At 47.1% G+C, this 525,481-nt stretch overlaps 7 protein-coding genes, 3 non-coding genes and 3 pseudogenes across 18 annotated transcripts; 9 read left to right on the top strand and 4 right to left on the bottom strand.

Moving 5' to 3' along the window:
• The first annotated feature begins 48,040 nt into the window (after nucleotides 1-48,040).
• On the top strand, nucleotides 48,041-132,172 carry METTL16 (methyltransferase 16, RNA N6-adenosine). Of its 2 annotated transcripts, none has more exons than XM_039476858.2 (10): nucleotides 48,041-49,166; nucleotides 57,382-57,509; nucleotides 80,603-80,802; nucleotides 86,104-86,238; nucleotides 92,065-92,180; nucleotides 95,761-95,903; nucleotides 110,546-110,615; nucleotides 114,950-115,039; nucleotides 131,265-131,438; nucleotides 131,570-132,172. In XM_039476858.2, the coding sequence occupies exons 1-10, from the start codon at nucleotides 49,125-49,127 to the stop codon at nucleotides 132,170-132,172; spliced, it is 1,701 nt and encodes a 566-aa protein (XP_039332792.1). In that variant the 5' UTR covers nucleotides 48,041-49,124. The 2 variants fall into 2 exon arrangements, with proteins under 2 accessions (XP_039332792.1, XP_039332791.1); XM_039476857.2 differs by having other exon boundaries at nucleotides 48,042-49,166; nucleotides 86,098-86,238.
• Nucleotides 61,731-61,795, bottom strand: LOC120367015 (U7 small nuclear RNA). The gene has a single exon (XR_005581517.1). It is a non-coding gene; the product is annotated as a U7 small nuclear RNA (small nuclear RNA).
• A 4,609-nt stretch (nucleotides 132,173-136,781) lies between the features above and the next one.
• On the top strand, nucleotides 136,782-145,726 carry LOC101040488 (uncharacterized; annotated as a pseudogene).
• A 6,254-nt stretch (nucleotides 145,727-151,980) lies between these two features.
• MNT (MAX network transcriptional repressor) lies at nucleotides 151,981-170,554 on the top strand. Its single transcript, XM_039476091.2, has 6 exons — nucleotides 151,981-152,510; nucleotides 158,413-158,992; nucleotides 159,546-159,587; nucleotides 159,705-159,816; nucleotides 166,552-166,744; nucleotides 166,949-170,554. The coding sequence occupies exons 1-6, from the start codon at nucleotides 152,438-152,440 to the stop codon at nucleotides 167,713-167,715; spliced, it is 1,767 nt and encodes a 588-aa protein (XP_039332025.1). The 5' UTR covers nucleotides 151,981-152,437; the 3' UTR covers nucleotides 167,716-170,554.
• Nucleotides 170,555-174,713: 4,159 nt separating this feature from the next.
• SGSM2 (small G protein signaling modulator 2) lies at nucleotides 174,714-222,689 on the bottom strand. Of its 2 annotated transcripts, XM_003933084.4 has the most exons (24): nucleotides 221,594-222,689; nucleotides 215,700-215,775; nucleotides 196,109-196,271; nucleotides 195,644-195,805; nucleotides 195,314-195,381; nucleotides 195,068-195,213; nucleotides 194,612-194,746; nucleotides 193,884-194,008; nucleotides 193,419-193,486; nucleotides 192,397-192,557; nucleotides 192,111-192,237; nucleotides 190,435-190,569; nucleotides 186,286-186,439; nucleotides 185,501-185,565; nucleotides 184,790-184,935; nucleotides 184,221-184,349; nucleotides 183,764-183,946; nucleotides 181,176-181,562; nucleotides 180,787-180,911; nucleotides 180,240-180,322; nucleotides 179,964-180,073; nucleotides 179,403-179,499; nucleotides 176,567-176,734; nucleotides 174,714-176,342 (listed from the first exon to the last, which is right to left on the bottom strand). In XM_003933084.4, the coding sequence occupies exons 1-24, from the start codon at nucleotides 221,648-221,650 to the stop codon at nucleotides 176,254-176,256; spliced, it is 3,159 nt and encodes a 1,052-aa protein (XP_003933133.1). In that variant the 5' UTR covers nucleotides 221,651-222,689; the 3' UTR covers nucleotides 174,714-176,253. The 2 variants fall into 2 exon arrangements, with proteins under 2 accessions (XP_003933133.1, XP_074244453.1); XM_074388352.1 differs by lacking the exon at nucleotides 190,435-190,569 and having other exon boundaries at nucleotides 221,594-222,688.
• Nucleotides 222,690-222,730: 41 nt separating this feature from the next.
• On the top strand, nucleotides 222,731-238,301 carry TSR1 (TSR1 ribosome maturation factor). The gene is made up of 15 exons (XM_003933085.4): nucleotides 222,731-222,978; nucleotides 223,488-223,591; nucleotides 223,873-224,092; nucleotides 224,202-224,336; nucleotides 225,253-225,677; nucleotides 226,804-226,963; nucleotides 227,402-227,559; nucleotides 227,833-228,026; nucleotides 229,410-229,572; nucleotides 230,502-230,612; nucleotides 231,329-231,461; nucleotides 235,111-235,227; nucleotides 236,201-236,341; nucleotides 236,452-236,526; nucleotides 236,655-238,301. Exons 1-15 carry the CDS (start codon nucleotides 222,882-222,884, stop codon nucleotides 236,831-236,833), a joined length of 2,412 nt encoding a protein of 803 aa, XP_003933134.1. The 5' UTR covers nucleotides 222,731-222,881; the 3' UTR covers nucleotides 236,834-238,301.
• Nucleotides 230,755-230,847, top strand: LOC120367045 (small nucleolar RNA SNORD91 family). Its single transcript, XR_005581545.1, has one exon. It is a non-coding gene; the product is annotated as a small nucleolar RNA SNORD91 family (small nucleolar RNA).
• LOC120367044 (small nucleolar RNA SNORD91 family) lies at nucleotides 231,590-231,682 on the top strand. The gene has a single exon (XR_005581544.1). It is a non-coding gene; the product is annotated as a small nucleolar RNA SNORD91 family (small nucleolar RNA).
• SRR (serine racemase) lies at nucleotides 236,600-260,747 on the bottom strand. Of its 4 annotated transcripts, none has more exons than XM_039476087.2 (9): nucleotides 260,662-260,747; nucleotides 255,038-255,205; nucleotides 247,385-247,556; nucleotides 242,784-242,910; nucleotides 242,169-242,272; nucleotides 239,379-239,498; nucleotides 239,171-239,245; nucleotides 237,711-237,920; nucleotides 236,600-237,388 (listed from the first exon to the last, which is right to left on the bottom strand). In XM_039476087.2, the coding sequence occupies exons 3-9, from the start codon at nucleotides 247,550-247,552 to the stop codon at nucleotides 237,173-237,175; spliced, it is 1,020 nt and encodes a 339-aa protein (XP_039332021.1). In that variant the 5' UTR covers nucleotides 247,553-247,556; nucleotides 255,038-255,205; nucleotides 260,662-260,747; the 3' UTR covers nucleotides 236,600-237,172. The 4 variants fall into 4 exon arrangements, with proteins under 4 accessions (XP_039332021.1, XP_039332023.1, XP_039332020.1 ...); XM_039476089.2 differs by having other exon boundaries at nucleotides 255,038-255,142; nucleotides 260,662-260,734; XM_039476086.2 differs by lacking the exon at nucleotides 255,038-255,205 and having other exon boundaries at nucleotides 260,662-260,745.
• A 130-nt stretch (nucleotides 260,748-260,877) lies between these two features.
• Nucleotides 260,878-516,481, top strand: SMG6 (SMG6 nonsense mediated mRNA decay factor). Of its 3 annotated transcripts, none has more exons than XM_003933086.4 (19): nucleotides 260,878-261,046; nucleotides 264,360-266,118; nucleotides 266,648-266,840; nucleotides 267,665-267,775; nucleotides 271,982-272,088; nucleotides 272,342-272,420; nucleotides 284,249-284,359; nucleotides 285,147-285,359; nucleotides 329,669-329,730; nucleotides 338,248-338,393; nucleotides 388,060-388,176; nucleotides 389,710-389,878; nucleotides 402,234-402,435; nucleotides 491,536-491,712; nucleotides 495,720-495,866; nucleotides 507,783-507,936; nucleotides 510,863-511,074; nucleotides 511,403-511,484; nucleotides 514,755-516,481. In XM_003933086.4, exons 1-19 carry the CDS (start codon nucleotides 260,959-260,961, stop codon nucleotides 514,883-514,885), a joined length of 4,260 nt encoding a protein of 1,419 aa, XP_003933135.3. In that variant the 5' UTR covers nucleotides 260,878-260,958; the 3' UTR covers nucleotides 514,886-516,481. The 3 variants fall into 3 exon arrangements, with proteins under 3 accessions (XP_003933135.3, XP_010341969.3, XP_010341968.3); XM_010343667.3 differs by lacking the exon at nucleotides 260,878-261,046 and adding an exon at nucleotides 261,054-261,303; XM_010343666.3 differs by lacking the exon at nucleotides 260,878-261,046 and adding an exon at nucleotides 261,316-261,892.
• LOC120366802 (ubiquitin domain-containing protein UBFD1 pseudogene) lies at nucleotides 431,142-439,273 on the top strand (annotated as a pseudogene).
• LOC141581818 (mitochondrial calcium uniporter regulator 1 pseudogene) lies at nucleotides 448,686-456,082 on the top strand (annotated as a pseudogene).
• Nucleotides 516,482-516,634: 153 nt separating the features above from the next.
• Nucleotides 516,635-521,695, bottom strand: HIC1 (HIC ZBTB transcriptional repressor 1). 2 transcript variants are annotated; one of them, XM_039476084.2, is made up of 2 exons: nucleotides 521,120-521,695; nucleotides 516,635-519,657 (listed from the first exon to the last, which is right to left on the bottom strand). In XM_039476084.2, exon 2 carries the CDS (start codon nucleotides 519,635-519,637, stop codon nucleotides 517,496-517,498), a length of 2,142 nt encoding a protein of 713 aa, XP_039332018.1. In that variant the 5' UTR covers nucleotides 519,638-519,657; nucleotides 521,120-521,695; the 3' UTR covers nucleotides 516,635-517,495. The 2 variants fall into 2 exon arrangements, with proteins under 2 accessions (XP_039332018.1, XP_039332017.1); XM_039476083.2 differs by lacking the exon at nucleotides 521,120-521,695 and adding an exon at nucleotides 520,004-520,258.
• Between the last annotated feature and the right edge of the window lie 3,786 nt (nucleotides 521,696-525,481).

The following is a 525,481-nucleotide window of genomic DNA, read 5'->3' as shown; positions in this document are numbered from 1 at the left end:
CTGCTAATATTTATGATGAGAAATCTAGCGTCATTCTGATTCCTAGAGTGCAGTGTTGTGATCATGGCTGGCCTCAAGTGATCTGTTCACCTCGGCCTCCCAACGTGCTGAGCTTACACGTGTAAGCCACTGCATCCTGCCTACTTATTTATTTCTAAGAGTGAGGCACAGAGAAGGTAAATGGAAATTTTGCACATGTGAGGCTTGTCACCTGGTGATGACAAAACGAAGCCTCTCCCAGGCTGGGTGAGAGACCCAGCCATTTGGTTGCATGATACACAGATAGCAGTATCTTAGAACTTTTCTCTCATGTGGTCAATTTCTTTCTTTCTTTCTTTTCTTTCTTTCTTTCTCTTTCTTTCCCTCCCTCCCTCCCTTTCCTTCCTTCCTTCCTTCCTTCCCTCCCTCCCTCCTCCCCTCCCTCCTTCCCTTTTTTCTTTCTTTCTTTCTTTTCCTTTCTTTCCTTCCTTTCTTCATCCTTCCTTCCTCTTTCTCTCTCTCTTTCTGTCTTTCTCTTTTTCTTCCTTTCTTTCCTTTTTCAAAGTCTCACCCTCTCACCCAACCTGGAGTGCAGTGGGTTGATCTCAGCTCACTGCCACCTCTGCCTCCTGGGTTCAAGCAATTCTCCTGCCTCAGCCTCCCAAGTACCTGGGATTATAGCCACACGCCACCATGCCTGGCTAATTTCGTTTTTCGTTTGTTTTCTTTTTTTTTTTTTGAGACTGAGTACTGGTCTTGTTGCCCAAGCTGGAGTCCAAGGGCACAATCTCGCCTCACCGCAACTTCTGCCTCCATGGTTCAAGTGATTCTCCTGCCTCAGCCTCCCTAGTAGCTGGGATTACAGGCATGCGCCACCACACCCAGCTAATTTTGTATTTTTAGTAGAGATGGGGTTTTTCCATGTTGGTCAGGCTGGTCTCAAACTCTCGACCTCAGGTGATCCACCCGCCTCAGTCTCCCAAAGTGCTGGGATTACAGGCGCAAGCCACTGTGACCAACCTTATTTTGTATTTTTAGTAGAGATGGGGTTTCACCATGTTGGCCAAGCTGGTCTCAAACTCCTGACCTCAGGTGATCCACCTGCCTCAGCCTCTCAAAGTGCTGGGATGACAGGCGTGAGTCACCACACCCGGCCAGGAACTGCTTCTTTTACAAACCGTCAGCTAATGCTGATGTTCAGCACTAACCTCCACTGTGCTGAGTCATTCACTGCTTCCAACTCCTGAATCTTTCCACACTCATCCTGCTGCTTTTTTGCTTCTTGCAGCCTTATCTCTCCACAGGACCTAGCAGAAAAGAGAAAGCCGAAACCTAAATCCATAATCACTAATCCTTCCTATCTTCCAAAATGGGATCAACATCATTCATATGTTTTCTCTGCAACTGTTCTCCGTGTTGGTCATGCTGGTCTCGAACTCCCAACCTCAGGTGATACACTCGCTTCAGCCTCCCAAAGTGCTGAGATTACAGGCGTGAACCACTGCACCCAGCCCTGGCCTTGGAATTTTTTAAATAGAGCTTTTGACAGCAAAGAGTGTTACAAAAATCAAGGAAGTTGATAATCCTCATGATGCAATGGAAAAACATTTGATCAACGTGTATAACCTTTTGTTCTTGTCAGTGAGAATGCTCTTATTGAAAGTAAGAGAAGCCGGGCGCGGTGGCTCAAGCCTGTAATCCCAGCACTTTGGGAGGCCAAGGCAGGTGGATCACGAGGTCAAGAGATCGAGACCATCCTGGTCAACATGGTGAAACCCCCATCTCTACTAAAAATACAAAAAATTAGCTGAGCATGGTGGCGAGTGCCTGTAATCCCAGCAACTCAGGAGGCTGAGGCAGGAGAATTGCCTAAACCCAAGAGGCAGAGATTGTGGTGAGCCGAGATTGCACCATTGCACTCCAGCCTGGGTAACAAGAGCAAAACTCCGTCTCAAAAAAGAAAAAAAGAAAGTAAGAGAAAATCCAAACAAGGTGGCTTGCATACTAAAGATAACATAGTAACTTCCATAACTGAAAAACCATAGGTAATGCAGCTTCAGGAATAGTTCAGTAAAGCCAGGCCCAGCACAGTGGCTCACACCTGTAATCCCAGCACTTTGGGAGGCCAGGGCAGGCAGATCATCTGAGGTCGGGAGTTCGAGAGCAGCCTGACTAATATGGTGGAATCCCATCTCTACCAAAAATACAAACAATTAGCTGGGCATAGTGGCAGCGCCTGTAATCCCAGCTACTCGGGAGGTTGAGACAGGAGAATTGCTTGAACCCGGGAGGATAGAGATTGCAGTGAGTGAGCCGAGATCATGCCACTGCACTCCAGCTCGGGCAACAGAGTGAGATTCTGTCTCAAAAATAAATAAATAAAATAATAATAATAATAATAATAAATAGCAGTGTGGTCTCACTATTTTGCCTAGGCTGGTCTCAAATTCCTTGGCTCCAGTAATCCTGCCTAGGCTTCCCAAAGTGCTGGGATTACAGGTGTAAGCCACCGTGCCCAGCCCTACCCAAACTATATGACTAACCCCAGAGAAGGTAGAATGGAAGCTGGAAAGATAATTATAATGTCAACTACTCTTTGATTCGAATTTTTCATTTCTAAGAATTTTTTCTACAGAAAATACCTATTTGCTGCTACAAGAAGAAGGTGAAAGAGGCTGCGTGCAGAGGCTGACGCCTGTAATCACAACACTTTGGGAGGCTGAGGTGGGTGGATCACAAGGTCAGGAGTTCGAGACCAGCCTGACCAACATGGTGAAACCCCGTCTCTACTAAAAATACAAAAATTAGCCAAGTGTGGTGGTGGGCGCCTGTAATCCCAATACTCGAGAGGCTGAGGCAGGAGAATCAGTTGAACCCAGGAGGCAGAGGTTGCAGTGAGCCGAGATTGCGACACTGCACTCCAGCCTGGGCGGCAGAGTGAGACTCTATCTCAAAAAATAAAAATTAAAAAAAGAAAGAAAGTGAAATAAAGTCTGGACAGGCAAAAACAAGAGCTAGCCACTAAAGGTAAGGTAGGAAGAGACACCAAATGAAGGAATGATCACTTATAAAGTACCTTCTATATCAATTATTGATCACTGCCTTACAAATTATGGCTAGACTTAATGGCTTGCTCATGAATCTGGAATCTGGATTCAGCAATTTGGACTGGGGTCACCTGAGTGGTCTTTCCTGGAGTCATTCACGTGTCTGTAGTCATCTAGGGTCTTCAGTGGGGCTGGATGGCCTAAGATGACCTCACTCACATGTCTGGTAATTGGCCGGTTGGACACAGTCAGGCTGCTGCCTGGGCTCAGCCCTGCTGCATAAGGCCTCTCTATTAGGCCAGCTCAGGCTTGCTCACACCGCAGTCTCAGGGTTACAGCCACTGTCAAAAAGGAGTAATTCCTTGTGCAAGCCGTTTTCAAGTCTCTGCTTGCATCATATTTGCAATGTCCCAGTGGCCAAGCCCAGATTCAAGGAGTGGAGGAATAATCCCCACCCCTTGATGTAGCAAAGTCACATAACAAAGGGGATTTGCATAAAGGGATGGGAAAAATGATTGTAGCCACCTTCATAAACAACTGATTATTTCTACCACCTACTCAACATATATTTTAATTAGTAAATATCATGTGCTATGTGCTAGACCAGGCATCCCCAAACTTTTTACACAGGGGGCCAGTTCTCTGTCCCTCAGACCGTTGGAGGGCCGCCACATACTGTGCTCCTCTCACTGACCACCAATGAAAGAGGTGCCCCTTCCTGAAGTGCGGCGGGGGAGCCAGATAAATGGCCTCATGGGGCCGCATGCGGCCCGTGGGCTGTAGTTTGGGGACGCCTGTGCTAGACCCAAGGTATGAAGGGAAAAGAGGCACCTTGTCTGTCCTCGAGAACGTCTGATCTAGTGAAGAACAAAGACAACTAAATAGCATCACAGTGCCACTCAATCTGTACTCCAAGGCAGTTTAGGGTAGGTAGAAGGCATGCGATTCACACTGGGCGAGGGACTGAGCAAAGGCTGCCAACAAGAAGGGATGGCTGAAGAAGGTCCTGAGACTAAAGGGGCAAAACAGAGAGGGAGGAGAAGAAGCAGGGAACATTAAGACATAGAACGAGCAGCTTCAATCTGCCTTTACCCCTTCAACCATCCTCCTTTCACACGGTAAGTATAGAATCAGAAAATCAAGGTGGAGCTCTGAAGTCAAGCAGAACAAAGGAAATACCCCAAGACCAGTTTTTACCAAACTTCCAGGCTCTCGAAGTCTCACTAGATTTTATTCTTCTGGCCAGGCGTGGTGACTTATGCCTATAATCCCAGTGCCTTGGGAGGGCGAGGCCGGCAGACCACTTGAGGTCAGGAGTTTGAGACCAGCCTGACCAAGATGGCAAGACCCATCTCTACTAAAAATACAAAAATTAGCCAGGCATGATGGCACACACCTGTAGTCCCAGCTACTCGGAGACTGAAGCAGGAAAATCGCTTGAACCCAGGAGGTGAAGGTTCCAGTGAGATGAGATCACACTGCAAGATGCGAAACAAGATGCCACTGCACTCGAGGTATGCTGGGTGACAGAGCGAGACTCTGTCTCCAAAAAAAAAAAAAAAAAAAAAGGGCTTGTGCAGTGGCTTACGCCTGTAATCTCAGCACTTTGGGAGGCAGAGGCATGCAGATCATGAGGTCAGGAGATGGAGACCATCCTGGCCAACATGGTGAAACCATGTCTCTACTAAAAATACAAAAATTAGCTGGGCGTGATGGTGCACACCTGTAATCCCAGCCACTCAGGAAGCTGAGGCAGGAGAATCTCTTGAACCTGGGAGGTGGAGGTTGCAGTGAGTCAAGATCGCACCACTGCACTCCAGCCTGGCAACAGTATGAAACTCTGTCTAAAAAAAAAAATTACATTCTCCATAAAAGATCCTATGTAGAACTGGGGCATTTGCGCATGCTTGTAGTGCCAGCCACTTGGGAGGCTGAGGGAAGAGTATTGCTTGAGGCTAGAAGTTTGAGACCAGCCTAGCCCACATAGTGAGATTCCTGTCTCTACAGAAAATACAAATATTAGCCAGATGTAGTTGTGCATATGTATAGTTTTAGCTACTTGAGAGGCTGAAGCCAGGGAAAAACTTGAGCCTAGGAGTTTGAGGCTGAAGTGAGCTCTGATGGCACCACTGTACTCCAGACTACGTGACAGAATAAAACCCTGACTCAAAAAAAAGAAAAGATCTTTTGTAAACGTGCATTTCCTAGAGGGAGGTTGTGCACGGCATGGCTTTGGGTCTGGAGCACTCTTCTCCATTCATTCTCAGAGACACAAGCTGTTATGTTTCTAGAAAAAGATGAACATCACCAGCACAGCCAAAATGCCCTAAGACAGTGGTCCCCAATCTTTTCAGCACCAGCAACTGGTTTCATAGAAGACAATTTTTCCATGGATTGAGGGTGGAGGCGCTGGTTTTGGGATGCAACTTTTGCACCTCAGATCATCATGCATTACATTTTCATAAAGAGTGTGTAAACTAGATCCCTTGCATGAGCAGTTCACAATTGGGTCCATGCTCCTATGAGAATTTTTTTCTTTTTTTGAGATGGAGTCTTGCCTTGTAGCCCAGGCTGGAGTACACTGGTGCAATCTCAGCTCACTACAACCTCTGCCTCCCAGGTTTAAGCAATTCTGCCTCAGCCTCCCAAGTAGCTGGGATTATAGGTGCCCGCAAGCATGCCTGGCTAATTTTTATATTTTTGGTAAAGATAGGGTTTCTACCATTGCACTTCAGCCTGGGGGGGAAAGAGTGAGACTTCAAAAAAAAAAAAGTTTGGAAGGAAGAATATGTATCTAACAGCTATCTATGTTCACCTCTAGTCTGGTCACTGAAGTTCAGGGACAATGAGAACCTTCGTGATTTCCTTTATTTACTTCTATGTTGTTTTAGTATTTTATAATCAGCAGATATTACTGTTATAAGTTAACAACTTTGAAAATAGAGCAAAAGGTCTAAAACATTTCCATCAGATAATACTACTATGACTTCTACAAATACTACTATTACTGTGACTACAACTCAGTGAATACTTGGTATGCACTAATCATTTTATTATTTTATTTTATTTTATTTTATTTTATTTTTTGTTTTTTAGAGACAGAGTCTCTCTGTCACCCAGCCTGGAGTGCAGTGGCGTGATCACAGCTCACTGTAACCTCCACCTCCTGGGTTCAAGCAATTCTCATGCCTCAGCCTCCCAAGTAGCTGGGACTACAGGTGTGTGCCACCATACCCAGCTAATTTTTGTATTTTTAGTAAAGATGGGATTTCACCATGTTGGCCAGGATGGTCTTTCTTGACCTCGTGATCCACATGCCTCCGCCTCCCAAAGTGCTGGAATTACAGGGGTGAGCCACCGCTCCCGGCCTTGAGAGTCTCTTCATAATCTTTTTTTTTTTTTTTTTTGAGACGGGGTTTCGCTCTTGTTACCCAGGCTGGAGTGCAATGGCACGATCTCAGCTCACCGCAACCTCCGCCCCCTGGGTTCAAGCAATTCTCCTGCCTCAGCCTCCCTAGTAGCTGGGACTACAGGCATGCGCCACCATGCCCAGCTAATTTTTGTATTTTTAGTAGAGACGGGGTTTCACCATGTTGACCAGGATGGTCGCGATCTCTTGACCTCGTGATCCACCCGCCTCGGCCTCCCAAAGTGCTGGGATTACAGGCTTGAGCCACTGCGCCCGGCCTCTTCATAATCTTTTAACAAAATACTACTATTGGCAAGGGAGAAGGCAAACATTACCAACACGTCTGAGAGTGAGGCCCAAAACTGCAGGAAGAATTTCTTCAAAGCCTCATTATTTACTCTTAGATCTCAGCATAGGTTGTTTATTGTCCCATAATACATGCACATTGGTTTTAAAATAAAATAATAAAATTATTTCCCATCAAGTCAAATGAATGCCCCATGTTTATCCTGAGGCTACACGTGTCCCAGACATACCTTTGTGTACATCCAGGAAACTGCCTCAGGTTGAGAAACACAGACTCGACCAGTTCTCCATTGTTTCTGGCAATGGTAGATCAATGAGGTCAGACTGTTGTCCTAAGATCCTGGGAGTGGTCAGACCTCACTTAACTCTACTCCGGTTCCAGTTCTGAGGCTGATTCTTCCTCTTAAGTAAAGCACACCAAATGACCTATCCAGTGACAGCTGGGAGGTCCACAGACCTGCTGACCTGGTTGTGACATTCCTCAGGCTGGTCCCAGCTGTCTCTGAACTGACTTGGTCAGCTCTTCATAGCCCACAGCCACTTTCTAGGAATTCAAAAACAGTGACTGCTGCAATTATGTAGTTCAGTCCAACATTCAGCAGTTAAATAATTAGTAAATGCAAAAGTTTATCCATAAAAAAGTTTGTGGGGCTGTTTTGTTTTTGTTTTTGAGACCAAGTTTCACTCTTGTTGCCCAGCTGGAGTGCAATGGCGCAATCTCGGCTCACCACAACCTCCGCCTCCCAGGTTCAAGCAATTCTCCTGTCCCAGCTTCCCAGGTAGTTGGCATTACAGGCATGTGCCACCATGCCTGGCTAATTTTGTATATATATATTTTTAGTAGAGGCTAATTTTGTAATTTTTTTTGTACAGAAGGGGTTTCTCCATGTTGGTCAGGCTGGTCTCAAACTCCCGACCTCAGGTGGTCTGCCTGCCTCGGCCTCCCAAAGTGCTGGAATTACAGGCATGAGCCACCACACCTGGCCTGTTTTTGTTTTTTTGAGATAGTTTCTGGCCCTGTTGCCCAGAGTAGAGTGCAGTGGCGTGGTCACGGCTCACTGTAGCCTCCACCTTCCAGGCTCAGGTGATCCTTCCATGATCTGCCCACCATGGCCTCCCAAGTGGCCAGGACTATAGTCATCCAGCTAATTTGTGTGTGTTTTGTAGAGATAAGGTTTTGCCATGTTGCCCAGTCCAACTCCTGGGTTCAAGTGATCTGCCTGTCTTGGTCTCCCAAAGTGCTGGGATTACAAGGGTGAGCCATGGCACTTAGCCACACACAAAGTTTGGAAATGGTGGTGATGGTTGCACAACATTTTGAATGTACTTTAAGTTGTTGAATTTTCCCAGCACTTTGGGAGGTCGAGGCGAACACATCATGAAGTCAAGAGTTTGAGACTGGCCTGACCAATATGGCGAAACCCTGTCTCTACTAAAAATACAAAAACTAGCCGGCCATGGTGGTTTGAGCCTGTAATCCCAGCTACTCAGGAGGCTGCAACAGGAGAATTGCTTGAACCCGGGAGGTGGAGGTTGCAGTGATCCGAGATCCTGCCACTGCACTCCAGCCTGGGTGATGGAGCGAGACTCCATCTCAAAAAAAAAAAAAAAAAAAAAAAAAGTCACTGAATTGTACACTTTAAAATAATTAAAATGGCAAATGTCATATATATTTTTTACCATTTTATTTGTTTACTTATTTATTTTTGAGACAGTTTTCTTCTTGCCTAGGCTGGAGTGCAATGGTGTTATCTTGGCTCACTGCAACCTCTGCCTTCCAGGTTCAAGCAATTTTCCTGCCTCAGCCTCCTGAGTAGCTGAAACTACAGGCACCTACCACCACACCCAGCTAATTTTTTTTTTTTTTTTTTTTTGAGACGGAGTTTCGATCTTGTTACCCAGGCTGGAGTGCAATGGCGCGATCTCGGCTCACCGCAACCTCCGCCTCCCGGGTTCAGGCAATTCTCCCGCCTCAGCCTCCTGAGTAGCTGGGATTACAGGCACTCACCACCATGCCCAGCTAATTTTTGTATTTTCAGTAGAGACGGAGTTTCACCATGTTTACCAGGATGGTCTCGATCTCTTGACCTTGTGATCCACCCGCCTTGGCCTCCCAAAGTGCTGGGATTACAGGCGTGAGCCACCGCTCCCGGCAATTTTTGTATTTTTTAAATTTTGAGACAGAGTCTTGCTCTGCAGCCCAGACTGGAGTGCAATGGGACGATCTGAGCTCACTGTAACCTCCGCCTCCCAGGTTCAAGCAATTCTCCTGCCTTAGCCTTTTGAGTAGCTGGGATTACAGGTGTTGCCACTACGCCCAGCTAATTTTTTGTATTTTTAGTAGAGATGAGGTTTCACTACGTTGGCCAGGCTGGTCTCGAACTCCTGACCTCATGATCTGCCCCCCTTGGCCTCCCTAAGTGCTAGGATTACAGGCGTGAGCCACTGCGCCTGACCTAATTTTTGTATTTTTAGTAGATAGGGTTTTGCCATGATGGCCGGGCTGGTCTTGAATCCCGGACCTCTAGTGATCCACCTGCCTTGGCCTCCCAAAGTGTTGGTTGGGATTACAGGTGTGAGCCACCGTGCCCAGCCCTATTTCACCACACTTAAAAAAAACAGTTTTATAAATAGTTCACCCACAGATAAACAACATTTGGTTCCAGCCTCTAAGATATTCTGGAGATAAGAGATGGCAGCTGCCTTCCAGGTAGATGGAGCTACTATTCACAAGAGGAAATCTAGCTCTCTCATCTCCTATCTAAAACCCCTTCAGTGGCTTCCCGTTACTCTTGGGATCTTTGCCAGAAGCCTTGACAGCCTCATAATGCTCTGCGTAGTCGCCATTCCAACCTTATTTTGTGCCAACCCTCTTCTTGTTTTTTCTGTCCCAGCCACCCTGGTCTTCCTTCCCTTCCTTGGAACACGTCAAGCTCCTTTCCACTAAGGACTTCCACACCGGATTTCCCTTTGCTTGAAAACCTCTTCCACCTCACTCTGTTGCCAACTCAACCCAGTATCATTTCCTCACAGCAGCCCTTCTGATATGGGTCAAGTTCCATGTTATATTTGCTATAGAACTACATCTTCCTGTTAGAGTGGCAAATCACAGAAACTTCCAAGTAACAGGGCTACTCAGAATGAAACCTCATTTCTTTTGCATTTAGAAGTCCTGGGTGCTGGCCATGGTGGTGCCTGCCTACAGTCCCAGCTACACCGGAGGCTGAGGTGGGAGCATCAGTTGCGTCCAGCAGTTCTGGGATGTAGTGCACTGTGCCAATCAGGTGTCCACATTAAGTTCCATATCAATACGTGACCTCCAAGGAGTGGGGGACCACCAGCTTGCCTAAGGAGGGATGAACAAGCCCAGGTCAGAAATGGAGCAGGTCAAAATTCCTGTGCTGATCAGTAGTGGGATCACACTTGTTAATAGCCAGTGCACTCCAGCCTGGGCAACACAGTGAGACCTCATCTTAAAAAAAAAAAAAAAAAAAAAAAAAAGGCTGGGCGCGGTGGCTCACGCCTGTAATCCCAGCACTTTGGGAGGCCGAGGCGGGTGGATCACGAGGTCAAGAGATCAAGACCATCCTGGTCAACATGATGAAACCCCATCTCTACTAAAAATACAAAAATTAGCTGGTCATGGTGGCATGTGCCTGTAATCCCAGCTACTCGGGAGGCTGAGGCAGGAGAATTGCCTGAACCCAGGAGGCGGAGGTTGCGGTGAGCCAAGATCGTGCCATTGCACTCCAGCCTGGGTAACAAGAGCGAAACTCCGTCTAAAAAAAAAAAAAAAGTCCTGGGCTTCATGGTGCTTGAGATTCAGGCTGCTGCTGCTTTCTCCTCCTTATCCTTCTCCCTCACCCTGCTCCCTCTTTCTTCTTTCCTTCCCTTTCTTTCTTTCCTTTCTCCCTTTCTCTTTTTTTCTTTCTTTCTCCTTTCTTTTCCCCCTCCTCCTTCTTCTTCCTCCTCCTCCTCCTATTCTTTTTTTTTTTTTTTTTTTTTTTTTTTTTTTTTTTTTTTTTGAGACGGAGTTCCGCTCTTGTTACCCAGGCTGGAGTGCAATGGCGCGATCTCGGCTCACCGCAACCTCCGCCTCCTGGGTTCAGGCAACTCCTCCTCCTATTCTACTTCTGCTTCTCCCCCTTCCTCCTCCTCCTCCTCTTCTTCTTCTTTCTCTTTTGAGACAGGATCTTGCTCTGCTGCCCAGGCTGGAGTGCAGTGGTGCAATCATAGCTCACTGCACTCCAGCCTGGACAAACAGAGCTGCAGCAGCTCAAGGGATCCTCCCACCTCAGCCTTCCAACTAGCTAGGATTGGAGGTACACACCTTTATGCTCCACTATTTTTTAAATTTTTAGTAGAGGGGCTGGGTGCGGTGGCTCAAGCCTGTAATCCCAGCACTTTGGGAGGCTGAGGCGGGTGGATCATGAGGTCAAGAGATTGAGACGATCCTGGTCAACGTCGTGAAACCCCATCTCTACTAAAAATACAAAACATTAGCTGGGCATGGTGGTGCATGCCTGTAATCCCAGCTATTCAGGAAGCTGAGGCAGGAGAATTGCCTGAACCCAGGAGGCGGAGGTTGCAGTGAGCCGAGATGGTGCCATTGCACTCCAGCCTGGGTAACAAGAGTGAAACTCCGTCTCAAAAAAAAAAAAGAAGATTTTCCTGTGAGGAACCATGTGTCCTGCTTGCAATGCATATCGTTGGGTGCGGCTGACCCCAGGCCCTAGTCCCAGCGGAGGGCATAGGTACTTACCCTGGGTAACTAGTATGCTCCATCTCCTGCCTGTCATTCCAGTACTTTGGGAGGCTGAGGTGGGTGGATCACTTGAGGTTAGGAGTTCAAGACCAGCCTGCCCAATATGATGAAACCCTGTCTCTATTAAAATACAAAAATTAGCTGGGCATGATGGCAGGTGCCTGTAATCCCAGCTACTCAGGAGGCTAACACAGGAGAATCACTTGAACCCAGGAGGCGGAGGCAGGGTATACACACGTGGTAGCAGGTACTCAGGAGGCTGAGGCAGGAGGATGGCTTGAGCCCAGGAGTTTAAGGTAACCGTGAGCTATCGTTGCAGCACTGCACTCCAGCATGGATGACAGAATCAGACAACGTCTCTAAAAAATAAAAATAAAATAAAATCAGGAGTGTCTTCTTTGTAGACAGTTTGAAATTCTGAAAGATAGCAGATGAATGATTGGCTCATCTGGATCACTGAGCCCGGACAAATGCTAAATCTTAGAGAAGAAAATGACAATGAATCATAGTATTCTGCCCCTGGCTTCTAGGTTGTTAACTATCCCAGCAGTCCAAGATCAATGGCTGTCCTTGCTCTTCTTGGCTGTCCCCATGGATATGAGAAGACATGTCCCTTCACATATTCTCTAGGGAATTACACACTAAGCAAAAGCAGGAGATGGAGTATACTGATTTCTTTACTTATTTTTGAGACAGTTTCACTCTGTTGCTCAAGCTGGGTACGGTGGCACAACCTCAGTTCATTGCAACCTCCGCCTTCCAGGTTCAAGTGATTGCTGTGTCTCAGCCTTCTGAGTAGCTGGATTACAAGTGGGTGTCACCATGCCTGGCTAATTTGTCTGTGTTTTTGTTTGTTTGTTTGTTTTTGAGATGGAGTCTCACTCTGTGGCCTAGGCTAGAGTGCAATGTCATGATCCTGGTTTACTGCAACCTCTGCCTCCCAGGTTCAAGCAATTCTGCCTCAGAGACAAGGTTTCACCATATTGGCCAGGTTGGTCTCGAACTCCTGACTTTGTTATCTGACCGCCTCAGCCTCCCAAAGTGCTGGGATTACAGATGTGAGCCACCGTGCCCAGCCTAGACCACAGTTTCAATATTTTATTTGGAAAACATGGTCCACATGACACCATCAGTCTCAAACTCAGCCTAACTTCCCCCGAAACACACACACACTTACTCTAGCTGTCTCTCACTTTCATTCTTCCTAGGCTAAGCTCTTTATTCCTCAGCCTCATCACCCCCAGGAGCTGGGTCACTCACTTTTCCAGGAATTGAACACATGTACACTCGATGAACAGAAAGGAGAGAGGCAGAGAAGAGCTACCTGCTTCAAAAGTTCCTGATGACTGTATATGTGGAGACACAAGCCTGCCTTCCACGGTTCAGTCCTATGTGGCTGAGGCCTAGCTGTTCTATAATAGAAACAGCTGTGAAAAAAAACCAGAAGTCTGGTCCCAATCCTAAAGAGCCAAGTGACCCTGGGTAATCTCTCTGGGGCCCCTGTTTCTCATTTGAAAACTAAACGCATTGGACTCATTTATTTTCTAGTTTTTGTTTGTTTTTTGAGGCGGAGTTTTCTCTGTTGTCCAGGCTGGAGTGCAATGGTGCGATCTCTTCTCACTGAAACCTCCGCCTCCTAAGTTCAAGTGATTCTCCTGCCTCAGCCTCCCAAGTAGTAGCTGGGATTACAGGCATGTGCTACCATGCCCCACTAACTTTGTATTTTTAGTAGAGACAGGGTTTCACTGTGTTGGTCAGGCTGGTCTCAAAATCACAACCTCAGGTGATCCACCTGCCTTGGCCTCCCAAAGTGCTGGGATTACAGGTGTGAGCCACTGTGCCCAGCTATTTTCTAGTTTTGATGACTACAGTCATATATTTTGTCACTAGTGATTTGGAGGAAGATGACAGTTGGCTTTAGAAACACCCGATTTGTGAAGAAGACAAATAGCATTATATTAAAGCAAAAGCCCAAGCTGGGAATCAGGAAACCTGGGCTCCGATATTTGCTGCATCATAACCTGAGTATCAGTGAGCGAGTCATTTGGCCTCTACGCATTATCAACCATGGGAGTTGGAATAGATGGTTTTTATTTAAACTCCAGCTGCATAGAGCAGGGACACATGATTTTTTTTTTTTTTTTAAGACAGTCTACCTCTGTCACTCAGGCTGGAATGCAATGGCATGATCTGGACTCACCTGCAACCTCTACCTCCTGGATTCAAGTGATTTTTGTGCCTGTCTCAGGAGTAGCTATGATTACGGGCATGCACCATTATGCCTGGCTGATTTTTGTATTTTTAGTATAGAGTGGGTTTTACCATGTTGGCCAGACTGGTCTCGAACTCCTGGCCTCAAATAATCCACCTGCCTCGGCCTCCCAAAGTGCTGGGATTATAGGCGTGAGCCACTGCGCCGTGCAGGACAGATGATCTGTAATGGCCTTTCCAGCTCTGAGACCCTGTGTGAGCCCATGATCCAAAGTCACCAAAAAGGTGTTAGCCCTAATGTTTTTATCGGGGAGTAAATCAGAAGGGAAGGTGAATGCTCTCAGTTCATGAAGGGGCTGTTCCTGAGATCTTTGGGCGCTTCCTGTATTCATAGGAGCCTTCCTGGCCGTTTGTTCCCATCTTACTCTCAAACTTAAGGTTTCAGAGTAGTAACTGGCACATGTGAGACCTGAAGCCAGCCTCATGAGCAGGACCTTGAGTTCTGCTGAGTCCTGCCACGGCTAGAGTCCAAGGGTTGAAATCCAGCCTTTCCCAGCCACTGATGAGGGCCTTTTACCAGCCCAGCCCAAGTGACTACTTGGCAATGGACTTTGTGTGATCTATTGTTAGGTGCCCCAGCAGTGCCATTTAGGCTGACACCCTCATCCATACCAGTCCCCACACCCCACAGGGCCTGTGACCTCTTAGTCTGTCTGTAGTGAAAGCCAGTCAAGGGCAACTCTCCTAGAGGATTTTCCAGGGTGAGTCACTTGAGAGAGGTATCATGAGGGCAAGCCTCACTTTTTTTTTTTTTTTTTTTTTTTGAGATGGAGTCTTGCTCTGTTGCCCAGGCTGGAGTGCAGTGGCGTGATCTCAGATCACTGCAACCTTCACCTCCTGGGTTCAAGCGATTCTCCTGCCTCAGCCTCCCAAGTAGTTGGGATTACACCAGCTAATTTTTGTATTTTGTAGAGACGGGGTTTCACCATATTGGCCAGGCTGGTCTCAAACTCCTGACCTTGTAATCTGCCCACCTCGGCCTCCCAAAGTACTAGGATTATAGGCGTGAGCTACTGCATCCAGCCCATATATGCTTTTTTCAAACTTGTTCTTTCTACCGAGCACTATATCAGGAATATTATTGCTTCTCAATCAATACTCATTCTTGTCAAAATTTTTTTATCTTTATTATTTTTTTTGAGACAAAGTCTCATTCTCTCACCCAGGCTAGAGCGCAGTGGGTGATCTCGGCTCACTGCAGTCTCCTGAGTTCAAATGATTCTCCTGCTTCAGCCTCCCAAGTAGCTGGGATTATAAACATGCACTACCACACCCGGCTAATTTTTTGTATTTTAAAAAGAGATGGGGTTTCACCATGTTTCCCAGGCTGGTCTCGAACTCCTGACCTGCCTGCCTCAACCTCCGAAAATACTGGGATGACAGGCATGTTCCACTGTGCCTGGCCTTGTCATAATTTTTAATGACTGTATGATATTTGATCATAGGGATATACTATTTTTAGCAATCTTCCGTTGCTAGGTATTTAAATCATGTCTGTTTTCAACTACTATAAACATGCTTCTTTGAACCTCCTGGCATATATATCTTTGCACATCTGTCCAATTATTGCCTTCAGATAAATTCCCAGAAGTAGAGGTGCTAGATCAAATGTTTTTAGGCATATTGACATATTGACCACTTTTCCTGCGGAAAGATTGTACCAATTTATTCTCTACCACTATGTCTCAGGCCTGATCACCTTTAAGTTAACAGCTTTGCTACTTTTTATATTAAGACCATGGCTGGCAGGGCGCAGTGGCTCATGCCTGTAATCCCAGCATTTTGGGAGGCTGAAGCGGGAGAACTGTTTGAGGCCAACAGTTGGAGACAAGTCTGGCTGACATCTTGAGATCTTGTATTTACAAAAAACTTAAAAATTAGCTTGGCCTGGTGGCATGTGTCTGTAGCCCCAGTTATTCAGAAGGCTGAGGTGGGAGAATTGCTTGTGCCCAGGAGTTCCAGGCTGCAGTGTGCTATGATAGCACCACCAGACTCCAGCCCCTAGGGGACAGAGCTAGAGAGATCCTATCTCTAAAACAAGGAAGAAGTATGATAGCCAGAAACAAACAAACAAACTATGCTGTACCTTTTTTTTTTTTTTTTTAACATCATAATTGCATAAGTTTTATCCTTTGGCTCAGCAATTCTACTTATGGGAAAAATTTTAAAGAATCCAGATTACATACACATAAAGAGTTTATGGTAACGCTTACTGCAAATTGTAATCATTCTCTATGTGATTACATACATATAAACAGTTTATACTGGAGTGGTGGCTTACACCTGTAATCCCAGCATTTTGGGGATTGAAGTTGAGGCAGGTAGATCACTTGGGGTTAGTAGTTCGAGACCAACCTTACCAACATGGTGAAACCACGTCTCTACTAAAAGTAATGCAAAATTAGCTGGGCATGTTGGCTTATGACTGTAATCCCAGCTACTTGGGGAGGCTGAGGCAGGAGGATCATTCGACCCAGAAGGTGGAAGTTGCAGTGAGCGGAGATCACGTCACTGCACTCCAGCCTGGCAACAAAGGAGAAACTCCGTCTCAGAGAAAAACCATAAAACAAAAGTTTATGCTGATAGAACTGGTGGCTTTTTTCTGGCTGTGTGAGCAAGCCAATTGCTTTAGACAATCATCACTCTATCCCTGTGGACTGGAAAGGGCACCCTTACTTGTCCGAATGTGTGCCCACTTTCTTACTGAGGGAGGAGGGGCAGGTGATCACCTGCAGCTCCTTGGACAGCACTGTTGTTCAGGCACCCACCGTCCACATCCTGCTTTTTCACAGGGTGAATCACCTGCCTATCCTGCTCTCTTTACCATCAGACTCCCCAACCTCACCTTACTTTCCTCAGTGACATCAGGCCTTGGCTCATACGCAGTTGCCTGCTCCAACCTGTCTGTCAAAGGTCACTGGTGACAGGTGCCCAGATATTTTTACAGCATTATTTATGAGGCAGGATAATAATTTGAGATGATAACCATTTTCTTCTTTCCTTTTCTCAACACCCCTTTTAATCCCAGTCCACTATCCCTCCTAGGATAGAACCAGAGAAAAAAGTCAACCACATCTTGGCTTTTAAACTCACACCGTGCATTCAAGGGTGAGACCAGAAGATTCAGGAACAGGCATGACAGCCAGAAACAATTCTCCCCACCTCTACTCCAGATAAGATTTTATTTAAGAGGGAAGACAGGTGGGGCATTGGAAGAGGAAGCAAAAGAGCAGGAACTGTGTACCCAGCCTCATCTGAAGTTCAATAAACCCTTTTTAATTAGATATTGAAAAGATCTTGATTCCTGGGCAAGGCCCAGGAGGGCAGCAAGCCCCAGAGGCAAATCTCCTGCCACTATGGCATAGACACTGTGGAGCAGAAATGGTAGCTTGGCATGTCTAGGCTTGAGATCAGAAACAGATTCTCGGCTGGGCATGGTGGCTCATGCCTGTAATCCCAGCACCTTGGGAGCCCAAGATGGGCAGATCACGGGGTCAGGAGTTCAAGACCAGCCTGGCCAACATGATGAAACACTGTCCCTACTAAAAATACAAAAATTTGCCAGGTGTGGTGGCAGGCACTTGTAATCCCAACTACTTGCGGGGCTGAGGCAGGAGGATCTCTTGAACCCAGGAGGCGGAGGTTGCAATGAGCCAAGATCATGTCACGGCACTCCAGCCTGGGCGACAGAGGGAGACACTGTCTCAAAACAAAAACAAAAACAGAAACAAAAAGAAACAGATTCTCCCAGCCTCTACACTCTACTCCTGCGGTGAGCGGGGAGACTCATGGCTGTGATAAGAGGATGCCACATGGATGGATGAGGATGTGACTATACAGCAGGTTATCCACATGCAGGGCAGACCTCTCCTGCCTCCCACTCACACATTCCCTCAATGCTGCCTTCCTGCCCTTTTCCACCCCAGCCTGAGACAGACAGGGATGGCTCACCTGGTACACCTGGAAGAGGAGAGGAACAGGAGATGAACAGGAACTGGAACAGGAGACGACCATGGAACGAAGCAGGCCAAGATCAAGAAGCATGTCCCTCCCCAGTTGCTCTTTGGTGATATTTACATAACTCCCTCAGCAACAGAGAGGTGAAGAGTTGAGAACAGCAGAGTCTGATTAAGACAGTTTACCTGGGCTGAGTATGGTGGCTCATGCCTATAATTCTAGCACTTTAGGAGGCCAAGGCAGGCGGATCACCTGAGGTCAGGAGTCCAAGACCAGCCTGGCCAACTTGGTGAAACCCCATCTCTACTAAAAATACAAAAATTAGCTGGGCATGGTAGCGTGCTCCTACAGTCCCAGCTACTCAGGAGGCTGAGGCAGGAGAATCACTTGAACCCAGGAGACGGAGGTTGCAGGGAGCCGAGATTGCACCATTGCACTCCAGCCTGGCAACAGAGCGAAACTCCATCTCAAAACAGAGAAACAAACGAAAGAAGCAAAAGCAATGTTTAAAAGAAAACCCTCAGAACATACAGTTGAAATAAAATTTGGGAAGTAAATATAGACCAAAATGTTAAGTGGTTGTCTTTGGGAAGTTGTGGGTGATCTTTTTCCTAATTTTCTTCCATGAACATGTATGTATGCATGTGTGTATTTTTTTTCTGAAGCATGTATGTATGTATTTATTTATTTTTGAGACAGCCTGAGAACTGTAATCCAGACTGGAGTGCAGTGGCACAATCATGGCTCACTGCAGCTTTGACAACCTGGGCTCAATCAATCCTTCCACCTTAGCCTCCGGAGTAGCTGGGACCATAGGCACACACCACCACAGTCAGCTTATTTTTTAATTTTTTTTTGTAGATACAGGGTCTTGACGTGTTGTGCAGGCTGATCTTGAACTTCTGGCCTCAAGTGATCCTCCTGCCTCAGCATCCCAAAGTGCTGGGATTACAGGTATGAGCCACCATGCCTGGTCCCCAAATATTTCTTTATACAGGTTGAATATCCTTTATCTGCAATGTTTGCAACCAGAAGTGTTCCAAATTTCAGATTTTTTTTCAGATTTTGGAATATTTGCATTATACTTATGTGTTGAACATCCTAAATCCAAATATTCAAAATTGGAAATGTTCCAATGAGCATTTCCTTTGAGTGTCATGTTGGTGCTCAAAAAGTTTTGGATTTTGAAACATTTTGGGTTTTAGATTTTGGGATTTGGGATGCTCAACCTGTAATGAAATGTATGCATAAAATATCTATGTATTATATATTTAACGTATGCATGTTAAAATATGTATTTGCCGTTATTTTTAAGCATGGTTTGGATCAATGGCCTAGAGTTTTGAAGAGGCTGAAGAAAACGAAGAGAGTAAAGGGGATTTTCCAGGCCCTGCTTAGTATTGTCCTGCTGAGTCAGTCATCAGTGTCTCTTTCTTCTTGCCTAGTAGGCAAATGCTGGGTGATGTCATGGACAGAACGAACCAAGAAATGATAGAGCATGATGAATAGGACCCTTTGTTCATAGGAAAGACAGGAAACCCACGTATTTACTTCACATTTTAAGTCAGCGGTTCTCAAAGTATTATCCTCATATCAGCAGCCTCAGCACTGCTTGTTAGAAATGCAACTTCTCAGCTGGGTGTGGTGGCTCATGCCTGTAATCCAAGCACTTTGGAGGCCAAGGAGGGCAGATCACCTGAGGTCGGGAGTTCAAGACCAGCCGGACCAACATGGTGAAACTCCGTCTTATTTTAAAAAAAGAAAGAAGTGCAACTTCTTGGCTGGGCACAGTGGCTCACATCTGTAATCCCAGCACTTTGGGAGGCCAAGGCAGGTGGATCACAAGGTCAGGAGTTTGAGACCAGCCTGGCCAACATGGTGAAACCCCATCTCTACTAAAAATACAAAAATTAGCTGGGAGTGGTGGCATGTACCTGTAGTTCCAGCTACTCGGGAGGCTGAGACAGAAGAATCGCTTGAATCTGGGAGGCTAACGTTGTAGTGAGCTGAGACGGCACCACTGCACTTCAGCCTAGGCAACAGAGACTCCGTCTGGAAAATAAAAAAAAAATTTAAAAAAAGAAATGCAACTTATCTGGCTCCACCCCAGACCCACAGAAACAGCAACTGGGGATGGGACCCAGCAATGTGTATTTAATAAGCCTTCCAGAGAATTCTGCTAAAGTTTGATGACCACATTCTTTTTTTTAAAAACATTAAGTTTTTTTTCAGTAAACTTACTTTTTTTTTTTTTTAGTTACAGAAAATTCCACATCCTCTGCACTCAATTTCCCTAATAACATCTTACAATAATATGGTACATCTGGATAACCACTTTTCTGATTAATAATCATGGAAGATTTAGTCACTGGAGTAGTCACTGGAGTAGGTACGGTGTGGAGGCTGGAAGGAACTAAGAACTATGCTACCATCACTTTTACCACCACCTCCACCATGAAGCAGTGATATATTATGTTACTGATATAATCATTTTTATTTCCTTTGATTCTCAATATATGCCTGTGAGGTAGTCCAAGGAAGTTATTCCCACCTTACAGATGAAAAACCTGAGGACCAGAAAGACCACACAACTAATAATGATAGCCGATATATTTTTGTCTATTTGTTTGTCTTGGTTTTATTTTGTTTTGAGACAGGGTCTCATTCAGTCACCCAGACTAGAGTGTAGTGGCACAATCTTGGATCCCTGCAGCCTTGACCTCCTGGACTCAAGTGATCCTCTTACCTCGGCCTCATGAGTAGCTGGGACTACAGGTGTGCACCACCATGTCCTGCTAATTTATATATATATATATTTTTTTTTTTTTCCAATAAGGCAAGTCTTATTGATAATCTATCAATAATATGTTAACGATTTATCTGTATTATCTCATTTAAACCTAAAATTAGCAATTAGCATAGAAGTTCTACATAAATAAAAATTAAAAGAAAATAAAAAATTTTTTTTTGAGACAGAGTTTCGCTCTTGCCGCCCAGGCTGGAGTGCAATGCCATGATCTCGGTTCACCAAAACCTCTGCCTCCCAGGTTCAAGTGATTCTCCTGCCTCAGCCTCCCAAGTAACTGGGATTACAGGCATGTGCCACCACACCTGGCTAATTTTGTATTTTAGTAGAGATGTGGTTTCTCCATGTTGGTCAGGTTGGTCTCAAACTCCTGACCTCAGGTGATCCACCCTCCTCAGCCTCCCAAAGTGCTGGGATTACAGGCATGAGCCACTGCATCCGGCCTAAAAAATAATTTTAAGCCTAGCCAACATAGTGAAACCCTGACTCTACTAAAAATGCGAAAATTCACCAGGCATGATGGCATGCACCTGTAGTACCAGCTACCCGGCTAGCTGAGGAGAATCTCTTGAACCCAGGAGATGGAGGTTGTAGTGAGCTGAGATCGCGCCACTGCACTCCAGCCTTGTGACAGAGTGAGACTCTATCTCAATAATAATAATAATAATTTTAAAAATTTTAAAAAACTCAAACTAATCTTAAATAATTAAGTACTACTATTATATCTGCATTTTATAGACAAGCAAACTGAAGCACAGAAAGACTAAGAAACTTACACTTGGACTTGAAATAAAGGAAACAAACCAAATATAAGAATTCTGAAGGCCGGGTGCGGTGGCTCAAGCCTGTAATCCCAGCACTTTGGGAGGCCGAGGCGGGTGGATCACGAGGTCAAGAGATCAAGACCATCCTGGTCAACATGGTGAAACCCTGTATCTAATAAAAATACAAAAAAATTAGCTGGGCATGGTGGCATGTGCCTGTAATCCTAGCTACTCAGGAGGCTGAGGCAGGAGAATTGCCTGAACCCAGGAGGCAGAGGTTGCGGTGAGCCGAGATCGCGCCATTGCACTCCAGCCTGGGTAACAAGAGCAAAACTCCATCTCAAAAAAAAAAAAGAATTCTGACTTCCGGCCCTCCCTGCATAACTATTAAACTATATTATAACTACGGCAGCTGAATTCCCTTTCCCAGAACCCCCTTTCCTGTGTGTTTCCAGTTAGCATGGGCCACAAATGATTTTTTTTTCCTCGAACCCAATTGAAGACTACACAAGAGAGTCTTGTGAGAGACTTGGAGGGCTGAAGTGACACAGCAGCCACTCTGTAGTTGACGCTTGGTGCTAGCCATCTGATATCTCGACTCATTGGCAGGAGGCAGCAGCTATACCTGTGATTGCTTCACCTTCTGAATCTTCCTTCAGCTTCTCTGACTCCTGGGCCAGGTGTCAGTGTTTATCTCTGTGTGAAGAGCCCTGGTTTCTCCTGGACGCCCACACCACCCACACTAGAAGCGACAAAAACTGACACGGTCTCCAGCCGGCCCTCATGGGTCCCAGTTTATGCTAGTAAGTTCCAGCTCATTCTCTACTTTATCAACTGCCTGCCCTCCAGCATCAGATGCGAAGACAACAACCATCTAGAAACTGCTTACCCAGCAGCCTTCACTGTGCTTGGCCTTGCAGGACCACAGATGTGACTGTGCAAGCTGAAACGGTGCAAAGCAATCTTCATAATCAATGAGAAAATGTGTGATTGCTCTGTGACCGTTAAATATTTTGGTCAAAACATTAAAAACTCTGTTACTGTCCGTTGTAAATGTATAGGAATGTTTTCTTTAATTAAAAAAAAAAAAAAGAGATGGGGTTTCACTATGTTGTCCAGGCTGGTCTTGAACTCCTGAGCTGAAGTCATCTGCCCACCCTGGCCTATCAGAGTGCTGGTATTACAGGCATGAGCATGACTGGCTGGAAAAATGTTTTAAGTGCAGCTAATATTTATTTAGTACCTCTTTTCATTCATGATAATGGTTATTTAAACTTTTTGTCTTTTTCTTGGCTGGGCATGGTGGCTCACACCCGTAATCCCAGCACTTTGGGAGGCCGAGGTGGGCAGATCACTTGAGATCATGAGTTTGAGACCAGCTTGGCCAACATGGTGAAACCCCATCTCTACTAAAAACAAAATACGAAAGTTAGCTGGGCATGGTGGCACGCACCAGTAATCCCAGCTACTCAGGAGGCTGAGGCAAGAGAATTGCTTGAACCCTGGAGGCAGAGACTGCAGTGAGCTGAGAGGGGTGAGCTGAGAGCTGCAGTGAGATGCCACTGTACTCCTCCAGCCTGGGTGACAGAGTGAAACTCCATCTCAAAAACACGGAGAAGAAAAGCAGAGATTACTAGGTACATTAAGATTGTGTGTAAACCCCATAAAGGTAATGAGGAAAAATGTTATTGAGATACTAACCATCAGTGGCTTCCACTTATCCACTCATGGTCAGAGAGCACCAAACCACACAATTCTGCACTCTTTTCCAATCAAAGCCAAATGTCCTCCACTTTGCCCTTGGACTGGGGCCTGCCAGAGGGAACCAAGATAGACATCAAGGCCTGACATTGGGTGAGAACTGTGCACCCAACCTCTCCCCTCTTCATTCAAGTAGATAATAAATCTTGGGCTACTTGTCTCTGGAGGACTTGCGACTCCTGTGGAAGAATTTGGGATTGAGAAGGGATGAATTTTCTGTAGCCAGGGTTTCTTATGACCTGGGGTCCTTGCATTTAGATGGAAAAGGAATTACATCTTTATATTCAATAATTTGTATCTAAAATAAAGATTTCTGGCTGGGTGCGGTGGCTCACATCTGTAATCCTAGAATTTTGCCAGGCCAAGGCAGGTGGATCACCTGAGGTCAGGTGTTCGAGACCAGTCTGGCCAACATCATGAAAAATTAAAATAAATAAATAAGTAAATAAAATATAGCATTTCTTTTCATTATGAGTGCAGGCAACAAACTACTGAAGAATTAACAGTACCTGTGCCTTTGTCCTCAGCAGAATTCAGATATTTTCATATCATATTATGGCGGTTGTACTATATTGAAATGTTGTTTACACTTATCGCTACTTCAAAAGTATGAAGTTGTTTGGTCCATCACTAGATCTTGATCTTTGATGTGCTTTAAGAAAAAATCTAGGCTGGGCTCGGTGGCCAGGTGTGTTGATTCACATCCCAGCACTTTGTGAGGCCGACACGGGAGGATCACCTGAGGACGGGATTTCGAGACCAGCCTGACCAACATGGAGAAACCCTGTCCTTACTTATAATACAAAAATTAGGCCGGGCGCGGTGGGTCAAGCCTGTAATCCCAGCACTTTGGGAGGCCGAGGCGGGTGGATCATGAGGTCAAGAGATCGAGACCATCCTGGTCAATATGGTGAAACCCCGTCTCTACTAAAAATACAAAAAAGTAGCTGGGCATGGTGGCACATGCCTGTAATCCCAGCTACTCAGGAGGCTGAGGCAGGAGAATTGCCTGAACCCAGGAGGCGGAGGTTGTGGTAAGCCGAGATCGCGCCATTGCACTCTAGCCTAGGTAACAAGAGCAAAACTCTGCCTCAAAAAAAAAAAAAAAAAAAAAAAAATTGGCCGGGCGCGGTGGCTCAAGCTTGTAATCCCAGCACTTTGGGAGGCTGAGGCGGGTGGATCACGAGGTCGAGAGATCGAGACCATCCTGGTCAACATGGTGAAACCCCGTCTCTACTAAAAATACAAAAAATTAGCTGGGCATGGTGGCACGTGCCTGTAATCCCAGCTACTCAGGAGGCTGAGGCAGGAGAATTGCCTGAACCCAGGAGGCGGAGGTTGTGGGGAGCCGAGATCGCGCCATTGCACTCCAGCCTGGGTAACAAGAGCGAAACACCGTCTCAAAAAAAAAAAAAAAAAAAAAAAAAAAAAAATTAGCTGGGTGTGGTGGCACACATCTGTAATCCCAGCTACTCGGGAGGGTGAGACATGAGAATCGCTTGAACCTGGGAGGTGGAGTTTGCAGTGAGCCGAGATCGAGCCACAGCATTCCAGCCTGGGCCACAGAGCAAGACTCCGTCTAAAAAAAAAATAGACACACACACACACACACACACACACACACACACACAAACAATTATATCACGTCTGTTTTTAAAACATTTTGATCATCATACACCAATATTTCTCCCCAACCTGGCAGAAGAAAACAAGGAAAAGAACAGAGATGGTTCTGAGACTGAGAGTAGGAGTCCTGGGTCCTCTGAGAGGGAGCGGCTGCTTACCACGTCTAGGGATAAGAGTCCCATGTCACCGAGCTAGGCATAGAAACAGCCAACAGAGCCAGTGCGACCTGGACCAGTGCCCAGGGGCCTGATAGGCCCTCCCACAAAAGCACTCTCAAAACTACATAACCGGGTGGGGGGGGTGGGGAGGTGGGAAGAGATAGCATGGGGAGAAATGACAGATACAGGTGAGGGGACGGAAGGCAGCAAAGCACACTGCCATGTGTGTACCTATGCAACAATCTTGCATGTTCATCACATGTACCCCAAAACCTAAAATGCAATTAAAAAAAAAAACAAAAAACAAAAAACTGTACATAACCTGTGGAAATAGGAGATCGTCAAAACCGAAAGTACTTTCTTTGAAACTGAGTTTCGGGGTTGAATTTTGTGCCAGCTACAAAGGCCTCTCTGGTGACTGAAGGACTGGCTTTAGTTACAGACTTCTGTGCATTGTACACATCAACAGCACAGAAAGGTCAAATACCTGTGTTCAAATCGTGAGATCCAGTTTGCACTTGCCATGTACGCTGTAACATTAAATTAAAAAAAAAATAAAATCCTTTTTGTATTATAGTCATGCAGTCTTATATATGACAAACAGTTGGATAATTTTTAAAAAAACAGACCAGGCACAGTGGTTCATGCCTGTAATCCTAGCACTTTGGGAGGCCAAGGCGGGTGGATCAAGAGGTCAGGAGTTCAAGACCAGCCTGGCCAACATGGTGAAACCCCTGTCTCTAGCACAAATACAAAAATTAGCTGGGCGCGGAGGTAGTTGCCTGTAATCCCATCTACTTGGGAGGCTGAGACAGGAGAATCACTTGAACTTGGGGGCAGAGGTTGCAGTGAGCCAAGGTCATGCCACTGCACTCCAGCCTGAGATTTCATCTCAAAACGAAACAAAACAAAACAAAACAAAACCAGGCCAGGCGCAGTGGCTCACACATGTCATTTTAGCATTGTGGGAGGCTAATGCAGACAGATCAGTTGATGTCAGGAGTTTGAGACCAGCCTGGCCAACATGGTGAAATCCTGTCTCTACTAAAAATACAAAAGTTATCTGGGTGTGGTGGCATGCGCCTGTAATCCTAGCTGCTCAGAGGGCTGAGGCACAAGAATCGCTTGAACCCAGGAGAGGTTACAGTGAGCCGAGATTGTGCCACTGCACTCCAGCCTGGGCAATAGAGCAATAGTCTCAAAACAAAACAAAACAAAACAAACAAACCCCACAAAAAACAAAACCAAACCTCTCATTGGATTGCTCAGGGGCTGTGATGGAATTGCTGAGAAATGGCTAAGTATGGCCATCTTCGTGGCACAGCTGAGAAAGGCCATGACCCTGGGAAGGGCAGATCTGGCCTCTGCATTTGTTGCCTCACAGCTCAGGAAACCAAACTGGGTCCCCAGACATCTTCGCACTGAGTCCACTCTCCATTACTTCCATTAGAGGCTACATTGGCAGCCTCACTGACAAACTTAGCTCTCCGTCTTCTCTCGCATTTCTCCATTTTATATGTAAACTCGCAACCCATGGCCTGAAAGCAGGACCAGCAAAAAGCTTCTTCCTCCTTCTCCTTTTTTTTTTCTTTTCTTTTTTTTTTTTTTGAGACGGAGTTTCGCTCTTGTTACCCAGGCTGGAGTACAATGGCGCGATCTCGGCTCACCGCAACCTCTGCCTCCTGGGCTCAGGCAATTCTCCTGTCTCGGCCTCCTGAGTAGCTGGGATTACAGGCACGCGCCACCATGCCCAGCTAATTTTTTGTATTTTTAGTAGAGACGGGGTTTCACTATGTTGACCAGGATGGTCTCGATCTCTTGACCTCGTGATCCACCCGCCTTGGCCTCCCAAAGTGCTGGGATTACAGGCTTGAGCCACCGCGCCCGGCTTTTTTTTTCTTTTGAGATGGAGTCTTGCTCTGTTGCCCAGGCTGGAGTGCAGTGGTACCATCTCAGCTCACTGCGACCTCTGCCCTCTGGGTTCAAGCAATTCTCCTGCCTCACTCTCCCGAGTAGCTGAGATTACACGCCACCACCACACCCAGCTAATTTTTGTATGTTTAGTAGAGTCGGGGTTTTGCCATGTTGGCGAGGTTGGTCTTGAACTCCAGACGTCAAGTGATCTGCCTGCCTTGGCCTCCCAAAGTACTGGGATTACATGCATGATCCATGGCACCTGACATCTCCTCCTCCTTTCGTTTTATTTTTATTTTTTGAGACAGGGTCTCACTCTGTCGCCCAGGCTGGAGTGCAGTGGTACAATCTCAGCTCACTGCAGCCTCCGCCTCCTGGGTTCCAGATATTCTCCCTGCCTTAGCCTCCTGAGTAGCTGGGATTACAGGCGTGAACTGCTGTGCCTGGCCTACATGTTTTGCTTTGTTTTGTTTTTCTGAGACAAGGTCTTGCTCTGGCACTCAGACTTCAGTGCGGTGGTGCCATCACAGCTCACTGCAGCCTTGAACTCCTAAAGCCATCCTGCCTCAGCCTCCCAAATAGCTGGGACTATAAGCATATGCCACCATGCTTGGTTTAAAATTGGTATAGACAGGGTCTTGCTATGTTGCCTGGTTTGGTCTCAAATTTCTTGGCTCAAGCCATTCTCCTGCCTCAGCCTCCCAAAGTGTTGAGATTACAGGCATGACCCACAGCACACAGCTGCCTTTCTATCTTGTCCATAAATTACCTCCCTGAAATAAAAGACCCTTCAGAGGTGAGAAAGAGTACTAGTTCTGCCCCCTTCAACTCTTGCAGAGAACTTCTCCCACCCCTGCTTCCTGGATAGGCTTCTCTTAACTTCAACCCACCCCAAACCCTGCAGGGCGAGGGGTAGGACCTGTGGGGAAGGCAGGGCTAGTGTCCAACTTCCTGGTTATTCCCCGCACCCTGACCTTTCCACTCTACAGCTGGGGCTAGTGTGGGAAGAAGAGTCCTTGGCCTCAACTTGTCAAGTTGTGCAATGGACAGGCTGACAGGTGAGGCAGGCTCTTCCCACCCCCACAGAACAGCAGCCTCATTAGCTGTTTAGTAGCCAGCATCTTCAAAGAGCTGAGTGTTGAGGCCTTGGGAGGAGCTGAGGCAGGGCTGAGCTAGCAACTGTGGGTCCTCCTCCCTCACCTCTATGCCTCAGCAAACAACAGGGAGGTAACAGGATGGAGACACAGGAAAACCAGGTTCTGGTCCAGCATCTGCCACAGAAGAGCTAAGCATCTCTGGTCCATCCAAGTCTCCTTCCCACTCTAGCCTTAGTTTTTCTTTTCTTTTTTTTTTAATATGGAGTCTTGCTCTATCACCAGGCTGGAGTGCAGTGGCACGATCTCGGCTCACTGCAACCTCTGCCTTCCACGTTCAAGTCATTCTCCTCCCTTAGCCTCCTGAGTAGCTGGGACTACAGGTATCTGCCACCACGCCCAGCTAATTTTTGTATTTTTAGTAGAGGTTTATACCATGGGGTTTATACCATGTTGGTCAGAATGGTCTTGATCTCTTGATCTCATGATCCACCCGCCTCAGCCTCTCAAAGTTTTTCTATTTTTAAGACAAGTGATTAAAACTAGATGGAGCTGGACGCAGTGGCTCACATCTAAAATCCCAGCACTTTGGGGCTGGATGCAGTGGCTCATGCCTGTAATCCCATCACCTTGGGAGGTTGAGGCAGGCAAATTGCCTGAGATTAGGAGTTCAAGACCAGCCTGGCCAGTATGCCTAAACCCTATCTCTAGTAAAAATACAAAAAAAATTAGCTGGCTGTGGTGGCACATCTCTGTAGACCCAGCTACTCAGAAGGTTGAGGCTGGAGAATTGCTTGAACCTGAGAGGCGGAGGTTGCAGTGAGCTGAGATTGAACAACTGCACTCCAGTCTCAGTGACAGAGTGAGACTCCATGTCAAAAAATAATATAAGGCCGGGCGTGGTGGCTCATGCCTGTAATCCCAGCACTTTGGGAGGCCGAGGCGGGTGGATCACGAGGTCAAGAGATCGAGACCATCCTGGTCAACATGGTGAAACCCCGTCTCTACTAAAAATACAAAAAAATTAGCTGGGCATGGTGGTGTGTGCCTGTAATCCCAGCTACTCAGGAGGCTGAGGCAGGAGAATTGCCTGAACCCAGGAGGCAGAGGTTGCGGTGAGCTGAGACCGCGCCATTGCACTCCAGCCTGGGTAACAAGAGCAAAACTCCGTCTCAAAATAAATAAATAAATAATAATAATAATAACAAATAAAATCCCAGCACTTTGGGAGGCCTGAGCCCAGGAGTTTGACACCAGCCTGGGAACTTGACAAAACCCTGTCTCTACAAAATATATAAAAAATAAGCCAGACACGGTGGCACATACCTGTAGTTCCAGCTTACTTGGGAGGCTAAGGTAGGAGGATCAGAGCACTGGATCCTGAGGCTGCAGTGAGCTGTGATCATGCCACCGCATTCCAGCCTGTGTGACAGAGGAAGATCCTCTCAATAAACAAAACAAAACACAACGAAAACTAGATGAACTTTAAAGCCTCTTCACCTCTTGATGGCCCACACACAATATTGAAGTCCCAAAAGACAATATTCTCTATCTCACATGCAAGTCAGCAGGTTCTGAGAGGATGAGGGGTCTGTCCCAAGCCAAGCAGTCAGGGGAAAGGTATTGGAACTGACCGAGTTAAATTTTTGCTGTTGTGTTTGTTTCAGGCTGGAGTGCAGTGATGTGATCTCAACTCACAGCAACCTCCACCTCCTGGGTTCAAGCAATTCTCCTGCCTCAGCCTCCCAAATAGCTGGGATTACAGATGCATGCCACCATGCCTGGCTAATTTTTGTATTTTTTAGTAGAGATGGGGTTTTGCCATGTTGGAAAGGCTGGTCTTGAACTCCAGACCTCAAGTGATTCATCCGCCTTGGCCTCCCAAAGCGATGGGACTACAGGTGTGAGCCACAGAGCCAGCTAAATTGTTTAAAGATTTTTTGCAGAGACAGCGTCTCCTTATGTTGCCTGGCCTCTGTTTTGAATCCCAGTTCACTCAACTGTGTTGTTCAAGGCATCCTTCACCTCGGGAGCTCTACCCGTCTTCCAAGGGCTGAGTGGTCTTTGAATTAGAAAACATGGCAAAGGGAGAACATTCAAGGCTCAGGAGAGGCCAAGCACGGTGGCTCACGCCTGTAATCCCAGCACTTTGGGAGGCCAAGGCAGGCAGATCACCTGAGGTCAGGAGTTTGAGACCAGCCTGGCCAACATGGTGAAACCCTGTTTCTACTAAAAAATAAAACGATTAGCTGGGTGTGGTGGTGTGTGCCTGTAATCCCAGCTACTGAAGAGGCTGAGGCAGGAGAACCACTTGAACCCAGGAGGTGGGTGCTGCAGTAAGCCAAGATGGTGCCACTGCACTCTAGCCTGGGTGACAGAGCAAGATTTTGTCTCAAAAAAAAAAAAAAAACAAAAACAAAAAACAAAAAATAAGAAGACTCAGGAGAGCTCTAGGCCAGCTGCTGAGCTTACAAACAGCAGAGAGAAAGAGCCAAAGAAGGCGCATCAAGAGGCATGCAAAAGAAACCTAAAGGCCCAGCCAGATGTGGGCCATATGCAAAAGAGGAATGGTGGCAATGTTTTGGAGACGTTAGGATAGGAATTGTTTACAGCAGAAAGAAACTAAAGCCTGTAATCCCAGCACTTTGGGAGGCCGAGGCGGGCGGATCATAAGGTCAGAAGTTCAAGACCAGCCTGGCCAAGAGAGCGAAACCTCATCTCTACTAAAAATACAAAAATTAGCCAAGCATTGTGGCAGGCACCTGTAGCCTAGCTACTCGGGAGGTTGAGGCAGAAGAATTGCTTGAATCCAGGCGGCAGAGGTTGCAGTGAGCTGAGACTGCACCACTGCACTTCAGCCTGTATGACAGAGTGAGACTCTGTCTCAAAAAAAAAAAAAAAAGAAGAAAGAAAGAAACTAAAAACAGCTGCTTACTAGTAGAAGCCTGGTAAAATACGTGTTGGCACATCTTTCAATGGAATGCTGTACAACTATTAAAAGTGAATTGATGTCCAGGCAAGGTGGCTCACACCTGTAATCCCAGCACTTTGGGAGGTCAAGGTGGGTGGGTCACCTGAGGTCAGGAGTTTGAGACCAGCCTGGCCAACACGGCGAAACCCCATCTCTACTAAAAATACAAAAATTAGTCAGGCGTGGTGGCACATGCTTGTAATCCCAGCTGCTTGGGAGGCTGACGGAGAAGAATCGCTTGAACCCGGGAGACAGGGGTTGCAGTGAGCCAAGATTGTGCCACTGCACTCCAGCCTGGGTGACAAGAGCGAAACTCTGTCTGAAAAAAAATAAAGATAGATTTAGTTGCAGGAGAACACCCAACTCAAGCTGCCTTAAACAATAAAGTATGTGTTTTGAGTTGAGAGTATTTAAAAGCACAACACCGCACATGCATCTTTCCCTGTACTCCTCCAGGGCCTAAGAGACTGTTGAGTTCCCAGACCCCTGCACACAGGACCCTGGAAGTAATCTGAGAGTCCATTCTACAGAGGTGCTGGGAAGGACAGTACATAGCACAGTGGGAAGGAAGTGCCTGAGAGCCAGACAGTCACTTGGGCTCTGATTCAGCCACTTACTGACTGCAATAAGATTCTTTTTTTTTTTTGAGACGGAGTTTCGCTCTTGTTACCCAGGCTGGAGTGCAATGGCACGATCTCGGCTCACCGCAACCTCCGCCTCCTGGATTCAGGCAATTCTCCTGCCTCAGCCTCCTGAGTAGCTGGGATTACAGGCACGCACCACCATGCCCAGCTAATTTTTTGTATTTTTAGTAGAGACAGGATTTCACCTTGTTGAAAATAAGATTCTTAATCTCGGCTGGGTGTGGTGGCTCCTGCCTGTAATCCCAACACTTTGGGAGGCTGAGGCAGAAGCATTGCTTCAGTTCAGGAGTTCAAGACCAGTCAGGGCAACCCAATCTGACCCTGTCGAGAGACAGAGAGAGACAGAGAGACAGAGAGACAGAGAGAGAGAGAGAGAGAGAGAGAGAGAAAGAGAAAGAGAGAGAGAGAAAGAGAGACAGAGACAGAGAGAAAGAGAGACACACAGAGAGAGAGAGAGAGAGAGAGAGAGATTATAAGAGATAACATGTAGTCTGGGTGTGGTAGCTTATGCTGTAATCCCAGTACTTTGGGAGGCCAAGGTGGGTGGATCACTTGAAGCCAGGAGTTCACCTGGTCTCTACTAAAAATACAAAAAAAATTAGCTGGGCATGGAGGCCTGTGCCTATAATCCTAGCTACTCTGGAGGCTGAGGCACGAGAATCACTTGAGTCTGGGAGGCAGAGATTACAGTGAGCTGAGGTTGCACCACTGCATTCCAGCCTGGGCCACAGAGGGGACTGTCTCATTAAAAAAAAAAAAAAAAAAAAGGAACTGTGGGAAGAAGAAAAGAAGGATATTTCAGAAAGACACTAGTTTGGGTGAAGAGAGAGCGGCAGAAAGGACACAGAGTATGTTCAGGGGCCAGATAGTAGTGGATCTGGCTGGAAGGTAGTTAAACTTTGGAGGAAAAGGAATATTGGGACTGTCGTGAACGGTCTTGTGTTCCAGAGTGAAGTCTTATTAAATGTGAGGAGTCAATACTGAAGAAATGCCAAACCTCTCAAAATTGATCTATATATATAAAATGTAATAACAATAAGAAAACTCAAAAGGGTTTTGTAGAAAACTTTATAAAATGGTTCTAGAGTTTATTTAGAAGCATCAACATGTGAGTCAGGCAAATTCTGAAAAACAAGATTAACATATCGGCCTTATGTGATATTATACTGTATAGCAATAGGAAGCTACACTAATTAAAACAAATGTGTACATGTATAGGAATAAGCTGACAGATCAATGAAACAAATCTAGAAATAAACTCAAGCATATGTGGGAAGCACATAAATTACCAAGAGAACAATTTAAATCAATGTGTTAAAAATGGTATTCATGCAGGCTGAGTGCAGTGGCTCAAGCCTGTAATCCTAGCACTTTGGGAAGCCGAAGCAGGTGGGTCATTTAAGGTCATGAGTTCAAGATCAGTCCGGCCAACATGGTAAAACCCTGTCTCTACTAAAAATACAAAAAATAGCCAGGTGTGGTGGCATGTGCCAGTAGTCCCGGCTACTCGGCAGGGCTGAGACAGGAGAATCGCTTGAACACAGGAGGCAGAGGTTGCAGTGAGCCGAGATCACACCACTGCACTCCAGCCTGGGCAACAGAGTGAGACTCCATCTCAAAAAAAAAAAAAAAAAAAATGGTATTCATGCCATTTTTTTTTTTTTTTGTTTTGAGACGGAGTTTTCGCTCTTGTTACCCAGGCTGGAGTGCAATGGCACGATCTCGGCTCACCGCAACCTCCGCCTCCTGGGTTCAAGCAATTCTCCTGCCTCAGCCTCCTGAGTAGCTGGGATTACAGGCACGTGCCACCATGCCATCTAATGTTTTTTTGTATTTTTAGTAGAGACGGGGTTTCACCATGTTGACCAGGATGGTCTCGATCTCCTGACCTCGTGATCCACCCGCCTCGGCCTCCCAAAGTGCTGGGATTACAGGCTTGAGCCACCGCGCCCGGCCTCATGCCATTTTTTATAGGCTCATGCCTGTAATCCCGGTGCTTTGGGAGGCCAAAGTAGAAGGATCACTCTAGGCCAAGTTCAAGAGTAGCCTGGGCAACATACCAAGAACCTATCTCACTTTTGTTTTGTTTTTATTTTCCTGTGATCCAAACATAGCAAAAAAAAACCTATATCTGCAAAAAAAATTTTTTTTAATTAGCAAGATGTGATGGTGTGCACCTGTAGTCCTAGCTACTTAGGAGGCTGAGGTGGGAGGATAATTTGAGCCCAGGTGTTCATGGGTGCAGTAAGCCATGGTCATGCCACTGCACTCCAGCCTGATTCAACCTATGAAAATCTATCAATTAATACACCACATTAACAGACTGAAGGAAAAAAACCCACGATTATCTCAATTGATGCAGAAAAGTATTTGACAAAATTCAACACCCTTTCTTAGTAAAAACACTAAAAAAACTAGTAATAGTAATAGTAATAGAAGGAAACTATCTCAACATAATAAAGATCATATATGAAAATCCCAAGCTAACATTATACTCAGTGGTGAAAGATCAAAAGCATTTCTTTTCTTTTTCTTTTTTTAAGAGACAAGGTCTTGCTCTGTCACCTAGGCTGGAGTGCAGTGGCACAATCAGGGCTCACTACAGCCTCAAACTCCTGGGCTCAAGCAATCCTCCCACGTCAACCACCTGAATGGCTAGGACTACAGGTGTGAGCCATGGTGCCTGGCCCAAAAGCTTTTCATCTAAGATCAGGAACAAGACAAGGATGCCTGCTTTTGCCAACGTGGTACCTCACCAGAATAATTAGTAAAGAAAAAGAAATAAAATATATCTAAATTGGAAAGGAAGATGTAAAAGTACCTCTAGCCATACATGATCTTATTTGCAGAAAACCTAAGGATTCCACCAAAAAACTGTTCAAACTAATAAATTCAGCCAAGTTGCAGGATGCAATATTAACACACAAAAATCAGTTGCATTTCTGATTACTAACAATGAGCAATATGAAAAGGAAATTAAGAAAACAATTCCATTGACTACAGTATCAAAAAGAATCAAATACTTACAAATAAACTTAACCAAGAACGGTATGTTGGTTTGCTACATGCATTAGTCCTCAGGTGTTTTCACATTGCTATAAAGATAATACCTCAGACTGGATAACAAAAGAGGTTTAATTGACTCACAGTTTCCCCATGGCTGTTGAGGCCTCAGGAAACTTACAATCATGGCAGAAGGCAAGGGAAGCAAGCACCTTCTTCACATGGTGGCAGGAGATAGAGAGAGCAGGGGAAACTGCCACTTTTTTTTTTTTTTTTTTTTGAAACGAAGCTTTGCTCATTACTCAGGCTGGAGTGCAATGGTGCCATCTTGGCTCACTGCAACCTCTGCCTCCCAGGTTCAAGTGATTCTCCTGCCTCAGCCTCCCAAGAAGCTGCGATTACAGGCATGCACCATCATGCTCAGCTAATTTTGTATTTTTAGTAGAAACGGGGTTTCTCCATGTTGGTCAGGCTGGTCTCCTGACCTCAGATGATCTGCCCGCCTCAGCCTCACAAAGTGCTGGGATTACAGGCATGAGCCACCGTGCCTGGCTGAAACTGCCACTTTTAAACCATCAGAATCCTGTGATAACTCCCTCACTATCACCAGAACAGCATGGGGGAAACCGCCCCCACGATCCAATAGCCTCCCACCAGGTCTCTCACTTGACACGCAAGGAGAATAATTGAAGATGAGATTTGGGTGGAGACACAGAGCCAAACCATATCAGTAGGGCTACCATAACAAAATACCACAGACTAGGTGGCTTAAACAACAGGAATTTATTTCCCACAATTTTGAAGGCTACAAGTTGAGGATCAAAGGTTAGCAGATTTGGTTTCCTCTGAAGCCTCTCTTTTTTTTTTTTTTTTTTTTTGAGATGGAGTCTCTGTCACCTAGGCTCGAGTACAGTGGCATGATCTCGACTCACTGCAACCTCTGTCTCCTGAATTCAAGTGATTCTCCTCCCTCAGCCACCTGAGGAACTGGGATTACAGGTGTGCACTACCATGCTCAGCTAATTTTTGTATTTTTAGTAGAGATGAGGTTTCACTATGTTAGCAAGGCTGGTTTCGAACTTCTGACTTCAAGTGATCCATCTGCCTTGGCCTCCCAAAGGGATTATAGGCGTGAGCCACAGCTTCCGGTCTCTGAGGGCTCTTTCCTTGGCTTGCAGATGGCTGTCTTCTCAGTGCATCCTTCCATAGCTGGGTGTTTGTGTTCTATTCTTCTCTCCTTTTAAGGACACCAGTTGTACTGTACCAGGGCCCACCCTAACAATTCCATTTTAATTTAATTACCTCTTCAAAGGCCCTGTCTCCAAATACAGTCACATTCTGACCTTAGGGCTTCAACGTATGAGTTTTAGGGGAACACAATTAAATCCATAATGGGGGCAAAAGACTTGCATACTGAAAGGTATAAAACATTGCTGAGGCTGGGCGCAGTGGCTCATGCCTGTAATCCCATCACTCTGGGAGGCCGAGGCACGTAGATCACGAGGTTGGGAGATCAAGACCACCTGGGCCAACGTGGTGAAACCCCGTCTCTACTAAAAATACAAAAATTAGCTGGACGTGGTGGCATCCACCTGTAGTCCCAGCTACTTGGGAGGCTGAGGTAGGAGAATCCCTTGAACCAGGGAGTCGGAGGTTGCAGTAAGCAAAGATCGTGCCACTGCACTCCAGTCTGAAGACAGAACGAGACACTGTCTCAAAAAAAAAAAAAAAAAAGTTGTTTGAAAGAAATTAAAGTACACAAATAAATGGAAAGGTACTCCATGTCCATGTTTATAGATTGGAAGATTTAACATTGTTCAGATGGCAATACTCCCCAAAACAATCTACAGATTCAATGCAATCCCTATCAAATTTCAATAGCCATTCTGCAGAAGTGAAAAAACTGATTTTTAAATTATACGGAATTGCAAGGGGCCCCAAACAGCCAAAACAATCTTGAAAAAGAAGAACAAAGTGGAAAAACTCACTCTTCCCAGTCTCAAAATTTACCACAAAGAGACTGGGGATGGTTGCTCACATCTGTAACCCCAGCACTTTGGGAGGCCACTTTGAGTGGGCAGATCACTTAAGCCAAAGAGTTTGAGACAAGCCTGTACAACACGGTAAAATCCTGTCTTTACGAAAAATTTTTTTTTTTTTTTTTTTTTTTTTTGAGACGGAGTTTCGCTCTTGTTACCCAGGCTGGAGTGCAATGGCGCGATCTCGGCTCACCGCAACCTCCGCCTCCTGGGTTCAGGCAATTCTCCTGCCTCAGCCTCCCAAGTAGGTGGGATTATAGGCACACGCCACCATGCCCAGCTAATTTTTTGTATTTTTAGTAGAGACGGGGTTTCACCATGTTGACCAGGTTGGTCTCGATCTCTCGACCTTGTGATCCACCCGCCTCGGCCTCCCAAAGTGCTGGGATTACAGGCTTGAGCCACCGCGCCCGGCCTGAAAAAATTTTTTTAATTAGCCACACATGGTAGCTCTCCTTGGGAGGCTGAGGTGGGAGGATCATCTGAGCCTCAGAGGTCAAGGCTGACTGAGGTGTGATCATGCTCCTGCGCTACAGCCTGGGTGACAAAGCGAGACCCTGTCTCCAAAAAAACCAACCAGACAGAAAAAAACTTACCATAAAGTTACAGTAATCAAGAGATTGGAGTACTGGTATAAGCATAAATATATTGACCAATGGAATAGAATAAGAACCCAGAAAGAATCCCAAACAATGATGGTCAATTCATTTTCTATAAAAATGCCAAGACCATTCAATGGGGGAGAGTATATTCTCTTCAACAAACGGTCCAAAGACAACTGGACAACTACAAAAGAATAAAGTTGGACCCCTGCCTTTCTCCATTCCTTGAGTTTCAGTTTCAGGTACCCTGTTTTTAATTTATTTATTTACTTTACTTTTTTTTTTTTTTTTTTTTTTTTTGAGACAGAGTCTTGCTCTCTCACCCAGGCTGGAGTGCAGCAGTGCCATCTTGGCTCACTGCAACCTCTGCCTCCCAGGTTCAAGCAATTCTCCTGCCTCAGCCTCTGAGTAGCTGAGATTGCAAGCTAATTTTTGTATTTTTAGTGCAGATGTGGCTTTCACCATGTTGCCAGGCTGGTTTCGAACTCCTCACCTCAGGTGATCCACCCACCTTGTCCTCCCAAAGTGCTGGGATTACAGGTGTGAGTCACCTCACTCGGCCCTGTTTTTAATTTCTAAGATCTCTAATTGGTTCTTTTTCACATCCATCTCTTCTTTGTTGTTGTTGTTTTGTTTTGTTTTGTTTTGAGATGGAGTCTCACTCTGTTGCCTGGGCTGGAGTGAAGTGGCGTGATCTCAACTGACTGCAACCTCTACCTCCCAGGTTCAAGCAATTCTCCTGCCTCAGCCTCCTGAGTAGCTGGGATTACAGGCACCTGCCACCACACCTAGCTAATTTTTGCATTTTTAGTAGGCACGGGGTTTCACCGTGTTAGTCAGGCTGGTCTCGAACTCCTGATCTTGTAATCTGCCCTCCTGATCTTCCCAAAGGGCTGGGATTATAGGCATGAGCCACCCAGCCCAGCCCTATTTTATTTTGTTTTGTTTTATTTTTTTGAGATGGAGCTTCGCTCTTGTTGCCCAGGCTGGAGTGCAATGGCACAATCTCGGCTCACTGCAACCTTCACCTCCCAGGTTCGAGTGATTCTTCTGCCTCAGCCTCCCAAGTAACTGGGACTACAGGTGTGGGCCACCATGCCTGGCTAAATTTTTTGTATTTTAGTAGAAACAGGTTTTCACCATGTCGGCCAGTATGGTCTCAAACTCCCGACCTCATGATCCACCCACCTTAGCCTCCCAAAGTGCTGGGATTACAGGTGTGAGCCACCGCACCTGGCCTTCACCTCACTTTAAAAATAATAATAATAAAATAAATAACAAAATCTTGTTCCCTCCTTCACCCATTCCCTGGCAGCCACCTTTCTACTTTCTGTCTCTATGAAATTGAGTACTCTAGGTAGCTCATATGAATGGAATCATACAGTATTTGTCTTTTTGTGACTGACTTATTTTGCTTAACATCATTGGCCGGGCACGGTGGCTCAAGCCTGTAATCCCAGCACTTTGGGAGGCCGAGGCGGGTGGATCACGAGGTCAAGAGATCGAGACCATCCTGGTCAACATAGTGAAACCCCGTCTCTACTAAAAAATACAAAAAACTAGCTGGGCGTGGTGGCGCGTGCCTGTAATCCCAGCTACTCAGGAGGCTGAGGCAGGAGAATTGCCTGAGCCCAGGAGGCGGAGGTTGTGGTGAGCCGAGATCGTGCCATTGCACTCCAGCCTGGGTAACAAGAGCGAAACTCCGTCTCAAAAAAAAAAACAAAAAACAAAAAAACAAAAACAAAAAAAAACAAAAAAAATCATGTCCTCAAAGTTCATTCACGTTGTAGCACATCGAAGTGACTTTCTTTTTAAGGTGAATAATGTAAATATTCCATTGTATGGATGTGCCACAATTTGTTTATCCATTTTTTCATCATTGAACACTTGGGTCGCTTCCACCTTTGGCTGTTGCTTATAATGCAGCCGAGAAAAATGGTGTACAAGTATCATTGAGATCCTGCCTTGAGTTTTGGGGGTATATACCTAGAAGTGGAATTGCTGGATCACAGGGTAATCCTATTTCTTTTTGAGGAATTGGTATTTTATTTTATTTTGAAGACAGAGTCTCCCTCTGTTGCTCCGGCTGCAAGTAATGGCACAATCTCAGCTCACCGAAACCTCTGCCTCCCAGGCGTAAGTGATTCTCCTGCCTCAGCCTCCCAAGCAGCTGGGATTGCAGGCATGCACCACCATACCTGGCTAATGTTTGTATTTTTAGTAGAGATGGGGTTTCATGATGTTGGTCAGGCTGGTTTTGAACTGCTAACCTTAGGTAATCCACCCGCCTTGGCCTCCCAAAGTGCTGGGTTTACAGGCATGAGCCACCACACCTGACAGAATTGGTCGATTTAGAATATAATCTCTATTTGTCTCCATTTTGCTTCTGTTTTGTGTCTGGTGTTCATGGATGAGGCATGTGCAGTGAACATTATCACTCTCCAGCAATACTGTGAGCACGTGGAGGGGCTGCATGCCTGTCTTCTTCTCCACCCCAAGTTAGGTGGGAACATCTGACTTGATTGGGTTGGTGACATGATGTATGTCACTTCTGAGTGGAAACACTGAAAAGCCATTCATTCTCTTTCCTTGCTGCAGGGGTCCTGAAAGCCAGTGATGACATGGTGGTGCCACAGACTGTGGCTGTGTGGATCACTGAATCATCACATCAGGATAGCTGTCCTGAGCAGCTGCTGAGGCCACAGGAGGCTTTGCTGCCCCTCCAAACTGTCTTTCCCTGCGTAAGTTTCAGGCTGTGGTTTTTTGACAGATTTGATTTTCTCTTCTTTTTCTCATTTTTTTTTTTTTTTTTCCAAGACGGAGTTTCGCTCTTGTTACCCAGGCTGGAGTGCAATGGCGCGATCTCGGCTCACCGCAACCTCCGCCTCCTGGGCTCAGGCAATTCTCCTGTCTCAGCCTCCTAAGTAGCGGGGATTACAGGCACGCGCCACCACGCCCAGCTAGTTTTTTGTATTTTTAGTAGAGACGGGGTTTCACCATGTTGACCAGGATGGTCTCGATCTCTCGACCTCGTGATCCACCCGCCTCGGCCTCCCAAAGTGCTGGGATTACAGGCTTGAGCCACCGCGCCCGGCCTTTTTCTCATTTTTAAATCATACAAATGATGTATGAATCCATTATCATTGTAAAACATTCAAATGATACAGACACAATTAAAGACTCTCCTGTCCCCCTTCTAATTTTCCAACCCAGTTTCCCTGAGATTTCCCTACGGTAACCACTGTTCTCAGTTCAGTTTTTCCTTTCAGATCTTTTTCTACGGCTACTTTTATGCTTTATGTTTTCACATTGAAATGTGTTTTGGTTTTACTTTATATAAATAATATCAAACTGAACCTACTGGTTCACAATTTCCTTTTACCTTATTATTATTTTTTCTAAGACAGAGTCTCACTCTGTCGCCCAGGCTGGAGTGTAGTGGCGCAATCTCGGGCTCACTGCAACCTCTGCCTCCTGGGTTCAAGTGATTCTCCTGCCTCAGCCTCCCAGTAGCTGTGACTACAGGCACGTGCCACCACGCCCCGTTAATTTTTTCTTTTCTTTTTTTTTTGAGACAAAGTTGCTCTGTTGCCAGGCGGGAGTGCAATGGTGCAATCTTGGCTCACTGCAACCTCCAACTTCCTGGTTCAAGCAATTCTCCTGCCTCAGCCTCCAGAGTAGCTGGGATTACATGCACGCACCACGACACCCAGCTAATTTTTTTTGTATTTTTAGTAGAAAAGGTTTCACCATATTGGCCAGGATGGTCTTGATCTTCTGACCTCATGATCCACCAGCTTTAGCCTCCCAATGTACTGGGATTACAGGCATGAGCCACCACACCCGGCCAGTTTTTTATATTTTTAGTAGAGACAGGATTTCTGTGTTAGCCAGGATGGTCTCAATCTCTTGACTTCATGATCTGCCTGCCTTGGCCTCCCAAAGTGCTGGGATTACAGCGTGAGCCACCAAGCCTGGCCTTACCTTATTCTATATCTTGGAAATTTTCCATGTGAGTAGATACTGATTTTGTTTTATCTTTCTTTTTTTTATTTTGAGACTGGGTTTTACTTTGTCACCAGATTGGAATGCAGGGGCATGAACATGGCTCACTGCAGCTTCAACCTCTCCAGCTCAAGCAATCCTTTTGCCTCAGCCCCTCAAGTAGCTGGGACTGCAGGCACACCACCACACTTGGCTAATTTTTGTATTTTTTGTAGAGATGGGGTTTTGCCATGTTGGCCTCCCAGGTTGGTCTCAAACTCCTAGGCTCAGCCTCCCAAGGTGCTGGGATTATAGGCATGAGCTATTGTAACTGGCCAATTCTATTTGTTTTTATGCTTACTTTGTTTCTTAATGCATATGGAATTACTTTATGTATGGTGTAATTTTGATTTTTTCCCAAGTGGAGAAACATCACTATTGGCTATTCTTGCACATTTTCTTTTCCGGCTAAATGTTATAATCAGTTTAAGCTTCTTTTTTTTTTTTTTTTTTTTTTTTTTTTGAGACATAGTTTCGCTCTTGTTACCCAGGCTGGAGTGCAATGGCACAATCTCGGCTCACTGCAACCTCCACTTCCTGGGTTCAAGCAATTCTCCTGCCTCAGCCTCCTGAGTAGCTGGGACTACAGGCATGCGCCACCATGCCCAGCTAATTTTTGTATTTTTAGTAGAGATGGGGTTTCACAATGTTGACCAGAATGGTCTCGATCTCTTGACCTCGTGATCCACCCGTCTCGGCCTCCCAAAGTGCTGGGATTACAGGTGTGAGCCACTGCGCCCAGCCTAGTTTAAGCTTCTTATAAAAACTTCTTGGCATTTTAGATGGTATTCCTACTCACTCTTTATTTTTTTCAGAGTATCCTCAAATTTTATGGTGTATCAATAACACTAACTCTGAATTTTCAGCTCGATTTGAAATTTACTATTTAATTTTTAAAATGAGTATGTTCTGTTTTATGGGACTCGGAACAGGAAGCAGGGCAGTACTAAGAGGTACATTTATATTCAATTCTTTCATCAGCTATTATTATTTTTTATTTTTTAATTTTTTTGAAAAGGCGTCTTTCTCTGTTGCCCAGCGGGGAGTGCAATGGCGCAATCTCGGCTCACAAGCCCTTGAAGTCGAGACTACAGTGAGCTGTGATGATGCCGCTACACTCCAGCCTGAGTGACAGAATGAGATCCTGTCTCAAAAACAAAAAATGAGAAAGAAAAAAGAAAATACGGTATTCTATGGAGTCTTGCTTTGTCACCCAGGCTGGAGTGCAGTGGCACGATCTCAGTTCATTGCAACCTCCGCCTTCTGGGTTCAAGCAATTCTCCTGCCTCAGCCTCCCAAGTACCTTGGATAACAGGCATTCACCACCTCACCCAACTAATTTTTTGTATTTTTAGTAGAGATGGGGTTTTGCCATGTTGGCCAGGCTAGTCTAGAACTCCTGACCTCAGGTGATCCTCTCTCCTGGGCCTCCCAAAGTGCTGGGATTACAGCCTTCAGCCACTGCGCCCAGCTGGATATAGCTTTTGTGACAACTATAATGGCTATTAAATCACTGATATGTAAACTTGGTCCCTAAGAAGGAGGTGGATATATTTACATAAGAAAACTAGGGTCTTCTAAGCTAGAAGAACTTGATACTCAATGATTACTTTCTCAAACACAAAGTTAGAGGGACCTGTGGCTGTTGACTGGCTGGCTGTGGCCAAGGACAGTGGCAGGGAAGGGCAACAAGATCCTTGAAATAATTAATTTCAGTAATGAGGGAGTCTAGTCTGATGCCCTCAAGGGTTGATTCCAGTCCAGCAGGCAGCTGCTGTTGAAAGCAGCTCTGATAACTTGCTATGCAACAGTTTATAATTAGCAGCACTATTTATTGGATGTGCAGAATCAGCTTCCTGCTACAAAGAGGTAGCAAAGCATGTAATTGGCTAATTGGACATCTTCGCTGTCCTTGATGGGGTATGGAAGTTTGAGAGACTTCTCTGACCAGTTAAATCCTTGGAGATTTGAGGGTTAGAAATTAGAAAAAAGGCAGATGTTGCATATCTTGTTAATCTATTTTGTGGAGTCTCCAGATGATTTTCATTTTACATAAAAAAGTTTTTAAGAATATGTATTTATCATTGTACCACAAGATTTGGGAATAGGTCATATCAGATACATTGGAAAGAACCTATGTCCATCCACAGGGGAATTCGTTTTGTTGTTGTTTGTTTTTGAGATGGAGTCTCGCTCTGTCCCCCAGGCTGGAGTGCAGTGGCGCGATCTCGGCTCTATGCAGCCTCTGCCTCTTGAGTTCAAGTGATTCTCCTGCCTCAGCCTCTCGAATAGCTGGGATTACAGGCACCTGCAACTACACCGGGTAATTTTTGTATTTTTAAATTTATTTTTATTTTTATTTTTAGAGACGGGGTTTTGCTATGTTGCCCAGGCTGGAGTGCAGTGGCTATTCACAGGCGCAATCCCACTACTGATCATCACAGGAGTTTTGACCTGCTCCGTTTCCAACCTGGGCTGGTTCACCCCTCCTTAGGCAACCTGTAAACCCCACTCCCGGGAGGTCACGACATTGATGCCAAACTTAGTGCGGACACCCAATCGTCATAGTGCACCACAGCCCAGAACTCCTGGACTCAAGCGATCCGCCCACCTCAGCCTCTGGAGTAGCTAGAACTACAGGCATGCGCCACTGTGCCTGGCTAAATTTTGTATTTTTAGTGGAGACAGGGTTTCACCATGTTGGTCAGGCTGGTCTGAAACTCCTGAACTTAAGTGATCTACCACCTCAGCCTCCCAGAGGGCTGGGATTACAGGCATGGGCCTCTGCACCCAGATGGGAATTAGTTTTTAAGTAGTGATATATCTGGCTGGGGCGGTGGCTCACGCCTGTAATCCCAGCATTCTGGGAGGCTGAGGCAGGTGGATCACAAGGTCAGGAGTTTGAGACCAGCTTGGCCAAGACGGTGAAACTCCGTCTCTACTAAAAACACAAAAAAAATTAGCCCTGTGTGGTGTCGGGCACCTGTAATCCCAGCTACCTGAGAGGCTGAAGCAGAGAATCACTTGAACCCAGGAGGCAGAGGTTGCAGTGAACTGAGATTGCACCACTGCACTCCAGCCTGGGCTACAGAGGGGAGACTCTGCCTCAAAACAAACAAACACAACAACAACAAAACTAGTATATACATTCAATGAAATCCTATGCACCGATCACAAAGAATAATATAGAACTATAATGATGGAAGTAGAAGAATCTCCAATAGTTATATTTGAGTATATGTGCATGTGTGTGTGCATATATATATATGTAGTTACATATATATACTAATATATATTATTATTTATATAACAATTGTTTGGTTATATTTCCTTATGAGCTATAGAGGTTTAGAAGTAAGGTTACCCAAATTTGATGGTGCTTGGCTGTGAGTGGTGAGATTTTAGATAATTTTTATCTTTCTGATAACTTTATGTATTATTTAAATTGTTTACAATTTTTCAATTATTAAAATGTTTTATCTTTATGGAATACTTAAAAAAAACTGACCAAAGAAGTTATAGGGAACAATAATTATTCCTAATTACTATTAGGAACTTACTATATGCTAGACATTCTGCTATTTTATATGCATTATTTGATTTTAATTCTCACAACCCTATGAAATTATTATCCTGTTTTGTAATACTGAGCACACTGAGGCTTCAAGTGTTTAAGTAAACTGCCCATAATAACAGGGTTAGTAAACGGTGGGGCAGGACTAAAGGCCAGGTTTCCCAGCACAGTGCTTGGGTCTCTCTGGCCTGACCTACAGGTAAACTGGATTGCTCTTTGGAGCTAACAGAAAGTTACAAATATCTTAAATACAATCACTTCAAACCCACCAATCATATCTCCAAGGCCATCACCTTTTCCGCAGCATGCACTAAATATAATACTGTATCTAGTACCAAAGCTACTACCAACTAAAGGTGGAAAACTTTCTGTGGCCATGTTACTATGGTTTCTGAAATGAACCATGCCTTCCAATATTGGAAGGTACCCTTCTCCTTGAATCTGGTCTGGCTCTTTTACTTGCTTAACCAAGAGTATGGCGAAGGTGCTAGTTCTGCACCTAAGTCTGGCAGCTTCCACTTTTGCCCTTTTGGGAGCCCTGAGCCAACATTTAAGAAGTCTTCCTACTCTGCTAGACAAATTACATAGAAAGGCCATGTGGAGAGGGAGAGAATATGGACTACAGGGAGAGAGACCCAGTTCTTTTTTTTTTGAGATGGAGTCTTGCCATGTTAACCAGGCTGGAACGCAATGGCGCAATCTTGGCTCACTGCATTCTCCATCTCCTGGATTGAAGCTATTCTGCCTCAGCCTCCCGAGTAGCTGGGATTACAGGCACACATCACCATGTCTGGCTAATTTTTTGTATCTTTAGTAGAGACAGGGTTTCACCATGTTGGTCAGATTGGTCTTGAACTCATGACCTTGTGCTCTGCCCGCTTCAGCCTTCTAAAGTGCTAGGATTACAGACCTGAGCCAATGTGTCTGGCCGAGAGGCCCAGTTCTTTCAGCGGAACCAGCCCCAACTTGATCCTGTGACCACTGGGAAGCCCCCCAGCAGAACAGCTGGCTAATCACAGCCCAGATTGCAGAACGTTGAGCAAATAAAACGGTGGTTGGTTTTTTTTCTTTTTCTTTTTAAAATATATATATATATATATATATATATATATATATATATATATATATATATATTTAAAGACGGGGGTTTCACCATGTTGGTCAGGCTGGTCTTGAACTCCCGACCTCAGGTGATCCACCCGCCTTGGCCTCCAAAGTGCTTGGATTACAGGTGTGAGCCACCGCGCCTGGCCCGGTTGTTGTTTTAAGTTTTACGTGTTGGGGTGGTCTGTTACACAACAAATTATGGAAACACCTCCTCAGCTCTCCCTGGGTGACTACTGGGACACTCACTTCTGCATAAAGCTGAACTCTCCATTCTTTAATCCCTACCATCTCCCAGTTTTATGGCAATAGTTTGCCAGAAGTGTTCACTTTAATTCCAAGAATGTGGACAGGACTTTTTTTTTTTTTTTTTAATGGAAAGAGGTACTAGGTCCAGAGGCTGCCTTTAGCCCTCACTTTGTTACTACTGGTATGCCTTTTGAAAGTCATTAACCTTTCTGTCTCAGTCCCAAACTGGGGGAGATTTATATTCACTCCACTTACTAGAGGGTAAAATGAGTATAAACAAGTTGAAAATAAATTGAAATGTATTAACAGAGCTTCCAGCTTGAGGCAGGTGTAGACTTGAGGTCATTTTTTCTTTCTTTTTCTTTCTTTCTTTTTTCTTTTTTTTTTTTTTTTTGGAGATTGCATCTTGCTCTGTCTTCCAGGCTGCTCTGTCTCACTGCAGCCTCGACCTCCTAGGCTCAAGCAATCCTCCCACTTCAGCCTCCCATCTCAGCTCCCCATGTAGCTGGACTTCTGGCACACCACCACCACGCCTGGCTAATTTTTGTTATTATTATTTTTTTTTAGACAGGGGGTTTAACCGTGTTGTCCAGGCTGGTCTTGAACTCCTGGGCTCAAGATATCCCCCTACCTTGGCCTTCTGAAGTGCTGGGATTATAGGCCAATAGAATAGAGACTAGGATCCAAAACTGAGCCAAGGCATCCAGCCTCTGAATGTAAAATCTTGAACAAATCGCTTAGTATCTCTAATTCGGCCGGGCGCGGTAGCTCATGCCTGTAATTCCAGCACTTTGGGAGGACGAGGCGGGCAGATCACCTGAGGTCAGGTGTTCGAGACCAGCCTGGCCAACATGATGAAACCCCGCCTCTACAAAAAATACAAAAATTAGCTGGGCAAGGTGGCGGGGGTGCCTGTAATCCCAGCTACTTTGGAGGCTCAGGCAGGTGAATCGCTGGAACCCAGGAGGCGGGGGCTGCAGTGAGTCGATCGTGCCATTGCACTCCAGCCTGGGCAACAAGAGCAAAACTCCGTCTTTAAAAAAAAAAAAAGAAAGAAAAAAAGAAAGAAAGAAAGAAAAAAAAGGCCGGGAGCAGTGTCTTACACCTGTAATCCCAACACCTTGGGAGGCAGAGGAGGGCGGATTACCTGAGGTCAGGAGTTAAAGACCAGCCTGACGAACACGGAGAAACCCCGTCTCTACTAAAAATACAAAATTAGCCGGGCGTGGTGGTGCAAGCCTGTAAACCCAGCTACTCAGGAGGCTGAGGCAGGAGACTCACTTTAACCCGGGAGGAAGAGGTTGCGGCGAGCTGAGACTGCACTCCAGCCTGGACACTCCAGCCTGGGCAACAAGAGTGAAATTCCGTCTCAAAAAAACAAAAACAAAACACCTCTCTGATCCTCAGTTCTTTCTCTGTAAATAAGAGTACTCCTCCCCGCCTCACAGGCTTACTTCGCCGACGATTCAGTGAGACACCGCCTGAGGACACACCTGTTAGCAGCGCTCACTGTCCGCCATCATACCCAAGTCTCCTTCCCTCATCTTCATAACCTACCCAATCCCAGTGAGGGTGACAGGTAAGTCTGCAGCAGGGTCCGGGAAACTTGTTTCTTTTTCTTTTAAATACGTTTTCCCGCGAATTCGAAGGCAGGTCCTCCACCTGCCACACCGCAAAGGACTCCGCTTGCCACCACGCCCCCGCCTTCTGTCAGGAGCCGCAAACTCCAGCTCTCGCGGTTTCTTCTTTCTTCAGGCTCAGCCACAGGTCGCGCGAGAAGGGTTTGTCCAATCATGAGGCCGAATGGTTTCACAAGATGGCGGCGCGCTGGGAGCGTAACTTCTGCGTTTCTAGGAGCTTCGCGCTGCGGCTGGTTTAAGATTCTAGGGTTGTACAGGCCCACGCCAGATACGTCTGGCAAGAACCTTGGCCTCAGAGGTGGGTCCCTTATATCTCTCACGCAGATTTCCGATAATGGGTCACTCAACCCATGGATCACCTGCTTCCTCATTCTTAAGTTTTGGGCTAGTGAGGTGCTGACTTCGGGGTCTAGGAGGGCAGACCTGATGTGGCTGTGTGTGCGCGCGCGGTGGTGGTGAGGGTGGCTGAGTGGGAGGAGTTGGCGAATAGAATAGAGACTAGGATTGAAGTAGGAGAGACTCCCCGGGGTTTGGGAGGTTTAGAGAGATCAAAAACTGAGGCGGGAAGGCAAAATGAGCGGATGAGGGCGAGGTAAGAGTGGAAGAGACGGAGAAATGGCAGTGACAGAACTAGTGGGAAAAGTCGGATTTATGAGAGAAGGCGAAGAGAGGAGGTGTAGATTGGTGTTGAGGTGGGAGGGACCTATGCAGAGAGAATTCGAAGTTCTGAAACAGGCATTTAGACTATTTTACAGGCTATGTATTAAAAGAATGGTAGTTGAAGAGGGTTAATGGTCAAGAGGAACCAAGAAAACAGGAGCATGGAGATGAAAGGGGGAAAAAAAGTGGAGGCCTCATTCTCAGGGTTCTACTATTAACTTTAGCTTTGTGTACTGACTCAGGTAACCAGGAAGAAAAGTTCCAGTCCTTGGGCAGAGCTTTTTTTTTTTTTTTTTTTTTTTTGAGACAGAGTTTCGCTTTTGTTACCCAGGCTGGAGTGCAATGGCGCGATCTCGGCTCACCGCAACCTGGGTTCAAGCAATTCTCCTGCGTCAGCCTCCTGAGTAGCTGGGATTACAGGCACGCGCCACCATGCCCAGCTAATTTTTTGTATTTTTAGTAGAGACGGGGTTTCACCATGTTGACCGGGATGGTCTCGATCTCTTGACCTCGTGATCCACCCGCCTCGGCCTCCCAAAGTCCTGGGATTACAGGCTTGAGCCACCGCGCCCGGCCGGCAGAGCTTTTTTCTAAACTCAGTGAGGGTGCTTTATGTCAGTGGTCTGTGAAGTGGACAGGGAAGAGTTCCATCGTGCTTTCAATGAACAAATACGGAGTGCCTACTTTCTCAGGCCTTATTTTGGGCGCTGTGCTATGCGGTGAACAAGACAGACAAAATGTTATACCTCTTGAAGCCTACTGACGGGAGTTTTTTTAAAGTAAGCAAAATATTTGGAATGTCAGATAAGTGAATTGTGTGTCAAAAATTGAAGCTAGACCCTAGGCTGCAAAGCGAGACTCCCTTTTTACAAACAATGAAGTAAATTAACCAGGTGCAGTGGCCTGTGCCTGTAGTCCCAGCTACTTGGGAGGCTCAGGCTGGAGGATTGCTTGATCCCAAGAGTTGGAGGCTACAGGGAGCTACGATTGCACCACTGCACTCTGGGCAACAGAATGAGACCCTGTCTGAACAAGAAAAAAAAAAAAGAATTGATGCCCAGTTAAACTCTGAGGAATAGGATAAATTTAACTAAGAACCCATTTCCTGTACTGGGAGATTAGTTAGAAAAGAAGTAGTTGTATTGACTCATTCTGTATCTGTTCTGACAAGAAAAGTTGAATAACATAGGAAATGAATCGTATCTGCCATATCTGTAATTTAATTTGTTTCACATATGTTCAGAGTATCATGTTGCATGTGCACTGTCAGCTATGTAGTCTAGAATTTTCCTTAATGTGTTGCAGACCCCTAACATGCCACTGTCTCTTGAAGTCACTGTTAGGATATGATGACTATAGTCGGCAACAATGTATATTTCCAGATCACTAGAAGAGAGGGCTTGAAATGTTAGCAACACATAGATATAAAAAATCCTCAAAGTGTGCAACCTTATGAGAGAACTCGAACCAGAAAAAAATGTACTCAAAGTGATGTATACCCCACATACTGTGAGCTGATCACTTGATCATCACACATTTTTTTTTTTTTTTAAGACAGAGTCTTGCTTTGTCACCCAGGCTGGAGTACAATGGCATGATCTTGGCTCACTGCAACCTTCTCCTGGGTTCAAGGGATTCTCCTGCCTCAGCCTCCTGAGTAGCTGAGAATACAGGTGCCCACCACCATGCCCGACTACTTTTTTTGTATTTTTAGTAGAGATGCGGTTTCACTATGTTGTTCAGGCTGGTCTTGAACTCCTGACCTCAGGTAATCTGCCCGCCTTGGCCTCCCAAAGTGCTGGGATTACAGGCATGAGCCACCTCACCCAGCCAGTCATCACACATTCTATGTGTATAACAAATATACATAAATGTCACATGTCCCACATAAATGTGTAAAATATTTTCTTTTTTTTTTTTTTTTGAGATGGAGTTTCGCTCTTGTTACCCAGGCTGGAGTGCAATGGCGCGATCTTGGCTCACCGCAACCTCCGCCTCCTGGGCTCAGGCAATTCTCCTGCCTCAGCCTCCTAAGTAGCTGGGATTGCAGGCATGCACCACCACGCCCAGCTAGTTTTTTTGTATTTTTAGTAGAGACGGGGTTTCACCATGTTGACCAGGATGGTCTCGATCTCTTGACCTCGTGATCCACCCGCCTCGGCCTCCCAAAGTGCTGGGATTACAGGCTTGAGCCACCGCGCCTGGCTGGGTGTAAAATATTTTCTATCAGCTTAAAGAAATTACTCTTAGTGTAGTTTTCTTTTTTGTTCCTTGCCAGAATCACAAGGAAAGGCATTTTCTTTTTCCTTTTTTGAGATGGATCTTATTCTGTTACGCAGGCTGGAGTGCAGTAGCGTGATCTTGGCTCACTGCAGCCTACGCCTCCCAGGTTCAAGTGATTCTCCTGCCTCAGCCTCTCAAGTAGCTGGGATTATAGGTGCCCACCACCACGTCTGGCTAATTTTTGTATTTTGTGTTTTAGTAGAGATGGTGTTTCTTCACCATGTTGGCCAGGCTGGTCTCACAAACTCCTGATCTGAGATGATCCTCCTGCCTCTGCCTCCCGAACTGCTAGTATTACAGGCATGAGCCACCACACCTGGCTGACACTTTCATTTTTGATGTTTTCTTTTTAATAAAGTCTATTATTTGTATTTGTTTATTTTGAGACAGGGTCTTACTGTGTTGCCCAGGCTGGAGTGGACTGGAACTCCTGGGAGCTCAAGCCATCTTCAGCCTCCCTAGTAGCTAAGATCAGAGGCACACACCGCCTTGCCCAGTTTATGTTTTCTTGAGGACTGAGGTCCATCCTAGTTCTATGCTCCCCGCTTTCTTGATGGTCAGTAAAGGGTACATCAATGCTAGGAAATTAAAACAGGTATATGCTCAGTTTTAGTCATAGTGTGAGGGGCAAAATTTAGTAACAGTATGCTGAAAAACTTGCAGCTCTGCCGGGCGCAGTGGCTCAAGCCTGTAATCCCAGCACTTTGGGAGGCCGAGGCGGGTGGATCACAAGGTCGAGAGATCGAGACCATCCTGGTCAACATGGTGAAACCCCGTCTCTACTAAAAATACAAAAAATTAGCTGGGCATGGTGGCGTGTGCCTATAATCCCAGCTACTTAGGAGGCTGAGGCCGGAGAATTGCCTGAACCCAGGAGGCGGAGGTTGCGGTGAGCCGAGATCGCGCCATTGCACTCCAGCCTGGGTAACAAGAGCGAAACTCCGTCTCAAAAAAAAAAAAAAAAAAAAAAAAGAAAAAAGAAAAAAAGAAAAACTTGCAGCTGACTGCTAATTCCCTCAAATTCTGAATTGTTTACTCAACAAATATTTATTGTATACAAGTTGCCGGGAGTATAGTGAAGATTAGGATGGCTGTGGTTGCAGGTTTGTGTGTGACATGTGCAAATCAATTACATATGCAATCGTAAACTGAAGCTCTCTGAGGAAGAAGCAGAACAGGGTGCTTTGGAAGCATGTAGATGGGCATCTGAGTAGATGGTGGGGTCAGAGAAAGCCTGGCTGAGAAAGTGATGCCTGATGTGTGATTTGAGCCTTCAGAGATGAAAGAAGATGGTGAGAGGGTGAGGAGAGTCTGGCAGCCAATAAGAATAGCAGGTGGTGAAACAGACTACCATGCAGCAGAGAAGAAAGAAGACCAGTATGTCTGGAAGGGAGAGTGGCCACAAATGAAGTTGGAGGGACAGATAAGGCCTGGATTATGCACACGTTGTTAGTTAGTGATTTTAGACTTTATTAGCCTAATTGGGCTGCCACTGAAGGGATTTAGTAAGGAAATGTTTACATTTGCATGAGGGGAGTGACTTGTCTGCTGAGTGAAAAATGGCTTGTAGAAGGCAAGAGTGGTTATAAAGAGAGATCAGTTTGAAACTCTTAGAGCAACCCAAGAAAGAGATGGTAATGATCTGGGCCAGAGAGGTGGTGCTGTGAAGGGTGAAAAGTGGAATGGGTCAAGAAATAATTGGGAGATAGCATTCAGGACATGGTGTGTTGTGAATGGGGGAGGCAGCGTGGAGAAGGTGTTGGAGATTTTTGATGTGTGTATCACAAGAGAGATAGTGGTGCATTCGGTGAGATAGGGAAGATGAGGAGGACCAGTTTGGGGTGGGTAGAAGTGATTTGATTTTGCACATGTTGTGCATGTATTTTTGAGCCTTTTAAGTGAAAAATATGGTAGGCAGTTGGATATGTGATTTGGAAAAGTCTGGATTGAAGACAACACTTCTTTTTTGAAATTGGTTTAATTTCCAGTGTAGGAAGCTGTCAAAAAACCATCTGAAATAGCGTTGACAGATTTATTACTATGTAAAATTCTATCTCTAACAAAGCTTGCAAAGGAAAGGCGTTTATTGCTAGGAGATGTAATAGAGGATTGTCTTAACTGGGGAGATTAGGGAAGGAAAGACCTTCCTGAAGATGAGGTGCTTGAACTGTGAGCTTCAGGATGACTAAGAATTTCAGCTGAAGAGAGGGAGGAGAGAACATTACAGATAAAAAGAATAGCCTGCATGAAAGCCGTGCGGTCAGGGTGCAAGAACAGAAAGAGCAAGGGCGTGTGGCTTAAACTGATAGTGAAAACGCAGATAAAGCCAGGTCATGTGGGGCCTAATATGTATGCTGAAGTGATCTTTTTTTATTTTATTTTAAGAGTAAGGTTTTTTAGCTGGGCATGATGGCGCGTGCCTGTAATCCCAGCTACTCAGGAGGCTGAGGCAAGAGAATTGCTTGAACCCAGGAGGCAGAGGTTGTGGTGAGCCGAGATCGTACCATTGCACTCCAGCCTGGGTAAAAAGAGCGAAACTCCATCTCAAAAAAAAAAAAAAAAAAAAAAAAAGAGTAAGGTTTTGAGCAGGTGGACATAGTAGAAGAACATACTGAGATTTGAGTTTAGCAATGATCACTTCAAGGTGGAAGGAAGGATAGCAAGAACAAGAGTGGATGCAGGGAGATCGGTTAAGAGGCTACTGTAAGCCAGGTGCAGTGGTGCACACCTGTAGTCTCAGCTATTTGGGAGGCCAACGTAGGAGGATTACTTGAGCTCAGGAATTCAAGTCCAGCCTGGGCAATGTAGTCTCTAAAATAAAATAAAAATAAATAAATAAAAAGGCTGTTCTGGCCGGGCGTGGTGGCTTATGGCTATAATCCTAGCACTTTAGGAGGCCAAAGTGGCAGAGTTGCTTGAGGCCAGGAGTTCAAGACCAACCTCAAAATATACATAACATAGTGAAACCATGCATCTTAAAAAAAAAAAAAAGAGAGAGAGACCTCTGTGCTTGGCATTGTTGGGGATAGATGATGGATTTAAGAGGTATTTAGCAGGTAAAACCTACAGGATTGGTGATTTCTTGGATATGAGAAACTATCAGGTGAGTCCTAGGTTTTTTGCTTATATAATACTGTTTAGAAGAATTATCATTATTTAAAAAGTAGAAAATACAGAAAGATATTAAGAAAATAAAAGTCACTTACTACCTAGAGATATATATAATAGTAAATTTTTTTTTTTTTTTTTTTGAGACAGAGTTTCTCTCTTGTTGCCCAGGCTGGAGTGCAATGGCTTGATCTTGGCTCATTGCAACCTCTGCCTCCCAGGATCAAGCAATTCTTCTGCCTCAGTGTCCTGAGTAGTTGGGACTACAGGCGCCCGCCACCATGCCCAGCTACTTTTTGTATTTTTAGTAGAGACGGGGTTTCACCATATTGGCCAGGCTGATCTTGAACTCCTTTGTGATCCACCTGCCTTAGCCTCTCAAAGTGCTGGGATTACAGGTGTGAGCCACCGCATCTGGCATAGTAAAATACTTTTTTAAATTACCAACTATCTGGAGATTTACTAAACCACTATAATAGTTTCTCTTTCAGTTTTTATTTCTTGATATAAATACATTCACTTTTCTTTTTTATTGTAATTTGGAAGAAGACAAATTTATGTTTGATTTTATTTGGTTTTAGCTACCTAGGAATGGATTGAAACTTTAAGTTGGAATCAAAGATATTTTTTCAAACTTTAGTGATGTTATGGTGCACTCCGAATATTCAGTCTTTGTAAGGCCACTATAAAAACTAACCTCCAGGCTGGGTGTAGTGGCTCATGTCTGTAGTCGTCGCCCTTTGGGAGGCTGAGGCAGGAGGATCACTTGAGCTCAGGAGTTGGAGACCAATCTGGGCAACAAAGGGAGACATTGTCTCTACAAAAATAAAATTAAAAATAAATTAGCCAGCTGTGGTGGCATGGTGGCATGTACCTATAGTCCCAGCTACTCGAGAGCCTGAGGTGGAAGGATTGCTTGAGCGCAGGAGGTGGAGGCTGCAGTAAGTTATAATGGTGCCATTGCCCTACACCCTGGATGACAGAGTGAGACCCTGTCTCAAGACAAAACTAACTTCTAACTAATATTCTTGGCTGTAGATCATACTGTCTTCTGTCACTTTGATTCTCTTAAAGGAGTAATTTTCAGCTTTCTTCTCTTGATTTAAAAAAGAAAGATTCACCCTTATGTTGTCTACATTTTAAAAATTGTGGTAAAATATACATAACATAAAATTTACCATTTTAGTCATTTGTTTTGTTTTGTTTTGAGGCAGAGATTCATTCTTGTTCTCAGGCTGGAGTACAATGGTGTGATCTTGGCTCCCCGTAACATCTACATCCCAAGTTCAAGTAGTATTCCTGCTTCAGCCTCCCGAGTAGCTGGGATTACAGGCATGTGCCACCATGCCAGGCTAATTTGTATTTTTAGTAAAGATGGGGTTTTTCCATGTTGATCAGGCCGATCTGGAGCTCTCTGCCTCCCAAAGTGCTGAGATTACGGGCAAGAGCCACCACGCTGGTCCATTTTAGCTATTTTAAGTGTACCATTCAGTGACATTAAATATATTCATTCTCTGCTGGGCTTGATTGCTCATGCCTGTAATCCCAGCACTTTCGGAGGCTGAGGCGGGTGGATCATGAGGTCAGGAGTTCAAGACCAGATTGGTCAATATGGTAAAACCCCATCTCTACTAAAAAATACAAAAATTAGCTGGGGATGGTGGCTCGTGCCTATAATCTCAGCTGCTTGGGAGGCTGAGGTAGGAGAATTGCTTGAACTGGGACCCAGGAGGCAGAGGATGCGGTGAGCCGAGATTTCACCACTGCACTCCAGCCTGGGCTAAAGAGCGAGACTCCCATCTCAAAAAAAAAAAAAAAAAGAGTGTGTGTGTGTGTGTGTGTGTGTGTGTGTGTGTATGTCTGTGTGTATATATTCATTCTCTTGTGCAACCATCACCTCTATCTCCAGAACTTTGTCATCATCCCAAAGTGAAACTCTGTACCTATTAAACAGTAACTCCTCGTTTTCCCTCCCCCAACCCCTCATTACCTCTCTCTGTCTATGTAATAAATTTACCTCTTTGAGGTGCCTCATATAAGTGGGAGCATACAATACTTGTCCTTTTATATGTGGTTTATTTCCCTTAGCATCATGTTTTAAGGTTCTTCCATGTTGTAGCATGTATCAGTTTCATTCCTTTTCATGGCTGCATAATATTGTATGAATATACCGTATTTCATTTATCCATCTTCATCTGCTGATGTACACCTGGGTTGTTCCCACCTAAACACTTGTGAATGACACTACTTTGAACATTGGTGTACAAATATCTCTTACAGTTCCTCTCAATTCTTTTGGGAATATACCTAGGAGTGGAATTGGTGAATCAGATCATAATTCTATGTTTAGCTTTTTTTTTTTTTTTTTTTTTTGAGACAGAGTTTCGCTCTTGTTACCCAGGCTGGAGTGCAATGGCAATGGCGTGATCTCGGCTCACCGCAACCTCCGCCTCCTGGGTTCAGGCAATTCTCCTGCCTCAGCCTCCTGAGTAGCTGGGATTACAGGCACGCGCCACCATGCCCAGCTAATTTTTTAGATTTTTAGTAGAGACGGGGTTTCACCGTGTTGACCAGGATGGTCTCGATCTCTCGACCTCGTGATCCACCCGCCTCGGCCTCCCAAAGTGCTGGGATTACAGGCTTGAGCCACCGCGCCCGGCATGTTTAGCTTTTTAAAGAACCGCCCAGCTTTTTTCTACAGCAGCTGTGCCATTTCACATTCCCACCAGCAATGCACGAGAACTCCAGCTTCTTCACATCCTTGCAGAATGCTTGTTGTTTCTGTTATCTTTTATTTTTGTTTTTTGTTGATAATAGTCATCCTATGTAATCCCAGCACTTTAGGAGGCCGAGGCAGGTGGATCACGAGGTTAAGAGATTGAGACCATCCTGGTCAACATGGTGAAACCCCGTCTCTACTAAAAATTCAAAAATTTAGCTGGGCATCGTGGCGCATGCCTGTAATCCCAGCTACTCAGGAGGCTGAGGCAGGAGAATTGCCTGAACCCAGGAGGCAGAGGTTGCAGTGAGCCGAGATTGTGCCATTGCACTCCAGCCTGGGTAACAAGAATGAAACTCCGTCTCAAAAAAAAAAAAAAAAAAAAGTCATCCTAGTGGGTATGCAGTGGTATCTCAGGTGGTTTGATTTGTATTTCCCTGATGACTAATGATGCTGACCATCTCTTGATGTGCTTATTTGTTGTATACATTTTTAAAATGTAATTTCTGCTTTCTCACTCGATCAGCAAATATATGTTGGCTGTAACTATTAACTTGGCATTCACAGCTTTCCCCATTAAAAATTTTTTTTTTTTGAGATGGAGCTTCACTCTTGTTGCCCAGGCTGGAGTGCAGTGGCAAGATCTTGGCTCACTGCAACCTCTTCCTTTCGGGTTCCAGCAATTCTTCTGCCTCAGCCTTCTGAGTAGCTGGGATTACAGGCTCCCAACACCACGCCTGTCTAATTTTTGTATTTTTAGTAGAGACAGGGTTTCCTTGGCCTCTCCTGTTTCTGGGATTAGAGGTGTGAGCCACTGTGCCTGACTCTCATTAATGATTTTTAATAAATATGCTGATTTTTCTCTCTTTCTTTCTCTCCTTAAGATGGCTCTGAGCAAATCAATGCATGCAAGAAATAGATACAAGGACAAACCTCCTGACTTTGCATATCTGGCATCCAAATATCCAGATTTTAAGCAGCATGTTCAGATAAATCTGAATGGAAGAGTGAGGTAGGTAACAGATGAAAAATTACTGCATTATTCTTCTGTGATTCAAAGGGACACAATAGAATAGAAAGCCCTCCTGAATGTTAATCTTAGACATTTGATTAAACTTCCCATGCAACCTTTGACAAATCACTTAACCTCTCTGGGTCTCAGCTTTTTATTTTATTATTATTATTTTTTTTTGAGACGGAGTTTTGCTCTTGTTACCCAGGTTGGAGTGCAATGGCGCGATCTCAGCTCACCGCAACCTCCGCCTCCTAGGTTCAGGCAATTTTCCTGTCTCAGCCTCCTGAGCAGCTGGGATTACAGGCAGGCACCACCATGCCCAGCTAATTTTTTGTATTTTTAGTAGAGACGGGGTTTCACCTTGTTGACCAGGATGGTCTCGATCTCTTGACCTCGTGATCCACCCGCCTCGGCCTCCCAAAGTGCTGAGATTACAGGCTTGAGCCACCGCGCCCGGCGCTTTTTATTTTTTTTGAGTTGGAGTCTTGCTCTGTAGCCCAGGCTGGAGTGCAATAGCATGATCTCGGCTCACTGCAACCTCCGCCTCCCAGGTCCCGGTTCGAGCAATTCTCCTACCTCAGCCTCCCAAGTAGCTGGGATTACAGACATGAGCCACCATGCCCAGCTAATTTTTCTATTTTTTTGTTAGAGTTGGGGTTTCACCATGTTGACCAGTCTAGTCTTGAATTCCTGACCTTGTAATCCACCCTCCTCGGCCTCCCAGAGTGCTGGGATTACAGGTGTGAGCCACTGTGCCTGGCCAGGTCTCAGCTTTTTAATGTATAACGTTAGAGGAATGGACTAAATACTTTCAAGTTTCCTTCTGGGTTAAAAAAAAAAACAAAAAACAAAAAAAAAAAACTTGTCTTAATGTCTACATTATTGCTTATCCTACAGAAATCCCAGAGTCACTGCAGAGACAGGACTGTGCTCTTCGTGATATAAAACTTAGTCACCAGTGGGATCTAAAGATATTTCAATAAGTGTGTGTTTATTTTAATGTGAGGCAGGAAAATAATAACCAGGACATCAGAACTGATTTCACAGATACTACTTCAGATGTTACTAAATTTAAGAAGTTGATTTATTCTTATTTATTTATTTTGTTTTTAGAGGTAGGGTCTTGCTCTGTTGCCCAAGCTGGAATGCAGTGGCATAGTCATAGCTTATGACAGCCTTGACCTCCTGGGCCCAAGCTCTCTGTCTTCCTGCCCCAGCCTCCCAAAATAAAAATAGCCAGGTGTACCCTAACATGCTTAGCAATTTTTATTTTTTTTTATTTATTTATTTTTTTGAGACAGAGTTTTGTTCTTGTTACCCAGGCTGGAGTGCAATGGTGCGATCTCGGCTCACCGCAGCCTCCGCCTCCTGGGTTCAGGCAATTCTCCTGCCTCAGCCTCCTGAGTAGCTGGGATTACAGGCACGCACCACCATGCCCAGCTAATGTTTTGTATTTTTAGTAGAGACGGGGTTTCACCATGTTGACCAGGATGGTCTCGATCTCTTGACCTCGTGATCCACCTGCCTCGGCCTCCCAAAGTGCTGGGATTACAGGCTTGAGCCACCGCGCCCGGCCAGTTAGCAATTTTTATTTTTATTTTTGTAGAGACGAGGTCTTGCCATATTGCCCAGTGTGGTCTCAAACTCCTGGATTCAAGTGGTCCTCCCTCCTTGGCCTCCCAAAGTTCTGGGATTACAGCCACCACACCAAGCCAGAAAGTTGATTTTTAATTTTTTTTTTTTTTTTTTTAAAGATGGAGTTTCACGGTGATGGCCAGGCTAGTCTTGAACTTCTGACCTCAGGTGATCCACCCAGCCCACCTCGGCCTCCCACCTCGGCCTCCCAAAGTGCTAGGATTACAGGTGTGAGCCACTGCACCCAGCGATTTTTAATTTTTTATTATTTTATTTTACTTTTTGGAGATGGAGTCTCACTCTCACCCAGGTTAGAGTGCAATGGTGCAGCCTCGGCTCACTGCAACCACCGCCTTCCGGGTTCAAGCGATTCTCCTGTGTCAGACCCCCGAGTAGCTGGGACTATAGGTGTTCACCAACACACGGAGCTAAATGCTAGGCTTAACATTTTGAAAAATATAGAACTTTTTAAAAAAATGTTTGACAGGGTATAGTGGTGCACATCTTTAATCCCAGCGACTTGGGAGGCTGAGGTGGGAGGATCATTAGATCCCCTACAGTGATCATAGTTCACTGCGGCCTCAGCCCCAGGAGTTCAGGGCTGCAGTAAACTATGATTGTACCACTGCACTCCAGCCTAGGCAGCAGGATGAGACCCATCTCTAAAAAATAATATTCTACAAAATTTTGAACTTTTAAATAATATTTCTTTTTTTTTTTTTTTTTTTTTTTTGGAGACGGAGTTTCACTCTTGTTACCCAGGCTGGAGTGCAATGGCGCGATCTCGGCTCACCGCAACCTCCGCCTCCTGGGTTCAAGCGATTCTCCTGCCTCAGCCTCCTCAGTAGCTGGGATTACAGGCATGTGCCACCATGCCCAGCTAATTTTTTGTATTTTTAGTAGAGACGGGGTTTCACCATGTTGACCAGTATGGTCTCGATCTCCTGACCTCGTGATCCACCTGCCTCGGCCTCCCAAAGTGCTGGGATTACAGGCTTGAGCCACCGCGCCCGGCTAAATAATATTTCTAACTAAGTAGACTGAAATATACAGAGGACAATGAACTTAGAGAATTTCAGAGGATCCATTAATGCCTTGAACACAATTTGATAAAAATACTATTTGTGGGCCAGACGCGGTGGCATATGCCTGTAATCCCAGCACTTTGGGAGGCCAAGGCGGGTGGATCACGAGGTCAGGAGTTTGAGACCAGCCAGACCAATGTTTTGTAACCCTGTCTTTACTAAAAATACAAAAATTAGCTGGGTGTGGTGGCACACACCTGTAATCCCAGCTACTTGGGAGGCTGAGGCAGAAGAATCGCTTGAACCCAGGAGGTGGAGGTTGCAGTGAGCCAAGATTGTGCCACTGCACTCCAGCCTAGTGACAGAGTGAGACTCCATCTCAAAAAAAATTTATATATATACTATTTGTGTCTGATTCTTTTTTCTTTTTTCCTTTCTTTTTTTTTTTTTGAGACAGAGTCTTGCTCTGTCACTCTGGCTGGAGTGTAGTGGCATGATTGGCTCACTGAAACCTCTGCCTCCCATGTACAAGCAGTTCTCCTAGCTCAGCCACCCAAGTAGCTGGGATTACAGGTGCGCACCACCACGCCCAACTAATTTTTGTATTTTATAATAGAGACAGGGTTTTGTCATGGTGGTCAGGCTGATCTCAAACTGCCGACCTCAAGTGACCCACCTGCCTCAGCCTCCCGAAATGCCCGGATTACAGACGTGAGCTACTGCGCATGGCCAGGCTCCACTTTTAAGTCTAGTTCTCTTGCTATTTTCAGCACATCTGCAGTTACTTCCTGTGCTGAAGTCTTGAGCCCGTCAAACTCATCCGTGAAGGTTGAAATCATCTTTTTCATATTCCATTAATATTGATAATGACTTTCTCTCATCAATCCCAGATGTTCTTTTATTTATTTGTTTTTTGAGACAGGGTCTCACTCTGTCACCCAGGCTAGAATGCAGTGGTGTAATCTTGGCTCACTGCAGCTTTGACCTCCCCAGGCTCAACTGATCCTCCTGCCTTAGCCTGAGTAGCCGGGACTGCAGGTGTGTGTCACCACACCCAGCTAATCTTTTGTTGCTGTTGTTTCACCTGAACTCGTCTTTAGCTCCTGGGCTCAAGTGATTGCCTCTCTCTACCTCCCAAAGTGTTGGGATTACAGGCATGAGCCACCATTCTGGCAAATCCCAAATGTTTTTAATGGCATCTAGAATGCTGAATCTTTTCCAGAAGGTTGTCAGTTCACTTTGCCCAGATCTGCTAAGGAATCACTATTGATGGCCTTAAAATGTTTCTTAAATAATAAAGCATGGGGCTGGGTGTGGTAGCTTATGCCAGTTCATGCCTATTGTAAAAATAAAATTTAAAAAACCTGAGAAAAAAGAAAAGACCTGGAAGTCGAAGTTACTCCTGGAGTGATTTTAGAATGAATGTTGTATTAGCAAGTGTGAAAAGAATATTAATCTTGTACGTCTCCATCAGAGCTCTTGGGTGACCAGGTACATTGTCAATGAGCAACAATATTTTGAAAGGGTTTTTGTTGTTGCTGTTTGTTTCTTTTGGGCAGGGGACACTTTCCAGCAAAAACCAGAAAGCCTGCTAGACAAATTCTAAAAGGGTTGTTAACACTTGCATCTTTTCTTTTCCTCCTAAGCAGTAGTTCTCAACAGTGGGCTTAAAATACTCAGTAAACTGTGCTGAAAACAGGTGTGCTGTCATCCAGGCTTTGTTGTTGCATTTATAGAGCAGCGGCAGAGTAGATTTAGCGTAACTCTCAAGGGCCTTAGGATTTTCACAATGATAAATGAACACTGACTTCAGCTTAAAGTCACCAGCTCCATTAACCCCTAGCAGGAGAGTTGACATGTCCTTTGAAGCCAGGCATTGACTTCTCTCTACCTATGTAAGTCCTAGATGGTAATGTCTTCCAATATAATGCTGTTTGTCTACACTGAAAATCTGTTGGTTAGAGTAGTTGCCTTCATCAGTTTGTCTCAACTAGATCTTCTGGATAACTTGCAGCTTCTACGTCCGCACTCACTACTTCACCTTGTACTTTTATGTTAGAAAGATGACTTCTTTCTTTCTTTTCTTTCTTTTTTATTTTTTTATTTTTTGCTTTTTTAAAAAATAAAAAATAAATAAGCATATATTTTTTTATTTTATATTTTTTATTTGAGATGGAGTCTTTCTCTGTTGCCCAGGCTGGAGTGCAGTGGTGCGATCTCAGAGCACTGCAACCTCTGCCTCCCGAGTTCAACTGATTCTCCTGCCTCAGCCACCTGAGTAGCTGGGACTATAAGCACGTGCCACCATGCCCAGCTAACTTTTGTATTTTTAGTAGAGACCAGGTTTCACTGTGTTAGCCAGGATTGTCTTGATCTCCTGACCTCGTGATCCATTCACCTCAGCCTCCCAAAGTGCTGGGATTACAGGTGTGAGCCACTGCACTCGCCAGCTTCTTTAAACCTTGCGAACCAGCCTCTGCCAGCTTCCAGCTTTTCTTCAGCTTCCTCACCTCTCTTAGCCTTCATAGATTTGAAGAGAGTTAGGGTCCGGTTTTGGATTAGGCTTTGTCTTAAGGGAATGCTGTGGCTATTATCTATCCAGATCACTAAAACTTTCTTTGTAACAGCAAGAAGTCTGTTTTGCTTTCTTAGCATTCGTATGTTCACGGGAGTAGTACATTTTTTTTTTTTTTTTTTTCAGAGAGAGGGTCTCTGTCACCCCAGGCTAGAGTGCAGCAGTGGGATCATAGCTCACTGTAGCCTCAAACTCCTGGGCTTAAGCAATCCTCCCACCTCAGTCTCCTGAGTAACTAAAACAAGAACAAACAACACACACACAAACACTCAAAAACCACTGATCATAGATCACCACAACAAAGTTTGAAGTATTGTGAGAATTACCAAAATGTGACATAGAGACATAAAGTGAGCATGTGCTGTTGGAAAAATGGCACCAATAGACTTACTAGATGTAAGATTGCCACAAACATTTGATTTGTTAAAAATACAATGTATATCCCACACACCCCCTAAATACATGTACCTACCTTGTTCCCACAAAAATTAGTAAATATTGACTGGGCACAGTGGCTCATACCTATAATCCCAGGACTTTGGGAGGCCTAGGTGGGCAGATCACTTGAGGTCAGGAGTTCGAGACCAGCCTGGCCAACTTGGTGAAACCCCATCTCTACTAAAAATACAAAAATTAGCCTCCCAGCTACTCAGGAGGCTGAGGCACGAGAACCCAGGAGACAGAGGTTACAGTGAGCCAAGATTGCGCAGTTGTACTCCAGCCTGGGCAACAGAGCGAGACTCTGTCTCAAAGACAAAAAGAAAAGAAAAATTAAAGTAATCTTTAAAAAGTTTTTTAAAAAGACTTTGTTAGGTCGGGCTCGGTGGCTCAAGCCTGTAATCCCAGCACTTTGGGAGGCTGAGGCAGGTGGATCACGAGGTCAAGAGATCGAGACCATCCTGGTCAACATGGTGAAACCCCGTCTCTACTGAAAAAAATATAACAAATTAGCTGGGCATGGTGGCGCATGCCTGTAATCCCAGCTACTCAGGAGGCTGAGGCAGGAGAATTGCTTGAACCCAGGAGGCGAAGGTTGCTGTGAGCCAAGATCGCGCCATTGCACTCCAGCCTGGGTAACAAGAGCGAAACTCCATCTCAAAAAAAAAAAAAACAGAAAGACTTTGTTGCAATGAAAAGAAATGTGTCTGTGCGGGTATGGGAAGAGGATGTGGCAGTTTTGAGGAGAACTTCCTTTTTTTCTTTTAGTTAGGAGCAATGTGAGCATATTTATTGTTGGCAACCTTGCGTGGTTAGAATGGGCCGGGCGCGGTGGCTCAAGCCTGTAATCCCAGCACTTTGGGAGGCTGAGGCGGGTGGATCACAAGGTCGAGAGATCGAGACCATCCTGGTCAACATGGTGAAACCCCGTCTCTACTAAAAATACAAAAAATTAGCTGGGCATGGTGGCACGTGCCTGTAATCCCAGCTACTCAGGAGGCTGAGGCAGGAGAATTGCCTGAACCCAGGAGGCGGAGGTTGCGGTGAGCCGAGATGGCGCCATTGCACTCCAGCCTGGGTAAGGAGAGCGAAACTCCGTCTCAAAAAAAAAGAAGGGACCTATGATAGACAGAGCAGAGAGGAGTTGCACTCTTGGTGTAAATGACCTGCGGGCTCCCAGAAATTTTTCCCTTCCTGCTTGCTTGGGTAGGAGTTATTCATGATTGTCTACACTGGTAGAATATTCTTTGTTTTTCCAGTGGCTTTTTTTTGTGTGACAGTCTCACTTTGTCACCCAGACTAGAGTTGCAGTGGTGCAATCTCAGCCACTGCAACCTCCATCTCCAGGTTCAAGTGATTCTTGTGCCTCAGCCTCCTGAGTAGCTTGGATTACTGGTACATGCCCCCACATCTGGCTAATTTTTGTATTTTGGGGTTTTGCCATGTTGTCCAGGCTGGTTTTGAACTCCTGACCTCAAGTGATCCACCCCCTCGGCCTCCCAAAGAGCTGGGATTACAGGTGTGAGCCACTGCGCCTGACCTACAATGACTTTATTTAACTCTGTGAGTTGTATTAAAGAATCACCAAAATGTAAACTGAGCAAATCATGGAAAAGAAATGTCAGACAAAACATTAGGCCTTCGGTGGGTTAGAGTGTCACTTATTTGCTTAACTCCTAAGTGTTCTCTTAAAGGAATCAGGGGTGTTGTGGAAAGAGGGGACATTTCTCAGTTAGTCTTCTTAAGTATCAGTCTTGGAGTTGCCCCTTCTAGCTCTGAGATTTTATGTGATTTTCTTAGCTTTACTGAGACTGAGTCTCCTCACCTGAGAAGAGAGGATAAGAGGACCGCCTCGGTTGGTTGTCACAAAGGTTAGCAGTGATGCATGTACAATGACTAGCAAGCTATAGACACTTCGTTCGTGGAAGGTGCTTGTGCCTGGCATAATTAAGGTGACAAGGTAGTGTGATATCTCTTGTCTTTCCTGCACGTGGCACTGCTTTGTTATAATCGTATCTGACCATTGCAATTAGATTTTAGGTTGTGTTTTTTCACAGTAATCAGTTCCATAGGGACAGCCTCCAGTTTAGTTCAGCTCTGTCAGTTGAGCTTGAATAGAATGTGACACTTAACTGATTTGTTTTTAAGCCAAAGACATAGCATTGAAGGGCTTTGTCATCCTGGGTAGACTGTACCATTTTTAGCACTTCAGTGACAATCTAAAGACTAGGAACTAACCTTGGAGTAACACTGGGCGGTTTTGGGCCTTTGTTTTGTTATATCGGGTTCAGCTTCTACAGGATTAGAATGATTGTTATTTCAATCATGGATTACAGAAACGTTCTGTTCAGAATCTATCTATAATGATAATACTGTATTCATCAGTGGCAGAGCAGGAGTCATTCTGGGGAAATCGGCCATGAGCCTGTTGACAATAGGCTATTTTGGGAAGCTGGATGTGTTAAACAGACAACAAAGACTGAAAATGAATAAATTGTTGATTTTCACGTGAGAGCTAATTTTAGTTCCTGGGCCTCCCTGCGATCTTGGAAATGAGAATGAAAAAAGATCTTGCCTGTGTTCAGGATTTTTGAATGTCCCAGGGTGCTAACATGACCTAGATACTTAACTAGTGAAGTTGAGTGACTTGACTTTGTCCTACAAAAGGATTTTCAACACTCAGACTAGTGTCTGCATCTTTTTAGAAGTAGAAAATAAACAACGGAGTCCAAGAATCAGCTCTTTATTGATGTTCATTTGATTTCCTTCAATTAAACTAGCCTCTGCTTAATATCTTGTACTTTTTGATGATTAGGATATCATTCCTTGTGAATAAATTGCGTGCTCTAGTTCATCATTTTATAATATGTGTATATATTTTTTGAATAACAAGAATTGTTTATGTAAGCAACAACTGTCTTTGAAGGCCCTTGGAAAACATTGATTGTATTGTTCTCTTGCCCAAAATGTCTCTTGAAGCTGTATGATGAGTGCTACAGCTACAGCACTACCTTTTGGTGCTTGCTGACACTGTGTTATGGAAAGCAAGTATTCTAGAACCAAAGACCTGTTTTCCTTTTTTCAAAAAAGGAATTGTTTTTTACTATACAGACATTATAGACCCCTTAATGGGAAAATTACAGAAATATATTTTTCCTAACTACATTTATAATGGTAACGTCACATACATACAAAAAGTCAGAATTCTTTCACCCTAAAAGATGAAATGAGTCTGTAATCTCATCTTTCTAAGCCCTTATCTTTATTTGTGTATAAAGTAATTTTTGTGGTTGTAATTGTAGTATACATACAGTCATTCGTCTTCTCCCCTTTTTGACATTATACTGTAAGCATTTTGCATAATGTTACAGAAGCTGTAATGCACCCAAGAGAATACAGTGCAGTCATTAAAAAGAATGAGACTGGGTGATCCACATATACTTGTATAAAGAGAGTTTATATATTTGTTAAAAAAAAAAAAAGGAATTATGTAATAAAATGTATTTCGGTAATACAGAAATGTGAGGTGAATGGAAGTCTCCACCCCACTCATCTACCCCTGCATGCATATCCAAGGTCACTTCTTACCCTTCCAGACTTCTTCCTCTGCATGTATTTATACAGGGTCTTCTGTTTTTTTGTTTTTTGTTTTTTTTTTGAGATGGAGTTTCGCTCTTGTTACCCAGGCTGGAGTGCAATGGCGCGATCTCGGCTCACCGCAACCTCCGCCTCCTGGGTTCAAGCAATTCTCCTGCCTCAGCCTCCTGAGTAGCTGGGATTACAGGCACGTGCCACCATGCCCAGCTAATTTTTTGTATTTTTAGTAGAGACGGGGTTTCACCATGTTGACCAGGATGGTCTCGATCTCTCGACCTTGTGATCCACCCGCCTCAGCCTCCCAAAGTGCTGGGATTACAGGCTTGAGCCACCGTGCCCGGCCTTCTGTTTTGTTTTTACAAGAATGTAATCATAATGTACGTATAGACTTCTCAACTTCTCTTTCAAATGTCATATATTGAGTAGAGCCCAGTCTTACTCTTTATTACCTGCGTGGGATTTTCTCGTGTGGATGTATTACAGCTTATTTAACCAATTCCATATTGATTACTTTCAGGTAGTTCCTAAATTTTCTGTAGTACAAAACTTAAATTTATCAGTTCCTCTTTTATCACTGGACTTTTTTTTTTTTTTTTTTTTTAAGTTTTCACTGAATTTAGGGTAAGTCACTGGGCATTGCTAGGAAATCGCAATATTCTTAACTATGCCTGGAAAGGGCAAAGAGGTATTTGGATGACTAGATTTTTCTTTCCTGTTACTTGCTGTTTAGTTAGCATAGGGATGGTCATTTTAAAGATTAGCTTGAAGGCCAGGCTTCAAGTTGCTTTATGGTTGTAATTACAGCATTTTTGGAAGCTATCATTTGAGGCCAGGAGTTCAAGACCAGCCTGGTCATTATAGTGAGATCCCTTCTCTATGAAAAATAAAATTTAAAAAAAAAAAAAGAAAAGAAAAGATCAGCTTGATTGATCGAGGTACAATTTCTTATTTGCCAGTAGGATTTTGGATTCTTTGGTTAAGTTAGGGTTATGAGTAACGATAGTTTCTGTTGTCTCAGGATCTGTGTTTTTGTATATTACTAATTGCTTATTTGACCCATGGGAGTGTTTAAAAGTGGACATTTTCTTCAATAAGTCTTCTGTATCAGAGTTGAACAAATGGGATGTCAGCACAGTACTTGAATAATAATTTAAGGCCACTTAATTTTTTTATTGTTGTAAGAAACACAACATAAAATGTACCATCTTAGTCAAGTTTAAGTGTACAGTGTGTTAACTATATGCTCATTGTTGTGCAAAAGATTTCTAGAACCTTTTCATGAGTTAGACTAGTTAAGATACCCTTACTTTAGAGTAGAATCGGGCAGTACTTGTTTTTCTTGACTCACTTATTTCACTTAGCATGATATCCTCAAAGACTCATCCATGTTCTAGCACATGACAGGATTTCCTTTTTTTTTTTTTTTTTTTGATATGGAGTCTCACTGTCATCTAGGCTGGAGTGCAGTGATGCGAATTCAGCTCACTATAACCTTCGCCTCCTGAGTTCAAAAGATTCTCCTGCTTCAGCCTCTCACGTATCTGGGATTACAGGCACCTACTACCAAGCCTAGCTAATTATTGTATTTTTAGTACAGATGGGATTTCACCATGTTGGCCAGGCTGGTCTTGAACTCCTGACCTTAGGTGATCTGCCCACTTCAGTCTCCCAAAGTGCTGGGATTACAGGCATGTGCCACTGTGCCCAACTGGAATTTCCTTCTTTTTAAAGGCAGAATAGTATTCTATTTTGTGCATTTACCACATTTTCTTTATCCATTAATCTGTCGGTGGACATTAGGTTGCTTTCACCTTTTGGCTGTTAGGGTTGATGTTGCAGTACATATGGATATGCAGATGTCTTTTTGAGATCCTGTTCTTTTCTTTTTTCTCTTTTTCAATTCTTTTGAGTTTTTTTTCCTTCATTTTTTTAGAGTTGAAATTGTCTGTATTTAAAGTGTACAGCATGATTTTTATTTTATTTTATTTTATTTTATTTGAGGCTGAGTCTTGCTCTGTTGCCCAGGCTGGAGTACAGTTATGTGATTATGGCTCACTGTAGCCTTGACCTCCTAGGGTGAAGTGATTCTCCTGCCTTAGCCTCCTGAGTAGCTAGGATTATAGGTGTTCTTCACCACACCTGGCTAATTTATTATTATTATTATTATTATTATTTTTGTAGAGACAGGGTCTCTCTATGTTGCCCAGACTGGTCTTGAACTCCTGGGCTCAAGCAGTCCTCCTGCCTCAGCTTCCCACAGTGGTGAGGTGACAAATGTGAGCTTCCACACCCTGCCTCATTTAATCTTTAGCTGATTCCAGGGTGGTTTCTAATTGTACCACTGCCAAAACAGCTCTTTAAAAGGTCTCCAGCGGCCTCATGTCACTGACTCTGCTCTTCGGCCCTCTGTCGCCTTCTGAGCAGCAGGTCCCTCTGCTGGTTGATCCTTCATGGATACCCTCTTGCCTTGGCCTCCTTGGCACCACACTGGAAGACTGGTTTTCCTTCTTCCACACTGGTGTCCCTGTGTCCCTGTGGAACTTCCTCTGTAATGATTGTGTGTGCAACTATTAAAGGAATTTTCAAAGCTTACTCTCCAGCTCTGTTTCCTTCTCACTGTGTGTTTTCTCCCTAATCACTGTTATCCGTGCCAGGGCTTCACTTGTTTGTTTGCAAATAATTTACATGTTTGTTTCTATACACCTCTTTCCTGGGCTCCGTCTCCACTTAAATGTCTCAGATACAGCTCATATATACATTTCTCCTCAAAAGTGGTTCTCTGCCAGAGTTCTAACTTCAGTTAGGATGGCACTGCCTATCCTGTTGAGCAAGCCAGAACCTTGGAAGATGAATGTGAAACACATCATCCCTTACCTCACGTATCAGCTTATTGCTAACTCTCACAAAATTTCTCTCCAAAATACCTTTTAATTCCTTTCACTTTGAAATAGGATCTCATTCTGTCACCCACACTGGAGTGCAGTGGTACAATTTCATCTCACTGCAGCCTCCACCTCCCACTCTTACCTCAGCACCACGTTCCACACTCCACTCCCCGGCCCAGAGTAGCTGGGACCACAGGTGCATGCCACCACACCACCACACTCACTAATTTTTGTATGTTTTATAGAAACAGGGTTTCACCATGTTACCCAGGTTGGTCCCAAACTCCTGGACTCAAGCCATCCACCCACCTCGGCCTCCCAAAGTGCTGGGATTATAGGCGTGAGCCACCATACCTGGCCTTTATCTAGCCCCTTGATTCAGGTATAGCAGTAGCTTGCCCAGTAGAGCCTTTGCTTCCACTTTGGTCCAGCTTTATTCTATACCAGACCTAACTCCTTAATGTAGAATATAATTTTATCCTGGTGTGATTATTAATAGTTTTTACTTTCACTTTCAGAAAAGTTTCTGAGTGGATATGATAAAATTATATGGTCAGGCTAATGATAATGCCCTACATAATCTAGAACCCATCTTCCTCCCCAGCTTCACCTTGAACTATGCTTACTTTGCCCTCCGCATTTTAGACACAGTGACTGACTGTCTCTTAGTGCTTGGAATGCCCCAAGTACGTGGAAGGCCTTAGGGTCTTTGTTCTTGCTGTTTGCTTTACCTAGGCCCTGCATGCCAAGTTCCTTTTCCCCAGTTTTTTCTTTCCTTTGTTAATTTTTCTTGCATTGTCGGTTCTCGGCTCTGCTGCCTCTGCAGGGAAGCCTTCTCTGACCTTCCTAAGGCAGAGCCACTCAGGGAGGTTCGGTAGTACCTCTTACCTGTCTCTTATAGTGTGTATCACAGTTATTGTTTTACAGGTATTTAAGTGATTCCTGGATAATAGCTATCCTCTGCCAGACTGTCTGCTTCAGAAAGGGAGGGATTGTGCCTGTGTTTGCTTACTGTAGTATCCCTAGCATTTTACGTAATACCTGGTACATAGTTGACACTTGCTAAAGAATGCATACCAGCTATTACAGTTTCTTAAAAATTCTGACCTATTCTGTATACCTCAGGTGAACAAAGCAGTGCTCAAAAGAGTGAAACTTTTTTTTTTTTTTAAAGATGGGGTTTCACCATGTTGGCCAGGCTGATCCAACTCCTGACCTCAGGTGATCCACCCACCTCGGCCTCCCAAAGTGGTAGGATTACAGGCGTGAGCCACCATGCCCAGCTTCTTATTTATTTATTTATTTATTTTTTATAGAGACGGGGTTTCACTGTGTTGGCTAGGCTGATCTCAAACCCCCGCCTACTCACCTTGGCCTCCCGAAGTGCTGGGATTACAGGCATGAGCCACCGTGCCTGGCCCATAAAAGAGTGAAACATTTTTATATTTCACTTTTAAAAGTACAGTAGCCGGCCAGGTGCGGTGGCAAGCACCTGTAATCCCAGCACTTTGGGAGGCCAAGGTGGGCAGATCATGAGGTCAGGACATTGAGACCATCCTAGCCAACATGGTAAGAAAGCCTCCCGTGTCTACTAAAAATACAAAAATTAGCTGTGCGCAGTGGTGGATGCCTGTAGTCCCAGCTACTCAGGAGGCTGAGGCAGGAGAATCAGAGAATAACTTGAACCTGGGAGGCGGAGGTTGCAGTGAGCCGCTGCACTCTAGCCTGGCAACACAGCAAGACTCCTTCTCAAAAAAAAAAAAGTAGAGTAATCAGGTACCCCAACTTTCTTTACAGTTCTGCTATTTACAGTAGAGCAGTGCTCTCCAACCTTTTCAACACCAGGAACCAGTTTCATGGATGACAGTTTTTCCAGGGACCTGTGGTGGTGGAGGGGTGGTTTCAGGATGATTCAAACGCATTACATTTATTGTGCATTTGTTTCTGTTATTATTACATTGTAATATATAATGAAATAATTATACAACTCACCATAGTATGGAATCAGTGGGAGCGCTGAGCTTGTTTTTTCACAGCTAGACAGTCCCATCTAGGGGTGATGGGAGACGGTGACAGATCATCAGGCATTAGATTCTCACAAGAAGTTGTCAGCCGAGATCCCTTGCATGCGCAGTTCACAGTGGGGTTTCTGCTCCTGTGAGAATCTAATACTGCTGCTGATCTAATGCTGCTGCTTATCACCAGGAGGCAGAGCTCAGGCGGTGATGCCAGTAATGGGGCGTGGCTGTCAATTCAGGTGAAGCTTCGCTTGTCGCTCACCTCTGCTCACCTCCTGCTGTGTGGCCCAGTTCCTATCAGGCCACGGACCAGTATCATTCCATGGCCCTGCGCTGGGGACCCCTGTAATAGAGGGTGCAGCCCATTAGCCAGTGAATTGTGCAAGGCATGCAGTTATTATTTATTGCCCATATTAATTTTAAGAATCAGATCCATTTCATATGAAAACATGGATTGCTGGTTTTGTTTGAAAGTATCAGAGATCTGGCAAAACTGAGCTGGCAAACCCGCATGACACTAACTACTTAGAACAGAGTGGTGGTCACTGGCTGCAGTGGCTCATGCCTTAATCCCAGCACTTTGGGAGGCTGAGGCAGGCAGATCACCTGAGGTCAGGAGTTCGAGACTAGCCTGGCCAACATGGCAAAACCTGTCTCTACTAAAATTGCAAAATTAGCCGGGCATGGTGATACGTGCCCATATTCCTAGCTACTCAGGAGGCTGAGGCAGAAGAATCACCTGAACCTAGGAGGCTGAAGTTGCAGTTAGCTGAGATTGCGCCATTGTACTCCAACCTAGGTGACAAGAACAAAACTTCATCTGAAAAAACAGAACAGCGTGGTAGTCATACCCTTTGACATGGTCATTTGTGGCATCTGGCATGGTGCTACTCAAAGTGGTCATTGAACTGGCTGCTTACTGTCCTCAGAGATAAGGACCTTGCACCATATGTTTAGTTTGCTTCACCTTTCTTTGGTTTAATTGACTTTTTAAAGTGTTGTTTACATTCTGGCACAAGCTCCTTATCTTGTCAGGAACGGGCATTTTGAGTAGTGCCAATAGCTATTCCTTATAAATATTTTGAAAGCCCTAATTTTCACAATTACTTTGAAATGCCAGTGAAAAATAGTGATAATTTTGTTAATGTTTACTGTCCTTAGATAATACTATTTATCAAGTTTATTTTATAAAATATCTAAGTTACTAAGTTTCTTTTTTTTTTTTTTTTTTTTTGAGACGGAGTTTCGCTCTTGTTACCCAGGCTGGAGTGCAATGGCGCGATCTCGGCTCACCGCAACCTCCGCCTCCTGGGTTCAGGCAATTCTCCTGCCTCAGCCTCCTGAGTAGCTGGGATTACAGGCACGTGCCACCATGCCCAGCTAGTTTTTTGTATTTTTAGTAGAGACGGGGTTTCACCATGTTGACCAGAATGGTCTCGATCTCTCGACCTCGTGATCCACCCGCCTCGGCCTCCCAAAGTGCTGGGATTACAGGCTTGAGCCACCGCGCCCGGCCTACTAAGTTTCTTTAATAGAAATTTTCTGAAATTTTTTTTTTTGTCTTCAAATTCCTTTTACCATGAAATTTTACATTTGAGATTTTAAGCCTTTGAACACAGACACAGGCTATTTTTTCTTTTGTACCTTTAGCAGTGAAATTAATTACTAGGTCAGACTGCCATTCTAGAGTTAAAGACACGAATGTGTGTGAATGGTACTTAGATGTGAACTTCTTCCTCCTGTGTAAAACTACTTTCATTCCTGTGTCATTGAAGAATATGGAATTGACTTATCTTTCTCACACACTTGACTGATTTCACAGGAATAAAATATTATCGTTAAAAATAAAACTGAAGTCTTTATAGATTTTATACCTTTTCATTGCTCATCATTTATCTTGTTGATCCTGAGTTTATACTGCTTTTAACTGAGTAAGAAATACAAAGGTAGTGCAAATATATATATATATATATTTTTTTTTTTTTGAGACGGAGTTTCGCCCTTGTTACCCAGGCTGGAGTGCAATGGCGCGATCTCGGCTCACCGCAACCTCCGCCTCCTGGGCTCAGGCAATTCTCCTGCCTCAGCCTCCTGAGTAGCTGGGATTACAGGCACGTGCCACCATGCCCAGCTAATTTTTGGCACTTTTTAGTGGAGACGGGGTTTCACCATGTTGACCACGATGGTCTCGATCTCTCGACCTCGTGATCCACCCGCCTCGGCCTCCCAAAGTGCTGGGATTACAGGCTTGAGCCACCGTGCCCGGCATATATTTTTTTAAATGTGAAAATTGAGGCCACTGTTGTGCTGTTGAGAACAGCAGAAATGTGTTTGTGGTTGTTGCCTCTTGATTAACCCTCTTTGATCAGCCCCCACAAATGACAAAATTAATACATAACCAATTCTGATGTCTAAGAATAGATTTAATACCCCTTTAAGTAGAGTTATTATATTTTAATGAGACTTAATTGCTAGCATATATTTGTGCAATAAACTTCTGCTTCCGCTGTCATATAGAAGCTGTTCTTTAAAAGCAATCCCCATAGAAATGGAAAGTCGGTCACTTTTTAAAGTTATTATTCTCTTGACCTCCATCGGCATTTTATATTTTTAAACCATCTACATAGTTGCTCATTTAGTCCTTTTGATTCAAAGATTAAGGTTATCTGTTGTAAGATAACTCCTATTTTCCTTTTTATTTGTAGTTGTCTGGGATACTGTTGCTTAAGCTTTTATTTTGAATCTTTGGCTTGTTTTGTTTTAGCTGTAGTTTTTGTTTAAAACAGTTTATTGTAATTAGTTGGATTTGGCTTTTGTGATCTAATCTGAGAGTATTGAGTTTACAGTTTACATTCATTTATTTCACATTCATTTTTTGTCATGCTTTGTTCTTGTTGCTTTTTTTTTTTTTTACACCATATAATCTGATTTTCACCTACCTTTCCTTTACTGTCCCAGATTTTGTTTGATCATATTATTTATGTTAATTCTTCTACTGTGTGGTGTGTGTGTGTGTGTGTGTGTGTGTGTGTGTGTGTGTGTCTCTGTATGTGTGTCTGTGTGTGTGTTTTGAGACAGAGTTTCGCTGTTACCCAGGCTGTAGTGCAATGGCGCGATCTCGGCTCACCGCAACCTCCACCTCCTGGGTTCAGGCAATTCTCCTGCCTCAGCCTCCTGAGGAGCTGGGATTACAGGCACGTGCCACCATGACCAGCTAATTTTTTGTATTTTTAGTAGAGACGGGGTTTCACCATGTTGACCGGGATGGTCTTGATCTCTTGACCTCGTGATCCACCCACCTCGGCCTCCCAAAGTGCTGGGATTACAGGTGTGAGCCACCGCGCCTGGCCCTATTTTTTATTTTATTTTATTTTTTTTTTGAGATGGAGTTTCGCTCTTGTTGCCCAAGCTGGAATACAGTGGCACGTTCTCAGCTCACCACAACCTCTGCCTCCCGGCTTCAAGTGATTCTCCTGTCTCACCCTCCCAAGTAGCTGGGATTACAGGCATGTGTCACCACGCCTGGCTAATTTTTTGTATTTTTAGTAGAGATAGGGTTTCACCATGTTGGCCAGAATGGTCTTGATCTCTTGACCTCATGATTCACCCGCCTCGGCCTCCCAAAGTGCTGGGGTTACAGGCGTGAGCCACTGCACCCGGCCAAATTGATTTTATTATGTATAGTTTCACTTAAAGTCAAAGTTTCCAAGAACCTATTGTCAATATTAAGTGAAGACCTACATTCCTCAATTTATCTAGATTGATTAAACTTTTTCCATTAGGAATTTCTTCACAAAGGGCTCATGGAAACTCTACCTCTTGAGTTCTTGTATACTCAAAAATATTTATCTGTTGTCATTGTAATCAAAGTAAGTTTGGCTGAGTATAAAATTATATCACACTTTTTTTTCCTCTGAGGGCGTTGTAGTCTGTATTCTTTTGTTTTCTACTATTGAATGGTACTGTTTGGAAATATAAAGTCAGCCTCATTTACCCTGCTGGGTCCCTAACCCCAAAATAGATTGTTTATCTTATTTGCTTAGGTATCTAAAGGATTTTTTTTTTTCTCCTGAGCCTTAAAGTCTGGTAATTTTTCTAGGATATGTGTTGGTATTGGTAACTCTGTATCTTTTCCTAGGAACATAGTGAGCCTTCTATTTCTGGAAAGTTACCTTGAATTGTATCTTTGAGTATTTCTTTATTCTAATCCTTTGGTTCTCTTATTCACAATCTCCAGTTATATGTAAGGGGGGTCTTCATTATTGACCTCTGTTATGTTTACTACTTTTTCTTTACTTTTTTTTTTGAGGCCGAGTTTCACTCTTGTTACCCAGGGTGGAGTGCAATGGCACGGTCTCAGCTCACTGCAACCTCTGCCTCCTGGGTTCAGGCAATTCTCCTGCCTCAGCCTCCTGAGTAGCTGGGATTACAGGCACACGCCACCATGCCCAGCTAATTTTGTGTATTTTTAGTAGAGACGGGGTTTCACCATGTTGACCAGGATGGTCTCGATCTCCTGACCTCATGATCTACCCGCCTCGGACTCCCAAAGTGCTGGGATTACAGGCGTGAGCCACCGCTCCTGGCTTTCTTTACTTTTTAAAACTTCTTGCTCCTTTCCATTTTATTTGTTTGTTGAGACTCCACATACTATGAAATTCACTCTTACAACTCAGTGGTTTTTAGTATATTGACTGTTGTACAGCCATGACCACTATCTCATTCCTGAATTTAGTTTAATTTTACCTGCTTTTTTCAGTCTTGCTTTCTTTATCCCTTTCTCTCCTTCTCTGTATCATTGAAGCATATAATATCAGTTTGTTTCATAATTACTAGTATTAATTTCAGTCACTTCCTTAAGGGGATATCTGTCAGATTTCTTCATTGTACTGTTACTATTTTGTTTGTTCATAATCTGATATTTGATATCATTATCAAAGGCAATTGATAATTTGTGGGGAAGCACTTTGTGACTACAGTATGTAAATATCCTGGGTTTTTTTGTTTGTGTTTTGTTTTTTAACGAAGTCTCACTCTGTTGCCAGGCTGAAGTGCAGTGGCACGATTTTGGCTCACTGCAACCTCTGCCTTTCGGGTTCAAGCGATTCTCTTGCCTCAGCTTCCCAAGTAGCTGGGGCTACAGGCATGTGCCACCATACCTAGCAAATTTTTGTATTTTTAGTAGAGACGGGGTTTCACCATGTTGGCCAGGATGGTCTTGATCTCTTGACCTCAAGTGATCCATCTGCCTTGGTGTACCAAAGTGTTGGGATTACAGGCGTGAGCCACTGTGCCCAGTGTGTTTTTTTTGGTTGTTGTTTCTGAGACAAGGTCTCGCTCTGTTGTCCAGACAGGAGTGCAGTGGCTTGATCTCTGCTCACTGCAACTCTGCCTCCCAGGTTCAAGCAATTGTCCCAGCTCGGCCTCCCCAGTGGCTGGGACTAAGGACATGTGTACCACCATGCTTGGCTAATTTTTGTATTTTTTCGTAAAGATAGGGTTTCACTATGTTGGCCAGGCTGGTCTTGAACTCCTGACCTCAAGTGATCCGTCTGCCTTGGCCTCCCAAAGTGTTGGGATTACAGGTATGAGCCGCCGTGCCCTGCCCAATATCCTGGTTTTCAACAAACTTACTCATTATTTTTAGCATCCATTGATAATTCTTAATTGAATCAGTTATTAACATGGTGATTGCCAAATGTAATTTTCTAACTCCTTCATTCCTTCTACATGTCAGTATGGCCTCATGTATTTTATTCTAATGGATATCATCCCTTGTTAGCGGTCTTCATTCACATTGACTTAGATGTGGCCAGTGGGAGCCCCATCCAGCTGGTTCCATTGTACTTTTTATTTGTTCCTATATTCCTTTTAGCATGTCCTGACTTCTAATGCAATAAAATGTTTCAGGTTTATCTTGCACTTTCCCTTTCCAATTCTGGAATAACCATATACCCAGGGAACTCTGATTTCTTTTAATGGGGAGTACTATTTAGAAACCTAGGACTGGAGCACCAGCTATGTTCATAGCATGGGAGTGTCACTGCTTCCAGCCTCCTGCTGGGTCTATTCAGAGTCCACTACAGTCATTCTATTTCTGTTTGCTGTAGACTATATTAAAGTTTCATTCTTCATCCCTTCCGTTTTCCTCCCTATAAATTAGCACCTTGAAGCATTCCTAGAGGTCACAAAAATCATTATATTCAGGCATAGAATGCAATTTTTGTATAGATAATGAATCTATGTTTGTGAAATTTGATTCTGCCCATCATCCACCTTTTTGCAAGGTCTTTTCCTATGAAAAGTGTGTTTTTGGTTTTGTTACTGTTTTCTGAGACAGAGTTTCGCACTATCGCCCACACTGGAGTGCAGTGGCACAATCTCCACTCACTACAACCTTCGGCTCCCGGGTTCAAGCGATTCTCCTGCCTCCGCCTCTGGAGTAGCTGGGATTACAGGCGCCCACCACCACGCCCAGCTAATTTCTTGTATTTTTAGTAGAGATGGGGTTTCACTGTGTTTGCCAGGCTGATCTCGAACTCCTGACCTCAGGTGATATGCCCGCCTTGGCCTCCCAAAGTGCGGTGATTACAGGCATGAGCCACTGTGCCTGGCCAATCCCTTACCTTTGCAGATGGAGAAACTGAGACCTAAGAACTGAAATGACTTAAGTCCATGACTAATTGCAGAGCCAGGTCTCCTAACTTCCATACTAGAACACTTTTGCTGCGGGTAGTGGAGAGAGCTTGGGTTGACGGTACCTGCCAGAAGTTTTCATGGTTGTTAGGTGGATATGGCACTCTTCCTTCTGTTTTGGCACTCAGGCATCCAGATGGGCATTAAATTTTTCCAATGATTTGTCATTTGATGACCAGGAAGGTAGCAGAAAAGATGGTGCAGACCAGCAGCTATTTGAGGATGTGTCGTTGTCCAACTAGACACCGAAAGGCCAGAATTCTAAGTAGTTTCAAAACTCTTCCTACCGGTCAGGCTCAGTGGCTGACACCTGTAATCCCAGCACTTTGGGAGGCCAAGGTGGGCAAATTGCGAGGTCAGAAGTTTGAGACCAGCCTTGCCAGCATGCTGAAACCCCATCTCTACTAAAAAAAAAAAAAATACAAAAAATTAGCCAGGCATGGTGGCGGGTGCCTGTAGTCCCAGCTACTTGGGAGGTGAGGGAGGAGAATTGTTCGAACCTGGAAGGCAGAGGTGGCAGTGAGCTGAGATTGCACCACTGCACTCCAGTCTGGGCAACAGAGCGAGACTCCATCTAAAAAATAAACAAAAGAGCAACAGCAAAAAAAACCCTCCTCCTACCTTTCATAGTTCCACCTACTGACTTTCTGCTTTCTTCAAAATGCTCTGTTGGCCAGGTGCAAGTGGTTCACGCCTGTAATCTCAACACTTAGGCCGAGGCAGGACGATTACATGAGGCCAGGAGTTCAAGACCAGCCGAGGCAACGTAATGAGGTGGGCCCCTGTCTCTACAAAAAATAAAAGCCGAGTGTAGTGGCATACAATACAGCTGTAGTCCCAGCTACTTGGGGGGCTGAGGCAGGAGGGTCACTTGAGCCTGGGAGGTTGAGGATGCAGTGAGCCATGATCATACCATGCATTCCAGTCTGGGAGGCAGTGAGGACTTGTTTCCAAAAAAAAAAAAAAAAATCACAAAAACCAAAAAAGATACTGTTCTGTTGACAAATAGGGTCTGTTGGTTTTCTTTTTTAATATTTTCAGTTTAGCAGTATTTTGACACCAACATAGTTATATTGATACAAGTTTCTTAAAAAGTTAAATACAGATCTATCATATGATCCATTCCTGACTGTCTGCCCAAGAGCAGTGAAAATGTATGTCCACACAGAGACTTGTATGCAAACGTTCATAGCAGCCTTGTTTGTCATAGTCAAAAAGTAGCAACAACCCAGAGGTTTAGGAACTGGTGACTAGATAAACAAAATGTAGTTATTACTGTGGAATAGTATTTGCCCATAAGAAGAAGTGAAATACTGACAAGTTATAAAATGGATGAACCTCACAAACTTATCTTGAGTGACCAAAAGACCTTGTCATGATTTTACTTAGTTGAAATGTCTAGGAAAGGCAAATCTACAAAGACAGAAAGTACGTCAATGGTTGCCTCGGGCTAAAGTTGGAAATGAAGGAAAACTTGCAAATGGTCATGAGTTCTCCTTTTTGGGGTGATAGGAGTGTTCTAAAAGTGTGTTGTGGTAATGGTTGCACAACTCTGTTAATATACTAACAGTTATTCAGTTGCATGCTTACAGGCGAATTTTATAGTATGTACATTGTATTTCATAAAGCTTTAAGAAATAGTTACATTTAAAATTTGATGTCACATTTATCTTCTCCTGTGTTCATTATTAAACATTTTTATACTGCTTTCTTTCCACTTTTAAGTATGATTTTCAAGGAATGCTAATGTCAAATGATGTCAATGGTAACAGTAAAAATAGCTAGCATTTGTAAAACAGTTACTGTGCACCAGACATTATGCTAGGTACTTTTCAGGTTATCTCTCAATAGCATTGTGATATTGGTACTGTTATCCTTATTTTACAGCCAAGGAAACAGTCTCCTAGAGGTAAATAACTTGTCCAAAGTCACATAATACGGAGACAAGGAGAGAAGAATTGGAACCGAGTCATTCATAATTTCTATGCTCCATATGTGGATATGCAGTGGTTTTGGTGGAGGATTGTACTGCTTTTCATATGCTGTGACTGTGTTAAACACTCACGTATATATGCCACTGGGATGCATGCTCTGCATAACTATTTATGTGTGATCTCTCTAGGAAATTCAGATGGGCATTTGGTATTGCCTGTTTGCCATAGAGCTTGTAAAACATAGTGAATCTTACTATCAGTTTTATTTCTTTTTCTCTACTCCTCAGCCTTAATTTTAAAGACCCTGAAGCAGTCCGAGCTCTGACTTGTACTCTCCTAAGGGAAGATTTTGGACTTTCTATTGATATTCCATTGGAGAGACTAATTCCCACAGTTCCCTTGAGACTCAACTATATTCACTGGGTAGAAGATCTGATTGGTCACCAGGACTCTGACAAAAGTTCTCTCCGAAGAGGAATTGACATAGGTATATGGTCTTAAATTCGTTTTTGACTAAACACAGGTTTCATAAGTTTTGCATGATCAAGTTCTTTGTAAACTTTTTTACTGGGTATTTGTTGTTGTGTAAGAGAAACTGGCTGCAGGTACAGGTTGAGCATCCTTAATGTGAAAATCCAAAATGCTTCAGAATCTGAAACCTTTTGAACGTGGATTTGCTGCTCAGAGGCAATGCGTATTGGAGCTTTGCAGATTTTGGGGTTAGGGATGTTCAACCAGTAAATGTAATGCAAATATTTCAAAATCTGACAAAAAGAAACTGAAATCCAAAACACCTCTCATTTCAAGCATTTTGGATTAGGGATCCTCCACCTGTATTACTGTTCTTACTTACTCCACCTGGCCTTTTCTCTCATTGATTTCTCTTGAGAAGGGATTGTCCAAACAGGGAGCAGGAGGTTAAGGGAAGTACAAAACCAAAGTGAGGCTCTTGCCTGCTTAGCTTTTCATTTTCTTTCTTTCTTTCTTTTTTCTTTTTTCTTTTTTTTTGAGACGGCGTTTTGCTCTTGTTACCCAGGCTGGAGTGCAATGGCGTGATCCTGGCTCACTGCAATCTCCGCCTACTGGGTTCAGGCAATTCTCCCGCCTCAGCCTCCTTAGTAGCTGGGATTACAGGCACGCGCCACCATGCCCAGCTAATTTTTTGTATTTTTAGTAGAGATGGGGTTTCACCATGTTGACCTGGATGGTCTCGATCTCTTGACCTTGTGATCCGCCCGTCTCGGCCTCCCAAAGTGCTGGGATTATAGGCGTGAGCCACCGCGCCCGGCCCTCACTTTTTTTTTTTTTTTTTTTTATCTGAGACAGAGTTTCGCTCTTGTTACCCAGGCTGGAGTGCAATGGCACAATCTTGGCTTACCGCAACCTCTGCCTCCTGGGTTCAGGCAATTCTCCTGCCTCAGCCTCCTGAGTAACTGGGTTTACAGGCACGTGCCACCATGCCCAGCTAATTTTTTGTATTTTTAGTAGAGACGAGGTTTCACCATGTTGACCGGGATGCTCTCGATCTCTTGACCTCGTGATCCAGCCGCCTCGGCCTCCCAAAGTGCTGGGATTACAGGCTTGAGCCACCGCGCCCGGCCCTCTTTTTTTTTTTTTTCTAATCTTAATTTTTGAAAATACATATTTTTTATTTTGAAATGGGGTCTTGCTCTGTTGTCCAGCCTGGTCTTTAACTCCTGGGCTCAAGCAGTCCACCTGCCTCACCTTCCCAAAGTGCTGGGATTACAGGCATGAGCCACTACACCTGGTCCTACTTAGCTTTTCAGATTACCACATTGATGTCTGTGTCTGTTGGGCATTATTTTTACTCTGGATTTTGCTCTTGTTGCCCATGCTAGAGTGCAATGGCGCAGTTTTGGCTCACTGCAACCTCTGCCTCCCAGGTTCAGGTGATTCTCCTGCCTCATCTTCCCAAGTAACTGGTATTATAGGCGCCCACCACTGCGCCTGGCTAATATTCTTGTATTTTTAATAGAAATGGGGTTTCACCATGTTAGCGGGGCTGGTCTCAAACTAACGACCTTAGGTGATCCACCTGCCTTGGCCTCCCAAAGTTCTGGGATCACAGGTGTGAGCTACCACACCCAGCCAAAAACCTCAGTGGAATTTCTTGAGGACTTTGCAATATAATTCTAAAGGTTTTCTGGAAGAATAAATCATCAAACAAAAATTTGAGAACTCCAGCCTGGGTGATAGAGAGACCCTGTCTCAAAATAAATAAAGAAAGATGTTCTTTTAATGTAACTTTTACAATAAAGACTGTCCAGTTTCATTCATTTGGGAGAGTAAGTGGAGACAGGCAGAAATGAAGCCAGGGCATGTTTTATAACTATCCATGCGCATTTGTTATAGCTGAAGTTTTCATTTAATAGTCCATTTTAGGAAAATTTGAATTAGCAGCTCTGTCACTATTTCTTTTCTCTTCTTTTCTTTGTTTTGCTTTGTTTTGTTTTTGAGATGTAGTCTGGCTCTTGTCACTCAGGCTGGAGTGCAGTGGTGCCATCTTGGCTCACTGCAACCTCTGCCTCCTGGGTTCAAGCGATTCTCCTGCCTCAGCCTCCCAGTAGCTGGGATTACAGGCACCTGCCACCACGCCCAGCTAATTTTTATATTTTTAGTAGAGATGGGATTTTACCACATTGATCAGGCTGGTCTCAAACTCCTGACTTCCCAAAGTGCTGGGATTACAGATGTGAGCCACCGTGCCCAGCCTCTATTTCTAACTTAGTAGAATTAATAACTGTTCCAATTTCTAGATAGTAGTAAATGTTTAACTTTGCTATTTGCATGCATTTTCAGTCCTCATCCCACATGATCTTTTCAGCAGCATTTATTGATCCCTCCTTTATCTTTTGTTCACTTTCCTTCATTTGCTTCCATGACACCAGACTCCTCCGCTTGTTTCCTGGCATACCATCCTGTATCTGACCACTGGATATTGGTGTTCTTTACATACGGCTCAGCCTTTAGCTCCTTTCTCACTCAGCACCCTACCCTGGGCGACTGCATTCACTTCTATGGCGATTTCCTACCTCACTGCAAATAAGCCACATATTTATATGTTCCTCCAACTCAGATTACTTTTCTTGACCTCTGATCTCACATATTTGAGAAACTTGGATGTCTGAAAAACATCTCAGACTTGCTATGAGATGAGACTTGCTGAAACTTGCTGTGTCCAAGACCAAACTCACACTCTATTTCCCTAATCCTGGTTCTCTGTTACTTATTTCAGTGAGTCTACCATTGCCCACCTTGTGATCCTTGATACTTGCTTCTCCACACTCACTAAAAAATGTCTGTCACTGTTTCCTGTTGACTGTCTCTCTGAGGTGCTTCTGAAGTCGTCTGCGTCTCTCCATCCCCGCTGCCGCCCTAACCTGTCATCATCTCTCACCTTGTCTGGAGAAGAGCTTCTCAGCGAGTCTGCTTAAAAAGCTTCACAGCCTGTTTGGTACTAATTTGATTTTAATTATGCCCCAAACCCTCTAAAATAGCACTTGGGGATAGAGGAGGTTAATGGATTTTAATTCTTCACAAGGGGCACTACCTAACTGCAATCACATCCATTCTAATTAGGGCTTTATATAAATTCTTCCCCCAGACTCCCATCAGTTTGCTCTAGTTCTAAGATTACGTACTTTCCATTTTTATTTATCATTACAAAGATTATTACCCATTTAAAAATGTCATTTGGCTTTCTGAGGGGATTTTGTTCTGTCCTATAAAGGACAGTAAAGAGTCTTTTGCATTCTATTAGAGTGCAAGTCTTTGGGTCTTGAGAATTAAGAAACTTTTTATGGCTGTGACAGATCTTTTATCTATTACCCTGGAGGTAAGTGTACTTTTTGATCTTTTTTTTATTTTACTTTTTAACTTTTTTATCTTTTAAATGAAATTGAAGTTGGAAGAGAGAGGCAGTTGTGTAAAAGTCAAGGATCTCGTCAATTTTTTTTCTACAGAGTTGAAAGTACAACTGAAATTTCCTTACGTGTGTATCTGACTTACTAGATTGGCTGGCAGGAGCTGAATAATTGTGGTTTCTGAGAGGACCTTGAGTATCCTTTTCCACCCCTTCGCTCACTACCCAACAACAGTCCAAGTCCCGTGCTTGTCCAGTAGCTTTGGGGCCAGGATACTCTAAGGCAGACGTGGTAGGCAACGCAGCATTCACTGACCATCGAAGAGCTTCAGTGTTGGACCGTCGTCTTTTCTGGCCTGTTCAGGATGCCTGATGAGGAAGCCAGATGATGAGCCTGGATTTCCTCTGGGTTAGGAATATCTAGCCTCTGCTTCTTCCTGCCAGATCCTTACGAGGTTAGACCAGAACTGGGATATTACAGATGAGAGCAGGCCTAGAGTAGCTGGTAGAGGCTGACTACTTTAGGCCTTTGGGAGAAACACTGGCTTTTCTTCTCTTAAATATACATTTTAGGATCTAATTGGCCAAGATAAATAGTCAATATTGAAAGAGAAAGAGAGAGAGAGAAAGAGAGAGAGACAGACAGAGAGACAGAAGAGAGACAGACAGACTTGCTCTGTCACCCAGGCTGGAGTGCAGTGATATGATCTCGGCTCACTGCAACCTCTGCCTCCTGGGTTCAAGCGATTCTCCTGCCTCAGCCTCCTGAGTAGCTGGGATTACAGATGTAACCTACCACTATGCCCAGCTAATTTTTGTGTTTTTAGTAGAGACGGGGTTTCACCATGTTGGCCAGGTAGGTCTCGAACTCCTGACCTCAGGTGGTCCACCTGCCTTGGTTTTCCAAAGTGCTGGGATTATAGGTGTGAGCCACCATGTCCGGTCTGTAAAAGTAATATTCATGGTTAGTATATAGTCTAGGGCTAGGGGTTCTACATAGCTTAGTACCAAACCATAGTGGTCAAAGAGTGTTTTTTTTTCTTTTGCCTAGAATGTTTGCCTCTTGAATGCCTCCCCTGAAACTGTGATGGGGCTAGCCAATGACTCAGATGTCTTGGCTCCAAATCAAATATTTTTCCGTGTCTCCACATATAACAAATGAGTTCTTTAGGGCTGTGGTTTTTTTGTTTTTTGTTTTTTTTTCCCTTGTTTCTTTCAACTGACAACTTACAGACATTTGGGGAATTCAGCAGTTTAATATACTAAAAATTTTATACTCTACCTATTTTTTCCTGCTTTTGGAGAATGGAATGTATATTGATCTGTTTTAAGTTATTACTAAGGCATTTTAGCAAATAGCACGGATTTCTTTTACGAAAATTGAGTTTTGTATGAGATTTTAAATGAAGACTTTTTATAAAGTAAATCAACTGAGGTTTGGGCATTTTAGGTTAATTAGTCATGTATTCCTTGACCTCTGCTTATGTGTACTTTATTTTTTATACAACACACAAAGGAGCAAGGTTTCCATCCTTTAGGAAGTTTGAATCTAATTAGGAGGTAAGACTGACATACACGAAATGACTGGGGAACCAGTAGCTGTAATATGTATGAAATTGGATACCACCTTCTGATTTCTCTACCAAAAAATACAAAAATTAGCCAGGCATGGTGGCATGCACCTGTGGTTCCCGGTACACGGGAGGCTGAGGTGGGAGAATCACCTGAGCCCAGAAAGTTGAGGCTGCAGTGAGCTGTGCTCACACCACTGCACTGCAGCCTGGGTGACAGAGTGAGACCCTGTCTCCAAACAGAACTCCAAGAAGAATTGTGTTTTCATGATTATTCTGACCTTTCCCTCCGGTGTGTAGAATGTGTTTTGAATTTTCATTTCGCTAGGTACAGGGGCCTCCTGCATCTACCCGTTACTTGGAGCAACCTTGAATGGCTGGTATTTCCTTGCAACAGAAGTGGATGATATGTGTTTCAACTATGCAAAGAAAAATGTGGAACAGAATAACTTATCTGATCTCATAAAAGGTTAGTGCCACAGAATGAATACCTCCAAACTTTGTATTTTCTTTCACCTGCCTTTTTAATTTAACATATTTCATTACATTTTTCTTTAATATGCAGACTTTGGTAATTTTTTAAAATCTAGTACTTTGTCATTGGGTTTACTGTTTTGATGTGAGAATTAACTCAGAAAGAAAGTAGTAACTACAGTTGATTCTTATTATTTGTGGATTCTATATTTGTGAATTTGCCTACTTGCCGAAATTTATTTAGTTATGCATTCATTTATTTTAGTAGATTTTCTTGAATAAATGTTGCTTTATTTGCCTTAGAATCATTTCCAGAGACTTTAAGTGGTGTTTTTTTGTTTGTTTGTGTGTTTGTATACTTTAGAGTTTATTTTTTAGGACATTTTAGGTTCATAGCAAAATGGAGTGGAGGTTCGGAGATTTCCTGTATGTGCCCGCCTCCGCACATGCAGAGCCTTCTCCATTATCAACGTTCCCCCAGAGTGGGATATTTGTTACAGGTGACGCGCTTGCACTGACACATCATTCTCACCCACAGTTCAGAGTTTACATTACGGTTTCCTCTTGGTGTTGTACATTCTATAGTTTTGGACAAATGAAACTGGCATGTATCTCCCAGTACGGTATACACAAGGTTGTTTCACAGACACAGGATCATTTCACTGCCCTCCCACCTTCTGGGCTTCAACTGTTCCTCTCTCACTGCCCTCAACCCCAGGAAACTACTGACCTTCGGACTCTCTCCATAGTTTTACATTGTTCAGAGTGTCATATAATTGGAGTCATACAGTATGTAGACTTTTCAGATTGGCCTCTTCTACTTAGTGACATTTATTTTTAAGTTTCCTAATGTCTTTTTATAGTTGGATAGCTTTTAAAAAAATTATTTTAATTTAATTTTTTTTGACTGCCTCTATAATTGCAGAAAGCTCATTTATTTTTAGCCCATTTCATTTTAATATTCCATTATCTGGGTATACCAGAATTTCCCCATTCACCTATTGAAGGATATCTTGATTGAGTCCAAGTTTTGACAACTACAAATAAAGTTGTGAGAAACTTCTGCATGTAGCTTTTTCTGTGCATGTAAGTTTTCAACTCCTTTAGGTAAATACCAGGGAGTGTGCTTGCTGCATGGTATAGTAACAGTATCTTTACTTTTGTAAGAAACCACCAAACTGTCTTCCAAAGAACTGTTTTATGCTCCTGCCAGCAATGGCTAAGAGTTCCTGTTGCCCACATCCTTGGCAGGACAGGGTGTCGTCGGTGTTCTGGATTTTGGCCATTCTCATAGGCGTGTAGTGGTATTTCATTAATTTGTATTTTCCTGACATTGATGTGGAGCATCTTTTCATGTGCTTGTTTACCATCTGTGTATCTTTTTTGTTGAGGTGTCTGTTCAGGCCTTTTGCCCATTTTTCAATCATGTTCATTTTCTCATGGTTGTTTTAAGAGTTCTTGTCTTTTTTGAGTAACTGTCCTTTATCAGCTATGTATTGCAAATATTTTATTGCAGTCTGTGACTTGTCTGTTCATTCTCTTGACGGTATCTTTAGTAGAGCAAAAATTAAATTTTTTCCTTTTTTAAAAAAATGGGCCGGGTGTGGTGGCTCAAGCCTGTAATCCCAGCACTTTGGGAGGCTGAGGCGGGTGGATCACGAGGTCAAGAGATCGAGACCATCCTGGTCAACATGGTGAAACCCCGTCTCTACTAAAAATACAAAAAAATTAGATGGGCATCGTGGCGCGTGCCTGTAATCCCAGCTACGCAGGAGGCTAAGGCAGGAGAATTGCCTGAACCCAGGAGGCGGAGGTTGCAGTGAGCCGAGATCGCGCCATTGCACTCCAGCCTGGGTAACGAGTGAAACTCCGTCTCAAAAAAAAAAAAGATAGCCTAAAAAGTAAAAAAATTAATTTTAGTAAGAATATATATGTATGGAAAAAAAGCTGGTCTTATTAACATTAAATATATATGTGTGTGTGTGTGTGTGTGTGTGTGTGTGTGTATTTATATGAGGGTTCAAGTGATCTTTCCACCTCAGCCTCCTGAATAGCTGGTTCTATAGGCGTACAACACTATGCCCAGCTAATTTTTAAAAAATAGATATAGAGTCTTGCTTTGTTGCCCAGGCTGGTCTCAAACTCCTGTCCTCAAGCGATTGTCTTGTCTGGACCTCCCAGAGTGTTGGAATGATAGACATAAGCCACTGTGCCCACCAAGTCCAGCTTATTGAGTCCTTTTAAATAATCTTATATAATACCTTTGGTATTGTATCCAAAAAGTGCTGTAATCCCAGCATGCTGGGAGGCTGAGGCAGGCAGATCCTTGAGGTCAGGAGTTTGAGACCAGCCTGGCCAACATGACGAAACCCCATCTCTACTAAAAATACAAAAATTAGCCAGCTTGGTGGCGCATGCATGTAATCCCAGTGATACAGGAAGCTGAGGCACAAGAATCGCTTGAACCTGGGAGGCAGAGTTTGCAGTGAGCTGAGATCGCGCTACTGCACTCCAGCCTGGGAAACAGAGCAAGACTCTATGTTACTTTCTAGGAGTTTTATAGTCTTGCATTTGCATTTAGGTCTGTGATCCGCTTTGAGTTAGATTTTGTGAAGGATATAAGGTCTGTGTCTATATTCCTTTTTTTGCATGTGGATGTCTAAGTGATGTCATAGTATCAGTTCTTGAAAAGACTCTATCAATTCTGTTCCATTGATATATTCATTCACTAAAAACATACTGTTTTGATTACAGTAGCTTTGTAGTAAGTCTCAGAATTGAGTAATGTCAGTCTTTCAACTTGCCTCTTCTCTTTCAGTATTGTGTTGGCTATCCTGAGTCTTTTGTCTCTCCAAATAAACTTTAGAATCTGTTATCAGTAGCTAAAATGTATGTATGTATGTTTGTATGTATGAATGTATTTACTTATTTATTTTTAGAGACAGGGTCTCACTGTCGCCCAGGCTGGAGTGTAGTGGCTCTTGGCAGCCTCAGCCTTCTGTGTTCAGGTAATCATCCAACCCCAGCCTTCTGAGTAGCTGAAGGTGCTGGTGTGCACCTCTACGCCTGGCTAATTTTTGTATTTTTTGTGGAGGTGAGGTCTTGCCACGTTGCCTAGGCTGGTCTTGAACTCCTGGGCTCGAGCAATTCTCTGGCCTCAACCTCCCAAAGTGCTGGGATTACAGGCTTGAGCCACTGCCCCTAACCTAAAACTTATTTTTAACTCCAGAGTTGGCATTCATAGTACTTTTGTGGTCATTCACAGACATGTGCATCGTGGCAAATAACTGAAGTTGCCCAGCGCGCATGTTCCCAGCTGAGGCTCAGCAAGGTGATACTGTGCTTTCTTACTCCAGCTTCCGTGCTGTCAACCGAACATCCTTTTCTTGGTCTATTTAATGCCACATGTTTTGGCCCTTTTTTTCCCCTCTCATTTTTGTGCTTTTTCTTGGGGATTTTGCTGTTTAAATAGTCCCTAAACACAGTGCTGAAGGGCTGTCTTGTGTTCCTCAGTGCAAAGAGGCTGTGATGTGCCTTACAGAGAAAACAGGTGTTAGATAAGCCTGCTTCAGACACAAGTTGTACTGCTGTTGGCTGTGAGTTCAGTGTGAATGCATCAGCCATGGATATTAGATAAAGTATCTTTAAACAGGAACACCACAAAACAAGGTTGTGTGTCTGTCATTTGATGAAAATGTGATCAGAGACTTGTAGGAACCTAACCCTGTACTTCCACTGGAACCAGTGGTTCAGTATTCACTCACTGACTCTTTGTGGCTGCTTTGTAGAACATAACTAGCCCAGATAATGAGAACTGACTATACATGAAGTAACTTAGTCACCAAGATTTTAAAAGGAAGGAAATCCTACTGTTAATCAAACTATACCGTCTTTTTAATTTCTGTACATAGGCCAGGCACGGTGGCTCACGGCTACAATCCTAGCACTTTGAGAGGCTGAAGCAGACTGTCTGAGATCAGGAGTTTGAGACCAGCCTGACCAACATGGTGAAACCCCGCCTATACTCAAAATACAAAACTTAGTTAGCATGTTGGCTGGTGCCTGTAATCCCAGGTACTCGGGAGGCTGAGGCAGGATAATTGCTTGAACCCAGGAGGTGGAGGTTGCCATGAGATCGTACAACTGCATTCTATCCTGGTCTACAGAGCAAGACTCCACCTCCGAAACAAATAATAATGATTTAAGGACATAGCACTGTGCTAGAAACAGTCAAATACCCTTGTGATTAGTTATTTTTTATTTTTGTGACCATTCTGTGTATAAAGCAGTGTTAATTTTTTTCATTAAAGAGATTTTATATCTCTTTATGAAAGAAGTAAGACTTTTCTTCATAGTATTGAGCATCTTTATAAGGAGAGACATTAATATTATTAGTGCATTTGTTTTATTTCTCCATTGTTGTGTAACGAATTACTCCAAAATCTAGGAGCCTGTTTATTTATTTATATTTTTTATTTTTTAAGACGGATTCTTGCTCTGTCACCCAGGCTGGAGTGCAGTGGTGCAATCTCGGCTCCCTGCAACCTCTGTCTCCCAGGTTCAAGCGATTCTCCTGTCTCAGCCTCCTGAGTAGCCAGGATTACAGGTGCCCACCACCACATCCGGCTAATTTTTATAATCTCGTAGTAGAGACAGGGTTTCACCATGTTGGCCAGGCTGGTCTCGAACTCCTGATCTCAGGTCATCTACCTGCCTTGGGTTTCTGAAGTGTTGGAATTACAGGTGTGAGCCACCATGCCCAGCTGTAGGAACCTTATCATTATTATTATTATTATTAAATATTTTTTATTAGAGACAGGGTCTTACTCTCAGGCTAGAATGCAGTGATATCATCATGGCTCACTGCAACCTCAGCCTCCTGGGCTCAAGCAGTCTCTCACTTTAGCCTCCCAAGTGGCTGGGACTACAGGCTCGTACCACCACGCTCAGATAATTTTTTATTTTTAAAATTTTTGTTGAGATAGGTTCTTGCTAGGTTTCCCAGGAGAATCTGGAACTCCTGGTCTCAAGCAATTCTCCCATCTTGGCCTCCCATAGCACTGGGATTATAGGCATGAACCATCGCAGCTGACCCTAGCAACTTTAAACAATAAACATTTATCTCATCGTTTCTGTGGGTCATAAATTTCGGCATGGCTTAGTCTCGTGGTTCTAGTTTAGACTCTTTCATGAATTTGCAGTCAAGTTGTTGGCTGGAGCTGAAGGTTTTCTGAGAGTGACAGAGATTTGCTTCCTAGATGGCTTACTTATGGCTCACTCACATGACTCTTGGAAGGAAACCCTAGTTCATTGCCATGTGGATCTCTCCATGAAGCTACCTGAGTGTCCTTAAAGCACAGCCTGTTCTCAAGGGGAGGGAAATGAAATTCCATCTCCTGAAGGGAGTAATGTCTAAGAGTTTGAGGACGTACAGTCATGCATTGCTTAGCGGCAGAGATATATTCTGAGAAATGCATCATAAGGTGATTTCATCGTAGTGTGCACTTACACACACCTGAATGGCATAGCCTGCTATATACCCAGGCCTATATGTAACAGCCTGTGGCTCCCAGACTCCAAGCTGAACAGTGTGTTACTATATTGAACACCGAAGGCAATTTTAGCACAATGGTAAGTATTTGTGTATCTAAGCACATCACACTTAGAAAAGGTACAATAAAAATGTGGTCTTATAATCCTATGGGACCACCATCATATATGCAGTCCTTTGTTGACCAAAGCAGCATTATACAGTGCACGATTATACTTTAAAGCCACCACAACATTAATATTAGTTCACACTTCCTATTTTTTCTCCTAGTGGTGAAAGTGCCACAGAAGACGCTCCTGATGGATGCTCTGAAAGAAGAATCTGAGATCATCTATGACTTTTGCATGTGCAACCCTCCTTTTTTTGCCAATCAGTTGGAAGCCAAGGTAAAATTTCTTCTACTTTAAAATAATTTAGTATAGGCCAGGCACAGTGGCTTGCACTTGTAATCTCCACACTTTGGGAAGCCGAGGCAGGCAGATCCCAAGGTCAGGAGTTCGAGACCAGCCTGGCCGACATGGTGAAACCCTATCTCTACTAAAGATAGAAAAAATTAGCCAGACGTGGTGGTGTGCGCCTGTAATTCCAGCTACTCAGGAGGCTGAGGCAGGAGAATCACTTGAACCTGGGAGGTGGAGGTTGCAGTGAGCTGAGATTGTGCCAGTGCACTCCAGCCTGGGCGACAGAGTGAGACTCCATCTTTTAAAAAAATATCTAAATTTGCCTTATTTGCAGAGATAAGAGCAAATGAAACTTTAGAAAACTAATTTATTAATTTTTTAATTAACGTTTTTGAGATGGGGTCTTACTATGTTGCTCAAGCTGGTCTTAAGCATCTGGACTCAAGCAATCCCCCTCCCCTCAGCTTCCATAGTAGCTGAGATCATGGGCGCATGCTACCATGCCTGGCTTTGGAAAGCTGTGTCAGGGTGCTTTCGGTTTGAAGTATATTCGGCTCTCTGTGGATTCAGCCAGCCACTCATTGAAAGTATTTGGAGGCTGGTATGGTGGCTCACACTTGTAATCCCAGCACTTTGGGAAGCTGAGGCGGGCAGATAGCTTGAGCTCAGGAGTTCAAAACCAGCCTGGGCAACATGGCAAAACCGTCTCTACAAAAAATACAAAAAGAGCCGGCGCGGTGGCTCAAGCCTGTAATCCCAGCACTTTGGGAGGCCGAGGCGGGTGGATCACGAGGTCGAGAGATCGAGACCATCCTGGTCAACATGGTGAAACCCTGTCTCTACTGGAAATACAAAAAAAAAAATTAGCTGGGCATGGTGGCACGTGCCTGTAATCCCAGCTACTCAGGAGGCTGAGACAGGAGAATTGCCTGAACCCAGGAGGCGGAGGTTGTGGTGAGCCGAGATCGTGCCATTGCACTCCAGCCTGGGTAACAAGAGCGAAACTCCGTCTCAAAAAAAAAAAAAAAAAAAAAAAAATGGCTGGGCGCGGTGGCTCAAGCCTGTAATCCCAGCACTTTGGGAGGCCGAGGTGGGTGGATCACTAGGTCAAGAGATCGAGACCATCCCGGTGAACATGGTGAAACCCCACCTCTACTAAAAATACAAAAAATTTAGCTGGGCATGGTGGCACGTGCCTGTAATCCCAGCTACTCAGGAGGCTGAGGCAGGAGAATTGCCTGAACCCAGGAGGCGGAGGTTGCGGTGAGCCGAGATCGTGCCATTGCACTCCAGCCTGGGTAACAAGAGCGAAACTCCGTCTCAAAAAAAAAAAAAAAAAAAAAAAAGAATGAGCTGGGCGTTGTGGCGTATGCCTATAGACCCAGCTACTTGGGAGGCTGAGGTGGGAGGGTGACTTGAGCCCAGGAGGTGCAGCTTACATTGAGCCAAGATCCTGCCACTGCACTCCAGTCTGGGGAACAGAGCAAGACCCTGTCTCAAAAAAAAAAAAAAAAAAAGACATTTGGGGGAAAAAAGAAAACAATAAAAATAACAATGTAACAGTAAAAAAAAAAAAAAAAGAAAAAAAAAGAAAAATACAGTATTACTATTTTTACATAGCATTCACATTGTATTAGCTATTATAACTAATCTAGGAATTATAAAGTATATGAGATGATGTGGACAGGTTAAATGCAGGTACTACCTGTGTTATAAAAAGGACTTGAGCTTCCTTGGATTTCGGTGTCTGAGGCAGGTCTTCCTGAGTACCGAGGGAGGACTGTACCTACAAACCCAATTTAGGTTGACTTAACAACAGAGAAAGTTGATTATTTGAGAAACCCAGCAGTAGTTGGGATTTCATGATTTGATTAAGGCGTTCGCAGTAAGAGCTCTTAAGAGCTCTGTTTTTCTCTTGGCTGTGACTTGTTCCATGGTTGTTTTTGTTTATAAGCTGGTTTACTTGTGGTACAGCAATATTCAGTGGGTGGGAGGGTGAGGAGAGAGCTCTTTTCTTCCCTAAACCATTGGACATTTGATTTTCTTCTCATTGGACCGACTTGGGTCATAGTCTACTCCTGGTCTCAGCTTCTTGGCTTAGGAAGGAAATCAGTGTTTTTACTGCTGCATGTCTTTTTTTGTTTTATGGTTTTTTTTTGAGACAGAGTCTTACTCTGTCACCCAGGCTGGAGTGCAGTGGCACCGTCTTGACTCACTGCAACTTCCGCCTCCTGAGTTGAAGCGATTCTCCTGCCTCAGCCTCCCAAGTAGCTGGGATCACAGGCACGTACCACCACATTCAGCTGATTTTTGTGTTCTTAATAGATACGGAGTTTTGCCGTGTTGGCCAGGCTGGTCTCAAACTCCTGACCTCAAGTGATCCACCTGCCTTGGCCTCTCAAAGTCCTGGGATTACAGGTGCGGGCAACCGTGCTTGGTCAACACTTATTTGTATATCTTATTTGGCAGAATGCTTTTTCATATCCTTTGCTCATTTTTAAGTTCGTTGGTTTTTCTTTTTATTATTAAGTTGTAAGACTTTTTTATATATCCCGCTTCCAGGTTCCTTGTTAGATAGCAATTTGCAGACATTTTCTTTCTTCCCTCCTGCGGGCTGTCCTCTCTCTTTCTTGGTGGTGCCCTTGGCAGCTCAGGAGTTTTTAGTTCGGATGAAGTCCAATTTCTCTGTTTTCTTTTGTTGCTTATGCTTTTGTTGTCATGCCTCAGAAACTGTTGCTTAATCCAAGGTCATAAAAATTTATGTTTTCTTCTAAGAGGTGTTTTTTTTTGTTTGTTTTTTGTTTTTTAAGATGGAGTTTTGCTCTCGTTACCCAGGCTGGAGTGCAATGGCGTGATCTCGGCTCACCGCAACCTCCGCCTCCTGGGTTCAGGCAATTCTGCCTCAGCCTCCTGAGTAGCTGGGATTACAGGCACGCACCACCATGCCCAGCTAATTTTTGTGTTTTTAGTAGAGACGGGGTTTCACCATGTTGACCAGGATGGTCTCGATCTCTTGACCTCGTGATCCACCTGCCTCAACCTCCCAAAGTGCTAGGATTACAGGCGTGAGCCACCGTGCCCGGCTTCTTCTAAGAGTTTTATAGTGTTAGCTTTTACTTTTAGGTATTTGATGCATTTTGAGTTAATTTTTCATATGGTATGAGATGAGGGTGGATTAAATATTTAAATGTAAAAAGCAAAACCATGAAAATGCTAGGAAAAAAACGTAAGTAAATATTTATTTAATCTTTGGGTGGATTTTCTGTACATGAAACCAAGACAGAAAGCATAAAGAAAAAGTGACAGATTGGGCTATCTGAACAGGCAAAAATTTTTTTTGTTTAATCACAAATATGGAAGGTAAAAGACCTGGGAAAAAGTAGCTGCATGAGGTCGTTGTTTAAAATAAAATATTGTAATGGCTATGTGATTTTAAAATCCTAAATCTAGCATACTACTTGGAAAGTCAAATTGCATCTCGCCATTCTAACTTAGGATGGATTACATTCAGACTCGGTTCTCTGGGTGTACACATTTTTCACTGGGGTTTTTTGTTGTTGTTCAGGGAGTAAACTCAAGAAATCCCCGAAGACCTCCACCTAGTTCTGTTAACACAGGCGGCATCACAGAGATCATGGCAGAAGGCGGTGAACTAGAGTTTGTTAAAAGGATCATCCATGACAGTCTACAACTGAAAAAAAGATTAAGGTAAGTCTGTTTTTAGAACATACAGTCTATTTTTACAACATAGGAATATTTACCCCCATGTCGTTCTTTTTTTTGTTTATTTGTTTGTCTGTCTGTCACCCAGGCTGGAGTGCAGTGGTGCAATCTCAGCTGACTGCAGCCTCTGCCTCCTGGGTTCAAGCTTTGCCCGTGCCTCAGCATCCCGAGTAGCTGGGATTACAGACACCCTCCACCTGTAATTTTTGTATTTCTAGTAGAGATGGGGGATTTCACCATGTTGGCTGGAATAGTCTGGAACTCCCAACCTCAGGTGATCCACCTGCCTCGACCTCCCAAAGACGCATGAGCCGCTGTGCCCGGCCTCCCCTATGTAGTTCCAAAACAAACCTTGTAACTCAGAGGAAAAGTAATCCTAGTGGTCAGAAGAACAAGCAGATAACCAACGTAGTGACTCCTACAATCTGCAAAGACCCTGTTTCTGAGGATGTTCTCATGCCTTTTATTGAATTGTGTTTACTGTAATCATGCATACTACATAGATGGAAAGAGGAAAATACCATATGATTGTATTGCTCCCATTAGTACGGTCCTGTGATGGAACAAAACGGATTCAAATATGGCTTTTGCTTAGAAAACAGATGGGTTCAGTTCTCTCCCATGAACCAGAATAAATTTGTTGCCTAGTCCTTGAAGCAATTTATGTTGTTGGAATCAGTCTCCCAAACAGTGACATATGTGAGGACATTGAGCTGTCAAGAACTTAATGAAGGGAAACTGAGATCACTAACCAGTTGCAGAGGAGGGTTAAGGCCATTCCTTTTTAAAGCTAATTATTTTGGACAACACACCTGTCATTAAGCAACATAAGGTACTCAGAAAGAGCTGTTTGTCTCGCTTGACTTCTCACCCTGCCACATGTTGTTGAAATGATGGATAATGTGGTACTTCAAAACTAAAAGAGCTTTCAACCCTAGGATTTAGCTTTGGGACATAGGGAAGATTTTGTTATTATTGTAGTAAATACACATAACATAAAATATACCATCTGTGTTAGCCCATTGTAATACTGCTATAAAGAAATACCTGAGACTGAGTAATTTGTAAAGAAAAGAGTTTTAATTGGCTCAGGGTTCCACAGGCTGTACAGGAAGCATGGCTGAGGAAGCCTTGGGAAACTTACAATCATGGCAGAAGGTGAGGGGGAAGCAGGCACATCATCACATGGCCAGAGGAGGAGGAAGAGAGAGAAGTGGGAGGTCTAGTGAGAACTCACTATCATGCGAACAGCAAGAAATCTGTCCTCACGATCCAGTCCTCTCCTCCCAGGGCCTTTCTCCAACAGTGGAGATTACAGATTGACATGAGATTTGGGCGGGGACACACATCTAAACCATATTGCCATCGAAATTTTTACAGTATAGTTTAGTAATGTTGATACATTCACATTGTTGTGCAGCTGATCTCCAGAGCTCTTCATTTTGCATAACTGTTACTCTGTACTCATTAACTCACTCCTCATTCTCTCCTTCACTCAGCCCCTGGCACCCGTCATTCTGCTGTCTGTCTCTATGAACTTGACTACTGTGGGTACCTCATACAAATGCAGTTGTACACTATTTGTCCTTTTATGACTGGCTTTTTTCACTTTTCATAATGTTTTCAAGGTTCATCCATGATGCCGCACGTTTCAGAATTTTCTTCCTTTTTAAGGCTGAGAATATTAAAATTACGTTGTTCATATCTACCACATTTTGTTTATCCATCCATCTGTTGATGGAAACTTAGGTTGCTTCTATCCTTTGGCTATTGTGCATAGCACTATATGAATGTGGGTGTATAGATACCTCCTAGAGACCCTGCTTTCAGTTCTTTGGATGTAGCCCCAGAAGTGGAATTCCTGGATAAGGAAGATTTTTTTCCTGTATGGTATTGTCCTCTTTTCTGTCTATGTAGTATAGATGATTGTAGGAAACAAAATCACTTAAAGACATAAGAAGGCCAGGCACGGTGGCTCATGCCTGTAATCCCAGCACTCTAGGAGGCTGAGGTGGGTGGATCATCTCAGGTCAGGAGTTGAAGACCAGCCTGGCCAACGTGGTGAAACCCCATTTCTAGTAAAACATACAAAAAAAAAAAAAAAAAAAAAAAAAAAGAGCTGGGCAGGGAGGCATGCATCTGTAATCCCAACTACTCAGGAGACTGAGGCAGGAAAATAGCTTGAAGCCAGGTGGCAGGGGTTGCAGGGAGCCGACATCATGCCGCAGCACTCATAGTTTGTTCCTAGTCTGCCTGTGTTTGGCTTTGTGGCAGCCTGCAAATTGAACGAAAGGGTGTCAGTTTGCCAGGAAGGCTACAATGCAAGGCTGCAGCTCATTGTGTCGCTGGAGATTTGGCCATTTTGCACTTGGTATCATATAGGGGAAACATTACCCTGTTATGATTTATTTAAAAACAAGTTTCGACTGTCTTCTCTGTTAGGATTCAGGTCAGTTGAGAGTGTAGATAAAAGAAAGGAAGAAATGAAGTCATTTTTATTGAAAAGAAAATAGTGTTTTGTGAAAGAGCATTGCTTGGAAATACTGTTTTCAATCACATCTTACCATGATTATTTACATTTGTACAATTACCAGTTCATGACCCCATGCATTTTTTTTTTTCTTGAGACAGAGTCTTGCTCTGTTGCCCAAACTGGAGTGTGGTGACATGATCTTGGCTCACTGTAACCTCTGCCTCCGGGTTCAAGCAATTCTCCCACCTCAGCCTCCTGAGTAGCTGGGATTACAGGCACGTGTCACCACACTCAGCTAATTTTTGTTTTTTAAGTAGAGATAGGGTTTCACCATCTTGTTCAGGCTGGTCTCGAACTCCTGACCTTGTGATCTGCCCAGCTTGGCCTCCCAAAGTGCTGGGATTACAGGCGTGAGCCACTGCGCCCAGACTCTCGTGCGTATTTTTATAGTTGACATCATAATGTTTATACCACTATGTGACTCACATTTCACAATGCTGTGAAAATTGTATATTTTGAACCTCTATAAGAGGCTATAAACAAGTACCTTAACCCTACCATCTGTTTCTTATCCCTCTAGACTGTTTCCTTCTTGTCCCTGAAGTAGTACAGGAGCTAAGCAGGATTTGCAGCTTGATGGGGTGAAACGAGTTAAATGTGTTGGGCTGACCTCAGGATGGTGCTTGTGGTGCCTAGCCTTCCTGAGAGGTTCGTGTCTCACCTCTGTCATGCTCAGCAGCAGTTACAGTTTTGTTTGTATCTTAAGGAATTTTGCAGCTGGAAAGACCTTGAGAGGTAAAGTTATCCAACCTCTTAGTTTATGGATTAGAAACTTAGAACTCAGATATCCTCATTCTGGTCCAGTGGCCTTTCCACCACCCCTTGCAGTGTCTGCAGCCCTGAGCTACAGTTGGACTGTGAACAGCCTTTCTGTCATTGGTGAAGATTTATAAGTGCTTGTCGCCCTTACTTTGACTTTTTGTGCCTGTGACTTGAGCTTACTTAATAGCTCTTTTTTCTCTCAAGTGACTCATCCAGGTTGGGCACAGTGGCTCCTGCCTGTCTTCCCAACACTTTGGGAGGCCTAGGCAGGTGGATCACTTGAGCCCAGGAGTTCAAGACCAGCTGGGGCAACATGGTGAGACCCCTTCTCTACAAATAATACAAAAGTTAACTGGGTTTAGTGGCATGTGTCTGTAGTCCCAGCTGTTCGGGAGGCTGAGGTGGGAGGATCGCTTGAGCCCAGGAGGTCGAGGCTACAGTGAGTTGAGATTGCACCATTGCACTACAGCTTGAATGACAGAATGAGACCCTATCTCAAGAAGAGAAAAAGGGACTCACCCATCTAAACTTCTAGATAAATTACCAGACTTTATCAAACTCATGGCCTGAAGTGTGTGTGTGTGTGTGTGTGTGTGTGTGTGTGTGTGAGAGAGAGAGAGAGAGAGAGAGAGAGAGAGAGAGAGACAGAGGGAGAGAGAGGGAGAGTCTTGTTCTGTCGCCTAGCCTGCAGTGAGGTGGACTGATCTTGTCTCACTGCAACCTCCACCTCCCAAGTTCAAGTGATTCTCCCGCATCAGCCTCCCAAGTTGCTGGGATTTCAAGTGTGCGCCCCCATGCGCAGCTAATTTTTATATTTTTAGTAGAGACAGAGTTTCACCATGTTGCCCAGGCTGGTCTTGAGCTCCTGAGCTCAAATGATTTACCTCCTCAGCCTCACAAAGTGCTGGGATTACAGGTGTGAGTCCCCGCACCTGGCCCTGAATTTTTTTTTTTTTTTAATTTCTTCACCACACCATAATTCTATGTTTTAGATTCTCTCTTGTCATTGGTTACTAGTTCTATAACTGATGTCCTTTATGGCAATGATTTTCGGATTTTTTTAGGAGCTAGAGATCTGTGTTCTACAACGCACCAATGTATCCCCTGCCAGATGATAGATACTGCTTGGATTTGAATATAATCTACATATTTGGGGATAGGTAATAAACTTTCATAATCTGGGCCTGGGCTGGGCACAGTTGCCATACCTGTAATCCCAGCACTTTGGGAGGCTTAGGCAGGAGGATCACTTGAGCCCAGGAGGTTGAGACCGGCCTGGGCAACATAGCAAGACCCCATCGCAACAAGAGCGAAACTCCATGTCAAAGAAAAGAAGAAGACACGAACTCTCAGTGTCAGAACCGAAAGAGGGGACATGCTACAGATTCTATAGACACTAAAGGGTGAGAAGAGAGTATAGAACAACTTTTTGCCAATAAATTTTGCATCATAGATGAAACAAATTTCTTCAAAAACACAAACTACCCAGGCGTACTCTTCAAGAAATAGATAACTTGAATAGCTCTTTTTTTGAGATAAGAGAGTCTTGCTCTGTTGCCCAAGGCCAGAGTGCAGTGGCACGATATTGGCTCACTGCCATCTCTGCCTCTCGGGTTGAAGCTCTTCTCCTGCCTCAACCTCCCAGATTAGCTGAGATTACATGTGTGTGTCACCATGCCCAGCTAATTTTGTTGTTTTTGAGACGGAGTCTCACTCTGTCACCCAGGCTGGAGTGCAGTGGCACAATCTCTGCTCACTGCAAGCTCCGGCTCCAGGGCTCAAGTGATTTTCCTGTCTCAGCCTCCTGAGTAGCTGGGATTACAGGCATGTGGCACCACACTCAGCTAATTTTCTTTTGTTTTTTTTAGTAGAGACAGAGTTTCACCATGTTGGCCAGGCTGGTCTCAAACTCCTGACCTCAGGTGACCCACCTACCTTGGCCTCCCAAACTGCTGGCATTATAAGAGAGAGCCACCATGCCCATCTGGGAAATAGATAACTTGAATAGTTCTATATCAGTTAAAGAAACTGACTTTGTATTAAAAACTTTCCAGCCGGCCAGGCGCAGTGGCTCAAACCTGTAATCCCAGCACTTTGGGAGGCCGGGGCGGGTGGATCACGAGGTCAAGAGATCGAGACTATCCTGGTCAACATGGTGAAACCCCGTCTTGACTAAAAATACAAAAAAAAAAAAATTAACAAATTAACTGGGCATGGTGGCGTGTGCCTGTAATCCCAGCTACTCAGGAGGCTGAGGCAGGAGAATTGCCTGAACCCAGGAGGCGGAGGTTGCGGTGAGCCAAGATCGCACCATTGCACTCCAGCCTGGGTAATAAGAGCGAAACTCCATCTCAAAAAAAAAATTAAAAAAAAATAAAATAAAATAAAAAACTTTCCAGGCCCAAGTCACTTCACTAGTGGATTCTAATAAACATTTTTTTTTTTTTTTTTTTTTTTTTTTGAGACGGAGTTTCGCTCTTGTTACCCAGGCTGGAGTGCAATGGCGCGATCTTGGCTCACTACAACCTCCGCCTCCTGGGTTCAGGCAATTCTCCTGCCTCAACCTCCTGAGTAGCTGGGATTACAGGCACGCACCACCACGCCCAGCTAATTTTTTGTATTTTCAGTAGAGTAGGGGTTTCACCATGTTGAGCAGGATGGTCTCGATCTCTTGACCTCGTGATCCACCCGCCTCAGCCTCCCAAAGTGCTGGGATTACAGGCATGAGCCACTGCGCCCGGCTCTACTAAACATTTAGAGAAGAAATATTAATTCTATGCAAACTCTTCCAAAAAATGTTAAAAGAGGGAACACTTCCCAATTCATTTTATAAGGCCAGTATTATATGGACAAATTGTATCATTTTGCATAATGATAAGAAAACTTCAGACCAGGTAGCCTTCATCAACATAAGGTATAAAAATCCTTAACAAGGTGGGTGGGCTGGGAAAAGGGAAGATGTTGGTGAAAGGGTACAACGTTTCAGTCAGGAGGAATAAGTTTTTAGTGATCTACTGCATAACATGGTGACTATAGTTAATAATGTGTTACATATTTCAAAATGGCTAAAAGATTAGACTTTAAATGTTCCCGCCACACAGAAAATTAGTGGGTATGGAATATGTTAGTTAGATTGATTGAATCATTTAACAATAAACACATACAACCATGAGTCACATAAGGACATTTCAGTCAATAGTAGACCACACTTACAACAGTGGTCCCATAAGATTAAAATGGAGTTGAGGCTGGGCGCAGTGGCTCATGCCTATAATTCCAGCACTTTGGGAGGCCAAGGCGGGCAGATCACTTGAGGTCACAAGTTCAAGACCAGCCTGGCCAACGTGGCAAAACCCCGCCTCTGCTAAAAATAAAAAATTAGACAGGTGTGTTGGCAGATGCCTGTAAATCTATCTACTCAGGAGGCTGAGACAGGAGAATTGTTTGAACTCAAGAGGTCACAGTGAGCTAAGATTATGCCACTGCACTCCAGCCTAGGCAACAGTAAGACTCTATTTAAAAAAAAATTAATTAATTAATTTTTAAAAATGAAATACAATGTATATTTAAAAGATTTTAAAATCCTTAACAAAATGCTAGTAAATATAATCCAGCAATATATAAAAAGAATAGTACATTATAACCAAGGGATGCTTGCCCCAAGAATCCAAGGCTGGTTTAGTATTCAAAAATCAACGTATATAAGTTACTGTATTAATGGACTAAAAAGGAGAAACCACATTATCACCTCAATAGATATAGAAAAAGCATTTGGAAAAAGTTGACACTTTTTCATGACAGAACACATCATTCATGATAAAAACTGTAAACAGACTAGATAGAAGGAAACATTCTCAGCCTAATAAAGTAAATCTAAGAAACAGACAAACAAAACCCCAAAACCAAGAAAACTCTACTACAGCCAACAACGAAGTGTGATAAAACTGCCCTAAGATTGGGAATGATCCAAGATGGCCACTCTTCACCACTTCTATTCTTAATTGTGCTCGAGATCCTAGTTGGTACAGCAAGGGAAGAAAAAGAAAGAAAATGCATACAAACTGAAATCAAAGAAGTAAAACTTTTAAGTATGCATGGATTAAATATAAAGGAAAATTAAAAAAAAAAAAAAAAGCCGGGCGCGGTGGCTCAAGCCTGTAATCCCAGCACTTTGGGAGGCCGAGGCGGGTGGATCACGAGGTCGAGAGTTCAAGACCATCCTGGTCGACATGGTGAAACCCTGTCTCTACTAAAAATACAAAAAATCAGCTGGGCATGGTGGTGTGTGCCTGTAATCGCAGCTACTCAGGAGGCTGAGGCAGGAGAATTGCCTGAACCCAGGAGGCGGAGGTTGCGGTGAGCCGAGATCGCGCCATTGTGCTCCAGCCTGGGTAACAAGAGTGAAACTCCGTCTCAAAAAAAAAAAGAAGTAAAACTGCCTTTACTTCTGCCTTTACATCACAGAAGACATGGTCATCTATGCAGAAAATTCCATGAAATTGAGGAAAAAGCTATTAGAACTAATAAGTGAGTTCAGCAAGGCCACAGAATAAAAGGTCAACATAAAACCAATTGTTGGGACCAGGCACAGTCTCTCACGCCTGTAATCCCAGCATTTTAGGAGGCCAAGGCAGATGGATCACCTGAATCAGGACTTCGAGACCAGCCTGGCCAATATGGTGAAACCTATCTCTATTAAAAAAAATACAAAAATTAGCTGGGCGTGGTGGCAGGAGCCTGTAATACCAGCTACTCAGGAGGCTGAGGCAGGAGAATTGCTTAAATCCTGGAGGCAGAGGTTGCAGTGAACCTAGGCCACGCCACTGCACTCTAGCCTGGGCGACAGAGTGAGACTCCATCTGAAAAAAAAAATGTCAGTTAAAAGGAAAGATAAAAGTGATTAAAAAGTAAAACTATTGCGCCGGGCGCGGTGGCTCAAGCCTGTAATCCCAGCACGTTGGGAGGCCGAGGCGGGTGGATCACAAGGTCGAGAGATCGAGACCATCCTGGTCAACATGGTGAAACCCCGTCTCTACTAAAAGTGCAAAAAATTAGCTGGGCATGGTGGCACGTGCCTGTAATCCCAGCTACTCAGGAGGCTGAGGCAGGAGAATTGCCTGAGCCCAGGAGGCGGAGGTTGCGGTGAGCCGAGATCGCGCCATTGCACTCCAGCCTGGGTAACAAGGGCGAAACTCCGTCTCAAAAAAAAAAAAAAAAAAAAAAAAGTAAAACTATTAATAAAATAAGTCTTCATGGAAATGCAAAAGATTTCAAGTAGCTAAAACAAATTTTTCCATAAAGACAGGATATCACTATATCACTATGTTGCCCATGCTGGTCTCAAACTCCTGGATGCAAGCAATCCTCCTGCCTCAGCTTCCCAATGTGCTGGGATTACAGATATGAGCCACCATGCCTGGCTTAAAACACTTTTGAAAAAGAATAACAAAGATAGACGATTTATACTACCGGATTTCCAGAATTCTATAAAGCTGTGATCATTCAGACCATATGGTCCTGGCATAAAGATAGACACAGATTAACAGAATGGAACAGAGTCCAGAAATAACTCACTTACATGATCAGTTGATTTTAAACAAAGGTCACTAACGGTTGCTCTTTAAGAGATTTATAAAAATGCAAAGGCAACTATAGACTGGGAGGAAATACTTGCAAGACACATTTGACAATGGGTTGTATTCAGAATATATGAGAACTTCTACCAGTCAGTAAGATTAATAAACCAATGAAAAGGAGATACAGGAATGACCAGTAAGCTCATGAGAGAGTGCTCCTATGACTAGCCACCAGGGAAATGCAAATTCAAATCATAATGAGATACCACCATATACCCATTAGAACAGATGCATTTTCAAAGGGTGACAGCAATACCAAGTGGTATCAACGGAAACGCTTATAAATTGCTGGTGAGAATGTAAAATACTGTAGGGTCACTTTGAAAAACCGCTTCTTACAAAGTTCAACTTATACTTAAAACAGGAGCCAGGAGTCCTACTCTCAGATATTTACTCAAGATGGAGGAAAATTTAATTACACAAAAAAAATTGTAAGCAAATACTCAGTTTTATTCAAACTAGACAAAATCTGGAAATAACCCAGATGTCCATCAACTCCTGAGTGGATTAACAGGTTGTGGTTTACTTAGCCTATTTAGCAGCAAAAGGGACTGGCCACTGACACAGAAAAAGGCTGCATAAAAGAAACCAGACACATAAAAACCTATATTTTCTATGACTCCATTTGTATGAAAAGTCTAAAACACACAAAACTGCTGTGATAGAAAGTACATCAGGGCTACAGGAAGTTGGGAGCAGAGTGCAGACAGACTGCAGAGAGGAAACAGAGGAAAGATGGAAATGTTCCATATTTGTCTAAACTCAGCCAACTGCACACTGAAATGGGAGGTACTCAAGTTTACCGCAGCAAAACTGATTAAAATATATAAATTTGTAAATGTGATCATCTTATACCTTCAAATACACATAATAGTTAAAATATTATAATACACGTTTCCTTCTTGTTTGTTTGTTTTGAGGCTGACTTTCTCTCTTGTTGCCCAGGCTGGAGTGCAATGGCGCAATCTCCGCTCATTGGAACCTCTGCCTCCTGGTTTCAAGTGATTCTCCTACCTCAGCCTCCTGAATAGTTGGGATTACAGGCATGCGCCACCAAACCCAGCTAATTTTGTGTTTTTAGTAGAGAGAGGGTTTCACCATGTTGGTCAGGCTGGTCTCAAACTCCTGACCTTAGATGATCCACCCACCTCGGCCTCCCAAAGTGCTGGGATGACAGGCGTGAGCCACCTCACCCACCCTCCTTCTTGTTTTATAACAGCTTAGCCGAACTAGCAATACAATACATATTCTGTCTCCTGCTTGCTTTCTTTCTTTCTTTTTTTTTTTGAAACAGTGTCTCATTCTTGTCGCCCAAAATGGAGTGCAATGGCATGATCTCGGCTCACCGTAACCTCCGCCTCCTGGGTTCAAGCGATTTTCCTGCCTCAATCTCCTGAGTAGCTGGGATTACAGGCATTGCCAGCATGCCTGGCTAATTTTTGTACTTTCGCTAGAGACAGGGTTTCACCATGTTGGCCAGGCTGGTCTTAAATTCCTGACCTCAGGAGATCTGCCCACCTCTGCCTCCCAGAGTTGCTGCGATTACAGGCAGGAGCCACCAAGCCTGGCCTATTTCCTGCTTTTCTCACTAAGCATTGTAATTACCTGTCAGTCAAAATTCATCTAATCGCATTAAAAGGGAGATTTCAGATGAAGGGATAGACATTCAATATTTAATTGTTTGTATACAAAATACCTACTACGAAGATGAATTTTGAAGTGACTAAAATTCTAAGAGAATTTAAGAGCCTCTAAAATCACAAATTAGGTTAAAACTTTATGAAACTGACATTTTTATAGGTCAAAAACTTTATAGGACAAAGACTGTTGAAGACTGGCAATCTGGTATTTCAACCTCATACACTAAATAACGTAAATGAAAAATCTATGTAATTGAAAAGTATGAAAAATACTATTATATTACTTTAGAAATAGTGGGCATCAACAAGTATTTTGTCTTCATTGTTTGTGAGTTCAACATGTGATTGCACCTATTTTTGTTAAAGCAATCCTTTTTCCCTTTGAAAATAAAGAAATAATTGTTATAGCCAAACTACTTTTAATAAACCCAGGTAAAGTCATTTAAAGAATAATACATTTCATTTGGTGGTTTAAAAATGTTTAGAAGCCGGGCACGGTGGCTCAAGCCCGTAATCCCAGCACTTTGGGAGGCCGAGGCGGGTGGATCACGAGGTCAAGAGATCGAGACCATCCTGGTCAACATGGTGAAACCCCGTCTCTACTAAAAATACAAAAAAAAAGTAGCTGGGCATGGTGGCACATGCCTATAATCCCAGCTACTCAGGAGGCTGAGGCAGGAGAATTGCCTGAACCCAGGAGGCGGAGGTTGCAGTGAGCCAAGATCGCGCCATTGCACTCCAGCCTGGGTAACAAGAGCGAAACTCTGTCTCAAAAAAAAAAAAAAAAAATGTTTAGAAGAAAAATAATATGTTCCCTTTAAGAAAGTGTCATTGGGCATGGTGTCTCACGCCTGTAATCCCAGCACTTGGGGAGGCCAGAGGATCACTTATGGTCAGGAGTTCGAGACCAGCCTGGCCAACATGGGGAAAGCGTCTCTCTACTAAAAAATACAAAAAAATTAGCCAGGCATGGTGGTGTGCACCTGTAGTTCCAGCTACTCGGGAGGCTGAGGCAGGAGAATTGCTTGAACCCAGGAGGTAGAGGTTGCAGTGAACTGAGATTGCATCATTGCACTCCAGCCTGGGCGACAGAGGGAGACTGTTTCAAAAAAAAAAGAAAGTGTATAAATGGAGAAATCATTAACCAGGCCTCGGGTGTGTTAGGAACAAGATGAAAGAAGAGAAATCAGGAGCAATTAGTGCTCACACGGTAACAGTATAAAACAGGTTAATTAACACTTTCCTTTAAAACTAGCATTCCTGAACAGATGAGATGCATCGGGGCTATCAGAAGCCACAAAATGGCCTAGAACAGGCATCCCCAAACTTTTTACACAGGGGGCCAGTTCACTGTCCCTCAGACCGTTGGAGGGCCGCCACATACTGTGCTCCTCTTACTGACCACCAATGAAAGAGGTGCCCCTTCCTGAAGTGTGGCGGGGGGCCAGATAAATGGCTTCAGGGGTCCGCATGCGGCCCGCGGGCCGTAGATTGGGGACGCCTGGCCGAGAACAACAAAAAAATATACTGGCTGGGCACGGTGGCTCACATCTGTAATCCCAGCACTTTTGGAGGCCGAGGCTGGTGAAACACTTGACCCCAGGAATTTGAGACCATCTTGTGCAACATGACCGAGACTCCATTTCTACAAACAATAGCTGGGCATGGTGATGCATGCCTGTGGTCCAAGCTACTAGCAGGACTGAGCTGGTAGGATCCTCGAGCGTGGGGAGTCAGGGCTGCAGTGAGCCGTGATTGCACTACTGCACCCCAATCTTGGGGACAGAACAAGACCTTGTCTCAAAAAACAAACAAACAAAAAAAGATACTGTAAGATTCTTCAGGAGACGAAGGAAAAGAAATATTTAGAAAACAAGATTAGTAATAGTTAAACATGCCATTGATACTTCATAAGATTGAATGTCATATATATGTACTGTTTTCAGCAGCAATTGTATTTCTTATAGAAAAAGCAGAAGTCACTGGATGTGTTAAAAATCCTATTTTAGCTGCACATTTAAAAAATGCCTACCCACTAGATCCTAGCTACTCTCAACAGGCATCTTCTGACAACTAATCAAAATGCAAGTAGTAAAAAAAAGAAGAGAAGGAAGATCTAGTCACCCAAGAGACTTCGAAGCCATTATACTGTTTTAATGATGAAGGTAGCACTCTACTTATTACAACATTTAGGAATTCCTCTGAGATGGTAGGTTTCAAGAAAAATTGTTTTGAAAAATTTCAGACTTTCAGAAGAGTTGCAAGATTTGTGCAAATGACTCTGGTATACCCTTCATCCAGATTCACCAATTATATCTTCGTTTACTCATTCTGCATGTATGTGTTTTTTCCTATGCTGTTTAAGAATTAGCTACAGACATCATCGTGTCTCATTAACCATAATATTTTGGCATGCCCATTTGAAAAGCATGTTTGTTTGTTTGTTTGAGACGGAATCTCAGTTGCCCAGGCTGGAGTGCAGTGGCGCAGTCTCCGCTCACCGCAACCTCTGCATCCTGGGTGCTAGCAGTTCCCTGCCTCAGTCTCTCGAGTAGCTGAGGCTACAGGCACAAGCCACTACGCCTAGCTAATTTTTTGTATTTTAGTAGAGATGGGGTTTCAGGGTGGTCTTAAACTCCTGAGATCAGGCAATCTACCTGCCAGGGCCTCCCAAAGTGCTAGGATTACAGGTGTGAGCCACTGTGCCCGGCCTTGTTTTTCATTTTTTTGTTTTTTGTTTAATTTTAAGACAGAAGCTCGTTTCTGAGGCTTGAGTGCAATGGTGCGGTCTTGACTCACTGTGACCTCTGCCTCCTGGACTCAAGCAATTCTCCTGCCTCAGCCTCCAGCATAGCTGGAATTACAGGCACGCTCCATGACACTGAGCTAATTTTGTATTTTTAGTAGAGACGGGGTTCTCTGTGTTGGTCAGGCTGGTCTCAAACCCCGGACCTCAGGTGATCCGCCTGCCTTGGCCTCCCAAAGAGCTGGGATTACAGGTGTGAGCCACCACGCCCAGCCTCATATCTTTTTTCTTGGCTTCAAGAAAATGTGTTTTCAAAGAACCGGCTCGGTTTCGTCATTCTCCACTGTTTTACTGTTTTCTCTTTGCTTAGTTTCTACTCTGATCTTCTTTCTTCTTTCTTTCTTCTTGCTTGGGTTTCATTTACCCGTGCTAATTTGCTTTACAAATCATAACTCCCTCAGCATCTCTGAACTTTGATCTCTGTGTCATCACCTCAGCAAGACTGTTGGACTGTGTTTGAATTCCTTTTCCCTGTACTGCAGTCTGGGAATTTCCTTCAAGCAGGAAGCACTGGCAAATGCAGGCTTACCTTGTGGGTTTCTGAGACTAGTCTGCACTGCCGGTTGTCCACTGTCTGAAAAACAGCTATTTTATCTGTTTTGTCCAGTTCCCTGGTTGTTTGTGGTGGAAAGGCAATTCCCACAGTGACTGATCTTTCTTGGGCTGCAGCAGAGGTCCTTTGCAAACCTTTTAGGCTAATCAGAAGAAATAAATTCTGTCCCTTTACCTTTTAATCCGTTCAGTCCAACTTCTCCACATTCCTTCCTCTGGATTTGTTTTTAATCTAGAACAAATTGATTTCATGATCTGTTGAAACTCAAATGCACTATCTATCTTTAAATTACTTGCAGATGAGGACATCTTAAAATACAGGTCCATGCTGGATCTTACAAGTTCTCTTAGTATGATGTCTTTGTTCTTTATTTTCTCATTTCTGTCCTAGAGCTAAACGGCCTTCATTCTAAGCATGACAGATGAAACTTCTTTACTCTCTTTCCAAATATTTAATATATAGCCCTGAAGCATTGGAGAGGCTAAGTGCATTTATGTTTTTTAAGTTGCCTTGGGCTTGTTCTCCATCACTAGATTTAGTCTTTGTCTAAATGCATTGTATGTAATTCTTGTTATTTTTCCCTTATAATTTCACTCAGTGTTTGTTATTGTTCTCATCTTGTTCTCTTGAATTATGCCTAGTTTAAAAATGTAGCCACATAAACAGTATTTTCTTGTCTGATTTTTTTTTTTCCTAGATGGTATAGCTGTATGCTGGGAAAGAAATGCAGCCTGGCGCCTCTGAAAGAAGAGCTTCGCATCCAAGGGGTGAGGCTTTGTCATTACTGTTCTGATGTAGCTACTCTTTTCTGTACCCATGGAGCACAGGTACAGTGTTGCTACATTGATATATTGCACTGTGGTGAAGTCAGGGTCTTCAGTGTATATCCCTGGAACTATGTCCATTGTGTGTGTTGTACCCACCTAGCAACCTCCCATCAGCCGGGCGCGGTGGCTCAAGTCTGTAATCCCAGCACTTTGGGAGGCTGAGGCGGGTGGATCATGAGGTCAAGAGATCGAGACCATCCTGGTCAACATGGTGAAACCCCGACTGTACTAAAAATACAAAAAATTAGCTGGGCATGGTGGCGAGTGCCTGTAATCCCAGCTACTCAGGAGGCTGAGGCAGGAGAATTGCCTGAACCCAGGAGGCGGAGGTTGCGGTGAGCCGAGATCACGCCATTGCACTCCAGCCTGGGTAACAAGAGTGAAACTCCGTCTCAAAAAAAAAAAAAACAATCTCCTATCACCTGCCACTCCCCCAAGCAACCTCCCATTACCTGGTTTCCCACTCCCCCAAGCAATCTCCCATCACCCGGTCTCCCACTCCCCGTACCACAAGTCTCCCTTTGTCCATCAGTCCATACAGCCTCTACTTAGAAGTAAGAACATGTGGTATCTCTCTTTTTGTGTCTCAGTTGTTTCACTTAAGATAATGGCCTCCAGTTCTATTCCTATTGCTGAAGACATAATTTCATTCTTTTTTCTTTTTTAAGACAGGGTTTCACCATATTGGCCAGGCTGGTCTCTAAACTCCTAACCTCAGGTGATCCATCTGCCTTAGCCTCCCAAAGTGCTGGGATTACAGGCGTGAGCCACCAAGCCCAGCATTTCATTCATTTTTGTAGCTGAATAGTATTGCATTGTGTATACATTCTACATTTTCCTTATCCAATCCTTTGTTGATGGATACTTAGATTGATTCAAGTACGGATATTTATTTTTTTCTCCTTTCTTTCTTCTTTACAAGGTCTATCTCTGTTGCCCAGGCTGGAGTGCAGTGGTCGGATCATGACTCACTATAACCTTGAACTCCTGGGCTCAACCCATCCTCCCACCTCAGCCTCCTGAGTAGGTAGGACTATAGGCACATGCCACCATGCCTAGGTAATTTTTCTTTTTTCTTTAATAGTGATGGGATCTTACCATGTTGCCCAGGCTGGTCTCAAACTCCTGGGCTCAAGCCATCCTCTCACCTCAGTCTCCTGAACTGCTGAGATTACAAGTGTGCACCACTGCACCCCAGCTAATGATTTATTTTCCTCTGGGACCAATTCTAGTGTTTTTTATACTTTCAGCTCTTACATTTGAGTCTCTAGTCCATCTTGAGGTTATTTCTCATATATCTACTTTTTTTTTTTTTAAGAAGTGGGGTCAGGCCAAGGCAGGGTAGATCACAAGGTCAAGAAATTGAGACCATCCTGGCCAACATGGTGAAACTCTGTCTCTACTAAAAATAAAAAAATTAGCTGGGTATTCTGGCACGTGCCTGTAGTCCCAGCTACTTAGGAGGCTAAGGCAGAAGAATTGCTTGAACCCAGAAGGCGGAGGTTGCAGTGAGCCGAGATCGTGCCATTGCACTCCAGCCCACGACCAAGTGAGACCCTGTCTCCAAAAAAAAAAAAAGGAAGGAAGGAGCTCAAGTCTGTAATCCCAGCACTTTGGGAGGCCGAGGCGGGTGGATCACGAGGTCGAGAGATCGAGACCATCCTGGTCAACGTGGTGAAACCCCATCTCTACTAAAAATACAAAAAATTAGCTGGGCATGGTGGCGCGTGCCTGTAGTCCCAGCTACTCAGGAGGCTGAGGCAGGAGAATTGCTTGAACCCAGGAGGCGGAGGTTGCGGTGAGCCGAGATCGCGCCATTGCACTCCAGCCTGGGTAACAAGAGCGACACTCTGTCTCAAAAAAAAAAAAAAAAAAAAAAAAAAAGGAAGGAAGGAGGGAGGGAGGGAGCCTTGATTTCTGTCAACCAGACTGTAGTGTGGTTGAACAATTGCAGTTTGCTGCAACCTCAAACTCCTAGGCTTAAGTGATCCTCCCACTTCAGCCTCCCAAGTAGCTGCGGCTGTTGGCACATACCACCATGCCCAGCTAATGTAATTTTTAGTAGAAAAAGATCTCTCTGTGTTGCCCATACTAGTCTTAAACTCCTGCACTCAAGTAATCCTTATTTTTTATAAAGATAGGGTCTCACAGTGTTGCCCAAGCTGGTCTCAAACTACTGGCCTCAAGCCGTCTCCCACTCTGGCCTCCCTAAGTGCTGGGATTACAGGTGTGAGACCCTGCCCCTGACAACTACCTACTCTGATGGTAGTTTTGAGTATAGAATTTAAAGTATAACTCTAAAACTCTAAATATGTTTTTTTGTTTTGTTTTCCATGTTTTATATATTTAGGGCTAAAATATATTTTACATGTAGATTATTGAAACAAGGCCTTTTTGGACAAATATAACAGAGAAAGGTGGAGAAAAATAAGATGAGTAGAATGTCAAAGAGAAACTGGAAACCAGAAAACCTGATATCTACCAGTGACCTTACATCTAACTCCTTTTTATTTTTAATTTTTTAGATTTTTATTTTTTACCATGCCTCCAAGACAAGTTCAGCTCAGTCCTATATGGAGCCAGAAACTCAAACTAGATAGGTTTAGGGGCTTGTGGTGGGCCATGCAGTTAGCTGTGGGGGAACAGCACCAGAACACAGTCTTGGTCCAGTGTTCTTCGAACTAGGATGACATTCCAAAGAGTATAGCCCCTGCTTCTGTTTCAGAAGGCAGGTCACAAGTAAGTACTCCCAGGCCTGGCATAATGGCCCACGCCTCTAATCACAGCGCTTTCGGAGGCTGGGGTAGGCAGATTGCTTGAGCCCAGGAATTCAAGACCAGTCTGGGCAACACAGCAAAATCCCATCTCTACAAAAAAATACAAAAAACTATCCAAGTGTGATGGTGCATGCCTGTAGGTCCCGCTAGCCAGGAGACTGGGGTTGGAGGATCCATTGAACCTGGAAAGTTGAAGTTGCAGTGAGCTGAGATCATGCCGCTGCACTACATCCTGGGCAACAGAACGACACCCTGTCTCCAAAATTATTTTTTAAATAAAATAAAGACTCCCCCTGCCACTTCCACTTTCCTCTCTGTTTATGGTGTTTGGTCTGAGTCAGAGGACTTTTCAGCAAAAGGGTCAGATGCAAGTCAGTTAGGGAAACAGAGTTTCTGATCTCTGGTTTCTCTCTGACATCCTATTCCTCCTCTTTTCCTTACAATACCATTTCTTGGGCAAATTGTGAAAGCTACAAAGTAGTTCCTTTTCCTTTCCTAAAATCTGATTGATAGAAGAGATTACCAGCCAGGCGTGGTGGCTCACACCTGTAATCCCAGCACTTTGGGAGGCCGAGGCAGGCGGATCAAGAGGTCAAGAGATCAAGACCATCCTGGCCAACATGGTGAAACCCCGTTCCTACTAAAAATTTTAAAATCAGCTTGGCATGGTGGCATGTAATGTAATACCAGCTACTCAGGGGGCTGAGGCAGGAGAGTTGCTTGAACCCAGGAGGCAGAGGATGCAGTGAGCCGAGATTGCACCACTGCACTTCAGCCTGGGTGACAGAGCAAGACTTCATTTAAAAAAAAAAAAAAAGGGAGAGAGATAATATCTACCTGTGTCTAGCCAGGCTTTGGTTGGCTTTCTTTCTAAAAAAGAAAACAAAAAACCACTTGAGGCCAGTTACAGTTACTCACACCTGTAATGCCAACACTTTGGGAGACCGAGGTGGGTGGGTCGCCTGATGTCAGGAGTTTGAGACAAGCCTGGCTGAGATGGCGAAACCCCATCTCTACTAAAAAGACAAAAATTAGATGGGCGTTGTGGCACATGCCTGTAATCCCAGCTACTCAGGAGGCTGAGGCAGAATTGCTTGAACCTGGGAGGAAGAGGGTGCCATGAGCTGAGATCACTCCACAGCACTCCAGTCTGGGTGACGGAGCAAGATTAGGTCTCAAAAATAAATAAATAAATAAAACCACTTGAGTCATATTACAAATAATTCTCTCATTAGCTGTCTTTTCTGTGTTTCATATATTTGAAACTTCAAGTCAGATCTATAAATTCTCTTACGTTTTATGGGAGAAAAAAACAACTTTGTTGAGAGATGATTTATTCATTCATTATTAGGCAGCTATCTATAACTGTTGTTTGGTAATAGTGTTTGTTAACTGATTAAAAAAGAAGGGGCAACATAAAATAGCATGAGGCAGCAGCCAGAAACATAGTGGTAGAATGATTTCAGTTTGATGAAATGCTGTCTTTTTTGGTTTCAGGTCCCAAAAGTCACCTACACTGAATTCTGTCAAGGTCGGACGATGAGATGGGCCTTAGCTTGGAGTTTTTATGACGATGTAACAGTACCAGTAAGTACAGACTTTGCTTTGGCCTCACCACCTGCCAGCATATGGTGGGTTTTCGTCAGTCATAAGTGAACTGAATCTGTATTGTCCTGTGTAACTGGAATTTGCCCCAAATGCTTAAGTCAAAATGGAAAGGTTGTAACCAAGATCCCATCCTGGAAAGCTGATTGTGGAGACCATGGGGCTTCCCTCGGTGGCTTTGTATGGCGTATAGTGATTTTGGCTCAGCAGACAGAAATGTATCTTTTAGATATCAAAATTTTGGCCAGGCACAGTGGCTGATGCCTGTAATCCCAGCACTTTGGGAGGCTGAGCTGGGCGGATAACCTGAGGCCAGGAGTTCGAGACCAGCCTGGCCAACATGGTAAAATAACGTCTCTACTAAAAATACAAAAATTAGCTGGGCATGGTCATGCATGCCTGTAATCCCAGCTACTAGGGAGACTAAGGCACGAGAATTGCCTGAACCCAGGAGACAAGTTGCAGTGAGCTGAGATTGTGCCACTGCACTCCAACCTCAGCCACAGAGCAAGGCTCTGTCTCAAAAAAATTAAAAAAAAAAAATAATAATAATAATGAAAACAACAGCAAGAATTCAGGCAACATAGGCTGTAGAAATACTTTGCAGGTAGAATTACGCTGGTGGACATGCCTCAAGAATTGAAAGCCAAGTCCGTTTCTTTTGTTTTACCACTGCTGCCTTCCTAGAATAGCTGCCTCTGAGGCTCCAGAGAATTGAGAAGTTGACTTTTTGGATTGCAGGCTTTTGATGTGTGACACTTGGGGATCATTCTAATGAAGGGTTCTATCTTGACTTTCGGATTAGCACTAGAATATTAACCGTTTGAAACTGGGTGATAGATCATTATCCCTTTCTATTTTGTGTATGCTAGAACATTTTCTGGAATAAAAAGTTAAAAGAAATGATTTGTGGTCAGGCCTGGTGGCTTATACCTGTAATCTCAGCACTTTGGGAGGCCGAGGCGGGCTGATCAGTTGAACTCATGAGTTTGAGACCAGCCTGGGCAACATGGTGAAACCCCATCTCTATAAAAAATACAAAAAATTTTGTATTTTGATACTGCATGCCTCTAGTCCCAGCTGCTCAGGAGGCTGAGGTGAGAGGATCACTTGAGCCTGGGAGGTGGAGGCTACAGTGAGCCATGACCATGTCACTACACTTTCAGCACTTTGGCCTGGGGCAACAGAGTAAGGCCCTGTCTCAAAAAAAAAAATAAAAAGAAAGAAAGAAAAAAGAAAAGAAAATGATTTGCTCACAGATGTCTCTTTGTCCTCGGTACTGCCATAGTAAAGGAAGAATGCCTCTAAGCTAGCCACACTGAATGATTTTCCGGGCAGTGCTGAGAGGCAGTGTCAGAACAGCGTCTGTTGGTTCTTGTAGTTCTCTCCCAGGTCTGTTGGCTTCTTGTTGCCTGAAGATTCCCTCCTGAAGTGTCTGCACACCCTGCTCAGCACATGCTCCTCCCTTCTTAGGATGTGTGGGGACCTGGCGCCTGCCGCTTTGTGTCTGTCTCCTCAGCCCCTGCAGCAGGCTTCTGCTGGGTGCTGTTCTCCCAGGCTCTTGGCTGCTCTCAGTCTCTAAAGTCATCTTACACGTTGCTGTGTGTCCGAGGCTCCTTCCCTGCCCTTGTAGGGTAGGGAAGTAGAGACGTGCACAAGACAACAGTTTGCAGGGACTGCCATGTTTCTGAAAACAGGAGCTCAAATTCGAGATTGAGCCTGTCCTTCTACTCTGCAGCTGGAAGTGCCGCTGGGCTGAAGTCCACTCCCCAGTGGCACCCGAATGGCCCTTTCTGTGGAAGCCTAGACTCCTGCACAGGGCAGTATGGTATCTAGAGGTTTGTGTTTGAAGTAGTCTGTGGTTAAAAAGATGTTTCTGCTTTTTCGACACCTCCCCACCACCCAAAAGGATTATCCTTTCTGTCATTTTCTAGAATGCCAGGGCCCTCGCAGCAAATGGTTAAACCATTAGTAATGCTCTGAGGTATCTCCGTGTGGACGCTAGCCGGTGCAGGAAGGAGGAACTGCGCCTGTTTTCACGTGCTTTCTGTTTCACCCGCTTCCCACATTTGTCGGCACTGCAGGCGGAAGGGCTGGTAGTGCACCCTGGCACTCTATGCCAGCTCCGACCGAGTCCCCCAGCCCTCCTGGATGAGTCGCTGTTTCAGATCCATGCAGTAAAGGGCACTGCTTCTGTGTTAACAAAATTAGCTTATTTTGAAAAGGAACCCCGTAAGTGTCCCTCTTCTCCTCACCTCTGTTTTGGGACATCCTTCAGCCCCATTCATAGTTCTCAACCATCAAAGAATGCCGAGGACCTCAGATTTCTCCCATGCCAGAGTCTGCCTTCCTCTCCTCCACTGTCCCCAGCCCCAGGCTGTTAATAATGCACTCCCAAGTGTTCCATTAGATGCGCTTAAACCGCTACAGGAAAAAATGGCAATTCCTGATTTGTAGTAACCCAGCAACAGTTTCTTAGCACTGCTGCCCTTGATCAGCAACTGCTTTCCCTGGGGGTCGTCCCAGGGTACTCGAAAGGTTTTTATTTAGCTGTCTTTGTGGTTCTCTTCCCTCTTCCTAGACCTCTTTCTCTACCCTCGTTTTTTGAAAAGCCCATCTGACTTTCCCTGTCTGGCTCCTGTTGGGGGTGAGGAAGGAGAAGGATGCTGCTTTAGACAAGGAATAGAGCTAGTTAAGCAGAAACATTGACCTATTTCCCCACCCCCACTCCCGCCATTTTAGGGTAAATGTGCAAGTTACTATGGCAACTTCTGTTTTCACTTATCTCAGGCCTACTGACTCGTTTCTGTTGGTGCTGAATGCTGAAAAATTCTAATTCACTGGTGATTCGCATGCCCACACTCAGCCCATTCCTGTTGTATGGATTTATTTTAGCAACAAAAAGACAAGTCCTAATGTTGATAGAATTTTGTTCCATAATTTCAACTAATGATGAATATAAGGAAGCGTATCGTACAAACTGTTCTTTGCAGAATTCTAACAAGCCACTTAGCCTCTTTGTTCCAGTGCTCCTCTAATTGCCCAAGGCATTATTTTATCTTCGTTTTGGTTTTCTTTAAGGAAGTCTGACATATGTTAAGAGAAAAAAAGGGAAAAGTGTAGCTCTAGTGACTCTTGGTGTGCATGGCTCAGGAACTCTGGGTTTAAAAAAGGATCCCCTGTAATTCAAGACATTATCTTTAAGCGTGAGGCATTGCCGTCTAGGGAGTAATAACTAGAGGGCTTTATGGAGAGCAGATGGAGGAGAAGGGTCCAGTTAGGCAGCCTTGTGTGTGTTGGAGCTGGGTGTCCTGGTAGTGCTCTGCCCCCTTCACCCTGTGTTTTAGTCTTGTGCACAGAGCTGCAGGATGATGCTGTGCAGATGCCCCCAGTGTGGGGCAGGCATCAGGCTGGTACTACTGGAGGCCTCCCTCTCATTTTGAAGAGCTCATCTGCTTTTATCAGTTTTATGTATTGATTTGTTGAAAGTGTCCTGCTGTTAAGAAATGGTTTGGGCTGGCTGCGGTGACTGATGCCTGTAATCCCAGCACTTTGGGAGGCTGAGGTGGGTGGATCACCAGGTCAGGAGTTCTAGATCAGATTGGCCAGCATGGTGAAATCCCATCTTTACTAAAAGTACAAAAGTTAGCTGGGTGTGGTGGCGTGCGCCTGTATCCCAAGCAGGCGATCATGAGGTCAGGAGTTTGAGACCATCCTGGCCAACATGGTAAAACCCTGTCTCTACTAAAGTACAAAAAATTAGCCGGGCATGGTGGCACGCGCCCATAGTCCCAGCTACTTGGGAGGCTGAGGTAGGGTAATCACTTGAACCCGGGAGGCAGAGGTTGCAGTGAGCTGAGATCGTGTCACTGCACTCCAGCCTGGGTGATAGAGCAAGACTCTATCTTTTTTTTTTTTAGATGGAGTTTCGCTCTTGTTACCCAGGCTGGAGTGCAATGGCGCAATCTTGGCTCACCACAACCTCCGCCTCCTGGGTTCAAGCAGTTCTCCTGCCTCAGCCTCCCGAGCTGGGATTACAGGCAGGCGCCACCATGCCCAGCTAATTTTTGTATTTTTAGTAGAGATGGGGTTTCACCATGTTGACCAGGATGGTCTCGATCTCTTGACCTCGTGATCCACCCACCTCGGCCTCCCAAAGTGCTAGGATTACAGGCTTGAGCCACCGCGCCCGGCTGACTCTATCTTTTTTAAAAAATCAATGTGATGGTCAGGGGCCTGAGCTGTTGAGCAAAACCAAAGCTTAGGACCCTCTTCTTAGTTACTTTTATTAAGTGTGATCCTCGTTGTGATGGTAAACATATAAGACATTGTTTTTTGTTCCTTAAAATGATCCGTTTTATAGGAAAGAAAAACACAGGGAACTGCTGATGCAAAATTGCATGTGAGTAAGTGCTGACATGAATAGTAGGGGCGAGAGTAGTCAGGAGTTCAGCAAAGGACGTGGCTCAGGCTGGGGCTAGTCAAAGGCGACCTTATGAAGGAGGCATCACCAGCGTCTGACTCTTAGGTAGGTGGGTAGTGCTCTAAATATGTGTTAAATGTTTAAAGGAATGGTGTAGGACTCGTATTGAAGGCAACATTGTGAGTAGGAACTAGTAGATGTAGTAGATTTGAAGCACCAGATATAATATGTGTTGTTATTTGAATATTTCACATACATTATATTCTCATTTTATTTCAACCTGACAGCAATTGAGTGAAGTAAATGGTATTATTATCTCCACTTGATAGACGAGGAAACAGGAGGCTCCAGAAAGTCAGGTTGGAACCCAGATCAGTCTGATTTCACAGCCTGGGCACTTAACGTCACTCTGATACTCGGCCTGCCGTGGTCCTGTGTTCTTCCTGGCCTGGCCGGAACCTGCTCGTGTTGGCCCTCACATCTTGCTGTGGACCATGGCAGCAGCCTCTCATCTCAGAGTTACTTGGATTCGTCCTGTGGTCAGCACCCTGTTCGCCCACTCCTGAGTGGCTCCTGCTAACAGGATGAAGTATACATCCTTGTCTGGCTCCTTGGGACTGCCAGATCTATCTTGACTTTCCCTTCCGTCCTAGTCGCTCTCAGTTTTCCCGACTGTCCCATCTCTACCCCATTTGCCTCCACAGCTTTCCCATGGTGCCAGAGTCAGAGCTGACTTCTTACAACCTTTGCTCACACCCCATTCTCACCCTTCCCTCTGACTTCCTCCACTGCAGCCCAGACCAGTTCCAACTTACTTGCATAAAGCTCCCTCAGCCATTCAGCCCATAGAACATAGATATCTCTCCCTTCCTCTGGCCTCCACCGCATTTATCTTTCAGTTATCTGTATTCTGCACAAACTTCCTTGTGACATGCTTTGCATTGGTATTTTGTTTAACTGAGGTACTGTGGATAACACCAAAACCCTCTTGCACAGATGTGGGAAAGGCCTTTCGTGAGCTGGTCCCTATCTGGCTTTACATAGAACAGGGGACCTGACTTCACTACACTTCAGTTTCCTCATCTGTAAGGTGGGGAATAATAATAGCACCCACCACATAGGGTTGTTTTGAGGATTAAAGGTACTTAACATAGCGCCTGGTATGTAGTAAGTGCTCAGTAAAATATATCGTATTATCATTTCCCACCATTTCTTCCCACCTGCCCCTGCATTTGCTGCTCCAGCAATGTTGAGCTATGGCTCTCTAATCCCTCTGCCTGGAGATTCCTCCTCTGACCATTAACCCATGTACGTCAGAAGTTGCAAGTTTTTTTGTGAAAAATCAGACCTTGGCGATGACCTTGAGTGATAGGCTATAAATAACTCCACCAAGCTTAATTTTTTTTTTTTTTTTTTTTGACACTGGGTCTCACTCTGTTGCCAGGGCTGGAGTATAGTGGCATGCTCACGGCTCACTGCAGCCTCAACTTCCCAGGCTCATGTGATCCTCCCTGCTCAGCCTCCCTGGTATCTGGGTCTACAGGCATGTGCCACCATGCCTAGCTAATTTTTGGATTACTTTTATGGAGACAGGATCTCCCTAGGTCGCCCAGGTTGGTCGTGAACTCCTGTGCTCAAGTGATCCACCTGCCTCAGCCTCCCACAGTGTTGGGATTATAGACATGAGCTACTACGCCCAGCCTAAAATGCAAACTAATTTAATGTTGAGTCACATTGGTTTTTTTTTTTTTTTTTTTTTTGAGACGGAGTTTCGCTCTTGTTACCCAGGCTGGAGTGCAATGGCGCGATCTTGGCTCACTGCAACCTCTGCCTCCTGGGTTCAGGCAATTCTCCTGCCTCAGCCTCCTGAGTAGCTGGGATTATAGGCACGCACCACCATGCCCAGCTAATTTTTTGTATTTTTAGTAGAGACGGGGTTTCACCATGTTGACCAGGTTGGTCTCGATCTCTTGACCTCGTGATCCACCCGCCTCGGCCTCCCAAAGTGCTGGGATTACAGGCTTGAGCCACCGCGCCCAGCCTGTTGAGTCACATTGACCTTCTGAGAAGATACCCTGTATTTATTACATGCTCCATTTTTATTTCTACAAAGTATGACAAATAGTTATTTTATACATCATAAAAACAGGTTAATTCAATATGTTTTATTATTATTTATTTATTTATTTTGAGACAGATTCTTGCTCTGTTGCCAGGCACCAGGCTGGAGTGCAGTGGCACAATCTGGGCTCACTGCAACCTCTGCCTCCCAGGTTCAAGCAATTCTCCTGCCTCAGCCTCCTGGGTAGCTGGGACTACAGGCACACGCCACCATGCCCAGCTAATTTTTTTTTTTTTTTTGTATTTTTAGTAGAGACGGGATTTCACCACCTTGGCCAGGATGGTCTCGCTCTCTTGACCTCATGATCCACCCACCTCGGCCTCCCAAAGTGCTGGGATTACAGGCTTGAACCACTGCACCTGGCCAATATGTTTTAAATGTAATTTTAAACTGTCTGTTCCCAAAAATGCAGAATTAAATACACTGCATGATTCACAGGCATTTTACTTATTTTTTTGAGTCAACAGATACCTTAAAAGGTGTTAAATCTCGCTGGGCGTGGTGGCTCAAGCCTGTAATCCCAGCACTTTGGGAGGCCGAGGTGGGTGGATCACGAGGTCAAGAGATCGAGACCATCCTGGTCAACATGGTGAAACCCCGTCTCTACTAAAAATACAAAAAACTAGCTGGGCATGGTGGCGCGTGCCTGTAATCCCAGCTACTCAGGAGGCTGAGGCAGGAGAATTGCCTGAACCCGGGAGGCGGAGGTTGCGGTGAGCCGAGATCGTGCCATTGCACTCCAGCCTGGGTAACAAGAGCGAAACTCCGTCTCAAAAAAAAAAAAAAAAAAAGGTGTTAAATCTCATTAGTTATTAGAGAAATGCAAATTAAAAACATAATGGCATCCTGGTTAGACCATCTAGTGTTGACAAGGACGCAGAGCAACTGCTGATCCCGTCACACGCTGCTGGGTGTAAACTGGTAACATTCAGGAGAGCATATCTTTGGGAAGACTTGCGAAAGCGAAACTTGCTCATACTCTGTGACCCAGCAGTTCCACTCTTAAGTTTATATCCAACAGAAATATGTATTCACGTGTATCCCAAAATGTACAAGAATGTTCACAGCAACATTATTCATAATAGTCCTAAACTAGAAACAACTCAGATGTCTCTAAATAGTAGAAAGGGTGAATAAGTTGTAGTGTATTCAGAAGATGGAAACTACACAGTGATTCTGTTCCAGTGATTGAACCCACCTTCACAACAATATAAATGAATCCCATACCCATAATTTACATGAAAGGACTGGCCACAGTGGCTCACACCTGTAATCCTAGCACTTTGGGAGGCTGAGGCAGGTGAATGACCTGAGGTCCGGAGTTCGAGACCAACCTGGCCAACATAGTGAAACCCCATCTCTACTAAAAATACAGAAATTAGCTGGGCATGATGGCACATGCCTGTAGTTAGTTCCAGCTACTCAGCAGGCTGAGGCAGGAGAATCGCTTGAACCTGAGAGGTGGAGGTTGCAGTGAGCTGAGATCACGCCATTGCACTCCAACCTGGATGACAAAGTGAGACTCCATCTCAAAAAATAATAATAATTGAATAATTTACATGAAAGGAGTCCGATACTGAAGACTGCAGACCGGCACAACCCATTGTGATAGAAATCAGGGTCCTGAGCAGGAGGGAATTGGGAATTTACTCACTCCTGGTAAATAAGTTCTTAAGGCTTAGTTTATAACTGATATGCTTTTCTATAGGTATATTTCAATTTAAAAAAAAATTCTAAAAATATATCTGAATAGAACAGAATTAAGGCAACTGAAACTGTCTAAAGTTGATAATTCAACTTTAAATACAGATAGAAGCATATTTTTAGGTAGAGCAGAGCTGTCTGTATGAAAAAACAATTAGCCCAGAGTGGTGGTATACACCTGAAGTCCCAGCTACTTGGAGGCTGAGGTGAGAAGCAGTTTGAGGTTGCAGTGAGCCGAGATTGCAACACTGCATTCCAGTCTGGGTAAAACAGAGCGAGACTCCGTCTCCAAAAAAAAAAAAAAAACCCATAAAATAAAATAAATGATTATTTTGCTTTATCAGTTTTAAAAATAATGGTTTGGGCCGGGCGCGGTGGCTCAAGCCTGTAATCCCAGCACTTTGGGAGGCTGAGGCGGGTGGATCACGAGGTCAAGAGATCGAGACCATCCTGGTCAACATGGTGAAACCCCGTCTCTACTAAAAATACAAAAAATTAGCTGGACATGGTGGTGCGTGCCTGTAATCCGAGCTACTCAGGAGGCTGAGGCAGGAGAATTGCCTGAACCCAGGAGGTGGAGGTTGCGGTGAGCCGAGATCGCGCCATTGCACTCCAGCCTGGGTAACAAGAGCGAAACTCCGTCTCAAAAAAAAAAAAAAAAAAAAAAAAAATGGTTTGATGGTTCCCCAGCATATTCCAAAAGTGACCAAAGAGGGTGATTTGGTTTTCCTTTGTAGCATCTTACGAACCCATGGATTACATTTTTCTATTTATTAAATAGAGATGAAGTCTTACTGGGTTGCCCAGGCTGGTCTTGAACTCCTGGGCTCACAACACCTTCACAACAATATAAATGATCTTCCTGCCTTGATTTCCCAAGGTGCTGAGATTACAGGCATGAGCCACTGTGCCCTGCTGGATTACGTTATTTTGATATTTTTCAAATCATTACACTTAGTATCTTTACTGAGGTACAGTCATGGAGAATTTATCAGAATGGCTCATGAGTGATTTTTTTTTTTTTTTTGAGATGGAGTCTTGCTCTGTTGTTCAGGCTGGAGTGCAGTGGCGTGATCTTGGCTCACTGCAACCTCTGCTTCCCAGGTTCAAGTGGCCAATTTTTTGTATTTTTAGTAGAGATGGGGTTTCACTTGTGTTGGCCAGGCTGGTTTTGAACTCCCAACCTCAAGTGATCCTCTTACCTTGTTCTTCCAAAGTGTTGGGATTATAGGCATGAGCCACCATGCCTGGCCTGAGTCTTTTATCATATCCACTGTAGTCTTTGTTAGCTTTCTGGTATCACAGGTTGCTCTAGGCTCACATTTTTTCCTCTCTCGGATTTCAGATTTCTCCCAAGAGACCTGGTTTATTTTACTAGAAATAGTATTTAAAGGTGTTTATCTGGGCACTAGATAAGGTACTGGGTTAGTCATTGTTTTTAGGCTTCTTCAGCGGAGCTAGGAATTACCTTTTTTTTTTTTTTTTTTTTTTTTTTGAGATGGAGTTGCACTCTTGTTGCCCAAGCTAGAGTGCAGTGGTGTGATCTCGGCTCACTGCAAGCTCTGCCTCCTGGGTCAAGCAGTTCTTTGCCTCATCCTCCCGAGTAGCTGGGATTACAGTTGCGTGCCACCACACCCAGCTAATTTTTGTATTTTTAGTAGAGATGGGGTTTCAGCACGTTGGCCAGGCTGGTCTCAAACTCCTGACCTCAAGTGATCCACCTGCCTTGGCCTCCCAAAGTGTGGGGATTACCGGTGAGAGCCACCGTACCCGGCCCATTTTTTCAAATCAAGGAAATACACATACGTATTTATAACCATTCCTTCTTAAATAGGTAGCACTGTGCAATAAGTTTTCTTCCACTTGCTGTTTTTACTTTTTACTGTTTTTACCTAATCCTGGGGATGATTTCAGGACATTTTTAAAAATGACCATCCGATTAAGATGAAAGAAGTGGGCTAGGTGTGGTGATGTGCACCTGCAATTGCAGCTGCCTGGGAGGCTGAAGTGGAGAGAATCATTTTCGCCGGGGAGTGCAGGGCCAGCCTGGCAACATTGTAAGCCCCTGTCTCTTTTCAAAAACAGCCTATACACTGGGTTCTCCTCTCTGCTCTGTCTCTTTTCCCCTTGAGGTTTTTGTAGAAGTTGCTTTGCCAAAACAAAGAGGCTGTGGCTTCGTGCTCATCAGATCTCTCTGTAGAATGGCTCTTCTTCTCTGCCTGCAGGTGCTAGAGAGATTTTAATTATTTCATTCAGCCTGTGACTGCTTTTTTTTTTTTTTTCCTTAGCCTTGGTTAACAGAGCTTTGCAGATATAATATGCCTCACTGATCTGTGTCACGCTACACCACATATGAACGTTTCTTGGTCGATTACACCATTGAGATCCAGAAATTAAAGCGAGATTTAAATTTTTATCAGTCTGGGCAACATGGCAAAATACCAAAATATACAAAAATTGCCAGTCGTGGTGGCTCACGTGGTAATCCAAGCACTTTGGGAGGCTGAGATGGTGGATCCCAAGGTTAGGAGATTGAGACCATCCTGGCTAACATGGTGAAACCCCGTCTCTACTAAAATGCAAAAAGCTAGCCAGGCATGGTGACGCCCGCCTGTAGTCCCAGCTACTCAGGAGGCTGAGGCAGGGGAATCGCTTGAACCTGGGAGGCGGAGGTTGCAGTGGGCTGAGATTGTACCGCTTCACTCCAGCCTGGCGACAGAGCAAGACTCCGTCTCAAAAAAAAAAAAATACAAAAATTACCTAGGCATGGTGGCATGCACGTGTAGTCCCAGCTCCTCAGGAGACTGAGTTGGGAGAAGCACTTGAGTCTAGGAGGTTAAGGGAGCACTGAGTCATAATCATGCCACTGCACTCCAGCCTGGGTGACAGAGTACAACTGTGTACACAAAGACAAGAAATTTGTAGACAACCCTGAGATAGGATATCTTAAAATTTAAGAACCGGGGTGTGTGTGTGTGTGTGTGTGTGTGTGTGCGCGCGCGCGCGTGCACACATGCCTGATTTATGGCTTCTGTGATCTACCATGTTTTTAACACTTGCAGCTCCTCCCTGTTGATTATCATTTCTTGACTACTTGGAATTCAAAAGATATAAAACCTGTATCCTCTGGGACCTATGACTCCTCACCAGACTTCTTTCACATTGTAATTTCAGTAGTGCATCTTCAAATCGAAAATCAGTCATAAATTCACCTTCTGGTTCTTTGCATTAAACTGGATTAGCCACTGTAAATGATTGATTTTGGGGGTAGACTTTAAAATGCTGAATTATTTATGTTTGCCTTGCCTGCTAATCTAGATTATGACAGTTGAGTATAGCACTCTTCATTTAAAATATTTGTGGTTTGCAATTACAAGCATATTAGCAAAATAAGATTATTTCAGTTAGGGGAAAACTGACAGCTTCTGTGTACTAGTGTTTGTGACCTGTGGTGTTGAATTTAACTATTAATTTCTTAGAACTTGATCCTGTATTTTACTGTGACCTTGCCCACTAGGAATTTTCATTATAAACAAGAGGGGGACTGATCAACTGCAGTAAGCCATATAGAAGTTAATCTTCCATCACTGAAAACCTTGCTTGAGAACCCCTGGAGTATAAATTATCTGTCTCTTCAATGTCTGTTTTCTACAGTAGAGCAAAACTATATTCAAGACAATCCTGAGACCGTGTGTGTGCACGTACATATTAAAGCAGTTCATTAGAAATTTTCCTAATGCAGGTGGTGTGGTGGCTCACACCTGTAATCCTAACACTTTGGGAGTCTGAGGCAAATGGAGGGCTTCAGCCTACGAGTTCAAGACCAGCCTGGGTAATATAGCAAGACCTTTTCTTTATTTAAAAAGTAAAAATAAATTTTTTAAAAAATTTCTTTTTAAAAGCAATCTCCAGAAATACCAGGTTTATTTATGGACCATTGTATATGGGAATCCTTGGTAAGGATGCAAGTGAAGGAGCCATATTTGAGATGGGGAAGTTTTCATTTAGTCCTAAGATAACCAGGTAGTAATCGTCTATTTTGTGATTTCTGACTCCCTCGGAACTCTGAAAGTGTCCCTGATGGGGTTCTTGTAAGGTTGGTAAAGATGTATTTTCTTCCTTTTAATTTGTAGAAATAATAAAGACCATCCTTACTTTTGGAGAAAGACCGTACTTATTTTTGGAAAAAGGTCAGCTTTAGCGTGACAAATGAGAAACGGCAATAGCCTCACTTGACCGGTCAGAATCTGTGAGCAAAATGATTACTACCTCTGTGAGAAGAGATAGGGAGGGCCGCCCTTGTAGCCATACTTGAAGATAGCCTTTGCAGTGCAGGTGGGCTGTCGGGGAGGGCCAGGTTGCTGTAAGCTGTCCACGGACACAGTCTTGGATGTTGGAACAGGGAATGGGGAATCTGATTTTCGGCCCCCATCATCCTCCCACACACCAGCTTAATACTCTTCTTCCCCAGCTTAATACTCTTATTGTAAGCTCCTTACTGCAAAGCATTAGGCTCTCAGTAGACTAGAAGTTACGTTTCTCATGCAGGATGATTGAGTAGTAACAATATGACTGTCTTAATGTCAATATGGATTTGTCTCATCTTGTCTGAAACATAATTGAACAAGCTCAGGTTCAGACAGGTCTTAGAGTCCACTGTTCATTTCTCAAGAGCAGGTTCTTACACACACACACACACACACACACACACACACGCACACCCTCCCTTTGTTTTTTATTCTTTCTTAAAAGTTTCCTAGCATAGAATAAATTGGCTAGGTTGCTGTGTATGTATGCAGTGTGAGGCTGCTGGTTATTAGAGGACCTCACCCAGTAATTGGAACCTACCGTGCGTGTGTGCGTGCGTGCGTGCGTGCGTGCGTGCCTGCCTGCCTTCCTGCCTGCGTGCAGCTCTGTGTGTGCTCTGTCAGTGTTGCCAGGTAGAACTGGAATTATCCGTAGCACAGTCATCACATTCCTTTTAGCAGAAAAAGATCTTCAAACCTGACTTGGTATTTTCTCTTTTTTATCCTTTTTCTTGTTGTTTTTGAAACACAGTCTCCTTCTGTCACCCAGGCTGGAGTGAAGTGGCACAATCTGAGCTCTGCAACCTCCACCTTCTGTGTTCAAGTGATTCTCCTGCCTCAGCCTCCCAAGTAGCTGGCATTATAGGTGCCCACCACCACGCCTGCCTAATTTTTGTATTTTTAGTAGAGATGGGGTTTCACCATGCTGGCCAGGCTGGTCTCAAACTCCTGACCTGAAGTGATCCACCTGCCTCGCCTCCCAAAGTGCTGGGATTACAGGCGTGAGCCACCGTGCCCTGCCAGGAGTCTTTTCATCTCACTCTGTCACCCAGGTTTGAGTGCAAATTGTGTGATCATAGCTCACAGAAGCTTTGAACTCCTAGACTCAGGTGATCCTCCCACCTCAGACTCCCAAGCGGCTGGGATTACACGTGCAAGCTTCTGCTCCCAGCAACCAGAGTCATTTTTTAAAATGCCAGTTAGAAAATTTTTACTTTTTTTTTTTTTTTTTGAGACGGAGTTTCACCCTTGTTACCCAGGCTGGAGTGCAATGGCGCGATCTCGGCTCACCGCAACCTCCGCCTCCTGGGCTCAGGCAATTCTCCTGCCTCAGCCTCCTGAGTAGCTGGGATTACAGGCACGTGCCACCATGCCCAGCTAATTTTTTGCACTTTTAGTAGAGACGGGGTTTCACCATGTTGACCAGGATGGTCTCGATCTCTTGACCTCGTGATCCACCCGCCTCGGCCTCCCAAAGTGCTGGGATTACAGGCTTGAGCCACCGCGCCCGGCTAAATTTTTACTTTTTATTTTTATTATTATTATTTCTTTAGCCAGAGTCTTACTCTGTCGCCCAGGCTGGAGTGCAGAATGGTGCGATCTCGGCTCACTGCAACCTCTGCCTCTCGGGTTCAAGCAATTCTCCTGCCTCAGCCTCCTGAGTAGCTGGGTTTACAGGCACATGCCACCAAATCCGGCTAATTTTTGTATTTTTAATAGAGATGGGGTTTTACCATGTTGGCCAGGCTGGTCTCGAACTCCTGACCTCGTGATCCGCCTGCCTCAGCCTCCCAGAGGGCTGGGATTACAGGCATGAGCCACCATGCCTAGCCGAAAGTTTTTATGTTTATTTATTTATTTACTTATTTATTCGAGATAGGGTCTTCTCTCTTGCCCAGGCTAGAGTGTAGTGGCACACTCTGGGCTCACCGCAGCCTCAACCTCCCAGGCTTAAACAGCCCTCCCACCTCAGCCTACTGAGTAGCTGCGACCCCCATGTTCTGCTAATTTTTGTATTTTTTGTAGAAACTGGGTTTCCCCAGGTTGCCCAGGCTGGTTTCAAACTCCTAAGCTCAATCCATCTGCTTGCCTCTGTCTCCCAAAGTGCTGGGATTTCAGGCGTGAGCCACCGCACCCAGACTAAAGTTTTTACTTTAAAGAAAAAAATTTTCAATACAACGGTGCCATTGGTTTTTCAAGTGGAACCTGAGTCCCTCTAGTGGGTAGGGTGCAATTCACCTTCCAAGCTTGAGATAGGTGGGAGATGTCAGTCATGATTTTCTTGGAACCAGCTTTCAGATCCAATGTCTCATCAGCGCTGGTGTCACCCTCCCCAGCTAAAAGGCAGTGCTTAGCTCACCACTGGCTTGGTCCCAGCTTCAGCATTCAGTAGTCCTCCTCTGCCCATGTGATCTTCGCGGCCCTGATCTTTCCTTGCATGGATCTCACAGCCGTGGTTCACCAGCTGCTTTATTTCAAGCCTCAGCAAATATAAACTCACACTACAACTTGATGGTTTTTATGCCATGCAGTTCTTTCCAGCAAAAAATGCAGTGCCCCAGGGCCCTCGAGTTGCCATGAAACGAGTCGTTGTGCAGGTCTGCTGTGGGGCCACAGGTACCTGAAGGACGTTCAGCAGTTGGAGGAGTTACATGCTGATAGTCAGAACAAAGGCAGTGTGTACAGCTGGAAGGAAGTCTGGCGTTCAGTCCTAACCAGCTACTGTGTGACCTTCAGCTGCGATGACAGCCTTTCTGTAGCTTAGTTTTCCCTTTTGTAAAATAGGGAGATGCCAAAACTATCTTGCTATCTTGTGGGGTTTTTATTTTTATAATTTAAAAAATGTGTGTGTGTGTGTGTGTGTGTGTTGTGTTTTGTTTTGTTTTGTTTTCTGAGACAGAGTCTTGCTCTGTCCCAGCTGGAGTACAGCGGCACAGTCTCAGCTCACTGCAACCTCCGTCTCCTGGAATCAATTGATTCTTTTGTCTTAGACTCCCAAGTAGCTGGGACTATAATCACACGCCACAAAGCCTGGCTAATTTTTATATTTTTAGTAGAGACGAAGTTTCACCATATTGGCCAGGCTGGTCTTGAACTCCTGACTTTGTGATCCGCCTGCCTTGGCCTCCCAAATTGCTGGCTAGGAATACAGGCATAAGCCACTCCTCCAGGCCTATATTTTGTTTGGTTGGTTGGTTTTTAAAAGAGACAAGGTCTCATCCTGTTTCCTGGGCCGGAGTGCTGTAGCACAATCATAGCTCACTGCTGCCTGGCAGTCTTGGGCTCAAGTGATCCTCCCTCCTCTGCTTGCAGGGTAGCTGAGACTACAGGTGTACACCATTGTGGCTGGCTAGTTATAAACATTTTTTTAGAGATGGGAGGTCTTACTACATTGCCCAGGCTGGTCTCAAACTCCTAGGCTCAAGTGATCTCCAGCCACAGACTCCCAAAGTCCTAGGATGATAGGATGACCCACCACCCCTTGCAGGCTTGTTTTAAGTGCTGGAAATAACGCATCCAAAAGCCTTTGTGTTTTCAGTGCTCTATGATTGGTGGCAGAAGATGTGGAAATTTTCTCCATCTAGGTCATTACAATGCATGAGGTTTAATTATTCAGATAACTTTCTTTCTCATGCTTCCTTTTTCTTTCAGTCACCACCAAGTAAGCGAAGAAAATTAGAGAAACCAAGGAAACCCATTACGTTTGTGGTGTTGGCGTCCGTGATGAAAGAGTTGTCCCTGAAAGCATCGTCTCTGGGCTCCGAGACGGGGGAAGGCATCGTGGTCGTCACCACGTGGATTGAAAAGATTCTCACTGATTTGAAGGTACCCAGTTAACCATACCAATGAAGTCCTCATAAGAAACACTCCCTTTTTTCTTTCTTCTTTTATTAATTGAGAGTTTGGAAAGAAGGGAAAAGCGATTTCTTATAAAACGCTCTTTTTCCTCCAAATAGGTCCAGCATAAACGAGTTCCCTGTGGAAAAGAGGAAGTTAGCCTTTTCCTAACAGCCATAGAAAACTCCTGGATTCATTTACGGAGAAAGAAAAGAGAGCGAGTGAGACAGCTGAGAGAAGTCCCTCGCGCTCCTGAGGATGTCATTCAGGCCTTGGAGGAGAAGAAATCCGCCCCCAGAGAGCCTGGCAACAGCCAGGAGAGGGCGCCGTGCAGGCCTGCTCTGCGGGAAGGCAAGCCTGCTGATGCGGAGGGCCAGGGCCTGAGCCAGGAGTCGCTGTCCCTGGAGGAAAACCCAGAACCCATGGAGGACGAAAGGAGTGAGGAGAAGGGAGAGATGGAGGTTTTGGAAAGCTGTAAAGGCTCTAGCAACGGAGCCCAGGACCAAGAGGCTTCTGAGCAGTTCAGCAACCCCATGGCCACCAAGGGGAAGCGTCTCCCAGGCATGGCTGGGCAGTACCTGTTTAAGTGTTTGATCAATGTTAAGAAGGAGGTGGACGATGCCTTAGTTGAAATGCATTGGGTTGAGGGCCAGAACAGGGATTTGATGAACCAGCTTTGCACCTACATACGTAACCAAATTTTTCGGCTTGTTGCTAGTTAACTGGAAACATCTTGCACAGCTGGAGGCATGTTTATAGGAGCTGGCTTTGGAGTGGCTGTGGGGTGGCAGGAGGAATCCCATCAGTGGTCCATCTGTAGCATTACGGGCCACTGACACGAATTATCTTCAGAAACTAGAACCTGTGAATCTATCCCACCTCCCCCCACCGCCTTGCTGCTGTTCTTTTTAAGTTACAGGAGTTGTAGTATGGTCGTTTACAAGGAGGAATTGTGGTTGTAACAACCGAAGGCCCTCGGTACACTCCCGAAGCTTTGAAAGCTGGCTAGAGCTGGGCCCCTCAGCTGTGGACTGCTTCTTCACGGCCAGAAGTGCTGTTTGTGGAGTGTGGGCCGGGCAGCACTGCCTAGTATGCCATGCTCTGTCACCCAAGGGTGTTCCTTGAGGAGCGGAGTTCTCTCTGCCTCCAGTCAGAGGCCCTGGTACCCTCTTCTAGGTCACTCTTCAAGATGGAACCTACCTTGCATCAGTCCACGAAGGGAGCCAGCCCCATGGCGGGTGGTGGGGAGTCAGGGAAAGAAACCTTATCAAAGCAGGAAGAAGGACCAGTCTGGGGAGCACCTGATAGATGGCACATTTCTGACACATGGCTGTTTTGTTTTGCTTACTTCGGAGGCAGAATTAGGTAAGCCAGACTCCCGAGTGTGACTGAGGCACACAGAATGCACCCATGCCTCCCCCTCCAGCCTGTTCAGAGTACCGTTTCATAGCAGTTTTACAACTGCATGAGTTTTGTTTGGACATTTGAAGTAAAGCTTGTTTTGTTTTTACTATAAGAACATTCACAAATTAAAAACCAGTGGTCTGTTTGAATCCTGGCTAAGTAAGCAATTGATGACAGAAATGAGAAATGGAACAAAATAGTATGTGCTGTAGGTAGCTGCAGAAAGGCTCAGATATTTGTTTGCTGATCAGATACTGTTTTTTGTGGCTTCACTTATAATCCCCTCTGTGCTTGCCTGCTCACATTGCAGAGTTCTGAGCCCAGGGTAACTGTGTGCTTAAAACATGTTTCTAATACGAATGCCAGGGTCCTGCAGAAATACCCGTGGAAAAGGGGGCAGCCTTTTGCTGTGCATGACTTTAACAGCTTGATGATGCATCAGCAACCCAGAGTTCTATTTAGACTAAAATCTTTGCCGGAGCTCCTTGCTATCTGCTAAGAAGACTGGGGCTGAGTAGCTAAGCCACCCTTCTGAGAGGTGGCTGTTGGTGAGGACAGAAAGCTGATGACCTTGGCATATCTTGGCAGCAGCTAGACCAGGCCCTCAGCAAAGACACAGGAAATGGAATGACTGTGCTGTAGTGTGGCTGTGGAGCTGGGGCTAGAGAAGACAGCACAGTGACCAGTGGTGTTTTTGTTGGTTGGTTTGTTTGTCTGGAGATGGCATTTCACTCTTGTTGCCCAGGCTGGAGTGCATGGTGCAATCTCGACTTGACTCGATTCAGCCTTCACCTCCCAGGGTCAAGTGATTCTCCTACCTCAACCTCCTAAGTAGCTAGGATTGCAGGCATCTGCCACCATGCCCGGCTAATTTTGTGTTTTTAGTAGGGATGGGATTTCACCATGTTGCCCAGGCTAGTCTCTAACTCCTGACCTCAGGTGATCCACCCACCTTGGCCTCCCAAAGTGCTGGGATTACAGATGTGAGCCACTGCGCCTGGCCACTGACCAGTGTTCTTAACTTGGTCCGTGAACCTCCAGAGAGTCCATACACCTTCTAGAGTTACTTCTAGAAGCTCTGTGAGCGTGTTTTTGTTTGTTTTCTGGAGAGAGGGTCCCCAGAACCCTCAGACATAGACAGTGGCGTCAGTAATCCACTAAGGATTAAGAAGCATTATTCTAGTCTAACCACTCATATGTCAGGCTGTGAAAACCAGTACGTAGGGTCTTACAGAGGCAAGCCTCCATTCAGGACCTCAAACTACCCTGGTCTAGTAATTATGCCCTAGCCCACACCAGCCCACTGTACTTACCTCAAATGAACATCACATTTGAGTCATTTGCTGGATGCAAACCTAGTTTTCTTGGTATAACTTTAGGATAATTGGTTGAGTGGCAACCATGCATTCAGTAAGAAGTAAGTAGTTACTTGCTTTTTTCATTACGAAAGAGTGGTACGTGCTCATGAAAGACTGGGAAAATGAAAGTCAAAACAACAAAGTACCCCGAGTTGGCCTTCTGAAAACAGAACCGCTATTGGGATTGGCGTGTTTCTTTCCAGTCTCTCTGTAGATGGGGTGTGAGTGTGGGTTCGCTTGGGTTGTACTCATGCTGCATATTCAGGTTTGTATTTTGGTCTTGTTTTCACTGAATGTCTTAGAAGTATGTTTCCATGCTGTAACAGTATTGTGTTTACCTAACCGCCTTGCCTGTTCCCATGTCTTTCAGGCACAGGACTGGCCTTTGCTTAAGTCTCTTTCTTAGAGGTTTCCAGAAAATACTCCGTATAACTGAGGCACAGAAGGTTTTTCTGTGTCTGTATGTGTTTCTGTCCCTAGGTTTAGGGCTTGGTGTCCTGGATGAGATTTTATGTGTAAAGCTAATGACTTGAGGGTTTTAAAAATTCGTGATAGTGGACAGGTGTGGTGGCTCACATCTGTGATCCCAGCACTTTGGGAGGCCAAGGTGGGTGCATCACTTGAGACGGTCAGGAGTTTGAGACCAACTTGGCCACCATGGTGAAACCCTATTTCTACTAAAAAGACAAAAATTGGCCGGGCGCGGTGGCTCAAGCCTGTAATCCCAGCACTTTGGGAGGCCGAGGCGGGTGGATCACGAGGTCAAGAGATCGAGACCATCCTGGTCAACATAGTGAAACCCCGTCTCTACTAAAAATACAAAAAATTAGCTGGGCATGGTGGCACGTGCCTGTAATCCCAGCTACTCAGGAGGCTGAGGCAGGAGAATTGCCTGAACCCAGGGGGTGGAGGTTGCGGTGAGCCGAGATCGCGCCATTGCACTCCAGCCTGGGTAACAGGAGCGAAACTCCGCCTCAAAAAAAAAAAAAAAAAAAAGACAAAAATTATCTGGGCATCATGACAGGCGCCTGTAATCCCAGCTACTCGGGAGGCAGAGGCAGGAGAATCACTTGAACCCGGGAGGTGGAGGTGCAGTGAGCCGAGATTGTGCTGCTGACTGCACTCCAGGCTGAGTGACAGAGGGAGACTCTGTCTCAAAACAAAAACCAAAAAACAAAAAAAACACCCACCACGTGACAAGGCTGGCTTTCACAGTCTGCAGCTGAGTGGCTTTGCATTTGGATGCCTCCATTTCCTTCTCTGAGAAGATTAACTTCTTAGACTACCTAGTGAGAACGTTGAAAATGTTTTTAAAGGACATCTACACGTTGTCGTGGCCATGCCTCTGCTTTATGATTGTGTGTGCTGCGTCATGGCATCTACCTCTCTCTAGGTGGGAACATTGTTTTCTTCTTTGAAGAAATAGGCCATTGACTCATGATCTTGAGTGTTACTCTCCTTAATTGTCCAGAGGCCAAGTTCATGTTGATGGATTGGTTTGAAATGAAGTCTTTGTGGTATGATCCTAAATTCTTTTCTGGTCCCTAGAATCAGCTCTGGTCTCTTGATAACCAAAGTGGAGACAGAAGCTGAGCCTGTTTTCGAGGCAAACTAAAACCGCTTTTGTTCTTCCGCATCAGCTTTGCCTCTGTCAGCTTGGTTCCTTCCCCGCACGCCCTGGCCTCACTGTTCCCACCCCAGACCTTTGCTGTGCATCCTGGCAGGGCTGAGGCTCTGCCGCGGCCTTTACGCTAACTCATCTTAAGGTTCGTGTAGATTAGTATGTATTTTTTATACAACATAAAGCCTTTCCTCTCAGCGGAAATCAAAGCTTACCATGTGAGCTCTCGAACTTCTAAGTTCTGACAGGAATAACAAAACTGCCAGGAGTGGAAAAGCTGCAAAAAAAAAGCCTGTGGAAAATCCAAGGCCTTTTTAAAGAAGGGAGCTGATGACTTCACGGCCAGCTGGAGCCCCTCCTTCCCGCCGGAGCCGCGGCGTTTCCCTCCGTTGCCACACGGGGGCAGTCTCGGCCCTTTTATCAAACGCCTTCACTTCCCTGTGGGAATGGAGACAATTGTATCCTCGGTGTTTTCTTGAAATACCAGTTCCTACCCAGATTTGTATTTTTATGTAAACAAATACATTTTCACATAAATAAAATTTGAAAAATAAAAGCAGAAAGAGGAAAAAAAACACTAGCCATGGTCTCTTTACCCGGTGTAATCCCTTTCCACCTTTTAATGTTTCTTTAATGGTCCCAGCTGACTGTTTTCCTGTTCTTCCCCACCACTCTACTCTAGAATAGATCCAGGTCGAGCCAGTCCTGTGGATCAACTTTTTCTTGACATATCTAGTTAATGAAGATACTGGAGGGGACATGTTTACGGATCTTAAAACAGAAACTTTCCAAAAGCCTTATGTTCCAGAGGAGTAATGTCAAGATCTCCAAGAAAGCAGGTGTTCCGTGTTCTTTTGTTGACTCTTGTGTGGGGTGTCTCCGGTTGGCTGGCTAACGGGCGTGTCATGTGCTTCTTATATCAGAAGTGGAGGGTTCTGTGTGGTGTCTATGATGCAGGTTAGCCAGGCCTTGCTTCTCACCAGGGCGTTTCTAGGTAGAACATGGGTCTTACTAACCCTGGGGTCTGTGTGCACTCAGGGTAAATCCCATCTCCCCTTACGTTTCTGGTACAAGATCAGATGTTGCAGCCACCCAGCAGTTGTGCCCATTAGGAGGAGGAGGAAGGTCCAGGTGGGAAAATAAGTCAGGAGTCCCTGGAAGAAGGAGCATATCAGAGGTGCAGCAGCTTTCCAGCCGTCGAGGGCTGGCCTCAGGCAAGGGTCACCGCCACATGCTTTTTAGGGAAGTTGACGAGCAGGAGACTTGGTTTGAATGGGCACTGACCTTGGTAAACCCGGAAGAGGCTGAAGAGAATGAGTTGGCTTCTGCCTCCTGCAGGCAGCATTGAGCGTGCTGAACTTTCCTGTAACCCAGAGTACGCAGCCCTAGGTGTGAGTGCAGCGCAGCATCAGAGGCCCACCGACGACGGGCACATTCCTGCTCTGTCCGGGAAGACATTCACATCCTCTGCGGTGACTCAGCCAAATGACTAAAACAGCGGTTGATGTTTGCAGTTGCCAGTGTGGCCGGTTGGAGGCTGTGCTTTGCACTCCAGGGACTCTTGTAACAAGGAACATCCTTGCCCCCTCCAGATGGCCTTTGAGGTGCAGCCTGTCTGCCAGTCTCCGTCCAAGCAGAAGTGTGGGTTTCCTTAGGGAAGTGGAAGATGGGGGGTGCTTCCCTCACAAGGGAACTGAGAGGAGAAGGGGTCGAGGAAAAGTGCAGTCCAACTTGACAGAACTGGCTGGCACGCGGTGCTCTGACAGGGCCGGGCAGGTGGAGACCCAACACGCTTTCCACCCTCCCTAGTGGAGCGAGAGGCGGGAAGGAGCACAGACTTCGACGTTCGGACCGGGATTCCTGTCCAGTTCCATTCCTTGCATGGGGTAAGTCAGTTTACTAAGCCTTGTGTTCTGCCTGCTAGAGATGAGGAATCCTTGCTTCACAGAGTTAGAGACCTCAGGAGAAGGTAGAAACACTTGCCTGTCTTCTGCTTCTTTGAATTTTCAGTTTCTGTTCAGAAAACCTTGTATCAATAGACTCGGATGGAAAGGCTGAGACCTCATGTGTATACCTGCAGGTGTAAAAAGTACCACCTTTGAAAAAGAGCAAAACTCAGCCGGGCGCGGTGGCTCAAGCCTGTAATCCCAGCACTTTGGGAGGCCGAGGCGGGTGGATCACGAGGTCAAGAAATTGAGATCATCCTGGTCATCATGGTGAAACCCCGTCTCTACTAAAGATACAAAAAAATTAGCTGGGCATGGTGGCGCGTGCCTGTAATCCCAGCTACTCGGGAGGCTGAGGCAGGAGAATTGCCTGAACCCAGGAGGCGGAGGTTGCGGTGAGCCGAGATCGCGCCATTGCACTCCAGCCTGGGTAACAAGAGTGAAACGCCATCTCAAAAAAAAAAGAAAAAGAGCAAAACCCATACTTCATGTTACAGAGGGAGGCACAGGGACCAGTATTGAGTGTCCCCTTCCACACAGACTATCTCAGTAACCCATCAGTCCGCGTGACCTTCCTGCCTGGAGGCTAAAGGAAATGGAAGCTCGGAGAGTGTCAGTGACTTGCTCGAAGATTATCCACAGAGCTAAGTCATAGAAACGGGATTTGAACTCAGGTCCAAGAGGCCAAGATTGGGCTCTTGTGGCAGATCTCAAAAGTCTATGACAAATGCTGCACTTGAGATGGAAATGGGCCTCCAGGGAAGGAGAGTTCAGTCGTATGACACAGGGAAGGAAAAACCATCTGGTCATACTGTTTTCCAGCCTATGATCAATGAATGACATGTAGTCAGTGGAATTACTTAGAATCCTTAATCTATGTACCAGATCTTCACAGAACTTTGTATTTGGCAGCAGTTAGTGAAAGTACAAAATAAAATGTCTAGTGAAAGTACATGTTGGACCAGAATCAATAGGAAATAACTGGTTATTGGATAAATTATTCTTTGGTAATATATAATTGTATAATGGAAGAGAGAGTTAATTTTTTTTTTTTTAGTAAGGCAGCTCCAAGTATTTCACTTATAGAAAAACACAAAACTGATGTGCTTTTTGAGCTTTCTAGAGAAGGTAGCAATTGTCAGAAAAATAGCCAGGCCTCCTCCCCAGGTAGGTATGGGAACTAGTGTCAGTCTGGGAAGAGCAAAGGCTGCCTGCCATCTGGTGGACCCATTCAGGGAATGTCGCCCCAGAATCTAAAAACCAGAGCCAGGAAGTTCCCAGCTGGGGCACTTGGCTGCCTCGAGCAGCCTGTCAGGCCCCAGGGAAATGGCATTGCTTGTGCTGCTGTCATCCAGAGAGAATGAGAAGGGATCCCAGAGAGCACTGCTGAGCAGGCCCCCTCCTCGGACACCGGTGGCCGGGCCCGTGCCCAGAGACTTGCCATTTGGAAACTCTGTGTCTCCTGCTGGGAAGGGGGAGTCCCTGTCTGCTCTGACACAGGATCCTTACCTCACACATGTTACTCCCAGGATTCCTGCCTTCAGTGGCCAAATGTGGCTGTTTTTGTTGTTGTTGTTTGAGACTGTTTCACTCTTGTTGCCCAGGCAGGAGGGCAGTGGTACAATCTCAGCTCACTGCAACCTCCACCTCCTGGGTTCATGCAATTCTCCTGCCTCAGCCTCCCAAATAGCTGAGATTACAGGCACCCGCCACAATGCCTGGCTGTTTTTGTATTTTTAGTAGAGACAAGGGTTCACCGTGTTGGCCAGGCTGGTCTGAAACTCCTGACCTCAGTGATCCACTGGCCTCGGCCTCCCAAAGTGTTGGGGTTACAGGTGTGAGCCACTGCACCCAGCCACCCAAATGTGGGTTTCTTTGGGGGCTTTATGGACCAAACTCTGGCCAGTATTTCAGTGAGCTCTGGACCAGCACAGATAAGGACTGTTTCATTCTTTTTTTTGAGATGCAGTCTTGCTGTCACCAGGCTGGAGTGCAGTGGCGCAATCTCGGCTCACTGCAACCTCCGCCTGCTTGGTTCAAGTGATTCTTCCGCCTCAGCCTGTCGAGTAGCTGGGACCACAGGTGCGTGCCGCCATGCCCAGCTAATTTTTTTGTATTTTTAGTAGAGATTGGATTTCACCGTGTTGGCCAGGATGGTCTCAATTTCTTGACCTCGTGATCCACCTGCCTCGGCCTCCCAAAGTGCCAGGATTACAAGCGTGAGCCACCACGCCCCGCCGACTTTTTCATTCTTAAAGGAAAACGTCTCGGCCAGGCTCGGTGGCTCATGCCTCTAATCCCAGCACTTGGGGAGGCCGAGAAGGGCAGATCACCTGATGTCAGGAGACTGAGACCAGCCTGGCCAACATGGCGAAACCCCATCTCTACTAAAATACAAAAATTAGCCAGGTGTGGTGGCATGTGCCTGTAATCTCGGCTACTTGGGAGGCTGAGGCAGGAGAATCCGTTGAACCTGGGAGGCAGAGGTTGCAGTGAGCCAGCATCGCACTGGTGGATTCCAATCTCAGTGACAAAGTGAGACCTTGTGTCAAAAAAAAATTTTTTTTTGGGGGGGGCGGTAAACCATTTGTTAGTGGCCACTTCTGCCACCAGGGGTGGAACCGCTGTGTGTTCACTGCCTCCACTTCCCCCCCCCCCTCACCTGACCTACTGGTCTGCCCCTCCCTGTTTTCCTTTTTTAGGGCCCTTCCCTCCTCTTAAGGGAGGAGTCCTCAGGAGTCTATCTGTGGGCCTGCTTGCTCTTTTCTCCCATGCCGGCTGGGCTCCTCCACTCCAGTCACTGCAGCCTCTCCTCATACATTCACTGCATCCACATCCAGACCCTCCCTGAACTTCCAACACCCTCGTTCCTCACCCTGAGGCCCACGGCCGTGCAAACTCCTCTGTCTGCACCTGCTTCTCCTCTTGCCCTGCTCACCATCCACCCAGCTGTCCTGAGTACAAATCTCTGTTCTTCCCTGTCCTTTCCCACCAGGTTTAGAGTCTTCCACTAAATCCCACCAATTCCACCTCAGAAACCTCTTCCCCAGTCCAGCCCAGTAGAGCTCTCCATTCTTTTTGTTTATTTTATTTTATTTTTTGAGACAGAATCTTGCTCTGTCACTCGGGCTGGAGTGCAGTGGCACAATGTCGGCTCATTGTAACCTCTGCCTCCCAGGTTTAAGCAATTCTCCTGCCTCAGCCACCCAAGTAGCTGGGACTACAGGCGCATGCCACCACGCCCAGGTAATTTTTTGTACTTTTAGTAGAGATGGGGTTAGCCAGGCTGGTCTCAATATCCTGACATCATGATCTGCCTGCCTCAGCCTCCCAAAGTGCTGGGATGACAGGCATGAGCCACCGCACCTGGCCTGAGCGCTCCATTCTTAGGGCCCCCACCTTCGCTGCTTCCTCATGGCTCACCTGGGCTGTTAAGAATGACGATTTCTGGGGGAGCTTCAGAGTAAAGCAGCAGAAAGAGCAGATTTTGGTATTTTGGGCGAAGAACAAGATGAAACCTGCTTTGGAGAGTGAACTAGGAGCTTTCCAAAGAAAGAGCAGGATGGGAACTAGACCCATAGGCAGGGGAGTTAGTTGAGATCAAGAGACGTGGACGTGAGATCCTAAAGATGGGAGCCCTTTCTAATACAGGACAGGCCAACATTTTCCCTGTGACAACTTCAATTTTTTAAAATTCTTAGTCCAACAATTTTATTTTTATTATTTATTTATTTTTATAGAGATGGGGTTTCACCATGTTGGCCAACTGGTCTTGAACTTCTGACCTCATGTGATCCACCTGCCTCGGCCTCCCAAAGGGCTGGGATTACAGGCTTGAGTCACCACACCCGGCCTGACAATTTTATTTTTAAAAGCAATACATTTTTATTATAAAAAATTTAGAAGACTGGGCACTGTGGCTCACACCTCTAATCTTAGCACTTTGGGAGGCCAAGGTGGATGGATCACTTGAGTTCAGGAGTTCGAGACCAGCCTGGGTAACATGGCAAAACACCATCTCTACAAAAAAAAAAAAAAAAAAAATAGGCATGGGGTGGTATACACCTATAGTTCCAGGTACTCAAGAGGCTGAGGTAGAAGGATCACTTGAGTCAGGAAGGTCAAGGCTGCAGTGAACCATGAGAACACCACTGCACTCCAGCCTGGGCAACAGAGTGAGACCCTGTCTCAAAAAAGATTTTAGAAAATAATGAATAAAACTAGAATTCTATTCAAATGAAATAATTTTACATTTTGTTGTCTTTGTATTTTTATATGCATATACTTTTTACATAGAAAATGTAGATCATATTGTATCTCACTGTTTTATAATCTATTTCATTTAGTAATACATCATAATTTTTTATTATAAAGTTGACATGCTTCAGAAAACTTGTAAAGATAAAAATGAGCAGCAACCACACTGCCCAGAGCCAACCCTGCTAATATAGCAGCAACCCTGTTGTTTTCATGTGCTGCCAGTATTGTGAGCATTGCTCCAGAAGCCAGTCGTTCCCAGTTGGAAATTTGGATTATCTGGCTTTCACTTTCATGATTGGTTTCATCTTCATTATTGTAAATAGTGCTTTGGTGAATATCTTTGTATGAAAATCTTTATGGCTGGACACAGTAGCTCACCCCTGTAATCCCAGCACTTTGGGAGGCTGAGGCAGGCAAATTGCTTGCGCCCAGGAGTTCAAGACCAGCCTGGGCAATGTAGTGAGACCCCATCTCTACAAAAATACAAAAACTTAGCCAGGCATGGTGGCATGCACTCACAGCACAGCTGCTTGTGAGCCTGAGGCAGGAGGATCATGTGAGCCCATGAGTCCCTGTTTTTACCATACCTTTTAATAACAGTAGCAGGCTAATTTTGAAAAATCCCTGAAGGGCACAGTGGCTCACATCTGTAATCCTAGCACTTTGGGAGGTTGAGGTGGGCAGATCACCTGAGGTCAGGAGATCGAGACCAGCCTGGTCAACCTGGTGAAATCCCTTCCCTACTAAAAATAAAAAATTATCCAGGTCTGGTGTCACATGCCTTTAATCCCAGCTACTTGGGAGGCTGAGGCGGGAGAATCACTTGAACCCGGGAGGCGGAGATTGCAGTAAGCTAAGATTGTGCCACTGCACTCCAGCCTGGGGAGGGACAACAGCGACACTTCTCAAAAAAAAAAAAAAAATATATATATATATATATATATATATATATATATACATATATATATATTCTTTATTAATTGATAGGCAAGAAATTATTTCATCATTTGAATTTTATTAAGGTATTGGCAAGGTTCAGCTTTCATATATTTATATGTTAGAGTTCATATATTTATTGTTTCATTAATTTTTTGTTCCATTCATTTTTCTATCCAAGTGCTTTTTTCTTTTTCTTTTCTTTTTTTTTTTTTTTAAGACAGCATCTCACCATGTTGGTCAGGCTGGTCTTGAACTCCCAACCTCAGGTGATCTGCCCGCCTTGGACTCCAAAGTGCTTGGATTACAGGGGTGAGCCACCACGCCCAGCCCCAAGTGCTTTTTTCTTATTGAATTGCAAGGGCACATCTTGCTAAAATATCCCTTCATTTTGTTGGGTTTTTAATTTTTTTAAATTTAATTTTATTTTTTGAGACGGAGTCTTGCTCTGTTGCCCAGGCTGGAGTATAATGGGGTAACCTTGGCTCACTGCAACCTCTGCCTCCCAGGTACAAGCAATTCTCCTGCCTCAGCCTCCAGAGTAGCTGGGATTACAGTTGCCCATCACCTTGCTTAGCTAATTTTTTGTATTTTTAGTAGAGATGGGGTTTTGTCATGTTGGCCAGGCCAGTCTTGAACTCCTGACCTCAGGTGATCCACCCACCTTGGCCTCCCAAAGTTCTGGGATTACAGGTGTGAGCCACCCAGTCTGTTTCTTCATGTTGTCATTTGCCTATTTTTCTTTTTAAGGTGGAGTCTTGCTCTTTCCCCCCACACCCCTCACGGCCCCCCACTCCCCACCCCATCCCAGACTGGAGTGCAGTGGCACGATCTCGGCTCAGACCAACCTCTGCCTCCCGGGTTTAAGCAATTCTTCTGCCTTTGCCTCCCAAGTAGCTGGGACTACGGTCGTGCACCACCACACCCAGCTAGTGTTTTGTATTTTTAGTAGAGACAGGGTTTCGCCATGTTGCCCGGGCTGGTTTCCAACTCCTGACCTCAGGTGATCCACCCACCTCCGCTGCCCAAAGTGCTGGGATTACAGGCCTGAGCCGCCACACCCAGCCCCTTTTTCTTTTCTTTAATGATGATTTTGTTTAGTTAGGAGCTTTTAGAGGTAATCAAATCTATCACACTGCACCTTTCTGTTTTCTTTGTTTGCCTTTATAGGTAGAAACTCCTTTCACCACCCTAGAGCTGAAAACTTTTCCTCTATTTTATTATGGCTATTTTGGTTTTATTGTTTACATGTAGCATTTGAATTTGCATTGGTGTACGGTGTGAAGTTTCAGGACCTGTCTTTAGCAAATGGTTTGGCATTATTTCAGTCGCTCATCAGATAGATGGTGGGAAGCTCCAGCACTCCCCACTGAGGTGTCCCTCATGGGGCAGGGGCTAGAGCAGGCAGGGCAGCAGGGCTCTGTGCTCTCCCAGTGGGCCCTGGGCCTTGGTCAGAGATCTCATGCACCTAGAGCTGTGCCCTGGATCTGCCGCATCTGCTCTGAGCTGTCCAGCCAGCGGATGGATGAGGGCCCCTGCTCTGGTCCTCAATCCCTGAGATCACCTCATTCTGGGTACAGGCGGCCGATCTCTTGGGCTTTCAAGTCTTGATTCTACAGCCTTGTGTTTGGGTGTGAACTGAGGCTGCTGAGACATAGATAGACCTGAGTCCTTTCCATGGGGCACTGATCGCATTGCAGCCCCTCTGTCCTGGGAGGTGCCTTCCCTATCACGGATGTCCCCACCCCTGCGTGATCCAGCGGACTCTTGACTCACATGGCAAGACTCCACCCCTCTTTACTCATCCCTTCTGCCCGGCCCTACTCCCTCGACCTGAATTGGTTTACTGTCATAAAGCCACCTCCTTTTTCCTTTAAGGAATCCCTGGAGCCCTAATCTTTCTCCTGTGCCTTTCTGCTGGCTCAGCCGCCTCCTCCCCAAGTTTCCAACCCTGTCACCCACAGCCCCGGCTCTAGCTGCTGAGCTTGGCTGGACTCTGGTTTCTCAGAAGAGCTCAGAAGACGTAGCTCCTCCCTCTTTGCTTCTGACTGTGTTTCTTTCCTTATTACTCAGGGTCCACACCCACGTTGGCTGCTTAGATAAAAATCTGTCCCTTTCCCCGTCACCTTTCCTGCCAGACAAAAGCCCCGGTAAGTAGTGGCGACCTTCCCGGGTCTGGCTAGCAGCCTCCATGCCTCAGAGGGCTGAGGCCGAACGGGGTCCGGTGAGCCCCTGGGTCGCAGGTCTGACTCTGTTTCCCTGTCTTCCTGCTCATCTGCTGGGCTTGTTTTGTGGGTGCCACTAAGCAAGGTTAATGATTATTCCTTTCTTTAACTAGGAGGGGAGGAGCTCGCTCTCCACTTTCACTTGCTTCTGTGAGGCTTTCAGGAACTCAAGACCCCACACTGATAACACTTCCTGGGCCAGCCTGTCCCAGCTAGCCAGAGGACCACCACCGCTCAGCACAGCTGACACTTGGCAGCTTTTCGACCTTGGATACACCTCTTGGGAGGTCAGACCAGGTGATCCCAACTCCTCCAGCTATGACATCATATGAGGCCTCGATTTTTTTTTTCTTCAGAGACTGTCTTGCTATGTTGTCCAGACTAGCCTTGAAATCCTGAGCTCAAGCAGTTCACCTGTCACAGCCTCCCAAGTGGCTGGGGCTTAAGGCATCAGCCACCGTGCCCAGCTTCTGGAAAGCACATGAATGGAAGGTGGAACTTGATTGGACCTGTTCAGTGAGTTCAGGTGAGGTCCTCTGACAGCTCACTCAGGGTGGGGAAAAGAGGTAGAGTCCTGTGGAAACTTCTGGCTGTGGGGACCCCATTTCACTGATGATTGGATGGGTCCACCTCTGTCAGAGTAATTCCAAGTCCTCCTCATTGTTCAAACTGGGTCTTTCAGGACTCAGGCTCAGCTAACTGGCCCAGCCTTAAATCCACTGAATTTCTTTTTATCTCTACATAGAAAAAGATGATTACAGCCAGGGGCGGTGGCTGATGCCTGTAATCCCTGCACTTCGGGAGGCTGAGGCGGACAGATCACCTGAGGTCAGGAGTTTGAGACCAGGCTGTCCAACATGGAGAAATCCCATCTCAACTAAAACTACAAAATTAGCTGGGCATGGTGGCACATGCCTGTAATCCCAGCTACTCAAGAGGCTGAGGCAGGAGAATCACTTGCACCTAGGAGGAGGAGGAGGTTGCGGTGAGGTGAGATTGCGCCACTGCACTCCAGCCTGAGCAACAAGAGCGAAACTGCGTCTCAAAAAAAAAAAAAAAAAGAAAAAGATGATTACGGTCACTTCTCACTGTCCCATGGGGGCTGATTCCAGGAGCCCCCAAATACCGTCCACGGATGATGCTCAAATTCCTTATGTGGAACCTATGCACATCCTCCTGTATCCTTTAAATCCCCTCTACGCTACTTGAATGCCTCACACCATGTAAATGGTGTGTAAATAGTTCTGCTGTGTTGGTTTTGTTTTTTCATTTGTATTATTTCTTACTGTATTTTTTTTTTTTTTTTTTTTTTTTTGAGACGGAGTTTCGCTCTTGTTACCCAGGCTGGAGTGCAATGGCACGATCTCGGCTCACCGCAACCTCCGCCTCCTGGGTTCAGGCAATTCTCCTGCCTCAGCCTCCTGAGTAGCTGGGATTACAGGCACGCGCCACCACGCCCAGCTAATTTTTTTGTATTTTTAGTAGAGACGGGGTTTCACCATGTTGACCAGGATGGTCTCGATCTCTCGACCTCGTGATCCACCCGCCTCGGCCTCCCAAAGTGCTGGGATTACAGGCTTGAGCCACCGCGCCCGGCCTCTTACTGTATTTTTGTAATTTTTTTTCCTGAGGTTTTTTTTTTTTGAGATGGGGTTTCGCTCTTGTTACCCAGGCTGGAGTGCAATGGCGCGATCTCGGCTCACCGCAACCTCGGCCTCCTGGGTTCAGGCAATTCTCCTGCCTCAGCCTCCTGAGTAGCTGGGATTACAGGCACGTGCCACCATGCCCAGCTAATTTTTTGTATTTTTAGTAGAGACGGGGTTTCACCATGTTGACCAGGATGGTCTCGATCTCTTGACCTTGTGATCCACCCGCCTTGGCCTCCCAAAGTGCTGGGATTAAAGGCTTGAGCCACCGCGCCCAGCCTTTCCTGAGTATTTTTGATCCACAGTTAGTTGTCTCCATGGGGGTGGAACCCATGGACACAGAAGGTTGGCTACATCTAAAATGAGCGTGGCAGTGCCTTCTGGGTCCTCATGTAGTCCTGTCTCTGCTGCTGCGTCCAGCACGGCAGGGACAGCAGAACTAACCTTCTGCAGGTCTCACTGTGGAGTGGAGTTCCACTCTGCGATCACCCCACTTGGGCTTACCGGCGGTCCCACCAAATACCATGTCAGGCACACAATAAATCTTTATGAAACAGGTCTTCCCTGGTGTGTCTTGAGTGTTCTGGTCTTCTGTTTCTTCTTCTTCATCCTGTAGCTGGCTCTTTCCCTTGGGCCTTGTTTTAACGATGGTATGTGAAAAGCTCCTCAGCTGCTTGCAAAAGATGAGCCGCCAGGGCTTGAAGGGCTGGGAGACACCTTCTGGGATCTAGTGTGAATATCTGTGCTTTTGGCTTCACACCTTTCCCCCATCTGATGACGGCTTTATAGGGTCAAGGAACTGGTTTTCATAGCTCTTGGAGTTCATGGCTTGTTGGGTGAGTATTAGGGGTTGGGAACGAAGACAGTTCCACTGAGGGGTTATCTCTGGCTCAGCATATTAAAAAATTGGAGAACTAGTGCTTCTTTTTTTTTTTTTTTTTTTGAGATGGAGGCTCACTCTTATTGCCCAGGCTGGAGGGCAGTGACACGGTCTCGGCTCACTGCAACCTCCACCTCCCAGGTTCAAGCAGTTCTCCTGCCTCAGCCTCCCTAGTAGCTGGGATTACGGGTGCATGACACCACACCCAGTTAATTTTGTATTTTTAGTGGAGATGGGGTTTCTCCATATTGGTCAGGCTGGTCTGGAACTCCCGACCTAAGGTGATCTGCCTGCCTCGGCCTCCCAAAGTGAAGGGATTACATGCATGAGCCACCGCACCCAGCCTGAATTGGTGCTTCTTATTGTGACTGGTGAATAAGAATAAAAGATTAAAAAACTGGAGGACGTAATGGAATTTGAACTGGGCAGCGGGGGTGCACGAGACTTGAGGAGGAAGACTGAAAACAGAAATCTTATGAAAAAGTCACAATGTTGGGTAGCCCAGGTTTTCTCCTGCTCAAAGGTGAAGTGCCTAGAAGCCATGAAGAAACTTCAGGAACAGCTGGGCATGGAGGCTTAGCCTGTAATCCCAGCACTTTGGGAGGCCGAGGCTGGTGGATCACCTGAGGTCAGGAGTTTGAGACTATACTGGCCAACATGGTCAAACTCGTCTCTACGAAAAATACAAAAATTAGCTGGGTGTGTGGCATGCGCCTGTAATCCCAGCTACTCCAGAGGTTGAGGCAGGAGAATTGCTTGAACCCGGGAGGCAGAGGTTATAGTGAGCTGAGATCACATCACTGCACTCCAGCCTGTGGTGACAAAGTGAGACTCTGTCTCAAAAAAAAAAAAAAAAAAGAAAAACTTAAGGAACACCTTTTGGAGATTGCTGGCCTTTGGCTAATTCCCCAAACCTGCTAACCTTTCTGCTGAAACCAAAAAAGACTTGTTTCTCTTTCTCTGGAGTGAGTACAGTTGCCAGTCTCTATTCTGGCTCCACCCCCAGGAAGCTGGGGCTAAAATGTTCAACAGCCCTCCTATTAATTCCCCTCCCATCCCCCTTCATAAGTATCTTAGGTATCTCCCACCCCCACTGTCCACTCCCCACGTGGGGAAAGCTTGCTTGATGAGGTATTGTTTTTGGCCATTTTCAGGCTCCTGTAGGCAACAATAGGCCCAGAAACAGCCTCCTTTTTTTTTTTTTTTTTTTTGGGAGGTGGGAGACGGAGTCTCTCTCTCTTGCCCAGGCTGGAGTGCAGTGGTGTGATCTCAGCTCACTGCAACCTCCACATCCTGGGTTCAAGCGATTCTCCTGCCTTAACCCCCCAGAAGCTGGAATTACAGGCACCTGCCACCACACCCAACTAATTTTTTGTATATATGTATATATTTTTTAGTAGAGATGGGTTTTCATCACGTTGGCCAGGCTTGTCTTGAACTCCTGACCTCAAGTGATCCACCGGTCTTGGCCTCCCAAAGTACTGGGATTACAGGCGTGAGCCACCGCGTTTGGCCACAGCCTCCCTTCTAAACTCTTGTTTTTGCCCAACATCCCCTGGCTGCTGTCCCCACATGACCCAAATAAACAGATGATCATGTGAAGCCAGTAAGGTTGTTTGTTTTAAATAGCAAACATCACTAAGCTCTGGAGCAGATGGGGTATTGGGGCAATGGAGACGCTGGCATTCAAATCTCTGCTCACTCTACTCTCATCTGCTTCCTCACCCCTGAAGCAAACAGTGACTTCCGAATACTGTATTTCAGAGAGGTGCCTCCTTACTGGTTTAGAGCTGGCCAGTGACAAAGAAGAAGAAAAAAAAATTGGACTTCAGCCTTCAGCAGAAACTCCAGGGCTGTGTGAGTGCATAGCCACCTAAGAACGGTAGGGAGGGCTGGCCGGAGCACGACCTGCCATGGTGCTAACCCCACATAAAATAAGAACTGGGCCAACAGCATTATCTCGGGTCACTATTATGTACAGACACTCCTCCACCTACCACCATAACCCCACCCCAAATTGAGTGCCCGCTAGATTATCGCTTGTGCAACCATTGTAAACCTGAAAAGTCGAGCCATCACAAGTCAGGGACGCCTCAATACCGTTTAGAGTTCCCATACCACTGCCACCTATATGTTACATTGCCTTTGAATTTCCCATTTTCTCTAGTTGTGCAGAACCGGCCAGGCCCAGCCCTACCGGTAGCAAGTGGCAGACACCTTAGCCAGCACAGACCCAGCCCTTCCAGGAAAGGGGCATGCATCTCATGAAGAAGAACTGAGCTCCGTTCTAATCCGCCTTGCTCCAGCTTCATCATAAGCAAAGTCAGTGGTACCTACCTGGACATGTGTGTGGTGACCTCCCCATGCTCAGCTCTAGATGCGGGAGCAGTAAATGTGAAAAGATCAGAGGCCCCTGTAGACTAGTGCTTGCAAACGGCCCTCTTCCTCTGGTTCACTAAGTCCTTGATTGCCAGTATCTGCAGATTTTTCCCCCTAGGATGCATTACGATGCCCTCAAAGGCCCGCTTTCTACGTTTCTAGCTCTCTTCCAACCAGTCCTCAAAATAGGAACGCTCCGAGGGTGCCATGTGATGGAATGGATTGGCCTGCCTCTCAGCCTCATGAAGCTTTGCTTTCTGGCTATATGTGACGGGGAAGCCGCGGCTGTGGAGTCCTGAACCTACTGCCACTGACTGTCCCCCTCTTCTTGGATGGGTTAGCAAAGAAAGGAGCCTGGGGCCAGAACAGGGGGTACTCCCCCCGCACGGGCACAGCACAATCGACGTGCTCCGAGACGCTCCAAATCAGCTTTCAGCCGCCCTGTGTCTATTGCTGCCGCTGTACCAGTGGGCTCGTGTGGCTTCCACCGAGGAAGCAGAACAGCAGGGCTGGGTCTCAGGTGAAGATTTTTGTTGCCTCAGTCACAGTGTGTTAAGTGGTCAGGGTTGCCATTCCTCCCTGGCATTTTTCTAGTTGGGGGCCCTCCTCCCAGAACTGGCTTCAGAGTCGTCCCTGGGCTCAGGGAGAAGTGCTTCCCCCACGGGGGAGAGGAGCAGGTGGCAATCGGAACGACCATAGACGAGTCCCTGCCCGTCTCGGCCTCAGTTTCCTAATCTGTGAAGTGAGAGGATTTAGAGCCAGCCTGCCTCAAAGAGTTGACGTTCCGATTGCACCCGGGCGCCCCTAAACACTGGCGCCGGGAGGAAGCCGGCGGCGGGCGACGGGGTCCCGCCCTCCGGGGAGCGCGGTTGCAGCCGGACGCAGCGGACCCCGCCCCCGCGCCCCGCCCACCGCCGGTCTCCAGGCGTGGAGAGGGCCGGGCTTCCGCCCTCCACGTTGTTGTTCCCGATTCGGGCCCCGCCCCCCAGCCTAGGCTGCGGGCGCTTTCCCCGGCCCCAGAGCAAAGGGTGGCCCGTGGGGTGGCACAGTCCGTGTCTCCACCAACATCTAATACGCGTGGACAAAGCTTGGAGTTCAGGCGAAGGAAAGATAAAGGCTTGGTTTTACCTTTAAAATGGAGAGTGGCGAAAAGGAATGGGGAGGCCGGGGCACGACTGCGGGATTCCCCTTAAGGCGTCCCACCCTGGGTTCGCTCAGTGGCCCCATTCTCACCCCGGAATGTGAACAGCAGACACTGGCCCTTTAAACCGAAGGCTGGCGGCGCGGGGTGTCCATGTGGAGCTGCTCCATGCCGTGTTGTCCTGCCCGCCCATTGGCCCGCGGCCCGATGACGTCGCCTAATAGGATGCGAACGCACTGCGGGGGGAGGAACGGAGGCAAAACGCGGAGCCGGATTATCGCTCCGCTCCCTCTGCTGGTTCTCTGACAGGATCCAGCCGCCGGCAGCTCCGCCCAGGGGCGGATCCCGGGGGAATTGCGACAGCCCGGCAATTGCGGGATTTAGGTCGCGAGTGGGTGGAGCGTGGAGACCCAGGGTCAGGCCCGTCTCTGCCATTCCCAAGACTTCCCTGACCCGGAATATCCTGATTGGAGCTCTGTTAAGTCTTGAATTGTCCACCCTTCCCTCCCTCCAGCAGGACAGATTTCGTCGTGAATGACCCAATCGCGCCGCCCCGGCCCAACTTGTGGCTCGCAGCCGGGGCGGGGCCAGCGGGAAAGCGGAACGGCGGCGCGCACACCCCTCTCGGACCTCTCCCTCCCCGCCCGGGCCACGTGTGCGCGCGCCGGCTCCGGTGGGCAGGACCAGCCGGGCAGGACCCGCCCCTCCCTTCGCGAGGCGCCGCGGCCCTGCGGGCGGGGGCTCCGGTCCGGGCTTTGGCTGCGGCCCCGGTGTAGTAGCGGGGGCGGCGGCCGGGGGCAGCGCGGCTCCTTCCCTTGTTGTGTGTGTCGGTGCCTCCTCGCCATCTTGTTGCAAAGCCCTTTCTTGTCGGCGGGACTCCCGGGGGCCGCGGGGCGGGAGGCATCGGAAGGGAGGTAGAGAGGGAGGGGAAGAAGGGAGGCAGTGCCGCCTTTTTTTTTTTTTTGCATTCCATTTTTTTAAATTTGCAAATTTATATTTTGCAAATCTTTTGAGAGACATTGATTTTTCTCCCCGTGCTCCCCCGTTCTTCCCTGCGGAGTGCGCTGCGCCGCCCAGCCCTGTCGCCCCCCGGAGGTGATCCCTCCCTCCTGCCTGCCCGCCAGCCTGACCTGTGCCCGGCTCGCGGGCCGCAGCCTCGGCCCCGGCGCGCCCCCGGCGGCTCTCGGCGCGATGAGCATAGAGACGCTACTGGAGGCGGCCCGCTTCCTGGAATGGCAAGCGCAGCAACAACAGAGAGCACGTGGTGAGCGGCCGGGCTGGGCCCCTGGGGCACCGGGGAAGGGGAAGCGAGTGACCCCGGTCCCCGAACCCAGGCGGAACCGCGGACAGGGCCCCCTCCCAGGCGGCCTGCGGAATCTGGCAGCGTTCGGCTCCCCGCGAGAGCCGCCGCCCGGGGAGGGGTGATGTGGGCACTGAAATTAATTAATGAATTCATTAACATGCAGCGAGGGACTCGGCTCCTGCGGGCGCCACCCCGGCTGCCTGGCACCCCGTGCCCCTTCCGCGGGGTCTGCTTTTGCGTGGGCCAGCGGAGCCCTCGGAGGCGCTGAGGATGTGTGAGCCGGGGGGTGGGGTGAGGAATGGTGTTGCGTGGGGGTGGCAGGCTCGCGTGTGCGTGCGTGTGTGCACGGGGGATGTGTGATGTGAGCCTCGGGAAGAGCAGATGAACGGACGTGTACACGGGCGTGTGTATAGCACACGAGTGGGCGTGTGTGTAACGGAGTGGGGGTGGGGACTACTCTACGCCGAGTAGCTCTTCGGCTTCCCTGGCCCCATGGGGAGGGTGCGGGGGGCGCTCCCGGCAGATCTACGCGCCGCTTGGGGCGGAGGCGGCCTTTGCAGAATGAAATGACATCGCGTGTCTTATGATCCTGGCCAGCCCCGCCTGACCCCGCCTCCCAGAGCTGGGCTGGGCCGCGCGTCCGGGGTTTGCGTGAAAGCCGGGCTAATTGGGCGTTTGCGAAATGGCCCGCGGGTCGCTGGGGGGGCAGCCCCCGGCCCCCCCTCGCTGCACCCCGCTTTAGCCAGTGTGGAATGTGGCGTGTCTGCGCGTTCCAAACCCGCTCTCGCCTGGAATGTTGCGTGTGCCTGCGTTCCAAGCCCGTTGGTTACACCGGGTGGTGACGTGGACGGGCTCCGCCCCCGACCACGTGCACCGGGGACACTCCTGCTGGGGACTGAGCGGCCCGGCCCCTCCTCACTGCCTTGCGCTTGGCCAGGGGCGGGGCCTGGGCGGGGCTGCGAGGGGCCTTGCGCCGGGTTGGGCCCGGGCCCTGTCCTCTGGGCACCTCCCAGGGAGAGCCTTTGCCCTGCGAGGGAGGAGCCGAGCTCACCTGTCGGCTCTCTCCCCTAACCTGTGTTTGATCCCGAGTCAAGGGAAACCCTCAGAATCGCAGAGCGACGAGAGCTCTCATTTTTCGTGACCCCAAAAACGTTCCAACCAGGCCCCCCTTGCATCACCCGGGGCCACACTGGAATAAGCCAGGTTGAGAAGAGGCAGACTTCGGCGCTCCCTCGAAAGGGAACAGACTAATGCCTCCTGTCTTCACGAGCCCCGTTGGTGGTCCCTGGCTTAGGGTGCTGCAGAAAGACGGGCTGTGGGAAAAGACCTCCCTTTTCCAGGCTTCTGCCGGGGACTTGGCCCCGAAACGGTGTGTGTGCAGGACCCGGGGACTCCTGTGCCCTCTGTCCCCCAGAAGCCCCCGGCAGGATCGGCTGTGGTGGAGAGAGTGCTTCGCCCTCCTTTCCTTTCTCTCTGCCTATTGTTGCTTCAATGATGAGTCATGCAGGAGGTAGTAGTGTGTTGTGTGCGCGCGCGCCGCTGTGTGCCGCCGCGGCGGGCGGAGGGGTGGGGGGGGGGTAAGAGCGGCAGCGGGCAAGGGGCGGGGGAGCTGCGGGGCCGCCAGCCTAGTCGGGGCGACCGGCCTCTCAAGGTCAAGAGTCACTCCAGATACGTGAGACCCAGATGCCTGGGTTTTGCAGAATTGATGGGCAGGGATGTCCTCTGCACTCCCCGCCTGTTGCCTTGGTGGTCCAGAGCAGAGTCTTGACATTGGAGCGTGCTGGTGGTGACCAGGAATGCCCTAGTATGGGCACAGGGGTCAGGGGAAGACCGTGCACAGGGTTTGGAGAGGCTAAGTCACCTGCTGCCGCCATCAACACCTGCAGTTTAAGAGTACCCACTGTGTGCCAGGCACTGTTCTCGGACCAACAGGATTGACCCTGCTGTGGTCTCTAGAGAAACTCATTGCCCTCCCCTTCCTACTCCTTCCCAACTAAGCAAGCCCGGAACTGAACAGTAAGTTGGGAGGAGACAGAGGAACCTGGAAAACTTCTCTCCTAAGAAGTGACAGAGCCCTGCGCCTCCCCCAGGTGGTGGGCATCGGGTCAGGCTGAGTTCAGCCACCCAGTCCTGGCTTCTTGGTGCTGGGTCAGGGGGCTCAGGAGATGAGTGGGTGCTAGAAAGCCAGATCTACCCAGAAACACATGTACAGGTGGCTGGAACCCGTCCCAGCAGTTTCACCTCCAGAATTCATTTTCTTCTCCCTCTGGAGGTTCTGTCCTCTGAGCTGGGGTGGGAGGAACGGGAGGGAGGGGAGGGACGGGAATGGCAGGTGAACCTGCCGACCAGAACTGCTTTCCGCGGACCTAGGGCCAGCTCTAGAGAAGGACCCTCTTGTCTGTTTTCACTTTCAACCTCAGCCATGACTTTCTGACCTAGACCATCCAGGTGATGAACCTGATGAACCTGATGAACCTGCCGGCATGTGTACCTGTGGGAGAAGAGAGGAAAGGGCAGAGCTATCCTGATGCTCAGCCGGAGGGCCCGGCCTGGTCATTTCCAGCATTCATGGAGGTGGCTTAATGCAACTCTCTTCTGCCTTGGTTGGAGAGAGCTGGCTGGAGTGTCCAGAGGCTCTTGACCAAGTCTCCAAGGCTTACCCTGGGCCTGCCTTATGCACCAGGCTGGCTGTGTAGCATGGAGATAGAATTCTGGTGCCTGCTGGGGCCCACCCGTGTGGACTCCTGTACCCTAGCCCTGTGCCTTTAGAGTGCCTGGGCCACAGTCACTTGGGAAGGTTGAAGGGAGAACACTGCCCATGCTCTTGACTGTGGGCTGAAGCCACGGCCCCTGGGTCACTGCAGAGGGGCCATGCTACATTCTTGGGGGCAGCCTCTGGGTGGAGCTCAGGGAAACATGTGAGAGGGGGCGCACCCGGTCTGGCAGAACGTTCTTTTAAAGAGCCAAAGCACAGGCTGCTCCTGAGAGAGGACCCGATACCACCAGTTTGGCGGTTCTCCAGTGCAAAGGGAGGGTTGCTGCTGGGGGTGGAGGGGCAGGAAGCTCTGGTGGGCTGGATCTGGCCGGGAGCTCCTCTTCCTCACCACCCATGGAGCTTTTTCATGCTGCTCTGGGTGTCACTGGGTCATTCCTGGCACCCTCGAGGTGTGCCTGCCTGGCTCTGGATGAGAGAGGGCAGGTGAGAAGGAAGTTGCTATCTCCCAGGTGAGCTCTGGGGTTGATTTAAAATATGGGGAATGGGGTTGGCCTGCACTTAGGGTCCCACCTATCCTTGTGACTCAGGGAGTGCCCTGCCCTGACTGTCCCTCTGCCTAGGGAGAATGGAGCACTTGTCCCAAGGCCAATGAGAATTTAGGTCTGTCTCAGCCAAAGGCATAGAGGTGCGGGCTGTTGGGCCCTGAGATCCAGAGCCTTGTCTTGGGGTTGGGGGAAACTGGGGACAACTGAGGCTGCTCCTGAGAAGGGTCCTGTCTTGGCCAGCGCACCTGTGGGAAAGCTGTGCGAAGTGGGAGCGCAGGGCTGGTTTTCTCCCGGGCTGTAACCTAAGCCTGGAGAGCAGGGCCTCCCCGCACTGGAGCAGGCCTGCACCGGCCTGGCATCGCCCCTTCCCAAAGGGCTGGGGAAAGCTGGCGGAGGCCCGCTGGCTGGCCCAGCCCTGGGAAACCAGTGAGGCTTCCCCTCCCGGGACACTTCCCCCTCCACTTCCTTCTCGGAGTCTTCCCTCTGCGGGAGGGTGGGGCTGGGAGCAGGCCTGGCTCACACTCCAGTTGTTGATTGGTCAACGAGGCCTAAGGCCTTCAGTTTTCTGGGTCCTCTGAGCCAGTAAGAGTGTGGGAGGTGGGTGCCCTCCTCCCCAGGGGGGCTTAGCTGACTCCCATTTCCGCCCCCCCCACCGCAGCCACCTTGGTGTTTGGGCATGTCCACCACCCCAGGCTGTCAGCAGAGTGGGGCATCTGGAGCCAGAGGAGTGGGCTGCTTGTCCCAAGGCTCCCTAACCTGGGGGTTGCAAACTCCAAGGGTCTGGGCCAGCCTGGTATCCAGGGAACCGAATGGTGGGGCCTGTGGGAGGATGGGGCAGGCTGGAGATGGAGGGGCCTCTCCTTCCCCATTTGGAAGCCAGCTCCTGAGTGGGCCTCACCTTCCTGCTGGGCTTTCAGCAGAGATACTGAACAGTAAGGTGGGAGGAGTAATGGATGGTGGGGTCCATTGCCCTGCTCCGCCCCCACTGAAGAGCCCGGCATTCTTTTCTCTTTTTCTGAGATAGAGTCTTGCTCTTGTTGCCCAGGCTGGAGTGCAGTGGCACGATCTCAGCTCACTGCAACCTCTGCCTCCTGGGTTCAAGTGATTCTCCTTCCTCAGCCTCCCAAGTAGCTGGGATTACAGGTGTGCACCACCGTGCCCAGCTAATTTTTGTATTTTTAGTAGAGACGGGGTGTCACTATGTTCGCCAGGGTGGTCTTGAAGTCCTGAACTCCTGATCCACCTGTCTCAGCCTCCCAAAGTGCTGGGATTACAGGCTTTAGCCACGGCACCAGACCCCAGCATTCCTTTCTTTTTTTTTTTCTTTTGAGACAGAGTTTCGCTCTTGTTACCCAGGCTGGAGTGCAATGGCGCGATCTCGGCTCACCGCAACCTCCGCCTCCCGGGTTCAGGCAATTCTCCTGCCTCAGCCTCCTGAGTAGCTGGGATTACAGGCACGCACCACCATGCCCAGCTAATTTTTTGTATTTTTAGTAGAGACGGGATTTCACCATGACGACCAGGATGGTCTCGATCTCTTGACCTTGTGATCCACCCGCCTCGGCCTCCCAAAGTGCTGGGATTACAGGCTTGAGCCACTGCGCCTGGCCTCCCAGCATTCCTTTGTACCTGCCTCTGCCCCTTCTTGTTTGGGAGAAAAATTTGCTGCTGTACCTCCTTCTCACCTGCCCTCTCTCACCCAGAACCAGGCAGGTATACTTTCCCCACTGCCCAGCTGGACTGGTCAGGTATTTGTGGTGTCTCAGGCTGAGTGGGGTGTCACTGATGATGTCAGAGGATGTGTTAGGCCTGGAGGACAGGGCATGCTGGTGCTGCTGGTGGTGGTAGGATGGCGGCAATTTGGGAGAAATGAGTTATATACCACGAGAAGGGTCAGAGAGGGACAAAGTGTATTTGTTGAATGACCCCTGAGAAAAACAGAGCCATTAGGATCTAGCCTGGGACTCAGGAGTCCTGGGCTATTTCTGCTTCTGTGCAATGAGAGTGACATCCCTCTCCTGCCTATGATGTGACATGGGGCTTTTCTGAGGATCCAGGGACTGTGAGTGCGAGGCGCTTCCTAGTGAGCATGGCAAGTGGCCCTCAGGTGTCAGGAGGCTTGCTAGGACCCGCAGCAAATCGCTTTGCCCTGTCAGCTTCATTTAATTCCTCTGTGCCATGCAGGCACTGCTTGCCTCTAGAAGACTCTTGGTAAACATTGTTTAAGGCATTCCACAGGAGCTGGACTCTCAGCACACCCCCTTCTCAGGTGTGAAGTCTTGGGTGGCTAGGGGACTGCCCATCTCGCCCACCTCGCTCCACCCTTCCATAGCTGTCTGTCCTGCCGCAGCCTGGACTGTCCGCCCCCATTCCTGTCTTCCTGCTCCCTAGCGGCAGGGACCAGATCTGCTTGGTTTGTTTGCTGCTGTGCCCCTGTTGCTTTCCCTGTGCTTGGCTGAACTGGTCGGCTATTTGTGGTGTCTCTGGTGGAGCAAGGGTGTTACTGAGTCCTGGCTGGGCTGGGGTCAGAGGCCAAGTTAGGGCTGGAGGACAGGGCAGGCTGTGGCCCCGCTGAGACTCCCCTTGTGTTCTCTGTGCGTAGAGGAGCAGGAGCGGCGTCGCTTGGAGCGGGAGCGGGAGCAGGAGCAGAAGAAGGCCAACAGCCTGGCCCGGCTGGCACATGCCCTTCCTGCGGAGGAACCCCGCATCGAGGCGCCACCCCTGCCTCTGTCCCCGCCAGCACCCCCACCAGCACCCCCGCCGGCACTTGCCACCCCCGCCCCACTGACTGTCATTCCTATTCCTGTGGTGACCAACTCCCCTCAGCCGCTGCCCCCACCCCCACCCCTGCCCCCTACAGCCCAGCCTCTGCCCCTGGTGCCTCGTCAGCCGGCCCTGGTCAGCACCCCTGGACTTAGCATTAAGGAGCCTGCCCCCCTGCCCAGCAGGCCACAGGTACCCACCCCTGCTCCCCTGCTGCCGGACTCAAAGACCACCATTCCACCCACTGGCAGCCCCAAGCCTTTGCAGCCCCTCCCCACGCCTATCCTGACCATAGCGCCACACCCTGGAGTCCAGCCCCAGCTGGCCCCCCAGCAGCCACCCCCACCCACGCTTGGGACCCTGAAATTGGCACCAGCTGAAGAAGTCAAATCCAGCGAACAGAAGAAGAGGCCCGGGGGGTGAGTGGGGTGTAGCAGAGTCCGGCTGGTGGGATGGAGAGGAGAGCTGGCCACCCACTGGCCTGTGTGTGCAAGTGAAGGTGGCCCTCCGGCTGGGGCTTCAGAGGTGTGTCCTGCCTCCCCAGCCTAGAGGTGCCCCCTGTATTTGAACATGTTCTCACTGTGCCCATCTCTGTCCTGGGAAGGAATGCCCCATTGCCCCGTTCCCAGGCTTCTGTGTTTTCTAACGCCCTCCAGGGCTAAAGCTTAGGCATTGCCAGGCCTCTGGACAGAGTATGAGCCTCTTGGGTTAGGGCTGGGGTCCACTGGCTGCTGAGTCGCAGGAGCCCTCATGTTTCCCTCCTGGTAGGACGGAGGGTGACAGGGGTTGTGATTATGAGCACAGATATGCCCTTCCGGAGGTGGGCACAACATGGCACATGGCAAACATCTCCCATTCTACTTTAAGACAATGTTGGGGACAGCCCGTGGAAATTTGGGGGGGGGGGCAGTACGGGTGAGGAAGCCCGTCTAGTCGAGTCCTCCCTGAGCCTCCTATCTGTCTGGGTTTCAGGATCGGAACCAGAGAAGTCCACAACAAATTGGAGAAGAACAGGTGTGTGTGCGGCCCGGGCCCCGCCCGCCCGCGGCCCCAGCTCCCCAGCCCTGTCTCCCCCCGCCCCCGCCCCCGCCCCCGCCCCCGCCGACCGGCTTTGCTCGCCCCTCTCCCCAGGAGGGCCCATCTCAAGGAGTGCTTTGAGACTCTGAAGCGTAACATCCCCAACGTGGATGACAAGAAGACGTCGAATCTGAGCGTGCTGCGGACTGCGCTGCGGTACATCCAGGTATGGGGCCCCGAGGCCGACGCGGCGCCAGCTTCCCCGCCCTCCGCCGCCCCTCCCCGGCCGCGCCCCGCCCCGCCCTCCGCCCGGGCGGCTCCCCCCGCCTCCCTCCCGCCTCCACGCGGGCGCCGAGCACATGGCCTGGCTGACGTCAGCGGGGCTCCCTGCCCAGGAGGGCGCGCGTGCGCAGAGGAGGGCGCGGCTCCCCTCCCCCGCCGCTCCCGGTCCCCGCTGCCTGCGCGGCCCCCATAGCCTCGGTGTCCCCGGGGCCTGGCGGCGCGCGCCGTGACAGGTGGGGCGAGTCCTGGTGGCGGCTCCCGCCTCGCGCGTGTCGGTGCAGCCGCGGGTGGGAAAGGCGTGGGGAGCCCGGATTCCGCCCGTCTGTCGCTATTTGCGGGGAGGGTTGGGTGTGGTCCCTGTCCCCGCTGCTGCGCGGGGCGAGCCCCGTTTACCCCGGAGGAGGAAGGTCCTTTCGGGGCGCGCGTGGAGGCGTTACGGCCCGAGTATGGGGTTACTCCTGGGGCGGGGAACAGCCCCGGGGCCGCCAAGCTGAAACACGTCACGCTTTCCTTCCTCCTGCGCTAAGAAGAGGGGGGTCCCTTTTTCGGAGCCCTCCCGGCGTGTGTCGCCTCCCTTTGGGCGTCGCTCCCTCTGCAGCGCTGGGGCCGGGGGCGCCGCCACGTCAGGCAGTTGCCATGGCCGCCTGAGCTTCGGTTTCCCTGGAAACCGGTGGGGCTTCCGCGCGCCGGGCCGGAGGCTGTGGGGGATGGGCGGGCGGTCGCGGAGCTCCCAGCCCGCGTGGGGCGGGGGCGGGGAGCCGGGACTCTCCCTTTGCACCCGCTGAGGAAGCTCCGGGGTAGACGCGGCGTCACGGGCCCCGTGGAGGGGTGATGAGGGGGGTCCAGCCCCTGAGGAGCCAGCCGCGGGGCGCCGCCCCTCCCTCGGCCTCGACCGCAGGGTCACAGCCCTGAGGTAACCGGAGCCTGACTTGCTGTGGGAGGGGCGGAGGCGTTCTCCCGCGAACGCGCCCTTCCTCCCGCCTTCCCGGTTAGGGGGCGGGGCTGGCGCGCCTCCAGGCCGCTTCCGGACTGCCGGGAGGGGCGGGGCGGGGCTCGCGGATTGGCTGCAGCAGGCGGGGGGCGGTGCTTCCGAGGCGCGGGGGCGGGGCGGCCGGCGTGAGTGACGTGGGGTAGCCGCGGCCGCGTGGGTGCGCGCGTGCTTCGGGGCGGGGCGTCGCGGCAGGGGGCGGGAGAGGGTCCAGGAGGCCGCGACTGGCCGGTGTCTTATTTCTTGGAGGGATTTGCAGAACGAGGGCGAGGTTGTAGTTTAGTCTCGGGGCTGAGGGTGTCCGTGCAGACGCTTCGCTGCACTCCCGACATTCACTAATTTTTTGAGAAATAGGAAGGATGGCAGGGTGAGTTCCTCTTTGCAGATGCCGCTTGCAGAGGGCGCCTTGCGTAACGTGTGGGTTTGAACATGAATCGGAAGGAGACTCGGCGGCAGCCGCAGAAGGAAGCTCTTGAGGGGCCAGGCCCGTGAAGTAGGAGCCGGGGTGGGCCCCAGGCTGTGCAGAAGGGACACTTTCTTGTGCCGGTCACAGAAGCGGAAAACCCAGAGACCTGTCCACAAACCGTTTATTCATGTATTCATCGAGGAGCTTTTAGCGAAGTCTCTGCTTCTGGGCAAATGGTGGCGAGCAAGTAAAAACGCCGGGGTCTCAGCCCTCCCAGGCTCTGTCTTGCGGTAGATGGTGAACAGATCACTACGGAAAACCGCCGTCTGGGCCTAAGAGGCACCGGGCGGCAGGATCTGTTCTGGGGAGGGAGGAAAGTCGTTCCGAGGAAAGGACCTTTGAGCCGAGACCTGCAGTATAAGTCCGGGTGGGGCGAGGTCACGTGCAGGCTGGGAACCCAGGGGCCACCCCAGTTTCTCCAGCAGGAGGGAACAGGATGACTTTTCCGAAATGAAAGTCTGCGCAGGGGCTCAGCTCGGGAGGCCAGGGCAGTAAGGGCCCTTGAGCCCGGGGAGTGTGAGGACGGCCTGGGCCGCGGAGTGAGACCGCCATCTCTAAGAACAAACAAAAACGTGGTCAGAGGCCGGGCGTGGTGCCTAAAGCCTGTAATCCCAGCACTTTGGGAGGCGGAGGCGGGTGGATCACGCGGTCAAGAGATCGAGACCATCCTGGTCAACATGGTGAAACCCCGTCTCTACTAAAAATACAAAAATTAGCTGGGCATGGTGGCGCCTGTAATCCCAGCTACTCAGGAGGCTGAGGCGGGAGAATTGCCTGAACCCAGGAGGCGGAGGTTGCGGTGAGCCGAGATCGCGCCATTGCACTCCAGCCTGGGTAACAAGAGCGAAACTCCATCTCAAAAAACAAAAACAAAAACAAAAAAAAAACCGTGGTCAGGAAGGTTGCCACACAGAGACCGGCAGCAGCACTCACTGGAGTCGAGAGCTGGTCCTGGAGAAACCGGTGGGGCTGCGGAGACCGGGATTTGGTTGCATGCTGAGAGCAGGAAGCTGCGGTCGGAGGGCAGTGGTCTCCAGCCAGAACCCACAGTAAGCGGCTTGGAGGCGGTCAGAGATTTGAAGACAGTCACGGTAAAGGGGACAGGTAGAAGAATAGACAGGGACCAAACCCGGCATCCAGGTAGTCACAAAGGAAATGGGTTTAAAATGAAGCAATGTGTCTTAACGTTAGACCCTGGGGAAACTGCAGGGGCTAGGTGAGAAGAGGAAGCTTTTGACCCATGTCACTCCCTGGTCCAGATATGTATCCTACCCACAGCTGAGTAGAGTTCAGGACTGCTGCTTCCAGCCCCCAGCAGCAGGGTTCAAGTAAGGCCTCACTCACCTATGGCCTTTGCTGACATGGCCTTATTGGGTGTCACATCCAGCCCTTGCCACTCGAGTAGAGCCGGTGAAAAGCCACAGTCTGGGCGTGGTGACTCATGCCTGTAATCCCAACACTTTGGGAGGCTGAGGCAGGTGGATCACCTGAGGTCAGGAGTTCAAGACCAGCCTGGCCAATATGGCAAAACCCTGCCTCTACTAAAAATACAAAAATTAGTTGGGCATGGTGGTGTGTGCCTGTAATCCCAGCTACTCAGGAGGCTGAGGCAGGAGAATCACTTAAACCTGGGAGGTGGAAGTGGCAGTGGGCGGGGATTGTGCCACTGCAATCCATCCTGGGCAACAGAGCGGAACTCTGTCTCCAAAAAAAGAAAAGCCACACAGGTGTGTGTGTAGGGGCAAGGGAGTTTCCTACTGTCTTCTTAGCAGAAAATGGGGATAAACAGTGAAAGCCAGAATGACGGAGTGAGCTGTGTGGCCTGGGACTGGCATCGTAAGTGTCAGGCTGCCAGGTTTCAGGCCAGGACAGACATGGTCTTTCTGGGTTATGTGTTGCAGGCACTAGTGATTAGAGACACCTCTTCCTGGTGAGGGCAGAAATGCATGCAGGAGGGGATGTGGGAAGCTGGCCTCACTGGTGGGTGGGGTTGGAGACTTTGCCAGGCCCAATCAGGAAAAGCTACTACAAAACAGCAAAATGGCTTCTCTCCTAGCGCAGGGATCCCCAACCTTTTTGGAAACAGGGAGGAAGATCATTTTTCCATGGGGGAAGGTGGGGGAAGTTTTGGGATGAAACTGTTTCACCTCACATCATCAGGCATTAGTCAAATTCTCCTAAGGAGCACACAAAACCTAGACTCCTGGTATGCACACTTCAGACTCGGGTTTGTGCTTGTGTGAGAATCGAATATCCTGCTGATCTGACAGAAGGCTGTGCTCGGGTGGTCCTGCTCCACCGCCGCTCACCTCCTGCTGTGCGGGCCTGATCCTGACTAGCCACAGACCAGTACCTGGGGGCTGGGGATCCTGCCCTAGGGGATGAAAGCAGGAGAAAATGGGTTTCCTGTGATTATCCAGGGAGAGACAGGACCAAGGTGGGAAGGAACCCTTCCAGATCCTTCACCTGAGGCCGAGCCAGCACACTGTGCATAGCTCTTCCGGGCCACCATGGACTCTGGGATGTAAACTGACTATGCAGCCGCCTCACCTTCATTCACAGCTCGGACAGGGACAGTGTGTTGAGGTCGAAAGACAAAACATATATACATGAGATACTTTGTGTGAGGCAGTCCTGATGAAGTCTTACCTGACAGCTTCCCATTTCCTGTACAGTCAGATGGGGCTCTTCTTATCTCACCCCATTTTTTTTTCTTTTTTTTTTTTTTTTGAGACGGAGTTTCGCTCTTGTTACCCAGGCTGGAGTGCAATGGCGTGATCTTGGCTCACCGCAACCTCCGCCTCCTGGGTTCAGGCAATTCTCCTGCCTCAGCCTCCTGAGTAGCTGGGATTACAGGCACGCGCCACCATGCCCAGCTAATTTTTTGTATTTTTAGTAGAGACGGGGTTTCACCATGTTGACCAGGATGGTCTCGATCTCTTGACCTCGTGATCCACCCGCCTCGGCCTCCCAAAGTGCTGGGATTACAGTCTTGAGCCACCGCGCCCGGTTTTTTTTTTGAGACACAAAACTTCATAGAAATTTTATTTGCAGTTCTTTTTTTTTTTTTTTTTTTGAGATGGAGTTTCGCTGTTGTTACCCAGGCTGGAGTGCAATGGCACAATCTCAGCTGACCGCAACCTCCGCCTCCTGGGTTCAAGCAATTCTCCTGCCTCAGCCTCCCGAGTAGCTGGGACTACAGGCGTGCACCACCATGCCCGGCTAATTTTTGTATTTTTAGTAGAGATGGGGTTTCACCTTGCTGACCAAGATGGTCTCGATCTCTTGACCTCGTGATCCACCCACCCCGGCCTCCCAAAGTGCTGGGATTATAGGCGTGAGCCACCGCGCCCAGTCTATTTGCTGTTCTTATATTCTCAGTGTGAGCTGATCTGGGACCCACTGCCCCACCCAGAAGTGGCCCAGTTCTGGGAGCAGAGGAGAAAGGGAGGCATGGAGTGAGAAGAGCCCCATTCTTCCTCAGTGCTGGGAAGCTGGAGACGCCACCCCCTTCTCTTGCCTGCCTTTGGGCACCAGGAAGGCGAGCAGATGGAATCTCACGCCCGAGGCTCCTCCACACCATTGCCCCCCACCCCCGCCATGTTGGAGGGAAGTGAGAGATTTGGGGACAGAAGGGGACAGAAGCAAGAAAAGATGTTGACCAAGAAAGATGAGAACCAGGGGTGGGGGCTGAAGGAGAATCAAAGACAAAACACCAGTAGGCCAGGCGAGGTGCCTCATGCCTGTCATCCCAGCACTTTGGGAGGCTGAGGCAGGCAGATCACCTGAGGTCAGGAGTTTGAGACCAAGCCTGACCAACACCGTCTCTACTAAAAATACAAAAATTAGTTGGGCATGGTGGTGGGTGCCTGTAATCCCAGCTACTTGGGAGGCTGAGGTGGGAGAATTGATTGAACCTGGGAGGCAGAGGTTTGCAGTGAGCCGAGATTGCACCACTGCACTGCAGCCTAGTGACAGCAAGACCCCGTCTCAAAAAGGAAAAAAAAAAAAAGTAAAAAAATTGGGAGACAGTAAGGAGGGAAATAAAATTAAAATATAACCCAAATCTGAACCAGCCTGGAAAAAATGGTGCAGGTACCAGGAAGGGCTAGGAGGCAGGAGGATGTGGGATAGGGAAGGACAGTAGGGTAGGAGGGCTCAGATGTGGTCACGGGGCACTGGCAGATAAGATCTAGGGGGTGAGGGGAGGAGGATCTGTGTATGATGAGGGCACATGGGGTTGAGAGGAAAAACCAAGGCTGGCTGGCGAGGGGTGTGTGTGAAGAGTCCGAGGCCTTGCACCTGTAAGCCTGGGAAGCTGGGCGCTCAAGAGCAAGTAAGAAAGGGACTCAGGAGGCAGCAGGGACACACGTGTTAGGGTTGGCTGGTGGACAAGTGGTCATGACATGCCTGGGTGAAAAGCTGCCAGCAGGGAGATATGTGAGACTTAGAAGAGTGGGGTTGATGAAGCGTCAGGTCGGAAGCACCGGAAAGACTTTGGGTGTGGGGGGGAGCTGGGTCATGGGACACAAGAGCCATTTTTCATGGATCAGTTTAGCCCAAGTACAGGTGCAAAGAGGGGCTCATTCCTAGGCCTGGGGGTTGTTCCACCCAGGGAGTCTGGAGGGCAGTGGCAGAGTGGCGAGGAGCAGCATGTAAGTGGAGCCTTGTCGACAGGCAGCATAGGCAGGTGGGGAGTAGCCCAGGAGGTCCTGAGCAGGTGCAGGCAGCAGCCAGGAAGGAGGCAAGTCCTGGAGATGCAACGGGGTGGAGTCGTGTCACCACCTCCTGGATCATTTTCCAAGGTTATCGAAGTTACCAGGGAGACAAGTAAACACGGAGGTGGAAGCGCAGGATCCGGGGTTCTGTGGAGGAAAGTCTCGGCAGAAGTGTGGAAAGTGGACAGGCTGCTGGAGGAGGGATGGGCGAGAGGTGGAGAAGCCCCTGAGGACAAGTTGGTGTGGACGACGGGGAAGGCTCCACATGCTTGGCTGTGCTTGTGTCAGGTGGGGCCTGTCTCAAGAGCCCACACTCCTTGGGACACTGGGCCTCACTGGCAGGGACATGGACCAAGACAAGTGTGGTCTTTAGCAGCTCCGTCAAGCTGGGCCCCCTGGTTGCCACAAACTTGTCTCTGTGGGCCAGCTGATAGGGAGAGGTTTTAGGGGGCTACAGGCCCCAAGTTTGCTGCTCAGGGTGTCCTGCTGTCCCTTACTCTGCCCCAGTCCCTGAAGAGGAAGGAGAAAGAATATGAGCATGAGATGGAGCGGTTGGCGCGGGAGAAGATTGCCACTCAGCAGCGGCTGGCTGAGCTCAAGCATGAGCTGAGCCAGTGGATGGACGTGCTGGAGATTGACCGCGTGCTGCGGCAGACGGGCCAGCCTGAGGATGACCAGGCCTCCACCTCCACCGCCTCTGGTGAGCCCCGGCCCCTACGCTGGCCCCACAGCCCTCAGGTGTCACACCTCAAATTCCAGCCTCTCTGGCCAGGCTCTTGCCTTCTAGAAAAGATGGCCGCTGCCCCAGCCCTGTCACAGCCCCACGCCCCCACCAGCATGTGCACCTCCAGCCGCTTGCTTCCCCAGCCCTTCTGACCTGCTCCTGCCCCGTGTTCCCCCACAGAGGGTGAGGACAACATAGACGAGGATATGGAGGAGGACCGGGCGAGCCTGGGCCCACCTAAGCTGAGCCATCGTCCCCAGCCGGAGCTGCTGAAGGCCACCGTGCCACCGCCCAGCACCGCCCCTGCGCCTCTGCCTCCACACCCACACCCTCACCCCCACTCCGTAGCCCTGTCTCCTGCCCACCTCCCCTTGCAGCAGCCGCAGACACAGCAGAAGACGCCTCTGCCAGCCCCTCCTCCTCAACCAGCTGCCCCTGCCCAGACACTGGTACCAGCTCCGGCCCATCTGGTGGCGACGGCTGGGGGTGGCTCCACGGTCATCGCCCACACAGCCACCACCCACGCTTCAGTCATCCAGACTGTGAACCACGTTCTGCAGGGGCCGGGTGGCAAGCACATCGCCCACATCGCCCCCTCGGCCCCCAGCCCTGCTGTGCAGCTGGCGCCTGCCACACCCCCCATTGGCCACATCACAGTGCACCCTGCCACCCTCAACCATGTGGCCCACCTGGGTTCCCAGCTGCCCTTGTACCCACAGCCCGTGGCAGTGAGCCAGCCTGTGGCCGTGAGCCACATCGCCCACACCCTCTCGCACCAGCAAGTGAACGGCACAGCCGGCCTGGGGCCCCCAGCTACTGTCATGGCGAAGCCGGCCGTGGGGGCACAAGTGGTGCACCACCCCCAGCTGGTGGGCCAGACCGTGCTCAACCCTGTGACCATGGTCACCATGCCCTCCTTCCCAGTCAGCACGCTCAAGCTGGCTTGAGGATGAGGCCACTCAGAGGCCCCCAGTGGGGACAGGGAGGGGAACCCATCCCCTACTCTCCCACCCACCAGCTCCACACATTCCAGCCAGGCCCAGGCCCTCCTCCCCCACACCCACCCCCAGGCCTCCTAGGGGAAGGGGGTGCAAAGACTCTGAGCCAAAGGAGGGAAGGGCCACCAGGGAGTTGGGCACAGGGCAGGGGGCTACCCTGCTGCACTAGGACTTGGTAAAATGACTCTGAGAGAGAAAACTTGAGGCACTCTGGTGGAACGTGTCACCTGCCTAGCCCGGTGCCAGCTTCCTTGCCCTCCTGCTTCCCCTCCCTGTCCTCGGAAACCAGTGCTATGTGGACATCACGCTCCCTGACTTCTCCCTGCCCTGCCCTGCCCCACCTTCCTGTGCTGCTGCTGCTATTGCTGTCTGGTGAGGTGGCCCAGGCCCCGGCTCTCCTCCGGATCCTCAGCGTTCTCTTCCCAGGCCTTTGGAGGGGAAATGGGGGAAGCAGAACTGAAGCTACTTGGCCCAGAAAGCTGTGGACTGGGGTGGTGAGGGGCCCTACTCCGAGCACAGGTGACAGATCATAGGAAGTGACTGGTCTGGAGTCTCACCGGACAGGCAGGTGCCCCAGCCTGGGGCTCTCTGACCCAGTTGCAGTCACTGTGATTCGTTACCGTAGAAACAACTTAAAATGATTCTCTACCAACAATAAACCAAACGTAGCCACTGCCAAGCTTCCTGTGCCCCCAACCCAACCCCTGCCACTGGGATCTGGACCCCAGCAGGGCAGGCTGCAGTGGAGGAGGGACTCGGCTGTCCTGTCCCCTTCCCTGTCCCCTGCAGCCTGAGTCTGGATGGGAGGAGAGCCACTCCACCTCTGTTCCCAGTCCCCAGTCCTGGGCTTGGCTCTTGACTTCCAGAAGGCAGCAGAGAGGGGCATTGTCCTGCGTTTGGCCCCTGCTCCTCTGACCTTTGCTGAGTGCTGGGCACTCCTCCAAGGGACAGGGAGGCCTGGCAGTCTGTGAGTTTGGGCGCCTCCTACAGTTCAGGAGACATGGACCAGCGTCTGGTCTTGTTTCCAGGTGCCTAGAAGCCACATCGTTGAGGCATCAGGAAGGTAAAAACCCAGGGGCCCAGCCAGGCCCTAAGGCTGGCCCCAGGCAAGCCCTGGGACCTATCCAGAAGAGAGAGGGCGGAGCCAGGGCTGCTTCTGCCCAGCCCCTCTGCCCCTGTCTTCCCATTCCTTCAACACCCCAGTTTTCCAGGGGCACTTTTGAGCAGGCTCTCCCTGGGGGCTGCTGAGCCGTACCACCTTTCTCTGAGAAAAGGTTCTTGATTGGGTCAAGAACAAGGCTGAGCGTGGAGTGAGGAGCCAGGGGCTCTGTCTTAGGGCGTGGCTTTCCCTGCCTCTGCCTGGGCAGCCTGCTTTGGCCTCTTGTATGTGGATGTTTATTACAAGTGGCCTTGTGTCAGACATGCTCGGCTCCCCACCTGGACACACACTCACCAGTGGCCTTTCAGTGTAGCGGGAGGAAGCCAGTGTCCCTGGGTGTGAAGTTCACACTGATGGGCTGGGGCAGGGGCCTGGGCAGGCGAGGGGCCAGGTGGGGACAGAGTTGAGGATTTCCTGGAGTGCAGGAACAGAGGAGGTATGGAGGAGGTCAGCAAAGGTCCCGAGTAGATTTTCTCTTGAAATGAAGAATCCTTAGACAGCTAAGAACTCCCTTACCATTCCTTCCTGGTCCTGGAGACCTCCGGGGGACTGTTTTTGTATTTCTCTCCTGGTGTGGGTAAAGGGACAGCTACAAACCAGGTCACCACCCTCAGAGGCTGAGCCCCGTACCCACCCCAGCACAGCCACCTCCACCTCTGGGAAAGCCAGCTTTGCTGTTTCCATTGTGACACCGGTGGTAGGCTAGACCCACAGGGCAGTCAAAACAGCATCGTGGAGCTTGCCCCTCCCTCAGCCTGCCCACCTCTACCTGCATCCTGAGGCCAGTGGCCCCTGGGCCTGCACAGATACCTCATCATCTACCCGCTGCCCCCTCCCCCTGTCCCTGTCCCCCAGCAGTGGGGGCCTGCAAATCTAGTGCCGAATGACTATGTCCAGATTGGTGACGATGGGTGTTGCTGTTGTTTTTGTTGTCGTTTGTGAACGCTGTGATGCTGTGTGCCCAAGTGGGCAGCCACCATCTGGCCCTTCCTTGGGCGCCTCCCCCTGAGAGCTGTCAGGACCGAATCTGTCCTCACCCTGTGGGACCGCCTGCCCCTCCCTCCCTAGCCCTTCCAGCCTGGGACACACACATGCACGCACGCACGCACGCACACATACATCTTACCTCTCATGCGTGTTTTACATTTTGATGTTCAGAGTGGCTCACTGGCTGGGAGTCCTTACCTCGGGGAGAGGGGGAGGTTGGTTCCTTGTGGGGGCCAAAGAAGGCAAGGAATGCCTGGAGGGTAACTGGGGGGGTCACCGTAACCCCCGCTCCCTCCAGAAACAGCTGCTTCTCCCCCATCCCAGGGTCCTGCCCCCAACCCCCCAAAGAGGTGGCCCTTGTTTACAGTGAGGACTCGGTCACTGTGTCTCTGTTCCCTGAAATATAAACTGTAGCGACCCCAGACTGTAGAGATTTTTATGTGTTTGGATACATCTGCTGTGTGGGAAAAAAAAACTACAAAAACCCTAATTTTGTACATATTGTATTTTTACTATTGAACTGTATTCTAGTGGCTGTTCATGCTCCGAGACTTCAGTTACTGAGACATGAATACTATCCATGTAATAAGCACTTGCCTGGAATAAAATATAAAACCGAAATAAACCTGCACTGAAACCTGAGCTGGAGCTGCCAGCCTGCAGCATCTGGGTCATTTTCTTGCAAAAAGAGGCACAGGCCTGTAGTGAAACCCAGCAGCAGTGGCAAGATCACCTGCCTCAATCCTGTATGCTCAGCAAGTCCTCAGGCAGCTCTGAAAATGGCAGTTCTGGTCAAACTTTTGCAAAGCATTGTATTTCCTCAGACCATTTTACAAGCGTGATCTTGTTTCATCTTTCAACCACACAGTGAAGTAAATAAGCAAGAATTAGCCCCATTTTGGCAGATAAGGAGACAGGATTGAGGTGGCCAAGTGGCTCGTTAAGGCCACCGGCTAGCAGGAGATGTCGCTGGAGCTGCAGTCAGACCCTAGCTCGGCCCACAGTTCCCCTAGCACCTGCCACCCTTTGTGGCACCCGGGGCCAGTCCTAGACTCAGACCCAGTAAAAAAGGTGCAGGGGCGGTGCCCAGGATCTGGGCACAGAGGGTGAGCACTTCCTGAGAAGCCGCTTATGGGGGTATGGTCATGGCAGGCCAGCCGGGAATCCATAAAGCTGCCTCTGAGGGAAAGGAACGGGAGAAGAGGCTGGAGGTCAGGGGCCAAAGAGCCATGTTCTCAGCCTGGAAGCCCCTTGTCCCTGTGGCTGTATCTTCTCTCCCCACGGCCAGGGGAAACCAGCCCCTTAGCAGGATGTCTTGGGAGGAGGTGGTGTGGGAAGTGAGGTCGGGAAGCCACTTGCTCTGGGCCTTGCTGGAGACCAGGCTGGCTGAGGGTCCCCAGTCTCTCATTTCCACCCTGACAGCATCTGTCCGACTCCCGGTCCCTGCGGTGGGGGGAGCTGACTCCACGTCTCTTCCTGAGGTGGTTGGATAGGGGTTAACCTTGAGGAAGAGGGGGTGGTTGCCACAATGTCTTGTGTTCTCTGAAGAAGGGTTGACTTCAGGAACGTTCAGGCTAGACATGGTGGCTCACACCTGTAATCCCAGCACTTTGGGAGGTTGAGGCAAGCATATCACCTGAGATCAGGAGTTTCAGATCAGCCTGGCCAACACAATGAAACCCTGTCTCTACCAAAAATACAAAAATTAGCTGGGCATGGTGGCTGTAGTCCCAGCTACTCAGGAGGCTGAGGCAGGACAATTGCTGGAACCCGGGAGGCCGAGGCTGCAGTGAGCCAAGATCTTGCCACTGCACTCCCACCTGGGAAACAGAGCGAGACTCCATCTCAAAAAATGTTTTAGGCCGGGCGCGATGGCTCATGCCTGTAATCCCAGTACTTTGGGAGGCCGAGACGGGTGGATCACGAGGTCAAGAGATCGAGACCATCCTGGTCAACATGGTCAAACCCCATCTCTACTAAAAATACAAAAAATTAGCCAGGCATGGTGGCATGTCCCTGTAGTCCCAGCTACTCAGGAGGCTGAGGCAGGAGAATTGCCTGAACCCAGGAGGCGGAGGTTGTGGTGAGCCGAGATTGCGCCATTGCACTCCAGCCTGGGAAACAAGAGCAAAACTCCGTCTCAAAAAAAAAAAAAAAAAAAAAAAGTTTTAAAAATTAAAGTTCTGAATCCAGCCCTCCCCACTGCGCCTGCCCTTTTCACTTGTGAGACACGGGCTCCCTCTGCTGGTAGCTCCCAGAAGAGCTGCGTCACTTCCATCGGCCCACCAGTGCCGCTTTAGAGAAGGGGTAGGGTTAGGGTTGACCCTTCCTTGGGTGCACACTCAGTGCCAGGCTCCGTGCCCACTGGGAACACAGATGAAGACCCTGCCCTGGCAGTGATGACTTGGCTGTCATCTGAGGGCTGTCATTAAATCTTTAGGAAGAAGCTGTACTCAAAGGACACCCCCCATGCTGGGTGTAGTGGCTCACACTTGTAATCCCAGCACTTTGGGAGGCCGAGGTGGGCGGATCACCTGAGGTCGGGAGTTCGAGACCAGCCTGACCTACATGGAGAAACCCTGTCTCCACTAAAAATAAAAAATAGCCAGGTGAGGTGGCACATGCCTGTAATCCCAGCTATTCAGGAGGCTGAGGCAGAAGAATTGCTTGAACCCAGGAGGCAGAGTTTTCAGTGAGCTGAGACTGCACCAATGCACTCCTGCCTGGGCAACGAGAGTGAAACTCCATCTCGAAAAAAAAAAAAAAAAAAAAAAGGACACCCGCGCCCACCTCAGCTGGAGCTTGTAAGAAAGGAATCTGAGGCCGGGCGCAGTGGCTCAAGCCTGTAATCCCAGCACTTTGGGAGACCGAGGCGGGTGCATCACGAGGTCAAGAGATCGAGACCATCCCGGTCAACATAGTGAAACCCCGTCTCTACTAAAAATACAAAAAATTAGCTGGGCATGGTGGCACGTGCCTGTAATCCCAGCTACTCAGGAGGCTGAGGCAGGAGAATTGCCTGAACCCAGGAGGCGGAGGTTGCGGTGAGCCGAGATCGTGCCATTGCACTCCAGCCTGGGTAACAAGATTGAAACTCTGTCTCAAAAAAAAAAAAAAAAAAAAGATCGAGACCATCCTGGTCATCATGGTGAAAACCCGTCTCTACTAAAAATACAAAAAATTAGCTGGGCATGGTGGCGCCTGTAATCCCAGCTACTCAGGAGGCTGGGGCAGGAGAAATGCCTGCCTGAATCCAGGAGGCAGAGGTTTCGGTGAGCTGAGATCGTGCCATTGCACTCCAGCCTGGGTAACAAAAGTGAAACTCTGTCTCAAAAAAAAAAAAAAAAAAAAAGAAAGAAAGAAAGAAAGAAAAGGATCTAGGGTGAGGATAATTGGGAAAGTATACATATATATATATATATATCTAAGTATGAAACCAGGTGCTTCCATTACCAGCTCCTGCTCTGTGAGAGAAGACCTGACTTTGCAGAGTGCAAAGGTCCTTGAGATGGTGTTTCAGGAGCCCACTGTGCTTCACTGTGCTGCTTGCTCTTCCTGCCCCTGGCTGACCCATCGTTTTGGCTGTGGGATCGCCTCTGGTCCTAGTATCCCTAGTCTAGGGGAGGTGGGCAGGATGGAAGTGTGTGAAGGAACTGGGTTACTCCCATGCTAGGTGAATTTCCTTTAGGTGGTCGCAGCAGAGGGAATTCTGATTCCTGCAGGCAACAGACTCAGCTGGGGTGTGTGTTGGGGGTGCTCCCCTGAAGGGCTTCTCAAGTTCCCCGGCCCCAGAGCTCTCTGCCTCAACTGCTTGCTTTGTTTGGGGAGCTCTGGCCACTAGTCTGTGTTTTGTACTGAAAGCTGGGTTCAGGGCTAGGTGCAGTGGCTCAAGCCTATAATCCCAGCGGTTCAGGAGGCCAAGGTGAGAGGACTGCTTGAAGCCAGAGTTCAAGAGCAGCATGAGCAACATAGTGAGCCTCTGCCTCTACCCCCACAAAAGAAAGAAAATTAGCCATGGTGGTGCACCTGTAGCCCTAGCTACTTGGGAAGCTGAGTTGGGAGCATCGCTTGAGCCTAGGAGTTTGAGGCTGTAGTTAGCTGTGATCATGGCATTGTACTCCATCCTGGGAAGAGACAGCAAGACTCTGTCTCTTTCTCTCTATATGTATTTAAAATAAAGCTGGGTTCAGCCTGCTAGGACCACGGGCTAAGGTCTTTAGCTTTGAATAAGTTGACAACAGGCACTAATGTCCAGGAAGCCAGTGTCCTCTAGAATGAGAGAACATTTTGGGTGACTGGTGTCCTCTCCCTGGAGCCATCAATGATGGAAGCAGTAGTGCTCGGGCTGGGGAAGAGCAGGAAGAGGTGGAGACCTGTCACAGTCGGGCCAGTCCACAGCTCAGCAGGGTCTGGCTCCCGACGCTCTGTTCAGCCTCAGCCTCTAGGCCTCTCCGACAGTGCTCAGTGGGAGAGAGTCACAGCCACAGGTACGGCTCCTTCACCACTGGCTGCAGCGGCCTCGTCAAGCTCCAGCTTCTCATTGCAGCCTGGTCAGCAAGACAGGCAGGAGGTAGGGATGGGACAGGGACCTTCTCTCATCCACAGGCTCGAGGGGCCAGAATGACTCGAGGTCCCCTCAAGGGCACTGAGTACCTGAGGTCTGGCTATCACCCCAAGTTCCTGACTAGCCCATACCCCCCAGGCTGGAGGCTGGAGTGTTGCTCTCTTGGAAACTTTCGTTCTTTCTGCTATCTTTGCCTTTGGTGGCTGCCAACTGTCGAGCTTAAAGAGGCGCACAGTCTTATGTCCAGTTGCAGAGGCTCAAATGTTGACAAATGCTGTTTATTGGTCTGTTACACAGAGGAGTATAGTTTCTGAGGCAAAAAACATACACACTCTGCTCCTCACAAAACCACTGAGTCACTAGGGCAGGCACACAACGGCCACACGTGCTTGGTGGAGGCCAAGGACTCATGGACAACAAGGATGGGCAGTGGGGCGGTCTGGCCCCCAGACGGGCTGTGCAGTGCCTAGGGCAATGTGGGGCGGGCTGTGCTGGATGTAGAGGGGCTGAGGGCACTGTGTCATGTTTCTCAGATGCAGAAAGGCTGCCGGGCTTTGGTGGCTGCTGGCAGGCCCCAGCCCAGGGCAGAGCCTCCAGGTCCCAGGGCAAGGCCCAGCCAGCATGTACTGGGGTGGAGGAGGAAGTGGGGATGGAGAGCAAGCAGCATGCCTAGGCCTGGGGGCAGGAGCTATGCCCTTCCTGGCACCCCCATGTGCCAGCTCCTGCAAGGGGGTTTCTGGGTTCCTAGGCCTCTTGGCATCCTGAGAAGCATGTGGAAGGCAGAGCTAGCCTTGCTTCTCACCAGGGACAGACAGGGACACCGATGCATCCCCTGCCTCCCTCAGCCCCAGGGACGTGGCAGATGCCTGTGACAGATGACGGACGGCCCTAGAGCTGTGGCCTGTTCCTAAGAGGAGGCTGTGATTGAACTGTTCCCCACACAGTCACCCTGGGACCCTCAGAGCGAGTGCTCCGGCTGCACTCCAGATCATCCACTGGCAAGAGCGCCACTCACACACTTTTCAGAGAAGTATCTTAATGCAGAACGCAAGATGGGGTGGCAGGAGTGAGGCCATACAGAGATGCAGAGGTACACCGGACAGGGCCGGGGGGCCTGGGGGGCACCTCAGGTGGCCAAAGGCAGTGGCAGTGCTGCTGAGGTGGGCTGCTCCCACCCAGGGCCCACATCTTCTGACTGCCCCAGACTCTCAGGGGAGGGGCCCAAAGGAGGCCCAGGTCTCCTGCACCCAGACACGTGCCGTGCCCACACCAGCAGCAGTTCTGGCTGCTCCAGCTGGGGCTGGTGCACACAATACTGGGACTGTAAAGGGACCGTCAGAAGGGACACAGCACAGAGCCTCTTGTCCTCTGCCATCTCGGCTAAGCAGGGCCCAGGCACTATCACCTCTGTTAATTCTATGGGCCCAGGTTCACTCACGGGCAACAGTCCAGGCTGAGGCTGCAGGTGGCAGTGGGGCTACTCCCAGATGTCTGAGAGGGGAGCAGAGTAGGTGTATCCCCCAAGGCGGCTGCTCCCTGAGGCTGACCCCTCCCGTCGCGGCCCTGATCCAAGGGTATCCTGGCCCCTGACGCCCTGCGGGGTCAGCAGTGCCGGGAGTCGGACCCCAGGCTCGAAATCGCTTTGTTAGGAACAGAGCTGAACAGGTGGGGTCGTTGGTGGCAGGGCCGTCTGGGCTGTGGTGGCCCTGCCCCTCTCCCTGCCGGAGCCCAGGGCCCGGTGTCCAGGCTCTGCACGGCTGTTGCCTCCAGGCCCAGCTCACTTGTTCTCTATGAGCATCTGCACCTTGTGGACGAGGTCCCGGGCGATCCGCAGGATCTCCTGGGCATCGTGGCGCTCGGCACGTTCTGGGGGAAACAGGGAGAGCTATAAGGAGGCCCAGAGAAAGGGCAGCAGGCTCGGAGGTGACCGACTGCCCCGCTGTCTCCATCTGCTCCGTTCAATTCCTGACATCCCTGCCTTTGGGGAAGGGCCCTCAGAATTCCTGAGACCCCTGCCACTCTGCGCCGGGCACAGGTGAGGCCTCCACACCCCTGCTAAGGGCAGCCGGGACGGCTGGACCAGCTCGTACCGTTGAAAAACTTGATGATGTCAGTGAAGTCCATGTTGTTGTCGCGGATGATCTCTCGGTAGGCCTCCACCAGGGCCAGGGCGATGAACAGGACGAAGTGCTCCGACGAGATGTGCCTGGCTGCCCAGATCACCTCCCACACCGCAAACACATCCTCGTACAGCAGTTCTGGGGAGAGTGAGGGGCCGCTGCTCGCCGTGCCCAGCAGCATGCAGGTAAAGGCTGGGACTGGCTGGCTTGGCTGGCGGCTCATGGGCCTCCACACAGAGCCAGGTGAGAAATCAGAGCTTGAGGGGCCAATGTCATGGAATTCTTGCCAGGACACAGAGCCTGGCTCAAGAATGGGGGTGCCGTACCCCACACCAAGGCCCATGCTTTTCTTGGGTCATGTCTGCACACCGGGCCTGCAGACTCTAAACCTGCACGTTGGCCGAGCATCTCGACCGCCACAGGCCTCCCAGCTCGGTGCTCAGGAACGCTTGGGCTTTAGAAAAGTTCCCCAACCCATTACCTGTGAGAGCGGCAACTGTCAACCCTGGTGGTACTTGGGAATCACCTAGGGAGATTTTGTTTTCTCTTTAATTATTTTTATTTTACTTTTGAGACAGAGTCTGACTCTGTTGCCCAGGCTGGAGTGCAGTGGTGCGATCTCAGCTCACGGCAGCCTCCACCTCCACTACAGGCGCCCTCCACCAGGCCCGGCTGACTTGTATTGTTAGTAGAGACGGGGTTTCACCATGTTGGCCAAGATGGCCTCGAACTCCTGACTTCACGAGGTCTGTTCGCCTTGGCCTCCCGCAGTGCTGGGATTATGGGTGTGAGCCACTGCACCCGGCCTTTTTTCTTTTTCTTTCTTTCTTTTTTTTTTTTTTGAGACTGATTTTCGCTCTTGTTACCCAGGCTGGAGTGCAATGGCGCAATCTCGGCTCACCGCAACCTCCGCCTCCTGAGTTTAAGCAATTCTCCTGCCTCAGCCTCCCGGGTAGCTTGGACTACAGGCATGTGCCACCATGCCCAGCTAATTTTTTTTGTATTTTTAGTAGAGACAGGGTTTCACCATGTTGACCAGGATGGTCTCGATCTCTTGACCTCGTGATCCACCCGCCTTGGCCTCCCAAAGTGCTGGAATTATAGGCATGAGCCACCGTGCCCGGCCGTTCCTTTTTTTTTTTTTTTTAAAGACGGAGTCTTGCTTTGTCTCCCAGGATGGAGTGCAGTGGCTCAATCTCGGCTCACTGCAACCTCCACCTCCTGGGTTCAAGTGATTCTCCTGCCTCAGCCTCCTGAGTAGCTGGGATTGTAGGCGCATGCCACCATGCCCAGCTAATTTTTGTAATTTTAGTAGCGACGGGGTTTTACCATTTTGGTTAGGCTGGTCTTGAACTCCTGACCTTGTGATCTGCCCACCTTGGCCTCCTAAAGTGCTGGGATTAGAGGCGTGATCCACTGCACCCAGCCTAATTGTTTCTTTTTTTTTTTTTTTTGAGACGGAGTTTCGCTCGTTTCCCAGGCTGGAGTGCAATAGCGCGATCTCGGCTCACTGCAACCTCCGCCTCCTGGGTTCAGGCAATTCTCCTGCCTCAGCCTCCTGAGTAGCTGGGATTACAGGCACGCACCACCATGCCCAGCTAATTTTTTGTATTTTTAGTAGAGACAGGGTTTCCCCATGTTGACCGGGATGGTCTCGATCTCTTGACCTCGTGATCCACCCGCCTCGGCCTCCCAAAGTGCTGGGATTACAGGCTTGAGCCACTGCGCCCGGCTCTTTTTATTATTATTATTATTATTATTTTTATTTTTATTTTTTTTTTGAGGCGGAGTTTCGCTCTCGTTATCCAGGCTGGAGTGCAATGGCGCGATCTCGGCTCACCGCAACCTCCGCCTCCTGGGTTCAGGTAATTCTCCTGCCTTAGCCTCCTGAGTAGTTGGGATTACAGGCACGCGCCACCATGCCCAGCTAATTTTTTGTATTTTTAGTAGAGACGGGGTTTCACCATGTTGACCAGGATGGTCTTGATCTCTTGACCTCGTGATCCACCCACCTCGGCCTCCCAAAGTGCTGGGATTACAGGCGTGAGCCACCGCGCCCGGCCAATTGTTTCTTTTTTAAAAATTAAAGACAGAACACACACACACAAACACAAATTAAAGACAGGGTCTCGGCAAGGCGTGGTGACTCACGCCTATAATCCCAGCACTCTGGGAGGCTGAGGCAGGCAGATCACAAGGTCAAGAGATCAAGACCATCTTGGCCAACATGGTGAAACCCTGTCTCTACTACAAATATATTTAAAAAAAAAATTAGTTGGGCATGATGGCACCTGCCTGTAGTCCCAGCTACTTGGGAGGCTGAGGCAGGAGAACTGCTTGAACCCTGGAGGTGGAGGTTGCAGTGAGCCAAGATCGTGCCACTGCATTCCAGCTTGGTGACACAGCAAGACTGTCTCAAAAAACAAAAACAAAAAGTTCAGACAGGGTCTCACGCTGTTTCCCAGGCTGGTCTCAAGCTCCTGGGTTCAAGCTATCCTTTCACCTGGGCTTCCAAAGGTGTCGGGATTGCAGCGTGAGGCACTGTGTCTGGTCAGCGAGCATTTCACAACACGTAGGCCCAGGTAGCCACAGTTATTAGTCTGGGGCTGGGTAGGGCCCAGGGTATTGATGGTGTTTTTAAAAAATCTTTCTTTAGTTTTTAATATTCTCTTATCCAAACTGGTGGTGTTTTTAAAGCTCCCCAGATGGTTCCAAGGTACAGTCAGGATTGAGAACTGTTGGCTTTGGGAAAGAGAGATCTCTCACTGCCCCTGGCCTCAGCCCCATGGTCCAACCTAACTCTTACCTCTCTTAAAATCCAGCAGGAACCAGCGGTAGCAGAAGTAGAAGTGGGTGTAGTCTCCATTCTGATGCATCAGCTCAAACAGCTCTGAGTCCAGGATCTTATGTGAGTGGGAAAAGAGAGACAGACTGAGCCCTGAGCCGATGCTGCCTCTCTGGCCACCACTCACCATCCATGCCCAGGGACACAGGATCCTCAGAGCTGGCAGCGGGCCTGTCTTGCACTGTGCCCAGAGGCGCGCTCTCCCCGAGTCTCCCTGTGGAGGGTGGGTTGCTCCCTGCTGTCCCTCCTGTCACCTGCGTCTCTGGGCTGTATTGTGTTGAGAGTTACACGATTTTCTGGGTATTTGATGTCATCAGCAACCCCTATTTGCCAGAACTTTCATGGTCATGAGCATTCACACACTCACACACGCCTCCTCAATTTGTGACACTGAAATTATGTGTTTTCAAATGAAAGAAGTTGACATGTTAAATGTTTCTGGAATGCTTCCTGGCCTTCCTGTGGATGAGGGGTGAGCCCAGCACTGCTTGCTCCTGTGCCCATGGATGCCACCAGCCTCACCTGGATGAGGGAGCGCATGTTGGCAAAGTGGGTGTCCATGGCGCCCCCGTTGGGGAAGTTCTGGCTCATCCTCTTCATGAGGTGGCTGAAGCAGCTGTAGGCCAGCTGATCTGAGGGAAGACAGGCGTGAAGCTGGCAGGGCAGGGGACTCGGAGGACAGGACGGCTCCCATTCCTGCACTTCCAGACCTGGCCACCCTCTCTTCCCTTCTCCAGCCTACACAGCCCCCCAGTCCCAGCATCATTTTGGAATCCTCCATGTCTCCCGATCCCTCACCGTCATCGAGGGTGACCAGGAGAGGTGCCAGCAGGTCGCACATGCCCTGCACATAACCCACGTCCAGGTGCTCCCACACGTAGCTGGAAGGCAGGGACAGAGACACTGGGGTTGTGCCACGGCCTCCCTTCCCTTGGGATCCCTGGGGAGACAGCCTCTGGAGCCACCTGCTGCCCTGCCTGGAAGTCAGCCTCTCCACAACCCTAAGGCATGGACTGTGCATCCCACACACAAAGAGACAACAGGGAGAAACCCATGGCCCCCAAGGCCCTTAGGCCTTAGAGAGACAGGGCTGTCATGCTGGGTATGCGGGGCGGGGTGAGGAAAAGCTTCCTGATGAAGTGCTGCTGAAGCTGAGGTCTGGCAGACCTCTAAGAATGAAGAGGGGTGCGGGAGGGGGACTGCAGGGAAAGAGCCTTCAGGCCAAGGGAGCCAAGTGTAATTCAGGAGCAGCAGAGAGAAGCAGGGCACCTTCCAGACCTAACGTTTCAGAGTAATGGAGGTGGGGCAGGGTCCGCCCCACCCTGCGCCCCGCCCCACAATGCACCTGCACATGATGTCTCTGAGCCTCTCGAGGTTGGGGGGCGTGAAGTACCAGTAGTTTCGGTCACACCTCTGCACATCCTTGTCTATGCGGTGCAGGTTTAAGGCCACAGTGTCCAGTAATTCTATCTGGAAGAGTGGCAGGCCCTCAGGCATAAGACTGGGCAGCCCCTCCTAGGCTGGGGGCAGGAGGTGATGTCCCAAGAAGTGCAGCCAAACAGGGACTCCAGAGACCAGGGCCAGTCCTCTGGGGATGCTGAGAAACCGGCTCAGAACTCCCTTCCAGGGCAGGCAGGGCATCCCGCCCTCCACCCAGCCAGCCCTTCCCCAGCTCTGGGATGGTAGGAGCGTCTTGGGGAGACTGGGAACAGCAGCTGGGGAACTTATACGCACAGTGTAGGCAGCCGCACACACAGCCGTGAGCTCCTCCCCTGCCTCCAGCTCTCCGGCCTGAGAAGGCTTCTCCTGGCTGGGATCCTGGGGCCCCGAGAAAGTGTGAGCTGTAGGGCCAGGCCCACTGGAGCCTTCCTCTCCACCGCCATCCTCCTCTTCAAAGCCCACGCTCTGCCCCTCATCCAGGCTTGACTGGATGCCCGAGGCCACGGAGTAGTTGCGAGAGGAGGGCAGTCCTGAGTCTGGAGAGTCAAACTCCACCGATTGCTGCTGCTCCACCGCGGCAGTGCCCGGAGTCCTGGCTCCTGCTTCCTGCTCAGGCTTTGGTCCGGAATCTTCAGGGTCCTGGAGCCCCGGGGGCTCCAGATCATCCACAGAGACAAACACCTGGTGGGTGAACACATGGCGGCACCCACCTGCACTCCAGCACCTTCCCACAACCCACAGCCTCCTCAGGTCAGAACGGAGCTGCAGCGCAGAACTTCACAGCCCTCCCCAACCACAGCCTCCAACACTTGCCACAGAGCACCAAGCCAGCTTCCGACCCAGCCACCAGGCAGAGAGAAATAAGGCTCTGGTCAAACATGAAGACCCTGTCTCAGCCCTGCCTGCATGAACAGCCCCAGGTCTTCCTGTGGCTACTACGGGAAGAAGGGGGACTGGAGGACGGAGCACTCAGTGGCCAGCTTGAGCTAAGTCTCCTGCTACAAACGCCTAAAGCCCTGAGACCAGGAGAACGTCCTCAGTGTTTTGGAGTGGCTGCCAGGACATCCTGGTGGGGAGAAGGCTAGAGGTTTTAGGAAGAACAAGTTTTTCCTTATTTTCAGTATTGAATGTTCAGCAGGACCAGACAGGAAAGTTCTGTAGCAATACCTAGTCAGTTTCGTCAGCCTTCCGGCACTGCGAGGAGGAGACGTAAGAAGGAAAAGCAAACATTCGATCTACTAGAAACCGTCTAGCACCACAGACAGGACACGGGAAAGGAAGAGACACAGGCAGAAAGAGACGTTTTGGATTTTTCTTTCTCTGTTTTGACCATGTAGAGAAAGCGACGCTGAAAGTAGTTGCTACTGTGGGCAGGAAGCATCAAGTGCTGGGTAGGGCCAGTTTGGTGGCCACTGAATGTTATCAGAGGGGAAGGCTGCTGCTGTCGGTGAGCTCAGCAGCTGGGCACTGGCACAGACTGAGATGTGTACAAAATCCAAAGCCACAGGGAGGGCGAATGTGATCCTGAATAGGGGATTAAGAACAGAGCTCATGGGAAAGGGGAATGTGCCTTGTTCTATTTCTTTTTTCTGTTTTATTAAATTCATTTATTTCTGAGGCAGAGTCTCACTCTATGGCTCAGGCTGGACTGCAGTGGTGGGATCACAGCTCACTGCAGCCTCAACCTCCATGGCTCAAGTGATCCCCCCACCTCCGCCTCCTGAGTAGCTGGGACCACAGGCACACACCACCACACAGGCTCATTTTTGCATTTTTTGAGGAGACAGGGTTTCGCCATGTTCCCCAGGCTGGTCTTGATTTCTTGAACTCAAGCAATCCTCCCACATCTGCCTTCCAAAAGTGTTGGAATAACAGGCGTAAGCCACTGCACCCAGCCAGTTATATTTCTTTAAGTCTTGCTCAACTTACGTTTTCTGTCAATGTTAGTAAGGATCTAGTAAAGTAACAAGAATATACATTATCTAAGGAGGCAATTTTAAAGGAAAAAATTAGCAAAAGTGTCCTTAAAAATGAAACTGAATCAGTGTTGGATGGGCCAGAAAGGGCTATAGCCTCCCCTGCTCTGAACCGGCTCCCCTCCCTCCCCTGCTCTGGACAGGCTCCCCTCCCTCCCCTGCTCTGGCCTGGCTCCCCTCCCTCCCCTGCTCTGGACCGGCTCCCCTCCCTCCCCTGCTGTGGCCCGGATCCCCTCCCCACCCTGCTCTGGACAGGCTCCCCTCCCCCGCTCTGGACGGGCTCCCCTCCTTGCTCTGAACCGGCTCCCTTCCCTGCTCTGAACAGGCTCCCCTCCCTTTTTTGAACAGCTCCCCTCCTTGCTCTGAATGGGCATGACACAGTCAGTTCTGTACAGTGATAGGCAACATCCTGGGGGAGGAGGGATCTTGCCAGTTGACACCCATGGGGCCACTCTACAGGCTCCTGTGTTCTCAGGCCCCCAGATCTCAGGAAGCCCCTACAGTCAGAGAATATGGGTGGAGAGGGGAAACTGAGACCCAGAGATGGGAAGTCCTTGCCTGGAGACATTCATCCTGTCTGCAGTGATCTGGGATTAGAACCCAGGGCTGACCGTTGCTAGCCTTGAGAAGGAGCCTCCCTCAATCCCAGTAAGTCCATCTTTCCTTGTAGTTGGCTGAACCTGAGCAGCATGCACTATCTTCACTTTATTCCTACCACACCCAGAGAAGCAGGCAGCCAAGGCACAGTCAGCTGTTTTCAGTCAGAGAAAATGAGACACAGACACACTAGGCCTCTCTCTCAGGGCCCCACCCGTTCCCAGAGGCCAGGCTGGTGCTCAGGACTACTGTGCATGAAATGCGGGTGGGCCCTGGGTCCCCCAGCCCCCCTAGGCCCGTCTGGCTCACGTCGTTGCTGATGGTGGAGTCTCGGTGGATGAGGCGCTGCACGTGGCTGTCGATGCTGCTCCCGGAGGAGAACTTGGTGAGTGTGGCTGGATGGGCCTCTCGCTCTCGCTGCCTCACCACCACCTCGCAGGCCTTCCACTCTGCCAACACCTGCTGGTACCTTGCTGCCACCACTGCGTCCACCTGTACTCAGACCACACCGGGACCATGGGGGAGGCGCACCGGGCCTCCTCAGGAGCTGGGCCTGCACCGGAGCTTGGGTCCTGAGTCTCAGAAGCTGGGGCAGCTGGAGACTCAAGATGGGCCTCAGGGTGAAGACGGTGGCGCTGCCCTGCTAATGCTTTCCCCTGCACACCTCTTTCCAGCTGGGAACGGGCTGAGGCTTCCAAGGGCCCCTCCCTGGCATCCCTTGGCCCAGCTCCCCATCTCATGAGCCCCTTGGGACAGGCTCCCTTACCTGTTCCATCTCCTTCTTGCTCATGCCGAACTTGTAGTGGCCGAGCAGAAAGGGCCAGACGTCCTTGCGGATCTCGTGCTGCACGCCCCCATAGTACACCTGCCGAAGCAGCTCCAGCTCCTTGTAGTTCTGAGGGGACCGAGGAGCTTGACTGTGCAGCCTCCAGGCATGGGGACCCAGCTGGGTGAGCCCCATCCCATGGAGAATGGGTCGTGGTGGTTGCTGAAGCCCAGGCAAAGCCTGCTTTGGGGTGGCCACCTCCTCCTGTGCCTTGGCTCACAGCTGGATGAGGTCTTTTTCTGTTCGCCTTCCTTACGGGGCAGGAAGTGGAGCCGGGAGAGACTCGATGCTTTGCCCAAAGTCACAGGGCGATGCGGAGGCAGCTAGTCTCCCCCTGGGTCAGCCCCATGCCCAGCTGCATGAGACTCTGCCAGGAACCCGGTCACTCCATGGCGTTGGCCCTGGCCTGTCAGCCATACCCACTGCCACATTTTACCCTGACTCACGTCGCCCTTACTCCTGCCCACCCCAGCCCTCGGCCTGTGGCCCCGGAACCCCAGGGTGGGCACCTTTTTGTCCTTCTGGTACTTGCTCCACACCTCCTTGGTGAGGCCTCCGGAGGCCCCTGGGGGCCGGTCAGGTGGGATAATGCTGTGGTGCACTAGCTCAGACAGGTGGGTCCGCACCGTGTTCAGGTGGCGGCAGTGCGCCAGCCCTGCAGGGGCAGCGGCAGGCTGGGACCCAGGCCGCCCACCTCTGCCTGCCACAGCCCGGCTCTCCCCCACACTCACAGCCTGGCTCTCCCCCTCCCCCACTCACAGCCCCGCTCTCCCCGGACACTTGAAGCCTGGCTCTCCCCCACCACACTCACAGCCCGGCTCTCCTCCCCCACCACACTCACAGCCCGGCTCCCCACCACACTCACAGCCTGGCTCTCACCCCCTACACTCACAGCCCGGCTCTCTCCCCCTCAACACTCACAGCCCCGCTCTCCCCCACACTCACAGCCCGGCTCTCCCCCACATCACACTCACAGCCCGGCTCTCCCCCCACCACACTCACAGCCCGGCTGTCCCCCGACACTCACAGCCCTGCTCTCTCTGCCCCCCCCCACCCCGACACTCACAGCCCTGCTCTCCCCCACCATACTCACAGCCCGGCTCTCCCCCTCTTCACAGCCCGGCTCCACCCCCAACACTCACAGCCCGGCTCTCCCCACACACTCACATCCCAGCTCCCCCTCCCACACTCACGGCCGGGCTCTCTCCCCTGACACTCACAGCCGTAGAAGGCCCGGGACACGATCTGCCGTTTCATGCTTTCACACAGCAGCCTAAGGGGCAACCTGTGGGAACAACTGGGCTCAGTAGGGAGAGGCCATGGCCCTCTGGCGAGAGAATAGAGAGAAGGGGGAACCTCTGGCCTGGGGAGTAGGTAAGCCACGGGGGAAGGTGCCAGCTGGGAGGAGGAGCCGAAGCACAGCAGCCACAGCGGGGGTCCCTGCCTGCCACCCAGGGGAGAGCAGCGGACCCACCCAGGGATCTTGGTCAACGAACTTCACCTGTGTGAATCTTCGTTTCCTCATGTGAAAAATGGTGAGAAGTACCAGAGGGTCCTCAGGATTAATAAATAAAAGATGAAGTAACAGGTAAAAGAGAACACCTTCCATGAAAGCCATTCCCTCACTGCCCTGGCACACGCAGACAGCTGCTGAGTGTTCTCACGTCTATGTGCACACTGGGAAGGGGAGCTCACGAGTACGGAGCAGCGATGCTGTACCAGTCTCAACACTGGGCATGCGCATGGGCTCTACCTCCTTCTGCGCCACCTTAGGCAGCAAAATCCCCATTTTTCAGATGAGGAAACTGAGGCTCAGAACAGTAGAGGCTCACAGTAATTCAGTCTCTTGCAAAAGTCACATGGGCAGCAAAAGTGAAATCTGAACCCAGCTCTGCCCAAACTCTAGAGGCCACCCTGTCGTGGGAGTGACACAGCCCTAGGACGGATGAACACACAGGTGGCTGGACATGCTGTCAGGAAGCTGGGGCCAAGCCCCGCCACTCACCGGTCAGGGACACAGCTGCAGCGGCTAGGGGTGGCGTACGGGGAGCTGCTGGAGAAGCAGGAGAGGCAGGGGGAGCCCTGACTGCACAGGGCGGCCAGGTGCCAGGCTGGCGGGCTGGGCCCAAAGCCCTGCATCTCGATCATGTCGCCGGCATCTGAGGGCAGGAGGGGTGCCATGGTCAGGGCCCGAGAGGCCTTCTCTCCCAAGCCCCCTGCAGCATGCCCACCTCTGTGCCCAGAGCTGCAGCATGAAGTCACCCACTGGTAGAAAATCACAGAGGCGGGGCCTGCCTGGTCCAGAGCCCAGAGATGGAAATGGCAGGGAGAGAGAGGGCACCTGACGCTGCCTAGCCTCCAGCAAGCCTGAGGAGGGTGGCAAGGCATCTTTCTGTGTGTGCTGAGATACTTGGACTGAGTCTTGGATGACCGTGGCTACCTATATCTTGCGACCAGCAAACACTTGCTTTTCTAGAGGGAAGGGAAAGAAAGAGAAGGAACGACAAAGACCTGAGCTCCCTAAAATGCCACCAGCTAGCTCAGCCTTCAAGGATTCAGCCTGGTCCTCTTGGCAAACTCTGAGATGCCCAAGAAGGTGTTTAGAATGCTTCAAACTCTGAACCCTGCCCTCCAGGGGAGTACCCACTGTCCAAAGCCCCCAAGGAATCTCAGAGCAGCCTACCCTGTAGGCCTGGCTCTTCCGAGTGAGTCTACATCTGGTGGCCAGTGGCTACGGATGACCAGTGCCCCGCGTCCAGGCCAGGCACCTCTGGCAGATGGCTGCCAGCTCACATGGGCCCTCTCTGAGTTCTGCTCCATCCCTGCCTCGCCTGAGAGCGCTTAGTATGGTGGCCTCCTGAAAACACAGTGGGAGCTGGGAGGACACGCACGATTTTGGGGCTGCTAGGCCACTGGGGGATGGGGTGAGGCTGGGCACAGAGGCCACCATCCAATATCCCAGTCAGAGAAGAAGGGGCTCTGGTACAGCCTCAGAAGATGACTCCTTGGACACAGCTACACTACCAGCAGATGCCTGCTCAGCCAGCCTCGGCGGCCTGAATTAGAACCCAAGACCCTTGAGAGCTTCCAGGGCCCAGGCGGGGCAGCGCACTGCTGAAGGGGGACGCTGGCAGGCCCAGTGAGCCACAGAGATGGGCAAAGTGAGAGAGGAAGTGGGAGGACTTGGAGGCGATGCCAGGAGGGAGGGAGAGAGGAGAGTGGAGAAGAGTCAGATGGACGGGGGAGGGACAGCCGCGTGTGCTGAGCGGAGTCCTGCCGGCAGCGGTTTTTCTCAGCTGGCTGCCCCGTGGCCTGGAGCAGGCATGGGCCTGGCTTTGGTGGCAGCCAGACTCCAGCTCTGGGTGTGCCTTGGTGGGGAGGGCTGGGCTGAGCCCCTTCCAGTCCCCTCAGCGGTTGCCCTGTCTGGGCCGCGGCTCTCTTCCCAGACCTACGTCTGGGATCTTTGCAGGTATCTGGCCCTTCAGCTCCACCAAGAGGCCAATTAAGGGAACACACTTGGTGAGGAGGGGCTGCGGCTCTGGGAGTGAGGGAGTTGCAAGCCATGCCTGAGACTCTGGAAGTGGGGGAGGGGTGAGTGCAGGTCGGGTGAGGTGGGAGCCCAGCTCAGCCCTCAGCAGGCAGGAGACAGGAGGGCAGTCCTGGGAGGAGCCAGGGTGGGAAGAGGCCCAGCCAGGCAGGCAGCAGGCAACAGGCGGGCAGGCAGGGAGGGCAACAGGGGTGAGGGTGGGGTGGGTAAAAAGGAAAGCAGCTCTTGCCCAGAAGGCAGGGCCAAGGCAAGTCCTGGGTCAATGCTCTTCACCTTAATTCTCCAGGAAGGAGCTGAAGCCGCCAGCGTTTGAACACTGTGTGAAAGCCCAGCGCAGCAGCTGGAGCTACTGAGCAACTGGGAGAGGGTGCAGGCTGGACAGGGGCTCTGCTGGGTCAGCGTTGACTCTGACTCTCTCCTCTGAGCATGAGGAAAGTGTAAAGCAAGAAATCAGGGTGGGCGAACCCCACAGCCCCTAAGATTCCGAGTGAAAGGTGCCTGGCCTGGAGCAGAATTAGAGTGAATAGCATCTCTGCTCTGTGGGGAGGCAGCAGGAAGAGGAAGGGGAGAGGAAGAGGGAGAGGAAGTGTGGACACCCCGCCACTGATTCACATGCACAAGTCAAGCATGTTGCAGGCCTGGAAAGCCCCAGCTGGCAGAACGGACTCAACAGTGTTGTCATTATGGACTGAGTGGAGGTGGGCCTGCTCCCCGGCCTGCTCCCTACACCTGCTGATTCTGCTCTTCGCCTCCTCTCCTTTCCGAGTATTAGGGGCCCAGAAGCTACACACTGTGAGCCTGGAAGTTTCTCTGATCCCAGAGGCCTCAGTCCTAAGACTAGTCAGGGACAGGCTTTCTGTCACCAAGTCTGCCAAGGGCTCTGGTAGGCCCCTCCAGCCTCCAGCCTGCCTGCCAGTTCGTGGGGTAAGAAGTGGCTCTTTGGATCCCCTCAGACCTCAGCCTCTCTACTCTGCTCAGTCAGTTAACTGGAAATAAGCAACACCTCCAGGTCCAGGTTTGCAAGAAACCGACTGGCAGGGGTGATAAGTGGGATGCTCCCGCCCAGGCCTGGCCTACAGGTTCATACTGGAAGGACGGGGAGGGAGGGGGCGAGGGCAGGCAGCCAGCCAGCAGGCTTGTGCGGAGGGTGCGCTGGGTGTGTTCTAAGCACAGACCGGGTCGCCCTGCCTGCCCGGAGACTCATTAGTGCTGGGCTTCCTGGCAGAACTCTGTGGAAGCATCAGGGAGTGTGGCATATTCTGAGGATATCCTCTGCAGGTGGGGGAAAGGGAGAAGCAACTGATTTTGTGGCATGGGAGTGGATGGGAATGGGAAAGCTCCCCCATCTCTGGGAGAACTGGCCTCAGCCTCTTCCTAGCCAACCCTTCCTTGAGCACCCAGCCCAGCCCTCACAGGTTGCCCAGCTGACTGCTTGCTGAAAGTGGGGCTCCCTCCCTACCAAGCCAGCTCTGTGTTAGGAAAGATGGGTGGTGGGCAGAGGAACCCTGAGGGGCCGAGGGCACTGCACTGTCACCTCCAACAAAGGGGACTCTCCATTAGTGGACCTTGAGGTTCATGGGGACAGGAACACAACTGTCTTTTTTTTTTTTTTTTTTTTTTTTTTTTGAGACGAAGTTTCGCTCTTGTTACCCAGGCTGGAGTGCAATGGCGCGATCTCGGCTCACCGCAACCTCTGCCTCCTGGGTTCAGGCAATTATCCTGCCTCAGCTTCCTGAGTAGCTGGGGTTACAGGCATGTGCCACCATGCCCAGCTAATTTATTTTTTTGTATTTTTAGTAGAGACGGGGTTTCGCCATGTTGACCAGGATGGTCTCGATCTCTTGACCTCGTGATCCACCTGCCTTGGCCTCCCAAAGTGCTGGGATTACAGGCTTGACCCACCGCGCCCGGCCACATCTGTCTTATATCCCTGGCCCAGGCAAGGAGGCGGAGCTCTGGCAGAGCAAGAAACTGGAAACCATACACGGAACTGGGGCAGAGCTGGGCGGGAATTCATGCCACCAGGCCCTGAGCCCAGCTCCTTCCCGGACATTGTGCTGCAGCTACTTCTAGATTTCATACCTGCTGGGGGCCGCAGGCCTACTGGGGAAACTGAGCCCTGGGGCTCATCCCACGGCAGCCCTCACTGTCCACATGACCTGCCCCTGCCCCAGGAAGGACCCGATGCCTCCGTCCTGTTTCTGTTAAGTCAGGAGTCAGAAGCGCCAGGTCCAGAGGCTGGTCTTCCCAATCAGCAGAGAGAAAGGAAGGGGCCTCTGTTGCATTTGCCAGTCTGACCCCCAGAGCAGGAATAGGCTCCAAGAGCCATTTAGGATTCCCAAGGGGCAATGAGCTAATGAGACCTTCCTATGAGCACATCCTCCTCGCAGCCTGGAGCCGCCTGCCCTGGGCCGGCCCTTCTTGTTGCCAGCACCTTTCTGGCCTCCTCCGGCCCTCCCTGACCTGCCTCCTGCTGGAAAGGAAGTGCCCTGGGTTGCAAGTCCCCTAATGCCAACACTGCAGTTCAAGCCCCTGCGGTGGGTGGCAGGTGGGCCCGGGAGGGAGGGTGGGGGACGAGGTGGGTCAGGGAGGGGGAGGGATAAAAACCTTTCATCGGATTGGGAGCTGTGAGGTTCCGCGAGCAGATCATTGAGAGCATCGCGTGCAGTTTATCCTCCTCTTCCTCATCATCGTCCACCGAGGCCGCGCGGCTGGCCGCTAGGTGGTGGTAGTTAATAGTGACTGCTCAAAGAGAATAGCGAGAGGCAGAGTCATGAGGACCCTCATCCCTGGGCAGGAGGGACTCCCTCCTGAAGGTGAGTGGAGTGGAGGCCGGGTCGTCTTGAATCTGCAGGGCGCAGAAGAGGGGAAGGGAGGGGACCAGACAGCTCTTTGGGTGATTTTCTTGGGAGAATGTGGAAGGAGGGGAGGGGCCGGGCAGCTGCAGAGCCCCACTCTTCGGAGGCACCTCTCTAGAAGAACAGAAGAGAGAGAACGGAGGGGGATGTGAAAGATGGGGGCTATCTGGGACAGGCTGGTAGTTCAGGAGGAGGTGGTTGGCCCTAGCAGAGGCTGGGCATGACAGCGGGCAAATGGGTCCTGACATTCTTTAGCTCTGGTCAGGCTGAAGATTGCTCCAAATCCCTTTCTTCAGACTCTAAATTCTACCTTTTCCCCTCCCAGGAAAAGGAAAGGGTTTTCTCAGGGCTGTCCTCAAGGAGCCTGAGTCGCTTGGTGGCCTCTGCTTCTTGGTGTCCTGGCTTGCCCTTGGGGAAGTGGTCCTTGAAGTGACCAGAATTGGAAAAAAACAAAGACTGAAGAGTGGGGGCAGAGATGGGAGAGGCTAAACCGAGCACCAGCCCGAGATTAAGGCTCAAAGATGCATACCCTGCCAGGTGCATCTGTGGGGAGGGAATCCCTGCTATGAGCCTCGAAGCCTGGCGGAGCTAGCTGCGCAGTGGCTGAGTGTGCAGTCTGGTCCCTAATACAGAGACAACTTGTTGACAACTTTTTGGCACAAGTTAGGAAATTCAGGGAGCGGGTGGTCTGGCTGACAATAAACACTGGGCTGGCAAATTCCCTGACCTTTATCTGTAAGAAAAGCAAGTTTGGCCCAGAGAAACCTACAGGTAGCAGCAGCACTCTGGCCAGAAAGGGAATTTCGGTGTTGGTAGATACGCAGATAGACAGACCCCCTGGGCCCAGGGGTGTGTGTCCAGGGCAGGGCAGGACCCACCAGGGCCCAGCCACCTTTATACCTGCCAGCCCCCAAAGTCCCCAGGCAGCCTCCAGTCTGTCTGTCACGCAACCTGCTGCATTAGCCTATGCTCATCAGTAGCTGGTTTCAGGAGGGCTCTGGCTTCAGGGGATCAGTGGACAATTTCCACCATCCAAAAAAGGAAGCGCTGATCCCATCCCTGGCCTGTCTCGTGGGGGTCAGGGAGCAGGCGAGGAGCACTGGAGGTTCCCCACCTTCTACTTCTAGTTTCTCCCTGAGTTTTGCCCTGGGCAGGGTCTGAAAGGATACCTAAGTAGTGGTGCCTAGGCTTGCTGAGCCAAGAGTCCTGGGGTGGAGAAGTGGGGAGGACAGCTGGGTAGAAGAGACGCATCTTTGCAAAGGCAGTGTCTGTGGGTCAAAGGTCCAGCGGAGAAGTAAGCGGGGAGCCTCTCGGATTAGCCAGGCCTGATCAGTGGACCCTGCCTGCTGCCCTCCCGGGTGACGCTGCGCTCCCCCGCCTCCCTGAGCACCTTCTCTCTCCCTGGGATGAAGTTGGGACACTCACTGTGCTCGTGCCTGTGGCCAGGGTAGACGATCCGGAACACATAGTCAGTGGCCCGCCCCGTGCCCATCTCTTCCACATCCACTGAGCGCAGGCTGCTTCGCTTCCGAAGCTTGGGAAACACCTTCCCCTGTGGAGGGAGGGGGAGGGGGTCAGCCTGGGTTCTAGGGCAGAGTCTCAGCCAGGGTTCCATGCCAGGCTGTTCCTCAGAACTCCACGTGGGGAAGGAGAGGAGGCGGGCAGAGCACCCCACACACACCCCTTCCCCCAAAGCCTCCCACCGAGTTACCTTCCCCTGCTGGGTCCACAGCGGAGGCTCTAGCTGTCCCCGAGGCAGCAGCCCATTCTCCAGACAGGACAGAAAGGACAGCAGGTGTCCTCCCTGTGGGAAGTGCAGCGGCGGCCTCTGGATGCCATCCTGGCTCACCAGCACAAGCGTGCCACCATTCTCTGGGGGTGAAGGCAGGAGAGGGAGGCTGAGGCCCTCTCTGGTGGTCATCACAGCCTGCCAGCCAGCACCCTCAAACTGGGTAGGAGGTAGATGGCTGGGCTACAGCATGGCCTGGGAGCCCCAGGAACAGGATGGGAGAATGAGTTTTTTTTTTTTTTTGAGACGGAGTTTCGCTCGTTACCCAGGCTGAAGTGCAATGGAGCGATCTCAGCTCACCACAACCTCCGCCTCCTGGGTTCAGGCAATTCTCCTGCCTCAGCCTCCTGAGTAGCTGGGATTACATGCACGTGCCACCATGCCCAGCAAATTCTTTTTTGTATTTTTAGTAGAGACGGGGTTTCGCCATGTTGACCAGGATGGTCTCGATCTCGTGACCTCGTGATCCACCTGCCTCGGCCTCCCAAAGTGCTGGGATTACAGGCTTGAGCCACCGTGCCCAGCAGGATGAGAAGTTGTTTTTTTTTTTTTTTTTTTTTTTGAGGCGGAGTTTCGCTCTTGTTACCCAGGCTGGAGTGCAATGGCGCGATCTCTGCTCATCGCAACCTCCGCCTCCTGAGTTCAAGCAATTCTCTTGCCTCAGCCTCCTGAGTAGCTGGGATTACAGGCACGTGCCACCATGCCCAGCTAATTTTTTTTTTTTTTAATTTTTAGTAGAGACGGGGTTTCACCATGTTGACCAGGATGGTCTCGATCTCTTGACCTCGTGATCCACCCGCCTCAGCCTCCCAAAGTGCTGGGATTACAGGCTTGAGCCACTGCGCCCGGCAGGATGAGAAGTTTTAATGGCCCCATGCACAGCGCGTGACTGGGAGAAGGCAGCCCCTCCCTTCCCGCCCGAGCCGGGGACAAGGCAGGCTTACTTTGCTGGTGGCAGTGGATGCACACGACCTGGCTGAAGGGCACCACCAGGGCATAGTCCCAGTAAACGCTAGGAAGGAATCAGACTGATGTCACCATGTCCAAAGACCTGCCATCCTCCCTTCCTTCCTTATCTCCTGGTCCTACCACCGCATGAAACTACCCTGAGGATACGAAGAAGTGCGCCCAGCCAGCCATGTCCCCGAGATTCATGCAGCCCACTGGGCACAGGGACAGCTGTTGGTCTCAGCCGCTGAGAGCTTGGCTCTGACACACCTCTTCATGCCCAAGTTTGGCTCTGTCCTAGAGAGCTTGGCAATCATGCCAGGCAGCTGCTCCCTGCTATCTTGACATCCAGATAGAGAGTGAGGATGGCCTCCTGGAGCAAAGGGGTTCCTCCATCCCTCTGCCTGAGGTCAAGCCCACTCCTTCCCCTCGCTCCTGGGAGCAGGTCCCAAAGCCCCCACCTCTTTTCCAGCTCGGAGTCCCCCAGGGTCCCGTTCATGAGCTGGTTGGGGGTCCACTTCAGAGTCAGGCTGTCTGCAGACTGGTGCAGGGAGAGGTAGCCAGGGACTGCCTCCATGTCCTCCTTCTACAGCGGGAGACAGCGGAGGACAGAGACGATGAAGGGCCGAGAGGCTCTGAGGGGATGGCCTGTGAAAAATGAGCTCCTGCTGGGAGGAGGGGAGGCCCAGCTAGGCTAGTCACGGGGTCCTCGACTAGGAGCTGGGCAGGAGCACAGGGAAACAGGACCCATGCAGCAGATCTGGGCACGTCCTTCCCCTGCTCAACCTGGGGCCACTGGCTCTCTCCTGCTAGCCTCCTGGATGCCAGGGACATTCCAGGCCAGCCATACCCAAGCTGGGGATTCGCCTCGTCTGCTGGCTGCCATTCCTGGCCTGTGCCCCTCGGGGCCAGGCATAAGTCATGTGAGGCAGGGAGTGGAGAGGCTGGGGCCATTCTCTTTCTCTCTTGTCCTTCTCCTCAGGAAAGGAGCAGCCATGGCCTAGAAGCTCCAGTTGTCTAGTTCTGGAACCTTCAGAAGAGGTAGCCTGGGGCAGGGGTGCTGGGACTGAGCTCTAGGTCTGGAACCTTCGGAAGAGGGAGCCTGGGGCAGGGGTGCTGGGATTGAGCTCTAGTTCTGGGGCCTTCAGAAGAGGGAGTCTGAGGGAGGTGCTGGGATTGAGCTTCCTACCGGCTGCATCAGCACGTGGTTCTTGCCGTAGAGCAGGCGTGTCCTGGAGTTCTGGTGCAGGGACTCCACACACTCGCGGGCACAGGCAGCCAGCCTATCCTCTGGCGCACTGCCACTTGAGTGCCGCTTCCGGATCTGTGTGGAAGGTCTGGGCTCAGCCTCCAGCCTTGGGAAATGGGCCTCGGGGCTTGAGAACCCTCAGGCTTCCATGCCGACCCTCTCCAGCTGACCGCAGGGTCCTTCCTGCTCCCAGTTAGCTCCCTGACCCCCTCTGCTCTCCAGCCATGGACCAGCAGGGGCTCCTGGCCTTGCTGTTTTATTGTGGGGTGAAGGCTCTTCTGAGGCCACTACCTTGGGGCATCTCCAAGGACTGTCCTGTAGAGAGGTCGGTTTCCTGTCCCTACAGGCCCATGGGCGTAGCCCAGATGAGTGCCAGGCGTGGGGAGGAGCACCTACCCCCAGGGCGGGGCGCTTTGCAGGGGAGTCCTGGCGAGTGGGCGGACCCCGGATGCGGTGCCTCTGGACCAGCTCATCTGCAGAGGGGTCAGTCCAGTAGTGATCGGCTGTCTTGAGCTTCGTGTATTCCAAGGCACAGGGTCCCACTGTGGGGGCAGGGACAGCCAGCTCTGACGGTGCTCCCTCAGTTTTTGCCCCAAACCTCCACCATGGGCCTGGCACAGGCCCCTGTGCTCTCAGGCTCACCTAGAAGAGAGGCCAGGATTGGGCCGAACACAGGGTCTGCCAGCAACGCCTCCTTCTCGTAGTACTTGCTGCCAGGAGATAGACAGGGTGACTGCCAGGGCTCCAGGACTCATCCCAGGGCAGTCAGGCTCACCAGGTCGGGACGTCCCCACAAAGACCAGATTCATCTCAGTCTCAGAGAACCGGTGAGTCCATTCTGGTGCATGGAAGGGGCGGGGAGATGGGGACGTGCCTGCAGGCCGTCAGGGATGGGCAAGCATCCTGGGGGCGGGGCTGAGGGACAGTCAGAGACGGTCAAGGAAGGAGCTGTCTGGGGAGTGGGGCAGTCACCTGCAGTTTTCCACCAGGTATTGCACAACCTTGTCCAGAACTTTCTCGATGAGCGCCGTGCGTACCCATATGTGTTTCAGGGCCTGAGGGCTGAGGGCCAGGGTCTTCCCACTGGCTGAGCCCTGTCTCTGCAGGGCCTCCTGGCTGACCCCTGAGGGTTTCCTGCAAAGGTGGGAGGGCTCCAGGACTGCAGTGGTCTAGGAGTAAACCCCAGAGTGGTGGCATTCGGAGTGGAGCTTGGTGCCCCAAGACGGGAGCACAGAGAACTGACTGGCGTTGGGAGCTGAAGGAGGGCATAGAGCCTTGTGCCCGCATGGAGGCAACCCCCACCCTCAGGCTGATCCCCCATCCAGAGGTCCTGCAAGGAACAGGCCCAGGAAGCCAGCTTCCAGACGGACTGTCCTAGGAAGCAGCACTTGCCACATGCGAAGAGCCGGAAGGAGGGAAGGGGCAGCTGGGGCTCACCTGCTGTCTACCTGCTGCTGCAGCTCCTGCACTTTGTGGCAAATCTCCCCGGCCACTGGGCACGTCTTCCCCACTTTGGTGAACAGGGCTGCCATCTTGTCACTGCGCAGGAAGCCAGCGGCACGGCGTCTCAGCTGATGCAAGAGGCAAGCCTCCACCGCACCTGGCCACAAAGGAGAACAGCATCTGAGCCTGGCAAGGATGGGGAGAAAAGCTCCTCCGCCCCATACCTGCGGTGAGGAAAAGGGTAAAGGCAAGCCAGATATCATGGCTTCCTCTGAAATTCCCCTCCCTGAAATTCCTCTGAAATTCTCTGCTCCTGCCCAGGGCGAAAAGCTTGGACATGCCGAGGTGTCCTTCTCCCTTGCCTGGTGTGCACAGGTGTCCCGTATGCGGTGTCACCCCTGGGGCCACGAGGCCCAAAGCTCCCCACTCAGGGCGGCATGAGTAGTTCCAGCCCTGGCAGCAAGCACAGCAACCACACAATGGGGATGTGGGGAGCTGTGGACTTGGGATCCTTTCTGGAGGGTACAGGTGACGTGTCATCAATAAAATATTGATGACATCACTGTAGAGACTGGACCAGCCAGTGGCCGCTGGACTGATAAGCCCAGCAGCTAAGAGCGAGAGGTTTCTCTCTTCCAAGCTAGAAAAGCTTCCCTCTGTTCAGTCACATTTTAGGGTTAGACTTAGTCTCTGCCTGGACCCAGCGTTCCACAGACCCTGCAGGGGAGAAGGGCTTGGAGGGAGATGGTGGGGAGTTGCCTTGGCCCATCTAGACTCTAAAAATATGAGAGTGAGTGTGTGTGAGAAGGAGGGGCTGCTACGTTATTGAGGCCAAGCTAACAGTTTTACAGGTGAGGAGGGAAAGGCCCCAAAAGGGGAAGAAATCCGTCATAGGCACAGAGTGGCAGAGCCACTAGGACGAGGACCCAGGGCTCTGAACCTTGACCTGAGCCCCTTTTGCCACCTCCAGGTATGTCTGGTTGCGGGCAGGGGCACCGTGGGAGAAGGAGTGCTTTTTTCACACGGACTGAAAACAATGAGCTGTGCTGGAGACAGGGAGTCAGACAGAACGGGTTTTGAGCTTGGCAGGGTCACTTGCTCTGAGACTGTTTTATTGTCTGTGAAATGGGAAGACTTTCTTTTTTTTTTTTAATGAAGACTGAGTTTTGCTCCATCACCCAGGCTGGAGTGCAATGGCGCTATCTCAGCTCACCGCAACCTCCGCCTCTTGGGTTCAAGTGATTCTCCTGCCTCAGCCTCCAGAGTAGCTGGGATTATAGCCGCACAGCACCATGCCCAGCTAATTTTTTTATTTTTGTAGAGACAGGGTTTTACTATGTTGGCCAGGTTGGTCTTGAACTCTTTTTTTTTTTTTTTTTTGAGACGGAGTTTCGCTCTTGTTACCCAGGCTGGAGTGCAATAGCGCGATCTCAGCTCACTGCAACCTCCGCTTCCTGGGTTCAGGCAATTCTCCTGCCTCAGCCTCCTAAGTAGCTGGGATTATAGGCACGCGCCACCATGCCCAGCTAATTTTTTGTATTTTTAGTAGAGACGGGGTTTCACCGTGTTGACCAGGTTGGTCTCAATCTCTCGACCTTGTGATCCACCCGCCTCAGCCTCCCAAAGTGCTGGGATTACAGGCTTGAGCCACCGCGCCCGGCCGGTCTTGAACTCTTGACTGCACGTGATTTACCCACTTCAGCCTCCCAAAGTGCTGGGATGACAGGCGTAAGCCACCGAGCCCGGCTGAAATGGGAAGACTTCTTAGGGCTAGTGTGAGAAGTTACATGAGACAGAGGATGTGAACTCCCTCACATGGGGTCTGGCTCTCAGGAGGCACTGTGTCTGTGTCAGTTCCTGCCTCCTCACCCTGTCTGTTCAGATACAGTTCTACAGCGAACCTCCAAGAGCTGGGTTTTTGCAGGATCCCTGACAGGGAGAGGAAGAGGATGCCCTGGAGAGAGGATCCAAGGCTGCCCCAGAAGTGGGTGGAGACACTCCTCTCTTAGAAAACAGGGAAAGTGGCCACGTGCAGTGGCTCACACTTGTAATCCCAGCACTTTGGGAGGCCAAGGTGTGTGGATCATGAGGTCAAGAGATCAAGAGCATCTTGGCCAACATGGTGAAACCCCATCTCTACTAAAAATACAAAAATTAGCCAGGCGTGGTGGCAGGCACCTGTAATCCCAGCTACTCGGTAGACTGAAGCAGGAGAATCACTTGAACCTGGGAGGGGGAGGTTGCAGTGAGCTGAGATTGTACCACTACACTCCAGCCTGGCAGAGCAAGATTGACTCAAAAAAAAAAAAGAAAGGAAGAAAGAAAGAAAGAGCAAGAGAGAGAGAGAGAGAGAGAGAGAGAGAGAGAAAAGAAATGAAAAGAAAAAACAGGGAAATTGAGGTCCTTTTTTTTTTTTTTTTTTTTTTTGAGACAGGGACCCACTGTGACACCCAGGCTCCAGTGCAGTGGCGCAATCTCAGCTCATCAGCTCATAACAGTCCCAGCCTCTGTGGCACAAGTAATTCTCCCACCTCAGCTTCCCAAGTAGCTGGGACTACAGGCGTGCACCACCATGCCCAGCTAATTTTTTCAATATATTTTTTTCTAGAGACAGGGTTTTGCCCTGTTGCCCAGCCTGGTCCTGAACTCCTGGGCTCAAGCAATCTGCATGCCTCAGCCTCTCAAGGTGCTGGAATTACACACCTGAGCCACCAGGCCTGGCTCCTGTGAAGTTTATTTTGACTAATACTATTAGAATATAAAACCTAGAGTTAGGAAATAATTCAGTAACTGACCAGCAATCACTGCTGATCTATGAAGGAGTTTGGTTTGGTCCTCTCTTGGACTGAAGTCAAGAAGGGAGAGAGCTGCCAGGGCCAATCTGGAGGGCTGCCAGCTCAGCAAGAGCATCCCAGGGCTGGGGAAACAGGCAGTACCCCTTCTCCTCCTGAGGGCCTCCTGCCAGAGCTCTTCATTGCTCAGATGTTGGAGGGTTTTATTTTACAAGAAACGACCTTTCCTTCACAGTATATCCGTGCATTTATGTGCACATGTGCATGCAGACAAATGCATGTGCACCTGTTGTGTGTGTATGGGTGTATGCGCACCTACTGTGTGTATGGGCGTATGCACACCTATCGTGTGTGTATGGGAGTATGCGTACCTGTCGTGTGTGTATGGGTGTATGCGCACCTACTGTGTGTATGGGCGTATGCGCACCCGTCGTGTGTGTTTGGGAGTATGCACACCCGTCGTGTGTGTATGGGCGTATGCGCACCTACTGTGTGTATGGGCATATGTGCACCCGTCCTGTGTGTATGGGCGTATGTGCACCCGTCGTGTGTGTATGGGCGTATGCGCACCCGTCGTGTGTGTATGGGTGTATGCGTACCTACTATGTGTATGGGCGTATGCGCACCCGTCGTGTGTGTATGGGCGTATGCGCACCCGTCGTGTGTGTATGGGCATATGCGTACCTACTGTGTGTATGGGCGTATGCACACCTGTCGTGTGTGTATGGGCGTATGCGCACCTGTTGTGTGTGTATGGGCGTATTCGTACCTACTGTGTGTATGGGCGTATGTGCACCTATCGTGTGTGTATGGGTGTATGTGCACCTATCGTGTGTATGCGCACCCATCGTGTGTGTATGGGCGTACGCGCACCTACTGTGTGTATGGGCGTATGTGCACCTATCATGTGTGTATGGGTGTATGCGCACCTATCGTGTGTGTATGGAGCATGGAAAAAATCTTGTTTTGTTTGAGATGGAGTCTTGCTCTGTCACCCCATCTGGAGTGCAGTGGCATGATCTCAGTTCACAGTAACCTCCACCTCCCAGGTTCAAATGATTCTCCTGCCTCAGCCTCCTGAGTAGCTGGGATTACAGGAGTGTGCCACCACGCTCAGCTAACTTTTGTATTTTTTTAAATTGATCAATTATTTTTTGAGACAGAGTTTTGCTCTTGTTGCCTAGGCTGGAGTACAATGGCACCATTTCGGCTCACTGCAACCTCTGCCTCCCAGGTTCAAGCGATTCTCCTGCCTCAGACTCCTAAGTAGCTGGGATTACAGGTGTCTGTCACCACACCTGGCTAATTTTGTATTTTTAGTAGACATGGGGTTTCGCCATGTTGGCCAAGCTGGTCTTGAACTCCTGACCTCAGGTGATCTCCCCACCTCAGCCTCCCAAAGTGATGGTATTACAGCCCGAGCCACTGTGCCTGGCTCACAGGGGGAAATCTTTGGCCTAACTGTCCACATGCTCCTCTCCATGATCAGTCCCCCTGGTCCCTGGAGGTCTCGTGTGGCCCTGGGATACACAGGGTCTCAGTCTCTCTGTGCCTGTGGGAAAGTGATGATCATTTCCTGGGGTTGCTCTTCCCATTCAGAGTAGGGAGAGAAGCTGCAGGTGACACAAGTCCTGCAGGGGGTCATGTGCCTCAAGGCTGTAACTAATGGCAGGGATATTGAGTCATTCGATTTCCGACCTTCCCTCCATGACCAATCCACCACTCTCCAATTGAAAAGGCAGCCAGGCCAGGGGACTGGGGAGTGGCGACCCCAGCACTCCCAAGCCTGGCCTCATCCACCTTCCCAGCCAGCCTCTGACCACACGCACGGGGTCCTCCCTGGGGGAGAGGAGGCATTCCTGAGCAGTCACCTCAAGTAGTGAATACTGAGAGAACCAGACATCATGCTCAGTCTCCTTTTGCCTCGTGGTCCCTAATCTCCTTCTGTGAAACCCAGCCAAGGCGCCAGGCAGCATCTGGGGAAGGAGAAATCTCTCTCCTGCATCCACTTTGCAACCAAGACTGGTTAGGCCAGTGGCCCAGGCAAGACTGACTTGGCTCTACGGGCTCCGGCCAGCAGCTGTTCACCTTACACTTGTCCTGCCCATTCCCCATGCAGCCAACATGCTACCATGTGCCGTGTGTAGGCAAATAATCACCACACCACCACTACCTGAGAGCCATTATGCTAGAGGGCTTTGTGGATGGGCTTCTGGTGCTCCAAAGACCCCCTGAAATTGAGAGCAACTTGAATGCAAATTGTTGATGTGCTCTAGAATGATTAGGTGAGTGCTTTTTGTCCTTGATAGTGGGTCTGTGCTTCTCAGCTTCTGACCCAAAAAGATTAAGAACTCTTTTTTTCAGGCTGGACTCACTCTGTTGCCTGAGCTGGAGTGCAGTGGTGCAACCGCAACTCACCAAAGTCTCAGCCTCCTGGGGTCAAGCCATCCTCCCACCTCAGCTTCTCAAGCAGCTGGGACTACAGGCTTGTGTCACCAAGCTTGGCTGATTTTTCTTTCTTTTTTTTTTTTTTTTTTTGTAGAGACTGGAGTCTGGCTATGTTGCCTAGGCTGGCCTGCAACGCCTAGGCTCAAGTGGTCCTCCCACCTCAGCCTTCTGAAGTGCTAGCATCACAGGCACGAGCCCCAGAGCCTGGCTCTAAGACTTCTGGGTCAGCAGAGACCCAGGCATTCTCACTGATGGAAACAGGTGCAGGCAGAAGGACACGCTGCCCCATGTATAGTGAATGAACACCACACTCAGAGCTGCCTGCAAAGCCAGCAGCAAGTGTCCTCCTTCCCTGGGGGTTGTCCACAGATAGACTGAGGTGGACTGTTACAGACCCTTCCCCAGGGAGGGTCCACATGAAGGCCTGTGCCCATTCTCCCCGTCTCACTGGCATGGAGCACCAGGCACAACTCCAGGGCCTCACTCCTCTTACTCCTCTCTCCCCAGCTCCCGCCGCCACCCCGGCTCCCGCTATCACCCCTTCCAGGGCGAGGGCGGTGGCAGGAAGCACTGGTAGGCTAAAGCACCAGGTGAGCTGAACCCACCTGCCTGCTGACTGAGCTGTCCGGCCCCAGTCTCCCACCTGTGAAGGCTTCAGGACCCCTGATCCAGTGGGTCCCAGCACCACCTATGGCCACCCTGGGCGCACCACAACAAGGTGATAGCCCTGGCATCACTGGACACATTTCATGTGAGAAAAAAACATGGACTAATTAATAAAAACCAACACTGGTTGGCATGGAAAGGTCTGGGCAAATAATCAACATGGAGAAGAGAGAAACTTCACTTTAATGGCTGGGCACAGTGGCTCACGCCTGTAGTCCCAGCACTCTGAGAGGCTGAGGCGGGCAGATCATCTGAGGTCAGGATTTCGAGATCAGCCTGGCCAACATGGGGAAAACCCGTCTCTCCTATTTTATGTTATTTTTTGAGACACAGTCTTGCTCTGTCGCCAGGCTGGAGTGTAGTGGCTAGTGGCGCGATCTGAGCTCACTGCAACCTCGGCCTCTTGCGTTCAAACAATTTTCATGCCTCAGCCTCCAGAGTAGCTGGGACATGCCAGCTACAGGCACATGCCAACATGCCCAGCTAATTTTTGTATTTTTAGTAGAGAAGGGGTTTCACCATGTTGGCCAGGCTGATCTCGAACCCCTGACCTCGTGATCCACCTGCCTCAGCCTCTCAAAGTGCTGGGATTACAGGCATGAACAACTGTGCCTGGCTCTTCTCTACTAAAAGTACAAAAATTAGCCAGGAATGGTGGCAGTCACCTATAATCCCAGCTACTCGGAAGGCTGAGGCAGGAGAATCGCTTGAAACCAGGAGACAGACGTTGCAGTGAGCCAAGATTGCACCACTGCACTCCATCCTGGGCAACAAGAGCAGAACTCCATCTCAAAAAAAGAATATAATAAAAGAAAATAATAATAGTCTCCAATCCCACCCATTTGCTGCAAATGTCATTAATGGATTACTTTTTATGGCTGAGTGGTATTCCACTATATATATATGTATTGTGTGTGTATATATATATATGCATATATATACATACACACACACACGCATACACACACACACACACACACACACACACACACACACACCCCACAGTTTCTTTATCTACTCGTTGAATGATGGACATTTGCCACCCTGGTTTTCTGGTAGCCTTTAGGGTCTGGGCCAGCTGAGCCCAGGTACATTCTACCCTGCTGGCCCATCCCATCCTGCTGACAGGAAGGCTCCAGGAGCTGCAGCTCTGAGTGGGCAGGGGCGTCACCACATTAACTCCAGCACACTGCTGTGGACAGCCCCTCTGAAGGTCTGGTGCCGTCTTCCCAGGGAAAGGCCAGGAACTGCAGACCCAGGATAGCCCTGGGGCTTGCCTTCGCCAGCCTCTCATGTGACCCCCAAGTTACGCAGCTTAACAAATGCGACACGGGGCAGGCTGGAGACCACAAATGCTAATGGAATCTATAGGGCCCCTGCCCGCAACCCCTTATACCCCGATGTAACCATTCTAAGAGGCCTGATTTAGAGTGAACGAGACACCAGGAAGACGGAGATGGAAGGGACATGGGGAGCTGCTGAATCCACTCAAATATGGCTGGTGGAAGGCCAGATGCCACAACCCGCAGAGATGCAATATGGCACTCTCTGTTAATGCTGCAGATAGCCTCTGACCCAGTAACCCCTCTTCCGAGAATCCATCCTACAGCTATAACTGCACGAGTATTTAGTTTTAACAGCAAGAGACTGGAAACCATCCACATGCCCATCAGCAGGGGACAGGTTAAGTAAATATGGTACCCCTCTACAGCAGAGTATCAGGCAACTCTGAAGAAGAATGAGGATGCTCTCTAGGAATGAATAATGAAAAGCTCTCCAACAGCAAGATGCAGAACCGTATAATTGCCTGACACCTTCTAATTACAAAAAGGGAGGTGTGAACAAAGAACACCATCTTTTCTATTAGTATAAAAAACTTTAGGCCAGGTGCAGTGGCTCACATCTATAATCCCAACACATTGGGAAGCCAAGGTGGGGCGATCACTTGAGCCCAGAAGTTTGAGACCAGCCTGGGGAATATAGGGAGACCCCGTCTCTATAAAAAATATAAGCATTATCTGAGTGTGGTGACATGAGCCTGGATCACGGAGGCAGAGGTGGGAGGACTGCTGGGGCCCAGCACCCAGAGGCTGCAGGGAGTTGAGATTGCACCACTGTACTCCAGCCTGGGTGACACATTGAAACCCTGTCTCAAAAAACTAAAAACCAAAAACCGAAACAAAAACCCAACAAAGGCAAACCTCTAGAAGGATGCGTGAGAAACAAAAGTGGCTGCCTGTGTGGGGCTTGTGCATAGACAGGAGTGGGCAAACAAGGGCAGAGAAAGGAGTGACACTTTTCAGTGTATATCTTTTTTTTTTAAGACAGAGTCTCAGCTGGGCACGGTGGCTGATGCCTGTAATCCCAGCACTTTGGGAGGCTGAGGCAGGAGGATCCCTTGAGGTCTGGTGTTCAAGACCAGCCTGACCAACATGGAGAAACCCGGTCTTTACTAAAAATGCAAAATCAGCCACATGTTGTGGCACATGCCTGTAATCCTAGCTACTCGGGAGGCTGAGGCACAGAAGTGCTTGAACCCAGTAGTTGGAGGTTGCAGTGGGCTGAGATTGCACCACTGCACTCCAGACTGGGCAACAAGAGTGAAACTCTGTCTCAAAAAAAAGAAAAAAGACAGAGTCTTGCTCTGTCACCCAGGCTGGAGTGCAGTGGGCACAACCTCTGCTCACTGCAACCTCTGCCTCACAGGCTCGAGTGATTCTCCTATCTCAGCCTGTCAAGTACAGTAGCTGGAACTACAGGCATATACTACGATGCCTGGCTATTTTTTGATTTTTATTTTTAGTAGAGACACGGTTTCATCATGTTGCCCAGCCTTGTCTCAAACTCCTGAGCTCAAGTAATCTGCCCATCTCAGCCTCCCAAAGTGCTGGAATTACAGGCGTGAGTCACTGCACCCAGCCCCATTGTAAGCTTTTTGTTTTTTGAACCAGTTAAATATATTGCCAACTAAAAATTAATTATAATAATTGAGTAGGTGACCAGCACTAGGGTTCCCATCATGAGATGATGCCAGGTATTCTCTCCAACCTCGGTGTGAATCAGAATTCACAAAACCCAGGAAGGCTAGGTCTGCCCATGGGCATCCCATCTTTCACCAGCTCCCTCAACAAATAGGATCAGTGGATGGTTTGGTTTCCCATCACAAGGGGAGCATTTGGGCTCTGCTTAGGGCAGCAGCAGGTGACCTGAGCTGGTCAGGGATTAGAGAAGCGATTGAGGAGCTCACAGAAATGAACGAAAGCTATGGCTGCCGGGAAATGCAGCAGTGGCTGGGAAGGGGTCATCCATCAGCCCTCAGAAGCAGGGCTGAGTCTGTCACCTCATTCTGCCTTGGCTCTCATGTGCATCATATCTATGCCTAAAGCTGCACTCAGCAGCCTGGATAAGCCCAACCGGAGAACAGTGGGGCCCACTGAAAGGTCTTCAGAGGACTAACCCAGTTTGCTTGAGGTACAGGGACAGAGCATCCACAGCACAGCCCGACATGAAACTGGGCCCGAGATGCTCGGCCAGGCGTTGGGGATGGGAGGACAGCAAGCTGGCAGGTGTGGCCTGCTCCCCACCTCTGGCTCGGTTTCATGACGGGAGTTCGGCTGCCGCAGCCACACAGAACCCAAGTGAGGAAGTGCAGGCAGAGCAGCCAGCCTCAGATGGTCCATTCTGGACCTGGTTCTGAGAGATACTAGTTAGAGCAGAATTCAAAAGCCGAATGCCTGCCTGGGGCCACTGGTTCAGGAGAGTGGAAGCAAGATTGCCAGGAGAGGCACAGCCTTCCTGGAGATAAAGGAACAGATGAGTGGCCTCTTTCAAGTAACAACTGAAGGAGAAGAATAATCAAGGACGCTTCACTCAACTGCCCATGGAAGGAGTCAGTGTTTCATCTCCCGCAGATGAGGCGAGAGGGGCAAACAGCCATCCCCAGGCTCCTCTCTTCCCCATTTCTGAGTGGCTATTTCCACGGCCGCCTTCACTCAGAATGAGCATTTCTGCAGTAACTAGGGTGCATTTTCTCTCAGCCTGCACTGGTGATATTGGTTGTTTGCTTCAACTTTGGAAGGCATTCAATCCTGCTCAACCCCCAGAACAAGAAAGCAACATTCCCATCCAGACTCTGATTGGGCAGATAAAGAATTGTCTTGAGTTTCTGAAACCCCGAACCCAGGTGGAGGAAATAAAATCCATGCTACACATGCCATTGTCCTTGCCCTGCTGGAGATGTAAGACAGTCTGCACACAGCGTGCTCGTGGTGGCTACCCGGTGAATGAGGCCCGGGCCAGCCTCTCATGCGCTGGACACCAATGTGGGCACACTCAGCTGGCTGGGCAAGGAAGCCACCATCTCACAGGGTCTCTCAGGACACCAGGAGCCCACTGTTTGATGACCAGAGCTTCATCTGCATGAGGGCCAACTCCTCAATCCCTGTTCCTGGGTAGACTAATCCCTGGGCAGCAGAAACTCTGGAGCAAGACAGGGATGAGTTCAAACACTGGCTCCTCTCCTTACTGGCTGTTTGACTTTGGGCAAATCACTAAACCTCTCTGAGCGCTGCTGTAATTAGGGAGAAAATCAGACCCCACCTCAATGGATGCTGGGTGACAGAAAGTAACAGCATATGGCAAGGTGCGAAAGGCTTCTTGGCCACTGCCTAGCAAGCTGCAGGCGACAGATGAGAGCTAGTGCCTTCCCTCCCTGCACTTCATGCCCAGTCCCTGCCGTTCTCTTGTTCCTAGGGATGGTACAGGTGGACTTCTCTCTGAAGTCCCCTTTTACCAGCAGACTGGAGCCCTGCCCCTACACCTTTACTTTCTTTTTTTTTTTAAAGATGGGGGTTCGCCATGATGGCCAGGCTGGTCTTCAACTCCTGGCCTCAGGTGATCCACCCACCTTGGCCTCCCAAAGTGCTAGGATCACAGGCGTGAGCCACTGTGCCCGGCCTTACACCTTTTCTTTCTTTTTATTTTTTAGACAGAGTCTTGCTCTGCTGCCAGGTGCCAGGCTGGAGTGCAGTGGCGCGATCTCAGCTCACTGCAACCTCCGCCTCCTGGGTTCAAGCAATTCTCCTGCCTCAGCCTCCCAAGTAGCTGGGACTACAGGCATGTACTACCACGCCCAGCGAATTTTTGTATTTTTAGTAGAGACAGGGTTTCACCATGCTGCTCCCCTTTATGTAAAATTTCTCAAGAAAGTTATCTATACTTAACCATCCCTTATCTCCTGCTCCTCCCAACCTCTCCTCCTCCTTCTGTAAGAAATCATTTCGTTAGGGAAAATTCCAACCATACACAAAAGTAAAGGGGACGGTATAACCAATTCCCATGTACTAATTACCCAGCTTAAACAACGATCAAGTCGCGACCCATCTTGCTTCAGCTATGCCACCTCCAATTGCTGCTTCCTAACACTGGAGATTCTGAAGCAAACTTTAGACATCACATATATTTATCTCTAAAAGAAAACTCCTTTTTTTTTTTTAAGATGGGGTTTCACCATGTTGGTCAGGCTGGTCTTGAACACCCGACCTCTGGTGGTCCGCCCACCTTGGCCTTCAAAGTGCTTGGATTACAGGCATTAGCCACCATGCCCGGCCAAGAAAACTCTTAAAAACATGGACTTATACCTTCATTGCACCTACAAAATTAGTAACAATTCTTTTATATTATCGAATTTCCTTATTTGAGCTTCTGATGTTCAAATTTCCCTGATTTTCCAGATGCTCCAAACTTCCAGAAACATAGATTCCCAGATGGAATCCTGGGGAAGGCTCGAGGAGGCTTGATGGGAAAGGTTGTAAGGATTCACTTTCTTTTTTTTTTTGAGATGGAGTTTCGCTCTTGTTACCCAGGCTGGAACGCAATGGCGCGATCTCAGCTCACCGCAACCTCCGCCTCCTGGGTTCAAGCAATTCTCCTGCCTCAGCCTCCTGAGTAGCTGGGATTACAGGCACGTGCCAACATGCCCAGCTAATTTTTTGTATTTTTAGTAGAGACGGGGTTTCATCATGTTGACCAGGATGGTCTCGATCTCTCGACCTCGTGATCCACCCGCCTCGGCCTCCCAAAGTGCTGGGATTACAGGCTTGAGCCACCGCGCCCGGCTTTTTTTTTTTTCAGATGGAGTCTCACTTTATTGCCCAGGCTGGAGCACAGTGGCACGATCTCGGCTCACTGAAACCTCCATCTCCTGGGTTCAAATGATTCTCCTGCCTCAGCCTCTTGAGTAGCTGGAATTACAGGTTTGCACCACCATGGGCAGCTAAGTTTTGTATTTTTAGTAAAGATATGATTTCAATGTTTTGGCCAGGCTGGTCTCGAACTCTTGACCTCAGGCAATCCACCAGGCTCAGCCTTCCAAAGTGCTGGGATTACAAGCATGAGCCACCTTGCTGGCCTAAGGTCACTTTCAAAAACAAAGCAGATGTGGGGTGGTGTGGTGGCTCACACTTCCAGCACCTCAGAGGCTGAAACGGTGGATCACTTGAGGTCAGGAGTTTGAGACCAGCCTGGGCAACATGGTAAAACCCTGTCACCACAAAAATACAAAAAATTAGCCAGGTGTGGTGGGGTGTAGACCTGTAGACCCAGCTACTCAGGAGGCTGATGAGAGAGAATCGCCTGAACCAAGAAGGTCGAGGCTGCAGTGAGCTATGATCACACCACTGCACTCCAGCCTGGGAGACAGAGTGAGACTCCATCTCAAACAAAACGAAACAAAACAAAATAAAAAGTGAAGTAGAATGTGGCTGAGCAGGTACTGCACAGCCAGATCCACGCTGTGTGCTTTGCCCGCACTGCTCTTCTACTTACATCGACCTTCTGGGATAGGCTCAGAGATGAGTACCCATGGCTACATACTTTGTGGCACAGCCAGGACGTGAACCCACATCTGTGTGACCCCAAAGTCCCAGCTAGGAATATCCCCATTTGCCCTCCACGATGCCCCAAGATGGGGTGAGGGGAGTCAGCTCCTTCAAAGGTACCTTCCTTCCTCTGAGATAATTTCTGGATGGAAGGCAGAAGTCAATCCGCTCCCACTTTGGGTGGAGATAGGGTCTTTGTTGCCCAGGCTGGTCCCAAACTCTTGTAAGGGATCCCCCCGCCTCAGCCTCCAGGAATCCCTTTTACTGAAAAGAGATAGGATGAAGCCTGCCTGGAGTCTGAATCTCAGAGTGTGCTGAAATCTCTCTGGCTGCAATATCCCAGGGGAGGCAAGCCTTCTCTCTCCCTTAGCGTCTCCCTGCCTTTCCCCGAAGGAGCTCACTGCAGGGCAGACCTTCCTGGGTAATGAAAGCTGCCTAGCAACAGGGAGCTGGTTCATAAAGCCTGATGTTATTCCCAGCTCCACAGACTCCACCCTTCTCGAATGACAGCTCATCCTCAGTCTGAAGCAGCCCTCACTTTGACCCATTTGCACACAGGAGGGCAGGGATCTGGTGACTGAGGAGGCAGGCTGCTGCATGGCCTGGGCCCTGCCTCAGTCCCTGGGGGGTGGGGAGGCTGAGGTCCTGGCAGATACGACTGGCCTGAGAACCTGCTCTGCCTGGCCAGAAGCCTCTCTGTGAGCCTCTGAAACCGGCTCTACAAGCCAAAGGTTAAAATGCAAACTCAGCACCCAATCAGAACAGAGTAAAGAGAAACACCGTGGAGCCGGGTTAGTGGAATCCCCAGCTATTGGGAGGCCAAGGCAGGAGGATACAGGAGCCCAGGACTTTGCCACCATTCTGGGGAACAGAGCAAGACCTCATCCTAAAAAATAAAAAAAATAAAATAAATTTTAAAAAGGTAATAAAGGAAAGAGGCCAGGCATGGTGGCTCACACTTGTAATCCCTTCACTTTGGGAGGCTGAGGCGGGCAGAACACGAGGTCAGGAGTTCGAGACCAGCCTGGCCAACACGGTAAAACCCCATCTCTACTAAAAATACAAAAATTAGCCGGGCTTGGTGGTGGATGCCGGTAATCCCAGCTACTCGGGAGGCTGAGGCAGGAGAATCACTTGAACCTGGGAGGTGGAGGTTGCAGTGAGCCGAGATCAAGCCATTGTACTCCAGCCTAGGCAACAAGAGCAAACTCTATCTCAAAAAAAAAAAAAAAAGAAAGAAAGAAAAGAAAAGAAAAGAAAAATAAGAAATATTGTGGAGGCAGACACTCCTAGATCAGAGCCAGAGGGGAGAGCAGTCCCAGAGGAATGACAGCTTTGCCAAGGCTCCTGGGTTGATGCCTAAATTACCACCGATCCCTGATGGCAGGAGAATAACCGTGCCCTCTTTTTTTTTTTTTTTTTTTGAGACGGAGTTTCGCTCTTGTTACCCAGGCTGGAGTGCAATGGTGCGATCTCGGCTCACCGCAACCTCCGCCTCCTGGGCTCAGGCAATTCTCCTGCCTCAGCCTCCTGAGTAGCTGGGATTACAGGCACGTGCCACCATGCCCAGCTAATTTTTTGTATCTTTAGTAGAGACGGGGTTTCACCATGTTGACCAGGATGGTCTCGATCTCTCGACCTCGTGATCCACCCGCCTCAGCCTCCCAAAGTGCTGGGATTACAGGCTTGAGCCACCGCGCCCGGCTAACCGTGCCCTCTTTAACTACATGCATTACTATTTCAGATGCAAAGCTGAAAAATGAAACTTAGGACAATTTGCTGTTTAACCCTGATGCTGAGTGCTCTACCTTGCACAAGCACAGGTTAAAGGCACCTTCCCCTCCAGGGGACAGGGTAACAGGAGATACTAGCCTATACTTTATTTCTTTATATTAAAATTAAAAAATCCAAAGACTACATTATGGAGCAAAATGTAAACTTGACATGATGTTTTAAGATAAAAAGGATATGTCAAAGATCCCTCCCCCACAGTGGTAGTTTTGGGGTTTTGTTCAAAAGAAAAATGAGGCCAGGTACGATGGCTCACACCTATAATCCCAGCACTTTGGGAGGCCAAAGTAGGCAGATCACCTGAGGTTGGGAGTTTGAGACCATCCTGGTCAACATGGTGAAACCCCGTCTCTACTAAAAATACAAAAATTAGCTGGGCATGGTGGTGCGCGCCTGTAATCCCAGCTACTCGGGTGGCTGAGGCAGGAGAATCACTTGAACCAGGGAGGCGGAGGTTGCAGTGAGCCGAGATGGCGCCACTGCACCCTAGCCTGGGCAGCAGAGCCAGACTTAGTCTCAAAACAAAACAAAACAAAAATACAAAAAAACCCAAACAACAACAACAACAAAACGAGACAGCGTCTCTCTCTCTCTCTCTGTGTTGCTCAAGCTGGAGTGCAGTGGTGCAATCATAGCTCACTGCGGCCTTGACCTCCTGGGCTCAAGTGATCCTCCTACCTCAGCCTGCAGAGTAGCTGGGACTACATGTGTGCACCGCCGTGCAGCTAGTTATTTATTTTTTTGTAGAAACTGGGTTTTGTAGTATTTCCCAGGCTGGTCTCAAACTTCCGGCCTCCTGCCTCAGCCTCCCAAAGCACTGGGATTGCAGGTGTGCATCACCATGCTTGGCACCTTAGTGATAGTTTTGAGTCCATTCTCCAAGTGCCACCCTCCACTGGCAAGGAGGGGCAGTTACATAGGTTCCGATCCTCAGGCCTGGGAACAGCACACAGAGACCCCCCACCCCAGTGCTAGCCTGGTTTACCAGCGAAACTTCCACACAGGGAAGTTTCTACTTGCAGAGGCCTCCTGCACACCCAGCTTCCTGGCAGACAGGGTTAGGAACAACCACAGCAAACACTCAGAGAAGCATCTTCTTGCCAGTCCTGGGAGTTTCGCCCCTCCCCTTGGGTAACAGGAATGGGGATCTGGCTGGAAATTTTCCCGGGTTTGCCCGTGGTGAGGTCTTGACCCAGTGATTCTTCAGTTCCATTTCTAAGGCTTTCCAGGGAGGCTCTGCTTTTTCCATTTAAATGTCTATTCTAGCCGGGCGCGGTGGCTCGAGCCTGTAATCCCAGCACTTTGGGAGGCCGAGGCGGGCGGATCACGAGGTCAAGAGATCGAGACCATCCTGGTCAACACGGTGAAACCCCGTCTCTACTAAAAATACAAAAAATTAGCTGGGCATTGTGGCGCGTGCCTGTAATCCCAGTTACTCAGGAGGCTGAGGCAGGAGAATTGCCTGAACCCAGGAGGCGGAGGTTGCGGTGAGCCGAGATCGCGCCATTGCACTCCAGCCTGGGTAACAAGAGCGAAACTCCGTCTCAAAAAATAAATAAATAAATAAATAAATAAATAAATGTCTATTCTAAGAAGCTCAGAGAAGCTATTGCCTAGGCCTGGCTCTCCTTGGTCATCCCCTAACACTCCTCTGCCAAGAATAGTGGGCCAGTGTGGAGTCAAGGGGCCCACTACACAAAGTCTCTGGGAACTAGGGATTGTGGTGTCGCTGGCTGGTAATACAGTCTCCACAGACTTCACTGGGCTCCTGACCTCTCAGCACGTTTCCTATACTCCCATTTCTCCGACAACAAAGCTGAATTCTGGATGTGGCTAGGGCAGTAGCAAGGCATAGTTTAAGTCTGGATCGACTTCAGACTAACACTGCATTTCAGAGCATTTTCCAACAGAGTGAGGGAGCCTGGCACATCAGCATCTCCAAAAAGGCAGAAGGGTGGTTTTGATCAGTACCTTCCTAGCCTTCCCTCCCCTCCCCCACAAGAATCTCTCAGGATTCCACCATGCCAGGCAATGGAAATGGCTTGCAGGCAGAGGAAAAAAGGTTGATAATCAATGCTTTCAAAGAACCTTAGTTTGAGCCCAAACTGGGATTTATCTCACCACTGAGCACCAATTTTGACAAAGCGTAAGGATTCCTCTATCCGTGGGCCTGAGATGCCGTGGCCTGACTTAGCCCGATCCTGCTGGAACCTCCCCTGCTCCTGTTCTCAGTGACTGTACTGAGCCCAAAGCAGAGGCAGCACGCTGGCAGAGGCTGGCAGAGGCCTTTCGTTTGGCCCACACATTTTTTTTTTTTAATGGGAATTAGCTGTCGGCATTTAAAAAGTAGGAAATTTTTTTCTTTTTCTTTTTCTTTTTGAGATGGAGTTTTGCACTTGTGGCCCAGGCTGGAGATCTTGGCTCACCTCAACCTCCGCCTCTTGGATTCACGCATTCTCCTGCCTCAGTCTCCTGAGTAGCTAGGATTACAAGTGCACGCCACCATGCCTGGCTAATTTTTGTATTTTTAGTAGAGATAGGGTTTCACCACTTTGGTCAGGCTGGTCTTAAACTGCCGACTTCAAATGATCCACCCACCTCGGCCTCCCAAAGTGCTGGGATTACAAGGGTGAGCCACCGCACTCAGCCCCTGTAGTCATTTTTTGTCTGGCCCCGTAAACATTCAATTTAGTATTGGTGGCACTAAGGCACCTCCTGAGTACCGAAAGAACAGGGCTCCTCTTACTCCTGGACAGTTTAGAAACCTGGAAACTCGAGGGCCTGGTTCTATTTCAGCTACTGAAACTGACTGAAAGCAGGAAAACGATTCCTTTGGAGTTTGATAGCCCTGCCTCCTGGAAAGAGCCCTGGGCTGCCAGGCAGGAGACAAAAATGAAAGCCCTACTACTCTCCAGGGGGCTCGTGGACAGACTGGAGAGCTGACAGTTTCTTCTCACGCTAATGGCCTGAATGTGAGACACACACAGCGTTTCTCCTGCCTCAAGCCCCCTTTCCCTCATTCTCTCAGGGCTACCCACACATGGCGCCCATGCACAAGCTGTTTGTACCATTTGTTCTGTTTTCTCTAGTGTGTGTGCTTTGATGAAGCCTAGCACCAAGCTACGCATAACTGTGCTGCCGGCACAGCCCTTCTAGTGACAGCAGACACTGGCGAGTGTCAAGGGAACACAGCACAGGTGGAAAGGAAGAGAATTCTCTTTTTTTTTCTGAGATGGAGTCTTGCTCTGCCCCCCAGGCTGGAGTGCAGTGGCACGATCTTGGCTCACTGCAACTTCTGCTTCCCGGGTTCAAGCAATTCTCCTGCCTCAGCCCGTCAGTAGCTGGGATTACAGGCATGCGCCGCCATACCCAGCGGATTTTTGTATTTTTTGTAGAGATGGGGTTTTGCCAAGTTGGCCAGGTGGGTCTCGATCTCCTGACCTCTGGTGATCCACCCGCCTCGGCCTCCCAAAGTGCTGGGATTATAGGTGTGAGCCACTGCACCCGGCTGAGAATTCTAATAAATCTTAAAAGTTGCTTATCATAAGACTGGAATTTTTTTTTCTAGAGCATAGGTTCTGCTGAGAAAAACTCAGGTCAGGCTGTGTCTTGTAAACTTGGGAATTATTATTACATCATCTGGAAAAACTGGGAAAACCTTCCCAAAGGGACGTGGTGGGAAGTCAAGTCCTACAAACCTACCTTCAGCCTCAACACCCAAAGAAGGAGAGACAAACATTCTCTGAGCACTTACAATGCCAAGAACAAATGAACATTTACCTGCATCATCTCATCCCCCTAAGAATTCCTCCAGGTGGGAATCATCACCTTGCTTCTAGAGGAGCAAGCTGAGGGTGAGAGAAGTGAAGAAACTTGTCCAAGACAACTTAAAAGGCAGGACACTAGGATTCAAGCCCCAGTCTGTCACTCAGACTCTGCTCACAGGCCGCCTCTCCCTGACTGCCCCTCCACATCTGTTTTCCTTCCTAACCCTTATCACGTGATGAGTTATTACATGATGTATTTACTTGCGCATTTGGTTTCTGTCTGTCTTCCCAACAGAATGTGAGCTCCTGCGGCAGAAACCGTCCATCCTGTCACTGCCATTTCCTTACATGGTGAACAGTATCTGGCACCTGGGGAGCCCTCACTGGGTGTCTGCCGCTGGATGAGGGGAAGGGCAGTTCGATCTGCTGCACCACACTGCCGTCAAAAAGCAGCCCTCATCTGTTCTTTCATTCCTTTCCCTTCCACAAACCCCAGCACCAATCTCAGAGGCCAAGGAACACCACAGAGAGAAGGCAAATGATTCCTTGTCCCTTCAGATGGGGAGTTTAGAAGAAGCTCAATTCCCAGAAATCCAAGAAAATTCTGTGTAGAGATAGGCTTGCTCCTGCAAAGGCAAAAGTCTTCCTGCAGAGGAGGAGGCAGTGGTTATGAGGGCCTCTCTCCTTTCTGAGGCTGGAAGACTTAGCCACCCCTCCTAGTCCGTGCTCAGGCTCTTGCATCCAGACATGTGCTTGGAATTAGGAGGATAGAGCAACGTGGGTGGGATTAATCAGAACGTGAAAGTGGCACAGACAGCATCCAAAAAGCACAAACCCCTCCCTGAAGTTAAAATAAAGATAAATCAGAACAGTGGTTCTTGAACTCAAGTGGCCTAGGGCAGTGGCTCTCAAAGTGGGGTCCCCAGACCTGCTAGAATCAGAAACTCCAGGGTTGGGACCCAGAAATCTGCGTTTTACCAAGCCCTTCAGGTGTCTGTGATGCACACTAAAATTTGAGAATTACTACCCTGTGGAACTGAAAATATACTACCCTGACCCCTGACGATCCTGACTTAGCAGGTCTGCAAATGGGGCCAAACAGGATTTCAAAAGCTTGCAGGCTGACTCGGACCTGCAGCCATATTTGAGAACTACTGCACCCAAGGACTCATCTTTTCCTGGTCCCAGGCCAGTGTCCTCCGCTCTAGACCCGCCTCCCACCATCTTTCAGTAGCTCACTCACCACATAAAGCGATGATGTGGCTGCTGTCTTCATGAACAAACTTCCTGGTGACAGCCTCCTCCATGATTTGCTTCACCTGTGGACACAGGACAGCATCAATTATTTTATTATTGTTTTTCCTTATCGAAGATCTTCGGGCAAATAAATAGTTTGGTTCTGCCCTCTGGTCTGAAGATCACTTTCAGAGACGACAGGGAAGGGAGGTGTGGGGAAGCAAAGTTTATTCAGCACAGCCTTTTGGAGAGGAAAGCAGGGAAAGAGATGCCAGAAACCCACCAACCAATCAGTGCAGATGTTCCAGCCCAGGTGGAAGTGCCCTGCCTTGGAGAACAGGGACAGGACGCTGTTTGCTCATCTGTACTCAGCTGGAGAAAGGCTTCTTGGCAGATATACTTATCCTTTAGAGACAAATCATCTAGATACAGCCTGTAGATAAACAACCAGCCCCTCCTTTTCTCCCTATTCTCCGAGGTTAGGGGTACATCTCATGCCTCAGGGACACCCTCTACGTGCCTAAAAGCCCAGTCTTCTTTCCATCTAGGTCTAAATTTCTGTTTGGGGTTCCTACCTGGATGTAAAACTTTCCAAATATCTTGTAAGGTAAGCAGTCATTTCTTTTCTTTCTTTCTTTTTTTTTTCTTTTTTTTTGAGATGGAGTCTCATTCTGTTGCCCAGGCTGGAGTGCAGTGGCGTGATCTTGGCTCATCCACAACCTCTGCCTCCCGGATCCAAGCAATTCTCCTGTCTCAGCCTCCAGAGTAGCTTGGACCATAGGTGAGCACCACCACGGCCCACTAACTTTTGTATTTTTAGTACAGAGAGGGTTTTATCATATTGGTCAGGCTGGTCCCGAACTCCTGACCTCGGGTGATCCACCTGCCTTGGCCTCCCAAAGTGCTGGGATTACAGGCATGAGCCATTGCACCCAGCTGCTCATTTCTTTCTTCAAGAAAGTACTTAAGGCCAGGCATGGTGGCTCACACCTATAATCCCGGCACTTTGGAAGGCTGAGGTGGGTGGATCACGAGGTCAGGAGATCGAGACCATCCTGGCCAATATAGTGAAACCCAGTCTCTACTGAAATACAAAAAATTAGCCAGGTGTGGCGGCATGCACCTGTAGTCCCAGCTACTAGAGAGGCTGAGGCAGGGGAATTGCTTGAACCAGAAAGGCGGAGGTTGCAGTGAGCTTAGACTACACTACTGCACTCTGGCCTGGCGACAGAGCAAGACTTCAGCTTGAAAAAAAAAAAAAAAATTCCAGCACTTTGGGAGGCCAAGGTGGGCAGATCACCTGAGGTCGGGAGTTTGAGACCATCATGACCAACATGGAGAAATCTCATTTTTACTAAAAATACAAAATTAGCCAGGCATGGTGACACATGCCTGTAATCCTAGCTACTCAGGAGGCTGAGGCAGGAGGATCTCTTGAACCTGGCAGGCAGAGGTTGCAGTGAGCTGAGATCACCCCATTGCACTCCAGCCTGGGTGACAAGAGCAAAACTCTGTTTCAAACAAAAACGAAAACAAAAACAAAGAGAAAGCACTTAAAAAGAAATCTTTTTTTTTTTTTTTTTTTTTGAGAGGGAGTTTTACTCTTGTTGCCCAGGCTGGAGCGCAATGGTGCGATCTCGACTCACTACAGCCTCTGTCTCCTGGCTTCAAGTGATTCTCGTGTCTCAGCCTCCTAAGTAGCTGGGATTACCTGCATGCACCACCACATCTGACTAATTTTGTATTTTCTTTTACTAGAGACAGGGTTTCTCCATGTTGTCCAGGCTGGTCTCGAACTCCCGACCTCAGATGATCTGCCCGCCTCGGCCTCCCAAAGTGCTGGATTACAGGCGTAAGCCACCACACCCGGCCAAAGAAACCTTTTTACTTGATGTGCAGTAAACATATAAAAGCACTTATATAACAATTATACAGGTTGGTGAATTTTCACAAATTGAATACTACTGTGAAATCAGCAACTAGAGCAAGAAACAGAACATGTGACCAACACCCTCACTCCATCATGTTCCCTTCTAGTCACTGTTCCCACCTAAGGGTACCCACTCTCCTGATTTCCAACATGATCATTTTGCAGATTTTTACACTTTTTTTTTTTTTTTTTGAGATGAAGTTTTGCTCTTTTGCCCAAGTTCTTGTGACGTGGTGTGTTCTCGGCTAACTGCAACCTCTGCCCGCAGGGTTCAAGTGATTCTCCTGCCTCAGCCTCCCTGGATTACAGGCATGTACCACCAAGCCTGGCTAACTTTTGTATTTTTAGTAGAGACAGGGTTTCTCCATGTTGGCTAGGCTGGTCTGGAACTCCTGACCTCAGGTGATCCAGCCGCCTTGGCCTCCCAAAGTGCTAAGATTTCAGGAGTGAGCCACCATGTCCAGGCTGGATTTTTATACTTTTTATGACTAGAATCACTCAGTGCGTAGTGTTTTGTGACTAGTTTCTTTTGCTTACCTATGTCATTCTGAAATTTGTTCATATTGTGTATAGCTGTAGATTGTTCATTCTCCATTGTGTGAACATACAACCAACTGGCATTTGGGTGGTTTCCAGTTTGGGGCTGTTATATTGCTGCATGAACATTGAGGACATGTCTTTTGGTGAACATATGTTTTGGATTTATATTTCTAGGCAAGGAATGTCTGATGCCTATTCTTTGCTTTATCAGATATTGCCAAATTGTTCTCTAAAAGGTCGTTATACCAGTTTACACTCCCATGCATGAGGTTCTGATGGTTCCCAACATTTAAGCCAAACACTGCTGATGTTCTGGGGAACCCGCTCCAGGCAGATACCACCACTGGCGATGATAGAGATTACCTAGTGTAGAATGTCACACATAAAGTGAACCCTGGGCAGAGCTAGTCTTCTCCATTCTTTGGACAGGAATGTCATGTTCTGATGCTGTCCAGGCTCCCAGGACCCTGGTTCAGGACTGCATAGTTTGGACGGTGGTAGAACCCGGGGAGGCGGGAAGAAGGACCTGGAGGCCCCTCCCTGCTGGAAATTGCTAATGGCTAGTGCTCAGGTAAACAGGGGCAGATCAATGAATGCACTCTAAACTGCTAAGAGCTTCCCAAATGGCCGGGTGCTCACACCTGTAATCCCAGCACTATGGGGGGCCGAGTTGGGCAGATCACCTGAGGTGGGGCGTTCAAGACCAGCCTGACTAAGATGGCGAAATCCTGTCTCTACTAAAAATACAAAATTATATTACATGCATGTGCAGCTGAGGGAGGCTGCAGCTACTTGGGAGGCTGAGGAAGGAGAATTGCTTGAACCTAGGAGGCGGAGGTTGCTGTGAGCCAAGATTGTGCCACTGCACTCCAGCCTGGGCAACAAGAGCAAAACTCTGTCTCAAAATAAAAATAAAAATAAAAAAATTTAAAAAAGCTTCCTAGATTACCTCCTAAGGGGTGTTTGCATTCAACAGAGGATAATGTCATAGCTAAAAACCTGGAAGCATCTGGAGCAGGCTGATGGGGCACATTTTGGGGTTAGTAGGATCTGCAGATACCCCTAGAATTATACCAGTGGTTCTTTGCAAAAGGCCAGCCTTGTCTACCAGCATCCCTGCTGTTTCTCCTCTCAGAAGGGACAGGCTATGTTTCTGTAGAAATCAAACACTGAAGGAGGAAAGGAGACCCACTGAGTTCAGAGCAGGTCAACCTTCGTCGGGTATGATACACAGCTGTGGCATATTCTGACATTTCTCACATTTTCTGAGGAATCACTTTTAAAGCAGTATAGTCCAGTTTCTAAGTACTGGTGGAAAGAGTCATCATCCTCTTAAAAAATATTTCCGGCCGGGCGTGGTTGCTCATGCCTGTAATCCCAGCACTTTGGGAGGCCGAGGCGGGTGGATCACGAGGTCAAGAGATCGAGACTATCCTGGTCAACATGGTCAAACCCCATCTCTACTAAAAATACAAAAAATCAGCTGGGCATGGTGGTGCGTGCCTGTAATCCCAGCTACTCAGGAAGCTGAGGCAGGAGAATTGCCTGAACCCAGGAGGCAGAGGTTGCGGTGAGCCGAGATTGTGCCGTTGCACTCCAGCCTGGGTAACAAGAGCGAAACTCCGTCTCAAAAAAAAAAAAAAAAAAAAAAAAAAAAAAAAAAAATCCCATTATCTCTGACTAACCTCCAAATTTGGATCACAGCTATAATCCCAGCATATCCATCTCTAGTGTGGGTTTAGATACTTTTCTATTTTGTTTATATGGTTCAAGCCTCTGTCACCAGATTGCTTCCTTTTGGAGGAGAATCAAGATTTCTCTTTTCATTGGGGAGAAGAGAAATGGGGCTTAAATGCTGATTTGATATACCCCTGGCCTCTTCACAGCAAAGATCTGTCTAATGAAGTTTCTCCCACAAGCTGGAAAGGTGACATCTTTGCCAAGGGGAGGGATGGGAACAAACATTAGGGCATAGTAGCTAGGCCATGGCTAGCGCATGAGAACCATCTAGAGCTTTCCAGGATTTTCTGAGCCCAGACTCTTCCCCAACCCTGAAACTCTAAGAAGGGCTCCACTAAGAGAAACTTTTTTGAGACTGAGTCTCACTCTGTGACCCAGGCTGGAGTGCAGTGGCTCCAACTCGGCTCACTGCAGCCTCCACCTCCCAGGTTCCAGAGATTTTCCTGCTTCAGCCTCCCGAGTAGCTGGCTTTACAGGCACGCGCCACCATGCCCGGCTAATTTCTGTATTTTCAGTAGAGATGGGTTTTGGGGAGGCTGGTCTTGAACTCCTGAGCTCCGGTGATCCACCCATTTCGGCCTCCCAAAGTGCTGGGATTACAGGCATGAGATAAACTTTTACATACAATGTAGACAGCATAGAGAGGAAGAAATCTCGACTCTGAGAAGTTAAGTAACTCAAGGTCACACAGAACTAGGCGCAGACTATTCCAAAATGTATGCTTTCTAAACACCAGGCCCCGAAGGCTCCAAAATCAGCACATTTATTTAGCAAACAGCCACGGGTGCCTACAGTGGGCCAGGAACCCGATACCAGGCAGTGGACGAAAGAGAGGGTCTCCTGCCTTCGTGGAGTTTACTCACTGGGCAGACAATAGCCTCAGAGGCAGGCAGGGGATGGAGGCCCAACGCATTCTAATCTGCGCTGCGGGTTTGAGCTCTCCAGCTCTCATATGGGAGTGAGTCATTCATATGGGCACTGCCCACCATCCGAAATGGAAATGGGCTTCTGGGCAGGCCAAGGTAAACAAAGTCAGTAGAAGAAAGGACTGCTTCTTTTTCTGAAGTAGAAGGCTTCCCTCGAAAGGGAAAAACATCCGAGTGTTACAAACCGTTCTCTAACAAAACCCTGGTCCCTGGGTAAGGAGGTGGGCGTGGAGGAACAGTGAGGTGTGTCGCGAACCCCTCCTGCCGCGAGCACTCCGTAGCAGGAGGCACAGCGGAGGGGACAGCGTCGGACCAGAGGAGGGGAAGCTCAGCCCGCACGACACCCACTTGGGACGAGGAAAAGCTCGGCCCGCGCGACACCCACCTGCGCCGCCAGAGCTCGCCCGGGCCCCGCCCCCTCCCCCGGCGGCGCGGGCACTGAATGGGCAGCTCCGGTTCCAGCCATCCCCGCCACCCCTCCCCCGGCCTCGAGCTCCCAGCGCCGCTGCCGTCACAGGGCGGGGAGCCGCGGGGCTGCGAAGCAAACAAGCCCAGAGCACCTGCCGGGCCCCTCGGGCCGAGGGACGCTGCCCTCCCCCAAGCGAGAAAGGGGAGGGAGGCGCGGCGCGTCCAGGACCCGCCCCACCCGGCCCGGCCCAGCTTCCGCCCGGGTGTCCGCGGCGGGGGGTGCGCGCGGACCTTTCTGGCCCCCTGGTCCGCGCGGGCGAGGGTGCGAGCCCCCCCGGGGTCCTTGCCTCGACTTACCTCCTTTTTCACGTTCCACAGCAGTTTCTCTTTGACTGCGTCCTCCGCGCTGCCCATGGTGTGGCAGGAGGCGGCGCCGAGCGGTCCTCCGAGCCCCAGCGCCCTCGCCGCCTCCGCGCCTCTCGGTTCAGCGCCCCACGCGCAAGGCGGAGCCTCCGCCCGCCGCGCTCCCGGCCCGCCGCCGCCGCCGCAGCCACTGCCCGGTGCTTGGCTCCGCAGCCATCTTCCGAGCCCGCACAGACGTCAGGCGGCAGGCCCGGCCCCTTCCCACAGTCGGAGGGGGGTTGCGCACAGCGACGGGGGATCGGGGCGGGGAGAGGCCGCGCGCGCCTGAGGGCGGCAGACCCGGGCGTGCGCCGCGGGGGTCGCTGTCATGGCAACGCGCCCGCTACCGCCTCGAGGGCGCGAAGCCACATTGTGAGCGCCGGCCCAGGAGGCCGCGGCTGAGAGCGAGCCTGGGTCCCGCCTAAGGTCCCCTGACTTCTCCCTGCTCGCTCTCCCGACGGGACGGAAAGGGCCGGGGCCCGGGACGAGGTTCCCTGCGGCCCGAGCCTGCCCACGGCGAAGTCAGTGCAGCCTGGCTCCGTGACCCCTCGGAATCCCGGGCGGCCGTCGCCGAGCCGTCGTCAAGTTTGTGGGAAGATGAGTGGGAATGCAGCCGCCCTAGCCCGAGGGCCCGAGGGTCGCGGCCAGTCCCCCTCGCCGGGTCGCCACTTCCCACAGGGCCCTTCCGGCCGCTCCCTGGGAGGCGGGGCGCGGGTTGCCGTCACAGGGTTCGGCGGACAAGGTGAGAGAATTGTCTTCCACGCGATTCCCAAGCCTCGCTGGGGAATCGAGGGAGAGGAAAGGCTGCTCAAAGTGATGAAGAACACATGCTGTTGCAAACGGAAGAGCAACGCGCCCGAACCCAGGTGAAAGGAGCGGCTTGGGCCTCTTCCGCACGAACAGAGCCTTCCAGTCAGCATGTTTCTATGTGATGCAGCTTTATAGCGAAAAGTGAAAATGCAAGGGGCACAGACAGCCCTGCTGGGCCAACAGCCCGAGCCTCGAGACTCCACATCCGGCGTCTTCCAGCCCCCAACCGCACACTGCGGCGTGGGAAAAGTTCCCACGGCGGCTGGGCAAAGCGGCGAACGCGGCGCTGTGAAGCGGCTGGAAAAGGCCGTCGCCAGGGGGCGCAGGGAGCGCAGGGAGCCCCGCCCCCCGGAGGGACCGCCCCCATGGACGAGACCGGAAGCGCTCGGCCTGGCCCGGAAGTGGTGAAGACTTGGAACGTGCGCGCTGCGGCATGGCGGCCCACCGGCCCGGCCCGCTCAAGCAGCAGAATAAAGCTCACAAAGGCGGGCGGCATCGGGGTCGGGGATCTGCACAGCGGGATGGCAAGGGTAAGAAGGTAGCGTAGAAGGAAGAAGGGCTCTTTGGCCGTTATTAAGTCTTTTTCCCCATGCCCAGACTGAGCTGCTGTTTCCCGTCTGGGCCCCATGCGAAAGGCCCTTTCTTTTTTTTTTTTTTTTTTTTGAGACGGAGTTTCACTCTTGTTACCCAGGCTGGAGTGCAATGGCGCGATCTCGGCTCACCGCAACCTCCGCCTCCTGGGTTCAGGCAATTCTCCTGCCTCAGCCTCCTGAGTAGCTGGGACTACAGGCACGCGCCACCATGCCCAGCTAATTTTTTGTATATTTAGTAGAGACGGGGTTTCACCATGTTGACCAGGATGGTCTCGATCTCTTGACCTCGTGATCCACCCGCCTCGGCCTCCCAAAGTGCTGGGATTACAGGCTTGAGCCACCGCGCCCGGCTCGAAAGGCCCTTTCTAAGGTGGGCGGAGAAGGGTCCCTTTTCCTGACGTTATTGTGGGACCGATCACAACAGTCCCTTCTAACCTGCCCTCCAGGCCGTCTAGCACTGAAAACCCTAAGCAAGAAGGTGAGAAAAGAACTCAGCAGAGTCGACCAGAGGCATCGCGCCAGCCAGCTCCGAAAGCAGAAGAAGGAGGCGGTGAGAGGAGCGGGTTTGGGAGACTGTGGCTCCGCTGCTCTTTTAAGTAGCTAATGCCTTGAACTGGAAAATGAGACCGGGTGGAGGGTCCAGGGACAGAATAGCCCTAGAGCACATGTCGAGCGTGCAGGTCTGGCATTCCTTTCTTTGGTCAGAATTCCTGCCACCCCGCCGGCATATATGGGGCCTTTTACCAGAGAGACGCTGGTTGTGGGTGGGGGAAATGCAATGCTGGAGTGAAGTACTGAGACTTTGAGATGTTCTCGGATATCTGATTTCAGGTTCTGGCAGAGAAGAGACAGCTGGGTAGCAAGGATGGCCCTCCTCATCAGGTACTGGTGGTGCCCCTGCACAACAGAATTTCCCTGCCAGAGGCCATTCAGCTGCTTCAGGATAGGGACACTGGAAGAGTACACTTGAATGAATTGGGAAACACCCACAGCTTTATGCTGCTATGCCCTCGCCTGAAACATCGGTGGTTTTTCACATCAGCAAGGCCAGGTTAGAGTATACAACAATGTTTTCTATTATGTTTGAGTAGTGGTGGTTTTTTTTTTTTTTTTAGCATAATGTGCTGGTGCCAACCTCCTCTTCTTTCTTCTGTCTCCAGGGGATCTACACACTGTGTTAGACATGGCTAAAGTAGCTGATACAGTCCTGTTCTTACTTGATCCACTTGAAGGCTGGGACAGCACTGGAGATTACTGTCTTTCCTGCCTCTTTGCCCAGGGGCTTCCCACCTATAGTAAGTGAGTTAGCATTTATTGTGCACCTGTATTTGATACATGAATACAACTGATGGGTCATATTCAGCTAATGGTGGGGTGCACACCTATGGATTTTTTTTTTTTTTTTTTTGAGACGGAGTTTCGCTCTTGTTACCCAGGCTGGAGTGCAATGGCGTGATCTCAGCTCACTGCAACTTCCGCCTCCTGGGTTCAGGCAGTTCTCCTGCCTCAGCCTCCTGAGTAGCTGGGATTACAGGCATGCGCCACCATGCCCAGCTAATTTTTTTGTATTTTTAGTAGAGACGGGGTTTGACCATGTTGACCAGGATGGTCTCGATCTCTTGACCTCGTGATCCACCCGCCGCAGCCTCCCAAAGTGCTCACATATGGATTAAAGTTGGTCCATTGTTTTATAGATTCTCACTCAGGTTACCTTTTTGGTTTTGGCTGTCCTTTGCCTAGAGAAGGTTATGAAGTTTGATTTCACTGTGAAATTCCTTTAGGGTAGTTAAGTGTTGGATGTCCCAGTGATCTCTGGGCTTGCAACTGAGCTGTTGCAACTGAGCTGTTAGGTCGTGAACTGAAGGGTTTTTTTTTTTTTTTTGGACAGAGTTTTGCTCTTTTTGCCCAGGCTAGAGTGCAATGGTGTTGGGTCACCACAACCTCGGCCTCCTGGGTTCAAGCAATTCTGCCTCAGCCTCCCGAGAAGCTGGGATACAAGCATGCGCCACTATGCCTGGCTAATTTTATATTTTGAGTAGAGACAGAGTTTCTTGATGTTGGTCAGCCTGGTCTCGAACTCCTGACCTCAGGTGATCCACCCGACTCAGTCTCCCAAAGTGCTGGGATTACAGGTGTGAACCATGGTGCCTTCAGGGAGATTTTTATGTAATGAAGCAATAGGTCACAAAGCATTTTCTCTTTTGCTTACAGCACTAGCTGTCCAGGGGATTTCTGGCCTCCCACTGAAGAAACAAATAGATGCCAGGAAGAAGCTAAGTAAAGCAGTGGAGAAGCGCTTTCCAGATAACAAACTCCTCTTGTTAGACACTCAGCAGGAGGCAGGGATGCTGCTTAGGCAGTTGGCTAACCAGAAGCAACAGCATCTTGCTTTTCGGGACCGGCGAGCCTACCTGTTTGCCCATGCTGTTGATTTTGTTCCTAGTGAAGAGAATAACTTGGTGGGCAACTTGAAAATTTCAGGCTATGTTCGAGGGCAGACTCTGAATGTAAACAGGTTGCTGCATATTGTTGGACATGGTGATTTCCAGATGAAACAGATAGATGCCCCTGTGGACCCTTTCCCTTTAAATCCTAGAGTAATTAAATCCCAGAAGGACCTAGACATGGCAATGGAGGTAAGAATGATTTTTTTTTTTTTTTTTTTCTGTTTTTTTAGGGGGGAAGACATACTCTTAATTCATACTCATATGAAAGTTGGCACAGTGTACTGAAAAATGTCGCATCCAGAGTTAAAAGAGAAAGAAAAATAAAGTTGGCACAGGAAGGAAACTTAAATTCAGAGAAGACAGTCTGTACATTTAGGTGATTGAAGAGACTGCCAGTCTGAAGTAAGGCAAAGTTAGTTATAAATATGTTGATAAATTACATATTTATCCAACACTTTATATACTCTGCACTGCAATTGGCTCTGAGTTTATAGAAGACACTCAAGACATGGTTGCTTTCCTTAAGGGACTTAATTGGGCTGGAACAAAATGGCATCTGTAAAATAGAGATAGAGATAGCATATGGTTGAGGTACAGACCTACTATGGAAGTTTAGAAAGTAGACTAGCAAGCTTTACAGAAGAGATCAGACTTGAGCTAGGTGTTGAGAAGGATGAATGTGATTTATGAGTTGAAGAGGGATAAAAGAATATCCTAGAAGATAAAGGTAATATGAACCTAGGCACAGTGGTGGATCAAAGGGTTTATTTGAACTTTGAAGAAGTCAACTTGATGGGAGTGAGGTATGTAATAAATGAGTACGAGTAGGGACAGAATAAGAAAGACCTCAAGAGCCAAGCAGAGTTAAAATACCCTGGAAATGGCCGGGTGTGTGACTGACATCTGTAATCCCAGCACTTTGGGAAGCCGAGGCAGGTGGATCACCTGAGGTCGGGAGTTCGAGACCAGCCTGGTCAACATGGAGAAGCGCTGTCTCTACTAAAAATACAAAATTAGCTGGGTGTGGTAGTGTATGCCTGTAATCCGGCTGAGGCAGAAGAATGACTTGAACCCAGGAGGCGGAGGTTGCAGTGACCCATTACACTCCAGCTTGAACAAGAGTGAAACTGTCTCAAAAAAAAAAAAAAACCCTGGAAATTAGAAAATGGTCATTTGAAAAATTTTGACAAGTTTTGGCATTCTGTTGCATTCATCTTCTATATGAGGATTGGTATTTCTGGGTCTTTCTGATTACTCTGTTTGATTTAGGAGATTTTTGGTTAATGGTTGACTATCACCTGCTTTTGGTTTTCAGATTTGTGCTACAGATACTGTAGATGATATGGAAGAAGACCTTAAGGTCCTAATGAAGGCAGACCCTGATAAACAGGAATCCTTGCAAACAGAGGTTATCCCAGATCCAATGGAGGGGGAGCAAACGTGGCCCACTGAGGAGGAGCTGAGTGAGGCAAAGGGTTGGTATTGGTAAACTTGTTTGTAATTCATCTGACCTGGAATTGTGGATTTCCTCTAGCTCTTCAGAGTGAGGACCATATGGGATAGAGCGGGATGGGGATATAGTTGAAAGTCTGTCCTCACTCTCAAATGCTGTGTATGTTTTCACTAAACAAACATTAGACACAGCTTTGTTCCATTTCTCAAAATTACTTGTGTTAATGTTTTATCATGAACAGATAAACAACTTTGGATTCATTTTAGGGCTTATTTAGCTGTGTAAGTATTGTCAGTCGTGAGGCAACTGAATTAAATTTGGAAGTAGTTAGTTCTGCTTACAGTGTCCGCTGGAATTTCCCATGTTGGCAGCAGCGTCCAATGCCTTGCCTGGGTGAGAATAACCAGAGGGATAGGGAAAGGACGTCTATAATTTACTTAATTTGTTTGGGGTTTTACAGATTTCTTGAAGGACAGTTCTAAGGTGATAAAGAAGGTCCCCAAAGGAACATCCAGTTACCAAGCTGAATGGATTTTGGATAGTGGCAGCCAAAGTGGTGTGGAAGGAGATGAATATGATGACGTGGAACATGAGGATTTTATGGAAGAAGAATCTCAGGTAAGGAAATGAGGCCTTAGGCCATTTCTGTGTCTAGCTTCAACCATCAGGCAAAGTGCAATTGTGATCTTGAGGGGTGTGTACGGTTAGTTTCTTAGGAATGACTCTGTAGTTGCCAGGAATGAGGCTTTTGTTTTCTACTTTAGGCTGTATTAGAATTTATGTTGGTTGGGAATAGGTATGTAATACAATTATTTTACTCTTAGCTTATTGGCCTTTAGGGTAGAGATGGGTATGGATTTCTTCTGAAATAAGTAATTCTTTATTCTACAGGATGAGAGTAGTGAAGAAGAAGAGGAAGAATATGAAACTATGACTATAGAGGAGTCTGTGCGTGATGATCTGTATGATAAGAAAGTAGATGAAGAAGCTGAGGCAAAAATGTTGGAGAAATATAAACAAGAAAGACTGGAAGAAATGTTTCCAGATGAGGTGGACACCCCCCGTGACGTGGCTGCTAGAATTCGGTTAGTCAACAAGTCTAAATTAAGTCAATAGGTTTTTAAAAACTTGGCTCAGAGCTATGTCACTGTGATGCAAACGAAGAAAAACACATTTTTTCATGCTCCTGAAGAGCTAATATTTAATATGGGAAGGCAAGACATATATACATACAGGAAATGGTAATTATAATCAAGTTCTAGACTGTGGTACAGACTACTATTATAGGACTTTAATGAAGGAGAAATACTAAGGTTAATTAGCAAATAGTTCTTCCCAAAGGAGCCAATACTCAATTGAAATATATGATGTTTGGAGATTTTAGGGGGTTCGGATAGAGAATAGCAAAGGTAGAAGAGTGAAAATGTCGATGATTATATCTGTTCTGGAGGCGAGTGACTAAAACCAGTGAACTAATTTTGGATATTAAGGAGATAAGGCTATGTGTTAAGCCATTCTCGCATTGCTATAAAGAAGTACCAGGCCAGGCGTGGTGGCTCAAGCCTGTAATCCCAGCACTTTGGGAGGCCGAGGTGGGTGGATCACGAGGTCAAGAGATCGAGACCATCCTGGTCAACATGGTGAAACCCCGTCTCTACTAAAAATACAAAAAATTAGCTGGGCATGGTGGTGTGTGCCTGTAATCCCAGCTACTCAGGAGGCTGAGGCAGGAGAATTGCTTGAACCCAGGAGGCGGAGGTTGTGGTGAGCCAAGATCGTGCCATTGCACTCCAGCCTGGGTAACAAGAGTGAAACTCCGTCTCAAAAAAAAAAGAAGTACCAGAGACTGTGTAATTTATAAAGAAAAGAGATTTAATTGGCTCATGGTTCTGCAGGCTGTACAGGAAGCATGGTCCTGGCATCTGTTCAGCTGGGGCAGCCTGAAGAAACTTACAATCATGGCAGAAGGCAGAGAGGAAGCAAGTCATGTCACATGGCCGGAGTAGGAACAAGAGAGCAAGGCAGGAGGTGCTAACACTTCTAAAGAACCAGATCTCATGGGAGCTCCCTCACCATCCGGGATGGTGCCAAGCCATTCATGAGAAAACCTCTCCCATAATCCAGTCACCTCCCACCAGGCTTCGACTCCAACATTGGAGATTATATTTCAATATGAGATTTGGGCAGGGACACACATCTGAACTATACCAGGTCATTACCAAACATCTTTTTTGTCAGGGAGCCACTATAAATCGTTTTCTTTTGTCAGTGGGAAGCTTGGGTTTTGGTTCTGATATAACTTATTACAAGTTGTTTTGCAGTGTGGTCTTGGTTTAAGCTGTTAGTTTATTTTGAGAGATAGTGATTGGAGTGATTCAGCTAGATCCTTAGCCATTTTAGCAGTGACTTGAATCAATATAGCACCATATAAATCTGACTTAATTTCTTTAAAATCTTCAATATTCTAGATTTCAGAAATACAGAGGCCTCAAGAGCTTCCGGACATCTCCATGGGATCCTAAGGAAAACCTTCCTCAAGAGTATGCTCGGATATTTCAGTTTCAGAACTTTACTAATAGCAGGAAAAGCATCTTTAAGGAGATTGAAGAAAAAGAGGTTGAAGGAGCTGAGGTATCTGCCCTCCTTGCCCATCTTGTGTGTTGCTTTCATTTGTCAACATGCTCCCAATTTACTCCTTCTCTTGGCATGGAAATATGCTGTGTTGGGGGATTAGGGGAGCCCCTGAGTCATCGACAAGAATGATATTGGAGGCCGGGCGCGGCGGCTCAAGCCTGTAATCCCAGCACTTTGGGAGGCTGAGGCGGGTGGATCATGAGGTCGAGAGATCGAGACCATCCTGGTCAACATGGTGAAACCCCGTCTCTACTAAAAATACAAAAAATTAGCTGGGCATGGTGGCGCATGCCTGTAATCCCAGCTACTCGGGAGGCTGAGGCAGGAGAATTGCCTGAACCCAGGAGGCGGAGGTTGCGGTGAGCCGAGATCGCGCCATTGAACTCCAGCCTGGGTAACGAGCAAAACTCCGTCTCAAAAAAAAAAAAAAAGAATGATACTGGAAACAGGCCAGGTGCGGTGGCTCACACCTGTAATCCCAACGCTTTGGGAGGCCAAGGTGAGGGGGCCCCTTGAGGTCAGGAGTTTGAGAGCAGCCTGGCCAACATGGAGAAACCCCATCTCTACTAAAAATAAAAAATTAGCTGGGTGTGGTGGCGCATGCCTGTAATCCCAGCCACTTGGGAGGCTGAGGCAGGAGAATTGCTTGAACCCAGGAGGCAGAGGTTGCAGTGAACAGAGATTGTGCCGTTGCACTCATGCCTGGGCAACAGTGAGACTCCATCTCAAAAAAAAAAAAAGATACTGGGAACAAAGAGGTCTCTGCCATGTTAAATGAAAAAGTGTAATCTGGGTAGTAAAGCCATCTTGAAGGGTGGGGCTGGCTTTAAAAAGGTCATCTGAAAGACTCACCATATTTGGAGAAAGCTTCCCCATTAGGATTTTGAGGGGTAACTCCATGATTGCTTTCTGCCTTCTTACGGCAGGTTGGCTGGTATGTCACAATTCATGTCTCTGAAGTTCCTGTCTCAGTGGTCGAGCACTTCCGGCAAGGAGCACCCTTGATTGCATTTTCTTTACTACCTCATGAACAGAAGGTAAATGAGTGTCTCGTGGGAAAATGGGGAATTATGAAACTTTCCAGTTGCTTCTGAAAGTCTAAAATTCTGTTTTTGTGACTAACATTCTGCTCATAGAGATGCAAAAAGTCTGCCTTTCTCATTAGGAATTAGAGAATAATAGAGAAGTCTGTGATGGTTTTATTCATACTGTCTGAACCTGTCTGAAGCATCTCGGTGATGCAATCTGTGTGGTTCTGAGACTTCTCCAAGTATGTTTTTCAGACCATATTTAGAAAAAGGTTGGCAGCCTTAAACATAAAGGTTTATGCCAAGGTGCAGATCTCTCTTCTCTTGGTGGCCAACAATTGTATATATTATAGTTCTTTGATTGCTCTTGGTAAGGGTTCAGGAAGAAGGGGCTTGAGCGAGTGTGGTTTTGAGACTGTGGTGAGTGTCTTGAAGGCCACTGATTTTTGTGGCAGATGTTGAGCTCTTTTTCTGCTAGATGGAGAAAGGTAAGTTAGCACTGAAGGGTGCATGAAAGCTCTGATGAGCCTATGTTTGGCTTAAACACCAGTCATTGGTGGAGGTAAAGAATGAATCTGTGTTCCAGCATCTATACTCCACCCAATAATTAGCATTGTCAGTTCTTAGAATAAATCTGAATCTGCTAGTTTGGTTTGCCTTCGTTCAAGTTAGGCAATTGTATTCTTAGACTCTGAAGATTTTTGTTTTTCTTACTTGGTTCTCAGATGTCAGTATTGAATATGGTGGTGAGGCGTGACCCTGGCAACACTGAACCTGTGAAAGCCAAGGAAGAACTCATATTCCATTGTGGATTCAGGCGCTTCCGAGCCTCGCCTTTATTTTCTCAGCACACTGCAGGTTAGTGGTGGGGAACCTGGGTTCTTGTCCATCTTGTCTTTTGGGAAACTGATTTGTGGTGAAGGGGTGCAGAAGAGTCAGTTTCAGAATCTTGTATCTCTGGGTTAGAGGTATTCTCAATATTGTGGCTTAAGAGCCAATGATGTTTTTACTCAAAATGTCTGAACCTGTCTGAAGCATCCTAGTGATGCAACCTGTATTGTACTGAGGCTTTTTTGCCATGAATATTTGTTCCAGAGTAAGTGTTGAGTAGAAGTTGGCAGCTGTATAAAAAGGGCATTAGACTGGGTGCAGTGACTCACACCTATAATGCCAAAATTGGCATTAGAATGGGTGAATTAAAGACAAAAAAAAGCCAAGATTTTATCATCCTCTTATTGTTTCAAAATAGTTCTGATGTTTTTTAAGGATGAAATAACTATTTTCATATTTCAGACAACTGGGAAAATAATAATGTAAAAATAAAATTACCTTATATCAGAAAATTCATTATTACTTTACATTTTCATCTAGATCTTTTTTTTTTTAAAGACAATTGGGATTGTAACTGAAAATATGGTGTTAAATATTGCATTTATCACTTAATTGATTTTGATCAATTTTCCGTAAGATTATTTAATGAGACTTTTTTTTTTTTGAGATGCCCTGTTACCCAGGCTGGAGTGCACTGGTGCGATATCAGCTCACTTTAACCTCCGCCTCCTGGGTTCAAGTGATTCTCCTGCCTCAGCCTCCCAAGTAGCTGGGATTACAGGTGCACGCCACCACACCCAGCTAAATGAGACTTTTAATGCTTTGTTGTCATTTGGATATATTCTGGTGTATGTGATGTACTGGTATTTATTTGACTGTCTATGTGTGAACACTTAGGCTATTTCTTCTTCTTTTTTTTTTTTGAGACTGAGTCTTACTCTGTCACCCAGGCTGGAGTGCGGTGGCATGATCTCAGCTCAGTGCAACCTCCACCTCCCAGGTTAAAGTGATTCTTCTGCCTCAGCCTCCTGAGTAGCTGGGTCTATAGGGGCAAGCCACCTTGCGCCTGGCTAATTTTTGTGTTTTTAGTAGAAATGGGGTTTCCCCATATTGGCCAGACTGGTCTTGAACTCCTGACCTAGTGATCTGCGTGCATTGGCCTCCTGAATTGCTGGGATTACAGGCGTGAGCCACTGCGCCTGGCCTCACTTAGGCTATTTCTAATATTTTGCCCTGAATTATATCTGTATGCATAAAATGTTGTTTACTTCTTTGCTTATTTTGTAAAAGTAGATCCTTAGAACTGGAACTAAATCAAAGTCTCAGTTCCAGAGACTGAGGTAGGAGGATTGCTTGAGGTCAGGTGTAAGACTCTTGTCTCTACAATTTTTTTTTTTGAGACAGAGTCCTGCTCTGTCACCCTGGCTGGAGTGTGGTAGCATGATCTCAGCTCACTGCAGCCTCCACCTCTTGGGTTCAAGTGATTCTGGTGCTTCAGCCTCCAGAGTAGCTTGGACCACCAGCGTGTGCCACCACTCCCAACTAATTTTTGTATTTGGGTTTCTCCGTGTTGGCCAGGCTGTTCTCAAACTCTTGACCTCAGGTGATCCACATGCCTTGGTCTTCCAAAGTGTTGGGATTTACAGGCATGAGCCACCATGTCTGACCTCTACAAAAAAAAATTTTTTTTTTTTTTTTTTTTTTTTTTTTTTAGATACAGTTTTGCTTGTCGCCCAGGCTAAGTGCAGTGGTGCAATCTCGGCTCATTGCAGCCTCCACCTCCTGGGTTCAAGCAATTCTTCTGCCTCAGCCTCCCAAGTAGCTGGGGAGCTGGGATTATAGGCATGTGCCACCACACCCAGCTAATTTTGTATTATTAGTAAAGATGGGATTTCACCATGTTGGCCAGGCTGGTCTTGAACTCCTTATCTCAGGTGATCCACCCACCTCAGCCTCCCAGAGTGCTGGGATTACAGGTGTGAGCCACCATGCCCGACCAAAATTTATTTTAAAAAAAGTTAGCCAGGTGTGGTGGCATATGCTCTGTATTCCTAGCTACTTGGGAGGCTGAGGCAAGAGGATTGCCTGAGCCAACAAGCCCAGGAGTTTAGGCTGCAGTGAGCTATGTTCACATCACTGCACAACAGCCTAGATAACAGAGTGAGACTGTCTCTCGAAAAAATTTAAAAGCATGTGATAAAGTGTGGAAACTTTGGTGTCTAGTGTGCCAAGGGTAGTGTGGGTGAAGGGATGGAGCTGGGTGTGGCTCATAGTTGGGTAAAGCAGAGGTAGGGCTTCTGAGAAATTGAAAGACTACCGGACAAGTGTTGTGGCAAAATTGATTGTACTCCTACACATTAGGAGCAGGAAGATGTGTTGCCCACTAACTTGGGGGCTTCTGAACATTCTAGTTCACTTACTCTCAGCCGTTGCAGTAGGAATGTGAAGGCAGTATTAATGTTATTTTGGATAATTTTTATTCTCAACAATTATGCAGTCTAAATGAGATTAATTTTTCTTTCCCTTCAAATATTGTATTTTCCTGTAACTTTAGTATTTTAAAAAGGGGGTAGCCGGGCGTGGTGGCTCAAGCCTGTAATCCCAGCACTTTGGGAGGCCGAGGCGGGTAGATCACGAGGTCAAGAGATCAAGAACATCCTGGTCAGGCCGGGCGCGGTGGCTCAAGCCTGTAATCCCAGCACTTTGGGAGGCCGAGGCGAGTGGATCACGAGGTTGAGAGATCGAGACCATCCTGGTCAACATGGTGAAACCCCGTCTCTACTAAAAATACAAAAAACTAGCTGGGCGTGGTGGTGCGTGCCTGTAATCCCAGCTACTCAGGAGGCTGAGGCAGGAGAATTGCCTGAGCCCAGGAGGCGGAGGTTGCGGTGAGCCGAGATCGCGCCATTGCACTCCAGCCTGGGTAACAAGAGCGAAACTCCGTCTCAAAAAAAAAGAAAGAGAGAAAAAGAAGAAAAAGAAAAAAAAGGGGGTGAGGGTTACGTTGAAGGTGGAACACCAAATACAGTCTAAGCTCCAAGATTCTGCCTTCAGATAAAAAAGTTACTGATGGGGCACCTGTAATTCCAGCTACTCGGAAGGCTGAGGCAGGAGAACTGTTTGGGAGGCACTCCAGCCTGGGCAATAAGAGCAAGACACTGTCTCAAAAAAAAAAAAAAAAAGTTATTGATTTCAGCCGGTCACGGTGGCTCACGCCTGCAATCTCAGCACTTTGAGAGGCTGAGGCAGGCAGATCACGAGGTCAGGAGTTTGAGACCAGCCTGGCCAATATGGTGAAACCCCGTCTCCACTACAAATACAAAAATTAGCCGGGTGGGGTGGGGTGGCAGGCACCTGTAAGCCTAGCTACTCAGAAGGCTGAGGAAGAATTGCTTAACCCAGAAGGTGGAGGTTGCAGTGAGCTGAGATCAAGCCATTGCACTCCAGCCTGGGTGACAGAGCAAGACTCCAACTCAAAAAAAAAGTTACCTGATAGGACTAGATTTTCATCTTTTAGGTGTATTGAGGCAGGGAAAATGTTTGAGAACTGGTAGATTAGAGAAGTAGAAGCTGCCATAGGTTTAAGAGTTGCACAAACACAGCTTTTCACAGGCCTCTATATTACCACTGGTTTCTCAAAATGTTTTTGGTTTTTGTTTTTTAACCCTTATGGCAGCGGACAAACATAAATTTCAGAGATTCCTGACTGCTGACATGGCCCTGGTGGTTACAGTATATGCACCAATCACTTTTCCTCCTGCATCTGTGCTGCTTTTCAAGCAGAAAAGCAATGGTAAGTTGAGCCACAAGGTGAACAGACCTGCAGGTCCTTAATAGGATTAACACTCTTTTCTCTTCTGTATCGAGATTTGGGAACCAAATGGTATGGAGAAGGTAATGATGGTTTTCAGAATACAGTAAGTCTTCACTTAACACTATTAATAGAACAATGAAAACTGCAACTTTTTTTTGAGATGGAGTTTCGCTCTTGTCACCCAGGCTGGAGTGCAATGGCACGGTCTCCGCTCACTGCATCCTTTACCTCCTGGGTTCAGTTGATTCTTCTGCCTCAGTCTCCTGAGTAGCTGGGATTACAGGCACATGCCACCACACCCGGCTAGTTTTTTTAATTTTTTATATTTTTAGTAGAGACGGGGGGTTTCACCCTGTTGGCCAGGCTGCCAGGCTGGTCTTGAACTCCTGACCTCAGGTGATCTACCTGCCTCCCAAAGTGCTGGAATTACAGGTGGGTGCCACTGTAGCCAGACCAAAACTGCAACTTTTTTTTTTTTTTTTAAACTGCAACTTTTAAGTGAAACAATGTATAGCCAGTCTTCAAATAACTGCCTTTTGGTCAACATCTTTTCATTGTAACAATTGATGAGAAAAAAAATGGTTTTGTTACACATGATTTCTCTTAACATGCAAGTTTTCAAGAACCCATTGACAAGATGGAAGTGCGGACTTAACAGTTTACCAATCTTAGTGTCACAGTGGGCTAGGGCAGGGATGACAAACCAGGTTTTATCTTGCTTACAAACCTTAGCTGATTGGTAGAGGCTGCTCAGAATGTATTTAGAATAGGTTCTAGGGACAGGCTTAGTAGGAATGAAATGGAGTGGTTTTTGCTCTGATCCTACAAAGGGCAGCCTCATCAACACTGGTTTACGGTTTCATACTGCATGGGTCTTTAAGTGGATTGGGACAATAGATGAAGACTTTGGCCTGTACTTTCCTAACTAGCTTCTTTGCTTTTTGTCTGTTAGGAATGCACAGCCTCATTGCTACGGGCCATCTTATGTCAGTGGATCCAGACAGAATGGTCATCAAGAGAGTTGTTCTGAGTGGTCATCCTTTCAAAATTTTTACTAAGATGGCAGTAGTACGTTACATGTTCTTCAATAGAGGTAGGTATGGAGGAGGAGGAGGGGATCTGACTGCCTTTGTGGTATGAAGGTTGGGTTTACATTTCGTGGGTCAATGTTTCATCTTGGTCTTTTGTGTGTTTGATTCTAAGAGGATGTGCTGTGGTTTAAACCAGTGGAACTGAGAACAAAGTGGGGCCGCAGAGGACATATCAAGGAGCCTTTAGGTAAGGAAATGTGGGATTCAGGACCATGTCTACATTTCTGCAGTGTACTAATTGACTATTGGGTTGGAAGTCATTGCTTTAAAATTTTCTACTTTTAATTTGACCAACTTGTTCTGTTTTCTTTCTAGGTACCCATGGCCACATGAAATGCAGCTTTGATGGGAAGCTAAAATCTCAAGACACAGTACTGATGAACCTCTATAAACGAGTTTTCCCCAAATGGACTTATGATCCATATGTACCAGAACCAGTACCCTGGGTGAAAAGTGAGATTTCTTCAACAGTGCCTCAAGGAGGAATGGAGTAACGGATTCAAAGAGATTTTGTCTTACTGGTGCCCATCAGCACTCCAGGGATGGGAGGCACAAGTAGTGATGGGCAAAGTTTATTTTCTGCGTTGGCCTGTCAGTGCACTACCCCATTTTGCAAGACTTTTTTTGGCCTTGACAAAATGTCTCAGTTAACTAAGTATGGAAGTTTTTCTACTACTTAGTCCAAAAAAACTATATTAAATCTTATTGAAATACCCATTCTCCATTAAGAATCTGATAACTAAGAGGGTAAGATGAAAAGTTGACAATGACTAGAGAACAAAATGTCCTCAGTTTCTAAAAACACTGATTCCCACCATTTCCTTTTTTGTAAATTAAACAGAAACTGATTGATAAGAAGCTGGCCTTTCAGCCTGCTTCACCCAAGTTACAGAGGTTAAGTCTACATTTCCACCACTGAGCACAATACAAATGTTCTTTACTTCTGGGGAAACGGTTTGAAAATGTTGAGACAGCACAGCAGCCACTCCAACACCAGCTGTAGGTTCAATGAGTAGTTTCATCCTCTCCCACACCAGTTGAGTTGCATGCTGTTGATGCGGAAGGGAGTAGGAATTAGTCAAAAGGGAGTCTAGTTGGTTTACTTAAAAAAGTCAGATGAGAATATATATATATATATAATCTCCAGTTTGAATTTTCTTATCACTATATATACATGCTTGCCAAAACTTTGCTTTCATTCTAACTTTGCTTCTGTCAAGAGGGTTGTCATTCATACATCTAGGGTCCTTTCCCCTGTCAAGAAGTTACCTAGTCAAGTTGCCACGGGTCAGCTGCTATTCATAACAAAAGGTGGCTCTGCCTAAGAAGTTACACCATGCTTTGTTATTTCTTTTCCTGTTGGAGCCGTACCTTAATTTCATCCTCTGTGACAGTGAAGACATCATCCACAAGGTCCCTGATAATAGGCCAGGTGTTCCAGCCAATGCTGGATTTGACACCATCTGCTATGGTTTCTGGAGGATAAAGATTGGGCATCAGTTCCCCTTTCAGTTTGGACTGGTAGCAGTCATCTGCATTCAGGGGTTCAGCAGCATAAACCTTCACACTAGGTTTCAGAGCCTGGGAATAAGAATATTAAGACATCTTACAACAAACCACAACATTGCCTGCATGTCTAAAAGAAAATAGAGGCCAGGTGCGGTGGCTCATACCTGTAATCCCAGCACTTTGGAAGCCTGAGGCAGGTGGATCACCTGAGGTCAGGAGTTTGAGATCAGCCTGGCCAACATGGTGAAATGCAGTCTCAACCAAAAATAAAAGAATTATCTGGGTGTGGTGGTGGGCGCCTATAATCCCAGCTACTTGGAAAGCTGAGGTAGGCGATTGCTTGAACTTGGGAGGCAGAGGTCGCAGTGAGCTGAGATCATGCCACTGCACTCCAACTTGGGCAACAGAGCAAGACTATCTCAAAAAAAAAAAAAAAAAAAAAAGGCAGAATAAGTAATATACTTGTGCCCACATAAGAGCCTTCCCTTTGACAGATGTAATGAAAATCTCTTCAAGCACTTTATAAATAAATTATTTGTCTGATACTAGCCTTCTGTTGCCTGGATCACATCTGATTCTCCTGATAACTTGAGAAAAGGGTACCCCTCTGATATGGATAGTAGTTTGATGATGTAGAATTCAGGGAAAAGACTAGGATAGTATCACTCATGGTAACTATTTTTGTGCTGTAAAACTGTCGTGGATTAAGAAGAGAGTTGGCTGGGTGCGGTGGCTCACACCTGTATCCTAGCACTTTGGGAGGATTACTTGCGCCCAGGAGTTGAAGACCAACCTTGTCAACATAGCAAGACTCCATCTCTTAAAAAATAAAAATATTAAAAATAATAGAGTAGGGCCGGGTGCGGTGGCTCAAGCCTGTAATCCCAGCACTTTGGGAGGCTGAGGCGGGTGGATCACAAAGTCAAGAGATCGAGACCATCCTGGTCAATATGGTGAAACCCCGTCTCTACTAAAAATACAAAAAAGTAGCTGGACATGGTGGCACATGCCTGTAATCCGAGCTACTCAGGAGGCTGAGGCAGGAGAATTGCCTGAACCCAGGAGGCGGAGGTTGCGGTGAGCCGAGATCACGCCATTGCACTCCAGCCTGGGTAACAAGAGCGAAACTCCGTCTCAGAAAAAATAAATAAATAAATAAATAATAGAGTAGGGAGGCAGAGAAGGGCCTTCATCTTAAGTGCTAAAGGAATAAGGAGAAGGAATGGTAATGTGTGCAGAATGTTGAACACATGTATACAAAACATTCATGATGTAAAATAAATCCTCTGCTTGAAGCAGGGACTCCTCCAGAAGCTGCTCACCTTAATTGTAATTGCTATTCCAGCAACCATTCCTCCTCCACCTACAGGTACCACCAGTGCATCCACCAAAGGAACCTTTAGTGAAAAGAATATAAACTGTCAATAGGCCTATTAGGAAGCAGTTTTATATTTAATGTGTACACATAAAATAACAATATAACCCAATAGCTTTACCAGTAGCTAAGCAGGAAGAACTTGGCTATTTTACCTGGTTCAGCACTTCTAGGGCAATTGTTCCTTGTCCAGCTATCACTGCAGGCTCCTGATTTGGATGTACCATGATGCCTTCTGTTTGCTCTGTAACTCTTTGTGCAACGTTTTCCCTGGACTGAAAGTACATGAATTTAGCTTACTTGATTTGCATTTAATAGAGTCCCCAACAAGTTCCATTTGGTCATTCAAAATTTTATTGACCATCCTACTTTTTTCAGATTTTGTTCAGGCACTAGAGATATGTTAAAATATTCCTGCCCTCAAGGGAGTTGTATTCTTATATGGTGGAGATAGGTGAAGTAAATATTATGGTATATCTAAGTGCTATGGAATAAAATGAAGGAATTCATTTCATATAGGGTAGCCAGGAAGAGCCTCTAGTAAAGTGACATTTTTTTTTTTTTTTTTTTTTTTTTTTTGAGACGGAGTTTCGCTCTCGTTACCCAGGCTGGAGTGCAATGGCGCGATATCGGCTCACCGCAACCTCTGCCTCCTGGGTTCAAGCAATTCTCCAGCCTCAGCCTCCTGAGTAGCTGGGATTACAGGCACGTGCCACCATGCCCAGCTAATTTTTGTATTTTTAGTAGAGACGGGGTTTCACCATGTTGACCAGGTTGGTCTCGATCTCTCGACCTTGTGATCCACCCGCCTCGGCCTCCCAAAGTGCTGGGATTACAGGCTTGAGCCACTGCGCCCGGCCTAAAGTGACATTTTAAAAGATCTGAACAAGTGCTGTGGATATCTAGAATATTTCAGGGAGTGGGTAACAGTGCAAAGATTACAAAGTAGGAGTGCTTGGCATTTCTGAGGAAAAGCTAAAAGGCTAGTATGGCTGGCACAGAGTGGACAAGAGAAATAATAGAAGATGAGGTCAAGACTGGGCGTGGTGGCTCATGCCTATAATCCCAGCACTCTGGGAGGCCAAGGTGGGTGGCTCACTTTGGGTCAGGAGTTCAAGACCAGCCTGGCTAACACAACGAAATCCCGTCTCTACTAAAAATAAAGAAATTGCCAGGCGCGGTGGCTCAAGCCTGTAATCCCAGCACTTTGGGAGGCCGAGGCAGGTGGATCACGAGGTCGAGAGATCGAGACCATCCTGGTCAACATGGTGAAACCCCGTCTCTACTAAAAATACAAAAAATTAGCTGGGCATGGTGGCACGTGCCTGTACTCCCAGCTACTCAGGAGGCTGAGGCAGGAGAATTGCCTGAACCCAGGAGGCGGAGGTTGCGGTGAGCCGAGATCGCGCCATTGCACTCCAGCCTGAGTAACAAGAGCGAAAACTCCGTCTCAAAAAATAAAATAAAATAAAATAAAATAAAATAAATAAATAAAAAAATAAATTAGCTGGGCATGGTGGCATGTGCCTGTAATCCCAGCTATACTGGTGGCTGAGGCATGAGAATCTCTTGAACCCAAGAGATGGAGGCTGCAGTGAACTGAGATCCAACTACTGTACTCCAGCCTGGGCCGGACAGAGCAAGACCCTGTCTCAAATAAATAAAAGAAGATGAGGTCAAAAAGTTAGGATTGTTTGAGTTCATCCAGGGCTTAGATGATTGCAAGAACTCTGGTTTCCACTGGGTATGAGATGGGAAACCATTACAGAATTTTGACTTGAAAAAAGACAAGTTCTGACTTTGTTTAATGGAGAGCTCTGGTTGCTCAGAAAACCCTGTAGTGGGGCAAGGGTGGATGCAGAGAGACCAGTTAGGCTACTGAATCTAGATGAGAATTGATGCTGGTTTGAATAGGGGTGGCAATGGTAAACACAGAAGTAGTTGGGTTATGGAAATATGTTGAAAGCAGGATTGAGATTTGTGGGGTGTGAGAGGGTTATCAAAGATGACTCCTGGCTGTGTGCAGTGGGTCATGCCTGTGATCCCAGCATTTTGCGAGGCCAAGGTGGGAGGATTGCTTGAGCCCAGGAGTTTGAGACCAGCCTGGGCAACAATGAGACACTATCTACAAAAAATAAAGGAAGCAGTTTGGTGAGGTGGCATGCACATATAGTCCTAGCTACTCAAGAGGCCGAGACAGGAAGATCCCACAACATAGGAAAACCTTATCTCTAACAAAAAAAGAAAAAGAAAAAAAAATTCAGAAAAATAAAAACCAACAAAAGTTGTCATTTACTAAGATGAGGAAGATTGGAAGAGAAGGAATATATGGAAGTAAGATCAGGAGTTTGATTTTAGATGTAATTGGAGATGAAGTGGGGTCAGGGACAGTCACTCATGCCTGTAATCCCAGCACTTTGGGAGGCCAAGGCGGGCGGATCATGAGGTCAACAGATTGAGACCATCCTGGCCAACAAGGCGAAACCCTGTCTCTACTAAAAACACAAAAATTAGCCGGGCGTGGTGGCGCGCACCTGTAGTCCCAGCTACTCAGGAGGCTGAGGCAGGAGAATCGCTTGAACCTGGGAGGTGGAGGTTGCAGTGAGGTGAGATGGCTGCCACTGCACTCCAGCCTGGTGACAGCGAGACTCCATCTCAAAAAAAAAAAAAAAAAGACATCAAGTGGGAAAGTTAGTTAGCTGTTGGATATAAAAGTCTGGTGTTCAGGGGAGAGAGGTTGGAGTTGGAGTTGACAGACCACAGGTAATCACTTAAGCAGTAAGACTGATGAGATCATCTGAGTGTAGGTGGAGAAAAGGTTGAGCATACTAACAGAAGTGAAGAGGAAACAACACAGGAGACTGAGAAGGAGCAGCCGGTAAGGCAGAAAGAGCAGCTGGTCAAATGAAAACTAGTGAGGTGGTACCAAACACTGCTCTCCTTACCTCATCACTAGGTTCACAGTATACAAGTGATGCTCCATAGGCTTGTATCGCCAGCTTTTTACAATCTGGAGCTGTCTGGGGCACCACAATATAAGCAGGAATCCCTGGGAGGGGAAAACATGTTTGGTTACTACAAGAGAATTTAGAATAGAAATTTCAGTTTGGCCAGGTGTGCTGGCTCAGACTATAATCCTGGGACTTTGGGAGGTCAAGGTGGGTGGATTACCTGAACCCAGGAGTTCCAGACCAGCCTGGGCAACATGGTGAATTTATTATTTTGTATTTGTAAAACAGAAAAATTAGACAGGCGTGGTGGTGTGCACCTGTAGTCCCAGCTACTCAGGAGGCTGAGGCAGGAGAATTGATTGAACTTGGAAGGTGGAGGTTGTAGTGAGCTAAGATCACGCCACTGCACTCCAGCCTGGGCAACAGAGCAAGACTCTGTCTTCAAAAAAAAAAAAAAAAAAAAGAAACTTACGTTCATAACAGCTTGCAGTCAGATAGAGATTTTCTTTGGAAAGTTACTTCCCACAGCTATGATCACTCTCTCTGAAATTAAGGGTACTTTTCCACTTCTTTCTCATGATCTACCCAGTACCTTGAGAGATCAAGTACCTTCCAATTTGGCAGCGTAGGTGAGAGCCTGGCCATGGTTTCCACTGCTGTGAGTAACAACAGCTTTGGGCTTCCCTTCTAAAGCATCAGGAACCAAGCTTCTGATGGCATTAAGAGCACCACGAATCTGAAAAAGAGGGATGGTGAATTCACATGTTTGATTAAAACATATTTTTGAGGCCGGGTGCGGTGGCTCAAGCCTGTAATCCCAGCACTTTGGGAGGCTGAGGCGGGTGGATCACGAGGTCAAGAGATCGAGACCATCCTGGTCAATATGGTGAAACCCTGTCTCTACTAAAAATACAAAAAAGTAGCTGGGCATGGTGGCACATGCCTGTAATCCCAGCTACTCAGGAGGCTGAGGCAGGAGAATTGCCTGAACCCAGGAGGCGGAGGTTGCGGTGAGCCGAGATCGCGCCATCGCACTCCAGCCTGGGTAACAAGAGCGAAACTCCGTCTCAAAAAAAAAAAAAAAAAAAAAAAAAAAAAAAAATTTTGAAAAGCAAGGAGCTTTTCTAGATTTTCTATCTTTAATATGCACATCCAATCTGTCACTAAATCTGATCGTTTTACCTCGTAAACATCTCACGTGCACTTTTGTTTATTTTTATTGAGACGGAGTCTCTGTCACCCAGACTGGTGTGCAGTGGTGCGATTTCTGCTCACTGTAACCTCCGCCTCCCACCCCGGGCCGGGTTCAAGTGATTCTCCTGCCTCAGCCTGTGGAATAGCTGGGATTATAGGCATCTGCCACCATGCCTGGCTTATTTATTTATTTATTGTTGAGATGGAGTCTTGCTGTATTGCCCCCGCTGGAGTACAATGGTGCAATCGTGGCTCACTGCAACCTCCATCTTCAGGATTCAAGCAATTCTCCTGCCTCAGCCTCCCAAGTAGCTGGGATCACAGGTGCCCACCACCATGCCCAGCTCATTTTATATTTTTAGTAGAGACGGTTTCACCATGTTGGTCAGTCTGGTCTTGAATTCCTGACCTCAGGTGATCCACCTGCCTCAGCTTCCCAAAGTGCTGGGATTACAGGCATGATAATTTTTGTATTTTTAGTAGAGATGGGGTTTCACCATGCTAGTTAGGCTGGTCTTGAATTCCTGATCTCAGGTCATACCTGATCTCAGTCATTCCTGACTCGGCCCCTCCTAAAGTGCTGGGATTACAGGGTCTTTTTTTTTTTTTTTTTTTTTGAGACGGAGTTTCGCTCTTGTTACCCAGGCTGGAGTGTAATGGCGCGATCTCGGCTCACTGCAACCTCCGCCTCCTGGGTTCAGGCAATTCTCCTGCCTCAGTCTCCTGAGTAGCTGGGATTACAGGCATGTGCCACCATGCCCAGCTGATTTTTTGTATTTTTAGTAGAGACGGGGTTTCACCATGTTGACCAGGATGGTCTCGAACTCTCGACCTCGTGATCCACCCGCCTCGGCCTCCCAAAGTGCTGGGATTACAGGCTTGAGCCACCGCGCCCAGCTTTTTTTTTTTTTTTTTTAAATAAAAGCTCTCAGTTACTGGGTGGGGTAAAAGGTAGATTCTTGAAATCCTAAAGCTACCAGAATACCTGCGAGGCACAGTGCTAAATGCAACTTTTCAGACTTCTACCTGAAAGAGCTCAACTAATGGTCAGAAAATTCTAAGTTAACACATAGAAGTCTATCTTTATGCACTACAAAGGTACTGACATTTTGTAGAAAAAGAACTTATGTGAGGATTTAGCTACCTTTAGATGTTTTATTTATTTTTATTTTTATTTTTATTTTTTTGAGACGAAGTTTCACTCTTGTTACCCAGGCTGGAGTGCAATGGCGTGATCTCGGCTCACCGCAACCTCCGCCTCCTGGGTTCAGGCAATTCTCCTGCCTCAGCCTCCTGAGTAGCTGAGATTACAGGCACACGCCACCATGTCCAGCTAATTTTTTGTATTTTTAGTAGAGACGGGGTTTCACCATGTTGACCAGGATGGTCTCGATTTCTTGACCTCGTGATCCACCCGCCTCGGCCTCCCAAAGTGCTGGGATTACAGGCTTGAGCCACCGCGCCCGGCCTAGATGTTTTATTTTTTATTTTTTTGAGATAGACTTCACTCTGTCACTCAGGCTGGAGTGCAAGGGAGTCATCTTGGCCCACTGCAACCTCCACTTCCTGGATTTTTTTTTTTTTTTTTTTTTTTTTTCACACGGAGTTTCACTCTTGTTACCCAGGCTGGAGTGCAATGGCGCGATCTCGGCTCACCGCAACCTCCGCCTCCTGGGTTCAGGCAATTCTGCCTCAGCCTCCTGAGTAGCTGGGATTACAGGCACGTGCCACCATGCCCAGCTAATTTTTTTGTATTTTTTTTTTTTTAGTAGAGACGGGGTTTCACCATGTTGACCAGGATGGTCTCGATCTCTTGACCTTGTGATCCACCTGCCTTGGCCTCCAAAGTGCTGGGATTACAGGCTTGAGCCACTGCGCCCGGCCCGCTTCCTGGATTTAAGCGATTCTCCTGCCTCATCCTCTTGAGTAGCTGGGATTACAGACGTGCACCACCGCACCCAGCTAATTTTTGTATTTTTAGTAGAGACATGGTTTTGCCATGTTGTCCAGGCTGGTCACGAACTCCTGGACTCAAGTGAACCTACTCTTCAGCCTTGCAAAGTGCTGGGATTATAGGTATGAGACACTGTGCCCTGAGTGGTTATGTAAAAACTTTTTTTTTTTTTTTTTGAGACAGTCTTGTCTTGCTGTGTTGCCCAGGCTAGAGTGCAGTGGCATGATCTCAGCTCACTGCAACCTCTACCTCCCAAATAGCTGGGACTACAGGTGTGCACTAACACACAGGGCTAATTTTTTTTGTATTTTAGGAGAGATAAGGTTGTACCATGTTCAGGCTGGTCTCAAACTCCTGAGCTTCAGACAATCTGCACAGCTCCCAAAGTGCTAGGATTATAGGCATAAACTACTGCGCCAGGCCTTTTTTTCCTTTTTTTAATTTTTGTGATAAGGTCTTGCTGTTGCCCCGCCAGAGGTGTGAGCTCACTGTGGCCTCAACATCCCAGGCTTGGTGCAATCCTCCCACCTTGGCCTTCAGAGTACCTGGGACTACAGGTGCATACCACCACACCAGGCTAATTTATATATATATTTGTACTTTTTGTAGAGAGGGACTTGTCATATTGGGCTTAGATTTTTTTTTTTTTTGAGATAGAGTCTCCCTGTGTCACCCAGGCTGGAGTGCAGTGGAGTAATCTCAGCTTACTGCAACCTCTGCCTCTGGGGTTCATATGATTCTCTGGGCTCATATGATTCTCCTGCTGCAGCCTCCCAAGTAGCTGGGACTATAGGTGCCCACCACCACACCTGGCTAATTTTTGTATTTTTAGTAGAGATGGGGTTTCACTATGTTAGCCAGGCTGGTCTTGACCTCCTGACATCGTGATCCGCCTGCCTTGGCCTCCCAAAGTGCTGGGATTACAGGCATGAGCCACCGCACCTGGCCAGGCTTACATCTTTTATAGTCATAGTGTATCCATGTATAGCAAGTTGATACAGTGAATGCTTAAACTTGAGTCATATACACTTTCCAGTTTGCCTGTAACAGTTCAGTTGTCTCAGTTTAGACATTTCAAGTTGCTTCTTTTAGTCTCAAACATGTCCTAGTTTGGATAGTAAGTTATATCATATATAATACAGTCATGCTTTGCTTCAGGATGGGGATATGTTCTGAGAAATGCATGATTTAGCAATTTCATCATTGTACATGCATCATAGGGTGTACTTATACAAACCCAGCTGTTAACAGCCTATTGCTCCTAGGCTACAAACCCTGTATAGCATGTTACCATACTGAATAAACTATAGGCAGTTATAACACAATAACTATTTGTGTATCTGAACTCAGAAATATACAGTACAAGTGTGGTATTGTAGCCTTATGGGACCAGAGAACACCATCATATAGGTAGTCTGTCATCAACTGAACTGTTATGTGGCACATGTCTGTATTTTATGTACATATTATATATAGACACACATATACATGTTACATATAAAGATTACTTGGATAATAAGTTATATATATGATCCTAATTACAAGGATTTTATGATTGTGTGAAAGTGGATATCAACACTATTATGATGCTAGGTAAAACAAGGACTTGAAAGGAAAATTTCTGTAACCTTTTTTTTTTTTTTTTTGAGACGGAGTTTCGCTCTTGTTACCCAGGCTGGAGTGCAATGGCGCGATCTCGGCTCACCGCAACCTCCGCCTCCTGGGCTCAGGCAATTCTCCTGCCTCAGCCTCCTGAGTAGCTGGGATTACAGGCATGTGCCACCATGCCCAGCTAATTTTTTTTGTATTTTTAGTAGAGACTGGGTTTCACCATGTTGACCAGGATGGTCTCGATCTCTTGACCTCGTGATCCACCCGCCTCGGCCTCCCAAAGTGCTGGGATTACAGGCTTGAGCCACTGCGCCCAGCCTGTAACCTTTCTTCAAACTGTATAAAGGCATTAATTTACTTCTGCCTGTCTCACTGGGTGGTCAGGAGAATCAAACTGATACGTAAAGGGGTTTGAAAACATATATGATACACAGAGAAAAAGGATTAGTACCTTAAAAGATCCTGTTTTCTGGAAGAGTTCACATTTGAAGAAAAGATTGCGCCCTGTTACTTGATTCAAAATGGAGCTTGTTAGCACTGGTGTGAGGTGGATAGAATCTCGAATGTTGACATGAGCCTTTTCAACATCAGCAAAGGAGATGCAGTACTGAGCACACATGGTCCTGAAACCCAGAAACAAGAAAGGGGTCAAAGCAAAGTCTTTTTTTTTTTTGAGACAGAGTTTTTCTCTCTTGTTGCCCAGGCTGGAGTGCAATGGCGCGATCTCGGCTCACCACAATCTCTGCCTCCTGGGTTCAGGCAATTCTCCTGCCTCAGCCTCCTGAGTAGCTGGGATTACAGGCACGCACCACCATGCTCAGCTAATTTTTTGTATTTTTAGTAGAGACGGGGTTTCACCATGTTGACCAGGATGATCTCGATCTCTTGACCTCGTCATCCACCCGCCTCGGCCTCCCAAAGTGCTGGGATTACAGGCTTGAGCCACCGCGTCCGGCCAAAGCAAAGTCTTAAGACAATGTTTATTGGAGAGATTTTGAAAATGCCTAACACAGAATAGACCTGGGGGTCTGTGGTGTTAAGTGGAAACTCTCTATTACTGGAGTGCCAGAATTTATTTATAGAAGAGATTTGAATTGAAGCTGAATGAAATTTTTCTGGTGAAGCTTTGAGGGCAGCAACTGATGGTGATTATGGAAGGCTAAAGCCCACGCCCCACCCATACCACCCATCTGCTCTCCACCTTTCTTTTAATCATTGTTGTGAAGCTACTTGAATGAATTGGATTCCATTTTTATATACATTTTTAATTTATAAATTTTAATATTTAATTTTTAATAAAAACAAATTATTTGATAAAGAAAAAATTAGCTAGACTTTTCCATTTAAACAATCATATTCCTTTTCCGCATTCCTTTTGCATTTTTTTCTTTTTTTTGAGATGGAATTTTTCTCTTGTTGCTCAGGCTGGAGTGCCAATGGCGAGATCTTGGTTCACTGCAACCTCCGCCTCCCAGGTTCAAGTGATTCTCCTGCCTCAGCCTCCTGAGTAGCTGGGATTATAGGTATGCACCAGCACGCCTGACTAATTTTGTATTTTTAGTAGAGACAGGGTTTCTCCATGTTGGTCAGGCTGGTCTCCCAACTCTCACCTCAGGTGATCCGCCCACCTTAGCCTCCCAAAGCGCTGGGGTTACAGGCATGAGCCACCGTGACCAGCTCCTTCTGCATTTTCAGTATACATTGTATACATTACATAACAGTTAAAGGAAACGTTTTGTTTATTCCTACATTTGGCTCAGTTTCTTGACAATTTTCACAATTATAATTTTTTTTTGTTTTTAATTTTTAAATTTTTATTTATTTTTTATGTTTTTTTTTTCTTTTTTTTCTTTTTAGAGGTGGGGTTTCACCTTATTGGTCAGGCTGGTCTGAAACTCCTGACCTCATGTGAACTGCCCACTTCAGCCTCCCAAAGTGTTGGGATTACAAGTGTGAGCCACTGTGCCCGGCACAATTATAATTTTCTTTTTTTTTTTTTTTTTTGAGACGGAGTTTCGCCCTTGTTACCCAGGCTGGAGTGCAATGGCGCGATCTCGGCTCACCGCAACCTCCGCCTCCTGGGCTCAGGCAATTCTCCTGCCTCAGCCTCCTGAGTAGCTGGGATTACAGGCACGTGCCACCATGCCCAGCTAATTTTTTGTATTTTTAGTAGAGATGGGGTTTCACCATGTTGACCAGGATGGTCTCGATCTCTCGACCTCGTGATCCACCCGCCTCGGCCTCCCAAAGTGCTGGGATTACAGGCTTGAGCCACCGCGCCCGGCTTATAATTTTCAATAACTACATTAACCTTCCACTTTCCACTGTGTTTATTGTAGCAGTTAAATATGAAGTTTCTCTATTTTTCCTTATTAAAAAAGAATCTATGTTCATTAGAAAACCAAGTCAATAGCCAGGTGCAGTGACCCAAGCCTGTAATCCCAGCACTTTAGGAAGCCATGGCAGGCGGGTCATGAGGACAAGAGATGAGACTTTCCTGGCCAACACGGTGAAACCCTGTCTCTACTAAAAATACAAAAATTAGCTGGGCATGGTGATTCGCACCTGTAGTCCCAGCTACTTGGGAGGCTGAGGCAGGTGAATCGCTTGAACCCAGGAGGCAGAGGTTGCAGTGAGCCGAGATCTTGCAACTACACTCCAGCCTGGTGACAGAGCGAGACTCTATCTCAAAAAGAAAGAAGTTAATCTGAAAATACAGAAACACAAGACTAACACAAAAATAGCCACTAAACCTTCCTACCTAAAGACGATTGTTATCTAGTGGTTTACCTTGCCAGGCCCAAATACATATGCAGACAAAACTTTCTGATAAGCTTGGGAACTTGTTTTTGTCAGATAATAATATGAACATCTACTAATCTTATCAATAAGCACTCTTTTTTAAATTTTATTTTTATTTTTATTTTTTTTGAGATGGAGTTTTGCTCTTGTTACCCAGGCTGGAGTGCCATGGCGCGATCTCGGCTCACCACAACCTCCGCCTCCTGGGTTCAGGCAATTCTCCTGCCTCAGCCTCCTGAGTAGCTGGGATTACAGGCACGCGCCACCATGCCCAGCTAATGTTTTGTATTTTTAGTAGAGACGGGGGTTTCACCATGTTGACCAGGATGGTCTCGATCTCTCGACCTCGTGATCCACCCGCCTCGGCCTCCCAAAGTGCTGGGATTACAGGCTTGAGCCACCGCGCCCGGCTTATAATTTTCAATAACTACATTAACCTTCCACTTTCCACTGTGTTTATTGTAGCAGTTAAATATGAAGTTTCTCTATTTTTCCTTATTAAAAAAGAATCTATGTTCATTAGAAAACCAAGTCAATAGCCAGGTGCAGTGACCCAAGCCTGTAATCCCAGCACTTTAGGAAGCCATGGCAGGCGGGTCATGAGGACAAGAGATGAGACTTTCCTGGCCAACACGGTGAAACCCTGTCTCTACTAAAAATACAAAAATTAGCTGGGCATGGTGATTCGCACCTGTAGTCCCAGCTACTTGGGAGGCTGAGGCAGGTGAATCGCTTGAACCCAGGAGGCAGAGGTTGCAGTGAGCCGAGATCTTGCAACTACACTCCAGCCTGGTGACAGAGCGAGACTCTATCTCAAAAAGAAAGAAGTTAATCTGAAAATACAGAAACACAAGACTAACACAAAAATAGCCACTAAACCTTCCTACCTAAAGACGATTGTTATCTAGTGGTTTACCTTGCCAGGCCCAAATACATATGCAGACAAAACTTTCTGATAAGCTTGGGAACTTGTTTTTGTCAGATAATAATATGAACATCTACTAATCTTATCAATAAGCACTCTTTTTTAAATTTTATTTTTATTTTTATTTTTTTTGAGATGGAGTTTTGCTCTTGTTACCCAGGCTGGAGTGCCATGGCGCGATCTCGGCTCACCACAACCTCCGCCTCCTGGGTTCAGGCAATTCTCCTGCCTCAGCCTCCTGAGTAGCTGGGATTACAGGCACGCGCCACCATGCCCAGCTAATGTTTTGTATTTTTAGTAGAGACGGGGGTTTCACCATGTTGACCAGGATGGTCTCGCTCTCTTGACCTCATGATCCACCCGCCTCAGGCTCCCAAAGTGCTGGGATTATAGGCTTGAGCCACCGCGCCTGGCTATTTTTATTTTTTTTTGAGACAGAGTTTCGCTGTTGTTACCCAGGCTGGAGTGCAATGGCGCAATCTCGGCTCACCACAACCTCTGCCTCCTGGGTTCAGGCAATTCTCCTGCCTCAGCCTCCTGAGTAGCTGGGATTACAGGCATGCACCACCATGCCCAGCTAATTTTTTGTATTTTTAGTAGAGACGGGGTTTCACTATGTTGACCAGGATAGTCTCGATCTTTTGATCCACCCTCCTCGGCCTCCCAAAGTGCTGGGATTACAGGCGTGAGCCATCGCGCCTGGCCCAGTACTCTTTTTTTTTTAAGACAGAGTCCCACTCTGTCACCCAGGCTGGAGTGCAGTGGCATGATAGTGGCTCATTACAACCTCTGCCTCCCAGGTTCAAGCAATTCTCTGCCTCAGCCTCCCAAGTTGCTGGGATTATAGGCGCATACCATCACGCCTGGCTAATTTTTGCATTTTTTGTAGTAGAGACGGGGTTTTACTATCTTGACCAGGCTGATCTTGAACTCCTGACCTCATGATCCACCAGCCTCAGCCTCTTAAAGTGCTGGGATTACAGGTATGAGCCACCTCGCCCAGCCCTTATGTACATTTATCCAACTTCGTTTGAGAGAGTTTTGCTCTGTCACCCAGGCTGGAGTCCAGCGGCACGATCGAGGCTCACTGCAACCTCTGCCTCCTGGGGTTCACACAATTCTCCTGCCTCAGCCTCCAGAGTTGCTAGGATTACAGATGCCTGCCACCACACCCACCTAATTTTTATATTTTTAGTAGAGGTGGGGTTTCACTATGTTAACCAGGCAGGTCTTGAACTCCTAACCTTAGGTGATCCACCCGCCTCGGCCTCCCAAAGTGCTGGTATTACAGGCGTGAGCCACCACTCCCAACCCATTTACCCAACTTTTAAAATGACTTAATAGTACTTCTTTTACAAAAATATGATAATTTAGCTGGGTGCAGTGACACATGCTGGTAGTCCCAGCTACTTGGGAGGCTGAGGCAGGAGGCTTACTTGAGTTCAGGAGTGCATTATGATCGTGCCTATGAATAGCCACTGGACTGTGGCCTGGGATGTAAGCAAGACACTGTCTCTTAAAAAAGAAAAAAAAATCTTAATTTTAATTTTACATAACTCAAATGAACATTTGGCTTTCCTGTTGTTGTTGGCTATAATGATGATGTAATGGATAGCCTCGTTGCAAGGTTTTTGTGTACTTTTGTGAGTCCTTAGGGTAGATTCCACCAAATGGTATTTTGTATCAAAAAGCATGCACACTGCTAAGACATTTGATAACCACTGCCAAATGGGTCCTATCTTACATCAATTTGCACTCCCTACGGCAGTTTCGATGGAATTCATCCTTGCTTTATCATTTTTACGTCAATTTAATTATGTGTGGTAGTTTTAATTGACATTAATTACTAGTGATTGTACATTTTTTTCTGAGACAAGGTCTCACTCTGTTGTTCAGGCTGGCATACAGTGGCTCAATTGTGCTCACTGCAGCCTCAAAATCTTGGGCTCAAGTGATTTTCCCACCTCAGCCTCCCAAGTAGCTGGTACTATGAGTGTGCACCACCATATCTGACTACTTTTTAAAAATTTTATTTTAGTAGAGAGGACATCTTGCTGTGTTGCCCAGGGTGGTCTCAAACCCCTAAGCTCAAGTGATCCTCTTGCGTTGGCCCCCTAAAGTGCTGAGATTACAAGTGTGAGCCACTACACACGGCCTTCTTAATCTTTACACACCATTTACTGACAGTATCATTTTCCTCTGAAATGCTATATTTATCAAAAATTAAATTTCTATCAATGCTTGGGCTATTGTATTTTGTTTCATTGGCCAGACTGCCAATTCTTTTTCCTTTCCTTTTCTTTTTATTTTTTGAGATAGAGTCTCATTCTGTCACCAGACTGGAGTGCAATGGTGCAATCTCGGCTCACTGCAACCTCCACCACCCGGGTTCAAGCGATTCTCCTGCCTCAGCCTCTTAAGTAGCTGGGATTACAGTTGCGTGCCACTGTACCCCGCTAATTTTTGTATTTTTCTTTTAGTAGAGACAGGGTTTCACTATGTTCGCCAGGCTGGTCTTGACTTCCTGACCTTGTGATCCACCCACCTACGCTTCCCAAAGTGCTGGGATTACAGGTGGGAGCCACGACGCCTGGCCTCCTTTTCCTATTACACACTATATTAATAAATTCTCCCTTGATTACTCTTTCTAAAATTCATTGGCTTTTCTCACACATCAATTCTTCCAAGTGAACTTTAGAATTCCTTTATCAAAGTTGCCAGAAATTCCACTGTAAAGATGTATAAATGAATTGGGGGCATTATTTATTTATCGAGACAGGGTCTCACTCTGTCGTCCAGGCTCGAGTGCATTGGCATGATCTCAGCTTAGTGCAACCTCTGCCTCCCAGGCTCAAGTAATCCTCTCAACTCAGCCTCCTGAGTAGCTGGGACCACAGAAGCATCATGCCACCATGCCTGGCTAATTTCTGTATTTTTTGTAGAGAGAAGGTTTTGCCATGTTGTTCAGGCTGGTCTGGACCTCCTGAGCTCAAGTGATCCACCTGCCTCAGCCTCCCAAAGTGCTGGGATTATAGGCATGAGCCGCCATGCCAGGCCTGAAGACTCAATTTTTTTTTTTTAAATGTCAAATATGCCCCCTTGGCTGGGCACAGTGGCAGGAGGATTACTAAAACTCAGGAGTTCAAGGCTACAGTGAGTTATGATTGTACCACTGAGAGAGCAAGACTCTGTCTCTCAAAAACTGTTGCCTGGGTGTGGTGGCTCATTTAGAAGCCAAAGCAAGCTGATCACTTGAGGTCAGGAGTTTGAGACCAGACTGACTAACATGGTGAAATCCCGTCTCCATTAAAGAAAAGCAAAAATTGCTGGGCACTGTGGCTCATACCTGTAACCCAGCACTTTAGGTGGCTGAGGTGGGTGGATTGCTTGAGCTCAGGAGTTCAAGACCAGCCTGGCCAATATGGTGAAACCCTGTCTCTACTAAAAATATAAAAATTAGCTGGGTGTGGTGGCACATGTTTGTAGTTCCAGCTACTTGGGAAGCTGAGGCAGGAGGATCACTTGAACCTGGGAGGCAGAGGTTGCATAGAGCCGAGATCGTGCCACTGCACTGCAGCCTGGGTGACAGATCAAGACTCCATTTCAAAAAAAACAAAAAGCCAGAAGTGGTGGCATGCACCTGTAGTCCTAGCTACTTGGGAGGCTGAGGCAGAAAAATCACTTGAACCTGGGAGGCGAAGGTTGCACTGAGCCATGATTGTGCCACTGCACTCCAGCCTGGGTGACAAGAGTGAGACTCTGTCTCAAAAAAAATTTTTAAAGCCCCCAAAAAACCGTGCCAGGCCTGAAGACTCAATATTTTTATGAATAAATGTCAATTAAGCCCCCTTGGCAGGGCACAGTGGCTCACACCTATAATACCAGCACTTTAGGTGGCTGAGACGGGCAGATTGCTTGAACTCAGGAGTTCAAGATCTGCCTGGGCAACATGGTGAAACCCTGTCTCTACCAAACATACAAAAATTAGCTGTGTGTGGTGGTAGGTGCCTGTAGTGATAGTTTTATGGTAAACAGTATGGTGCTTCCTCAAAAATTGAACACAGAATCATCCTGTGAGCTAACAATTCCATTCCTAGATGTAGACCCTATCTCTCAACAGTAACAAAAAACCCAGAAAACAAAAAACTCAGTATCAAAAACAAGATATATTTTGGAGGTTGTAAATAGTCCTCTTAGTTGCAGGAAAGAGAATTTCAAGCGAACTACCTTAGAAGGCAGAAGATGAAGGTGTTGAGATTTACTAGCTCATGGAATCCATGAAGAGTTGACAAACCATGGTAAGGGCAGGAACATGGAGCATCAGAAACAACTGGAAGGAACCAGGGGTTTGAGAGCCCCAGGCTCTTAGTCTCTCACCTCTGAACGTCAGCTTCTGTTTCACTGCAGTCCGGTTGGTTCTATGTGGAACCGTGGCACATGGCTGCTGACAGCTCGTATGTTTTACATTTTATGGTTTCCACACTGGAGGGGAATTTTCTTTCTCAGTTTCAGTTCAAAAAATTCTGGGTAAGGACTCTGGCCCATCTTGGCCCAGGACCAGTGGCCAGGGTATGAGGTCATTTAAGACAACAGTATGCAGTAGTCAGAAGTATTTACATAAATATGGAAAAGAAACAGAGTGAGATCAACACAATTAGGTACATTTAAAAGATACATACATAAAACAACACTATATATTATTCAAAGACACATATATATTCAAAGACATACAGCTAACACATGAGACCTACTACCTAAGGAGGGAGGGAAGGAACATGAGTGGGAACTGCAATGAAGAGAAAAAAGATAAAATGAGATATGCCTTGTTAATGACAGTGTGAATAAACAAGCATGACCCGCTCAATTATCTGCACCTGAGGGGAAAATAGCAAAATAAAGGAATGATGGAGGAAAGAAAACAAAGAAAAAGTACTTCTGAGTGGGAATAAGGGGCATTTTCCAAGTGAAAATAAAGGGGAGAATGTTGGGGAGATGATTCCATACATGTTCATTATAGGAACAGAAGAGACATAGCCTGATAGTGGATTGAATGGAGGATAGAGGTGTGAAGAATAACTCCTGGGCCAGGCATGGTGGCCCACACCTGTAATCCCAACATTCTGAAAGTCCAGGGTGGGAAGACTGGCAAAGGCAAGGAACTCGAGACCAGCCTGGGGAACACAGGGAGACTCTGCCTCTGCAACCTTTTTTTTTTCTGAGATGGGTTTTTGGTCTTGTTGCCCAGGCTGGAGTGTAATGGTCCAATCTTGGCTCACTGCAGCCTCCGCCTCCCCGGTTCAAGCGATTCTCCTGCCTTAGCCTCCCAAGTAGCTGGGATAACAAGTGTGGGCCACCATGCCTGGCTAATTTTTTATATTTAGTAGAGATGGGATTTCACCATGTTGGTCAGGCTGGTCTCGAACTCCTGACCTCAGGTGATCCACCTGCCGCAGCCTCCCAAAGTGCTGGGATTACAAGTGTGAGCCACCATGCCTGGCCAAAAAAATTTTTTTTTTTTTTTGAGACAGAGTTTCGCCCTTGTTACCCAGGCTGGAGTGCAATGGTGCGATCTTGGCTCACCGCAACCTCCGCCTCCTGGGCTCAGGCAATTCTCCTGCCTCAGCCTCCTGAGTAGCTGGGATTACAGGCACGCGCCACCAAGCCCAGCTAGTTTTTTGTGTTTTTAGTAGAGACGGGGTTTCACCATGTTGACCAGGATGGTCTCGATCTCTCGATCTCGTGATCCACCCACCTCGGCCTCCCAAAGTGCTAGGATTACAGGCTTGAGCCACCGCACCCGGCCAAAAAATTTTTTTAAAAAGAGTAACTCCTGGGTTTTGACTTAAATGGTGGTACGATTTGTTGAGATTTAAAACAGGTGAAGAAATAACTATTTGACGGGAAATCAGATTTGATTAGTTAAGTCTGAATTGTTTATGAGACATCCAAGAGGATGTCCCTTTAAAAATTTTTTTTTTGCCAGAAATGTGTATATATTAGTGTCTGTTTTATTTCTGAATGAACTCTTCAATTTAAAGTTACAGTTCTTTTTCCCTTAATTATTTCTGATTTTGTTTATTCTGCCATTTTCCTTTGTCTTCTATCTTTGTTGAATGCTTAGTTTACTAATTTTTACTTTAAAAAATAATAAAAGCATATTTAGCTACTTATATACTTTTCCTCTGAGTACTGCTTTAAACGCATGGATTCCATTACACAATGTGTTCATTATCTTAATTTCTAAATAATCCAAGATATTAGTCTTTTTTTCTTTTTTGACCCATTAATTATTTAAAATTGGTGTTTTTGTTTTGTTTTTGAGATAGAGTCTCTATCTGTTACCTAGACTGGAGTGCAGTGTGGCACAATCTTGGCTCACTGCAGCCTCCACCTCCTGGGTTCAAGCAATTCTTCTGCCTCAGCCTCTGCAATAGCTGGGATTACAGGCACTTGCTACCATGCCCAGCTAGTTTTTGTATTATTATTATTATTTTTTGAGATGGAGTCTTCACTCTGTTGTCCAGGCTGGAGTACAGCGGCGCGATCTCGGCTCACTGCAACCTCTGCCTCCCGGGTTTAAGCGATTCTCCTGCCTCAGCCTCCTGAGTAGCTGGGACTAAGGGTGCATGCCACCTTGCCCGGCTAATTTTTTGTATTTAGTAGAGATGGGGTTTCATCGTGTTAGCCAGGATGGTCTCTATCTCCTGATCTCATGATTTGCCCGTCTCAGCCTCCCAAAGTACTGGGATTACAGGTGTGAGCCACCTCGCCTGGCTTTAGTTTGTGTATCTTTAGTAGAGACGGGTTTTCCCCATGTTGGCCAGGCTGGTCTTGAATTCCTGACCTCAAGTGATCCACCTGCCTCAGTCTCCCAAAGTGCTGGGATTACAGGAGTGAGCCATTGGGCCTGGCCTAAAATTGGTGCTTTTTTTTTTTCTTTTCTGCTTACTCTTTGAACATGCACATGGGAAAAACTGGTGTTTTAAAAAAAATCCCAATTGTTAGATTTTTTTTTTTTTTTTGAGACGGAGTTTCGCTTCTGTTACCCAGGCTGGAGTGCAATGGCGCGATCTCGGCTCACCGCAACCTCCGCCGCCTGGGTTCAGGCAATTCTCCTGCCTCAGCCTCCTGAGTAGCTGGGATTACAGGCACGTGCCACCATGCCCGGCTAATTTTTTTGTATTTTTAGTAGAGACGGAGTTTCACCATGTTGACCAAGATGATCTTGATCTCTTGACCTCGTGATCCACCTGCCTTGGCCTCCCAAAGTGCTGGGATTACAGGCTTGAGCCACTGCGCCCGGCCTAATTGTTAGAATTTTTTGCTTAATTTGTGGCTATTCATTTCTAGTTTTGTTAATTTGTGCTCAGTAAATGTGACCTATACAATTATTTCTTTTAGAAATTGAATTCAGGGCTCAGCACGGTGGCTCTTGCCAGTAATCCTAGCACTTTAGGAGGTCGAGGTGGGTGGATCACTTGAGATCAGGAGTTCGAGACCAGTCTGGTCAATACGGTGAAACTCTGTCTCGCTAAAAATACAAAAAATTAGCTAGGCATGGTGGTGAGTGCCTGTAATCCCAGCTACTTGGGAGGCTGAGGCAGAGAATTGCTTGAACCTGGGAGGCGGAGGTTGCAGTGAGCCAGGATCCTGCCACTGCACTCCAGCCTAGGCAATAAGAGGGAAACTCATCTAAAAAAAAAAAAACCCAAAACCAAACAACTCAGCAGCTTTCATTTGTGATTCAGGCCTAAATATGGTTGTCTTTCTTTTCATTTCTTTTTACCTAGTATTTAATGAATCCTTTAAATCTGAGAATTCAAAAATTTCCACCAACTTAGTAGATTTTCTTCTACTATTTGATTATTGCTTCTCTGCAGTCAGCTGGAACTGATATTCCAGGAATGGTTCCAAATATGATATTCTGGAACTCATAATTATTAATTTTTTTTTTTGAGATTAAGTCTCACTCTGTCACCCAGGCTAGAGTGCAGTGGTACAATCTCAGCTCACCACGACCTCTACCTCCTGGGTCCAAGCAGTTCTCCTGCCTAGGCCTCCCAAGTAGCTGGGACCACAGGCGCGTGACATCACGCCTGGTTAATTTTTAAATTTTTTTTTTTAGTAAGGGTGGGGTTTCACGGTGTTAGCCAGGATGGTCTCGATGTCCTGACCTCGTGATCTGCCCGCCTTGGCCTCCCAAAGTGCTGGGAATACAGGCGTGAGCCACTGCGCTCGGCCCCTAATTATTAATTTTGTGAACCTATTTTCCATGTCTCCCATCTTTGTGTCTCAGTTTTTATCTATTACTTTTCCCTCTGAGTCCTGGTAAATTTTCTTGAACGGATTTAACTTTTGGCATATCTAATCTGCAGTTCACTGACACTGCTGCATTAAATTGGCAGTGCCATTTGTCCTAAAACAGTTTTCTTGTTTTCCATTATTTTTCCATCTTAAAAAAAATCATGCAATGACCTCTTAAATTTCAATGTGAAACAGATTATTTTTTAACACTTTTTCCTATTTTCCCCAAATCTGATGGCAAAGGTTTTCATTTGCTTTGACCACTCAAATCGTTCCTCTTCTGAACTGTTGAATCTTTTCACCCACATAATGACTTTCTCCTTATGCTTAACCTGGTGTCACGAAAAAGGAACTGAACGAGTTCTTTCAGAGGTTGCTGCAATCCTTTCAGCTAGCCTTAGACTAAGGAGTAATTGGTAACTATCCTGTGATGGGTGCGTCTAAAGGCCTGTGGGGCTATGGAGGAGCAACAGGTAGAGGCAGGCAGCCTTGGCGAAGGGAGTTTCACCTCTGCACAGCTCTCCCAACACAGGTTCAAGTACCAATCTTCAGGTCTAGTTAAATTTTAAAGATGGGAAATTAAGAAGTCAACCTGAGATAAAGAGAAGTAACTTTTTTCAAGAATCTATAGTGACACAGAAACTCCCAAATCGACTTTTTTTTTTTTTTTTCTTTTGCGGAGTCTCGGTCTGTTGCCCAGGCTGGAGTGTAGTGGCATGATCTCCGCTTACTGCAGCCTCCGTCCACTTCCCGGGTTCAAGTGATCCGCCCTTCTCAGCCTCCTGAGTCGCCGGGATTACAGGTCCCAAATTGAATTCTATACCTCCTGATATACTTCCTTCCACACGATACCAACTATAGCGTATCTATTTTTTAACAGCCAGGGAGCGGGGTTGGGTGGGGTGGCTCATGCCTGTAATCCCAGCACTTTGGGAGGCCAAGGCAGGAGGATCACGAGGTCAAGAGATAGAGACTATCCTGGTCAACATGGTGAAATACCGTCTCTACTAAAAATACAAAAGTTAGCTGGGCGTGGTGGCGCGCACCTGTAGTCCCAGCTACTTGGGAGGCTGAGGCAGGAGAATCGCTTGAAACCGGGAGGCCGAGGCTGCAGTGACCCGAAGATCACACCACTGCACTGCAGCCCAGGCGAGTGAGGCTCTGTCTCAAAAAAAAAAAAAAAAAAAAAAGAGCCCGGGGGTTTGGGGAGGTGGCTTGCTGTACTGAAAAAGGCTCTGGTAGGTTCTTATCCACGGTGTCACTCTAGGGCAATTTACTTCCGTTCTCTGGGATTCAGTGTCCTAATCTTAAAAATGGGGATAGTAGAGAGGCTGAGGCGGGTTAATCGCCTGAACCTGGGAGGCGGAGACTGCAGTGAGACGAGATCGCGCCACCGTACTCCAGCCTACGCGACAGAGCCAGACTCCGCCTCAAAAACAAAATAATAAAAATAAATGGGAATAGTAATAACTACTCTTAGCATATCTTCAAGGTCCCAAGTAATGGCCCGCGGCGCTAGTCCCGAGCCTGTAGCGGGAGAGCCTGGCCTAAGGCGATCAGAGGAGCCCAAGCTGTGGGGTGTCTCCGTCAACCCGGGTCCCCGACTAGCACCAGTGTCCTCGGTGGCCAAGACAACAGCAATGGCAGCTACCGCCGCGAACGCCCGCCTGGCCTGGCACGACCACGCCTCGTCTCACCTCCGCTCACCGGCGCCGCGCCTCCAGCTCCAGCCTCCGAGCGCCTCCCCGGCCGCACCTCTGCGCAAGCGCAGCGCAAGCCTGCCCCGCCCAGGCTCGCGCTCCGGCCCCGCCCCTCTGGAACTGGCGTCGGATGCTTTTCCGCCCAGCGCGGCCACCGTCGTTTGGAAAGGGAGGGCGGGACGGGGCGGGGACACGCTGGGAGGTGGGCGACCGCGCGCGTCGCCCGGCTGTGGTGGTTTCCTGGCTGCGCGCGGCCGTGGCGGAGTAGCTGCAGCTGTAGCAGCAGCCGCGAAGATGGCGGAAGGGCTTGAGCGTGTGCGGATTTCCGCGTCGGAGCTGCGCGGGATCCTGGCTACTCTGGCCCCGCAGGCCGGGAGCAGAGGTGAGTCGCGCCGCCCAGCTCCTGGGCCGGGCCTGCCCGCCCCGCCTCCCTCTCCTCCTCCTCTAGCCTCCTCCCCACTCGGCCCGCGGCTCTGGAGCCCCCGCCCCTTCCCCCATCCCTGGGCGCCGGGGCCGCGGCGAACCGTCGCTCCCCTGTCTCGCCCGCGGGTCAGTGCTGGGTCGAGCTCCGCCAATCCTGGCGCACTCCGGGAGAGCCTGGCCCGAATTCCTGCCTCCACCCTCTTTCTCGTCGCGAAGGTGACTGTTTTCGCTTTGCCCCAGCGCTCTCAGACCCGCCCGCCGGTTCTCAGGCGTCGGGAGACGCGGAAAGAAGCGGGGTCGGGTGGAGGCCCCGGGCGTTGGGTCCTCCAGGCCGCCTTCCTCGGGCGGGCCCGGGCCACTGCCTTAGCGTCGGAGGGGAGGAATTGGGGAGAAACGTTTAGCAGCTTGCGGCTTCCTTGCTGAACTTTTCCCCCCCAAGACAGGCTTCCGAAAGCTGCGCCACTGGAGGGATCTGGGACCTCTAGACTCCTCGGGTTTGGCCCTGGCATGTGTGCGAGCAGTTTTTATTAGAGAATGGTCAATTTGCAAGCTAATTTCAAGTCTCCAGCCACATCAGGAAAGTAAAGATTCTAGTGTCTCACCACCCCTGCGTTAGGCAGTAGAGTTGTGTAGAATGGTAGCTGTGATTGGAGCCTTCTCTAGGTTTGCTGCCAGTCTGTGGAATTGGTTTTCGTTGGTTAACAAAATTGGATTGTTAAGGCTGTTTTCTCCCGCTGCCCTAGAAGGTACTAGTAATAGCTCTCTCCATCTCACCTGTCACCCTCCAAGTTAAAGACTGCCGAAGGTGAGCTATTCTTGGGTTAAACTGGTTTATCTTTGTTCATACTTGATGAAGCTGTCTTTTAAACTTCTGAAAATAGTGAAACACTGTCTTAAACCTCAGTCTCTTATTTCTCCGTTTTGTTACTGTATGGGCTCGTTTGCATTCATACTTAAAGAACACTACTAGGATTAAAAACTTTTTATTGTTATTATTATTATTATTTTTTGAGACGGAGTTTCGCTCTTGTTACCCAGGCTGGAGTGCAATGGCGCAATCTCGGCTCACCGCAACCTCCACCTCCTGGGTTCAAGCAATTCTCCTGCCTCAGACTCCCGAGTAGCTAGGACTACAGGCGTGCGCCACCATGCCCAGCTAATTTTTGTATTTTTAGTAGAGACGGGGTTTCACCATGTTGACCAGAATGGTCTCGATCTCTTGACCTCGTGATCCACCCGCTTCGGCCTCCCAAAGTGCTGGGATTACAGGCGTGAGCCACCGCTCCCGGCCTGTTACTATTTTTTTGAGACAGGATCTCACTTTCTCTTTCAGGCTGGAGTGCAGTGGAGGGATCTCAGCTTACTAGTAGCCTCCACCTCCCGGGCTCAAGCGCTCCTCCCATCTCAGCCTTCTGAGTAGTTGGAATTACAGGCTTGCGCCACTACACCTGGCTATTTTTTGTATATTTCACAGAGACCGGGTTTCGCCATGTTGCCCAGGTTGATGTAGAAATCCTGGCCTCAGGCAATCCTCCCGCCTCAGCCTAAAGGGCTGGGGTTATGGGTGTGAGCCGCTAAACCTGGTTTATATTAGGATTTGATTTTATTTTATTTATTTTGAGACAGACTCGACAGAGTCTGGCTCTGTTGCCCAGGCTGAAGTGCTCGATCTCGTCTCACTGCAACCTCCGTCTCCCAGTTCCAAGCAATTCTCCTGCCCCAGCCTCCCGTGTAGCTGGAACTACAGGTGCATGCCACCATGCCAGGCTAATTTTTGTATTTTTAGTAGAGATTGGGTTTTACTATGTTGACCAGGCTGGTCTCGAACTCCTGACCTCATATGCTCACCGTGGCCTCCCTAAGTGCTGGGATTACAGGCGTGAACCACCACGTCCAGCCTTATACTAGTAATTTATATAGCATTCTATTCGTGTACTTGATAATATTCTCACAAATTCTGTCAGTTTTTCACTGAAATCTTTAGTGGTTACTTTTGATAGTAGTAACAGATACTTTTTAAAAACCAAATACTTGCTTATCTGTTTGTTGTTTAGTACGTTTATGGAGCTCAGAGAGTGGTTTCTAAAGTCCTGTATTATTATTATTCTTGAGTGCCCAGTTCTTGGGATTTTGAGGATATGTCACAATCTTTTCATCCATCGAGGGAAAGTTCCCTTATGGAATTTTTTTCTTCTCATAATTCCATCATCACAGTAGCAGTTAGTCTCGGTATTCTAATATGATAGTCTGAGCAATATTTCCTTGGGGTGACTCTGCGAGCTGCTGTTGGTATGAGTGAAGTTGAAGAGTGTGAAAGGAACTGCTGACTGTTTGCTTTACCTGCAGGTGTGTTATTTGGTAATTGGTATCCTGAAGAAGAGAATTGTCCTGGTGAAGTTTGAAGAATAGAGTTGCAATTTTGTTCTCGAGAGATGTCCGGGACTAATGATTGTTATAATGCCCCCCCTTTTTCTCCTTATTTTTCCCCCCTACTGTTATGTTAAAAGAACTTAGCCACCAAGGAAAAAGTTAAAGGCAGAAAAAAAAGGCTGAGGTGTATTCACAGGCGCTCTAGACAGAGAAGAGTCTAATGCTGAAAAGGTTAGAGATCTTTAGTTCCGACAATGATGAGGTAGGTAGTTTGGGGTCTTGGATTTCTTTTTCTTTTTTTTTTTTTTTGAGACGGAGTTTCGCTCTTGTTACCCAGGGTGGAGTGCAATGGCGCGATCTCGGCTCACTGCAACCTCCACCTCCTGGGTTCAGGCAATTCTCCTGCCTCAGCCTCCTGAGTAGCTGGGATTACAGGCATGCGCCACCATGCCCAGCTGATTTTTTGTATTTTTAGTAGAGACGGGGTTTCACCGTGTTGACCAGGATAGTCTCGATCTCTTGACCTCGTGATCCACCCACCTTGGCCTCCCAAAGTGCTGGGATTACAGGCTTGAGCCACCGCGCCCGGCCTGGGGTCTTGGATTTCTGAGTATGACTTGGGTAACACATAAGGAGATGGGTTCCCCCCGCTTTTCTTCACCTAAGTGTAGGTAGCCCCAACACAATTAGGTTCTTAGCCTTGGCAATTGTTGAACAACTATTGTAAACCCAGAATTTATGCTTCTGCAGAAGTGTCCTTCCTTGCCTACCAATATTAGCATGTGGATGTGTAATTCTTGACTTTTTTTGTTACTTAACCAGAATGACAGTCTTTCCCTCACCTTCCTTCTTTATTCTTATCTTCTACCTTTCCCTCCCCAACTCCTTCCCCAACATAACAGAAAACATGAAGGAATTAAAGGAGCCCAGGCAGCGCAAAGATAATAGGCGTCCAGATCTGGAAATCTATAAACCTGGTCTTTCTCGGCTAAGGAATAAGACCAAAATCAAGGAAGCCTCTAGGAGTGAAGAATTCAAGGATGAAATTGTTAATGACCGAGATTCCTCTGCTGTTAGAAATGGTACACAACCCATTAAAGATGTCTGCAAGGAACCCAACAACCAACCACAGAATGGTCCTATAGACCCAGAAAATAATCGGGGACAGGAATCCTTTCCTAGGACTGCTGGACAAGAGGATCGTAGTCTAAAAATTATCAAAAGAACAAAGAAACCGGACCTGCAGATCTATCAGCCTGGACGGCGTTTGCAGACTGTTAGCAAAGAATCAGCCAGTCGGGTGGAGGAGGAAGAAATCCTCAACCTGGTAGAACAACTGAGAGTGGAGGAAGATGAGTGTAGGGGAAACGTTGTGAAAGAGGAAGGTGTGAATAAACCAGACAGGGCCGAAACAGAAAAGAGCCCAGGTGGTGACAGACTAAGGGCTGCAAAGGGAGAAAAGGGAAAGAGGATTGAGAAAGGCGAGGGGATGAAGAAAACGAGCGATGACCTGGCCCAGGGGAAGCCAGGTTCTGCAAAGCGCTACTCCCGCTCAGACAAACGAAGGAATCGTTACCGCACTTGCAGTACCAGCTCAGCTGGTAGCAACAACAGCGCTGAGGGAGCTGGCCTCACTGATAGCGGATGTCGCCGCCGCCGGCAGGATAGGACCAAGGAGAGGCCACGACTGAAGAAGCAAGTATCTGTGTCCTCAACCGATTCCTTAGATGAGGACAGAATTGATGAGCCTGATGGATTAGGACCCAGGAGAAGTTCAGAAAGGAAGAAACCTTTAGAAAGAAACTGGTCTGGCCGCGGGGAAGGTGAGCAGAAAAGCAATGGTAAAGAAAATCGAGGCACTCTTCGTGTCACTTTTGATGCAGAAACCATGAACAAAGAGTCTCCCGTGGCGAGGCCAGCCAGGGATGATACGGATAGAGGAAACCCTGACAAAGGCTTGAGCAATGGGGGCAAAGGCTCTGAGAAGCAGGAGTCCAAAAACCTGAAACAGGAACTTCGGGGTCGCGGTCGTGGCATTCTGATTCTGCCTGCCCATACCACCCTGTCTGTCAATTCAGCAGGTTCTCCAGAGGCCACACCTTTGGGACCTCGGCTTTTGTTCGGATCTGGTAGTAAGGGTCCTCGGAGTTGGGGCCGTGGAGGCACCACACGCCGATTATGGGACCCAAATAATCCTGATCAGAAACCTGCTCTAAAGACTCAGACACCCCAGCTGCATTTCTTGGACACTGATGATGAAGTCAGCCCTACATCTTGGGGTGACTCACGCCAGGCTCAAGCATCTTACTATAAATTTCAAAACTCTGACAACCCCTATTATTACCCGCGGACACCAGGCCCTGCCTCCCAGTATCCCTATGCGGGCTATAACCCTCTACAGTACCCAGTGGGCCCTACAAATGGTGTGTACCCAGGGCCTTATTACCCGGGCTACCCGACTCCTTCAGGACAGTATGTGTGTAGCCCTCTTCCTGCTGGCACCATGAGTCCTGAGGAGGTAGAGCAGCACATGAGGAACATGCAGCAGCAGGAGCTGCACAGGCTCCTCCGGGTGGCTGACAGCCAGGAGCTGCAGCTCAGTAACCTGCTCTCCAGGGACCGCATCAGTCCAGAGGGCCTGGAGAAGATGGCACAACTCAGGTACGATGTGTTCTATTGTGGCTAGAGGGAAATGGAGATAAGCTGGAGGTGTATAGACTCCTATGGCTGAGGAAGGTAGAAACTTTAGCTGAGCCGCTGGGTATGGTCTCACTTTAATTTTGTAAAGGAAGGGCATTTGGAAACAGAACAGAGGTTTTGTTTCTAGTCTTAGAAATGATTATGCATCCTGCTTTTTCTTTAAGAACAAATTATCTGTAAGGGATCATAGAACCTTGAAATGGAAGAAGAATTTCTAGAATGCCAAGAAATGAACAACATATAACTTACAGTGAAGATCTTCGGTTGTTAAATTTAGGTGAAGACATATGGGGAAAAACTATTTTCCTCGACACAACTATCTTTAGAATGACATTCTGCTCTGCAGAGTGGAAACCAGAGTGAGTAGTGTACCTGGTCACGTTTTGATTTCCTGCCAAGGAAGGTGGTTAATTTGCAGGAATCTCAAAACTTGGGTCTAGCTTTTCCTATGGTGTATTTGGAATTAGAGGTAGCATGTATTTTATTCTAGAGCTGAACTGCTGCAGCTGTATGAACGCTGTATTCTACTGGATATCGAGTTCTCTGATACTCAGAATGTGGATCAGATCCTGTGGAAGAATGCTTTCTATCAGGTGATTGAGAAGTTCAGGCAGCTTGTCAAGGATCCGAATGTTGAGAACCCAGAACAGATTCGGAACAGACTTTTGGAGCTCTTGGATGAGGTAAACTACATCTTTTTGTCCTCAGGATAAAGGCTTCAGCATTCTGTAGTTATGATGGATTTGTACTACCTAAAATACTGTGTTTTAGAACAGAACATCAACCATAACCATGCTCTTTTCCTGCGTTCTGAGCCTGTCCTACTCCAGTTGTCTCCTTGGGATCAGAAATTACTGACAATTGGAGTTTTGAGGTTGAAAGCTTTCTGAATGCCTTGGCCTAAAAGAGAGAATGAGAATGTGTATGTATGTGTTTGTGTGGAGAGAGAGTATGTGTGTGTCTTCATGTGCTCATATTTTGAAAACCACGGAGGCTTATACTGTGAATTTGTCTTGTGTGCAAATTGGTGGCCACTGAATATTGTGCATGCCTCTTTTTTCTTTTCTTCTTTTCTCTCTTCTCTTCTCTCCTCTTTTTTTTTTTCTTTTTTCAACAGTCTTGCACTGTCACCCAGGCTGTAGTGCAGTGGCACGATCTCAGGTCACTGCAATCTCTACTTCCTGGGTTCAAGCAACTCTCCTGCCTCAGCCTCCTAGTAGCTGGGATTACAGGCATGTGCCAGCACACCCAGCTAATTTTTTTGTATTTTTAGTAGAGACAGGTTTTCACCATGTTGGCCAGGATGGTCTCGATCTCCTGACCTCATGATCCACCTGCCTCGGCCTCCCAAAGTGCTGGGATTACAGGTGTGAGCCACCGCGCCCGGCCGTTTTCATAGGATGTCTGAACATTGGCAGAACTGTGACAGGATTGTCTGTCCCGGTTTTTGGTAGATAGGTTGGATCAGAATAGGTTGATTCAGCCATTTCTTTTTTTCTTTTTATAGGGTAGTGACTTCTTTGATAGTTTGCTTCAGAAGCTGCAGGTTACTTACAAGTTCAAACTGGAAGACTACATGGATGGTCTTGCCATTCGCAGCAAGCCATTACGCAAGACAGTAAGCTCCTCCTTTATTTATCTTAAATTTTCATTCTTTTAGCAAGCATTTATCTAGTGTTAGTTGTATGCTAGACATTGTACTGGGTGTTGAGGATAAAAGAATGAAAGGTACAGTTCAGTGCAGGGACAGATAGATTAAACCAACAATTGTAATGTTATGTGTACTATGGTAATGATATATAGCAGTGGTCCCAGCCTTTTTTCTTTCTTTCTTTCTTTTTTTTTTCCCCTTTTTTTCTTTTTTGAGATGGAATTTTATTCTTGTCACCCAAGCTGGAGTGCAGTAGCATGATCTCGGCTCACTACTACCTTCAACCTCTGCCTCCTAGGTTCAAGCAATTCTCCTGTGTCACCCTCCCAAGTAGCTGGGGTTACAGGTGCCCACCACCACGTCCAGCTAATTTTCGTATTTTTTGTAGAGATGGGGTTTTATCATGTTGGCCAGGCTGCTCTCAAACTTCTGACCTCAGGTAATCAACCCTCCTCAGACTTCCCAGAGTGCTGGGATTACAGGCGTGAGCCACCAGGCCTGGCTAGTCCTTTTGGCACCAGGGACTGGTTTCGTGGAAAACAGTTTGTCCATGGTTGGGGATGTGGGAGCATTAGACTCTCATAAGGAGTATACAACCTAGGTCCCTTGTATGTGCACTTCACAATAGGGTTTGCACCCTGGTAAGAATCTAACACCACCACTGATCTGACGGGAGGGAGAGTTCAGGTGGTAATGCTCACTTAACCACCACCACTCAGGCCAGAGACTGGTACCAGTCTGCGACTTGGGGGCTTGGGACCCCTGGTGTAGAGTGTCGATGTGGGGATTGAGAGAAGTGAATCTCACAGCCTGGTTGGGCCAAGGAAGGCTTCTCGGAGATTGTCAAGCTGAGTCTTGAAACATGATAGGAGTTTGAAGGTGGGAGGGGCAGTTTGGATAGAGGGTCCAGCAGAAGAGAACCAGGCACTGTTGGGAAAATGCAGGAAGGTCAGTATGCTGGTGTTTATAGTGTGGTGTGGGGCTGCTATAGGTGGAAAAGCTAATGACGTGGGAAGGGACCAGGTCATAAACTCTTATATGCTATGCCAAAGAGTTTGGACTTCGTTCTGAAAGCACTGGGGAACCATTAATTGATTTCTTAGTAAATGGATAAGATAGATTTGCTTTAGAACCAGTCACTTGAGCAAATTGGTGAATTTGGATGGGAGTTGGACAAGAGTGGAGATAGAGGAGTCAGGTTGTAGGTCTGAACTGTGATAGAGGTCATGGAGACTGGAAAGAGAAGACAGATTGGAAATACGTAAAGGAAATAGAATGGAATTGTTGACTGATTTGGTGTGAGGTATGAGATTGGAGGCATGAAGAGTCTAAATCATCTCCCAGCTGATAGTCCAGGGGAGTGGCTGCAAAGGAAGAGATTGGTTTGGGTTTGGATATGCTTAGGTGGAAGTGTGTGTAGCAGGGACTTGAAAATGAACAAATGAGTATTCTGGTCTTTCTGGAGCTCAGGAGAAAGCCGGGCTGGTGATATAGATTCATGAGTCATCATGATATAGGCGGTAGTTGAAGCAAAAGCTAGGATACTGGGAAGGGTGGCCAGAGAGGCGAATTAAATTTCAAGGTGGGGGTAGGTAAAATTGTCAGGTGTGATGGAGTTGTCAAATGTTAAGTTTACTAAAAAGTGTCTATAGGATTGGATGAAGTTATCAAGAGTTAATTTAGTTGGAGAGACTGGAAGCCACATTGTAGTGAAGACAGGTAAAGCAGTAGAAAGTATGAGGGAGTAATATAGACCATTCTTTTAAGCATCTTGGCTGTGAAGGCCATGAGGGAAGACAGCTAAAAGAACAGGGGATTCTAAGAGAAGGTTTTTTGTTCTTTGCTTTTAGTTTTTTTTTTTTTTTTCTTGAGACGGAGTCTTGTTCTGTTGCCCAGGCTGGAGCATAATGGCACGATCTCAGCTGACTGCTACCTCTGCCTCCTGGGTTCAAGCAATTTTCCTGCCTCAGCCTCCTGAGTAGCTGGTATTACAGGTGTGAGCCATTGCGCCCGGCCAGTTCGTTTATTTGTTTTTGAGACAGGGTCTTGCTCTGTCATCCAGGCTGGAGTAAAGTGGTGCAGTCTTGGCTTACTGCAACCTCTGCCTCTTGGGTTCAAGTGATTCTGCCTCAGTCTCCCAAGTCTGCCTTAGTCACCCGAGTACCTGGAGATTGCAGGTGCACACCACCACACCCAGCTAATTTTTGTATTTTTAGTAAAGATGGGGTTTTACTACATTGGCCAGGCTGGCTTTGAACTCCTGGCCTCGAGTGACCTGCTGCCTCGGCCTCTCAAAGTGCTGGGATTACAGGCCTGAGCCACCACGCCCAGCCAAGTTTTGCTTTTTTTTTTTTTTTTTTTTTTTAGACGGAGTCTTACTTTGTCACCCAGGCTGGAGTGCAGTGGCACAATCTCAGCTCACTGCAACCTCTACCTCCCAGGTTCAAGTGATTCTCGTGCCTCAGCTTCCTGAGTAGCTGGGATTAACAAACACCCACCACCATGTCCAGCTAATTGTTGTATTTTTAGTACAGATGGGGTTTCACCATGTTGGTCAGGCTGGTCTCGAACTCCTGACCTCAGGTGATCCGCCAGCCTTGGCCTCCCAAAGTGCTAAGATTACAGGTGTGAGCCACCACACGTGGCCGAGGACAGTATACTTAAAGGCCCTGAAGTGGAAAACAGCATGGTGTGTTAGGGGAACTGAGGAGTCTGATCTGACTGAGGTACAGAGAGTGACTGGGAGTGTGGGGCTGATGAGGTAAGCAGAGGCATGATCATCCAGGACTTCCTGCGGAAGGTGATGGAGAGCCTTTGAAAGAAGTTTTGTTTTTGTTTTCTCTTACCAAGATGACAAAGTAGATGTAGTGTGGAGGCATAATCAGTTTTCTTTGTGTTTTATCAGTTAAATACTGAGGATTCTTAACACCTTTGGGCATGTTCATTCATGAAAGAATTTGTGGAATAGTTAGGACTTAAAGGGTATGTGATGTGTAGTGATATATAACTTTGCTGAAATACAAATTTGAGTTATGTGCTAGGTGGGAGGTTGATGTGCAGTAGCTATTTCACTAGTGAGTGTGCTTTCCTGAGGGGTTAGTATCTCCTTCTCGAAGCTTTGTTCTTTATTCAGTGATATGTTAATGTCTTTTGTGTGGAGTAGAGTGGAATTATATTGTATGCTGTGAAGTGGTGTTCCTTAGGGAGATACTTTGGTAGACACATGTCTTGGGATTGGTTTACTCTGTTTTCTGAGTGACAGATGCCAAGCCTATCAGTGAGAAAACATATAGTACTACACAGTGTGTGGCATATTGTTAATGTTTGATAAAGGTTAATTACTTGTTTTAGGCAAAGGTAATGTAATGCAGTGATACAATGCAGTGATATTAACAGTTTAAAGAAAGACTATAATGATGGTGGAAAAAGAACAGAGAGGCTGGGTGTAATGTGTCACACCTGTAATCCCAGCACTTGGGGAGTCTGAGGCAGGCGGATCACTTGAGGCCATGAGTTTGAGGCCAGCCTGGGCAACATGGTGAAACCCTGTCTTTACTAAAAATACAAAAATTAGCCAGGCATGGTGCTTCATGCCTGTTGTACCAGCTACTCAGGAGGCTGAGACATGAGAATTGCCTGAGCTTAGGAGGCAGAGATTGCAGTGAGCTAAGATCACACCACTGTACTTCAGCCTGGGCGCAGAGTGAGACTCTGCCTAAAAAAAAATACTGGCGGTAAAAAACAGTGTAAACAATTGTCATAATATTTGTATATCTCTTTATAGTTTATAAAATATTTATGTATTTCCTCCAGTTACCCTATAGAGTAGTTATTTTTATATTCAGATGAAGAAACTGAGTCCCAGAGCACCCAGAGACTTTCTTGAGATCAAACACTATTCCAAAGAGTGAGGTCTCCTGACTACTCACATCAAAATGTTTTCTTTCATTTGCCTGGGACTCTAGAATCACTCTCTCTCCCTTCTCCCACTGTGTTTTCTTGGTAAATTTTGTATCACGCTGCTAACTGTTTTTAGGCTGAAAACTTTATACTTTGTTGAGGACTGCTAGTGCCTTATCAGTGCTCTGTTGTCATTTTCACCCCATCCCTGTCCTTTGAGGGTTGAAGTTAGTATTTCTGCCTTGTCTACTAACTGATTGTTTTCTTCTGAAGGTAAAATATGCCTTGATCAGTGCCCAGCGGTCTATGATATGCCAAGGAGATATTGCCAGGTACCGGGAGCAAGCCAATGATACAGCCAACTACGGGAAAGCACGCAGGTACTTTACCTCCACTTCATTATTTCTCTTCCCCATGTGCTGTAAGCAAAGCCTTAGTAAGAGCAATAGGCCCCACAAGCTGCCTCTCATGTGGATATTCTGCAGGTGTCCCTGTTGGTCCCTGTAGTCCTGCCTTACCACTCCACTGTTACATCTAAGATTCTACCTTATGTCTTAAGTATTAGGGCTATCAGGGTAAATTGGGAAAAAGCTAACCTGAAACTAGCATTTTCTTACTGTTTTTCTGTTTTAGTTGGTACCTGAAGGCCCAGCACATTGCTCCCAAGAATGGGCGCCCCTATAACCAGTTGGCTTTGCTGGCAGTGTATACGGTAAGAAATCCTGTAGACAGGGGAAGTGCTTTGCAGGAACTATCTTACAATATAGAGTGTGATATTATTTCCTAGAGCTTTATTTCATCTCATCACCGTAACCCAAAGAATAGCCTCTCAGGCTGGGCACAATGGCTCACGCTTGTAATCCCAGCACTTTAGGAGGCCAAGGATCAGGAGGTCAGGAGTTCAAGACCAGCCTGTCCAAAATGGTGAAACCTCGTTCCTACTAAAAAGTAGAAAAATTAGCCGGGCGCGGTGGCTCAAGCCTGTAATCCCAGCACTTTGGGAGGCCGAGGCAGGTGGATCACGAGGTCGAGAGATCGAGACCATCCTGGTCAACATGGTGAAACCCCGTCTCTACTAAAGATACAAAAAATTAGCTGGGCATGGTGGCAGGTGCCTGTAATCCCAGCTACTCAGGAGGCTGAGGCAGGAGAATTGCCTGAACCCAGGAGGCGGAGGTTGCGGTGAGCCGAGATGGCGCCATTGCACTCCAGCCTGGGTAACAAGAGCGAAACTCTATCTCAAAAAAAAAAAAAAAAAAAAAAAAAAAAGTAGAAAAATTAGCCGGGCCTGGTGGCGCACGTCTGTAGTCCCAGCTACTTGGGAGGCTGAGGCAGGAGAATCGCTAGAACCCAAGAAGCGGAGGTTGCACTCCAGCCTGGGAGACAGAGTGAGACTATGTCTCAAAAAGGAAAAAAAAAAAAAAATAGCTCCTCAAACTCCTTTCGTTATTGTTGTTCTCAGAAGTAAGTTGTCTGGGTTTCCTTACTTAACTTTTTTCAGATCACCGAAACCTCCGCCTCCTGGGTTCAGGCAATTCTCCTGCCTCAGCCTCCTGAGTAGCTGGGATTACAGGCACGTGCCACCATGCCCAGCTAATTTTTTGTATTTTTAGTAGAGACGGGGTTTCACCATGTTGACCAGGATGGTCTCGATCTCTCGACCTCGTGATCCACCCGCCTCGGCCTCCCAAAGTGCTGGGATTACAGGCTTGAGCCACCGCGCCCGGCTTAATAATAAACATTTTTTTGTAGGGACGGGGTATTGCTTTGTTGTCCAGGCTGGTCTCGAATTCCTCGGCCCAAGCAATCCTCCTACCTCAGCCTCCCAAGAAAATTCTTAATAATTATGGATTGAAATAGTTGATTAAGTAATGTGGTTTGCTGAAACCTTTCCTTCAGAATTTGTTGAATCTCTCTCCTGTTTTTACTTCTGTCTTATTCTCTGTGATGAGTTTATGTGATTTTTTTTTCCTACCCCTCTTTGTAGCTTTATTTTTTCCTTCCCTTTTCTCCATATCCATCTTTTCCTTATTCCTTCTTTGTAATAATTGAATGAAATGTTAATTAGAAAACTAACCATCACCTTTAGCTAGTGTCAGAATATTTTCATCACCCCAAAAGGAGACTTCAGACTTACTGCTTTTCTTCCCTCCCTCCCCTCTGCCCCTGGCAACCGCTAGTCTGATTTCTGTCTCCATATCTTACCTATTCTGGATGTTTCATATAAATGGAGTCATATAATATGTGACTTTTTGCAGTTCTCTAATGATACATGATGTTGAGCATCTTTGCATATGCTTGCCATCTACGTGTCTTATTCAGCGAGGTGTTCAGATCTTTTGCCCCTCCCCTTTTTGCCCATTTTAAAAAACGAGTTTTTTTCCCTAGTTGAGTTCTTAAGAGTTCTTTGAGCCGCATGGTGGCTCCAGCACTTTGGAAGGCCAAGGTGGGCAGATCATGAGGTCAAGAGATTGAGACTACTGGCCAACATGGTGAAACCCCATCTCTACTAAAAATACAAAAAATTAGCTGGGCATAGTGGTGCACACCTGTAGTCCCAGCTAATCGGTAGGCTGAGGCAGAAGAACCGCTTGAACCCGGGAGGTGGAGGTTGCAGTGAGCCGAGATCACACTACTGCACTACAGCCTGATGACAGAGCAAGACTTTGTCCCAAAAAAATAAATAGCCGGGCTCGGTGGCTCAAGCCTGTAATCCCAGCACTTTGGGAGGCTGAGGCGGGTGGATCACGAGGTCAAGAGATCGAAACCATCCTGGTCAACATGGTGAAACCCCGTCTCTACTAAAAATACAAAAAAATTAGCTGGGCATGGTGACGTGTGCCTGTAATCCCAGCTACTCAGGAGGCTGAGGCAGGAGAATTGCCTGAACCCAGGAGGCGGAGGTTGTGGTGAGCCAAGATGGCGCCATTGCACTCCAGTCTGGGTAACAAGAGCGAAACTTCGTCTCAAAAAAAATAAATAAATAAAAATAAAAATAAATAAATAAATAAATAAAAGAGTTCTTTGTATAGTTTGGATACAAGTCCTTTATCAGGTATGTGTTTTGCATATTTTCTTCCATACTGTGGCTTGTCTTCTCATTCTTCATCAGTGTCTTTTACAGAGCAGAAGTTTTAAGTTTTAATCAAATCCAGCTTACCAGTTATTTCTTTCATGGGTTATGCTTCTGGTGTTTATTTAAGAAGTCATCTTGAAACCCACGATTAACTTAATTTTGTGTTATTTTCTAGGAGTTGCATAGTTTTATATTTTACATTTAGGTCTGTAATCCATTTTGAGTTAGTTTTTGTGAAAAGTGTCAGGCTCGTGTATAGATTTATTTATATAGGTGGATATACAGTTGTTCTAGCACATTTGTTGAATGATTGTCGTTTCACCATTGAATTGCCTTTGCTCCTTTGTCAAAGACCAGCTGACTATATTTGCATGAGTTTATTTCTCGGCCTCTGTCTGTTCTTTGGTCAGTGCCATACCATCTTGGTTTCTGTTGCTTTCATAGTATGTCTTGAAGTCCAGTGTTAGTCTTCCACCTTTGTCCCTCAGTATTGTGTTGGCTATTCTGGATCTTTTGCCTTCCCATGTAAACTTTACAGTCAGTTTGGTGATATCCAGAAACCTGGTGAGTAGTAGGTGATAACTCATTGTAGTTTTTTTTTTTTGAGATGGAGTTTCGCTCTTGTTACCCAGGCTGGAGTGCAATGGTGCGATCTCGGCTCACCACAACCTCTGCCTCCTGGGTTCAGGCAATTCTCCTGCCTCAGCCTCCTGAGTAGCTGGGATTACAGGCATGTACCACCATGCCCAGCTAATTTTTTGTATTTTTAGTAGAGACAGGGTTTCACCTTGTTGACCAGGATGGTCTTGATCTCTTGACTTCGTGATCCACCCACCTCGGCCTCCCAAAGTGCTGGGATTATAGGCTGGAGCCACCGCACCCGGCCTCATTGTAGTTTTTTATTGCATTCCTCTAGCAACTAATGATGTGCATCTTTTCATGTGCTCATTTACTATTGGGAGAAATATCTATTCACTTCTGTTGCTCATTGAGAAAAATTTTAATTTTATGTATATATATATAGTTTTACACACACACACGTGTGTGTGTATATTTTTTGAGATGGAGTCTTGCTCTGTTGCCCAGGCTGGAGTGCAGTGCTGCAGTCTCGGCTCACTGTAACCTCTGTCTCCCGGGTTCAAGCTATTCTCCCACCTCAGCCTCCAGGGTAGCTGGGATTACAGGTACATGCCACCAACGCCAGCTAATTTTTCTGTATTTTTAGTAGAGACAGGTTTCACCATATAGGCCAGGCTGGTCTTGAACTCCTGACCTCAAGCAATCTACCTACCTCAGGCTCACACTGGGATTATATGCGTGAGCCGCCACACCCAGCAGTTTTTAAATTGTAAAATTCTCATAAAATTTATCCTCTTCCCCTATATGTGTGTGTGTGTGTGTTTTTTTTTTTTAAGAGATAGGCTCTCACTGTCACCTAGGTTGGAGTGCAGTGACAGAATCATAGCTCACTGCAGTCTCAACCTCCTGGGCTCAAGTGATCCTCCTCCCTTAGCCTCCTGATTTGCTGGGACTGCAGGCACACACCACCATATCTAGCTAATATTTTGATTTTTTGTATAGACAGGGTCTTTCTTACTCTGTTGCTCAGGCTGGTTTTGGAACTCCTGGCCTCAAGTGATCCTTTTATCTTGGCTTCCCTAACTGCTGGGATTACAGGCATGAGCCACTGCTTCCAACCACTTACTCTTCTTTTTTTTTTTTTTTGAGACAGGGTCTCACTTTGTCACCCAGGCTGGAATACAGTGGCACAATCTCGGCTCACTGCAGCCTCTATCTCCCAGGTTCAAGCAATTCTCCTGCCTCAGCCCCCCAAATAGCTGCAACTACAGGTGCCTGCCACCACGCTCAGCTAATTTTTGTATTTTTTGTAGAGGCGGGGTTTCATCATGTTGTCCAAGCTGTTCTCAAACTCCTGAGCTCAAGTGATCTTCCTGCCTCAGCCTCTCAAAGTGCTGGGATATAGGTGTGAGCCACCAGCCCTGCCTATCTTACCCTTTTTTTTTTTTGAGAGAGTCTCTGTCACCCAGGCTGGAGTGCAGTGGTGTGATCTCGGCTCACTGCAACCTCCGCCTCCCAGGCTCAAGTTATCCTCCCACCTCAGCCTCCCAAGTAGTCGGGACCATAGGTGCATGCCACCATACCTGGCTAATTTTTTTTGTGTTGTTGGTAGAGATGGGGTTTTACTATGTTGCTCAGCTGGTCATGAACTCCTGACTTCAAGCTAGCCACCTGCCTTAGCTTCCCAGAGTGCTGGGATTACAGGCCTGAGCCACTGCACTTGGGCTGTCTTACTGTTTGTTTAGTTTTTCTTTTTTTTGAGATGGAGTCTCTCTCTGTGGCTCAGGCTGGAGTACAGTGGTGTGATCTCAGCTGACTGCAGCCTCCACCTCCCAGGTTCAGGTGATTCTTCTGCCTCAGTCTCCTGAGTAGCTGGGATTACAGATGCACACCACCATGGCTGGCTAATTTTTTATTTATTTTGAGATGGAGTCTCACTCTGTCACCCAGGCTGGAGTGCAGTGGCGTGATCTCAGCTCACTGCAACCTCCACCTCCCAGGTTCAAGCAATTCTTCTGCTTCAGCCTCCCAACTACAGGTGCATGCCACCACACCCAGCTAATTTTAGTATTTTTAGTAGAGACGGGGTTTTTTTGTTTTGTTTTGTTTTGTTTTGTTTTTTCTGAGACGGAGTTTTGCTCTTGTTACCCAGGCTGGAGTGCAATGGCGCGATCTCGGCTCACCACAACCTCCGCCTCCTGGGTTCCGGCAGTTCCCCTGCCTCAGCCTCCTGAGTAGCTGGGATTATAGGCACGCGCCACCATGCCCAGCTAATTTTTTGTATTTTTAGTAGAGACGGGGTTTCACCATGTTGACCAGGATGGTCTCGATCTCTTGACCTCGTGATCCACCCGCCTCGGCCTCCCAAAGTGCTGGGATTACAGGCTTGAGCCACCACGCCCGGCCTGTTTTGTTTTTTGAGACGGAGTTTCGCTCTTGTTGCCCAGGCTGGAGTGCAATGGCGCGATCTCGGCTCACCGCAACCTCCACCTCCTGGGTTCAGGAAATTCTCCTGCCTCAGCCTTCTGAGTACCTGGGATTACAGGCACGCGCCACCATGCCCAGCTAATTTTTTGTATTTTTAGTAGAGACGGGGTTTCACCATGTTGACCAGGATGGTCTCGATCTCTTGACCTCGTGATCCACCCGCCTCGGCCTCCCAAAGTGCTGGGATTACAGGCTTGAGCCACCGCGCCCGGCCGAGACGGGGTTTTGCCATGTTGACCAGACTGGTCTCAAACTCCTGACCTCAGGTGATCCATCCGCCTTGGCCTCCCAAAGTGCTGGAATTACAGCACTTAGGGTGGCACGTGCTGTAATTCCAGCACTTTGGGAGGAATTTTAGACTTGTGGTGGCATGAGCCACCACAACGGCCTAATTTTTGTATTTTTAGTAGAGACGGTCTTTCACCATGTTGGCCAGGATGGTCTCAGTCTCTTGACCTTGTGATCTGCCCACCTTAGCCTCCCACGGTGCTTGGATTAGAGGCGTGAGCCACTGCGCTCAGCCTCCCGAAGTGCTTGGATTACAGGTGTGAGCCACCATGCTCAGCCTCCCAAAGTGCTTGGATTACAGGCATGAGCCACCATGCTCAGCCTCCCAAAGTGCTTGGATTACAGGCATGAGCCACTGCGCTCAGCCTCCCACAGTGCTGGATTAGAGGCGTGAGCCACTGCGCTTAGCCTCCCAAAGTGCTTGGATTACAGGTGTGAGCCACGGCGCTCAGCCTCCCACAGTGCTGGATTACAGGTGTGAGCCACCATGCTCAGCCTCCCAAAGTGCTTGGATTATAGACGTGAGCCACCGGGCTCAGCCTCCCAAAGTGCTGGGGTTATAGGTGTGAGTCACCACGCTCAGTCTCCGACAGTGCTGAGTTACAGGCATGAGCACCGCGCCCAGCCTGTCTTACTCGTTTGTAAGCGTAGCTTCAGTAGCATTAAGTACATTCATACTGTAGTGTAAGCAGTCTCCAGAATTTGCTTCATTTTACAAAACTGAAACTCCCTATCTATTAAATAATAGCTCCTCATTCCCTCTTCCCTCAGCCTCTGCAGCAACCACCCTTCCTTTTTTTTTTTTTTTTTGAGGTAGTTTCTCTCGGTCACCTAGGCTGGAATACGTGTGGTGATCTCGGCTCACTGCAACCTCTGCCTCCCAGGTTCAAGCGATTCTTCTGCCTCAGCCTCCTGAGTAGCTGGGACTACAGACACCTGCCACCACGCCCAGCTAATTTTTTTGTATTTTTAGTTGAGATGGGGTTTCACCACGTTGGCCAGGATGGTCTCAATCTCCTAACGCCTTGACCTCCCAAAGTGCTGGGATTCCAGGTGTGAGCCACCGTGCCCAGCTGCTTCTTTTCTGTCAGTATGAATTTGGTTACTATAGATATCTCATATAAGTGGAATTATACAGTATTTGTCCTTTTGTGACTGGCTTATTTCACTTAGCTTAGGCCCTCAGGGTTCATCCGTGTTGTAGCATGTGTCAGAATTTCCTCCTTTTTGAGGGTGAATTTCATGGTGTATATATATACCACATTTTATATGTACCTTCACCCGTTGATGAATACTTGAATTGCTTCCATCTGTTGGCAGTTGTGAATAAGCTGCAGTGAGCACAGGTGTACAAATAAAAACTCTTTAGGACCTTGCTTACAGTTCTTTTGGGTATGTACCCAGAAGACGAATTAGTAGATCATACGATAGCTGTTTTTAGTTTTTTAACAACCATGTTGTTTTCCATAGCAGATACACCATTTCACATTCCCACCGACAGCACACAAGGCTTCTGATTTCTCCATTTTCTTGCCAATACTTGTTAGTTTGTGCTTTTCTGATAGTAGCCATTGTAATGGCTGTAAGGCGATATCACATTATGGTTTTATATAATTTATGTTTCTCTAATGATTAGCATTTTTTCATAAGCACATTGGTCATTTGCATGTCATCTTTGGAGAAATGTCTATTCAAGTCCTTTGTCCATTTAAAAATTGTTATTTTTTGTGTTGTCAAGATGTATGAGTTCTTTATATATTCTGGATGCTACATCCTCATTAGATACATGATTTACAAACATTTTCTTCCATTTTGTGGATTGTCTTTTTATTCTATTGAGAGTATCCTTTGATGCACAAAAGTTTTTTTTTAAAATTTTAACGAAGTCCAGTTTATCTTTTTTTCTTTTCTTCCTTTCACAGCTGTGAAACCATTAGCAAATCCAAGGTTAAGAAAATTTACCTCTATGTTTTCTAAGAGTTTTATACTTTCACCTTTTTTTTTTTTTTTTTTGAGACGGAGTTTCACTCTTTTTGCCCAGGCCAGAGTCCAGTGGCCCGACCTCGGCTTGGCTGATTGCAGCCTCTGCCTCCCAGGTTCAAGCGATTCTCCTGCCTTAGCCTCCCGAGTAGCTGGGATTCCAGGCATGTGCTACCATGCCTGGCTAATTTTGTATGTTTAGCAGAGACGGGGTTTCTCCATGTTGGCCCTGGTCTCAAACTCCCGACTTCAGGTGGTCTGCCTGCCTCAGCCTCCCAAAGTGCTGGGGTTATAGGCGTGAGCCACTGCTCTGGGCTACTTTTACCTTTTATATTTAGGTCTTTGATCAGTTTTAGGGTATTTTAATACATGGTATGAAGTAAAGGTCCAAGCTTCATTCTTTTACATGTGCTTATCACATTCTCTTGGCACCATTTGTTGAAGAGACTATTCTTTCTTCATTGAGTGGTCTTGATTCCCTTGTCAAAAATCACTTTATATGTGAGTTTATTTCTGAATTCTGTTTTCTTCCATCAATTTATATGTTAGTCCCTCATGCCAGTACCACAGCTGTTTTAGTTACTATACATTTGTGGTATGAAAAATTGGGAAATGTGAGTCCTCTAATTTTGTTTTTCTTTTTCAAGACTTTTGGGCGTTTGAGGTCCCTTGTAATGACATGGATTTTAGGATCAGCATTTTCATTTTTGCAGGATCATTGGAATTTTGATAAGGATTGCATTAAATCTGTAGATTACTTTGGGAAGTATTTGCCATCTTCAAAATATTAAGCCTTCTAATTCATGAACACAGGGTGTCTTTTCATTTACTTAATTCTTTAATTTTTATTAACCCTGTGTGTAATAAATTTTGCACTTCCTTGGTTAAATGTATTCCTACATATGTCTTTTTTTTTTTTTTTTTTTTTTTTTTTTGAGTTGGGGTCTTGCTCTATCCCCCAGGCTGGAGTGCAGTGGTGTGATCCCAGCTCACTGCAACCTGTACTTCCTAGGTTCAAGCGATTCTCTTGCCTCAGCCTCCTGAGTAGCTGGGATTCAGGTGTGTACCACCACACCTGGCTAATTTTTGTATTTTCAGTGAAGACGATTTCACCGTGTTGGTCAGGGTGGTCTCAAATTCCTGACCTCATGATCTGCCGGCCTCGGCTTCCCAAAGTGCTGGAAATAGGGGTATGAGCCACCGCGCCCGGCCAAGTATGTCATTCTTTCTGATGCTTTTGCAAAAGGACTTTTATTTTTTCTCTCTTCTTTCTTTTTCTTTTCTTTATTTTTTCGAGACAGCGTCTTGGCTGGGTACAGTGGCTCACACTTGTAATTCCAGCACTTTGGGAGGCCAAGGTGGGCGGATCACCTGAGGTCAGGCGTTCAAGACTAACCTAGCCAACATGGTGAAACCCTGTCTCTACTAAAAGTACAAAAATTAGCTGCGTGTGGTGGCGCATGCCTGTAGTCTCAGTTACTTGGGAGGCTGAGGCAGAAGAATTTCTCGAACCCTGGAGGTTGAGGTTGCAGTGAGCCGAGATTGTGCCACTCCACTACAGCCTGGATGTCAGAGCAAGATTCTGTCTGAAAAAAGAAAAAAAAAAGAGACAGGATTTTACTATTTTGCCCAAGCTGGTCTTTAACTCCTAGCTTCAAGTGATCCTCCTCCCTCTGCCCCTGAAAGTACTAGGATTATAGGCCCAAGCCATTGTGTCCAGTCAGGAATTGTTTTCTTTTTCCTTTTTCAAATTGCTCATTGTTAGTATATAGAAATGTAACTGAATTTTTTGTTGATTTTGTATGTTGCAACTGTGCTGAATTCCCTCAGTGACCTTTTGCCTTTTGAATTAAATTTTTTTTCACAGACCTCTGACCTAGATTAGTACTTCCTTCAAGTTCTTTTCCTCTATCTCTCTTTTTTTTTGTCTCTGATTCATCTTAGTTATTTGTTAATATCATTTTTCCAACTTTTCTGCCACTTCCAGTCAGTCAATCATTCTGTCCCTTCCAGTCAGTGAATCTCAGGAATTTACTGAGAACACAGCATGTGTGCAGTGCTTTGCTAGATGCCAGGAGTGATAAAATACTGATTTGCTTTCTTTCCTGAAAAAAATTGTGTTGAGAAAATAAGTGAGATGTATAGACAGTGGTATAAATTAGACTTGATAAATGTGTAATGGATTGTTAGATGCACCATTATCTTCTGTTCCACTAAGAAAAAGGCTGCCAATTAAAATAAAACACAACAATAGATATTGATTGTAAGTTGCATCTCTAAGAAATTTTTTGGTATGAAAGAATATTTTAGCCGGGCGTGGTGGCTCAAGCCTGTAATCCCAGCACTTTGGGAGGCTGAGGCGGGTGGATCACGAGGTCAAGAGATCGAGACCATCCTGGTCAACGTGGTGAAACCCCGTCTCTACTAAAAATACAAAAAAATTAGCTGGGCATGGTGGCGCGTGCCTGTAATCCCAGCTACTCAGGAGGCTGAGGCAGGAGAATTGCCTGAACCCGGGAGGCGGAGGTTGCAGTGAGCCGAGATCGCGCCATTGCACTCCAGCCTGGGTAACGAGTGAAACTCCGTCAAAAAAAAAAAAAAAAAAGAATATTTTATAGAATTGATTAAAATACAGTCTCCAGTCAAGTGAGTAGTATAGACAAAAATTAGTATGGATTGGAATAATAATAAAAATAGCTACCCTTCAACTGTAATGGTGTGCCAGATATTCTGTTAAACTATATGCATTATGAAAATTTTTTTTTTTTTTTTGAGGCGGAGTTTTGCTCTTGTTAACCAGGCTGGAGTGCAATGGTGAGATCTCAGCTCACCACAACCTCCGCCTCCTGGGTTCAGGCAATTCTCCCGCCTCAGCCTCCTGAGTAGCTGGTATTACAGGCACGCGCCACCATACCCAGCTAATGCTTTGTATTTTTAGTAGAGATGGGGTTTCACCACGTTGACCAGGATGGTCTCGATCTCTTGACCTCATGATCCACCCACCTCGGCCTCCCAAAGTGCCTGGATTACAGGCTTGAGCCACCGCGCCCGGCCTGCATTATGAAAATTTAATCTGTTTGGGAGCTGTATGTTATGAACATCTGCATTTTGCAAATAATGAAACCTCTCTAGGTTAACGTGCCTAATGTCATACCTAATAAATGCAAGACCAAATTCAGACTCAGGCATTTGACATTAGAACCTGTGCCTTTAGCCATGCTAGATGAATACAAGATAGGAGTTTTGAAGAATGAATAGATACTGGCCAGAGAGAGAAGCTAGTATTTTAAATGTATTTTGAGACGGTTATGGAAAACGGTGAAAATGAACATGAAGTTGGAGAAAAAGTGGAAAAGCCTTTTGGATATTCTTTCCACCTTTGTTTCAATGGTTTCCTGTTTCCTTCTTTCTGACCCACTTCCTTTTTCTTTGCTGCTTCTTTTCCCTATTAATTGTTTATAAATAGCCTTGTATTTATTTGCTGAATTTATTGAATAATATCCATAAAATGTTGAGCTGATTATTATTAAAAATTATCAGTAACAATGACAACATCATGATTCAGTACAATTAAGTGTGAGACGGTGGACAACACTTTGTAAACCTGAGGATACTCCTCCACTGGGTACTATTTCTCCCATTGTAATGTTGAAGATATGGAAGCTGAGGAAGATTGTTACATAATAATTTAATAATAATAAGTCAACTCCTATAAGTCCAAGTAATAAGCCAGCATTTGGACCCAAGTCTGTCTGGCTTGTAATTTCATGATTTCCTTATACCATACTGACTCTGATAAGAAGGACATATAAGTGAGTTGAATATCATGCTTTCTCTAAGAACAAAATGTAATTTCTGTTTAGATTTTAAGAGGCTGTTTATTCCTTGCTCTCCTTATGAGTACTTGGCTCTTGGAGCACCTCTGCATATATGATATACTGCGTAAGAAGAGATCGGTGATGTAATTGCAAGGGCTTCTCCCATGGATGGTATTTCTGATTTTGTTGTTGGAATTCCTCTCAGCTTGGGAGACAGGCTGGGAAAGATAGTAGGGTTTCCTGAGTCAGCTGCCTCATGCTGGAGTTAGGAAGAGAATTGGTTGACTGAATGTCTCTGGTCTCTTTCCACAGAGGAGGAAGCTTGATGCTGTATATTACTATATGCGCAGTTTAGCTGCCAGCAACCCTATCCTGACTGCCAAGGAAAGTCTCATGAGCTTGTTTGAAGAGACCAAGCGAAAGGTGAGTGGGGATGCCACAGAACCATTCCTTCCTAGAGTAATGCATTTCCCTTAGTGTCTTTGTGTCCTAGCTTTGCGCAGTGGCAGTATCATAGCCAAGGAGGTTTTTCCAAGGTGCAATTATTGCTGAGTGTTTGTCCTCAGGGAATGACTGATAGTGTCCTTAAATGGTCCCATCAGGCTGTGCTGATGGGTAATCAGTCAGCCCCTGTGAAGAACAAAACTTGTGATCTTCCGGAGAGCTTTCAGGGGGCCCTTGGATATACATGTTCTGCCGCATTTAATCTGCAGAATTATTAACTTTAATGAGACAAAGCAGATGACACTCTGCTACTTTGGGACTGTGGTACAGTCTTTTTATTGTGCTTAGGCAACAAACACAGGTGAGGTGAGGCTTTTCTCTTTATAAGCTGAATCTCAGGAGAGTTTGAACTTACGTGGTTTTTTTTTTGTTGTTGTTGTTGTTGTTTGTTTATTTGAGACAGAGTTTTGCTGTTGTTGTCCAGGCTGGAATGCAGTGGTGCGATCTCGACTCACTGCAACCTCTGCCTCCTGGGTTTAAGCGATTCTCATGCCTTAGCCTCCAAGGTAGTGGGGATTACAGGTGTGTGCCACCACACCCAGCTAATTTTGTATTTTTAGTGGAGACAGGGTTTCACTATGTGGGTCAGGCTGGTCTTGAACTCCTGACCTCAAGTGATCCACTTGCCTTGGCCTCTCAAAGTGCTGGGATGACAGGCGTGAGCCACTGTTCCTGGCCATGAGCTTATGTGTTTGTATGTTACTAGGCAGAACAGATGGAAAAGAAGCAACACGAGGAATTTGAGCTGAACTCTGACCAGTGGCGGAAAGGAAAGAAGTCTACTTTCCGGCATGTTGGAGATGACACTACTCGCCTGGAGATCTGGATTCATCCATCGCATCCACGGTCTTCCCAGGGCACTGAGTCTGGGAAGGATTCTGAGCAAGAGAATGGGCTGGGGAGCCTGAGTCCCAGTGATGTAAGTTTCTGAGAGTGATACAGTGAGCCAACTAGCTCAGTAAGCCTGGGTGCCCTGGTTCATCCAGCTGTGAGGCACAGAGCCTTCCCACTGACTGCAAAGAAGACAAAGCACTTGAGGCTCCTGATGCTCCTTTCCCTTCTCACCTCCACTTCCTTTATCTTTTTTTTTTTTTTTTTTTTTTTTTGAGACAGAGTTTCACTCTCGTGTTACCCAGGCTGGAGTGCAATGGCACGATCTCGGCTCACCGCAACCTCCGCCTCCTGGGTTCAAGCAATTCTCCTGCCTCAGCCTCTCCTGAGTAGCTGGGATTACAGGCACGCACCACCATGCCCAGCTAATATTTTGTATTTTTAGTAGAGACGGGGTTTCATCATGTTGACCAGGATGATCTCGATCTCTTGACCTTGTGAGCCACCTGCCTCGGCCTCCCAAAGTGCTGGGATTACAGGCTTGAGCCACCGCGCCCGGCCCTTTATCTTTCTTACGCACTCCCCTCTCTCACCACTGTGTGTCACTGCAGAATTTAGTAAAAGGATTTGAATTTTTTTTTTTTTTTTTGGTTGCTGCTTTTTGTTCGGCGTCATCAACACGATGCTTTAGGACTCTGTGGGATTTTGTACTTGTTTTTTCCTCCTGGTTGACCTTATATTCCAAGAATGAACTAAAGTAGCATGGACAGGTTACTTGGTCTGATTTGCGATCAGCTTTCTGTGGGATATCCTCTTATAACTCTTGGGCTAGGACTTTTCCTTTAAGCCAGGAGAAGTGACAGTAGAAAATCACAGGCTTGTTTAGAAAATTTCTCCTCTGTATTTACTCAGTGAGTAATAATTGACAGTGTGCCAGTCACTAAAGATATAGTGGACAAGATCTCTTGCTGTCTCAGTGCATTCTAATGGAGGACACAAGAGGCTGAACAATTAGAGGCAATTAGAATATAGTGTAATTAATTTTGTTTTGGAGTACCCATCAAATATATGAGAGCACATAGCTGTGGGACCAAAGTAGTCATTGGTCATTTGAAGTGTAAATAACAAATAGGAGTCAGCTAGAGAAGGGAAAGGAAAGTGGTGAAGCGATTCCCAGGCAAAGGAAATAGCATATGCAAAGGCCTGAGGCTAGGGGGAGACAGAGAGCACAGTAGTTAGAAAACTGCAGTGGCGCTGGGCACGGTGGCTGAAGCCTGTAATCCCAGCACTTTGGGAGGCTGAGGCGGGTGGATCACGAGGTCAAGAGATCGAGACCATCCTGGTCAACATGGTGAAACCCCGTCTCTACTAAAGATACAAAAAATTAGCTGGGCATGGTGGCACGTGCCTGTAATCCCAGCTACTCAGGAGGCTGAGGCAGGAGAATTGCTTGAACCCAGGAGGCGGAGGTTGCGGTGAGCCGAGATAGCGCCATTTGCACTCCAGCCTGGGTACAAGAGCGAAACTCCCTCTCAAAAAAAAAAAAGGAAACTGCAGTGGCTGGTTCATTGTGCCTTAAGGGTAATATTCCCCCAGTGGGTGTTGTAAGCTAGAGCTAGACATTGAAGGGTCGGTCATACTTCGAACTTGGTTCCAAAAGACTTGGTTGAACATGGGGAGCTCAGGAAGAAGAAAGAGTCGAGGTCCAGTGTGGTGGCTCCATCTGTAATCCCAGCACTTTGGGAGGCTAAGGCAGGAGGATGGCTTGAACTCAGGAATTGAGTACCAGCCTAGGCAACAAAGCAAGGCTTCTGGCTCTACAAAAAATTTTTTCAAAAATTAGCAGGGCATGGTGGTGCAGGTCTGTAGTCCTAGCTACTCAAGAGTCTGAGGTGGGAGGATTGCTTCAGTCTAGGAGTTAAAGGCTGTAGTGAGCTATGATCCAGCCTAGGTGTCAGAGCAAGACCCTGTCTCAGAAAAAAAAAAAAAAAAAAAGTCAAGAATGAGCCTAAGAGGTCAAGGCTACACCATTGCACTCCAACCTGAGTCATGAGTGAGACCCTGTCTTTAAAAAAAAAAAAAAAAAAAAAAAATATATATATATATATATATATATATATATATATGTATATGAATACATAAAAAACAGAGTTCACTCTGTTACTCAGGCTGGAGTGCAGTGATGCCATCAAACTCCTGATTTCTAGTGAACTTCCTGCCTCAGCTGCCTGAGTTGCTAGGACTACAGGTGTACACCACCACACCCAGCTAATGTTTTGTAGAGATGGAGATTTGCCCTGTTGCCCAGGTTGATCTTAAATTCCTGGCCTCAGGCCGTCTTCTCACCTGGGCCTCCCAAAGATCTGGGATTACAGGCATCAGGTAGCATGTCTGTCCCATTTTATTTATTTATTTATTTGAGATGCAGTCTCGCACTGTCGCCAAAGCTGGCGTGCAGTGGCGCAATCTGGGCTCACTGCAACTTCTGCCTCCTGGGTTCACGTGATTCTTCTGCCTCAGCTTCCTGAATAGCTGGGATTACAGGCACATACCACCATACCGGCTTGTTTTTTTTATTTTTAGTAGAGACAGGGTTTCAAGATGTTGGCCAGACTGGTCCTGAACTCGTGACCTGGTAATCTGCCCCTCTTGGCCTCACAAAGTGCTGGGATTACAGGTGTGAGCCACCGCTTCTGACCATGTTATTTCTAATTATGCAAATAATATATGAATATATTTTTAGTAAAAATTTTAAATACTTGTGTAGAATACAATTTGGTAATTTGTTTTCTAAACTATTAAGCTTCTTATGTATTTTTAGCTTGTACAACATCCTTGGGTAACTATTTTCCTTAATTTTTTTAAATTAACGTCTTTGAGTTTGGTATGTTCATTTTAGGCTACCAGCACTTGAGAAAGAAATCTGCAGTTTCTGGCTGGGCGCAGTGGCTCACCCCTGTAATCCCAGCACTTTGGGAAGCCAAGTTGGGCAGATCCTTGAGGTCAGGAGTTCGAGTCCAGCCTGGACAACATGGTGAAACCCCATCTCTACTAAGAATACAAAAAAATTAGCTGGGCATTGTGCCTCGTGCCTGTAATTCCAGCTACTTGGGAAGCTGAGGCAGGAGAATTGCTTGAACCGGCAGGCAAAGTTTGCAGTGAGCCGAGATCATCCCACTGCACTCCAGCCTGGGCGAAGAAGCAAGACTCTGTTTAAAAAAAAAAAAAAAAAAAAAAAAAGAAGAAATCTGCAGTTTCATAACTGTTCATTTATCTAGCCAGGAAACCACACTACCATTTTTACCTGCTTTCTCAGGCACAAGTTAGCTTTCTGTATTTTTTTTTTTTCTCACAGTAGGTCCCAAGAACTTAGCTTGCTTTCTCTGTTCCTTGGAACATGCACAGTGATAAGAAGTAAGCTTTGAGGATTCAATGAAGTTATAATAACCAAAAATGATTTTTTTTTTTTTTTTTTTTTTGAGTTTTTTGAGACAGAGTTTCGCTCTTGTTGCCCAGGCTGGAGTGCAATGGCGCGATCTCGGCTCACCGCAACCTCTGCCTCCTGGGTTCAGGCAATTCTCCTGTCTCAGCCTCCTGAGTAGCTGGAATTACAGGCACACGCCACCATGCCCAGCTAATTTTTAGTATTTTTAGTAGAGACGGGGTTTCACCATGTTGACCAGGATGGTCTCGATCTCTTGACCTCGTGATCCACCCACCTCGGCCTCCCAAAGTGCTGGGATTACAGGCTTGAGCCACCGCGCCCGGCCACCAAAAATGATTTTTAACCTCAAAGAGCATTTGGTCATGTGAGAAAGACAGATGTTATAGTTCAGTGTGCTAAGTACTGTGTTAAAGGCGAGCATGAGAGCATGAGAGGCTGAGGGAGCATGCTGTTGGAATACACAATCCAGTCATGGTTAAGGAAGGCTGGGGCGAGGCCGCATTTTGCAGCTTAAAGATGATGTAAAGGCATTTCTACACAGAGGCGTGAAAACTTGGATGAGGCATGGCAGCGGCGGGAACTGCGAGTAGTTCAGTATGACTGGAGACCCAAGTGTGAGAAGTTCTCTTGTGAGCGCCTTGAGTCATGCCTGACATGTTTCCTTCCTCTGTTCCCACATCCAGTCTATTAGGAGATGGATATTGTTGAAGCCATCCACTTCTCTCCTTTCTCATAGCTGCCATCATAGTTGAAGCTATCACCCTTTCAGTTATCCATATACTATTGAAAGAAGTCCCTAATGGTCTTTTCAGATTTATTCTTGGTCCTCTTCTGCCCTTTGTTTTTAGACAGTAACTCAAATGAATGAACTTCCAAATTCCCATTTCTGATCATGCTACCCCCTTCTTGAATGTGGTCAGTTATTTCTGTTTGCTGTTATAATCAATTATAAAATCTTTGACATAGTCCACTGGCCCCTCATGATCTGGCTCCTGCTACTTCCAATTTTATACTTTTCAGACTTTTCTTTCTTCCTTTGTTACTGTGTTCCAGCCACACTGGCTTTTTTCTTGAAGGGGTCCAAGCTCTTTTCTGGCTCCTGGCTGTTGTACCTCTCTCTGCCCACAATGCACTTACCTTTCACTAGTATTTCTGCCTTTATTGGTCACTTTCTTTCTTACCCTTCAGGTCTCAGCCTAAATGTCGTGTTTTCAGGGAAGTGTTTCCTGGTCCCAGAGACTGGCTAGTTCTCCTTTGTAATACCACATTTCTAGTTAAGTGCTTCTAAGTGTAGTTTTGTGAAGATCTTTCCCTTGCTAGATTGAAGGCGCTATGAGAGTAGAGTCACATCTAGTGTGCTCACTTCTTTGTCCCCAGTGTCTGCATATGGAAGATTCTAAATAAATCCTAGTGGATACACAAATGAAGGGAAGAGCAGTGAGGGATGAGGCTACAGAAGGTAGCAGGGGTCAGACCTTCATAAATATTTTGAAGTTTGGCTGTCAGGTATTGAGGGCTTTTTATTTTTTCAGAGTTGTGTTGGTCATGTTTAAAATTGACATGTAATAATTGTACATATTTATGGGCTACATATTTTGGTACATGCATAGAATGTGTAATGATCAAATCAGGGTATTCAGAATATCTATCACATCAAACATTAATCATATAGGTACTAAGGATTTTCAGCAGAGGGATGATATAATTGGATTTGTTTAATGATCACTCTTTTGAATACTTCTAGTTCTGGAACAAATTCATTTCACTTTAAAGGGAACTTTTTAAGTTGCATAACTAATACCAATTCATTGTCTCTAAAATAAACAAATGTTTATTTAGCTTAGGTTGGGCACGGTGGCTCACGCCTATAATCTCAGCACTTTGGGAGGCTGAGATGGGCAGATCACCTGAGGTCAGGAGTTTGAGACCAGCCTGGCCAACATGGTGAATCCTTGTCTCTACAAAAAATACAAAAATTAGCTGGGCATGGTGGTGTCTACCTGTAATCCCAGCTGCTCAGGAGGCTGAGGCAAGAAAATCACTTGAACCCAGGAGGCGGAGGTTGTAGTAAGCCAAGATCGTGCCAGCGTGGGCAACAGAGTGAGACTTTGCCTCCAAAAAAATAAATAAATAAAAAGTATATGTAGTTTACAGTGGCAGTCACTTGTATTCTTTCCTTCAGAGAAATCACTGTTAACTGATTGATGTCCTTCCAGACCTTTTTCTAAGCATGAGTGTATACGTATGCACATACCTATAAAAACCTGAAACGCATTAAAAAAATAGTTTTGAGAGACAGGATCTCTCTCTGTTGTCCAGGCAGGAGTGCAGGGGCATGGTCACAGCTCACTTCAGCCTTGATTTCCTGGGCTGAAGTGATCCTCCTGCCTCAGTCTCTCGAGTAGCTGGAACTGGAAGTATGTGCCACCATGCCTCGCTAATTTTAAAAAAATGTTTTGTAGAGATGAGATCTCCTTGTTGCTCAAGTTAGTCTCAAATTTTAGGTTCAAGGGATCCTTTCGCCTTTGCCTCCCAAAATGTTGGTATTATAGGCGTTAGCCACCAAGCCTGGCTAAAATGCATTTTTTAACAAAAAAATGGGATAGTACTATATATAACAATCTGCAACTCACTTTTTAAAATTATCAGTTGAGGGCCGGGCGCGGCGGCTCACGCCTATAATCCCAGCACTTTGGGAGGCCAAGGCGGGTGGATCACAAGGTCAAGAGATCGAGACCATCCTGGTCAACATGGTGAAACCCTGTCTCTACTAAAAATACAAAAAATTAGCTGGGGTGGCACATGCCTGTAATCCCAGCTACTCAGGAGGCTGAGGCAGGAGAATTGCCTGAATCCGGGAGGTGGAGGTTGCGGTGAGATTGTGCCATTGCACTCCAGCCTGGGTAACAAGAGTGAAACTGTGTCTCAAAAAAAAAAAAAAAAAAAAAATTATCAGTTGGACATAAATTAGTCCCGCTGTAATGCAGTATATACATTTCTAAAAATTACTGTGCTATGCCAAATCATGGCAGTAAAAACCACAGGGCTTGTGGAAAAAATGGAGTTAGTAGTACCACCCTCAAAAAACTTCCTCAGTGACATAGTAAAAAAGATAGGAACCTAATTTAAAACTATTGTACAATTTTGTACATGTGAAGTGTTTAAGAAATACGTAAATACTACATTAAATACAGCACTTTACCTTGAAGAAGGCATGAAGTTGACTTGTGAGAGTCGACTTTGAAATGGTTGCAGCTTGTGAGTTATTGTCAAGTGGTAGAAGGAGGGTTACTTAAAATTTGATGGACAGAGGCTGGCTGCAGTGGCTCACAACTGTCATCCCAGCACTTTGGGAAGCTGAGGTGGGTGGATCACCTGAGGTACGGAGTTTGAGACCGGCCTGACCAATATAGTGAAACCCTGTCTCTACTAAAAACCCCAAAATTAGTCGGGTGTGGTGGTGCATGCCTGTAATCCTAGCTACTCAGGAGGCTGAGACAGGAGAATTGTATGCACCCAGGAGATGGAAGTTGCAGTGAGCCAAGATCACACCATTATACTTTAGCCTGGACAACAGGAATGAAACTCTGTCTCACAGACATTTGCTGGGCGGTAGTAACAGCAGCTGTGAATAGGTGTGGCTCATAACACATGATCATGTGGTGAACTGAGGTAGCTGGGAGATGTTTCGGGTGTGTGCATGTGTATGTTTTGTGTATTCCTGTGCAGCTTGATTCAGCTGGATGCAGTTCTGTGTGTTCACCTGGTGTTTCTTGTAAACAAAATCACACATAAGCAAAGATAAAGTTTGTGTTATGCTGTAGTTGTTCCTTTATGTATTTATGCCAATGAAACAAATTCTCATTTTCAAAATGAACATTATAGCAGAACTGGGTGATTAGCCTTAATTGGAATTGTTCCTTTGACAACTCCTAGAGAATTTCAAGCACAGCGTACTTAAATTTAGATCCATGAGTAAACAGAACGTTTGGCTTCAGGTGGTTGTTAGTAACAAGGGTAATATCCCAACTAGTTTGTCTTCTGCCAGGCATGTGCTTTGGATCTCTCTCTCCCCCTCCCCTGCTCCCCTTCTTTCTCTCTCTCTCTCTCTCTCTCTCTCTCTCTCTCTAAATGGTTGCAGGAGGTTAGCTTGTGGGTTGTTGGTTTTTAGTCTTGAGATGTGGTTTGGGTTGAACATACAACCTGGGGAGGGACTGCCAACCTCGACTGCATCCTATTAAGATTCACATTTAAACTCTCCCACCTGCCAGCCGGGCCACTCCAAATCAGTATTGCCAGGGTTCTGGGCCTTCTTTGTTCAGTGGCTAGATCTCCTCTTCTTCATCTCCCTTTCGAAACAGGGTACTGCTTGTCAAATGGGTTGTTGCTGATAGGTAGTTAATTAAGGATATTAAGTTGCTGCATCAGAAATCATTTTCACACGGAAAAGCAAGGGTCTCTGATAGAACTGCTGAGGATTTTTTAGATCTGATTGCTCTATTAGCATCTTGAATAGAATGTAATATATATCTGTCTGCTAGGGAAGAGTGAGCAGATGAGATTGGGAGTGGCGGATAGATGAGGGACTGATAGACTTTTGTTTTGATTTGTCTTGTCTTGTTCTGTGATGGAGTCTCGCTCTGTTACCCAGGCTGGAATGCAGAAGCATGATCTTGGTTCACTAGAACCTTTACCTCCTGGGTTCAAGCAATTCTCCTGCCTCAGCCTCCCAAGTGACTGGGACTATAGGCACATGCCACCACATGCGGGTAATTTTTGTATTTTTAGTAGAGACTGGGTTGCACCATTTTGGCCAGGCTGGTCTTAAACTCCTGACCTCAAGTGATCCACTCACCTTGGCCTCCCAAAGTGTTGGGATTACAGGCATGAGCCACCATGGCCAGCTCATATTATTTACATATGGAGTTAGGAGCAAAATTTCCTCACATAATGATTATGTGAACCTAATTATATAGGTTCCTACCTTTTTTATGCCCATGCCTGTTTTTTTGCCCATTCTTTTTTATGCCTATTCCATCCATTATTCTCAGCCAAATATGTACAGACAAGGTCTTGTTAGGTTGTCCAGTATGGTCTCGAAGTCCTAGGCTCAAGCAGTCTCCCATCTCAGCCTTCGCCACTCCATGTGGCCAATAGGTGTTTTGTCTCTCAAACTTTAGTGAGTTCTCCTCTCCTGGAATGATTTGCTTTACCATTCACAGCATTTTCTCCAACACGCTGTGACTATACCTACAACATGCTTGGTGCTGTTTGTAGAAAATATGTCTTTAGACAAGAGAAATGCCATTGTCTATTTGGCCAAGCTCTTGTCAACCCTTCCTTCTCCTTGGTCTCTCTGAACGTTTTGTGTTTCAGTCTGGACTGTACCATGGTAGCTCCTAATCTCTGTTATCCAAATAGAAGGTAATACATGTCTGTCTGTTTTCCTTTTTCTCCTATCTTATTTCACCCAACAAAGATTTTGTTTACCTTGATCTCTCTCCTTTTGCTCTTCTTCCTTCTGTTACATATCATTATCTGTTTTCTTTCTTTGCATAGTCTCTTTTTTCAGGCCTTATTCAGGTCTGGAGAACTTAATGCATTCGCCCCTGAGTTTTTGGATTAGAAGACTGTTCTGGGGCATTGCTTAAGCAGACTGAAGTTTACCTATTCTGTGGTGCCAGTTTTGTGCTAGGATTGTAAAGATAAATACGCTATTGTTATTTTTTCTGATTGTGTAGAGTCTAGTATATAGGTTACCACACTTTTTCTGTGAAAGGCCAGATAGTAAATTTCTTTATAGGCCATATGTTCTCTGTTGCCACCACTCACCTTTACTGTTGTAGCACCAAAGTAGCTATAGACAGTATGTAAATGAATGAGCATGGCTGTGTTCCATTAAAACTTTATTTACAGGCCGGGCGCGGTGGCTCAAGCCTGTAATCCCAGCACTTTGGAAGGCCGAGGCGGGTGGATCACGAGGTCGAGAGATCAAGACCATCCTGGTCAACATGGTGAAACCCTGTCTCTACTAAAAATACAAAAAATTAGCTGGGCATGGTGGCGCGTGCCTGTAATCCCAGCTACTCAGGAGGCTGAGGCAGGAGAATTGCCTGAACCCAGGAGGCGGAGGTTGCGGTGAGCCGAGATCGCACCATTGCACTCCAGCCTGGGTAACGAGCAAAACTCCGTCTCAAAAAAAAAAAAACAAAAACAAACAAAAAAAAAACTTTATTTACAAAGACAGGTGGCGGATTGAATTTGGCCTGGGGGCCTAGTTGGCCAACTTCTGTTCTAGTGGAAGAAATGGTTACACAAATAGAATACAGTATACAGTTGATTCTTGTTATTTGTGGTGTTTATGTTCTATAAATTCTATAAAATTCACCGCAAACACTGAATTAGCGAGTACTGAATCGTTGCTCCTAAGGGAAATACAGAGTTATATTCCTTCAGAACTCTGGATACAGCATTTTAATCAACTCATCAGTATATGACCTTGTTTGTTTTTGGTTTTTGGTGGGTTTTTGTTTTTTTTTTTTTTTTTTTAAGACAGAGTCTCCCTCCATTGCCCAGGGTGGAGTGCAGTGGCATGATCTCTGCTCACTGCAAGCTCTGCCTCCGAGGCTCAAGCGATTCTTGTGCCTTAGCCTCCCAAATAGCTGGGATTGCAGGCACGAGCCACCACTCACAGCTAATTTTTATATTTTTAGTAGAGCCAGGGTGTCACTGTGTTGCCCAGGTAGGTCTTGAACTCCTGACGTCAAGTGATCTGCCTACCTCAGCCTCCCAAATTGCCGGGATTACAGGTGTGAGGCACCATGCCTGGCCAGTTATATAACCTTGTTTTATATGTGTTTCTGTTTAAAGACACCTTATTTAATATAAATTGTTGATTCATTAACATTGAGCTCACTGCCTAACAACACTATAACTCTTACCTGAACGAGGTTTATATAATGAGGTTTTTCCTCATAAAACACATCACAGCTTTCTTGCACTTAGGCATACTAGACAGCGCTTTAGCACACTCCCCGGGCACAGTGGTGTAGGGGCCATTTTAGACCACAAAATCACCAACAGAAACGTCAACAGTGTGATACCAAAGAGACCACGTAAAGGACACTTGTTTATATGACCTGAAACAAGAAGGCAGAGAGCTTTTTTTGACCTCAACTAGGAGCACGCATGTCGGGTGACTCAAATTTTTTGCTGCTCTGTGCATGTCTAAGAATGACTGTGAAAACATCATGAGTAGTGATTTTAGGGTTACAAGTAAGTTTTGGCAAGTAGTGAATTCACAAATGCAAGATCCATGACTAACAAGGACTGACCGTATTGTGGTGGGCGCCAGGAGGGAGGTGTGTATTGGATACTGTGGAAACACAGAGGGAGGCTCTTGGTCCAGTGCTGGCAGAGGCATGGGTTGGGGTGAGGAGAGTGGAAAGTGAATTCAGAAGGCTTCCTGGAAAAGTTAACTGGACAGAGTGGGAAGAGTGTGTTCCAAATAAAAGTAACGTCGTGAGCAAAGACAGAGAAGGTGTGAAACAGCAGGGGCTCGCAGGGCACCTAAACCTGTGGTAGTTTGGAGGCTGATGTGAGAAAGTGAGGGCAGAGAGGAGACTGAGCCTGCTGCCAGAGCCACGTTCTAGTTCGGTGCCCTGGCGTGCACCTAGGAGGTGGTCAGGGGGCTGGTCTCCCATAATATACCTTAGGAATCTGGAAATAATAGGTTGTTTCTGGAATTTCTCATTGTTTACTTGTCATGTCTGCATTGTTAATTGAGCAAATATTCCATTAAATTTGGTAGGGTGGAGGTTGACTGAATCTTTTACCCCACAGTCTGCTGACTTAAAAAGTTGAAAGTCTATTCTTTTAAACAATGCACTTAGGCATTTTGAACTCAAACGTACCAGTGTCTCTCTATGTCTTGCTTGTTGGAGGAAATTGCTAATGGTTTGGGTTAAGTAGGGCAAAGTTTTTTCTTTTTTAATTTAAAAAATTTTACTGCTTTTTAAAATGTACAGAGAGGCAGTGGCTCACCCCTGTAATCCCAGTGCTTTGGGAGGCCAAGGCAGGTGGATCACCTGAGGTCAGGAGTTCAAGAGCAGCCTGACCAACATGGTGAAACTCTGTCTCTACAAAAATACAAAAATTGGCTGAGCATGATGGCAAGCACCTGTAGTCCCAGCTACTTTGGAGACTGAGGCAGGAGAATCACTTTAACCTGGGAGTCAGAGGTTGCAGTGAGCTGAGATTGTGCCATTGCACTCCAGCCTGGGCAGCAGAGTGAGACTGTGTCAAACAACAACAAATTTACAAAGCCAACACATGATTATTGTAAAAAATTTGAAAATGCAGATAAGGAATATATTTTTAGCACCTAGAGAGAACTATTAACATCTTTGGGTATATTCTTCTTGTATGTTTATGTAGTGCATTGGGAATTTCAACTGGAAATGTCTAATCTCCATTAACCTGGGAAATCAGAAGAGAAAAATCCATGCCTAGTTATGAAACAACCCTGAATCTTATTGGCAAAATGGTATGCTAATTTCTTAGGTCAACACAGTTCTATATTTTTCTGTGTTTTTAAACATTTATTTTTATTTTATTTATTTATTTATTTATTTATTTATTTTTTTTTTTGAGACGGAGTTTCACTCTTGTTACCCAGGCTGGAGTGCAATGGCGCGATCTCGGCTCACCGCAACCTCCGCATCCTGGGTTCAGGCAATTCTCCTGCCTCAGCCTCCTGAGTAGCTGGGATGACAGGCACGCGCCACCATGCCCAGCTAATTTTTTGTATTTTTAGTAGAGACGGGGTTTCACCATGTTGACCAGGCTGGTCTCGATCTCTTGACCTTGTGATCCACCCACCTCGGCCTCCCAAAGTGCTGGGATTACAGGCTTGAGCCACCGCGCCCGGCCCAACATTTATTTTTATTTATTATTATTTTTTAAGACAGAGTTTCACCATGTTGGTCGGGCTGGTCTTGAACTCCCGACCTTAGGTGATCTGCCCGCCTTGGCCTCCAAAATGCTTGGATTACAGGTGTGAGCCACCACGCCTGGCCTTTTATTTATTTTTTTGAGACGGAGTCTCGGTCTGTTGCCTAGGCTGGAGTGCAGTGGCATGATCTTGGCTCACTGCAACCTCTGCCTCCCGGGTTTAAGCAGTTCTCCCACCTCAGCCTCCTGAGTAGCTGGGACTACAGGCACCCACCACCACACCTGGCTAATTTTTTGTATTTTTAGTGGAGACAGAGTTTCACCTTGTTACCCAGGATGGTCTCAATCTCCTGACCTCGCAATCCACCCATTTTGGCCTCCCAAAGTGTTGGGATTACAGGTGTGAACTACCATGCCTGACCTAAAATTTTTATTTTGAAGAGACAGGGTTCAGGCTGGTCTCAAACTCCTGGACTTGGTTGGGCGTGGTGGCTCACGCCTGTAATCCCAGCACTTTGGGAGGTTGAGGCAGGCAGATTATTTGAGGTCAGGACCTGAGACCATCCTGGCTGACATGGTGAAACCCCATCTCTACTAAAAATACAAGCATTAGCCAGACGTGGTGGTGCATGTCTGTAATTCCAGCTACTTGGGAGGCTAACGCACGAGAATCATTCGAACCTTGGAGGCGGAGGTTGCAGTGAGCCAAGATGCTTACCAGTGCACTCCAGCCTGGGTTACGGAGTGAGACCGTCTCCAGAAAAAAAAAAAAAAAAAAAAAAAAATTTCTGGACTCAAGCAATCCTCTTCCTTCAGCCTCCCAAAGTGCTGGGATACAGGTGTGAGCCACCGTGTCTGACCTTATTTTTCTGTTTTATCAAAGTAACACAATTGAAGTTACTCCTGAAGGCCTTACCTCCTGTGTGTAGAGAGAAATTTCTCAAGCCATGTGAATAGAGAGGAGCGAGTTCAAGAAATGTTAGGCATCTTGTAGACCAATTGTTTTGAAAGATTGAGTTTGAAAATGTTCATTTCACGAGGAAGCATCTTGAACTAGTGACACATTAGGGCATGGGGCACTAATTTGAGGCCCCCTTGGCATAGAAAGTTTATGACCTTGTTTCAAAGGCTGGGTTATAGTTGGAAAAGTGCCTCGGCTGTAATGCTGGAGTTGGTTTCTAAGTTCATGGGAATAGAGGTTGAACAGGATCACACAGAGAAGTGATTACCTTTTAAAGTATTTTAAAATAATGGAGTAATTTTTTTCCTTGAGACATGGTTTCTCTGTGTTGTGCAGGCTGGTGTGCAGCAACACAATCATAGCTCACTGCAGCCTCCATCTCCCAGGCTCAAGTCATCCTCCTGCTTCAGCCTCTCAAGTAACAGGGACTACAGGCGTGTGCCACCATGCCTGGCCAACTTTTTTTTATTTTTAGTAGAGAAAGGGTCTCGCTAGGTTGCTCAGACTGATCTCAAACTCCTGAGCTCAAGTGATCCTCCCACCTCAGCCTCCCAAAGTGCTAGGGTTACAGGCATGAGCCGGCCACTACACCTGGCTTCTAAAGAACTGTTTTCAGTAGTTACTATATTATGTAGGTGTATATATGATTGTCTTTCTTCTCCTGCTTTATTAGTGGCATATGATGCACACTATTTTTTTCACCTTTTTTTTCCTGTTACCATTGGACTTGGGAGATCCTTCTGTGAGTGATTGCCTTCAAATCCATTGCCTCTCTCTGGAGGCTGGCTGATAGCTTTCATAATTTTGTCTGGTATATGAATGTCAGAGCCAGGATAGTGCAGAGCAGAGCTTTGGAAAGTCCTGATTTTTTTTTTTTTTTTTTTGAAATGGAGCTTTGCTCTTGTTACCCAGGCTGGAGTGCAATGGCAGGATCTCGGCTCACTGCAGCCTCTGCCTCCTGGGTTCAAGTGATTCTCCTGCATCAGCCTCCTGAGTAGCTGGGATTACATGTATGTGCCACCACACCCAGCTAATTTTGTATTTTTAGTAAAGAAAGACTTTCTTCATGTTGGTCAGGCTGGTCTCAAACTCCCAGTGTTGGGATTACAGGCGTGAGCCTAGGTGCAGACTTGGCCTCAAGTGCTAGTATTTTTGTTTTGAGACAGAGTCTGTCACCCACGCTGGAGTATAGTGGCATCATCATAGCTCACTGCAGTCTCAAACTTTTGGGCTCAAGCCAGCCTCCTGCCTCGACCTCCCAAAGCGCTAGGATTACAGGCATGTGCCACCATGCCTGGCCTGAAGTCCTAGTTTTATCAGATATTAGCGGTGAGACTTTCGGCATGTTCTATAACCTGGTTGAGCTTCAGACTTCTCTGTAAAATGATGTTAATGATAACCTTGTTTCCCCAGGGCTGGAGCTCATAGTTTCTGCTTGAAATGTTGCATGGTGCCTCTACCCAAATCTTGTATGTTTTTCCTAAAGGCTGTGTTATACGTTGAGAACGACAGCTTTCTTTCTTTGACTGTGTGGCTGTACAAAGCTGGATAGTAGATTTTCTGCTTGCAATTAATCAGTAGACCAGTAAAGTAAAAGTTGATTAGCAAAGGAGCATAGCTTCGCTACAGGTAGCCTGTAGCCCAGAACTTTAACATGCACAACTTGTATTTGTTTGAGGACTGTTTTTTTTTTTTTTTTTTGAGACGGAGTTTCGCTCTTGTTACCCAGGCTGGAGTGCAATGGCGCCATCTCGGCTCACCGCAACCTCCGCCTCCTGGGTTCAGGCAATTCTCCTGCCTCAGCCTCCTGAGTGGCTGGGATTACAGGCACACGCCACCATGCCCAGCTAATTTTTAGTATTTTTAGTAGAGACGGGGTTTCACCATGTTGACCAGGATGGTCTCGATCCCTTGACCTCGTGATCCACCCGCCTCGGCCTCCCAAAGTGCTGGGATTACAGGCTTGAGCCACCGTGCCCGGCCGAGGACTGATTTTTAAGTGTGGGATTTCTTTCTTTTTAAGTGTGTTATGTAGGTGGTCTCCCCTCCCCTCCCAAGTAGCTGGGATTGCAGTCACCTGCCACTATACATGGCTAATTTTTGTCTTTTTTAAAGTAGAGATGGTTTCACCATGTTGGCCAGGCTGGTCTCAAACTCCTGACCCCAAGTGATCTACCCACTTTGGCCTCCCAGAGTGTTGAGATTACAGGCGTGAGCCACTGTTCCTCCTCCAGTATTTTCTTCAGAGTCATTGTTTGTCTTTTCAGTGCCTCGGCTGTTTTGTGCACCTGAGCTGCTGCTGCTGTGAAAGCTGCTGTGTGTAGTGGTACACGTGGAATTCCTCTCCCTCCCCCAAAACAATATAGATCAGAGCATGGTTTTAGAAGGCTTCCTTAGGCAAGGTGACTTGCTTTCTGTTGGAATGAGTTCTAATTCTGGAGTTGTATCATGAGGCTTTGGATTTATAGTTTGAGAGCCATTGCCCATTATGAAGCTTAGGAAAAGCTTTTAATCTGGGCACGGTAGCTCATGCCTGTAATTCCAGCACTCTGGGAGGCTGAGGCAGGAGGATTGCATGAGCCCAGGAGTTGGAGATCAGACTGGGCAATGTAGTGAGACACCATTTCTAATAATAATAAAAACATTTCATTTAAAAAAATATATAAGTAAATACATTAAAAAGGAAAAAGCTTTTGGCCTGGTTTTCTCTGGCTAGCACAAGCATTGATTTAATCTATAAAGAAGAATTGAATCTCTGTGCTAGTAGATAAATGTTTTATCTGTGATAACCCAGTTATTTCATTGTCTCATAATTACAGCAGCATGACAGAGAAAGCCAGTTTAATTTTTTGGCCTCATGGATATAAAGACTATCTTGCTAGGAACAGTGACCCATGCCTGTATAATCTCAGCACTTTGGGAGGCTGAGGCAGGAGGATTGCTTGAATCCAGGAGTTCAAGACTAGCCTCAGCAGTATAGGGCTACCCTGTCTCTACTAAAAAAAATAAATTAGCCAGGCATGGTGGGTGGTCCTAGCTGCTTGGGAGCCTGAGGTGGGGCGATTACTCTGGCTGGAAAGTCGAGGTCACAATGAGCCTTGTACTTCACTCCAGCCTGGGCTACAGAGTAAGACCCTGCCTCAAAAGAAAAGGATTCCATATCTATAAGGTGGACATCATACAATTTTTTTTTTTTTTTTTTTTTTGAGACAAAGTCTTGGTCTGTTGTCAGGCCAGAGTGCAGTGGTGCGATCTCTGTTCACTGCAACCTCCGCCTCCTGAGTTCAAGCGATTCCCCTGCCTCAGCCTCCCAAGTAGCTGGGACTATAGGCGCACGCCACCACACCTGGCTAATTTTTTGTATTTTAGTAGAGACAGGGTTTCATCATGTTGGCCAGATGGTCTCGATCTCCTGACCTTGTGATCTGCCACCCTTGGCCTCCCAAAGTACTGGAATTACAGGTGTGAACCACCACGCCCAGCCAACATCATGCAGTTTTTTAGGGTTGTAATGAGTTGACTTCATGTCTTTAATTAGTCTTATGTTTTTGTAAAGTAGTTTCCAGAATGTACATCATGCTGTATGCTTTCACTCTGGAAACTATTTGAAAAGTATAGGAACTGCAATTTGGCAACATGGGATGACAAGAATTCATTAAAGCCTCTTTCTATGGGAAGAAGCAGATTGACTTTATTTTTCTTAGACCATAAGAAAAAGAAACAGCTTAGTGAGATTAACCTCAGAAAAGGTCAGAACCAGGACTTTGTTTTTCAGATATTGATAATGTGAAGGGTGTTCCAAGAAGCAGCCCTGAGTAGGCAAGGACGGGGGCTGCCTGCCCAGATCCCTGCTGGAATGTATGGCAAATGTCTTTACGGTTGGTAGTGAGTGGAAGTTTCTCAAAGTACATGGCCCTACCTATAAACCCTTAGCGCCCCAAATGACCTCGGTCACCAAACCACTTCAGAGCTTTATTTTTATCCTGTCCGTTTTGTTTCAATTTATGAGGTTGGTTTCTTTCCTCTAACAGAGCAGGGTTCTCGGGGGGAAGAAACAGAGTGCCAGGGTGCTGTTGAGGCTGGTTAAACACCAAAACCACACTCTTCATCTTTCAGCATTGAGACGTGACATAAGCCATGCTGCAAACACCAGCTTCCACACTGTGAAGAAACCTGTCTCAGTAGTCACTTTGTTTATTTTTTGTGTGTTGTGTCTTTAGGCAAGTAAAATATAGAGGAATAAATGGTGAACCTTCTCATTCTGCCGTAGACAGAAATCAAATTCTAAGAATGGGCACTTGCTTCAAATCTCCATTTCCCAGCTTAAGGGTTTTCATCTTCCCCAAGAGTGTTGATGAGAACTCTCAAAACTCACCAGGTCTCAGGAAGCTGTATTACCAACATATCCTGTTCGCGTGCATGTGTATATTCTGTGTTACCCACAGGCCACTTTCCACCCCATGTGACCTTTAGTTACCATCCGGAAAGTCAGGACCCAGATACCCGTCAGAATTTCCAGGCCTTGGTTTGGTTTAGACATTTTAGAACATGTTAACAGCAATAATTGTAAAAAGAGTTTGAGTGGCAGGCATGGTGAACAGAAAGTCCTAGATACTGAAGAGGTGGGAAAGGCATTTTCTGTGCTCTTCCCAGTAACGTGTTTGAAAATGAACATTCAGAAGAAACTTAAAGCACCTGAAATACACTGGGGAAGAGAATGAGAGGTGATTAGAAGGCCAACACATGCATCAGTTCTTAGGTGGTAAGGCTAAATTCTGAAGCTCTTTAAAACTGTAATATGCATTGTTGATCGTGGTTATAGCACACTCTATCACACTATTTTAACCAGCATCTCTAAATTAATATAAACAGACTGATTCAGGTAATACTCTAGAACAGGGATGGGCAAAATACTCCCAGTGGCCTGTGAGCTAAGCGTGGTTTTTACATTCTTACATCATGACTTGTTTAAAAAGAGCAACACGTGGCAGAGATGTATGCGGCCTGCAAAGCCTAAGCTATTTTCTGTGACCTTTTACAGAAAAAATTTACCACTGCTCTAAAAGCTGGGACAGGTGGATGCAGTTAACAATAAGGTTCGTTTTTTGTTTTTTGTTTTTTGAGATGGAGTGTTGCTCTGTCACCAGGCTGGAGTGCAGTGGCACTATCTCAGCTCACTGCAGACTCCGCCCCCCGAGTTCAAGCAATTCTCCTGCCTTACCCTCCCTAGTAGCTCGGACTACAGGTGTGTGCCACCACAGCACACTAATTTTTGTATTTTTAGTAGAGACAGGGTTTCACCATGATCTTGATCCCTTGACCTTGTGATCCACTCGCCTTGGCCTCCCAAAGTGCTGGGATTACAGGCATGAGCCACCATGCCCGGCATGATAAGGTTCTTGTGTTAGGACACTGATTGTTAATGAGAGTGATAACACCTTTTGGGCAGACAGTTCTTTTTTTGTTGTTTTTGTTTTTTTTGAGATGGAGTTTTGCTCTTGTTACCCAGGCTGGAGCGCAATGGCACAATCTCGGCTCACCGCAACCTCCACCTCCTGGGTTCAGGCAATTCTCCTGCCTCAGCCTCCTGAGTAGCTGGGATTACAGGCACGCACCACCATGCCCAGCTAATTTTTTGTATGTTTAATAGAGATGGGGTTTCACCATGTTGACCAGGATGGTCTCGATCTCTTGACCTTGTGATCCACCCGCCTCGGCCTCCCAAAGTGCTGGGATTACAGGCGTGAGCCACCGCGCCCGGCTAGTTCTTTTTTTTGAGAGGGAGTTTTGTTCTCTGTCGCCCAGGCTGGAGTTCAGTGGTGCAGTCTCAGCTCACGGCAACCTCTGCCTCCTGGGTTTAAGCAATTCTTCTGCCTCAAACTCCCTAGTGGCTGGGACAACAGGCTTCTGTCACCACGCCCGGCTAATTTTTATATTTTTAGAAGAGATGGAGTTTCACCACGTTGGCCAGGCTGGCCTCGAAGTCCTGACCTCAGGCTAGTCTCAAATTCCTGACCACAGGTGATTGGCTTCCTGAAGTGCTGGGATTACAGGCATGAGCCATGGCGCCTAGCTGGCAGTTCATTATGCAGGTCTGACTTTGTAGGATGTTTAGCACTCCTGGCTCTGCTCATTAGATGCCAGTAACGGCCCCCATACATTTCTAAACATTTCCTGAGATGGGTGGTAATATTCTGGTTGACAAACATTGGAGCTTGTTGAGATCAAAAACACCTTGTTAAGGTTTACTCCGTTTATTTCCTCTCAGAGAACCTGATTTGGGATTTGGATCTTGACGGCCCAGGGATCAACAATAGTGAGAGAGAATTTGAGTAGCTAGTGGAATAGGGAGAGTTTTCGGTGGGATAGAATAAAAGATATTAAGGAAATATATATATATTTTTTTCCTGAGATGGGGCTTCGCTTTACCACACAGGTTGGAGTTGGGACCGTAGTCACACGCCACCACTCCTAGCTAATTTTTATATTTTTAGTAGAGACAGGGTTTCACCATGTTGGTCAGGCTGGTCTTGAACTCCTGGGCTGAAGCAATCTGCCCACGTTGGCCTCCCAAAGTGCTGGGATTATAGGCATGACTCACCATGCCCTGACTAGAAATCATTTAATGTTGCATTTGTTGCTTGACACCCATTTAAGAATCGAGATTGATTTGTGACTTATGAAAGGTTTGTTTTGCTGTTGCTGGTGTTGTGAAAAGCACATTTCTTTCTCTGTGAGAGATGGAGTAGCCATCTTTGGCCTTGATGTCCAGATGATTTTGAGGTCTGTGGGAATCTTGTATGGTGTACTTGAGGGACTTGTTGAAAGCCAATGTAAAGATGTAGTTTTGGCATCTCATGAATAACCTGATATCCAGACTTAAGCCAGAACTCTGGCATTAGAGAATTTTCCAGCTTGGGAGAGTTGACTTAGAAAAGTCCTCTTTTGGCTCCTTACCAAGTTAGACAAAGGAGCAATCAGCTGCTGAGTTCCAGCCAACTGGAATGTACGTGAGGGTGTACTATAAATCGTCCCTTAGGATCCAGCTCGTAGTCTGTGAACAGCCTTCCAAATAAGAATGAGACCTGCGCATTGGATCCTTATTCAGTCACAGCTGCTATAGGAAGGAGTGGTGAAGCGGTATTACTGTGGGAGCACTCACTTTCTGTAGTAACACACTGCCAAGGACTGCATGTGGGAGCACTTCCTTTCTATAGTAACGCACTGTTCTTTGGGGTGAAAGGACTGTCTGTGGGAGCACTCACTTTCCGTAGTAACCCTGCCTGTTCTGTGGGGTGGAAGGACTGTTGGTGGGAGCACTCACTGTAGTAACACACTGCCTGTTCTGTGGGGTGGGAGGACTGTCTGTGGGAGCACTCACTTTCTGTAGTCACACACTACCTGTTCTGTGGGTGAGAGGACTGCATGTGGGCGCACTCACTTTCTGTAGTAACACTGCCTATTCTGTGAGAGGGAGGACTGTATGTAGGAGCACTCACTTTCTGTAGTAACACTGCCTGTTCTGTGGGGTGGGAGGACTGTCTGTAGGAGCACTTACTTTTTGCAGTAACACACTGCCTGTTCTGTGGGATGGGAAAATGGTACTACCCTTTTTGTTTTCCCGGTGTTGCCTTTCTTTTTTTTTTTTTTTTTGAGACAGAGTTTCACTCTTGTTACCCAGGCTGGAGTGCAATGGCGCGATCTCGGCTCACCGCAACCTCCGCCTCCTGGGCTTAGGCAATTCTCCTGCCTCAGCCTCCCAACTAGCTGGGATTACAGGCATGCGCCACCATGCCCAGCTAGTTTTTTGTTATTTTAGTAGAGAAGGGGTTTCACCATGTTGACCAGGATGGTCTCGATCTCTCGACCTCTGATCCACCCGCCTCGGCCTCCCAAAGTGCTGGGATTACAGGCTTGAGCCACCGCACCCGGCGATGTTGCCTTTCTTACTAACTTCCTTTATTGATTTCTGTTTCTGACTGTTCTCTTGGGGAGATATATCCATAGTTCAATCATTCTGTAATCCCCCTTTGCTCTTAAAGGTTCCAGAATTTCATCTCTCTACCCTCTTAGATGTGATGTATTTCAGCTAAGATAGAAAATATGAAATAGTCGTTTTCTTGGCTCACGATTTTTCCCCAGTCTGTGGACTATTTGTTTGACTCCAGGGGGAAACTCCAGGCTTTTCCCCTCTTGGAAGCCTTTCACTTTACTCATAAATATTTAGTATTGAAGTTAACTGTGTTCTTTTATTCTCCCTAGTATGAGTGTATAGACTCTCTAGACCAGAAAGAATTTAAGATAACTATTATATTCTCTGTCTTTCTGATGCTTGAGTTCCTATAAAAGGTACTAACCAGTGGCCGGGCGCGGTGGCTCATGCCTGTAATCCTAGCACTTTGGGAAGCCAAGACGGGTGGATCACGAGGTCAAGAGATCGAGGCCATCCTGGTCAACAAGGTGAAACCCCGTCTCTACTAAAAATACAGAAAATTGGCTGGGCATGGTGGCGCGTGCCTGTAATCCCAGCTACTCAGGAGGCTGAGGCGGGAGAATTGCCTGAACCCAGGAGGCTGAGGTTGTGGTGAGCCAAGATCGCGCCATTGTACTCCAGCCTGGGTAACAAGAGCGAAACTCCATCTCAAAAAAAAAAAAAAAAAAAAAGGTTCTAACCACATATTTTTATTTTTAAGAGCTTAAGTGGTTTTTCGAGTTGTCTTCTATCCTCTGATCCACAATTCATTGAGCATCTATTACAGAAATCACTAGGCACCTCTCCTACCACTGTTTTTCTCCATGTAATTCATGCCTAGAACCATCAGAAAGCTATGTAGCTAGGTAACATTGGTTGCTAGTAGTACTGCTTGTACTGATTTGTACTTCACCTTGTGTCATCGGCCTGTGTGAAGACAAATAAAGAACCTAAGAGAAGCGTTGCCATTTGCGTTGCATGGCTCTTTATGGAAGCCTGTGGAAGAGATCCTGCTCTGAGTAGAAAATGGGTTTCTTTAACCTCATGCACGTTTGTAAGATTGTTATTCACAGTAACAAATTTGTGAATTTTTAACCCAGAATAATTCTCTATTTTAATTGTTCCAGAGCTTGTAGCCGAACTTCCTTTAATAAGTGTAAAGGGCATTGCATTTTGTGTCACAACCTTACAATTGGTGACCTCTTTATCATTTTCTCTGTGGCTCCTCTTTCTTGTTTTTAATCAATTTTATCTTAAAGTATAGTATATACGTTTGTGTGTTGCCTAAAATAATTGGCTTCAGAGTTTATGTAGTTATTTTTTCTCTTTTCACTTGCCTATTTTTCTGTAAAACCTCTTCTGAGGCCAGCTAGTAGTCTCTGAGGAAATCCAGATTTCCCTGCCCCAATTCAGGTCATTTTCATAAATATTCATGGAGTACTGTTATATATTGTTATTCTGGGTACTGCACATAGAAAGGTAAATGATGTTGGTCCTTCCCTCAAAAACACAGTCTAGTAAGAAAAATGGATATGTAAATAAATACTTGCAATAAAGTGTTACAAATGTAATAATAGAAATGTGCACACTGTACAGAGGTAAAGAGATTAGCTCAGGGTAAGCAGCCCAAGCTACCTAGAGAGGTAATCTGTGTGCTGAATTTTGAAAGTTGAAGTATTTTAGGTAGATGCGGACAGCAGACTTTCTGGCAGAAGGAACAACATGGATAAAAACATGGCATGGTTAGAAACTGTAAGGAATGGTTGCTTCTGAGATTCCTAGCCACGATTCTATCATTAGAATGTCTTGGGCCATGGTACAGATGTCCACATTGATGCTGTCTAATCACTCAGTTGGAACTGAAGATGCATCACAAAGTAGATTGATTTGAGCTTTTGATTTGGCTCAAGCTTAGAAGTGAATCCTTCAAATTGTTCTTTCTCTGCTTTATTTTGTGTATTAGCAAACCTTGACTCACTGTAAAGTCATGCCTTCCATCATTCTGGGAAGCTTTCGGAGCCAAGCCTGGCTTGGCTTAGGAATAAGTTATGCATTGTGTTGTAATCATTGGCACTAAGTCCTATTCTTGATCTTCACACACACACAGTAGGACTGCAGTTCCTGATGCATATGGGAAAAAGGAATTGTGATAATACCCACTATGGATTTATATTTTTCTGGGGTGTTTTCTTCTTGGTAAAGATGCTAAAATCTTATTCTTTCTAATGAGATTTTGAGCTTGCTGGTGCCACAAATCTCTGAGATGCTAGATCCTAATTTGTCAAGCAAAGCATGTTAACGCATTTGACATTCTTTTCTAAGGAATTTCTCTGGCAGGTTTTTCTTTAGACTTCTGGACTGATCTATACAACCGTATGGCTTTTGAAATGCTTGCAAGTGACATATGTCAAAAGGCTGAATAAGGCCCTAATGGATGCCCTTGGTGCTCCTAGGAAACTGTAACTTGTTGTCACTGCAGACTAGGAGTGAGATCTTATGGATTGCATTCCTAAATTTCTTTTTGTTTACATGAACAGATTTTTAAATATCTTTCCTTGTCTCTACATCTGTAAAATAGGGATACAGCCTACATCATCGGCACATCTGCACAGCTTTCTGCACCGAGAGGGAGCAGAAAGTTGTTTATTATAGTACCAGTTGCATCTGCATTCCTGTCGCCTTAGAGTTAGAATAATGGTGGAGATTAGGACATATGGGGCAAAGGGTATTTATTGGCTATGAAACAAAGGCTTTTTGTGGAATAGTAGAAAAAGTTATGACAATTTTAAAAATTATTATAGAATAAAAATAAATTCTTACAAAAATATATGTACACAGAAAAGTACATATATCAAAGCCGTACTGGTGATAAATTGTCACAATGTAAACACCATATAACCAGCAGTTTTTTACTTGTATCACTCTAATTCTTCTCTTTTTTTTTTTTTTTTTTTTTTTTTTTTGAGACGGAGTTTCGCCCTTGTTACCCAGGCTGGAGTGCAATGGCGCGATCTCGGCTCACCGCAACCTCCGCCTCCTGGGCTCAGGCAATTCTCCTGCCTCAGCCTCCTGAGTAGCTGGGATTATAGGCACGTGCCACCATGCCCAGCTAATTTTTTGCACTTTTAGTAGAGACGGGGTTTCACCATGTTGACCAGGATGGTCTCGATCTCTCGACCTTGTGATCCACCCGCCTCGGCCTCCCAAAGTGCTGGGATTACAGGCTTGAGCCACCGCGCCCGGCCTAATTCTTCTCTTTTATTTTATTTTTTTAAAATTTATTTTGAGATGGAGTCTCGCTCTGTCGCCTAGGCTGGAGTGCAATGGCGCAATCTTGGCTCACTACAATCTCTGCTCCTGGGTTCAAGTGATTCTCCTGGCTAAGCCTCCCAAGTAGCTGGGATTACAGGAGCCCACCACTACACTTGGCTAATTTTTGTATTTTTAGTAGAGATGGAGTTTTTGCCATTTTTGGCCAAGCTGGTCTTGAACTCCTGACCTCAGGCAATCCACCCACTTCAGCCCCCCAAAGTGCTGTGATTACATGTGTGAGCTACCACTCCTGGCCTCTTTGCTTTTAGCTCTAAACTCAAATTTTTTTCTATACATTTAATGATAGCAGTGACAGAGCATTTTAAATAAATTAGGAAGAAGTTAATGCTTGTGTTTTCCTTGCTTTCTGGATTCTTGTTAAGATCGATTTTAATTGTTGAGAGACAGAATGAAGAGAGAATTTGGAAGATAAAGGATTGGATCAAAGATAAGAGATTTGAAGGTGTTTGCTTTGTCTTTTGAACTAGATAGTTTGAGTCTGGGAACCAGCACAGAGAAGATTTGATTGACAAAAAAACTAGCTGGAAGCAGGCCTTGCCTCCAGTCACAGTGAAACCGAGTCTCTCACCAACGGTGCTGTGGTTTACAGCCTTCATCTTGAACTATCTGGCTGTTGAGGGGAAAGTGCCATCATGGCCTGTCTACTCCTGGACATGCTGGGTTCAGCTCAGTTGTAGGACCCCAGAAGCTCTGCATTGCCACATTTATAGCCTTGTTTTTAGTGTCAAGGCGAATCCCAGGCTGCAGCAGACCATGTTGTCTTTGTGTGATCCATTTGTATTCTAGCAGTTTCCTTCTTTTTCTGCTGCTAGCTGCCAGGGAGGTAGAGTTGCCTCTGTTGATAAAGAGCAGATACATAAGTCACATCCAAACCTGAATTACCATTTTTAACTTGCAACACTTTTCCTGGGAGTTGATGCACCAGAATCCTTCCCTTATTTGGTGCCTTGCTTAAATCTGAAGTTCGCACAAGGTGGCCAAAGCTCCCTGTGTGCTGGGTATTTGCTTTACGGTGCCTGTGGCAGAGTGGTTTGTGAAACCATCTTTGTGACCACATCTATCTTAAACTGAAGCTTCGTTCTCCTTTGGGTTCTTAGATTGGTTCATGCTCCTCCCTTTCCTGAGAGATTCAGGGGTTTTCCTGTATTGTGTTAGGTAGGTAGAGAGAGGTTATATTTTCAGATATTTTTTCTGGACTGTGCATGGTCCCTTCATTAGTGTGTGAACGCACGTATATTCCTTGAACTTTTTTTTTTTTTTTAAAGATGGGCTTCACCATGATGGCCATTCTGGTCTTGAACTCCTGACCTCAGGTTGTCCACCTACCTCAGCCTCCCAAAGTGCTAGAATTACAGGTGTGAGCCAGCACGCCTGGCTTTTTTTTTTTTTTTTTTTTTTTTTTTTTTTTTTTTAAGTGAGACAAGGGTCTCACTCTGTCACCCAGGCAGGAGTGCAGTGGCATGATCTTGGCTCACTGCAGTGTCCACCTCCTAGGCTCAGGTGGTTGTCCCACCTCAGCCTCCTGAGTAACTGGTACTAGAGGCATGTGCTACGATACCCCTGGCTAATTTTTTTTTTTTTTTTTTTTTTTTTTTTTGAGACGGAGTTTCGCTCTTGTTACCCAGGCTGGAGTGCAATGGCGTGATCTCCGCTCATCGCAACCTCTGCCTCCCAGGTTCGGGCAATTCTCCTGCCTCAGCCTCCTGAGTAGCTGGGATTACAGGCACACGCCACCACGCCCTGCTAATTTTTTGTATTTTTAATAGAGACGGGGTTTCACCATGTTGACCAGGACGGTCTCGATCTCCTGACCTCGTGATCCACCCGCCTTGGCCTCCCAAAGTGCTGGGATTATAGGCTTGAGCTACCGCGCTCGGCTTGCTAATTTTGTTTTTTGTAGAGATAAGGTCTCACTATGTTGCCGAGGCTGGTCAGACTCCTGGGGCAAGTGTTCCTCTTACAGGCATGAACTACTGTGCCTGTCATTGAAGGGCTCTTTCCTTATTAATCAGGCTGCTGTTGTTTTATTGCCATGAAACATAAACTTGTTCAGTTTTACAATTTTATCTTTTATCTCTTCTTGCTGACATTATTTGAGGGTGCATATTGTCACCATATGCTTCTACCAACTCGCCTGGTATTATTTGGACTGTAAGTATATACTTCCCATAATCTCCAAGGCTTCTCAGTTGGTTTGGCCTGGTAGTCTCGCAGTGAAAGACAGCTGAAACCATTGGTGGATTTTTGTTTGGGGTTGCTTTTGCTTTTGGTCTTTATATAAACATCCTCAGTGTCTGTCTTGGTTCTGCTGAAAAGCGTGCCCCCCCCTCCTTTTTTTTTTTTCTTGAGACGGAGTTTTTGCTCTTGTTACCCGGGCTGGAGTGCAATGGCGCAATCTCAGCTCACCACAACCTCCGCCTCCTGGGTTCAAGCAGTTCTCCTGCCTCAGCCTCCTGAGTAGCTGGGATTACAGGCACACACCACCATGCCCAGCTAATTTTTTGTATTTTTGTATTTTTTTTTTTTTTTAGTAGAGACGGGGTTTCACCATGTTGACCAGGATGGTCTTGATTTCTTGACCTCGTGATCCACCCGCCTTGGCTTCCCAAAGTGCTGGGATTACAGGCTTGAGCCACCGTGCCCAACTTTTTTTTTTTTTTTTTGAGATGGAATCTCACTCTGTCGCCCAGGCTGGAGTGCAATGGCGTGATCTCAGCTCACTGCAACTTCCGCTTCCGGGGTTCAAGCAATTCTCCCACTTAATCCTCTTGAGTAGCTGGGATTACAGGTGCATGCCACCACGCCTGGCTGATTTTTGTATTTTTAGTAGAAATGGAGTTCACTGTGTTGGCCAGACTGGTCTCGATCTCCTGACCTCAGGTGATCCACCTGCCTCAGCCTCCCAAAGTGTGAGCCTCTGTGTATGGCTTCTTTTTTTTTTTTTGAGTCAGGGTCTTGCTCTGTTACTGAGGCTGAAGTGCAGTGGTATGATCACAGCTCACTTCACCCTTCACCTCCTGGGCTCAAGCGGTCCTTCCACCTTAGCCCTTGGAGTAGCTGGGACCACAGGTGTTCACTACCATGCCCAGCTAATTATTTTTCTGTAGAAACAAGGTCTCCCTATATTGCCCAGGCTGGTCTTATAATTCCTAGGCTCAAGTGAGGTTCCTTTTTTTTTTTTTTTTTTTCTTTTTTAAGATGGAGTCTAGTTCTGTCACCCAGGTGTGATCTCAGCTCACTACAACCTCCACCTCCCAGGTTCAAACAATTCTCCTGCCTCAGCCTCCGGAGTAGCTGGGATTACAGGAGCCCACCACAGCACCCGGCTAATTTTTGTATTTTTAGTGGAGACAGGGTTTCACCATGTTGGCCAAACTGGTCTTGAACACCTGACCTCAGATGATCCACCTGCCTTGGCCTCCCAAAGGGCTAGGATTACAGGCATCAGCCACTGCGCCCAGCCTTTTTTTTTTTTTTTTTTTTTTAATTTTTTTTAAGACAGAGCTCTGTCACCCAGGTTGGAGTACAGTGGCATTTCTCGGCTCACTGCAGCCTCCATTTCCCAGGTTCAAGCAATTCTCCTACCTCAGTTTCCCCAGTAGCTAGGATTACAGGCATGTGCCACAATACTCAGCTAATTTTTTTTTGTATTTTTAATAGAGGTGGGGCTTCACTCTGTTGGCCAGGCTGGTCTCAAACTCCTGACCTCAGTTGATCCACCCACCTCAGCTTTCAAAGTGCTGGGATTACAAGTGCGAGTCACTGTGCTCAGCCAAGGTTGCCTTTTTTAAAAGGTGAAAAATAAAGAGCTCAGACTCTGGGCAAGTCACTTAACCTCTGTTCTGTTTTCTGTTACAAGGAAATAATAGTGGTACTTATCCTCACAGAATTGTTGTGAGGTTAACGACACAACATGCTTAGAATAGTGTGCTATGCATAGAAGATGCTATAGAAGTTTTGACCATTTTTATTTTATTTATTTATTTATTTATTTTTGAGACAATGTCTCGCTCTGTCCCCAGGCTGGAGTACAGTGGTGTGATCTCGGTTCACTGCAACCTCCACCTCCCAGGTTCAAGTGATTCTCCTCCCTCAGCCTCCTGAGTAGCTGGGACTACAGGTACGCAACTGGGTAGCTGTGCCACCCAGCTAATTTTTTTTTTTTTGTAATATGAGTAGAGACGAGTTTTCACTATATTGGCCAGGATGGTCTTGATCTCTTGACCTTGTGATTCACCTGCCTTGGCCTCTCAAAGTGCTGGAATTACAGGCATGAGCCACCACACACAGCATTATTATTATCGTGGTTGAGTATGACACTTTTTTGTTCAGCTGGAAAAATAAGCCCTTTATGTCTGAATTGTGTCAGAGTAGCTTGAGGTACTTTCAACTCTTAAAGTGCAGAGCTGATTCTGTAAATGAAATCTGTCCTTAGCTGGGGGGATTGCCCTCAAGTTTGTAAAAGGTTCAGTCCAATAGTTAAAATCAAGTGTTAGGTTATACTGCATTCTGTGTGGGTTAGATAGCTGGGCAGAATGGTACAGTGCTGGGTCCCGTGCGGGTCGTGTGTCTGGGCAGAATGGTACAGTGCTGGGTCCCGTGCGGGTCGTGTGTCTGGGCAGAATGGTACAGTGCTGGGTCCCGTGCGGGTCGTGTGTCTGGGCAGAATGGTACAGTGCTGGGTCCCGTGCGGGTCGTGTGTCTGGGCAGAATGGTACAGTGCTGGGTCCCGTGCGGGTCGTGTGTCTGGGCAGAATGGTACAGTGCTGGGTCCCGTGCGGGTCGTGTGTCTGGGCAGAATGGTACAGTGCTGGGTCCCGTGCGGGTCGTGTGTCTGGGCAGAATGGTACAGTGCTGGGTCCCGTGCGGGTCGTGTGTCTGGGCAGAATGGTACAGTGCTGGGTCCCGTGCGGGTCGTGTGTCTGGGCAGAATGGTACAGTGCTGGGTTCTGTGCGAGTTGTATATCTGGGTAGAATGGTACAGTACTGGGTTCTGTGCGGGTTATATAGCTGGGCAGAATGGTACAGTGCTGGTTCTGTGTGGGTTGTATATCTGGGTAGAATGGTACAGTACTGGGTTCTGTGTGGGTTATGTAGCTGGGTAGAATGGTACAGTACTGGATTCTGTGTGGGTTATATAGCTGGGCAGAGTGGTACAGTGCTGGTTCTGTGTGGGTTGGGCAGAATGGTATAGTACTGGGTTCTGTGTGGGTTATATAGCTGGGTAGAATGGTACAGTACTGGATTCTGTGTGGGTTATATAGCTGGGCAGAATGGTACAGTGCTGGTTCTGTGTGGGTTGGGCAGAATGGTATAGTACTGGGTTCTGTGTGGGTTATATAGCTGAGCCGAATGATATAGTGCTGTGTTCTTTCAGTTCTTTGCTGCCATTGGCTGAGACCTGTTTGAGCTTCAGTCTGTTTCTTTTGCTCCTGACCTGTGGCAAGCCAGAAATTGCATGTGTGTTTTAATCTTCTGATCTTTGTTCATCTCTCCATCCTCTCATTTGTCACCTATGGGCCACTCCTGTGTCTTGGGATGTAAAAATGAATTATTCACTAAAAAAGATCACAGTCTAGAGCTGTGCCGACCAGTATGGTGGCCACTAACTATATGTGGCTAGTTAAATTAATGGAAATAAAATAAAAAAAAAAAATTAAGCTCCTTAGGCACACTAGCCTTCCATCAGGTGCTTGTTAGTCATATGAAGCTAGTGGCTACTGTTATGGTCACTGCCAACAAGGAACATTTCCATCATCTTGGAAAGTTCCGTTGAACAGAATAATCTAAAGACAGGCATGGATGTATCTAATGAAGATGTACTGTGATACCCAGTATAACAGTGGTATATGAAATATTCTCTGAGCGTAAAGGGTAAGATGTCAGGCTCAGCCTGGAGGTCGAGGGTTGGATGTGGAGGTTTAAGTGAGGAAAAGGGGACTTTATTAGATAAAGAAAGGAGTGCGTAAGAAGGGATTCTAGGCAGGGAGAGAGCACAGCAACGTAGAGAACATGGGGAATTTAGGGCTCCACCAGTGTCTTTGTTACTGAAGTGTAGATTGATCAGCTAGGGTGAAGGCAGAAGGAGGAGCCTCCAGAGATCAGACCAGAAAGGTTATTTACTCACTAAGATTGTGTCAGTCACCTGCTTGACCCACTGTGGATATACTGTGGTGAAAAAGATGCACAAAGTCCTTGTTCTGATGAACAATCAGCCCTTCCTGTTCATAGGTTTTACATCTGGAGTCAACCAACCATGGACTGAAGAAAAAACAGTAAAACATAACAATATGACAATAGAAAAACACAGCATGACACCTACATAGATGGTATTTACATTGCATTAGATATTGTAAGCAATCTAGTCATGACTTAAAGTATACAGGAGGATGTGTGTATGTTGTATGCAAACTCTTTTTATGTAAGGGACTTGAGCATCTGTGGATTTTGGTATCTGCGGGTTGCTACACCTAATCCCTCATACATATCAAGGGATGACCAGGTGTGTGTATATAATCTGGGGATAAGTGGTGATAAGTGCTGTCTATAAAAGCGGGGTAAAGCAGAGCAGTAGTACTCATACTTTACTGCACAGTATAGCCACTTAGGGAGTTTTAAAAATTTGTGGTGCTCAGACTCTCCCCCAATCCAATTACATAATATTTTGGTATGAAAGCTAGGCATCAGTGTTTTTTAAAGATTTCTAGAAAATTTATTTTTTTCCTCTTTGAGACAGAGTCTCTCTCTGTCACCAGGCTGGAGTACAGTGGTGCCATCTTGGCTAACTGCAACCTCCACATCCTGGGTTCAAGCAGTTCTCCAGCCTCAGCCTCCTGAGTAGCTGGGACTACAAGGGTGTGCCACCATGCCCAGCTAATTTTTGTATTTTTAGTAGAGACGGGGTTTTGCCATGTTTTGTCAGGCTGGTCTCAATCTCTTGACCTCATAATCCACCTACCTCGGCCTCCCAAAGTGCTGGGATTATAGGCATGAGATGAGCCATTGTGCCCGGCCGGGAAATTTCAGTGTACTATAAAGTTTGGGAACCACTGGCCTAGAAAAGAAATCATGCTCATCACATTCAAGGAACAGGAGGAGGTAGTGGAGTGAGATTATGTAGGGCTTTTGTAGGTCATCGTAAGGACTTTTTGGCTTTCATTTGGATATTAAGTGTGGTCTCCTTTTGCCCACTCACTTGGGCTGCAGTGTAGCAAATAGAATTGCTACTACTCAGGATCAGAACCTTAAATCCTGACAGAAATCTCTTCTCCTTTAAATACCTTTGTTTGGGAGCTCAGTGCAGTGGCTCACCCTTGTAATCCCAGCACTTTGGAAGGCTGAGGCAGGGGGAATCACCTGAGGTAAGGAGTTCGAAAGCAGCCCAGCCACAATGGTGAAACCCTGTCTCTGCTTAAAAAAAAGAAAAGAAAAAGAAAAGAAACAAAAATTGGCTGGGTATGCTAGCAGGTAATTCCAGCTACTCAGAAGGCTGAGGCACAGGAATGCCTTGAACCCAGAAGGTGTAGGTTGCGGTGAGCTGAGATCGCATGACTGCACTCCAGCCTGGGCGACAGAGCGAGACTTCATCTCAAAATAAATACATGCATACATGTATACATACATACATACATACATATCTTTGGATTTTGTCACGTGACTCTCCAAAAAGAAATGGATTTAAATTCTCACAGATAGTGATGTGTATGCTATTTCCCTACAACATTAATCTATTTTTCTTATGAGTTTTTTTTTGTGTTTATTACCTGGATAACCTATTTAATCACTATGAAATCTATCTATCTATCTATCGTTCGATCTATCTGGTTTTTTTTTGTTTGTTTGTTTGTTTGTTTTTTTGAGACGGAGTTTTGCTCTTGTTACCCAGGCTGGAGTGTGCAATGGCACGATCTTGGGTCACCGCAACCTCCGCCTCCTGGGTTCAGGCAATTCTCCTGCCTCAGCCTCCTGAGTATCTGGGATTATAGGCACGCGCCACCATGCCCAGCTAATTTTTTGTATTTTTAGTAGAGACGGGGTTTCACCATGTTGACCAGGTTGGTCTCGATCTCTCGACCTTGTGATCCACCCGCCTCGGCCTACCAAAGTGCTGGGATTACAGGCTTGCGCCACTGCGCCCAGCCGATCTATCTGTTTTTTTGAGACAGACTGTCACTGTATCCCAGACTGGAGTGCAGTGGTACAATCTTGGCTCACTGCAACGCGCCTCCCAGGTTCAAGCAATTCTCCTGCCGCAGCCTCCTGAGTAGCTGGGATTACAGGCGCATGCTACCACGCCCAGCTAATTTTTGTATTTTTGATAGAGATGAGAGTTTCACTACGTTGGCCAGGCTGGTCTTGAACTCCTGATCTTGTGATCTGCCTGCCTCGGCCCCCTCAGAGTGCTGGCTGTATCTATTTTTTTTTTAAATAAAGTCTCGGTCTGTTTCCCAGGCTGGAGTGCAGTGGCATGATCGCAGCTCACTGCAACCTCTGCTTCCTGGGCTCCCACTAAGCATCCCGAGTAGCTAAAACTACAGGTGTGCGCCACTGTGCCTGGCTAATTTTTTTTTTGGCGGGGTAGAGACGAGGTTTCACCATGTTGGCCCAGGCTGGCCTGAAACTCTTGAGCACAAGTAGTCCACCCACCTGGGCCTCCCAAAGTAAGTGCTGGGATTACACACGTGAGCCACTGTGTTTGGCCTTTAGTCTTTTAAAAATACTCATGCTTGGTTCTGCACCACTGCTAGTCTGTAAGTTACTTGGAACCAGAACTACTGAGACTTGTCCAAGTGTGAAATGACAGTCTCCTTCAGGTCTTCTCGCTCTTTGTTTCCGTTGCCATCAGATGATTGCAGCAACAGCCTTTTACCTGGTCTCCTCACCTCCATACACTTGACTCCACCCAGTCCCTCACTCCTCGACCATAAGTTTTCTTTTTTTTTTTTTTTTTTTTTTTTTGAGACGGAGTTTCGCTCTTGTTACCCAGGCTGGAGTGCAATGGCGCGATCTCGGCTCACCGCAACCTCCGCCTCCTGGGTTCAAGCAATTCTCCTGCCCCAGCCTCCTGAGTAGCTGGGATTACAGGCACGCACCACCATGCCCAGCTAATTTTTTGTATTTTTAGTAGAGACGGGGTTTCACCATGTTGACCAGGATGGTCTCGATCTCTCGACCTTGTGATCCACCCGCCTCGGCCTCCCAAAGTGCTGGGATTACAGGCTTGAGCCACCGCGCCCGGCGACCATAAGTTTTCTAAACAGACAGAACAACCTTTAAAAATACAGGTTTGCTCATGTCACTTCCCTGCTTAAAACCCTTCGATGGCTTTAATGAAGATCACGTTTTTTTTTGTTTGTTTTGTTTTGGTTTTTTTGAGACCGAGTCGCCCAGGCTGGAATGCAGTGGCGCTATCTCTGCTCATTGCAGCCTCCGCCTCCCAGGTTCAAGCGATTCCCCTGCCTCAGCCTTCCGAGTAGCTGGGACTACAGGCACCTGCCAGCACGCCCAGCTAATTTTTGTATTTTTAGTAGACACGGAGTTTCACCGTGTTGGCCAGAATGGTCTCATCTCTTGACCTCGTGATCCGCCCACCTCAGCCTCCCAAAGTGCTGGGATTACAAGTGTGAGCCTCTGCACCCGGCCTGAAGATCACATTCTTTAACAAGGACTTGTCCAACATGCCCTGCCCACTTCTCCAGCCTTTCTCCTACAGAATCGATCATCTAGCCATGCTAGTCTACAATATACCACTTTTGAGAATATCATACATGTTGTTCCCTTTGCTTAAGACACATCAGGACATGACTCCCTGTGTTTCCTCAGCCCCCACTTTTCAACTCAAAGGTCTTTTCCTCTGAGAAGATAGCTTGAATGCTGCTTCTGGGTATTTCCACAGCATCCTCGCCTTTCCCAGTCATGGCACTTCATAATTGTCTGTGTTACTCACAGAGCAAGGATTATCTCTGCCTTGCTCACAGCTTGTGCACCGTGCTTTGTAAATAACACTTGCCCAGTAGGTTTTTATCGAATGAGTAAATGTGTGGGTCCATGTGTGAGAAAATCTTCACCATCCCTCTTACACTTTGTCAACCTGTTCATTTATAAGATGGGTTTGACAGCTGGGTGCAGTGGCTCACATCTCTAATCCTAGCACTTTGGGAGCCGGAGGTGGGTCGATCTCTTGAGGCCAGAAGTTCAAGACCAACCTGGCCAACATGGCAAAATCCTATCTTTACTAAATATACAAAAATTAGCCGGTTGTGGTGGCCTGGGCCTGTAGTCCCAGCTACTTGGGAGGCTGAGGCACGAGACTTACTTGAACCCAGGAGGTGGAGGTCGGATTGTGCCAGCGCACTCCAGCCTGGACCACAGAGCAAGACTCTGTCTCAACAACAACAAAAGACAGGTTTGAGCTTGTGTATGTGCCCTTGGAAAATTGTTATCCGGTTGTCCACCTGATGACATAGTGGGAGCTTCAGCCATTTCCTCTTTTCTCTCACTTGTGGAGTGCAGACACAGCATGTCCTAGCTCCCCTACTATTTGGGTGGATGGGCATGAGAGTTCCCATGAGGTATGAGAGATGAGTATGAGAGCGGTATGAGAGACATGAGTCAGAAAGGAGAGTCATTCAGAAACTAACCCAGTCAGAGCAACAGTGTTGCCCTTTGGCTGAACTTTCTCTCTCTTTTTCTGTGTACCTGAGATGCTAAGCTGGCAGCAAGTTTGAGTTGGTTGTTACAGATCGTCACACCACAGCATTGGGATTCATAAATCTTAATCTGGCACTTTCCTTTGATAGCGATGTTTTGGGAAATGTCCAGGAGCCCTCTGGTCTAACTGAAGTCTCTATTGGGCTTGGGTGTGTTCTGTTTCTACCCTGTCACTTAGCCCCAGTTAAGTGGCTTCTAAGGTGGAAACCTGGAGAGCCCCAGTTATATTTCTCTGTAGCCTTTGGAGTGTGTGAGTTCAGCAGCTGCAAGAGCAGTAGTCTTTGGCATTTGTTGTCACTTGTGCTGTGATAGAATGGGATAGTGCTTACACAGAAGCTGGCAAGAAAAGTTGTATTTACTTAGATTTGTGGGCTCTTAGCATTGGAAGAAATACTGAAAATTGGTGCTTCTCCTGTGATGATGAAAGATGGATGGATATCGGAATATTCTGCGGGGCGTAGGGGTTCTTTTAAATTATACTCTTCATCACTACCCATCTTCACCTCTTAGCCCATGAGAATCATAACTGTTTCCAGTACATGTGTGTGGTAGCTCTTAAGTGCTGTGCGTGAAGAAGCATCTTTTGAGACACCAGTGTTGTAGATTAGCCCAGGGATCAGCAGACATTTTTTTTTTCTGTAACGATTCAGATCAGGCGTCCCCAGACTTTTTACACAGGGGGCCAGTTCACTGTCCCTCAGACCGTTGGAAGGCCACCACATACTGTGCTCCTCTCACTGACCACCAATGAAAGAGGTGCCCCTTCCTGAAGTGTGGCGGGGGGGCCGGATAAATGGCCTCAGGGGGACGCATGCGGCCCGCAGGCCGTAGTTTGGGGATGCCTGATTCAGATAGTAAATATTTTAGGCTTTGTGGGACATGTGCCTTCTGCTGCAGCTACTCAGCTCTGCCTTTGTAGGGGAAAGCAGCCATTGACAACACATAAACAAATGATTGTGACCATGTTTCAACGTAACTTTATTTATGGAAACTGAAATTTATGTTTCATATAATTTTCATGTCATGAAATATTCTTTGATTTTTTTCAGCCACTAAAAAAATGTAAAAAACATTCTTAGCTCGTGGGGTATATAAAAACAGGTGGCAGGCTACATTTGACCCATGGGCATAATTTGCCAGCGTCTGATATAGCCCAATGGTTCCCAAATCTGGCTGTTTTTCACAATGACCTGGAGACCTTTAAAAATGTTGATTCAAAGTCCCCCTCCCTCGTTCCTGAGGATTCTGATTCTGTAGGAATGGGGAATCTGTATTTTTTACAAAAGCTGGTCAGATGATACATACATACTCACAGTTATGGAATTACCAGTTCTGATCTCACTCATTTAATTGTTGAAGAAACAGCCCTAGAAAGTTTATGTGACTTGCTGATAATTAACAGCAAATAAATGGCATAACCAAAATTTGAACCCAGGTCTTCGACTCTTAAGATAGTGGTCTTTGTTCTTACCATTCTGTCATATTCCTTTCCCCTCAGTAAACACATGAGCAGTAAATACAAAATATTCACATATTCTTGGCTCCTTCTTTTCTTTATACCTGGTGCTAGTTTCCTATCTGAGAGCCAACCAGGTACTCTGAGCTCAGCTGTCCCTCTGCTGGCTGGCTGTGTTTTCTGGAGCTGACTGCCGATTTTGCCCAGTTTCCCTCAGTCTGCTGGCTTTCACTGGGAGAGAGAAGGAAGATAGCGAATTGCTTTAATATAGGCGGCAGCACTAAACTGCAGTGCAAAGTTGAGCACCATCGTTGCAAGGGGTGCATTGATTGGAAGAGGTCATTTTAAAAGGCACATTTTACATTTAAATTCACGTGTCTCAGACCTAGCTATCTTCCGTGGGACATCTCTATAGGAATGTGTGTTTAATTGTAGCTAACTGAGCTTTCATCCAGCCCTAAACAGTTGTGGAGTGGAGGAAGTCAAGGGTGAAGAGCGGCTGTCATCCCGATTGTTCCGCAGCCTCTGTGTGACTCTTTGGTCCAAGTAAGGGACTTATGGATTGATTTTGATTATACTCTATCTTCCTGCAAAGCATTTGAGTCATGCTATTAGGTTTGCCCATACTACTACTACTACTGCTACTGCTACTGCTACTGCTACTGCTACTGCTACTACTACTACTACTACTATTACTACTACTACTACTACTGCTACTACTACTGCTACTACTACTACTACTTCTGCTTCTGCTTCTGCTGCTTCTTCCTTCTTCTCCTCCTCCTCCTCCTCCTCCTTCTTTCTTCCTTCTTCCTTCTTCTTCTTACTTTTTCTTACTTCTGTCTCTACTGAATGATTATTGCATTACTGATAGGTTTCCACATTTTGTGTAACAGGTACCCCTCATTTTTTTTTTTTTTTTTTTAAATTCTCATTTCCTTAGGTCCCCACTTCCCCAGAGACTTTTCCTGTCTCTGTGACAGGGAAAATGGCAGTAAGAGAAACAGTGCCTCCTGGCACCTTCATAGGCCTTGCTTAGGTATGGGAGCATAAATGGGAAATTGGCAAGTTGATATGTTATTTATCTTTATTCTTGGACTGTAAGCTCCTTGGCGTTAGAAACTCCGTCTTCATGGTTTGCTCTTGTGCTTAGCATAGGAACACAGGGATGAGGATGACGTATGAACAGCCTTACCAGTGGGCCCACATCCTCCCCTGCCTTGTGATCTCAGTGCTTGAGGGAGACGGATAAGTGAGCTTTGATTGAATGCTGTGAAGTCCTGGCTGTTTTACTAACAGGTACTCATGAAATTTAGTCTCCACCTATGTTGTCTCATATCTAAGAGGATAGATCCCTTCTTAAAAATGCAACAAAGTTTTGCTTTTTTTTTTTTTTTTTTTTTTTTTTTTGAGACGGAGTTTTGCTCTTGTTACCCAGGCTGGAGTGCAATGGCGCGATCTCGGCTCACCGCAACCTCCGCCTCCTGGGTTCAGGCAATTCTCCTGCCTCAGCCTCCTGAGTAGCTGGGATTACAGGCACACGCCACTATGCCCAGCTAATCTTTTGTATTTTTAGTAGAGACGGGGTTTCACCATGTTGACTATGGTTGGTCTCGATCTCTCGACCTCGTGATCCACCCGCCTCGGCCTCCCAAAGTGCTGGGATTACAGGCTTGAGCCACCGCGCCCGGTCTATTTCATTTCATCCTTTTAGTTCGGAGTTAGGTAACGTCAGTGGTAGAAATTCCATTTTACAGTCCAGGAATAATCTAAAACATTTAACTTATAATCCCACAGTTAGTGACAGTACAGACTTTATTGTGTCCAGAGACCTACCCATCCATCTCCTACCATTAGTGTCTCTGGGTTAAGCTCAGGAGCCCTCAGTGAACTGATTTTGGACTTGAAGTAAGGAGCCAGAAGACCTTTAATACTTCCAGCACTGCCTCTCAGGGATACACCCAAGAAGCATTTTTGTTTCAGTGAGCAGTAGGTACATATGTAAGGAAGATCGAGATGCAGGTAGTCTCACAATTAGAGAAGCAACATTTATTTTCCACCTGAGCGAGAACCATTTAGGTGTATTATTAAAAATTTAAAAAATTGGCCAGGCGCGGTGGCTCAAGCCTGTAATCCCAGCACTTTGGGAGGCCAAGGCGGGTGGATCGCGAGGTCAACAGATCGAGACCATCCCGGTCAACATGGTGAAACCCCGTCTCTACTAAAAATACAAAAAATTAGCTGGGCATGGTGGTGCGTGCCTTTAATCCCAGCTACTCAAGAGGCTGAGGTAGGAGAATTGCCTGAACCCAGGAGGCGGAGGTTGCGGTGAGCCAAGATCACGCCATTGCACTCCAGCCTGGGTAACAAAAGTGAAACTCCCTCTGAAAAAAAAAAAATAAATAAAAATAAATAAATAAATAAAATAAAAATAAAAAAATCTGCCAGGCAAGGTGGCTCACACCTGTAATCTGAGTATTTGGGGAGGCCAGGGCTGGAGGGTTGCTTAAAGCCAGGAGTTTGAGACCAGCCTGGGCAACAAAGTGAGAAGCCCATCTCTACAAAAAACAATAGATTAACCCTGAGCATTGGTATGCGCCTGTAATCCTAGCACTGTGGGGAGGCTAAGGCAAGAGGATTGCTTGAGCCCAGGAGTCAAGAGGCTGCAGTGAGCCGTCCTATTGCCACTGCATTCCAGGCTGGGTGACAGAGCAAGACACCGTCTCTAAAATAAGTAATAAAAATTTAAAAGTTGGGCTGGGCGTGGTGGCTCAAGCCTGTAATCCCAGCACTTTGGGAGGCCGAGGCGGGTGGATCACAAGGTCAAGAGATCGAGACCATCCTGGTCAACATGGTGAAACCCCATCTCTACTAAAAATACAAAACATTAGCTGGGCATGGTGGCACGTGCCTGTAATCCCAGCTACTCGGGAGGCTGAGGCAGGAGAATTGCCTGAACCCAGGAGACGGAGGTTGCAGTGAGCCGAGATCGCGCCATGGCACTCCAGCCTGAGTAACAAGCGAAACTCCGTCTCAAAAAAAAAAAAAAAAAATTTAAAAGTTGTAGAAATGGAACCAGTCCATGGTGATGTGTTAGAGAGAAAGGAGGAAGGAAGCCCACACTGAGGCTTTTCTGACTGTCGATTTGGTGTCAGTTAAGAGTTCTCGGGCTGGGCGTGGTGGCTCAAGCCTGTAATCCCAGCACTTTGGGAGGCCGAGGCAGGTGGGTCACGAGGTCAAGAGATCGAGACCATCCTGGTCAACATGGTGAAACCCCATCTCTACTAAAAAAAAAAAATACAAGAAATTAGCTGGGCGTGGTGGTGCGTGCCTGTAATCCCAGCTACTCAGGAGGCAGGAGAATTGCCTGAACCCAGGAGGCGGAGGTTGCGGTGAGCGGAGACTGCGCCATTGCACTCCAACCTGGGTAACAAGAGTGAAACTCCGTCTCAAAAAAAAAAGTTTTCCAGAGGTTCTGTCTTAGTGCTAGTTGACTTGATATTTTGTCTCGTAAATGTTGTTTAGGTCTGATTTGATCAATATGCAACAAATCTGCTCCCTCATGTTGCATATCTTCTGATGTATCTGCATTTCTCGCTCCTTTCCTAATGGAAGTGTTAATTGATGACAACAAAGAGAAAGTATGTTTAGCAGTGATGTTCAGGCTAAAAATAAAGCAGTGGTTCTCATTAACTAAGGTTAAGGAGCATGTGTGTATAGTTTGAAAAAGTTATCTAAGATTTTCTTCACTTCCACTAGTTGAAAAGTAATGCATTGAAATCTGCTTTTTGCAGTTAAAATATGGTAGTGGCAAGTATGGATTCAGGTAATTCGGTGGGCTTCATCTTCTACCCTAAGAAAGGATCTTTGTGAAGTATAGGTAGAAGCACAGATGTTCCAGATCTCTTGGGGGTCTCATTTTGTCCAGGAGGTATTGTGGTTCAAACAGTGTGAGCTTCCTATGTAATCAGGAAGGAAAACTTGAATGGGTTTTTAGTTGCTCTTCAGTTCCCTCATTAGCCCTTCATTGAATCAGCTAACCAGTTCTTTTCCTGAGACAGGCATAGGATAAGAGAAAGAACACTGGAATCTGAAGAGCTGGGTTCAGGTTCTAATTCTGTCATTTACTAGTGTAAAGTTGCTTAAATTTCTGAGTCGGCTTGGGGGATGGTATTTAGGCTCTAATGAAGTGGGTTAATATCTTTTTTTTCCTTTTTTTTTTTGAGAGAGAGAGTTTCACTCCATTGCCCAGGCTGGAGTACAGTGGAGCGATTGTGGCTCACTGCAACCTCTGCCTGCCAGGTTCAAGAAATTCTCCTGCCTCAGCCTCCCTAGTAGCTGAATCACAGGCACCCACCACCACGTCTGGCTAATTTTTGTATTTTTAGTAGAGATGGGATTTCACCATGTTGGCCAGGCTGGTCTCGAACTCCTGACCACAGGTGATGCACGCACCTCGCAGGCGTGAGCCACTTGTACCTGGCCGTACAAGTACCCTTTAAATATAACCAGTTTAATAAAGGATTCCTGGCCGGGCGTGATGGCTCAAGCCTGTAATCCCAGCACTTTGGGAGGCCGAGGTGGGTGGATCACGAGGTCGAGAGATCGAGACCATCCTGGTCAACATGGTGAAACCCTGTCTCTACTAAAAATACAAAAAAATTAGCTGGGCATGGTGGCACGTGCCTGTAATCCGAGCTACTCAGGAAGCTGAGGCAGGAGAATTGCCTGAACCCAGGAGGCGGAGGTTGCAGTGAGCCGAGATCGCGCCATTGCACTCCAGCCTGGGTAACGAGCGAAACTCCGTCTCAAAAAATAAATAAATAAATAAATAAATAAATAAAGGATTCCTTCTAATTATGAATGAGTTAACCAGTTTATGATTAACAACTATAGGAAGAGGGATAACCAAGTTAAAATAGAAACAGAAAATGTATATTCCTAATACATTTTTTTATTTTGTATAACATCCTTTCTGTAGAAAAGTTTCAAGAAGTAACACAAAAAACTCCCACATATTCTCCCAAATTCTCCAGTTGTTACCATTTCACTTGTTTCATCCTTCATTAGGAGACAGTGTTAACAATCGAGTGTTTGCAGGTCAGACATTTAGATCCATTGCCTAAGATCCCACCACAGGTGAATGGCAGAGATAGAAGTGAAACACAGGTCTTTCATGGGAAGGTTCCTGCTTCTCACTATCTTCCTCTACCAGTAGATCTAGAGATCTGCATTCTAGCCAGGTTTTGCCACTTACGTTGGTATAGCTAGTGGCAATTTATTTTGCAGCTGTTCCTCACTCTTCCATTTTGGGTTTTTGTTTTGTTTCGTTTTATTTTTGAGACAGAGTTTCACTCTTTGTTGCCCAGGCTGGAGTGCAATGGTGCGATCTTGGCTCGCTGCAACCTCTGCTGTGTTCGAGCAATTATCCAGCCTCAACTTCCCAAGAAGCTGAGATTACAGGTGACTACCACCACGCCCAGCTAATTTTTGGGTATTTTTAGTAGAGACGGGGTTTCACCATGTTGGTCAGGTTGGTCGAGAACTCCTGACCTCAAGTGATCCACCTGCCTCAGCCTCCCAAAGTGCTGGGATTACAGGTGTGAGCCACTGCACTCGGCGTCTTCCTTTCTTTTGATGAAACCCAGTGTCCCTGGCCCTGACTCACCTTGCGGTATAAACAGGTTATCTTCAATGAAATATTCTGAGCTTTTTATCTATAACTTAGTGTTAATCTAGTATTACCGATTAAGTGCAACTCATTTAAAGCAAAAACAGAGTGAACATTCTGTGCGGAGTTTGATGTTGATCATTGGTAAAGTGAGAATGTACCCATTTTCCCATACCTGGCTTCCATATGAAATTGATGGAAGAGCTATAGCTTGGTTGGTGTTCTTTTTTTCAAGGAGATTAAACAGGGAATTTGTCCTTTTGGGCCAGACTGCCCAGGGATGCTGGACTGTACCTTGCCCAAACCACTGGCATCCTAGGATCAGGATTCTTGACTTCTCTTCCTGGCTGGCTACAGAGTCCTGAATATATTGCTTCTAGGAGACCAGGGAAGATGACAAGGAAGTATATTTTTTAGATTGTCTCTGCTTTCTTTGGGTTTGATTTGAAAATTTTTTCCCTCCCTTGTTTTGCTGAGAAATCTTTTGGTTTCGATGGAAGATTTTCTAGAACCTTGAACCATGATTGTAAATTGGTGGCTCATAAGCCAGATGTGGCTGGCAAATGTGTGTGTTTGGCTTCTTTAATGCTTAAATTATTTTCATTAGTAGCCAACATGTAAAAGCCAGAGGATTTTACATAAAAACCCAGATTTGGCCAAGTGCGATGACTCACACATGTGATCCCAGCCAGCACTTTGGGAGGCTGAGCTGGGAGGATTGCTTAAACCCAGGATTTTGAGACCAGTCTGGGTAACATAGTGAGAACTCTACAAAAAGTTAATAGTTAGCTGAGTGTGGTAACACATACCTGTAGTCTCCGCTACTCAGGAGGCTGAGGCAGGGGGATTGCTTGAACCCAGGAAGTCAAGGTTGCAGTGAGCTGTGATCACACCACTGCACTCCAGCCTGGGTGACAGAGTGAGACCCTGTCTCAAAAAGACAAAACAGGCCAGGGGCAGTGGCTCACACCTGTGATCCCAGCACTTTGGGAGGCCAAGCAGGCAGATCACTTGAGGCCAGGAGTTGGAGACCAGCCTGGCTAACATGGCAAAACCCCATCTCTTCTAAAAATACAAGAATTAGGGTTGTGGGGGCACATCCCTGTAATCCTACCTACTTGGATGGCTGAGGCATGAGAATTGCTTGAACTTGGAGGTGGAGGTTGTAGTGAGCTGAAATTGTGGCCCTGCACTCCAGCCTGGGCGACAGTGAGATTCTGTCTGAAAAACACAAAACAGATTGCAGTTTCCAGCTTGGGCCCACATAGAGTATTTGGCTAAAACTGGAGTGGAATAGTCATAGGTTACTACTGTCTCAGTCAGCATACTTCATGCCCAGCCCTTGTAGACACTTGAGTTTTCAGCTCCTGACCTAAAACATGAATTCTAGTGTTTAAAGCTGGTGAAGTACAATTTGATGAGCTAGTTAGCATAGGTTACCTTGCTGTTGGTTATCAAAGAAGAGTCCTATTTTTTTTAGCTAGGTAGGTAGAAAAATAAATCAAACCAAGGACTTCACTATTATCCTTGTTCCTGTAAGAGTTTCATTTCCATCTTTATGGGGTCGGAGTGGCTCCTGCATCCTCAGAGAGCTGTGGGCATCTTTCTTGACATCCTGCTTGTTCAGATTCTCCGCCTCATCACCTGCACACAGGTGCCACTGCCGGCAGAGGGTGCTGTCTGCTCACTGAGCCTACTGTCATCTTGGCTCAGCTGAGCGGCAGCTGTTGGGCATGTGCCCTGGATCTGTGAGAGTTTGGGCATGTCCATTTGGTTCCCATCCCTAGTGCCCACCCCTTAGACCCTGGCCAGGTTATTGTGTCACTGGGGACTCTGTTCAGTAACAGGAAACTGGGGAAAGTTTAATTGTTTTCTCCTCTCCCTTTTTCCCATGCAGCTGAACAAAAGGTTCATCCTCAGTTTTCTCCATGCCCATGGGAAGCTGTTTACCCGGATTGGGTAAGTGTGCAGGATGTTTATTTTATTTTCCTACATTACAAGTCATTTTGGAATTTCATATTGTTAGCAACTAGACTGTGTTTGTAACTGAGGGCACAGGGTGTGAATTCTTAGAGGCCTCCACCTTTTCTTCTTTTCCCTTCATCTTCTGTCCTACTGTGCTCATGAAATTTGGGAAATATTATTCTCTCTCTTGCCTCTTCTTTCTCTACCTTTCCTAAAACCCCCCTTTAAATACATTCTTGTCCCAGCCCCACCCCAGTCCCTCTGGATTTCTCTTTCCTCTGCCTTCCTGCTCAGTCCCTAGTGAGCGCCTCAAGGCAGACATGCTAAATCCCTGGTACAGCTGTCAGGGGTCCTCCTTGGGAAGAACTCTATTCACTAATTTTCCATCAAAAGGAAGAGTATCATTTTCTTTCTGTGTCCTTCTGACCCATACCCTTTCCTTCTGTGCTCAGTTTCCTGTGCCTTATTGCTGATCTCATTAAAGACCAAGACTCTATGGTTTCATCATCCACTATATATACATCTCAGGGAAGGTAGCGTGTGCAAAACTAACACTTCAATGCTTAAATTCCTGGAAGGAGATTGAGTTTTGAGTATTCTCTGGGTGGATCAGAGTTCTTCCTCACCGCATAAAATTAGTGATCCCAAGCCCAGCGCAATGCCTGCACACCAGAGCAGATGGAGGCCTGGTGCTTCTTTAGTCAGGACCTCCCTGAGTATAGGAGAGTGAAGAGAGGAGTAGGTGGCAGTGCTCCCAGACCAGTCTTCTACTGGATCTTAATATTTTCTGAGTTGGAAGTTTATTGTGAGCTACCTTTTGGGGTGATTTGTTTTGAATTATAAATATCCCAGTTAATGTCAGTGTTCCCCTCATAACCTCATAAGTGTATCTGTAATTCTCTAGACGGCTTCCTTCCTTCCTTCCTTCCTTCCTTCCTTCCTTCCTTCCTTCCTTCCATCCCTCCCTCCCTCCCTGCCTCCTTCCTTCCTTCCTTCCTTCCCTCTTTTTTTCTTTGAGACAGTCTCGCTCTGTTTCCCAGGCTGGAGTGTAGTAGCATGGTCTTGGCTCACTGCAACATCTGCCCCCTGGGTTCAAGTGATTCTCCTGCCTTAGCCTCCCAAGTAGTTGGGATTACAAGTATGTGCCATGACACCCAGCTAAGTTTTGCATTTTTAGTAGAGATGGGGTTTCACCATATTGGCCAGGCTGGTCTTGAATGGCTGACCTCATGTGATCCACCCACCTTGGTCTCCCAAATTGCTGGGATTACAGGTGTGAGCTACCATGCCTGGCCTAGAAGGCTCTCTTAGTGGCGGTAGGGACTATGTCAGTTTCCACACACTATTGTACTTTTTTGAGAAGCTGAAAGGCTTGGTTCCGCTTGAAAAAAAACTGGCCCATGGGTAGTGGGCTAGAAAGTATGCTTATTACATATTCACTTGGCATCCACCAGGACAAGAATGACAGTGATGTTCAATGTAAGCATTGTTTGGATTTCAGAATGACTTGGGAAAATTGGAGAAGATACCAGTAGATTAACCTCTATCTGTAGAAATACTCGTGGAGACATTTACTTAGGCAAAGTAAACTAGATGCATCATGAGGTCCATCTCCTGCCTCCCACCTCCCCCATCATTCACTTAGGCAAAGTAAACTAGATGCATCATGAGGTCCATCTCCTGCCTCCCACCTCCCCCATCCTGCCCCTGTCACCAGTATAAGTTCCACTCTGGCTGCTATTGCCTAACACTGTTATATTGTTAGAGCCTGGCATATAATAGGTGCTCAGTTAGTATTTGTTATATAAATGAATGAATTATTAAAAACAGATGGATTGTGAAGCACTGCAGAGAAAGATCTAGTATTCTGGTAGGTTACCATAGACCCAAGACAATCACTAGTGAATAATGAAAGGGTGTAGTTACAAGGTTGAAGGTGGATAAGATGACATTGGTATCATCTTAAAAATAACACCTCGGAGTAGGAAATACCATTTTGTTACACTCGAAGTAACAGTTGATGGTACTCCTGCTTCTTATTTCTTCTTCTTCTTCTTCTTCTTTTTTTTTTTTTTTTTTTAGAGAGATGGAGCCTATCTGTGTGACCCAGGCTGTAGTACAGTGGCTGTTCACAGGCATGATCATACCACACTATAGCCTTGAACTCCTGGCTCAGCCTCCCATGTCACTGGGACTGTATGCTCACACCACCACACCTGGCTTGTTTATCTTTTTTAGTTCTTACTTTTTAATCTTTCTCTCCTTTACTATTCTTCACTCAGGGTTTTCTCTCCCTTTTCCCTTTGCCTATATTTGTTCTTTAAATTTTCCTGTACTGTGGTGCCCTAAGTCAGGATTTCTCAACCCTTGGTGCTGTTGACATTTTGAACAGGATGACTGTGTTGTGAGGGGTTGTGCTGTGCCTTGTAGGATACTTAGGAGCATCCTGGCTGCTTTCCACTATGCACCAGTAGCCCCCCTCCCACCGCCCCCACCAAATTCAATGATTAAAAACGTCTTCACACATTGCCACGTGTTCCCTGGGAGACAAAAGGCCCCTCATTGAGCGCTACTACTCAAGATATTTCTTGCTTTGTTAGAGACTTTTGGGACTAAAGCAGTTGTAAATCTTGGTGCAGAATGTACGAACACTTAGGATATCAGGGTTTTTGTTTTTGTTTTGTTTTTAATCAGGTTAAGCAGTAGTTATACCCTGATTTCCCCTCCACCTCTAAAACTCTTATATTTCAACACATGTTTTGGAAGAAGTTTGGGAAAGAACCACAGTAATGATTAAAAAGCCAGATAATGACTGGAGGCAGTGGCTCACATCTATAATCCTAGCATTTTTTTTTTTTTTTGAGACGGAGTTTCACTCTTGTTACCCAGGCTGGAGTGCAATGGCGCGATCTCGGCTCACCGCAACCTCCGCCTCCTGGGCTCAGGCAATTCTCCTGCCTCAGCCTCCTGAGTAGCTGGGATTACAGGCACGCGCCACCACGCCCAGCTAGTTTTTTGTATTTTTAGTAGAGACGGGGTTTCACCATGTTGACCAGGATGGTCTCGATCTCTCGATCTCGTGATCCACCCGCCTCGGCCTCCCAAAGTGCTGGGATTACAGGCTTGAGCCACCGCGCCCGGCAATCCTAGCATTTTTTGAGGCCAAGGTAGGAGAATTGCTTGAGCCCAGGAGTTCAAGACCAGCCTGGGCAACATAGGAAGAAGACCCCATTTTGATTTTTTATGGATATAATCGAGAAATTATTTAAAAGCCAGAAAATGAGATCTGAAAGGAAAAATTAATTTTTTTTTTTTTTTTTTGAGACGGAGTTTTGCTCTTGTTACCCAGCCTGGAGTGCAATGGCGCGATCTCGGCTCACCGCAACCTCCGCCTCCTGGGTTCAGGCAATTCTCCTGCCTCAGCCTCCTGAGTAGCTGGGATTACAGGCACGCACCACCATGCCCAGCTAATGTTTTGCATTTTTAGTAGAGACGGGGTTTCACCATGTTGACCGGGATGGTCTCGATCTCTTGACCTCGTGATCCACCCGCCTCAGCCTCCCAAAGTGCTGGGATTACAGGCTTGAGCCACCGCGCCCGGCCTAGGAAAAATTAATTTTGAGAAACATTAAGGTAAAAAGTATTTCTTTCCAGACAGCTGTAGGGTGCCTAATATGTTGAAATAGAAAGTCTTAACAGGATAGTCTTGACTTTTATGGGATGACAGTAAGAGAAAATAGGCTTATGTTGTAGCTGGAGAGGTCTGGGTTAGGTGTAAGAAAATTTCACAGAAAGGAAGATGTTTGAGAATTTTCTTTTGGAGGCCTTTAAAAATGAATAGATTATGTATGTCACTTGTCTGAGGTGGTTTACTGTGTTCCAGGTTATTTTTCAGGATCTCTTTTATTTCTGCACATAACATACTCTGTCATTAAAAAGGTAAAGCCAGCCCAATTTCACCTTCATAAAAAATAACTCAGGGTTAAGGAAAATGTATGTCAGTTCTGTGCGCTTCATTCCTTTTAATCTGTCCTGAAGGTAAAAGAAAATTGAGCCTGATATTTATTCTGGAAGGCAGAAAGAGAAATAACATTTCTGTTGTGGGGGAAAAAAGTATAGAAGTCTGTAAGACTAGGAAAGCAATGAGCCCAAGCCACACACAACATCGTGGACTGTTGCCTAATGACCAAGAAGATGTGAAATGTGGGCGGTGTTGAAAATGAATTAAGAGTGAGGAGATTGTAATGGTGAGCAGCTGAAGGCACATCACTCTCCTGCCTGCCTTTCAGAAAATCCCCTCCGCTGCTTGCAGGCACGGTCTGCTCTGTGCCTGGTGCTCCATGTTGCGTTAGCAGAGACTCGAATGCCTACTATGTGCAGGATAAGTCTTCTTCACTCCCAGCACTAGCTGGCAAGAGGCTCAGAGCTTTAGAGGAAATCTTCACTGCTAGAAAGAGTTTTTTGCCACTTAAAATTACAAGATCTTGAGAGTAAACAAGTCAGAGCTGCTGTGGGCTTCAACTAACCTTATCAGTGGTTAACAGAGATGATCTCCGAGGTCCATTCCAGTCCTTACGTTCTGTAGCACTATGATTTGTTTCTTTTTCTCATTTCCACCCTGTCACATGGCTTCGTTCTTTGATTTTGTTCTTTTGCTCCTGGGTTGTCCCTATCTTGCTCAGTATTTAAGAATTAAGAGGTTGGGAAAAATTAACATGGATTCTTTTCTGCAGAGAAGGTTGTCTGGCCCAGCTGTGCCCCTCAGCATCTGAAGGGTTGAGTCCTGGTCGGATAGTCACTGTCTGAGTCAGTCCCGGATTTGGGTCCTGGTGTTGTCTGAAAGATTAGTTTCTTGAAACTGCCATTCAAATGAGACAAGGTGTCTCTTCACTTCACAAGGCAGCCACTTTAGTCAGTGAAACACATATCCTGAAAACAATGGTATCTTCTGAGGTTTTAAAGGATAGGGACAGAGTCATCTCAGACTCAGGGAAAGGAATCAGTCGGGTGCCGTATGGCTCCTGACAGATCCTTTCCTGGTGAGAGGCAGATCAGACCTGCGCTCACACTCCGCTGAGGGAGGTTAGGAAGCTGGCAGCCTGTAGGCTCTGAATTTGCGACAAGTAGAATGCTTTTGCTTTGTATTATTGCCTTGATCACAGTTACCACTTTAGTTTTTACTTTCTTGCTTAGTCACGCTATTTACATAGCTTCAAAGTTCTTGGAATTCAAAGACTGATATATTTATTTTGTAGTTTGAATTTTAAAAAATAGAATGTTTGTGTCTGATTCATTTTTTAAATTAACCAGTGTTCTTAAATACAAAAGTGAGATGTATTAATTATGGAAGAAGTCTTTTTCTTACTTTACAGTGCTCTTTGTAAAATATTTAGAAAACTCAGCAAAGAAGAACAAATAAAAAATTACCCATGTTCCTACTACCTAGAGATAACTCCACCGTTAAAATTTAGTATGTTTTTCAATTTTTTCTACATATCACATACACTTTTTTAAATTGCTTGAAAACTATTTTCATTTAATATATTTTGAAGTCTCTCTCGTGATTAAAAAATGTAATACAACTTTAAAAAGTAGTATTCAATTGTATGCATGCTTCATTTAAATCATCTATTATTGGGCATTTTAGGTTGCTTCCAATTTTTGGTGATTATAAATGACTACTTTTTGTAAGTTTTCTCTGTTGCTTCTCTTCCTACTTTATTGCTGCTGCGACTGCTGTTTCTTCTTGGCTGAAATTTTACAATTATTACACAAGTATTATCCAGAAATCCTCATAAAAGTATAATGTTAAAACTAAGACTAAAATTTTTTTTTAACTCTTCCCAACCCCTGTGCCCTCCAAAGAGATAGTACTAGACATTAGGGTGTGTATTCTTCTAGACCTTTTCACTGCATCTACCTACGAACTTATGTATGTGACCATCGCTAAGTATAATTTTCTGTCTGTAATGCGGGATGAAGCAAAGATTATTTCTCAAAGAGAAAGACATAAAACTACTTACAGGTAGTTTGAGGCCAGATTTAGACAGCATTTTGATTACAAAACTGGGAACCCGAAACCTACTGAGCCATGAGGAAGACTCCTCTATCTACTGAGCCCTGAGGAGGACTCCTCTATCTACCCCTCCCATAGTTGCTGCTGAACAAGGCTGGGTTTGCATGAATAGATCCACCTTCCCTCGCATCTCATATTTGAAGTTACTCTAACATATCCTCTGAATTCAGTTTTTTCTTTTGTTTTAATCATGTTGAATTAGTTGAAAAGTAAAGGGAAATTAAAAAAAAAAAAAAAAAACGTTTTAGAGAAAGGAAATGTGGACATTTGACCTGGTGCTCGTTCAAGACTTTAGTCTGACCCAGAGAGTGTTAATGGATCTGTTTCAGTTCCTACCCCAGGGAAGAGGCTTCCTCAGACACAGCTTCGAAACAAAACTGTCCCACGTGATACTGCTGTCCTGTCGTTCTGTGCTGGCTCTCTGCTGCCTTTCAACACGGAGACACATGGCTCTGAAACTCGCCCAGCGTGGCTGCTTTTCAAGCAGAGTGAACGCTGCTATTCTCGTAATGAGAAGTGCTAGCCCCCCTCCCCACCTCTGACCAGAAAGAGTACTGCACAGTGTCAGGATTTCAAATGAAACCTTTGTTACAGCCCATGGGGAAAAATGGATCCAGTCCAGGCCCAAACATATCACTCTCTGCCATTCCACATCTACCAAGAGTTTTAACGGCTCTGAAACTTTTTAAAGAAAAAAAAAGAGTTTATTTTGTTTTGGAGGGGTGGGTACTTGAAATGGCATGTGGAGAAAAAAAGCAAATGCATGGCATCTTTTGTGCCAACGAAAATGAGGACAGCTCAGCAGAGAAGGAACTGGAATGTAAACTGTAATTGACCCATAACTGTGGCACGACTTCTGGGCACCAGGGGGTCAGTAATAGGAGTTGCCATCCAAGAGCAAGGAATGAAGATTGCCAAGATTCCAGAAAACCTGGAGTTTTCTAATCTGGGGAAGGTGCTACTCAATGGGGAAGGGCTGGGGTGGGTGAAGCTAGAAGCACCTTCCTCTAGAACTTGAAACTGTTTTGTATCTTTCAAGAAGAATTACCTTCCTTGTGGCTTTTCAGAAGCTACTTCTTAATCCAACCTAGAGCTGTTTCCCCAACCCCCTAAGTATGCCACAAGCAGTTTGTTTATTTGGGGCTTGGGGAGGGGGGCATGGTGCAAAATACTATGCTAACCACGAATTGTTCGGCATAGCCCTAAGGCCTATGTGCCTGGTTACTCTCTCTAGCACCAAGCTTGAACTTGCTTTTTATTTCTTAAGACTTCAGCTGTGGTTTGTTTCTTTTGCCAAAGAAGCTCCAGGCATGCACCACTGTTTGGGATCCAGTGGCCACATTTGGCAAGCAGTGGTTTGAATGACCTCTCCTTAGGAGCCCTAGGTCACTGGCTAGATTTCTGCCTCCCTGCATTACAGCCTCTTCCTGTATTGGGAGTGGCAGTTGGCCAGGGCATTATATTTCCACTGGCCTGAAAACATACAGACCCCTATGAGCACAGGCCTGTGAGAGGGAGGAGGACGACAGTGCAGGAAAAACTGAGACAGATCATTTTGGGCCCTAGGTCTCGGTGTTCTTCAAGGGGAAATTTGGGATCCTTAGGTGAAATAGTCAGTATGACAGTACCTCAGAAGACAATAGTAGAACTAGTTCTGGTTACCTAAAGGAAACCCTTGAGTAAAAAGTCTTTAGGCCGGGCACAGTGGCTCTCACCTGTAATCCCATCACTTTGGGAGGCTGAGGTGGGCAGATCACTTGAGGTCAGGAGTTCGAGATCAACCTGGCCAATGTGTGAAACCCCATCTCTACTAAAAATACAAAAATTAGCCAGGTGTGGTGGCGTGCGTGTGTAGATCCAGCTACTCATGAGGCTGAGGCAGGAGAATCACTTAAACCTGGGAGGCAGAGGTTGCAGTGAGCCGAGATCACCCCGTCACATTCCAGCCTGGGTGTAAAGAGTGAAACTTGATCTCAAAAAAAAATTTTTTTATTTTAGAATCATGTTACTTTTTTAATTGAATTCAATTTCATACCAGAGAGTTTGGGGACTATGTAGGTTTTAGGAAATTTGTTGAGTGTTTAGAAAAGCTGATGGTTTCAGAGAGAAACTTTGATATCAGCTTGAATGCAGTTATTGCCAGGGGTGAGAAAATAGCATACCAAAACATAATAACTCATAGTGATTTATCCCTAGCTTGACTTGTTTTCATCTCTGAACCCTGAAAACTCCTTTATCTCGAATTTGTTCAAAATTGCAGGATATCGGGAAGGTTTGTGAAAGTAGCAAAGTCCTAGGCTGTAGTTGTCTCTGTGTGTGTGTGTGTGTGTGTGTGTGTGTGTGTGTGTGTGAGAGAGAGAGACAGACAGACAGAGAGAGACAGAGGAGAGAGGAGGAGAGAGGTGTCTCACTGATGCTGTTCGCTGTATCTACAGGATGGAGACTTTCCCTGCAGTGGCTGAGAAGGTCCTCAGGGAGTTCCAGGTGCTGCTGCAGCACAGTCCCTCTCCCATTGGAAGTACCCGCATGCTACAGCTTATGACCATCAATATGTTTGCTGTACACAACTCCCAGCTGAAAGGTAAGGAATGTTTAGTTTCTTCATTGAAATACAGACAGATAGTGATTAATGTAGCTTGTTTCTTGTGTTACCATACGACTATCCCTACCCCTGCTACCCCAGAACACACACACCCTACCCTTCCTATCATTGCCTCAGAGACTTAGTTTACTTTGAAATCTATATGACTCTCTAGTGCTTGGGTGGGATGGAAGGAGGGAATCATGGGTATAGAGCTTAATTTGCAAATGCAGAGATGCTGTTGCACATCTGGCCATGCTAAAGGCAGCAGCAAGGCCTCTTGAAGGCTGCAGACCCAGAGCCTCTCCCAAGGGAGAGGCATTGCTGAGATGTTTCATTGCAGAGACCATACGCTTGGCAGGGATTGGGAATAGCTGTTTCTGGACTCATGTACCCTGTTTGTTCAATATGGAAAAGTCTAGTTCCCTATGGGATATCCCTAATGGGAGCCTGCCAGGGAGTAAGAACAGAGAATTCATGAGCTTTGGTGACTCAAATCTGGAAGTACAAAACCCACCAGGCCCAGAATTTGGCTAGTATACCAGTGTGCATTCTCAAATGTTTTTCTGAACATTTTGAGATTTTTTTGATAGGGTCGGGTGGGTGTGGAAGTAGAGGGGAGAAAGGCAGATTGGCAGGGTTTTAAATGCTCTGAGACCAGGTCGTGGTCCACGGACATTACCAGGATCTCTTCCCTTCTTTTCACGTAGGTAGGGATGATATGGTGTGATTGATGGAATTATGTAGCACAGGGATGACATGATTTTCTGTGTTTGTTTGCAAGGGTGATTTGGTCCATGCTGCCAGGGAATCATTTCAGAACACTGACTGAGAGTGTTTGCTCTCAGGGCAAGAAATGCCAGGAAGTGGGAATTGCCCCATAGAGACCTTGCTGTAAAACAGATCTGGTGTTTCTTGACAGAGCGCCGCGGGGTCTCTTGTTGCCCCTTTTCTTAGCACTTTCTCTCACTGTGAAGTTGATTCCTTTTCCTCCCTGTTTTTACTCAAGGGTTATGCTTCACCTGCTTTTGGTGGGGGAGTTTCTTCCCTGATGAGTGAGGATGCCACATTTGGCCTTGAAATGTGGGTTTTTCTGGACTAGGCAAGGTCCTCTCCTAGTCTGTCCATGTTCTCAGTCACATCTGACTCCTAGAGAATTTCCTTCCCTTGCCAGCAGAAAGCAAGATGCAGGGGCTTAGATGCCTTTTTAAACTTGGCTAATTATTCCTGAGATGGCTATTTGGATAAATGGCTCTGAGGAAGCATCAAGTCCTAGGTGGCAGCACTGGTTTCCAGGGAGAAGAAAACAAAGTTTGTAAAGTGCTATGCTGGTGAGGTTGTGAGGTCTAAAGGGGAGGGACAGTCTGCTACCACGTAGGAGCCCACTTGACTCTGGAAATGGGCCCTCCCGAGGTGCCCTCCTATTCATTTTCCTATTTCCGACTAAAAACAACCCGCGGAGTTGAATGAGCTGCCTGTCACAGAGCTGCAGCCCCAGGCAAGACATTGTTCAAGCATCAAATGACCTGTGGCTTCTTTAGGTGTGAATGTAGAGGACCTGCAGTCCTTGCCTGGGAAGCATCTGTTTTCAGCAGCTTCTGTTCCATGGAAAGGAACACCATGACCTTTTAAGAGGCCACCAGGGAGTCCTTTTCTTGAGCTGTTGTTAAGTAAAGGTTAAGAAAATAAGAGTAGGCTGGGCACGGTGGCTCACGCCTGTAAGGCCAGCACTTTGGGAGGCCAAGGCAGGCGGATCTCCTGAGGTCAGGAGTTTGAGACCAGCTTAGCTAACATGGTGAAACCCTGTCTCTACTAAAAATACAAAAATTAGCTGGGCATGGTGGTAGACACCTGTAATCCCAGCTTCTCAGAGAGGATGAGGCAGGAAAATTGCTTGAACCTGGGAGGTGGAGGTTGCAGTGAGTTAAGATTGCAAACTGTACTACAGGCTGGGCAGCAGAGTGAGACTTCATCTCGGGGAAAAAAAAAATTACGAATTAAAAATAAAAAAAGGAAATATGGGTAAAAGGAAGGTACAATGGTGAGTGGAGAGAAAGAAATAGGTTGTTCCTCCATTTGAGTCCAAGATACTTTTTCTAGGACTCTTCCATGGTGGGTCATAATGAGGACCCTATAGCCAGGAGAGACATGTAAAGATAAAGCGTGTACTTGAGGCCCCACTTTTCGTTACTGGCGGCCTTTTCCTGACCCTCGATGTCACCTCGATGAGGCGATTGGGGCCAAGAAGAGTATGAGTTGAGGTGGTCAGAGGCTCCAAGGGTGTTTCAAGGAAAAACGGCCCAGGCCACAGGATGTAACACTGACTGAGGACAGAAGGCTCTGTGGACGTGCTGCCAAGTACCCAGTGTGCAGCTGAGGCGGCCATCCAGACCCCACTGTGTGGGCTGCCATTGGGAGAGGGGCGAGCAGAGCACTCAGCAGGGCTGGCTGGTGGGAAGATGCACTTTTCCATTTCCCAGCACATGAGTCATCGTCTTTGGTCCCCTGTGCTGTGCTGTGCTTGCCTGGACAGTGGCAAGAAGGGGGTGTTGTGGCTGAGTAGCAGCATCTGTGCCGGGGGTGGGGAAGAAAGGGGGCTGGGGAGAGGGTAAAGATTTAAATCCTTCACTAATCAGCAGCAGTTTGAATCACATTTTTATGAGTAAGGAAGTGATAAATCAGCTCTGTGTGTTCAACCCCCAAGCCCTGTCAGCCAGTGCCCTTCTAAAGATTCCTCTCCTGGCCAGTCTGCATGCTGTCGGAGTTGCCACCCACCCTCAGGGCCCTGGCTGCCTGAAACCAGGAAGCAAGGGCCCGATGCTGCCTTGCCCTCCCAGGTGCTGGGGTCTGTGGTGAATTGGCAGGCACTGCAAGTTACAAAACATCTGGGCCATCATTTTTCTTTCTCTTTCTTCCTGAACATGTCCCTCTGGGTGGGTGTTTGCATATGTCAGTTTCTGGACTCTGTGGAGAAGGAGAATTCCAGCCTGAAGAGGAAGTGATCTTATGGCCCATCAGGCAGTTTAGATCCTCACAGTCCCTACCTGAGTCTTCCCTGTAGATGTACAGTATGATTTGGAGATCCACAGGGGAGCAGAATCCTTTCTTTAAAAGTGTGTCCTTTGCTCATGCCTTTAATGCTGTCATGAATCATTCATTTTTTGTGTGTTCAGTCCTACCCTTGTTTAACTATCTTCTTTTCACAGTATCAGTAATCCAGGATGGAAATCATATTGTTACTAACATTTTAGCATGATTACTTTTCAAATGTGTATAAAAGCTTTGGACACTGCAGAAGGCAAAATGAAAGGAAAAGTTTAGATGGTGGTGAGAGAATGATACCTTTCCCTTTTCCTAGTATGGTTTTCCCAGGAGCCAACTCCGCTCATGGAGGCAGAGAATGTGAGGCCAGATTTGCCCCCCTTCCTATAGGGGGAAATAAGTTGAGTAATGCCACATTATTTAGCCAACTAAACTTTCCAGTTTCAGCAGTGATCTTAAAACTCATGGGTTCATGGGTGTTGGTGGAGAGACTTTTATCTCCTCTCAGATGGGCCCTATGCAGAATCCTGCATCAGTGGGACTACAGAGTCTAGAATCCTAATACTGTGCACTGAGGTTGTCGAGGTAGAGAAATTTGAGGGATTGGGACAAGGGACGTTTGAGGGCCTTGGCATGGGGCTTGGTATTTTACTAGGCCCTCGGTAAGTATTTGCTGTGTGCATGGGTGAGGAAGGCCACAGTTCTGGAAGGCCAGCTGTCACTGAGCAGTGTGTTCCTCACCTGGCCCAGGTCCAGAGCTGGTGGTGAGATAGGTGGTTCCCAGAGTGATGTCGTCACTGGTAATCTCTCCAAGGCATTCCTAAGCCTGAAGGGAGGAAGGGCTTTCTCCACGTGCCTGAGTATTTCACACTTCAGTAGTCACCTAATTGGTTGACGTGATGCCGGAGGGTGACATATTCATCTGAACCACAAGTACTCCAAGAATTTTAATTTTTTAGAAATTCTGTCATTTAAGGAAATAAAACTCTAGTTCCTTGAAGAGGAAAAATTGAAGCAGCATTGTGGTAGGGGAGCACTGAAACCCCATGCATCCCCCATCTGTGCCCAATTTGCTCCAATATGGCCTTTTTTTTTCTTCCTTCATTTTTCTCTCCCCCTCTTGTTCTCTCTTTTTCAAAAATGTTTTATAATTTCTGGAATCAAAACCATCTCAGGCACACACTGTTTTATTTTACTGTATTATTGGATTATACTGCATATAAATCACTGGATGTTACTCATTGGCCACCACTGGAATAACTTCCCTTTTCTGTACCCTGGCCCCCTCTTTTTTCTGCTCTTTTCCTCTACCGGTTTCATAGCACATACATCCATTTCAGCTGTGCAGAGAGGCCCCGGTGGCAGCAAGAGGGCACTCAAGAGACACTTCTTGCATGTGCCATTGGTATCACCTGCTCTTACAGAATATTCGGGAGCTGGGATTGAGACAAGAGTCTGACTGGCATTGCTTTCATAATCATTTATGCTTGCTTTTTTGGAGGGGTGGAAGTGAAGTCTTGTTCTGTCGCCCAGGCTGTAGTGCGTTGGCACAATCTTGGCTCACTGCAACCTCTGCTTCCCGGATTCAAGCAATTCTCTTCTAGCCTCCTGAGTAGCTGGGCTCACAGGTGCCTATCACCACGCCTGACTAATTTTTGTATTTTTAGTAGAGACCGGGTTTCACCATGTTGGCCAGGCTGGTCTCGAACTCCTGACTTTATAGTCTGCCTGCCTCGGCCTCCCAAAGTGCTGGGATTACAGGCATGAGCCACCGCACCCAGCCTTATGCTTGCTTTTAATGATGTTAGTAATCCTGAGTTACAGGTAGAGGGAGTGTCACAGGTGGGTCTCCAGAGGGCTAAAGAGCAAGCAGCAGCTGTCTATATGGGACTGACAGCTTAAATATGTAGGTGGGGGATGTTTCATGCCATTGTTGTGATGTGAGGTGACTCTAATTGAATGTCCTTCACAACCAACATGTCCTTGTCTTCCAGCATACAACAGTCTTAGAAACCTTCAGAAGAGCAGCTTGCTCCCCTGTGGTGATTCACTTCTGTCATGAGTCTCTTCCCCAAGCAGAATGTATGACGTGCCTAATCCTCTGCTTGTCAGAACAGTTGTACAGGAAATCCACCTTTCACAAGGGGTTAGGCTTGAGTTAACTGTGTAAACTGTCCCTCTCATTCCTCTTCCTGTATCTCCGGTGGTAGAAACCCTTGAGCTTTTTCTTTATAAGGAGCCATGGGTAGATTTCTCTAGGTAATCAGTGCCACTCAACCTTCAGGAGGCTCAGTTTAGAGTAAATGAACAGAGCCAACCTGAGCAAGGAGTTTTGTGAGAAGTAGATTCAAAGTAGAAGTGGATTCAAAGGTCAGAATAGGTTACGCTTTGGAAGGCAGGCCAGAGGAGGAGGTGTGCTTCAGCTCTGCCCTCTTTCCCTGTGGGGGAGATAGAACTCTTGACAGGCCGCTTGGTGCAGACTGCTCTCGCCAATCTCTGCCTGTGGATCTGCCTGTAGTGCCCTGAAAAAGAGGTTAAAGAAGTGAGAGTGTCAAGGGACCCACCTGTCTTTCCACTTCTGGGTTCCAGGGTCCTTATTTTCCTCAAGGCTGGAGAAGGAGAAATGGGAAAAGCCAAAGAAATGAGAAAATTGTCATATCAATAAAATTAAGCCTCTTAACATTATCAGTTGAAGAAATGTTCTGTTTTTGCCCCAAGATACCAAGTGGTTTGGTGTCCATGGCTGCTTTGGTGTGGAGTGCAGAAATGCAATATCCCATGTTGCCCAGTGGTTAATATGAGCTATATATTTCATTTCTGTTGCCATTTTAGAGCTTTTCAATTTTATTGCTTGTGGTTTTCTTTTTCTTTTTTCATCGCCAGCATGGACTTATTCTGAAGGAGAAACATTATTTGGCAGTAGGACACATTTTTTTTTTTTTTCTTTTTTCTGAGACGGAGTCTCACTCTGTGGTCCAGGCTGGAGTGCAGTGGCGCAGTCTTGACTCACTGCAGCCTCTGCCTCCCGGATTCAAGGATTCAAGGATTCTAGTGCTTCAGCCTCCCGAGTAGCTGGGATTACAGGCATGGGCCACCACACCTGGTTAAATTTTGTATTTTTAGTAGAGACAGGGTTTTGCCACGTAGGCCAGGCTGGTCTTGAACTCACGTGATCCACCTGCCTCAGCCTCTGGGATTACAGGCGTGAGCCGCTGTGTCCAGCCTGGCAGCAGGACTTTCAGCTACTTTTTCGGAGCTCTTTTTAAGTTTTCTAAATGTATAGCTTGGGTGTGGGTGTGGGGCTCAGGCCAGATACGTACTGTGTGCTGAATTCACAGAGAAAGTAGGTATGTTCTGGGGGGATGGTTGGGGGTTGGAAGTGTTGTACTTTGGATGCTGACCAAGTAAACGGCGATCTGAGGAAGAATTGTAGTTTTCAGAGGGCGTGACCAGTAATCACAACCACAGCAATGACTCTGTGCTAACACACGATGACACTTTATAGTTACTACATGCGTGTTTTCCTTTGATTCTCTTGTCAGCCCCGTGAGACGGGGGGACAGTATTTTGTGTCCTATTTCATAGATGAGGACAAACGTGTCAGAACGGTTAAACAGGGCTGCACAGCTAGTCAATTATACACAGGTGTCAAGTGTCCGCCTTTTAATATCAGAAAACATAGAAGCTTCTCTGGGCAGCTAGACAGTGCAAGGAATTTTCCCCCCAATCTGAGCAGTCTGTTCTCTGATGAAGAAAGTGATCTGTGAATCTGATTGGAGACGGGAAGAGGAACTGGAGTAAAGGTAAAAGAGTTGGGGTAAGTCAGAATTCTCCCGAGTGGCGTGAGAGTCGGGTGGGGCTATAATAAATAAGCTAGCAGAAGGTTGTGGTTTGGGTAACTCACGGCTGTCTGGGGTCCATGTTTACTGTTGTTATGGGTAGAGGGAAACCTCCCTCTCCAAACAGAAAGCATAGTTCATGACTAGTTGGTAGAAGTGTTGAGTCTTTCTCTTGGTTTAGAATATATAGTGGATCCGAGTGTCTTTAAGTGTCTCTTAGAAACGGGGTTGGGGGGGATTTTAAGGAACATTGTTTCTTATTTTCACCATCAAATCTTATATCTCTCGTTTCAGAAAAGAGGCTTTTCACATGCTATTCTTAGAAGAGACGGTGCTTTCTATGTGGCCTTTGGGAAGGGTAGATATGTCATTGATCAGAAAAGAGTATGAGAGTATAAAACATTTGAAAGAAGGATAAAGTAAATGCATGTGTAACTACAGCTCAGGTTAAGAGGTAGAATGTTGTCAGTACCTCAGATGTTCCCTGTGTATTTCATCTCTGTATAGCTGTAGTTACCTTCCCAACAGGTAACTATCATCCTGACCTGCAAATTCATTTCCTTGCTTTTCTTTGTAGTATTATCATTGAGAGAGAGAGAGAGAGAGAGAGAGAGAGAGAGAGAGAGAGAGTGAGAGTGTGTGTGTGTGTGTGTGTGTGTGTGTGTGTGTGTGTGTAATTTGGGGCCAGGCATGGTGGCTTGAGCTTTTAATCCCAGCACTTTGGGAGGCTGACACGGGCAGATCACTTAAGGCCACGTGTTCAAGACCAGCATGGTCAAGGTGGGGAAATCTCATCTCCACTAAAAATACAAAAATTAGGCCAGGCACAGTGGCTCACACCTGTAATCCCAGCACTTTGGGAGACCGAGGTGGGTGGATCACAAGGTCAGGAGTTCAAGACCAGCCTGGCCAAGATAGTGAAACCCCGTCCCTACTAAGAATGCAAAAATAGCCAAGTACGGTGGCACGTGCCTGTAATCCCATCTACTTGGGAAGCTGAGGCAGGAGAACCGCTTGAACCCTGGGGGGCGGAGGTTGCAGTGAGCCACCATTGAGCCACTGCACTCCAGTCTGGGTGACAGAGTGAGACTCCATCTCAAAAACAAACAAACAAACATTAGCCGGGTGTGGTGGCACACGCCTGTAATCCCAGCTACTCAAGAGCCTGAGACACAAGAATTGACTGAACCCAGGAGGTGGAGGTTATGGTTACCTGAGATCACACTCTACTGTACTCTAGCCTGGGTGACAAAAAATCAAAATGAAGCAAAGCATGTAATTTTTTTTTTTTTTTTTTTTTTTTTTTGAGACAGAGTTTCGCTCTTGTTACCCAAGCTAGAGTGCAATGGCGTGATCTGGGCTCACCACAACCTCCGCCTCCTGGGTTCAGGCAATTCTCCGGCCTCAGCCTCCTGAGTAGCTGGGATTACAGGCATGCGCCACCATGCCCAGCTAATTTTTTGTATTTTTAGTAGAGACAGGGTTTTACCATGTTGACCAGGATGGTCTCGATCTCTTGACCTTGTGATCACCTGCCTCGGCCTCCCAAAGTGCTGGGATTACAGGCTTGAGCCACCGCGCCCGGCAAAGCATGTAATTTTGTTTTGCTTACATATAGATGGAATCGTGCTGATCGTACCACTTACATTCTTTTCTCTCTGGTTTATTTTGTTCCATATGTTTGCGAGTTCTATCCATGTGGATGTGTGTGGTTGTCATTCATTCATTTTCATTGTTGCAGTACTACATTCCATTCACTTTAGTTTATCCATTCTTCTGCTGATGGGCATTTCAGCTGTTTTCTCTTTGGCACTATTGCAAGCATTGAGTCTATTGATAGTTACTGCAGTTATTGGTACCTTGGGATTTATATACATCATCCTATTTTTTAACATGAATTTTTTTGAAGTAAAGTTTACATACAATAAAACACACCCATTTTAAGCATGCACTTCAGTTTGATGAATTTACATGCCCAGTAACTCTTTATCACAATCACAACAGAGAACATTTCCATCAGCCCCAGAAGTTCTCTTTGTGCCCATACCAGTTGATTCCCATGCCACCCCTTGCTCTAGGCAAGGGCTTATCTGCTTTCTGTCACTATATGTTAGATTTGCCTTTTCTAGAGTTTCATATAAATGGAATCCTAAGAGTGTATACTCTTTGTGTCTGACAAATGTCTAACCTCTTTAGCTCGGCATAATAATTTTTAGACGTGTCAGCATTTCACTCCCTTTTAGTACTGAAGAGTATGGATGGATATTCTGTAGTTTTGTTTATCCAGTTACTTGTTGATGAACATTTGGGTTGCTTCTAGTTTTTTGGCTGTTAATGAATAAAGCTGCCATGAACATTTATATGCAGGTATTTTGTGGACATGTTTTCATTTCTCCTGTGTAAGTACCTAGGAATGGACTTGCTGGATCGTATGGCAAGTGTATCTTTAACTCTGTAAGAAGCCGCTAAACTGTTTTCTAGAGTGGTTGGACCATTTTATATTCCCTCTAGCGATGAGACTTCTGCTTTCTTTGCATCCTTGTCAGCATTTGGCATTGCCATTTAAAAAAATTTTTAATTGTTCTAGTGAATGTGCAGTGCTATTTCATTTTGATTTGTGTTTCTCTTAATAACTAAGGATGAGTGACTTTTCATGTGTTTCTTTGCCATTTGTATTTCTTTTGCCCACTTGCCTTTTTTTTTGAGATGGAGTCTCACTCTGCCACACAGGCTGGAGTATAGTGGCATGATCTCCGCTCACCTCATTGCAACCTCCACCTTCTGAGTTCAAGCGATTCTCCTGTCTCAGCCTCCTGAGTGGCTGGGACTACAGGTGCACGCCACCACACCCAGATAATTTTTTTATTTTTTAGTAGCAATAGGGTTTCACCATGTTGGCCAGGCTGGTCTTGAACTCCTGACCTCAGGGATCCACCACTTGGCCTCCCAAAGTGCTGGAATTACTGATGTGAGCCCAGTCCCACTTGCTTTTTTCTTTTTTCTTTTTTTTTTTTTGAGACGGAGTTTCACTCTTGTTACCCAGGCTGGAGTGCAATGGCACGATCTCGGCTCACCGCAACCTCTGCCTCCTGGGTTCAGGCAATTCTCCTGCCTCAGCCTCCTGAGTAGCTGGGATTACAGGCACACGCCACCATGCCCAGCTAATGTTTTGCATTTTTAGTAGAGACGGGGTTTCACCATGTTGACCAGGATGGTCTCGATCTCTTGACCTCGTGATTCACCCGCCTCGGCCTCCCAAAGTGCTGGGATTACAGGCTTGAGCCACCGCGCCCAGCCCTTCTTTTTTCTTTTTTTAGATGGGATTTCACTCTTGTTGCCCAGGCTGGAGTGCAATGGCATGATCTTGGCTCACCGCAACCTCTGCCTCCCGGGTTCAAGTGATTCTCCTGCCTCAGCCTCCTGAGTAGCTGGGTTACAGGCACCCACCACCACACCCAGCTAATATTTGTATTTTCAGTAGAGACAGAGTTTTACCATGTTGGGCGGGATGGTCTTGAGCACTTAACCTCATGATCCATCCGCCTTGGCCTCCCAAAGTGCTGGGATTATAGGCATGAGCCACCGCCCCCTACTGTTTGGTTTTTTAATTATTTTTTTGGCCGCAAATATTTGTTTGTCTCATAAAATATAGGTTAATTTAGAGTCTGTCTTACTCTGTCACCCAGGCTGGAGTGCAGTGGTGTAATCTTGGCTCACTGCAACCTCTGCCTCCCAGGTTCAGGCAATTCTTGTGCCTCAGCCTCCCGAGTTGCTGGGATTACAAGGGCACACCACCATACCCATCTAATTTTTTTTTTTTTGATGAACATTTTTAGTAGAAACGGGGTTCATGGGGTTCACCATGTTGACCAGGTTGGTTGAACTCCTGACCTCAAGTGATCCACTCACCTGGGCCTCCTAAAGTGCTGGGATTATAGGTGTTAGCCACCATACCCAGCCTAAACTCACTGGTATATTTACTGTCATATTCATTTTTGCATTTCAGACCCTCTATCTGGGATCATTTTCTTTCTGCCTGAACTATATTATTTAGAATGTATTTAGTGAGATTCTTTTAATAGCAAATTTTCTTTGTTTTTTTAAAATTTGTCTGAAAGTGCTTTATTTTACTCTTATTCCAGTAATAAATTCAGCCTAATAGTTACTTTTGTTTAGTTGGGCTTTCACTGTTGCTGATAGTCAGCTATCAGTTTTGCTTCTCTTTTGAAAGCAGTCTATCTTTTCTCTCTCTCTCTCCCTTTTTTTTTTTTTTTGAGACAGAGTCTCATTCTGTTGCCCAAGCTGAAGTGCAGTGGCTTGATTGATCTTGGCTTATTGTAACCTCTGCCACCCAGGTTCAGGCGATTCTCCTGCCTCAGCCTCCTGAGTAGCTGGGATTACAGGCACCTGCCACTATGGCTGGCTAATTTTTGGGTAGTTTTTAGTAGAGACAGGGTTTCGCCATATTGGCCAGGCTGGTCTCGAACTCCTGACCTCGTGATCCGCCTACCTTGGCCTCCCAAAGTGCTGGGATTACGGGCATGAGCCACTGTGCCCAGCCCTATCTTTTCTTTCTAGGTGCTTTCTAGGTCTTTTAAAAATCTTTAGTCTTCCACAGTTTTGGTGATTTGTCTAGGTTTGGTTTTTTGTTTTTTTTTTTTTTTTTTGAGACGGAGTTTTGATCTTGTTACCCAGGCTGGAGTGCAATGGCGTGATCTCGGCTCACCTGAACCTCCTGGGTTCAGGCAATTCTCCGGCCTCAGCCTCCTGAAGTAGCTGGGATTACAGGCACACGCCACCATGCCCAGCTAATTTTTTGCATTTTTAGTAGAGACGGGGTTTCACCATGTTGACCAGGTTGGTCTCGATCTTTTGACCTCGTGATCCACCTGCCTCAGCCTCCCAAAGTGCTGGGATTACAGGCTTGAGCCACCATGCCCGGCCTAGGTTTGGATTTTTAAAAATGTTTCCTCCTAGGTATTTGTTGGGTTTCATGTAACCTATGAAGTTTTTTTGTTTTTCTGTCAGTTTTCGAAAATTCTTAGTGTTCGTTTTTTAAAATATTGCACCTCCCTGTGCTTTCTTTTCTCCTTCTGTGACCCTGATAAGACATATGTCAGACATAGTTTTGATGTCACTTAAACCTTTCTTTGACTTTTCTGACTCCCTTATTTTTGTGTTACATTCCAAATAATTAGCTGTCTTTCAGTTCATTGAACCTTTCCATAGCTTATCTAATCTTCCATTAAATATGCCCCATTGACAATGTTTTTAATGTCACTAAATTTTTAATTTCCATATATATATTTTTATATGAAATCTGCTTTGACTTTCTTTATAATTTCTTATTTCCCAAACATACTTGTGAGCTTGTCTTTTATTTCTTTAAAATATATTAAAAATGGCATTTTAGAGACTCTGTAATCTGAAACGGTATATTTGGGGTGTAGCCTTGTGAGATCCTAGCTTTATGTTAAAGATCTTAGCTGTGTCCATGAAGCGTTGGAAACCAAAGCTCGAGTTCATCAGGTAGCAAGTGTTGTTAGGGTAAAGGCTGTTTGTAATGCCACGCTTACTATCTAGTTCCTCATCTTTGCTCAGTCTCTCACCAAAGAATTTTCTTTTAACAGCTCACAAATACTTTCCAGAAAGATTTTTAACACACTTTTTTTTTTCCAGAATAATTAGCTGTTTCATTGGAAGAATGGATTTAGATATCCAGTCTGCCATTCCCTTGTTCCATCAGACTCACTCCAACTTTGTTTTTTTTTTTTCTCTGCCTATGATGCCTGTGAACAGTGTCACTGGGTGCCTACATCCAGGGTGGCAAGGGCATGTAGTTTGCTCTTCCAAAGATTCGTTCCTTTTCCACCTTCTGCCCATTTACAGCTCAGTCTTGTGGCAAATGGTGTCATTGGGCTCACATTTTTTCATTTTTCTGAGAGGTGTCACTGTATAGAATACCACTTAGAGAGCTAATTGGGTGGGGAAGAAAGATCAAAGGAACGGACAGGAAAGGCTGCACCTGAAGTGATAGGAGCCACTTGTTGAAAAAAAGATGTGAGTTAGAGATTTGGAAAAGAGTACTCTGTAGTTTCAGCAACATCACATTATGCATCTAGTGAACCTTGCTGGCCCATGAAATCCTTTCCCCACTAGTCAGGGTTCTCTGTGCTTTTGTTCTTGACTACTGCTATTCTTAGAGCTATTCAGTTTGCTTGTGTCTCAGTTTCCTTTTCAGAAGGCAGACTGTCGTTTATTTAGTAATGCATTTACTGTAATTGGAGTGTTCTGGCTTGTTTAGTCCCCTCTTCAAATATAAGACGCACATCTTGAAGCTTATGTTCAGAAAATGCGTGTGTGATCCCTTGCCCCAAGTGCCAACAGCAGATGCAGCAGTTGACACGCTGCAGGGAATTTCCAACTGCTGGGCAGGTTTCTGAAATCCGGACACGTGCTGTTCACACTTTGGCTTCTGAGGCCAGGATCAGTGGTTGAAAGAGGGGAGGAGCTGGCAGGGGACTAGGGGAGAAAGATCTTATAATGCCTGCCCAGGACTTTAGGCTGTGTCAGCTTTCTGCATCTCTTCTCCAGCTGGAGTTGGCAGGGTCGAGTAAATCACTGCAGAGTGGTTGTGAGCCCAACTCACTGGGGACTTCTTTAGGCACACCTGTGACGTCATCCCGTTATCACTGTCTGTTCCACATAACCTCTTTTCACCTCTCCCCTGAGAGAGGGTGATGCCCAGAACTCATGTCAGGGCAATGAGCAGAGGAAAATGTTTCGTAATTATTATTTTTGAGATGCCTGCTAAGGATACAATTGCAGGCCATTGACACATTCTTCAGTATTCCTCATTAGAAGAGAAAACCCCTCTTTGCAAACATGGCCTGAATACCCCTTGTGGATAAAACACTTTTTTAAAACTTGGAAAGAAAGTCTTGAAACTCCTACGTGGTCTCTCTCTTTTTTTTGAGACAGAGTCTTGCTCTGTTGCCAGGTGCCAGGCTGGAGTAGAGTGGCGTTGATCTCAGCTCGCTGCAATCTCTGCCTCCCAGGTTCAAGCAATTCTCCTGCCTCAGCCTCCTGAGTAGCTGGGACTACAGGTGCGCGCCACCATGCCCATCTAATTTTTTTTGTATTTTTTAGTAGACACAGGGTTTCACCATGTTGGCCAGGATGGTCTCCATCTTTTGACCTCGTGATCCGTCCACCTCAGCCTCCCAAAGTGCTAGGATTACAGGCGTGAGCCACTGTGCCCAGGTGAAACTCCTAAGTGGTCTCCTTTGACCCCTTACCTCCCCCGTTCCCTCTCCACACACAGTCTGCTGTATTCACAATCCTTCACTGACTTCCCATGTCACTCAGTGTAAAAGTCACATTATTGACAAGGCCTTCATGTATGGACCTCTTCTCTTGCCCCTTCATTGGTTTTCTCTGACCTCGTTCACTGCTGTTCTCTCCCTGGCTTGGTTACTCTGCTTCAGCCACACTATCCTTCTTGCAAGTGCTCTGCTAAGCTGGGGACTCTTCTGCCTTTGGCCCTTTGCATTAGCCTTTTCTTTGTTTGAAATGTTCTGCATTCAGCCATGTGCCTGGTGAATTCACCTCATCTCCTGTAAGGCTTTGCTTAATGTTACCTTTGTGAGACCTACCCCAACCACCTTGTTTAACGCTGTAGTACTCTACTCCAAACCTGTACTCTTTATCTTCCCATTCTTTGATTTACTTTCTAAATACTAGATAATGTACATAATGTGCGTATGTTTATTATTTCTTTTCCTCTACTATTCTGCAAGAATGTAAGCTTCCTGCTAATATGGATCTTTGGCTTGTTTGATCCACTGATATAGTGTGAACATCTAAAACAGTACGTGGCCTCTTGTAACTTCTCAGTAAACATATGTTATATCAAGTTCAAGTCAAAGAACAATTTGAGGCCAGGCACAGTGGCTCATGCCTGTAATGCCAGCACTTTGGGAAGCCAATGCGGGTAGATTACTTGAGCTCAGGAGTTCAAGACCAGCCTGGCCAACATGGTGAAACCCCGTCTCTACTAAAATTACAAAAATTAGTTAAGTGTAGTGGCAGATGCCTGTTATCCCAGCTACTTGGGAGGCTGAGGCAGGAGAATTGCTTGAATTGCTACTGGGAGGCAGAGGTTGCAGTGAGCCGAGATTGCACCACTGCACTGGGTGCAGCCTGGGTGACAGAGTGAGACTTCATCTCAAAAAAAAAAAAAAAGAATAATCTGTCAGCAAGTCAGCCTGAGCAATGCAATAAAGATTGAATGGCAAGGGCAGGGGCATCTGTTAACTAGGTTATTGCTGATGATCTTACTGTCTTTCCTTGTTTTTTGTTATAATTTTAAAAAGTATAATTTCCAAATGCATATTTTACATCCTGACATTAAAGTAAAATTCATTAAATGTGCTTTGGTTTCTACTGTTGTATTAATCTGTTCTCCACTGCTATAAAGACATACCTGAGACTGGGCAATTTATGAAGAAAAGAGGTTTAGTTGACTCTTAGTTCCACAGGCTGTACAGGAAACATGGCTGGGGAGGCCTCAGGAGAATTCCAGTCATGGCAGAAGGCACAGAGGAAGGAGGCACATCTTCCATGGCTGGAGCAGGAGGATGAGAGTGAAGCAGGAGGTGCCACACACTATCAAACAGCCAGATCTCCCAAGAGCTGCATCAGAGACAGCACCAGGGAGATGGTGCTAAACCCTCAGAATCCACCCCATGATCCAGTCACCTCCCACTGGGCCCCACCTCTGACACTGGAAATTACAATTCAGCATGAGATTCAGGCGGAGACGCATTCCAAACTATATCAACTCTTAACCCTGGAGTAAATGTCATTGCGCTCCAGAAAGTAAATTTTTATAGGACAGCACAAGTTCAGTCCTTTCTGGTCTCTTGAATCTTTCCTCTTTTGCTCTTTGTCCTTTCTTCCTGCCTCCAAATACTGTTTTATTTATCTTTCTCTACTCATATATCATACTTTTACTTTCACCTTACTGGAGCAATTCTGTCCTATTTATGTAAACTAATTTTTTAAGAGGATTTAACATCTTGGGTTTCATTGAAAGTACTAAAAAAGACAAAGTAGAAACCAACTTCCAACGGTGATATTCTTTCTTATATGACACATAAATAATTAAAGGATTTTTTAACACAATTGAAAAGATACTGAATATAAAATGTTTGATTCTACTATTTTTTTCTTTTTTCTTTTGTTTGATTCTATTTTAACTTACAAGTATACAAAACTATAAAATTCTTAGGAAACATTTATAATTTATATACAAATAATATTAGTAATGGCAAAACCTGCAATTACTTTTGCACCAACCTAATATAAACTGAATCATGTTCTCATATGAATGTTCTTATTTTTACATATACACAGGGTCTCAGTGTGTCACCCAGGCTGGAGTGCAGTGGCATGATCATAGCTCACTGCAGCCTCGAACTCTTGGGCTCAAGCGATCCTCCTGTCTCAGCCTCCCAAGTAGCTGGGACTGCAGATGTGTACATGCCACCATACCCAGCTAGTTTTTTATCTTTTGTGGATACAGGATCTCACTGTGTTACCCAAGCTAATATCAAACTCCTGAGCCCAAGTGATTCTCCTGCCTCAGCCTGCCAAAATGTTGGGATTACAGGCATGAGCCACTGAGCTTGGATTCACATGAATAAGTAAACATTAATTTAAAACTCTCGTTTTGAACATTTTCTCCTCATGTTTCTAGTATTATAAATAATGCTGTAATTAACATCTTTGTACATAGAATTTTTGTCTGCATTTCATGTTATTTTACTAGAATAGGCCAAACATGGTGGCTCATGCCTGTATCATACAGACAGATCAGTTGAGCCCAGGAGTTTGAGACCAGCCTGGGTAACATGGCAAAACCCTATCTCTACAAAAAATACAAAAATTAGCTGGGTGTGGTCGTGCATGTCTGTAGTCCCAACTACTTGGGAAAATGATGCCGGAGAATGGCTTGAGCCCAGCGGGTGGAGGTTGCAGTGAGACAAGATCACACCATTGCATTCCAGCCTAGGCAGCACAGGCAGACCCTGTCCCCCGCCCCTCCCAAAAATAAATAAAAATAGAATTTATTTTTAGAAGTTCAGTTGTTGGGTGAAGGGGTTTTAACATCTTAATACTTTTGATATATGATGCTAGATTATTTTTTCTTTGTCTTTTCTTTCTTCCTTTTTTTTTCTTTTCTTTCTTTCTTTTTTTTTTTGATAAAGGGTCTTTTCTCTGTGTCACCTAGGCTGGAGTGCAGTGGTGTGGTCATAGTTCACTGCAGCCTTGACCACCTCCTTGGGCTCAAGCAGTCCTCCCATCTCAGCCTCTTAAGTAGATGGAACTACAGGCACATGCCACCCATGCCCACCTAATTTTCAAATTTTTTGTAGAGGTGAGGTCTCACCATATTGCCCAGGCTGGTCTCAAACTCCTGGGCTCAAGCAGTCCCCTCACCTTGGCCTCTCAAAGTGCTGGGATTATAGGCATGAGCCACTACACCCAACCTAGGTGACTTTCTGAAGAAGTTACGCCAGCTTACACTGTTAGCAGTGTTTGAGAATGTCCAGCAACCACCTTCCTGCAGACATTAACCTATCTGTCTGTCTGTCTTTATCTATCTGTCTGTCTGTCTGTCTGTCTGTCTGTCTGTCTATTTATTTTGAGGTAGAGTCTCACTCCATCTCCCAGGCTGGAGTGCAATGGTGTGATCTTGGCTCACTGCAACCTCCACCTCCTGGGTTCAAGCTGTTCTCTTGCCTCAGCCTCCCAAGTAGCTGGGATTACAGGTGCCTGCCACCACACCTGGCTACTTTTTGTATTTTTAGTAGAGATGGGGCTTTGTAGTGTTGGTCAGGCTGGTCTCAAACTCCTGACCTTAGGGGATCCGCCTGCCTCAGCCTCCCAAAGTGCTGGGATTACAGATGTGAGCCACCGCACTCGGCTGCATTAAGCAGTTTAAATTTTTTACAGTCCTTGACACATTGTAGGCTTTCATGTATTTGTTGAATAAATGATAGAAGAAAACCTGATTTTACATTTTAAAGCAGTTTTGTGTTCACAGCAAAATTGAACAGAATATACATAAAATTCCCATGTACCTCCTGAACTCTTCCACTCTCAATATCCTATATCAGAGTGGTACATTTGTTACAATCATTGAACCTATATTGACACATCATCACCCAAAGTTCGTAGTTTACGTTAGGGTTCACTCTTGGTGGTGTACATTCTGTGAGTTTTTTGTTTTGTTTCGTTTTGTTTTTGAGATGGAGTTTCGCTCTTGTTACCCAGGCTGGTGTGCAATGGCGCGATCTCGGCTCACCGCAACCTCCGCCTCCTGGGTTCAGGCAATTCTCCTGCCTCAGCCTCCTGAGTAGCTGGGATTACAGGCACGCGCCACAATGCCCAGCTAATTTTTTGTATTTTTAGTAGAGACGGGGTTTCACCATGTTGACCAGGATGGTCTCGATCTCTTGACCTCGTGATCCACCTGCCTCAGCCTCCCAAAGTGCTGGGATTACAGGCTTGAGCCACCATGCCCGGCAGCATTCTGTGAGTTTTAACACATGCAACTAGCTGATTTTTATACATCACTCTGAGTGAGGTAACTTTGAGGTCATCGTGGACTACATTGTCAAGGTTAAACCTTTCACCTCACCTCAGGTAATGACAACCATCGCCTCAGGTGATGAATAGCTCCAGCTTGGAAGGTTGGCATGGGTATGTAGGTGAGTAGTTTTGTTGATTTGCCATAATAGGGAGGAAAGAATGTGGTTTCCTTATTTGGTTATCTCATTTTTTAATAATGAATGAATTGTCGGCACTGTAGCAGAATGTTATGGGAGAAGTACATCTCTATACTGGAGTAAAAGCTCTTGGATTAAACCATCTATTGAGCTGAACAGCAAGAGAGTAGGCTGTCAGTGGGGGCTTATGGTACCATACTCAGCCAGACATTTAAATACAGTTGTTACCCATAATCTGTAATGGTCCTTTTCATTGTTTCTTCTTTGGCTTTGGAAGCACTGTGGAAGGTGGCTGAGGGGAGTCATGCACTTGGCTAGCTTGGGCTCTAGGTGTGATGTGCAGGAGGAGGGTAGGGGGTAATGAGAGGTTTTTGAAGTTCCTTTGCTTTAAAGAGTTCAGAAAGAGGTGTAAGGATGGAATAGAAAAGTCCTGCCCAGTTTACAGTTGTACCGTGACCTTTCTGCTTTCTGGTGACTGGAAGTACGGAGTGGTGAGCTGCCAAAAATGTAATCTCTCCTTTCTCTGAAGACCGTGTGGCTTCATGGTTATGAACTTTGCAATTGATCCCATTTTGGTAAAACAATACATATTATACATATATTAATTTTAGTAGACTGATGAATAGCCATCAAAACTTATCCGTGATTCTCTAAGATGATAGAATTATATGTATTTTAAATTTTGTTTTGTTTTCTCTGTATTTTTGTAGTTTTCTGTAATTATCACAATACTTTAGTAATACATGTATTTTTAAAAATTACAAGGATAAAGAGAAATATTTGAAGTTAGGTAAAACTGGGTTCTGATGGTTTACTTGCTATGTCATGCAAATTACTTAACCATTTCCAAACTTTTTTCTACATCCAGTACCTTACAGATGGAAGACATTTAATAAATTGTTGAATTAAACTTTCCTACCATAGTATGTAGGCACTGATTGCCAGCATTTCTCTCCTTCCCATAAAGGAAGATTCTGTTTCCTCTATTGAACTTGAATTTCAAAACAAGCAACTTAGGTTTTGTGGATATACCAATTGTCTTGTTTTCTTTCGACATTACTGAGTCTTCTGAGCCTTCCTTCATTCCAGAAGAACTAACAACCTGATAGATCAATTAGGGAATATTTAGCTAATCTTGAAAATGCAATTATTTTAGCTTCATGTAGTGTACAGATCCCTCAACTGGAGTATATCTTTATGGGGACAGGAGGCTATGTGATATTTTATCAAATTCCTGACTGTTCAAGGCTGCCTTCCAAATTAGATGCTTATTTTCACAAAAAAGGGCCAGAAATTTTGAAAACCTAGATACCTAATCAGTAATTGATGGATTGATTTTCTAAGGTCTGGGAATGTATAAAAAGAGTTTAGGCAAATAAGAAATTAACAGATTGTTGATTTTAAAAACTTATGTCTTATAGGTAAGTAATTGTGCCTCGCAAAATGTTAATATGTTGGAATTATTATTTTTTAATTATTTAAGACTTCCATGATGATGAAGTCATCAGGATCCCATTGAGATGGTAATGTTACAGTGGACTGCTTTGAGAAATCAGGGTTTAAATCTTCAGCCTACTTTTTTCCCCTCTTTTCTTAGCCCCAGACTGTGGGGACTTCTCTCTCTCTCTCTCTCTCTCTCTCTCTCTCTCTCTCTCTCTCTCTCTCTCTGAAGACAGGAGCCAAATCCGTAAAGAAATTCCTGTTACCTAACTAGTGCTCTTGACCCCTTCCTCAGATACCCTGGATGGTCCCTTCCAAAGGAGATAATGGTACCTGCCATCCAAGTTTTCACTTTGTCCGAGATCCCTGAAGGCAAAGAGAAATACCTCTGTGTGTGCTGTTTCTTTAAAAGAAAGTCTAGCGGAAGTGATGCTGTGGGGAACATCTGCACTCAGGGCTGAGGGAGAAAGCGAGATGCGCTGCAGCTGGTGTAAGGCCCTGGCAGGCTGAGGCGCTGCTGTCTATAGGGGTTTACTTCTGTCTGCATTGAAACATGGCTTGGGAGGGGGTTGGTGGCCTGCTGCCAGCCTCAGTTAGCCTGCCCTTCTCTTTCCTCTTTACTCCTCACCGCCCCCACCCACCCGAACTCCCCTCCCTCATGCTTTAAAGTCGCATTTCCAGGCCAGACGTAGAATTAATCTCTGGGCACTTCACATTGCTGGCAGCTGAAAGCAGGATGTGGGATCTTTTTTTCTCTCTTTCTCTCTCTGCGTCTTGGCTGACTTTTTTACCTCTCGAAGAATTTGGAAGGCCATGAGATCCCCCGCCCCCCCCCCCCCCAAGTACTGTGGAGTTTTTCAGCACGCTGCTCACCCTGCTGCGGCTTCACCCTAATAGACTTCATATGTTGATGCAGTTGACATCAGTATCAAACTATTTTACATGTGATCTGGTGTATTTCCTGAGGAAATCTGCAAGATATTTATTAAGAACTAATAAAATAAACCTCTCCATGAGTTTTTAGGTAGTTTTCAATTTTTCATGTCTGTCTCGTTTCCTCTTATCAATGAGTTGCTATTTTCTCTCTCTACTCTGACCATCGCAAAAGGAAACAAAAATAAATGTTTTAAACTGTTCCTGAAGGGACAGAGAGAGAATAGTTCTGCCATGATGTATCAGCCGGGACTGTATTTTTAGTGCAGCATTGTAGAAACTAAAAATATCCTGTTATAGTAGATCCTTTTTATAGGTCTGTGTGTGTGTGTGTGTGTGTGTGTGTGTGTGTGTGTGTGTGTATTTATAATGTACGCACAAGTGCCTTTGTGCATCAGCAGCCACTCTTCACATTACAGCTGGACTCCATTAGTCCTTGAAAATTAATGTAATCCTAGTTAAGAAAAAAATTAATTACTGTACCAGAGCTGTGTTTTATCCAAAGCTAGTGTTAGCTCCTTAGCTGGCAGCTCAGTTTGAGAGGCTCCAGGGGCCCATGGAGCTGTGGTATCACAGCATTGACTGCTGTGTTTCTCCTGTCGGGAGCATTCCTCACTTCTTTAGGGCTAGACATGTGGCGTGCAGAAAGTAACCACAGACCCCTCTGCCTCAGTCAAATATTATGTTCCAGTCTGGTCATCCCCCAAAATGGTGTCCTCCACAGGTTTCACTCACCTGCCATAGTAGGTTTTCTTATCAGGTTTCTTTACAAGAGAGCTGCTTCGACAGTGGTGTCTCTGTTCATGTTCTTGAGAGGAGAAGTCACATTTATCAAAGTCCAGGAGACACATGGAATTTAACTGGGAGGATTTTGCATGGACAATTAAGAATGACAGTCACATTTTGCCCTTACTTTTTGTTTAAGGATTTGACGAGTTTGTTTAATATACACCTTTTATTATAAATGAATGTGTCAGCGTTGACTGCCGGTTCTAGTCAGACTTCTCAGCACCAGGCCTGGTGAGGGGCTGACTGGCTCAGCATGTGAGTAATGTTTCCAGCTTTGTCATCAGTGTTCTGGGACGAGGTACAGGGCACAGCCGAGAAGCCATTGCAATCCACCTCGCCTTCATGATGCAGCTCTTGTGCAATTGCCTGCTTTGTTTTTCTTCTTTGGGAGCCTGGATTGGGGTTGGGGGTGGGGTGGAATAGAGTGGGGTAGGGTGAGAAGATTGGCGTTTCTTTGCTGGTCAGACTCTCCAGGCTCTCTGCTGAGAGTCCGGGCAGGATCCATCTGACTTGGATTGCAATTCTCTTTTTCTGCTGAGCTGGGGCGTGGGCAGCATAGGCCTGTGTAACTCGTGACAGGCCTCCCAAAGTGCCATGATGGCATGGATCCTCGTGGAGCTATTGAGAACAAAAACAGGGTTAGTGACCTTTTGTTTCTTTTGGGGCATGGGTTCTGAGACGTATCTCTGGGCCTTATGTTCCTGCTAGTGACTCCGGGTCCCCCAGCCCCCTCCCCATCATCCCCTAGCTGACAAATGGTTGAGCTCTCAGCTTCCTGTACTTGATCCCCAAAGAGTGTAGTTCAGTAAAAGTAGTAATTAGGCCTTTTACAAATTTATTTTATTAGTGAAGAGAGTTGGTAGGTAATGGGCTGTAATTCTAACACAGCCAGTTTGGAGATTAATAAAAAATTTTAAAAGAGCAGTTTTTACCAGAGGCAGTGGGCCTGTTATTTCGAGTTCTTGACTGAGCCGAAATGAGAGTGGCATGGGACCCACGGTGGACTTGTTGTTGGGAGGGTGCAAAGCCATGCTCCTTGGTGTTACAGGCCGTGCAGTGCCCATCCTTGAGGGTGTTTTACCCTGGCATTGGAAAAAAGGAAACCTTGTTTCCAAGAACTCTGCTCTCTCTCAGCTTGATAAGCATTTAAAAATAAAAGCTGCACAATTGAAATTGGCAGTGCATCCTCATTCTTTTGTCTCTCTGTTTATTTTTTTCCCTCATCCCTCAACATGTGTGCTACAGCCCATGGTTATTACACCCTCAAGAATGATGGCCTGGAACTCAGCACACTCGCACCAGCGTCTGCCCGCCCTGCTCTCTGTTGTTTGAAGCTGGCTGCGGCATCAGGGCCTTGCGCTGAGAGGCCGGTGGATCAGCCTCGACAGCTCCATCTGTGGCACATTTCCCTTCCCCCTGAAGCTGCTGCTTGGAAGTTTGAGCTCCTCCAGAATCCTGATTGTCAGCTCAACCTTTCTTGTTAGTTTTTGTAGTTAACTTAATTGATTTGTTTACCTCTCCACTGGAGGAGCTCGAAAAGAAAGTGCTTTGGCACTAATCAGAGCAGTTCTGCCTTTTGAAAAGATTCTTCTGAGGTAGAATTTTATAATACTGACCTAGGGAAGAAAAAAGATCCTATGGTTTAGGCTAGGGTGACTTTAAGTCCTGGTTTGCCCAGGGATGGATCCTATTTATGAATTACTCATAGCACAACCCTTTACTCTCAGAAGTATCTCAGTCTAGGCAATAAATTTTAGCATCTTACTAGCTTAGATGAGTTTAGCAAGAAATAACAGATAACACACTCACTACAAACTGTTAATTCTTTGTCTAGAAATGTAATGGCTTTGTGAGGCAGCGCCAAACCTTGCCCTAAGCATTGCATGCAGATTCCACTGGAGCCATGCACATGTGACCTCAGAAAGCATTGCTGTGTTTCTGGCTCTGTGAGTGTGGACTGGCCTTCCCGCTTGGGTAGGTCCTGGTGAGGCTAGTTTTGAAACACCATGTCACTTACTCGATCATTCCTGGTTATCATTGCCTGGTTGATTGAGTCAGAACCTGGAGTTAGTTTGGTAGGGTGTGGTTTCAGGTTTGCAGACTTCCTGGTTGATGCCTGTGAAGGGTCGGTGCCTGATGTAACTGAATAGGGTGTTACTTCAGGTTAGTAGTCCTTGTTTTCTCTTGACTGCTTGGACTCAACCTAGTATTACTGTTTCCCAAAGAATATTTTTGGTTTGAAAACTGAAGGTCAGCAGTTCGCAAGTGCTGAACGTAAAGCCAACTCTGTGGTTTGTCTTGTGCCACTGGGCCAGCAGCGCTGCAGTCCTGATCGATTGATCTGCAACAATATAAAACCACGAACGGTAACTGCCAGACAAAACTCCATCTCACCCCATTTCCCTATCCAACCTGTCTCTCTGCCCAGATGCCCTTTCTTTTTCCTTGTATGTCTGTCTCACTCTTGGTTATATATTTCACTTCTTTGGGTCTATCTTTTTCCATCTCTCTGTCTCTTTCCATAACAGTTTTAATAATGTTTTAGTTAGTTCCAGCCTTTTCCCTGAATGGATCCCATTGGAAAATGCATTTGAAAGGAAACAGTTATACACTTCCCTTCCTTTGAAACTCTGTTGGCACCTTTTCCAGTGCAGTAAACCATACAACATGTATTTTCAGAGTTTCCAAACACAGACACACTGGCGTTAAATTTATGAAAAAATTTTTTATTCAGCTGTATGGTAACTGTGACTTTCAGAGATGCTGATCAGATTTGAAATTGGTACTGACTTTTGGAGCGCCAGCAGGTTTTCAGATCTCTGCAGGAAGGATAACCAAACTGGCTCTCGGGGAGTCTGTGATGCTTGGAGCCTTGGCTTTTGATTGGCAAGTTGGGCATGAAGAATTGGAGTGAGAGATGTGGATGTGGGGATCCCCAGTCATACTTAGAGGGGAAACAGGGACAGTCAGTGAGTCAGTGAAGAATATGGCATAGCTGTCTTGGGCACAGGAGCGGAATGTAAATTCCTTCCATGCATAGAAGGTAAATTATTTTCTGTTTACTCCAGCCAAGACTGAACGTCTAATAAAACCTTTTGTAATTTTCTTTAGGGTGCCAGGGCTATTCGCATTCAAGGCAGTTATGATGTTGCCATTGTCAAAATGGTTACCTCACTTTTCTCTTCCATATCTATGTTCTGAAGCAAGAAAAAAAATTATTAGAATTCATCCTATGTATTTTTTCTTATTTTTTTAATGATTGTTAACTACTTATTTTCTTTCACCTTTGAACTGTTGTCCAGTCTGAGATATCCTGTTATAGCACATTGCATGTATTTTTTTTCTACTTCTAAAATAAAATCTAGCTCCTGCAGGAAGTTCTATGTATTTGAAAGTCCATGGGTTTGACAGAGGTTGGAATTTGGTAGGCAAGCGTGATGATCCTTCTCAAGTATCCCTGCAGTTTTTTCAGGAGATCCCTGGGAATGCTCTTGAAAGAAGCCTTTCAGAAGGGGATTTCTCCAGGTTGCTCAAGCAGCAGCTAAACCATGTCTTTGCTCACCTAGGTTTAAAAGCTGAGCATCCTGTAGGCCATGTATCCCACTAGGTTCAGTTGACAAGGGTTTGTTAAGCACTCATTATGTGTCTTTCTCCTTAGCTCTTAGCTTTTTTTTTTTTTTAAACTTTTGCCTTTGTTTGTTGGCTGCAGACAGCATTGCTATATCTGTTTTCTCTTAGTTCGCTCATCCTCTCTGCCTATTTCTTGGGTCTCCTTTCTCGTGCAGCATCCAAGCTATCAGCATTACTTAAGATCCTACCTTGGGCCCTGCTCTTTCTCTTTCCCCATTGGTATATTGTAAAATCTCGTGGTTTCCACTGTCGTCTCTGTGTACTGACCACCCCCCACCCCGCCCATAAATTTCTTTACTGCCCTGATCTTTTCCATGAGCTTTAGCCCACATTTCTAACTTTTTCTTGGGTACTTTCACCTGGAATCTCAAGCTTATTCAAAACTGACTCTTCCATCGCTGCTTTGCAGTAGTGCACACTATAGTCCCAGCTACTCAAAAGGCTGAGGAAAGAGGATCGCTCGAGCCCAGAAGTTTGAAGCCAAACTGGGCAACATAACGATAGCTCATCTCTTAAAAGAAAAAAAAGGCTCAACCTCTACTTCACTTGTCAGGTTCCCCCCAAGGAAGCAAACTCTTAAGATGAATATTTGCATGCAGGAAGCTGGATTGCAGCAGAGGGAGAAAGTGAACTGTACTGCAGCTATAACAAAGGGCTTAGCCAGTCCTACAAGGAGCTCTGGACCTGGGCTAACCCTTCAGAGTACTCCCAAAGTGGGTCAGAGAGGTGAATCTTTATACCCCCTTTCTTCCCCCACTAAGCAGTTGGATGTGGGTTACCTGGGAAGGTGGGGTGATTTTGGGGAAGTGGCTTTTTTTAGCTGAGAACAAGTCTGAGAGGTGCTGTTGCCAGCACTGGGGAAAGGAGTGAGTGCTTTAGTCTTGGAGGGGATCTGGGCAGTGCACCAAGTCATCACTGCCCCACCAAAGTGGTTCCTCCTATGCACAATACTCGGTTATTGGTACCAGTATCCTCCATGAACTCAGGCTGTCTTGGCCTCACTGGTTCTAAGTTAAGGTATAATTTACATGAAACAGTAATGCACAGATATTAAGTGATCAGTTTGATGAATTTTGACAGATACTTACACCATTCTTTTTTCTTTTTTTCTTTTTTACCCTGTATGTTAGGAGTATTTGAAAATAACAAGAGCTGGGCCAGGTGTGATGGCTTGTGCTATAATTCTAGGACTTTAGGAGGCCAAGGCAGATGGATCACTTTTGAGTCCAGGAGTTAGAGACCAGCTGGGGCAGCATGGTGAAACTTTGTCACTACAAAAAAAATGGAAAAAATTAGGCAGGCATGGTAGCAAACACCTGTAATCCCAGGTGCTTGGTAGGCTGAGGCAAGAGGCTCGGTTGAGCCTGGAAGGTTGAGGCTGCAGTGAGCCATGATCACCCCACTGCACTCCAGCCTGGGCAACAAAGTGACACCCTGTCTCCAAAAAAACAAAAAAAGAAAAAAGAAAATAACAAGTCATCTTGAAATACCTGAAACAAGAAAGGAATTCTAGTATAAGGAACTTGAGTACAAGGATAAAGCCAGGCCTGCAGAGGGGAATGGAACCAGGAAAGCCTCTTTCTGCACCTTTCTTTTCTGTACCTCTTTACTCTGCATGTCACTTGCCCCTCTGCCTCTCTTTCCTGCCTGGCATATAGTAAGCATTCAGTAAATGGCAGCTTTAATTGTTATGTCACTTTTGTATACATATGTTTTACAAATAGAGCTACCTTGGCCGGACGTGCTGGCTCATGCCTGTGATTCCAGCACTTTGGGAGGCCAAGGAGGGCAAATCATTTAAGGTCAGGAGTTCAAGACCAGCCTGGCCAACATGGTGAAACTCTGTCTCTACTTAAAATGCAGAAATTTAGGCTGGGCGCAGTGGCTCATGCCTGTAATCTCAACACTTTGTAAGGCCAAGGTGGACAGATCACCTGAGGCCAGGAGGTCAAGACCAGCCTGGCCAACATGGTGAAACCCTGTCACTACTAAAAATACAAAAATTAGCTGGACATGGTGGCACATGCCTATAGTCCCAGCTGCTCAGGAGGCTGAGGCAGGAGAATTGCTCAAACCCAGGAGGTGGAGGTTGCAGAGCTGAGATCCTGCTGCTGCACTCCAGCCTAGGAGACAGAGGAAGAAAAAAAAATTTTTTTACACCTTATCTCAAAAAAAAAAAAAAAATTTAGCTGGGTGTAGTGATGCACACCTGTAATCCCAGCTACTCGGGAGACTGATCGCTTGAACCTGGGAGATGGTTGTTGCAGTGAGCTGAGGTGGCACCATTCCACTCCAGCCTAGGCAACAGAGGGAGACTTTATCTCAACACAAAACCAAAAAACAAATAGAGCTGCCTTATATCTTACTCTTTTGTTTTGTTTTTTGAGGCAGGGTCTTGCTCTGTCATCCAGATTGGAATGCAGTGGTATGATCTTGGCTCACTGCAGCCTCTGCCTCCTGTGCTTAATCTATCCTCCCACCTTGCTTCCCCAGTATCTGGAGCCACAGACTGTGCCCAGCAACTTTTTGTAGAGATGGGATCTCACTTTATTGTCCAGGCTGGTCTGGAACTCCTGAGCTCAAGCAGTCTACCCACCTTGGCCTCCCAAAGTGCTGGGATTACAGGCATGAGCCACGGCACGTGGCCATCTTACTCTTTTTTAATGGCTATTTCACAATATATATGTCCCATAATTTTAAGTAGTTTTATATTCATGTTTGCAGACTTTTTCTGTCCAAACTGTATCAACAGTGAGTTTTATCATTCACATCATTTCATAACTCTTCAGACTTCTATCGAGATTTTTCATATTCATCTTTGATTTGTCGTTTATAGTTTATAGCATATGCGAGTCCTATTAGACTTCAGCTCCTTGAGGGTCAGTTTATGTCTGATTCATCTTCGAAAGCTAAATGCCTGGCACAGGTCCTCACATGTCGTAGCCACTTGGTGAATGCTGACTGTCTGAATATAAAGAAACGAACTGGTTCAGCACCATGTGAAGTACCGTTCAGATCAGCCCCAATACCCAGGCACTGCAGTAAGTGCTTGGGATTTGCTGGGTCTGTGCCGAGGACCCTGCCCTGTTGGAATTTCTAGGCTTGTGGGGCGGCTTGGTGAATTGTAACTCCTGTGCTAGGACAGCTTTGAGCTCACGTGCCCAGTAAGCGTTACAGGTAGAAATACGGCGAGAATCCAGAGGAAGAGGTCTGTAGCACAGGCTTGCTGCATGCTGGATCCTGAAGAAAGGACTTAGATAAGGGAGAGGGAAGATGTAGACTGTGAGGAGTAGGGAAGGAGAGCAGCCATTCAGGGGATGGGGGCAGGTTTGCTGTTTTGTTTCGGTCATTCACCATCTTTTGATGTAGGTCCCTTTATTTATTTATTTTGGAGAGACAGAGTCTCACTCTGTTGCCCAGGCTGGAGTGCAGTGTCACAAACATTGCTCACTGCAGCCTCAAACTCCCGGGCTTAAGCCATCCTCCAACTCCCGGGCTTAAGCCATCCTCCCACCTCGACCTCCCAAAGTGCTTGGATTGCAGGCATGAGCCACCACACCTGGCAAGTGTGGGGCCTTTTTAAAGAAGCAAGGCAATGGTCTATAAATTAAGCTGTTAGGTCTTTTGAGCTAGGCAAAGGCAGGTCAGTTCTATCCTCTAAATGGAGGAAATCTCACCAAAAAAATAAAGTTGAACTGGTGCTTTAAAAACTGTTTGGCAGGGAGTTGCTAATCCCACATTTATAGAGCTTTGTTCTCTGTACCAGTGTTAAAATATAAATGTAGCTTTTAAATCCCCTTGCTTTATAGCATACTGTTATACTTTTTGTTTTAGAAATATCCCAAAAATGTGCATAAGTTAAATTTTATTATCTAGACAATTCCCCCTTTATATCCATACATCTGTATTTATATATGTATATATTTAATTGCATATATGTTTTAATATATCATTGGTCTTTTAAAAACAGTCTTTTCTAGTGTATGTCATTTTCTCATTTATCTAGAGTTTTTCTTTTTTTGTTTTTTTTGAGATGGAGTCTTGCTCTTTTGTCAGGCTGGAGTCCAGTGGCATAATCTTGGCTCACTGCAACCTCTGCTTCCTGGGTTTAAGCGATTCTCCTGCCTCAGCCTCCCAAGTAGCTGGGACTATAGGCGCATGTCACCACACCTGGCTAATTTTTTTGTATTTTTAGTAGAGACGGTGTTTCACCACACTGGCCAGGATGGTTTTGATCCCTTGACCTTGTGATCCACCCATCTCAGGCTCCCAAAGTTCTCAGATTTACAGGTGTGAGCCACCGTGCCCAGCTGAGCTTTTCTTTAGGACTTTAGATTCTGCAGTCCTCATTATGGATTGATCCTTCATCATCAACTGTAAACCATTTGCATTTGGGTTTCTCTGACCCTTAGTCAGAGATGTCATAGGTAGAATGTTGACTAAACAAATGAATTAGATGCCAGGGAGCCTTCTGTTTAAAGAAACCCATCATGGATAATTTTGAAATAAACTGATCATTTTCTAATTTAGTGGGGTTTCTTGTTTGGTTTGTTTTGTTTCTTTGAGTCACAATCTTGCCCTGTTGCTCAGGCTGGAGCACAGTGGCACCATCTCAGCTCATTGCAACCTCTGCTTCCTGGGTTCAAGTGATTCTCATGCTTTAGTCTCCTGAGTAGCTGGGGATTACAGGTGTGTGCCACCATGCCTGCTAATTTTATTTATTTATTTATTTATTATTATTTTTTTATTTTTAGTAGAGATGGGGTTTTGCTTTGTTGGCTAGGATGGTCTTGAACTCATGGCTCAAGTTATCTGCCTGCCCTGGCCTCCCAAAGTGCTAGGATTATGGGTGTGAGCCACCATGCCTGGCCCAGGTAATATTTCAATTTAGTTTTATAGACCTTTCTAAAAAATATTTTAATTTAATTTGTTTTATTATTATTACTATTATTATTTGAGAAGGCATCTCACTCCATTGCCCAGGCTGGAGTGCACTGGTGCAGTTTTGGCTCACTGCAAGCTCTGCCTCCGGGGTTCAAGCGATTCTCCTGCCTCAGCATCCCAAGTAGCTGGGATTACAGGTGTGCACCACCACACCCAGCTAATTTTTGTATTTGTAGTAGAGACAGTGTTTCGTCATGTTGGCCAGGCTAGTCTCTGGTCTCGAACTCCTGATCTCAGGCAGTTTGCCTGCCTTGGCCTCCTAAAGTGCTATGATTACAGGCATGAGTCACTGTTCCCAGCCAATTTTTATTATTTTTTTTTTAGAGACAAGGTCTTTCTTTGTTTCCCAGGCCAGAGTGCAATGGTTTGATTATAGCTTACTGCAGCCTTGAACTCCTGGGTTCAAGTGATTGGCCTGCCTCAGCCTCCTGAGTAGCTGGAACTATAGGAGCATGCCACCATGCCCAGGTAATTTTTAAAAATTTTTTTGTGGAGATGGGGTCTTGCTATGTTGCCCAGGCTGGACTCAAGTGATTCTACACCTTGAGCCTCTCAGAGTGCTGGGGTTATAGGCATGAGCCACCACACCTGGCCTATAGAGCTTCTTAAAGCACAATTTATCTATTAACATATATCCTATATATGGGTTTTAGAAAAATATTTTTAGAATTTTATGTATTTTGTCTCACCACACAGATAACTTAGGATACTATTTCTGGGGTATCTTTTAAAAGCATGTAGTAAGAGGCCATGTGTTATAAAAAATGTTTTCAGGCCAGGTGCAATGGCTCATGCCTGTGATCCTAGCACTTTAGGAGGCTGAGGTTGGTGGATCATTTCAGGTCAGGAGTTTGAGACTAGACTCACTTGAGGTCAGGAGTTTGAGACTAGACTGGCCAATGTGGTGAAACACCACCTCTACTAAAAATACAAAAATCAGCTAGACATGGTGGCACATACCTGTCATCCCAGCTACTCGAGAGGCTGAGGCACAAGAATTGCTTGAGCTCGGGAGGCAGAGGTTGCTGTGAGCCGAGATTGTGCAACTATACTCCAGCCTAAGTGACAGAGCTAGCATTTATCTGGAAAAGAAAAATGTGTGTGTGTGTGTGTGTGTGTGTGTCTGTGTGTCTGTGTGTCTGTGTGTCTGTGTGTCTATGTGTGTGTATTTAAGGTTATTGTTCACTTTTTCCATATATCTCTTGCATAGAGTCCATGTTTTAAAAAGTTTATTTTAGAACTCAGTGCTGAGAAAAGGGAGTTTTTCCTGAGGAATTTATATACTTACTCCTTTCTGATAATGAGAACTATGCAATTACTGGTGTTTCCCTTTTCGCATTGGCTGACGGGAAAGTCAAGCAGATTGTGAGCCTGTTAATGGCAGTTGCTAACCCATGTGGTTGACATTCTTTCCTTTCTCTTGGTCTTGATCCTCGAATCTACTTTGTTTGTTTGTTTGTTTTCTTATTACACAATCTTGAATCTACTTCAATGTTACCTCATTTTATGTGATTTTACTGTAAGTGGTCACAAATCTTTTGTGAATTGTAGTATAGAAGAATAAATATTAAAAATTGTAATCTAGTTTAAAACTAGATACAGGCCAGGCATGGTGGCTCATGCTCGTAATCCCAGCACTTTGGGAGGCTGAGGTGGATGGATCACCTGAGCTTAGGAGTTCCAAATCAGCCTGGCCAACATGGTGAAACCCCAGTTCTGCTAAAAATACAAAAATTAGCTGGGCATGGTGGGCGCCTGTAATCCCAGCTACTCAGGAGGCTGAGGCAGGAGAATCGCTTGATCCTGGGAGGCGGAGGTTGTAGTGAGCTGAGATCACGCCATTGCACTCCAACCTGGATGACAAAGCGAGACTCAGGAGACTTAGTCTCAAAAAAAAAAACAACTAGATACATACAGGTTTCAAACAATGTGCATAGGTTTCAAACAATATATATTGGTTTCAGTAAGTATATTGACAAATTGACCAGTTCAGCAACTGAGTACAAATTTGGAAGGGCTATTATTTTATTTATTTATTTGAGACGGAGTCTCTCTCATCTCCCAGGCTGGAGTGCAGTGGCATGATATCAGCTCACTGCAACCTCTGCCTCCTGGGTTCAAGTGATTCTCCTGCCTCAGCCTCCCGAGTAGCTGGGACTACAGGCACATACCACCATGCCCACATAGTTTTTTTGTATTTTTTAGTAGATATGGAGTTTCACCATATTGGCCAGGCTGGTCTCTCAAAGTGCGGAGATTACAGGTGTAAGCCACCACACCAGGCCAGTTTTTGTATTTATTTATTTATTTTTTAAAGTAGAGACAGGGTTTTGCCATGTTCGCCAGTCTGGTGTCGAACTCCTGGCCTCAGGTGATCCACCCACCTTGGCCTCTCAAAGTGCTGGGATTACAGGCATGAGCCACCAGGCCCAGCCTATTACTATTATTAAGACAGAGTCTTAGTCTGTTGCCCAGGCTGGAGTGCAGTGGAGTGATCTCCGCTCACTGCAACTTTTGCCTCCCAGGCTAAAGCAGCCTTCCTACTTCAGCCTTCTGAGTAGCTGGGAGTATAGGCATGTGCCACCATGTCTGGCTAACTTTTGTATTTTTAATAGAGGCGAGCTTTTCCCACGTTGCCTATGTTGGCCACAAACTCGGGGGCTCAAGCGATCTACTCGCTTCGTCCTCCCAGTGTTGGAATTATAGGCGTGAGCCACCATGCCCAGCTAGAAGTGTTATTATTAAAAGATCTGTCCCTTCCAGAGCTTCTAAGTCAGGAGACTAGCTAGTACCTTACCGGGTTTCTAGTCACCTTCATTTCGTGCTACTTTCTCACTTTCTTCCTTGGCATAATTGCTTTATCTAGCTATTATTCTCCTGACTTCTACTTTAAAACTAGATGCACCACAGTGGATGGGGTTGGATGAAGACATTATGTATGTAGTTTGGTTTGGACATTGATCACGGGTTGTAAGGCCTTGAGGATCCATTTTGGGATGAGTTTTTGGAGCAGAGTCAGATGAATCCACCAAAGAATTGTGCCTTCTCATTGGTCTTATTTTTCAGTATTGACTGAATCCTCAAAGTTTGTTTAATGATTCTAATCTTTACATTCTGGAAGCTTCCTGAAAGAGCTAACTTCTCAGAAGGCCTCCAAGAGGTCCTTTCTATTCTAGGCACCTTTCTGTCTCATGTATCTTGGAATTGTTTTTGACATTGTATACAAGCTCTGTCAGACTTTTAAAAATCCTTAGCTGGTCATGGTAGCACATGCCTGTGGTCCCAGTTACTTCAGAGGCTGAGGTGGGAGGATCACTTGAGCCTGGGAGGTCGAAGCTGCAATGAGCTGTGACCATGCCACTGAACTCCAGCCTGGGCAACAGAGCAAGACTCCATCTCTTTAAAAAAAAAAAAAAAATCCTTTAGGAAGCCATAAAATGAAAAGAAATTAAGTTAATTTGTTAAAATGAAAGCTGCACACTTCTCTGCCCCCTCTGCCTGCCATGTCAAAGGAGCTTTCCCTGAATTCGTGTGTCTACGAAAGTACTCCTGAAGCTTCATCCCAGCAGAGGTAGGTTTCATGGTGTATGTCTAAATCAGCTACTAAATCTTTCCTTGATTTATCAAAAGTGATGTAGCTGTATTCCTTCTCACTGTTGCAGGGAAACTTCCTTCTAGATTGACTAATGGATATGCCTCTTAGGAAGCCTCTTTCATATCACTTCTCCAGAACCTTAGATAACTTTTGACACAAGACACCTCATATCTGCTGTATGGAATTCCATATGGACTACCTGTCTTGTGTAATTAAAAAGCTACCACCCTTTTCTCCTCTTCTTTGTCTTTTCCTCAAATGTTGGGAAAGAGACAAGCTTCCCAAAACCTCTGGCAAGCAGTGTGGAAGCAGAAACCCTGTCCTACAAGATCTGCTTGTAACGCTTCCAAATGAGACTCTGGAATGGCAGGCCCTTGTTCTCCTGGGCCCTATTACTATGGGCCTTGTCCCGTGCCAGCGTGCTCTTCTGCTGACAGCAGCTCTGCTTGCCCAAGAGGGGACGTGTATTAAATAACTCTGGGATCAGGCAGTAACCTGTAAGTGACAAAAATTTCAATCCAGAGACACAGCTGAGGTGGAAATGGCCAAAGTGTGTTTTGACTGGCAACTTATTTATTTATTTATTTATTTTCCAGGAAATCTATTGGAGTACTGTTTCTAACATGGCATGGTTATTTCCTAAAAAAAGATAAGCGCTCATTTAGAACGGTTTTTATTTTTCCTTATAGAGAGTAGATGGTTTGCTGTCTGTCTTGCCAGGATGTATTGATAGAGCCCCCAGGACGTTTCTTGGCCCTAGAGCCCTGTATAAAGAAGGGAAAGCCAAGCCGTCCTCTGGAGGGGGCCTAGCACTTCTGGAGATCATTTTCTCACCTTTGGAAGGTAGCAGTTGTGTTGTAATGCCGTAAAGAGCTTTGGAATCAAACTGATTGAGGGTTAGAATTCCCTCAGCCACTTGCCAGCTGTGTGACCTTGATGAAGAAAGTTTACTTACCCTCTCTGAGGTTTAGCTTCTTTGTACATAAAGCAGGGTTAGTAGTGCCAATTCTCAAGGTTTTTCTGAGTGTTAAATTAGATAACATATGCAAAACCCCTTGCCCAAGGCTTTGTCATGTACTAGGCACTCAGTGGATGTCTAGTTTTCTTTATCAAATTAGCCTCTAGTTATGAACCCTTAACACTTCAAGTGAGGGGTCAGACTAATGTGTTTCTGAATGTCATTACTCTATTTCTTTTTTTCCTTTTTCAGACGTGGTCTTGCTCTGTCACCCTGTTAGGCTGGAAGGCAGTGATATGATAGCTCACTGTAGCCTTGAACTTCCGGGCTCAAGGCATCTTCCCACCTTAGCCTCCTAAGTAGCTGAGACTATAGACACCTGCCACCACTGTGGGCTAATTTTTAATTTTTTTCTGCTAGAAATAGGATCTCACTATGTTGCCTACGCTGGTCTCAAAACTCCTGGACTCGTGTGATCCTCCTCTCTTGGCCTCCCAAAGTGCTAGGATTACAGGTGTGTGCCTGTTTTTCACATTCAAATGATTAAGTAGTTTGTTCCTTTTTAATGTTGAATAGTCTTCACTTGTGGATATACCACAGTCTGTTTATCTGTTCACCTGTTGATGGATATTTGTTGTTTTTTTCTCCAGTTTTTAACCTTCATGAGTAAAATTCCTGTGAACATTCTTTGCATGCATGTATGCTTTCATTTTTGGGTGTAAATACCTGGGAGTTACAGAGCTGGGACATTTGGTGCTTAACTTTTTTTTTTTTCTTTGAAATGAAGTCTCACTCTGCTGCCCAGGCTGGAGTGCAGCTGCCTGATCTTGGCTCACTACAACCTCCGCCTCCTGGGTTCAAGTGATTATGCTGCCTCAACCTCTCAAGTAGCTAGGATTACAGGTGCATGCTACTACACCTGGTTAATTTTTGTATTTTTAGTAGACACAGGGTTTCACCATGTTGACCAGGCTGGTCTTGAACTCCTGGCCTCAAGCAATCCACCTGTCCCGGCCTCCCAAAGTGCTGAGATTACAGGCATGAGCCACTGTGCCCGGCCTGGTGTTTAACTTCTTAAGATACTGCCCAGCTGTTTTCCAAAGTAGTTGTATTATTTAACATTCTTTTTTTTTTTTTTTTAAATGAAGTCTGGCTTTATTGTTCAGGCTGGAGTGCAGTGGTATGATCTCAGCTCACTACAACCTCTGCCTCCCAGGTTCAAGCTGTTCTCCTGCTTCAGCCTCCCACATAGCTGGGATTACAGTACCTGCCACCACGCCTGATTTTTTTTGTACTTTTAGTAGAGACAGGGTTTTACCATGTTGGTCAGGCTGGTCTCGAACTTCTTACCTCAAGCCATCCACCCACCTCAGCCTCCCAAAGTGCCGGGATTTCAGGTGTGAGCCACCACGCCCGGCCTCATTGACCATTCTTAAAGCAGTGTGTGAGAATTTCAGTTACTTGACATCCTCTCCAACGTTTGTTATTGTTTGTCCATCTTCTTTTATTATAGCTATCCTGTTGGGTGTGCAGTTGTATGTGTGATTTCGATCTGCATTTCCCTATTGATTAGTAATGTTGAGCATCTTTTCATGTACCTACCTGCCACCTGTAGATGATCTTTGCCCAATTTTCTGTTTATTTTACTAAGTTGAAAGAGTTCTTTTTAGACCTCAATTCTGAGTCCTTTGTCAGATGTATCTTTTACAATTATTTTCTCCCAGTGAGAAATTTTTTTTTAGCTTTCCTTTTCATTTTGTCTTTTGAAAAGCAAATATGTTTGATTCTGATGAAATCACCTACTTTTAGAAAACATTTGATTTTTATTTATGGGTATATTGGAAAAGGGACTATTTATCAGAGTATTGCTGTTGATGCTACCAATTAAAAAGTAAATATTGGGCTGGATGTGGTGGTTCACAACTGTAATCCCAGCACGTTGGGAGTCCAAGGCCGGAGGATCACTTGAGCTCAGGAGTTTGAGACCAGGAGGTGGGAGGATTGCCTGAACCTGAAAAGTTGAGGCTGCAGTGAGCTCTGATTGTGCCACTGCACTCCAGCCTGGGAAATAGAGCAAAGGCCGGTCTCACTGATTAATAACTAAATTAATTAATTAAAATTGCTTGTGTGTGTCTTCGTGTATGTATCTCGGGCTAGTTGCAATGGCTTTTGCCTCTAATTCTAGCACTTTGGAAGGCCGAGACAGGAGGATCACTTGAGGCCAGGAATTTGAGACCAGCTTGGGCAACAAAACAAGACCCTGTCTCTACAAAAACTTTTTTTTTTTTGGACCAGGCATGATGGCTCTCACCTGTAATCCCAGTACTTTGGGAGGCCAAGGTGGGTGGATCACTTGAGGTCAGGAGTTTGAAACCAGCCTGGCCAACATAGTGAAACCCTCCCTGTTTCTACTAAAAATACAAAATAAAAAAATTAGCTGGGCATGGTAGTGGGCAAATCCCAGCTACTCGGGAGGTTGAGGCAAAAGAATCGCTTGAACCTGGGAGGCGGAGGTTGCAATGAACCAAGATTGTGCCGCTGCACTCCAGCCTGGGCAAGAGAGCGAGACTCTGTTTTGAGACTCTGTTTTTGAGTCTCTCTCTCCCAGGCTGGAGTGCAGTGGCACAATCTCAGTTCACTGCAGCCCCACTTCCCAGATTCAAGAGATTCTCCTACCTCAGCCTCCTGAGTAGCTGGGACTACAGGCATGGGCCATCAGACCTGGCTAATTTTTGTATTTTTCATAGAGACGGGGTTTTACCATGTTGCCCAGGCTGGTCTGGAATTTCTGGCCTCGAGTGATCCACCTGCCTCAGCCTCCCAAAGTGCTGGAATTATAGGCATGAGCCACTCCGCCTAGCCTACCAAAAAAAAAAAAAATTTTAAGTCAAGTCAAAATTAAATTTTTTTTATTTTACTATTTATTTATTTAATTTTGAGACAGAGTCTTGCTCTGTTACCCAGGCTGGAGTGCAGTGACATGATCACTCTATAATACTGCAGCCTCCACCTCCTGGTCTCAGACAGGGTCTCACTATGTTGCCCAGGCTGGTCACTATGTTGTCCAGGCTGGTCTTGAATTCCTGGGCTCAAGTGGTGCTCCCACCTCAGCCTCCCAAAGTGTTGGGATTATAAGCATGAGCCACCATACCTGGCCTTTTTGTTTACTTAACTTTTTAAAATATAAGGCAAGATCTCACTGTGTTACCCAGGCTGGTCTCAAACTCCAGGGCTCAAGTGATCCTCCTGCCTCAGCCTCCCAAAGTGCTGGGATTATAAGTATGAGCCACTGCACCTGGCCAAAAATAAATACCTTAATATCCATCTGGTTGATGATCCAAACCAACAGTGAAAATGCCTGATGTACCTTATTTTTGAGAAGCAAGAACATTTTTAAACTGCTCACTCAGTTTCTGCGAGTCATTCATCATCTTTCTTCACTTTTTCATCACCCTCGCTTTGTGCTGCTTGATGTGGAATTTACTGCCAGTGATTCATAGCCTTGATGGTGAAGTTCTCTTGCTTTACTCCTTATTCTTTAGACAGAAGGTCTGTCTTCAGTGAACTTTTCCTCCTCCTCCTCCTCTTCCTCCTCCTCCTCCTCCTCTTCCTCCTCCTCCTCCCCCTCCCCTCCCCTCCCCCTCCCCCTCCCCCTCTCCCTCTCCCTCTCCCTCCTCCTCCTCCTCCCCCTCCCCCCCTTCTTCTTCTTCTTCTTCCCCCCCACCCCCGACAGTTTCTTGTTCAACTCAAGTGAGGAGCCACAATTGGGCATCTCCACCAGCTCAGGCCAGGCAGCAGACCATAACAAGGGGCTCCAGCGTCTGGACAGGGTAATTGGCTACTGTTAATTGAGAAAGTATCACCCAAATGACTGAGTAACCCTTTTCTGTGTAAAGGTTTCTAGAATGCTGTGTCAGGTCTTTTTGGGTTTTATTTGGGTTTGCTTTTTTTGTTGTATTTACTTGTTAACAGCTTTTTATTTTGAAATAATGATAGATTCACAGGAATTTGTTTTAAAAAATGTGCAGTGAGGTCTTATGCACCTGTCACCTCTCCTCCCCATTTTTAGTATCTGCATAACTTTAGTATATCTCAATATCGTGAAATTGACATTGCTAGCCACTGACTTTAATTAGATTTCACAAGTTGTGTTGCACTTGTGTGTGTGTGGTTCTGTGTCATTTTATCACACATGTAGCTTCATGTAACTATTACCATAATCAAGATGCAGAGCTTTTCTAACACTCAAAAAACCCCTTCATGCTCTACGCTTTAGAACCATCCCTTCTTCCTTCCAGCCCCCATTATAAACCCCTGGCAACCACTAATCTGTTTTCCATCTCTATAAATATATTATTTCAAGAATATTATATAAATGGGATCATACAGCATATAACCTTTTGAAGTTGGCTTTTCACTAAGCATAATTTCTTGGAGTCTATTCAGCCTATGTGCGTATCAGCTGTTCATTCCTTTTTATTGCTGAGTAGTATTCCCTGGTATGGATATTCCACAGTTGTTTAACCATTCACCAATGAAAAGGCATTTGGATTGTTTCTTGTTTGGGGCTATTATGAATAAAGCTGCTAAGGACATTTACATACAGGTTTTTTTTTCCAAACGTAAGTTTTCATTTCTCCAGGATAAAGCCCCAGAGTTCAATTGCTGGATCATATCGTAAGTACACTTTTAGTTTTAGAAGAAACTGCCAAATGATTTTCCAGAACAGCTATACCAGTTTACATTCCAGCAGCAGTGTGCATGTGATCTGATTTCCCAGCATCCTTACCAATATTTGGTGGTCGTTCTGTTTTTTATTTTAGCCATTCTGATAGATGTGTAATGAGATCTCATTGTAGTTTTAATTTCCATGCCCTAATGGCTAATTACCTGGAATATCTTTGCTTGTGCTTATTTTCTATTTGTATATCCGCTTTGATGAAATATCTGTTTATGTCTTTTGCCCATTTCTAAATGTATTGTTGTTTTCTTACTGTTAAGTTTTGAGAGGTTTTTTATTTTTATTTTTTGGTTTGTGTTTGTTTTTCTTTATGTGTTGTTTTTTTCAGACAGGGTCTCTGTCACCCAGGCTGGAGTGCAGTGGCACTGTAATGGGTCACTGCAGCCTGGATCTTCCAGGCTGAAGCGATCCTCCCACTTCTGCCTCCCAAGTAGCTGGGACGACAGGCGAATGTTACCACATCCAGTTAATTAAAAAAAATTTTTTTTTAGAGAGACCTAATCTTGCTGTGTTGCCAGGGCTAGTCTCAAACTCCTGGGCTCAAGCAGTTCTCCCACCTTGGCCTCCCAGCGTGCTGTAATTACAGGCGTGAACCACTGTGCCTGGCCAAGCTTTAAGAGTTTTTTTATATATAATCTAGATACTAGTTCTTTGGCAGATATGTGGTTTGCAAATAGATTGTCCTAGCCTATCGTTTGCCTTTCCATCTTCTTACAGGGTCTTTTGCAGTATAAAAGTTTTTAATTTTCATGAAATCCAGTATCAGTTTTTCCTTTTATGGATTGTGCTTTTGGCATTAAGTCTTAGAACTGTTAGTCCTAGGTCCTGAAGATTTTCTTCCACTTTTTTCTAAGAGTTTTATGGTCCTATGTTTTATATAGTCTTTGATCTATTATGAGATAATTTTTGTGTAAGTGTGAAAGTTAGGTCAAGGTTTAGTTTCTTTATTTTTTTGCATACGGATGTCTATTTGCTTCAGTACCATTTGTTGAAAAGCCATTTCTTCTTTTAATTTTAGTAGAGATGAGGTCTGGCTGTGTCGTTTACATTAGTCTCAAACTCCTGGTCTCGAGCAGTCCTGCCTTGGTCTCCCAGATTGCTGAGATTAGAGACATGAACCATGCCCGGCCCCTTTCTTCATTAACTTAACATCAGGAAGAATTTATCCCACGTTATTCTTTCTCAAAATTGTTAGAACTATTCTAGATCCTTTGCTTTTCCAAATAAGCTTTAGAATAAGCTTGGCTTTATCTGCATAAAACATTCCTGAGTTTTTGATGGCAATTGCATTAAGCCTATAAATCTATTATCTACATAAAACTCTCCTAAGATTTTGATAGCAATTGCATTAAACCATTAACTGACATCTCTATAATGCTGAGTCTTTCAGTTAATGAACATGGTAAATCTCCCCAGTTTTTAGGTGGTTTTTTATTTTCCTGGGTGTTTTTTTGAGATGGAGTCATCTTCTGTTGCCCAGGCTGAAGTGCAATAATGCGATCTCAGCTCACTGCAACCTCTGCCCCCAGGTTCAAGTGATTCTCCTGTTCCTGCCTCAGCCTCCCGAGTAGCTGGGATTACAGTTGCACACCACCACACCCAGCTAATTTTTTTTTCTTTCTTTTTTTTTTTTTTTTTTGAGATGGTGTTTTGCTCTTGTTACCCAGGCTGGAGTGCAATGGCGCGATCTCGGCTCACCGCAGCCTCCGCCTCCTAGGTTCAGGCAATTCTCCTGCCTCAGCCTTCTGAGTAGCTGGGGATTACAGGCATGCGCCACCATGCCCAGCTAATTGTTGTATTTTTAGTAGAGACAGGGTTTCACCATGTTGGCCAGGCTGATGTTGAACTACTGACCGCAGGTGATCCGCTCCCAAACTGCTGGGATTAGAGGTGTGAGCCACCACACCTGGCTTTGTCTTTAATTTTCATCAGCATTTTCAGATTTTTAGCATAGAGTTTCTGTATGTTCTGTTAGACTTATACCTGCATATTTCATTTTCTTTGGTACTGTTGTAAATGAGCACATTTTTCGTTTTGGTTTCCACGTGGTCGTCGTCTCAGAGCTTACAGAACTGTGGTTGGAATAGTCTGAGCTTTTCATGTTCAGAGCAGAAGAGAGAGGGGCAATTGGAGTGTGAAGCTGGAGTCACAGGGATTTGAAAATCAGATATGCAAACAATGTGGCCATGAGAGCAGACAGAACTGGATTCAGATCCCAGCTCTGGCACTTACTAGCCTGTGTTATTGGGCAGATCATTCAGCCTCCCTGAGCCTGTTTCCTCAGATGTGAAAAAGGGGAATAATACTTAAAAACCTGTTGTCAATCTTTGAGATAATGCATGTAAATATTCTTTGCTTAACATAGGTCTCAGAATACCTTAGTTATGATGTCTGGCCACAGTGGAATCATGTCATTCTTGGTTAGCTCCACAAGTGAGAGAGGCAAGTGTGCCTACTATTATGAGCAGCAAATGTTTCTTGAACCTCTTTATGGTGCTAATTTTCAAGGATGTGAAGTCTTGACATAGCTCTTGCCCTCAAGGGGCTTATAATTCTGTTGCGGAAACATACTGTATGTGTAAAAATTCCAAGACAAGGTATTGCTGTTAAGTTCCAAATAGGTGGGCAGACAATGTGCATGCATCAGAGAACTTTCTCTGGGTTTTGTTTGCACTTTTGTATCCTGTCCATTGAGGTGGCTTCTGGATGTTGTTGATGAGAATGTGTGGAGGTGGGAGAGGGTGTGTACAGATTTAGGGGAAGGGTGACATGTGGGAATATGTAATTAATTTTTATACTTTCCCCAGTAAACCATCGACCCTTTTTATGATGTCATAAGGGATTCCTTAATTTTGCAGCTGCTTCCTGATTACGTCAGAGAGGAGCCTCTCACCCCACAGCCTGGAGCTGTACTCATACAAGAACTGGAAACAAATGAAGTGCTGAATATCTAATGGCTTCCACAGGGAGCGCCAGTTCAGACTTCCCAGGCCTCCTCTTGCTAGGTCTTCCTCAAGTATTTCTGACCCCCTGAAGTGTCTTTGTTCTGGAAAGACAGGACTTGGCCCAGAGCCAAGAGGGAGGGGGCCTGGGGACTCTTCCACACACAGGCACCTCTCTCCCTCCAGGTGTTTGGCAGTCCTGAGTTTCTGCCCCTTTCTTGGATCTCGTTTGGTGAGTCATTAGTCTTGAGTTTTCAGGATCCTTCCGGAACCTGCCGAGAATATCTGTGAGAGTCTCTGACCTGTTCCAGCAGTCTTCACCCCTGCCTCCCCTCCAATAGCATTATCTCCACCTTCTTTTGATTTTTCTTTTCTTTCTTTTTTTTCTTTTGGTAGAGACAGGGTCTTACCGTGTTGCTCAGGCTGGTCTTGAACTACTGGGCTCTCAAGCAGTCCTCCCGCCTCACCATCCCAAAGTGCTGGGATTACACACATGAGCCACCACGCTTGGCCTCTTTTGATTTTCTTGCTGCAGTAATTTTTTATGAAGTGCTTTACTTATAATTTCTCTTGCTTCAAACAAGTTCATGCTCTCTTAGCTTCCCAACTGGTCTCCCTCATTGTTACCTTTCTCCAGCTACCTTGATTAGCCCTAAATGCTTTAGCTAGATTAATCTTTATGAAATAGTTCCTCTTTGCCTCATTCAAGAACTTGAGTGGGTGCTCCCTCACTGTTGAGTCAAGTTCACACGCAGTACTTACATGCCTCAAGCAGTACATGTGGTCCTTCCTGCATCTTTTTTTTTTTTTTTTTTTTTTTTTAAGACGGAGTTTCGCTCTTGTTACCCAGGCTGGAGTGCAATGGCACGATCTCGGCTCACCGCAACCTCCGCCTCCTGGGTTCAGGCAGTTCTCCTGCCTCAGCCTCCAGAGTAGCTGGGATTACAGGCACGCACCACCATGCCCAGCTAATTTTTTGTATTTTTAGTAGAGACGGGGTTTCACCATGTTGACCAGGATGGTCTCGATCTCTTGACCTCATGATCCACCCGCCTCGGCCTCCCAAAGTGCTGGGATTACAGGCTTGAGCCACCGCGCCCGGCCTCCCTCCTGCATCTTACAACTCCATCGCTGTTCGTCTCTTCCAGCCCAGCTTAGAAATGGTCTCTTCCGGCTGAGCATGGTGATTCATGCCTCTAATCCCAGCACTTTGGGAGACCGAGGCAGGTGGATCACTTGAGGCTAGGAGTTTGAGACCAGCCCGGCCGACATGGTGAAACGGTGCGTGCCTGTAATTCCAGCTACTTGGGAGGCTGAGTGGGGGGATTGCTTGAACCCAGGAGGCAGAGGTTACTGTGAGCCAAGATTGCACCACTGTACTCCAATCTGGATGACAGAGTGAGAATCTGTCTCAAAAATAAAAGTAAAAATCAAGGTCTCTTCCATGAAACCTTCTTCGATACATGCTAGCTGAAATGATTTTCTTTCTCTCCGGTGACAGAAACACACCTCACTTCCATCTTCCTTACATTGTCTTGAATTAGAGTTACTTGAATATGTATGTATTCTTCCTGTCTTCCTTACTAGATTATTATCTTCTTGTAGACAGGATCCTACTTTCCTTTATATCCTCCACGGTTGGGCACTCAAGTGTTTTCAGAATTAATGGGAGAGGTCATTTTGTTAGGAGATTGAGATTTCCTTTGCCCCCATATCTCCCTACTTTCAGAAGAGCTTTAGAAGAAACCAGTTTTATAATCTTGGGAAATCCGAATGGAACACTGACAATGAGGGCTCCTAGGGAGGAAACACTGCCCTCCACCTTCTTCTGTCTTGTTTTGGTGCATTAGGCCATTCTTGGATTGCTACAAACAAATACCTAAGACTGTATGATTTAGAAAGAAGAGAGGTTTCATTGGCTTGCACTTCTGCAGGCCGTACAGGAAACATGTTGGCTTCTAGGGAGGCCGAAGGAAGGCTACAGTGACAGCAGAAGGTGAAAGGGGAGCAGGCACTTTACACGGTGAAAACAGGAACAGAGTGGGGTGGTGCTACATACTTTTAAAAGGCCAGATCTTGCAAGAATTCACTCACTACCACAAAGACAGCACCAAGCCACGAGGGATCCTCCCCTACGATCCAGACACCTCCCACCTCCTACCCGGCCCCATCTCCAGCCCTGTGGATTGCATTCGACATGAGATTTGGGTGGGGACAAATATTCATGCCATGCCACTTGGCTATATCAGTTTAGGGAGATGTTATGGCTTTATACTCAGTCAGCCTCTGTTTTGCCATTGTGCATGAATAATGCTTTGGTGTATTAGTGCCTGATTCTGCTAACTCATTCGTTCTGCTCCTCAGGGAATGAAATGATGAAAAGGCATCTCTGCTTTTGCTCTGAGATTTTGTTCTTGTCTGGTCTTACACAGCGACTCCTTCCTCTACCTCCTCTTCAGCTAGCAGCTGCCACAGGGAACTCTGTGGCTCAAGCAGCAGCAGCTGAAAGATGCTCTCACTGCCCACTTCCTGTAGACAAGGAGGTTTTGGTGGGCTGCTCAGGAACCGTGCCAGCCTTGTGTCTGACTTGTAACTGACTCATGAGAAAAGCAGCCTTATGTCGGAAAGATAAGAGCCAATAAATCGCCTCCAGGTGGTGTTAGTTTGGAGGTGACTGACCATTTGTTTCCCTTCTTTGGGAGGAGACAGTGGGGAGGAAATTGGTGAGTAAGTGGTCTTGCCTGCATTTTTCTCCAGTTATGAGTGAAGTAGCTGAGCAGATATTTGATTCTCTGGGCTAGAATGGCTAGTGGAGCTCAGTGCCCTCTGAATCCCTTCTGCTGCTGTCAGAGTACTAGACTTAGGTCTCATCCATCCTGTGTCTTCTCTTCATTGCTCTTCTTAGGCTCTTGCCAGGAAACGGGCCGTGTGCACGAAGAAGGGAACTATGATAGTTCCATTGCTGCCAGATTTTTCTGTGACCAGCCAAACTCCATCCCACTGACACTGGTTTCCCTCAAATCTCTCCCTGACAAAAACATGGTACCCTGTCCTGGTGTTGATTAGAAGCAGTGGTTCTGAACCACCATCCCTTGGCTCAGCTTAGAGGGCCCAGGCAGGTGGGCCTGCTTCCCATCCCCTGCTCTTCCCTCTCCACCCCTCCTGCCTCAGTCCCATTTCCTGCGGGAGGATGCTTTGCCATCCTGGAGCTGTCAGGCACAGCTTTGCTTTGGCAGCACCATCGCACACATACTGGTGGGAGAGGGGACGTGTTTATCACTTTTCCTGGAGATTATCTGTTTAAGCACTTCTCTGACAGTTACAATAACAAGGGCAGTGTGTTGTGTTTCCCAGCAGAAGGACACTTGCTGTTGAAAGATGTATAGCACTAATTAGAAATACATAACATCCGGCCACATGGCAGCCTTCTCCCGGCCGCTCCATTTCCTGATTTCATGCAACTTTGACGACAGTTGGTTTATGTTTTCCATGAATATGTTCTCAGAAAAAATGAGAAAGTCTCCCTGTTATATAGGAGGAAGAAGAATATTTCTGTCTGAGCAGGTATTTGGCCATAGAAATAATAGGAGCTGTGGTCACCTGCCAGCATGTGGGAAGGGGCAGAACCAAGTTCAGACCTCAGGTGACTTTCTTAGTAAGAAATATTTCTGCCGGGCGCGGTGGCTCAAGCCTGTAATCCCAGCACTTTGGGAGGCCGAGGCGGGTGGATCACGAGGTCGAGAGATCGAGACCAGCCTGGTCAACATGGTGAAACCCCGTCTCTACTAAAAATACAAAAAATTAGCTGGGCATGGTGGTGCGTGCCTGTAATCCCAGCTACTCAGGAGGCTGAGGCAGGAGAATTGCCTGAACCCAGGAGGCGGAGGTTGCGGTGAGCTGAGATCGCGCCATTGCACTCCAGCCTGGGTAACAAGAGCAAAACACCATCTCAAAAAAAAAAAGAAATATTTCTGTCTGACTTCCTTAGCGAAAACCATTACCCTAAACCCTTAAGCAAGGCTGCTTTTGGAAAGAAGGGGAAAGGCTGTTTCACAATGTTAATGAGTTCCTCAGCTCATGTCATGCTCCTGCTACCTGACACAAAGCCAGAGGAACCTAGGCAAATACCAAGGCAAACAATGCCTTTTCCTCCCCCACCCACATCACTTGTTGGCTTGGCCCAGCCCAACCCTAGGGATATATATGGGCATTCGTCAGACTAGGGCCAGTTTCCTAGGTCTAGCCCCAAAGTGGGTGGACTCTGGGAACCTGGATGCTGTTTTCCTACCCACTTGTGTAATGGCAAATGCTTTCAAGGAGTCGTGTTTGATGGTTTCCAGCCTGCGGAAGCCCATCCCATGGAGATACTATGCACATAGTGCGTTTTGCCCTTGGGGCACTGGGCCCAAGTTGTCATGGTTACTTGGATAAATAACAATTTTCTTTACCTATTAAAAGGTCCTAAGTTTGCAGAGACCGTGTTTTATTTGTAGCTCTGTGCTCCGTGATACCTTGTACAGAGTCTAGCATACTCTACATGCTCAGTATATGCTTGAAGTACCACTGAGCCATGGAGAGGGACAGGCCTTCCAGGAGGTACTCCAAATAACATGGCCAGTCAGAGGTCTGACCAGCACTCAGACATGCTGACCCCTCGATTGTCTGTAAAATCTCCACCTGCTTGATTACAGCAGAGCAGCTTACTGGTTAATACTCCGCATCAGGTGGACCAGACACATAAGCAGGCAGTGTTATCAAACCTTTCTTCAGGAGGGGGCTGAGGGGTGGGGGAGTCGAGGTGACATAACTGTCACCAAGGACAGAGCAGTCATGAAGCTGCCTTCTAGCTGCTGCCCTGGGAAGTGGCTGAGTGCTTTCAGATCTATACTAAAGAGATTCCATTTCTTGCTACCTTGCCTGGTCTCCAGACCTTACTGCAGGAGCCTTTAAAAAAGGACCCCACCTGGAGTCTGCAAGGACCACAGATCCCATTGTTCTTAAGCAGTTCATTCTCCCCTTTGAGCCCTAGTCCCCCACTTTGAGCTCTGAGACACAGTCTAGCCTGGGATTGCCATTTGTCATAAAAATAAAAATAGGCTTGGTGAAAGAAATCTCCCGTCTTCTCCTTGTCCAGGCTAATCAGAGTGTCTTATTGTAGCCTTGTGCTTCATGAAATCCCAGTCTCTTGGAGCCAGGACATCCCCCTCCATCCCTGCTAGCCTTCTGAGTACAGGTAACTTCTGCCCGGTTGATGAGGGGCACTAATGTTTACTCAGAGTGTCAGCTGCCAGGCTGTGGGCTCCACTTGTCCTCTTCCAGCTCCCTCTGTTCTGGACTCACTCCTCCTTCCCAGCTCTGTTGCTATTTAGAGGCGGGATGTCGTCTGGGCGTGGCAGTGGCCTGGACTGAGCAGGGCAGCACTGACAGTGCTGGTGCCTGTGGGGAGGGTGAAGGGGAGAAATTGTTAACTTTTCTCGACAACTTACATGTCTTCCCCTTTCCTGCTTGCCATCCTCCCTCTTCTTGGCCCTTGGATCTTGTTTTCTTTCTAACAGAGGTTTAGGGCCTTAACAGGACAGGAATGAGAGTGGTGCCCTTGTCTTATCACATGGATTGTTACCACTTCCTTAACTGCCTGCCACAGTTGAGTTGGAAAGTTAGAGGGTGACATTCGGGACCAGTCGGCATCTGGAAGGATGGTGGGAAAGCCGCAATAAAACAATTGCTACACTGATGCTATTCATATGTTGGGCCATTCTGAGCAGCAGCCTGCTCCTTCTTACGCCAGTACTTTCAGAAGTGGTTTGGGGCTGGCTTTGTGTACCCCAATCATGCTTGCTCCTGGGTAAAGATGATAAGGAATCATAGGGGTTGGGTTACATCTCCTGGAGTAACAACTTCACCTGGGCCCGATTTGCAAGACTAGTGAACTGATGAGAGGGCTCCTCTTGGCTATTGAGGTTAAAATACAGGCAGGGACAGAGATCAGACATGTAGCTAATTATCCTTTTAACACTTGGGAGATTCTGAGAGTTCTCCTGTATTAGAGAGGGAATTAACAGATTAGCTGCTGCCAGAGCTAGTGAGCCTGGCCCCTAATTCTATCTCCTGTGGGTATGTGGTGTCTCCTTCTCGGAGGCTGCGTGTTGGACTGCTGCCTTCTGTGTGTCACCAGCTCCTCTCAAGGTCAGATGACGTGGCTTTCGAAAAAGGCCACTGATGAAGATTAGGGACAGGTAGATTTTTGGGAGTATGTCATGTAGCTCCCACCAAAGAGTTAAGTCTGCCCACCAAAAAGATGGCTTCTTTCAGCGACCTGCAGCCAGAAGGAAGTTAGTTAACCAGGCTGAAAAAGTAACGGAAAGAGGGTACTGGTATTGGGAGCCAGATTTATTTTTTAGCAGCAGGGGAAGGAATTTGTGAAAACAGAAAACAAAACTGATTAAGTGCTTATTATGTGCCAAGACTATTCTGCATAAAATTAACTCATTCCATGAAAATAGGTTATTTGTGTCATGTGTGTTTTCTTAGGAGGAGGGACATAGAGGAAGTAAGGATGGAACAAAGGTTGGTGATTCGAGAGGATCGTTTTTAAATGTGTATTTTTCCAATCTTAATTGAAGACTGTGCTCCTGTTACATGGTCGATAGACTGAGTTAATTAAATCTGAGTTCTTGTTACCATAGCTTTACTTTATCAGTAGGCAACTAAAGGCAGAGACTGTGCAGCTCCAGCTGAAACTGCCCCTCCTGAGGCAAGTGTTCCTATAGAAGGGATGTGGAATTGACACTGGTGACCCTTATAATCTTATCAAACACATACCCTATGCCAGACCTCATGGTCAGTGCTTCACGTGCGTTTGTACTTAGCTGTGTGACCACTCCGAGAGGGGCAACAGCCCCAGTCTTCAGTAAGGAAAAGGAACTCGGTAACCTGGCCAGTGATGTGTGTCTTGTAAGGAAGGGAAAAGTAGCCCTTGTCCCCCGGGGTGCTGAGAGTTTCATTTGCCTCTCCTCAGACTGCTTCTCGGAGGAGTGCCGCTCTGTGATCCAGGAACAAGCTGCAGCTCTGGGCTTGGCCATGTTTTCTCTACTGGTCCGGCGCTGTACCCACTTACTTAAGGAGTCTGCCAAAGGTAAGCAGGAGAAGCTCCCTGCCTGCTGGGCTTTCCAGCTGCCTGGCCTTGTCCAGGCAGACTTCACCAGGCCCTGCTGCTTTCTCGGTGTGTTCTCCCTGCAGCCCATTCTTCCTCTTACAACATGCCCTCTTCCTTTTGCCTGCCTAGCCAGTCCCATTGCCTTGTACAGCCTGATCGTCTCTTAAGGCCCTCTCCTCCTTTTTGGAGAACTCTTTTCCTCCCTCTTTTTTCCTTTTAGTAGTTAGGATTTTCACTGTACCTATCAGCTGCTGCCTGTTTCTGCATCTTTAGGAAACCAGAAAAGTTAGTTTCCATAACTGATGTTGCGTTTTTCCCGTTTATCTCTGTGTTTCTCTTTGTGTGGCACTTGGTGAGTTCTTTCACCACTGTGGACCAGATAGAGCAGGTGCTGTTTATAGCCCTTAGGTTGAGACAGTATCCCATATCCTTTAAGGCTGCCCTTAGACGTCTAAGCCTGATTGCTGTGGCAGTATAAGGAAGGGCTGAAGGTTAACAACTGCCTTTTTAGGTCCTAGATCAATGTTAGTGACTTAATGAGACGCCACTATCACCTGCCACACCAGCTCTGTGAGTGTCCCCAGCTTCGGAGGCTGCCTTTTTTTTTTAAGGACAGAAGGACTACTTTTTATTTTGAAATTACTTCAGATTTACAGAACAGTAGCAAGAATAGTGCAGAGAATCTTATATACCCTTCACCCGGATTCCCCAGTTTCCATTTTACCATGTGGCCTTAGTTCTTTCCATGCACACATACTTAAAAGTTATTATTCCTTTTCTTCTGAACCATTTGATTTTAAGTTACAGAGTTGGTGGCCCTTTAACCCCAAATACTTGACTTCATATTCCTAATAATAAAGATATTCTCTTAATAACCATTCTCAAAATCGGAAGTCAGCATTGATACAGGACTATCATTGAATCTACAGACCTTATTTAGTTTGTGCCAATTGCCCTAATTCCTTTATAGCAAGGGGGAAAAGGCCTTTTTCTGCTCTAGGATCCAGTGCAGGAGCACACTTTGCATTTAGATGTCCCCGTGTCTCTTTAGTGTCCTTTAATTTGGGATGGTTTTTCAGTCTTTCTTTGTCCTACATGTCCTTATCATTTTCGAAGAATATAAATCATTTGCACAGTGTCCCACAATTTGGGTTTTTCTGATGTTTCCTTATGATTACATTCAGGTTATGCAGTTTTGGCAAGAACTCTGGTGACATCTTGGTACTGTGCTGAAGGAAAGCTGGAAGGGTGGGTTAGAGGCCAGAGTAGAGGCTTCAGTCAAGCCACAGGTGAAGTCAAAGCAGTTGTGTCCAGGGGCAGACCCAGTACACTGGTTCTCTCTTTGTCCTGCTTTTCAGAATCCTCTTAGGTGCTGGAGCTGGTCCTCGCTTCTGGGCCCAGGTTTCCTGTGGACTTGGTCTCCCTTCCCTAAGAGCTTGCTGCCGTCCCAGCGCCCCAGGCCTCACTCGGGGGCTACAGCATAGGCCCAGTTCTCACCCTTTGCCTCTGCAGCTCAGCTGTCCTCTCCTGAGGACCAGGATGACCAAGACGACATCAAGGTGTCTTCCTTCGTCCCGGACCTGAAGGAGCTGCTCCCCAGTGTGAAAGTCTGGTCAGACTGGATGCTCGGCTACCCGGGTACCTGGAATCCTCCTCCCACATCCCTGGACCTGCCCTCACAGTGAGTTGACCTGCCCATTGCTTTGGCACCACTGGCCTGGACCCGCCCATGTTCCTGCAGCTCTCCTCTTCACCCTGCTCTCTGTGTCTGCCCACAGCCTGCTTGCTTCTCTGTTCCTTCTTTATTTGAACTTTTTTTGAATACTTTCCCTGTCCTCTGATGTTGTAGGTGATTTTTTCCTGTTCTCTAGGCTTCCCCCTCTCCTCACACTTTTTTCCTCTCACTCTCCATGTAGTTACTTGTTCTTGCTCTCGCTCCCTCATTCTCACTCACCATCTCTGCAGCTGCCCCTGGAGGCTGGATTTTTGTGGGGGTGTGTGTGTGTGAGACTTTGTGTCTGTTTCTTTCTCTATTAGTTTTTCTATGCATCTTTTTTTTTTTTTTTGAGGCAAAGTCTCACTGTCTCGCCCAGCTTGGAGTACAGTGGCATGATCTTGGCTCACTGCAACCTCCGCCTCCCGGGTTCAAGCAATCCTCCCACCTCGGCCTCCCAAGTAGCTGGGATTGTAGGCACGCACCACCATGCCTGGCTAATTTTTATGTTTTTAGCAGAGATGGGGTTTCACCATGTCGGTCAGGCTGGTCTCAAACTCCTGACCTCCAGTGATCCGCCCTCCTCTGCCTCTAAAAGTGCTGGGATTATAAGTGTGACTACCATGTGCGACCAATATATCAGTTTGTGTCTGTGCTGATTCTGGATCCGTGTCAGTCTGTGTCTGCTTTGGTCCCATCCATGTCTGTGTCTGTAATTATATGTTCCTGGATGTCTGTGTTCATGTCCATATTTGTGTATAACTGTGTCTCTGTATGCCAGTCTGGGTCTCTCTGTTTGGGGGGATTTCTGTGTATGTGGGTCTGCCTGTATGTGCCTGCCTTGCCTTTGACCTACCTGCCTGTCTGTCCTGGCCTGTTTCTGCCTGCCTGCCTCTGCCTTTCTTTTTGCACCTGCTGTCGTCTGTCTCTGCTGTGTGTGTGTCTGTGTGTGTATGTGTGCGCGCGTGTGGAGTATGTGCACGCACCTACATCAGGGGTCAGCATACCATGCCCCACAAGCTAATAATGGTTTACATTTTTAAATGGTTTAAAAAAATCAAATGAGTACTATTTCATGACTCATGAAAATTGTGTAAAAGTTAGATTTTCGTGTCCATAAAGTTGACTGGAATATAACCATGCTTGTTTGTTTACACTGTGTCTGTGGCTGATTTCACACTACAGAGCAGAGTGGAATCGTTGCCACAGGCTATATGGTTCACACTGCCTAGAATATTTGCAGTCCAGCTCATTACAGAAAAAGCTTCCTGATTCCGATCTCTGTCCATGTTCCATGTGTCACATTCTTCTTTGTGTTAGCCTCACTGTGTGTGTTCATGTTTGTACAATAGTATCTTCATGTATGTATGTGTAGGCTCCATCTGTTCAGCCCTGTTGACTGTTCATCTCTCCCTCCTGTTCCCTTTAATTTCTCCTCCTTCCTTTCTCTTCCCTCCCTCCCTCCCTTCCCCGGCTCCCTCCCTCCCTCCTTTCCCCGGCTCCCTCCCTTCTCCTCTTCCTTCCTTCCCTCCCTCCCTCCCTCCTTCTTTCCCTCTCTCCCTCCCTCCCTTCCTTTTCTTCCTTCCTTCCTTCTCTTTTCTTCCTCTTTTTCCTTTCTCCCTCCCTTCCTACCTTCCTTTCACAAGGTCTCACTCTGTCACCCATGTTGGAGTGCAGTGGTGCAATCACCGCTCACTGCAGCCTCAACTTTCTGGGCTCAGGTGATTCTCCCACCTCAGTCTCCCAAGTAGCTGGGACTACAGGCATGCACCACCACGCCTGGCTAATTTTTTGTGTTTTTTCTTTTTAATAGAGACAGGGCTTTGCCATGTTGCCCAGATTGGTCTTCATCTCCTGGGCTCAAGCAGTCGACCTTTCTCGGACTCCCACAGTGCTGGGCCTCTCTTTCTTCTTATCTCTACTCTTTCTTTTCTTTTCTTTTTTTTTTTTTGAAATGGAGTTTCGCTCTTGTTACCCAGGCTGGAGTGCAATGGCGCGATCTCGGCTCACCGCAACCACCGCCTCCTGGGTTCAGGCAATTCTCCTGCCTCAGCCTCCTGAGTAGCTGGGATTACAGGCACGTGCTACCATGCCCAGCTAATTTTTTGTATTTTTAGTAGAGACGGGGTTTCACCATGTTGATCAGGATGGTCTCGATCTCTTGACCTCGTGATCCACCCGCCTCAGCCTCCCAAAGTGCTGGGATTACAGGCTTGAGCCACCGCGCCCGGCCATCTCTACTCTTTCTTAGTGTCTCTGTCTTTCTCTGTTTCACTCCTGCCCCCCATTTCTCTTTCCCTCTTCCTTTTCTTTCCCTGCCCCGCATCCTCTGAGTTGTGTTCTTCAGCTGCTGCTATGTACCCAAAGCCCCTTCATGCTCTGTGTTAAGCATTTATGTGTGTTTCAGAACAAGCATCCTTACCCAGTACCTCATGATTTATCTCCAGTCTTCTTTTCTGGAGAGAAATAATACTGGAGGATAGATTGTGGAGACCCTGGCCCCTGTGGAGGGAACTTTTGGGTAGTAGAGAAGGGAGCTTGTCTGGCTTGGAGACCAGCCATGTGAGTTTCCCGGACTCATGGGTGACCTACAAAGGGAAGGCTAAAGCATATATTTCTGGGCAGCAGTTTCTGTGTGAACTGTGTAGTCTGACTCTTCCACCTTTCTTCTAAATGTTTGTGTTGTCCTCACCTCAAGATGCACCCCTATTAACCTCAGATTCCCCATGCCCTCCCCACCTCTAGCTCTGTAACTGCGTGGATGGCACTCACAGCATCGGACTGTTCTCTGTGTCCTATCTGTGGGCCTCCTAGGTTTCCAAAATGCACTCCAGGCTGAGGCCTTGGAGCCCCAAGCTGTGCAGCTGGGGCCACACAATGGAACTCTGGATCTGCCAGCTAGAGGACAGCTGTTTCTCAGCAGTGATCCCCAAAGAGGTAACATGTACAGCCTCAAACTTTTCAGGCTACTCATCTGTAGTGAGGACTAGGCAGTTGCAGTTTTGAAAAGAAAATGCCAAGAAAGGACTCAGTTCTCCAAGTATCTAAGCTACTGCTTCTGAACATGCGCAGGGGTCACTGAGTGTCCCTTCCTTCCTCTGAGGTCGGGAGGCAGGCCATCTCTCCCTGGAGCCTGGGCCTTCCCTGGGTCACCTCCTTACAAGCACAGGTCCCTCAGACAGGATTCACACAGCCCCTGTTTACCCATATCCTGGGCTCTCTCACGCACCATGTCTCACTTCATCCCTCCTCCCTCTCTCACTCCCTTTTGGCTTTTGTTTGGCTGAGGAAATGGAAAGCTCACACAGGAAGTGCTGGGCCTCATTTGCTTGAGATGCTGAGTCTGTTTTCTCTTTGGATGCTGCAACAAATGGCCCGTTGCCGGCGCTGTGAGCTGCTGCCCATCTTTGGGCAAGGGCTCAATCTACAGCCAGGCACGTGGTCCAAGCTACAGCCATCCTCGGCTGGGCTTCACATTCTGGGCTACAGAAAGGCAGAGGGGGTTGGGACACTTGAGTCTTACTTGCTTAGTCTTTTCAGACTTCTTCACAAGGAGAGCAAATCTGACCAAATAGTGTATTGAATTTAATTGCCCAGTAAATACGTTACTATAGCTGTGGATACCACTTTCTTTCTCGTGAAGCCAGTCTGGGTTAGAGAAGTCAGTGTAATAGAGGAAAAAAGTCTCCTTCTGTGGTCTCTCTTTCTCTCTCTCCCTCTCTCTGCAGTTAGGATCAGCAGCTGGTTATCTCTGGAATGCAAGTTTAAGCTTGAAAAAGAGGCTTTGCTATCCTGGTGCCTGACCCCAAAGCATGGCTGTTTAAGGACTGTTTGCCCTTCAACAGAGCAAACCTGGCCTGACTGCCACTGAGGGTAGTCCTACCACATACCCTTCAGATCAGAGGACTGGAAAAGTGGAATAAGACTTCACCTCCCTTCTTTTGTTTGCCATATTCTTGTATAGCTTCCTAATACTCACTAAGTAAATACTCTGGTTGAGAGATTGGCAAGGTATGGTGGTTCTGTGGGTTTCAAACTTTATCTTAGGCCCACCAATCTTACATTTTGAAGAGGCTTTTCTTTTAAGGTCATAGAAAATAACACACCCCAATGGTTCTGTAGACGTCAAAACCGTAATCCCCTGACACTTGTAAAGTCCTTGTTGCTGCTCTTCATTTGAAGGGGTTAGAAATGCTCCCAAGAGAGTAGGAAGGAAATGGTGGCTGTTCAGTGCCCCTTCTTGGCATGCTTTCATTGCCATTTGCCTGCGTTTGTTCTTTACAAAGATAAATTTCTCTGATCCTAAGATAAGGTGACCACAGAGCCTATATTTCCGACACAGAGGAAGTCCCCTTTGCTTTTTCTCCAGAAACCCCATTTCCAAATGGTCCCTCTGACGTGTTGGACCCTTGTTTCATCTCTCTTCCTTCATTCCCTTCCTGTCTTTTCTTATGCACTTAGAGAATCATTGCACAGCGTCTTCCCCTCTCCTAGGGGAATTCCAGAGTTCATTACTGGTTTCCTTGGTTCTCTCCTCTTCGCCCGTGTTCCTCTTCTTTCCAGTCAAATCCACAATAGCAGACATACGTGGAACACCTAGGATGAGGATGACAGAATATCATTGGCACTGCAGAGTGAAAAGGGCAGGATTGCTGGGCATTTGTGCCTTCTTTCACTGTGGCACCAATTAGATCTGTATGCTAGAGTCAGCATCCATGGAAGTGATTTCCCATTTGTACCTTTAGGGATTGTAACAAAATGGCTTCATAATCCCAGGAGATGGTTGGTATCGAGGATTACAGCAGGGTGTGGACAGTGGCCTCGGGCCACTGTGAAGGACGGTGTAGAGTGCTTTGGTCTATTTAGAACAGACTGCTGTGTTTGGAGGGGCCATCTTGTTGCCCTATCTGCTAGCATAGTTTGTGTTTCCTTCCATACCAAGCCTCTGGTGAGAAGGGAGAGGCAGCTGCACCTCACTTCAGCAAGTTGAGCACAACGAAAGTTGTGCTGGAGAGGAGTAGAGCGACAGGCCTCATGAACCTGAGCAGAGTGACCCCTTGCATCCCAGGACCTTTGGCAAGGCTAGGGCAGTGGGACAGCCTACCTCATTTTAGTCTCTGCTGAGGCCAAATCTTCACTTATCCTGATCTCTAGTTCTCAGTAAGTGAAAGAGTCAGGGGACTTTGAGAACATCCAAACCTAGCCCAGCTGTGGCAGTTGGTTTATTGCTTTCAGCTGGTACTTGAACCCAGGTCCTGGTCTTGGAGGCTTTCCCAGGTCTAATCCCCAGAGCTTTCTCTGCAGCTGTATGACACTGCGCTGACCCCGAATGAGGATAGGAAAATAGAACCCGTGCCAAGCCAGAGTCTCTTTTTCATTTGGAGTCTGGCTGTCTGCCCATGACCAGGGTTACATAATGGGAAACATAGCTGGGGCTCTGGAGAGCCCGCGTTTCACCAGGCTGCCCAGACCTTCGTATTCTGATGCTATATATCTTCCTAATTGTAGCTCGGATGCATTTATCACACTGTTGGATTGGAGTACTGTTTAAAAAAAAAAAAACTCTAGAAATTCTTGTACTTGCTGCTTTTCCATGGTTTGTCTTACATAGTCTATAGAACACCCTGGAAAGGTTCATAGGGAGCCCTCTGAGGTATTGTCACGCAGGGAGAAATAGGGATACATAGGGCGTATGCAGTAAGCTAATTTCCTCAGGGAGCCTACATGTGTTGACTCTGTAGATGAGATAGAAATTCTCGAGTTAAAAAACAAATAGTTGACTCACCTTCACAGGGCAGCTCCGAAATAAGAACTAATCCCAAGTCTCATCGGCACCCCTTCAAGGACGCTTAATACGTCTTCGCAAAAGGGCATTTTAGGAGGTCACTGAGTAATAGTCCATCAGCACTTCCCTAAAGGAAGTGGTGGTGACTGTGGGAAGCCCCTTTGCTACCCTGGCTCCCCACCCCGTCTCCCTGGCTCCGGGTTGGGGCGTTAGCATTACAGCCTGGCACCAGGGGGTTCCTCTTCCTCCAAGTGCTGAGTGTGGGGCACACGTGATCTCTCCCACGGCAGGAGCTCCTGTCCCCTCCCCACGCCTCCCATAGGACTCCTTGTGAGAGGAAGGGGTGTTGGCCTAAAGCTCCAGTCTGACCCCAGCAGGGTACAGCAGCTGACCCCAGGGAGAGTACTTTCCAGCTCTGAGCTGAGGTTATTTGGGTCCAGTGTGTGCTAAACTAAGAAGACGTGTTGGAGTGGTTACAGCTAAAAGTTTGGAGAGGCAGGAACCGTGAGAATCCGCACCAGGGAGGCCGCCGAGGGCTCCACTCATGCCGTGGAGATGTCAAAATCCCCTAGGGGCTGCTCTTTCCCAAACATGCAGTGCTGATGGGTTTAACACACCATAGTGATATGACAGAGGCTATACATGTGAGTGTAGCTTTGGAGAACCGAAATCAAATAAGGCACTGACCCCGCAGAGGTTGGGGCAGTGTATAGTAGAAGTTCTCTGAGACTTGAGAAATCCTGGAACTAGGTTGCTGTGACCTGTTGCTGGCCATAGGGTTCCAGCTGCACTGCTTAGAACATGGAGAGGTTTCTGTTCTTGCAGAAGGGCAGGATGACTGAGCTTCAGAATTTGATTTGCCCTTTTGGGCAGAATTGATTTAGGGTGAGTACTCTCACAGAGGCCCAAGCCGACTTGTTTGTATAAACTAGAAAGATAGAAGGGACTATCCTCACACCTAAGTCTTACACACTTTAGTGGTCACCTGATAAACCTCATTCTTAGAGGATAGCATCTTCCTGCTCATGTTTTAACTCCTGGAATGGTGATGTTTGATACCTTTGTGTCTTCTTTGTATCATGTGGCATCTAGATGACACATTGCTGCTAGAAATCTCAGGGAGCTGCCTAGAATTCTCCCCTCTCTATCCCAACTCAAGGCCTGCCGAGCTCGTCAGCCGTGGGGTACCACAATCCAGTCCTTAGCTCACTGCGAACAGTTGGCATGACATCTTGGCTTCCCAAGAGGCGTGCTGAGCCATTTCAAGCCCAGGTATTATTCTTTTAACTCTACCATACTTGTTGGATTCAAGTCCATTCCTGCTATTAGTTGCTCACTTCCTGCGGTTTTCTCCAATGGAGTGAGAAGTTCTTCGTGGTAACAGTGGTCTTATGTTAGCTTCTGACCCTTACCTGGAGAGTTGTAGGCTAGGCTGTAATGGCCCACAAAGAAACAGTTTGAAACAGTGGATGCTGCATGTCTTCGGCATGGTTCTCTTGTTACAGCCGTTTGTCTGTCTTTGTGTCTGTACCTCATGATCAACCTCTTTTTTAGCTTCCTTGTGCCTAGCTTCTGTGCCATCCTGGCCGTGTTTCCAGATCCCCTCACTCCAGGAACCAGAAGACCCAACTAGTTTCCCATCTGTACTGCTTCTCTGATCTTCCATGGCTCGGAAACACAATGCACGGCTTCTTCTCACTCGGCTCTTTCCGGGTTTGTTCTGCAGCTGTGGAGTTTGAATGTTAGTGTTTAAACAAGCTGGTATTACACAGGAAATGGCCACCTCCACAGGCCCCAGCAGGCTTGTAACATGGGGTCATTGTACTTGATATTAATCACCAGTCAGCTTGTTCCCCCACTAAAATATGAAGGAGTGTGTGAGTGCTTAGTCCTCCTTAGACTTGCCAGAAAGATGGACTGAGTTTTGGTCAGGCGTTAGTGCTCCACTGTTTTCAGACTCTCTCCTCCTCTCAGTCCTGCCCCAGTGGAACTTTCAGAAAAAGTCCTACCTGACCCCTTCCCCATGAAGCTGGCAGACTGCCTTTCTGAGTTCTGGGCAAGATGGTATATTATTGCAGTATAGCATGTCTCACCTGTCATACCTTAATCTGCCAGAGGATGCTGTAGTTGGGTAACATCTCCTGTGAGAAAAGCAACATTTTAGGAACACAGAAACCCATGGCCCCTGTGAGAGCAGGGCTTCTGAGTTCCCTGGGCTTCAGCTGCCTTTCCACAGCTATTTGCAGAACTAACCCCAGCCTGAAGGGTTAATCTGACTCCCCAGTCAATATCCCCAAAACAACCAGCCAGGAGTGTGTGTTGGTTTGTTTCTGTGAAATGTGTTTCCCCAGTCACCTGGGCTGGCCTGGGCTGCATTGTATCGGCCAGCAGCTGCACTGCACTCAAACTGACAGATACATTAAACTTTGGAATTCTGAGGTAATAAAAAGTAAATTAACTCTTATTTTTTTCCTTTCCTAGTGGAGTAAGTGAATGCATGTCTGTAGGGAAGCAAGTGAGCCTTGGTTCTGAGTGCATACTTCTAACTAGTCACTGTTGGTTTGTCCCAAACTAGGATCTGGCTTTCAAACTCCATCCAGGGGTCTGCTTTCCTGGTGTGTGGTGTGTTCTGTGGGCTTGGGCCAGTGGGTCACCTTGCAACTGCTGATCCCTGCTCACTAATCACACCACAGCTGCTGAGAGACTCCCTTGCCATCATTCTGGGAGCCATAAACAGGCTCATTGGACGCAGTTTCGTAGTCTGTGGCTGCTTTGTGTCTGCTTGAAGAGTCCACTCTAACTTTAGTGGGATATCGTGGGCTCTGGGAGTTTCCCTAAAATCTACATTGAACCAGAACAAACTGGAAGGACCTGCCTGAGCCCAGAGCACTCTAAAGGGTCCATTTCGAATCAAAAGTCATTTCAGATTATTTGGAAAACCTTTGGGGAAGTTATTTCCCAAGTGTTTCCGAAAGATTGGCACCTGTTTATAGATCCTCATCGCCACCCAAATTTGACCTTTGGCTCCTTAGCCCGGGCCAACCTTGAATCCATAGGGTCTAAGGGCTGCTGTTGGGTGAAGGTTAGAAGGTGATCCTGGATGAGATGAGGAACTAAAGCAGGAAGAAGCTAAGCTTTTCCCCTTCTACAGACAGGAAATCCTATGTTCATCCACAGAACTGACCTCCAGCCCAGAGGCCTGACTGGGTAGGCTGAGGTGATGTTGCCCAGGTTTCAGGAATTAAACCTTTTTAATTCCTGAATTAAATGTCTTTTGCAAGTCATTTAATGACTTTTGCAAACGTCTTAGCTTTTGAGTTTAGACATCTCATCTAGTTTTTCAAAGCAGCTTTTCTTTTTAGTTTCCTGACACTTCCTCACTCCTGTAGAGAGTCACTGTGTAGCCCGCGGGTCTCTGAGTAGTTGTGTTTCTGTCCGTGGTGTTCAGTGGAAAGAGATAACTGAGGATGGGAAATGTAAACTGAGTTTGGGTAGTCCCACTAAGATACCAGAAGAAGGCAGCTACTCAGCGTCAGGACAAGACCAGTCTGAATTCACCAGAGCAGACATGACCTCTCATTGAAGCATATTGTATGTTTCCTTGGTTCTGCACAGCCTAGCTTGGCTCTTGGACCACTTTTATATATATTTCTGAGTTGGGAACTCAGGGCACTCCCTGTCTTTTGGCATCAGCTGCTGTCTTATAAATCAGCATTCAGGTAGGGATTCTCATCCACCTTATTTTTGCAGTGAGTCTTAAGGTTTTGGTACAAGGTGGGTGGTAATGGGCAAAAAGGCATATGTGGGCAGGGGTCCCTAGTGGTGGGACCAGCAGTCCCTGGGAGGAGTCAGTTTTGGTTTATCTGAGCCGTAGGGGACAGGAGAGCATGGTAATGAGAACCACATGGTACCACATATTTCTTCATCTTGGATCCAAGATGGTAGGGGTGGGAGGATGAGAGAGGGATGTGGGGCCTCCCACTGTGGCAGCCGTGGGTAATTTTCGGCCGCCTCTCTCTGGCTGGGGATGCTGCTGCCCATACCACCCCCCAGCCCCCAGCTATGTCCTACAGCAGCCTTGACCTGCACAGCACCAGCCAGGGCCCTCAAGCCAAGAATTCAGCTGGGAGACTTTTCACCTTCTTCCTTCTCACTGTCGTCTTTCCTGTTTATTTTCCAAATTGCTGCTCTGCAGCCGAGCAGTGCCTGTTGGCCAAAGCTCACCAGTGCTGTGGGATCAGACACAGGCAGTGGGCTCAAGTGGCCAGCAGGGCACTGGGGGAGGAAGCGGGGAACTGGAAGAGCCTCCCTGTGCGTCTCCCATGGGCAGTACTAACCTCGGAGGCGGCCCTGAGCAGCCCTATCACATCCGGTGCTTGTCTCTGCAGCCGGACCGGAGGATAAACTATCAGGGCTGTGGGGCAGTGCATCATTCCTCTTATTATTTTCTCCTCTGCAGATGGGGTCGTGGAAAGTTCAGTTCCTTTTAACCCTCGAAGTTCTGTTTATTCTACAGCTGGTAGCCTGAATGCCGCGTTTCCCATTACATCACAAAGGAGCTCAGGCAGATCTCTGCACAGAAACGTGTTGCAACTGTTTATTTTTTTCCATATTTAAACATTTCTGACAGCCAAACCCGGCTGAGCCAAAAGATGGAGCTTTGTGAATGAGTCTGGTTGTCGGTGTCTGCGCTGAGAGAGGCTTTAGAAAACTCGTCCCTCCGGTGATTCTTCCCAAACATGTTCTTTTTCTTGGGTAAAGCCTGTGAAGCGAGTTACTTCTGCAGTACACGTGTGTTGATTATGTGCCATTGTATGATTAATGGGGCTGTGTTCCGCCTGGTTCCCAGGACACTCTTGAAAACAAGATGTTTCATTTCATTGCCTTTTCCTAGTACAGTGATTACAGTAAATAAAGCAGCGCAGCCTCTTTCCACCTGGAGCCAGTCAGGGAGTTCCCATACCTCTGTTCCACTTTCTCCCGCACTGTCACCTTCTGTGGCATATCCCTTGGATGCTTTCTTTTCTGCCATCTCCCAAAGATTTTTAGTCTCCAGGAGAAACAAGTTGCTTAGATCTGAGGCCCCTCCGTAGTAGGACTCATAGGCAGTAACTCCACTGGGGAGATTCCAGATGATTCTTCTTTGTTGTTTTTATTGAGAGGGTCTCATTATGTTGCCCAGGCTGGTCCTGAACTCCTGGCCTCAAGTGATCCTCCCTTCTCGTGTTCCCAAAGTACTGGGATTGTAGGCGTAAGCCACCATACCCAGCCCAGGATGATTCTTATAGCTCTCTTTACATACTGCCTCTTTCCACTCTACCTTTTGAATCTAATTGTGAAGCTTTTCTTTGTCATTATCCTGTACATCTCTTCTTTCAGAGTAAAACTTAGTATCCATAGGATACTATCTGTTCCAGACTCCCTGGTTAAGTGTCTCTTTGGAGAAGAAAGCCAAGTCTGTAGACTTGGCAGGTAGACTTGGCAGGTCCTATATCTTTACCACAATTTGTAGTATCCCTGGGCAGGCAAGAAAAAAAGAAAAGAAAAGAAAAAAGCTTATGGATCCTCAGCACCCACCAAAGTAGGAATCTGACCCACAGGCAATTTTTGACAAGTGATGGTGACAGAGAAATGAACCTTTTTTTTTTTCTTCTTCTTTTTTAAAATAATTCTACCCTGAAATTTCAGTTAGGGAGAGCCAAACTTTGCAGTTTCAAGGTTTCTTCTCAGATTCTATCAGGACCTGGTGATAGCAGTTAGGACAGCCAGCCATACCAGTTTGCCCAGGACTGGGGGAGGTTTCTGGGGATGTGGGACTTTCACTGCTATAGGACAGTCCCACACAAACCAGAATGGTTGGTCACCCTGTATCCCTGTATCTAACCTTCCACAAGTGAGAGAAAGGAGAGGCATGGAATGGCTGAGACAGTGCTGATGAAATGTGTAAGAGGCTTTACCTTCCTGTGAGGATGTTGATGGCCCAGAAATGAGGTTGACTGATTGATTGATTGCCTGTTTATATACAGGGAAGAGAGTTCTAAAGCATTGTAGGAGGAAAATCTGCGTGACTCTTTCTGTATTGTGACGAGACCCACAATGGCTGTGGCTGGAGGAGGAGAGGCTGGTGCTCAGTTGCTGTCTGTATGGCATATACTGGACTGGACAGCAGTGGGGGATTCTGGGAGCAGCCTCGGGCACTGGGTGTCTAGAGTGTTTGAGTAAGCGTCTCAGGCACACTGTCTGGAAAGATGACAGGACCCTGTATTAGTCAACTGATTGTCTAAATTCTTTTTCCTCTCTGGTGAGGATTAAAAACTCCCCCTAATCAATTTCAACTTTGCGTAGCTCCACATACACATACCTCAGATTGGTACCTTCGGCACAGTTTTGTTTCCTAGCATTTGGGGTCCGATTTCCTGGCAGATACCAGCCTAGACAACATTTGCCGCAAGTACCTCCCTGATCATAAGTACTGAGAATACTTTTTTTGACTGGTCCCTCTTTAGAGCTGCTCTTTTCTTACCTTATTTCTCACAGTGTTGCTGTGGATGTGTGGTCGACGCTGGCTGATTTCTGTAACATACTGACTGCAGTGAATCAGTCTGAGGTGCCGCTGTACAAGGACCCGGATGATGACCTCACCCTTCTTATCCTGGAAGAGGATCGGCTTCTCTCGGGCTTTGTCCCCTTGCTGGCTGCCCCTCAGGACCCCTGCTACGTGGAGAAAACCTCGGACAAGGTCAGCGCCAGGCCAAACATCCCTCCCCATTTGCCCCTCCTCTTAATTCTCCAGACTTTTTTATTCTTGGGAAGTTTTCTGTGCAAATGGAACATGATTAAGTCATTGAGAAGGGTGTTAAGGGAAAATATCGACCTTTTAGCCGCTGACATCCAGCTCTGTGTCCTGAAAAAAAAAAAAAAAAAAAAAAACCCTCTCGACTTCCTTTGGTGTGTGTGTGTGCTCGCTGGCATGTTGTATATACGATCATTTCCTCACTTGTTTAAATAGTGCAGCTTGTGTTGGCAGTGCTCTCACTCAGCTCCAAATGGTTTGCATCATGCTTAAAGCACCCTCCTTTCTCCCCCCTTCCTTCTCCCCCCCCCCCCACCACAAAACTCTGCACTAGGAAAACAGCCAGGGCTTTTTCCCTTCTCTAAGGAGGAGAGTGATAAATAGGTGACTAGAGAGAAGCAGACACCATGTGTTAACTTAGAAAAAAAAAAAACTTTGAGGAATATGAAGCATTCCCCACTGCCTGGTTTCTATTTTCCTTCCTCTGAGGACTGTGTTTTAACCTGAACGTTTTTCTTGCCTGTCTGTTTATAGAAAACAAAGCCCATTCCCTGTTGCGCTGATGGGGACTATGGAGCTCTTAGTCTGTACGTAACAGTTGGGTTTTCAGCCAGGTAAAGAGTAGAGTAGTCCAGTCAACTTCACATTTCCCACATACAATAGCAGTTACTAGGCTGGGGAAGTAGCACCCACAGATCTTGGGAGCAAAGTGCTCTGTGGAGGAGGCAGGGAATACCCTGTGACTAACTTCTGCAGAGGAGTTAGCATCCCATCCCCTGTGAAGAGGCCTTTGGGGAGGGTTCCACAAATGTCTTCTCAGGAGGAGGTCTTTTGACCTAGATGAAGTCCAAACTAGGGACACAGGTAGAGTTTAAAAAAAAAAAGTAAAAATTCCTAACGTGAACCACAGCTGCGCGAGACTTCATACAGAATATAAAATTTTAAAAACTTGTTCTTTGCCTGTTGCAGTGGCTCACACCTTTAATCCCAGCACTTTGGGAGGCCAAGGCGGGTGGGTCGCTTAAGCCCAGGAGTTCGAGACCATCCCGGGCAACATGAGAAAGCTGTCTCTTTAAATAAAAACAAAACAACAACAACAACAACAAAAAACACCTTGTTTTTAGTATAAAAGAGTATTTCTTCACTGTAGAAAATTTGGAAAACACAGACAAATAAAAAGAAAAATTACCCGTCATCCTTCTTTCTACCCAGAAGTAAAAACACTATTACTTTGCAAATCATATGTAATTTGTAGTACACACACACTTTCATTTTCAGTAAAACTGGAGGTCATATTATATGTTTATATGTACTATTTATTTATTTATTTGGAGATAGGTCTCACTCTGTTGCCCAGGCTGGAGTATGGTGGCACAATCTCAGCTCACTGCAACCTCTGCCTCCCAGGCTCAAGCGATCCTCCTACCCCAGCCTCCCGCATAGTTAGGACTTAGGCACCCACTTCAATGCCTTGATAATTTTTGTATTTTTTCTAGAAATGAGGTTTCAACATGTTGCCAGGCTGGTCTCAAACTCCTGAGCTCAAGTGATGTACCTGCCTCAGCCTCCCAAAGTGCTGGGATTATAGGTGTGAGCCACCATGCCCAGGTGTATGTACTATTTGTAATCTGCTTTTTTCCTAATATTTAAAATATATTCTTATATGGAGTCATTTTTATAGTTACCTAGAATTCTTTTATATTCCAAGATTTCTTTAACCAGTCTTTGCTTTATTGAACCAAGAGAATGTTCCCAACTTTTTTACAGTTATAAACAGTGAATCAATTTTTGGTAGCAGAATTTGAGCATATATTCCCTTTGGTTAAATTGCTTAAGTAGATTAAGGTTGTAGACACTGATACATCAAAAACTTATACTCTTTGGATGCATTTAATGGCTTCTGGAGCTTGGGAATCAGAGAACCTCTCTTTCCCAAAAGGAATACTTATTTTATGCCTTTCCAACAAAAAACTTAGAGTGAATTTCTGCTCTTCTAGTCTCAGAATGGGAAAATCATGGGGATTTGTAGTCTGTGAGGCTGAGTACAGCTAGCAGGTTGTTTTATACTTGTGGAAGATGTTGAGTTAGAAGAGAAACTGGATGGCCTGGCTTGGGCCGGAAGTATCCTCATTCTCTTCTTTTGTGATCGTGGGGTGGTCTTGATGCCAGAGGTTGCTTTTGGGAGTTCGCTATGGAAGCTGTCGTTAGTGTGGGACAGGTGCTGACTAGAAGGGTTCTGATCAGCTTCAGACTTCCCATGCCCCGTCTTCCAGCTTTGGTGTCGGGTACCACGCATGCGTGCTGGCTCAAGGAGAACACAGAGCCAGGAGACTAACCAGTTTCAGAATTCCCACGCCCCATCTTCCAGCTTTAGTGTCAGGTACTAAGCATGCATTCTGGCTCGAGGAGAACACAGAGCCAGGAGACTAACCAGCTTCAGACTTCCCACACCGCATCTTCATCTGCTCTCCAGCTTTAGTATCGGGTACCACACATGCGTGCTGGCTCCAGGAGCACACAGAGCCAGCAGAGCAGCCCTCAGCCTATGTAGTGATCCACAGGCTACCTAGGGTGCAGTTGCAGCTCAGTGAGACTCAGGTAGGTCTCCACGTCAAGGACTGTGAAATACGTATGTCACACCTAACATGTCCAAATCCAAACTCTTGAATCTGGCCCCACCCCTACTCACCAACCTGGTCTTCCTTTACCCTTCCCCATCTTGGTAAATGGCAGCTTTGATTTTTGGGTTGCTTGTGTCAGAATAACCCTGATCAGGGTTATTCTTGGCACTTCTTTCTCACACCTCCATATCAAATCCATCAGCAGTTAATGTCTTCTTTACCTTCAGAATACATACAGATACAATTGTGTCTCACCACTGCACCCCAGTGCAGTTGGTTGCAGTGCCTTTTAACTGCTTGCTCTAGTTCTTTTCCCCTTCTAATCTTCAGTCTTTTTTTTTTTTTTTTTTTTTTTTTAGACAGAGTCTTGCTCTGTCTCCAGGCTCCAGGCTGGAGTGCAGTGGCACAATCTCGGCTCACTGCAACTTCCGTCTCCGGGGTTCAAGCAATTCTCCTGCCTCAGCGTCCCGAGTAGCTGAGACTACAGGCGTGCGCCACCATGCCCAGCTAGTTTTTGTATTTTTTAGTAGAGACAGGGTTTCAGCATGTTGTCCAGGATGGTCTTAATGTCTTGAGCTCGTGATCCGCCTGCCTCGGCCTCTCAAAGTGCTGGGATTACAGATGTGAGCCACCACACCCAGCCTCTTCAGTATATTTTAAAAATATCAGTAAGATATGTCAGTTCTTAGTTCAAAACTTTCTAATGGTTACTCTTCTCACTTAGAGGCCAGAGTTTTAACAATAGCCTACAATGCCCTCCATTATCTGACCCCACCTTCATACCACTCCCAAGCTCTCTAACCTCAGGTCCTGCTGCTGTGGTTGAACCCAGTATGTCACATTGACATCCTTGCTGTTCCTCAAACAAACCAAGCGCTCATGCCTAAGAGTCTTAGCAGTTGCTCTTCTCTTCACCAGGAGCACTCTGTACTCAGCTGTGTGCCTCTCTCACTCCCTTCTAACTGTCACGCTGGTAGAGAGAGCTTCCCTGGGCACGTTGTATAATCACATAAAGTGTTACTCTGCTTTATTCTCCATCCCTGGCAGGGGAAAATAACATCTGCTGAGTATCGTGTCAGTCCCTAGGCTAGGTACTTCTTCTGTACAGTATTGCATTAAGTTCTCTAAATAAGCCTGCCATGTAAGGATTAGTACCTTCCTTTTTTAAGAGATGGGTCTCACTTTATCATCCAGGCTGGAGTCAGTGGCACTATCATAACTCACTGCTACCTCAAATTCCTGGGCACAAGGAATCCTCTTGCCTCAGTGGGACCTCCGTCTCCTGGGTCCAAGTGATTCTCTTGCCTTAGCCTCCCAAGTAGCTGGGATTACAGGTGCACCACCATACCCACTTAATTTTTTTGTATATTTGACTAGCTGGAACTATAGGCATATGGCACCATGCCTAATTTAAAAATTTTTTTGTTTTTTATAGAGACAAGATCTCACCATCTTGCCCAGGCTGATCTCAAACTCCTAGGCTCAAGTAATCCTCCTGCCTTGGCCTCCTAAAGTGCTGGGAATATAGGCATGAGCCACCCCCTTCAAATTTTGTAAAAAAGGATAATGAGCCTTAAGAGAAAAGAATGATGTTAAGCTCATATGGGTCATCTCTATGCCCAACCTAGGAGATTAGTATGGATGTGTCAGGGAATCTTTAGGCTGAACTCTTGACCTTTTAGAAATCTGCAAAAGGGGGCCAAGCATGGTAGTTCACACCTGTAACCCCAGCATTTGGGAGGCCGAGGCGGCTGGATCACTTAAGGCCAGGATCTCTAAACCAGCCTAGGCAACATAGTGAGACCTTGTCTCTACAAAAAAAAAGTTTAAAAATTAGCCAGGTGTGGTAGGAAGCGCCTGTAGTCACAGCTACTCAGGAGCCTGAGACGGGAGAATTTTTTAAGTGCAGGGATTTGGGGCTCATTATGATTGTGCCACTGCACTCCAGCCTGGGTCTCAGAGCAAGAACCTATTTGAAGGAAAAATTAAAGAAATTTGAAACATATAAACATTTCCTCCAGCTTCTAGTGTTCATTACTAAGAAATGTAAAACATATCTCAAGTGCTTGTCAGTGGCAGCAGTGCGAGCAGTTTTATTACTGGTTGAGATTAGTTTCATGTTTGGTCCAGACTTGATGCTTATTTTGCAGATATTTACTAAACACATGTTGCCAACACAACCTGGAAGATCCAGACACATAAGGCAAATGTTTTCCTAGTTTGGATAAAGATGTGAGTGGCAACAGAAATTAATTTGAGTCTAAAGGCAATGAGGAGTTCCTGAAGTTTTGTTGAGCTGGTAGTATCCCAATGAAGGAATTGCTTCAAGAGCACTGATTTGGCATCAATGTTATCATTGTATCTTTGAACACAGAGGTCTTCAAGTTACATGCCTTTGAGTGCAAATATTCTGTTCTATTTTTTTCTTCAGTAATTTTTCTCCCTGATACATTAGGTCTCCATTCTTTGTCCTATATAGGTCACTTTTTCTGTCATTATTTTAATCTGTTTTTGCTTTTCGTCTGCATTCTAGGAAGGTTTCTCAAGTTTGTTCTCTGTGTAATTGATTTAAATTTTTATAGTGTTGATTCTGTTCCTCTTCTAGTTCAGGTTTTAAGTCTACTATTGCATTGTTTGTTCTCTTACATTATATCTTATAACCTTTATTTTTTGCCTGCCTTTTAGTCAGTCCATATATATATATATATATATATATATATATTTTTTTTTTTTTTTTTTTTTTTGAGACAGAGTCCCAAGGTCTGTCACCCAGGCTGGAGGGCAGTGGCACGATCTCAGCTCACTGCACCCGTCACCTCCCAGGTTCAAGCAATTATCTTGCCTCAGCCTCCTAAGTAGCTAGGATTACAGGCATGCGCCCACCATGCCTGGCTAATTTTTTTGTATTTTTAGTAGAGACAGGGTTTTGTCATGTTGGCCAGGCTGGTCATCCCAACACTTTGGGAAGCCAAGGCAGACATATCACTTGAGCCCAGGAATTTGAGACCAGCCTTGGCAACATGGCAAAAACCTGTCCCTACAAAAAATATAAAAATTAGCAAGGCATGGTCATATTGCACCTGTAGTTCCAGCTAATCAGGAGGCTGAGGTGGAAGAATTGCTTCAGCCCTGGCAGCATAGGCTGCAGTGAGCTATGATTGTGCCACCATACTCTGGCCTGAGAGACAGAGCAAGACCCTATCTTTAAAAACAAAACGAAACAAAAACTCAATTGAAAGAATATAGCAGATAGTACCTTCTTTTTTATCTAGTATATTTTTCCCAAAATATGTTTTATTTCTCTATTTGTGTGCTACATTCTCCTTTTTATTAATATATCGCAGATTGTTTTCTTGGATCCCAACTTATAGTTTCTAAAATTTGGTGCTGGTCATTTAACATTTCTTTCAACAAAGAAAAATACTTGCTTCAAAAAGATTAGGTAGATTATTGCTGCATACCTTCTTTGTCTCCGGTATTTTATTTATTTAGAGACAGAGTTTCGCTCTTGTTGCCCAGGCTGGAGTGCAATGGCACAATCTTGGCTCACCACAACCTCCGCCTCCTGGGTTCAAGTGATTCTCCTGCCTCAGCCTCCGGAGTAGCTGGGAGTATAGGCATGTGCCACCACACCCGGCTAATTTTGTATTTTTAGTAGACAAGGCTTCTCCATGTTGGTCAGGTTGGTCTCGAACTCCTGACCTCAGGTGATCCGCTCACCTCAGCCTCCCAAAGTGCTGGGATTACAGGCGTGAGTCGCAGTGCCCAGCTTTTTTTTTTTTTTTTTTTTGAGATGGAGTCTGGCTCTATCGCCCAGGCTAGAGTGCAGCGGCATGATCCTGGCTCACTGCAACCTCCACTTCCCAGGTTCAAGTGATTCTCCTGCCTCAGCCTCCCGAGTAGCTGATATTATAGGCACCTGCCACCACATCCAGCTAATTTTTTTATTTTTAGTAGAGACGGATTTTGTTGTGTTGGCCAGGCTGGTCTCAAACTCTCTGACATCAAGTGATTCGCTCACCTCAGCCTCCCAAATTGCTGGGATTATAGGCATGAGCTACCACACCTGGCCATTTTGTATGTTTGTGTTTTTGAGACAGGATCTCACTCTGTCACCCAGGCTGGAACGCAGTGGTACGATCATACCTCACTGCAGTCTTGACGTCCTGGGTTAAAGCGATTCTCTTGCCTCAGCCTCCTGAGTAGCTGGGACTATAGGCAAGGGTCACCTCACCTGGCTAATTATTCTTACTTTTTTATTAGAGACAAGGTCTCACTGTATTGCCCAGGCTGGTCTCAAACTCCTGAGTTCCAGTGCTCCTTCTGCCTTGGCCTCCCAAAGTGTGCTCACAGATAATAGTTGAAATTTCCTGCTCAAGTATAGAGTTTGTACATATTGAATATCCCTAGTCCAAAAATCTGAAATACAAAAGACTAAAATTCAAAGCTTGATTTCAGATTTTCCCATTAGGGATGCTCAGCCAGTAAGTATAAAATGTAAATACTCCAAAATCTGAAATACTTCTTGTCCACAGAAGTGTACATAGAGTCAAACTGTATGTATTGTTTTGTAATGTACTTTGTTCGCTTAGCAATAGATACATATTTCCATGTTTACCTATAACATGAATTTACGAGCTGCACAGTATTGTATGAATATATTATAGTATTTATTTAATCTTCAATCATTAGATGTTTTATAGGAAGTTACTGACTTATCTGTTTTATAAACGATGCCATCTCAGGCAACCTTATACATAAGTCTTTTGTTTTCACCCTTTGAGATAGTTTCTCCTCTTTAGACCTCCCTCTCTGTCATTTCATGGATATCTGAAGGACTTAGAATAGTTCCCGAGGATGAACAAAGAAGGAAAAGTTCATGTGAGTGGAATAGAATGCTCAGACTCAATTTATCTGCATCTTTCTCTCTGGATTGAATGTTCCTCAATCCAGAATGAGGAATGCCCTGGATTCAAGGGCACGCCAAAGTCTAGAATTTGAGTCTTTCAAGAGAGAACTTGATTTTTTTCTTTTTAAGGCAAATCCTTGAGACTTGAGAGTGCTCTGAGTGGTACTAAGTATATGTACAGTCTTATCCACATCATTTAGGGGGTGTGTTCATGGGCAGAAGTGTGAGAGTAGCAGTAGTGCAACATCTAAGGACTAGAGGGTCAGGACAGTGTCCTGGACTTTAAATGATGGAGGCAAGATTGCTTATAGATGAACAGTGGCTAATGATGATGACTGGTATATAAAACCTGAAGGTGAGCGAGCTGAGACCATGCCACTGCACTCCAGCCTGGGCGACAGCACCAAACTCTGTCTCAAAAAAAAAAAAAAAACAAAAAACACCCAGAAGATCAGTTATGTGAGCATACCTACCTGCCTATCCTACCTACCTGCCTACATACAATCTTGTCTCAAGACTTAATAAATATAAAATTGAAATTGGTTAAGAAGAGAATATATGATAGAGGGAAAAAAAGCATTGTTTTAAATTTCTGTCCTGGTACTTTGTTTCACCCTTTTTAGTTTTTTTTTACTAATACTATCTCATATATGTAAAAGAATATATATTTTTACTTCATAATAGTATTTACTTTTATTTATTTTTTTTCAGACAGGATCTCGCTCTGTTGTCCAGGGTTTGAGGGCAGTAATACGATCATGGCTCACTGCAGCCTTGACTTCCTGGGCTCAGGCAATCCTCCCACCTCAGACCCTTGAGTAGCTGGGGACTACAGGCACATGCCATCACACCTGGCTAATTTTTAAATTTTTTGTGAAGACAAAGTCTCACTATATTGCCTAGGCTGGCCTTGAACTCCTGGGCACAGGTAATCTTCCTGCCTCGGCTTCTTGAAGTGCTGGGATTACAGGCATGAACCACTGCACCCAACCCATATTTTTAGATATTTAAAACAATTTAAGACCAGGTGCGGTAGCTCATGCCTGCAATCTCAGCCCTTTGGGAGGCCAAGGCAGGTGGATCACTAGAGGTCAGGTGTTCAAGACCAGCCTGAGCAACATGGTGAAATTCTGTCTCTACTAAAAATACAAAGATTAGGCAAGTGTGATGGTGGGTGCCTGTAATCCTAGCTACCTGGGAGGCTGAGGCAGAAGAATCACTTGAACCCAGGAGGCAAAGGCTACAGTGAGCCAAGATTGCGCCACTGCACTCCAGCCTAGGCGAAAGAGTGAGACTTTGTCTCAAAAAAAAAAAAAAAAAAAAATCTATATCTATATATATATGTGTATATATATATATATATATATATTTTAAAGATTTATAGTTAATTCCTTTACTTTTATTAATCAACTTACTAATACATATTTACATACAATAAAATATGGCTGGGCACAATGGCTCACTGTAATCCCAGCACTCTGGGAGGCTGAGGTGGGTGGATCACCTGAGGTCAGGATTTCGAGACCAGCCTGGCCAACATGGTGAAACCCCATCTCTACTAAAAATAAAAAAACAGAAAATTTTAAAGCAATGTATACATTTGAATGTGTGGGTGTATATATACCTATATCAAGATACAGAATATTTATACATTCTGTGTAAGGACCACCTCAATCAAGATATAGAATATTTCCTTTTCCCCAAAATGTTTCCGAGTGCCTCTATCCCCTATTCTACTCTCTGCCCCTAGCAACTGCTGATCTCATTATTCTCACTACAGATTAGATTTGCCTGTTACTAAGTTTCATATAAATGGAATCATATAGTTTATACTTCTAGGTCTTTGTTTTGTCACTCAGCATAATATCTGTGAGATTCGTCCGTATTGTACACTGTATCTTTTCAGTCGTTTATAGATTATTAGTATTGCATTGTATGGACATATCACAGTTTATCCATTCACTTGATGATGGATATTTGGGCTGTTTTTGTTTGGGGGGTTATGAATAAAGATGCTGTGAACATTAACGTACAGGACTTTTTGTGGTCATATATTTTCATTTCTCTTGAATAAATATTCAGGAGTAGAATTGCTTAGTCATAAGTATGTACCTAACTTTAAAAGAAGCTGCCACACTTTTCTGAAGTGATTCCACTATTTTATACTCCCACTAGCAACGTATGAGCATTCTAGTTGCTTCACATTCTTGCCAACACTTGGTATTTCGAATCTTTATTGTTTTAGCCATGCTAGTAAGTGTGAAGTAGTATCTCATTTTAGTTTTATGTTTTGGAGTTTTGTTTTTGTTTTTGTTTTTTCTAGACAGAGTCTCACTCTGTCACCCAGGCTGGAGTGCAATGGCGTGATCTCAGCTCACTGCAGCCTCTGTCTCCTGGGTTCAAGCAATTCTCCTCTCTCTGTGTCTCAAGTAGCTGGGATTACAGACATGCACCACCATACCCAGCTAATTATTTTGTACTTTTAGTAGAGACAGGGTTTCACCAGTCTCTACTAGTCTCCAACTTCTGACCTCAAGTGATCCACTGGCCGTGGCTCCCAAAGTGCTGGAATTATAGGTGTGAGCCACTGTGCCTGGCCATAGTTTAATAGTCATTTTCCAGATTAATGATGAACATCTTTTTATGAGTTTACTGACAATTCTTATATCCTCATTTTGGGAAATATTCTAATCTATTGGTCATTTTTAAACATTGGAGGTGTTTTCTTGTTGAGTTATAATAATTCTTCATAGATCCTGGACACAAATACTTGTCAGATATACGTCCTGTGAATATTTCTTGTGGTCTGTGACGGGTTTGCCTTTTTTTTTTTTTAAAAAACATTGTATTGAACAGTAAACTTATTTTTGAGACAGGGACTTGCTCTGTTTCCCAAGGGATCCTTCTACCTTAGCCTCCCAAGTAGCTGGGACTGCAGGTACATACCACCATGCCTGGCTAATTTTTGTAGTTTTTGTAGAGCCACGGTTTTACCATGTTGCCTGGGCTGGTCTCAACTCCTGATCTCCAGCAATCTGCCCGCCTTAGCCTCCCAAAGTGCTGGAATTACAGGGATGAGCCACGGTGCTTGCACTGCCACTGGAATTTTGACTATCCAGTAGGGACTTCCACTTTTAAGTGCCTCAGATATTCCCGAATTGCCATCATTTAGCACAAAGGCTTTTGAAGGTTTGATGTTTTTGTGGGCAATTTTTTGTGGTATCATTATTGTCAGTAATAGGAAAAATGAATCTTTGGCTGCCTAAGAGTGAATTCAAGTGTTTCTTAACTACCAGTAAACTCAGAAACAACCAGATGAAATAATATAAAACCTCATTTGTAGTGAATGCTTATCTAGCAATTTTGTTTTTTTTTGGCTCATACATACACCCCTCTCTAAAGTGAAGAGAAGAATGATAAACTGTTCTTAATTCTAGAATGCGAGGAAAACGTGGTTTGCATATGTGCAGCAAAAAAACTTTGGAAGGTTGGAATTGCACAATGAGTGTAGGTTGAGCAATTGCTTAAGAAGGCATACATGTTTGGCAGGGGGTGTCCTTTGCTCTTGTGCAATTAGGGAACTCCAGAGCTGCCTGGATAGGGGGTTTCCTTTTCATTTCTTTCATGCCATTTAAAAAAGTAACTTCTTCCCTTCTTTTCAGTGTTCACTCCCTTTTTATTACTCCCTTGCATTCTTATGTGTGATTTCTTTCTTTTAAGGAATTACTCAAACATGTATGTGTCCCACCTCTGTGACTTTTGATTAGAAATGCACCTGGGTCACGTTCTGCTGGTGGTGAGGGGAGAGGTTGCTGATGGTTTAGGGATTTCTAGTTCAGCTTCTTGTCAAAAGTGCAATACTCAGCTGGTTCTAAGCATTTGAAATACAGGTTAAAAATCAGCCAGCATTCCCTGAGATTTCTTAATACTAGAATTTTGCAGACTTTGTAATGAGTATTATGAGGTTTTTTCCCTGTTTTGATTTTAATGGTAACCAACACCTCCTGAGGAAGATTATCTGCAGACTTTACTACAAAGTAAAACCTAACTTTAAGCTGAGAGCATAAGAGCCAAACAGTAAGATCCAGAGCTAGACAGGATTTGTTTTGGCAAAATGAGAGTCCTTATTTTCTGCCTTCTTTCCTTTGGCCTGCTCAGGCACACTCATGTTGGATGGTACTTAGTAAGTGTGCTTCTAATTGTAATTCTCTTCCACTTTCCTTTGTGCTAGGGGTACCAAATTCTGTTTACCCTCATCTTTGCTCTCTTCCAGAGGAACAGGAGAGGTAGTTGGGTCAGTGTGCCAGGAAAGCAGAAGTTAAGTATGTGGATTTCATAGCTGCATGTATGAGTGTTTGTGGGGCAGGGAACTTTTAATGGAAAACATTTGTGTTGCATCGAAAACAGAGTGGGGCCTGGTTAGAGTCTGTCTGCTTTGTCTGTCAGTCTGCTCCCTACCAGCACTAGTCATTGTTCTCCTGGGAGTCTCAGGCATATTGCGGTTTCTTCCGCTCTTGCTAGCCCCTAATCTTGCCAGAGTTTTTGTGTCATGGGTGGCCCCTTGTGCAGTCTGGAGTTAAGACTGCAAAGTTGGTGACTAATGGCTTTGAAGAAGGTACTTCAGCCCACATAGGGGCTTTTGGGACCCTTTTTAGGTTAAGCCTTAGGAGGGAGAAGGGTTTCTAGCACAAACAATGGAAGAAACGTGCTTAGATACATACGAACACTTTTTTAAACTCTTCTTTTACTGTTAGCAAGGCATGAACTAGAAAAATGGAGGCACGCCTGGTGGCACCATGCCTGTAATCCCAGCACTTTGGTAAGCTAAAGTGGGAGGATTGCTTGAGCCCGGAAGTTTGAGACCACCCTGGCCAACATAGTGAGACTTTGTCTCCAAAAAGAAAACAAAAAATTTGTCAGATATGGTAGTGCATGCTTGTAGTCCCAGCTGCTTGGAGACTGCGGTGGGAGGCTTGCTTAAGCCTGAAAGGTCAAGGCTGTAGTGAGTGAGCAGTGATCATGCCACTGCATTCCAGCCTGGGTGACACATCGAGACCCTGTCTCAAAAAAAAGGAGAGAAAGGCTTGCTGTTTGGGCTTGCCATTTCATTTGCAAATGCTCAAAAGTGATGCACCTGGGCACCCAATCTTGCATCTGACAGGCTGATGTCAGTCAGGTTGTGTGTGGCTGGATGTTTTGGGAAATACAGAAGAAAAAGTGCTAATTTCCCTGAGGAATTAGTGTCACTCCAAGATAGAAGGACCTGTAATTTGAACATTTAAATTTCTTTCTTTTCTTTTCTTTTTTTTTTTTTTTTGAGAAGGAGTCTCTCTGTCGCCCAGGCTGGAGTGTAATGGCACAGTCTCAGCTCACTGCAACCTCCACCTCCCAGGTTCAAACGATTCTCCTGCCTCAGCCTCTGAAGTAGCTGGGTTTACAGGTGCCCACCCACCATACCCAGCTAACTTTTTTTTCTTTTAATTTTCAGTAGAGATAGGGTTTCACTATGTTGCCCAGGATGGTCTTGAACTCCTGCCTCAAATGATCTGCCCGCCTCAGCTTCCCAAAGTGCTGGGATTACAGGCATGAACCACCACACCTGGCCTGAGCACTTTCTAATCCCAGTGTCCCTGAAATTGACATTTGTTCATCATTTTTTAAAAAGGGAAAGAAAGAAAAAACAATAAAAGAGCAGCTCAGCTCAGTTTTCTGGGTCCCCAAGAAGGTACTCCACCAATGTGGTTTTCACATTTTCAGGTTTTTGGCTGGTGAATAAGATTAAGCAGAAATGCTCCTTCCCCTGATAACAATACATGCAAATGCAGGATCAGGAGCGTGTGGATTAAAACCAGACGGTGGGTGATTAATTCTTCTTCTTATAGAGGTAGACATGGCAGCTTCCTCCATTTAAATGAAAAAGCCTTTTCTCTGCATTTGTATGTGTGCATATGCTTAACATGCATGTGCTCTTTGAAGGTGAGAGCTGAGTATCTGTACCATTTCCTTCCTCTCGAAGCACCCAAGAAGTGCTCAGAGGCCTAAGTTGTGAAGCAGAGGTGTGAAGATGAGACACTATGGTAGGATTGGGAATATGTTCTCTTTTTCAAGCTAACTGCTTTCATAGCTTTTTGGGTACTGCTGTAACACACATCTTTTTCCATGGAAACTGCTTGCTGCTTATGGTCATGTAACCTCATGATGAGAGGCTTACTTTTTCATTTGAGCTACTGTATCTTTGGAAGTGGCTACCCTCGTCATTTTATTAATAAGAGAAACTTTTTTTGAGACGGAGTTTCGCTCTTTTTACCCAGGCTGGAGTGCAATGGCGCGATCTCGGCTCACCGCAACCTCCGCCTCCTGGGTTCAGGCAATTCTCCTGCCTCAGCCTCCTGAGTAGCTGGGATTACAGGCACACGCCACCATGCCGAGCTAATTTTTGTATTTTTAGTAGAGACGGGGTTTCACTTGTTGACCAGGATGGTCTCGATCTCTTGACCTCATGATCCACCCTCCTCGGCCTCCCAAAGTGCTGGGATTACAGGCGTGAGCCACTGCGCCCGGCCCTAATAAGAGAAACTTTATTATTACAGGGATGCTTTATGTTTTTTCCCTTTCCCACTGAAAACATGACAGAGATTGCTTGGTCTGGGAGTAGTAGCTCATGCCTGTAATCCCAGCACTTTGGAAGGCTGAAGCGGGCGGATCACCTGAGGTCGGGAGAGTTTGAGACTAGCCTGGCTAACATGGTGACACTGTCTCTACTAAAGATACAAAAAGTGCCTGGCGTGGTTGGCGCATGCCAATAACCCCAGTAATCCCATCTGCTATGGGTGCTGAAGCAGAAGAATTACTTGAACTGGGAAGGTGGAGGTTGCTGTGAGTGGAGATCACACCACTGCACTCCAGCCTGGGTGATAGAGCAAGACTCTATCTCAAAAAAAAAAAAAAAAAGATTTCTCCGAGTATACCTCATTTTTTTTGAGGCAAAGTCTTGTTTTGTTGCAAATGCTGGAGTGCAGTGGTTTGACCATGCTCACTGTAGCCTCACCCTCCAGGGCTCAAGGGATCGTCCCACCTCAGCATCTAAGTAGCTGGGACCACAGGTACACACCACCACACCCAGCTAATTTTTGTATTTTTTGTAGAGGTGGGGTTTTCACCATGTTGCCAAAGCTAGTCTTGAAGTCCTGAGCTCAAGCAGTTCACCTACCTTGGCCTCTCAAAGTGCTGTGATTATAGCCACTGTGCTGTTCCTATGCTTTTTAAGTAGAGGTTAGCAGGTGTTTGTTTATTAATAAATAGTTTCAGTATTCATTTTTATTAAGGTCTGTCCACATTAACCCCTTCTGGCCGGCAGGCCTCTGGTTAGTCTAGGCCTCTGTATATACATATATACACACACACACACACACACACACACACACACACACACACATATATATGTACAGTATATATGTATATATATATACAGTATATATGTGTATATATATACTGTGTGTATATATGCTATATATATATATACTGTGTATATATATAGTATATATACTGTTGCTCTTTGGAGAAACAGAGACTTCTGCCTAAATAAACAGGACATGAAAAGGGAGGAAGAAAACCAAGCTGAGATTTCATACCTTTTGCATCTCTAAAGGAGGTTGTATTGTCTCTACAACAAGAAAAAGTTTGAAGGACAGAGGGCATAGAATTCCTTTTATTCCAACATCAATAAATCTGTGTGTGTTTTACAGGGTTGTCTCACTTCAAGGTGAAAGTGGGCTCTGTCTCACTCTGTCACACTCTAGATGTATGTGTCTCCAGGTCTCCCCAGTCATAGCATGGAGTGATGCTCCCCCGGTTTACCCTTTTCCCTCAGAGACTCTCAGCGACCAAGATTGGTGGGTTTACATAAATTAAAATTCACTCTTTGTTGTACAGTTTTGAGAAACACATACTTTCATGTAACCATCACTACAATTAAGGTGCAGAGCATTTTCATCACCCGCAAAAATTCCCTCATGCAACCAGCCCCCTTCCCACCCCCAGTCCCTGACAACCTCTGATGTTTTTTCTCTATAACTTAGCTTTTTCCAGAGTGACGTATAAATAAAACCATACAGGCTGGATGTGGTGGCTCATGCCTGTAATCCCAGCACTGTGGGAGGCCAAGGAGGGCGGATCACAAGGTCAGGAGGTCAAGACCAGCTTCGCCAATATAGCGAAACCCCGTCTCTACTAAAAATACAAAAAATTAGCCGGGCATGGTGGCAGACATCTGTAATCCCTGCTACTTGGGAGGCTGAGGCAGGAGAATTGCTTGAACCTGGGAGGTAGATGTTGCAGTGAGCCAAGATGGTGCCAGTGCACTCCAGGCTGTGCAATGGAGCAAGACTCCATCTTAAAAAAATAAAAATAAATAAAATAAATAAAATCATATAATACATAGACCAGGGATGTCTAATCTAACTTCCCCGGGCCATCTTGGAAGAGTAATTGTCTTGGTCCACACATAAAGTACACTACACTAACGATAGCTGATAAGCTAAAAGAAAAAAAAGAATCTCATAATGTTTTAAGAAAGTTTATAAATTTGTGTTGGGCTGCATGGAGCACGGGTCAGACAAGCTTGATATAGAGCTGTTGAGTCTGGCTTCTTTCACACAGCTTAATGAATTTGAGATTCATGCATCCTGGCTGCTGCCTGCATCCTGGCTGCTACCTGCATCAATCACAGGTTCTTTTTTGTTGCAGAATAGTATTTCATCGTATAGATACACTATGATTTGTTTATCCATTCACCAGTTGAGTATTCGGGCTATCTACAGTTTTGGGTAGTCACTGGTAGAACTGCTATAAACATTTGTGCATCAGTTTTTACATATCTTAAATGAACTTAAGTTTTCGTTTCTCTTGGATAAGTACTTAGGAATGGAATGGATGGTTTATGTGATAAGTGTATCTTTAACTTGCTAGAAACTGCCAAACTCTTTTCCAAAGTGCATGTACCATATTGCATGAGAAGTTCCTGTTGTTCTGCGTCCTTGGCAGCACTTGATACTGTCGGTTTGTTTGTTTTTTAAATAATTATAATAGGTAGCTTGTTATTTTAATTTGCATTTCTCTAGTAGCTGATGATGTTGAGTATCTTTTTATATGTTTATTTGTTATCCGTTTATCTGCTTTGGTGAAGTGTCTAGTCACATATTTTGCCTATTGTTAAATTGAATTATTTTCTTACTGAGTCTTGAGAAGTCTTTTTGTATTTTGGATGCGGGTCCTTTGTCAGATACAAATGTGTTGCAGATATTTTCTCTCAGTCTGTGGCTTGTCTTTTCACTTCAGAGTAAGTTTCGACTGATTAAATGCTAAGAGCTAAAGGTCTCAGGCTCTCTGGGTAGAGGAACATAAGGATATTGAGACCTTAGTCAGCAGAAAGATGTGCAGACCATCGCTTTTGAAACTGTTTATTTAAAATAAAAGAAGGGGGATAAGGAACTGGCCAAACTGAGTTGTCCAGACAGATTTCTGAAGCTTTTTTCAGTTCTTTCTCCTGTCCCCCACTATGATGTAGATTCTGGGCTCTTACCTTCAACTGGGTTCTTCACTTTCTGCCATCACTCCAAAACCATCAAGGCCTCTCCAGCTCAGGTGGACTCCCAGCAGAATACCTGAGATGTCAGGCCAGCTTCTTGCCCATAGTATATTCCAGAGTGCAGTTATTTTTTTGGTAGGTAGTCCTTCCCAGAATCTAAAATGATAGCCTCCAAGGAGTCATTGCTTTCATCTGAAGCAGGATTCTTTCAAACAGGCGTCAGCAGAATCTAGTCAGGGCTCTGCCACACCAGGTTCTGCCATGAGAAGCAAATTGGCAGCAACATACAGGCCCTGAGGCAGTCGAATTCCGTTCTCAGAACCTTCTCCTCGTGGGGCTCTTTCATGTTTCATGAAATTCTTTCCACTGGGGAGCCACATAGGTATAGGAAAGATGTCCTGCCCCACTGGGTCAAAGTCAAGAGAAGATACTATGTGGAATCTTGTCACTTTTTAATTGCTGATCCCTGTTAAGGTGTTTTTGTTTTTCTTAAGCAGCATTTGCCACTAACTAGACATTAGTCAAGTTTCTTTTTCTTTCTGCACATGACATGGATCACTAACACTGCATGTGATGGTCAGAGAAGACCTGCCTTAGTGCTGGAGGTCTGTCCATTTCTCCAGGACAGTGGAGCCTGGTCATGGCTCCCTGGCTTCTGACCGTAGTTGGAACGATGTATTCAGAGAAGAATTTCTGAGCCTTCACGTGTATCAACTATTTGCATATCTTTTTGTAAGCAAAACAGCAACTTTTAGGCAGGCTTAAAACTTTCTTTTTCTGCTCATGAAGGTACAGCTTTCTCTTTACTAAGGACAAATAAATTCAATTGAATATAAAACTGTAATGTGAAATAATATTTCAGGCTTTAAAAATGGAGGGATGGGTTAAAAAGTTCTGCAATAAATCTGCAAATGCAGAATATAAGGGAAATGGTCCCATCTGGAAAATCCTACTAGTGGTGCTGTGGCTGGTTTGTGGAGCAGTGCAGATTGTGGAGTAAAAAAAGACCCTGTAGTCTTGAAAGATGACAGGCTCCTTAATTGATGTCCATTTCACCTGGTGCTGTGCCAGCTTATGTTGGCCTCGGTCCAGCGTTCCTGTAATTTGGGAGCCAGGTGTGAAGCATTTTTGTTCCATCTTGTTCCCCAGCATCTACAGAAGCTCACGCATCTTACTTGAGGCAACAGCACGCCATAGGAAACAGATGTACAGGTAGAGGTGGAAGGAAGTATCACAGCTGGGTTATGGATTTTTTTTTTTTTTTTTTTAATCCTTCACACTCCAGTGAGATCTGGGTTTGAGAATTGGGGCAAAGGGTATTTCACAGCCTTGGTCTAAGATGTGACTATCAGGTATCCTAATTAGACCGATACTCATTTGTGATTTTAAAAACATGTCTTATTACCTTAGAGTCACACTTTGTATAGGCAGAGATCTTTTGTGATTTGCCTTTGCCTGACTTCTGGGAGCAGCAGTGTAAAGTGTGATAGGAAAAACATCTCAAGATGGCCATCAGAGTTGAATCTGATGACTTCCATAGCATCTGAGGGCCAAGGGAACATAACCACTTAGAGGTTATCTAGCCCTGATTAGATGGGGCCTGACTGTGTTCTTTGGGGATGTTGATGAACACAGTAGAAAGCGCTCACAACATCTGTTCAGTGTGTTGGTGTTAGGCCCTTGATGCTCTAGACCGGCCGTCCCCAACCTTTTTGGCACTGGTTTCATGGAAGACAGTTTTCCACAGACAGGGTTCGTGGTGGGTGGTTTCGGGATGAAACTATTCCACCTCACATCATCAGGCATTAGTTAGGGTCTCAGAAGGAGCACGCAGGCTAGATTCCTTGTGCACATGCTTCACTGTAGGGTTCGCATTCCGCTCCTATGAAAATCTAATGCCGCTGCTGACCTGACAGGAGGCGCAGAGCTCAGGAGGTTGTGCTCGCTTGACCACAGCCCCAGGGTTGGGGACCCCTGCCCTAGACTATGGTTGCAGTTGGCAGAAGAAGACGTTTTTCCAGAATCTAACATGTCTCCTTTCTGCTACTCCTGCTAAACTGAACATTAACCAGCAGGCATTTCTGCCTTTCAGAATTATAAGACATGAGTAGGATCCTCCCTGTGGGAGCATTGAAGTCCTGTGGACTTAGGACTGAAACGCTGGGATTGGTGCTTTGCCACTGACTTACATTTTGATATAAGGCAAGTTTTCGCTCTCTAGGACTAAGAGCAGCTCTGTTTCTTCTTTTATGGGAAGGGCCCAACCCATGAAAAGACAACTGAAAGAATCCTTTGTTGTTTCTTTCTTTAACTCTGTATCTCACACAGACAGAGCTGAGAATAGTGTTTGGCCTTGGCAGTCAGACCACAATGTCAGGGAGTTCCTACAAGCCTGCCTAGGCTGCTTTTTGCTCCAGGTGTATCAGGGTCACTGGACAGCCCTTGGTTCATGGGTAGCTTTTATCTGTTCTTCCTTGTGTTGTCAATACCAGAACCTGCCAAATGCCAGAAGGCAAGAGGGTGAGGTAAGGAAGAGACATGATTCTTGTTCTTTAAATCATGCTTATTCTATTTTTTATTATGGTAAAATATACATAAGATAAAATTTACCATTTTTTTGACGGAGTCTGTCACCCAGGCTGGAGTGCAGTGGTGCCATCTCGGCTCACTGCAACTCCTGCCTCCCAGGTTCAACTGATTCTCCTGCCTCAGCCTCCTAAGTAGCTGGGATTACAGGTGCTTGCTGCCACACCTGGCTACTTTGTGTATTTTTAGTAGAGACAGAGTTTTGCCATGTTATCCAGATTGGTCTTGGACATCAAGTGATCTGCTCGCCTTGGCCTCCTGAAGTGTTGGAATTACAGATGTGAGCCATGGTGCCCAACCTTTCTCTATAAATGTGACTACTTTGTGAACCTCATATATGTGGAATCATAAAATATTTGTCCTTTTGTGATTGGCTTATTTCACTTTGTGATTTCAAGGTTTATCCATGCCGTAGCACATGGCACAATTTGATTTCCCTTTAAGGCTTACTGATATTCTGTTGTGTGCACATATCTACCACACTTTGTGTGCCTCTCCCTTTGTTAATGGACACTGGGGTTGCTTCCACTTTTTGGTTCTTGTGAATGATGCTGCTGTGACCATAAATGTACAAATACCTCTCAGAGCCTGCTTTCAATTCTTTTGGGTATATACCCAGAAGTAAAAAGTAGAATTGCTGAATCCTGTGGTAGCTCTGTGTAATAATTTTATTTTTTGAGATGGGATCTCACTCTGTCACCGAGGCTGGAGTGTAGTGGCACACTCTCAGCTCACTGCATCCTCCACCTCCTGGGCTCAAGTGATCCTCCCACCTCAGCCTCCCAAGTAGCTGGGACCAAAGGCACACACCACCACACCCAGCTAAGTTTTTGTATTTTTGGTACAGATGGGGTTTCGCCATATTGCCCAGGCTGGTCTCTAACTTCTAAGCCCAAGCGATCCATCCACCCTCAGCCCCACAAAGTGCTGGGATTAAAGGTACCAGCCACTGCACCCAGCCATCTATGTTTAATTTTTTGAAGGATCTTCATACGTTTTTCACAGCAGATGTATCATTTTGCATCTTCACGAACAGCGCACAGGAATTTCAGTTTCTTCACATTCTTACAACACTTTTGTTTTTTTAATAATAGCCATCCTAATGAGTGTATTGATGCAAAGTACTATTGCACTGGGGTTTTCATTTTTCATTTTCCTAATGACTAGCGATGTTGAACATCTTCATGTGTGCTTATCTCTTGTGTACATTTTACATTTATAATTTCTCCTTTCTCAGTTGATTGTCCTTGGAATGCCTGAGCATTTTTGTTTTTTAAGAGATAGGGTCTCATTATGTTGCCCAGGCTGGACTTGAACTCCTGAGCTCAAGTGATTCTCCTGCCTCAGTCTTCCTAGTTGCTGAGACTACTGGTGTGCACTTCTACACCCACCTAGGCTTTGATCCTAAATTGGTATAGGGTACTTGTGTGGCCTATAGCTTTCTTTTTCTTTCTTTTCTTTTTTTTTTTTTTTTTTTTGAGACATACTCTCACTCTGTGAACCCAGGCTGGAGTGCAGTGGTGCATTCTTGGCTCACTGCAACCTCCGCCTCCCGGGTTCAAGCAATTTTCCTGCCTGAGCCTCCTGAGTAGCTAGGATTACAGGCATTTGCCACCATACCTGGTTAATTTTTGTATTTTTAGCAGAGATGGAGTTTCACCATATTGGCGAGGCTGTTACCAAATTCCTGACTTCAAAATGATTCACCCACCTCAGCCTCCCAAAGTGCTGGGATTACAGCTGTGAGCCACTGTTCCAGCCCCTATAACCTATAGCTTTCTTTTTTTTTTTTTTTTGAGATGGAGTTTCGCTCTTGTTACCCAGGCTGGAGTGCAATGGCGCGATCTCGGCTCACTGCAACGTCCGCCTCCTAGATTCAGGCAGTTCTCCTGCCTCAGCCTCCTGAGTAGCTGGGATTACAGGCACGCGCCACCATGCTCAGCTAATTTTTTTGTATTTTTAGTAGAGACGGGGTTTCACCATGTTGACCAGGATGGTCTCTATCTCTTGACCTCATGATCCACCCGCCTCGGCCTCCCAGAGTGCTGGGATTACAGGCTTGAGCCACCGCGCCCGGCAACGTATAGCTTTCTAAACCAAGCAAACAAAAACTCTCATATATACCTTCTTTTGGATTTTCTTTCTTTCTTTCTTTCTTTTTTTTTTTTTTTTTTTTTTGAGACGGAGTTTCGCTCTTGTTACCCAGCCTGGAGTGCAATGGCACGATCTCGGCTCACCACAACCTCCGCCTCCTGGGTTCAGGCAGTTCTCCTGCCTCAGCCTCCTGAGTAGCTGGGATTACAGGCATGCACCACCATGCCCAGCTAATTTTTTGTATTTTTAGTAGAGACGGGGTTTCACCTTGTTGACCAAGGTTGGTCTCGATCTCTTGACCTTGTGATCTACCCGCCTCAGCCTCCCAAAGTGCTGGGATTACAGGCTTGAGCCACCGCGCCCGGCCCAAGGATTTTCTTTCTTTTTTAAGCAAAAATGAAATATCTCTGTAACCTCTCTGGGCTTCTGTATCTTCTTCAATAAAATAAGGAAAAGAGCTGTTGTGAGAATTAAAGATCAGCTTTATGAAAGCGCTTTGTAAAAGACTAGCCTGGCCAACATGGCAAAACCTGATTTCTACTAAAAATACAAAACTTAGCTGGGCGTGGTGGCACATGCCTGTAGTCCCAGCTACCTGGGAGGCTGAAGTGGGCAGATCACTTGGGCTTAAGAGCTCAAGAATCACTTGAACCTGAGGCAGTGGTCGCAGTGAGCTGAAATCATGCCACTGCACTGTAGCCTGGGTAACAGTGTCTTGGTCTCAAAAAACAAACAAACAAACTTAGACATTATCATCTTGAGCCATCAGATTCAGTGTTACTGAGATTCTTTGCCAAACCTGAAGGTAAGACAAATTTACAACCTTTTTGTATTAGACCAAAGGCTGTATGTTTCTTTGGTAGATAAGAGGAACAGAGCACAGGTGACCTACTTACTCATATCTCTTCATCTCCCAGTATGGGGTTGCGTCCTCTGAACTAGGGCAAGGGTCAAGTCTCTGACTCGATTTTCCCCTGAAAGTGGTCACAAAGTCTGCTGAGCATCATTTAGGGATGTGGATGCCTTGGCCCCATCACCTGCCCAACTAAAGTAAGTATGTTATGTAATCAAACAGATATTTACTACTTAGTATGTGCCAAGCACTGACATTCATGCTTTTACATGCTTCACTAGGTTTTACTTAATCATATTTTTGCATTACTGTTGTCCTTTGAGAATTGTAAGCTCCCACATATATTATTTTAGTTCATTTAATCATATCTTCTAGACCCGTTTTCTCCTGTTGTTTCTTTGTTTCAACAAAGAGAAATATTTAGGGAAGGAGTCCTTAAAGATTTTAGTTATTGAGATTTAGATAGAGCATCATTCATCTACTCAGGAACAATTGCAGAAAGGTAGGATCTGCATTGAGCCAAACTTCAGGGCGGATTGTGCTTTCCAGAAACGATGTCAGTTACCAGCAAGCAGCTATTTGAGCTCAGAGTGGATGAGCAAGGATGGATTTTTCTCCCTGTGGCTTCTTTGTTGTTGTTGTTTCTTTTTGTTTTTATTGCTGAAGATACACCAGCATCCTCTTCTATGGCCTTTGATCCAAAGGTATGCTATATGCATCTTGTTGTTGTTGTTGTTGTTGTTGTTGTTGTTGTTGTTGTGAGACAGAGTCTTGCTCTGTCGCCCAAGCTGGAGTGCAGTAGCCCAATCTCAGCCACTTTGGCCTCCCAGAGTGCTGGGATTACAGGTGTGAGCCACTGTGCCCAGCCTACATGAGGTTTTTAAAACTCAAAAGAGGGCCAGGCTCGGTGGCTCACGCCTGTAATCCCAGCACTTTGGGAGGCCAAGGCAGGTGGATCACGAGGTCCAGAGATCGAGACCATCCTGGTCAACATGGTGAAACCCTGTCTCTACTAAAAATACAAAAAGTTAGCTGGGCATGGTGGCGCGTGCCTGTAATCCCAGCTACTCAGGAGGCTGAGGCAGGAGAATTGCCTGAACCCAGGAGGCAGAGGTTGCAGTGAGCCGAGATTGTGCCATTGCACTCCAGCCTGGGTAACAAGAGCAAAACTCCGTCTCAAAAAAAAAAAAAAAAAAAAAAAGAGTGTAATAGGGTCTTTCATTTTTTGTTGGATGGTAGGATTAGATACACTGAACAGCCTTCTCGATTAACACAATAAAGTCCTCCCTATGGGCCAGGCACGGTGGCTCATGCCTATAATCACAGCACTTTGGGAGGCTGGGGCGAGCAAACTGCCTGAGCTCAGGAGTGGAAGACCAGCCTGGGCAAGGTGGCGCATGCCTATATTCCCAGCTGCTCAGGAGGCCGAGGCATGAGAATATCTTGAACCTGGGAGGTATAGGTTGCAGTGAGCCAGTATCACTCCACTGATCTGCCTGGGCAACAGAGCGACAGAGACCGTCTCCAAAAAAATAAAAATAATAACATAAAATGCTAACCATAATGTAATACGTCCTGAGCTGGCATGAAAACGAGAAATCTGTAGATCTTAAGAAGTAAACGAACAAAATATTTCTGAAAAGTCAGCCAGTGCCAAAGCTGGCTGGTACTTGCCCTGATGATTTCTGTCAAACTGTGGAAACTTTGGGCTTATGCTTTCAAAGCTGCTTGTAATGTAGCAAACAGGCCTAAAAGTGTGGGGTGCACCCTAGGTGAGGAATCATACCGGAGGCCCTCCCTAAAGCTGAGATTTCAAAAGAGCTTCAGTGTAAGGGCCAATGAGAAGGAAACCTCACTGTGAGCATTTTATGACCATGAGTTAACCCTCACCTGAGTTTTTAGTTGAAATTCATACTACCTCTGTACTCTGGAAAACCGTGAGCAGCAGATGGTTTAATTTAAAGTGATCTCTATCTGATAGTGTCCCAGGGTGACTGGCAGAAGCAAAGAGAAATCCTCTCTGAAAAAGAGCAGCTTCAACTCAGGCCGCAAAGAATTCCCATGGATACAGTTTCATGTAAATCAGCCCACGGCCTTTAATATACTTAAAGTAAATAATTGTCATTCCCAAAAGCTATCTTAAAAAGGATAAACAAAGGTGACCAGGCATGGTGGCTCATGCCTGTAAGCCCACCACTTAGGGAGGCCAAGGCAGGAGGATCACTTGAGCTCTGGAGTTCAAGACCTGCGTGGGAAATATGGTAAGACCCCATCTCTACAAAAACATTTAAAAATTAGCAGGCATGGTGGCATGCACTTGTAGTCCAGGTACTTGGGAGGCTAAGGTGGGTGGATGCCTTAAATCCAGGTGTTTGAGGCTTCAGTCAGCCATGACCTAGCCACTGCAGTCCAGCCAAACTGATCACATTGTGCCCTTTAAGTATGTGCAGTTTTAATATACTTCAGTTATACCCTAATGACATTGTGAAGAAAAAAACCTAAAAGAATATTTTTAACCCCTTTAGCTTTAAAAGACACAATTTATTATTTACTAACTATAAGAGTGAAGACATTTTAATACCGTTTTTAAATGTTAATTTATTGAGATAAAATTCATATTCCATAAAGTTCAGCCTTTTAAAGTACACAGTTCTGTTGTTTAATTATATTCGTAGAGCAATATAACAATCACCACTAGTTTGAGAACATTTTCATCACCTCAGAAAGAAACTGTGTACCTATCATGTCATCTCCATTCTCCCCTCTTCTTAAGCACTGTCAACCACTAGTCTACTTTCAGTCTCTCTAGATTTGCCTGTTCTGGTTGTTTCATACTAATGGAATGATATAATTACGTGGCCTTTTGTATCGGGCTTCTTCTGGTTTGCTTAATGTTTTAAGGTTCATCCATGTCATAGCTCAAATCAGTACTTCATTCCTTTTTATGCCTGAATAATATTCTGTTATATGAATATGCCACATTTTGTTTTTTCATTTATCAGTTTCATAAACATTTAGGTTGTTTGCATTTTTTCGGTATTATTAATAATGTTGATATGAACATTTGTGTATGAGTTTTTTTTTTTTTTTTTTTTTTTTTTAAGACGGAGTTTCGCTCTTGTTACCCAGGCTGGAGTGCAATGGCACGATCTCGGCTCACCGCAACCTCCGCCTCCTGGGCTCAGGCAATTCTCCTGCCTCAGCCTCCTGAGTAGCTGGGATTACAAGCACGTGCCGCCATGCCCAGCTAATTTTTTGTATTTTTAGTAGAGACGGGGTTTCACCATGTTGACCAGGATGGTCTTGATCTCTCGACCTCGTGATCCACCCGCCTCGGCCTCCCAAAGTGCTGGGATTACAGGCTTGAGCCACCGCGCCCGGCCTGTGTATGAGTTTTTATGTGGACATATGCTTTCATTTCTCTTAGATGTATATACCTAGAAATAGTATTGTTTGGTCATGTGGTAAACTGTGTTTAACTGTTGGAGGAACTTCCAGACTAAACGGTTTTCCAAAGCAGCTGCAACATTTTACATTCTCACTAGCAGCAAATGTATAAGCATTCAATTTCTCCACATCTTCACCAAGACTTGTTACTATTGTCTTTTTTATTATAACCATCCTAGTGTATGTGAAGTGGTATCTCAGTTGTGATTTTCACTTGCATTTCTCAATAACTAATGGTGTAGGACAGCTTTTCATGTGTTCACTGGCTATTTGTTTTTTTGTTTTGTTTTGTTTTTGTTTTTGTTTTTGTTTTTGAGACGGAGTTTCACCCTTGTTACCCAGGCTGGAGTGCAATGGCGTGATCTCGGCTCACCGCAACCTCTGCCTCCTGGGTTCAAGCAATTCTCCTGCCTCAGCCTCCTGAGTAGCTGGGATTACAGGCACGCGCCACCATGCCCAGCTAATGTTTTTTTTTTTTGTATTTTTAGTAGAGACGGGGTTTCACCATGTTGACCAGGATGGTCTCGATCTCTTGACCTCGTGATCCACCCGCCTCGGCCTCCCAAAGTGCTGGGATTACAGGCTTGAGCCACCTGCCCCGGCCAGGCTATTTGTATTTCTTTGGAATACTAACTATTCAAATATTTGCCCACTTATAAAATTGGGTTGTCTTTTGTTGAATTGTAGGAGTAGATAGATAGAGAGAGAGAGAGAGACAGACAGATAGTTAGTGTGTTGCCCAGGCTGGTTTTGAACTCTGGGCTCAGGCAGTCCTCCTGCCTTGGCCTCCCAAAGTGCCGGCATTACAGGCTTGAGCCACCACACCCAGCCTTGAGTTGTAGGAGTTCTTTATAGATTCTGGATACAGTCCTTTATCAGATACATGATTTGCAAATATTTTCTTTTTTTTTTTTTTTTTTTTTTTGAGACGGAGTTTCACTCTTGTTACCCAGGCTGGAGTGCAATGGCGCGATCTCGGCTCACCGCAACCTCCGCCTCCTGGGTTCAAGCAATTCTCCTGCCTCAGCCTCCTGAGTAACTGGGATTACAGGCAGGCGCCACCATGCCCAGCTAATTTTTTGTATTTTTAGTAGAGACGGGGTTTCACCATGTTGACCAGGATGGTCTCGATCCCTCGACCTCGTGATCCACCCACCTCGGCCTCCCAAAGTGCTGGGATTACAGGTTTGAGCCACCGCGCCCGGCCGATTTGCAAATATTTTCTCCCTTCTTTGAGTTGGTTGTCCTTGCACTTTCTTGAACATTTTAATTTTTATGAAGTCCAGTTAATCGTGTGTGTGTGTGTGTGTGTGTATGTGTGTGTGTGTGTGTGTGTGTTTTGGTTACTTGTGCTTTAGTGTGATAAAGACATTTTTAAACAATAAGAATGGGAGAAGCTGGTGCGCACCTGTATTCCCAAGGCTTAGGAGGCTGAGGCAGGAGGATCACTGGAGCCCAGGCATTGGAGTCCAGCCTAGAAAACATAGTGAGACCCTTTCTCCCCCTGCCCCTTAAAAAAAAAAAAAAAAAAAAAAAAAAAAAAAAAACAGAGAGAGTTTATCATCAAATATCCTTAATAGAGGAAGTTTCTTCTACCTGAAGTACATACGTTAAAAAACTATCCTAGATTCCACAGGAATGGTGAACAATGATTGTGACTATAAAATTGGATCAGATCGATTACAAAAGAACCATGGAGTTAAAAGGTTCCTTAGAAGACATCAGGGTTAGTCTCTTACCTAATGAAAAAAATTGTCCTCCAGTGTCCTCAGTGGCCTCTGCTTCAGATACTTCCCCAGAATTTACTGTCATGAGATGGTCACTATAGCAAGTTTCTCCTCAGGCTGAGTGAGGTGGCTTGTGCCTGTCATCTGAGCACCCTGAGAGGGCAAGGTAGGGGGATCACTTGAGCCCAGGAGTTCAAGACCAGCCATGCAATATATATAGCAAGATCCTGCCTCTACAAAAAATTCTTTTAAAAAATTAGCGGTTATGGTGTGCACACATGGTCCTAGCCATTCAAGTGGCTGAGGCAGAATTTCATGAGCCCAGGATTTCAAGGTTACGGTGAGCTGTAATTGTGCCTTTGCACTCCAGCCTGCGGGACAGAGCAAGACTGTATCTCTAAAATAAAAAAAAGTTTCTTTTTGAAACACAGTCTGCCTTCCTATAATTCCTACTTAATGATTTTTTTTTGAGATGGAGTTTCGCTTTTGTTACCCAGGCTGGAGTGCAATGGCGCGATCTCGGCTCACCGCAACCTCTGCCTCCTGGGTTCAGGCAATTCTCCTGCCTCAGCCTCCTGAGTAGCTGGGATTACAGGCACGTGCCACCATGCCCAGCTAATTTTTTGTATTTTTAGTAGAGATGGGGTTTCACCATGTTGACCAGGATGGTCTCGATTTCTCGACCTCGTGATCCACCTGCCTTGGCCTCCCAAAGTGCTGGGATTACAGGCTTGAGCCACCACGCCCGGCTCCTACTTAATGATTTTTAAAAGGTTTTCTTAAAATCACAAAGTCTGGGGCCCGGCACAGTGGCTCATGCCTGTAATCCCAGCACTTTGGGAGGCCGAGGTGGGCGGATTGCCTGAGGTCAGGAGTTCGAGACCAGCCTGACCAACATGGAGAAACCCCATCTGTACTAAAAAAAAAAAAGAAAAAATTGCCAGGTGCCGTGGTGCGCGTCTGTAATCCCAGCTACTCAGGAGGCTGAGGCAGGAGAATCGCTTGAACCTGGGAGGCAGAGGTTGCAGTGAGGCGAGATTACATCATTGCCCTCCAGCCTGGGCAACAAGAAACAAGAGAGAAACTCCGTCTCAGTCAATCAGTCAGTAAAATCACAAAGTCTCTTTTTTCTTTTCCTGACACACCTTAGTTATACTTGAAATTCTCTTTTTCTTTTCTCTAAGCTAAACAAACCAGTGCAGTCAAATAGATTCTTGGCCAGTGCTGTGAAATATTAAAGAACTTTCTGTAATGATGCAGTGTTTAATACTGTAATGATGGAAAGTTACTGTTTCTGCACCATCCTAAATGGTAGCCGCTGGCCATATGGGACTGGTGAATACTTGAAATACGACTAGTGCAACAAATTTTAACGTAATTAAAACAAATTTTAATGTAATTAAATTGAAATAGCCACATGTAACTAGTGGCTACTGTACGAAACACTGCAATTCTAGATCATTCTGGCCAGATTTCTCTGTGCCATAACCAGCAGTATCAGATTCACCTGGGAAGTTGTAATGTTTTAGGCCCTCCCTCAGCCTTGTGACTCATAAACAGTTGAGGGTAGAACCCAGCAATCTCATTTAGCAAGCTCTCCAGGTGATTCCAATGCACTCAATACTTGAAAACCAATTCCAGTTTGTCAAGACTTCTGTTAAAAGCAGTGCTCAGACAAGGTCTGACATGCATGGATTTCACCTAAAGACAGCTTCAGTGGCTTTTTTTAAAAAATTGAATACTGTTCTCTAGTGCTCATTGACTGCATGTTATAAAAATGAATACAATGTGGATATGAAGAATTTTTAAAAATAAAGTGCCAGGCCAGATGTAATGGCTCACCCCTGTAATTCCAGCACTTTGGGAGTCTGAGGTAAGCAGATCGTTTGAGGTCAGGATACCAGCTTAGGCAACATGGCGAAACCCCATCTCTATTAAAAATACAAAAAATAGCTGGGCATGGTGGCACAGGCCTGTAGTCCCAGCTACTTGGGAGGCTGAGGTGGGAGGATCACTGGAGCCTAAGAAGTGGAGGTTGCAGTGAGCCGAGGTCTCAATCCCGCACTCCAGCATGAGTGACAGAGTGAGACCCTGTCTCAAAAATAAAGTACCCATTACAGTTTAATAATAATAGTTAACCAGCACTTTCCCAGCTGGGCGCAGTTGCTCATGCCTGTAATCCCAGTACCTTGGAAAGCTGAGGTGGGTGGATCACTTGAGCTCAGGAGTTCAACACCAGCCTGGTCAACATGGTGAAACCCTGTCTCTACTTAAAATACAAAATTTAGCCAGGTGTGGTGGTATGCGCCTGTAATCCCAACTACTTGGGAGGCTGAGGCAGGAGAATCACTTGAACCCTGGAGGTAGAGATTACAGTGAGCCAATATTGCACCACTACACTCTGTCTCAAAAAAAAAAAAACCCTTTTTAAAAAAAGGCCTGGAATGGTGGCTCATACCTGTAATCCCAGCAGTTTGGGAGCCAAGGCAGGGATCACTTGCGGTCAGGAGTTCAAGACCACCCTTGCCAACATGGAGAAACCCTGTCTCTACTAAAAATACAAAATTGCCAGGCATGGTGGCACAACCTGTAATCCCAGCTTCTTGGGAAGCTGAGGCAGGAGAATTGCTTGATCCCAGGAGGCAAAGGTTGCAGTGAGCCAAGATTGTGCCACTGCACTCCAGTGTGGGTGACAGAGCAAGACTTCATCTCAAAAAATGAAACAAACAAACCAAAAAAAACAGGCACTTTTCCATAAGTCTCACATGGTCTTACAGTACTAGATCCCTGAGCTCTTGATTTTCAGTCTGGCGTGATTTCCATCGATTAGGCTGTTTGATGAAACAGTCCTCACTGTTTGGTTTGGTGTCTCCCAGAAGAGAAGAATCTGGTTCCTTGGCAAGTATTTTGCCTTCCCCATTCAGAGGCTGTTTTGGCCTTTTTTTGCACAAATTTCCCGTTGTTAGCTGCCTCTGTCGTCGCTCCCAGTGCCCTGGAAACTTCTCCCTTTTTTAAGGTTTAACAGACTTCACCTATATAGTTACCTTCTTTTAATATGACTTTTGTCCTCTTATGCTTGAAACCTAGAAGAGGAGCTGGCTTGTTCTGCTGGCCTTCAGCCAGATGTCATAACTTCAGGCAATGCCACGCTACATATCTCCAGCAGTTTGGAATGGAGAACAGAGCTAGAGATAAGATCAGCAGCTTTAGGTGATGGCATTGTTTCAAATAAACCATGCATGACCCAAGCTTCCACTTCAAATGGGGAATGAAATTGCTTTATCCTTTGACAGCTTGCTCTATGAAATAAATTTATCTTCACTTAATTGCTTTAGATCCCAAGAGGCTAATACAGTCATTTCTAGGAGATAATTGTATCAAATTTAAAAAATCTGAGACTGTGGACATGAATATGTAACTGCAGTGGACAGGGACAGGGAGAGGTGGGAAAAGCAGAAGTCCTGCTGAACTTGCTAGTGAGTTTCCGTTCTTAGAGTCCCCTTGGGTCATAGACCACTTACTCTCCGAATCTGCTGATTCAGATGCGGGGGTCCTTGGCACCCCTTGTTGCTGGTATGTTAAAGCATCTTGTCTACTACTCATGTAGCTGGATAGTGTTTTGCTCAGACTCCCCCTGAAACTGGGAGGGGTCAGGCCGGTGGCAGACTTCCGGTGATATGTCTTCATTTAGTCCAACTGGGCACAGTTTGTCTACACTGTAGGCCACAGCCACTGGGAGTTCTGGTTAGTGGCAGCTGAAAACCAGCAAACTTGTTGATTTTAAAACATGACTATTTAGATGTTAGGGATAAACTTCCTGTAGATGGGGGACAGGCTTCTTTATCTTGGCATGTTTAAATATCCAGTTCTCATTTCCCTAACCTTTATATTTGAAAAAAAATCTAAAGCTTTCACTGTCATTTTCACTAATCCCAGCCCCTGGCTACCTTTACCCTGCATTTTTTTTCTTCTGAAATTGCAGGGGTTTTTTTTCCCCCCTGCCTTCTGCTAAATAACCGTATTTCCATGTTGTGATATAACAGCCTTGTGAAAGACCAAAGGCATTTTCCAGGTGTGAACACAGTTCTGGGTCATCCCTCAGCTCTTTTTGTCTGCATCTACCTTTAAGATGACACACTGGACAGTTAGATTGTGAGCTTCATGAGACCAGCCCTTAGCAACATCCCCAAGTGTCTAGTGTGGTGCTCATGTCTTAGGAGGGCTCTGTGGGTTAGAGCCAGTGAGGCACGGCTGCTGTAAAGACAAGGAGGATCTGACTTGAGATACAGACCGTTTTGGGATTCTGTACTAAGATCAGTGAACATCTCAGCCAACTTGAGGGTGGGGCCTGTGCCACAGTCAATCAAGGCGGTCTGACTCAAGCGGAGAATCTATATAGGGCCGTCAAGTTCTTTCCAGGCTGAGTCCCACTCGCTGTCTGCTTGCGGGGGTCACTCTCCAGGTGTCTCTTATCCCTTCTTTCTCTTTCTCACTTCATCAGGGTCAGCCACACTCCTCAGTCAGTCAGAGGGAGTGTTGCCTTTTCTTTTAAACTCCTCCCCAGGAAACCTGACAGCCATCTTGAGTAAGTCAATTTGCATTTGAAAAGGTCTTGCTGGCGTGCCTCTAAGGGAAATCTGCAGCAAGCACTGTCACATCACTTTTTGGCGTCACATCAAGGAGTTCTTTTTTTTTTTTTTTTTTTAAAGGAATTATACTTTAGCTCACATCTCAAACTTGAGCACCTGAATACAGCCTGGAGGGGTCATCAGGGTCAGAGTGTTTGTTCTAGTCTGCTTCTTTTGAGCTAGAAAAACATTTCTCTGTATATCACCACCTTTGGTACGCCCTTCTGGAGAGTTGCTTTTCTCCTGCCTGCCTGTTTGTCTGGCAGTAGTAAACTGTACCAAGAAGCTTTCCATGGTAATAACCTTGATTCAACCCGTTTCTTTTAGTTGGATCCTTTTTGACATAGGGTCTCACTGTCACCCAGGCTGGAGTGCAGTGGCAAGATCTCTGCTCCCTGTAGTCTCCACTTCCTGGGTTCAGGTAGCAGGTCCTCCCACCTCAGCCTCCCAAGTAGCTGGGACTACAGGCGTGTGCCGCCATGCCCAGGTAATGTTTTGATTTTTTTTTTTTTTTTTTTAAGAGAAGCCTGGTCTTGAACTAGGCTCAAGTAATCCTCCTGCCTTGGCCTCCCAAAGTGCTGAAATTACAGTTGTCAGCCAGCATGCCTGACCTTAATTGGATCTTCTAGGAGCAGAACATGCCTGTTTTTACTTGTGGTTTATTTGATAAAAAGAACATACTAAACTTATGTAAGGCTTTTTACCAAGAAGGATAATTGAACTTCTGGTGTCTTTACACAAAAAAGCTTAAAAAAAAAAAAAGTGAGGCCTTTTCAGGGATTGAATCATTTTTGGTGCCTTTTTTGGTAGATTCCACAAATCCAATTTTGGTGTGTCAAGTAAAGTTTGCCCCGAGTTTGACTTAGGAATGAGGACAGAGAGAGAGAGTGTGTGAGTGAGTGTGTGTGTGTGTGTGTGTGTGTGTGTTCAGTAAAGTTTGCCCTGAGTTTGACTAAGGGGGGGAGAGGGGGGGAGAGAAAGAGAGTGAGTGAGTGAGTGTGTGTGTGTGTGTGTGTGTGTGTATTGAACATATGATTTATTCCTCTGGAAAGGTCATTAAATCCAAATAGGGAAATGGAGACTTTCCAAGGAATGTCACGAGCAGGTGAAAAGAAAACATTTTGCCATAGATATTTAGAATAAATGAGATAGATCCGATAGGAATGAAGAAGTGCTATGATTTACTTCTGTTTCCTTACTGTGTGGCTGACCGATAACAGTCACTAGCCACATCTGTCTACTTCAAATTAAATTAATTGGCCAGGTGCAGTGACTCATCCCTGTAATCCCAGCACTTGGGGAGGCTGAGGTGGGTAGATTGCTTGAGACCAGGAGTTCAAGATCAGCCTGGCCAACATGGTGAAACCCTGTCTCTGCTAAAAATACAGAAATTAGCCAGGCAGGCATGGTATGCATGCCTGTAATTCCAGCTACTCAGGAAACAGAGACATGATAATTGGCTGAACTCCAGGACAGAGGTTGCAGTGAACCAAGTTCGCTCCACTGCACTCCAGCCTGCTCAACAGAGCGAAACTGTATGTATGTATACATGTATGTACATATGTATGTATGTACATACGTATATGTGTATATATACGTATATATGTGTGTGTATATACAAATGTACATATGTGTGTTTGTGTATGTGTGTGTGTGTGTGTGTGTGTGTGTATGCCAAGTATGTTATCTCATTCCTGTAATCCCAGGACTTTCCAGGATTTCTAAAGGCCAGTGCAGGAGGATTGAGCCCAAGAATTCAAGACCAGCATGGGCTAACATAGTGAGGTCCCATCTCTACAAAAAATTTAAGTTAGCTGGGCATGGTGATACGGACCTCTAGTCCCAGCTATTCAAGGAGCTGAGGTGGGAAGATTGCTTGAGCCTGAGAGGTTAAGGCTACAGTGAGCTGTGATTGCACCACTGCACTCCAGCCTGGGTGATACAGCAAGAACTCTTGTCTCAAGCAATCAAAAGTTAGTTAATGAAAATTAAATAAAATTGAAAATTCCGTTCTTCACTCATAGTAGTCACATTTCCAAGTGGTCAATAACCACGTGAGACTGATGGCTGTTGTACTGTCAAGCATAATATAGACTATTTTCGTTATTGCCGTAAAGTTCTCTTAGACAGCTTTGCTTTGTGATAAAGTCACTAAGCATAACTCAGTTATAAGGTTGGGGTTGGTGGGGATGGAAGGGGAAAGCGGAGATGTTGGGCAGAGGATACAGAGTTTTCATTAGACAAGAGAAGTAGGTTCTTGTGATCTGTTATACAGCGTGGTGACTGGAGTGAATAATGTATTTTATATTTAAAAATAGCTTAAGGAATAGATTTTAGGCCAGGTGCAGTGGTTCACGCCTGTAATCTCAGCACTTTGGGAGGCCAAGTTGGGAGGATCACGAGGTCAAGAGATCAAGATCATCCTGGCCGACATATTGAAACCCTGTCTCTACTAAAAATACAAAAATTAGCAGGGTGTGGCAGCATGTGCCTCAGCTACTCTGGAGGCTGAGGCAGGAGAACACTTGAACCAGGGAGGCGGAGATTGCAGTGAGCCAAGATCGCACCACTGCACTCCAGCTTGGCAACAGACCGAGACTGTCTCAAAAAAAAAAGGATTTAAAATATTCTTACCACAAATAAGTATATGAGATGATGAATATGTTACGTAACTCAATTTGATTGTTTTACATGTATACATTTATCAAAACATCACATTGTGCTTCATAAATATATACAATTACTGTTTGTCAATTTAAAACTATTAGGCCAGGTACAGTGGTTCATGCCTGTAATCCCAGCATTCTGGGAGGCCAAGGTGGGTGGATCACCTGAGTTCAGGAGTTCGAGACCAGGGTGGCCAACATGGCAAAACCCCATGTATTTTCTCTACTAAAGATTGTATTTTCTCTACTAAAAATACAAAAGTAAGCTGGACGTGGTGTCACACGTGTGTAATGCTAGCTACTTGGGAGGTTGAGACAGGAGAATCCCTTGAACCTGGGAGGCAGAGGTTGCAGTGAGCCGAGATCGTGCCACGGAACTCCAGCCTGGGTGACAGAGTGAGACTGTCTCAAAAAAAAAAATAAAGTAAAATAAAACTATTTTTACAATCATCATGGCGGCGGCCGGGGCCCCGGATGGCATGGAGGAACCTGGCATGGACACGGAGGCCGAGACCGTGGCGACCGAGGCGCCCGCGCGGCCCCTCAACTGCGTGGAGGCCGACGTCGCGGCGGGGATGGCGGCCGAGGACTCCGGCGCGGCGCGAGATAGCCTGCAGCCGGCCCCGGCCCAGCCCCCCGGGGACCCTGCGGCCCAGGCCTCGGTCAGCAACGGCGAAGACGCAGGCGGCGGCGCGGGCAAGGAGCTGGTGGACCTGAAGATCATCTGGAACAAGACCAAGCACGACGTGAAAGTTCCCTTGGACAGCACAGGCTCCGAGCTGAAACAGAAGATCCACTCGATTACAGGTCTCCCGCCTGCCATGCAGAAAGTCATGTATAAGGGACTCGTCCCCGAGGATAAGACATTGAGAGAAATAAAAGTGACCAGTGGGGCCAAGATCATGGTGGTTGGCTCCACCATCAATGATGTTTTAGCAGTAAACACACCCAAAGATGCTGTGCAGCAGGATGCAAAGGCCGAAGAGAACAAGAAGGAGCCTCTCTGCAGGCAGAAACAACACAGGAAAGTGTTGGATAAAGGAAAAACCGAAGATGTGATGCCATCTGTTAAGGGTGCCCAGGAGCGCCTGCCAACGGTACCCCTGTCTGGCATGTACAATAAGTCTGGAGGAAAAGTGAGACTCACGTTTAAGCTAGAACAAGACCAACTGTGGATTGGCACTAAAGAGCGGACTGAGAAATTGCCCATGGGCTCCATAAAAAATGTGGTCAGTGAACCTATCGAAGGACATGAAGACTACCACATGATGGCGTTTCAGTTGGGCCCCACGGAAGCCTCTTACTACTGGGTGTACTGGGTTCCAACTCAATACGTGGATGCAATCAAAGACACTGTGCTGGGGAAATGGCAGTATTTTTGAAAGCACTTGCACCTCTGGCCCAGGAGACTGACCCAAAGTGAAGGACATTGCCGGGAGAGGCCTGCAGCATCCCTGGATTTCAGAGTTCTGGAACTTTGTTCACAAAAAAAAATCTATATTCAATCTAAGGTGATGTGGTGACTGAAGCCAGAGGTGATGTACTTTCACCATTAGCTTAATTTTAACTTAAAATTTCCAGTTCCCTTTCTTGCAGTCAGCTTCATACCATTTTTAAAGTCCATACGATGGAAATCAATAAATCTGAATTCCGAAAAAAAAAAAAAATCTATTTTTAAAACAGGTCTGGGATAATGACAAGCAGGATACTAAGAGGGAGATACTGGGATTTGAATAGCTAAAGCCATCTAATTAGGAATGAATCAGCATCAGAAGCAGTGGACTTCAGAGTGGAAAATTACAAGATTCCTATTGAGATAATTTAGTAGTACATTTAGCGGGATTCAGAATATTATCTCCAACATAATAGATTTTAATGACCTTCTGTAAGAAATTTTCTACTCTATTATAAACACAGTATCTATGAAAAGACTTTTTAGAAAGTTATTTTCTTTGTCTTTGTATTTCTTTTTCTTTTCTTTTTTTTTTTTTTTTTTGAGACGGAGTTTCGCTCTTGTTACCCAGGCTGGAGTGCAATGGCGCGATCTTGGCTCACTGCAACCTCCGCCTCCTGGGTTCAGGCAATTCTCCTGCCTCAGCCTCCTGAGTAGCTAGGATTACAGGCACGTGCCACCATGCCCAGCTAATTTTTTGTATTTTTAGTAGAGACGGGGTTTCACCATGTTGACCAGGATGGTCTCAATCTCTCAACCTCGTGATCCACCCGCCTCGGCCTCCCAAAGTGCTGGGATTACAGGGTTGAGCCGCCGCGCCCGGCCTGTCTTTGTATTTCTTTGCCTTCATCATTAACACTTGCTTTTCCATTTTCAGTGTCTCATTTTTGTTGATAAAACTTAAATCACAATTTTCCATACTGCTATCATGATGTATTATTTCATTTGATTCCCACTACAGTTCTATGAGGCATTATCACCTTTTTTATTTTTATTTTTTTTTGAGCTGAAGTCTTGCTGTATCACCTGGGCTCCCAGGCTGGAGTGCAGTGGCGCAATCTCGGCTCTCTGCAACCTTCACCTACTGGATTCAGGCGATTCTCTGCCTCCCAAGTAGCTGAGATTACAGGTGTGCGTCACCACGCCCAGCTACTTTTTGTATTTTTAATAGAGACAGGGTTTCACCGTATTGGCCAGGCTGGTCTAAAACTCCTGACCTCGTGATTCACACACCACAGCCTCTCAAAGTGAGCATTATCACATTTTTCAACTGAGAAGATTAAGAGTTAGAGAGACTGATTTATCTGAAATTATATGGCAATACTAGGTCAGAACCCAGACATACGATTTAATATTAGTTTTAGGTGAATAAGAGGCCTAAACATATAGTTTTATCCTTTCATATCAAGAGTCCAGACATAGGCAGTCCAGGGCTAGTGTTTAGGCTCTACTGCATTGCTTCCCCAGATTGGCAGACACTGGAGCCTTCAGCTCATTATACAACATTCTAGGATGTGGTTCCATCCCAAGATGACTCCTAGAGCATCAGCAGGCAGCTTCATGGAGGAAGAAAGCAGAAAGGGTATGCCTCATACATTTAAAGAGACTTCAAGGTTTGGTTATTTTTTTTTTTTGAGACGGAGTTTCACTGTTGTTACCCAGGCTGGAGTGCAATGGCACGATCTCGGCTCACCGCAACCTCCGCCTCCTGGGTTCAAGCAATTCTGCCTCAGCCTCCCGAGTAGCTGGGACTACAGGCGTGCACCACCATGCCTGGCTAATTTTTGTATTTTTAGTAGAGACGGGGTTTCACCTTGCTGACCAAGATGGTCTCGATCTCTTGACCTCGTGATCCACCCGCCTCGGCCTCCCAAAGTGCTGGGATTATAGACTTCAAGGTTTTATATAAAAGTTCTATTTATAAATATCTCAAGAGTAACATGGCTATCCTAGCTGCAGAGAAGGCTGAAAGTATAGTCACCTGGCTGGCAGAAATTTACCGAGCTATTAGCCAGACATGGTAGCATATACCTGTAATCCTAGCTACTCTAGAGGCTGAGACAGGAGGATCACTGGAGCCAAGCAGTTTGAGGCTGCAATGAGCTAGGATCATGCCACTGTATTCTATCCCTGGGTGACAGATTGAGACCCTGCGTCTAACACACACACACACACACACACTCACTCATACACACACACACGCACGCATGCACACATTCTTAGCTAAAAATCAGTTATTTTGCAAAAGGAGGGAAGACCTGATTGGGATGTAACTAGCAATCTCTGCTCCAACAGGCATTTTGATATTTGGTCTAGTGCTTTCCCTCTGTTTCATGTTATCTCTGACTTGTTAGCTAATGATTTAATCATCCAAGCCTCCAGGGCTGCTATTTTTTCCAAAAATTCCCTCTCTCCCAGATGAATAATTATAATAAAAGCTACAGTTTAATGAGGACTTGCTTTGTTTTAGGGGTTATTGTGAATATTTTGCATGTTTTAAAACTTTTTTTTTTTTTTTTGAGACAGAGTCTCACTCTGTCACCCAGGCTAGAGTACAGTGGCACCATCACACTCACTGCAACCTCTTCCCCCTAGGTTCGAGTGATTCTCCTGCCTGAGCCTCCCGAGTAGCTGGGGCTACAGGCATGTTCCACCACTCTCGGCTAAGTTCTGTTTTTAGTAGAGACAGGGTTTCACCATATTGACCAGGTTGGTCTCGAACTCCTGCTCTCCTGGTCTCAAGCAGTCCACTCACCTTGGCCTCCCAAAGTGCTGGGATTACAGGCATCAGCCACCGTACAGTCTTTTTAAAACATTTAATCCTCACAACTACCCTGTGGAGTACATATCATTATTAGCCTCTATTTTATATCTGAGAAAACTGAGGTACAAAACTATCAGTGTTTTGCCCAAAGTTACACGAACAGTAAATGGCAGAGTCAAATTTAAGGCCAGGAAATCTAGCTCCAGAGCCCATCCGCTGAAGCACGCCTTCTCTACAGGGCCTCCTGGGGGAGTGCTGGAATTGCCCAGAGGTTGAAAGTGGCCTTTACCACCACTGGAAGCCTGGCCGATCAAGCCATCTCCCTACAGGCATCCCTTCTCAGGACTGTTCAAAAGCTGTATTCAAAACAGTATATTGGCTGGGCACAGTGGCTCATGCCTGTAATCCTAGCACTTTGGGAGGCTGAGATCAGCAGGTCGCTTCAACCCAGAAGTTCCAGACCATCTTGGGCAACATGGTGAATCCCCATCTCTACAAAAAAAAAAAAAAAAAAAAAAAGAAAAATTAGCCTGATGTGATAGCATGCACCTGTAGTCCCAGCTGCTTGCCAGGCTGAGGCAGGAATATTGCTTGAGCCTAGGAGGTTGAGGCTGTGGTGAGCTGTGCTCACATCACCCTGAGTGGCAAAGTGAGACCGTGTCTCAACAACAACAAAAACCAATATATTTTTAATGTGCCTTCTTGTTTTTCTCTTCACTGTCCCCTTTCTTCTGTCACTCTCGAAGACCTGAGGCTGGAAAAAGAGATTGACATGCTTTTTTTTTTTTTAAGAAAGTTTAGTTCCTGTACCTCATGTAGGAACTTGCATGAGAAGATTGTGCTAGGTAATTAATTAGATGTCTGCAGAGAATCTAGAGGCTCAGAGTTTCTACATCTGTTAATAGAAATTTGATTTCCAAGTACGGTTTTTTATTTCTCTTCACTCCCCTCCCCGGTACAGCATTATGAGTTGTGACAGGTAAGAGCTCCATCCATTGGTCATTCCACGCCTCTTCCCCATAGACAACTCAGTGAGACCGGAGCTTGACTTTAAGGTCCATATGTAGCCTGGCTTCTCTGCAAGGGTGAAACATCTCCCCTTAAGGTGCTCTGAGGCTTGACTTCTGGCATTCATTTAACATTGGATATTTATTGAACACTTACTGTTTACCAAGCATTCACAGTGCTGGGGATTTTGTGGTGAATGAGGCAGGCATAGTGTCTTATTTCACAGATTTTATGGTCTAGTTAAGGGGAGAGACAGGGCAAACAAAAAAATAAATAAGCAAAATAAATTGGCTGGGCATGTTGGCTCATGCCTGTAATCCCAACACTTTGAGAGGCCAAGGTAGGAAGATTGCTTGAGTTCAAAAGTTACCTTTTTTTTTTTTTTTTTTTTTTGGAGACAGAGTCTCACTCTGTCATCCAGGCTGGAGTGCAGTGGTGCCATCTTGGCTCATTGCAACCTCTATTTCCTGGGTTCATGTGATTCTCCTGCCTCAGTCTCCAGAGTAGCTGGAATTACAGGTGCCCGCCACTACACCCAGCTAATTTTCGCATTTTTAGTAGAGACAGGGTTTCACCATGTTGGCCAGGCTGGTATCGAACTCCTGGCCTCAAGTGATCCCCACCACCTCGCCCTCCCAAAGTGCTAGGATTACAGGCATGAGCCACTGTGCCCAGCTGATTGGTTTTTATTGATTTGCAAGTCTGAGTATGAATCTTTGTCAGCTATATGCATTGCAGATCATCTAGTTGTATAGTTTAATTTTAGACTTATTTACAGCATTTTATTTGCATAAAAAATTTTATTTTTATGCATTTCCTTTATGGTTTATGTTTTATTTAAGAAGTCCTTTCTGGCCAGGCCCAGTGGCTCACTCCTGTTATCCCAGCACTTTGGGAGGCTGAGGGAGTCGGATCACAAGGTCAGGAGTTCAAGACCAGCTTGGCCAATATGGTGAAACTCTGTCTCTACTAAAAATGCAAAAACAACTAGCCAGGCATGGTGGTGCCCACCTGTAGTCCCAGCTGCTTCAGAGGCTGAGGCAGGAGGATTGCTTGAACCCGGGAAGTGGAGGTTGCAGTGAGCCGAGGTGGCGCCACTGCACTCCAGCCTGGGCAACAGAGCAGAACTCTCTCTCCAAAAAAAGAAAAGAAATCCTAAGTGTGCAGTATTGGCCATATATTGCTAATTGTTGAAGCTAGACGATGTTATCAGGTTTATTTATGATACTAGTCTCTCCTTTTACATATGTTTGAGATTTTCCATAATAAAAAATTTTTAATTAAAACAAGACCACTGGCATGCATTTAATAGCAAATATGCTTAAAGTTTTATTGTAGATGAAAATCAATTGTCCTAATAATAAGCCAGAGCTTATAATCTAGTGGTGTAAAAGGGTTTATTTTTATCTCTGTACAAGACTTTGTCATTTGGTCTTGTTTTTGAAGACAGAGTCTTGCTCTTGTTGCTCAGCTGGAGGGTAGTGGCGTGATTTCAGCTCACTGCAACCTCTGTCTCCTGGATTCAAGCAATTCTCCTGCCTCAGCCTACTGAGTAGCTGGGATTATAGGCGCCCAACACTACGCCCAGCTAATTTTTGTATTTTTAGTAGAGACGGAGTTTTACCTTGTTGACCATGCTGGTCTCAAATTCCTGACTTCAGTTGATCTAGCCACCTCGGCCACCCAAAGTCCTGGGATGACAGGCAGGAGCCACCACCCCTGATCCATTTGATCTTTTTTTCTAAAAACCACTTTGTTGTTAGGTTACAATATTACCAAGAATAATTGCAATTTTACATGGAAAAAAAAGGAAATTTTACATACCCTGAGGTCATAAAGAATATATACCAACATATTCTTCTAAAAATTTTAGTTTTACTTTAGGTTTTCTAAAAGTTTGTTTTTTGTTTTAGTTTTACATTTACATCTTTGTTCCATTTGGAATTTGTTTTTGTAAAGCAGGTTTCCCTGTTTCCTAGTTCTGTGTTCTGTTCCAGTGAGCCAGTGATCAATTGCCATATTTACAATATTTAGTCTTCCCATTCATGAACATGATATACTCTTAATTTATTCAGGTCTTCTTTTATGCCCTTCAAGGATGTTTTGTGATACTTCCCATAAAACCCTTACATAAGGCTGGGCGCGGTGGCTCAAGCCCAGCACTTTGGGAGGCCGAGGCTGGTGGATCACGAGGTCCAGAGATCGAGACCATCCTGGTCAACATGGTGAAACCCCGTCTCTACTAAAAATACAAAAACTAGCTGGGCGTCGTGGCACGTGCCTGTAATCCCAGCTACTCAGGAGGCTGAGGCAAGAGAATTGCCTGAGCCCAGGAGGCGGAGGTTGCGGTGAGCCGAGATCGCGCCATTGCACTCCAGCCTGGGTAACAAGAATGAAACTCCGTCTCAAAAAAAAAAAAAAAAAAAAACCCTTACATAGTTTTTGTTACTAATTTAAGTATCATATTTTCTAGTTAACTATTAACAGTATGAATGTAAATGCTGTTTCTTTCTCTTCAACTTATATCAACCTTACTGAACTGTCTTACTAGTTCTGTAATAGTGACCATAATAACAGAAATTCTTCCTTTGGTTCTGACTTTAATGGCAATGCTTCTAAAGTCACATCATTAAATCTACTTGTCATAATTTTTTATTTTGAGGCAGAGTCTCACTCTGTCACCCATGCTGGAGTGCAGTGGTGTGATCTCGGCTCACTGCAACCTCTGCTCGCAGGTTCAAGCAGTTCTCCTGCCTGAGCCTTCTGAGTAGCTGAGGTTACAGGTGCACGCCACCATGCCCGGTTGATTTTTGTATTTTTAGTAGAAACAGGGTTTCACCATGTTGGCTGGGCTGGTCTTGAGCTCCTGACCTCAGTGATTCGCTCACCTCAGCCTCGCAAAGTGCTGGGATTACAGGTGTGACCCACTGTGCCTGGCCTATAAATTTCTGATAAGTATGTCTTGTCAGGTTAAGAACATTCACTTCTATTCCTAGATTGCTATGTATTTTTTTAAAAATCACAAATGAGAGTTGGATTTTATTATTTTTTTCTTAATCTGTTGATCATATCATTTTTATTTTTAACCTGTTTATATGGGGTTATACATTAAAATTTTTTTAAATATTAAGTTCTTATCAAATGGCACTGCCATGTGTGTACCTATGCAACAATCTTGCATGTTCTTCACATGTACCTCCAAACCTAAAATGCAATAAATAATAATAATAATAAGTTCTTATTCCCATTGCTTAGGCTGGAGTACAGTGATGCAGTTATGGCCTTGACCTCCCTGGGCTGGTCCCTCTCACCTCAGCCTCTTGAGTTACTGAGATTATAGGTATGTGCCACCACACCTGGCTAATTTTTTGTATTTTTAGTAAAGATGGGGTTTCGCCGTCCTGGGCTCAAGCGATCCACCTGCCTTGGCTTCCCAAAGTACTGGGATTACAGGTGTAAGCCACCCTGCCCACCCTAGTAATATATTTCTAATTTAAAACTATCATTTTCTTCCTGAAATAGTCCAGTGTACTCTCCCAACCTTCAAAATGAACGTATTTTTGACTCACAGTTGCTTCACAGGAGATAACGTATTTCTTTCATTTTCTTAAAGGTTTTTATTCTGCTGCTTACACATGCCTTTTTTTTTTTTTTTAAAGATACACTTTGAGAATATATTTCAAGTAAAATAAGCCAGTAACAAAATGATGGATGTTATCATTTCACTTATATGAGATATAAAATAGTCACACTCATAAAAACAGAATGTGAAATGGTGGTTCTCAAGAGCTCAAGACAGAATAAAATGGGTAAATGTTATTTAACGCATACTGAGTTTTAGTTTTACAAGAGGTAAAATTTCAAGAAGTGTTTTGCATAATGAGGTGAATGTAGTTGACATGCCTCAAATACACAGTTTTTTTTTTTTTTTTTTTTTTTTTTTTTTTTTTTTTGAGACAGGGTCTCAAACTGTCACCCAAGTTTGAGTGCAATGGCACAACTATGGTTCACCTCAGCCTCACACTCCCAGGCTCAAACAATCCTGCCCCTCAATCTCCCAAGTAGCTGGGACCACAGGCACACATCACCATGCCTGGCCATTTCTTATAAAAAAAATTTGGTAGAGAGGATGTCTCCATATTTTCCCCAGGCTGTTTTCAAACTTTTGGATTCAAGCAATCCTCCTGTCCTGGCCTCTCAAAATCCTGGTTTTACAGATGTGACCCACTACCAATGTCTTCTGACATGTACATTTAAATAGATTTAAGAAGGGAATTATATATACCTTTACAATTTTTTTTAACTTGACAAAATACAGAATCATAAATCTTTTTTTTAATTACCTTTAAATCGCCGGATGTGGTGGCTCATGTCTGCAATCCCAACACCTTGGGAAGCCGAGGTGGGCAGATCATGGGGTCATGAGTTTGAGACCATCCTGGCTAACACGGTGAAACCCTCGTCTCTACTAAAATTATAAAATTAGCTGGGGATGGTGGCACGTGCCTGTAGTCCCAGATACTTGGGAGGCCGAGGCAGAAGAATCGCTTGAATCTGGGAGGCGGAGGCTGCAGCGAACCGAGATTGCGCCATTGCACTCCAGCCTGGGTGACAGAGCAGGACTCCATCTCAAAAAATAAAAAAATAAAAAAAATTAAAAAAAAAAAAACCTTTAAATCATTAAAGTGTTTTTCTCACACAAAGAATATACATGTTCATGATTAAACACATGGTGAAAATAAGACTATTTCCAAGGCTACTCACTTAGAGAAGATAAAAGGAACACTGAAAATGAGCTAAGAAACTGGGCAAGGTGGCTCATGCCTGTAATCCCAGCACTTTGCAATGCCAATGCAGGCAGACACCTGAGGTCAGGAGTTCAAGATCAGTTTGACCAACATGGGGAAACCGTGTCTCTACTAAAAATAGAAATTAAAAATTCCTGATAAAAATCCCTTTATGAGAGAACCAGGCATCATGGTTCACATTTGTAATAATAGCTACGTGGTACATTAAAGTTGGAGAATTGCTTCTGGTCAAAACACTAAGACCTGCCTGGGTTACATAGCAAGACCCCATCTCAAAAATAAGTGTCTTTTTTTTTTTTTTTTTTTTTTGACAGACTCTCACTATGTTGCCCAGGCTAGAGTGCAGTGGCACGATCTCAGCTCACTACAACCTCCACCTCCCAGGTCCAAGCAATTCTCCTGCCTCAGCCTCCCGAGTAGCTGAGACTACAGGCTGGCACCACCATTTCCGGCTATTTTTTAAAATTAATTTATTTACTTCAGGTGCATACTATATCTGGCATTTCTCCCCATGTTATCCCTCCCCATTCTCCCCTCCCTTCCCATCCCCTGCTGTCTCTCCCTACCCACCTCAACTACCCCCAGTGTGTGATCTCCGTGAGTCCACATGTTCTCATTGTTCAACACCCACCTATGAGTGAGAACATACGGTGTTTGGCTTTCTGTTCTTATATTAGTTCGCTGAGAATGATGGTTTCCATATTCATCCAAGTCCCTACAAAGGACACAAACTTGTTTTTTATGGCTGCGTAGTATTCCATGGTGTACATGTACCACATTTTCTTTGTCCAATCTATCATTTATGGGCGTTTGGGTTGATTCTATGGAAGTCTAGTATTTCTTTTTTTTTTTTTTTTTTTTTTTTTTTTGAGACGGAGTTTCGCTCTTGTTACCCAGGCTGGAGTGCAATGGCGCGATCTCGGCTCACCGCAACCTCCACCTCCTGGGCTCAGGCAATTCTCCTGCCTCAGCCTCCTAAGTAGCTGGGATTACAGGCACGCGCCACCACGCCCAGCTAGTTTTTTGTATTTTTAGTAGAGATGGGGTTTCACCATGTTGACCAGGATGGTCTCGATCTCTTGACCTCGTGATCCACCCGCCTCAGCCTCCCAAAGTGCTGGGATTACAGGCTTGAGCCACCGCGCCCGGCTTATTTCTTTTTTTTTTTAGAGACAGTTTCCAGTTGACACTCAGAAACAGGTTATTCAGTTTCCAAGTGGTTATGCGGGTTTGTGTGTGTTTCTTGATCCTGAGTCCTATTCTGACTGCGCTGTGGTCTGATAGACTGTTTGTTATGATTTCTGTTCTTTTGCGTTTGCTGAGGGGTGATTTGCTTCCAATGATATGGTCAATTTTAGAGTATGTGCAATTTGGTGCTGAGAAAAATGTATATTCTGTGGATTTGGGGTGGAGTGTTCTATATATGTGTATTAGGTCCACTTGGTCCAGCTCTGCATTCAAGTTCTGGATATCCTTGTTAATTTTCTGCTCATTTATCTAATATTGACAGTGGAGTGTTGAAATCTCCCACTATTATTGTGTGGGAGTCTAAATCTTGTTTTAGGTCATTAAGAACTTGCGTCATGTATCTGGGTGCTCCTGTGTTGGGGACGTATGTATTTAGGGTACTTAACTCTTCCTGTTGGATTGATACTTTGACCATAATGTAGTGTCCTTCTTTGTCTCTTTTGATCTTTGTTGAAGTCCATTTTATTAGAGACTAGGATTACAACCCCTGCTTTTTTTTGTTCTCCATTTGCTTCGTAAATCTTCTTCTATCCCTTTATTGTGAGTCTATGTGTGTCTTTGTATGTGAGATGGGTTTCCTGAATACAGCACACCGATGGGTTCTGACTTTTTATCCAGTTTGCCAGTCTGTGTCTTTTGATTGGAGCATTTAGGCCATTTACTTTCAATGTTAATATTGCTATATGTGATTTGATTCTGCCATTTTGTTACTGACTGGTTTTCTTTCCCATTAGTTGCCTCATTTTCTTCATTGCGTTTTTGGTCTTTGCCAACTGGTTTGCTTTTGCAGTGACTGGTACTTGTTCCTTTCCATGCTTAGTGTTTCTCTCAGGAGCTCTTGTAGGGCAGGTCTGGTGGTGTCAAAATCTCTCAATAATTCCTTGTCCGTAAAGGATTTTATTTCTCCTTCACTTACAAAGCTTAGTTTGGCTGGATATGAGATTCTGGGTTGAAAGTTCTTTTCTTTAAGGATGTTGAATATTGGCCTCCACTCTCTTCTGGCTTGTAGGGTTTCTGCAGAGAGATCTGCTGTGAATCTGATGGGCTTCCCTCTGTGGGTGACCTGGCCTTTCTCTCTGGCTGCCCTTAGCATTTTTTCCTTCATTTCAACCCTGGTGAATCTGACGATTATGTGCCTTGGGGTTGCTCTTCTTGAGGAATATCTTTGGGGAGTTCTCTGTATTTCTTGAATTTGAAATTTGGACTGCCTTGCTAGACTTGGGAAGTTCTCCTGGATAATATCCTGGAACATGTTTTCCAGCTTGGATTCATTCTCGCCGTCATATTCAGGTATACCGATCAAGCGTAGATTAGGTCTTTTCACATAATCCCATATTACTTGGAGGCTTTGTTCATTTCTTTTCACTCTTTTTTCTCTTGTCTTGCCTTCTCTTTTTATTTCATTGAGTTGATCTTCAATCTCTGATATCCTTTCTTCTCCTTGATCGATCTGGCTATTAGAACTTGTGTTTACTTCACGTAGTTCTTGTGCTGTGTTTTTCCACTCCATCAAGTCGTCTGTGTTCTTCTCTATGCTGGTTATTCTAATTAGCATTTTGTCTAACTTTTTTTCAAGGTTTTTGATTGCTTTGCTTTGAGTTAGAACATGTTCCTTTAGCTCAGAAATGTTTCTCACTAGCCACCTTCTGAAGCCTTTTTCTGTCCATTCGTCGCACTCCTTGGTCAAGTTGTGATTCTGTGCTGTTGAGGAGTTGTGATGCCTTGAAGGAGAAGAGTTGTTCTGGTCTTTGATGATGGTTTCATCTTTTTTGTGCTGGTTTTTTCCCATCTTTGTGGATTTACCTGGCTGTGGTGTCAGGGAGCTGCTTGATGAGGTTGCTTGTCTGCCCAGGAAGGCCAGGTTTCTGTAGTTCTCTAACATCACATTCCTATATAAATTCCGCTGTGCAGGGTCCAGGCATTGCCACTCCTCCAGAGAGAATTCTATGGCCATATCCCTAAATGTCAATGGTTCCATTTCTAGGCTTCTAGGGGGGCCTGGCGTCGTAGCTGTAGATCTCCAATACCTGCAGGTCACAGGGCCACACAAGCCAGGCGTCTAGGCGAACAGGACACAGAGCAGTGGAAACGAGCTTTTTTTTTTTTTTTTTTTTTTTTTTTTAGGCTGCGTCTTGCTCTGTTGCCCAGGCTGGAGTGCAGTTTTGCAATCTCGACTCACTGCAATATCTGTCTCCCACGTTCAAGGGATTCTCCTGCCTCAGCCTCTCAAGTACCTGGGACTACAGGTGCATGCCACCACACCCGACTAATTTTTGTATTTTTATTAAGAGTTTTGCCATGTTCATCAGGCTGGTCTCCACCTCCTAACCTCAGCTGATCCAGCTGCCTCAGCCTCCCAAAGTGCTGAGATTACTGGTGTGACATGGGATTACTGTTTAAATAACAAGTGTGTGTGTTATACTATTCATTGTGCTAGGGGAATACAGAAGGAGAAACTTGCAGTCAAACCTCAGTATACTGTGTTAAAAGGACAACCTTACCTTTTGGGAGAGTTGTGGGATTGAGTTTAGAAGTAGGTGGGGTCGCCGGGCGTGGTGGCTCAAGCCTGTAATCCCAGCACTTTGGGAGGCCAAGGCGGGTGGATCACGAGGTCGAGAGATCGAGACCATCCTGGTCAACATGGTGAAACCCCGTCTCTACTAAAAGCGCAAAAAATTAGCTGGGCATGGTGGCACGTGCCTGTAATCCCAGCTACTCAGGAGGCTGAGGCAGGAGAATTGCCTGAGCCCAGGAGGCGGAGGTTGCAGTGAGCCGAGATCGCGCCATTGCACTCCAGCCTGGGTAACAAGGGCGAAACTCCGTGTCAAAAAAAAAAAAAAAAAAAAAAAAAAGAAGTAGGTGGGGTCACATTAGAATAGATCAGTCTCCTTGGACCTTATATTATCAGGTAGAACAATTTGCGGTCTTAGGGAATCACACGACAAAATTAGGGGTGTAGAGGACTAATCTGGCAGCAGAGTCTAGGCGAAGAGAATCAGTAACAGAAGAGGTAAGTTTTAGAGTAGCTGTAATCTTTGAGTTTGCAGCTATGAGAATCTAGTTTAGACTAACAGCAGCAGTAATGGAAAGTGAGAGTAGCATTGCAATATGGCTCAGTATTTGTGTAAGTACAAAGAAGGTGAAGAAGGGAAGGACTGAATGTCTTTTTAGGGGCTAAACAACTAGGAAGGTCGAGTTCCTCTTGATTAAAATGAGAAAGATGAGAAAGGAAGCCTTTGGGGACATAACATGTTTGAGGAGATGGTGACTACCTCTGTACAGCATTCAGGATATTATCATATGCAGCTCAGTGAACGTTTTTTGGTGATGTCAGTGCTAGTGAAAATCACAGCTCTTTAAGAGAGAGAATCAATCTCTCTCTCTCTTTCTCTCTCTCTCTCTCTTTATTTTTATTTTTTTGGAGATGGAGTCTCGCTCTGTGAGCCAGGCTGAAATGCAGTGGCGCATTCTCTGCTCACTGCAACCTCTGCCTCCTGGGTTCAAGTGATTCTCCTGCCTTAGCCTCCTGATTACAGGCGCCCGCCACCACGCCCAGCTAATTTTTTTGTTTTTAGTAGAATTGGTTTCACCATGTTGGTCAGGCTGGTCTCAATCTCTTGACCTCAGGTGATCTACCTACCAGCCTCAACCTCCCAAAGTTCCAGGCCTCAAGTTTACAATAGTGGGTATACAATGGTTGGAGAGGCTGCTAGAATAACAAATAGGCAGGTTAGTGGCATACAGTATAAAGCATAAGGCAGTTAAGAGTGGTGTCTAGGTTAGTATTGTTTAAATCAGAATCCGGTGGCTTTTAATCTCACTGGAACAGTGCAAACCAGTAGAATTGTCTGCAGTGGTGAAAATGTTCCACTTTACACTGTCTAGTATGGTAACTACTGGCCATATGTAGCTGTTGGGCACATGAAATGTGGCTGGTGTACCTGAAGAAATTATTTTTTTAATTGTGGTAAAATATACACAACATGAGATTTGCCATTTCATGCCCTCCTCACGTTTGGTTGCCGCCGCCCAGTGCCAGCTGCTGGGGGACTGGGAGCACTCATTCCTTGGGTACTTGTCTGGGCGCAATGGCGCATGGATGTGCCTGGCACCCACACTCACTTCCTGGAGGAGAGAGCTAAGCCTGTCTACTAGATACCTGTAGTTGGAGCACAAAAGGAGAGATTTCACCTCTTCTGGGAGTAGGAGGCTCTGTTTTGACACTCATACCTTAGTGTGCTTACTGGAGGACAGTGGATTTGCTACTAGACAAGCAGAAATCATTGTGTCTGCATTGGTCAAGATCCTGGAGGCCAACATGGACATTATCTACAAAGATATGGTCACCAAGATGCAGCAGGAGATGACCTTCAGCAGATAATGTCTCAGATTGCCAATGTGAAAAAGGATATGATTATTTTGGAGAAGAGTGACTTTTCATCCCTCAGAACAGAAAATGAGAAAATAAAACTTGAACTACATCAGCTAAAACAATAAGTAATGGATGAAGTGATCAGAGCCTGGACAGATAACCAAATTAGACTTCAACATAGAGCAGAGTAAAAGAATTGCACTCACTGAATGAAAGGAAGCTGATGGAATTGAGAACAGAAATAGTGGCATTGCATGCCCAGCAAGATTGGGCCCGCATCCAGACAGATAGGAAGATTGAGGTTGCTGGCCTCAAAACCATGCTTGAGGCACATAAGCTTGATAATATTAAATATTTAGCAGGGCCTATAGTTACGTGCCTAACAGTAGTTCTGGGATTATATTGCCTGTAGATCTAATAAAGTGTATATTTAAAGAGGGGGAAAAAGGTTTACCATTTCAACCTTTTTTTTTTTTTTTTTTTGGACACGGAGACTTGCTCTTGTTGCCCAGGCTGGAGTACAGTAGCACCATTCCAGCTGGAGTACAGTAGCACCGTCCCAGCTCACCACAACCTCTGCCTCCCAGGATCAGGTGATTCTTGTGTTTCAGCCTTTCAAATAGCTGGGATTACAGGAGCCTGCCAGCAAATTTTTGTGTTTTTAGTATAGACAGGGTTTCACCATGTTAGCCAGTCTGGTCTCAAACTCCTAACCTCAAGTGATCTGCCTGCCTCGGCCTCCCAAAGTGCTGGGATTACAAACGTGAGGTGCTGCCTCCGGCCTGCTTATTTTTTTTTCTTTTATTGCCTATGCTTTTGATGTCACATCCACTAAATCATTGCTAAATCCAGAGTCATGAAGATTTTCCCTTATGCTTCTAAGAGTTTTCTAGTTTTAGCTCTTTTTAGTTTTGAATTGGTTTTTGTATACGATGTTAGGTAAGGATCCAGCTTCATTCTTTTGCATGGGAATATCTAGGTTTTTTAAAGCTCTTTTTGTTGAAAAGACTGGAATTGGTCTTGGCACCCTTGTCAAAAGTCAGTTGGCTGTGTATTTATGAGAGTTTACTTCTAGGTTTTCTGTTCTATTCTATGCCAGTACCACACCATTTTGATTAGTATAGTTTTGCAGTAAGTTTGAAATCCAGAAGCATGAGCTGTCTAACTTTTGTTCTTTTTCAAGATTATTTTGGCTATTTGGGGGTCCCTTAAGATTCCCTATGAATTTTTTTTTTTTTTTTTTTTGAGACAGAGTCTCACTCTGTCGCCCAGGCTGGAGTGCAGTGGCATAATGTGAGCTCACTGCAACCTCCTCCTCCCAGATTCAAGCAAGTCTCATGCCTCAGCCTTCCAAGTAGCTGGGACTGCAGGTGCACACCACCACACCTGGCTAATTTTTGTATTTTTATTTTTAGTAGAAATGGGGTTTTGGCATGTTGACGAGGGTGGTCTCCAACTCCTGACCTCAAGTGATCTATCCACTTTGGCCTCCCAGAGTGCTGGAATTACCAGCGTGAGCCATTGCAGCCGGGTGCAGTGGTTCATGCTGGTAATTCATTGCACTGAATCTGTAGATTGCTTTGGTTACTATTGTTAGCTTAACAATATTAAGTCTTCCAGTTCATGAACACAGGATGTCTTTCCATTTATTAAAACTTTATTTTTAATTATATTCTGTTTTAGGAAATTTAAATTTGGCCATGTTATAGCTAATGGTCCTCCTGTTGGCCAGCACAGCTCCAGAGAATTACCCTCAGATTTTCTTTTCTTCCTAAATCAGGATTGTAGTGACATCTTCAGAGGCCTTATAGTATCTGAGTCATCACTTGCCTCAGGATGTCTGGATTACATGAATGCATGGATAGAAGGGTGAATAAATAGGGGGTTTGGGTGCCTCCAGGTCATCTCTGTCTCAGAGATATGAGAAGGCTGTAAGTCTTGCCACATCAGACTCTGTGTCCTTCTCTGCTTTCCCTTTGGAAATGTCTGGTTTTTGGCCAGGCGTGGTGCCTCACGCCTGTAATCCCAGCACTTTGGGAGGCTGAGGTGGGTGGATCACGAGGTTGGGAGATCGAGACCATCCTGGCCAACGTGGTGAAATGCCATCTCTATTCAAAAAAAGGAAAAAAGGTAATGTCTGGTTTTCTCCAGAGCCAAAGAGAACCTCTTGTTTTCCAAGAAATTAGCAAAAAGTAGACTCCTCTGGCAGAAATGGAACTCCTTCTGCTTCTTTCTATTTCCATAGAAGCAGATACCATAGTGCCCCAAATGGGGTGTTTTTAAAAGAAATTCCTTCTCCAAATGGAGATGCTGATTATTTTATAGCAGTATACCTTGTTCATCATTCTGATGCTGTTCTCATGGGAACAGGAACAAAAAAATGCCTTTAGGTACCAATTATGGTTGCACTCGCCCTTCCGTTTTCTTAGAGGGTCAAGACTCTAAGAGATTCTTGCACATTAGAAACAGAAAATAGCCGGGCGCGGTGGCTCAAGCCTGTAATCCCAGCACTTTGGGAGGCCGAGGCGGGTGGATCACGAGGTTAAGAGATCGAGACCATCCTGGTCAACATGGTGAAACCCCGTCTCTATTAAAAATACAAAAAATTAGCTGGGCATGGTGGCGCGTGCCTGTAATCCCAGCTACTCAGGAGGCTGAGGCAGGAGAATTGCCTGAACCCAGGAGGCGGAGGTTGCAGTGAGCCGAGATCGCGCCATTGCACTCCAGCCTGGGTAACAAGAGCGAAACTCCGTCTCAAAAAAAAAAAAAAAAAAAAAAAAAAAAAAAAAACCACAGAAAATAAAGAATAAAAGCTGTAAATAATTAGACCAGGAAACCCCCTTTCAGTGTCCATTCGTTTTCCTGCCATGTAAAAAGTAACGGTAGGATGCGGAATACCTGTGTCCTTCGTGCTGTTCACAGCCGTCTCCCTGCTGTCCCCTTCCCTAGCTGCTCTCTAAAGGCCCATGGGGAGACCTGCAGATCTCAGAGTAAACAGGAAACCTTCCGAAGTCAAATAGGGAGTCTTAGAGCCTAGAGGGTAAGAGACACAGCTCTTCAGGAAGAAGATGCCTTTGGCCTTGGACAGCCAGGAGCAGTGGGTTTGTGGTATCTTATATAAACACTGTTATGACTCTCCTACAGAGGAACCCTCCAGTCCACTTTAGACCAGAAATGGAACTTGGTTTCCTGGCCTGCCCATAGCCACTCTACATCAGTCTCTCCTGAAAAGAGGCTAAAATATCACTTGTGTATTCAGAATTAGAGTAGCCCAGTAGTTAGCCAGTTCTCTAAAACTGATTTCTCTACCTTACTGCCCTGCAGCCTATACACTCACCCTTATTCTCACCTCTCTCTTTGTACAGAGATAACTTCTTTATTATAACATTTGGGATTTCCCACACTACAGTTGATCTGTCACCGCACTATCAAAATGCCTGTGCCAACCACTTGGGTGTCCTGGCGTCAGAACTTATAAGTGTCCCAACTGTCCCACCCAGCCTCCACAACTCTCCTCTCTCTCTCCTGGGTTGTTGTTCTAGAATGATATTCCTCTTGGATTCAGTGTGTGCAGTCTGATTTGGGTGGAGCCTTGATCTGTACACGGGAGTGCTGGTAATGTCTGGCCTTCAGTACTGCCAAAGGCAAGAAGCTGGCCTCGCCTCTAAGCACATAGTTGGATTGCTGGGGCAGTGTTAAAAGGAGGGTGGGGCGAGCAAATACCACTCTCTTCTACTGTGTTTTTAGGAAGTGATTAGAAAAGCAGCTATAAGTTGAATAAAATCAAAAGAATGAATTGTCACCTTCCCCCAACAAAAACCAGATGAGCATAATCATATACACACACACATTCCTCCTCTGGACTCCATCCAAGACCCACACCCTGCCCTGCTGGGCTGCACTTCGGTTCTGTTTCAGAGCAAAGAGCCTTTGGCATTCCATCTCCATTCTCTTTCCTGGGAGAGGACTTGGGAGTCTTCTGAATGAGTGCTGAACCTCCCTTTAGGCACACCGTGGGTGTCACGGAAGTGAGACCTTCTGTTTCCAGGAAGAGTATGGGCAGAGGCATGTATGTGGGAGGAATGATCAGTGCCAAGACTGAATCCATCAGTTAGGGACTGGGGTTTCATAACTGGTAGTACAATTGTTTGCAGAGTTAGTTGTCAGTGAAAGGAGTTTCTGTGCCATCAACACACTTCCATTCCTTCCTTCCAGCTGCCTCTTTTCCTCGTACGGCCTTTTGCCTGGTGCCTCCGTGGAGTTTAAGCCATATGGCTCTTATGAATATTGTTTGGAGTCTCCAAAAGTGGAAGATTTGGCTGAGCAGCACACAGCACCCCTGGGTCTACTCCTCCCCTCTCAGCAGCTGTTTGCCACTGACTGAGGTGGCGACTGAGGCTATGTGTGTGGCCAGAGTCAGTGACAGGCATCCCACCAGGCCTGGGGAAGCCCTTCGCCAGTGCGGTTCCTGTGGCAGCAGCCAGACACGCCAGAGCTCCTCATACCTTCAGGGCTGTGGTGTAACAGCCAGCTTTATGCGGTAGCATTGTTTAGTGTTGGTTGACTTGACTTCTTTGTCCCCACCCTCTGTGTTTAAGGAAATCTGGCCATTGTCCAGTAGGGAAGAAGTTGGCATTTACAGAGAGTGGCTTTCTGCCACCTCTCTCGTGGTAGGAGCCAGGACCACCTTCCATCTCTGCTTCCTACCCGTGTGGCAAAGAGGAAGGGGCCCCTCTGTGCTCAGCCTCCTGTTGTGGAGTTTCAAGTTGCCTAAGATCAGAATGAGGCTATCTGCCAGGTTATCTGCCCAGATAAACATTTATTGTTTACAGGGACATGTTTCAGCTGCTCTGGCTGCTCCCACTGATGAGATCTTCTAGTTTCTTGAGGTTTTAAGCCAGTATATGGGGCTGACGTCCAGATACAGAACTACTGGAGCTTGAGAGGCTGTAAGTGACGCGGCTTCGAACTTAGCTTCACCATTGCCCCTCCCCATCCACTGCCGGAGCTAGATTCACATCTCCTGTTCTTAGACCTGCCTCCTGGATATGGAAACTGCGTCTACATTTTAAACATGTCCAGCCTTTAGAATTGGGGGATTTACATGAGATCCAGTGTTAGGACACAGTCAGCTGAAGACTTCTTTTACATAGCAAAGCCAGCCTTCTGACACTGTGTTTTTTCCTTGACCATGTTTTCCTTAATAGCTAATGAGACAACTGTTCAGTGACAGCAACAGGGATAGAGGCAGATTTTCTTTTTTTAATCCAACTATGTCCAGTGCTTCCAAATATTGTCTTTTTGTTTTTTAGTGATGTGATTGATTTTCCAATGTTTTATTATACAGCAAAGTTAAAAATTCTACAGTGAGCTCACTTATACCCAATACCTGGATGCTGTCATTCTCATTTTACTATATTTTTCATACCATGTTATCTGTTTATGTCTTTCTCTCCCTCTTTTCCATCCATCCATCCATTTTTTTCTTTTTTAAAATTATTATTATTTTTTTTAATGCTTGTAATCCTAGCACTTTGGGAGGCCGAGGTGGGTGGGTTGTTTGAGGCCAGGAGTTCGAGACCAGCCTGGCCAACATGGTGAAACCCCATTTCTACTAAAAATGCAAAAATTAGCTGGGCGTAGTGCCGGGCGCCTATAATCCCAGCTATTCGGGAGACTGAGGCACGAGAATTGCTTGAACCCAGGAAGGCAGAGGTTGCAGTGAGCTGAAATTGTGCCACTGCACTCCAGCTTAGACAACAGAGTAGTGAGACTCTGTCTCCCAAAAAAAAAAAAAAAAAAAAAAACCAAGCCTGGGCAACATGGAGAAACTTTATCTCTACAAAAAAATACAAAAATTAGCCAAATGTGGTAGTGATCACCTCTTGACCCAGCTACTCGAGAGAACCGCTTTAGTAGCCCAGGAGGTCAAGGCTGTAGTAAGCCCCAAACCATTCCACTGCACTCTAGCCTGGGCAATAGAGTAAGACCCTGTCTGTCTGTCTGTCTGTCTGTCTCTCTCTCTCTCTCTGTGTATGTATATATATATATATATATATATATATATATATATATATATAATCATATAATTACATTACCATAATCCCTTATCTCTACCTGTGTCCCCAGAGGCAAGCTCTGTTCTGATTTTTTTCCACCAAGATTAGATTTGCCTGTTTTAGAACTCCATATAAATGGAATCACACAGTAAGTACATACTCTGGAGTAGCCTTTTTTCATTTTGCTTGATCTTTCTGCAATTCCTCCAAGTTGTAACATGCATGAGTAGTTCATTTTTCTTGCTAAGTACTATTCCATTTTATGAATATGTCAGTTTATCTGGTCGATAGACATCTAATTTATTTCCAGTTTTTAGCTGTTACGAATAAGGTTGCTATGAATAGTTGTACACAAACCTGTTTTTGGACATGTGTTTTCACTTGAGTAAATGCCTAGGATAAGAATTGCTGAGTCAGAGATTAGATGTGCATTTTTTATTAGCGATCCCCTGGACCAAGTTTGTCCAACCCTCGGCCCACAGGCTGCACACAGCCCAGGATGGCTTTGAATACAGCCCAACACAAATTCGTAAATTTTCTTAAAACATTATGAAATTTTTTTTTTGCAAGTTCATCAGCTATAGTTAGTGCTAGTATATTTTATGTATGGCCCAAGACAATTCTTCCAGTGTGACCCAGGGAAGCCAAAAGATTGGATACCCCTGCCCTATAGCCTTTCCCAAAGACGATTGTATTATACCCCAACAATTATGACAGGTCTTGTTGCTTCACATCCTCATTCTGGTAGGTGTGTGTGGCTGCTGATGTATCTTTTTGTTTGTTTGTTTGCATCTCCCTGATGACAAATGAACTTGTACACTTTTTGTTTTTCCAGACAGGATCTTGCTCTGTTACCCAAGCTGAAGAGCAGTGGCACAATCACGGCTCACTGCAGACTTGACCTCCTGGGTTTGGGCAATCCTCCTGCCTCAGCCTCTCAAGTAGCTGGGACTACAGATGTGTGCCATCACACTGGGCTAATTTTTAAAAAAAATCTTCGTGAGACAAGGCCTCACTATGTTGCCCACGCTGGTCTCCAGCTTCTGGGCTCAAGCAGTCCTCCTTCCTCACCCTCCCAAAGTGCTAGGATTATAGGCATGAGCCACCACATCTGGCAAAGTTGTATACTTTTTCATATGCTTACTGGCCATTTTGTATATCCTCCTTATGAAGGGTATTTTTACATCTTCTGCCCATTTTATTTAGTTGCGTTATTTTCTTACCGATTTCTTTATGTATACTGGATGTAAGTAATTTGTCAGATACATGTTTTGTGAATATTTTCACAAAATCTGTGTCTTGCTTATTCATTTTCTTAATATCTTTTGGTAAGCAAAAGGTTTTAATTTTCATGAAATCAATTTATCAAGCTTTTCTTTCATGGTTATTACTTTATGAGAGCTAAAAGTCTCAAGTGAAAGGGATCTTCTACTTGGTTTTCCTCTAAAAGCTATATTGAGGCTGGGCCTGGTGGCTTACACCTATAATCCCAGCACTTTGAGAGGCTGGGGTGGATGGATCACTTGAGGCCAGTTCAAGACCAGCCTGACCAACATGCAAAAAATAGCTGGGCATGGTGATAAATGCCTGTACTCCCAACTACTCAGGAGGCTGAGACACAAGAAATGCTTGAATTCAGGAGGCAGAGGTTGCAGTAACCCAAGATTGTGCCACTGCACTCCAGCTTGGGTGACAGAACAAGACTCCGTCTCAAAAAATAATAATAATTCTGGGATGGGTGTAATGACTAATGCCTATAATCCCAGCACTTTGGGAGGCCAAGACAGGTGGATCACTTGAAGTCAGGAGTTCAAGACCAGCCTGGCCAACATGGTGAAACCCTGTTTCTACTAAAAATATAAAAATTAGCCAGGTGGGCATCTATAATCCCAGCTACTCAGCAGGCTGAGGCAGGAGAATCACTTGACCCCGGGAGCCAGAGGTTGCAGTGAGTTGAGGTCACACCACTATACTCCAGCCTGGGCAACAGAGTGAGACTCCAATTTCAGAAAGAAAAAAAAAACTACATTGAGCTGGACACAGTGCCCACGCTTGTAATCCTAACACTTGAGCAGGCCAAGGCAGGAGGCTCCCTTAAGTGCAGGAGGCTCCCTTAAGTCCAGGAGTTCGAGACCAGCTTGGGCAACATAGTGAGACCGCCCCCTGTGACTATAAAAAATTTAAAAATTCTCCAGACATGGTGGCCTACACCTGTGGTCCCAGCTACTTGGGAGGCTGAGATGGGAGGATCAGCTGATCCCAGGAGGTCAAGATTGCAGTGAGCCATGATCATACTACTGCACTTCAGCCTGGGCAGCAGAATAAGACCCTAGCTCAAATTTTTAAAAGAAAAAAAAAAAGCTATATAGATTTAGCTTTTATATTTAGGTCTGTGATCCATTTCAAATTATTATTATTATTTTGAGACAGTTTCGCTCTGCCACCCAGGCTGGAGTGCAGTGGCACAATCTTGGCTCACTGCAACCTCTGCCTTCTGGGTTCAAGTGATTCTCGTGCCTCAGTCTCCTGAGTAGCTGGGGCTACAAGTGTGTACCACCATGTTCAGCTAATTTTTGTATTTTTAGAAGAGACAGGGTTTCACCATGTTGGCCTGGCTGGTCTCAAACTTCTGACCTCAAGTGATCCACGTGCCTTAGCCTCCCAAAGTGCTGGGATTACAGATGGGAGCCACTGCACCTTGTTTTGTTTTTTGAGACAGTGTCTTGCTCTGTCACCAAGGCTAGAATGCAGTGGCGTGAAATAACTCGCTACAGCCTCAATCTCCTTGGCTCAAGTGATTCTCCCACCTCAACCTCCCAAGAAGCTGGAACTATAATCCCGTACCACCACACCTGACTAACTTTTTATAGAAATGGGGTCTCACTATGTTTCCCAGGCTGGTCCTGAACTCCCGGGCTCAAGTGATCCTCCTGCCTTGGCCTCCCAAAGTGCTGGAATTACAGACATGAGCCAGTGTGCCTGGTCTTCAAATTAATTTTGTTTATGGTATAAGAACTAAAACTCTTTTTTCACCCCATATGGATATCAAGTTACGTCAGCACTATTTATTGAAAAGGCATTTCTTGCCTCCACTGGATTGCTTTGGTACTTTTTTCAAATATCAGATGAGCATATAAGTAGGGGTGTCTTACGCTTTCTGCTCCTTTTGTTTGATTTATTTAAAAATTCTTATGACAAACACTAGAATCCTTATGGGAGTAAGTTTAATTTATGTATCAATTTTGGGAGAATTGACATCTTAACAGTATTTTTCTAGTTTATGATCATCGAAGTATAGCTAGCCTTTTACCTAGGTCTTTTATACTTTTCATTGTACAGGTCTTATAAATTGTCTGTTAAACTTATTCCTAAATATGTTTTATTTTTTATACCATTATAAATGGTATTGTTTCTTACCAATTGGCATTGTTTCTTGCCAATACCAGATGGTATTGTACTTACCAATCTTTTGCTGTTAGAATAGGAAAATACAATGGACTTTTGCAAATCAATGTATCCTTCAACCCTAAAGACATTTTATTAGAACTTACTCTAGTAATTATTTACACGTTCTTTAGGATTTTCTGTGTTAAACAGTCATGTCATCTGCAAACAAAGGCAGTTCTTTTCCATTTTTTTTTTTGAGACGGAGTTTCATTCTTGTTACCCAGTGCAATGGCGCGATCTCAGCTCACCGCAACCTCCGCCTCCTGGGTTCAAGCAGTTCTCATGCCTCAGCCTCCTAAGTAGCTGGGATTATAGGCACGTGCCACCATGCCCAACTAATTTTTTGTATTTTTAGTAGAGACGGGGTTTCACCATGTTGACCAGGATGGTCTCAATCTCTCGACCTCGTGATCCACCCGCCTCGGCCTCCCAAAGTGCTGGGATTACAGGCTTGAGCCACCGCGCCCAGCAGTTCTTTTCCATTTTTATGCTTTCAACTTTTTTTTTCTTGCCTTAATACAATGTCTAAGATCTCCACTGGTGTATTGAATGGAAATGGTGAGAGTGGACGTCCTTGCTGAGACCACGTGTATCTGTGGTCACAGCTACTTGGGAGGCTGAGGCGACAGGATTACTTGAGCGCAGGAGGTCAAAGCTGCAGTCAGCCATGTTCACGCTATCGCACTAACCAATTTTGAGCGACAAACTGGGTGACAAAGAGAGACCTTGTCTTAGGAAAAAAAAAAAAAAGACATTCTGGTGGTATCTAGAAGTATTTCCTTGTGATTTTTTATTTTGTTTTCTTTCTCTTTTTTGTTGTTCTCATTGTGGTTTTAATTTGCATTTCCCTGATGAGTAACGATACTGAGTGACTTTTCTTCTGTTGGCCATTTGAATACCTCCTTCTGGGGAGTATCTTTTCCTGACTTTTGCCCATGATTTTCCTTGGATTGTTTGTCTTTTTTCTTAGTGATTTGTAGGGTTTTTTTCCCCCAGTGTTCTGAATATAAGTCCTGTGTTGGATAGATGTATTGAAAATACCTTCTCTCAGCCTGTGGTTCATCTTTTCAAGTTTTATATTTTTTTTTATGCGGGGTCTTGCTCTGTCGCCAGGTTGGAGTACAGTGGTGCAGTCTCGGCTCACTGCAACCTCCGCCTCCCTGGTTCAAGCGATTCTCCTGCCTCAGCCACCCAAGTAGCTGGTATTACAAGCACCCGCCACCACACCCAGCTAAATTTTGTATTTTTAGTAGAGACGAGGTTTTACCTTGTTGGCCAGGCTGGTCTCAATCTCCTGACCTCAAATGACCCACCCACCTTATCCTCCCAAAATGCTGGGATTACAGGCATGATCCACCATACCCAGCCATCTTTTCAGTATTAATGGTGTCTTTTGATGAACGCAAATCTTAGTTTTAGTTAAGTTGTATTTAGAATTTTTTTCTTGGCCAAGTGCAGTGGCTCATGCCTATAATCTCAACACTGGAAGTCCGAGGTGGGAGGAGCCCTTGAGGCCAGGAGTTCAGTACCAGGCTGGGCAACATAGCAAGACCCTGCCTCTACAAAAAAATAAAATAAAATAAAATAAAGCGGGACATGGTGGTGCATGCCTGCAAGTACCAGCTACTCAACAGGCTGAAGGAGAAGACTGCTTGAGCTGAGGCAGTTGAGGCTGCAGTGAGCCAGGATCATGCCACTGCACTCCAGCCTGGGCAACACAGGGAGATCCTCTCTCAAAAATAAATAAATAATAAATAGATACCTTTTTTTTTTTTTTTTTTTTTTTAAGACAGAGTTTTGCTTTTGTTACCCAGGCTGGAGTGCAATGGCGCAATCTCGGCTCACCACAACCTCTGCCTCCTGGGTTCAGGCAATTCTCCTGCCTCAGCTTCCCGAGTAGCGGGGACTACAGGCACGTGCCACCATGCCCAGCTAATTTTTTGTATTTTTAGTAGAGACGGGGTTTCACCATGTTGACCAGGATGGTCTCGATCTCTTGACCTCATGATCCACCTGCCTCGGCCTCCCAGAGTGCTGGGATTACAGGCTTGAGCCACCGCGCCCAGCCTCTTTTTGTGTCTTATTTGAGAAATATAGCCCGGCACAGTGACTCACACCTGTAATTCTAGCACTTTGGGAGGCCAGGGTGGGAGGATTGCTTCTGCCCAGGAGTTCAAGACCAGCCTGGGCAATATACCAAGACCCTGTCTCTAAAATTAAATAAATAAGTAATTGGCCTGGCATGTTGGTGCACACTAGGTACTGAGGCAGGAGGATTACTTGGACCCAGGAGTTTTAGGCTGCAGTGAGCCATGATGGTGCCACTGCACTCCAGCCTGGGGGACAGAGCAAGAACCTGTCCTCCCCACTCCCCCTCGCAAAAAAACAAACAAACAAACAAACAAACAAAAAAACAGAGTAATGTTTGTCTGTTCCAAGGCAACATATTGGAAGGAAGACATTCTTGTATACTTTGGTCTAGGAACTATATTATTTTACTTTTAATAATAACTATATTATTTTCACATTTTGGTCTGTGGATCGTTTCATTGAAAGATCAGTTTTCCCTACTGAACTACAGTGATGCCATGTCATAAGTCAGGTGATTATATATGTTTGGATCTATTTCTAGACTGCATTTTCTGCCACAAAGGTCTATTTATCTCTCCTTGTGCCATTACTATTACATTTTTAAATATTAGTTTGAAAGTTTCCAAAGTTTATGCCTGTTTCACATTCACTGTTCTAGAAAGATGTTTACTGATTCCTTAGATTGGTATCCTTTTGAACTGCAACACCTAATGTTAGGTGATTTTTTCCATCTTTATTAGGGCCAGTCTATACTTGTTCATATTGAGAGTTTAGATGGGCCTCTTAAGATTTTCAGGTGCAAATGAAGGGAAAGAGGAACATTCGATTTATACTGCCAGTGGTTAACACTCCAAATACTCCATGTGCTAGAGTAGACCGGTTTCTCAACTTAATGTTCTTACTCTGAGTTCTTTGCCTTTATTGGAAGCCATTCTCCTCGGCTGTATCTTCCTTGTGCCCCATTTGGCCACCCACACGTTATCAGTCAGCAGCTACAAAGTTTCTTCCCATACCTGCTGTTTCCCATCAGCCCTGGTCCAATCCAGTTGTGCACTTCTCTCTCTCTTTTTTTTTTGAGACTATGAGTCTATGTTGTTCAGGCTGGAGTGCAATGGCATGATCTCAGCTCACTGCAACCTCCACCTCCCTGGTTCAAGCGATTCTCCTGCCTTGCCTCCCAAGTAGCTGGGACTATAGGCACCCACCACCACATCCAGCTAATTTTTTGTATTTTTAGTAGAGAAGGGGTTACAGTATGTTGGCCAGGCTGGTCTCAAACTACTGACCTTGTGATCTGCCCGCCTCGGCCTCCCAAAGTGCTGGGATTACAGGTGTGAGCCACCGCGCCCGGCCTCTTTTTTTTTCTTTCATTTCATTTCATTGTTTTGTTTTATTTTTTATTTTATTTTATTTTTGCCCTGGCTGGAGTGCAGTGGCACAGTCTCAGCTCACCACAACCTCTGCCTCCCAGGTTAAAGAGATTCTTGTGCCTCAGCCTCCTGAGTAGCTGGGACTACAGGCACCCTCCACCATGCCTGACTAATTTTTATATTTTTAGTAGAGACACGATTTCACCATGTTGGCCACACTGGTCTTGAACTCCTGACCTCAGGTGATCCGTCCACCTTGGCATCCCAAAGTGGTGGGATTACAGGCGTGAGCCACTGTGCCCAGCCCTTGTGCCCTTCTAACTGCCTCACAGTCCACCTTGGTTCTTGTCTTAGTTGCCCCAAGTTAAGGATGTTGATGTGGTACTGCTGCCAGGGTCTCATCTATATTCTTATTCAGCCTGAAAATGGTTAGACATCAGTTGTCCTTTTTCTCCCTCCAGTCCCATCTACAGTTTGTCTTACAGACAGTTTCCCAGAGTTTCTGGTATGGAGTTGCCTAGTACTGACGTGTGCTTTCTTCATTTTTATTTATTTTTTTACTTATAGTCATTTCAGTGGGAAACTGGAAGGATAGACACAATAGAAGCATATGCTTAACGCCATTCTGATTAAACAAATCAGTACTAGTTTTTTGCTATTGTTGTTTGTTTGTTTTTCCTTGAGACGGAGTCTCGCTTTGTCACCCAGGCTGGAGTGCAGTGGCGCAATCCTGGCTCACTGCAACCTCTGCCTCCCGGGTTCAAGCAGTTCTCCCGCCTCAGCCTCCCAAGTAGCTGGGATTACAAGCACAAGACACCACACCTGGCTAATTTTTGTATTTTTTAGTAGAGACAGGGTTTTGCCATGTTGACCAGGCTGGTCTCAAAATCCTGACCTCAAGTGATCCAGCCACCTTGGCCTCCCAAGCTGCTGGGATTACAGATGTGAACCACCATGCCTGACCTCAATGCTAGTTTTTAAGAAATGAGTGTCTAGCCTTCCAGGCTAGAAGGTCATTGTTCATTTGATTAAGGTAAGCATTGTAGTTAGAATGTGCTTGCATGGATTTATATGCATGGGTTTGTTACTTCATAGTAAGCAGTTCCACTACTCTCCCGTAACACTCAGGAGGAGGTAATTCAGTGATTTCATGAAGGTGCTCCTGTGAAGCAGGAGCTTTAAGTCTTTCTGTGTTGGGTCTCAGCTCTGTAGCCTGGATATTAGTAAGGACTGTAGCCCAAAGGTCCAGTAAAGGAAAGATGAAAACAATGAAAAAATCCAGAGTGGAGTAGGAGTGATTGTTTTTTTTTTTTTGAGACGGAGTTTCGCTCTTGTTACCCAGGCTGGAGTGCAATGGCGCGATCTCGGCTCACTGCAACCTCCGCCTCCTGGGTTCAGGCAATTCTCCTGCCTCAGCCTCCTGAGTAGCTGGGATTACAGGCACGCGCCACCATGCCCAGCTAATTTTTTGTATTTTTAGTAGAGACGGGGTTTCACCATGTTGACCAGGTTGGTCTCGATCTCTCAACCTTGTGATCCACCCGCCTCGGCCTCCCAAAGTGCTGGGATTACAGGCTTGAGCTACCGCGCCCGGCAGGAGTGATTGTTTTGAGGCCATGGGTTTTTTTTTTTTTTTTTTTTTTTTTTGAGACGGAGTTTCGCTCTTGTTGCCCAGGCTGGAGTGCAATGGCGTGATCTCAGCTCACCGCAACCTCCGCCTCCTGGGCTCACGCAATTCTCCTGCCTCAGCCTCCTGAGTAGCTGGGATTACAGGCACGTGCCACCACGCCCAGCTAGTTTTTTGTATTTTTAGTAGAGACGGGGTTTCACCATGTTGACCAGGATGGTCTCGATCTCTGGACCTCGTGATCCACCCGCCTCGGCCTCCCAAAGTGCTGGGATTACAGGCTTGAGCCACCGCGCCCGGCCTGAGGCCATGGGTTTTATATGATCTACCTGTTTGCTTTCATTTGATAAGAATGCTGCATAGCTCTCTTGGCAGCTGTGTAAGAGAATCTGGTCCTGGGATTAGAGATAACCCAGAGAACCATTGAAGAATTTTATGCTCCTGTGGAGCTAGAACCCTTTCCCAAGCCAGCTTTGTTGAAGACCCAGCTGGAGAGTGGGGATGTTTGCCATATTTTTTTAACTCTAGTGCATGTTATAATTTTCAGGAATTGGTAGAGTATTGATTTAGAAATTGGGCCTTGGGCCTGGCATAGTGGTTCATGCCTATTATCCAAGCACTTTGGGGGGCCGAGGCAGGCGCATCACTTGAGCCCAGGAGTTCGGGGCCAACCTGGGCAACGTAGTGAGACCCTGTCTCTACAAAACATGAAAAACTATTGGCCAGGCATGGTGGCACGTGCCTGTAGTGCTAACTATTCAGGAGGCTGAAGTGGCAGAGAGAATCACTTGAGCCTGTGAGGCTGAGAGGTGGAGGCTGCAGTAAGCCTTAATCACGCCACTGCACTCCAGCCTGGGGAACAGAACAAAATTCTGTCTCTAAAAAAAAAAAAAAAAACAACTGGGCACATTAGGTCACACCTATAATCCCAGCACCTTGGGAGACTGAGACCAGCAGATCACTTGAGCTCAGGAGATCAAGACTAGCCTGGTTAACATGGTAAAACCCCATCTGTCCCAAAAATACAAAAATTAGCCAGGCATGGTGATGCATGTCTGTGGTCCCAGCTACTCAGGAGGCTGAGGCAGGGGGATCAATCGCTTGAGCCAGGGAGGCGGAGGTTGCAGTGAGCTGAGATCGCGCCGGAGTAAGAGTCCATCTCAGAAAATTGCGCCAGAGTGAGAGTCCGTCTCAGAAAAAAAGTTTAGAGCTCATTATACCTGGCTTTTTTTGTTCGTTGTTTTGCTTTTAAATACAGCTCAAGTATGCAGATTTGTTTAGCTTTAAGTTTTATTTTCAATTCTGTAGTGTATAAAAAAGCACCAAAAAAAATTCAGTTTTTACATTTCAGTTCAGATACAAGAACTTGGAACAGACCATTGACATTTTTTTTGAAGAGGAAAGCAGTAATAGGAAATTTAGGAAAACCCTAAGCTTCAATTGTAAAGATACCTCCTTTTCCCAAGAATTAGGCCTAATCAAGTCTATACCTACCAATACGGACGGGGAGGGGCAAATCACAACTAAAGACCTTGGCACTTCTGTAAGAAATTTAAATAACAGGCAGACATATAGAGATTCGTAAATATGTACTTGTTGCCAGATAAACCACAGAGAAGATACTGTATTTGTGGTCCAGGGAAGTTTAAATATTTGTGGTCAAACTTAAAATTCAACATAAAACTCTCATCTGTGATGGAAACTTTCCAGAAACTGCATGGAGGGACTGTGCAAGCTAAATAAACTCTCAAAGGCCTCTCCTCTCACCGGGCTGAGCTAGAAAAGCCTGTTCTTCCTCCACACTGTGTAGCTAACAAGCCCTTCGATAAGAGAAGGAACTCCGTGATGCTCCAGTCACCCACCCAGGAAGCCCACTCTAGGAACCTCTCAGGCCAGGCATGGTGTCTTATGCCTATAATCCCAGAGGCCAAGGCAGGAGGATCCCTTGAACCAAGGAGTTCAAGACCTGGGCAATATAGGGAGACCCTGTTTCTATAAAAAATTAGCCAGGCCTGCAGGCAGGCGCCTGTGGTCCCAGCTACTTGGGAGGCTGAGATAGGAGGATCCCTTTAGCCCAGGAAATCAAAGCTGCAGTGAGCTGTGATCACACCACTGTACTGCAATCTGGGCAAGACCCTGTCCCAAATAAAAAGGACCTCTCTTTTTTGTGGCTTACTCCTTCAAGTCTGATTAAATGTTACCTTTCTTAGGGTCTTCTGTTCACCATCTTATATAAAATAGCAATACTCTTCCTCACTCTGTCACTCTCTGCTTCTCTTACCCTACTCTTTTTTTTCACAGTACTTTCTACTACTATCTGCTTATTACTACTCTCAGTCTCACAAAAATGTTAAGCTCCATGAGAACAGGAACATTTTTTATTCACTGCTGGAATTACAGACATGAGCTGTCACTCTTGGCCCAGAATTTTTTTTTTTTTTTTTTTTTTTTTTTTTTGGTGAGACAGTCTTGCTCTGTGGCCCAGGCTGGAGTGCAATGGTGCAATCTCAGCTGACTGCAATCTCTGCCTCCCAGGTTCAAGCAATTCTCCTGCCTGAGCCTCCTGAGTAGTTGGGACTACAGGTGTGTGCCACCATGCCCAGCTAAATTTGTATTTTTAGTAGAGACTGGGTTTTACTATGTTGGCCAGGCTGATCTCAAACACTTAACCTCAAGTTACCTCCCTGCCTCAGCCTTTCAAAATCCTGGAATTACAGGCATGAGCCACTGCACCTGGCAAGATTTTTTTAAATGAAAATTTCAATATTTGTTTTCATAGTGGAGGCTGAGGGTTGGGGAGTGGTTAAGAAGACTCCAAAGAGGTCCCATTACAATTCAGTCATACACCAGATTCCCATGTTTCTTTCTGGATCATCCTGTAGTTTCTGTAACTATTTTCTATAATTCATGTGAATTCTTTGTTATTTCCATTTTTCACCCTCTGAGCTGTTGCCATTATCTTGAGGCATTGAATATTAAAAAAAAAAACAAAAAAACAAAAAAACAAAACTGTTAGATTTACCTTGTAGGCTAAGATTCAGAAATTAGGCAAGGTTCAGGTAGCTTTTCAGAAGGCAAGGCAGGTGTGTTTAGTTACACCATTCCAGGATGCCCGCATAAATGGAAACCCTGAAGTGAGGGCTTGAGTGTCCTTGAAGGAGAACAACAAAATACCATTTTGGAAATAAAATGATGCTGTCCTGGGTGTTCCAGCCCCTCCCATGCTGGCCTTCTTTCAGCACCATTCCTTTCTGCAGCCCCACCCCACTTGGCCCTGGCATGTAGTCCCATGAACATGCCACCTGCCTTCTCTCTCTCTCTCTGGCCCCATCCACTGGCTGCTCAGTTTATTTTTTCCACATCCTCACCCTCTTCCAGCTCCAAGTTAAATAACCCTCACAGATGGCTTGTTCCCTCAGAGCGGTTTAAGAACACAGGACAGTGAACTAGGGCCCGGAAGGAGCTGCCCCAGCCCAAGACTGCCCTTCCTATGGAAGCTCAAGACAAGTTTGTCAGCAGCTCCCTAGAAGTCCACAGACAGTGAGCAGAAAGGCAGCAGGTTGGGTGGTAGAATGTCTCTTTAACACTATAATCCTCTAGCAGCTAACAACTAGTTCTCACTTAGATTTACAAGTCGGTAGCTGGAGCCAGATGCACTGCGTACTCCATTTTCCACAGAAGACATAGTACTTCGTAGCTGGCATCTCTCCCCACCTTTTTACAGCATGGAAACCCAACAGGAAATGACAGTCCCCATTTGTGTTTGGGTTCGTGGTTTCAGTCCTTACTAAACCTCTTCATGAATCCTGAGAGGCCTAGATCCCTGCCTTGCCTGACCCAAAGGGCAGTATTCCCAGCTGTCAGCACACCCATGGGAAGACAGGGAACTTTGGATGCCGATTAGGAATTCTGCATAGAGTCCAGGCTTGGTGGCTCATGCCTGTAATCTCAGCACTTTGGGAGGCTGAGGTGGGTGGATCACCTGAGGTCAGGAGTTCCAGACCAGCCAGGCCAATATGTTGAAACCCCTTCTCTATTAAAAATACACAAATAGTGAGGCATGGTGGCACGCGCCTGCAATCCCAGCTACTCGGGAGGCTGAAACAGGAGAATCGTTTGAACCCATAAGGCAGAGGTTGCAGTGAGCCAAGATTACGTCATTGCACACCAGCCTGGGGGACAGAATGAGACTCCATCTCAAAAAAAAGAAAAAGAAATCCTGCATAGAGAGAAGACCCAGAATTTCGCTTTCTTTCATTTCAGCAAGGACATGGAGGTTTCCTGTCTGCCTTGTCATCAGCTTTGGAACATTTTCCTCCTGCATTCCCCCATGTATGTAGTGGCTGGAAGCTTCACCCCATTCATCCCAGCATCCTCCTTCCCTCTCTCCTAATCAGCTGGGTCTGGTTAATTTTGCCCTGGTGACAGGACAGCCTTTCCTTGTCCTCATGGTTATTCCTGTGGAACATAAGACCTCTCTGGTCATGGTCTCCCTCTTTCCCTTCCTTTTCACTCTTTCCTCTCTAACTATGGCCTTTGTAAATAGATTCCTCTGAGGTTACCGAGGAAGGGTATTATGTGCTTTTGCTGCTGCAGGACTCTCTTTTCCTTCAGTAAGCAGAGTTCCCTTGAGAGACCCCCCTCCCTTCCTTTATTAAAAGCCATGTTGGTGGCTTATCCGCTTGAACTCTGGCATAACAGGGCATGGAACAATGGCATGTGCAGAGTGCTTTGGCCAAAGGGAAGTTAGCTTTCAGCCAGAGACAGCAGTTTGAAGAAACTTCCCTTGGTAAGAAAAGAGGCAAGAAGAAAAGTGGTGGGATAGAAAGGGAAAATTCTATGGCAGAGAAGTACTCTCAGAACTCAAATCAGAAATCAGTATCTCCTCCTTAAGCCTGGTTTTTCCAGCGAGAAGTAAACTTATTCTTTCTTCTCTTCCTTCATACCTTCTCCAAGATCAAGCATTGCCAGATAACACACCCTGTTGCTTGCAAAGTAAAAGTTACTTGGATTGACAGATTTGTGGAGCTTTGGGGTGCCAAGTATCAGGAGGGAGCTTTGATTTCCATTTTCCTGTCCTCATCATGGACTTTTACTCTTTACATTCAGTATAAAAGTTCAAAACTGCCAGGCGCGGTGGCTAACGCCTGTAATCCCACCACTTTGGGGAGGCCAAGGCAGATGGATCACGAGGTCTGGAGTTCAAGACCAGCCTGGCCAACATGGTGAAACCCCGTCTCGACTAAAAATACAAAAACTAGCCAGGCATGGTGGTGCACACGTGTAATACCAGCTCCTCTGAAGGCTGAGGCAGGAGAATCACTTGAACCTGGGAAGCAGAGGTTGCAGTGAGCTGAGATCGTGCCACTGCTCTCCAGCCTGGGCAACAGAGCAAGATTCTGACTGGGGAAAAAAAAAAAAAAAAGAGCATCTTGTCTTGATGGTGATTCTTCTAAAAGGCAAGCCTGCTTTCTGTGTGCCACCACAGAGGTGTAGCTGGCAAACTCATCTTGAGACAACTACTTACCTCTTTGCACTGTGGCTCTTATTAAGGAGTCTTTCCTGACTTTAGATCTGATGATAAGATAGCCCAAAAGAATGCCCTCAGTCTTCTTTAGGGCTCACAGTTTCGGCTTATACCCTCCAAGTGGCCGGAAGGGAGCTACAGGGTGTTGGAGATGGCCATGGGAACGAAACAGCTCACAAGAAGAGCATGGGCAAGAGCCAGCTGTTCCCCACTGCCTGCTGGAGCAAGCTCAGTGAGGCTGCTGACAAGAGTCCTTAGAACACTAAACAGGTGATTAAAACATCAGTATAAGTCTTTCCAAGCTTCACAGAAAGCCAGAAATTTAGTTTGGACACCAACAGAAATTTTCCGCTCTGGAGCTTTATAAACTGGTTCGCTGTTTCTTCCTCTGCTCTGTGGCCAGAGGGGAGCTCTGTGCTAATGATTCCATAAAATCCTTCAGGTCTTCCTGAGTGGCTGATAATAGAGAGTAACCTGTACCACGCTTTTCCATCAGAATCATCTCTAGCCTCTCACTGTTAGTTCACATTCTGAATCTTCAGTCGTTCCACAAAGGCCAAGCCCAGCTCTTGGCACTGTCCGCTGTGACAGAGCTGAGCGCCTGCATCAAGCTCAGTGGCAGAACAATCCTTTTTTCCTTTCCAAGACGACTGCCCAGAATCACAGAAACCTGTAAGAATGGAAAGAGAGTAATCCCACTTCTGGGCATTCACCCAAAAGATTTGAAATCAGCTGGTTGAAGAGACGTGTGGGCTCCCAGGTTCACTGCAGCACTAGTCACCATAACCAAGTGATGAAATGAGTCTGTGTCATCGGCAGATGAACGCATAAAGAAAAGGTGGTACATACACACAGTGGAGTACTAGTCACTCTTCAAAAAGACAGTTCTGTCTCTTCAACAACATGGATGAAATTGAAGAGCATTATCTAGATGAAATAAGCCAGACACAGAACGGCGCACACAATATGATTTCACTTACATGTCGAATCTGAGTCTAGCTCATAAAAGCGGAGAGTAGAATGGTGGCTACAGAGGCTGGGTAATGGGGAGATGATGGTCAAAGGGTGCAAAGCCTCATTTCCACAGGAGAGAGAAAGGTGGGTGTGTGTTTTTCTGAGATCTATTGAACAGCATAGTGAATATAAAAATACAGTACTGTACATTTAAAATTGCTCTAAGAGACCAGGCGTGCTAGCTCACAACTGTAATCCCAACACTTAGGGAGGGTGAGACACGATGATCGCTTGAGACTAGGAGTTCTAACTAGCCTGGGCAACATAGTGAGACCCCATCTCTAAAAAAATGTGTGTGTGTGTGTGTGTGTGTGTTAAATTAGTGGGGTGTGGTGGTGCATGCCTATAGTCCCAGCTACTTGGGAGGCTGAAGCAGAAAAATCGCTTGATCCTGAGAAGTCAGGCCTGCCATGAGCCTTAACCACACTGCTGCACGCCAGCCTGGGTGACAGAACAAGACCCTGTCTCAAAAAACAAACCAATAAAAAACAAAATTCCTTTAAGAGAGTAAATTTCAAATTTCCTCACTACAATCAAATGATAAGTATTTGAGGTGATGGATATGCTAATTAGCTGGGTGTAATTGTTACACATTTTAGTCATAAAACTTAGTATCACTTTGTACCCTTGTAAATATACACAAATTGTCAGTTTATAATAAAAATTTTTAAAGGACTAGGAATAGATCTTCAGAATTATCTAAATTTAACAGACAAGGCTCAGTAATTTGCCCAAGAGCACACAGGTTAGAAGACCGTGACACTGTCATTCCAGTAGGCCCTGCTTTTCCTAGACCCATGGCATTTCCTAGAAACAGAAATGCACTAAGCCCAGAAAGAGTCCAGTCTTCAAGAGATCAGCTGTGAGAGGCTGCCCTTTTCTCTTCTCTGAATTTCCAAGCTAGAGCAGATCTTTCCCCTGTGGAGCTTGTAAGGGCCTCTGCGGGAAGCACATATGAATGTTCTGGATCATGGAAAGCTGTGGGCAGGTCCTGCACTTACTAGCTGCATGACCTGAGCAGGTTACTGCTCTGTGCCTTAATTTCCTCATCTGTACGATTGACGTAGTGACAGTATCTCCTTCATCAGGTGGTTGTGGGGATCAAAGGAGTTGGTTGGTGTAAAGCATTTGGCATGGTGCCTGGCATGTAGTAGCCATTCGCTGGGTATTAGTTGTAGCTGTGAAGGGTGAGTGAAGCATGCAGCAGGTTTTGCTGTGTCCTGGAGGGCTGATGGCACTCTTCAGGGAAAGTGGCTCTAGTGAGCCTCGAATGAGGGAGTCATTTTATCTGGCTTCAGATCTTAGCTCTCCTGAGAACATCATTTAATTAATTTGAATTTTAGTTTCCTCATGTACATCATTTGGATGTAGTAACTGCATCATAGAGTGCTGAGGATTACCAGATCCTAAGAGTATCATGAAAAATATAAGGTAGGCTGGGTGCAGTGGCTCACAGCTGTAACCCCAACACTTTGGGAGGCCAAAGCAGAAGGACCACTTGAGGCAAGGAGTTCAAGACCAGTCCTGGCAACATAGTGAAGCCCCATCTCTACAAAATCAAAAATTCAAAAATTAGCTGGGCATGGTGGCACAAGACTGTAGTCCCAGCTACTTGGGAGGCTGAGGCAGGAGGATTACTTGAGCCCAGGAGTTGAAGGTTGCAGTGAGCCTTGATCATGCCACTGTACTGCAGCCTGGGCAACAGAGCAAGACCCTCTCTAAAAAACATACATAGTAGTAGTGTTTGTACCTTCGAAAAACAGAGTTGCATTTTGAAGAGTCTACTAAAATTGTGACCACCTTGACATAACATTCCATCCTTTAAAGCAGTAATTTTCAGCTGGGCGCGGTGGCTCAAGCCTGTAATCCCAGCACTTTGGGAGGCCGAGGCGGGTGGATCACGAGGTCGAGAGATCGAGACCATCCTGGTCAACATGGTGAAACCCTGTCTCTACTAAAAACACAAAAAATTAGCTGGGCATGGTGGCTCGTGCCTGTAATCCCAGCTACTCAGGAGGCTGAGGCAGGAGAATTGCCTGAACCCAGGAGGCGGAGGTTGCGGTGAGCCGAGATCGCGCCATTGCACTCCAGCCTGGGTAACAAGAGCGAAACTCCGTCTCAAAAAAAAAAAAAAAGCAGTAATTTTCAAACTTTGTGTTCATAAGTACCTGGAACACTTTCTTAAAGTATACATTCTAGCCAGGCGTTGTGGCTCATACCTGTAATCCTAGCACTTAGGGAGGCCGAAGCAGGATAATCTCTTGAGCCTAGGAATTCAAGACCAGCCTGGGCAATATCGCAAGACCCCATCTCTACAAAACATTTTTTAAAAATTAGCTGGATGTGATGGTGTGCAGCTGTAGTCCCTGCTACTCAATAGGTTGAGGCTTCTATGAGCCGTGTTCACACCAGGGCACTCCAGCCTAGGTAACAGAGCAAAACCCTGTCTCACAAAATGTTTCAAAGTACACATTCTAAGGTCCTACCTCAAGAAATACTAACATATTGAATTGAAAGTAGAATCCATAGCCAAGGAGTAGTGTTGGGTAAAAAGAAAAAAAACAGTGGGGCACAGCGGCTCATGCCTGCAATCCCAGCACTTGGGGAGGCCGAGGGCAGCAGATCACTTGAGGCCAGGAGTTCAAGCCCAGCCTGGCCAACATGGTGAAACCCATCTCTTAAAAAAATACAAAGATTAGGCCAGGCACAGTGGCTCACACCTGACTTCAAGATCATGCCACTGCACTCCAGCCTGGGCAACAGAGCGAGACTCTGTCTCAAAAAAAAAAAGGTAAAAATTATCTGGGCATGGTAGCAGGTGCCTGTAGTTCCAGTTACTTGGGAGGCTGAGATGAGAGGATCACTTGAGCCCAGGAGGTAGAGGTTGCAGTGAGTGGAGATCTCGCCACTGCACTCCAGCCTGGACAACAGGGTGAGACCCGGTCTCAAAAAAAGAAAAAAAAGTTGAGTTCTGGAATCTGCATTTTTAATAAGCTCAGCATGTGATTTCAATACAGTTGGTTTTGAAAAATGTTTTTTAATGTTCAGATGTGAAGGGTAATAGCATTGATTGAGCGTTCTGTGTGCCCGCCATTCGCCTTACTTATACCTTATCCTGAACTATGAATAGACTCGTTAGTTCACTTTAGTTAACAAAGCTTGTTTGTCTCTAACTAGGAGGCATGGGCCATGCTTGTGATTCAGGACTCCAGAAACATAGAACCTGAACGTGCAACTTAAAATGGTTTTTTACCTCAGCCCAAATCTCAGAGGATGTCTGTATACTGTATTTCTTAATATGCTATGGGGGAGGGGGAGAAGAAAAAAAAACATGCTATGGGGATTCTTCAGATACGGATGTAATGTGTTTTTTTTCCCAAAGCATGACATCAGTGCTTTGAAGAGAATTAAATCTCACTTCTTAGGAGGTATGTTTTACCTTGCCCTGGTACAGCAGCCTCCATGGAGTTAAGATGAAGCAAGACATGCCCAGAGCTTGGCTTCTTGTGGTATCTTATTTCACATAAGAAACTGTAGGCAGCCTGTCAAAAAGGAGTATCTATTCCTTACTGAGCCCAGATCTCCATGAGGACCACCACCCAAACGGAAAGTAGCATCTCCATCTCAGGTGTCTGTGTCGCACAGCTTCAGGGAGCATGATTTACACAGTATATACAGTATGGCTGCATCCCCTCCGTAATGTCCTCTGCAGTTGTCCTGAGGCTGCCATCTTACCCCACGATCAGTCACCCACATTATTCAGGTATCCATAGTGCGTGTTAAATACCGAAGATAGATTTTAAGTGCACACACAAACACACACACAGGTGCCTGCCCTCAAGAATCTTAGGAGAAAAAAAAGGGACAGATTAATAGGAGAAAGATACTGAGAACTGTAAACAAAACCAACTGATAAAATTTATGTAACATGGCCAGGGATGGTGGCTTACGCCTGTAATTTCAGCACTCTGGGAGTCCAAGGCAGATAGATCACCTGAAGTCAGGAATTTGAGACCAGCCTGGCCAACATGGTGAAACCCCGTCTTTACTAAAAATACAAAAATTAGCATCTGGGTGTGGTGGTGGGTGCCTGTAATCCCAGCTACTTAGGAGGCCGAGACAGGAGAATCGTTTGAACCCAGGAGGTGGAGGTTGCAGTAGCCAAGATCGCACCATTGCACTCCTAGCCTGGGGAACAAGAGTGAGAATCTGTCTCAGAAAACAACCATTTATGTAACATAGGCCAGGTGTGGTGGCTCAAGCCTGTAATCCCAGCACTTTGGGAGGCCGAGGCGGGTGGATCACGAGGTCAAGAGATTGAGACCATCCTGGTCAACATGGTGAAACCCCGTCTCTACTAAAATACAAAAAAAATTAGCTGGGCGTGGTGGCGCGTGCCTGTAATCCCAGCTACTCAGGAGGCTGAGGCAGGAGAATTGCCTGAACCCAGGAGGCGGAGGTTGCAGTGAGCCGAGATCGCGCCATTGCACTCCAGCCTGGGTAACAAGAGCAAAACTCCATCTCAAAAAAAAAAAAAAAAAAAAAAAAAAAAAAAAAAATTATGTAACATAAACTTGAGAAGGGAATGCATTCTCAGATAAAGAATGTAGGATCGCCGGGTGTGGTGGCCCACGCCTGTAATCCTCAGGTGGGTGGATCACCTGAGGTCAGGAGTTCAAGACCAGCCTGGCCATCATGGTGAAACCCCACCTTTAAAAAAAAAAAAAAAAGGTAGGATCCAAAGAGTACTTAATAGGTTGCAATGGAAAAAGTAAATGACATGATGAAATCAAATAAGAATAAATGTAAGACCCTACCGAAAAGTCAGCCATGCATAGCATGTAGCATGCAGCACAGTGGTAAATAACAAGGACTTCTTCAGGCATAGGGAAAAAACCTGGGTGAAGGAAAAGATGTAAAAGGCAAGAGTTGGTGGATGGCTTGTACTCCATAAACGGAGACAGGATTTAGCAACATATGTGAAAACAATTTGGGGATTTGTTAATTAGAAACTCACAATTGGCTGGGCATAGTGGCTCATATCTATAATCTCAGAACTTTAGGAGGCTGAGGCAGGAGGATTGCTTAGCTTAGGGGTTTGAGACCAGCCTGGGCGACATGGCGAAACCCCATCTCTACAAAATATTTAGCCAGATGTGGTGGCACACGCTTGTAGTCCCAGCTCCCCAGGAGGTTGAGATGGGAGCATCACCTGAGCCTGAGAAGTCAAGGCTGCAGTGAGCCATGATCTCGCCCGAGCAACAGAGCAAGACCCCGTCTCCCCTGACAAAAAGGATAAAAGCAGCTCACAGTTTTCAGTGCAAGGTGGTGAACGACAAAAGTATGCTGTTACGTCTGTTATTAAAATTGAGTATCCCAGATAGAAATGGGAGGAGATGGTCTTACTCTCTGCTCCCAGGTCACATGGGTGCTCGCTGTAAGAGACACATTAGTCTTAGTGAAAGTCTTAGTGAAAGAATAAGCAGGATGTTGAGGAGACAGTTGGAGTGAGGCACAGTTGAAGGAAGTGGGACTGTTTAGCCTAGAGAAGGTGTATAGCACAGCAGACCTTAAATAATTTCAGGCCAATCAGATAAAAGCAGGATTAGAGTTTGTTTTTGTTTTTGTTTTTTTTCCCCGTGGCCCCAGAGAACAGAATTAGAAGCACTGGGAGGCAGATCTGGGCTTGAAAACATTTATACCAATTAGAAAAGCCCAAAAGTAGAATGGCTTTTTAGTAGGAAATGTGCCCCCTTACAGATTCAACACAGTAACATACCTCATGCAGAATGGTCAGAAAAAAAGTCTGTTAATGTAGATAAGAAAAATTACTGGCCAGATGTGGTGACTCATGCCTGTAATCCCAGCACTTTGGGAGTCGGAGGCAGGCAGATTGCTTGAGGCTAAGAGTTCAAGACCAGCCCTGCCAACATGGTGAAACCCTGGGTCTGCAAAAAAACTAGCAGGTGTGGTGACTTGCACCTGTCATTCCAGCTACCTGGGAGGCTGAGGTGGGAGGATCACGTAAGCCCAGGAATTCGAGGCTGCAGTGAGCCCTGATGGTGCCACTGCATGCCAGCCTGGGTGACAGAGAGAGATACTGTCAAAAAAAAAAAAGAAATATACATTTCTTCAATGTTAAGTAATGATTGATTTTAAAAACTACTCCAGGGCCTTGAACCTTCTCCACCTGAAGTAGTCAAGATAAGAATTGGATCACCAAGAGGTATCCCTTAATAATCATGCAGAGTCTCTCTGATTCTCAGAGAGACTCTGCATGATATATTAAGGTTTCTTCCAACCAGAGAGCAAGATAATTCACTTTGTGACATGTAAGCAGTGCAGCTGTTGAGGGCTGCTAATGGAGTCAGAGACGATTAACGAAACCTGGGCCTGGTCCATAGGTGCTGAAGGGATCACGGTGTACTTGGAAGACGTTAGTGTGAGGCTCCTGTGGAGTCCGGGACTGCATCTGCCTTCTCTTCTGTGCCCAGGATGTGTAGCAGTCCCTGTCGGATAGGAGAACATTACGGAAGATTTGTGGAAAGTCGGCTGGCGGACTGGACAAAGGCTAACTGGTGTCTTAAAGGACTTTTAGGCTGGGCTTGGTGGCTGACACCTATAACTCCAGCACTTCGGGAGGCCAATGAAAGAGGGTCACATAAAGCTATGAGTTTGAGATCAGCCTAAGGGACATAGTAAGACCTTGTCTCTACAAAAAACATTTAAAAATTAGCCATTGGCCAGGCTCAGTGGCCCACACCTATAATTTCAGCACTTGGGGAGGCATAGGCAGGTGGATCACCTTAGGTCAGGTGTTCAAGGCCAGCTTGGCCAACATGGTGAAACTACATCTCTACTAAAAGCACAAATCTTAGCCAGGTGTTGGTGGCAGGCACCTTTAATCCCAGCTGCTTGGGAGGGTGAGGCATGAGAATCGCTTGAACCCGGGAGACGAAGGTTGCAGTGAGCTGAGATCACACCACTGCACACCAGCCCGGGTAACACAGCGAGACTCCATCTCAATCAATCAATAAAAATAAATAAATATTTGCCAGACATAGTGATGTGCCCCTGTGGTCCCAGCTACTCTGAAGGCTGAGGTGGGAGGATTGCTTGAACCCAGTTGTTTGAGGCTGCAGTTAGCCTTGATTGCTAATAGACCGAGACCCTGGGAAAGAAAAAAAAGAGAAAAGAAAGGCCTTATCAAGCTTAAAGAAGATGAGGCGATAAATCGATTGCTTAAAGATAAAATCACTGCAGGTTGAGGGATTCATATGAGAACTTTCGGAGGTGCCAGGGGAAGCAGACCGCCTGCAGGGTATGGCAAACCGGGTTTCCTGGGGCCTGAGGTTCAGGATTAGGGAATAATAGCCAGAAGTGTCACTGGTGATCTTTGTGGGGAGGGTGGGTGGTTTGCAAGGAGTTTGCAAGGAGTTTGGGAAGCATTAAGAGAGATCGGGATTTCATTTTATAGCAAGGCTAAGCCCAAAAGGGTTCTCTATCCTGACTTGCTCAGGACCTGTGAACCTGAAAAGAATGAAGGAACAGTGTACTAGGGTCTCTGCAAGGAGCTTTTCTTCTCCCTTAGGCTGAGAATTCTGCCTTCCTGAGTGCCATAGGTCATGGCAGGCAGGGAGGATTGGGTGCCCTCTTGATACAGGGGTCTGTTGATGTATCTGGTATGAATGTGACCCACCCCACCCAACCCCCCAAGTGAAACGGGGATTTTGCTGTGTTCTCTGCTGAATCCCCAGGGTCTAGAGAACAATGCCTCACACACAGTAGGCACTTATATTTGCCAAACTGCATGTTGCCTAAATGTGTTGTGACTACAGATGTCTCAGAAAGTGCACTCCTGTGCCACACAAATCAATACTGTTAGAAGCAAATTTGGTAAAGGAGCCTTAACACAAACCTAAGGGAAGGCCTCCTGGACATGGCTGTCTCAAAAGCAGACAGTGTGGTTCAGAGTGACTAGAGCCCAAGATTCAGTGCTTCTGGCCCAGAACAAACTTGCAGTGTAGAAACAGACCGTGTGTGGATATCTGCAGACTGAGACAGACGGGAGGCCTTTCATCCCCAGGGGCTGAGCCTGTAGCCTCCCCTGCTGGTTCAGTAAGTGAGGGCCCCAGCGCCTGTGTTCCAGGTTTCAGACCAGCTGAAGCCAGCCAGACCTGAAAGGCTTGTATTGGCAGTGCCAATATCTGCCTTTAACCCCTGCCAATGTGGGTGGCTGCTCTCAGAGCACTCTGCAGGGGAACAGAATTGGACTGAAGCCCAAGCTACTGCTGCCTATAGCTTGCTCTCTGTGACGCTCTTGCCATTCACTGAGAATGTACCTTTCTGGTACAGCTGGAGCCCAGAGCTCTAGAAGAGAATAGTTTCTGTCCATGAAGGAACAGTTCAGGAAGAGCAAGCTTACTCTGCCCACGGAAGACCAGACTCCTATCTGGCTTTGTTTGGAATGTCTAGGGCTCAGGAAATTCAGGTGGGTAGATAATACCATATTGGGGATCTTCTCATCACTACTTTCATATTGGGAGACATGAGGCGAGGATCCAGCTGGTTCTTATTTAAGAAAGATACGAGGCTGGACACAGTGGCTTATGCTTATAATCCTGGGACTCTGAGAGGCTGAGGCGGCAGCATTGCTTAATGCTGGGGGTTCAGAGCAGCCTGGGCAACAAAGCGAGACCCTGTCTTACAGTAAAAATAAAATAAAGATGCTGTTCGCCTGGCAAGGTGGCTCACGCCTGTAATCCCAGCACTTTGGGAGGCTAAGACAGGTGGATCAATCACTTGAGGTCAGGAGTTTGAGACCAGCCTGGCCAACGTGGTGAAACACCGTCTCTACTAAAAACACAAAAATTAGCTGGGTGTGGTGGTGCATGCCTGTAGTCCTAACTGCTTAGGAAGAATTGCTTAAACCCAAGAGGTGGAGGTTGCAGTGAGCTGAGATCTCACCACTGCACTCCAGCCTGAGGCGACAGAGCAAGACTCAGAAAAAAAGGGGAAAAAAAAGAAAGATACTGCTGCAGTGTTTGCAGGGCCTCCTCAAATCCTCCTCAAACTATGAGCAAAGGCAGATCCACTGCCCCTACCCCACTGTGAAGGGACCAGATCGACAAGGCAATTGATGGTGTTTCTGATCTGTTTATCAGGGGCACCCTTGTTCCAAAGCCTGGGGCCTTGGAGCCTCTCTAGATTCCTGGAGAATGTATGCATACCTATGGTTAGGTTCAGGAGTCCTTTTGAAGAACAGGAAGAGGGATTGCTGAAGAGAGGCAAGGTCTTCCCTCCCCTGCTTGGCCTGCCCAGTAGCCTGCATCTAGCACCTCTGTTCTGAATAAAATATTTCAGGCCTCAAGTGGTGGCTCATGCCTATAATCCCAGTGCTTTGGGAGGCCCAGGTGGGCAGATCACTTGAGGCCAGGAGTTTGAGACCAGCAATATAGCAAGACCTCATCTTTACAAAACAGTTTTTAAAAATTACCCAGGTTCTGCTTGAGCTCAGGTGATTGAGCCTGCTGTGAGCTATGATCACACCACTGCACCCCAGCATTTAAAAATGAACAAATTAAAAAAAAATTTTTTTTTTTTGCAGCTTCAACAGCCAGGTAAGTATTCCAGGGCCTCTCCCCTTGCCCTAGGCTGTATGCCAGCCCCATTCGTCCTACTTTCCCTCTCAGACTGGCTTCCAAACACATCAGCAGTGTTAGGCAGTGTCCCGCCCACCTCTGAAGAGAGGAGAGAAGAGAAAGAAGAAAAGTGGCAGCTGCTCAATTATCCAGCACCTACTGGGCCCAGGCGTCTCAATAGTATTTGATAGGTATTCTCTCTCTCTTTTGTTGAGTCACGATACTACTCTGTCACCCTGGCTAGAGTGCTCTTGGCTCACTGCAGCTCTGAATTCCCTGGCTCAGGCGATCCTCCTATCTCAGCCTCCCAGTTAGCCAGGACCATAAGTGTGCTGCACCACCACACCCAGCCTTTTTTTTTTTTTTTTTTTTGAGAAAGACACAGTCTCACTATGTTGCCCAGGCTTGTCTTACCTCTTTGTTGTTTGTTGTTGCTACAGTGGAGTCTCGCACTGTCACCCAGGCTGGAGTACAGTAGCACGGTCTCAACTCACTGTAACCTCCACCTCCTAGGTTCAAGCAATTCTCCTGCCTTCGCCTCCTGAGTAGCTGGAATTACGGGAGCCTGCCACCATACCCAGCTAATTTTTGGTTTTTTAGTAGAGATGGGGTTTCACCATGTTAGCCAGGCTGGTCTGGGACTCCCGACTGCAGGTGATCGCCTGCCTCTGCCTCCCCAAGTGCTGGGGTTACAGGCGTGAGCCACCGCGCCTGGCCTGTATTATCTCTTTTAAACCTCACAAACAACTTGAGCAAACAGAGGGTCAGAGAGGTTAGGTGACTTGTCTAAGGATAAACAGCCAGAAAGTGGCAGTTAGAACTTGAAGAACTCAGGTCTGTGTAACTGTGAAACGCAGCCTCTTGTCCAGCCTTCCATATTGTTTTGTCTTGCCTCTTGCCAGAATGGACCCGTTGTTTCCTACTGTACTTACCTCCTTACTTCCTGTGTCTGCTTCACAGCTCATCTGTTCCCCCTGGCTCTCCCTTCAGTGTGAACATCTATTTCCCGGTAGCCAAGTACCTGTACCTTTCAGGATTTTCAAAACCTCTCTTGGGATAGTCTCTCCACCACCACCAGGTCTTCCCATCTAACCATTTGCCACTTCCCACCTACCCCTCTCTGAGACTGGAGCACACACATGGTGGTTATAGGCGGGGACAGCAGGCATCTGCGCAACGCTGGCGGATCATGGCCCACATTGCCTCCTCTAAGAAAGAAGCACAGCTGTTGGGACCAGACACATGGAATGGTGCGGCTGCTGTGGGTGGATCGATGATGTTAGCCTTTCATCTTGTGACCCAGTGGCCCTTCAGCTGGCACAGACCAACCACAGGACTAGGGAGGGTTGGGTCTGGACACTCCATTGGAAATGACTGAGAAAGACCTGGCACAGCGGATCACTTGAGGCCAGGAGTTTGAGACCAGCCTGGCCAACATGGTGAAATCCCATCTCTACTGAAAGTGCATAAATTAGCCGGGCATGGTGGTGCACACCTGTAATCCCAGCTACTCGGGAGGCTGAGGCACAAGAATCCCTTGAACCTGGGAGATGGAGGTTGCAGTGAGCCGAGATCATGCTGGTGCACTCCAGCCTGGGCAACCCAGCAAGACTCTGTCTCAGAAAAAAGAAAAAAAAGAAATGGCTGAGAAAGTAGCTGGTACTTAACGCTTTACATAGAAAGAGGCCCAGCTATAGCAGGGATAGGGAAAGAGTGAAATAGTGTTTGACTGATCCCTTGGACAGTATGCTCAGAGTTTGTCAGGAGATGCCTCTGGTACAAGGACATGTGCTTTTTCTCACTCTGTCCGCCTTGCCTTTGAGCCCCTGCACAGGTTCTTCCCTTCTCTCCCCTCTGACCCGTGACCCTGTTTCTCAATATCATACCAGCTTGTTCTGACTCAGGGAGGCTGCGAATATCTGTCTCCTCATCCTGAGCTATTGCCTGTGTCTTCAGAGTGACTGCATCCTTGTGGCCAGTTTCACTCCTGCCTTCTGGAGTCTGCTTCCTGCCAGGAGGCCCCTCCCCCTAGGAATGTGAATGAACCATTTCCTCTGTCCTCCCAGCTCCAGAGGATTCCCTGTGTGGTATTTTTTATTTCTCATGTCTGAACTTCTATTGGCAGACCCCTTCTCAGCCTGGCCCACCCTTGGCTGCTGCGGAATTGTGCTTCCCACCCTTCAGTTTCCTCTGAGGGTGAGTAGTGCATAACTAGAGGTTCTCGGTTTGTGAAAACACATTAGTCTGAGTTACATTTCTTGTGGCCAATCCTGGAGGTTTGGCTCATTAAAGATGATAATTAACCCATTGCTAATTGACCTCAGAAGCCAGCCAAGCAGCCTGTATTACCAGCCTTGGTGTTGGATTTGTAGCTATTTTAAGATTTCTTAATAATCTCAGCAAGACTTCACTTTCCTGTCTGCATCCTATTTGCTCTAAGGACATTCTGTAAAATTAACAAGCTATAAAGTTTGATTGAAGGTTTCAACAAATGTGAGAATAATTGGCTCCATTTAGAGAAACAAGAAAAACAACCTGTAAACTTGAGTTTGTGGGGGCAAATCCATGTGATTGTTCTCTTTAACCAGAGGAGCAGTAGCAAGCTGGACTTTTAAGACTAGAAAAAAGAACTGGCTGATGAAACAAGTTTAAACTCTGATTTATTTGAACCAAAAATTTAGAAAAAATTTTGTGAAATGACTAGCAACCGTGGCTGTGCCCTCCAAGAGGCCTGTTTGGAGAAAACAGGGACGACATATCGATGGCGCGAGCCCCTGGCTCCCTAGCGCTTGCGTCCAGGGGCCTGGCTCTCCAGCCCTCCCTCAGATTCCTGGCTAGAATTGGAGGTTTCTCCCTTCCCCGCGGCTGCCCTGAGGTGTTAAGTCTTGTGGCTCAGGTCAGTGCCTGGTGCTTAGTCCCTGTTCTCTCTCATCCCCTACCTTCCATAAGGCAGCATCTTGCGTTTTCTTTCTCCTGGGGTGTCTCTACCCTCACTGTGCTTGTTCTCTGTTGAGTGGTTGTGAAGAGTCACCAGTTTTCAGATAACACCATTTCTCTTTTTCTTTTTCTTTTTCTTCTTTTTTTTTTTTAAACACAGTCTCGCTTTGTTAACTCAGGCTGGAGTGCAGTGGCGTGATCTCAGCTCACTGCAATCTCCACCTCCCAGATTCAAGCAATTCTTGTGCCTCAGCCTCCCTAGTAGCTGGGACTACAGGCGCGCTACCACACCTGGCTAATTTTGGTATTTTTAGTAGAGAGAGGGTTTCACCACGTTGGCCAGGCTGGTCATGAACTCCTAACCTCAGGTGATCTGCCTGCCTTGGCCTCCCAAAGCGCTGAGATGACATTCCTGAGCTACTGCGCCCAGCTGAGAATCACCATTTTTCTCTTACTTCTCCGCCTCTCCACCTTAAATACCCCAGACCCAAGTCTTCTCTCTTGACCTAGACGTTTTCATTGTTCCTCACTCCCCTCAGCTCCAGCCCCTGCTTACCCCATGCTTACTTTATCTCTCTCTAAGGAACTGAGCCTAGGACAGGACAGGCTCCTGTATCGCCTCTCCACATCTCACTTTCGGTTTTCCTTTCTGCTTGGTTCTTTGCGTGTGGACTTGATTAGAGTGATAACTGGAGCCCTGAAGCTAAAGGTTTCAGTTCCTGCTGCCGTGGTAAGCTGCCTCTGACAGTCTTCAGGGGAAGGGAAAGGGGCTTTCTTTGGGTGCCTTTCTTTCAGCTCTTCCCTGACCTAAAACCCCAGTTTTCTTTTCCAAGCTGATTGAAATGATTTGTGTGTAATATTTTGTCAATTAACTTCGGAATTGTTGACAGTCTCCTACACAGTGAACCTCCCTCCACCGAGAATGTGCGCTGCAAAGGTCCTTGGGCTCCCCTGGTGTGTTCCCTGGCCAGCAGACCTTTCAGTCGCCTCTAGCCCCAGTTCAGCCCCACCTGCTAATGTAGCCCAGGAAGGGAATCTCCTGCACAGCTCTCTCTCCTCTGAAGGATCCAGAGTTTGCCCCCAGAGCTGCGATATACATGCTGCTTACATTCTGTGTTTTTCATTGATATAGAGTGGAAAAATGTGCTCATGAGCAGAGTTACTGTGGGGATTATGTCATCGACTTCATCTGGAGTCCTTCCTCTCCAAGCAGGGAGTCCAGCTTTAACCCCTGTCCTACCAGGAAGCCCTCCTTGGCCAAGCAAAGATCATCTTAGAATTGGCTTCTTTTTTTTTTTTTTTTTTTTAATATGGGGTTTCACCATGTTGGTCAGGCTGGTCTTGAACTCCCAATCTCAGGTGATCTGCCCGACTTGGCCTCCAAAGTGCTTGGATTATAGGCGTGAGCCACCACGCCTGGCCAGAATTGGCTTCTTGGTGGTGGTTTGAAAGGCTTTTTCCATTATGATGTCTCTTATTAACCATATTTAAACTGGTTTTGTTCCTTTGGGGCTGTGTTGTTTTTCCCTGACTCACGTGCTGGAGGCTTTGTCTGGGATAATGTTCCTATAGTCTCCTGAGGAACTCCAGTGTCAAGAGAGCTGCGATCCTCTCACCAGTGGGCTCATTCCCCTACCTTAAGGCAGAATGCTTTGCAGACAGGCCAGTGAGCTACAGACAGAAGGTTTCTCTGTGCCCCTGGGCAAGCCCTGGACATTCTGCCTCTCAGTGTGTCCATCTACTAAAGAGCTCCAAATATGCACGTCTCACCCACACAGTACACTTGACACAGCTGCCACCATTGTCCCTGCTGGCTGGATTGCAAAGGACAGGCAACCTTTCTGTCTCAGAACAGAGGCCTGTTAACGCCAGGTCAGAGGCCCCAGTGGATCACAGCCTTTTGCACATCAGCCGGGAGTGTCCTTATCCTAGAGGAACTAATGGCTATAGCAGACACAATCCCCAAGGAAACCCATTTCCTTCTAAATGGGGTGGGAATGAAAACCAGGAGGAGGTGGTCCTCATTGGTCCTGTGTCCATGTAATAGACAGCTCCCACTGACCCTGCAAGGATGTGCTGCAGGCGACCTCAGGATGTTCACATCCCTGGGTCCCGCTGTGCCCTGGAAATCCCCGTCTCCAGGAGCCCCACGTCCACACATGTGGCTTTTCTCCCTCTCATCCAGGAACCATGCTTTCTTCCTCAGCTGCTCAGCATACCATCTAGCCCAGGCATCCCCAAACTTTTTACACAGGGTGCCAGTTCACTGTCCCTCAGACCGATGGAGGGCCGCCTGATCTAGCCCGTACTCTGGCAGCAGCCACGCTCCTGCCCACCTGTCCATGCGCACACACCCATGGCACACTCCCGTCCTGGGCACGTTTCCGCCGCACACCTAGCAGGGGTGCCAGTGTGCCTCTCATCGTCCAGGTGAGGCCAGGCACCATTCCAGGCTTCTTCTCTGTCCTCTTCTCACCCCTTAACTCCCCCTCCTCTCCATTCAGCGGCAGCAGCCTCACACCTAGAAGGAAAGTCCTGGACGGCCCATTACATAATTCTCCATAGTGCAGGCAGTAGCTGGGGCATAAGGTCAGAGGTCATAGTGGGGTCAGGTGGCTGACACACACTGCAACGACAAGGTGGTTAAAATTAGACCACAGAGAGGAAACTGGCAGTCTTGTGGAAATGCAGAAGTTTCCTATGCAAGCGAGAGGCTGGAGATGCAGGAGGCCACTGTGCGTGCTGCCTGCCAGGCTATTACTCATTTCGGCTCTGGTCTTTAATGCCTTTTAGCCCCTGCTTCTGTATTCTAGCCTTCCTCATCACATGTTTGGATACACGCAATGGAACCATAGTTACCTGCCCTGGTCCAGGAAAGCTTCCTTTCTCCTTGGGGTGCCTCCAGGCACCCCAAGCTCAAGGGGCTGTACTTTTTCTAGGCCGTTCTGGGTAGCCGAGAACCTTTTACGTCAACCTCTCAGGTGAAGGTGGTCAAGGTACTTCGCTTGAGATTCCAGACTATAATGGTAACAGGGCCACTGGTGAGAGAAAGCGGAGAATATCCCTAGACAGGGTAGCAAAGGGGGGCTGGCTGGTGACAGTGGCAGAGGATGGAGTCATGGAGCACACAGTTGACTGGTGTGAGCCGCCTTTTCCTGGCCAGCCAGCCTGCAGAGCAGTGTTCATTTATTTCTGTTGTCTTAGAGAACGTGACTCGTGCCGCTTCATCTGCTATGTCTGGTACCCAGCAGAGCTTAGCTGTGCTGTCCGTCTTTACCATGAGCCTGCTGTGTGCACAGCTTGTACTTAACCAGTCTTGCCAGTGAAGTATGGAAACTGTGAGGTTTAGGCTTTGCCGCCAGACGGGTTGCTGTCCAGACGAGAGAGAACAATAAAATGATGATCAGATAGTCTCCAGATTAGTACTTCCCTGCGTGCTGCAGATAGAATGGACTTCTTCGTGTGATGTTCTTTCATGTTAAGAAATGGGGATGCATTAAAAGAGAGGCAGGGGCAGGTCGGTGAGGATGAAGGGGCCGTCCGCAGTGGCGTGTTTCCCGTGTCGAGTGGTCTTCAGTGTCCGAGCTCCAGGTCCAGCCACAGCCCTCTCCCTCGGAGAACACTCTGCCAGTAGGGAGAAGAGGATGCTGGAGGCTAGAGATGAAGAGAGGGACACAAGGGGCAGGCCTGGAGGAGAGTGCAGGCAAAGCAGAAGGGTGTGAAGGAGAGGGCATGCATGCGTGGTGCCTCTGGACGGGGGCAGACTGGCTGACGGTGGACGCTTCATCTGAGACACTCACACATTGCCTATTGCTCAGGATACTGAATGTCATCTCAGCTACATCAGCCCAAGCTTCTCTGACAGCACTGGCTTGTGTGCTGATATGGTCACATGGGAGCAGGTTGGTGTAAACGTCAGAAAGAGTAGGGCTTTGGTGAAACACCCCCACCTGCTCTGTCTGTCTCTCTCCTGACGCTTTCCTGCCTGACTCTCTTAAGCGTGAGGAGCTCTTAGGTAGGGCAGGAACCTGTCAGGGGAAGCCCACAATGATCTGGATGAAATGAAACAGCCAAGAAAGCCCTTAGCGTTCATGCTGCACTTGGGCTGAAAGGCCTCCTTTTGGGAGTCGAGCAGGGGAGCTGGGAGAGGAGTGGAGGTGCAGTGAGGGCCCCAGAAAGCTGTGTGCTGCGAAAGCCGGTGTTTTCCACTCCAGTCTCCCTCTGCTGATTACAGACCAAACTTAGAAGAATGTAATGTATTCTGTTTTGTATCAGCACTTCAGTCAGATAAATGTCAGGCACCTGTCATGGGTCCTGGGGTTGTTTGCTGCCCCAGAGATCACCTAAGGAGAGACTGTGGGGCCTTCCTTCAGGAGACCTGCCCTGGGCCCTCACTTACACCTGACGTGCCCGCATGCACGCCGCACTCCATCATTCATTCTCACCCCCTTGACTGGTGGCTTTGACACGCTTCCCATGTGCCCCTCAGCCAGCAAGCAATATCTTGTCTTCATCTTCCCTTTCAGAAAATGCTGTTTTTCTTCTCTCCCTCTCGCCCTGTAGGTTATTGCAGCTGACTGCAAAAGGGTCACAGTGCTGAAGTATTTTCTGGAAGCCCTTTGTGGACAAGAAGAGCCTCTGCTGGCATTCAAGGGTGGAAAATATGTGTCAGTGGCACCCGTCCCAGACACCATGGGAAAGGAAATGGGAAGCCAAGAGGGAAAACAACTGGAAGATGAGGTACTATGCGGGAAGAGCCCGCTGTGGCAGAAGGAAGGCTCCCTCCCTGCCCTGTTTGCCCATGCTTCAGCCTCTGTTCCTGGTTATTTATGAGCACACAGAGCCGCGTCTGTGTGAATGTGAGGCGCAGCTTCTCGAGAGTGCGCCGCACTGGTGCCCTTCCTGCCAGTCCACCCCGGTGCCTCCATCCCACTCTGCTACGAGTTCCAGATGCTTCTTTTAATGTTGCATTGAGGAGAAGGGAGGGAAAGAAAGAAAGAGTTTAATAATGTGCAGCTCTTGAGGCTTAGGAAAGGGAGTAGAGAGGGGGTGTTAGGGTTCAGGTTGAGTATGAAGTTTATGGATGTGTGGAGCTCAGCGCAGCACAGTCCTGAGCTCCAGCCTCCAGCACACGCACAGGAAGAGCTGACATCGCTGGCCCTGTGTGGAAGTCACCCCTCCCCGTCCTGCCCTCCCTCCCGCGCTCCCTCCCTCCCTCCTGCACATCCTGATGTGATTAAGGAATTCTCCTCTTGTCTGTTTGCCCTTGGTTGTTCCTGTAGCCCTTGCTTCACTCCAGACTTGTGTGTGCACGCACACGTGTGCACATGTGTAAGCCTGTGTACCCACCCCTGCAAAACTCCCCTGCAATTGCCCTGCCGTATATGTTGCCCTGCCGTTGCATGTATGTGTCTTCCTGGGGGGGATTGTTGGCGTGGGACTGTGTGTGCTGGGTCTGGGTGTCAGCTGAACTAAACACTGCTGCCAGCTTCCCTGCTGTGTGTGGGTTCTGAGTAGATGTGAGTGTGTGGTGATGTTGGAGCATGTATGCAGCTAGTATCACTGCCAGCTGCCCTGCTGTGTGTCTGGGTGTGGGTAATTCTGTCTGAGTGTGTTCACACACACCTCTCTTTTGCCTGAAGGTTGACTCTTCTTTTCACCCCACAGTGTTAAAGACAGGAGACTGAGGTGGGAAGGAGCATGGGACTAAGGGAAGGGACGGAAGGGATTCTAGCCAGAGGCCAGGTCACCCATAGGCCAACACAGTCATTTGGCCCACAGCAGTCTCAAGCGCCCGGTAGAGCAGGGCGGGGTACAGGGATGAAATCAGCAACAGGCCAAGGAAGCCAGATGTCAGCTGGAAGCTGTCGCTTGTGATCAGAAACAGCGATAGAGTGGCCACCTTTGGATCAGAGTCTTGAGAGCAGCAGAGCTTGGACTGGCTTCATTAGAATAACTGGAGAACCCCACCCCACCCCTGATGACATAGGGCTCAGCTTCCAGGACAGAGGTGGTTCCAGGGATGAAGCTGAGCCCATGATTCCAGACTTGCCAGATGAAACCTGGGCAGGGAATAATGGGAAAGAATGAGCTGTTAGCATGGGAGGAGACAGGAGGCTTGCTAAAGCTGTCAGAGTGTCCAGGCCTCAGGCAGGGCAGAGTATTGCCACCCAGGCCCTGGGCACTGTCTGGGGAAGCACAGTGGAGGGCAAGCCAGCTTAGCTTCCAGGCTTCCCAAAAGCTATCCTCTGGCCAGTGGAGACTGCAGTCCCAAATACAGTGAGGCCCAGAGTGGGGCACAGCGTCAAAGCCAAGGAGGGTCTCCTCTGCTCCCACAAGGAACAGATCAGTTCTCTGCTCCCAGGTCTTTGTAGTGCCACACTTTTTTTTTTTCTCATTCTAAGGCTTACTGACCAGACAAAGGTTGTGACCCACTCCAGGCTGCCCACTTCTTCCTTTTCCCACGAGGCTCCTGGGTTCCTTCATGCTAGCAGCCTCTGGGAAACTCTACTTACCCTGGTCTGTGTAATTTCATAACCCTGCACTTCCTCGTTTACTGTGAGAGCTGAATGAACCTCAGACAAGCTTCTCTGACCCTCTTTTGACCTCAGTCAAGCTCACTTCAAGCTCCGTGATAACCTTATATATTCCTGGTCACAGCAGGCAGAGGCAGTGTTCCCACATGGGCCAGGCAGGCATCCTGTCCCACTCACCACGGTCCGGGTTAACCCCACGAACAAGGAAGTAAATATGCAGAGTTTTCCTCCTTTCTGTGGCCCGGGCCTCTATGGAGGTAAGCCCTGTGATACTATAGCATGCCTGTGTCAGGTGAATGGTGACTGTGGACAGCACCCCAGACCCCAGAAATCTTTTAGGATAGTGACAGTTCTGGCCCATCCTCAGATCTCATCTCTCCCTCAGCTGCAGAACTGAACCACTTAAGCTGATGGGGAAAGGTAGGGAAAGATGTTTCTTTTTTTTTTTGAGACGGAGTTTCGCTCTTGTTACCCAGGCTGGAGTGCAATGGCGCGATCTCGGCTCACCGCAACCTCTGCCTCCTGGGTTCAAGCAATTCTCCTGCCTCAGCCTCCTGAGTAGCTGGGATTACAGGCAAGCGCCACCATGCCCAGCTACTTTTTTGTGTTTTTAGTAGAGACGGGGTTTCACCATGTTGACCAGGATGGTCTCAATCTCTCGACCTCGTGATCCACCCGCCTCGGCTTCCCAAAGTGCTGGGATTACAGGCTTGAGCCACCGCGCCCGGCCCGGGAAAGATGTTTCTTTAGCCATCGTTCTTCTTGAATAGAAGAACACAGTTTAGTTGCTTGGGGATCCTACCAAAATACCCTAGCTAGATTCTGTTCCCAAGACACAGTAGACCCTGTCATCTACCCAGCCGCCCACTTTCCTGACCCTTTTTCTGTCAAGAGACCCCATCTGAATATGGTCTGGAGATGGACAGTTAGAGGAGAGGGCAGTCTGGACTGAGTAGGTCCGCGCCTCTGGCAGGCCTAACAATGCTGAGCCCTGAGGCTGGATCTGAGCTTGCAGTCTAGACTCGGGATGGGTTGGCTCATTATTACTTCAAAGAGCATGCACTTTGGAGTCAGATTCACTTGAGCTTGAAGCCCTGCTCTGCCATTTACTAGCTAAATGAGCTTGAGCAACGGGTTTAATTCTAAACCTCAGCTTGTTCTTGTATAAGATAGGGATGATAAAAGCGCCCACCTTATCTCACAGGTGTTGTGAGGATTAGCTGAGTTAGTACATGAAAAACCCTTAGCCTAGTACCTGGCTGAGAATAAGCACTCAGTAAGTGATAGCTATTGTCTTCATTGTCATTATTGTAATCCAGTTAGAAACAGGAATCTTCTACTAAATTATTCCCTGTGTACCCATGCTAACTCTGTCCCTCAGAGAAAACTATCTTGGGCAGCTGCATGTTCTCTGTTGACCAAGGCCAAAAGTAAGAAAGCAAGGAATGGAGCCTGGGACCACCCAGGGAGCGATGGCTGCCGAGAGCTGAGGCCGAGGCCGCACGTAGGGAGGTGCCATCCCTGGGGAGTGCTCCACCAGCCTAGCAGGAGGCTCCCTAAGCCAGCCAGCACCTCCTACCCTGCCCAGGCCCTGGAGGGCAGCTGAGCAAGGTCATGTCATGTGAATTCCTGTAATGGGGCCCAGCAGCCCCCACACCAGCAGCCTGTGTCTTAAAAAGAAACCAGGGCAAGGTCTGCTGAGCTGCAACATCTGTCCCTGATGCTGTCTGGGGCAAGGGAACTTCCACGCCTAATTCCCAGCTGTTGGCCAGAGTTGACTCCTATCAGATCATTAGCATGAATTAGATTTAAACTGCATGGTTTAACTTTCTCTGTTGTTTTCCTCTTGAATCATTGGTGACTTGAGAATGGAAATAGATATTAAGTTTGACTTTGTGAGTGTGCACAGTGGAGAACAAAGAGTGTGAGTACAAGCATGCAGGTATATATGTGTGATTTCAAGTGACTCACGATGTGACTCGATGAAGGAAGAGCCCCAGAGTGTAACAGAGAGCGGCTCCAGGGAAGAGTGGCAGTTTCTGTCAGCCTCCCTAGGCCTGAGTAGAGGGAAGCACACACCAGGGGCCCCTTTGCAAGGGGTAGTCCCAGTCGGCATGGGTGAGGGGCCACAAGGGTGGTGTCGGGTTCAGTGGGTGCCCTGGGCTCAGCTCACTGTCTCCTCTTTCTCCTGGTCGGCTCCATCACCCAAAGGAGGAGGATGTGGTGATTGAAGACTTTGAGGACGATTCAGAGGCTGAAGGTAGCGGGGGTGAGGATGACATCAGGGAACTTCGGGCCAAGAAGCTGGCTCTGGCCAGGAAGATAGCTGAGCAGCAGCGTCGCCAAGAAAAGATCCAGGTGAGATTGGCCTGGGGAGCGTGGTTCCTGGGTTGGGGGTTGCTTATGGGGCAGGAGAGGATGTGGGCAGCCAGCAGAGCTGAGCGGGACACGAAGGAAGAGGGTCCTGCATTGTCCTCTCCAGCTCTGCCCCTGTGTTTCACTGCACCCCTAAATATTAGCAGCATGTTTGGTGCCTAGAGTCTCCCTCATCCTGGCCTCCAAGGCAGGGGTAGGGTCTTCTCAGATAATCTGATCAAAGCTGCTTCCCCAGTGAGAATCTACACATGCATACCACACATACGGGATCCTTCATACAATTTGAGGGGTTTAGAGTTTCCTTGAGCCTTATCCAGATACTCCTGGAGAGGCCGTGGATTCTCAGTTCAGAACACCTGTTCTCATGGAGAGGATGTCATGGCCACAGTATGCTTATCTGGATACCCCTCTGGACAGGAGACTCTCTACACCCTCGCAGAGTGAAACTACTTAATCTCCACGCAGGACCTTTCACTGCCATCAGCCCTCATGGGGCCATGTCTTCACTCCCAGAAGTGTTTCTTCATGGGATCCTGGTCTGTTCCTTGTGCTATGAGCCCACTCAGCCTCTAGGGCCTGGAGCACAAAGAAAGGTGCGGTCATGCTCCCCCTTTAAAGCTGACTGTGTGCTTAGGGAAGGGTCAAGCCCCCTGCTCAGCCTCTGTCGGGATGCCTGTTTCCAGCTCTCTCCTCAGCTGCCCCATGCCTTTGGCATAGGGTTTAATGCATGTGATCAGGCAGGCCTGGTGACAGTCTAGGCCCTGCTGCCTAACTAGCTTTGTAATAGGGGCAAATTATTCAGCTTCTCAGAACCTATTTCTTCTTCTGTAAAATGAAGGTGCTAATAGTACCTGCCTCTTAGAGTCACTGTGTGGCCCACATGAGACTGGGGCATGCAAAGCACTTAGCATAGTGCATGGCACTTAGTATGTGCTCCATAAACAGCCTCCTTTGTCTGGTATTTGTCTAATCACGCTGCCCAGGGAGGAGGAATGAATGCCAATCTAGATCTTTTTTTGTTTTTTTTGAGACACAGTCTCGCTCTGTCGCCCAGGCTGGAATATAGTCGCGTGATCTCAGCTCACTGCAACCTCCACCTCCCGGGTTCAAGCGATTCTCTTGCCTCAACCTCTGGAGTAGCTGGGACTAAAGGCGTGCGCCACCATGCCCAGCTAATTTTGTATTTTTAGTAGAGACAGGGTTTTGCCATGTTGGCCAGGCTGGTCTCAAACTCCTGACCTCAGATAATCTGCCCACCTTGGCCTCCCAAAGTGCTGGGATTACAGGTGTGAGCCGCCACACTGGCCAAGATCCATCATTCTGTAGACAGATCCATGTCCCTGCCGCCACTGGAATCAGTGTGTAATACCGCTATCAGCATCATCCACTGCTGTGTGGCTACCTCCCCGGCCCTGCCGTGAGTCTACGTGTAAACGTGTGTGGCCCTCAGAACAGCTTCATTCTCATGCTGCTTTTCTTGCTCTGTGGCTCTTCTCTTCCTCACTATCAGTTTTCCCAGAAGTCCTGTTTCTACCTTCACCTCTTGACCCTCAACCCAAGAGTTATAGAAACTGTTGTGTCAAAAATCAGTTGTCGCCGGGCGCGGTGGCTCAAGCCTGTAATCCCAGCACTTTGGGAGGCCGAGGCGGGTGGATCACGAGGTCGAGAGATCGAGACCATCCTGGTCAACATAGTGAAACCCCGTCTCTACTAAAAATACAAAAAACTAGCTGGGCGTGGTGGCGCATGCCTGTAATCCCAGCTACTTAGGAGGCTGAGGCAGGAGAATTGCCTGAGCCCAGGAGGCGGAGGTTGCGGTGAGCCAAGATCGCGCCATTGCACTCCAGCCTGGGTAACAAGAGCGAAACTCTGTCTCAAAAAAAAAAAAAAAAAAAAAAAATCAGTTGTCAAGAAAACCAATGTGGCCAAATGCAGTGGCTCACCCTTATAATCCCAACACTGGGAGGCCGAGGTGGGTGGGTCATTTGAGGTCAGGAGTTTGAGACCAGCCTGGCCAACATGGTGAAACCCCGCCTTTACTAAAAATACAAAAGTTAGCAGACGTGGTAGTGGGCGCCTATAATTCCAGCTACTCAGGAGGCTGAGGCAGGAGAATCACTTGAACCCTGGAGACAGAGGTTGCAGTGAGCCGAGATTGCGCCACTGCACTCCAGCCTAAGTGAGACTCTGTCTCAACACCAAAAAAACAAATGTATTTAGTGATAATAATGGTAGCAACTAGAGCATCATCTTAAAATTCCACCCTGGCTTTTAACCCCTAGCATCTAATTTCATATTTAATCTTGTTTATTCACGCATTTACTCCCTCCTCCCCTCTCTGTCTCCATTGCCACTACTACTATTCCAGGTCAAGTCGTTGCTTAGACTGTAGCAGTTGTGGCCCATGCGTTGCACAGCCCCAGAAGGTGCCATTTACCTTGTTTGTCTGCGTGGCCCCTTCTGGAGTTGTGTAGTCCACCGTCTGCCAACCAGGCTCCTGCCTCACTGCACTGCCTCCATCATTCTCTTCCTGAAAGAGCTACTCCCCTGCTCAGAAATCCTCAGTGCCTTTGCTTGGCCGGTAAGATGAAGTCCAGTTCCCTGTGATTGGTGTTTCCGTTTTCCAGCCTCTTCTCCCGCTGCCCCGCCCCTTGTGATCCCTTCTAGTTATATGACATTGGGCAAATTATTTACCTTTTCTGAGCCGGTTCCCTCATCTATAAAATGAAAGTAATGGCAGACACGGTGGCATATGTTTAGGGTTCCAGCTACTCAGGAAGCTGAGGCTGGGTGACAGCTTGAGCCCAGGAGTCCAAGGCCATAGTGTGTGGTGATCACGCCTGTGAATAGCCACCGAAGTATAGCAAAGCCATCTATAAAGCAGCTTTTCAGTGAAGGTGGCACAAGCACTGACGTTGGAGCTGCTGTGAGGCCTCAGAATGAGTCACCGCGCATGTCCAACACTTTCCAGACACTGAGGCCCTCCTGCCTGGGCAGGACACTGAACCTCCTTTCTACTCTCTAGACGTGCTCTGCCCTTTTCCACTCTTGGGTTTTTGTTCATGCTGTCCCTCAACTCAGAGTGCCCTTTTTCTGCTCCATATTTCTTGTTACTTGTTGAAATTTTATTCCTCCTTCAATCCCCAAATGAAATGCCACTTCCCCAGGGAAGCCTCCCCTGATTTCCCCCAGGAGGATTTCATCTCCCTCTGCCTAGTGTTCCTGTAACACTGATAGACTTGGTTTGTGGAACTGCCGTCACGTCTCATGTTACAGTCATTTCTGGACTGGTTTCCACATTGTTCTGTGAACTCCTTGGAATCAGGAGCCACGTCTGCAGCTCAGTTTAGTAAGTGGCATTGAGCATTTACTGTGCTAGAGGCTGGGGGACACAAAACTAAACAAAGGAGTCGCAATGATACAGTGTGGCGGAGTCCTTGACAAGCGATTCGAAATATGAATGAGTGTCCATACACAGCAGAGTCCGGGATACCCAGGGAGCATGTGCTGCCAGGAACCATCCCTTCCGGAGCTCCACGTCAGCTTTGCCTCTCCAGCAACAGGCAGCTCCTTAAGAATCGGAGGTCTCGGCCAGGCGCGGTGGCTCAAGCCTGTAATCCCAGCACTTTGGGAGGCTGAGACGGGTGGATCACGAGGTCAAGAGATCGAGACCATTCTGGTCAACATGGTGAAACCCCGTCTCTACTAAAAATACAAAAATTAGCTGGGCATGGTGGCACACGCCTGTAGTCCCAGCTACTCTGGAGGCTGAGGCAGGAGAATTGCTTGGAGGTGGAGGTTGCAGTGGGCCGAGATTGCGCCATTGCACTCCAGCCTGGGTAACAAGAGCAAAACTCTGTCTCAAAAAAAAAAAAAAAAAAAAAAAAAATCGGAGCTCTCAGGGCCAGGCACGGTGGCTGACACCTGTAATCCTAGCACTTTGGGAGGCCGAGGTGGGTGGCTCACCTGAGGTCAGGAGTTCAAGACCAGCCTGATCATCATGGTGAAACCCCATCTTCTAAAAAAGAAAAAAAAAAAATCAAGTCTCCTAGAACACTTGACTTCTAGTGACCCTGTCTAGGCCGCCTGTTCTCCTGATCAGCTCCTTCTGAGGAGGCTGCTCAGGCCCCAGCATTGAAGGGCCAGTTGGAGCTGTGGCTTCTGTGGCCCCTTTAAGAACAGGCCCCACATGCACCAGGCTGACGGCCCTGCCTCCTGTCAGCCTCCTTCCTCCAGCCTCACAGCCACAAGAGGATTTCTCAGCAGAGGAAAAATTCCCCCTTCCCTTCCCCCGCTCTTTAATGCCCGGGGCCCTTCACTTCCATAATTCTTCATTTTCCAGCCTTGAACGTAAGCCAGACACATCTGTCTGGCCATATGCGTGAACCCTGGAGTCTGTGCCGAGGTGGCTGTAAAACAGGGCCGGTGAAGGCCCTTCTGGGAGAGCACACACATGTGTGCCCTCAGGCCATTGGCTTCCTGCCCAGAACCACGGGGGCTTCAGTGCTCCCAACCCATGTTAACCTTTTCTTATTTTTCCTCTTTTTGTTTAATTTAAGGGGGGAAAATCCAAGGAAAAGGTATAAATTGTCCTGGGAGTGGGGGAGAGGCTCCTAGCTGGAGAGGCCATTATTGTTGGCAGGTACCTGGGTCACACTAATACAATAAGGAAGAAAGGAGCATCGAGTGAATTAAGATCGGAGAGATGGGCTGTAAATTACACTGCTCTGAACTCCATCAGTCTCTAGGGTGTTAACCGAGAGGTGTAAGGCAAGTCCCTGGTTCCCAGCGCCTTTCACAGATGTAGCAAAACAGGAACCACACATGTTTGGGGAAGGGGATATGAAGATGGGGTTGAAAAAAATCCTCCTGGCCCCCAGGATAGCTATAAAGTCCAAGTGAGATCTGGGGCTGTAGCCACACCCCCACTTCCCTGCTCTTACCTAGACCCCTGGGCCTAAGCTCTTCTGCAAGGATGGGGGAGGTGAGGCCTGGCCTCCCTCTGCAGCCCGTCCCTCCCTGCTTCCGGCGTTGCACAGAGGCTGGTGAGTGAGGCCGACTGGAGGTCAGAAAAGGGGTGTGGGGAGCTCTCCAAGCCTGTGCAGCTGGAGCCGCAGCGCCCAGGCAGGCCCCTGGATGCTGGGGGGCGCCAAGTCCGCCCACCCAGGGCTATGAGGCCACACTCTCCAACTCAGCCCACGCTTAGCCTTGTTGCCTGAGACGGCTCCTCCTGTTGGTTCTGCCCACCTGGCTGCTTTTCTCCTGACTTCTCATTCCTATTGCCATTCTTTGGAGTTACTCAGAGACCAGAGCCGGGTACATGGTTTGGGACCAACAGAAGTTTTCGTTCCTAACCAAACCACCAGAGCAAAGCAGTCACTGAAAATCCTCCTCCAGGCATGAGGCGTGGCCTCTTGGCACCTCGTACTGGCCCTGGCCCTGTGAATCCCCCGCTTCCTCACTGCCTCTCTGAGGCTTTGCTGTGATTTGTGCTGCTGTCGGGCGGGGTCAGGTTTCCTGAGCAGTTGCAAACATCCCACCTGAAACATAACAGGCTCTTCCTCTGGCCACATCTATTGTTTCCCTCGGCATTATGGCCACAGTCTTGCTCTGTGGCCAGCAATGACATGTGTTCTGAAAATAGCTTCTCTCCCCTGTCCCTTTCCCGCCCACCCGCCCTCCTGAAGATGCAGTCACTCCTTTGTGGTGGCCCCAGGAGTTCCACTCTAAATTTAGCTGCCGTCCATTCATGCTGCCACCCAGCTGGGGGGGCTGTTGTGGAACAATGGGGTATGCACAGAGCCCCCCACACCTGTATGGAAGCTGGCGGAAGGCAGACACTCAGCCCTGGCTCCTAGCTGTCGGAGACAGGGTGGGAGCCAGCATACTACCAGGCCGGGGGCACGTTCACGTCAAGGCAGGAAAGCACATCAGCCCGCAGAGCGGGCATCCGCCCTTTCCACCCAGGCCCACTACAGCCTCCCCAAAACGTAAGTGCCGGGCCTCTAGCAGCATCCACTGGGGCCTTGTCCTCCCACAGAATGGTCAGGCCCCTGTCTGAAACGCCCTCAGGCTGCTGCTCAGAGCAAGCTCAGACGCGTCCTGCTTAGCCCCTCCACTCCCTCTCCATCGGGAAAGGGCCTGGCTACTTCTCTGGCTCTTTGAGAGCAGGTTATCAGTTAAAATTCGGTCAGATTGTCTTTAAGAACCCTTCAGCTCTGAGACCCAGTGATTGGGTCCACTGTCCCTGAAGCCCCTTGATGTGACAGGCTGTCTGCGAGGTACGACAATGGAAAGAAAAGCAGGTCGTTCTCCTTGAGCACTTTACAGTCTCGTTTGAAAATAAAATCAGTCCTCAGAAAACAGGAAATAGCAAACAAATTGCCATAGTTACCCTTTTTTCAAAGAAAGAATATATTAAGCTTTGTGGTACATTTGGGCATCCAGAAAAGGGGTTCTGAGCAGCAATTTTTTCATGAGCAGTGTCCCCCAAATGCAGATGCTGACCTTCCACCCCAGGGGATGTGGCTGGCACCTCTACCCGCCTTCTCCAGCACATTCAGTACCTGTTCCCTTTGGTTTCTGCTGGCCCGAGAAGAGGTGGGCACTGCCAGCCAGTGCTTACCTCACCAGCTATTCCTATTTTATTTCCAATTTTTCATTTTTCACTTACATCCACATAGTTAAGATGCATATATACAGTAAGTCTCTTAATAGAAATTAGTAGCAGGCATGGTGGCATGCACCTGTAGTCCCAGCTACTTGGGAAGCTGAGGTGGAAGAGGATCACTTGAGCCTGGTAGTTTGAGGCTGCAGTGACCTATGATCACACCACTGCACTCCAGCCTGGTGACAGAGTTAGACAGTTAGACTCTGTCTCTTTTTTTTTTTTTTTTTTTTTTTTTTTTTTTTTTTTTTTGAGATAGAGTTTCACTCTTGTCACCCAGGCTGGAATGCACTGGCATGATCTCAGCTCACTGCAACCTCTGCCTCCTGGATTCAGGTAATTCTCCTGTCTCAGCCTCCCTAGTAGCTGGAATTATAAACATGTGCCACCATGCCCAGCTGATTTTTGTATTTTTAGTAGAAACTAGGTTACGCTATATTGGCCAGGCTGGTCTCAAACTCCTGACCTCAAGTGATCTGCCCACCTTTGCGTCCCAAAGTAATGGGATTACAGGCATGCGCCACCATGCCTGGCTAATTTTTGTATTTTTAGTAGAGATGGGGTTTCACCATATTAGATGATACTCTCTCTCGCTCTTTTTTTTTTTTTTTTTTTTTTTTTTTTTTTTGAGATGGAGTGTTGCCCAGGCTAGAGTGCAGTGGCACCATTTCGGCTCACAGCATCCTCCACCACCCGATTCAAGCAATTCTCCTGCCTCAGCCTCCCAAGTAGCTGGGATTACAGGCATAAGCCACCACATCCAGCTAGTTTTTGTATTTTTAGTGGAGATGGGGTTTCACCATGTTGGTCGGGCTGGTCTTGAACTCCTGACCTCAGGTGATCACCCACAGCAGCTTCTGAAAGTGTTCGGATTATAGGCGTGAGCCACCATGTCCAGCCTGAGACTGTCTGTTTAAAAAAAAAAAAAAATCAGCCTGAGCACAGTGATTCACACCTGGAATCCTGGCACTTTGAGAGCCCAAGGCAGGTGAGTCTCCAGGGAAGTTCACCCCCAGGGAACCAGTGTGGCCAACATGGTGAAACCCCCATCTCTACTAAAAATACAAAAGTTAGCCGGGCGTGACGTTGCGTGCCTGTAATCCCAACTACTCGGGAGGGTGAGGTAGGAGAATCGCTTGACCCGGGAGGCAGAGATTGCGGTGAGACGAGATCACACCACTGCACTCCAGCCTGGCATCAGAGCAAGACTCCATCTCAAACAAAACATCAGTAGTCCTCTGCTCCGCTCCCCATTCCCAGTTGTGTTTCCTGGTGGTTTCCCCAGGTATTTATGCTCTGGATATGCAGAAAATAAAAAATAGAGTTGAGAAGGAGGAAAGGAGACTGACACTGCTTGACTTACTGAAGTGTGTCAGGCACTCCACATAAAACGCAAATGTGGAAATTTCCTGTGCTACAAAGCTTCTAATTTCTGTTGAAGACTCTGGCTCAGGGATGAATGATTCCCTCTAGAGGGAAGGAAGCAGCCACACTCGATGTGGGAGCCCCTAGGCAGCAGGAAGACCTACGAAGGCCTTCTCCTGGTCCTGCTCTGCTTCATGATCCGGGTACTCCAAGCGCCGCAGCTCCTGTGTCAGCTAACTGAATTGCTTTTATTTGTAATGCTCAGGGTCTCAGCTTGCAGCGGTAAACGCCATAAAATCATGTCCACTGTAGAGAAGGAACTTAACCTGCAGAAGAGTTTTTCCTAGTGATCCAAGCCTGTTGGCTTCCTCCTTAGGTATCACTGTGTGTGAGCTCTTTCCCAGCTCTCTGCCAGCTTGCTCTAGCGAACTCCCATACCTCAGAGAAAGCTGATTATTTATCACCTTCCAGAAACAGAATTAAGTTATTTTTCTCCTCCATATTTTATGCCAACTAAGTCTTCATTGCCACCAATCCTGATTCAGAGTGTCCATACGTTGCTTGGGTTCCAAGTACACTATCCAGGGATCACTGTGGCCCAACGTTAGCTGCAGTTAGAAGGTTCCTGTAGAACTCTCCTTCCGGGTCAGCACGCTTGACTCTATGCCAGGGCCAGTCTATCTGAACCACAGCATTCCGACTGCACCCCCTCACCCCCACCAGAGGCTTCTGCAGCTTTTTACTCATCCAAACAAAAATAAACCTCACTACCGGCCTCTGAACTCCACAGCGGCATGCTTCCCCTGCTCCCCAAGTGTCCCATGGCTGCAAGTGGGGACTTGGCACTCTCCCCACCGACATCACTTTTTCACTCCCTGCGCATCCTGTGTCCTCCTCTTACCGTGCGACCCAGAGATTGGAATGGGACGTGACGGCCGGCACAGGCGCCGTGCACAGCTGCCAGGAATCTGACGGGTGAAATCTGGAAAAGTTGGAAGGGCAGATGCTAAGCACACACACACAGCGCCACTCAGAAAGGGCCGGAAGTGCAGACACCCGCAGAAGAGTGCCTGTGGACTCCGCAGGCCTCCTTGGCCTGGGTTCTTTTTAAGGGGACTGAGCCAGTCTTGTGGACCCCCCCCCCGCCCAGAGGCCCACTGGTACCCCAGGAGAAGAGCGAGCAGCTTTATCTCATCTCCTGAGACTCCGTGAGGGTACGCGGGGAACAGGAAGCTGTTGTTTGGTGACTCACTGGGCAGAGCCAGGTTAAGGGAAGTTGTCTGCAGGCGTCCCTGGGACCGGATAATGGCAGCACAGCACCGACCACCCTCACGTGGCTTGGCCCCACCCCACCCCCAGGGAACCAGAGGGCCGCCCCCTCTCAGAAAGGCTGTGTCCTATTCACTTTTCTAGCCAGAAGCCAGAGCTAAGAACCTGGGGAAGTTAGAAGGTCTCTGGGCCTTGCGCCTCGGTGCTGCTTCTGTCCTACCATCAGAACACACAAGTGGGCTGTTTGCCCCCAGCCTCCCTCAGCCACCTGGCTCAAAGGCCCTCCTGCCTAACTGCCAGCAGTAGAGTTAGGATGGTACAAGGGCTCAGGAGCTGATTCTTCACATAGGGTAAAAAAATGGCAGCCAGTTCCACTTCCTTGGTAGTCAGACCAGGGCTGGATGGTCATTTCTCAAGGCAGGAGAACTGATGGGCGTGGACTGCGGGGGGGCAGGGGCAGAGGTGCGGTGCAGAGCTGGACCCTGAGCCCATCACTCCAGGTGCCAGTGCTCCCGGTTCTCCCTGAGCCGTACGTGTTCTGTCCCTGCTCACCCAGAAAGACAGATTTGAGAGCCACGGTACCAGGAAAAGCGTGCCTGGCAGAGAAGAGCTAGACGGAGAACACACGGCCTGGGAGTGAGGGAGCAAGAATGCTGATGCTCCCTCCGCAAGAGGAGAAAGGCGGACAGTGGCTTAGGAACCTGAGAGGGACCATTTCCTGTTCTTACAAAATGCCCAAGCCAAGTCTGTTGGAATGCGTGTCACCCTCTAGGTGGCAGCCCTGTGCGGAGGGTCAGTGACCCCAAGTCCCATGGGAAGGTAGCCAGCGGTAGTGGTACCTTCCCCTTACGAAGTGAGATCAGTAGGAAGACTTCAGCAGCCCGAGCCCCTTAGCTGCGTTTCTCATGCCTGCCAGCGTCCTGTAGCCTCTGCCTTCACCAGCTGTGGTGGCAGTGGCAGCAACAACTTACTCATAGGGAGAGGTCCCTGGCAGGTCACAGAGAAGCCACCCCCATCATTTGAAGGCATGCCCTTTCAGTTTTACTGTCACTGTCAGTGAAACCTGAGCAGCCTCCTCGCTGACTGTTGGTGGCCAGGGCCCAGCACCGTGGGCCCCATCACAGTTGGCACGCACGTCCACTTCCCCTGCCCTGTGCCTGCATCTGTGTCTCCACCAGTTGCTCTGTGGCAGAAGGCCATGAGAGGGTATGATGGGGCTGGGACAGCCCTCCTGGCCCTGACAGGTTTGTGTGGGTGCCCTCTACCTCCCGCTCGGGGAGCATGCTGTCTGGGCAGATGCCAACAGACCAGTTTGCTTCTTGGCCAAGGTCCTCAGAAGAGGAAGTAGTGCAATGGTGGCCATGTTCTATAGTGACAGACATACCCAGAGCCTGTCTCGAAGGGCTGCTGCCACAGGTGAGGCTGTCGGAGAAGAAAATCCGGCTTTCGCAATGTGTGTCTCCAGAGCTTCCCTGAGAACTGTGGAAGGCCACAGGGAGGCAGGCGCTGGGCCCAGGCTTGGTGAGAGGTGTAGAGGAGGCTCTTCTCCTTGTGTTCTTCCGTCTGCTTTTCGTTTCGGCATCGTAGTTTGCGCTGGTGAGCAGATGACTGGGCTGTGAAGTGCTCAGTACCCTGAGGCCGTTGCTTGAAGAAGAGGCTAAGCAAAAAGAAGTGACAAAGTCAGTCTGAAGAAAAATATCAAGTAAATAATAGTGTAGCTTGTACAGATTCGTGGCAAAGGAGCAGAAGGAGAACAGAAAAGACGAGTGTTGAGGAACGTGCGCCGGTCAAGGGCAGGTGGCGGTTGTGATCAGCCTCAGTGCTGCTCTCTGCAGACACCTGAGTTGGTCTGAACTCATCACGTCATGTGGACTTCCGCTGCTGCTGCAGGAGAATTTTGTATTATTACTTGTTAGTATTGCTTTTTTGTATAGCCTTTGAGTTTAACTTCATTTTTTGTTGTTGCTGTTTTTGTTTTTTGAGGCAGAGGCTCGCTCTGTCACCCAGGCTGGAGTGCAGTGGTATGATCTCGACTCACTGCAACCTCCGCCTCCAGAGCTCAGGCAGTCCTCCCATGTCAGCCTCCCAAGTAGCTGGGACTACAGGCGTGTGCCACCACACCCAGCTAATTTTTTTTGTAGAGGCGGGGTTTCAGCATATTGCCCAGGCTATATTTTGTTTTGTTTTGTTTTAGCTCTGCAGTGAAGTAAATCAAAATAACACATTCTGTTTGCATGTTCATGTCTAGATTGAAAAGTATCCCCTTTAAATGCTTCCTGGGTAATGTATGTGAAACCACTTTCATACCTAAGGAACCTAATTCTCCCTTGTTGAATTTACTTTGAGAGACCTCCTTTCTCAGCCTGAGGCAAGGTGTTACCCATGCCCTTCCCTGAGCTGCTCGATCTCTATTGGTTTTCATTGCAGCACTGTGCCCAGCCCTTGGGCCTCTCCCTCAGGCCTGGCAGGGGCTGGTTGTGACTCTGGAGGAAAGAGGTTCCCAGGGCAGGGTGCTGACACACCGAGCACCAGGGCCCTGGTCACCCACCTGCTCACCGGCCTTGCTCTGGCTTATCCCCCGCTCTGTGTCCCTGCAGGCTGTTCTGGAGGACCACAGTCAGATGAGGCAGATGGAGCTCGAAATCAGACCTTTGTTCCTGGTACCAGACACCAATGGCTTCATTGACCACCTGGCCAGTCTGGCACGGCTGCTGGAGAGCAGGAAGTACATCCTGGTGGTGCCCCTCATCGGTGAGTCAGGCGGGAAGGGCAGAGCAGCCTTGCACATGCACAGCAGCCCCGGCACACACGCCCCACGGCCCGGGGGCCAGGCGGCCAGAGCGCTGCTGTGCATGTGCAAGATAGGATTTGCAGGGAAGTAGGGAATGTGTGGGGCAGAGCAAATTGTTTAATAATCAAAGCAGTTCAAATGATCATGGCTGATCCATGGCTTAAACTGCCGGAGCAAATGGACTCCTGTGTCCCAGCAACCAGAGGCTGCATGCGCCCAGCCCTTGTTTTTATCCTTATAAAGCTTGCAGTAAAACAGCAAAGCTGGTTCCCGTTATTGGTAAACACTCAGCCCTGGCAGATAACGGCAGTGCTGCTGGGTGGTCTGGCAGGGAGGCTGGGAGGATTTTGAAGTGGTTAGATGCCTTTGGTCTGATTGTCTTGTAGCTTTTCATGATCGTTCTGTTGGTTCGAGGTAGCATTCTTCTGGCCAGTGTCACCCTGAGGCTAGGCCAACAGGAGCCCTCCGGAGCAAGCCCTGGCTCCTGCCTGTGGATTCCTACCACTTGGGCCCTTACCACTGTCTGGGCCTGGATGCTGGTGCAGGGCCAGCATTTCAGGACCCAGCTAGCTTGCCTGTCCACCCTCCGGCCAAAGAGGCCCAGCCGGGCTGTCTCCACGGGACTGTCTTGGTACCCTTAGTTCTTGGAGCTCTGTGGTGGGTCAGCCTCAGGGTGGGCTCCGGGCTTGTGTCTGATATAGCTTGACTAGCTGATGGCCTCTGTGGAGGGAGAGGGTCCAGGAGATGATGGGGAGGCCCAGGCACTTGCACGTCCCCTCTCAGCTCCTACTTGAAGCAAGTTTGAGAGCCTTGTCCTCTGGAAAAGCCACCAGACTGGCAGTCTGCCTGCCAAGCCACCTTTGACATCCATGCCAAGATGTTCCATTGGGCCTTCCCTCCCAGTCCCAAGTGTCTTAGTGCCAGATGGGGGTGGAAACAAAGGGCAGGAAACATCCGCCCCTGCAGAGGCCGCGGAGCCCTGGGGGGTTGTGGGAAACGCGTTAGCACCACCTGAGAATGTTGGCACTGAAGCAGCCCTCCTCCCTGCCTCCACCCTCCCCGTCTTCCTTCCCCTCCCCATGTGGCCTGACCAGAACCTCTTAAATCCAGGCCCTGAGACCCGAGGAAAGGCTCTCTGTTCTTCAGCGGTAGAGCACTTTGTCACCAAGGCAGAGCAGCAAAACTGTCCCGTGTCCCAGGCTTTCCCTTTTCCCTCACTGGGTCCTGGGCGGGTCCCTTTCAGGGTCATGTGTCTCTCTGCTTTCCCACCCAGGAGATTTTCAGGGGAAAGAGTTTTGCTGGATGGTCAGGAAATGGTACAACCGAAAGAGGCGGTGGACATCTCAGGAGCCCCCTGAGAGCTGGAAGGGGCCTCAGACGCCATCCCAGGCTAGCAGGGTTTTGAGTCACCAGGACTGATTATACCCGTACCGCATGCTCAGTCTCCTTGTTCTTGAGAGACCCAGTGGAAGGCAGAGCTGTGGCCCTTGGCCCTGAGGAGCCTAGGGTTTAGTAAGGAAATCCGGATTTGGTGGGGAGGGAGCAAACCCAGCAGATACACACAGAACGAAGAGACGACGCCCAAGGGTGCTGAGAACTGACAGCTGTGCTGTGGCCACACCGGCCTCAGCCGCGCAGGTCCCTGGACGCTCTCAAGGGCTGTAAGAGGAGGGCTCCTGTTGACTGAGGCTTTCCTTGCTGCACTCATGCCCGATGCCCAGAGCAGCAAACGGTTAAGCCGACCGCTTTCCCTTCTTGTTTCTTAGGCTCTTTAACCTGCTCTTGCTCCTCAGGCCTGACCCCAGCATTGAGAAGCCCCGCCCGGTGCAGAAGCACAAACAAGCTTCCTCTTTGAAGCCTGTTTAGTTTGGAAGCAGGAAAGCAGATTTTGGGATAGAATACCAGTTTTTCCTGTTTGATGTTCTGTTTGCTGTGCCATACACCCATCTACCACTGCTTCCCAACCTCTGCCGTGCCTTGTGTGAGCACTGCAGCCTCAGGGTGCCGAAAGCATGGGCATTGTGTATGTGCGTGTGTGTGTATTCCCACATGGGCACTTTCCAGAAAGTGCCTCTGAATACCCAGACAGTGAGTGCCAGGCTCACCATGGAACAGCGTGCTCATGCCGGCTCCCTGAGCCATGAATCACTGTGCTAAGGAGAGGCCTCAGACCCCAAACTCTCCCAGAGCCCCCAAGGAGTGCATATTTCCCACTTGACCTCAGGCTTTTGGCTGGAATTTTGGAAAGAATCTTCACCAGAAAATGAAGCCGTGTCCCAGACACATAAGCAGGCAGACAGACACACATACATACACACACACACACGCGCACACACACACACACACACGCACGCGTGTGCAGTATCAGGGAAGGTAGATGTGCCAGGGTTGCGGTTTGGAGGAATACTACCAGGGCCTTGCAGATGAGGCTGTGACTGTCCCTTCCTCCATGGTGGCCTCCCTGCACCCTTCCAGTGGGGTGGGGGTAGAACTGTCCTGCCCTCGGCTGCTGTGGGTGGGGGCCTCCCTTTCCCTTTAGCGACTGCATCCCCTGGCCTCTCCTGAGGGCCCTTTCATATCGGTCCTGTAACCAAGGAATGCAATAGAGGCACCAGATTTCTCCCTCTAATATACAGCAGGTCCAGGAAATTCCTTTAAGTTCCTCCCAAGAGGAGGGCAGGGCCCAGGAGGAGACAAAAAGGGGATGGCACTGTGAAAGTTCAAGACCCTTCTCGCCCCCACAAGCTCCCCTCCTGCCCTAGTTTCACTGGAAGACTCCTGTGGGGGAAGGATGGATTCTGGGGTCTGGGAAGATACTGACTGTGCAAGTGAATGGACAAAGGCTAATGGCTGAGGCCGATACCTTGTGGGGCTCTGTCTCATCAGTGATCAATGAGCTGGACGGCCTGGCCAAGGGGCAGGAGACAGACCACCGGGCCGGGGGCTACGCCCGTGTGGTACAAGAGAAGGCCCGCAAGTCCATCGAGTTCCTCGAGCAGCGATTCGAGAGTCGGGACTCCTGCCTACGAGCCCTGACCAGCCGTGGCAATGAACTTGAATCCATCGCCTTCCGCAGTGAGGACATCACTGGGCAGCTGGTGAGACCCCTCTGCAGGAAGGGAAAGCCCACAGCCAGCTTTCACAGCAAGGTCTCCAGGAAGGAAGGGCTGAAGGAGGCCCATCAGCCTCGGCAGCTGAGGGCCGGCCAGCATGGAGCCCAGACGCAGGGACTTCCTTATCCCTAGATCACTCAGCACAGCCAGACCAGGCCAGGCAGGGCCAGAGCAGGCACGGCGGGGTGGGGAGAGGGGGGCGTCTGGGAGGTGGCCCTTCCCAGGGCCCCGGAGACAGAGCATCCCTCCTCCTCTTCCTCCTCATGGCGCCCCCTTCTGCCCAGTGGTGCTTCTCACACCTGTCTTCCTCCAGGGTAACAACGATGATCTCATCCTCTCCTGCTGCCTCCACTACTGCAAAGACAAGGCTAAGGATTTCATGCCCACCAGAAAAGGTACAGCTTTGCCCTGCCTTGGGATCATCCATCCCCTCCGTCCTCCCTCATCTTACCCATCCTCACCCCCTGAGAAGAGTTCCTCTGCTGACTCTGGCTTGGGAAGTCTAAGGATCAGTGCTCAGGGCTGATGCACGCCTGAGGCCAGACCTCCCTGTCCTAGCCCCACGGGATGCCAGGTGCACCCTGGGCCAACTAGGGATGAGCCTAGCCCAGAAAGCCCAGCTCTGCAGTGAGGCTTTTCACTCAGCATGCATCTCTTTCCTTTCTTGGGTGTCCTCAGTGAGTTCCCTCTGACAGCAAGAATGTCTTTATGATTCAGTGTAGCTGGTTTTGGCCGTGGTCTGTCGAACCCAGCCCTCTGTAGCTCTCAGGACAGCCCCCAGGGGTCTGCTTACCTTCCCACTTCTCAGTTCAGCCCTGAATGTGTGCCGGCTTTCAGGCCTGCACAGAGGTGCTTCTCAGTCAGTAGTGGGCTTTGTTTCCTGGTCTCTGTGGTCACAAGCTATAGCACTTTGAAGGCTGGCTAAAGGTGGAGGTAGGTGAGAGCTTGAGGACTGAGCCCAGTTTTCAAGACCTTTTTGGGGAAACAGAATCTCATCTTTGGGCCAAAGGCCCACTCTGGGGTTGTCTCCCAAGTGCCTGACCACCTCACTCTCAACCCGGAGCTGTCCTTCACACATCCCCCATGGGTCAGTGACACTTGGGGCTTTTCTGCTCCTGGCTCCCAGGATTCTGACATTTTTTCTTTTGGAAGGAATTCCTGGGACCTGCCAGCTCAGTGTCATCTGCAGAGCTGATGGTTCTCAGCACTTAGTTTCTGTCTACCTCTGAGTGGTCTCCTGTTGTTCGCTCTCTGTCTCTGCTGCTCCCTCCTCTCCGTTGCTGTTTCTAGCTCATGCTTTCAGGCTGCTCTGGGAGTTGACTCTCTCCTGCCTCTTCTCCCTACACTAATGCAGCCCCTCACCCCTGCATGAGTCTCTTTACTAAGGGCTGGTTACAAGCCTGTGACTGCTGTTCCTCCGGAGGGGTCCTGCCCCAGGGTTTGCGTGTCATATACCTTAGGACCAGATAGGAGCATGAAGGTGATAAAAAGGATCCGTGGCTGAGCCAAGCAGAGGAGCTTATGTTCTGCCCCGGGGAGCTTCCTGGAAGGGTACCTCCTGAGTGAGGGCAGGCAGGACTGCAGAGGCCTTGTTGGAAAGTGTGGTTCCATGCTACGGGGCCCCACCCTGGCCTCAGAAATGGCTTTCTCAGCACAGACACATTTTGGCTTTGGCTCTGCTAGTCCTTCCACCCCCGACTTCACCCCAAACAGCCGACGGGGACCCATTGCCATCCTGGGGACCGCCCCTATCAGAATTACATCAGCAATGGCTGGTGTAATCAAACCTCATTTGTCAGTGTGAATTCTTAGCAGATTAACTTGTCAGATTCACAGAGAAACCGTCACTAAATGTTTATGTGTAAACGATGTTGAATTTTAAAATCATGTGGATTATGGCGGATGGGGCCTGACAAGATGACAGCCTCTGGTTTCTAACAAAGTGAAGTTACCAGTGTCAAAACAGAGGATGTTTATTGTTAAAAATGTCTCAAAGTATCCACAGAAACCTCTGCAGACCCCTGCCAGCAACATCGGGCCTTGGTTGGCTGACCTAAGGCCTGGGACGCTCCTGGTCTGAGGCCCAGGGCAGGAATGGTGGGGCTGTGACAGAGGCAGCCAGCCAGCCAGCTGGGAGCCCCCTGAGGCCTGCATAGCACCACCCCAGCCCACACTCACCTGCAGAGGGCCCTGCCCAGCCAGCTGAATAGGTTCTGAGCATCCCCTTCCCCAGGGCCACCTTCCTCTCCCCTCTGCCCACCACAGCCCCTTGCCTCCCTTCACGTTCCCTTCCTCTGTCCCCTTCTCTTACCAACAGCCCCACAAACCTCTCCCTCCTGAATCCTCCAAACGCCTCCCCAGGCTGAAAGCCAGTTCTCAGCCTCCCTGCCTGGAGCTGGCAAGCCTGAAACTGATCAGGTCAGACATGGATGTTTGCAGTCCCCGTCCCCGCCAGCCCACGCAGTGAGTGAGCACCACAGGGCACTTCCTATGCCCTGCTGTCTGCTGGACCTCCATCAGGAGGGGCCCCGACTGGGACTGAGGAGCGGACCCGCCACCCAGGCAGGCATGCCAGGGGTAGGAATGTCACTTGTGGGAGTGCTTGTCCCTGGCTTCAATTCTCTCCAATGTGTTAAAGATTAGGGAGTTAGGGAAAGAGAGGTAGTGGGGAGATTGTGCTTAAAAAAAAAAAAAAAAAGAAAAAGAAAAGAAAAAGTCATCTAAAAAGAATGAACGCTGTCTGTGCCACTGTGGAAAGGTATTTTAAGTATATAAACTCTGAGAAAGTGTGGCTAATGTGATCACGATGATGTAGGAAAAAGGGCTTATATGTACAAGTGTATGTACTTGTAAATGTGCATAAGGAAACCTGGAAAGATACACAGATCTTCCTCTGGGGTGCGAGACAGAGAGCTGGGGTAGTCATCCTAACTCTGTGCTTCCCTTTTCCTCTCCTGTACTGTTAGAGACTTGTGCCTGCACACATGGATCACTTTTACTTAGCAGGGGCAGTCAGTTGGCCAAAACCTTGATATGCCCTTGGCACAATTCTGCCAAGACCCTTACCCCCTCCTCTCCTCAGGGCTCCCTTGACTAACCCCTCTCCCCACATCTGGAAAACCCTGGATACATTTTCTGTTCCATCTTTTGTTTTCTACCTCTGGATGCCTAAAGCATCAGCCTGCTGGCTTTCAGAGGGAGAGGACTTGTTAAAAAAAAAAAAAAAAAAAAAGTGGGGGTTTGCTTTGGACTTTCCAAAAAATAAAAATAAAAAGTGGGGGTTGGGGAGAGCGGTGTTGTGATCCAGGGCCAGCCTTGTGGTAAGAAGGACTAGAAAGCAAGTGGCTGCTTCTGCTCCCTCAGGTCAGGGTGCTGGGAGACAGGTCTCGAGGCCGGCGGGTTTGGGCCGCCCTCAGGAACTAGGCAGAAGAGTCCTGCGTGGGAGGCGGGAGTCAAAGCAGAAGCGCGGTGCAGCCCTCGCTACACCAGTGGGGGAGGGGCCCCCGAGGCTGAGAGCCCGGGTGGAAGACAGGACTTGTAGAAGGGCCAAGAAATGGCTGGCGTGGCACCCCCACCCCCGGACCACATTCTCCAGGGTGGGGAGAGCAGCACATGCCTCTGCCTCCTGTCCTCAGTGACAGCCTTCCACTCTCTCGCGCCCACAGAGGAGCCCATCCGGCTGCTGCGGGAGGTGGTGCTGTTGACGGATGACCGGAACCTGCGCGTGAAGGCGCTCACAAGGAATGTACCTGTACGGGACATCCCAGCCTTCCTCACATGGGCCCAGGTGGGCTGAGGGAGCCACACTGGGGCCCACCCCCGTGGAACCATTCCTGAAAGGCCACCAGGCGCCCAGTGTAGCACAGAAGATGCCCACGTGCCTGAGCCACCAATCCACCCAGACAATAAACCATCCTCTTCCAACCCACGCCGTGGCCATGCTGTGGGGGAGCTGCTCCTCACAGAGCCCCTCCCAAGGATTGGGCGGAAACTGCTGGGACCCTCCTGGGCTGCCAAGATTTAGCAGGGAGGTGGCTGGCTGCAGCAACAGCAGCTGGGCAAGCCAGATAGGCCGCCCGTGCCCTCAGCCTCTCTCCCTCCCCTGTCTCATCCTAAGGCTGGGGAGGGCCTTCTGGCCTGGAACGCAACCACTTTCTCCAGTGGAGACAGGGCAAGGGTTTTCGAGTTTCCATCAGATGCAGTGGAATCACAGGTCCCTTTCCTCTAAAGAACCTCTGTCCTGAATGTTCAAGAGGCTTTGGTTATGTCAGGAAGCAAGTGCCCAGGGTGTGTCTCTCCACCTCCCTGGGCCTGGACTTGCCCATGGACCCCAGTGGCTTCTGGACACCATCCCCCTAACAGCAGCCCTGGATCCCCACCTCTTCTACCATCCACCCCAGGCATAACACATACCCATCCTGCTGCTCTTCTTCCTGCCCTTATCCATCTGTGGCCCTCAAACTTTGCCACTGGTTTCCCCTTGGACAGTCATGGGTCTAGAGGAAAGGGACATCTGGTCCCAGGCCCATGCTCCCTGGGTGGCCTCCACCTGCACCCTCTTTCCTCACTGGCCTTCCTTCACTCTAGCTTCCTCTTCAGGAAATGTCCTCAGACCTCTTGGCTCCCCTCACCCCTCCCTCCAGAATTGCCCCTCACACTCCTCCCCTTCTAGCTGAGCCTTCTGGCCTCCCTGATCCCTTTTATTTCTTCTCCTCAGTTCCTCCCATAGGGGTTCTCACTCTGAACCTTCCTTCTCTATGCCCCGTGGCAGGAGCCTAGTACAGCTTTCTCACCCAGGGCCTTCCACCCTCGGCTCCTGTGCTAGGAGAACCTTCCTAGGTGTGGGCAGCCCAGCCTGAGACCTTCCAGTGCCTGCGGTAACATCACCACCCAGAGTTGCCACCTGGTTTCTAGCTTAGCCCTCACTTCCCAGAACAGACCCAGGGGCCCTTTCCTTGCCCCTTTAGCTGGTCCCTCAGTGGGGAGGCTTCCTTACCAGGAATGAGTTCCTCCAACCCAGGGCTAGAGATAAGGATGACTTAGGCAAGACAGGGCTTTAGGTGGAGCCAGGGGCAAATCTTAATGGGACCAGTGGGGAATGCCCCAGAGCCCAGGGCCCAACTGCACAGCTCTGCCCTCTCTGAGGCCCAGGACTAGGCCAGAGCAGAGGCACTATGCTGGGAACTCAAGGCCAATAGTTTGGGGCTGTGAGTCCCCTAGAATCTCAGAAGGTGGGGCTCTTTGGAGTACAGGGTCCCTGGCTTCTCCTTTAAGATCCTCTCCCCAGCCCATAGGCGGATGACTGGGGGGTTGGGAGGGAGATCCATCTCCTTGCTGTCCCGTTTGCAGCACTGGTTTTGTTTCCTTAATAAATTTTTAGTTATGAAACATACCTGACCTCTTGCTGATCTGTTTCTGGGACTGGGAATGGGAGGCAGACCCATGCCTCTGCACCTGTGTGAGGATGGCCTTTTCTGGCCCCTCCACCCAGCGGGTGCTGCCACCCAGGTCCTTGTGCAAGGGCAGAAGACAGCGGGGGTCGGGGTCCTTGGTTACTGCTTTATTGCTGTTTGGTTCGAGTATAGAAAATGGAAGCGGCTCTGGAAGAGCCTGTGTACAAGATAGGAAATATACAAACTAGAGGAGGGAGCTAAAGAGACCGCGTTCCAGCCCAGCCCAGCCTGGGCTCGGGATGGGGGGCCGCCGGGGCGCATGCAATAAATATGGTCCGGGGCCCCAGGGAAGGGAGGGGGCACCGTGGGAGTGGGTGAGCTGGTAGGCCAGGGCTCTTAAACCTCTGACTCCAGAACTCTCCGCCCTCGGTGGTCGAGGAAGGAAGGGTTGGCCCTGGGGCTAGTGCCACTTGTGCAAAATGAGGAACTTCACATTATCAGTCCCGGGGTGGGGGGGGAGCGGGGTGCGGGGGGCCCTCCGGCCGGCTCAGTCCCCTCCCCACTCCCCAGCTCTGCCCGACGCTCCGACCCCAGCGGGGAGATTCACAGTGAGAATGGGTGTGGTCGCAGGGGCCGGAGGTAGGGCCAGGAGTGCCCCAAAAGTGACACCCCTCCCCCTAAGAGCAGCGCGGAGCCAGGGGAGGGGGCCAACGAACCACAGGAAGAGGCGGGGAGGGGCCTGGGGTCTCCTTTGGTCAAAGCTGATATCAAAAATATAGATTTCCCTTACCCCATCCCAACCCCGTCCCGGGGTTCACCCCTCCCCCGACCCGCGAGCTAAGGCACAAAGCAGTGAGGCCAGGTGAGGCCGCCGAGAGGTGGGGCCACCACTGCGGAGACGCAGCCGCGGCGGCTGGGGCTGTCCCGGGCGCGGTTGGCCTGCCGCCCCCGCCGCCCCCGGGGCGCAGGCCCGGGCCGCGCAGCAACGACTGGGCGGGCGGGCGAGGGACGCACTAGGTTGGAGAGAAACGGTCGATGGTCCGGCCGTCAGGCCCAGCCGCCAGGTGGGCGCCCTGGCTCAGCACCTCGGCCGCCTTGTCAGGGCTGAGGCCCAGCTCGGCCGTGAACTTGGCCAGTGGGTAGAGGCTCTCCAGCGCCACCTTGGGGTCGTGCAGAAAGTGCGTGGTCTGCGCCAGCAGCTCGGCTGCAGCCGCCTTGTCCTGCTGCTTCAGGCTCAGCTGCTCAGCCGTGAGGCGGGCCACGGCGAAGACGCCCTCGGGGAAGTCGAGTTTGCCCTTGCCGTCCGGGCCGGGGACGCCGGGGATCCCCCCCAAGCCCGCCAGCGCCCCGGCCGCGCCAGCCGCGCCCCCCACGGCGTGCATCTTCATGTGGCTGATGAGGTTGCGTTGCTGCGCGAACTTGCCGCCGCACACCTGGCACTCGTAGGGCTTCTCGCCGGAGTGGATGCGCATGTGCTCGGTGAGGCGGTACTGGCGCGTGAACCGCATGCCGCACGCGTCGCACGCGAAGGGCTTGAGGCCCAGGTGGCTGCGCATGTGGCGCGTCATCGTCCCGCGCTGCGTGAATTTCTTCCCGCAGATGGTGCACGGGTAGGGCCGGGTCAACCAGTGCGTCTTCTCGTGCTGCCGCAGCGTGGCTGGGTCCTTGTAGCTCTTGTCACATGACGCGCAGCGGTAGGGCCGCAGCAGCTCTCCCAGGCCCCCTGGAGCCCCGGCGACCTTGTCCCCGCCACCTCCGAAAGGGGGGCCGAGGCCGGCGGCTCCTGCGGCCACTTCGGCCGCCTCGGCCCTGCCGTACAGCGCCTCCTCCTCCTCCACGTGCGCCTCCACGTGCGCGTTCAGCTGCTCGGAGCTGGGGAAGCCCTTGCCGCACGGGATGCACACGTACAGGTTGTCGCCGAAGCTTTCGGGCTCGCCGTAGGCCAGGTGCGGGCAGGGGTAGCCCTCGAGGTGGCCGCCGGGCGGGCTGGGGTCCTCGCTGCTGCCGGTCTCCTCGCTGCTGCTCTTGTAGTCGTCGCCGTCGCCGCCCGCGCCAGGCCCATCCAGGCTGCCTGGGTAGCGCGGCGGCGGCGCCAGGCCGAGCGGGGGTCCCCCAGGCGAGACAGCTGCGTCCCCACCACGCTCTTCGCAGCGCTCGCTGGGGGAGCCGCGCTCCCGGCCCAGCTCGTCGCCATAGCTACCCAGGCCCGGCTCGTGCTTCATCCAGCGGTAGAGGAGACTCGTCCCGTCGGGGCGGCCGGGGGGCTCGGGTCCCGGGCTGCCGCTGCCGCCGCGAAACGGGTCCGAGGGCGGTGCGGCCTCCTCCAGCTTCTGGAAAGGCAGCGGCAGCGGCGGCAGGACGAGCGGCGGCTCCTTGTAGGCTGCGGGGCCGGCGCTGGGAGGGCTGTCCGGGCGCGGGGGCAGCTCGCGCTCAGCCAGCGGCCGCTCTGGCGCCGCGGAGCCCGGAGGGCTCTTTTTGGACAGGTCCAGGCCGCACAGAGGGGAGCAGCGGCGCTCCGAGGCGCAGAGGGCGGCGGCCGGGCCGGGCCCCGAGGCATACAGCTCGGCGCAGTGCGTGTTGACGGCGGCCTCGGGGCCTGGGGGCGGCTCCGCGGCGGGCGGCGGCGGAGGCCCAGCCGGGGACGTGTAGCATGTCTGGATGACCGGCGTGGCGGCCCGCAGGCCCCTGCCCGGCCGGCCGTAGGGCGCGTAGCCGCCGCCGCCACCGCCGCCGCCCCGCAGGTGGCAGTACTTGCCGTGGCGCTTGAGGCGCTTCTTGCACAGAGCCACGAGGTCGGGGATCTGCAGGTAGCTGGCGGCGGCCAGCACGGCGCCCAGGCTCGGCTCGGCCCCCGGGGCCACGGCCGCCGCCGCCGCCGCTTCCGCGCCGTCAGCCAGGCGGCCGGTGTAGATGAAGTCCAGCACCAGGCGGAACACGGCCGGGCTCACCATGTCATGGTCCAGGTTGAGCAGGTTGTCGTGCACCACCAGGGACTTGAGGTAGGCGCTGCTGGCGGCCAGCACGTTCTTGTGCGCGCGGAAGAGGGCGTTCTGCACCACGATGATCACGTCGCACAAGAAGCCCTTGGTGCGCTGACTGTTGAGCTGCAGCAGCAGCTGCCGGGAGTGTCCGGGCGCCTCCATCGTGTCCAGCATCGTCTGCCCAGCACACTCTCCTGCGGGGACACACACCGGCCGGTGAGAGCTTGCAGCGCTGGCCGCCTGGCCCCAGCCCGGCACGTCTCTCTCCACTTCCCCTTCCTCAGCTGAGCGGGGGCATCAGCACTGCGGCCTGGGCACGGGCGAGGACCCGTGGCCCTCTGCAGTGGGAGCCCAGGCCTGCCCGCCCGGACCGGGAGAAAGAGTGAGACCACAGCGACCGCCGGCGGAGGGCGGAGGGCGGAGGGGAGGCCAGGCCGGCCTGCACGCCCCAGGCCCGGACGCCGCGGGACACCCAGCTGGGCGCTGGGGCTTCCGAGGACAGAACTGTTTGGGCGAAGTGACCCTCTGGGGGACAGTTACCCGATTTAAGTAAAATGTCCGCTTCGGGAAAAGTCATTCAGGGCGGAGAAGTTTGCCCAAGTAGGGAGAAAGGGAGCCGGGCAGCGAGAGCCTCCCGCCTCGCCTCGGGAGAAGTTGCCCCAGTTGGGGGAAGTGATACAGAGGAGGGGAGCGCGATGCCCGCCCTGGCGCCGCCCTGGCCAGGGGCTGTCAACCCTCGGTCGGGGCCCGGGCAGAGGCCGCGCGGGGAGCGGAGGCAGCGGCTGCCGCGGCGGGCAGAGCGCGAAGGCCTGGCCCGGCGCGGGGAGGGCGTTATATCGGGGCAGGAGGCTGAGGCAGGAAGCAGGTGGGGGGGAGGGGGGAGCCACGCAGCTCCCAGGGGAGGGAGGGGGCAGCGCCCCGGGCGGGCACTGCGCACAGCCGGCTGCGGCCCTGACCCGGGCCTGCGCCCCACCCGCGTCCCGGCCTCGGCCTGGGCCCTACACGCGCGGGCCCGGCGCCTCCCTCAGCGGCTCTCCCGGCCCCTTCTCCCCCGGAACTCCGCCACCCCAAACTTGGGGAAAAGTTTTCCAACTGCAGACAAGGCGGGAGGAGCGCGCCGGCCCCAGGCCCCCGGCTCGCAGCTCTTCCTCGCGGCCCCCAATTCTGGCGGCAGATCCGGGGGCCGAGCCCCGGGTCCCCTGCTCGCAACTCGCTCGCCCGCCCGCCCGACCCGGTTCCCCTCCTGGCCCGCGGGGCTCCGCGGCCCGTTACCTGCGGCCCCGGCGGGCCAGGATCCCCTCCCCGCGGCGGTGGCAGCTCCTAGCCGGTGCCCCACCCGCCGCTGCCAGGCCCCGAGCTGTGCCAGGGCAGCGCCCCTGCCAGCCCCTCCCGCCAGCTCCCCTTCCCTTCCCCTCGCCTCTGCAGCCCATGTGCGGGCAGAGCCGGCCCCGGGCCGCTGACCCCGCCGTGAACCCGGAGAGGAGCGGCGGCCCGGCGGTCCCGAGTCCGACAGGGACGACACCCGGAGCCCTGAGCGCTAGCCGCCAGCCCGCGATGGGGCGCCCGCGCCAGAGGATGCGCCCGAGGCGGCCGACGCGCGAGGACCGGGCTGTCCCGGCCCCCCCGTCCCTCCCGGTCCCCGGCTCGAGGACCCACCTGGGGGGCATGTCGAAAGCCCCGGGCCCGGCTGCCGGCGGATCCAGGGGGGACGTGGCTGCTCTGCCCTCCGCCCGCCGGGCCCCCGGTCGGTCTGTCCTGCTGGTCCGTCCTCCCCGCGTCCTGGTCGCGTCTCAGCCCCGCCGCGCTTTCCGCACACTCTTATCTGGAGCGGCCCGGGCCGGAGGGCGCTGCTGCGGCTATGGCGCCACCTCGCGGGCGCACGGGGCTCTGCGGGCCAGGCCAATGCCTTCCTCCCGCGCACCTGGGCTGGAGGCACACAGATGCTGAGCGACGGGGAGGGGAGGGGCCCACCACACCCACCGCGCCCCAGCCGCAGGCACGCCCTCCCGCACGTGCCCACCTGGCATCTCGACCCCGGACACGTGAGCCCCGGAAACCCTGGGCTTTGAGCTGAGCGTTCCCATGTACGTATTTCTATATACACAAGCCCCAGTTCGGAAAAGCCTTGCCCGCAAGGACGAGACTCTGGTGGGAGGGTAGAGGTTATCCTAAGCAGGAGTAGCCAGGCTCTCCGGGAACTCTCCGAGTACGTTACGGTACGGCACTGTCCACTTGGACGCACGGCCCAACACACCCATCCTCACTCAGGCGCACGGACTCAGTGTGCGCAGCATGAACCGGTTTGTCCCAGCCCTCTCCAAACACTGTCACTCCAGGCATGTTTCCAGAACCACACCTGCCCCTCCCCGCAGCCCTGGCGCTCTGGATACTCCTGGGGCAGCCACGTAGGGCCCTCTGGGAACCTGGGCAGAGTTGTTATCCACACCGCCCGCCCTGAACTTGCGGGTCTCCTAAAGGAGCCCACAACGAGCCATCACGGCGACTGGAAAATGGCTGGAAAGAGCCTGTTTGGGGGCGGGGAGGCAGAAGTAACCCCGGGGCCCTAGAATCCCGACCTACGCCGTTGTGTAGAATCCCGCGTGGACTTTTCCTCCAACCCACCCGCCCGAAGGAAACGACAGGGGTGCCTGCGGCTGGGATCCCGCAAGGTCCCGCGCCCCACGTGAAGGTCAGGTGTGTAGGTGACGCGTCTTCTAGGAAGAAAGGGACCCCGCACTGGCGCGCGGCTGCCGGCACTACTATCCGGAAGTGGCCCCGTGCGGCCCCGCCGCGCACCCAGCCTCTTGCGAACTCCGGATCTCCGCGGCCCACGCTCCGCCTCCGCCCCGCACCTCCTGACCCCCGCCCACACGCGGCGTGGAGCGGGGGAGGGGGCTCCCCGAGAACGCCGACGTTTCCGATTGGCTGCGCCTCCCTTTGCCGCGGAGCGCTAGGGGCTGGGGCGCAGAGTTTCCATGGCAACCGCTGAGGTGCGCCCGGCTCCAGTCCCTCCGAGGCCTTGGAGAGCTTAGCAACCGCGCTCGCCGCCCCCCGCGCTGTCCTCTGGCCCCCACAGCCCCGCCAGAGGTACCGGCTGAGTCACCGGGCGAGGGGCAGCCGGCGCAACTTAGAGCCCCCCCCCACCCCCCCAGCGACACAGCCGGCGGCCTTTCCCCGCCGGCTCAGCATCTGTGCGCCTCCAGCCCAGGTCTCGGGCGCCCCCCGGAGGCTTCAGTTGATGCGCAGGCGACCTCACGGCCTTGGTGCCCAGCGGAGGCTTCGGTCCTAACAAGTCCGCCTGATTCCCGCCGCTGCCCGAGTCCGCCCCTCTCTCTGCTTCCGCCCGGGGTTCTGGATCCATCTTACCCACGCCCTCTCCAGTGTCTACCCATAGCATCCTCACTGGAGAAGCAGTGAGGTCCCAAAGAGGAAAACAGAGGCGTCCGGAGCTGATGGTCTCTAGGGGAGACGAACCACCCCGACGTCTCGGCCGAGGGACGTGCTGCGGCCTGAGATGGAAGTTATAGTGTTGAGGAGAGGTGGAGAGGCTCCTCAGAAGTGCTCCTAGAGCTGGGCTTTGACGGATGAATAGGAGTTCTCCCACTGAGCAGGAAGGCATTTGTGAATAATAGAACCCCTGGGACAAAGCTAGCTGCCAGAAAAGGGGAGCTCGAGGAGGCCAAATCCCAGAGCATGCAGGGCCTCTGACCCCATCTCCTTTTATCTTTTCTCCTATTGATACAGTCAGATGGCCCCCTTCCAAACAGTCCCTCCACCCCATGTGTCTTGTGCAGTGGAATCTGTGCATTGCTGACCTGCCCCAGGGGTCTGCTGGGCCCACAGTCTTTATTCTTCAGCGTTTTCCCCCATCCGCTCCCCAAGTTAACTTACTGCCCTTACCCCCCGTCCTCAAGCCCTCATTGCATCGGTGAGGGAGGATCTCACAGCCCTGCCCCAGCCCAGGCAGTGTGAGGGCCTCCTTGCCCTCCTGAGGACTTCACTCTTCTCCCTTCTCTCCCTGCCCCACTCTTCCGGCCATGCCCTGCGCAGCCCCTCCCCATGCTGGTCCAGCTCATCCTCTGAACACGATTCTCCTCCTCCCTCCGCCCGCCCGCCCCCCGCCCCCCGCCCCCACATTTAGAGCCTTCCTCGATCTCGATGGAGCCAGGCCGGGCCAGGACCATGCATTTGCCTGCTCCCAAGCAGCAGGACTGCCCCACAAGTCAGGGGCTCTCCCTGCCAATTCGGGCCTCCAGAACATTAATTCCTCCAGGAAATGGTCCTCCTCATCCCCTCCTGGCCGAGGTGCCGTGTCCCTCGTCTCCTTCACGCTTTACCACCCTAAAATGAGCTCTCGGAGCGTCCATCGTGCCACAAATGGTCCGAGGGTGGGCCCTGGCTGCCAGGCTCTGGAGCGGGGCACTGACAGCCTTTGAGCTCCCCCTCGATGAGGCTGCCCATTCCTCTCACCCCTACCTCTGGCGCGTCCCCCCACCTCCCTCAGAGGGTCCCTTTCCTCATTTCTGGGGAGGCTCGACCACCCTGCCCAACCTCTTCCCTCAGTCTCCAGCTCCGGGAGTGCGGGGGGACCTAAACCCACGCTGGGCCTTCCCTCCCAGGGTCCAGGCTCCTCCGCTAAAGATCCCTGGGCCACCTTGGGATCCCCAACTCTTCTTCTCCCGGCCCAGACGCCACAGCCCTAGCTGCGCCCCAGGCCCCCACGGGAGCCCAGCTTCCTCTCCTGCCCGCCCCGCAGGACGACAGGGTGACGACACCGCAGTGGCCGTGCGGGGTGTGACGGCAGAGCCGACAGGTCCGGGAACTGAGGAGGGGGCAGGGGCGGCCCGGCGAAGACCCCCAGGAGCCGCGGGGCTCCGGAAGGAGAGCGTGGAAAAGCACGCAGGGCCCGCCGCGCCTCCCCCCCGCGCCGCCTGCCGGCCCCAGCTACCCCCACCCCGTCGCTGCCTCCGCGCCCCTCCTCCCGTCCCGGCTCCCGGTCGCCTCGGTCCCCACCCCCCGCCTCGCCACTATAAATAGCCCCTCTTCCCATTTCCTAAATTCCCCGCTGACGTCGGCAGCGCGTCAGTGTGTAGGAGCCCCGGCCGCATGAATGAGCCGCCGCACGAGTACTACGCGCGTCTATAAAAGCCGCCGCGCCGGCCGGGCTGCGGGAGGCGACCGGGCAGTGGCGACGCGGCCCGCAGGTAAGCGGGACTGGCCGGCTACGATGGGCAGAGGTGCGGACACGGGCGGGACGGGCAGGCGGCGGGGGGCGGCCCTCAGAGTGGGCACGGGGCGGGCGGGGGCACCGGGGTCCCCTCACGGCGGCAGAGCCGGGCCGGAGACCCACACCAGCCCGCGCGGCACCTGCCGGCGCCCGATGGAGACGCAGCTACTTGGAGGAGCATCGAGCGGAGGACCGACCTCAGAGACCCCCCACCCCGGCTTTCCTGGGGCTCCTGCGCCATCCTCTCAGGAGAGTGGGGCGAAGGTGCTGGCACCCCAAGAGACGCGCCCCCTCTTCTCCCTCCCTGCGGCGCGGTGACTCAGCCTCGCTGCCCGGCCGGCTGAGCGGGGGCGCAGGCGAGAGACGGACGCCCACCCCCGCCTCCCGGGCCCTCCTGGGACCCCCCCCCGCCCCGCAGGGCTCCGGTCGCCCCTCCCCGGCCGGTCCCGTCCAGCGGGTCCCGCGGCGCCCACGACTTCCCGCCTCTGCGAGCGGAGCTGTCCTCTCAGGACCGGGGGGCGGGGCCTCACCAGGGCCCGCCCCGCCCCCACGCCCCCGGCGCCGGAAGTGCCCCCAGTTGGACATCTTTGACGTCACGGCCCTCTGACGTCAGCGGCCGCGTGCCTGTCCACAAGTGCCGGGCGGAGCAGGGCGGGAGACGCGGGGGAGGCGGAGCAGCAGCGTACCCAGCCGGGGCGCCCGGGGCACCCCGCCCGGACAGCGCGCCGGCACCTTGGCTCTAGACTGCTTACTGCCCGGGCCGCCCTCAGTAACAGTCTCCAGTCACGGCC

The sequence above is a fragment of the Saimiri boliviensis genome, chromosome 17, assembly GCF_048565385.1.
Source record: "Saimiri boliviensis isolate mSaiBol1 chromosome 17, mSaiBol1.pri, whole genome shotgun sequence".
NCBI classification, from domain to species: Eukaryota; Metazoa; Chordata; class Mammalia; order Primates; family Cebidae; genus Saimiri; species Saimiri boliviensis.
The sequence above is the reverse complement of the archived record's forward strand: the minus strand, read 5'-3'. Positions and strand labels throughout refer to the sequence as shown.

What these genes read in the sequence shown, in the direction of transcription:
- METTL16 (XM_039476857.2), top strand. Translation starts at nt 49,125, where the DNA reads ATGTTATACCTCTTGAAGCCTACTGACGGGAGTTTTTTTAAA. An exon ending in CCGAAGAGGAATTGACATAG is followed by an intron (nt 80,803 to 86,097) that starts GTATATGGTCTT and finishes TCATTTCGCTAG; the next exon opens with GTACAGGGGCCTCCTGCATC. An exon ending in CCAATCAGTTGGAAGCCAAG is followed by an intron (nt 92,181 to 95,760) that starts GTAAAATTTCTT and finishes GTTGTTGTTCAG; the next exon opens with GGAGTAAACTCAAGAAATCC.
- MNT (XM_039476091.2), top strand. Translation starts at nt 152,438, where the DNA reads ATGAGCATAGAGACGCTACTGGAGGCGGCCCGCTTCCTGGAATGGCAA. An exon ending in GCAACAACAGAGAGCACGTG is followed by an intron (nt 152,511 to 158,412) that starts GTGAGCGGCCGG and finishes CTCTGTGCGTAG; the next exon opens with AGGAGCAGGAGCGGCGTCGC. An exon ending in CTGCGCTGCGGTACATCCAG is followed by an intron (nt 159,817 to 166,551) that starts GTATGGGGCCCC and finishes ACTCTGCCCCAG; the next exon opens with TCCCTGAAGAGGAAGGAGAA.
- SGSM2 (XM_003933084.4), bottom strand. Translation starts at nt 221,650, where the DNA reads ATGGGCAGCGCGGAGGACGCAGTCAAAGAGAAACTGCTGTGGAACGTG. An exon ending in ACTCCACCATCAGCAACGAC is followed by an intron (nt 181,563 to 183,763) that starts GTGAGCCAGACG and finishes TTCACCCACCAG; the next exon opens with GTGTTTGTCTCTGTGGATGA. An exon ending in CCTGGTCACCCTCGATGACG is followed by an intron (nt 180,074 to 180,239) that starts GTGAGGGATCGG and finishes GTCTTCCCTCAG; the next exon opens with ATCAGCTGGCCTACAGCTGC.
- TSR1 (XM_003933085.4), top strand. Translation starts at nt 222,882, where the DNA reads ATGGCGGCCCACCGGCCCGGCCCGCTCAAGCAGCAGAATAAAGCTCAC. An exon ending in TACTACCTCATGAACAGAAG is followed by an intron (nt 230,613 to 231,328) that starts GTAAATGAGTGT and finishes CTTGGTTCTCAG; the next exon opens with ATGTCAGTATTGAATATGGT. An exon ending in TTTCAAGCAGAAAAGCAATG is followed by an intron (nt 235,228 to 236,200) that starts GTAAGTTGAGCC and finishes TTTGTCTGTTAG; the next exon opens with GAATGCACAGCCTCATTGCT.
- SRR (XM_039476087.2), bottom strand. Translation starts at nt 247,552, where the DNA reads ATGTGTGCTCAGTACTGCATCTCCTTTGCTGATGTTGAAAAGGCTCAT. An exon ending in AGAAAACAGGATCTTTTAAG is followed by an intron (nt 242,911 to 247,384) that starts GTACTAATCCTT and finishes CCTCTTTTTCAG; the next exon opens with ATTCGTGGTGCTCTTAATGC. An exon ending in ACTGTGAACCTAGTGATGAG is followed by an intron (nt 239,499 to 242,168) that starts GTAAGGAGAGCA and finishes ATGTACTTTCAG; the next exon opens with TCCAGGGAAAACGTTGCACA.
- SMG6 (XM_003933086.4), top strand. Translation starts at nt 260,959, where the DNA reads ATGGCGGAAGGGCTTGAGCGTGTGCGGATTTCCGCGTCGGAGCTGCGC. An exon ending in AAGCTGTTTACCCGGATTGG is followed by an intron (nt 329,731 to 338,247) that starts GTAAGTGTGCAG and finishes CTGTATCTACAG; the next exon opens with GATGGAGACTTTCCCTGCAG. An exon ending in CCTGGTGGTGCCCCTCATCG is followed by an intron (nt 507,937 to 510,862) that starts GTGAGTCAGGCG and finishes CTGTCTCATCAG; the next exon opens with TGATCAATGAGCTGGACGGC.
- HIC1 (XM_039476083.2), bottom strand. Translation starts at nt 520,040, where the DNA reads ATGACTTTTCCCGAAGCGGACATTTTACTTAAATCGG. An exon ending in GGACATTTTACTTAAATCGG is followed by an intron (nt 519,658 to 520,003) that starts GTAACTGTCCCC and finishes GTGTCCCCGCAG; the next exon opens with GAGAGTGTGCTGGGCAGACG.